Genomic DNA, 561,407 nt, shown 5'->3' with positions numbered 1-561,407 from the left:
ATGGAGTCACTCAGAAATAGACTCAGCGGTACCTAACAACTACCGTTAGGTGGCGTAACCCAGAAAACAGGGTCCCCACTTACTAAACGCATTTCTGTACCCCCTGCAATCAGCTCCCGGGAGTCACCTAGTAAGCACTGGATTAATGATTGCTGAATTGAGCTGCCCAACATGGACTGCAGATTAAGGAGTCAAGAGTCGCATCCTGGGTCACATTTGTTCACAGTCGGAAAAATACACAGTAGCTGCAGGAAGAAAGTGAAGTGGGAGGGGCTGACTTGCCTAGTCCAGGCTCCAGGCCCAGAGAGCCCAGGATTGGGGGTGGGGGCCCTCCTATTTTGGATGGTTCACTTTAAATACCAACAGGCTGCATTTTATAATTGATCTGTGGGTAGAGGGAAGAGGAGGATTGTGGTACCTGGACAGGTTTTGCTACAAGTAAACGGAAAGAATTGCACATGGAGGTGTTTTCTCCCTCAATTTTCTTTTCTATCTTTATAAAAAAAAAAATTCAATTCCCTTTCTCATCTGCAATCCACTTGGCCAGCCTCTTGATCCCTCTTGATAGGCATGTTTTCATCCACGCTCACACAAAGCGCCCTTTCCCACTTCTTCAGTTGAAGGAGAAGCAGCTGCTGGCTGATTCTCTGTGAAGTGGCCTGTGTGCTGGCCCCAACTGGGAGCTTCCACCAGCTGCCTGGGGTCCCTCCCCAGCCACCCATGGATGGGGCCTGTTCTGAGATGAAGCAGCCACAGGTGCCCCGCCCTCTTCACACCCAGTCTTGCTTCTCCCTCACTTTCATCCCACAGGGTGAGGCTGGGCTGAACCACAATCATGCTGGCACCCTCAGGGAAAGTCAGAAAGCACCTGCCCCTTGAAAATTTCCTGCCATTTTAGGTAGCCTCCAAATCTCCCTTTCCTTCTCTCCTTCCCCCAGGCAACATATAAAAGAAGATACAAGTATAAGGGAGACAGCCAGAAAGGGTGCTGTTTTCTTATTTCTTTCCCCAGCTGGCATGGGCTTCAGTGCACTTTATAGATTCATTTGCTTCAAAATGTAATTTTAGAAATGTCAAGTTGATTTTGAGTTCTGGGAGAGTGAGAAATGCATCCGTCAGCTTCAGAATTAGAAATGCGCCAACTTAGGAAGAACTAACACTTTTTTTTTGAAGATTTTTGCCCAAGAAAACGGGATTTGCTCAGAGTTGGCAGCCCAGGGAGCCCTGAGTTGCCAGTGGGCATGTAGGTGGGGCTCACCCGTCAGGCTGTGGTCAGTCTTACTATGGGCTTGGGGCCAAGGCTGGGGCCGGGCTTTAGGTGCCCTATGAGGATGCCCAGCCATCTGGGTAGAGATGGCATCTGCTAGGTATCTCCTGTCCACTACTCATTTTCAACTCCAAGACCCAACTAACTGAACTGCAAGCTTCCCTCTCTTGGAGGCAATTGCAGAGGCACCCTTCCCTGGGGCCTCACCCTGGCATTGGCTCAGGACTAACTATTAACAGTTTTTCCCCCCATGTATCGACGTTGCATTTGTCTTTGCGCTCAACAAGTGCCCTCCAGATAGGCTGTGTGTGGCACTTAATGCTCTGCTTTGATTTCAACCATCTTCCCAGTCCTTCAGCTGGCACCACGCACAGTGTAGTGATGTACATCTCTTCAGTTTTGTTAGAAAACAGACTTCAGCTTGAAGCCATCTCCAAATGAGTGGCAGCGGCTGCCAAGAAATCTGCCTTGAAAAGGAGTCTGATAAATGAGTGACGTGTGGTGGGTACAGGGCAGGCAGTGTGGTGGCTCCAGTGCTATGTGTTCACCAATACTGCATTAGACCTTGTCTTTCATGGGGCTTTAAGAGTTAAGAGTTTTGTTTTTCCTATCAAAAGTAACTATACTTTTGGAACTCAGAGAGAGGGGCATGTATGGGTGAGAAAAGCAGCAAGTTCAAAGAACACATCTGGGAAATTGTGGTGTCAGATCTCACCTAACTTCACCTAACTTAATGGGGGATGAGGAGAATCAAGATCAGCCTCAAGCTGATCCCTATGAAGCGGAGGTGGAAGTCAGACACCCCCCAACCTTTTACCAATTCTGACACCAGCCGTCCCTCCCACAGCACTCTCTACTTCTCTTGTAAGCTTGATATCCAATTGCATTGGGCACACACAACTCACAGACCATACTTACAGTTAAGTGGTTTATTAAGGAAGTAACAGGGTACAACTCAGGTAAGGATCAGGAAGCAAGTAGGCAAAGTTTGGAAGGCTCCCCCGAAGTGGAGAGCACATCTCTCCTTCAGTGTAGGACAGCTCTCTCAGCTCCTCTCGGCCCCCTCAAGACAGGTCTCTCTGCCTTCAGTCTTTTCTGTCATCCATCTCTCCACTGCTAATTGACCCAGCTGACAGCCAGTGTAGCAGTTTTGTTCAGCTCTCTTAGCTGCATTCCTAACAGCAGGTTTCTTCCATCACCACTGACTGTCCCAGGGCCCCTCCCGGGCCTGTCACTGTCTTCAGTTACAGCTCTTTTAAGAGGTTCCTTGCCTCCTCTGTCTTTGCTGCTTCTCTCTTCTTTCTGAGAAAAAAGAAACCTCTGTCTGCCAACCTCTGTGGGGTTGGCTGCATATACAAGTAAGCTCCTGGTCAATTTCAAAGCATGGCCCTCCTACGAGGCCCAGGAACTGACCAGCTTCCTCTCTGTATGTCACAAACACTTCATTTGCATAGTAGCTTATAGGCAATTCATTTGCATAAGTATATTGACCAATCTCTGCAAGGTGCATAAAATAGACCAATCACAGGGCAGGCTGCAGCCCAAGGCCAGACAAAAAGTATCAAACTATCAATTTGTTTACAGCTTGCCCACGAAATATCAATCAACCTGAACAAAAGTAACAAACCCTCTGGAGTAGAAAACTAGGACAAAGGTAACTAACTCCTTAGGGCTTAGGGGAAAATTTTCTAAAGCTGCTTTTTGAAAGAACCAAGGCAAAAGGCCACATAAAGGAGCTCATTTCACCAAAACATCGTTACTGCAACCCAATTCAAACTGTCTTACACAACAGCAACCTCACCCCCCGCCAAAAAAAAAGGCGAGGATGTATTTGCTCAGATAACTGAAAAGGCCAGGTGTGGGCTTCAGGTATGGCTGGATCCAGGGGTTCAGATGCTTTCCTCAGCAGTTGTCCCCTTTTGCACTTTCAGCTCTTATTCTCTCTGTGTTGCTTCATTCCAATAGGCTCTTCTTACAAGGTGGCGAAACAGCCACAAGCATTTCTAGCCAAAGCCCTAGAATTGATCCTGTCTTGGGTCCTGTGCCCATTCTTCAGCCAACTACTGGGATCAAGGTTGGGGAGGGGATGCTGTTAGCCCAGATTTTCATGTGCTTATTCCTGAAGACTGAACCTTATGGACTGGATGCTGGCCAGGAAAATGCAATAGATGGCCACTCTAGATGTGTCCACTGGAATGACTCTGAGGAAACAGTCGTCGGGTCTTTCCAGTGATTATAAAACAGGGTGCTTAAAGAACTGTAATGTTTTCCAGAAGCCCTGCTATAGGGGCCCCTTTTGACTAACCCCAGGCATGGGGACTGAAAGGCTTGGATCTCTCAGTGACCCATTGCCTATATCTAACTTATGCTTTTCCTAATAGCTGACTTCAAAGAATCACAAGAGACCACAGATTTATGTGTAGCTAACCCACTCATATCCAGATGAGGAAGCCGAGGAACCAAAGGGATGTGAAGGGACTGGCTCAAAGTTAATACAAAACCAGGGTTAGAATCCAGGTTGCCTGAATCCCAACCAGGGCATCTTTCACTTCAAGATATTTACTAGAAATACGAGCTGTAGATAAGAATGCAAAGACATACAAAATACTCCTTTAAGAACCAGCCTCTCCATCTGGGGTCTTAAACACTAGCAAGTGGCCATCTAAGATGCATCAATGAGTCTCAACTCACCTGGACCAAAGGAGAAGAAAGAATACCAAGAACACCAGGTAATTATGAGCCCAAGAGACAGAAAGGGCTACATAAACCAGAGACTACTGTTACGTCAGCCTGAGACCAGAAGAACTAGATGGTGCCTGGCTACAACCAATGACTGCCCTGACAGGGAACACAACAGACAACCCCTGAGGGAGCAGGAGAGCAGTGGGATACAGACCCCAAATTCTTGTACGAAGACCAGACTTAATGGTCTGATTGAGACTAGAAAGACGCTGGTGGCCACGGACCCCAGACCTTCTGTTGGCCCAGGACAGAAACCATTCCCAAAGCCAACTCTCCAGACAGGGATTGGACTGGACAATAGGATAGAAAAAGATGTTGGTGAAGAATGAGTTTCTTGGATCAAGTGGACACTTGAGACTATGTTGGCATCTTCTATCTGGAGGGGAGATGAGAGGGCAGAAGGGTTAGAAGCTGGTGGAATGGACATGAAAAGAGAGAGTGGAGGGAAGGAGCGGGCTGTCTCATTAGGGGGAGAACTATTAGGAGTATATAGCAAGGTGTATATAAATTTTTGTATGAGAAACTGACTTGATTTGTAAACTTTCACTTAAAGCACAATTAAAAAAAAAAAAAAGGGAACCAGCCTCTCTTTCGCTTCCAATCCTTTTTTTTTTTTTTTAATTTCAATCATTAAATACATCCTTTGGGGATAGAATCTGGGAAGATGGTATAGGGCAATAGTTTAGAGTTTGAGTCCTGAAGCCAGACAAATCTGTGGTCAAACCTAGACTCCATCAGCTATCAGTCACATATCCTCTCTCTGTTTCAGTTTCTTGTCTATAAAATAGGGATGGTAACATTTCCCTGCCTGGCGGGGTTATTGACAAAGATTAAATGAGTTGACGCCCCCAAAGACTTTAGCATTGCAGTTGTACGCTGCAGCACACAAGTAATGCCCAGTTGTCATGTGTGACAAGTGATGGTCACAGATGTTCACTTCCTCGGTAAAATGCTATTGGTTAAAATTGGAACAGGGGCTGCTCCCTGCCCTGATGACCTGCCATAAAACTTTCCAAGCGTCATCTTCTCTCCCCATCACTTAACTTGTTCCTGAGTATCATGGGAGTGGAAGAAGGTAGGAGGGCAGGAATAGAAAATCTAATGAATAGGTTGCCTCTGATTTTTCCATGAAGTTGTATAAAATTCTGTGATGAGACTAGGGGAAATGAAGTGGGATCTCTTCCAGTCAAAAGGGGACAGTTCCCAAAAACTGGCCTAAGCAACTCACCCACTGTAAATATTTTAAAGATGAATCATTAACTAGAACAATGATAAACTGGGAGGCAGCACAACGGAACTCGCTCACACTTTGCTGATGGGAATGCAAAATGAACAGCAACTTCAAAAACAGCTTGGCCGTTTCATACTTACATGCAATGCAGCAATCCTACTCCTAGGAATTTCCCTAGAGAAATAAAAATTTATGTCCATGCAAAAACTTGTATGCAGATATGTATAGCTGCTTTATTCATAATCTCTAAAAGCTGGAAACAGCTCAAATGTTCAACTGGTGAATGGATAAACTGTGGTATGTGCATACCACAGAGTACTATTTCGCAATAAAAGTGAACAAACTGTTGATACACACAACAACTTTTTTTTTTTTTTTTAGGAGTGAACGAAAAGGAGTTTTATTGAGGAATAGCAACTCAAGTTGGGCTGCACAAAGTAAAAACTGCAAAGTGCTCCTCCACTTGTCATTATTAGGTGGAGGTGAGATTTTATACACAAAGTCTAGCATGACCACAAACAATTTTTCCATTATCATTTTTTAAATAATTTTTATTGAGCTTTAAGTGAATGTTTACAAATCAAGTCAGTCTGTCACATGTAAGCTTATATACACCTTACTCCATACTCCCACTTACTCTCCCCCTAATGAGTCAGCCCTTCCAGTCTCTCCTTTCGTGACAATTTTGCCAGTTTCTAACTCTCTCTACTCTCCTATTTCCCCTCCAGACAGGAGATGCCAACACAGTCTCAAGTGTCCACCTGATACAAGTAGCTCACTCTTCATCAGCATCTCTCTCCTACCCCTTGTCCAGTCCCTTCCATGTCTGATGAGTTCACACAACAACGTTTTAAGTCACATTGATATCATGTACCCTGAATATGCTGTGATGAGAAGGGCACTTCAGCTCTGTGGTATTTCCCAACACTCATACTGAGGGACATTCTACAAGATACCTGACCAGTACTTTTCAAAAGTATTAATGCCATGACAGACAAGGAAAGACTAAGAAACTGCCACAGATGGGAGGAGACTAAGGAGACATGATGATTAAATGCAATGTGGGATCCTGGATTAAACCCGGGGAGAAAAAAAGGACATAAATGGAAGAACAGGTGGAATTCAAATAAAGTCTTAGTTTAGTTAATAGTATTGTAACGATATTAAATTCTTTGACAACTATCCCTTAGCTATGTAAGATGTTAACATTAGGAAAAGCTGGGTAAAAAGTATATGGGAACATTGAACTCTTTTTGCAGCTTTTCTATAAATCTAAAATTATTCAAAAATAAAAAGCTTTTTTTTTTTTTTAAAGCTACATATTGTGTGGATCCATTTATATGACATTTTGGAAGATGCAAAACTATAAGCAAAGATATCAGATCAGCAGTTGCCAGGAGTTGACATTGGTGGAGGGACTGTCTACATAGGGCACAGGAGAATTTGGGGAAGTGATGGGACTGTTCTATAAACTGATTGTGTTAGTGGTCACATGACAATAAGCATTTGTCGAAATCCATAGAATTGGATACTTAAAAAGGTGGATTTTACTGTACGTAAATTATACCTTAATAAGTATGACTTTAAAGAAACAAGAAATGAAATTGGATTCTGGGTCCTCCACAAGGGGCTGCCAGCACCGTAGAGAAGGAGAACCCCTGAGATGTCACCTGATGTAGAGACATTCAGATCAAGGGCCCCAAGGAAGATTATGCTCTTTATAGAGGTGCTGTTGTGGGGGGTTCTTCCAGCACCCATCCAAGGATAAGCCAGACCAAGGAAGATTATGCTCTTTATAGAGGTGCTGTCTTGGGGGCTTTCTTCCAGCATCCATCCAAGGATAAGCCAGACCAGGTCAGGTTATGCTTCAGTAACGATCACCACATAATCTCAGTGGTTTCTCACAAGAAGTTGATTTCTCACTCATGTGTTATTTCCAGTATGAGTCAGTGGGATTCTGCCCCACAAATCCTCAGGGACTTATGCTGAGGAATGCGATATAGGTCTACAGCCCGGCATGTGGAACACGTGAGTTTCTGTCAGTGCAGCAAGCATAGACAGAGCTGGAGGGCTACACCTGGAACTCTCTTCCAGGCTTCATCCCAGGAGTAGCACACCTCCATTACTGCCACAGCCCATTGGCCAGAAATGGTCATGCACTGTATCTAACTGAACGTGTTGGGAAATGGGACAGGGTAGGTGCAATACTTCATGAGTTCTACATATCTGTGCAAATGGTTAGGCGCTGGACTGCTAACCTAAAGTTGAGCACTTCTAACCCACTTAGAGGTGCCTCAGAAAAACAGGCCTGGTGAGCTGCTTCAGGAAGTTCACAGCTTGAAAACCCTATGAAGCAATTCTACTCTGCACACATGCGGTCGCCATGAGTTGAACCAACTCAACAGCAACTAACAACAACAACGTTATCTCTGCCACCATCTCCAAAAGGGTCTCAATCTTTAACATTGATATTGAAGAGTTTATTACAACAAAGTCTAGTTGGTTTAAAGGGAAGAAGAAAAAAAAATATGTATTACTGTCTTAGTTATCTAATGCTGCTACAACAGAAATATCACAAGTGGATGGCTTTAACAAATCGAAATTTATTCCTTCACAGCCTAGGAGGCTGGAAGTCCAAATTCAGGGCGCCAGCTCCAGGGGAGAGCTTTCTCTGTCTGTCAGTTCTGTGGGAAGGTCCTTGTCATCAATCTTCCCCTGGTCTAGGAGTTTCTCAGGGCAGGGACCCTAGGTCCTGGTGCTTTTTTCTTAGTGGTATGAGGCCTCTCTCCTTTCTGCTCACTTCTCTTTTATATCTCAAAAGAGATTGATCGAAGATACAACCTAATCCCTGTAGATTGAGTGCTGCTTCATTAACATAATTGCCTCTAATCTTGCCTCATTAACATCATAGAGGTTAGAATTCACAACATATAGGATAATCATATCAGATGACAAAACGGTAGACGATCACACAATATGGGAATCAAATACTAGCCAAGCTGACAGACATTTTGGGGGGAAACAATTCAATCCATAACAATTACTTACAGGAAGATTTTTTTAGTAGACAAGAGTCTTGCAATACTGACAGTTCTGTCTTCTTAGAGGAAACTGGAAAAACTGTGAGGATGTATTGTATAGGCCAACATATGCAATGCCTGCACACCCCTACCCTTCTAAGCAGTTCTGGCTCCCATCCAGCAGGGAAGATGCGGTTTTAGGCCAGTAAATTCAGCTCTGCATTGCAGGACCTCTGGTCTCAGCTGACTAGCTCAGGAAGCCAATGTGGTAGGCCTGGCAGAGTAACTTTTCACCCAGAGAAGAGTCAGAGCTTATCAGATGCTCCCTCCTTTGATTCTGAACTCATGATATTATGAAATAACTTGCCAATTATAAAAGCAGTAGACCCCAAAATTACAGTAGCCGTGCACAGCTGCTATAAAGTAATAGGAGCCTTGCATCCTCAGACTATGAGCATGCAGAAGCAGAGAAATATAGAAAAGATGTTCGGTGGAGGAGGTGAGATTGCTGGTAGTGGCAGGCCCTCAAAACAGACTGAGTTGCTCAGTCACCACAAGCACTGAGCATCGTTGTACTTAAGCTGCTTATTTACACTCCCTAGACCAATTGCACCTCTCTGTCCTCTCCTCTGAAAAAAAAGATTTTTGGCCTTAATACAAAATAAAAACCAGATAATTGGTAGGAAAGAAACCTGAGGGCCCTACTGTTCTCAACACATCCAAATGTTTGCTCTAGAGTTCTCAAGCATTTGGCCAGTGTTCTCATTGAGAACATGATTGACCACAGTTGAATCCTGGGGCCCCTCAAGTTTCTATCAATCTCTTCCTTTACCCTGCTCGTATTGCTTGGCACTCTTGTCGCATTTTAGTAGATATCCAAGCCCACTTGGATTCTTCTTCCTTTATCTCTGGGATACACCCCCCTGAGAAAAACTCCAGGTTGGATAATGCCTGGGCTTAGTATTAGGGTGGGCAACCCAAGTAGAACACTGTTCAGAAGTGCTCAGGAAACCTCAGAAACCAGGTTGGATCCCGCACAGAGGCCCCCCTCTGCCAGCTAGAGGAGAAAATTAATTTTAGAAGTACCTTATCTTGGAGAAGGACATCATGCTTAGTAGAGGGTCGGAGAAAAAGAGGGAGACCCTCAACAAGATAGATTGCCACAGTGGCTGCAACAATGGGCAAACATAGCAACGATTGTGAGGATGGCGCAGGATCAGTGTTTTGATCTGGTGTACATAGGGCTGCTATGAGTCGGAACTGACTCAAGAGCACCTAACAACAACAACATCCATCAACTCTCTGGGGCCTCCTTCTCCAGCCACTTCCAAGGGAGCGCTTTTATAGATTTTGTCCTTGGTGTCTCCTTGAAGGTATATCTGGCCCTGAACTGTACTCTCACAAGGGTCTGTTCCACACTTAGAGCACCCTCCACTGTTCCTCTGTCCCCGGTTCAAGCAGTAGGCATTCTCAGGGCTTACGAAAGCACTTGACAGATCAGCATCTTTGCTTCCACTCTCTTCTAGCAGTTCATCACGATTCTCAACAGCTGGGTGGGAACAAGTGTAGTGTCAGCCACCGTGCAGACCCATAGTCCCTGTTTCTTTTTAATCTTCTTACCCTGGGGCAGAGGCACCCCTTGGACCCATCTCTTTCTGTCCTGTTATAAATGGTATCCTGGTCCAAGGATTTATGGAGATTTGGGCTTCAAGAGGAGTCTTGGAGGGCACAAACGGTTTAGTGCTCAACTATTAACCAAAAGATTGGCCATTTGAACCCAGTCAGGTACGTCAGGAAACCCTGGTGGCGTAGTGGCTAAGAAGCTATGGCTGCTAACCAAAAGGTCAGCAGTTTGCGTCCACCAGGTGTTCTTTAAGCCCTAAGGGTCAGTTCTGCTCTGTTCTATAGGGTCGCTATGAGTCGAAATTGAAACGACAGCAGCAGGTTTGGTTGGCTTAGAGGCACCTGAGAAGAAAGGCCTGGCAATCTGTTTCCAAAAGGTCATAGCCTTGAAAACCCTATGGAGCGCAGTTCTCTTATGCAGCATATGAGGTTGCCATGAGTTGGAGTTGACTCAGTGGCAACTGGTTTGGTTTGGTGGCTTCAAGGTTTCTTTAAATCCCCTGATAGCCTATGTAATTTTTCATGAAAATGCATCTATGAGGAATTTTTCCTAAGGAAATTGATCTAGAGCTTTCATAAATTCTCCTAGGGAACTACGAACACTAAAAATCAGAAAAGTTTCAGCTAATCATAGGCTTCAAGCTGACGCGGAAGGCACTGGTGTAACTGGAGCCTCCTGTGAGCCCTAAAAGTTCACATTGTTCTCATGTAAGCAGGCTGGAGGTTCCTCTGGCCACCCTTCCCTGAAGCGAAGTCATAGGCATTCCATACTGTTTCCTGTCTTCTTGCCCTTGAGGACAAAGTTGGCCATGAGTGGGCCTCAGCAGTCAAACTGAGGAGTATTTTTATCCTGCCAATAGGAGCTGCCATCCCGGGTAAGCTATAACTTTGGCTCCAGCTAGAAAGGAAAAAACTAGCAGGGAGAGAACAAATCCTGACAACACATGAGGGTGGGCTGGCTACCTGCAGTCTGCCACCCATCTGTCATCTGCCCTCAAAACTAGCCCTGACGGGAGCTCTTGCTTCTTTATCTTGGATTCAGAAGTGCTCAGGAAACCTCAGGAACCATATAGGAACTTGCACCAAGGCCCCCTCTGCCAGCCAGAGAGGAGAAAATTGATTTCAGAAATGCCTCATCCATGATGAGCTAATGTTGAGCGGAGCCTGTGGTGAGAGAAGCCCAAAGCCAAGAAGGCTAGTTTTTCTGGCCTGTAAACCAGAACCATGGTTAAAGAGAAAGCACTTTAGGAAGACAGAATGGGCCCAGGCCGAGGCCCAAGAGTCACGGCCTCTTGGCCTTACTTTCAGTCTGGGCGGGGTGAGCAGAGCCAGGCACAGAGGATCACGGTGAGCAGGGAAGACAGTGGAGGAGGTCTGTTGGAGGAAAGTGTGCACATGCTCTGACCTCTTTTGTGGGCAAATGGGGTCGTGGGGCACCTGACGAACCTACCTACTGAAACCAAGTAGAGGTGCAAACAACAGACAGTGAATCACACAGAAGGATGTGGGATCTGGCTGTTAGGCTCATATAACCATGTTCATGTCTTTACTCCTTTTACTCTTTCTGCCTACATGGACTATGGAAAATAAAAACACACGTTGACCAGGGAGTAATTACTCTATGCCAGGCACTGTGCTATGTACACATAAACCCATTTCATCCTCTTAACTATCTTAACCAAAACCAAATCCACTGCTATTGAGTTGACTCTGACTCACAGTGACCCTATAGGACAGAGTAGGACTGCCCCATAGGGATTCCAAAGCTGTAAATCTTTATGGGAGCAGACTGCCACACCTTTCTTCCAAGGAGAATCTTCTGGTACATTTGAACTACCGACCTTTGGGTTAGCCACAGAGCACTTTAACCACTGTGCCACCAGGGCTCCCTAGTGAGCATAAGAGGTAGGTATTTGTGTGTGGGGTTTTTTTTTTTTTTCTTTTTTTTTTGAGATACATAATTCACATACATAAATTCAGTCATTTATGGTTCATAATTTAGTCGTTTTCGGTATTTCACCAAAGTAATGCAACTATCACCACTCTCCAATTCCAGAACATTTTGTTGCACCGCGTACACACAAAAAACCCCCAGACTCATTAACGGACACTCTCCATTACCCCCACCCAGTCTCTGGCAAACACCAATCTACTTTCTGTCTCTATAGATTTGCCTATAATGGACATTTCATATAGATTAAATCATATAATATGTGGTTTTTTGTGACTGGCTTCTACCACTGAGCATAAAAATTTCAAGGTTCATCCATGCTGTAGCAGTATCAGTATTTAATTCCTTTTTGTGGCTGGATAATATTTCATTGTATGTACATACTGTATTTTTTTTTTAATCCATTCATCATTTGACGGACACTTTATGAATTATTCTGGTAAAAACATTTGTGTACAAGTTTTTGCGTGGACATACGCTTTCATTTTTCTCGTGTATAAAGCTGGGAGCGGAATTGCTGGGTTATGTGGCAACTCTGTGCTTAACCTTTTGAGGAACTACCAGACTATTTTCCAAAGTGGACGTACCTTTTTGCATTCTACCTTCTATGAAAGTCCCACTGTCTCCACATCCTCACCTACATTTGTCATTACCTGAATCTATAGGCTGAGCAAATAATCCGAGAAGCTGCACTACATGAAGAAGAACCCTGATCAGGACTGGAGGAAGACTCATTAACAACCTGCAATATGCAGATGACACAACCTTGCGGGCTGAAAGTGAAGAGTTCTTGAAGCACTTACTGATGAAGATCAAAGACTACAGCCTTCAGTATGGATTACACCTCAACACAAAGAAGACAAAAATCCTCACAACTGGACCAGTAAGCAACGCCATGATAAATGGAGAAAAAACTGAAGTTGTAAGTATTTCATTTTTTTGGATCCAGAATCAATGCCCATGGAAGCAGCCATCAAGAAATCAAATGACGCATTGCATTGGACAGATCTGCTGCAAAAGATCTCTTTAAAGTATTAAGAAACAAAGATGTCCTTGGAGGATTAAGGTGTGCCTGAGCCAAACCATGCCTCATATGCATGTGAAAGACGGACAGTAAAAAAGGAAGACTGGAGAAGCATTGATGTGCTTGAATTACGGTGTTGGTGGAGAATATTGAATACACCATTGACTGCCAGAAGAAAGAACAAATCTGTCTCGGAAGAAGTACAGCCAGAATGCTTCTTCGAAGCGAGAAAGGTGAGACTTTGTCTCACTTACTTTGGACATGTTATCAGGAAGAACCAATCCCTGGAGAAGGACATCATGCTTGGTAGAGGGTTGGTGAAAAAGAGAAGACCCTTGACAAGATGGGTTGACACAGTGGCTTCAACAATGGGCTCAAACACAGCAACAATTGTGAGGATGGTGCAAGATGGGGCAGCATTTCATTCTGTTGTACAGAGGGTCGGTATGAGTTGGAAATGACTCAGCAGCACCTAAGTGGGTGTAAAGTGGTATTGTGATTTTAACTTGCATTTCCCTAATATAGGTAGGTATGATTATCTCCATTTTACAAGTAAAACTCTCAGGTTCACAGCATCATCCCTCACCCGTCTGATGTCAATGCCTGGACCGCTTCCCTTTATGCCACACTGACTCTGAGTTTCAGAATGTGGGAGGGACATAGTTCTCTCAAGTGTGGCCTGCCAGCTAACCAAAATGACAGATGGCGGCGTGCTGAGACCCAGGTCAGGACATAAAGGGAAAAAACTTGCCAAGAAAGAGAAATAAGCAAACATTTGAATCCCCAAGTTGTAGAAAACAACTGACTTATGCAACTACAGATTCAAAGACTAATTAGTCAAAGGGGCCCAAGGTAATTCTCAACCAAGGTATCCACTGCAGCCTGTCCAGTGCTCTATCCAGAAATCCCAAGGTAATAACTTCCATGGTCGAAGGGTCAAGGTCCATCTCACATTTCCCAACTTGAGGTAATCCGTGTAAAACTAGACCAAACAATCTTCATTACGCCTTAGAAATATCGATCACATTCAAGAATAATCTCTTAGCCATTTTCAGGCGTCTATAATTTTCTTTTTTTGTGGGGAGTGGGGGAACAGGGGTTGCTTTTTAATTTTCTAGATGAGGCAGTTCAAAAAGTGTAAAGAAGAGGACAGATTTCTGGGCTCCCTGGTGCCAACTTCACAAATCTTTCTCAACTGAGTGCAGAGCATTTGGTATGGGCCACATGCCAGGAAATGCTCTGTGCTCTGAACTAAAATACCAGCCTTCCCCAAAGGCACCTCCAGCCCTTTTCCAGTCATAAACGAAAAAAACCAAACCCACTACCATAGAGTCGATTCTGACTCATAGCGACCCTATAGGACAGAGTAGAACCACCCCATAGAGTTTCCAAGGAGCGCCTGGCGGATTTGAACTGCCAACCTCTTGGTTAGCAGCTGTAGCACTTAACCACTATGCCATCAGGGTTTCCTTTCCAGTCATAAATACCTTAATTCTGTTTACCTTAGAGTATGAATGTGTTGGTGCCATGTCTCCCAGGAAAAGGGGAAAGCCTGAAACTATGTGTCATCCTTGGATTTGCCCATAAACCAAATTTCGTCCTACCAAGCTGTCTTAGCAACAAAAAGTATCATACAGGAGGGCTTTAAAGAACAGAAATTATTTTCTCACAGTTCTGGAGGCTAAAGTTCAAATCAGGGTCTCAGCTGTGTCAGTTCCTTCTGTGTGCCTCTCTCCTAGTTTCTGGTGTCTGCTGGCAATCCCTTGTGCTTCTTTGCTTATAGACAGGTCCTTACATGGTGTCTGCTCTCCGCGCCCCCGCCCCATGTGTGTCTGTGTCTATTCTGCTCTTTCTATAAGACCCTACTCAGAAGTGATTAAGTTTAGGGTCCACCCTACTCTGATATGGCCTCATTAACATAAGAGAATAAAAACTGTATTTACAAACAGGGTCATATTTAGAGGTACAGGAATTGGGACTTCCACATTTCTTTCCCACAATTCAGTCCATAACACAAGCCTTTCCTCAGACCATCTTGCTGTTAAGAGATCTTCTGCTCATTTTCATTTAATCTTTTGCTGTGTTTTCCTTCCTTTTCTCCTTACTTTATATTAAAAAAAATTAACTTACATTTTTCTTCCAGATTATAAGGCTAACAGGTGCTACTGGAGAATAATTAGAAAAACAGAAAAGCAAATGTTAAAGACAAAAGTTACCCACTACCCAGACATAACCACTATTAATTTGCTTGTATTCTTCATGTCTTTTTTATACTTACATATATAAATGTGTGTATTTTTCCAAAACAAAAAAGTGATTGCAGTGGTTTGTGACCTTGCCACTTGGCATAAGTGCTGCTACACTATTGTTCACAAAGAATGTGCCAAATTATTCTTTTATTAGCAGATATGCATGACCATATACATTCCCCTTAGCATCAAATGTTATCCTCCTTTTCAGTATTTGTCAATTTAAAACAAATTGTTTTAATTTGTGTTTCTGTTTACTAGTGAGGTTAAACATTTATTTTCACGTTGATTACTTCCCATGAATGAACCAAACTCATTGCCATTGAGCTGATTCTGACTCATAGTGACCCTGTAGGAGAGAGTAGAACTGCTCCATAGGGTTTGCAAGGAGTGGCTGGTGGATATCTAACACAGTCAGTTAAGTCGTATCTACTTTTTGCTGCAAACTGGTTGATGGATGGATGGTGAGAAGGTGGTACAGGCAGAATGAAATTCAGGTTGCTTCCTTGCCTTCTTTTTAGCAAACATTACAAAACCAATATATGCTCACTGTAAAATAAATAATTCAAAAGGATATATGAATATTGTGAAATTCAACTCCTTCCTCCCACTGCCACCTACCTACCAGGTCCCATTCCCTAGGTGTAACTCTCTTCAGCCTCCTCTTCCCAAGGATCTGCTACTGTGGTCATGGATTTCAGGTAGTAATTAAGAAAGGGTCAGGGATTCTGAAAGTTTCCTACAAAGCTCCCAGGGCATGCTCCAGGGTGGTCATTGGGAAGCAAAGCAGGAGAGACCACACCAGGTGTCTTTCTGTAATCAAGCAGGCAGATGAATGAAGAGTGAGCTAAGATTATCCTGTTAGCCTTGATTTCAGTTTATATGAAAATGGCAGGCTGTTTATTGCAGCACATGAGCAGTGTCCTTTGTTAACTCCTGTCCCTTGAGTGTAACCCCTTTCCTTTACAAAGCAGAATAGAAAACCCAAGAAAAGGTCTGCTTTTCCAGCATGAACACTTTTCCCCACTTGGCAGGTCGTTATGGAGCCCTAGATCCACCTTTTATCCCACTTGTTTCCAGGCAGTGGTTTGAAATAACATCCATTGCTCACAGGGCCATACACAATTCTGGCTAAAGGAATGTCATCGAAGTCATGTTCAAAACAGATGCCAAGATTTGAGTAATGTGAAAAGGGACCCATTCCTTGATATCAGAAAATCTTTTGGAGGAAAAATGATCTAATTGGTCAAATTCTTAGTGTTAAGAAAATGGCTGTTCTGCATGAGAGGGGCCATCACTAAACTGACCTGGAATTTCTGGGAAAAAAAAATTTTTTTTTCCTCTACTCTTTGAGAGATGCAAATGTCTATGGAATGGGAGAGGACATTTTAGAACTAAAGGGTCACCGGCTTCCTGTTGATGAAAGGAAAAAAAACAAGGACATTCGAGGTGGAAATATTTCTCAATTTGATGAGAATTCTGCCTTTTCTTCCTTTCCAGTACTTCAACTAAAACGGCTCTTGTTTGTTAAATCAAAACTTTAAAAATCTATCCCCCATCCCACCCCTTCTTGCATCATTTTTTATAGGGAAACCTTTTCTCCGAGGGTTTAATTTTTTTTTTCCTCCATGGGATTGTCTTAGGTAAGATGGTTTAGTGTTAGGCAAGTTAACTTTTAGGCACACTCTGTAGAGACTTAATATCACATGAGCTGTTCAAATAACATAATTTTGTGTGATAAAGCTTTGTCTTGGACCTGGTTCCAAAGGGCTTCTTTCAAAAAGTATCCATTCTTAAAAAGCAAGCCTCATTTCCTGGAACCAGAGGATAAAATTATATTGGAAGACTCTAGGTGATGTTGGTGTCAAAAATGGATATATGTATGTGTAGGTGGCGGATGTGAGCGGAGCTGTTAACCAAAAGGTTGGCAGTTCAAATCCACCAGCTGCTCCTTGGAAACTCTATGGGACAGTTCTCCCCAGTCCTATAGGGTTGCAATGAGTTGGAATTGGCGACAGCAATGGGATATATATGTACGAAGTTACCCCTAAACTTGGCAGCTTAAAACAACAAACATTTTTCATCTCACACAGTTGTCTAAGGGTTGGAAAACAGGAAATGTCTTAGGTGAGTGTTTCTGGCTTAGGGTCTCTCATAAGGTTGTAGTCAAGCCATCAGTCAGGGCTTCAGACAGTCATCTCAAGGTTTGGCTAGGGCTAAGAAGATCTGCTTCCTAGCTCATTCATATGATGTGGGCAAGAGGCCTCAGTTCCTCAATAGCTGGTGGCCAGAAGCCTCCCCTACTAGTCATTGAGGCCTCTCTATATAGATTGCGTAAGTATCCTCACAACATGGCTCCCCTACAGCAAGTGTTTCAAGAGAGTATATTGTGTACCCAAGACAGAAGCCACAGTCTTTTTATAACCCACCTTGGAAGTGACATACCATCACTTCTGCTATATTCTGTACATCAGAAGTAAGTTCAGCCTGCTCTTAAGAGAAGGAAAAATAAGTTCTGCTTCTTGAAGGGAGGTGTATCAAAGAATTTAAATACATATTTTTTAGATGACCATATGTATGATACAAATTACCTACACATCTAGTCTGGTTTTTTAGTCTACAGCAGAGGTCAGCAAACTTTTTCTGTAAAAGACTAGATAGTAAATATTTCAGGCATTGTGGATCAGATGATCTCTGTTGCAACTATTGATCTCTGCCATTGTACTGCAAAGCAGCCATAAAACCAAACACCAAACCCAGTGCCGTCGAGTCGATTCTGACTCATAGCGACCCTATAGGACAGAGTAGAACTGCCCCATAGGGTTTCCAAGGAGGCCTGACGGATTTCTACTGCCAACCTCTTGGTTAGCAGCCGTAGCACTTAACCACTACGCTACCAGGGTTTCCAAAGCAGCCATAGGCAATACATAAACAAATGGATGTGGCTGTGTTTCAATAAAATTTTATTTACAAAAACAGGCAGCAGGTGGGATTTTGTTGTCCATGGGCAGTAGTTTGTTGACCTGTCGTCCACGCCCATAGAGGTTACTGGAAGTATAGCATACTTAGTGATTTTGTTTTCTTACTATCAGAATCCTATTTCAAACATGGTTCATCCAATCGTCCAGGTGGCATTGCTGTTTGATCTGTCATCATGCCTCTGCAGCTTGAAGTTTAGTGTGGAATAATACAGAAAGGCAATACTGAGAGATTGAGGTGGAGAAAACTTCAGGACACAGAATTCCAGTCTTGTCATCTGGGAAACAAGAACAGGCATGTGTAAACTGGCTTTGGAACAACAGGGGACAAGGCATGTCTTCATTCCATTTGATCATGGAGGTTGACATATGGCAAGAAGTCTGAGAGGAGATGCTCTTCAGACACCTGGGACCGTGGGGCCAGATTATAGCATTCAGATTTTGACTCAAGGTGTGAATTAAGGGATCCATTTTCACAGAGCTCCTGCTGCTCCACAAAGCCAAGTTCATCAGTGGAGTGTATAACGGAAAAAAACGACTTGTGAGATACCAACGAAGAGGCGGTAGAAGGCAATATGTAGGGGGGCATGAAACTTCAGAACTAGAAGGGACCTCAAGGTAAAACTAATCACCACCTTCATTCTACAGGGAGGACATTGGTATAGAGAAGTGGCTTCTATTAGCCTTTTATAGTAGTAATCAGGCTTCATTATCTCCTGAAGGCTCTCCTGATAAACTCTCATCCCATGGCTGGATTGGTGCCTCCTCAGTGTTCCTAGACTATCTGCACGGCCCCCAGTATGATCATTTATGTCTCTGTAACTCCCCCTGGACTGAGTTCCTTAAACACTAAGTTTTATGACCCCGGAAATGTTTCTTGAATGGTAGAGGTGACAAGGACAATGCTGGGCTGGTGGGGGAGGGGAGTTGGCCAAAAAGAGACTATAGATGACCTCTGCTTCTGCAGTATATTGCAAATTAGGGGAATGTGGGGCAAGGCAGTGGAGGCAACCCGGGACCAAAGAAAAGCAGTGGACAGACACCAGAAAGAGGTATTATATTCAAGTGAAGGTATGAGATCTTCTTAGGAGTGGGAGGACAGCACAATTGAATCTATTTGTTCTAAGTCAGATGGGATTCCTAAAACGAAAGGGAGAACTGAGAGAGAAGTGCCTGAGAACATAGAAATAGATGGGAGTACGATGGTAGGTAGGCAAATTCCTTTAGAGATCCTTTAGAGAGGCCTTGCCTTTTGAGGACAAGGAAACAAATACATGTAATTGTAGAATATGGAGCCCTGGTGGCAAAGTGGTTAAGAGCTCAGCTGCTAACCAAAAAAGTCAGCAGTTTAAATCCACCAGCAGCAACTTGGAACCCTATGGAGCAGTTCTACTCTCTCCTATAGGGTAACTATGAGTCGGAAATTGACTTGACGGCAATAGGTTTGGTTCGGCAATAGGCTGCCTTTTGAGGACAAGAAACAAATATATGTAAGAATTGTAGGATGTGATGAGGTAATGAGGCAGTTAATAATATTTTCCCTAGGGCATAATGTAGTTTCCAAAGTCATCAAACCAAGTAACGGGACAAATGATTCATTTCAGTAGCTGAATTTAGCCCACGTTATCTCATGACAATTCAGGGCACAGAACAAATAAAATTCTATGTTAGCATATAAGACCAACAGCTAGTGCAAGATGAATGAAGTTCACAGAGAGAATGTGAAGGATATTGTCCTCAGATGACTTTAATGTTCAATAAAATCATGTTTAAATTCTATTATCAACTTTTATAACCAACTGACTTTTTCTTAATGGAACCTTCCCTGTAACTGGTCTTCAAATACTTTCCTTTTGCCCAGTAGGTTTCAAAGCAAGGGACAAGACTTAATTTGATCTCAAAAGCCAATCACCTAGCACCCGATTTATCAGAATAAAACAATTAAATACATTCCTAACTGGGCATGTCCTGCCCTGGTGAGGAGACATTCAAAAAACCTCTAGCTATGTCTGTAAATGCTGTGGGGTGGGATTATCATTCATTTTGCAATTTTCCTAAGTAAACCTCAAGTGATTATTTCTAGCTAGCAAGGTTAAACATATGTAAGTTCTTAGGCCTATTCTCCCCGTCCCTGTTTTTTAGGTTTTTACAAGTACTGACTTGTTTCTCAGAGCTGTTTATATCAAGCTTATTATATGATTGAGTCAAGCAGAGATGGGGCTGAGAATCCCACTTTTACTTCACATTCACTTGCAATGGAATTTTTAAATTGTATAGGGTAGATAATTTCCTGCCTAAACTACGTATTATACTCAAGTAGGTGGCTGATAAATTTCACCATTAAAAAGTTATATATTACTTTTGTGAGCTAAAACTACTAAACAGGCATTTTAAAGTTCAATTTAAAGGTCAAATCTTACCAATCTGTTTAGCTCTTTTTAGGGACTGAAGAACACTCTAATGGTAAATTATTTCTCAAACTGGTTTGTTTCTGCTTTTGTGCCACCATATGGTCCACCATTACCCTATTTCTTTTGTAAAGCTTTTCTCCCTCTTAGTTTGAATCTAAACATCAAAAAAGCAAAAAAGAGTAAAAAAAATTATTGCTTCAGTTTTCTTCGCAAGAAATACACAACTTCCTTTGAGGTCATTTCCCTGAATTTAAAAAACTCACTTCCATAAGTAATTCTTAGGTATTAAATAATGAAGTGGGGAGAATTTGCTCTCTATTTAAGGTACTCATATTGTGAGCAGTACAATGACTTGGAACTTTAGAAATCTAGTTTCTTACCTTTGTGACGGAAAGTGTGTAAATTAAATGTCAGGAGGAAACCCGGCTGCAGCAATCTTATCCAGTTAGATGCCCTACAGCCCAGAGAAGCAGGCCAGGAACTCAAGGAGCACTGAATACCACTCATTACCTTGAGGTGAATTCATTTCTGTCTTGTACCATGCTAACCACCCAGTCTCCAAAAACATACGTGAACTATTCCAGTTTTACTAATAACTTTATTTAAATAAGACACAGGAACTTCTATACTGAAAAAAATACAAAACAAAAGCCACGTATTTCCTTGTGTAAAGCCATATTGTATGGTAACTCCAATACTGTTCAGCGCAGTGGCTAGAATTAAACAGTACAACTATATACAAAATTTAAACAATTTTTGACAAATTTCTACAGCTGATGTAGGATACATTTGAGCTCAACAACTTCTGGGTAATTTACACGGCAAAGCATAAGCTTTAACACATTTGGTTCGAAACTTTAATATATGCTAAAAACAAATGTACAACACAATTCATTAATATTTAGTTTCTCATGAGAAAATAAAAGCACGTCACTATAAATATCGTACACCAGATTTCATCACCAAAAAAGCATATTCAGTCCATCTTTCTGAATTTGATATTGATACTACTGCATCTTATTTGGACAAAAGCAGAGCATAAGATCAACACATTATGTAATGCTAAACCAGAGATCAGAAGTTAAATGGAGCTCATATTTATCTTACGGAACTAGTATTTTTCTCCCTTTAACCATAATCTACAAAATATAGTATTTTCATCAAGGCCTGAGATTATTAGGGTTAAAGGTGTCTGCTGCTGAAAAGATTGTTTTAAAAGGTTCCTCTGTGAAACAGCGAAAGTAAACGGAGTCCTTTTCTCCATGACAGTCTCCTACACTATAACACTGACTAATTTAAAGGAGCCAGAATGCACCTTCGGGAGGGAATATTACTGCAAACTTTGGTGGAAAGAAGAGAATTGGGATCATGACAAAATAATGAGCAACAAAACACATACACACATACACACACACATATATATATCCACTTCTTTAAAAGAAAAAATTGTGTTGCTTTCTTATCATCTAATCCTTCAATGTCTTTAGAAAATAAAAGCCAAAAAAAAAAAAAAACCAAGGAATGGTTAAAGGGAACTGAAACGCTCCTGTAACTGCAGGCACCTTGTTTTCCTTGTTCTTAAGAAAACTGTGCCATACACTTTAGGTGCAGATGAAACAACTCTAGGCTTTACTGAACTGAAAGCAAGGAAATAAAAAATACAAAAGCTTCTTTTTGCTTTTGGATACCCTCTTTGTGCTGCAGAAAACAGTACCTGAAAGTTGGGTTATCCCACTGACCAAACAGGAATATCTAGGGCTCTCTTCACGCTTTGTTGAGAAGTTATGTCAAGTCTGCAAGTTCAAGGCTATTTACTTGGGTTTATGTCCATATTCAAAATCTTAACAAAAGTACTCTTAATGGTATTATGAGAGGCTTAAATGAGACAACTTCAAACTATTGCTTTTGTAAATCACCAAATAACCTGCTTACTTATGTTAACATTAATTCTGAGACCTATGTATTCTCTATGTGTAAATGCAGGTCCTACACCTAAACCGCTTAAAGAAAACAAAACCCAAGAGTGTGTCATTTTTTCACCTGCAAATTAAAGAATTTCCAAAAGAGAAACTAAACATTAATATGCCTTTAGATAAAACAGTAGCATTTCATGACCTTAATGGCCAACATAAATAAAAATCTCAACCATCCCCTGTGAAATTTCAATTGTTTTGAAATCAAACCTAGACATCCTTGTCTTTAAATTTCATCATGCACAATGTGGAATGTTATGTACGCCTAGTACTGAACACTTTATTTGCAACATTGTAACAGTCATTAGCTGAGCAACATCTGAATTAAAAAAAAAAAAAAGCCACGTTTACACGTTACACATGTTGAAACAATGAATGCAACAGTTGTTTTACTTGTAACCACATGACAAAAGTGATGTCAGACATCACAGATTTGCTGGTTCTCCTCATGTTCACCCATGTCCAGGACTATCGTTCTCCTAGGGTTGAATGCACTTTTTATTCCAAGAATGTGGAATGTAATGAGGAAAGGGAAATGCATAAAATAAGGAAAGGCAAAAGAGTGATGTTCCCTCTTTAGCTTTTTAGCTGTGAAATATTTAATATCCCAATATAATATACATTCCAAGTTACCTGAGTTTAGACTTCAACTGAAGTACCTGAAGCTAGGCCATAGGGTGGGCACTGTGCAACTGTTGTGGCCATATATATATATATTATTTTTTTGCATTGTATGTATTACAGAAGTTAGAAACAAACACCTGGATCAATTGTAAACATAATCCTGAAGTACAGTATTTTCCATAAGACAAAACACAGCAAGACATTGTTTTGTTGACATTCTATTTAGACAGGCAACTTTTTGATATAGAGCTTATTTATACTGAAGAATTTGAAACAAAACACAGGACACAGTACTAATCTGTCAAACATACTATGAAATGCATAGTCTCCACTTAAAATGCTGAATGACACACACATTTTGCAAGCATTACTGCTTTCCACAGAAACTGCTAATAGGAGTTCCGTCCCTGCCAAGATCAATGTGAAGAGATACTTTATGATGCTGATAAGTATTTTGTTGTTGGTGGTGGTGGTCAGAAAAGTTTGTCACTCCATGCAGATAGATGTATGAGACCTAGTTCCTCATTCATGGAACACAGGGTAGAGGCCAGCTCCCCCTTGCCTTAGATCATCACATAGTTGTGAGCAGAGATGTGCTCCTCACCCTGCAGTTCTTGCAGAAGCTGCTGCTGCTGAGATGGCTGTTGGACCGAGACCTCTGTGGAGCCCATTGTGCTGGTGTCATCAGAGAGAGATGCAAAGGAAACTCGGGATGAGAGCTGCTCAACGGTCAGCGTGGTCAGAGCTGAGCTCTGGGCAGAGTTAGGAGAGTTCTTGAGCATCAAGTCAGAGGCAGGAAGGAGAGGGCCTAGAAGTTTTACAGGACAGAAAGCTGATCCCGTTGGGATGAAATTAACCTTGTTTTTGTCAGGACATGAAAAGAGAGGGGCTGAGATAGGCTGACGAGACCTAAAAAAAACCATAAAACAAAATCAGGTTTACAATTACTAGAAAGTACTCTCTGACTTAATCAGAATTCTCTAAAACAGCTAGAATGTGAATGGCAGGGAATGGGTTAAGTGTACACAGAGGAATAAACATCTTCCATAGCACAAGTCAGCTGGCAGGCTAGTCACATACACAGCACTGAAGTGATATTTGAGACAAAAGGATTTTCAAAAGGACTGGTCAGATGATAAATTTTCAGAGTTCATTAGTTTGCTTTCAGTTGTATTGGAACATGGAAAAATATCCTACATTATAGCTGCAGACTATACAAGGTTAGAATTACCTTTTCTATTAGGAAAAAGTATATTGGGGAGCATATTATCCCATCCTGTATTTGGTTATAAGCATTTCCACCTTTTCTGTACTTCTGTATTACTTCTATTAACACATACGGAAAAAAAAATTTTTTTCAGTATTCTTTCTAAGAGCCAATGAGCCCAACAGAGCAGGGTCCAGAAGCCCTTCCTCTCTTCCTATTCCTGGGAGTGAAGCCGTCAACTCCTTCAAAACCACTCTCTGTCCCCTTCTAGCTTGCGGGACACAGAGGCCTCCATAGGCATCAGCATTAGGACAAAGGGATGAGTCCAACAGCCACAGGTTTTTTCTGAACTATTCTGCCAAGTGTTTACAGCAGAAATCTCTTTTTATTCAATTTCTAATTTATATATATTCAAACATCGAAAAGAAAAAAAAATCTGTGAGCAAAGTCTGAATTCCATGAAGAATTCACATGCTAGATGTGTCTATAAGGGAAGGAGACTAATTTCCCCGTGGCTTGTGGAATCACTGTTAGGCTAGCCACACACACATATAAACCTTGCTCCTAAGACTCTTTTTGTTAGCCATCTAAATTTTTAGAGCTCTTGAAGGGAAAATTCTTAATGATTAAAAATAGATCTTTTAGGCGGTAAGGATGAATTTCCAAGTTTTTTTTGTACTGATTTTATACATTTCCAGTATACAGACTCCAATTTTCCTTCAGTAAGATCTCTTTTGCCTATTCAATTCTCTTTGAATAATTTGCTTCTGAAAAGACATTATCAGCTGGATGGAGTAGTTGATTCATCTGTAATCAACTGGTCCCAGTAAAAAGCTTTACAGCTTTGCAGATCCCAGCTGACAGAAAAGATATTACTTACGCCATTTCCTCAAAGACCTTCACTCGCTCACATCCCTCTGGGGGCTCCCGTTTGAACATGTAGCTGTTGTTTGGTTTGGGAGATGAAGCATACTTGGGTAACGGTGAGCTACTCCCACTGTCTGTAAATTTAAAGCAGTTATATTAACTAGTGATTGAAAGTTCTTTTAGATTAAATTTGACTTCCAAACAAGTAGCCTTTGCACCATTTATCCACTACTGTCCCTCTTCTTCCACCAGAGCTTCCTTTACAGCAAAGCTATTTCTAACACTCATGTGTAGAACTTGTCTTAAAAAAAAGAAAAAGAAAAAAAAAAACTTCAATGTATGAGTAATATACCATACCACATAACGTAATAGGAAGATATTTTGGTCCGAAAACTGCATTTTGAATAAAGCAGAGCTGTAATCCTGAAAATAAACACATTATTTATTATGTATTATGTATTTCAGAAATGTAAATGAATCGGGTAATAACTGTTTTCTCACTGCCCAACCAAATTAAGTGAAATTTTTAGTATGTGGAATAATCATCACAAAAGTTTTTAACAGAAATGTCGCTTTTGTTAAACACCATGAATACGAGTGCAAGGAAAAAAAAGGCTTGTAACACATGATGTCTTTTTTTTATCTCCCCACCACAAGAAAGGTAATTTGCTCAGAATCCTGCCTTTAAAATACCTATGTTAAAGAGTCTAAATTTTCAGCAGTTTGTGTTTTTGCTATAGAAAGACATGAGAAATCCAAAAGCATTTCTACCTAGTACATTTTCCTCATATTTCTGACCAAAAAGAAAATGGTCTATTCATGAAAAGCCATAAAACCTAAATTCAATGGCTCCCTTTTCTACCTGGCAAAGGATTTTAGAAATTCAAATCCACCTAAATGTGTCATTATCTTTGTAAGATGCCAAGTTGTAAATCCAGTAACATATTTGTATAAATACAGTAATCCTATTCAAACACAATCTGACTTAACGCAAACCAATCCCCACCGCTAAAATACTAAGCACATGCTCTACTGAGACTCATTATTTTCATATATTTTGAAAGATGGCATTAGTACCATAATTATGTTAGTCACAATTTTGATAAGGTACTTTAGTGTAGGGTACAGAACACAGTCTAACATTAGGAACTGAGTAATAGGAACATTTTTGTCATCGCTAATGAATAATGCACGCTTAGAGGGTGGAGTTGACCCTTGATGCACACTAACAGTATATCTTATGATTCAAAACACATTTATGTTAGCCTTGGAAATGCAGGATTTGTGCTTATAATATGGCTATATTCTGGCCAGGAAATCACAACCTCCAAAATAATAAGGTCACATTATTAGGAAAGCAAGAAAACGATAGTTTCTCCTTACCTATTTTTTTTTTTTAATTGTTATTCATGTCCCTTCAGATTATACATAAAATAGTCTCTTGGAAGGAATAAAATTTTAGAATTAAGCTGGCTTTTTTTCATATAAGTTTCAGATTTGAGGGTTTTCTTCATAGATTCAACATTTATCCTGTATCTTTCTTAAATAAGTGGAAGAAAGAAGGGGGAATATGATTTTTTTTCCTCAGGCTGATGAAAAACACCATTAGCTTGACTAGAGGTCTCAGTTTGCTGCTCTCCATTTTAGCTAGGCTAGCCATGATCAACAACAGTAAGTAGATATGACATGTGATGCCTCCACTGAGAGTATTGCTGGTGACAATACAGCCCACATGGTGGGCAGAGTCAGCCTAGAACCATGGCCTTGTTGGATCTAATAAGTCATTTATTAGCAGGGGTGTGACCATGCCAGTAGCCAATGATCTGCCCTACTATCATGTACGAAAAGTCAGCTTGGCCCCAGTTACAGTCCTCTGTGCTCTGTTCCATACTATACATCAGGCCTACGACATTTCTCTCACAACTTTGAGGGTTTCAAGGGACTTTCCTCAGAGCTGAAAGCTAGACATGAGTTGCATAATCTGTAAAGCTAATTATCTTCCCACCAACAATCTAGAATGAATTAAATTTTTTTTCTTTCTAAAATATTTCTAATTTCAGAAGCTGTAAATTTATTATTACAGTTTTACCCACTTAAACTTCCTATTGTTTTTTTGGAGGGTGGGGGAGAGTAGAGAAAGGATAGTGTTAAATAAATATACTGTTACTCTAGAAAGACAGTATTCAAGGCTATTATATCTCCTTTCCCTTTTCAATAAAAATTATTTGGTTTTATATATAGATATATATGTGTGTGTATGTGTATATATGTGTATACATACATAGTACTAACTGTTCAGTGGTCTGCAAAGGCAAAGTTTGAAAGAAAAATTATTTTGAGACTATAAACACTGATTTGTTAAATCAATTTTTTCTGTCAGGTAAGTATGTAAGCAAGCTGGTACAGTGCAAAGAGGAACAGAAATGGAGACATCTAGTCTGTGGTTTTAGCACTGTCTCTAGTGGTATAGCTACAGAACTTTGAATACAAGTGCCTGTCTGGACTTCTGTATAATTAAAGGAGTTGTCACTCCTCCTGACTTTAAAATTCTATGATTTTTTTTTTTTTTAATGGTTGTTAACACACAAAGAAAGAATACTGTCCCCCAATTTTTTTTTTTTTGCTTTACAAAAGGGAAACCCTGGTGGCGTAATGGTTAAGACCTATGGCTGCTAACCAAAAGGTCAGCAGTTCGAATCCACCAGGCACTCCTTGGAAATTCTATGGGGCAATTGGGAAATTCTACTCTGTCTTACAGGGTTGCTATGAGTCAGAATCGACTGGACGGCAATGAGTTATTTTATGATACTATCCACTCCAGACTTACGGATATCTAAAAATTCACTTATTCAGTAAGAAATCTGTGTGAATTCAACAAACCACATTTCAATAAGAACATTATAAATGTGAGGTGAGCATGTCTGCTCTGGAGAGTTAAGATGAAAAGTATCATGGTAATCTTAATTCAATCTCTTTTATTCATAAACATGCCAAGGTTTCTCATTATGTTACTTGCACAAGAAAATAATGCAGAGTAATAACTAAAAATATAGTTGAAATTAAATCAAATGTTACTTTATGTTCTTATAACATCTAGCAAATGTTGATTAAGAAAATTAAATACAAGAATATGAGTATTTACATATCTTTCTGCATTCATAATATTGTTGTGTGCCATCGAGTTGGATTGAAAAAAAAAAAAAAAAAACCCCATTGAGTCGATTTTGACTCATAGCAACCCTACAGGACAGAGTAGAACTGCCTCATATGGTTTCCAAGGAGCAGCTAGTGGATTCAAACTGCCAACCTTTTGGTTAGCAGCCGAGCTCTTAACCATTGACCCACCAGGGCTAGTCCTGTCTATGTAAGAGAATTACTCAACTCTGAAAATCAAGACTATGAAAACGTTTTCTTAGTGATATTACTTTTATAGATCATTTATGTGTAATACCATATTTACCGTTAAAGTCAAAATAGTTTCCCAAATATCTTTAAACAGGTGCTAATGAATCTAAGTTTTAAAGAAATAAAAAAGTTATTATTAAGGTTTGGAATTCCATACAGAAACAATATTCATTAATGTAAAACTACATGTACTTTTATAGCTTCAGAGTTTTCTGAATTTCTCCTTTTAAATGGTTGTCATTATTTCTGGTATATTAAGTTTTGTGGCCAATATTCCAACATAAGAAAAATCATATTTTTTGAGTCATTTACTAGGTATGTAAAATCTTTACTATGGTCCTATTCTAGCCTAAGTCTCCAGCTGTGCTTTCTCTTAGACTATCAGATTACTTTAGCAAATAAAGTGAAATTAATTCTAAAGTAAGCAATATAATTAATTACAGAGCAGTGGTTCTTACCCCTGCCTTCACATTAGACCCATCAGAAGATGTAAAAATGCCAATGTCCAGACCATCCCTAAGCGATTCTGATTGAATTAGTCTGGGGAGGCGCACAGGTATTGTTTCCTCCCCCCCCTCCCCCGCCCCCACCCCCCGTTAAGTTCTCAAGTACTTCTGAAGTGCAGCCAAATTTGAGAATCAATTACACAGAGATTAAGAACGCTGGTTTGGAGTCAGGCCACCTGACTTCTACCTAGGCCTCAATACATGACCTACGGCAAGTCTGACCACTCTGTTTTTAGATTTGTAAAATGAGAATACCTACTGATATGACAGCTATGAAAAATGTGTATAAAAGGATTAGGATAGTACCTGAAACATAATAAGCTCATAATAAATATTATAATAGTAGACAGAACGCATCACTCCTAATTTGCAAATTTAAAAATGTGAAGCATTTAGAAATTAAATGGTTATTCCACTCTCCCCTGGTAGGACAGAGTAACAGAGGGTGAGTCTTTTTTAATACATCTGCACACTCTAAATCTATTCTGGTACACAGAAATAAGATTTTGTTTCTAAGAAGCAAGAGGAATACTTAGAGAAGCGAATTCTCTAGGTTTGCGACTGCTTAGCACGAGCTCTGCCAGTTCATGATGGCATCCATTAGTATACAGAGATCTATCAGTCTTGAAGTTAAAATGGATGTCTACAGCATGCAGATTCTATAGGCTACTATTCAAAGAAAATATTTTTATAGCCTGTGCAGGATCAATGCTAGAATGCCTTCTTATTCTAGCTCTCCCAGCTAGAATAACTGACTGGGAAGGTTGAGTATAGTGTTCAGCCAAGACTATACTCAGACTCACTAAGAGCATAATTAAAAGTTAGCCGAAAGAATTAGATTAGAAATATGATTGACTAAGCAGGACTCATAATTACCACTCTAACATTAAAATTACTTCTTTTGCTTTAGGAAATGAACTTATCAGATGTAGTGTGGTTTGATGGCCTAATGAAATCAGGAGAAACACAAAATTGTATAGGACTTCTTGGCAACAAAGTTTTGGAAGTAGCATTACTAATTGTATTGAAAAACCTGTGTTTTTAGTTAACTCCAAGACCAAATTCTGAACAAGTAACCAAAACATTTGGCTCTCTCATGTTTCTCTAAAATTTCAAAGTTAATCCCTTACAGAATTTTAATAAAACAAGTTAACAGCTTTAGCTAAGATCTGCTCTATAAAGATTAGCATTCAACAAAGGGTAAAGAGGAAAAAACGCCATCATAACCTTTCCCTAATTACATTTTTTAACTTTGTTTCAAATCAGATTGTTTTTTGAATAACTGGACCTCAACTTACATTCCAAATTTTAGGCCCATTAATTAGGTATGTGTCTGTCCTGTGTGGGAGGTGTTTTGTTTATTTTATAATTTAATCATTTATTGTTCCATAAGAATTAATTGAAGTGATATTCATTTATGAATTAAACAAATTATAGTTGCTCCTTTGTTTTTGTGTACTCATAGTAAATATATGCTTCTTTTACAAACACAAACCTGATAGAAAAATACCGCTTATTATTATCTCCAAATCTGACATAAATCACTGATAAGCTAACTACCCATTGTGAATCTGATGAGATAATTAAAAATGAAAGCCTATCACTTTATAAAAGGCAGTCCTCAAGCCAATTTATAGACAAAAATCACACCTCTTATAAATCTCAATGGTAAAACTAAACTGAAAATAAATTGCAGATTACACTTAATATTTTATATATTGAAAAGTAATATGTTTATGGATCTCAGGAAACCATGTGATGCAATCTTTGTTTTTAAATTCTCAAGCTTTTTAAATGAAAAAGTTTCTAATGACATTGGTTTTCAAGGAACTGAAACACATTGTTTTGTTTTTCACTTACAGGGAAAAGAAATTAAATCTCACACTTCAAATAAAAGTTTTATTATAATTTTAAATGCTCACTCAAAACATATTTACTGAGCACTTGCTGTTGTGGGCTGTCAAGTTGATTCTGACTCATAGTGACCTTATAGCACAGAGCAAAACTGCCCCATAGGGTTTCCTAGGCTGTAATCTTTATAGGAGCAGATACCAGGTCTTTTCTCCCTTGGACCTGCTGGTGGGTTCTGGCCAGGACTTCAAATTGTTTTTTTCCAGCTCAACCTCTTGCTGAGAATTTGCCTTTTCACCCCCAGGTATGCTGAATCAGAATCTATATTTTAATAAGTGCTCCGACTATACATATACTATACATATACCAGTTTGAAGCCTTCGTTCCAGCTAACCGTTCAGTTAGCAGTTGAACACTTAACCACTGCACCACCAGGGCTCCTTACTGAGTGCTTACGATGTGCAAAACAGAAGGCAAAATAAGTGACCTAAGTATCATCTTAGTGCATTAGGTAAAACTCAGTAATTTCTCTCTTTTTAATTCTTGCTAAAAGGAAATGACAATATAATGCTTTTAGGGAGATATCAGCATGGAACCTTAAGCCTATCATCATATTCACCTTAAAGCCTAATCTTCTGATATCCATTTCCTTATTAATGGTGGTAATAATTTTCCACATCTCCAAGCTAGAACTTCGTTGTGATCCTCATCTCCTCCTTCACCCTCACCTCGTATATCTAATCAGTCACCAAATGTTACCAATTCATCCAGGGCCCATTTCCTCCAATTCCTCTGCCCTTGCTACTTCTTCCTCATCTTTGCCCTATACCTGTAGTCTCCCAAGGGAGGTTCACAAAGCAATCCACTGACATGCCGGAAGAAAATATGAGAACGTCAATATATATATATACTTTTTATCTTCAAAAATAAGAGAGTAAACTGTATTAATACATGTTTAGTTTCTGAATTATTACACATATATAAATTAGAAATATATTAACTTTTATTAGGAGTACGGATTCAAAATTACTGACCAGAATGTGTAATAAATAAAGCTTGGAGACCACAGGCCTAGACTATTAAAATAGCATCTTGTCCTCCTGCTGTCTCCCTCTATAAGGGCATAGTGCCACCTGAGTATGGTCCTTAAAAATAAAACTGGTCATGTACTTTAACTGACAAAAGATCTTTGCTTGGCTCTTCATTTCTCTGGGCAAGGCTGACAAGGCCCCTTATGAAATACTGGCCTTTTTACCTTTCCACTCTCATTGTCTTCTACTCCCTGCCATTCCCCCATGTTCTCCAGCCACACAATTTCTTACTGTTTTCCACACACCAGGCCTTTTCACAGATGAATGTTGTATACAGGCTATTCCTCCTGCAAGGCAGTAAGATGTAGCATGAAGTTTCTACAGAAGATCTTTGCTGGCATCTGGACTACACAGAATTAAAGAAAGTTACTTAATTTCTTTAAGCCTCAGTTTTCTCCATCCTTAAAATCATGTCAGTATCACCTGCCCATAAAATTGTGGCATGATTACAAGAAATAACAAAGGTAATATTACTTTAGGATTCGAACTGCTGACCTTTTGGTTAGCAGCCTAGCTCTTAAACACTGTGCCATCAGGGATCATCTGTCCTATGAGGCAACTGCCATTATTATCCCCAATAGAAAATTGAGATATAAAGAGGTTGAGGAGGCTGGGCCAAGATGGCGGAATAGACACACGATTCCGGCAAGCCCTCTTACAACGAAGACCCGAAAAAACAAGTGAAACGAGTACCTTTATGACAAGCTAGGAGCCCTGAACATCAAAGGCAAAGTTAGAAAATGAACTGAGCGGCGAGGGGAAAAAGAGACAGTTCAGAAGCGGAGAGGAGTTACTAGACCTGAGTCACCGGGAGCCCTCAGGCACCATTCCCAGAGCAGCAGGGGCAGGCTGGTACTAGCGTTCGGCTGCAGTTTCCTCAGGGAGAAGTAGCCAGCCACACAGCCTACTCCCACCTCCGGAACCCAACGAGAACGGCGTTCTCGGCAAAAGCTAAGTACTTGCCTATATTTTACCATGCTCCCCTCCCCCAAGCCAGCTTCAGCAGCTGAATTCCCTGGGCCTGAGATAGGCCCTGTTAAGCACCTAGAGCCATCCTCCCAGCCTTGGAGAAGGAATAAATTCACAACTGGGGGAAAAGATCATTTGCCAACTTCACTAACTGGGGGACCTTAGGACAGAAGCGGCTCCTGTCCAGGCATAAACGGTCTCTGGATTTGAGTACCTTTCCCCCCTACGTGGACCTGTGTGGGCCTATTTCAGGAGGGTAGGCCATTGTCGGCAGACTACAACTGTTTCAGCTGTGTGGTGGAGAGGTGGGTGTTTGATGTTTGACACCGCCTTGCCTATTAAACAGGGGCCTCACCTACCCACATTAGGGGCCTAAGGACTGGTGGCTCCACTCAGCTCACCCAGCCATCCATGACAGGGGTGCAAGGACAACTGGTACCTACCAGTCCTTACAACCAAAAGCACTGCCCATGGTCCGTCTGCAGACCCCACCCACCTGTACACTCTAGGGAACAGTGACACACTTTCCTCAGAGACATTTGGGGGACGATTCTCAGCCCCCCTGCCTTATTCAGAGTGTGACCCCCTGCTGCAACCAGATACTGGTGCCTACACCAATCACCCCTGCCCCTCTAAGAGTGTAGGACAGAGCCTGTACCACATACTTGATGATCAGCTACCTGGACACGTGAGATGAATTCATACAAGAAAAGTGAATGGACTCCTAGACTGATATACCTGTTAACAGCTCTAGCCATCTGGGGACAGGACGTCAGAGCTCCAAAGGTGAAAATAATCAAGCTAGCTCACTCAAGCAACCCATTTGGGCATATCAAAACAAAACAAAGCAAGAAGCTATGATACAGTAAGCAAACATAAAATAAACTAATACGATAACTTATAGATGGCTTGGAGACAACAGTCAATATCAAGTCACATAAAGAAACAGACTGTGATTGCCTCAACAAGCTCTCAAAACAAAGAGTCAAGGCATCTTCTAGATGAAAGTGCATTCCTGGAATTACAGGATGCAGAATACAAAAGATTAATATAGAGAGGTTGAGTAACTTGTCCAAGGACATGTAATTAGTAAGTAACAGAACACGGACACAAACCCAGGGCTGTTCCAGAGTCAGAGTTCAATACCCTTATGCTAGCATTATGCTCAGTAAATCTTGATCTATCTCAACTTTAGCGTCCTTATTAGAGATATGATGAGGTGACCAGATGATCAAGTTCCTTCCACTCTAACATTCATGCTTCTAACTAAAGGCTAACAACTTCACTGGGTCTGCGTTCTGTCAGTTTCTCAAGGATATACAGTGTAAGCAGCGTCCCCTATGCATATTTCTTCTTACAGGAATACATAAGACGATGAGAAGAAAAAGTCCAATATATTCTGTTTCTCTGGCCTGGTTAATCCCCTGTTATTTTCTCTCCAGCCTCTGTTACCAAGGTGACCAACTGGAAGAAGGGGAAGGTGAGGCAGTTTTTAGCAAAGTCATTTCCTTTCTCCTCATTTCATTAGGAAATTTGAACTTCACAATTTCTTTACCACAAAAAGGCCTATCGCTAAGTTAGCAAATCTCAGTTTGGTTATTCTGTCTTTTTGGGGGGAGGAGTGGGTAGGTGGGAGAAGAGTATGACTCTTTCCTGAACATTCAAAAGCCTAACACACATAATTTAACGACCTAAAGAAAAAGACACTGCTTTCAATATATCTGTAAAAATATAGCCTTTCAGGACACACCACGAAGAAAGGTCATTAAAAAAAAAAAGAGTACTAAGAAAATCTCAACTAAGCACTACTACATGTTATGTACTACTCTGGGAACTGAGGATAAAGCCATGAGCAAAAGTTATCTGTTCTTGCTGAGCTTACATTCTGATAAATAAGTAATGAAATATTTATGCAGGCATGTTCTAACATTCTAGATTTCTTATATTCTAGACTCTGGGCTATAACATCTAGATTGAGCTGCATACTCATTAACTGTTTTTAATTATAAATAATAACTCACCCACAGACAGCTGTCATGTATCTGCCATTGGTACAGTTGTGAACATTTTCTGAAAGGGGGGCAACTCACAGGGTGTTTACTCTGTGCTGGCAGACATTGGGAATGTGTATATAGCTTTAGATATTATCTTGGAAAAGGAAAATAGGGAAGATGACTTTAGGGACAATTCTAGAAAGGGTCAGTTTTAACCTATGGAATAACTCCTTTGGTGGACCAATATCTCTATACTCTTGTAATTGTACCACCAAAAGCCTCTTCTAGGATAATAAGCATCAAAGAAACAAATGGGGAGAATCTTTTGATAGAGAAATAGATTCAGGCTCTGCAGCAGTGATTTTCAAGGTATAGCAGCTAAAAGAAGCATACCCATCAAACCACAAAAAAAGGAGTGCCACAAAATCTTGGCTGATCAGGCTACCTAGAAAATAGAGAGCTAAAAGCATAGTAAAGGCAAAAGTTTAAAAAAAAAAATTAAGAAATAAAGTCCCAGAGATAAATGCAAATTGCACTAAAATGTATGTCAAAAGGAACAGGAAGATGCCAAAAGCAGTCTATTCTAAAAAGTCTGCCTAGGGTCAGCCCTGGACTCTGAAAAGATAAAACTTTTCTTTTTCTCTCCTGGGCCCTAGGGCTGCTCAGTCTTAACACCCAAAGTTTGGCAATATTAGTATTTATGAGTTAAACTGCAGTATGAGTTAAATAGGCTTATATACACTGGGCTTGGGAAGCTCCATATAAAAAATCCATAGCATATAGTGTTCCTAAGGGAAAACACAGTGTAAGTTCCAAGTAACCAATTTTATGGACTCTTGGAATACAACTCTTGGTAGCTGGCCTGAGTAAAAGGGTTCCGCTTACTTCATGATTACAATAATCAATGTTTCCACAGTATCTTGTTAAACTGCAGAATTTTATAACAACTGCCTAAGTGAACCGTGCCAAAGATCAATGATAAGTAGCCAAGTGAAGTCAAGATTTTGTGGCCTGCCCAGTACCAGTTTGGCTACCATTAAGGAACGCTGGCAAAGCTGCTAAAAGAAGGAGTATTTTGACATTGCCATCTCTAGTATATAGGGGAGTATTTTTCTTCCTTGTATTTTGGGCATGATATAACATGGAAGAATTTAGGCTAAATCTTAAGGTGTATTTCGAGGATGTCAAGATGAGAGAACTTGTTCTGGATCCCTGAATTCTCCACACAGACTGTAATATGGGAACTGTGGCTGTTATTAGGTTAGTTAGCCTGGCAGCTTTACACATTGACACCAGGCTGCCTTCTGTCTTTAGGTCACGGGGAGGGGGGCAACAACGCTGAAAACAGTCTCTTAATAGCCAGACCTTTCTCAATAGGGTGTTTCTGTTCTGGCATTGCAATCTATATAGTCAAAGAAAAAACCCAACATGCTAATCAACTAAAATTATCTTACGGGTCTCATGATTCATGGAAAAGAAGAAATGTTAGAAATAGGCAGAAATAATGTTAGCAAAACCAGGAAAAAGATAAGTATATAATAGATGAGTACTAGAAAAATAATCAGCTCACAGAATATGCCTTATTAGAGCATACATGCTTGGCCCTTCCCCTCCTGTGCCTGCCCATCCAGGCTTGTAAAGATGTTTGAACTAGCCACTCTACCACAGAACAAATTTCTCAATAGCACCTGCAGGGTATGTAAGTACTCCAAATCTCTCCTAGTTGACTCTAAAATTACAGTATTCATTCTGTTATCAAAGTTAATGAGGTAAACCTGTTAGGAATTTATAGATTGAACTTTTTTCCCCCTTACTGAGACTGTTCTACAGTTTAAATAATATATATAAATTTCAGAAATTGTAAAACTGACAAGTCCCACCTTTGTACCTTTCGTATTTGAATATACTTGCATAATAGTATATTACCTGTTTACATACCAGTATTCCTTATTAGACCATAAAGTCCTTAAAGGCAGATATCATGTCTTATCTCTTTCTCCACTCTCTAGTACAGCACTTGACATATAGTAGATGCTCAACAAATGTTTCTTGAATGAACTAGGAGTATATACTCAGTTAAAATACATAAATATCCATTACTGATCCTAAAACACAAATATGTGTGTGTATATATATACACACACACATATATAAAAAGGATCGATATATTTTAATTTTCTTTTCACAAAGATGGCAGTTGCTTTTGTTTGAGAACAAGAACTTCACAATGTAACGGAAAGCCACATACATCTCCATGGAACAATAACATCAAGTTAAATCTTGATAACCCTTTCGTGTCTGATGGTACATATAGTGACCATGAACTTTTTTCAGCCTCTGGGGGTTTATTGGGAAGTTTTGGGCTACTGACAGTGCATGCTGCAAAGCAGGTAGGTGCCTTTATGACTGTCTGAAACCAAAGTAACACGCATATACCACAAATTACTGTTTTAACAGGGTATTATATGAGGTGTCTGCATTTTTGGTGGGAAAAATAGAAATTTTGAAAACTTTGTTACACATACGTACCAATAGACCCCAAAGGGGAATCTGGGGTATAATTAGTGGTACTTCATGTGTACCTCCTGAACACTTAGGGTAGGCTTGTGGCAGGGGTCAAGAAAAGAAAATCCATACTCCAGATACTATCTACCAAAAATTCAAACACACTCAATGATTTAGTGTGCTTCCATTAATGTACATGGTAAAAACAAAAAATTCAAAGCAGAAAATAATTGGGTCACCAAAGGGTTAATCACAAAGTAATGTCTCTAAGCTAACTATTTAGAAATTGATATCATGAAGCTTTAATTCCCAAACTGAGCTAAACTGCAGCCTTGTTAAACACAGAATCATGTCTTAAATGATTCTGAGGTCTCTCTCCATAATTTCTAAAGAATTAAAAAAAAAAAATCACTATTAGCAACACCTACTGGTTTACTGGGTGTTTACTATGCACTAAGGGTTGTGCAAAGCACTTTGCTACATTATCTCACTTAACCCCAATAACGAAATGAGTGGTAGATATTATCTTACAATTTTACTGAAGATATTTTTAACTACAAGAAAAAAAAAAACTGTTGGTCTTAGAGATAATCTTGCCCAATGTTCACCTTTTACATATTTATAATAATAAAAAAAAAAATCCCAAGAGAAAGAAAAGACATCTGTGTCAGGCAGGGCACCATCTGGTTAAGAAAAATAAAAGGGCATAGTGGAAAATATACACACAAAGGCAAAGTCTTAGGGAAAGGTCTAACCTGTCTTAGAAATGGTCTGAATTCAGGTTATTAGATAATTGGCAGAAATTACGCCAGAGAGAGAGGTTTTGGCTAAGTTGTAGAGGAAAATAGTTTATATTTTTTCCTGAAGGCTCGGGGAGCCAACAGGTGATAATAATGATGATGATGACTATAGCAGCTGCTATCATTTATTGAATCCTTGAGAATTAATGCAGTCTTTATGACAAAACTTTAAGGATTCAAGTCCACTCCTGTGTGGTCCCAAAGCTGGTGCTGCTCTTAACTTCTGTGTTATAATGTCTCCCACAAAGAACGTTAGCAGGATAGTGACATGAATACATCTTCTCATAATAAAATAGATAATAAATCTTTTGAAAAAAGAGATATTAAAGAATATATACTGTTTTAAACTTATAACCTGAGGAGCTCCACCAAGCTGCAGAAACCACGGATTTATCTACCTCATAGATATGTTCACTTGGAGACCGTAAAGGTTATCTCACAACCAGTCAACCAAAATAGAACTCATCTATCATCTTCCCAATACATCCCCTTTTTGGTTCAGCATCTCTCAATTACTTTCAGTATTAAGCTTAAAAAAAGAAATAAAAAATCCATAATTCATGGCCTAGCCTCACTACTATTATTTTTTACTTTTCATTTGAATCAAACTACAAGTACTAATATGTAACAAAAGTGGGCAACTTGAATTGCACTTATTCTACTATTATAATAAAGAATATGAGTTTTGAAATCAATCATACAGACCTGCACTGTCACTTTCTGTTTAGCCTCAAACTGTTACTATTACTTATCATTTCTACTTACCTTCTAAACAAGCAAGTGAAACAGTCCTACTAGAAGGTGTTTATTTGTTGTGAAACATTCACAGTAAAATCACTATGGATGTAAGGAAGTGATTAAAGGTGTTTGCTTCGGTAGGGTGCCTCAATGAAATGAAAGTTTTCTAGTTTGACTTCCTAAGAAATGGGACTTCCCAGTTGAGGTAAAGATATGCCTAAGGCTCTGCCTTTAATATATCCCTAACAGAGGAAGGGGGTCCACAGGCCTTCAATAATGAAAGGGTGAAAAGAAGAGGGACTGTTGAGACCTACCCACAGAAATAAAAAGCAGAGGACAAAAATCCAAAGTAGCTTCCATTTTCTATTTAAGAGAGTCAGCCATAATGATAGCTGAAAGAAGCCAGAAAGAAAAGAATACAAACCATATGATTCCATTTATATGAAATCCAATAACAGGGAAAAACTAAATCATAGTGATGGACATCAGAATAGTGGTTACTTCCAGGTAGAGAGGGGAAGGGTATTGTTTGGGAAGCAGCCCCAGAGAACTTTCTGGGATATTAAAAATATTCTGTATCTGGATCTAGACAGTAGTTACATGAGTGCATATATATGTAAAAATTCACTGAGCTGGGCACTTAAGATTTGGGCATTTTACATACAATAATACTTGAATAAAACAAATGAAAGGGAGGAGCCAAATTAGGACAAGGACCTTAAAAATCCTTTAAGGTTTTATAAACTTTAACATTTCTATGTTCTTAAATTTTTGTTGCCTACCATCTATTAGTCGGTGGCAAGAGGCAGTAAACGTGTTAAAAAAAATAAGTTCATGTTTCTTCAAAAGTAGCTAGGAAGGTGGAAGCTGGAAGTAAGGAGGCTGGACACTGTGTTGTTACCCGCTGCAGCTAAGGCTGAGGGAGTCAGAAACTGAAAGAACAGAGTGAATGGTATTAGCCAAGCCTGACACAATGACAGGAAAACAGGAAGGACACAGTAGGGCCTGACAGCAACAAGAAATTCCAGAGGTTCTCTGCTCCTATTGATATTAGCTAATAATTTGCAACAAACCATAATATAATCCCTGATGTCATATAAGACTTATTAAACTTGATCTACTTGGTGAAAAACACACTCAATCTTCCATTAGAATTTTTAGAAATTATTTCCTCCAAAATCAACCTGATTACAAAATCTAACTTTAGGTATGGGAAATATACACTCTGTCATAACTACCATTAGCTCTGGTCAAGGAAAAATCCTGTATATGATATGAAGTTGTACACACTTCATTTTATAACTTTTATTGTTAAAACTATGCGCTGTGTTTCTCTGACACATTTATGGAAGATGTTTGTGAGAGTCACAAAGAGGGTACATGAAACCAATGAATAAACAAACCTAGATTAACCAATCTTTTACAATCCTACCATTCAACAAAGGGGAAAAAAATGATGTAATGGTCTAAGACAAAAAAAGTATAATGAACAAGACCCTACAACAGACCCTCTAAATAAGCAGATGATTTCATTCTCACCTTTATCACGATCATAAAGTAAATCTTCTGTTGAACAAGGGCTGCCATCCTGGGATTCCGGGGGACAAAATGGGGAGACACAGGGTGAATGGCTGCTACAGCTACTGCTGCGCTCCTGAACGGAGGGAGTCTGAGTGTCAATGCTGCGAGTACTACTGCTCCGATAGTGAGCAGGGAGTGGAGCTCGTCGACCATCCGGAATGTCCAAAGGCTGCAAGAGGAACGTCATTAAAAAAGCTAATGATGGTGCATACATTCCATTCATATAAAAAGCACATGGCATTTCCTGTGATTTCATAATCCGTTATCGTCACCATAATTGATTCTTCAGAGAAGAGAAAGACACCAAGCTTCTTTTGGAAGGTAATTTCTGTACATGTTACCTTTATTGAATTAAAAATATCATTCAAATCCCAAAATAGTTAAGATTTCAAAATACTGAGGCTAAACTGCCTTAAAAATTCCACAGTATTCACAGGTTAGCACTTCCCATAATTATTTTGTTTAACCCTGTATCCCTAATACCTAGCACTGTGCCTGGTACACAGCAGCCGTTCAATAAACACTTGCTGAATTAATTAACCAAAAAAAAAATTAACCAAACTGCTCAAGAAATCACTTTGACCTGCTAGTAAGAAAAGCGAAATCTTATATTCACAGGTAGAGATGTCTCTGTTTGTTCATCTTTTCCTATTTTAATTTTTTAGAGCTAAGAACCATATTTTCTATTTCCTTTGCAAACTACCTAAAATTTCTAATAAAGACGTTTATTGCATTAGAACTCAGTGGAGGATACTGACATAGAACAATTCTACTAATCTGGTATCCAACTTAGTAGGACTACTCAATTTTGCTCTGTTCTAATGCACTGTTCTGAGTGGCAAAAATAAGAAATAAAAGAAACTAAAATTGTAGAACCATGTATCTTGAACTTACAGGGACGTTAGAGAACACTAGTTCAACGTCTTCATGTTACATAAGGAGCCTGTAGTTACGAACTCCTGGTACCGTGGCTAACTGAGCAGGAGCTCTGCTGCAGTGGATTCTCTTCTAATATACTACCCTGAATTTTCTTCATTTCTGTACCAACAAAGTGAGGTCAGCAAATAAAATTCTATATGCTGAATTCTTCTTAATTAAAAAAAAAGTCTGTTATTATACTGACAAGACTGCAATGCTAGAGAAAAGAACTAAGATTCTCTTGGTTTATGTACAACTTATTTTCACTGTTAAGTGTACTTTTGCTCTTACTCTGAGTTTTGTCATCCAAAGTTCTCAAAAACATTGTCAAAAGGAAAATGTAGAAAGATAAAATTAGACAAGATTCAAAATGTATGATTTTTTCCAAAAGGAACAAACAAAATAGGTTGAAACCCTTAATGCCTGAAGTCTAAATTTCATTTATCTATGCCATGCTACTAAACCAAAATACCAACTTTACAACCTGACAATTACTACTTGATTGTAAAGAAAATATTCAATTATTTCAATATCAATTCATTTTGTAAACAAATTTTAAGAAGTAAAGCTTTCCAATTTAGTAAAGAAACAAATAAAAGAATATTAATTTACTTGGGCAAACTCTGAAAATACTATTTTTATAAAAGTGTTAATATTGCTAATTAGTAAAAAAAAAAATTGCAGCTAAAAAAGAGTTTAAGAATTTGAGTAGTCTTTTACTCATGTCCTATTTGATAGACACAATCTTGATATATTCCCATTTCTTAAGCTATAACTTGATAATATGTGTCAATTCCCTTTACCAACTTTTGTTTTATTGGGGAGTAGAAGAATTAGAAGAGCAAAACATGTTGTAGAAATCCATATATTTACATGAAATGGAAATGGGAAATACAAAAGCTTAGAAAGAAGTTATCTACTATTACCAACACTGATATACTTAACAGGACAATTTTCTTTCTTTAGCTATGGGAAGATTCACTAATGACGGTTATTTTGATTTATTAAAACTTTTAAGAGTACTGCATCATAAATCTAAAAGTTAATATTTTAGTTATAAATTTGTAATTCATTCTAAAATAATTCTGAAATTAGAACACCCCTTATTTGAAAGTAGGACAGTAAGCAATTTTTATATTTTACTATAGTTTTGTCTTCAAATTCTTTGGTAGTCAGCAAATATGTGAATGATTATCTCATCCTCCAAAAATTAGACCAATTTCACTTCCTTACATTATTTCCTTAAATTTTACTTGATCTATAAAGGAAACAATTTAAGTGTAAACAGCTAAGAGAAGATCTAATTTACAAAAGGCACCTTTATAATAGATATAAAATAAAAATTTAACATGAAATGTTTAGGGAGAGTAAAATGGCACAACCTTTTGGGGGGATAATTTTGGCCACAAGCATTAAAATTTAAAATGTAGAAATGCTTCGACTCACCAATTTCAGTGCCAGAAACCTATCTGCATGAGTATAGCGTATTTTCTAAACTACTGCTTCTGATGATAAAAAACTAGAAGCTGAATGTCCATCAATAAGCGGCTTATAAAATGAATTACGGTACATTCATTCATACAAGGTTTTAATTTATACTAATATACACATCAAGTACCTGAAAGCATATACAAGAAATTATGAATAATGCCTAGATCTGCTGAGTAATAATAAGTACTAGAAGGAAGTTATATGTTTTTACCTTATAAATACAGAATTGATTCTGAAACTAAAAACCAGTCTCAAAAGCTACACATTATCTGAAGGAACCAAATAGACATTTGACATAAATTAAATCACTCTTTAATTCTAAAGAATCACAGAAATGATTAAGCCAAAGGCTATTACTGGTGATTTCTTTTGTTGAGTATACCCTTAAAAACATGATCAAATATAGGTCTACATGCAGTGGTTTCTTTTCTGGATTTCCAGATTTCCTTTCTGGAATGTAGGTAATTTACGAAGTACTTTTAATTAATTCAAAACGAATCAAAGATCTAAATTTAAAAGATAAAAGTATAAAACTTTTAAAGAAAACCTAGGAATAAATCTTTGTGACCACGGACTAGGCAATGCTTTCTTAGATATGACATCAAAAGTATAAACAGCAATAAATTGGATTTTGTCAAAATTAACAATGTTGTACTTCAAATGACACCATAAAGTTAAAAAAAAAAAAAAAACTCACAGAATACAAGATATTTTCAAATCATTTATCTGATAAGTGATTTGTATCTAGAAAATATAAATAACTTTTACAAGTTAATAATAAAAAGACTACCTAATTTTAAAAATGGGTCAAAGGATCAAAACAGACATTTCTCCTAAGAATATATACAAATGGCCAATGTCGTTGCTGTTAGGTGCCTTCGAAATGGGTCTGATTCACAGCGACCCTACGTACAACAGAACTAAACACTGCCTGGTAATACGTCATCCTCACAATCACTGCTGTGTTTGGGCCCACTGTTGTAGCCACTGTGTCAATCCATCCTGTTGAGGATCTTCCTCTTTTTTCACCAATCCTCTATTTTACCAAGCATGATGTCTTTCTCAAGCAACTGGTCCCTCCAGATAACATGTACAAAGTACATGAGAAAAGTCTTGCCATTCCCTGCTTCTAAGGAACATTCTGGTTGTACTTCTTTCAAGACAAGTTTGTTCATTCTTCTGGCAGTCCATGGTATATTCAGTATTCTTCACCAATACCATAATTTAAATGCATCAATTCTTCTTCAGTGTTCCTTATTCATTGTCCGGCTTTCACAAACACAAGGCAATTGAAAATACCATGGCTTTGGTCAGGCACATCTTAGTCCTCAAAGTGACTTTTTTTTTTTTTTTAACACCTTAAAGAGGTCTTTTGCAGCGGATCTGCCCAGTGCAATATTTCCTTTGATTTCTTAACTACTGCTTCTATGGGTGTTGACTGTGGATACAAGTAAAAGGAAATCCTTGACAACTTCAATATTTTCTCCATTTATCATGATGTTGATCACCGATCCAGATATGAGGATTTTTGTTTTCTTTATGTTAAAGTGTAATCCATACTGAGGGCTATAATCTTTGATCTTCATCAGTAAGTGCTTCAGGTCCTCTTCACTTTCAGCAAGCAAGGTTGTGTCATCTGCATATTGCAGGTTGTTAATGTGTCTTTCTCCAATACTGATGCCATGTTCTTCTTCATATAGTACAGACTGAATAAGTATGGTGACGTACACTTTCCCTGATTTTAAACCACCCAGAATCCTCGCATTTTGTTCAACAACTGCCTCGGGGTCTATGTAAGTCTTCCGCATGAGTACAATTAACTATTCTGGAATCCCCATTCTTCACAATGTTATCCATAATTTGTTATGATACACACAGTTTAACATCTTGGCACAGTCAATAAAACACAGGTAAAAATCTTTCTGGCATTCTCTGCTTTCAGCCAAGATCCATCTGACATCATCAGTATATTCCATGTTCCAAGTCCTCTTCTGAATCCTGCTTTAATTTCTGGCAGTTCCCTGTTGATGTACTGCTGCAACTGTTTTTTAAATTATCTTAAGCGTAATTTTACCAGTGTATGATATTATTCGATAATTTCCATATTCCGTTGGATCACCTTTCTTTGAAATGGGCATGAATATGGATCTCTTCCAGTTGGTTGGCCAGGTAGCTATCTTTCAAATATCTTGGCTTGGATGAGTGAGTGCTTCCAGTAATGTATCCATTTGCTGAAACATCTCAATCGGTAGTCCATCAATTCTCGGAGTCTTGTTTTTCACCAATGCCTTCAGTAAAGCTTGGACTTCTTCCTTCAATACCATTATATGATCATATACTACCTCCTGAAATGGTTGAACTTCAACTAATTTTTTTTTGGTACGATGTCTCTATGTATTCTTTCCACCTTCTTTTGATGCTGCCTGCATTGTTCAATTTTTTACCCACAGAATCCTTCAATACTGCAACTCGAGGCTTGAATTTTTCTTCAGTTCTTTCAGCTTGAGAAATGCAGAGTATGTTCTTCACTTTTGGTTTTCCATCTCCAAGCCATTATACTTTGTCTTCTTGAGTTGCCCTTTGAAATCTTCTGTTCAGCTCTTTTACTTCATCACTTCTTCCTTTCACTTTAGCTACTCCACATTCATGAGCAAGTTTCAGAGTCTCTTCTGACATCTGTTTTGGTATTTTTATTTTTTTCTTTTCTGTCTTTTTAATGACCTTTTGCTTTCTTCATGTATGATGTCCTTGATGTCCACCCACAAACCTGACTGGTCTTTAGTCATTAGTATTCAATGTGTCAAATCTATTCTTGAGATGGTCTCTAAATTCAGGTGGGACATATTCAAGGTCATACTTTGGCTCTCGTGGACTTGTTTTAATTTTCTTCAGCTTCAACTTGAACTTGCATATGAGAAACTGATGGTCTGTTCCACAGCCAACCCCTGGCCTTGTCGGACTTATATTATTGAGCTTCTCCATCGTCTCTTTCCACAGTAGTCAATTTGATTCCTGTGTATTCTATCCAGTGAGGTCCACATGTATAGTCACTGTTTATGTTTTTTAAAAAGGTATTTCCAATTAATAAATTGTTGGTCTTACAGAATTGTATCATGCAATGTACTGCACCATTTCTATCACCAAGGCCATATTTTCCAACTAATTATTATTCTTTGTTCCCAACTTTTGCATTCTAATCACCAGTAATTATTAATGAAATTGACTGCATGTTTGATCAATTTCAGACTGCAGAAGTTGGTAAAAACCTTCAATTTCTTCATCTTTCGCATTACTGGTTAGTAAGTAAATTTGAATAATAGTCATATTAATTGGTCTTCCTATCACTGACAGCACTGTATTTCAAGATGGATCTGGAAATGTTCTTTTTGACGATGAATGCGACGTCACTCCTCTTCAATTTCTCATTCCTGGCATAGTAGACCATAGGACTGTCTGCTTCCAAATGGCCAATACCAGTCCATTTCTACCCACTAATGCCTAGGATAGCTATCTTTAAGTGTTCCATTTCATTTTTGGCAACTTCCAATTTTCCTTGATTCATACTTTTGTGCATTCCACATTCCAATTATTAACGGATGTTTGCAGCTCTTTCTTTTCATTTTGAGTCATGCCACATCGGCAAATGAAGGTCCCAAAAGCTTGACTCCATCCATGTCATTAAGGTCGATTCTACTTTGAGGAGGCAGACCTTCTCCAGTCATATTTTGAGTGCCTTCCGACCTGAGGGGCTCATCTTCCAGCACTATATCAGATAATACTCTGTTCCTAGCCATAAGATTTTCACTGACCAGTTTTTTCCAAAGTAGATCACGCAGTCTTTCTTTCCAGTCTGTCTTAGTCTGGGAAGCTCTGCTGAAACCTGTCCACCATGGGTGACCCTGCTGGTATTTGAAATACCGGCGGCATAGCTTCCAGCATCACAGCAACACACACGCTGCCACAGTATGACAAACTGACAGACAATGGCCAATAAGCACATGAAAAGATGCTCAACATCACTAGCCATCAGGAAAATGCAAATCAATACCACGATGAGATACCACTTCACACTCACTAAGATGGCTATAATCAAAAAGAGAGATTATTAAAAGTGTTGGAGAAGATGTAGAGAAAGTGAAGCCCTCATATACTGGTGGTGAGAATGTATGATGGTGCAGCCACTTTGGAAGACAGTCTGGCAATTTCTCAAATGATTAGACATAGTTACCAGAAGACCAAGCGATTCTACTCCTAGATATATATCCAAGAGAGATGAAAATACACGTTCATAAAAAAGCTTGTACATAAATGTTCCTAGCAGCATTATTCATAACAGCCAGAAAGTGGAAACAACGCAAATTCCGTCAGTTGATGAATGGATAAATAAAATGTGGCATATCCATACAACTGAGGATCATTTGGCAACAGAAAGGAATGAAATACTGATATATGCTACAATATATGGATGAACCTTAAAAACATTATCCTAAGTGAAAGAAGCCAGTCACAAAGTTCAAATATTTAAGATTCCATTTATATGAAATGTTCAAAATGGGCAAATCCATAGAGACAGAAAATAGAGATGCTTGCCTAGGACTGAGAGGTTGGAGGGAAATAGGTGTGACTACTACAGGGTATGTATGGGTTTTATTTTTGGAATGATGAAAATGTTCTAAAATTGACTGTGATGATGGCTGCACAATTCTATGAGTATATTAAAAACCACTGAATTGTATGCTTTAAATGGATTATATAGTATTTGAATTATATCTCATATTTAAAAAAAAAAAAAAAAAAAAACATTGCTATCAAGTCGATTCCAACTCATTGTGACCCTGTAGGACAGGGAAGAACTGCCCCCATAGGGTTTCCAAGGCTGTAATCTTTACTGAAGCAGATTGCCACATCTTTCTTCCATGGAGTGACTGGTGGATTCAAACCACTGACCTTTTGGTTAGCAGCCGAGCACTTAACCACTGCATCACCAGGGCTCCTTCTACCTCAATAAATCTATTACCAAAAAAAGTATATTTGTGATAGTTCACAATATTAAAGAAATATAAAGTTTTCAAAAGTCCGTTGTAACCTTACCTTAGACACTTCCTCCTTCCCATTATTTTCTTTAATGAATACCTTTTCTAATTCAGGACTTATTCCTTCTACATTGCAGGGCACACGTGAAACAGATGATTTTGGCACTGATATATTTGACAGTGGCATAGGGACTGATCTTGATCCAGCAGCCTAGAAGACAGAAGATAAGGTGGTGTCAAATTATGATCAAAGAAATCAAGAACTAAAGAGCAGGGTAAATCTTCAAATCTAAACTTAATGAACAGAGTTATTTTTCATATTTCAAATACAATATAAATTCAGATACACATACAGAAAGTCAGGTTCTGAAGTAAGGAAGGTAAAAATTGCAAACCGAAAAAAAGGAAAAACCAAACTCATTGTTGTCGAGTCGATTTTGACAATACGTGATTGTTACCTTATACTGAATGACTGAAGTTCACGTGATTCATAAAGAGGTGGACTAGCTAATCACTGGTTAACACATTGATAATACTAAGTGCTATACTCCTGTTGTATGTGAATTATTGCATGTCCATGTCCTTTGTTTCTTGCTGATGCCTAAGTGATTTTATATTATAGTTTTAACTCTGTCATACATTTGCTGTTTCTTTTAGTACTTTTATGGTTTTAGTTTTCATATTTAAATACTTATAATGATTTTTTTCTGTGTATGATATGATGAAGAAAATTCAGCATATTTTCCCACATAGCAATCCAACTACCCCACCCATGCTTCTTTATTGTGAATTCTACCATTGACTTCCTTGAGCTGTTATCGGATAATTTCCAGACAAGAGCTACACTTTAATTGCTGCAATTTTACCATACATTTTGGTATCCTGCAGGGAAAGTGTTCTGAATTTTCCTTTCTATCAATGGACATTGCTTTTTCCATATGCACTTTGGAAATAACTGTCCAAATAATAAAAACAATTGCTTTTGAATTTCCACTGGAACTCAATTTGTACATTAATGTGAGATAAACTGTTATTTCAAAAATATTGAGTCTTCCCATTGATGGTTGTTAAGGCTTTCTATTTATGTTTCTATTCTCTATTTGATAACCTCAATAAAGTCTTATAGTTTGCATATTTCTTTTAAGTTTAAATCTAGGCATTTTGTATTTTCATTATATTTTCTAACTTGTTATTGATAGAAAACTACTGATTTTTGTATGTTTATATCTTACTGAATCATCTCATTAAATTCTTAGCCTGCCCCCCCCCTTTTATTATGGAAAAATCCAAACATAAATATAATTAGAATAGCATAATGAATCCTAAAGGGCACATCATTCAGCTTCAACAAGGATCAACATTTGCCAGTCTTAGTTTCATCTTTTTTTGTTGCTATTGCTGGAGTATTCTAGATTTTACATTTTTTCTACAGATATTTCAGTATGTACAGACAGATTGCTGCCATTGAGTCAACTCTCACTCATGGTGACCTTATGTATAAGAGAAGGACACGTTGCCTGGTTCTGCATCATCCTCATGATTACCGGTATGTTCTAGTCCATCATCCATTGTTGTGGCTATTGTGCCAATCCATCTCACTGAGGATCTTGCCCTCACTGGCCCTCTCTCTCCTTCACCAAAAAGATGATGGCCTCCAGCCATTGACCCCTCCTGATGATGTGTCCAAAGCCAATTGAGTCAAACAATGTTTGTTGTGATCCATAAGGTTTCCATCGTTTAATTTTCATAAGTAGACCGCGAGACCTCTCTTTCTAGTCCGTGTTAGTATGGAAGCTTCACTAAAACCTGTCCACCATGTGTGACTCCACTGGTATTTAAATACCAGTGGCATAGCTTCCAGAATCAAAGCATCACACAAGCCACCACACTATGATAACTAACCTGACAGATGGGTGGTATTAAGTATATACAGCTAACAGATAATTATTTTTAAGCATAATCACAATACTAAAAAATGTAATCTAAACTGACAGTAAGTACCTGTCCTTTTTATGTCAAGTCAATGAATCTAGTATAGGTACACTGAACTCCTAGAGGAATAGTTCTTGCAATAAATAATAATATGCTAATTAAGATGAAAAAGAAAGGCATGTGTGAATTTCCACCTGAAATGTCTGGGGTTTGCCAGTTGTCTATTTCTTTTACAGCTTTACTGAGCTACAATTTGCATACAAGAAAATCCTCTCTTTTTAAGGGAGGAGTTCATTGAGCTTTGTTAAATACACAGAGTCATGCAATTATGTTTTAGAAATTTTATTATCCAAAAAAATTTCCTAGGCCTCTTTCCAGTTAATCCCTTCCCCCAATACTTTCTGTTGCTATAATTTTACCATTTTTAGAATTTAATATAACGACTCATACAATACATAGCCTTTTGCTCCCTGGCTTCTTTCACTTAGCATGATTCTTTTGAGATTCAGGTATGTTGTTGTATGTATCAGTAGTTTGTTTCCAATTAAGATTAAATTTTTTGGTATTGTGATAATGCTTAAAAATACTTATCTGTTAGCTATACATACTCACCACCATCCGTCAGTTTGTCATACTGTGGTGGTTTGTGTGATACTGTGATTCTGGAAGCTATGGCATTGGTATTTAAGTACCAGCAAGGTCATCCATGGTGAACAGGTAAATAGTATTCCACTGTATGAATATATCAAATTACGTTTAGCCATTCACCAGCTGACGGATATTTGATTGTTTCACGAACATTCATGTCCCAGTCATTGTGTAGACATATACTTCCATTTCTCTTGGATAGATATCAAAGGGTGGAATTTCTGGGTTGTATGGTACATGTTGGAGACTCTGGGTGGCACAATTAATACACTTAGCTGCTAACTGAAAGGTTGGCAGTTTGAGTCCACCCAGAGGTGCCTCAGAAGAAAGGCCTGGTGATTTACTTCTGAAAGATCACAGACACTGAAAATCCTACCCAGTTTAACACACACAGGATCTCCATCAGACGGAAACGGCTCAATGGCAACTGGTTTGGGTATTCTCGGTTTTATGGTAACGGTAGGTTTAACTTTTTAAGAAATGCCACACTGTCTTCCAAGCTGGCTGTACCATTTTGTATTCCCACCAGCAATATGTGACTAGTCTAGTTGTTCTACATCCTTATCAACATTTGGTACCGTATTTTTAATATTTTAGTTCATTCATTTTGATTTTCTAAATATACAACAATATCACATGCAAATAGTGATACTAATTATTTCTTTTTCTTACTGCCCTGCCTCAAACCTTTAAATTAGTAGCAAATACTACCAGCAATTACAGACATCTGTGACTTATTCTTTAACAGTAATGCTTCCAAAATATATTGTTAGGGTCTCACTACATTTGCTCTTAGTGACCTTAGAAAATATCCTATTTTTAGTTTAATAATAGTTTTTTTTTTATATATACCACAAAGGGATATTAAGTTTTATCAAGTGTTGTTCACATCTAGAAAATCAAATGATTTTCTTTCTATTTTGACTTTCAGATACAGCAAACTAAATTAATACACTTCCTAACCAGATAATGAAAAAGGAAGACAGAATAAGAACTGATGCTTGCTAACTGTGGTGGTGGCGAAGAATACTGAATATACTGTGGACTGCCAAAAAAACAAACAAATCAGTCTTGGAAGAAATACAACCAGAATACTCCTCAGAACCAAGGATGATGAAACTTTGACTTGCTTACTTTGAACATGTCATCAGGAAAGATCAACTGCTAGAAAAGGGCATCATGTTTGCAAGAGGACCAACAAAAAACAAGGGAAACTCTCAATAAAGATAAATTGACAGAATAACCGAAACAGTGGATTCAAACATACCAACGATATGGAAGATGGTGCATGACTGGGTGATGTTTTATTATACATAAAGTCACCATTAGTCGGAGCTGGCTCAACGGCAACTAATGAGAATGTTGAATTATCCTAACATTTGTTTTGATACATTACTTGGGCTTCTTTTGCTATACTACTATATTGGATTTACTAAGATTTATATCAACATTCATAAGTGAACTTGGTCTAGATGAGCATTTCTCAAACTTTGTTTCACAGGATATGTTAATACAAATTTCTGGGGGAAAAAATCTCTACTCTACACATTTCTTCATATGTAAAACACAGAGAGAGTTACACAGATAGCCTGATTAAGGAACTATTAAAGAGGATTACCCCCACATGTCTGTCAGTTTGTCATACTGTGGAGGCTTGTATGTCATCGTGATGCTGGAAGCTATGCCACCGGTATTCGATTACTAGCAGGGTGACCCATGGCGAACAGGTTTCAGCTGAGCTTCCAGACTAAGACAGACTCTAGGAAGAAGGACCCGACAGTCTACTTCTGAAAAGATTCAGCCAGTGAAAGCCTTACAAATAGCAGTGGAACATTGTTTGATACAATTTTGGAAGATGAGCCCCTCAGGTTGGAAGGCACTCAAAAGACAACTGGGGGAAGAGATGCCTCCTCAAAGTAGAGTGGACCTTAAAGACATGGATGCAATCAAGCTTTCAGGGCCTTCATTTGCTGATGTAGCACAACTTAAAATGAGAAGAAATGGGTGCAAACATCCATTAATAATTGGAACATGGAATGTACGAAGTATGAATCTAGGAAAATTGGAAGTCGTTAAAAATTGAATGGAACACATAAACATCAATATCCTCATCATTTCAAAAATGAGCTGAAATGGACTGGTATTGGCCATTTTGGATCAGACACTCACATGATCTACTATGTCAGGAATGACAAATTGAAGATGAATGGTGTAACATTCATCATCAAAAAGAACATTTCCAGATCTATCTTGAAATACAACACTGGCAGTGATAGGAAAATATCCATATGCCTACAAGGAAGATTGATCAATTTCAGACTGCAGAAGTTGGCAAAAACCTTGAATTTCATCACGTTTGGCCTTAATGGTTGGTGCATAAATTTGAATTAGTCATATTAACTCAAACACTTAATCAGGATGCCTTGATAATTACCAGTGACTGGAATGCCAAAGTTGGAAACAAAGAAGGATTGGTAGTCGGAAAATACGGCCTTGGTGATAGAAATGATGCCAGAGATCACATGACAGAATTTTGCAAGACCAGTGACTTCTTCATTGCAAATACCTTTTTTACCAATATAAACGGTGACTACACACCTGGATCTCACCATGTGGAAGACACAGGCATCAAATCGAGTACATCTGTGCGAAGGGACAAAGGGAAAGCTCATTGTCATCAGTCGGAACAAGGTCAGGGGCCGACTGTGGAACAAACCATCAATTGGTCATATGCAAGTTCAAGCTGAAACTGAAGAAAATTAGAACAAGTCCATGAGAGCCAAAGTACAACCTTGAATATATCCCACGTGAATTCAGATGCCATCTCAAGAATAGATCTAACCCGTTGATGGAACACTAATGACTGAAGACTAGAGGAGTTGTGGAATGAAATCAAAGGCATCATATATGAAGAAAGCAAGAGGTCATTAAAAGACAGGAAAGAAAGAGAAGACCAAAATGGATGTCAGAAGAGACTCTGAAACTTGCTCTTGAACATCAAGTAGCTAAAGCAAAAGGAAGAAATGATGAAGAGTAAGAGTTGAACAGGAGATTTCAGAGGGTGGCTTGAGAAGACAAAGTATTATAAAGACATGTGCAAAGACCTGGAGATGGAAAACCAAAAGTGAAGAACATGCTCTGCATTTCTCAAGCTGAAAGAACTGAAGAAAAAATTCAAGCCTTGAGTTGCAATACTGAAGGATTCTACGGGGGAAACATTAAATGGCTCAGGAAGCATCAAAAGAAGATGGAAGGAATACACAGAATCACTATACCAAAAAGAATTGGTTGATGTTCAACCATTTCAGGAGGTACCATATGAGCAGGAACCAATAGTACTGAAGGAAGAAGTCCAAGCTGCACTGAAGGCATTGGCCCAAAACAAGGCTCCAGAAATTGACAGAATGCCAATTGAGATGTTTCAACAAACAGGTGCAGCACTGGGAAGTGCTCACTTGTCTGTGCAAGAGATTTGGAAGATAGGTACCTGGCCAACTGATTGGAAGAGATCTATATTTATGCCTATTCCCAAGAAAGGTGATCCTACCAAATGGAGAAATTATCGAACAATATATCACACACAAGTAAAATTTTGCTGAAGCGGCTGCAGCAGTTTATTGACAGGGAACTGCCAGAAACTCAGGTCAGTTTCAGAAGAGGGCACAGAACCAAGGATATCATTGCTGACGTCAGATGGATCTTGGCTGAAAGCAGAGAATACCAGAAAGGTTTTTACCTGTGTTTCATTGACTATGCCAAAGCATTTGACTGTGCGGATCGTAACAAATTGTGGATAAGATCGCAAAGAATGAGAATTCCAGAACACTTAATTGTGCTCATGAGGAACCTGTACCTAGATCAAGAGGCAGTCATTCAAACAGAACAAAGGGGTACTGTGTGGTTTAAAGTCAGGAAAGGTATGCATCAGGACTGCATCCTTTCACCACACCTATTCAATGTGTATGCTGAGCAAATAATCTGAGAAGCTGGACTATATGAATAAGAACAGGGCATCAGGATTGGAGGAAGACTCATTAACCTGTGTTAGGCAGATGACACAACTGTGATTGCTGAAAGTGAAGAGGACTTGATGCACTTACTGATGAAGATCAAGGACCACAGCCTTCATTATGGATCACACCTCAACAAAAAGAAAACAAAAATCCTCACAACTGGACCAATAAGCAACATCATTATCGAACAATATATCACACACAAGTAAAATTTTGCTGAAGCGGCTGCAGCAGTTTATTGACGGGGAACTGCCAGAAACTCAGGTCAGTTTCAGAAGCGGGCACAGAAAGGATTGAAGTTGTCAAGGATTTCATTTTACTTGGATCCACAATCAACACCCATAGAAGTAGCAGTCAAGAAATCAAAAGATGCATTGCATTCGGCAAATCTGCTGCAAAAGGCCTCTTTAAAGTGTTGAAAAGCAAAGATGTCACCTTGAAGACTAAGGTGCACCTGACCCAAGCCATGGTGTTTTCAATCGCCTCCTATGCATGTGAAAGCTAGACGATGAATAAAGAAGACCGAAGAAGAATTGATGCCTTTGAACTGTGGTGTTGGAGAAGAATATTGAATATGCCACGGACTGCCAAAAGAATGAACAAATCTGTCTTGGAAGAAGTACAACCAGAATGCTCCTTAGAAGCAAAGATGGCAAGACTACATCTCACACACTTTCGACATGTTATCAGGAGGTATCAGTCCCTGGAGAAGGACATCATGCTTGGTAAAGCAGAGGGCCAGTGAAAAAGAGGTAGACCCTCAATGAGATGGACTGATAAAGTGGCTACAACAATGGGCTTAAGCATGACAATAATTGTGAGGATGGCGCAGGATTAGGCAGTATTTCATTCTGTTGTACACAGAGTCCCTATGAGTTGAAATCAACTCAATGACACCTAACAACAACAACAAAGAGGATTAAATGAGATAAGATCCATAGTTGCTCAGTAAATGAACGAGCTAGGATTTCAGCCCAGGTCAGTATCATCCTTGAGACTGACAGACTCTGTTATCTTTGTTATTAAATGAGAAGGTTAAGCGTATGGTTTAAAAAAAAAAAACAAAACCAAACCTCTTACAACAATTTAAGAAACAGCAGTGATTTGGCAGAGCTAAGCATCTGCGTTATTAAATTATTTTTAACTGTAAAATAAAATATTCATCCTTTATGAGGAACTAAAAGCAGTTATTCAAATCTGGACAAGAAGTTAGCCTACCTGAGTGTGACTGATGGCTATATGGTTGCCATGGAGAGGTGACTGACGATCTTTCTCCTTATTGTGACGGCTACTCTGTTTACTGCGCTGTAGTTGCTGCCTCAGTTTGGCAATCTGCTTGGTGGGGAGAAGGGAAAGCAAGAGAGAACAAAAATGAATACCAATTTTTAAGTATTTGTTTCTTTAGGTTTTGAGTATTAATAAATGAATTATTTTTCTCAAAGGGTTCAAGAGGAAAGATTTTACAATGATTTATTCTTTCAAGTTTTTATGATTAAGACTACTGAAAATGAGAAATATATTCTACAAATGCTTCACTTCTACAATTTGAAAATGCTGTTGGTAAATATGTAGACTAAATTTCTCCCAATTATTCATATTTAACTTTGTAACATCAGAAATGTTTTCCTTTTTAAAAACCTTTTTTAAGGTGAAAAGGTAGTATTTCACATGCCTATAAAAAAAAAAATTTTTTTTTTTTAAATTGATTAAAGTCAAACATGATCTCTTAATACAGGGCCCACATCAGTTTCTAAGTTCTTGTCTAATCTAAACAAAATGAATCTGGTTTATCAATTACTAAACACTTTAAAATTCCAAATCCCACTGTGATGAAAATCAAAGCTATTTAGTTTTAGTACCTTATTAGCATTTAATATCTTATTATATATTAGTAATTAGTCACACGACTTTTAAAAACAAATATAATCTAGCATGTAAACCTGTTGCCATTGAGTCGATTACAAGTATCTTTTCTCCTAAGTGGAAGGGTCACATTCCCAGGCTTAAAAGTCATTACTGCAGTACGCCTTGTAATTCATTATTCACCTGTATATTTTAGGTGATGTGTAATCTGCTTAAAGTGTACTAAACCAGGAGTAAAAAACTCCTGAGCGTTTTTAAAGAGAACCATTAGTAATTTTGGGGAAGTCATTTAATACTGGTATTTTCCTTTGTAGAAAAGACGACGTTAATCATTTAACAACTGTACCTGGAACACTTATGGTTAACCCAGCTTTATGTTATCTAATAGGCAAAGTGTAGATATAAAGTCAGTAAAAAAATATTGATTTCCTCAGTGAGATATAGCAAAATACAATGTATTGTGATATTATTTAAATACTACCTTGAATAACCATGGCAATAAAAAGCATAATAAGCAGTTACTACTAAAGGCTATAAAAGCTCAAGGGAAAAATATATAAGGCTGTTAGGAAAACTTCTGTTTTTACCTGTGGCAAACAGCAAAAAGGCAATATCATGGAAGGATATAAAAAACTCAGACAAAGAAATAATATATATTCTTTCTTCTACACTAAAACCCTTACATCTCTTAAGTCTTTTAAAAAAGTTCTCTGTAGCTTATGGACCTCTCAACACCATGTCCTTGCAAAAGAGGTACAAGTAAAATTACCTATGTTATTGAGTTCCCTGCTCTCTGTTGAAATGATATCATTTTCTTCTAGAGAACATTAACTTACACGACAAAAGGATTCAAAATTAATAGGTGATTACATTATTCCTGTGATAAAAAATAAATAGGATTTCAAATTGAATAAGTCATTTAATTAGGATACCAAAACCAAAAAACCAAACCCAGTGCGGTCGAGTCAATTCCAACTCAGAGCGACCCTATAGGACGGAGAAGAACTGCCCCACAGAGTTTCCAAGGAGCGCCTGGAGGATTTGAACTGCCGACTTTTTGGTTAGTAGCCGCAGCACTTAACCACTGTGCCAGCAGGGTTTCCTTAATTAATTAGGATAAAAAAATTGAGCTATAAAATTAATTGTTTTCTGAATATTATGTCTTAGTGGTGATTCACAAACAAAAAGAACTTGCACAGAAGAACCCACAATGCCTAGCGATTAATCCAGACAATTTGGATTGATTTGTTTTTAAAATAATCTTTAAAAAACAAAACAAGAATAACCTTAAAACTGTTCATTCCTATTCACTCTATTTTAAAGGCCTCTGAGACATCAAAATAAGCCAGAAAACTTTCTGTTCCAAGCTGGTTTAACAAACCCCCAAAATAAAAATATACATTTTGCTACATACTTTTCTTAAGATACCAACTGAAATAATGCAACATTATAGTTTTCACATCACTGCTCATCTTTGGAATATAACATGTAATGTTTTTATTTTACAATTCAGTAGGGCTTAAGGTGTAAGGGAAATCCATCTTCCTAAATATACACATACTTGGAACAATACAAATTTAAATCAAGAAGTATGTGAAATGGAAGCAAGATTATTACCCTGTAAGTCCTCCTCTGCTTCAGAAAGAGGTGGTTCCTGTATTATTTACACCACATTAAGAAGAAAGGCAGGCTTAAAAACAACATAGCATCTGCAAGTACTCTTTGCCTTCCACATCTTTTGCTTAGGATTTTCCTTCCATGCCAGAGTCCATGGCTATCTGAGGTCATCTATTCTCCCTAACCTCGGTTCCACTGAAGAGTAAACACAAAGTGTCTCTGGGAGGAAAGGGCAGAAGGAAGTTGTAATCTTTCTCCACACACACCCCTCTCACCTCATTTACAACTATGAATCTCTGCCTAAGACAGCCTCCCTAAGCTCACCTTCCATTACATCACACAGAAGCTTTTGGTCCTCACTTCAGTGAGCCTACCCACACTAATTATGAAGATGCAATACCCAGCATAACCTTCCTTTAAACAGAGATTCAGTGCTTAGGGGATGGTGAGCTCCTGTTAAGGGTGATGGTATAATTTTGGAACAGATAAGGGTAATGGTTGAACAATAAGATGAACATAATTAAAGCCACTAAACTGTGCATTTGAAGATTGTTGGAATGTCAAATGTTTTCTTACATATACATCTACCACAATTAAAAAACAGGTGGGGAGGAGACATTAAGTGATACTGAAGGTAAATTTTTGAACTAAACTATATATATATAGATAAAGCTTACCTTGTATTTCTAAATATTTAGCAGTTTCTTGTGGCATTAATAAAAAATAAAGAGGGAAGGAGAAAGACTTCTTTAAACATGAAAGGTGTTCCAACCACATTAGCTTCAAGGTTTAACAAAAATAGGGAGTAAGTGGCCTGGGTCATAAAGGAGGAAAAATAATTGTAGAGGGAAGAATTCGTACAAATACAAAGAAAAGACGAAAACAGTTGTGGAATCAGATTAAGAAACACATGGACTAGCTCCACTTAAAATCTGAGAACTAGGAACACATTTTATTGTAATTCTTTGGAAACTTGGTAAAGTTGCCTTGTTTATTTGCTATTTTTGTACTGTTTGTTTCCCTCTCTACTGTCGGCATCTCGAAACAAAACAAAATTCTTAGCCTCAAAAGACTTTTTGAGTTCTTGCCTCAGGGACTGAAGTGGAAATATTCAAGATCCTGGGGCTTCAGGAAGAAAAGGAAAAAGAAAGGGAGAAAAAGAAAGAGAAGGAGAGAAGAAGCCAGCCTAAAACCAGGAAAAATACTATAGGTTATCACTAGCAAGAGATCTGGTTTCCTTAGTTAACCCTTCTTACCCACAGATGCCTTTGCACCAAGATGCAAGTACAAGCATTAGTTATAGCTGGGAATTCCAATAATTCTTCATATCTGATATTAGGACAAGATGGGAGATACGCTGTTTTCCCAAGACAGAATCCTAAATAGTATTTCCTACAGAAAGACAGCTACACACAGTGCTTAGAGTCTATCTCACTATTACAGGGAAACTAGATTCCACAAAACAAAGTTTCAGTGTAAGAATATATCCTGGCTTTCAGACACCTGACTTATAACCAAACTTCAGGATATAAACTAATTTTGAGGTCTTCTCCAATTTAACAGAAACATCTTTTTGAAAAGAAAAGGCACAATGTATAACTAAAGTATAAATAATTTGTATTCAGTAAGAAATTTTGAACACTTAAAGATAACCTGCTCTGGGCTGCCATTTTTGCTTGTAGAGTCTGAGTACTAAGCAAGTATTAAGGCACTAGGGTTAAAAGGATAAATAAGGACTGAAATCCAGGCCAGATCAAGCTCCACCCAGCAAGCTATAAGTCTTGGCACAACACTGAAGCTGCCTGAAAGCTGCTGCCTACAGTCAAAGGCACTATTCCTTTTCTGAAATGTTACATTTGTGAGGCTGCATCCACTCCAAGATGCCCTATAGGCTAGTATCCATCCAGAACATGGGTAGATACAAGCTAGAACCAAGAAGAACAGCTATGATTTTTTATCTTTTAAAAATAAAGCAGAGATGCTATAAGGGAGTGAAAAGATATACCACACTATGGGAAAAGATATTCACAATACACATATCCAACAAAGGACTCATATCCAGAATATGTTTAAAAAAAAAAAAAAAACTCCTACAAATCAGTAAGAAAAAGACTATTTAAAGAGTGAGTAAAAGACCTGAACAAGCACTTAGTAAAAGAGACCATCCAAATGGGCAATATGCATAAGAAAAGGAGCTCAACAGCATTCTCAACAAGGAAGTATATAAATAAACACCCATCGGACTGTCTAAACTTAAAAGAATACCAAATGGTGACAAAGACCTGAAGAAACTGAACTCTCACATATTCCTAGGGGGAGGCAGGCCAAAAACCAATTTCCTTTTTAACATAATAGGCTTAATTATACAAGGTTTTCTGGGGGATGTTATAATATCCTAGATATCAGGTCAGTGAAAGTTAATAACTTAAAAGTACAAAGCTGTGATCTGGCTCACATGGGGCAAGAAGTCTCAGGCTCAGCTACCTGGAAGGAGAGAAATGACATGCCCAAGGCAACAGTTAGCTGCTAAGGTGCTGAATGGGAAACAGTGCTGATAGAAGAGGAATACATGCTGTTAAGTCAAGAGGGCTAGGAGTTATGCTTCCTGTCTTGCAAGGAAAAGATGAATGAGCTATTGCAAAATAGAAGACTTTTGGCAAAGACATACCTATGTTATCTACTTCTGTTAATGCCATTTCTAACAATTAACTGAGACATTAGAATACATCTTCATTGTGTGAAGAGGCAGTCCTATAATAGGAATTTGTTGTTGTTAGGTGCTGTCAACTTCGTTCTGACTCATACCAACACTATATACAACAGAATGAAACACTGCCTGGCCCTGTGTCATCCTCACAATCTTTGCTATGCTAAGCCCGTTGTTGCAGCCACTGTGCCCATCTATCTCATTGAGGGTCTTCCTCTTTTTTGCTGACCTTCCACTTTGCGAAGCATGATGTCCTTCTCCGGGGACGGGCCCCTCTGGATAACACACCCAAAGTATGTAAGACAAAGTCTCTCCATCCTTGCTTCTAAGGAGCATACTGGCTGTAATTTTTCCGAGACAGATTTGTTTGTTTTTCTGCCAGTCCATGGTATATTCAATATTCTTTGCCAATGCCATAACTCGAAGGCATCAATTCTTCTTCAGCCTTCCTTATTCATTGTCCAGCTTTCTCATGCATATGAGGTAACTGAAAATATCGTAGCTTATGTCAGGTGCACCTTAGTCCTCAAGGTGACATCTTTGCTTTTCAACACTTTAAAGAGGTCTTTTGTAGCAGATCTGCCCAGTGCAATACATCTTCTGATTTCTTGACAACTGCTTTCATGGATGTTGATTGTGGATTCAGGTAAAATGAAACCCTTGACAAATTCAATCTCTTCTCTGTTTATCATGATATTGCTTATTGGTCCAGTTGTAAGGATTTTTGTTTTATGGTGAGGTGTAATCCATACTGAATTTGGTCTTCATCAGTAAGTGCTTCAAGTCCTCTTCACTTTCAGTAAGCAACCACGTTGCGTCATCTGCGTATCACAGGTTGTTAATGCGTCTTTCTCCAGTCCTGATGCTGTGTTTTTCTTCATATAGCCCAGCTTCTCGGATTACTTGCTCAGCATACAGATTGAATAAGTATGGTGAAAGGATACAACCCTGACGCACCCTGAAGAAATTTACCCTTTGCCAAATAAAGGCAACACAGTTTTAACAAAGTATAATTGAACATACTGAAAATGCCCGGATGAAGTACATTCTAACTAACATTTTTTAATGGTCACTCAAAGAATAACTAATGTAGGCCAGTCTCTTTGATACGTCAATCACCAACGGAAAACCATCATAAAAACTTGCCTACATGATAACTATTTACCACTAGCAATGAAGGGTTTTTTTTTTTTTTTTTTTTTAGCAATGAAGGGTGAGATATTGGTTTGGTGGTAGAATTCTTTCCTTCCATGCAGGAGCCCCAGGTTTGATTCCTGGCCACTGCAGTCATTGCGCAGCCCCCACCCACCAGTCAGTAGAGGCTTGTGTGTTGCTATAATGCTAAGCAAGTTTCAGCAGAGCTTCCAGACTAAAACGGACAAGGAAGAAGGTCTAATGATCTACTTGGAAAATAAGCCAGTGAAAACCCTGTGGGATCACAATGGTTCATTCCACAACTAATCATGGGGATGGCGCAGGACCAAGCAGCATTTCATTCTGTTGTGCATGAGGTCACCATGAGTTGGGGACCGATTCAACAGCAGCTAATAAGAACAGCAATGTAGAAAATATTTTGCCAACTGTTTTTATGTGAATTATCTCATTTATCTTTCAACAAAAGCACATGAGGTAAATACTATTACTATCTCCAATTCAGAAGTGAGGAGACTGAGAGGTTGAACGGTTAAAACACTTGCTAAAAAGTCACACAGTTAAGTGGTGAAGCCAGGATTTGAACTAAGGAAGTAAAATTCCAGAGTCTGGTCTCTTTACCACCATTTTATACTGCTTTAACAATCAAGTTAATAACTCACAAGGAGATAAAGAAATCTTACAAAAAGTGAAGACTGACATAGAAATGGGGGGAAAAATTTCACTACAGCTGAACTAAGATAAAACCTCATACAATAACTATTAAATATACTACTCCAACTTATTTTTCTGAAAATATAATTTGAGAAGTCATGAATCTCACACTGTTGTTCCCTTTCATAGGAAAATGGAAATATATCACAAGTTTTAATGCTTATAAAGACCAAGTATCTCAAAAGAAATGTTCTACAGCCTAGTTAAAATCAAAATTTATGTATTATATCACTTGACAGCATTCAAAGGAATTTTAATGCAACAATTACCTAATCTAACACAAAAAATTAAAACTTCTTTTTGCCCTTCCATAAACATGAACAGTATTGTTTTCCTGCCTTTCTTTAAAGTGTCAACAGGCAAAACCTAATGAACTAACTGCTATTCATTCAACCTCCTGATATACCAATTAATAAACACAAGCACATGCATGCACAGATGTGCACGTGCAGAGAGCACATGAATGTGGTACGTGGCACACATGCATGAGGGGTCACTTTCATGTGCATCAATGCCTACGCACCCACAGACAGACATGCCTACCCACATGCAGACTCAGCCAACGCCACTGACCCAGGAACAGACACCACACACACAGATTTCACCTCCACAGATACAGCTAGTTTTTTTATGAAAATAAGTTTAACATAAGAAATGTATTTATAACTACCAAAAAGGCTTATTTCCCAATGGAGCCATTTTAACAATACCTAACTTACATTTAAAAAACACTTAGCTCATAAACTCATTTGATCCTACACATTTATTATATTCATTTTACATATGAGGAAAATTTCTCAAAAATAAAGTTTCTTGCCCAATGTGAGACAGCTAATAAACATCTGACTGACCTTGAATCCAGTCCTTTAGCCTTCAATTTGTAACCTCTTCTATTACTTATCAATGTTGCTCAAAGTAATACTATATTAATATTCACCTGCAAATAACTACCAGTCACTAAGTATTGGCTCATAATCTGAACCACTTTGCAAAGTAACTTCCTTTCTTAATGTTGGAGATATTGCAAGATATGACACTGAAATACAGATGAAACAAAATTTGATGAAGCAATTAACTGACTACTAACCTACTGATAAGTTTTTTTTTGATAAGCAGATTATAGGTCTTTAAAAATTTGTTCCTATTGGGTCTGATATTCTTAAGAGTATAAAATATCTTTACATCTCAATTTAATATGGGTTTAGACAGAGACTTTATTAGATAAAGAATATATGTATTTTTAAGTTTGTTTATCATATAATTCAATGAACAATTCATCATATAAATGATTCCAAAAGGATAATCAACATTCTTCACATTATTTAGGTCCACAGAAAACATCATTGCAATTATTTTCCCCACTACAATAAAAACCAACAAAAACAATTTTTAAAATACCAAAAATTAATAAAATGTTAGGACAGAAGGAATACTATAAGGAGACTTCTATTTTCCTTAAACAAAGGAATACCACATCAATAACATCTATTAATCACTCTTAGATCAGAAGTGAGAAATATATGTAATCATTTCACTGCTCCAGATGGTTCCATCCAAGACAAACCATCCACTACTAATAAAGAGAGCTTATTGGTGAGATAAAGAAAAGCAGCAACACAGAGGTTTTTCCTTCTTTCCAATTAAGGACTTAAGAATAGTAAACCTACCCTTTTTCAATTTATATCATAATCAGTTTTAAAAAACTCGAGATCAAGTAATACTTGATTTCTTATGTTCCAAAATTATGAAAATACTCTAAAATCTCCAGTATCTCAGTGTAATGTATTAGAAACTAACCAGTGCTCACACTGTCCCCTCAGGTGTACTCATTTCCCCACCATCTATCTCTATTTGTCTAAACTATACTCATCCTTTAAGATCCAACTCAACACCACTTTCATGAAGCATTCGTTAAAGTCCATAAAAAGAGGTACTATCTCTTACCTTTGAATTCTTATAACGCTTTGTCTCTCATCCCACCTATCATATTCTATCCGTATGACGAGTACATGAATTGTCCTAATTCTCCTTCCCAGGGGCGGATTATCCAATAGGCAAGGCAAGCACAGTGCTTACCTTGTTTACCAGATCATCTGTTGTGAAATTATTCACTACAGATTAGTAAGTAAGCACAAGCAAGCCTGTACTTACCTTGTTTACTTGGTCATCCGCCCCTGTCATGGACTGTAAATTTGAAAGGAGGTTTTGATTTTATAGGAAGGTGCTGTGGGGTTGGGAGAGACAAATACCAGCCATACCTAGAAGCAGAACCTTTGATGTGGTGAAAAAATGTGAAATTGTTCACTACAGATCATCTATTGGATAATGCGCCCTTGTTCCTCCCTAATAATAGATTAAAGGCTTCTTGAGAGAGTATGATCATCTTGTATGCTCATCTTTGAATCTTGGGTTCGCTATAGATGACTAACAAATATTTTCTGAATGAATAAATGTATAATTAAATTAAAACCTAAATCTGGAAGAGAAAAAAAAAAAAACCTAAATCTGGAACCATGAAGAAAGTTTTTCAAAATGCTGGTTGCTGCCCTGTACTGGATCATGAAATCTATTTATTGATTCATACCCAGCATTTTCTTTTAAATGGAATAGAACAGAAAACATCAAAGTTCATCATGGATACTAAAGGTTAAGTACTGTTTTATAAAACTTCAGTTTCAGTTTTATACACAAATACGTGTATACAAATTTTACTCACATACGGTACACAAAGTTGTAACATTATATATATACACACACACACACACACTCTACTGTTAAGTTTGAATTATACTATACTAAATGGATGATTTAAAAAAAAAATTTTTTTTTTTTTTTTAAATGGATGATGTACCTTGGATTCTAGATTTTTTTCTCTTCCTCTTATTCCCTTAGCTCCTTTCTACTCTCATTGTCTCAGGGGTGCATGCATGACACTATGTTGATCCCACTTCCATCCTGAATGCTATTCTTACAGACAAGAATCTCCCATTTATATTTTCAAGTCATCCCTCCACATATCTCTATATTTATTTTTTACATTATTCTATCTCTACTGTAGCAGATTCTTCCATCTATATTGTGACTCCCTTCCTTTTCTGCTTGCTCCAAGAGAATCTGCACTTATATTGTCTTCTTTCCATTCATTCAACAAATATTTTGGGTCCATTCTCTGTGCGAAGCACTGTGCTAGTTGCCAGAAAAGGATAAACACAACAATTAAGTTCTCTGACTGACTAAAGCTTACAGTTCAGGGGGAAAGTAGACATTAGAACCACACAAGTAAATATAGTATTACAAACTGTGATAAGTGCAGTAAAAAAGGTGCAGCACACTAGAAGTCGGAGTAATGTAACCGAGTCTAGGGTGGTGGATGTCAGAGGATGCTTAGCAATTAAACATGTGAGAAGCAGTAAGAAAATTTCAGGCAGAGAGGAAACTGTACACACAAAAGCCAAGATTAAAAAGAGAGCTTGGTATGAAAGAAAATCTGACAGAGAGCTGGAAGAGAAGACTAATCAGAGATTCAGCTGGAGGGGAAGCAGGGGTCAAAACATGGCAGGGGATCATCAGAGATTAGGTTTTAGTTCAAGTGTAATAACAAGCCATTATAAAAAGAATTCTGAGCATGGGAAATGGGAGAAAAGTGATCAAGTTTACATTTTAAGCATCTACTAGCCTATCTATTCCCACTAATTCCCTTTACTTAACTCCCAGTACAGCCCTGGTAGCACAGAGGTTAAGCTCTCGGCCGCTTAACGAAAGGTCGGCAGTTCAAACTCAACAGCCGCTCTGCTGGAGAAAGATGAGTTAGTCTGCTTTTATAAATTTAGAGCCTTGGAAACCCTATGGGGGCAGTTCTACTCTGTCCTATAGGGTCACCTATCAGTCGGAATCAACTCGATGGCAATGGGTCTTAATATACTATATACATCCGGGCTACTCGCCATCCTAAAACTATTGATGCCAATCTTTGCCAATTCTTTAAAAATATCTGGCTCAAAATTCATTTCAAAGTAGTTGCTTTTTAATCCTTTCCATTTTATTTTTCCATGCCTCCTCACAATTTTTCCAGATAAAACCTTACCATATGTCATAATTATTCATAAATTGGCTATTATTTTGTTTTAAGTTTACTGATATAATGTTAAAATATGACATTTACTAAGGCATAAAGGTAAAGATGCTGCATTCCAAAAATATTAACATGAAAGACTTTAAAAGTACGTAGAGGATAACCATTACTTGACTCTGGAACCCCTCACCCACACTGTGTATCTAAGTAAAGACTGAGAAAGGACTAAGAACGGACTATCTTTGGTGAGGAAAGAAGTAGGGTGTGTTGCGAGACATTCGTCTACGGATTTCTCACGCACCTACACATCTTGCTGGGTATGCCAAGAAAACAAGGCTCTGAACATTCTCTCTACCCAGGCCATTTCTCAGGTGAGTCTGCAGCACGCAACCTATGGGAGAGACAGCACGCTTGCTTACCGCTTACTTTAAAGAAGTGTATTCTCCAAGCTCAGTGTTCCTCTCCTGTAACGTGATCTACTGTAAATGCATCCATCTGGGCCCTCTGCATCACTCCTGTGGGACTTGGGGCCAAGGGGAACTGATACAAAGATGATGCTCTTGATACTTGCTGTGAATAAAAAAAGTCCTTTATCTCTAAACCAGGAGTCTCATGTCTCCTGTCAGCATCCATGAAACAGTAACAGGCTAACTTATTAGGTTTTAGGTAGGATAAAATCAAATCCAAGACTTGAGAGGGTGTACATCCTCCTTTACCTCAAATCAAGAAAGAGTAGTTTTAATGGAATGACTTGGAATTTGTCCCTCACAGTTAAGGGGCATGACAGACTGACTCGCACTGTGAATACTGAAAAGGGAGAGCTAGGATGACAGAGGGGTTTTTTTTTCCTCCTTTCTTTTTTTTTTTAATTGTGTTTTAGGTGAAAGTTTACAGTGCAAAATAGTTTTCCATTCAAAAATGCACACACTAATTGCCTGGTGACATTGGTTGCAACTCCCACAATGGTCAGCACTCTCTCCGCTTCTCTTTACACTCCAAGTTCCCTGTGTCTATTCATCCAGATTTGTCTTCTCATCTTTGCTTTTGAACAGGTGTTGCCCACCTGGTCCTGCATGCCCAATCGAACTAAGAAGCACGCTCCCTACATGTGCCATTATCCCTTCATAGGCCCGTCTAATCCTTGGCTGAAAGGAGTGGCTTCAGTTGTAAGTCAATGGGATGTCCAGGTGCGACAGCCTCAGGGATCCCCTCAGTCTCTGTCAGACCAGCAAGCCTGTTTCCTTTTTGCAAATTTGAACTTTGTTCTACATTTTTCTCCTACTCTGTCCAATACTCTCCATTGTTATCTCTGTCAGAGCAGTTGGTGGTGTAGTTGGGCACCATCCAGGTCTTCTGGGCTCAGGCTGGTAGAGCTGTGGTTCATGCGGTCCATCAGTCCTTTAGACTGATATTTTCCCCGCGTCCTTGCTATTCTTCATTTTCCTTTGCTCCGAATGTGATGGAACCAATTAAAAAAAAGAAAAAAGAAGAAACCAAACCCATTGCCATCGAGTTGATTTCAACTCGTAGTGACCCTATAGGACAGAAAGAAGGTTTCCAGCCTAAACTCCCAGTGATTAACCAAACAAAAAATGTGTAAGAGTTTCCCACTAATCATTTGGGAAATCTGAGCATGAAAACCATCATGGAGGATTGTCTTAAGAAGGTCACCTAGAAGAGCTTGGCAGCTGGGAAGCTGAAGGCTATTTCTAGAATTCTAGAGGCTAAAGAGAGAACAAGGGAATCAGTGACCCAGATGGACAAAATTATAGGGAAGAGACATGCAACAAGAGGAGCACCAAAGAACCCATGAAAATATACTACAAGACAAAGTAAGAGTTAAAAATTGGTCAAGCCCAGAGAATCTACGGCTTCTCGTAATAGTACCAGTAAAGTAGGAATTTCTGTTTCAGTTATCGCTCCATCCCTCCCCAAGCTCCAACTCCAGATGAGTCAGAAAGAGTAGCTATGGAGTTAGGGAGGAGGTGTGCAAGAAAGAGAAAAAGCTTCCATGATCTCTACAACCACGACAAGTCACCCTGCTACAGTAAGCTACCACTGGGAGAAGGGGAATAGCTATAAGCATGAAAGAAGTTGGAAGCTCTGACTATTATAAAAGACTAGACGAAATTTGCTGACTTATAATGGACATTTACCTAAAGCGGTCAGAAAAATCATGCAACTATTCTAGTTTTCCACCACAGGCAAGAGGTATAGCACCTACCATCAACAACATAGTAAGTTTCTGTTTCACGTTTTACAAAACTGACAAACCGTTTCCCAAACTGACTGTGCCATTTTATATTCCCAACTACATTTCAGGGTTCCAGATCCTCCATATCCTTGTCAACATTTGGTATTGCCTGTATAGTCACTATGAGTCAGGAATCGACTCAATGGCAATAGGGCTATTTTTTTTTTTTGTCTTTTAAACTTACATTGTAGTGGGTATGTAGTAGTATCTCATTGTGATTTTAATTTGCATTTCCCTTATGACTACTGGGAAACCCTGGAGGCATAGTGGTTAAATGCTATAGCTGCTAACCAAAAGGTCGGATGTTGGAATCCACCAGGTGCTCCGTGGAAACTCTACGGGGCAGTTCTCTGTTCTATAGGGTCGCTACAAGTTGGAATTGACTCGATGGCAAAGGGTTTGGTTTTTTTTTTTTTTTTTAATGACTACTGATGTTGAGTATCTTTCATGGAGTCATTGCCATTCATATCTCATCTCTGGTGAAACACCAAGTGTTCTATTTTTTTTTAAGTGAATTGTTTGTTTTCTCATGAAGACAAAACAAACTCTTTAAGAGTTCTTTATATATCCTGGATACAAGTCCTTTAACATATATATGATTTGCAAATATTTCTCCCAGACTGTGGCTTGTCTTTTCATTCTTTTAAAAGTGTTTTTTGAGGTATAAAAGTTACTAATTTTAATAAAGTTCAATTTATCATTCTTTTTTTCTTTCACGGCTCTTACTTTTAGTGTTGTATGTAAGAATGCCTTGCCTAATGCAAGGTCTCTAAACTTTTTATAACTTTAGAGTTTACATTTAGGACTATGATCCACTTTAATTTTCCTATATAGTGGGAGTTAATTTATGTTTCTTAGATATGGATATTCAATTATTCCAGCACTAACTACTACCCTGGTGGTGTAATGGTTAAGTGCTACAGCTGCTAACCAAAGGGTCAGCAATTCGAGTCCACCAGGCGCTCCTTGGAAACTCTACGAGGCAGTTCTACTCTGTCCTATAGGGTCGCTATGAGTTGGAATCGACTCAACAGCACTGGGTATGGTATGTGTATAACTGTTGAAAAGACTGTCCTTTTCAAGTGAATTGTATTGGCACCTTTGTAGAAAATCAAAATAAATTTAAGAATTTATTCTTGGGCTCAAAATTCTGTTCTATTTTATCTATATGTCTCCCTTTAAGCCAATACATCACTATCTTCATTAATGTAGACCGTAGTAAGTATTGAAATAGTGTAATTTAAGTCCTCCAAATTTTTTCATCTTTTTCAAAATGTTGGCTCTTCTAGATCCTTTGTATTTCTATATAAATTTTAGGATTAGCACATCAACTTTTAAAAAAAAAAAGAATCCCTGATGGGATTGTAATAGGGATTGCGCTGAATCCATATATCAATTTAAGGAGAATTATCATCTTAATGACAATAATACTGAGTCTTCCAATCTATGAACAAGGTAAGTCTTTTCACTTATTTAAATTGTCTTTAATTTTCCCCAGCATTATTTTATTGTTTTAGGTGTATTAATATTGCACTTCTTTTGTTAAATATATCCCTAGGTATTTTGATCTTTTTGATACAACTGTGAACAATTTTTTTCTTAAATTATTCTTTGAATTGTTCACAGCTAGAAATACTATTAATTTCTGTACACTGACCTTGTATTTTGTAACCTTGCTGAACTTGTTTATTTTGTTCTAGTAATATATTTGTAGATTTCTCAGGAAATTTTTTTTTTTTTTTTAGGATCATGTTAATTGAGCATTAAGGCAGTTTTCCCCTTCCTTTACAATCTGGATGTCTTTTTTCTTCACTTGCCTGATTACACTGACTAGAACCTCTAGTGCAATACTGAATAGAAGTTGTGGCAGTGGACATGCTTGCCTTCTTCCTGATCTTAGACGGAAAACAGTCTTTCACCATTGAATATATTAGTTGTAGGTTTCTCATACATGTCCTTTATTAGGTTGAGAAAGTTCCCTTCCAGTTTGTTAAAATACTTTCACAATGAATGGGTGTTAGATTTTGTTTAACATTTTCTCTGAAGCTATTGAGATGATCACATGGTTCTTGACCTTATTAGTATACTGCGTTATATTAATTTTCACATCTTAAATCAACTTTGCATTACTGAGATAAATTCTATGTAATCAGTGTATAACCCTTTTTACATGCTGCTGGATTCAGTTTGCTAATATTTTGTTAAGGAGTTCTGCATTTATGTTCAAGAAGGACACTGGCCTGCAGTTTTCTTATGATGTCTTTGTCTGACTTTGAAATCAGGGTAATTCTGGCACCATAAAATGAATTGGGAAGTGTCTCCTTTTCCTCTATTTTCTAAGCAGGCATTTGTCTTCTATAAAAATTTTATAGAATTTATCAAATATGGCCCTTGGATTTTCTTTGTGGGAGGATTTTAATTTACTAATTTGATTTTTTAATTTTTTTACAAGTTTACCTTTTTCCATTTCTTCTTGTATTAGTTTTGGTAGTTTGTGTCTTTCTAGGGAATTGTCCATTTCATCTAAATTATTTAATAGCATAAAGTTTTCATAATATTCCCTTATAAAGACTTTTAAGTTCTATAAAGTTCATAGTGATGTCATATCTTTTACTCCTGATTTCAGTAATTCGTCTCTTCTTTTTTTCTTGGTCAGTCAGACTAAAGGTTTGTCAATTTTGTTCTTCTTTTCGAAGAATAAATTTTTAGTTTTATTGATTTTTCTCTAATATTTTTCTGTTCATTGGTGTCTACATTAATCCTTATTATTCCTTTTCTTTGTTTATTTTTGTTTAGTTTGTCTTTTTTTGGTTTCTTAAGATGGAAGCTTAAATAACTGATTTGGTTTTGAGATTGTTCTCCTTTGATAATATACACATTTAAAGGTTTATATTTTTCTTGAAGCACTGCTTTAGCTGCATGCAAATTTTGATAAGCTGTGACTGTTTTACTTAGAAATATTTTAAATTTTCCCTTGGATTATTAAAAGAGTGCAGTTCAACTGCCAAATATTTGAGGCTTTTCTTAGATTTCTTTCCATTATATAATCTCCATCTTTTGAAATCGACTGAGACTCATTTTATGGCTCATTACATGGTTTAACCTAGAGAAAGCTTTACATGTACTTGAAAGGAATATGTATTCTATAATCACTGGGTTGACTTTTCTATATATGTGAGTTTGGCCAAGTTGATTGATAATGTTGTTAAAGTCTATCTTCTTGCTTATTTGCTGTCTAGTTAGTTGTGCTATCAAGTATTTAGAGTGAGATATTAAAATCTCTACTATTATAGAACTGTCAATTTCTCCTTTCTGTTGTGCTTCACGTATTTTGGGACTCAGTTGTTAGATGCATAAACATTTATAATTGTGTCTTCCTGATGTATTGACCTTTGTATCATCATGAACTTGCCCTATTTGTCTTAGTAATACTTCCTGTCTTACAATCTATTTTGTCTAATATTAATATAGTTACTCCAGCTCTATTATAGCTAATGTTTTCATTGATTATGTTTTCCCATCCAACCTATTTGTGTCATTGAATTTAGGGTGTATCTCTTCTAGACAGCATATAGTTGAGTGCTGCTTTTTTATCCAGTCTGATAATCTTTGCCTTTTGAGTGCAGTGTTTAGTCCATTCACATTTAATGTATTTATACGGTTGAATTTACATCTGTCATTTTGTTAATTGTGTTTTATTTGTGTCTTTCTTTTGTTTTTTGTTCCTGCGTTCCTTCTTTACTGTCTTCTTTTCAGCCTGAAACTGAAGTTCTCTCAATCTTTGTTTATCTGGGAATGCCTTTATTTCACCTTCATTTTGGAAGATTACTTTCAGGGATGTTGTGCTTTTGGTTGAGAAATTTTGTTTGTCTGAGCACACTGAAAAATCATCTCACTGACTTACGGTCTTCATTGTTTCTGATGAAAAGTCAATTGGCAGTTAAAGGTATTATTGGTACTGGTTCTCTATGTGTGATGAGTCATTTTCCTTTCTCTGCTATCAAGGTTTTCTCTCTATTTTTGGCTAATTTGGAAAGTTTTCTGCCATTATTTCTTCAAATTTTTAAAAGGTACTTTTGTTCCTCTTTTTTCTCCCAGGTTTTCCTTTACATGCACGCCTATGCAATTACCATATTTTTACACAAATAACGTGACCCTTCTATGTTTGTTTGCCAATTGTGCCCTCCACCCGCCAGGTATTTTCATAAGCACCACTATACCAATTTTTTTTATATGCTGCTGTAAAAAAAAATTAGCATTGCATGCTTACAAAAATTCCTTGTGAAGGGAGGGTGCAGTTGGCAAACAAACTTAGAAGGCACATATTAGTTGCATAAAAATACAGTAATGTCCCATAGGCATCTAAGTCTCTTTCGTTCATTTTTTTTTTTTTCTTCCTCTGGTTTTATAAATTCTGTTGGTCTATCTTCAAGTTCACTGATTCTTCTGCCATCTCAAATCTTCTGTAGAGCACCTAGTTTTTTTAATTTCTGTTAGTATACTTTTTAATTCTAGAATTTTTGTTTGCTTTTTTAAAAGAATTATCTTTTTGTTGATATTCTGTATTGAGTCACTGTTGTCCCACTTGCCTTTAATTCTTTAAATATAGTTTCCTTTAACTCTTTGAACACATTTACAATAACTGCTTTGATGTCTTTGTTAAATGCAACATATGGAAATTCCTAGATACAGTTTCTACAGATTGCCTTTTTTTTAAAGTATGGGTTATACCTTCCTGTTTCTTTCCATGTCTCCAATTTTTTTTTATTGACTACTGGACATGTTAGATAATATACTGTAACAATTATAGATTCTGATCCCCCCCCACCAGAGGTTGCTGCTGTCTCATCTTATTAGTAACCCGATAGACTAAAATCTGTGAAGTCTGTCTCCCCAGCAGTGTTTGGCTACTGATGTCTCAACTGAATTATTATTTCACTTTTCTTTTGAAGCTTGGTTTCCTAAGAGGTCATCACTGTGTCTCCATAGATCATTGTTCAGCCAAACATTGGTCAGAGGTTTTGTTCAAACAACTCAAGCCAGTAAGGATTTTACTCTCTGCTGATAGATTTGTGTATAGAATGGGGAACACATTCAAAATCCAGGCCTTTTACAAGTCTACTCCAGATTTTATTTTCCAACACCCTTCCTGAATCGCCTCTGCACATATTCTTAGGCATCTCTGGCCAGGACGTATAAAGGCTGGGGCCCACTCTGTTCTCTCCTGTGCAGGCGCACAGCCTTCAGTTAACCCAGGGCATGTTTTGAACTTACCAAGCTCCATGACTGTCTTTCCTTCTAGAACTTTCTGTTAAATCCCAGCTAGTCTGCCAATCAATTGCTTGCTCTAAATTGGACCAAAACCTCAGAGTAGCAGAGCTGTTGACCCTCCTTGTTTACTTGGTACCAAATTGCCACTTTAATGTAGAATGCTCCATATCAAGTGAGCTCTCTCCAGCAGGGGCAGTAAAGGTGCTGGTTTTGAAGACCTGCCTCATCCTGGATAAACTACCATGCCAACAGAGCTAGGTGCAAGGAATGAGGGAAGAGTACTAGCTCCAGACAAGAACATCACAAATCTGTGCTATTCTTACCCTAAGTTGAGTAGTTTTTATTAATAGAGCTTCTCAATTTAATTTGTTTGGTTGATTTCCAGAGCACTGAAATGGTTGATTGGACGATTTTATCTATCTTTAGGGTTGCTTTCTGGAGAGAGTAATCCAACTTTCTCACTCAGTCATGTCAGTCAGTCCTTTTTAAATAGTGCATATCATATGTTGTTGTAGTCTGAAGTTCAACTATACCAAGTCTTGATAATTTTTGAGATTCTATTTACCTGAGATAAAACTGAACGTTCACCCTTTTGTTATTCATATCGTATACATAGATACATACCTATTTTAGACTAGATATTTTTTTTTTATATAGACTCAGCTTCCTCTTTTACCCCTGCTATGAAAAAATGATTTTGTGTATTTCTAAGGTAAATATAAGGAATTGAGGATTTCTCTACATGGTTAACAGGAAGCTACTAAAAATACAACACAGTCATAGGTAATAGACTTTATCTGGAGCCGTGGTGGCACAGTGGTTAAGCATTTGGCTCCTAACCAAAAGTCAAGAGTTCGAATCCACCAGCTCCTCCTTGAGGGAGTTCTACTCTGTTCTATAGGGTTGCTATGAGTCAGAATTGACTCGATGGAAATGGGTTTGGTTTTTGGTTTGGTTGAGTTTAAGTACCATAGTATATGAGAGGTAATGATGATCTACAGTATATGAAAATGATACTAAAAGGTCTGCAAACTATGGCATAAGAAAAACATTTGAAAGAAATGTCAGTGTTTACCTTGGAGAAAAAAAAATGACTTATTGTTAGCCTTTCAAATATTTAAAATACATCTACTCAATACTGATCCAGAGGGCAAGAGTCAAAACTATGGGGTATAATTTTGAGTTCAATATACAAAGAACTTATTTAACAATTTAAGCTAAAACACTGAACTGGTTCTATTGCAAAATACTGAGTTCCCCTCACTGAGAATGATCATAATAGAGACTGGATGACTACCTTTTTAAAGAAGTACTATAGAAGAGATGAACTAGATGACCTTTCAACTCTGTAATTTTATAAAACTTAACAGATAAGGATTAGATGAGTAAAAGATAAAGCTATCAGGAAAAACAATCCAAAAGATCACCATAAAAAATATACTTCAGGTTATTCATAATTAATGACAAAATGGGTTATAAAACTACCCCCAAAAGACATATGTTTCACTGCACTACTGGGTCCCAAAGGGCAATAATATGCTGCTGGATATCATAAATAAAGCTATAAAAACAGAAAACACTATCCTAACACTGTACAAAGCTATGATCTGTAGTTCTGGTTGCTATACCTCAAAAATAAGCAAGCTGAAGTGGAACAAAAGATAATTAAAATGAAAAAGACATAGAGGTTATTTCACAAAATCAGACTTCATCCTGGAAAGGCTGAAGCTGAGTGGGTGAAGGACAAATGTTTATAAAGGACGTGAAGCGCAAAAAAAAAAAAAAAAAGAAGTAAACTCAGACTTCACCAAAACTGAGAAGAGGTAAGATTAAACTTAAATTCTGGAAGAGGTAAAGTTAGGACAAATAAAAGGAGTACTATTATACTCAGCAAAAAGTAAGAATTTTCTAGGACCAAAACAGGTTATAGACTGAAAATAGAAATAACTTACCTCTTTTAGTTGATCAGCGCTCCCCCATGATGCAGAACGTTGATGTGACCTCTTTTCTGCTCCCTCTTCTGCCCAACAGCTAGGTGTCTTTACCAAAAAAAAAAAAAAAAGTATAAAACAATAAGGAATTTTGTCTCTACTTACTGATCTCATAGCAACTAAAATATATCTCAAATTCTTAGCACATACCAGTTTAAGGGCTACAGTAAAACCCTTTGAATGCTAAGATTTTTAGAAGCATGTGAAATGTTTTTAAAAAAGTCATATTCTGAATTCTGTCACATGATCAATCTAAGACGTCTCCAAGTCACCTTTCTCAAAACGTTTGATATCTTCACATCAACAACAACTTAGTTATTGAATTCAAAGAGATTTGCATATTGATGTTTGTAAAGAGAATAGCCAAACTAAATAAATAATATTTCCATCAAATACAATGGACAGAAGTATGATTAACAGAACTAACTCAGAAGCAGTAGGATTATAAAGTGACCTACATGTCATTTATCTAGACAGATAGTGGGCTGATTGTACTACTTCTCCTGTACTCGGAACAGATTATTAAGAACAGTGTCTTTTTTTGAAAAATATCAGGCATATTTATGTGAAAAATGTAAACCAAATGAAAAAAATAAATTATAAAAAAGATTAAACAGTAAATATGAGCTAAATAAACTGACCCACAACTAAAATAATGCATCTTTAAAAACAAACAAAAACAATAGCTACATATCAGAAAATAGAATTTTTTTTTTTTTTTTTTTACCTATAACCGCACTTAAAGTTATTCAGCCATCAACAGACACTGTACCCAAATGGAACATAAAATACCATATCTCAAATGATGCCACAAAGTGGTAACACCATTTAGCAATTGTGTTATAAAACAAAATTATTATAATACCACCTTTAATATACAAGAAAACTCTAAGTGAGATGCAAATTAGGGAAAGTAAAAAACACTATTTGAAGACATGCAAAGCATAATGATTACCAAGATAAATACTACATACCAAAAACCAAACCAAACCCATTGCCACAGCGACCCTATAGGACAGAGTAGAACTTCCCCATAGGTTTTCCAAGGAGTACCTGGTGGATTTAAACTGCCAACCGTTTGGTTAGCTGCTGTAGCTCATAAACACTATGCCACCAGGGTTTCCAAACACTACATAAGGATTTAAAAATTGCTTTTTATTACATACAGAAAAAGCTATATTTTATGTTCAGGCTGCACCTGTAAATCTACGTAATATAAGCTCTTATAAAGAAGCCACTATTTCTACTTTATACAGCTCAAAATGCTTGTGGATAACTTTTTAAATTGTTACCACCTCTTAAAAATAATGATACTCTAAGAAGAAGCTATTAAAATCTGAAACCTAGCTGAATAACTACAGAAATAAACTGCTTAAACAGTTCACTATTAAAGTAAAGAAGCTGTTTTTTCATAATTGAGAGCGAAAATTAATATTTTATTCAAATGGCAAGTGCTAGTATAACAGGTATCAAAATAGTACATCAAAAAACAAACAAACAAACAAACCTGTTGCCATTGAGTTGATTTCGACCCATAGCAACCCTATCAGACAGAGTAAAACTGCCTCACAGGGTTTCCAAGGAGTGCCTGGTGGATTTGAACTGCTGACCTTTTGGTTAGCAGATGTAGCTCTTAACCACTATGCCACCACGGTTTCCAAAATTTTACGTAAGTGCTTGCAAATGACTATTAGTAATTAAAATTTCCTAAATTCAGTCTCAGGTAAGACAAACCACCCTGAAAAGAATTTAGGTTCCCTGACTACATCACGAGTCAGAATCATCTTGATGGAATAGGTTTTTTGGGTAACTACATCACATGAGTACCTGGGTGGTGCAAACAGTTAAGCATTCGACTACTAACAAGTTCCCTGGGCGGCACAAATGGTTAGTGCTCAGCTACTGATCGAAAGGTTGGTGGTTTGAATCCACCTAGCAGCACCGTGGAAGAAAGGTTCTGGCGATCGGCTTCCAAAAGATTACAGCCATTGAAAACCCTATGAAGCGCAGTTCTATTCTATGACACGTAGGGTCACCATGAGTCAGGACTGACTCAACAGCAACGGGTTTGGCTTTTTTTTTTTTTTTTAAATATATATCTTCAATAACCAATTTACTCTAAAATTATTCAATTATGACAAACTTATTTTAGCCAAACTTTTACTTTAAGAATTTATACAACTTTATACATATTTTATCATTTTACCAAGTGCAAGCATTACTCTTGCTTAAAAATCATGTCATTAAGGATTACAATCTTTACAACTCAAAAGCATATTCACAGAAAATTAATATTTAGACTGTCCCATAATTAACCATAACATTTTTAACACTAACAGTTTTCATTTTTTACAGCTCTAGCTTTTTCCAACTCATAGGTAACTCAATAGCCAAAAGCACTTTTGTGACTGCCTCAATATCGCAGGGCATGTTGACAGCAAATGGAATTAAATCTGAGGTCTCTTATCTCAAAGAGTCTCCTGTCTTTACATCATTCTTAAAACTGAATGTGAAAATGTATTTGATTATTTTAATATATTTAGTTTTTTGACAGTGAAAAACCACTGAAAGGGTTCTCACAATATTACTCTTTGAGTTATATGCATATAAGTTTTTTAAGTACATTCATCATAATCTCAACTTTCCAAAAATATCCCCATAGAGTAATTTCATCTTAATTACATCAATTTAAATAAATACACAAAAATTTCTAGCCTACAAATATATTCTATAGACTGCACTGTCCAATACCATATCTACTAGCCATGAATGGCTACTTAATTAAAATTAAATGAAACTAAATATTCAGTTCGCAGTCCTGACAGCCACATTTCCTATGCTCACCAGTCATATGTAGCTAGCGGCTACTGGCTGCTGTATAAAATGGTACAGACAGGAAACACCTCCATAAAAACAGAAAGTTCTATTAGAGAACAGTGTTCTATATATTCAATCAATAATTTTTAACAGGTTATCTTAGCCAAGGCAAAACCAAAAGATGGCTATTTTGTTTATCAAACCTATTTAAAGTCGATGCCTGTGAAGTCAGAGAGGTGAACTAATCTGAATCCAATTTGTTAAATCTGAGTATTTGAGAAATATTTTACCATACGAATTAGTAAAATAACAACACAAAGTAGCATCAATTCTCTCCTTTCATACCACAATGCAGCACCTTCCAAATGGCCTATTATTCTGTCCACAGATTCTACCAAAGACCACACCTAGGAAACATGGAATTAAAATGATACCATAATATCAATGTAGGCAAAGTTGGTGGGAGGCAAGCAGTTAGAACAAAGCTAGACCAGGCAAATGAACTATAAAGAACACTATTAGTCTAGACTAGAATTTTAAAACCTGTGCTCTTCTTAACATTGCTCCTGGGTGTTAGTAAGAATGTATGACAAAAGGGTTCCATGGTTAGGTAAGTTTGGAAATGTATATTATAATTTCCTCTAGCCAATGCACAATGCACATTAGCTTTTCCAAAACTCAAGACACACAAACACACACCTTTTTTAAAACAACCTGTTTAACTTTCTCTCATTTACAGGACCCCAGAACATTTATCTTAAGGCACACTTGTTAACATCTGAAGGCTACTCCACTGATAGCATGGAATGAAACACCACCCACAATAATCAGTATTGCATGTAACGTAACAGCTTGCTCTTCAGCTTCGACACTATAGGGAATTCTTCCTTTCTAGCTATCTGCACTAGACTACCAGGGAAGACAAAATGAAACTTTTATACACTTGAACAATGCAAAACCAAAGCCCATCTCTAAGACAGCTGACAAAACAAGGTGGTTGGTTAAAAAAAATTCCTTTTATGTGAAGAGGATGTGCAGAGGCCCTTTTGATCTCTACCTCCTAGAACTGTCCAAAGTCCAGTCCAAAGGAGCAAGGCTTTCTTTCTCACCCTAAGGTCCATCCTCCAAGCTCTGGTGTCCTACCTATGTGAGGATCGCTTCTCTGAGCAAAATACAGAGAAAGGTCCGAGTGTACAGGACTACACAGGCTTCAAAATGAATACACATAAGACAAATTATTTTGGCTAGGTCAACTGCAAAGCTTCAAATACTGAGAACTTCTGTTATTTACCTTTATCTTTATTCACAGCTAGCAAGGGTAAATATGCTTTCCTGCTTTAGCAATTTCAAAACAGTTCAAAGTAACTCCTAGCAAGAAAATATTCTTTTTCAATATGCAAGAGCCTAAAGCCACTTCTAAAAAATCCCCAAACTAATCACTTCACAAAATTATCTTAATCTTATTTAAAACTTATTTAAAATGAGGAGTTACTTAAAACTTTAAAATCTCTCTCCTTTTTTTTGTATGGTTTATCCTTGGCCTATAGAGTATAATTTAATACCGAAAGATGATTATTGACTATTAATTATTTAACAGTATTTATAGATTATTCTTAATATTAAAGTATTAATAAACTTGGCAAGAAATGAGATGGAATTAGTTGAAAATCAAAGATACTTAAATTAAGAATTATGCTTACAGATTGATATTAAATTATAAAATGTTTTAAGATAAGTATCTTAGTTACCTAGTGCTGCTATAACAGAAATACCACAAGTGAATAGCTTTAACAAACAGAAATTTATTCTCACACAGCCTAGGAGGCTAGAAGTCAGAATTCAGGTTACCAGCTCCTGGGGAAGGCTTTCTCTCTCTGTCAGCTCTGGGAGAAGGTCCTTGTCATACATCTTCTCCTGCACTAGGAGCTTCCTGGTGCAGGGACCCTGGGTCCAAAGGATGTACTCTGCTCCCGGGTGCTACTTTTTTGGTGGTGTGAGGTCCCTATCTTTCTGCCTGCTTCTCTCTCCTTTTTCCTCCTGTAAGATAAAAGGTGACGCAGGCCACACCCCAGGGAAACTCCCCTTATATCTCATCAGGGCTTTGAGTTCAGGAAGAGTGTTGCATCCCACCCTAATTCTCTTTCACATAACCTAATCTTGCCTCATTAACCACAGGCAGATATTAGGATTTACAACACATAGGAAAATACATCAGATCACAAAATGGAGGACAACCACACAATACTGGGAATCATGGCCTACCTAAGTTACACCTATTTTTGTGGGGCATAATTCAATCCATGACAGTAGGTAACAGCAAACCCTTCATTATTTATAAGTCTATACTTTAATATTTGGTTTTCTTTTTATTAATAATTTTAAAATCTTTTTTAATCTAAAGATCATTTTGGAAAATCTACCCTCATGAAGCATTACAAAGGAGCACAGGAAGATTATGATTCTAGTATAATCATTCTTTTGCTTTTCTGGTAAGAACGTAACCGTATAGATACCTGCTCTAGTTGTTAGTAAAGAACACAGAAAGGCAAGAATCATTTGAAAAAAGTCGCAGAGGTTGTTAAGACTTCATTTCTATTTCATGTAAAGTTGGAGGTTTTTAAAAAGCTTTAGGAATTCAGTTATATGCTCAAAATTTTTATCAAGCTTCAAATATACACCAAGTTATGGGCTCCTTATGCTAGACCATTCTCAAAGTGTGCTTTTCAGATAAGCAGCATCAGCATCACCTGGGACACTTGTGAAAAATGCAAACTCTCAGGTTCACTCTCAGATTTACTAAATCCTACTAGTATTGGTAAGGCCCAGCAATCTGTTTTAGCAAGCTGATCCTGATGCAAGCTTAAGTTTGAAACCACTATTAGACTAAGGAAATAAAAAATGAATAAGATATAGATTTCACACTCAAGGTGTAATGCTGACCATTACCTACCCATTTTTCATATAGTCTAATATCCATTAACAAGTCTGATACAAATTTACATGTAACTACATCTTTTGGAAATTAACATATGCCAGTGTAAACACCGGAGCCACACAGAAAGACATTTTCCCTTCGAGAAATATCACATAATAATCCTTAGCAAGGATCAACGTTGCCTGAGTGTTTAAGTAAAATGTACGAAATTCGTTATTTATTTTAGGCCTCAATGTGTTCAACATACTGCTGAGTGAAAGTCTGTGAAGTAATGGTTTGTGATTTTCCAGATTATTAACCAGAAAACTTGTTCAGAAGAGTTAAGAAGCTATACATCTATTTCCAGATCTCATGGTGGGGACGGAGGGGGAGGGGGCTGTGTCAGTGGTAAATCTCTGGACTGACAATTTTTGAAAACAGGAAATACCACAGAAATCAACTACTGCATCTGTGCTAGACATGATAAAATGAAACAATTCATCTTACTCTGTAAAAAATGTTAACTTGAGAAAAAGTAATAATATATGCCAACAACCTTAAGAATTTAGTTGCTAGGTTTCAAAAATTTGATTCCAGATATAAAAAAGATGAGAGTAATTTTACTTTTTAAGAAGCAGTATTCCCAAACGACTTCTATCCTTAAATAATAATACATTCAATAATCATACTGGAGTACAGCGTACCCTGAATTATCCAAGAGATAAATCATTACTTTTACTGTTTCCTGATAGTTTTTTTTTTTTTTCCCATCTCTCATACCTGACAGGTGATACATCATTCTAAAAATACCCACTGAACTAATGAAAACTTATAGCACCAAGCTGACAGCATGAATATCACCAATGGAATGCCTAAGCCATGTGGGGTACAGGTAGGACTTTTCATAACAATATAAACCCATTCTGTCACACTTGGACCAATAAATCTGAAATACCAATTTGTTATTTGCAAGAGTACACAGTAGACATGCAATAACTACTTCTGACTGAATATTTTTTTCTTTTTAAAACAACACAAATTTATTATTTACAATTCTATAAATCAGAGGTCCCAATTGACTTAGCTTATTTCCCAGCTTCCATTTTCACAAGGCCCGAATTAAGGTGTCAGCTGATTTGTCTCTTATTGGAAAGTTCTGGGAAAAATTAGTTTCCAAGCTCATTCAAGTCGATGGCCAAATTCAACTTCTTGTGGTTGTGGGTAGGACTGAGGTTCCCATTTTCTTGCTGGCCATCAACCAGGGGCCAGTCTTTGTTCCTAGAGGCTACACACATTTCTTTTCATGCTTTTCATGTCTCCCCTGCCAGATTTGACAGGTCAAGCCCTTCTCATGTTTCTGCATCTCTTCAATTTTCTCTTCTCCCATTTATCTATATTCCTTTCTGTCAAATGTCTCTTCTAACTCTTGGTTTTTGTAAGGGTTCATGTGATTAGACTGGGCCAACCTAGATAATCCAAGTTAATCTCCCTATTTTAAAGTCCAGTAACTGGAATTACATTAGCAAAGTCCATTAGGCACAGTACTACATTAGTGTTTGACTGAATAACCAGGGGATGAGAATATTGGGGAAGCCATCTTTAAAATTCTGCCTTATGTGTCTAAAGCAGATGGCCCAAGGGAGTAGGCTGTCCAATACATTTGAGTATGTTACCTTTGGTTGCTGCTTCTGCAAGACTGACACCTCTGAAATGAGGCACTATGAATAGCCAACAAAATTACACGGCATCATTCATACTCATCCTCCATCTCCTGATCACTGTACAGTCCAAATATCACTGACTGTTCTTTAGGGGCAGGGTTTCCTAAATGCTCTGAACAATAGCATTCATCTTTTTCCCTGGATCCTTCTCTCTAGATACAGATTCAGTGCATCTGGGATAGGGTCCCAAGATGTCCGAATAAATACTGACCTACTAGGAATGCCCACTGAGTTTCGGAGATCTCTCATTCTATTATCGCTATGCCATCTGTATCATTCCTATGCCACTTCCTACCACTCCAGACTTAATGGCCATAATTGCATAATCAATTATTGATGCTAGTAATAATGACTTTTTCTGCCTAACTTGTTGTTGTAATTACATGCCATCGAGTCGCTTCAGAACCATAGCAACCCTATGTACAACAGAACAAAATGCTACCCGATCCTGCTCCTTCCTCATGATCATTGCCATGTTTGAGCCCCTTGTTGCAGACACTGTGTCAATCCATCTCATTGAGGGTCTTCCTCTTTTTTGCTGACCCTCCACCTTCCCAAGCATGATGTCCTTCTCCAGGGACTGATCCCTCCTGATTACATGTCCAAAGTACGTGAGACAAAGTCTCACCATCGCTTCTAACTTAGTATTATTATATTTAAACCTTCTGACAGTAAAATATATTCTAATACAGAAGGCAACTAACATTTATCAGCATCTAGTATGTTCTAGATACTGTGCTAGGAGCATAGCATGGATTGTTTTATTTAATCCTTACTGTGATAGGTGCTAGGATCCCTGGTGGCACAGTGGTTAAAGCACTGGACTGCTAACCAAAAGGTCGGCGGTTCAAAATCACCAGTGGTTCCACAGGAGAAAGATGTGGCAGTTGGCTTCTGTAGAGATTTACAGCCTTGGAAACCCCATGCGGTCACTGTGAGTTTGAACCGACTTGATGGCAGTGGGTTTTAGCTGGGTGATAGGTAACAGTGTTATCCCCTAAAAGCGATGAGAATTCCAACAGCACAGAAAACTTTTCACTTGGTTTACACCAATGCTTCCCACTAGTATGGTATTTCTTACTCCATTTATTCATTCATACGAAATAGTTATTAATACCTTCGGGACATACTGCTTTCTCATACTATATCCTAAAACACAATCTCATTTTTAAGTTCATAAGGTTTAATGCCTATAACATACAAATGTCTTTCTCAGAAAATGCTCTTTATTACTATCACAAGGTTTTTGAAAAAATAATCAATGGCCTATAAGATATAAAAGGCTGAGAACTAATGTACCAGGCAACAAAGGTCACGGTTCCAGAGTAAGGTGGTTGTTCCAGATAAATACAATCTATTTCACAACAATTTTACCTAGAAATTAGCTTAGGGTAAAGGTATGGAGAAGAGAAGATTGAAAACAGGTTAATTTTGTTACCTATTTAAAAAAATCTTTTTTTACTTTATCAGATGTTTCTGGTACGAGGAGGAAATCTCAGTATCTATGTAGCAGGAGTAAGGGAAAGGCCCTCTACTATATGCCTTTCACATGTGAACCAAATGAACATGTTACCTATTAAAAATTACTAAAGAGAATTTTGAGTGCTGGTAATTTTTAGAGATAAAATTGGTGAATATTACATATTTTAGCCATAGATTTAAATTTTTCATCAATTGAGCTGAGCATATTCCTTTAGCAGCCAAAAATATTGCTCATTAAAGTAAGAACATTACTACTTTGGTGTGGACTGCTCAACTCTTTTGTAGCTTAGTTGGTTCCGGCTCATAGTTACCCTATAGGACACCACAGGGTTTCCAAGGAGCAGCTGGTAGATTTGAACTGCCGACCTTATGGTTAGTAGCTGAGCCCTTAACCACTATGCCACCTAGGCTCCTGCTCAATTCTAGAATTCTACAATTCTATGTCTCCTAATTCAATGATGGCAGAAAGAAAAAGTAAAAGTGACCCTGTACAGGAATAAATCTTTATGCACTTACTCAACAACCTGTTATAAATCGGCTCCATAAAAAATAATTTAGGTCCCTGAAATGCCAAAGAAGGCAATCTGAAAGGCCAAGACAGACAAATCATCAGCCTTGTTTCTGCCTCATGAGGAAGACCGCCAAAATGTTTCAGCAACTGCTGCTTCTCAAACTTGACCACCAAGCTCTTCAACACAGGGCACATGAAAGCCATGTTGTACCAACTGTGACTTTTGGCCAGGAAATGAGTTTCAGATCAAAATAGTAAAATTAATAGTTCTCTTTTATATCTATTACTATTTGAAATTATTGGACCAATAAGTAAGATCGTGATAAATGGAGAAAATAAAGTTGTTGTCAAGGGTTTCATTTTACTTGGATCCAATCAACACCCACAGAAGCAGCAGTCAAGAAACCAAATGACGCACTACATCTGTTGGGCAAATCTGTTGCAAGAGACCTCTTTGAAGTGTTAAAAAAGAAAGATATCACCTTGAAGACTAAGGTGTACCTGACCCAAGCTATGGTGTTTTCAATCACCTCATATGCCTTTGAAAGCTGTACAATTAATAAGGAAGATGGAAGAAGAACTGACGCCTTTGAGTTACGGTGTTGGTGAAGAATATTGAATATACCATGGACTGCCAAAAGAATGAGCAAATATGTCTCAAAAAAAGTACAGCCAGAATGCTCCTTAGGAGCAATGATGGCAAGATTTTGTCTCACATACTTTGGACATGTTATCAGAAGGGACCAGTCCCTGGTGAAGGGTATCATGCTTGGTAAAGTAGAGGAGGAAAAAGAGATGGATGGCCACAGTGGGTGCAACAGTGGGCTCAAGTATAACGACAATTGTGAAGATTGCACAGGACCGGGCAGTGTTTCATTCTGTTGTACGTAGGGTCACTATGAGTTAGAATTGATTCAATGGCACCTAACAACAACATTTGAGATGCATCACCCATTCCTCTGATTAAAGTCCTCCCTAACCAAGCTCTTTTCAGGAAGGGAGGGAAAAAGTTAGAGCATTTTAAATATAATCTCAACAGCAAAAATTTTATGTATTTTAGTTAACTGACATTATCTAAAGTTAGCTAAAGCCAAATGCTAACTACATATTTCAGATGTTTCTTTAAAATAAATAAAAACTAGGTTTCTAGGAAAAGATACTGGCTAGCACAGAGGTAGGATCATAAAACTCCTAGACTCAAACCTAATAAAATTAAGTAAAATAAATTAAAACGTTTTATATACTTTTCACATTTTAATTTTTGAAAATTAATTTAAAATGATTCCAAAGAAAAGCATCATCTAGACAAAGGGAGGCAGAAGAACACAGAGTTACACTTAAGATCTAACCATCCCATCTCTTACCCCTCCAAGCATACAGGCGGCAAATGTGAAAAGTTCTGAAATCCCTCTAACACCAACTTTGGCGAGAAGGTGAATAAGGGAAGTGGAGAGGCAATCAAAGTAAAAGGTCTCTTAAAGTAAAAGCTACTCCCACCTCAACTGCCTATCAGACATTTAAAAAAAATACCAAGGTTCACCATACCAATTTCCCTAATAGAGAGGAATATTGCAGGAGACTCCAAGAAAGATGGCTCAAAACTAATTAATTCCAACAATAAGCAGGATTTACCAGACCAAAAAAAAGGAAAATGACAAAAAGTAAGAAATAAAATTCATGGGAGAGATGAAGCTTGAAAAATTATGCTGAGTGAAATAAGTCCGACACAAAAGGATACTTACTGTAAGATTCCACTTATATGAAATATTTAGAGTAGGTAGTTACATAAAGACAAAAGGTTATCAGGGGCTGGCAGAAAGTAGAGAGGGATGAGTTAATGCTGAAGGGGCACTGAGTGTCTGTTTGGGATGATGAAAAACTCTGGGAAATGAACAGTGGTGACCGTAACACAACACGGTGAATGTAATATTACTGAATTATACACTTAAAAATGGTTAAAATGGCAACTTTTTGTTAAATATATTTTACTGCAATAAAACAAACAAAAAAACAAACGGGAAAAAATAAAACAGGAGAGATGAAAGGAGGACAAAAAATCCATTTGAAGTTTCCCTTTCTAGCTCTGTGGGAGAAAGATGTGGCAATCTGCTTCTGTAAAGATTACAAGCCTTGGAAACTCTATGCAGCAGTACTATTCTGTCCTATATGGCTGCCATGAATTGCAATCGACTTGACAACAGTGGGTTTGGTCTTTTATTTTTCCCCAGCTGTGAATTAACAGCACCAAAGCCAATATCCAGTATTCATCAGTTCTTCCCCCCTCTTAGTAAATGTTAATAGTAATTAGCAATTACTGTCACTGTTATTACTATTAACACTAAATGTGGAAGTCATTTTTCATAGCAGCAGTGCAATTTAATCCTTACAACAATTGTATGAGGTAGGCAGTGTTATGATATTCCATTTACAAGTGAGGAAACTGGCACAGAGGTAATTTGTCCAAAATCACAAAGCTAGAAAACGCTGGGAGCTGATTCAAAACTAAGCAGTCTTAATCCAGAACCAGAGTCCTTAAACAATGAAGACAGAGTTCACAATATTAATTTATATCATAAAAGGTTAAATCAAGGGAAAAATATTAATCAAGACAGTGAGCCACTCTACAATAATAAAGAATACCAACCATGAATAAGATACAACTGACATAAATGTTTAAACATCAGTAATATTATCAAGGTATATAAGGCAATGAATGTTGGAAAAAGACATGAACAGAAATTTTAACTCAAAATGGCTGATTTGTGACAGAACAAGCAGACATAAATGAGGCTACAGAGAAACTGAATATTTAATTAACACGGCTGAACTGATACATACTGAATTCCTTATGTAAAAGTAAAGACTATACCTTATTTTAGCAGAAAGACCTGGCAATCTGCTCCTGTAAAGATTACAGCCTAGGAAACCCTATGGGGCAGTTCTACTCTGTTATATGCGGTCACTACGAGTTGAAAATCGATTGGACATCACCTAACAGGCATACCTTATTTTCAAATACCCATGAAGTATTAACAAAAAATTGATTATAGTCTATCATTAGTTGCAGTCAAGTGGATTCTGACTCACAGTGACTCCACATGTACAGAGCAGAACTGCCCCAAAAGGTTTCTAGGGCTATGACTTTTCAGAAGCAGGTTGCCAGGCCTGTCTTCCGAGGTTCCTCTGGGGATTTGAAACACTGATCTTCCGCTAGTAGTTGAGTACTTGACCATTTGTGCCACCCAGGGATGGATTATATATTAGGCCTCAAATAAAACTTCAATAAAGCCCTCAAAGAAGATTCCTATAGACCACATACTCTAATACAATAAAACTATAAATTAAATTTTTACTAGGAAAAGAAACTTCAACCACTTAGAAATTAAAAACCTAAATAACAAAAAGTTCCCACGTGTTAAAAAGGATATCAAAATTCAAATTTCATAGTATCTTATATGAAAAATGGAACCACTATATACTAGTCAAACCTGAGTTTAGAGGAATGATCTTGGCAAAAACCCTTAAATTACCAAACAACAATAAATATTAGAAACAAATTAAGCATTCATCACCAGAATCTAGAAAAAGAATACACAATATACATGCCAAGAAGGCAGACAGAATGAGAAAGTCAGAAGGCAATAAATTAGAAAAGCGTAAAAAGTTAAATAAATGCTACACCCTTAATTTTTAATACTACATAACCTAACTAAATAACTCATCACAAATAGGCAATATGAAAAACAAGAAAAGGGAAATAATCACAGATATAGAAGAAATTAAAAGAATTTTATAAGAATGCTTTATAAAATTCTGTGCAAATACACTGAAAATCTAGATGAAATCAATTATTTTCTAGGAAAGCAAGTTATTGAAACAGAATCACAACAACAAAAAACAGAACCCAAAAGAGAGCAAGAACCATGGAAGAAACTGAAAGCATTTTCTAAAGAGCCACAATTCAAAAAGACACCAGGATAGTTGCATAGGTAAATTCTTTCAGAACCAAATAATAGATCATTCAGATGATTATTTATATACCAAGCCAGAGAACAGAGGAAGGAAATCTTATAAAGTCTTTTTATGAAGTATAACACTAATCTGATGATTACACTAGAAAATAGAAAATTTCAAATCTCATTTCTGAATACTGAAACAAGTATCATAAAAGATATTAATACTTCATTTGATGCTATATATATTTTTAAACTCCATAAACCAATGGTATTTATTCCAGAAATGTAATGATGATCCAAATATTAAGTAATCTATTAAAGAAATTCATCATGTTATAGGTGATGGGTCAAAACAACATGTTCATTTCAACATATGATGAAGACGCATTCTGCATGTAAAGACACACTCCTGATTAGAACAAGAAAAACCATTAGTACAATAAGCATATATGCTTGAGGTAAGCAAAACATACATGTCTCATAGCCGAAAGTCAATACATAATGTCCAATGAGAAAACTACACACATTCCCATTAAAGTCAAGAACAAGGCGAAGGCACTTGCTACCACAACCATTACCTAACATGGTTAATCAATACAATCCAAGAGAGACATGTAAAGAGGGAGAACATGTAACGAGGAAATAAATAATGGAAAGGAGGTAGATTATTCGTACAATCATATATCTGGAAAACCAAAGAAATTTATGTGAAAAACTGTTAGAAACAAGAGAATTCAAATGAAAAATACACAAATTAAAAGTATGAAGATACTAATCATGACACCAATTAAAAAAGATACTTAGGTATAAGCCTAACAAGAAATGTGTCAATCCTATATGAAGAAAAAGTTGAAAAATATACCTGAAGGACAAAGACTGTCTGAATAAATAAAAACACATACCCTTTCTTGGATAAGACTCAATATGGTAAAGTTGACAGTTTCACATAAATTAGTATTCAATTACAATCCCAAACACTGCAAGAAGAATTCAACAAAATGACTCTAAAATTAACAAAAGTAAACATGCAAGATTAGCCAGGAACATTTTAAAATAAAGGCAATGTGCAGAACTAGTCATAAAGAAAAAAAAAAAAAAATTGGTTTTTTTTTTTTTTTTTACAAACTATTAATTACTAAGTAACAATAATTAAAAGCTGTCTCTTTTTTGACTCTAAACCTTCTCATTACCTGACTTCTAGTTCTTCAGAGAGTAGCCTGTAACGTCTGTGGCCCACCACCTGACTTGCAGATTTTGGATTTGCCACCCCCACAACCCTGTGAGCTAGCAGAGGTCCCTCCCCAGTCTGCCACCTGACCTCCGGATTTTGGGTTCATCGGCCCCTTCAACCATGTGAGCCAGCAGAAGTCTTCAGCCTGCTGCCTGACCCATGGATTTGGGACTTGCCTGCCCCTACAATTGCATGAGCCATTTTCTCACAGGAGCATGAGCCATTTACTTGAAGTAAAATTTCTCTAACGTATTTTACACAAATAACTACGTACCTTCCACGTCTGTGTGCCAATCGCATCCTCCCCCTGCAAAGTATTTTCTTAAGTGTTCTATGCTAACTTTTTTTTTTTTACAGCAACATGTAAAAAAAAAAAATTGGCATAGACACTTATGAAAATACCTCATGAGGAGAGGGCATGGTTGGCAAACAACATAGAAGGTGCATGTTATTTGCATAAAAATATGGGCGTGTATATATATATATATATATATACATATATATATATGCTTCACTTATTTTGCTCCTCCACAGAACCCAGAGTAATACATTTGGCACAAAAAGACATCAATAGTATAAAACACAGACCGTCCATAAAGACTCCGGCAACTATTTTCAAAAAGTCAGCCACTGAAATCCCTATGGAACATAGTTCTACTCTGATGTACATGTGGTTACCATGAGTTGAATCAGCCTGATGGCAACTGGACTTGATGGCAACTGGTTTTATATGTATATCACGAAGTGTCCCTGCAAGAACTGAGAAGCAAAGAGATTTTAAAAGACATTATAATAGGATGCTGACTTTGGGAGATGTCTGAAGTAGAAATTCTGTGTTTAGGCAAGTGGCTTTTTTCTTTTCAAAATTATATGTTAAAAGCTTTAAACTGATAATTTTATTAGAATATAAATTTAATCTAAAACATTTTAGATCTTTGTTTTAAAAAGATGACAGTAGTGATTACTTTGTTAGAACTGAAATACACTTGTGGAAAGCCTGTTAATTGGAATCAGTTGTAGTAGGGAAATACCATCAAGTCTTCTAGTTTAAGGGAAATAACAGAACAGGCAATTTGTTGAGGCTGCGGAAGTAGTGGCCTGTTCCAGGGGATGCTTTAGATCGACTACTGACACACAAGTCCCTTCTAATTGCACCAGAAAAAGAGAACAAGGTCTGTAAACATCAAAGAAAGTTACAACAGCCTACAGGAAACTCAGGTATTGTCAGAAACAATAATAAATAATTACGGCTTTGTTTAAAAAAAAAAAAACAACACTCAAAATATGATTAAGAAGAAAAGATTAAGAAAATGACAAAATTACGGGACTTCTTAGTACTCGTACCGCTTCCTAGTATCCAGTATTTTTCTTTCATTCTATTATGGTGTTGATTTTATGTATGAAATTCAATCTTTTGAGAGCTTCTAATTGAGAAAACATACTATGCTTTAAATAAAAATCTGTTAAAGGGGCTATATACTGCATATTAGTCAGTATAGATCAAATTATACTATGATATACCAATGAACCCCCAAGTTCCAATGACTTAAAACCACAAAGGTTCATTTCTTGCTCTTACTGCATGTACATAATGGGTAAGGAGGCTTTGCTTGTCACTGTCACTCCGGGATCCAAATGCACAGAGAATTGGTGAACACTTCCAGTTCCCCCTTGCCAAAGGGAAAAAAAGGTAATTCTGCTAAGCATGCACAGCTCTTTAAAGCTTCTTCCCAAAGCAAATCTCACAGCCAAGCTCAACTTAAGTGGGCAGAGAAGTACAGTCCTATCACATGCCAGAAGAGGATATGAATATTTATAAACAGCCCTAACCACTACTGCACCTTCAAGTCAGAGAAAACACCTTTGATATTTGCTGTATACTAATTTTTATTGTTTTACCACTAAAAATGGGAAAAACCAAACCTGTTGCCATAGAGTTGATTCTGACTCATAGTGACCCTTTAGGACAGCAGAACTGCCCCATACGGTTTCCAAGGCTGTAATCTTTATGGAAGCAAACTGCCACGTCTTTCTCTCGTGGAGCAGCTGGTGGGTTTGAACCACCAATCTTCTGGTTAGCAGCCGAGTGCTTAACCACTGAACCACCAGGGCTCCTTTTGATTTTACCAAGATTATGTACAGTATTACCTTCCCATTTAACATACCCATGCACAGAACTGAAAAACTGTTACTAGACTATGGGGTGAAACTGAGGGACTTGTATCTAATTACCAAAAAACCAAAAACCCGTTGCTGTCGAGTCAATTCTGACTCATAGCAACCCTACAGGACAGAGTAGAACTGCCCCATAGAGTTTCCAAGGAGCACCTGGTGGATCTGAACTGCCGACCTTTTGGTTAGCAGCCATAGCACTTAACCACTATGCCACCAGGGTTTCCCTATCTAATTACAGAAACCAAAAGTTCAATTTTAAAGGTTGGTAATAAATTTTTGGTTAAAAAAAGTTCATATCTGCCAAGACTAAAGTAATAAACTAACATCAATTTCCACAAAGAGTTTTTAGTTCTTCCTACTAAATAGGTTATTCTAATAAACTGGCAATAATGCATTTCTTTATTTGTCTTAAAAATGTGTAGCTCTTTTAATTATCGAAATAAATGTGCAAATGTGAGAATCAGGTATAATTAAATTTACAGAAAAGGAAACTGAAAACTTGGGTCACACAGCAGTTAATTCAGGAGCCATTATTTCTTCCAACATTTTATTAAGAAAGTTTTCAAACGTATAGAAAAGTTGTCTGCTCAGTGAATATCCATAAAGCCAACATCTAGAGTTTATATTTAACATTTTTCTATACTTGCTTTATCCCATTATCTATTCACCCATTCATCAATCCATCTTGTTTTTGATTCACTGTAAAGTAAGTTGCAGACAGCACTATACTTTACCCTTGAACACTTCACTAGAGTTCGGTATTTATGTTCTATGTTTTTAAAGTAAAAGTTATATAGTAAAATGCACAAATGTTATGTGTACACTTGGATAAGTTCTGAAAAATGCGTTCACCCATGTAACCCAAGATATATAATATTTATCAAGATATACAACATCTCCATTGTCCTAGAAAATTTCCGTCATGGTGGGCCCTGATTTGAACACAAGATTTGTCTCCAAAGTCCATAGTCTTTTTCACAACACTATATACCTTTTATTTAAAGGTCCAAAGTATAAATATATTAACAACATTAAGAATTTTATTTTTAGTCCTCAGTAATTAAGGTAGTTGAAATATGGAAAGATGAAAAGAAGATACTGGCGTACCCTCCACCAAGACCCAAGAGTTCAAGGGTTAATCCAGGAAGAGTGGATATGGCCAGGAAAACCATCTCATGTGTTCATCATTTGTTTTTCAATTAAAGTAATAGGTCCTTGGGGCAAGACCATTTCTTATGCTTGTGAGCCAGGCACTAAATTAAGTACTATACACATAGTGGTTGCTATGGGGCAGTAGGGGAGCAGGAGAAAAAACAAAAGCTGTTATCAGACAGACATGGGTTCAAATGTTTTCATACTTACTAGCTATGTAGTAACAAATTATTTCTCTAGGCCTCAGTACATCATCTGTAAAATGAAGTCTATATTTTGCCTTACTTTCAACTCTAACCCACTTAAAGAGATGACTTAAACCCAGAACCAGACAGGAGGCTCCTACACTAGACCTCAAGCTTTAGAGGCAGCTCTCTGGTCTTCTTCTAGCCACACCTTTTCTTGACCTTTGGAGTCAAAAAGACATACAAACCATGAGCCCATGCACCTGCCACAGACTATGCTCTGGGTAATCTACCCATTACTATCCCATCGATTTCAACTGATAGCAACCCTAGACTCAAGAAGTCCCTACCCAAATTGCAGCAAGCCTGGTTTGCAAGGACCTGTCCTTAGGTCCTTGTTCCTGAGGAGTTGTAAACAGAGCTTGAATGTGAAGATGCAGGTGCTCACACATATGTGTAGAGCCGCCATTCAAAGTATCTGATGGAGTATGAGAAGCAAGAGAAGGGGAGTAAGAGTGAAAAGATGGGGTAGGCTTTGCCAATGTGGACACATTCTGGCATGTAACTCTGATGAACACAAGAATTTTCACCTGGACTTACAGGTCCATAGGGAGGAAAAAATATATCTTATTCAATGGTCTGTTCGTTTGACTTATATGGTACATATATGGTATGTGGGTCTTCATTTGTACTTGCCCCTGATCTTGCAAATGTTACGAGTGGGACTGTCTACATTTATTTCTAATGATACACGTGTATATACCACTTGTCACATTCACTTTCAAATATCATATTTAATCATACAACAATATTGTCAGATGTCATTAACCCCACTGCACAGATATAGAAACAGACATGCTCAAGAAACCTATCTAATACCCTTTTCTTCAATGTTCACATCACTCTGCTCTTAACTCTTAAATATCTGGGTTTCCTCCTCCGCCACATCAATACTGCACTCTACAAAACAAGGTAAAGTGTCCGTAATCCCTAAACCCAGTTCTTATTCTCCGTGACCTCTCTTCTGCATCTGGTACTATACACCATTTCCTCCTTCTTAGAACAGTTTTTCTCCCTTGGCTTCTAAGGCTGCTCTATTCCAGTTTTTCTCCTGACTTTTTGCTTTTTCTCAGATTTTTTTGTGAAGGATGAATAAGATAATGTTTGTGGATAGTGTGAGGACAGAGCATATGTTCAATAAATGTTAGGTCTTTTTTTTTTTTAAATATAAAAAGCAGTGTAAGAAGAATGCTGTTTTTTAGTACAGTGGTACAGTGTCAATTCTGTAATACACATTGCATTAAAAAAAAAACAAAAAACAAACCCATTGCCATCAAGTCAATTCCAACTCATAGCAACCCTAAAGGACAGAGTAGAACTGCTCCATAGGGTTTCCAAGGAGCAACTGGTGGATTCCAACTGCCAATCTTTTGGTTAGCAGCCCAGCTCTTAAACACTGCACCACCAGGGGTCCTATATTGAACTAGGTGATAAACATAATATATGAAATACATATATCTGTGTATACGTGTGTGTAATTCCATTTATCCTAACAACCCCATTTTAATAATTAAAACCCAGAGTGGTTAATGGATTAACCTGTTAGAAAACTGGCTCCAATCCTTTCTAGCTATATGAACCTAGATAAGTCACTTAACTTCTCTGAGCTTCTCTCTCTCCTTCTGTGTAATTTACAGTGTTCTTGTAAGAACAAAATGAAACACGGGATATAAAACGCACAGCACGTGGCACATATTCAATGTTCTACCTCCTTATTATTTCCAGATGAATAGGTTTTTTAGTTGTCTCTCCACCTTGTGTGCGTTTCCCAAAATTATGTCCTTAGTTATATGACCTTTTTTCTTTATACTCTATGCCTACATTATAGCATATTTGTGACTATAACTCCTCCAGAAAGATGCCTCTGAGTTATCTGTGTCCCTACCTCCCTCTAAAAGTCCAGAACCATATCTCTAAGTTTTGCTAGTTATTTCTGCTTCAGCAACCCACTGCTTGCCATTTCAAACTAATCCTCTTCCTCACAAAACTAAGAATGGAAAGCAAAAGGCTGGGGGCATAAAATATTTATAAATGCAGACTGAATAAGATGAATAACAAAGGAGCTACTTTCACGGTTTAAAGCTTGTCCAAGAATGTAACAAAAATTGAGAAGCAAAGTTGTCATAGACCATGTCCAAAATTCTCTCTTCTTTTTCTCTTTTTTTCTTCAGACATGAAGCTCTAATCCTTCCATCTCCCTAACCCACCTGGCCCTTTGAATTCCCTCACATTTGTATGTTCTGTTCATCTGACATCTAATTACACATGATCTCCTATTAACAATTTTTATAAATTTGTATCTTATTTTCTTACCTATACTGTAAGTTCTTTAAGGTCAACACCATCTCTCATATTTTTAGTAATCTTCTTAGTGCCAATTAATGTTGATTGTTTACTATTAAAAGATATGGTCAAGAACTCAGATAATCATAAATAAAGATGTTCTCAATTTTTTTTTTTTTTACTGACATGGGTGAAAAAGCTTTTCAAATCAAAAGCTTAGGCATCCTTCCACAAATAGAGAAGATGTGACAAACGGTAAATTTTCCTCTCTCAAAGTTTTTAATCTTGGCTTTAAACAGAAAAAAAAAAAAAAAAAGTCCTTTAACATAAATTTCCTTAGCCAAGTATTAATAGTTTATAAATTATCTTCAAGAACTGCACAAACTTTTCTTCAAAGTACACCTGTTTTGTAATATAGTTACTAGCCATTGTTCTCTAGTCGATTCCAACTCATCGTGACCCTATAGGACAGAGTAGAACTGCCCCATAGGGTTTCCAAGGAGCACCTAGTGGATTCGAACTGCCGACCTTTTGGTTAGCAGCCGTAGCACTTAACCACTATGCCACTAGGGTTTCCTTCTATTGGAAAACAATTCTAAAAATAATAAAAAAGATATCTGAAACCGTGTATTATTAACTGATGTGCTATTTATTATATTTTAAATAGTTTGAAGGCCTTTAAAAGCTAGATAACAAAAACTAATTAGTGCTTATTAAAAGAAATGGCCTTTTGGTTGAATAAATATACTGTATTTCAAATTTGTCAAAAATACTTTTCTTCTTTAAATTACATTTTATTTACTGTGATCAAAACAAAAAAACTGCACAGTAGTAACACTGATTTTGATTTGCTTATTTTACCTGAGTAGCTTTATCTTTCATGCATGAAGGGTAGTGAACATGAGGATCCCGTGGCCACTGTCCTGTGAGGTAAGGTCCTGTTATTGTATCCAAAGAAGAGGTTCGCCTTATTGTACTAGAGGTTCGAACTTGCTGGGATTTTGGTCTGTCCACTACAAAATGTAAAAAAAAAAATCATTTGGGTTAGTCATTTATGAGTAAGGTTAACGTTAAAATTATTTAAACTTCAGCTAGGAGCATGCCATCATGTTAAGTCTCTCTACAATAGGTATTTACCCTAATGGCCCTCTTGTATGATCTGATGAAATTTACAGACTTGCTCCCAAGGAAAATACATAAACCAAAAAACCAAACCCATTGTTGTTGAGTCAGTTCCAACAGATAGTGACCCTATAGCACAGAGAAGAACTGTCCCATAGGGTTTCCGAAGAGTGGCTGGTAGATTCAAACTGCCAATCTTTCGGTTAGCACCTAAGCTATTATACAGTACACCACCAGGGCTCAGGAAAATATATACACATATTAAACCTTGCATGCACTTTCAGGGTTTTCACAGACTACGAAGCCTATCAATTTTGAACTGTTCTAAAATCTACACACCATCTCCACTGCCATTACTTGAAGGTTTCATCATGCCTCATCTGGACTGCATCCATCTCAACTAAATCTTACAGTGCCACTCGCCTGCTAAAAACATTTCAGTGGTTATTCAGTGTTTTCAGCTTAAAGCCCTCATTATTTAATATGACATTAAAAGTTTTCCCAATATGGCTCCCATATATCTCATTTTTAATTTCTTGCTACCAGTTGCTTCTGAGTCGATTCTGACTAATGGACACCCCACGTGTGTCAGAGTAGAACTGTGCTCCATGGGGTTTTCAATGACTGATTTGTTGGAAGCAGATCACCAAATCTTTGCGGACTCGAACCTCCAACCTTTTGGTTAGCAGTAAAGCACATTAATCATTTGTACCACCCTCGGGACTCCTGAATCTCTTGGTAAAAAAAAATAAGTGCCACACAAACTACTTGTAGTATCCCAAATATTACATGCACTCTCTGCCTCTGTATATTCCATTATTTCCTAAGTCTAGAACTCTCTCCTCCTTTGTTTACCTGACAAACTCTTATTTATCTTCAAGAATAGGTCAGGTGTCACAATGCCTCAGTGAAACCTTTCCCAATGCCCTTCTTTCTTCCTCTCCCCTTCCTCCTCTGGCTAAAGATATACACACACTCCTCTATTTCATGGCTTGTCTCTTTCCCCCACCAGATCATAAGTTCTAAGAAGGTAGGAACGCTTTCTACAAACTGGTAAGAGTTGGTGCTCAATACATTCTTAACGAATTTATTCACAACTACACAAAGTAATGTATATAATGAAGTTTACATTTTAATTCAGCTTCCTAAATTATGGATAAAGAATTTGAAGCCCAGAGAGATTAAAGTGAATTCTCCAATGAAACAGAGCTGTTAACACATGACAGAGGCAAAGAGGGTATAAAATCTCCAGGCATGCTACATAGTTCAGTAAATCTACTACAACAATCTGTTTCTCCTCTCTGCATGGGCACCATAGATACTCTGTTGAAAACTAAAATTATCACACTAAACCTATAAAGAAACCATAGAGAATTTTTCCTATATAATATTCCAAGTTTATTTACTACTAATGTGAACTCTGTAACAGAATTCAATGGATTACAAATTCACAAGGCTCAGAGTCTTATTCAGAGTTGTATCCCTTACAACAGGCAAAATGCCTTGCACCATCACAGAGGGTCAAGAAACATTTATATTGAATGCTGTCTTTCAAACTACCTTCCTGAAACCAGAAAACACAATGGGTTGTTTATCAGGAAAACAAAATGCAATATACTCTGATGCTATTACATTACCTACATATCCTTACAACTGTGGTTTTGATTTCTTCTTTGACCCAAGAATTGTTAAAGAAGATTTGAAAATTATAAAATTTCCTCCCTATCTTTATTACTTAGTTCTAATTTTACTGCACTGTAGGCAGAGAATCTACTATGAACTATTTCTAATCTTTGGAATTACCTGAAGTTTTCTTTATGACCAGTAATATGATCAATTTTTATAAACATTTCATGAGTCATGGAGAAGATATGATTGGTTTTTAGAATATATATGAACTAAATTAAATAAAAATATAAACTATAGGAATAACAATTATCAGCTTGATCTGTGACACATTTAAAGAAGTACACTAAAATCTCTAAGCTATTATTGAGTTCTAAAAATTCTACTTCTTATAATTTTTTACTGTTTATATTTTAATTCTGTACAACTTGGTACACAGATTCATGGAATCATCATTATGGCTCATATGCCTATCATTATAATCTGTCCCATTGATTATGCTTTACCTTCATTTTAAACTTTATCAAACTGAGGATTATTTGTGCTTTCTTTCTGTCACAATTTGCCTGGTATGCCTACCCTTTCAAGTCTTTTAAATCATTTTGTTTTATGTGTATCTCTTGTACACAGTATGTAGACTAAAAAAAAAAAAAAACAAAAAACTTTGTAGTAGCCTTCCGTTAAAGAGTGAGTTTATCCCACCTATATTTATTGTTAAAGCAAATTTTATTTTACTTGTCATTCATTTTTTTCCTTACTTTATAATGCTTCCTTGCTATTTAATTTCTTTTCAATATTCTACTGTTTGTTTCTTCTTTTCCCTTCTCCCTTCCTCATCAGAGGTTATTTCGAAGATATGTAGCCTATTTTTAATTCTAGTTCAAGAGGTTGTTTCTATTAATTCTTTTAAATATTTTTTCTGATTATAAAAGCAGGACCTATTCATTTTAGCAACTTTGGAAAATTCAGAAACATGTTCCCCAAAATTTCACTTACATTGATTTGTTTAAAATTAAAAAAAAAAAAATCACTTCAGATTCCATCCATTAGAAACAAAAGAAAAAAATTATCTCTTTAAAGACAAAGCCAGTATTTATAGCAGTTGATGCCTAAAGAAAGGTCAGCTATAACCAGAAAATGAAAAGCCATTATATGTGAAAAGCTTCTGCCTTCTTGAGCATAAACTGCTTAAAACTATCTGAAAAGTGTATTTAGTCTACCCTTAGGCAAAATTTTATTTTTTTTTTTTAGGCATTAAAACTCCCTTTAACTTGGTAAATAACCAATTAAAAAACCAAAAACCAAACCCATTGCCATGGAGTCGATTCCAACTCATAGTGACCCTATAGGACACAGTAGAACTGCCCCATAGAGTTTCTATGGAGCACCTGGTAGATTCAAACTGCTGACCTTTTGTTTAGCAGCCATAGCTCTTAACCGCTATGCCACCAGGGTTTCCAAATAACCAATGGGGACCGTTTAATCTTTTATAGTAAGTATATGAATAATCAAATGAGCTCATTGGTCTGTGTAATACCATATTCTAATCTATAAAGCAACATCACGATAAACAGAGAAAATACTGAACTTTTCAAGGATTTCATTTTACTTGGATCCACAATCAATGCCCATGGAAGCAACAGTCAAGAGATCAAATTATGTATGGCACTGGGCAAATCTGCTGCAAAAGACTTTTTTAAAGTGTTCAAAAGCAAAGATGACACTTTGAGGACTAAGATGGACCTGACCCAAGCCATGGTATTTTCAATTGCCTCATATGCATGCAAAAGCTGGACAATGAATAAGGAAGACCAAAGAAGAATTCATGCCTTTGTATTACAGTGTTGGTGAAGAATACTGAATATACCATGGACTGGCAGAAGAAAGAACAAATCTATCTCGGAAGAAGTACGGCCAGAATGCTCCTTAGAAGCAAGGATGGCAAGACTTTGTCTCACATAGTTTGGACATGTTATAGGAGGGACCAGTCCCCCGAGAAGAACATCACGCTTGATAAAGTAGAGGGTCAGCTAAAAAGAGAAAAACCCTCAATGAGATAGACTGACAGTGGCTGCAACAATGGGTTCAAACATTCCAACAATTATGAGGATGATGCAAGACTGGGCAGTGTTTCGTTCTGTTGTACACGGGGTCCCTAGGAGTCGGAACCAACTTGAGGGCACCTAACAACAACAATCTATAAACCAAAAAAAATTCCAAACCTGCTGCCATCTAGTGGAGTCGTACTCATGTGGACCCTATGCCAAAAAAAGAAAAACCAAACCCACTCTGTCGGGTCGATTCCAACTCATAGCAACCCCATAGGACAGAGGAGAACTGCCCAACAGAGTTTCCAAGGAGCACCTGGCAGATTCGAACTGCCGAACTCTTGGTTAGCAGCTGTAGCACTTAAGCACTATACCACCAGGGTTTGTGGACCCTATAGGACAGAGTAAACTGCTGTATAGGATTTTCAAAGCTGTAAATCTTTATGGAAGAGGACTGCCACATCTTTCTCTTGTGGAGCCGCTGGTGGGTTCAAACAGCTGACCTTTTGGTTAGCAGCCATGCATTTAACCACTGTGCCACCAGGGCTCCCTATTCTGAGCTACAGTTATTAATTTTTCTTTTATTGTATTTTTAATCACTGGACATTTTGACTAAATACTCCTACAGGTAAAAATATGGAGTAATATGTATAATTACTTACTTATAAATCAGATATGTACTATCTTATTACTACTATGTGTATTATAAAGGATAAAGTAGAAACTTAAACATATGAAATAAAAATAATAGATAATTTTTTCCTGTACCTCACTGGTGGTGGCCTAACTTCAATTCGAGGACCACTGGGATAAGGCACCAGAAATCAGGTGCTGAATTCAACTTATAGATCTGCTAGTTAAAAAAAAAAAGTTTTGTCTAATTCTGTGACGATACACCTAATGCTTATCTGTGTAAAAAAATATATAGAGAAAGCATCCCACTTCAACAGAAAAACTATCTTAAAAAGGGGGAAATAGGACAACAGTGTCCGTATCTTGTTACAAAATTCACTCTGTCAGCCATAGATTTTTCTTTTTAAGTATATGAGGCCAACATTCTTGAAAGTCTGTATTTCGAATATACTTTAAAAGACCATTTCAAAGATACGAAGTAGTCAGTGTTTTCCACATAAATTATTTGAAGGGTATAATTCTGAATAGGGTTAAAAATTAGTAATGATAGTATTCTTCAAAGATATGGTCAGCCATATTTACTCTGTTTATCAAATATCACTAGGGCTTAGATTTATCAAAAGGCTTATTACAAACGGTGTAATTTGATTTCAACACGTTGACTTGTTTATGTTATGCAAGCTATCATGCCAGTGAGTGAGTTTCAGACAGCTTCAACATCTAAGCCTTGACTCCTCCAAATTTTTATTTAATTTGTGGTATTATCTCCCACCAATTCAGTTCTTACATTTTAGTGCATTAAGGAAAGTCAATACTGGTTTTGCATTATTTATCTATTCAGCACAATAAATCGTTCCTGTTTCATGGTTATAAAACCAAAACCCACTGCCATCAAGTCGATTCCGACTCCTAGTGACCCTGTAGGAGAGAGCAGAACTGCCCCCATAGTTTCCAAGGAGCACCTGGTGGATTCGAATTGCTAACCTTTTGGTTAGCAGCTGTAGCATTTAACCACTACGCCACCACGGTTTACAGTTGTGATTAAAGTGTATATTTAATCTTGAACTGAGTGATCCCAATACTTCTCTACCAATTATTATACAATTATGTCAATTCAAGTAGATAAAACAAGGACACCTTGTCAACTAGAAATCCATGTTAGTATTCTCAAACAGCCTTTGAATTACTGTACAATACCTTGAATAACTTAATAAAATTGCTTAAATAAAAGGAATGTTCTAATTATATATATGTAAATTATAAAAGAAAATCAAATAAATACATATCATTACTACTTAAACTGACCAGGCATCAGGAAAACAGTTTCTTCATAAGTGGAGAAACCAGATCTAGCTAAAAGTCTGTTAGTTTATAATCACTATTACTAACCAGAACATGTTACACGTCTATTATGTGAAAAGCACCGTTCCACATACCAAGGGGAATTACAAAATGGGTTTCAGACTCTTTCCCTATCCACAAGGACTTTACATTCTGGTTGGGGGAAATAGGATACACATAATTAAACTATGCTATAAAGCAGTTTATGCATGGCATATGGGTGCCAATAAAGGACAGGAAGACAACTAAGGCAAAATATAAACTAGGCAGCACATAGCATGAAGGATGCTCTACAACTACACCAAGGGAAACCTTCAAAGAGTACTAAAACTCCTGCCATGCCACTTAGCAGTCTCACTGCTAACATTTCCCTCTTAAATATTTGAGGGTAAAATATAGAATAACTACTGTATATAAATTCAGCAATAAAATATGACAATTAAAAAATCATATTATAAAATGGAACCCCTCAGCTACTAACCAAAAAGTTGGAGGTCTGAATTCCTGAATGACAGTTCTAACAATTTATTCATGAAAAATCAGCCACTGAAAATCCTATGGAGTTCTACTCTGACACACAGAGTTGCCTTGAGTCAGAATCGACTCAATGGCAACTGGTTAATATAACTGGTTCACTCACCATTAAAATACTGAGTGAATGTTTTTCCAAATTCAGTACCATCCTGATTGTTACGGCTAGGAAATGACCACTCACAGTGGTAGTCTGTAAAAAGGTCTTCCCATTACATTAATCTACAGATTGTGCTTTTCCCTCCTCTGAATAAAAAGCCACATGGCAGCAGCAGCTGGTAGGCCTGGGACTTCTCTGGGATACCTTACTGAGGACTATACAAAAATACTTCCTGCTCTGTAGCACCCAACTGGAAATTCTACTTTAAAGTGGTAATAGTAAAGTAGGTTTAAAAATAAGAAGCTATATTAGATAACTGAATAACAAACAAAGGACTGTTCTAAATGGGGGGGGGGGCGGTTAAAATCTAACTGCCACGGTTATATAATATGATGTCAAATTAATCTGTTCCCCACAACAATTTTTTATTTAATGGCATTATGTGAAAACGTGACGTCTTTAAAAAGATTATCTAGAGTACAAAGTTAAGTGGAAGGTCTATAAGTCAAAAAAAAAAAAAAAAAAGATTAGAAACTTTAAAGTGTATAGCTACAGGAAAATATGAAACAAGCCAACACCTTCCAAACTACCCTTTGTTGTCAGCCGCCACTGAGTCGGCCCCTGGCTCACGACGACCCCGTGCACAATGGAATAAGACCACTGTGATCAATAGGTCTTCACTGGCTGGTTTTTCAGAAGTAGACCACCAGGCCTTTCTTTCCCATCTGTCTTAGTCTGGAAGCTCTGCTGAAACCTGCTCAGCATCATAGCGACATGCAAGCCTCCACTGACAGGTGGTGGCTGCGCATGAGGTACACCTGCCAGAACCAAAAGCAGGTCTCCCCGTATGGAAGATGATAATTCTACCACTGAACCACCACTGTTGTTAGCTGTTGCCCAGTCAATTCCGACTCATGGTGGCCCCATGCATGCAGAGTAGAACTACTCCATAGGGATTTCAAGGCTGTAAACTTTTGGAAGCAGATCTCCAGGCCTGGTTCGAGGAGCCCCTGAGTGAGTCTGAACTGCTAACATTTCAGCTAGTAGTTGAGCACTTAACCGCCTGAGTCACCCAGGAACACCTGAACCACCATTAAACTAAAAAAAAAAAACAAAAAAAAACCCAAACCCATTGCTGTCGAGTCAATTCTGACTCATAGCAACTACATAGGACAGAGTAGACTATTCCATAGGGTGTCCGAGGCTGTAATTTTTACGGAAGCAGACAGCCACATCTTTCTTCCACAGAGCAGCTGCTGGGTTCAAACCACTGACCTTTTGGTTAGCAGCCAAGCGCTTTAACCACAGTGCCACTAGGGCTCCTTGAACCATCGTTAACAAGTGGTAAAAAGGCTGCCAGATTTTTGAGTGCTCACATTCTTTTCTTGGACTTAATACACCCCGACATTTTTCATCCTACATTTAGTCTGCAAAAACTAATAGAACTTGTTAGTTTTCTGTGCTTAGCTCTTAATGAATGATTATTAGCCACCAAATCTTTACATTTACACTGGTTACACAAGCAAAGCATATCTAAACTTAGAGAATTTAAATAACAATTTACTTAAACCTTTTGAAAAGGAGCTATTGCTCCTTCAACTATTGTGTAAAGACTGTAACTGCATGAAACTTGGCTGTCACCACCAACAATCTGCCTCTTACTTTATCCAAAATCCATTTATTGCAATTATAAAGAATCTTCCCTAATTGTCAAAAGCCATACAGTGAAGTAAAATGCTGAGAAATCACTATTTGGTATTTGGTATTAATACCAAATTTTCTCATTCTTTACTACAAACAGCTCTGTGTATACAAACACACATTTACAATGCTAACTAAAAGTATCAAAGCATACACACACATAAAGCATTCTGTCTGAATTTAAGCTCCTGAAGTATGTGCAACCTTTTTATCCCATGGCAGTCAAAACCAAAAAACAAATCTGTTTCTGTCTAGTCAATTCCGATTCACAGAGACCCCATAGGACAGGGCAGAGGACCCATAGTGTTTCCTAGGAGCGGCTGGTGGATTCTAACTGCCAGCCTTTTCAATAGCAGCCAAGCTCTTCACCACTGTGCCACCAGAGCTCCACACACACTCAAACAGCAAAAATAATCACGTTTACTAGCTAACCTGACATTCAAAATGAAGTCATCAAGGCTCATGATACATACATGTATGTGTGTGCATATATGAATGTATGTGGGTGTGCATGTGTGTATGCTCGTGTGTGAACGTATTACATAGCACTAATTAGAAGAATGTCAAAGGGAAAGCTGGTAAATGCTTTTAGCCACTACAATGTCTACATCTAGGCATGTCTAAGAAGTAAAAGAAGCAGCTTCCTAATATTTCACTTGGAAATTAGATCTTGGGAGATCCTAAAATATAAAAGCACAAGGTCCTCAGCCTTAGATGAACTAAGCAATGGATCCCAAGGGTGTGATTCTGTGATGTGGTGGTCTGAATAAGGATCACCACGGAGCTTGTTAAAAATGCAAGTTACTAGGTCCCACTCCCAGAGATTCTATTAAGTAGGTGTAGAGTAGAACCAAAAATCAACATATTTTCTAAACCAAACCAGACTGATTCAGCTGTCTCACCAGGTTTGGGAACCACTGAAGTACTACAGCAATGTTTCTCAAAGTGTGGGGGATTTATTAAAAATGCTGATATCTGGGCCCAATTTCTTATCAATAATGTGAGGTTCTCTGGGAGTGGGACCAAGAAATCTGAATTTTTAATGAGCACCTCAGGTACCCAGTACCCAGTGCTAATAAAGCTTAAGAACCAGTATCTGGAGGATTGGGACTAGACCTTTAGAATTTTAGATATTAAAAAAAAATCATTTTCTGACAATGATCTACTCCATTTAGAGGCACGAAAAATTCAACTACACATCCAAAAACATGTCCTGCTACAAAAAAATAAATTTTTTAAATCAACTACCTCTTTGAAATCTGCAACTAGCAGCTAAATTTCTGGACTTTAGTACTCATTTCCTTCAAAAGGTCACTTTCTAAACTGAGCGCTGGCCATGACAATAAGAACCTTCAAACATAAATACAGAGCACTCTAGGAAGAATGCTTAAGAGCACAGGAAAAATGAGATAACAAAGTTCAATATATCTTCTTTTGAAAAAGACCCCCCACTCAACCAGGGCGTTTTACATGCAAATGAAAGACAGCTACAATAAAAGTTACTTCCTGAAAATGCAAGGAAGTCTGAAAAAATATATTAAGTAGGTTCCCTAATGAAAGTGCCAGAACAAAATTAAATCAAAGATTGCACTAATATATAAACAAAATGTTACTTAGACTTTAATAATTGATTTAATGAAAGAATTTAAGACTTAGTGTGACAATATTACCACAGTTTACAGCTAGTTTATAAAACAAACTAACAGATGCTCAATGAGTTTTCCATAATGCCTCTAAATCGAGTAGATCATTGTCAGAAAACGATTTTTTTAAATATCTTCAATCTTCATCACCCATATCGTAATAACAAAATTACTGAGCAGAACATGGATACAAAACTTAAAAGTTGCTTTTTTCAACTTCAAAATATCCTGAACTGATACAGCTCCTAATATAGCTGATATCAAGAATACCAAACCAAAACAACCAAAACCAGTGCTGTCGAGTCGATTTCGACTCATAGCGGACCTATAGAACAGAGTAGAACTGCCCCGTAGAGTTTCCAAAGAGCGACTGGTGGATTCGAATTGCCAACCCTTTGGTTAGCAGATGTAGCACTTAACCACTATGCCACCAGGGTTTCCGATATCGAGAATAGCCATAAATAAATATGGGTGGGGAATTTTCCTGCTATGGGTACCTGAGATCGAGCATAAATTGGCTACTGCTCTATTTTAACAGAGGTCTGCTTCAGCATTCCGTAATGAGAGCTACTACCATGAAGTCTACAGTTTTAAATTTATTATCACTACGAAAAGTATGAGTAAATTTCTCATTGTCTTACATTTATAATTATTTTAAAAATAAATTTCTAAAAGAGATGTTGATAACTGGATAACTAACAATAAAAAAGTGTGGAGAGAAAACTGGTATGACTCTCTGCTCAATCCGATGTACACTAGTATCTATCATATAGTAGAATTATTATTAGACTTGGTTTTCCGAAGTCAACAGTCTGGGCACCTTCAGCAATGGCCTTTATGGGTCTTTATTCTTTGACATATAAAAAGATGAAAAGTTAGCCAAATACGTGTGCCACATAAAATAAAACTGCCACATTCGAATGAACTTCAGATTATAGACAAGACACTAGATCTGAATATGCTATCTGCAATAGAACCAAACGGCAAAAACTGAAGCCCTGTCAGTGTGATAGATTCTGAAAGAGTAATCAACTAACCCTGGAATTCTGCCATAGAAGCAATCTAGAAAGCATGCAGAAATGACCATATGGCTGCCCTGCAGAAATCTGGAAAGGAACCAATCAAGATGCTGACAAGAGAAACAAACATGCTTCTGACCAAATGAGGCCTGACATAGCCCTGTAATCTGAGGCCCATCAGAAAAACAATTTAAAAATGCAGTCAGGCAGCCATTTAGGCATAGGTTACAGCTCTCCCAATTAAGTCTGTGTCAAATGAAACACAAGTTGAGATAAGATATCTGGAGGGAGCCTTCAGCCTGTTTTCAAAGAAAACTCAAAGGAGTATCTTTTTTGTATCAAAGTTGTAAGAAAACTTCACTATGATGGCCATGAAACCTGGTGACAAGCACTGGAAGAATATACAACAAATTATAGTGGAGCTCTAAAATCTAGAACACATCTTCAAAGAAATAACATATATGGCAGATGAGACACTAAAGATTTTTTTTTAAGTTTGCTTTTTCCCGTGGCAGAATGATATTCCTTTAAGAAATTTTGACAAAATAGTTATTAGAAGCACTTTCAGTAAATTCTATTAATGAAGATTCCAAACATCTAAAATCTATTATGAATAGCTCAAACTTTAAAGAAACAGAATATTAACAAAAATGGAAAACCATATTGTAAATGAAAGGAGCAGAGGACTGAACATTTCACAAAATTTTGTTTCCAATCACTTAACTTCCAGCTAAAGCACTGTTAGAGCTTGGAAAAAAAATTTTTTTTCAAGTTTTATTGCTTTAAGTGAAAGTTTACAAATCAAGTCAGTCTCTCATACAAAAATTTACATACACCTTGCTATATGCTCCTAGTTGCTCTCCCCCGCAAAGAGACAGCACATGCCTTCCCTCCACTCTCTATTTTCATGTCCATTCGGCCACCTTCTGACCCCCTCTACCCTCTTATCTCCCCTCCAGGCAGAAGCTGCCCACATAGTCTCATGTGTCTACTTGATCTAAGCTTGGAAAATTTTTGATTAAATAAAAGACTTTCATTGGTGGCACAGTGGCTACTAAGAACTATGGCTACTAACCAAAAGGTCAGTAGTCTGAATCCACCAGCTGCTCCTTCCTTGGAAGCCCTATGAAGCAGTTCTACTCTGTCCTGCAGGTAAGCTTTAAGTCAGAATCAACTCGATGGCAACGGGTTCAGTTTGGTTGTATTATACCCCAGTTTAAAAAAAAAAAAAAATTCTGAAAACGCTACAGAATAAGCCATATTTTGACTACAGTATGCCACCAACATTATTGGTCAAACCTTCTGATATCTAAAGTAGGGAATATTCTCCCAAAGTTTGTGATGTTTAAAAAAAAGGCATTATCCCTCAAAGTTTACCTTTTATCTAACGAGGAAAAAAAAAGGGGGGGGGGCGAACAAAATAGAAAAAAAAAATCACACTTGTAATAAAGGATACTACTAAAATTTTTCAGGTGCTATTATTTGTGGCTTATGTTCATACATACAGAAATACAAACACACACACACTTCCTCTTCACTGTCCAGGTAACAGATCCAATTCAGAAATTCAGAACCTGTGTAATATTGTTTATTTTACAACCATGGCAGGTTTCTAAGTTATGTGGCATTTGCTGTCCAGGAAGCAGAGCAGTAAGTCAATATTCAAGGTAGTTCATTATTTAAAAGTTTTGTCAAAATACTCTAACAGTAAGAAAGATGGTGGCATAAAAGATTTTAAAACTCCTGAAAACAACAGAGTAATGAGGATTGCAAAACCGAAGACTGAAGGACAATATCTACCTCATAATAATGTTACAAGGTAGTCCCACAAAACATCCAAATGTAAGCAAGAAGGGGCAAAAAAAAAAAATGCCAAACCAAACCCGCTGCCGTCGAAACAATTTGGACTTATAGCAACCCAACAGGACTGAGTAGAACCACCTCATACGATTTCCAGGGATCAGCTGGTGGATTCAAACTACAGGCCTTTTAGTTAGTAGCTGAACACAAATACTGTGCCATGCAGCAGAAGGAATGCATCTAGGCTTCTGATGGTCCAGAGAATAAGAGAACACCAAAATCATTACCAGATAAATGTAAAAGGCTAATCTGAAAGCAGCTACCAAAATTAGGAGGGGGTTCTGCAGGAAACCCTTTGCAAGTGACTGCAAGAGGACCCCAAAGTAATAAAGTCTGATTATACTGAAGCAATATGCGTAGTCTCCAACCGAACAAACAAAAGCTTCTTACAACACACAGTCCAAAGCTGAGGAGAAGTTACTGGAGAACCAAATCCAAACTGGAGACAAGAACAATTGGAATGAAGAAAAGAGAAGGTTTAGATAAAGCTGGGGAAGGGAGCCAAGGAGGATGACTACAGAGGCAAAGGGGTTTTTTAAGAAAGTCATCTTACAGAAACAAAGGAAGTAGGGACATTAGAGTTCTGAAGCTAGAAAAGCTATCCTGAATGGCTCCTCACTCATAAAGGTATAGGAAAATTCATTTTGCTTAAAAATGACCAACACAACACTGTGAATGTAATTAATACCACTCAATTGTCGATTTAAAAATTGGTACAGTGGCAAATTTTATCTTACATATATTCCATCAGAATAAAAAAGTGAACAACAGAAAACAGGTTAATCACACAGTAAGTTATATTGTGCTCATGAGGAACCTTTACATATCAAGAGGCAGTTGCTCAGACAGAACAAGGGGATACTGATTGATTTAAAGTCAGGAAAGGTATGCATCAGGGTTGTATTCTTCCACCATACCTATTCAATCTGTATGCTGAGCAAATAATCCGAGAAGCTGGACTAGATGAACAAAAATTGGAGGAAGACTCATTAACAACCTGTGTTATGCAGATGACACAACCTTGTTTGCTGAAAGTGAAGAGGACTTGAAGCACTTACTAATGAAGATCAAAGACCACAGCCTTCAGTATGGACTGCACCTCAACATAAAGAAAACAAAAATCTTCACAACTGGACCAATGACCAACAACACGATAAAAGGAGAAAAAACTGAAGTTGTCAAGGATTTCATTTTTCTTAGATCCACAATCAACAGCCACGGAAGCAGCAGTCAAGAAATCAAGAGACGCACTGCACTGGGTAAATCTGCTGCCAAGGACTTCTTTAAAGTGTTGAAGAGCAAAGATGTCACCTTGAAGACTGAGATGTGCCTGACCCAAGCCATGGTATTTTCAATTGCATCATATGCATATGAAAGCTGGACGATGAATAAGGAAGGGTGAAGAAGAATTAGCGCCTTTAAATTGTAATGTTGGTGAAGAATACTGAATATACCATGGACTGCCAAAACAACGAACAAATCTGTCTTAGAAAAAGTACAACCAGAATGCTCCTTAGAAGCAAGGATGGCGAGACTGGGTCTTACATACCTTGGGGGGAAAAGACAGTCTTTTTAACAGATGGTGCCAGCAAAGCTGAATACCCATCTGCAAAAAAAATGCAACAAGACTCATACCTTGCACCATGCACAAAAACGAACTCAAAATGGATCAAAGGCCTAAATATAAAATCTAAATCGACACAGATTATGGAAGAAAAAATAGGTACAACACTAAGAGCCCTAATACATGGCATAAATGGTATACAAAACACTACTAACAATGCAGAAGAGAAACTAGGTAACTGGGAGCTCCTAAAAATCAAACACCTATACTCATCCAAAGACTTCACCAAAATAGTAACAAGATTACCTACAGACTGGGAAAAAGTTTTTAGCTATGACATTTCTGGTCAGTCCCTGATCTCTCAAATCTACATGATGCTGCGAAAACTCAACTACAAAAAGACAAATAACCCAAATAAAAAATGGGCAAAAGATATGCACAGGTACTTCACCAAAGAAGACACTCAGGTAGCTAAGAGAGATACATGAGGAAACGCTCACGATCATTAGCGATTAGAGAAATCCAAATCAAAACCACAATGAGAGTCCATCTCACTCCAACAAGGCTGGCATTTATCAAAAAAAACACAAAATAATAAATGTTGGAGAGGTTGTGGAGAGACTGGAACACTTAAACACTGCTGGTGGGAATGTAAAATAGTACAACCACTTTGGGAATCGATTCGGTGCCTCCTTAGAAAACTTGAAATAGAACTACAATATGATCCAGCAATGCCACCCCTTGGAATACGTCCTAGAAAAAAAAGAGCCTTTACGTGAACAGATATATGCACACCCATGTTCACTGCATATGATGCGTGTGAAAGATGAACAATGAATAAGGAAGACCAACGAAAAACTGACGCCTCTGAATTGTGGTGTTGGTGAAGAATATTGAATATACCATGGGCTGCCAGAAGAACGAACAAATCCGTCTTGGAGGAAGTACAACCAGAATGCTCCTTGGAAGCAAGGATGGCGAGACTGCATCTTACATACTTTGGACATGTTGTCAGGAGGGATCAGTCCCTGGAGAAGGACATCATGCTTGGCAGAGTACAGGGTCAGAGGAAAAGAGGAAGACCCTCAACGAGGTGGATTGACACAGTGGCTGCAACAATGGAAGCATAAGAACCATTGTAAGGATGGTGCAGGACTGGGCAGTGTTTTGTTCTGTTGTGCATAGGGTCGCCATGAGTCGGAACTGACTCAACGGCACCTAACAACAACAACAACAACATGTTCACTGCAGCACTGTTTACAACAGCAAAAAGGCAGAAGCAACCAAGGTGCCCAACAACGGATGAATGGATAAATAAATTATGGTATATTCACACAATGGAATATTACACATCTATGAGGAACAATGATGAATTCATGAAACATTTCATAACATGGAGAAATCTGGGAGGTATTATGCTGAGTGAAATTAGTCAGTTGCAAAAGGACAAATATTATATAAGACCACTACTATAAGAACTGGGGAAACAGTTTAAACAGAGAAAACAGAGAACATTAAAAAATGTTCTCTGATGATTGCGAACAGGGGGAGGGAGAGAAGGGAGGGAGGGAGGTTTTCACTAATTAGATAGTAAAAAAAAAAAAAAAAAAATTAGATAGTAGATAAGAACTATTTTAGGTGAAGGGAAACAGAACACACAATACAGGGGAGGTCAGCAGAACTGGACTAAATCAAAAGCAAAGAAGTCTCCTGAATAAACTGAAAGCTTCAAAGACCAACATACCAGGGGCGGGGGTTTGGAGACCATGGTTTCAGAAGACATCTAAGTCAGTTGGCATTATAAAATCTACTAAGATAACATTCTGCATTCCACTTTGGAGAGTGGCATCTGGGGTCTTAAACGCTAGCAGGCAGCCAGTTAAGATGCATCAATTGGTCTCAACCCACCTGGAACAAAGGAGAATGAAGAACACCAAAGACACAAGGTAATTATGAGCCCAAGAGACAAAAAGGGCCACATAAACCAAGATTACATCAGCCTGAGACCAGAAGAAATAGATGGTGCCTGGCTACAACCGATGACTTCCCTGACAGGGAACACAACAGAGGAACTCCTGAGGGAGCAGGAGAGCAGTGGGATGGGACCTCAAATTCTCATAAAAAGACCAGACTTAATGGTCTGAGACTAGAAGGACGCCTGTGGTCATGGTCCCCAGACCTTCTGTTAGCCCGAGACAGGAACCATTCCCAAAGCCAACTCTTCAGACAGGGATTGGACTGGACAATGGGATGGAAAATGATACTGGTGAAGAGTGAGCTTCTTTGATCCAGTAGACACGTTAAGAGTATGTTGGCATCTCCTTTCTGGAGGGGAGATGGGAGGGTGGAGGGGGTCAGAAGCTGGCCAAATGGACATGAAAAGAGAGAGTGGAGGGAAGGAGTGTGCTGTCTCATTAGGGGGAGAGCAATTTGGAGTATATAGCAAGGTGTGTATAAATTTTTGTATGAGAGACTGACTTGATTTGTAAACTTTCACTTAAAGCAAAATTAAAAACAAAAACATGTGCAGAGAGTGAAGGTGACTGTGATGAAGAATTTGTTTTGAGTAGGGGTTGGTTTGATTGTTTCAAAGTGAGGGCAAATTTACATAACATTAAAGGGCAAGTATGAGTTGTGCATACGTCAGATGTTTGTAATCTGGGGACTGTCTGTATCTCTAACTCAAGTCTTCTATCACCAAATGAAAGAAATAATTAGAAAATGATTGTGAAATCATATACTGCATTTTTTATGCAAACAATGCCCACATTCTGTGTTTGTTGGCCAGAGGCACCCTCCCCCTGGAGGCACCCTCACAAGCGATGCCATGCCAGTCCTCTTCCACATGTTGTAAAAAAAAAAAAAAAAGCATAGTGCACTTAAGAAAATACCTCATAGGAGTGTGCAGCCAGCAAACAAACACAGAAGGCATGCATTATTTGCATAAAAATATGGTAGTTTTTCTCTTAGCACATTTGAATTTAAGACTGAGTTCTCAGAATATCCGATAAATAACAAAATGTGAGTTAAGTTCCTTCAAGAACCAGATACATATTTATTTTAATTTTAATATTTTTCTAATATTTCAGTTGTATTGACTCTGAGGAAAAGTAATACTAGCCTAGAGAAGTATCAGATAATGTTTTGCTGCTATTCATAAAGTTTTCACTGGCTAATGCTTTTCAGAAGTAGACTGCTGGGTCCTTCTTCCAGAACACTTAATTGTGCTCATGAGGAACCTTTACGTAGACCAAGAGGCAGTTGTTCAGACAGAACAAGCGGATACTGATTGGTTTCAAGTCAGGAAAGGTGTGTGTCAGGGTTGTATTCTTTCACCATACCTATTCAATCTGTATGCTGAGCAAATAATACGAGAAGCTGGACTATATGAAGAAGAACGGGGTATCAGGATTGGAGTACGACTCATTAACAACCCACGTCATGCAGATGACACAACCTTGCTTGCCAAAAGTGAAGAGGACTTGAAGCACTTACTGATGAAGATCAAAGACCACAGCCTTCAGTATGGATTGCACCTCAACAGAAAGAAAAACAAAAATCCTCACAACTGGACCAATGAGCAACATGAGGATAAATGGAGAAAAGGTTGAAGTTGTCAAGGATTTCATTTTACTTGGATCCACAGTCAACAGCCACGGAAGCAGCAGTCAAGAAATCAAAAGATGTACCGCATTAGGTAAATCTACTGCAAAAGACTTCCATAAAGTGTTGAAGAGCAAAGATGTCACCTTGAAGACTAAGGTGCGCCTGACCCAAGCCATGGTATTTTCAATTGCACCATATGCATGTGAAAGCTGGACAATGAATAAGGAAGACTGAAGAAGAATTGATGCCTTTGAATTGTGGTGTTGGCGAAGAATACTGGATATACCACGGACTGCCAAAAGAACAAACAAATCTGTCTTAGAAGTACAATCAGGATGCCCATTAGAAGCAGGGATGGCGAGACTGTGTCTTACGTACTTTGGACATGTTGTCAGGAGAGATCAGTCCCTGGAGGACATCGTGCTTGGCAGAGTACAGGGTCAGCGGAAAAGAGGAAGACCCTCAACGAGGTGGACTGACAAAGTGGCTGCAACAATGAGTTCAAGCATAATAACGATTGTAAGGATGGCTCAGGACCGAGCAGTGTTTCGTTCTGTTGTGCATAGGGTCAGTATGAGTCGGAATCTACTCGACGGCACCTAACAAGAACAAGAGAGGTATCCTTTCTTCTAGGTAACCTAGTAAAGAAATCAGGCCCTGCCCCATCTAGAGGGGAAACTAATGGGAATTACAGCATCCATATTCACTCAGTTAACAGAATTTTTGTCCATTCCCTTCCTCCAGAGCTGTCAGTCACAGAGTAAAGCTTCAAAGTGCACTTATGGAAGCCTGCAGAAAGACTCAGGAAGGGATCAAGGAACAAAAATTCCTTTTATGGGGAATGGTAAAGTTTACAATAGGAAATGATAGGACAATGGACTGATGGGTTTGAAGAAAAGGCCATGTGGACAAGAGAAGACAGAAAGGAGTCTCCAGGAGGACCTTCTCTTTTCAATGGCCTAAATCTAGAAAGGCCTCCTTTTGTAAAGGACAAACAGAACTCTGCTTTCAGCCTATTATAATAACTGAAGTTCTTCTGATTCTGAAAAAGAATTTGAAAAACTGATACTATTCCTTGGAAAATTACCAGCCTTCTTATTTCTTACTTGAATAAATAATGACAATATGACAAAGAAGGGTCTCCTAGACAAGTAAATCTCTTCTCATGCAATCTCAACCAAAAATTTACAGGATTCTAAATCCAAATATATTTTAACATATTAATTTATAGATAAGATTAAAACACAAGTCTAAGGTATAAATATTTTACTTATGTAGTAACATAAGTTATTACTTATGTAATAACTAAAATTAGCTTATAAAAGTCAAACATAATAGTAACTAAATATTAGTTTATGAAAGTCAAATTATAGGGTTAACAAACCCACAGGTTAAATGCAGAAGAGATTAATGGAAAAATCTTAGGAAAAGATTAGCTGCTTAACCTCATTAAGGTATGACTGCCAGTCTAGCTAATCTACTGGTGCTAGACAAATGATAAACAAAAATCTATTAAGGAATATGTCTGTATGCCACTGATTTTCTTAATGAAAAAGAATATAGATAATTAAGTCTAGTCTACAAGGTGTATCTTCCCCCACATTACATCTCCAAACCAAATAATGGTGAACATGTTGCTGACTGGGAAATACACAACTAACTACACTTCTCTAGAGTAAACCCAAAATAAATGGGCTTAACAGAATGAAGGCTTCAAAAATAAGGAAACACAGATGTTTATTCTAGCATTTACTTTCCTAAATATTGACACCAAAGAATCAAGTATGTAGCTGTGAAGGAGTAGTTTATCCAAAATTGAATGCTGCATTAAAATTGGAAATGGCCAAATGCTTCAGGAAATGTCCTGAAGGAAAATGTTTTATACAAATGACACCTTTGTAGATGCCATGGAGTAAAACAGAACACGGTAAAAACCAGTTCTGTGTTTGCATACACAGAACACCTTCCACCTCAACAATTCTATAAATATTGTGATTAAAGGTTGCCAGGAAAAGTTGCCAAGGACTGAAAACAACTTAAGAAGAAAAACGTAAAATAAAATAAAACCACTCATGGCATGACTAAGTATACGGGGAAAATACCATAAAATACTTTAGAATTACATCATACTTTAACCCTCTAGAACAGGCACAGAACTGGCTATTATAATTTTAGTCAAAAACATTCTATTGGTATTATTGATTGAACTGTACTTCAATCAAAATGGCACTTCCCAGGAGATAAAATGGACCAAAGTCACAAAGTTCTAGAGTTCATCATTATCAGCTAAGTTACTTTTATTTTTCTCCCTTAAACAACGATAGAGCTTTGTTCATTCAACCTAACTGCTTAAGAAATGAGTGAACTAATCTCAGACTATAGTTTTGGATATGGCTTTAATCGTAAGCAATAACTTGAATAGTTGGGGCATCTGGAATAAAAAACTGAACGACACTTCCAGATGTACTGGAGAGGTTCACGTCAATGTGGAAGGAGAACGTAACTATACCAAGCCAATTAACACACAAAAAAATGTGCCAAGTAGTTTTTCTTCCTTTCTCTTTCTCTCCATTCTCTTCTTCTTCACCTCTGATAATTTTTGTTTAATCCTTTCTATGTAGCGTAGTGTTGAGATGGGACAGTAACTAAATTGAACTGAATAAATGTTCAGGCATTATGAATAATACAGTTAACTCATTTTTCATGGAGATATCACCTCACTTGTATATGCCTCTCTTCCAACCTATATTTTAGCTATTTTATTTTCACATAAGAATAAATTAGGAAAGAAAAAGCCAATACCATTCGAAAACTATTTACTTTGCACTTAAATGATTAACGCAAGACTCATCTACAAGAAGGTAGGCTCCTTCTTGAAAACAAGGCTCTTGTCATATTTTTGTTTCTCTAACATCTAGCAGGAAAACCTGGTGGCATAGTGGTTAAGAGTTTGGCTGCTAACCAAAAGGTTAGCAGTTCGAATCCACCAGGGGCTCCATTGAAACCCTACGGGGAAGTTCTATTCTGTCCTATAGGGCCACTATGAGTGGGAATCAACTTGACGGCAATGCATTTTGGTTCCGGTAACATCTAACACATCTACTCAAGAAACATCTGTTAAACTTGTAGATAGCATTTACCCATCCTCTTCTTGGCCCTTATGAAATACTTAAAAACTAGAAATTGCCTGGGATATTTTCTGGCCTTCTTTACCAAAAGAAACTTTTTGGAAGAGCTTCAAGTAGAGGAGATTCCTTTTTTTTTAATAATATTCTGAATGTGGGACCCATTCAAAACCATTGTGAATACAGTGAGAAATGGGACAATAACTTGAATTCTGGTCCTATTAGCATCATATATTCCTGATTTATATAAAGGCTATAATTTTTATACTCAGATATTTCATAAACAGGTAATTAGGATAAAAATAGGTTTATATGATTTAGAACTCTCTATATAGTACACATACAATAATATATTTATATAAATAAAAATATAATTTAACAAATACACTGAACTTCTTGTCCTGTCAGGCACTTTGGTAGGCCATGGGCTCACAAGACTGCTACTGCTTAAAACATCTCTGAACTTTTTTCAAGATGGTCTTCTAAAATCTTAATCAAAGAGTAGTTATAGGATTGTGAGTGAGACTAGCAAATTACAGGTGATTCTCATTATCTGCAGATTCTATATTGACAGATCAATCTATCTGCTAAAAATACTTGCAATGTTTTTCCATACATTCACAGGCATGTGTAGAGGAGGTGAAAATTCCCAACTGAGGTAGAACAAGTCTGGTTTGGCATTCGCTAATTCAGTATTCACAAGGACTTTATAGAACATTACTGCATGTAACAAGAATCAATTGCATGTCAAAATAAACACATTCAACCAAGATCGCACAACTGACCGATGAAGGTGAATGTCCCTTACTACTGACAGAAGCATTGACAGCACACAGTGAACCACATTTGTCAGTGTGATAGGTTAGATGGGGGTAAAACTGGGATTTCCAAGCTGAATTTTCAAAGTGGCTCCAGGAGCAAAAGGTGGAGGACCACACTTCTTTAAACTCTGAGGTAAAGTAAGGTTGGTAATGCTAGCTTATCATAATGAAAGCCCAGTGTGGATCTCCCTGGCTGACAGTTGGCATTCCATATGAACATTCAGGAGCCTAGGCCTCTTTCCTCTTAGGGCAACACCATTCCCCTAAGGGCCTTGTTGGAGTCCTCTTTTAGAGCCTCTGCATTTAGCTGGAAGATGAAAGAAGATAAAAAATGAGGAGAATCATGACAGAATTTCTTATTCACCAAGGCTGGAGTTTTGTATAGTATTTGACCTCACCTAACTGCAAGAGAGAACAGGGAATATAGTCTAGGTGTTGGCTCAAGAGGGAGAGAAAATGAGTTTTGGTGAACACACAGATGTCTCTATTATAGATGGGCTTCACTCCATTTCTCTGAATTACATTTTGAGATAGTCTGAGCCAAATTCTAAAGCTAGTCTCAATGAATTATCATAATTTACCACCACAAATAAGGTAACTAAATTAGCCACTTACGTTACTCTCTACATTAGGCTCTTAATAGCTTTTGGTTATTTTCAGAAATTGTATCTACACATACAAGAGATTCATCCCCACTGAGAGTATTCTGAGTAACACGTTTTAGTTCTAAAGAAATTTCTTTTAAAAAGACTTCTAAAACAGCTAGGATACATCTATAACTTCCCAAGGTGACCCCTTTGAATAGGTTAACAAATTTGAAGAACTGTGCAGTTTTCCTTAAGGGATTGTTCAGGAATCTCATCATTTATTTGTAAGTTCTTAGAAACTTTAAGGTTTGTCACATCAAAAACCAAAACCAAACCAAACCCACTGCAGTTGAGTCGATTCTGACTCATAGCGACCCTATACGACAGCGTAGAACTGCCCCATAGAGTTTCCAAGGAGCGCCCGGCGGGTTCAAACTGCTGACCCTTTGGTTAGCACCCGTAGCACTTAACCACTACGCCACCAGGGTTTCCTGTCACATCAAGGGGGTATATAATTTCAAATCCATTAAATCCACTGATGTTGAGTTGATTCCCATGTGTAGCAACTGTACAGGGGAGAAGAGAACTGCCCCACAGGGTTTCCAAGGCTGTAAATCTTTATGGAAACAGACTTCCACATCTTTCTTCCCAGGAGCAGCTGGTGAGTTCGAACTGCCAACCTTTTGGTTAGCAGCCGAGCAATTAATCACTGCATCACCAGGGCTCCTCACATAATTTCAAACTCATGATAATCAGTGTACATCAATGACAATATAACTAACACAAAAACAATGAAAACCCTTTGGTTCATCAATATTAAAACAAAATATTATAACAAAGTTAAAGTCTCTAATTCCTTTTAACACTAGACATTAACCATAAATACGTTTTTGCAAACTATAAACTCCTGCCAACAGAAACTCCACTGATAGCCTGAGTTCTAGGTTTGGGATTAGGAGCCATACGAAAAGGAGGGGTATTCTTATACCTCCAGCGCCATCAAGTCTCACTGAAAGGCTAGTACTTCCTCTCAGAAAAGCAGTTATGTCCATCACTCCCTTCCTTCTATCAAGAAAACTTTCATTTCTTAGTACTGTTGTTCTCAGCTAAGTATCATCAGGAAAGTAATCTTACAGAACTAATTCACACAAGGGTAGTGAGTGAGTCTCAAGGATATCCTTTCAGAGATATCAGCATTTTTTTTTTTAAATAGATCACTGTCAACTCAATCTTTAATTTCTAAAATTTCATGCAAAATGATAAACTAAAATCAAAACATTCAGGTAGAAAAATACATTTGGTGGGCAGTGAGATCCTAAACAGACCAGAATAACTGCCCTCAAGAAATCAGTATTTTAGGCAAGACGACAAGTGACTTAACAAATATTATACAATGTAAAAAACAGGGTAATGGTGTAAACATAGCACTTAGGATACCCAGAGGAGTAATACCTATCTCTACCTAGAACTTTAGGTCAGTAATATTTTGCCAGAGAGAAGGATGATATTTGAAAGCCGGCTTTCAAAGAACAAGTAGAGGTTTTCAGGCAAATCAGCACGTATATACGAGGCAAAGTTATTCCCAACAGAGAAAACACGGAGTTATAAAAGGATGACAGCATTTTCAAGAAAAAGTCAGTTTGGCAGTAACACAAGGTACACAGTGTAGAGTACTGAGATAAGCCTTATATGCCAAGCTAAGGATTCTGGACTTTACCCCTTACATTCAAAGGACCCACAGGAATCTTTCATCGAAATCAGATTTAAAATAAAAAAAAAAAAATTGTGCTTATAGGAGTACAATGACGAAAGTGAAAATAAGAGATTAATGGCAGTGAAAACCACTTAAAACAACAAGTGATAATTAAGGCATGGAAGGGACAGAAAGAAGCCACCAGATTCAGAAAGTAATTCTAAGATGGGACCAAGTTATGGTGATTAGTAAAATGACAGAATGATGGAAGAGGAAGTCAAGGATTATGATGGCAGAATAAAAAAAAAAAAAAACCCAATAATATTCTGAATCTGAATATCTCTTACCCAACCCTGGGTTCCAGAGTGCTAATAAGCAAATAAAAGAAACCACTGAACTCCATTATCTATACCAAGACTGAGTTTAAAACTTAATCCATTCAATACTCTTATCTTGACACTGTACTTCTAAGCATATATTATTACACACGAATCATTAAATGATCCAAACTTCCAATTATATAGAGAAAAAATTGTTAATAAATTACTGGTTTTCTCCTCTCAATAGCATAGAAAAATACACTAGGCCACTTTCTCAAAATATGTCAACTGTATATGAAATACTAAGGGAATATGATATATTCTACTCTAGCAAGCCCCCACACATCTGTGCGTCATACTGTGGGGGCTTGGGTGTTGTTCTGATGCTGGAAGCTATGCCACGGGTATTCAAATACCAGCAGAGTCACTCATGGTAGACAGGTTTCAGCTGAGCTTCCAGACTAAGGCTAGGAAGAAGCACTTGGCAATCTACCTCTGAAAAGAATTAGCCAGTGAAAACTTTATGAATGGGAGTGGAAAATGTCTAGTACAGTGCCAGAAGATGAGCAATCCAGGTTGGAAGGCACTCTAAAGACAACCGGGGAAGAGCCATCTCCTCAAAGTAGAGTTGACCTTAATGATGTGAATGGAGTCAAGCTTCCAGGACCTTCATTTGCTGATGTGGCACAAGTCAAAATAAGAAGAAACAGCTGCAAACATTCATTAACAATTGGAATGTGGAATGTATAAAGTATGAACCTAGGAAAATTGGAAATCATCAAAAATGAAATGGAACACATACACATCGATTTTCTAGGCATTAGTGAGCTGAAATGGACTGGTATTAGCCATTCTGAATTGGAAAATCATATGGTCTACTATGTCGGACACGACAACTTGAAGAGGAATGGTGTTGCATTCACTGTCAAAAAGAACATTTCAAGATCTATCCTAAAGTACAACGCCGTCAGTGACAGGATAGCAGCCACACGCCTACATGGAAGACCGGTTGATATGACTATTATTCAAATTTACACACCAACCACATAATGCCAAAGATGAAGAAATTGAAGATTTTTACCAACTTCTGCAGTCTGAAATTGATCGAATTCGCAATCAGGATGCACTGATAATTACCAGTGATTGGAATGCAAAAGTTGGAAACAAAGAAGAAAGATCCCTAGTTGGAAAATGTGGCCGTAGTGATAGAAACGATGTCGGAGATTGCATGATGAAATTTTGCAAGACCAAAGACTTCTATATTGCAAATACCTTTTTCACCAACATAAATGGTTACTATACATGTGGACCTCACCAGATGGAATACACAGGCATCAAATCGACTACATCTGTGGGAAGAGACAACGGAAAATCTCAGTATCATCAGTCACAACAAGCCCAGGGGCCAACTGCAAAAGAGACCATCAATTGCTCATGTGCAAGTTCAAGCTGAAACTGAAGAAAATTGGAACAAGTCCACAAGAGACACAGTATGACCTTGAGCATATCCCACCTGAATTTAGAGACTATCTTAAGAACAGATTTGACGTGTTGAACACTAATAACCAAAGACCAGACAAGTTGTGGAATGACATCAAGGATATCATACATGAAGAAAGCAAGGGGTCATTAAAAAGACAGGAGAAAAAGAAAAGGCCTAAATGGATGTCAGAAGAGACTCTGAAACTTGCTCTTGAACATCAAATAGCTAAAGCAAAAGGAAGAAATGATGAAGTAAAAGCTGAACAGAAGATTTCAGAGGGCAGCTTGAGAAGACAAAGTAAAGTATTATAATGACATATGCAAAGACCTGCAGTTAGAAAACCAAAAGGGAAGAACACACTTGGCATTTCTCAAGCTGAAAGAACTGAAGAAAAAATTCAAGCCTCAAGTTGCAATACTGAAGGATTTCATTTTACTTGGATCCACAGCCAATGTCCATGGACATAGCAGTCAAGGGAAAATATTAAATGACACAGGAAGCATCAAAACAAGATGGATGGAATACACAGAGTCACTATACCAAAAAGAACTGGTCAACATTCACCCATTTCAGGGGGTAACACATGACCAGGAACCAATGGTACTGAAGGAAGAGGTCCAAGCTGCATTGAAGGCATTGCAATGCAAAAAATGAGGCTCCAGGAATTCACGGAACATCAATTGAGATGTTTCAACAGATGCAGCATTGGAAGTGCTCAATCATCTATGTCTCTGTGTCAAGAAATTTGGAAGACAGCTACCTGGTTGACTGGAGGAGATCCATATTTATGCCTATACCCAAGAAAGGTGATCCAACGAAATGCAGGAATTATCCAACAATATCATTAATATCACACGCAAGTAAAAGTTTCCTGCAGATCATTCAAAAGCAGCTGCAGCAGCAAATCAACAGGGAACTGCCAGAAATTCAAGCCAGATTCAGAAGATGACGCGGAACCAGGGATCTCACTGCTAATGTCAGCTAAAAGCAGATCTTAGCCAAAAGGAGAGAATACCAGAAAGATGTTTACATGTATTTCAATGACTATGCAAAGGCATTGGACTGTGAGAATAGTAACAAATTATGGATAACATTGCAAAGAATGGGAATTCCAGAACTCTTAACTATGTTCATGAGGAAACTGTACACAGACCAAGAGGCAGTTATTTGAACAGAACATGAGGTTTAAAATCAATAAATGTGTGCATCAGGGTTATACCCTTTCATCATACTTATTCACTCTGTATGCTGAGCAAAGAATCTGAGAAGCTAGACTTGTACGAAGAAGAATGCATCATCACAACTGGAAGAAGACTCATTAACAACCTGTGATATGCAGATGACACAACCTTGCTTGCTGAAAGTGAAGAGGTCTTGAAGCACTTACTGATTAAAATCAAAGACTAGAGCCTTCAGTATGAATTACACCTCAACATAAAACAAAAATCCTCACAAATGGACCAGTAAGCAACATGATAAATGGAGAAAAGATCGAAGTTGTCAAGGATTTCATTTTACTTGGATCTATAATCAACATCCATGCGTGCAGCAGTCAAGAAGTCAAACGACACATTGCTTTGGGCAAATCTGCTGTACAAGACCTCTTTAAAGTGTTAAAAAGCAAAGATATCATTTTAAGGACTAAGGTGCGCCTTACCCAAGCCATGGTGTTTTCAATCCCCTCATATGCGTACGAAAGCTAGACAATGTATAAGGAAGATGAAGAAGAATCGATGCCTCTGAATTATGGTGTTTGCGAAGAATATTGAATATACCATGGGCTGCCAGAAGAAAACAACCAGAATACGCCTTAGAGGCAAGGATGGCGAGACTTGGTCTCACCTTTTGGATGTGGTGTCAGGAGGTATCAGCCCCTGGAAAAGGACATCGTGCTTGGTAAGGTAGAGGGTCAATGCAAAAGAGGAAGACCCTCAACGAGATAGGTTGACACAGTGGCTGCAACAATGGGCTCAAGCATAGCAATGATTGTGAGGATGGCACAGGGGCGGGCAGTGTTTCATTCTGTTGTATATAGGGTTGTTATAAGTCAGAACCAACTCGATGGTACTTAACAACTGTATGTTAAAATTACTGAAGTATTATGAAAAGATGACTATCAGCCTCCACTATGTGTGGAAAAAATATTAGGAGCTAGTGATTATCCACCCAGTGATGGCTGAGAAAGAAACGTGAACTTTAAGATTCTGCCTCTGCCTCACACACACACCTCCCCCTATTGAGTAGACTTTTAGCAGTAAACATATAAGCTGACCAATTAATCTTTGGGCCTTAAGTATACCCACAAACTTTAAGTTAAAAAGCAGCCCGTAGGAACATACAATGCCATATAATAATCCAAAGCACTAATCATACTTCTATTGTAATTATGCTCACTTATTCCTCTGTCCTCCTGACACTGATTAAAAGTAGGTTTTGTGAAAATGCCATATAATAATCCAAAGCACTAATCATACTTCTATTGTAATTATGCTCACTTATTCCTCTGTCCTCCTGACACTGATTAAAAGTAGGTTTTGTGAAAATTTTCATGAGTTTTTCAAAATTTGCACTTCCTCCATGAAGCTGGTTAGGCACAGTTGCTAGGAAATTATAACTGAAATAATAACTGTTTTTTAATAAGGACAAAATATTCTAGAAAAGGCCTTGTATCTAATTTAAGAGTTTACCTTTTCCACAAAGTCATGTAAGAAATAAAATTATTAGTATATATGAGTTCTTTCCCTTTTAAGGATTATTTGAATACCAAATTTCTTAGAATTTTAAAACTTGAAATAGAAAGGGAATAGAGAAAGATCTATTCATGTACATTTATAACAACTTCTTAAGATATTAGTTAATTCTGTGAACTGTCAGTAGAACATTTTATGCAGCAATGAGAAATTAGTCAGTAATATGTTTTTACAACCTCAGATGAACCTCAATCTTGTGTAACTAACTTCCTAAAAAGTTTGCGTAAATAACATTATAGTAAACTGAATCATTTTACTTGCACATGTTAAGACATTTGGTAAAGCAAATAACCACCCCAAATCCTGATTTAGTTTAAAATGTTTATATCGTAATGAAGCACAAATTAGTATGTAATTTACACTCTCCTTCTTTACAGTTTAGTATAATCTTGGTTAGGAGACTATAAAAACATTCAAGTATGTAATTGAAAAAGCCCACCAAGATTTGGGCACGATAAGTTTCCCTCCTTCTAATTTATGTGAAGGTCTAAACCAGTGTTTTCCCAAACTTAAACACTGAATGACAGGCCCTAAACGAAGGTAACAGCCATCAGTTACCCAAACCATTAGGCATTTGAGAAAATGGGCAACACGTCAGTGTAATATGCACTTATTCCGTTCAATAGGAATATTTGTATAAAAATGTTATTTTTCTACCACACGGCTTAGTGTAAAGTAAAACAAAGCAACTGTCCTAAAGATTAACTAACATAACTGAATAGCAATACAAAGGCTATAAAGCTAATGTTTCTTCAAAGTAAAAACTAAAATTGAAAATAAATTTTGAATAAAGATATATGTCATTGTACATTCAGCCAAGAATATAACACTTACAATGTATGAAAATCTAATATTCTAGCTCAGTAGTAGTAATTACTAGTATTACTACTAGTAGAAAATAGGCTCAAACATAGCAATGATTGTGAGGATAACACAGGACCAGGCAAGATTATGTTCTGCAGTACATGCGGTCCCTACAAGTCATGGATTGAATTGTGTCCCTAAAAAATGTGTCAACTTGGTTGACATGCTTCCCAGTATTGTGTGGTTGTCCTCCATTTTGTGACTGTAATTTTACGTTAAAGAGGATTAGGGTGGGAATGTAACACCCTTACTAAGATCACATCCCTGATCCAATGTAAAGGGTGTTTCCCTGGAGTGTGGACTGAGCCACCTTTTATCTTACAAGAGATGAAACAAGAAGCAAGCAGGGAGTGGGGACCTCATACCACCAAGAAAGAAGCACGGGGAGCAGAATGCGTCCTTCGGACCTGGGGTTCCTACACAGAGAAGCTCCTAGTCCAGGGAAAGACTGATGAGAAGGACCTTCCTCCAGAGCTGACAGAGAGAAGAAGCCTTCCCCTGGAGCTGACACCCTGCATTTAGACTTCTAGTCTACTAGGCTGAGAGAAAATAAACTTCTCTTTGTTAAAGGCAGCCACCTGTGGTATTTCTGTAATAGCAGCATTAGATGACTAGGACAGAATTTGGTACTGGGAGCGGGGTGCTGCTCTAAAAGACACCTAAAATGTGGAAGCAGTTTTGAAACTGTGAATGGATAAAAGACAATAGCACCAGAGGACCGGCAGTAGCAGAGAACTGGCAGCAGTAGAACCAGGAGACCAGTGCCAGACAGCACTGCAGTTGGCCCATGGACAGAGTTGAGTGTGTTTGTGCAGGAGGCTTCCTGGCAGAGTGGGGTGCCTCTGGGCACTTATCAATGGAGTTAGGCTTGCCGACCCACAGAGCAAGTGAGCTGAGTGCCTTCCGGCTGAAGTGTACTGGTGGAGCGGGATGCCTCCAGGCACTCATCGGTAGAGCTACAGAGCTTTGGAACGCTTGCCCCAGCAGGGCAGATGCAGGTGTGAGGCCCACTGGGCCGAGAGGCCAAGGAACCAGGAAGCAGAAGCTGAAGAGATAAGGAACACAGGAAGCCGAGCTGCCTCAGTCTCAAAAGGTATGACCACAACCTCTGGGGTTCCAAAGGCTGGAGCCATGGCCTCTGGAGTTACTAAGTGTGCAGCAGCCACTCAGATGGACTAGGAGAATGGTGTGCCTAAACCTGAGGGTGCAGAGCTGCTGTCCCAGTGGGCCTGGAAAGCAGAGCTAAAGCCCAGAGCTGAGAACCTCCACTCAGAATCTGGAGAGTGCGCTCAATACCTAGCATCTGGAGGGTAAGGCCATTGTGTAACAGAGAACAGAGGATTATTTTCAAAGCCTTGAGGGCTAATGTCATGTGTTCTGCTGAGTTGCTTGGTGACTGTTATGCCTTTTTTCCCTCCAATTTCTCCCATTTGTAATGGAAATGTCTAGCTTGTGCCTGTTTTGCCATTGTACTTTGGAAGGAGGTAACTTGTATTATGGATTTCACAGATGAAGAAGAATTTTTGGATTTTGGACTTGGAGTTGACTTAATTTTGCTATGATATGATGTCATGAATGTGTCTTATATGTAGCAAGGACATAAATTTGGCGGGGGTCAAAGGGTGGAATGCCATGGATTGAACTGTGTCCCCCCAAAGTATGTGTCAACTTGGTTAGGCCATGATTCCCAGTATTGTGTGGTTGTCCTCCATTTTGTGAGTGTAATTTTAAGTTAAGGAGGATTAGGGTGGGACTCTAACACCCTTACTAAGGTCACATCCCTGGTCCAATGTAAACGGAGTTTCCCTGGAATGTGGCCTGCACCACCTTTTACCTTACAAGAGAAGATAAAAGGAAAGGGAAGAGAGCAGGGCGTGAGGGGGTGCAGACCTCACACCACCAAGAAAGAAGCACTGAGAGCAGTGCACATCCTTTGGACCTGGGATTCCTGTGAGGAGAAGCTCCTAGTCCAGGGAAAGATTGATGAGAAGGACCTCCAGAGCCAACAGAGACAGAAAGCATTCCCGCGGAGCCAACGCCCTGAATTTGGACTTCTAGCCTACTAGACTGTGAGAAAATAAATTTCTCTCTGTTAAAGCCAACCATTTGTGGTATTTCTGTTACAGCAGCACTAGATGACTAAGACAGGCTATAATGCTAATACTTCTTTAAAGCAAAAACTAAAACTGGATAAAAACCAAAAATAGGTAAATTCTGAATATAATAAAGATATATGTCATTGTACATTCAGCCAAGATACCAATAAAACGTAACACTTAAAATGTATTAAAATCTAATATTCTAGCTTAGTACTAGTAGTTACGACTAGCATTACTAAAGTAAATGGGCTCAAACAGAGCAATGATCGTGAAGATAATGCAGGACTGGGCGGGGTTATGGCCTGTAGCAAATGGGGTCACTGCAAGTCAAAACTGACTCAATGGCACCTAAGAGCAACAATAATAGACATTCACGTAGTCAAAGAGAAGGTCTACTCATCTCAGTGGTCTTAAACAGAACCACTGAACAGGTATTACATACTACACAAGAAGCCACATCCAACAATACAGTTTAGAATTCTGAGATCTGTATGTATATGTGTGGAGGGAGAGAGTGTCAGCGACATCATCCTAAACCGAAAATATACTAGATTATGATACATACTGTTCAGCTAAGATACCAATTAAATAGTAACAACAACACATGAAAATCTAATATTCTAGCTCAGTAACAGAGGTTATTACTAGTACTACTAGTAGAAGTAGATGGGCTCAAACACAGCAATGATTGTCAGGATAACACATGACCAGATTATGAGTCACAACTGATTCAAGGGCATCTAACAACAACAACATAATACGTAAAGGCAGCAATATAGATTGGACCGAGATATATTATAGAAACCATGGTATGGAGTTATTCCAAGTTTCCTAGTCCAATGAAAGAAAAACACACATCAACAGGGTGGTAACTTCAGAAGAGAAAACAAAAAGGTTCAACTTAATTTAGAAAGATAAGCCCAGGAACATACAATTGATACATAAAGTGCAAAACTCCAGGATAATGGGTCAAATTCTTGGCAGATGTTAAAAGTCTTAAGCCTGTTGAGAAATAGAAACGTGAGCACACTAATTGCACCTGTTACTGTTGTCAGGTGTCATCGAGTTGGTTCTGACTCATAGCGACCCTATGTACAACAGAACGAAACACTGTCCGGTCCTGCACCATGCTCACAATCATTGTTATGCTTAAGCCCATTGTTGCAGCCATTGTGTCAAAGCCATCTCACTGAGGGTTTTCCTCTTTCTCGCTGACCCTCTAACAAGCATGACGTCCTTCTCCAAGGACTGATCCCTCCTGGTAACATGTCCAAAGTATGTATAACACATTCTTGCTATCCTTGCTTCTAAGGAGCATTCTGGTTGTACTTCTTCTCAGACAGATTTGTTCATTCTTTTGGCAGTCCATAGTATATTCAATATTTTTTGCCAACAACTCAATTCAGATGTGTCAAATTCTTCCTCGGTGTTGTTATTCATTGTCCAGCTTTTACATGCATTATGATGCAATTGAAAATATTATGGTTTGGGTCAGGTGCACCTTAGTCTTCAAGGTGACATCTTTGCTTTCCAGCACTTTAAAGAAGTCCTTTGCAGCAGATTTGCCCAATGCAACACATCTTCTGGTTTCTTGGCTGCTGCTTCCATGGGTGTTGATTGTAGATCCAAGTAAAATGAAATTCTCGACAACTTCCATCTTTTCTCCATTGATCATGACGTTGCTTTTATTGGTCCATGTCTCAGTCATCTAGTGCTGCCGTAACAGAAATATCTCAAGTGGATGGCTTTAACAAAGAGAAATTTATTTTCTCACAGTCTAGTAGGTTACAAGTCCAAATTCACGGTGTCGACTCCAGGGGAAGGCTTTCTCTGTCGGCTATGGAAGAAGGTCCTCGTTTGCAATCTTCTCATGGTGGAGGAGCTTCTCAAGCGCAGGGACCCCGGGGGCCCAAAGGACATGCTCAGCTGCTAGTATTGCTTTCTCGGTGATACGAGGTCTCCAACTCTCTGCTTACTTCCCTTTCCTTTTATCTCTTGAGAGATTAAAGGTAGTGCAGGCCACACCCCAGGGAAACTCCCTTTACCTTGGATCAGGGAGGTGACTTGAGTAAGGGTGGTGTTACAATCCCACCCTAATCCTCTCAACATAAAATTATAATTACAAAATGGAGGACAGCCACAGAATATTGGGAATCATGGCCTAACCAAGTGGGTACACACATTTTTGCAGGGACATAATTCAATCCACGACAGTCCAGTTGTGAGAATTTTGGTTTCCTTTGTGTTGAAGTGTAATCCATACTTAAGGGTGTGGTCTTTGATCTTCATCAGTAAATGCTTCAACTCTTCACTTTAAGCAAGCAAGGTTGTGTCATCTGCATAATGCAGGCTGTTCACGAGTCTTCCTCCAATCCTGATGTCCCTTTCTTCTTCATACAGTCTAGCTTCTCGGATTATATGCTCAGCATACAGACTGAACAGGTATGGTGAAAGGATACAATCGTGATGCACACTTTTCCTGACTTTAAACCACGCAGCATCCCCTTGTTCTGTCCTAACTGTCTCTTGATCTACATACAGGTTCCTCATGAGCACAATTAAAGTGTCCTGGAATTTCCATTTTTCACAACGTTATCCATAATTTGTTAGGATCCACACAGTCGAATGCCTTTGCATAGTCAATAAAACACAGGTAAACATCCATCTGGTATTCTCTGTTTTCAGCCAGGATCCATCTGACATCAGCAATGATATCCCTTGTTCCACATCCTCTTCTGAATCTGGCCTGAATTTCTGGCAGTTACCTGTCAATACACTGCTGCAGCCGCTTTTGGATGATCTTCAGCAAAATTTTGCGTGTGATTCTAATGATATTGTTGGATAATTTTCGCATTCAGAGGGATCACCTTACGTGGGAACAGGTATAAATATGGATCCCTTCCAGTCGGTTGGCCAGTTAGCTGTCTTCCAAATTTCTTGGCAAAGATGAGTAAGCACTTCCAGTGCTGCATCTGTTTGCTGAAACATCTCAATTGATACTCTGTCAATTCCTGGACCTTGTTTTTTGCCAATGCCGTTACTGCAGCTTGGACTTCTTCCTCCGGCACCATCAGTTCCTGATCGCATGCTATCTCTTGAAATGGTTGAACATCAATCAGTTCTTTTTGGTATAATGACTCTGTATTCCTTCCATCTTCTTTTGATGCTTCCTGCATTAATATTTTCCCCATGGAATCCTTCACGATTGCAACTCATGGCTTGAATTTTTTCTTAAGTTCTTTCAGCTTGAGAAATGCTAAGCATGTCCCTCCCTTTTGGTTTTCTATCTCCAGCTCTCTGCACGTCACTATAATACTTTGTCTTCTCGAGCCACCCTTTGAAATCTTCTATTCAGTTTTTATTTCATTTCTTCCTTCTTGCACCTAGAATGTATATTCTGTAAGGGTCAAACAGTTCCTCACACATAGTAGGGGATCAATGAATATTTGTTGAGTGAAAATATTTGAATGAAGGTGGAAGAAAATCCATTCATTTTGCTCACCAGTACACTACCATTGGAAACCCTGGTGGCGTAGTGGTTAAGTGCTATGACTGCTAACCAAAGGGTCGGCAGTTCAAATCCATCAGGCGCTCCTTGGAAACACTACGAGACAGTTCTACTCTGTCCTATAGGGTCACTATGAGTCGGAATCGACTTGATGGCACTGGGTTTGGTTTGGTTTGGTACTACCAATGGAAACCCTGGTGGCGTAGTGGTTAAGAGCTACAGCTGCTAACCAAAAGGCCGGCAGTTCAAATCCACCAGGCAGTCCTTGGGAAACCCTATGGGCAGTTCTACTCTGTCCCTCAGGGTCACTATGAGTCAGAGGTGACTCGACGGCAACTGTTTTAACGGGTGCTCCCAATGGAAACACCGGTGGTGTACTGCTTAAGTGCTATGGCTGCTAACCAAAAGGTCAATAGTTCGAATCTACCAGGCACTCCTTGGAAACTCTACGGGGCAGTTCTAATCTGTCCTATAGGGTTGCTTTGAGTCAGAATTGGCTTGAAGACAACAGGTTTGGTACTACCAATAAGTTGTACAATACCTGACACAAATATTTCTTGGAGGAAGGAACAGCTATCACTGAAAATACATTGAGACTATACTAACCTGTAGCCATTAAAAAATAAATAAATAAATAAATAAAAATTTTTTTTTAATATGTGACCCAAAAAGGCAAAGAATGAGTAAATGCAATCGACTAATTTAGGTTTTTTAATAATGGGTTCCTTTGCTGTGTAGGGTTGCTATGAGTTGGAATTGACAACACAGCAACAGGTTTGGGTTTCTTTCTTTTTTTTTTTTTTGCCAAGTAGGAGCCCTGATGGCTCAGTGGTTAAGAGCTTCACTGCTAACCAAAAAGGTTGCCAGTTTGAATCCACCAGCCACTCCCTGGAAACCTTATGGGGTAGTTCTACTCTGCTCTCTGGGGTCACTATGAGTCAGAGGTGACTTGATGGCAAGGGGTTGGGTTTGATATTTGGTCATGTCAAAAATTAACAGAATGTGAAAATAAGTCATCTGATCAAAATATCTGAGATACTGTAGCTTTTCTCAAAAAACTAATTTCTTAGCAGTTTAAGTCCCCTAATGAAAATGCATTTAGCAATGTTTGCTAACCTGTTTAGTTCAGTACTAGGTATTTAAATGACCTGACTTTAAGCAGACAGTGATGCACAAAAAGATACCATTTTGAATGCTACTAAAATACAAAGGATTTAAAAGTAAAGAATCATGTTAGGGTTCAATGGAGCCTTATGATGCTTTATCAAAAACAGGCAGCTTTTTTAATACTAACATTGTCAAATATGAAAATATCAAAGACCCTATTCTACTGAGATTTTAAGACTTCATGTGAAAGGCAGTTTTTAAAAAAATTAAATGCTAAATTATGTCTTAACAAAGCAGTTAAGTCCTTTAAGGATTAAGGAGAAGGCCCACTAATGGCATAATGAAGTTTCAAAGTGCTTATTAGATTCTCATATACACACTTGGGGCCTGAATAACTGGTGATATACTTGTAGCTATTTTAAGTTTTATGGACTCTACAGCCTAGTCCCATTTAGCTTTCTCTTCACCCAACTCCTCAAAACTATTTTTAGCCTTTCTATGACTTAACTGTATAAGCAGTGGGAGAATCTATTGTGCATGCTTTCCTGCCTCATAACTAATGGAGTTCCAAAAGCAACTTTTAGCAAACTTAAAGTTGGCAGCACAGCAAGCTACAAAAGCACTCTGGGGCGTCTGTGCATGTTACGTGACGTTGGGCAAACTACTTCTCAAGACCTCGTACCCTACATTGGGTTATGGTGATGATTAGTGGCATATACATAAATGCTTAGTAAATGATAATTTTATAAAGAATCATCTAGTCTAATAGTTAAACATTTTTTCTTTCAATAGCAGATTTTTTTCCCTACCTAACCAAAATCTAAAGTATCACAGCTTCCTCATTTTATAGATAGAGGGTAAGATGCAAAGAGTTAGTGACTGGTTATAAGCCAAATGTTAAACTGGAAATAGATCCCAAGTCTCTTGGCTCGAAATATATTATTACCCACTATACCTGGTTGGTCTCTAAAACACTTTTATGGAACCACTTGAAAATAATTTAGCCCTTCATCTGATAATTACCTCTAAAGAAAAGAGTTATTCTATCAAGGAATACTATAGCTACACATGTTCCATTTTATCTTCATCACAAAAAATAATCCCAAAATCAAATTTATAGGCTCAGTTACAGGGCAACTTTAGTTGTCATTTAATACTCATTCAATCTTATATTCAATATCTACAGTAGTCATTATATTAGGTATTATAATAAGTATTAATAACGTTAAGTCACAAAAAGTTCATTTATGTCTTGTATGCTCTGCTTAAGAAACCAAGGTGCACAGCAATTTTGGAAAATGTTTCACCAAAAAGGTTAATTTTTAATGATATAAAAGTTAAAATAAGCTTCTCCCTGTGGCCATACCTGACAAATAAGGTGCTACTTTTTTTTTTTTTACTATCAGTAGTTGATAGGTATTTACCTTTGGTAACACCAGACAGCAAGTTGTAGCAGTTTTTTGCCCTTTCATTATGAAAGACATTCAGATATTTAGCGAATTTCTTAACTGTTCTATTAATTTGGCAGACAATTTTGGACACTGACCTTGCCACACAATGAAAGGTTTCGCTAGTCTCTTTAACTCATCCTTATTTTTGGTGAGCCATCATTAAGGTGCACCGTGATGGCACTTCAATGAGGTACTTACATATAGACTTGAAACCCACAAATTACAGAGATAACTATTGGCTCTTGAAAGGGCTTAATCAACTTAGCGCTGGTTACTGAGAAAATCACTTGGGACCAGGGTTTCTGCTTAGCGAATCCGGAAGCATTAATCACTTTACCATTATGTATACCTAACTGTACAATTTACAGAACATTCGTAAAGGCAGGAAAGGGGAGAAAAGCACTTCCACTCACTAAAATATAATTCAAAGACAGCACAGATTCTAGATGTAAGGAGGGCCCAACACCATCAAGTTCAACCATCATGTTCAGATCCCTGAGTCCTCGGGAACAAGCCCTCTCACACACACACACACACACACAGATTCACACATACGCATGTGCATACTCACATACACACATACATTTTAATATAAGAAATAAATGGAGAAAAATGGCCAATCTATCTATATTTTTCACAGTTACATTTCACCATCCTAGGTCTCATATTTTTAGACGTTCTGCAAATGTCAGAACATACCCTGGTACAGCATAATAGTGCTACAGAAACAAAAGAAAACTCATTCCTTTGCCATTCTTTTAGCTCAGAAATCACAGCTGATCACCAACATCAGAGTCCTTTTGAGTTAGGAGGAATAGGATAATCTTGTGAAATGTACAATGGATCTGAAGTCAGAAGGCTGCATTCCAAACTCACTTACCTGCTGAATGAAGGTAAATACTGCCTGGTATACAGTAAACACTCAAATATGTTTTCTTCCTTCCTACCTACAATAATAAGAGACACAGCATAATATAATGGAAGTCACAGAGGTATTCATGAACTTGCCTCCTCTTAACATTTGCCTCAATAATATTTATTTGGCATAAACAACACTGCTTAGAGTATCTACTGTATTTGTTCCCACTAAAATGAAATAACGGAAAAGTACTTTTCTACCATTTGTTCATAAGTAAAATGTTTAGATTTTTCAAAATCACTGCTAATTCATTATAGTTTGTTTTACAAATAAGCAAAAATTTTATTCTTCAAGAATCAGGTGGACGATGGGTGGAGTTGTCCTCACTTCCAGAGGTCCAGATGAGAGGAAGAGGGGAAGAGAGGTGGCTTCTGGAACTTCTATCAGTTCCCTAGGCTTCCAATATCAATAGATGAGTACCAGTGTTCTTCTATCTGCCTTACTTTTGGCAAAATCCAGTTAAGAGACCAGTTAGACAAAAGCTCAACCTTGTGTTAAAATAAACAGTGTACAGCACAGAAAGCGCATCAGAGATCTGACATTTAATAACAGAACAAAATTAATATTGAAGACAAAAGACAACAGTGCCAGGCACAGACCTAGGACAGGTGCTGTGGAAGAGCCTATCCTGGTGGTGACTGGGAATTTTAAGCTCTGGAGAAAGGACTTAACTAAAATTAAGAATAACAAAGTTGTTAGTATGCTCCTTGGCAGATTATTAGCTATATGGGAAAGTTTTAATAAAACAGGCTTTTAGAAAATTTTTAAATGTCAGAGTTAGAGAGTCTCTCTCCACCCAACCATTTCTGAACACTGCCATTTATTTCCATTATTATTCACTGCTTTTTTTTTTGTTTTTTTTTATGGTGCCCAGTTACTCTTCTGGTTTTTATTTCCATATAGTCTGCATTATCACAATCGAAATAAAAATCACAAAGTTGCCATTACCCTTCAACATTTCCCCAGTGTATAAATTCTAATTTCCATTAAGTTCTTGCAGAAAAGTACACTGCGGTGAATGAAATGTCTTTCTGTTAAAAAGTACTATAATTAATGGAACGGTTGTCAGTTCAACACATATATACAAAACTTTACATAGCTAAAAAATTGACCAACATGCTTTTATAAAAAAAACACCTTACTAAAAACCATTTGGTATTCAGTCAATTTTAGCTCATGCTGACCCCATGTATGTCAGAGTGGAACTACACTCTACAGGGTTTTCAATGGCTTATTTTTCGCAAGTAGATCGCCAGGCCTTTTTTCCAAGGCATCTCTGATAGACTCATCAGTTAGCAGCTGAGCATGTTAACTGTTTACACTATCCATCGATTCCTTATATACCTTAGGTATGTTTAGAGTAATAGTTATTTGAGAGGAATATGATCAATATATGAGAGAAGGAAACCCTGGTGGTGTAGTAGTTACAAGCTACAGCTGCTAACCAAAAGGTCGGCAGTTTGAATCCACCAGTCACTCCTTGCAAACCCTATGGCGCAGTTCCACGCTGTCCTATAAAGGTCACTATGAGTTGGCATTGACTTGACGGCAATGAGTTTGGTTTTGGTTTTATATAGTCTCTGAACACAAGACAATAGTTTAAGATTAAATAACTTTTATAAATTTACTTATCTATTCGGCTATTCACTTACTGATCTAGAAACTGCATTTACCATGAGATAACTGGTGGGAAATACTAGATACATAAACAATGAAAATTACTGAAACAGTGTAGTTCTCAAAGGCTTAACACCGTTACCAAAAATCGGTATTTGGAACCTGTCACTTTTTTAAAAATCTAGAGCTTCAACATATTTTCACTCCTGTACAGGAAAGTTTTGTAATAAGTTCCTCTAAACACTCTAAGAAAATTAATTTAAAGGGTGGGACCTTAGTTTACAAGAATATCAGTCTGAGAATTAACTTTGTCGGAAGAAAATGTCTGAGTATCCTTAAGAGAAAAGTTATTAATATTTTTGAGTTACACAAACTGAGCACAAGCAAAGAGGAAATTTTAATTAATGAAAAGATAAACCCAACTACAAACTGAAAGCAAATGAACTGATTCACACACTCACACAAACATACACACACACACTCTGCATGCAGTCATTCAACATTATATGCTGGCTGGCTTTGTATTATTTTGGAACAGAATCATAACTTCTTTATGTATAAGACACTGAAGCTCTCAAGATACTCATGAAAAATCCTAATCAAATTTCACTCTAGAATTAGAAATCAAAGCATTAGATGTAAATAGATCTAATATGTTAAATCAGAAACCAATGCATGCTTATTTTCATTAGCAGGAGCTACACAAATTATAAATTCTTCATGCTTTTGTTACTAGATTTCGTATATTGAAAATAAGCAATTTTCTCCATCCAGAGTATTCTAATGGTACTCTTTTCTACATAGTTTAGAACTTGTTCAATCTTTACAACAAGCCACATGAGGATTTGCATTTGCTATGTACTATCTTGCACACCAAAATTGAGAGTATTTGCTCCATTTTCAAATACAAAGGTTTTGCTCTATGAGGTTTCAGAAAGAAGCAACTTTATTTTCTTTTGGCTGTTACTAATTATTTTAACTTAAGATCATTATTCTAACACTAATATCCTGCTATGTTCTCATTTGAGTTGTTTCATTTATCCCAAAGGTAGACTTTATGTATTACCATTACAAAAAAATAACTATTTGCATAATACTTTATGATTTTACATCTCTTACAAACACATCACAGGGAGCCTGATGATGCATTCAGCTGCTTGTCATTCACCATTTCAAGACCCTTCAGAATCAAACAAGGGGGAGGGTCACATTTTGCTAATGGCAGAAGTATGGAAATGAATATAAAGAATGAACCTTGAAGTTTTAAAAACACAAAAGAAAAAAAGAAAAAGAGGATGATCCATGAGCATAAATAAAACAGCTTCAATTTGTAAAATTCTATGTCCTATATATTTTTTTTATATATCTGGAGATTTATGCATCTTCTACTGTGATACCCATTTATCTAAAACTATGCTACAAAAATAAAAGAAATTACAATCCTTTTCTGGATTTTATAAATTAGTATCACCTTAATGTTAAAATTTACTGCTCCTATTTACAGAATTCAGCTTTTAGTCTATATTATCAAAAATAAAAATAAAAATCAGAGTTGCCATTTCATGCTTGTGAAATAATCTGAGTATCAATTTTCTACTACTCTAGCTTTAGCCTTATAAATATTCATATTAGAAATGTTTAGGAAGGAGATAATGATCCAATGTGTTTACAAATTACGTTGTTTCATAATTTCTTCTTGGAAAAACAATTACAAAGAAAAATTGTTTAAAGCTTCTATATTTTCCTCCATACCCACCACTCCAGATAAAATACTGACTGCTCAGTTATGTCACCTCTAGTCCAAATGCCCACAGCACTTGAAGCTTTTTGTAAACAATATACCGCTATACCACATATCCCTTGAGCCACCATCTACTTAACATTTTTTAAAAAACGTAGTTTCAAATGCAGTATAACACTATCATCTTAAACACACACATACACACGCACACTCATTCTGGAGTGTGTTGAAAAGGACGGAGGTGGAGGGCAGAGGAAGAAATGGAGCACGTTGTTGTTTTTCATTCATGCAGTATAGTGATGTCAGTGTCTGCAGCAGCAACCGCGGCGGCAGGAGCCTTGACCTGTGGAGGCTAAAATCCACTAAAGTCAGAACCTTGCAGAATTCAAAAGAAACTGAGGAGATAATGGCTTAAAAAATTAAAACAACTATTCATACTATGGATTTTAAATAGATAAGCAGACAGCATAGATTAGTTAAACCCATAGATTAGTTGTACAGTTTTAATTTGGGTTTAGGGGGGCAAGATGGGATGGGGAGAAGTAGGATGGGGTAATAATAACCAGGGAACTGGGGGCACAAGAGCCTGCATTCAAAATCACCTCAGTGTAAGAAACTGACAAAACCACCTGGTGTTACAAAGGCAGAAAAACATCTCTAGTAGAGAATGCCGTTCCATTCCCAGCACCAGCTCCCTGATGATGCAAATCTGTCTGCTGCACAACTAGACTCAGAGAAGTGTTTTCATCATGATTGCATTAAAACTGCATTAAAGTCGGATGCGCCACACTACAACAAAGAGGATAGCTTAAGCCTCATCACAAATTTCATTAAAACTACTTGATGATGGAGCATGTAATTCCCAGGCAATTAAGGCTTTTGAAGGATGAAGAAAAACAAGTTGTACTATAATGTGTTGTAAGATGTGTTTTCAACAAAAGGGGAGGAGATACTCAATGGCCATTACTGTTGCAGCAATGGCCGAAAATACTCTTACGCTGCCCACAAAACCCTGTGTACAAAAAATCTGCAATATTTATTTTATCACTTTTACAGTAATCCCTAAAATAAAACCCTGAAACTCAATTTATGCACTAGTGAAGCTAAATCACTCAGAAATTCATGTAACTGCTGCCTCCTTTTCATTTGTTAGCTCTAGAAAATGTGCAAGGGAGTTGCATATGGCATTAATCTGTTAGAAAATGGTGGCCTTTTCTATAAAATACAGCCAAAGATGTGTGTTCAGTTGTGGTCATTATTAGGGCGATCACGTTGTTTTCATTCATTCATTCAGGATTTGCTGGAGGATGTCAGTTTCTGCAGCAGCTGGCTTGACCTGGGGGAGGAGTGGGGGAGCAAATTCCTCCTGGTGCATACAGATTACAAGATGTATTTCTTGATGCTCACGTACAATCCCACTGCACTACATCCTACCCTGGTTCACCATCAAGTGGTCTGAAAACAAGTGCCTTAGCAAATGCTAATTACAGGTCCGAAATATTAAAACAAAAACATCAAAACTACAATCTGTCAAAACACAGACTATCACTTTCGCCAAGTCTAAGACCTTCATCAAGAAAACTCCATTTAAAAAAAGAATCCACATACCACGTAAACATTGTACAGAGCTCGACAGTGTTTTTGCTTCCAGCCAGAGATTTTCCACTCAGTCTGATCTGCTGCCTCCTCAATGCAGCAGCAGCATCTGTAGCTGCAGACTGGTATCTAACAGTATTAACTACTCTGCTCTCCCTTATGAGCTTTGGCAAATCTTCCTTTTCTCCCCCAGGACTCAACTAGATCATTCACTGTGTCCCTAGACATACACCAAACCAAACCAGAAAACATGATGGGAAGCTCACAGCATCCACCAGTTCACCATTACCTTTGACACCTAACAACAACAACAAAAAAAAACTTGAGATTCTTGAACAGTTCGACTGAACTGTTAAATGAACATAAAAGTGGAAAGAAAAAGTGAATGCACTGCACAAAAAGGTCTTTAGAAATTTACCATAAAAATCTTGAGTTGGGCATAAACCGTTTCCAGTGCAGTATTGCTATGATGCGTAAAACTACACAGAGAGGACGGGGAGACTTAAGGCGGGGGGGGGGGTAACTCCACTTGAAATGCATTCAAAATTGCCCCCTCTATACATCCAGCAGATATCATTACATCATACCTACCACCACCACCCCTCCAAAAAAGAAAACATTATCCCCATAGTTACATGCACGTTAGGAACTTTGTAGGAAGCACAAAGGGGCTGCAGAGATTACAACCACCACCTTATGGACTGCTGGAGAGTTTGTGTGCGTGTTTAAGTGTTTCGCCCAGCTCCTTCTTCCCCAGCTACAATCAGCAAACGCGAATGAGCTAATCATCTATTAAACTGAAAAACCTTTCGATGCAGGCGAATGATAGGAGATAAAATCTGAGGGGCTGCACGAGGGTCAAATAAAAGTTGCAGTTTTCAGTTCGCTCAGCCAAGCCCCGCTGCGACCGTAGGGGGGTGAGATTCCCAAAGCCACTTTCACACCTTCGATAATGCACTAGCAAAGAGAAGCCCGGAGAGGCTGAAGTTTCCACGGAGGGCACCGTCGGGGAGACTCAGCCCGGGAGAACGGGAGGGTTGGGCTCGCTACCTCTGCACACAGGCGAGCCGGGGCTCCGTCTCTCAGGTGAGCTGCTCCTCCGGCGGCTCTCGGGCGACCGTCTCGGGCGGCCCTTGGCCCGCGGTGCCTGCTCGGCCGGGGCCGCGGCCGGTGGCGGCGTCGGGCTAGGCGGGCTGGGGCCGCGGGCCGCGCCGGGCCCCGGGAGGCTGCCCAGCGAGGCGGCGGCGGCTACGGCGGGCGGGCGCGTGGGACTGTGCTGGCTGCTCCGCAGGAGCTGGTAGGGCACCGTGGCGCGGATGGGTTGCAGCAGCCGGCCGGCTCCCGCAGCCGGGGCGCAGCCCACGCCGCCGCCGCCCGCACCGTTCCCGCTCCCGGCGGCGGCGGCGGGCGGGGAGCTCGCGGCGCTGCGCCGCATCCTCTGCGGCGGGGGATGAGGGATCTGAGAGGAACTGGAGGAGGAAGAGGAGGAGGAGGCAGTGGACATGGTGGCTCCGCGGGCCCTGGACGACGCCAGCCGACACGGAGGCGCGGAGCTTGTGGGAGCCGGCGCGATAGTGCGTGCGAGTGTGTAAGGGGGAGGGGCGGGGATATCGGGAGGGGGAGGAGTCTCTTGGCTCCCCCTTCCCAACGCGCACCCCCGTCACCTCGGCGAGGGGGGAGGGGAAAGCTGCGAAAACAAACGTCCAACGGCCCCAACCGCCCGGTCGGGCTTGCTGTGGTGGTCACGGCTGGAGCCGCGAAGACCCCGAACCTGCCGCCGCCCAGGGCATCGCGCTGACAGAGAAGCGGGGCAACTGCCTGAGTCACGCAGCCCCAGGGGCCGCTCGCAGGCTACTTAGCCCTGGCGGGGCTGCAAGCGCGGTAGTACCAGGCAGCTGCAGGGAGGGCCGGGACCCCTGCTTCTGGAGATCAGGAGAAAGGGGAAGGGCTTCAGGGTGCTTGGCACGTCTCAGAAGCCCCGCCACCGCGAACGCCGCCGCCTCCTCTACCCGCTCCTCACTCCGACTCGCAACTAATCCCCCCACCCTCACCCCGCCCCCGGCACCGCCTCCCGGAGTTTGGGACCCGGCAGCTGCCGCAACGAGGTTTCCCATTGGCTACGCCGCTTCCGCCAGCACTCGAGTGATTGGTTTTAGAGTAGGAGTGAGCGGAGCCTCCACCAATGAAAGTGGGGCATTCTACCTTTGGGCGGAGGGTGAGGGAGTGGAGGAGTGAGGAGAGGGCTAAGCGCGCAAGGAGCGGCGTGAGACTTGACAGCCTTCGGGGTGAGAGGAGACTTCGGGGTGAGAGGAGACTTTGGGCAGCCCTAGGAAACTGGGTCCATGTGTGTCCTGCGCGTGCCTTGACACCCACAGACACGCGGACGCTCCCTTGAGCAGGTTGCAAGTGCTCCACCTTCCTGGGCAGTCTACTACTTAAGGCAGAAGACACTTAAGGCAAACTTTACTTTTCAAGTATACTTTGTTCTGGTGGGATGTCTTAGAGTTAGAGTCAGAAGGATCCATCCCTTCCTTTCTAATTTTAGTAATCTGAGTTTTCGTGGCTAGTAGACTGATCAAAACAACTTAAGGTGCTTAACATAATTATCAAGATCAGGAGTAATGTCTAGAAGCCGGATGAACTAAGGGACCATCATTTCATAGCCCATCCTAACATTTGTAGTTAGCAGTAAAATGAGATGATGAAATCTTATGCTCCAGGACAGTATTACATGGGTCAACAAGGACTTTTACATCATTCACCACCAGTTAGATATAGTCACTCAGTATCCAAAGGGGATTGATTCCAGGACCCGCACAGGTACCAAAATCTGAGGATGCTCAAGTCTCTTACATAAAATGGCGTAGTGTTTGCATATACTTCTGCACATTCTCTCATATACCTTAAATCCTCTCTAAATTACTTTTAAAACCTAATAAATGTGCTATCTAAATAGTTATTATACCGTACTGTATTGTTTAGGGAATAATGACAAGAGGTGAACAATGCTCAAACAGTGAGTGTCAGAGAGACACTGATGATCTGTGAAATGGCAGGAGGCTACAGTAGGGTGTGCCTACACATCATTTCATTCGCATGGATTCAGTGTATTGCTCAGCAAGTGGCAAATTCAAGTTTTGATTTTTGGAACTTCTATTTTTTATCTCTCACTCTCTCTGGAATAGTTTTGATCCACGGTTGGTTGAATCTGCGGATAAGAAACCAGCAGATACAGGGGGCCATGATATATTAGTGGAGGACACATCCTTGACTTTCTCCAGAAGCAGCCTCTTGGGAAGAATAAATACCAGACTTAATGTAACAATGCACTGGGATAAATTCTGTTTGTATTCTATAATGCAACTGAAGAGGTACAAAGGCTTTGATTATCAGCAACTTAAGTTAACCTCATAGTAAACCATGGTTTTAAACACTACACAGGAACAGTTAATTTAAGAGTCTACATCAGATATCTTCCATTAATTAGGTAAAAGAAGTGGGACCCAGACCGGTCTGCCCAAACTGACAAGCTTCCTCTGATTTCAGGCACTGCAGGGGTCTGTTTCACTCACAGGAGGCATCTCTCTCTCTGTTACCTTGTGTTCTCAGACCAGAAAGCATACTTAGTTCTGTAAAAAATTGATGAAACTCAATAAGAACACAAAAATTTCATCCAGTACTTCATCCCATTAAGACTAGGGAAAGTTCCTCACTTTTTGTCACACTAGAATAGTAGCTAACATTTACTTAATATTTACCACTTCCCAGCCAGTGTTCAAGAACGTTCCATGTGTTAACCCATTTAGTCCTCTCAACAATCCACAAGGTAGATACTATCGTTACCCCTGCTGTGTTCTCAGCTGAAGCACAAAGCAGTTAAATATCTTGCTCAAGATCACTCAGCTATTAAGTGGGAAGCCAGGAACCTAAAACAGGCAGTCTGGCTCAAGTGTCTGTGAATAGCTCTCTCTCTACTGCCTCATAGCTTAAAGCTGTGGAGTAGATGATTGGTAGGGTATTTACAACAGTCTATAAATCTCACCTGTGAGATAAATTCCCTTTTGGTTCAAAAGACATTTTACCAGTGAAAACAGCCCACTGTTGTTTTGCTTTCCAAAATAACATGTATTTTCATTATAAATAGGGTAAATACCTTACTCCTTCAACTTTGATATAATTCATCTGATTTGTTGTGTTAGTTTTTTCATGTAAAAATTAATGATTCCTCATTAATTACGACATTGCATTCTTTCAGGCATAAAAACGACGACAACAAATGACCTCTCTGGTGAATTATTCAGAATAGTAAGAACAAAAAAACTTGACAGATTAAAATATGTAAAGCTTTAAAAAATGCTGGTAAGTTTCTAAGTTGTTGCTTTAATTACAGCATGGTTTCATTACAGAAATTTTATCTCTGGCCACTCCTTAATATAAGTATGGAACAACCTCAACACATTCAAACAAAAAAAAAAAAATGTTTTTACATTAGAGAAAAGAAATTAGATTATAATAATTCTAAATTTTTACCAACTTTCAGTAAAACGACCAATACTTAATTTGAACTAAAACTAGCCACATTTTAAGGCTTTATGTGTTTGTTCAAATCTACCATAGCCAACTTAACTCAGATATCTAAAGTAAATCTTAGTGAACTACACAAAGAATTAGTATGATCCTAAAATACTATTTTCACTTACTGGTATGTCATCTTGATTTATTTGGAAATTCAATCCCTCTCTTTTGAGTTCTTAATAATATTTTATTCTTATTGGGGTTGGGAATGGGACTCCAAGAGCATGTATAGGCTTTAGGAAAATGTTCTTCTCAGTAAATTGGAAATCCTTTAGAAGGAAATGTGGATTTCTGGGCTAGAATAGCATTTTTATGCTACTGTGCTAGCTACAAGATAGGTTGGCACTTTGCCTATTTTGTTAAATGTAAATGTAGCAATCTCTGATAAGTCCATATAAGTCTTAATGTTAGTAATGACCTCTTTACTATGTTCTTCTTACCAGAAGAAGACAAAACTGAAAGCAGCAATGTGGTAGCATGGGGAAGGCCTTTGTTCTCAGTAGCCTCCTTGCCTTGGCTACCTGTGGGATAAGACTCCACCATTAGCTAATCGGAGGTAGAATTCTATTGTACTTACTTCTTAGTTCAAATATGGTAATAGACTATGGTTTAGGGTAAATTAAAACATAGAATTACTGACTACCTATGATTAATATAGAGTTCCTGGGTGGTGCAAATGGTTAAGTACTCAGCCATTAACTGAAAGGTTGGAGGTTCCAGTCCACCCAGGGATGCCACACAAGAAAGACCTGGCAATCTACTTCTGAAAAATCAGCCATTGAAAATACTATGGAACACCATTCTATTGTGACACACAAGGGGTTACTGTGAGTTGGAACTGAATCTCTCCCATGTGGAGAGATAATCAGATGAAGAACCATCAGGCCTACAGAGCTACTGAGATGAAAATCTTCCTCTTCTAGTTCCATCCAGGTTTGCCAGGCTGTACATCCAAGGCCCATCCAAATCTAAAAAGCAACCCAGTCTGCTAGTATTAGCAATGAGGTCATGGCTGGGAGAGAACACTAAACAGATCTGCACTGATGTTCATTTTAAGCCGATTAAACTCTCTTGTAGGTGATTCTTAGTAGCAACTCAACAAAAAAATCCTTGCTGCATTTTTGTCCCTGGCAGATGCTGATAGTAAAACTGCCCACAGCTTGTGGCAGCCTACGTGCTCCTTTGCACTGCTGTTCCCTCTGCCTGAAAGGCTCTTGCCCCAGATATCCATGTGGCTTGTTCCCTCATTTCCATCAGGTCTTCACTCAAATGTCACCACCTTTATGATAACAGCATCTCTGAACACCCTTTTAAAAATTCTAAGTCCTCCTTAGGCGTTCCTATTCTCTATCCCACTTTATTTTTCTCCAGAGCACTTGTTGTCATCCAACCTAGCATATATTATAATCATCATTTTGTATGTCTGTTCTGTCTGGAATATAAGAGCCATGAAGGCAGGATTTTAAAATCTATTTTATAACTGCAACATCTCCAGAACAGTGCTTGGTACATCATAAAAAATTTTAAAAATCTGTTCAACGATGTTGAGAGAGTAGCAAATTTTAACCTATACTTGTCCCATGAATGAAAACTTGAGCTTTTCATTTAAAAAAATTGTATGATAGTAACAGGTATAGCTCTGCTGGAATGGCAAAGCCACAGAGTAGAAAAGTGTTCTATATGGCTACTGTAAACTACACAGATAGGTGCATTGGGGCTGACATTCAAAAAGAAAGCAGTATCTTGTATTGTGGTCCTTATACAGGCAAAGTGAAAAACATTAGCCCCAGTGGCTCCTGGAGGCTCATCAGAGGTTGAAAATGGAAAAGAGAATTGATAATGAAGAAAAGACAGTTGAACTTTACAGGAAAAAAGGACAACTGAAATAGAGAGTGACAGTTGAGGAGGATCAGTTAGGGAGTGACATCTGCCTATTGACATCTGCCTAGTTGGTTCTATCTCGCTGTTATGAACAGCTATTCTCAAGAGGCTGTGTAAAGGAACTGAAAAATATTTAAGTACAAAGGGACATACTATGTAAATGATAAAATTTTTGTTTTGTTTCTAATAAGAAAGCTCACAGAAGTTATGGAAATAAGAGTGCCTTCTTTTTAACTGGCATGGTCATCGAAAGAGTAAACATGCAATTATTTCTACAAGGACAGAAAACGATAAAGACCACCAATTTTTCAGCCTTGCATCTCCATAACAATTCCACTTGTCAACTATGATGCTAGTGGCATATCCCCTAAGCTGGTACATAAATTGATTTTTACCATTTAACTAGAAGGCTATATTGTATAAAGTCAGCACAGTTGCAGGCTAAAGACTTGGGACCAAAGAACTGTAAATATTCTAACTCATTCCATGCTGTGATAGTCTATTTGTTTTATCCCCAAATAGTGCTAGCAATACATGGAAGCAGTAGTCGTCCTATGAAGGCAGTATGCTTGATTATCATAGTATTATTTTAAAAAATGAGAGTTCAAATAGTTAAAAGTGTATCATCAATTTATTTCCTCCTATGTGCCTGAATTTTGCTTTTCACCACATGAGTAAGTATATTGAGGGACAGTTAAGGTACAATCAATTCATCAGCACTGCTTGACTACAGGAGTTTCTTTCTATTAAACTTTCTTGGAGCACACAATTTCCAGAGTGTCCTACTTAGCACCTCGTTGGAAAGTCCCAGATGAATGCAGTAGCATCTAGTAAACCTATGTGAGAGTTTAGTAGCAATAGTACTACTCATCAAGCCTTAATAACTACTCATCAGCTTATTTATGAAATGCTTTCTAAGTGTCAGCCCCTACACTCTGTAGGGCATGCCTGTTCTCCTTCTCTGGTAAATTGTAATCTACTAAGGGTAATATATATGCCTACAAATAAAATTAAAATTTTCTAAAAATTACATCTGCCATGAGAGATGCAAATAAAGCATTATGAGAGTGATAACAGGGAAGGATGAATTTTGAGGAAAGGCTTCAGGAAGAAGAGTGTGACCAAGTCATGTAGTTAAGAATGCACAGGACACATGCTAGGAGATGACTGAACAGTCTGTCTCTGCTGATGGTTAATAAAAGAAGTCTTCGTCTGTTGGTAAAAGATTTTGGAGGGGCTTGGTTGCCAGGCAAGGCTTGCACTTAACTGAATAGACAGTGAAGAACCACTGAAGATTCTTCAACAGGTGGAGAGAACATGAGTGGCGCTGTGCTTTATGAAGATTAAGGCAAGAAGAGTTTACAAAATAGATTAGAAGATGACTTAGGAGGCATTGAGAATAGTCCACCTGAGTCTAGCTGATGAGAGTTAGGAGAATGACAGAGGACACGGAGAGGAGAAAAAGATGCAAGTGAGGCTCCTTCTCAGCTGATGGCCATGTGTACCTTGAAAGGAAGAGGTCAGGCAAATCTGAAGCTTCAGTCTTGGATGCCTGAGAGGATAGTGGTGGTTTTAACAGAAACGGGGCAGCCAAGAGGAGGAGCAAATTTGGGAAGAGGATAATGAATTCAGCTATAAATGAAAGAACCAGAGGCTATTCAAGTGGGGGCAAGCTTTCAATGAAAGTGAAATTGAGAAAAGCAGAGAGACGGATTTTGTGATTATCCATGTACATATGGTAGTTAAAGCCATGGGCACAAATGAAGTTAGCAAGGGAGAAAATAAGAGAAATTAAAAAAAAGAGGGTTAAAGACAAAATTTTGGAGAATTTATACATTAGTGAGGGAGGAAGGGGCAAAAAAAAATTAGAAAAGAAGGCAGAGAGGAAGCACTCTTTAAAGCAGAAAAGAGAGTTCAGTGTCTGAGAATATAAGAGTCACTCTGGTAGATGCTTTTTGGAATATCTGACAGGCTCATGCCTCCCTTCTCTGAGAACTTACCCTCCCCCAATACACACAGAGGGGGTGGGCCTGACAGCTATGTTTGTACAAAATGACCTTGCTCCTCTGACATAGTTGATTGGACCTGAGTTGGTCAACTGACTAAAGCTGGGTCAATCGTCTTCTCCCCTGTGAATTTGGAATTAGGAAATTAAATTGTTATTCTGTTAAGTGCATGAACTGAATGAACAAAGAAACTTGTGTGTGGAGGGGCTGTCTTCCGTCATGGGCACAGGTAGCAAAGAAAACCTGTCTTCTGAGTGAAAAGAATGAAGTGACTTGCCGAGAGAAGGAGAAATGAGAGCAGGTGGCTCAAGAGCCTGAGAGTAAATTCATTTTCCCATAACTATTTTATGCCTTACCCTTTTTCTTCAGTCCTTCGAAACTCCCCCCCGACTCCTGCCCCATCCCTGCTAATACAACTCCAGTATATTCCCACTATCAAATCTACAAATCTTTTCGCATCTGGGCCCATTTCTCCTTCCTTTCTGTTATAAGTGATACATTTTCTCCTATCAAAAGCCAAGTCTTCTACTTGAGATTTAAATTCCTTTTTCTCTTGCCTTCTCAACAACTTCATTTCATCAGTTATCCCCTCCTTCTTCATCAAATTCTTGGTTATTCTCAATAATGTATGAACATGTTCCCATCCTAACATTAAAAACAAACAACAAAACAAAGATTGTCATACCATACTTTTCCATCTGCAGTCCTAATTCTCTGGTCCCTTCACAGCAACACTTCTTGAAAGAGATGTCTACACATTACCTCTGATTTCCTACTTATCTACTCCAATCTGGCTTCCATCCCTACCACACCACTAAAAACTGCTAATCAAGGTTACCAACAGCTTCCATATCACTAGAACCAATGGGTATTCCTCAAACCTCATCCTGTTCTAAAATTTAACAGTTTTCAACACAGTTGACCAGGCTCAGCTTCCTGAAACAATCTCATCCCTTGGAGTCTAAAGCACTGTACTTGCCTAGCCTGTCTCCTACTTCTCCAATCACTGCTGCTCAGTCTTCTTCAGGGGCTCTTCCCACTCCAAAAAAAAATAATAATAATAATAAGTAACCAAACCAGTTGCTGTCGCATTGACCTTATGTGTTTCGGAGTAGAGCTGCGCTCCATCAGGTTTTCAATGGCTGTGACCTTTTGGAAGTAGACAGGGGCAGATTAACCAGTAAGCATGGTATGCCCTGGCTTGCACTGAGCAAGGTATGCAACAGGCTTAATTGTATTTACTTGCTGATCTGGGTGAACAATTTCAAATGGGTTTCACCACATCTTTGATGTAGTGGGGGACAGGTGAAATTGTGCACTGCAGATTGATGGGAAAGCGCAACTGAGCCCATGCATACTTTGCTTATTAGTTAATCCAGCCCTGGAATTAGATTGCGAGGCCTTTCTCCTGAGGTGCCTCTGGGGGGATTTGAAATACCAGCCTTTTGGTTAGCAGCCAAGGGCTTAACTGTTTATACCACCTAGGGACTCCTCTAGTCCCCTCTAAAAATTTGGCCTGTTCTCCTGTTGCACGAGTTATTACTATAGCTGCCCAACTGATCTCCCAGCTTCTGCTTTTGCCTTCCTTAATCTATTTTCATTCATCAGTCAGGAAAAACTTGGAATATATTGGACCATGTTGTTTCTCTACCCCAAACCATTCCATGTCTCCCAATTAGTTTGCAATGAAATCCAAATTCCTTAAAATAGCTTAAAAGATCTGACCGGCTCTGGCTTCTGCCTTCCTCTCCACCTGATCTTACTCTTCTCTCCTTTAAGTTCCAGCCTCAATGGCCTCCTTTCACTTCCCTTGAAAGAGACCACCTCACCACCTTCACACAGGTGTATTCTCAGCCTAAAACACTCCTTTCGCACCTTCACTCCTAAATTCCCCTGCATGCACCCTCACATCGTTCAGGCCCCAGCTTAAACATTATGTCTTCAGAGAGTCCTTTCTGAGTCCTCACCCATCACTAATAGTCTATAAAAATCCATCATTAAGCCAGTTTCTTTCACCCATAGTGCTTATTACAAATTGAATATACACATTTGTGTATGTTTTTATGCTAAGCCTTCCCTAATAGATTGCAAAGTCTCTAAGGACAGGACTTAGTCTCTTGTGTTCACTACTTGATCCCCTAATACTTAGCCAGGGCCTAGTATAGTAACCAGTACCAGTTGCTATCAAGTTGATTACTACTCATGGCAACCCCACCTGTGTCAGAGTGGAACTGTGCTCCATGAAGTTTTCAATGGCTGATTTTTTGGAAGTAGACAGCCAAGCCTTTCTTCCAAGGTGCCTCTGAGGGGACTTGAACCTCCAACCTTTTGGTTAGCAACCAAGCACATTAGTCTTTAGAACATAGTAGATGTTTGGTAATTATTGATTGTAACTTTATTGGTTGCCGATGGCTTTCTAGCTCCTCATTCCAATCCTTGTGCAGGCCTACTATACTTTCTGTGGGAGGGTTTCTTGTGGTTTAATGTTAAAATCGCTCCTTGTTGTTTCAGTTATTTGAGTGGGTTTCTGGTCTTGCAATCAAATGCTCACTATTTTTAAAAAGATGACGTTGCCACTTCAGGAGGTAGCAAAGCTGTCTACAAATTGGTTGTCAAGGGGAGGATCAAAATCTCTTGAGAGACTCCTCCAAAGCATGCCACTGTGGTTGATGGGAATGTGCCTTGTTTCTTAGGTGGGATGGAAGATTTAAAAAAAAAAAAAAAAAAAAGGCTGCAATCACTGAAAAGAAAAGTCAGAAGGGAATATGGGGGGTTAAAGAGCTCTGGTATCATAAGGAATATGACAAGGAAATAGAACTATGTTTTCCAAACATGGGGCCCTTGCTAAAAATACTGATTTTCAGGCCTCTTCCCTGGAGAGTCTAATTCTGGCACAGCGGTTAAGAGCTACAGCTGCTAACTAAAAAGTTAGCGGTTCGAATCTACCAGCTGCTCCTTGGAAACCCTATGGGGCAGTTCTACTCTGCTGTATAGGGTCGCTATGAGTCAAAATCAACTCAGCGGTAACAGGTTTGGTTTGGTTTGGGGCTAGGGGAGGGGCAGGATTGTGTATTTTTTATACAGTGTTTAACAAGATCCCCAGGTGCTTTTTGTGATTAGGCAAGTCTGGGAAACAATGGATTAGAAACAAAAGTTCACCTAGTTGCAAGCCCAAAGTATTTCTTCAGTTTTCAACAAAATGCAGAGAAATCTTGATAACTGACATCAATTCATGGAAATTATGCTCAGCAAGCAGTTTTCAAAATTCTATTTGAATTACTATAAAATAACCTAAGAGATCTGTTAATTTTACAGAAGTGGCTCCTAATTCTATAGTTCCAAATAATCTACAGAGATATTTAAAATATAAGACTAATTTATTGATACTTCCTTATTATAGAGAATTTCACTGAGAATGGGTAAATGGAGTTGACTGGCTAAGAATTAGCTATCGATAATATAATAATGAGCCAGATATTTTAAAGCCTGTTTTACTTCTAGTTTGCTTAGCTCCCAGTTTAATAAACTAAACACATAAATTCTGAGACTGTGACTTGATCTTATCCATTCCTAGCATTCTTAAATAAGATGTTTAGCACAGTTGCAGTAGAGACAGTGAGAGAGGATTCAGGTTCCTAAAAAATATTTTTTCTATCCCCCCAGGAAGGGTGATTTGTATTGTTATACAACACAGTTAGACCTCAGACCTCTTTCTGGGACCACCAAACCCATTCAAACCCAGTGCCAGCAAGACAATTCCAAGGGCTTCCAAGCCTGTAACCTTTACGGAAGCAGACTGCCACATCTTGCTCCCACAGAGCGGCTAGTGGGTTCAAACTTCCATCAGCAGACTCGCACTTAACCACTGCACCACCAGGGCTCTTTCTGGGACCACAGGGCCCTACTGAATTGCAGCAGTTTTCCCCCATTCTAGGTAGCCTTGATCATCAAGTATAACTTAGTGCTAAATCAATATTAGCTGATACTTCCCCAGGTGTAGGAAGTTTGGAAACATGATCACATGAGCAAACACAGCCCTTCCTGGCTACATTTAAAATAAGATGGTTATTATTATACTATATGGGGAAAAAGTCTTCTTTCTGGTTTTTAACAAATCCTATGCCACTTTCAGTTAGAATCAATTTTCAGTTATTTTACTTTTCCTATCACCCTTCAGACTTTTTCATTCTTTCAGGGAGGCTTCTCCTGCCATTCCTATTTCTTCTCACCTCCAGCTGTGCCATTCACCCCACACCCTTTTTTATTTCTAGTACTACATACTTAAGGCATTGTGTGGAGCAGCCAAGGGGACTGAATTTACATACCTGCTTTAATTGCTCACCTTGGGTGCAGCAGTGTCCCAAATAAACTTGGTTTTGCCATAGCACTATTACTCAACAAGGCATTTATACAAGTGTCACTTCATAACACAAAAATAAACAAAGCACTTAAACTTGTTCTTGGAGAAAGAAGTTTTAGCTACTCATTTTCCTTACTAAGGGCCAAATCTTACTTCACGTGTTCTTAGAAAACTCTTAAGGAACTTTTCTTAAAAAAAAAACACTAAGAATATGAGGCAAAGCCCAAGTGCTGTGAGCCAGGTCTAAGCTACCTTTACCCTTAAAAAGATCAGTTCCGTTGTCAATTTTCAGTAATAAGGAATCTTCCCATTTATCTTGATACTTCCAAGTCATAGCTATTCATAGTATAGCTATGTATTCAATGTTTTCATAAAAATCTAAAACATGTATGTTCAGTACTTAGCCATAGATGGAAACGGAAACGGAAGTTCAAAATTCCAAGCAAGTGGTCTAACTCTACCCTTCTGTTACCTGGGTTTTATAGAAATCTTATAAATATTTTCAAAGCTCTTTCATATCCATGACCTTTTTGGATCACAATTTTGTGAAGCAGTTAGGAAAAGATACTATCTCCATTTTACAATTGGAGAAACAGGCCTGTAGCCTTGGCTGGAGTTACAGTTGCCAAATATTAGATTCAGAATAGGAAACCAGGTCTGCTGACTCCTAGTCCAGTGTTCTTCCTTTACTATAAAAACTGCCTTTATAGCAAGAAAAAAACAAAACCAGTTGCCATCGAATAGATTCCAACTTATAGTGACTCCATAGGACAGACTAGACCTGCCCCATAGGGTTTCCAAGGAGTAGCTGGTGGATTCAAACTGCTGATCTTTTGGTTAGCAGCCAAGCTCTTAACCACTATACCACCAGGGCTCCTTTATAGCAATAGGTCAGGGATATGATCACTTGGTAATAAAGAGGCATGGATCTTCTCCCCTATGCCACCCCCTTGGTCTTTGAAGGGTCTATGAGCTAATACTATATGCAAGAGAGGACACCTACTGCATGAAAGATTGATTATATACATTCAGGGCAATCTGATGATACAGCCAGATAGGAGAGGGCCTGTCTAAAGTCCTAATTTGCTTGAAACATCCAGAGTTCCTGATAGGAACACAGGGTGTGGTAATTATATATCTTGCTTTTGACTTATCTTCTCCATATCCTCATCCTCAGGGATGTCTTTCAAAATTTGGTAATTACGGCTTTCAGAGCCAAAGCCTACAAACTCATAATCTACATAGATGACATACTAAAATCTATTCAAACATGTAAAGCTGAAGAAAATGTTGGTGCTACTGGATTCACATGAAAAGAAAACTGCTTTAAATGGAGGTAGACTTTATTTCTGTCACTGCTATAGTCCACTACATAGATATGTAATGGTTTCATGTTGATCTGAGGAGGTATGTGTTAACTCATTTGCCTCTAAATTTGATCAGTAACTTAGAAAATAAACTAAAGTACGTATGTAGATGGCAAGCCCACAGAATTAAAATCACATGGTTTGACATTGGAAAACTGATCCAAATTAATGAAACCAACTTAAAACAATGAATGAACAGCTTCTAAGTAAGGGAAAATAAATACAGCATAGAAAAGCAGTCATCCCTGTTATTTTGGCCTATAAATGGAACCTGTGTTAATAACATACTAACTTTTTAAGAATTCCTCAAGTTCTTGTGATAATGGCAACAGCATAACAAATAAGGTGTGGTGGAATTTCCCATCTCTATCACTAGCCAGTGGAAACCCTGGTGGTGTAGTGGTTAGGTGCTATGGCTGCAACCAAAAGGTCAGCAGTTCAAATCCACCAGGAGCTCCTTGGAAACTCTATGGGGCAGTTCTACTGTGTCCTATGGGGTCGCTATGAGTCGGAATTGACTCAATGGCAATGGCTTTTGGTTTGGTTTTATCACTGGCCAGACCAATAGTAATATACTCGGTCTACTTTGGGGCCTCACAGTTTAGGAGGGTCTGAATTTTTGAAGAATTAGGAAAGTAGACTCTAGGAAAAGTCAAATGAATTAGATTCATCTAGTCTGGAGAATGAGTTCATAGGGCTTAGTAACAGTCTTCAGGTATATTTTGTGCCACAGATAATGGTGTTTGGGTATTTCTCATTGTAGTAAGAATTCAAGGAAATGTTATATATTTCAGAAGAAAAGGGTAAATAAAAGAAGCAAACATATATTCAGCACCTGCACTATGCTGGGCACACCATGTACATTATATCATGGAATTCTCACCGGAATCCTGAAAAGATACATAGAAACTGAGAATGAGAGAGGATGAGCAAAGTCAAGGTCAAAGTCTTTTACCTGGTATTTGGACCCAGGGTCTGTTCACATCCAAAGCCAATGCTCCCAACACCAAATCTCTGTAGTTGTACATTGTGCGGGATTATGGAATCTTTTCTTTTATTAAATTCAGGAATAGTGTCTAGAGACATGTATCTGGGATAGTTGACAGATAGTCCTATCTAGAAATAGGGAAATGGAATAAATTCCTCTGAGGTTGCCTTCAGCACTGTAATTAATTTTAGATTGGAATTTAGATCAATAGATACTTAGTCCAAGGCTTTTACTGTGCCCACCTTTTTATTTTTTTTTTAAATCATTAAAAGTCTGAGGCCAACAGTATGAGTAAGATTTTAGATGCTTATATTTAAAGTTTTCTTCACCTACTTAAATGTCCAACAATAAGGGACTGGTCCAATAGAGTATATCCATACAGTAGAATGCTATGCTATTGTTAGAATTATGTGGTAAATATCTTAATGACATAAGAATATGTTCATGATATATTATTAAATGGAAATAAATCAGGAAAACCAAACTTTAAAGTACGTTCCCAGCTGAATTTAAATATGCATGTATAAAAACAATTGGGAGGCTATATACCAAAATAATAACAGTGGTTCCCTGTGGGTGCTGGGATAATGGGTAGCTTTTATTTTTGTCTCCGGGCTTCTGTGCATTTTTCTAAAATGAACATGTCTTACATGCCTTACTAGAAAAAATGCTTAACACACCACACAGACACATAAAGCTATTATCTGCAAAGGTTTTAATATTAAGAAATAGTATAAACCCATTGCTGTCCAGTCGATTCCCACTTATAGCAACCCTATAGGACAGGATAGAACTGCCCCGTAGGTTTTCCAAAGCTGTAAATCGTTATGGAAACAGACTGCCACATCTTTCTCCCAAGGAGCAGCAGCAGGTGGGTTTGAACCACCAACCTTTCGGTTAGCAGCCAAGCGCTTAACTATTGCATCACCAAGGATTCTTAAGAAATAGTATAGCAATGAATGCAATGATAGTATAATATAAAGGAAATTTATTAAACAGCATAGAACCTATTGGTGGCTGCAAACTGGCACTGCTCCGAGCACTGGAAATAAAATTGACCCTTCATGTGATTTCTTATTATGCTAAAATTATCAAATATAACTACCAGAGTTCTTTTAACCACTTGCCTAAAAGCCTCTACTCAGAAAGCGCACAGAAAATACACAGCTGATCGTATGGTACCGTGTATGTAAAATGGAGATAATAATTATACTAAGCTCACAGGGTTCTTAGAAGAATTAAATAAAATAATACATTAAAAGCTTCTAGCACAGTACCTAGCAAATAGTAAGCACTCTATAAATGTTAGCTACCTCGGTAGTTACGATCTTCCTGAAAAGCTAAAGGACACAAGAATTCTACAGAGGAAGGTGGTTGTTGATCTAAGAAGAACTTCCTATCAGCCACCTGGAACACCTACTTAATTTTAAAATAGCCTTACAATTAACGTAGGTAGCTCCCAAAGGAATCTCTGGCACATTGTAATTATACAGCACATTTCATTCACTGTACTTATCAAGGTTTAATGAGTAATGAAAACAGGAAATGAAGTCATGGTATAATTCAATTTTTCTTTAATCATTTTGCTTATGTTTATATTACCAAAAATGATTGAAATGTGAAGAAAATGTTAGAACTTTATAACTACACTGTTATGTGAGCCTGCACTTTTTTATTTTTACATATGATTAAGAACAACTAAGGAATGCATTGGTAGTTCGGTGGTAGAATTCTTGCCTTCCATGTGGGAGACCCGGGTTCAATTCCTAGCCAATACACCTCAAGCATAGTCACTGCGCATCTGTCAGTGGAGGCTTACATGTTGAACTCTGATGCTCAACAGGTTTCAGCAGAGCTTACAGACTAAGACAGACCAGGAAGAAAGGCCTGGCAATCTACTTTTGAAAATCAATCAATGAAAACCCTATCTATCACAATGGTCCAGTTCACAACCAATCACGGCAATGGTGCAGGACTGGGCAGCATTTCATTCTACTGTGCATGGGATCACTGTGAGTCAGGGGCCTACTTGATGGCAACTGTCTTAGTCATCTAGTGCTGCTATAACACACATAGCACAAGTGGGTGACTTTAACAAACAGAAGCTTATTTTTTCACAGTCCAGGCAGCGAGAAGTCCGAACTCAGGAAACCAGCTCCCAGGGAAGTCTTCCTCTCTCTGTCAACTTTGGGGGAAAGTCCTTGTCATCAATTTTCCCCTGGTCTAGCAGTTTCTCAGGGCAGGGACCCCGGGTTCAAAGAATGTGCTCTCCTCCTGGCACTTCTCTCTTGGTGGCATGAGGTCCCTCTCCTCTCTGCTCAGTTCTCTCTTTTACATCTCAGAAGAGATTGATTCAAGATATAACCTAATCCTGTAGACTGAGTCCTGCCTCCTTAACATAACTGCCTCTAATCCCTACCTCATTAACATCTTTAAAAAAAAAAAAAAAGCCTTTCTAACTCATCGTCCACTCCATAGGTCAGAGTAGAACTGCCCCATAGGGTTTCCAAGGAGCACCTGGTGGATTCGAACAGCTGAACTTTTGGTTAGCAGCCTTAGCTCTTAACTGCTACGCCAGGTTAGGATTTACAACACACAGGATAATCACATCAGATCACAATGGTGGACAACCACACAATACTGGGAATCATGGCCTAGCCAAGTTGACACACATTTTTGTGGGGCATAATTCAATACATTGACGGCACTGGGTTAATTCAATACAAAACAGCAACTAGCAAAAACAGCTTAGACAAACAAACATAAAGCATATCTAAGATTCTTCTTTGAAACTATCATTATCCACTTGGAGTCATACACATACTTGTTCAAATATATTTTAGTCATCTATATTAGGTAAAATTGGAATGGTTAAATGTCCCACATTTTTTAAGGGAAATCAGTTCAGTAGGTGTCACATTTCTAGATAAGAGCACATTAACACAATGATTTCAAAAAATAGAGCTCATAATAGGGCATCATAACTCAAGACCAAGAAGAAAAACCTTAGTTACCTATAAAGTGAAAGATGCTATGATTATAACTGGTAAGAAAGTGGTTTTGAATTATAAGTAGAATAAACTTAGACGTATTTGTCTCCCACTCCGATTGAGACCAAAAACTAAACCAAACCCAGGGCTGTTGAGTCGATTCTGACTCATAGCAACCCTATAGGACAGAGTAGAACTGCCCCATAGAGTTTCCAAGGAGGAAATCTGGCGGATTTGAACTGCCAACCCTTTGGTTAGCTGCTATAGCAATTAACCACTACGCCACCAGGCTTTCCTCTGATTAAGAGCAGAAGTATTCATCTGGGGGAGCACCAAAGCCAAATGACGTGGTGGCACATGTTTTTGTTAGCTGAAAACAAGGACATCTTATGCCAGATCTAACCGTTTCCAAAATGCCATTAGGGACTATACCTCACATTGCAATCCTGTCTCTATTTCAGCCCTCATTCTCTTACTGTTTTCTCAGAAGACCCTTAATGTCTCCTTCTAGGACCATTGCTAATTAATGCCTTCTCGGGTTCACTTTCCTCATCACTACTGAGGCTGTTTCTCCTGACTCTCATCCCCGAGGGAAATGTTTGTTCGGGGTGATGTATTTCAAGTCTTGCCCAGCCTCACCTAGCTGATTTTCCAGCTCATGGGGTTTCTTGTGGACCCCAGGAGGCAGGAGAATGGTAGGGGTCTGAGGTAGTGCAATATAATCATCCTTCAGAACAACGGTTTCCTGTATTTCTGTGCATATGCACACTGTGATTTTTTGAACTTCATCGAGAATCATATTTTAAAATCTTTCTTCTTTTTGTTGTTGTAAAAATATATAGAATACAATATTTGCCAATTCAACATTTTTCAGGTGAAGATCTCACATTTTAGCATTTATTTTCTTCCTGATGCCTCAAAAATAATAAATATTAAAGAAAAAAAAAAGAGAATTCTAGATGAAATTCAAAGGGGAAAGACTGGGAGCCTGCCAAAAGTTGTTCCCCACCTCTGTCTCACTCAGCTTATTTATATTTGACTGAGTAGTGGTCCTATGTTTATATTCCAGGTAGCAGATTACTGTTGTGGATAAATAGGGGATCGCTCTCTCTCCCTCAGGGAAACTACTGACTCTGGATTGAGAAAACAAATGTCTTCTGCCAGCATGAGTCAAGATCGTTAAAAAGAAGGTAAATTTTTATTTCAGGAAGTTTGGAAGAGAACAGATTTCTCAGGCAACTGAAAGAACATATTTGGATGTATAAAATTAAAAGAGGTTTGAAGAGTATTGGACAGACTTCCCTAGAGAGGGAAAGACCCACCCTGAATGATGTGGGACAAATCAGTAAATTGGCTTGAGTTTCACTTTCTTCATGTGTAAAACCTAGTGATTAAACTGGTCCAGCAAAAGGTATAATAAATGTAGATTGAAATGAATCTGCATTTTCCAGGCCTGATGAATTTTTAAAAACTGAATTATGTGACAATTGGAATCTTGAATATGAAAGGAAATAATACAGTCATGTTTCTGGAGGTAAAAGGGTGGTCTCATTTAGAATTCTGCTGTCCCTGAAGACAAATTACAAGGAGAGAGAGACTCAAGATCACATGGACAGCCTCTGCTCCCACTCTGAGGTTGTAATGTGAGGTCTGGAAAAGGCACAGTCTCTATAAAGACATAAATGTTAAAATATAAACATTGTCTTTATTTCAATCCAAATATAAATAAATGAATTAAAAGCCAAAGATGCCCATTCTAATTTGGACTTCTTTGTACAGGTTTGCTATGAGTCAGAATCAACTGAATGGCAATGGGTTTTTTTTTTTTTTTGGTGCATGATCTAGTATGTTGTTGTTGTTATGTGCCATTGAGTCGATTCTGACTCATAACAACCTTATTGGACAAGTAGAAAGGCCTCATAGGGTTTTCTAGGCTGTAATTTTTATGGGAGCAGATTGCCACATCTTTCTTCCACAGAGCAGCTGGGTGGGTTTGAACTGCTGACCTTCCAGTTAGCAGCAAAGCTTTTAACCACTGCACCACCAGGGCTCCTTATCTAATATGTAATGGGTACTAAAACTCTGCCCATAGTATTGTTCTTAGTTGCCATTGAGTCAGTCCCCAACTCATGGCGACCCCATGTACAATGGACTATTGTGATGCATAGCGTTTTCATTGGCTGATTTTTTGGAAGTTGACTGATAGCCATCTTAGGCTGGAATCTCTGCTGAAACCTGTTCAGCATCATAGCAACACTTAAGCCTCCACTGACAGATGGGTAGTGGCTGCCCTTGAGGTACATTGGCTGGGAATCAAACCCTTGTCTCCCTCATGGATGGTGTGGTTTCTACCACTGAACCACATTGCCTTCTCTTTTTTCTTAGTACCACTTAAAATAATGCTATGATTCACAATAGATGGTGTCATGTATTTAATGCACAGTAGTACAGTTTAAAAATCAGAACTCTGTCTAGAGTCCTAAGGATCTCATAGATGTTTTAGTATTTGTGAATCATCTTAAGAATAGGCTGGAAAATGCTAAAGAAATGCTCCCCAAAAGATATGATCTTGGGAGCAAATATGGTCATCAGGGTCAGGAGGAGGTTGGTGGGCAAAGGCAATGAGCCTAATGATGTCATTGTTGATTTAGGTCTGGCTTCAAACTCAGCTGTCTGTCTCTCCTGTGTAGTTCCCTAAGCTCCTAGAGCTGGGTCTAGTCAATTTCAGTACCTTCACTTGTGTTGGGGATCACTGACATGCTTGAACCGACAGAAAAGATTCATTTATCATGATATATATTTCTAGGTATACATATAATACCTAGAAAATACAATGTATTTTCCACTCTAATTTGAACTTCTCTGTACAGGTACTCTATGAGTTAGGGTTGACTCAGTGGCAACGGGGTTGGTTTTTTTTTTTTGGTACATGATCTAATATGTTGTTGTTATGTGCCTTTGAGTCAATTCCAACTCATAACAACCTTATAGGACAAAGTAGAATGGCCTCATTTGGTTTCCTAGGCTGCAATGTATTTTCTAGGTATTATATGTGTCTAAGGTTTGATTGTAAAGGGTATATTTTGCTTTTAAAAGATTTAAGACCTCATGAGACTCATAAAATAAATGTATTTTTAAAAACGCAAAAAAAAAAAAATTTAAAGTATTTTAATGCATTTTCGTCACCCTATTTATTTCAGCCCAGAACAGCATCAGTTCTTAACAGAGTTTCAGAGATCTTAAGTTAAAGCAAAGAACTCTTTATTCTTAAAAATTAAAGTCACCAAGTAATTTTTTTAAATATAAACATACACATATGTATTATATGAAGATATGTAGATAAGGCCACAGAAGTTTGTGTCAAAAGCGGCTACTACTGAATGAAAACAATGAGACTTTTTCTCATCTGTGTTTTTAAACTTTGCCACAGTACACATGTATTGCATTTGCAGTAATAGAAAAAGCAATAAGGGTTTTTCTTTGTTATGATTAAACAAGAATTTTCAAATATGCATCGGCAAGGATACATTTGCTTAATAATTTTTTTTCCTACAAAGTTACAGGCACCATAGTCCAGCCACAAAATCGAATGTAAAGTTAACCATAAGTGAGATGGTATGCAGATGTCTGTGTGGGGCGGCGGGGGTGGAGCAACAGGCTGGGTAGAAGGAATAATTCTGCCCTCCGTCTTGACAGAGATGGGGATTTCTGCACGTTTCTGTGCATTGACAGTTTATGTGCACACATGCAATTTGCTTTCTCTGGCCAGGCCACAGAATGGAGCAATTCACTTAAACGCATAGTTCTCCTGATACGGATTTTGTTCAAAATGCTGGAGCTAAAGAATCTTTTATTTGGATGTTACTTCAATTCCTTAAAGCATAAAACACTTTCAGCACAGGTCTTTCTCCTACTGTAACCAAACTTGTGCCAAATTGAAAATATCGAAAAGTATTACTTGAAAATAAGTGACTAAATAAAGTTTCCTCTTTTGCTTAGCTGTTAGCACAATTTTAGAAAGCTGCTGCCTCCTTTACCATATATTTGGTAGAAAATTACATGTCTGCTTTTATGTTATTCATAAATAAAAGTTGATATTATTCAGATTCTTTGTTTCCGCAAATCATGCTATCAACATTTATAGAAATATAGCTTGACCCTCTTTTATCTTAGGTCTCACCAGCTTTTACAGGAAAACATACCCTTAGGGTCTGAGTTGGTATTTGAGGAGATAGGCTCACTTTTAGTTCATGCCTAATGACATTACAGACTGTTTAGAAAAAGATAGCAGACTGCCTTATAAATTTTAATACACTCTGTCATCATGTAACAACTGAATTATTCTACTGATAAACAATAGAACTCATATCAATCTGAATGAGGTCTGGTTACTCTATTTTTGCCAACTAAGAACACAAAAAAGCATTATGTCATGGCCAGCTTTTCAGTGACTTTAGGGACTTTAGGAAGATGCAGTTAGTGCCGCTTCACATATTGCTCAGAAAGCATTTTTTTACAATAATTTCTGAAGGAGAACAAGAGGGAATGAAAAGGAGAATTTACTAAATGTTTGTGAAATTGGGCAAGGGAATCTCTTGAGCCTCAGTATGCTCCCTGGTGAAATAAAGATGATAATTCCTCCATCACAGGGTGGTTGTAACTATTAGATGGATGGAGCCATTATACGAAGATAATTTTTAAGGAGCCCTGGTGGCGCAAATGGCTAAGCACTCAGCTGCTAACCAAAAGCCTGACAGTTCAAACCCATCCAGCAGCTCCATGGTAGAAAGACCTGGCTATCTGCTTCTGTAAAGACTATAGCCAAGAAAAGCCTATGAGGCAGTTCGACTCTGTCATATGGGGTTGCTGTGAGTTGGAATTGACTCCACAGCACCCAACAACAACATGTTGGTTGTTACTATTATTGCATAAAAAGGAACGCTGAGCACATTCGGCAAGACTTTATTAAATTCAGGGCTTTAGTGGGTACTTTAGCTCTCAGGGTTGCCGTGGACTGGAGAGGGGGACAAAAGGGACAGGCTGAACACTCTGGACCCTGGCATTACAAAACCCTCTTGCAGAATGTCCTGCTTTGCAATGTCATTCATGCTTTTTCAAGATAAAGGGGACAATCTGCCTCAGAGCAAAGGAACTCCCCCTCCAGCAAATGTATGTGATGTTGCCGATGTCATCCAGTCTACTATCAGTAAACACGGAATATTAATGGAAAGGGAGGAGGTTCGTATTCTCTTGAGTGAGCTCAGGAAAGCGTCTTCAACTGGGAATTGAGATGGGGTGTCGAAATATGATTTAAACAGCTAATGGGCATTAACTAAATACACCACAACAAAGACTGGTCTGATGAAATACAGATCAACTATTCCTGTCCCCATAAACACACCTAATTCCTGTTAACACCAACAGTATTTCCACTCCCCAGAGTAAGAGGCTTAAAGATAATAGATGGCTCCAATGTCCTGGGGTGGGAAGATGCCTGGGGGCTAAAGAGATCTGCTCTGTTCTCTGTAAGCAGAGATTCGACTCCCATCACCCTCTTCCGAATTTTTTGACAATAAAGGGGATCTTCATGAGCAGAGTAAGTGACAAAGAAATGAGGCAAATTATTGAGAAACTGATTGGCATTCACTGAAAAGCAACAAATGATTTATAAACCGGAAGGGACTGCCTTCACAGGAAAGATGAAAGAGACAAGTCTCCCAGCATGGCCTGGCTCTAACTAACGGAGACTGGCTTATCAGCCACAAGTGCTTGAAGGGTGTACATAGCAGGGAAGGGGAGAAATTATTTAGTGTGGTCCAAGGGGACAGCATGAAGAGTGATGTAAATGAAAGTAAAAACAAAGATGATTTAGGCAGCTGAGCGGGTCACATGCCCTAATGGAGAAATCTATTATAGACCATGCAGCACCATCCCCAGGGAGGGAAGGAAGTCCCATCACTTGCACCATTTACAATTGGAAAGGGCACTAAAAAGTGGATCAGCATATCGGAGAGGGGGAAAAAAACCACCACATGCCCTCAGAGAATCGGCAGGATGACTTAATAGGTCTTTTCCATCTCAAATTACTGTGATGTGGCTTGTGTTCATGGGGACCTGAGCTGTTAGAATAATTTTTCCATCATCTAGGCTCCTTTTCTGTTACAAGTTCTCGCTGAAGAAATGATAATAGGTAATGGAATGCAGCTGGTGCACTGCAAATGGAAGCTTATAGCCAGTGTATGGTGCTTTAGTCTGACAGCTGCACTGACTACTTTAAGTTACACATTATGATGTCCATGTAAATGAACATGTACACATATCCACCGAGACCCCAAACAACATACACATTGATTGAGACCCAAGGCAAAGGCAAGGAAGCTTTGCCATGTTTGGAGGGTGGCTGCACAAATGGAGACCTGGTGGTTAAAGAGTTACAGCTGCTAACCAAAAAAGGTCGGCAGTTTAAATCCACCAGCCACTCCTTGGAAACCCTGTGGGGTAGTTCTACTCTGTCTTATAGGGTCACTATGAGTCAGAATTGATTCGACAGCAAGGGTTTTGTTGTTGTTGTTGCATAAATGAAATTTCAAGTAGTTTATTCTCTCATCTGGAAAAATGTCCCAATACTTAAGGACATGCATTAAAAAAAAAAAAAAAGGAAGAAAAAGATTATTTGACTTTCAAAAACTATCAAGAAACATTTACTGTGCAGGAACTTTAGGACCCACATTCTGAACATGTTTATGCTTTCTGTACACAGCTGCAGTTGTATTGGCAACTGACACATTCTGAAACTCATGATAGCCCAGAAGGGCACATGTGGGCACGAGGGAGGGCGAACCTGGGGTGACAACTGCAACTGAAAGGAACGTGTACAACTTAGTCAGATGGAAACTGGGGCAGGCAGGGAAAAGCGGTGTTACCGTGATTGCTAGAAGGTGCACAGCTGTGACCATCACAACTCCTCTCAGCCAGAGGATGACCCAGAAGCAGGGGGACACAAATGGTAAGAGGGTGACGGGCGGAAGAGGCAGCAAGAATGAAAGCAAAAGAACCAGGTTGGGGAGGTGGGGGTGGGGGACTCACAGATGTAAGTTCTTCGCAGGTGGAGGATATTACGATTCCGGATAAAAATATTGTATGTGGTTGGGCCAAGTCAAATTTGGTGTTCTGAAAGACTGAAGTTTGCTACAAACAAATTCATGGTTTGACCTACACCCGCCAGATATAGGTCAACCCTCATCCTGCTGCTGCTCTCAGCAGCTGCGGCCAATGGGAGACAAAGCTGCCCCAGCACGCCAGTTTAAGCTGCTACTAATAGATGGAAATCAACCTAACCCATTTCCTGCCTCTGCTGTCTCTTGCTTGTGTATTCATGGCCAATTCTGGTACAGCTGAGCTGGTGGGTTGCTGTAACTGCTGGGAGGCTGATGGGTGAAATCTGTTGCCAGCCTATAGGTTCCTGTCTCACCTAGGTGAAAGATTTGTTTTTAAGCCTTTAAAGGAGGATCGTGTAAAATACAACATGCTGTCATTAGTCTAAGGGCTATCCTAGGCGCACAGATCCAGAAGACACATTACTGATCCTTCGTTTCAACAAAACCATAGAGATGTTTAGAGAGTGAGAAATCCACGACAGAGATCTGAATGCAGCAGTGGCTAAGTGACCCATCCAAGGTCACTCAGAGGGCTGATGGCAGAGGCTGAGGCAGAATAAGATCTGAAGGAGTGGTCTAAGAATAAACGGAAAAAATATATAATTAAATCTGAAGACAGAACATCCACTGAATTAAGATTAATTAAGAATTAATTAAATACTCTAGGATCCAGTAACCCTACTCCTAGGTATATTCCCTAGAGATCTAATAGCAGTGTCACAAATAGACATATGCACACCTATGCTCATTTCAGTATTATTCATGATAGCAAAAAGAAGGAGACAACCTAAGTGCCCATGAATAGAAGAATGGCTAAACAAAATGTGGTATACACATACAATGGAATACTATGCAGCTATAAAGAATAATGATGAGTCCACGAAACATAGCATGGATGAATCTGGAGGCCATTACGCTGAGTGAAATACGTCAAGTAAAAAAGGACAAATATTCTATGATCTCACGTTTATAAAAAGACAGAAAGAAGTATACATGGAGAGATCAATGTTCTTTCGTGGTTATAAGGGATGGGAAGAGGAGGGAGGAGAAATCATTTTCTAGATGTTGTTGCTGTTAAGTGCTGTCAAGTCGGTTCCGACTCATTGCGATCTATGTATAACAAGTATGAAACACTGCCTGGTCCTGTGCCATCCTCACAATTGTTGTTATGCTTAAGCCCATTGTTGCAGCCACTATGTCAATCCATCTCACTGAGGGTCTTCCTCTTCTTTGCTCACCCTCTACTTTACTAAGCAAGATGTCCTTCTCCAGAAACTGATCCCTTCTAATAACATGTTCAAGGTACGTGACACGTAGCCTCGCCATCCTTGCTTCTAGATAGTAGACACTTATTATTTGTGGTGATGGGAAAGGCAATACCAAGTGAGGGTGAAGTCTGCACAACTTGACTGAGGTAAATGTGACACTAACAAGTACACAAGAGTAAGGTATGTTTTTAATAAATGATGCACACAGTCCTACAAAGACAGCAGTAATGACCAAAAATATATGTTTGGTTAAATAGGTAGTATGATGGTTAAGACTTTGTGTCAACTTGGCTAGGCTATGATTCTCAGTGTTTATATGTGATCACTCCCATGATTGAATCTGCTGGGAGTAGCCAAACAGTTGAAAGGAGTTTCCTTGGGGCTGTGGCCTGCATGCAAATATAAGCAGACATTCTGGCTTTTTTTGCTCACTTTGGATCCTGCGGCTGCCTCCTATTCATCTGACCTCCAGCTCTTGGGACTTGAGCTATCAGCTTATCTGCAGATCTTGGAATTCATCGATTGTCACAGCCTGAGAGACTGGGAACCCCCCTCTCCAACCTGCTGATCTTGAGCTCACCAGCCCCTGTGGCTACATAAATTGAGAGAAGCCTCTATCTTGATCCACGGACTTGGAACATTCCAACCTCTACAATCATGTGAGCCGTCTCCTTGATACAAATCTCTATATTTATATGCTTTACTGGTTTTACTTCTCTAGAGAACCCAACCTAAGACAGGTAGACATGTATGCACATATGTGTATAGGAAGGTAGATGTGAGTATATGCAGGTACATATATAGGTTTATCTGTAGGCATAAATATATACATATTTGTGTGTGCTGCATATATATTCATATAAGGCAGTCCCTGGGTTAAAATTAGATCTGTTCCTGTGTCTTTAAGTTGAATTCATAGGTAAGTCAGAACAGATGCCTACAGTTCTTATTTAGCCTTAGTTTAGTGCAAGAAGGAAACACTAGTGGCATAGTGGTTAAGAGCTACGGTTGCTAATCAAAGGGTTGGCAGTTCGAATCCACCGGGTGCTCCTTGGAAACTCTATGGCGGCAGTTCTACTCTGTCCTATAGGGTTGCTATGAGTCGGACTCGACAGCAACGGGTTTGGTTTTTTCAGTTTTTAGTCCAAGAAAAGTCTCAAAGTCTTCTCAATGATTTAAAAGCTGCACGTGCAGCAAGTGAAAGTGACTATGGTACAGCAAGTGAAGGTGATCGTAATGAAGAATTTGTTGCAAGTAGGAGTTGGTTCAGTGTTTCAAAGTGAGGGCAAATTTACACAATATTAAAGGGCAAGTACCAGTTGTCCATAGTCTGACGTTTGTCACCGGGGGACTACCTGTATATAATAAAGCACATAGGAGATGCAGTGACAAAGACTTCCTAGACATAACCAAACACCTCGCAGGATTGGCTTACTGGGTTTGAAGGCTTAGTGCCATAGTCTTGCTGGACAACTTGGTCAATTGGAACGACAGAGTTTATAAGGTTTATGTCCCACATCCTAGTTTGGTGAATAGTGTCTGCGGTCTTAAAAGCTTGTGAAAGGCCATCTAAGATACAACTATTGGTCTCTGGTTGTTTAGAACAAAAGTCTACAAAAGGAAGGTACAATCTATGAGAACTTTAGTAGGAGGATTAGACCTTACTTAGGGAAGTTAGGGAGCCGTGGTAGTGCAGTGGTTAAAAGCTCAGCTGCTAAGCAAAAGGTCAGCGGTTCGAATCCACGAGCTGCTTCTTGGAGACCCTATGGGGCAGTTAGGAGAAGCTTCTCCTGGGAAGAGGTACTAAGCTACAAATGATAAAGACAAGTTAGACAGCTGGGTAAGGGCATTACAGGCAGTGGAAACAGCAGGGACAAAGGGCCTATTTAGGAGTAAGTACAGGAAATACGAAGGCTGAAAGAATATGAGTGTGGTCCAGATCCCAAAAGGGGCTAAATATAAGATAAAGGTGGAGAGATCAGGATGGAGGTGGTGATGATGGTGGTGGGAAAGCTGACCATGCAGAGCCAATAAGGCCATGTTAAGGAGTTCTGCCTCCTTCTCATGATCTATGGGAAACTACTGAAGGTATCATCTTTGACACCCATATTTCCTTTACCTCAACATCCAATCTAATACCAAGTCTTATCGATTTTTGCTTTCTAAATATCTAATTATATCTTTAATCTACCCACTTCTTCCATCTTTACCAATACTACCTTAGTCCATTCTATCATCATTTCTGCCTGGACTAATAGAAGAGCCTCCTCAACGATCAATTTACACTTACTCTTGCCCCATTCCAATCCATTTCTATATGTAAATACAGACCTTACATTTGTTGATCTAGAGAACACTGAAAGAGGCCCAGTTTTGGTTTTCGTTCTTTTTGGAGAAGAGAAGGTGTATAGTCGGCAGTTCATGAGTTCAATTTTGGACCTGCTGAGTTTGAAGTACCCTTGGGATATCCTAGAGAAATCAAGTAGGAGGTGAACTCTAGGTAGATATCTTCTGCTTGCCTGTCTAGAGCAACTCTGCATTCTTCTCTCTTCTGCTGTGTGTCCAGAGAGACTGACCCATGTGGGATGTACCAACATTCCACGTATCCCCAGCATCTGGCTCCCATGTCCTCTGGCTTCTAGTTAGGTTCAGCCAATGGAAGATACAGGCAGAAGATTGAAGGGAAAGAATGAAGGTGGAGTATTTATTCCATATTTATTATCTCATATTGCATTCTCAAGCTCGCTGTGATCGTATAGTGGTTAGTACTCTGCATTGTGGCCACAGCAACCTGGGTTCACATCCGAGTTACAGCATTGTGGGAACAATGGCACAGCAAGGGCATCTTTTTAGAAACCCTGGTGGCATAGTGGTTAAGAGCTACGGCTGCTAACCAAAAGGTCAGCAGTTCAAATCCACCAGGCGCTCCTTGGAAACCCCATGGGCAGTTCTGTTCCCTCCTATAGGGTTGCTATGAGTCAGAATCAACTCGACTGCAATGGGCTTGAGTGCATTCTCTCTTCCCCTTCCTTTCCCTCTTCCTCATCTATTCCTCTTTCCCCCCTCCTTCAACCTATCTTTCTTTGCCTTTCTCATCCAGTAATCATTTCCACCGCCTTGTTCCTTTAAGCCTAAGGCAGTAATGGCTCCTTGAGATACCATACCATTATTCTCTGCTGCTTTCCCTAAACTCTTTGTAAATGGTCTCTTTACTAAAATCTCCTTAATTACCTATTTTGATTATGCCAGCTTTTTCCTGCAGGGACACTGACTAATACTTGTTGTTGTTATTAGTTGCCATTGAGTAGTTCCTACTCATGATGACTCCATGTGTGCACAATAGAATTGCTCCACAGGATTTTCAAGGCTGTGACCTTTTGGAAGCAGATCTCCAGGAATGTCTTCTGAGGTGCCTCTGGATGGGTTCAAACCGCCAATCTTCAGACTAGTAGTTGTCCACTTAACTGTTTGCTACTGAGGGATCCTTGACAAATACGGATAAGTAGGAAATGGCTGGGCTAGAGTTAAGTTTATGAATCATCTGAATATGGGTAGTAACTAGAGCAAAGAGGATGAATGAGAATACCTAGGTAGAGTGTGGAGAAGGAATGGGCCTTGAGGTACTCAAACTTATAATTACCTGGCAAAGGAGGATAATCCTGCAAAGGCACTGGAGGAGTAGGGCTAAAGTGGTAAGAGGAAAATCAAGGGAGTATGTGCCATGGAAGCTAAAGGAAGAAAAAGAGGGTAGGTGCTTAAGGGTATCAATTGGTCCTGCAAAATCATTGGATTTAGTGACCTATACCATGCTGAATCTACTACATATTTAACTGTGGTCCCTTCTAGTTTATAATGATTTCAATTTTGTACATTAATTTATGTAGAATTTATGTGGGAATTTAATGTAAGGAGCCCTGGTAGTTCAGTGGATAAGCCCTCAGCTGCTAACCAAGAGGTTGGCGGTTCAAAACCACCAGCCACTCCATAGGAGGAAGATGTGACAGTCTGCTTCCATAAATATTACAGCCTTGGAAACTCTATAGGGCAGTTCTACCCTTATAGGGTCACTATGAGTCAGAATCAACTTGATGGCAAAGGCTTATAGTTTAATGTGAGTAATTAACTACCTTTCTTAGCCACGAATAATTCTAACATCATTAAATAACTTATCACTTTCTCTACTACAATTTCTTCCTTCAACATAGTCTATTTTTTAAAGTACAAAAACATGTTTAAGCACTTTCTATTAGATGTTATCGAACTTTCTATTTGACTGTATCATAATGTTTCAACAGTTGTAGCTTTATCATACATTTTAATATTTGTTAGGTTAAATCTAATCTCTTCATTCTTAATCTTCAGAATTTTATTATCAGTAACTTCATTCATTTTTCCAGATGAACATTAGAACCATCTTATAGTTTTTTTTTTTTTTTTAATTCTATTGGGTTTTGTTTGAGGTTGCTTTAGTCCCGTAAATTTTAAATTGGGAAGAATTTACATCTCTATTATATTCAGTTTTCTTATCCAGAAATTAGATATTTATCTTCAAATCCCATTTTTTAGCTCTAAGAAAAGTATAGTCATTTTCTTAAAACAATACACATATTTTGTGAAGGTCTTTTCTAAGTATTTTATACTTATATCCTTCTGTCTGATTTTTCTTAGGTACTCTTTTTTAACCTTTCTCTGACTTGTTTTTTGGTATAAGAGTAATACATACCTGTGGTAGAAAAAATAGGAGAAATCAAGAAGAAAAAATCTCATATATAATCTCAACGCTGTTAACATTTTAGTGGACCTACTGTCATGGATTGAATTGTATCCCCAAAAAACATGTGTATCAATTTGGCTAGGCCATGATTCCCAGTATTATGTGATTGTCCACCATTTTGTCATCAGATGTGATTTTCCTATGTGTTGTAAATCCCACCTCTATGATGTTAATGAAGTGGGATAGGCAGCAGTTATGTTAATAAGGTAGGACTCAATCTACAAGATTGGACTGTGTGTTGAGCCAATCTCTTTTGAGATATAAAAGAGAGAAGCCAATAGAGAGACAGAGGGACCTCATATCACCAGGAAAGCAGCACTGGGAGCAGAACGCATCCTTTGGACCTGGAGTTCCTGTGTGGAGAAGCTCCTAGTCCAGGGGAATATTGATGACAAAGACCTTCCTCCAGAACTGACAGAGAGAAAATGGCTTCCCCTGGAGCTGATGCCCTGAATTTGGACTTCTAGCCTACTAAACTGTGAGGAAATAAGTTTGTCTTTGTAAAACCATCCACTTGTGGTATTTCTGTTATACAGCAGCCCTAGATAAGTAAGACACCTACTAAAGACTTTTTATATTCTTATATATGTGCATTTGTGTATATTTCTTATACAAATTAGGTAACGTAGATATTCTTCTATAACTTCTTTTGCCTGCTCTACAAGGAACTTCTTCTCATCTTTAGTATATGTATTTCTAACCCATCAACCCTCATTGTTACATGCTATTTCATTGTATAGATGTGTCTTTATTTAACAAGTCTCTTATTAGGGACCTTTTCTAGTTCCAACTTTCCAGCATTAAATAATGCTGTGATAAATATCTTTCACTTCTTCAACTCCAGAAAGAATATTTATGAAATAAGTGTTTAAGTGTAAAGAACACCACCACAATGGTCACTTGTGTAGATAGAATATTTAAGCCTTTATGTGATCCTCCCCAGTTCTCCTCCTTTCCTCATCTTTCCCTTTTTTTGTATTTTGCCATAAGCATTATATCCCTGAACAAATATAATGTATAATTTTGCATTTTTTGAACTTTATATAACTGTAAGTTTACTGAATGAATCTTGCTGTGACTTGCTTTTTACTCTGAATGATGTGTTTCTGAAATACATCCATATTATTGCAAACAGGTATGGTTTATTCATTTTTATTGCTGGACAGCATCACTGTGAGTTGTAATTGACTCAATGGCAGTTTTTTTTTTTAAGTATTAAATTATTTGCATATATAATTTTTGTCTATTCTACTGTTGGTGAATATTTTAGCTATTCTAAGTTTTTGCTATTACAAATACTGAAACTATGAACATTCTTGTACGTGTCTCCTAGTACATGTGCATGAGAGTTTCTCTATGACGAGTATCAAAGAGTAGAATTGCTGAATCAAAGAGTATGCACATTTTTAACCTAATAGATAATACCAAATTATCTTCCAAAATAGTTAAAATCATTTACACTCCACCAACAGTGTATAAAAGTTCAGTGGATCTACATCATCTCCAATTATCGGTATTTGACATTTTAAAATTTTTGTCAACACTGATGAGTTGAAATAATATCCAGCTGTGGTTTTCATTTGTTTCTCAGACTACAAAGTCAGAAAGTCATGTCACATCAGCAAATGAAGGTACCAAAAGCTTTATTCCATCCACATCATTAAGGTCAACTCCATTTTGAAGAGGCAGCTTGTCTTAGTTATCTAGTGGTGCTATAACAGAAATACCACAAGTGGATGGCTTTAACAAAGAGAAATTTATTTTCTCACAGTCTAGTAGGTTACAAGTCCAAATTCAGGGCATTGGCTCCAGGGGAAGGCTTTCCCTTTCTGTCTGCTCTGGAGGAAGGTCCTTGTCCTCAATCTTCCTCTGGCCAAGGAGCCTTTCAGGTGCAGGGACTCCGTGTCCAAAGAACATGCTCTGCTCCTGGTGCTACCTTCTTGATGGTACGAGGTCCCCAATTGTTTGCTTGCTTCCCTTTCCTTTTATCTCAAGAGATAAAAGGTGGTACAGGCCACACCGCAGGGAAAATCCTTTTACATTGGATCCGGATGTATATGATTTATAATACATAGAAAAATCACAAAATGGAGGACAACCACATAGGGTCTAACCAAGTTGACATATATTTTTTTTTTGGGGGGGGGACATAATTCAACCCATGACACAGCTCTTCCCCAGTCGTATTTTGAGTGCCTTCCAACCTGAGGGGCTCACCTTTTGGCACTCTACCAGACAGCGTTCCACTGCCCTTCATAAGGTTTTCACTGGCCAATATTTACAGAAGTACACTACCAGGTCCTTCTTCCTAGTCTGTCTTAGTCTAGCAGCTCTGCTGAAATCTGTGGAACAGACCATTAATTATTCATATGTAAGTTCAAGTTGAAGCTGAAGAAAATTAAAACAAGTCCACTAGAGCCAAAATACAACCTTGAGTATATCCCACCTAAATTTAGAGACCATCTCAAGAATAGATTTGATGCACTGAACATTAATGACAAAGACCAGATGAGTTGTGGGATGACATTAAGGACATCACAGGTGAAGAAAGCAAAAGGTCATTAAAAAGACAGGAAAGAAAGAAAAGACCAAAATGGATGTGAGAAGAGACTCTGAAACTTGCTCTTGAAAGTAGAGCAGCTAAAGTGAATGGAAAAATTGATGAAGTAAAAGAGCTGAACAGAAGATTTGAAAGGGCGGCTCAAGAAGACAAAGTATTATAATGAAAAGTGCAAAGACCTGGAGTTAGAAAACCAAAAAGGAAGAACATGCTCAGCATTTCTCAAGCTGAAAGAACTGAAGAAAAAATTCCAGCATCGAATTGCAATATTGAAGGATTCTATTTTATGGGTAAAATATTAAACAATGCAGGAAGCATCAAAAGAAGATGGAAGGAATACACAGTCACTGTGCCAAAAATAATTGGTCAACATTCAAACATTTCAGGAAATAGCATATGGTCAAGAACCAGTGGCATTGAAAGAAGTCTAAGCTACACTGAAAAGGCAGTGGTAAAAAATAAGGTTCCAGGAATTGATGGAATACCAGTTGAGATGTTTCAACAAACAGATGCAGTGCTGGAAGCACTCACTCATCTATGCCAAGAAATTTGGAAGACAGTTACCTAGCCAAACAATTGAAAGGGATCCATATTTGTGCCCATTCCCAAGAAAGGTGATCCAATAGAATGTAGAAATTATTAAACAATATCATCAATATCATATGAAAGTAAAATTTCGCTGAAGATAATTCAAAAGCTGTTGCAGCAGTATATCCACAGGGAACTGCCAGAAATTCAAGCCAGATTCAGACGAGGATGTGGAACGAGGGATATCATCGCTGATGTCAGATGGATCCTGGCTGAAAACAGAGAATACCAGAAGGATGTTTACCCGTGTTTATTGACTATGCAAAGGCATTTGATTGTGTGGATCATAAAAATTATGGATATTGAGAAGAAGGGGAATTCCAGAACACTTAAATGTGCTCATGAGGAACCTGTACATAGACCAAGAGGCAGTTGTTCGAACAGAACAAGGGGATACTGTCAGGAAAGGTGTGCATCAGGGTCGTATCCTTTCACTATACTTATTCGATCTGTATGCTAACCAAATAATCCGAGAAGCTGAACTATATGAAGAAGATTGCAGCATCACGATTGGAGGAAGACTCATTAACAACCTGCAACATGCAAATAACACAACCTTGCCTGCTGAAAGTGAAGAGGACTTGAAGCACTTACTGATGAAGATCAAAGATCACAGCCTTCAGTATGGATTACATCTCAACATAAAGAAAACAAAAAGCCTCAGAACTGGTCCTATAAGCAACATCATGATAACTTGAGTAAAGATTGATGTTGTCAAGGATTTCATTTTACTTAGATCCACAATCCAAGCATAACAATGATTGTGAGGATGATGCAGGTCTGGGAAGTGTTTTGTTCTCTTGTACATAGGGTCGCTATGAGTTGGAAGAAACTTGACGGCAACTAAGAACAACAGTGGATCAATATGAAAAAAAAAATGGGAACTTTACAAAATTGAATCTTCTTTTTCATGAGCATAGTATCTCTTTCCATTTATTTAAGTCTTCTTTAATTTTTCTTGATAATTTTATGATTTTCTGTGTATATGCCTTACACATATTTTGTTAAGTTTATTCCTAGGTATTTCATACTTTTGATTATATTGTAAATGACACCTGTTTTTAATGACATATTCTATCCATTTGACGCAGGTATATAAAAATCAATGCTTTTTTTTTTGTTAATCTTGCAAATACCAATTTTGTTTGAAAATCTTATTTATAATTTATAGGTAGATTATTTTGTATTTTCCATGTAGAAAATCTTACCCTCTGCAAATGATGACTGCCTAGTGTCTGCCTTTTATCCTTGTAAATAAATTACATTTCTTTTTCTTTCGTTATTACTTGGGCTAGGGCCACCAGTACATGTCATGTAGAACTGGACATTGCAGGACCGTTTAACTTGTTGCTGTTCATAAAGAGAATGCTTTCAGTGTTTTACCATTAAGTATGATGTTCGTTGTAGGGTTTTCATGGATAGCTTTTATCAGATTAAATATATATATTCAATTTCTACCTTATTTTTTTATCATTAATTTTATCCAAATGCTCTATTTTGAAATTTATTGAGGGAATAATAAGATTTTTGTCTTTTAATTTATTCATGTGAATAATTATATTAACTGATTTTCTAATGTTAATTTGATATTGAATTACTAGGACAAACCATATTTTTTATATTCTGCTGGACTCAGGTTGCTAACATTTTGATTATGGATTTTCCATCAGATATTTCCAATACTTGTCTAAAGTTTTTGTGAGTGATATTCAGTTGCTTGTTATTATTGTTGGTTCTCACTCATTGTGCTTTACCTCTTTTTTTTTTTTTAACTGTGGATTCATATTTCTATAGAAATTCTTTGAAGACTATATTAAAAAGAGCTTACCCAAAGAGGATTTGCTTTTGTTTCTACCAGAAGCCAATGGGTACTACCAAAGGAGGGCCTCTTTAAACTAAATTCTCACCTTGAAGCTTTTCCAGGCCACCCAAGTACAATCTTGGGCAGCACAACTCACACATAAGGATTGGCTTGTACATATAAACTTTAAGGCAAGATTTTTCCCCTTTTACCCGGTGCTAAATTTCAAGATAAGCAATTTTCCTGGTCTGCTGTGAGGCACTTTTATTTCTAGTACACTCTTTCTAGCTTTTAAGCTGCCCTTGCTGGGCTAGACCTGGGCTTTGCTACCTGTCACCTATACCTTGCAAGGCTGTGAAAATTGGAACTCAAGATCCCCCGGATTTGTGAAAATTCTCAGGGCAAAAGCTAGCATCAGTGCCTAGGTCATCTAGCTAGGCCTTTGCTTTGAATTAGTTTTTGGTCTTACTTCATTACCAGTTTACTGATGCATTTAAAAATATATTTCTATATTTCACTCATTTTTAGTTATTATCTACAGTAGGGTTGGTAAGGGTCTCTATTTTGCCAATGGTCTTCTATCCGCCCCACCTCAGCTGCCCACCTCTATCTCATACTGTAGTTTTCATTTCCAATATCTGTTTCACCTCCTAAACCTCAGTTTAAAATGTCTACTCCCTGACCATCATCTATCTTCGAACACCTCTAATCTATCAGTCCCATTTCAACAATTCTTTAACCCCATTAGGACTGCCAATCTAATTACCCCCAAAATGTTCACTGTCCATATTCTCAGATTCTTCTTTATCCAGATCAGAATCTATGCAGGGTCAATGTGTTGCAAAATACAATGTAAATAGTGCCTTCCACAGTTGTGCCATGCTGCCACACTGATTTTGTGTTCTATCACTATAATCACTCCCTTACACACACCATCAAGTTCTGTTCCTTTTCCCCTCGAACATCTGATCTGGCAATAATTATTGATTAAACCCACATCTGCTTACTCTGTACCTGGTGCCTGGCAGAAAACAAGCAACTATGCTGACTGGTTTCCTTCTAAATCTATGTGGCTTCAATATGCTCAGCAATCCTACTATATTTCTCTAATAGGTTTACTTTCCCACCCTTCAAAATAACTAATTCATACCTTCTTCCCTTTGCAAATTCCAGCCTTGGTCAGTGGGGGAGGCCCAATGGCCTGGAACATTGCTAGGCATATGATAGGGGCTTAAAAAACGATGATTGAATTAATAAATAAATGCCTAGAAGAATTAGAAGTTTTACATACGTGCTTCCAATCTGATCTCCAGAAAGACTGTACCAATTTTTCCTACCCTCATCAACAGTGGTTACACATTTTTAAGACTTTTTTTTTTTTTTTTTTTAATGTGCCAGTAAAGGTTCTAGGCATTGGGGAATAAAAAGACACATTCCTACCTTCCAGGGTCTCACAATCTAGAGACAGTTTTTCTAATTTTAAGTCAAATACTTGGAGGAGCACAGTGGTTGAGAGCACAGACTCTGAAACCAGACTTCCTGGGTTCTAATCTTGGCTCCCCCATTCCCTAGTTGTATGGTCTTGGTCAAATCACTCATCCCTTCTGTGCCTCAGTTTCCTCTTCTGTAAAACAATACTGATAATAGCAGTATATACCTCTTGGTTGTTGTGAGGATGAAATGAGTAGATACATGTAAAGCTCATTGAACAGCGCCTGGCAAACGATAGGCACTTAATATGTATTAGCCATTGCTGCTGCTTTTGTCATTATTCATTCCTTACTGATTTATATGCTTCTTAAATATTGGTTTAGCCATATCCCATGGGTTTTAATTTGTACTGCTTTCATTATTTTTATTTTCAAAATATTCTGTAATTATAATCATGTTTCCCCCTTATGCCCACTAGATATTTCGAAGCGTTTTCAAATCTCCCTATGGGTAGGAATGTTTGTTTAAATATTTGTTCCTACTTTGTAGTTTTATCATTCTGTGGTCAGAGAATATGTCTGTGCACTTTGCGCTTTAGGATATTTATTGTTGTTTTCTTTATAGCCTAGTACATGATCTATTTTAAAAAATAATCTCTTCAATTAAAATAATTTCTCCCCTTTTCCTCGTTGCGAATGCTTTTATGCTAGGGATACATCCTACAAACATACTTTCCAACACCAAACTAGACAGTTAAATGAAATAAAAGCTTCAGTCATGTTGAGTTAAAATGCTTTATTCCCATTCAATTTGCAGTAAGCACAGATTGCAAAGTTCCCCAGAGAGAGAGAAATGGGAGTGGGCATACTCAGCCTTCAGGTGTGATTTGTTAGTTGTTCTTGCGATTCCTCTTTACTCCTCCAGCTTTCTTCTTGTAAAGAATGCTTTTAATTCTTATCATAACAGATGAAAATTTCCAAAAGTGGCCAGTCAATATTTCTGGCCCCTTATGCTTTTATAGGACCTTGCTGTTTCCCATTAAGAAGTGAAATCTATTCCCCTCACCTTGAACTGGGTTTAAACTTTATGACTGCTTCAACACAAAAGGAATGGCTGAAAGTAGTGTTGTGTGACTTTCAAGGCTGGGTCATAAATGGCAGTATGACCTCTGTCTGGCTTTCTTTCTTGTGATGCTCATGCTTGGAAGCCGGTCACCATGTTGTGAGGAAGCTCAAGCCATATGGAGAGGCTACCTACCTGTAGGTGTTCTGGCCCCAGGTGACGCGCCATCGATAGCCAGCATTAACCAGCAGACACGTGAGTAGGAAGCTTTCAGGTAATCTCAGCCCCCAGACTTCGAATCTCCCAATTAAGGCCCCAGTTAGCAAGAAGCAAAGACCAGAGGCAAGTCATCTCCATGGTTTCCTGTCTGAATCTGGGACCCATAGACTCAGTGAGCATAATAAATTGTTGCTTTATATCATTGAGTTATGTGGGTAATTTGTTACACAGTGATAGTAACCAAAACACTAAGATGAAGTGACCCCAACTAATCAGAAGATTCCATGTAGAGAGTTGATATATTGAAAAAAAACATTAGTGTAGGACCTGAGAGACTTGGGCTGTAAGCTGTATTAGCTCATAACTGGTCTTGGGTCCTCGAGCACATCATTTAACCCTTCTCGGCTTTAATAAAACCCTGGTGGCACAATCAGCTGCTAACTGAAAGGTTGGCGGTTGAAACCCATCAGCCACTCTGCAGGAGAAATATGTGGCGGTCTGCTTCCATAAAGATTTACAGCCTTGAAAACCTTATAGGGCCACTCTACTTTGTCCTATAGTGTCACTATGAGCTGGAACCAACTCAAGGCAATGGGTTTGGTTTCTTTTGGTTTTGGGGGAGTCCTTAATATCCACATGGAGTCTTGGTGGCACAGTGGTTAAGTGCTCAGCTGCTAACCAAAAAAGGTTGGTAGTTCAGATCTACCAGCCACTCCTTGGAAACCCTATGGGGCAGTTCTCCTCTGTCCTGTAGGGTCGCTATGAGTCGGAATCGACTTGACGGCAACAGGTATGTATGTATGTATGCATAATAACCACATTTGTTATATGAAGTATTTGGATCAATGACTGTTTAGGCCCCTTCCAGTTCTACCATTAGAGTCTTCATTTAGAAAATCAGGTATTATCAAAGGTTTCATATTGGAAATATTGTCTCTTTTCTTGAGATACTTCATATCTATTTTTGATATTCTTGATTTTATCATTAACTCTCCTTGTGCAATATTATTCCCCTAATTTTTAAATTTTCAAGAAGAACCTTTTTCCCATGTATTGACAATAAAGAATACGATAACTTTTATCAACTCAATTTTAGCATAAGATAAATTAAAAAGCTGGCTAGGCATTGGCTGCAGAACAGAGGGCTCCCCAATCTCTGCTCACAGTAACGTATTAACCATTGCTTTGATTCCCAACTTTTATATTGTTCAGTGATCTCTGACTACTATTTTAGGTGTTCTTTGTTAGTTACCAGGTGACATGCTGCCAGAATATGCTTACTGAGATTTTACTGGCTCTGTGTAGATTCACAGTTTGAGAATTTTAAGTATGCTTGACAAAACTAAATCTGCCATGGGATATGTAAGGCCAGTTTCTCATCAGTTGTAATTCTCTGGGAGTTGCATTGTTAGGAGGAGTCATCTATTATTCTGCATACTACATTCCAGAAGAAGCGAAAGAAAGTGCTTAATGTGTGCTTTGCCACACACAATACTGCATGGTTCCTAGAGTATGATGCCTTGGGACAGCTGTCCCGAGTCAATATTCAGGAGACACAGCCGAGCTGGCAGCCTGTCAGGGATTCAGGGAGCACCAGCTGGGGCTCTGTAACATGCTTATACCACCTTGCCAAGAAACATTCTCAACCTGCCTTTCTTCACTGGACTCACCAGAATCACTGACTCTATTCCATTTTTGTTGTAATATACTGACACACTCCCAAACACACAACAGTCAAAGCTAGGAGGCTATTCTCAGACAGGAATTGTATGCTCCCTGAGAAGCCATTGCTTCCTAAATCTGTTTAGGACAGTTGTATTTTGTTATCATAATGATGTGGTTTCATGAAATATTATGTAAATAGATGCAATATGAGGACAAAGAAAGGAGCCGTTTCTATGAAAACAAGTCAAAAGCTTCATAAAGTCTTAATAAAAGTGTGAGTGGCTATGAGTCAGAACTGACTGGACAGCACTTGGCACTTAACAACAACAACCCCTTGCCCTATTCCATTCTCTTATACAGCACCTGGCTCCTTTTCTTCCTTGCTTCAGCCAATATTTACTGAATGCCCACCACGTGTCAGGCTCAGCACCAGGTAATGGGTAGGCAAAGAAAACGAAACCTGTTGCCGTCAAGTCGATTCTGACTCACAGCAACCCTATAAGACAGAGTAGAGCTGCCCCATAGGGTTTCCAAGGCTGTAATCTTTATGGAAGCACACTGCCATATCTTTCTCAGGCAGAGGTGCTGGTAGGTTCAAACTGCTGACATTTTGCTTAGCACCAGCACTTCAACCACTGTACCATCGGGGCTCCTTAATAGGTATGCAGAGGTGAATAAAATGTGCTTATTTGTATTGTCATCAAAAGATATTATCAGCACAAGAGCGATACCTAAGTTTTTGTCTTTTTTGCTGATAAATTGGTCAATGGACTAGGGATATTTTCCACAGCATTTTGCCTTGGGAATTGGATCACACTATTTGTTGACTGGTTTATGGACTTACGCATGCATTATGTATGTATATATTTGGGCTCCTGGGGACATTAAAGGGGTTAGGGCATGTAATACTTTAGCTTAATCCAGGGGTTGGAAAATTTTTCTTATAAAGGGCCAGCAAGTAAATATTTTTGGTTTTGTAGGCTATACAGTCTGTGTCACAAATATTAAACTCTGCTGTTGTAGTGCAAAGGCAGCCATAAACAATACGTAAATGAATGGGAGTGGCTGTGTTCCAGTAAAATTTCATTAACAAAACCAGGCAGGAGCCTTAGTTTGCCGACCCCTGGAATCTATGAAAATACCTTGCTGGCTCCTCTACTGGCAATTAAACTTGCTCTAGTTTCTTCCCTAAAAGAATCAAAGAAACAACACATGGCTGCAAAAAGTTGTCTTGTATTTACTATTTCTACTTCCTCACTTCTCATTTACCCTCAGTGCTAGACAATCCGATCTCTATTCTCACCACTCTGCTGAAATTGCCCTTATCAAGGTCACCAACAATCTTCACGTTGCTAAATCCCTTAGAGACTCTAGTCTTCTCTTTTTCACTCAATCTCTCAACAGCCTTCAACACAGCCAACCACTCTCTCTTCCTTCTGGAAACCCTCTCCACTCTTAGCTTCTGAAGCCTCACACAATTGGCTTTCCTTCTATATCAGTAGCTGTTCCTTCTTAGTCCTCAAGTTCTCTTCACAAGCTCTAAATGTTGGAGTTGCTCAGGACTCCATCCTGGGTTCTGTGGATTCTCTCCCTAGGGGCCTCACCATTCTGTAGCTTTAAATGACATCCTTATGTTGAAAACTCCCAGATTTATTTCTACATCCCAGATCTCTCCCCCAGTGCCTTGCTCATATACCCAACTGCCCATCTGACATTTCAAGTCTCTCAAGCATCTTAAACTAAAGTGCTGAGTGAACATTGAATAAATAAATGAGTTTACCTGGTTGCCCAAGCAGAAACCAGAGCTTAATCGCCAACTCCTCCCTTTTGCTCACTTCATGTATTACCAAAATGTAAGCCTTCTCTTTCCTAATCATCTCCTGAATCTTTCCCTGGCTCTCTATATCAAATTCCCAGGCTGAAACAGCTGCAACTATTGCTGAAATATTGAAATACTTCCATATTGGTTGTAAAACACTGCTGGCCTATGCCCTCTTCCTGCTGGACCCTCCTCTGTGATCCACCTGCCCCATCCAGTTTGGCCCAGCAGAGGAATCCAAGACCCTGTACCAAGGCTGAGGTTGGTATCCATTCTGATGGCTCAGTGTTCATGCTAAACTGCTCATTAAGCATTTTAATACCATTGCTGCCTAAGGAATTTAAGGAGCCCTGGTGGCATGCTGCCTAAGGTATTTAAGGAGCCCTGGTGGCATAGTGGTTAAGAGCTTGCCTGTTAACCAAAAAGTCGGTAGTTCAAATCCATCAGCCATTCCTTGGAAACCCTATGGGGCACTTCTACTGTGTCCTATACGGCTGTTATGAGTTGGAACAACTCAATGAAACCTAACAACAACAATAACAAGATATTTGAGCACTAGGAAATTATCTCTCACCCAGATTACTGGAAAAGCCATTCAACTGGCCTCCCTACCTCCTGCCTTGTTCAACTCCAGACTCGGCATAGCAGCCAGAGTGATTTTCCAAAAATGCAAGTTGACCACTTCTCTCCCCTGCTTGAAACCTTTAAACATCGACATCCCTCATGGTATAACCCAAACTCCCTAATGAAGTTCACCAGGGTCTTCATGATCTGACCCCTTCGTGCGTGGTCTTCAAATCTCATCTCCTCAGAGTCATCCCTGATTCCACCTAAAGTAGGTTCTTCCTATTATTCTCTCCTAGCATCCTATTTGTTTTCTTCATTGGACTTACTACAATTTGTCTTTATTATGTTGATTATTGTTATTTTTATCTGTTTTCCCTCCTAAACTATAAGGTCCCTGAAAGCAGGTACCATGTCTGTCTTAAACACTGACATATTCCCCCCCCGCCTTTTTTTTTTCAGTTGTCATTGAGTCAATTATGACTCATGGCAACCCATGTGTATCAGAGAGCTGTGCGTCAAAGGGTGTCCAATGGCTAATTTTTTAGAAGTAGTTTGCCAGGCCTTTCTTCTGAGGTGCCTTCAAGTGGACTCGTGCCTTCAAGTGGACTCATACCTCCAGTCTTACACATAGCAGCTGAGCACATTAACTGTTTGCACTACCCAGGGACTCTGAGATATCCCTAGCCCTTGAATATTTGTTAAGTGAATAAATTTGGCCCCCGGGCTACCTTCTAGCTTCATCTCATCACTTTCTCCTCTGCAGTTCATGGTTTAGCTCTATGCAGGCAACATTTATTCAATAATTATTTGATAATAAATGATTCTTGGTTCCTTAAACATTTCCATGAACTACTACCATTTGCCTGGAACACTACTGTCTGCACCCTCATGCCTTTTCACCTGGTAAAATCCTGCTTCCTTTCCAGGTCTTAGCATAGTTATCACACCCTCCATGAAGCCTTGCCTCTTAGCTCCCCCAGGACAGAACTCTTTGTACTATAATTTAAATGTCTGTTTCCCTCTCTGCTGTCATCACTAAATGGTCAGCTATGAAGGCAGGGACTGTGTCTGTTATTTGTCATAGTTTCGTTCCAAGCATCTTACTCAATGTCTGGGTTGAGGGGGAAAAAAAAAAAGAGGTACTCAATAACTAATATTTAGCAAACTAATTCAATCCTAAAGCAGACAAGCCAAAGCCCTGAGAGAGCAAGTTAACTCATATCCATTTTGGTAATAAGATACTATTTGTAAATAGTCTATCTTCCAAAAACGGCTTTTTTGTTTGTTCATTTGTTTTTTCTAGGAGTAAATTTTCCCTTAGTGATATGCTTGTGTGATGTGCAGTGACTCCACTTGCAACTCACTGTTTGGCTTTGAGGGCTGAAACTGGTTCATAAGTTGCTAAATTTACCTACAGCTTAAGTGGGAAGTGTAAGGCGTAGATTACTAAAAATCTCTATAGTGAGACTGGGTTTTGTAATGTCCTAAGATGACATAACAGGATAGCAGTGTTCCTTCCTCAAAATAAATTTTTACATATTCATCCTGAATTCATGTATTTCTGTTAAAAGAAGAACTTCTTTCATCTACTCATTAATGGCAGTTTTATGGTTTCATTCTACGGGGCACATAAATATGTTATAACATAAACAAGCCAATGGTGTAATGAATCATTTCAGTCTCATTGTGCGTATGTTTTTACTACAAATCATGAGGAAAAAAAAGCTATTCACGCTCTGCATTTTTAAATTATGCTAATGTGATTAGTCATTATGATTCTACTTACTCTTCATGATGGGTGCAAGATGTTTAAGCCTTCGATAGCACTTGTGACAGGCCTGATTAGCACTTGAGACCCGATCAAGAAGCTGTTGATGAAGCTCAAATAACACAAGAAACTTATGTGTCACAGAAGAGTTGATCATTGCTTGTATAAAATTATATAAACTAATAAGTGTAAATTGTACCAATGTACATTTTTATTCTTCCAGGAAACTTGTATTGTTACTGCTACTGTACCCTTTGAATGTGTTTTGCCAGGATCTGTCCAGGCCACGGTTCTTGCAATAAAAGTGTGAAAATGACAGAGTAAGCTGCTATTGTTGTTACGTATGAAAATTCACATGCAGCCGCACCACTAAACAGGTGTTTCCAAAACTCAGACTTCAAAACAGTTCACCCATTCTTGCATTTTGATGTTGTCGTGATCAAGCAAAATTAAAAACAGAAGAGACACATTTTGGTTGATTATTATCCTGCCAAATCAGATTGTTCCTGTTATTGTCTTACACAGATGCCAAGCTAAGAGGGAGAGGTGGGGAGGAGGGAGGAGAATATGAATGTTGATGAAGAGAGTGAAAGAATAGTTTTAGAATTTCAAATGAGTCCAGTAAATTAAAGACTTGCTTAACAATCTAGAAAATAAAATTTAATAGAAGTAAATGTAGTATCATACATTCCACACTCATTGTTTTTTAATTTTTTAATTATTATCATCTTTTTTTAGAAGTAGACCCTTTTAAAAGAAGATCACTGGCTTGAAATAAATTTATGAAATGTTACAGAAGAATCACAATATATATTAAAAAAATACATAAAATAGAGAAGAATACTTTTTATACATTTCATTAGTTCAAGTTGATCTCATTTACTCAAATTCAATGAGTTAGAAAAATAAGGCTGTTCTGATGAATACCAAAAATTAAAATTAGGGACCTAGATGACAATGATCATCTTACTTGAACCTCAGCAGCCAATTTATTTTTATATTTTCCTATTTATTGGTTACATATTATCAAGATTTTCCTGATTATGAAGACAAGTGGTAGGAAATGGTAAAAATATAGTTTTGAAACAAGGTGCCATGTACTCTCAGAAGACAATTCCATTTGTAAGTAATAAGAGGGAACTTCATTTGTTTTGTGTGTTATACCTAAAGAGTTAACCTGGTAAGACAAGTTAGCACGTCACTGGCTTCTATTTTAATAACATTTGGTATGTGACACATTTGAATGAGCCTGTATTTAAAAATATAGTTTTGTGATAGTTAAAATTATAAAAGTAAAATTCCAGTTGAATGTTTCCGTAGCCCTTTAATCTCCTCAAGAAACCAGCAGGGTGGGGCAATGTGAAGACGCTTTCTCTGGCTGGTTCTGTCTGAGTTGCAGTCTCCTCCACTATAACAAGGAGGATTTTAACAATGGATTTGCCAACCTCATAGATTGATGTGTAGATGGAGTATCTCCACCCCTGCTCCATTGCCCTCCTCCTACATGCATAAATGGTATTCCTTTTGCAATATTCCCTATCTTAGTAAATGGCATCTACCATCTTAGGAGCTAGAGTTGCCTGTAATTTTTTCCCACTTCCTCACCATTTACTAGATCATGAAAGTCTATTAATACTATCTCCAAAATATCTATGGAATCCACTCTCTCATTTCCCCTTTCTGTCCCCATTGTGACGGCCTCTTGACTAGCTACCTGCTGCCTTGAGCCTCACCCTACCCCTCGTAGCCAGAGCTTTCGTTCTGAGATATTAATTTGATCAGTTCCTTCTCTTGCTTTAAAGCCTGCTTTCACTTAACTGGTTAAGGCCAAACTCCTCAGCACAGTACAGAAGGCCCTTCACATTCTGACCCCACCACTCTCCAACCTCATCTCTTGCTGACTCCCCCAGCCCATGCACCCTAAGCCTGTCACATTGCACGAGCCTTATTCTTTGTACTTATTGTTTTCTTTGTGCCTGGAGAATTCTTACTCATCCTCCAAGACCCAACTCAAATACTACCCCCTTTTCAAAGGCAAAGCTAGTTCCAGCTCTTCAGCACTCCTTTGTACTAATTATCCTTTGTTCCATTGTTTTATTATAATTATCTGCTTATATGTCTTTCTTTTCTCTAAAAGACTGTGACCTCTTAGACAGCAGAGATTGCATCTCAGACATCTTTTTATCCCAGTCACCTACCATTACGCTTAATGTTTGACTGAAACATGGGAAGCCTCAATGGATATTGTTGAGGTTTTATTATAGCATTTATTCCTGATTCTTACAGTGATACACAAGCAGAAACAATGACGGGGTCCTGTAGACACCCTGTTGCAGTGATAGCACTCAGCTAATTGTCAGTCTCTTCTCTCCTTATTCCAGTTTCTCCACGCCACTGGGCACTCAAATCCTTTATCTTCCTCCAAATGCATTAACATATGTTTCAGAATTGAATTTCAAGAAAAAAACACCTCTTCTCTATGGTGTTTTCTTTCCCAAATTTACTTATCCTGTCCCCTTCTGGGTTATACGATACTTCCCTGGCGTTTGGAATTCAGTCACCTCAAACAGAAGTGATTTGTCCTCCTAGTTTTAGAATGTCAGACTTTGGAGAAAGTACTCATTTATCCTGCTCCATGTACCCTTAGTAGAGACTCCCTTTCATTTTGTTTTCTCACTACATTTTATAGCCCTTCCCAAGACAGCTCATATTCAAGCTCTTGGTGATTTGCAAATCTTAGGTCTTCATCCCCACATCCCCTGAGCCCTTGAGACACTGAAGTGAAGGTGGGATCTTGTTTTTGTGTATTAATGTGCTATAACCATTGCTTCCTTTTCCTTACTTATTTTTATAATTCAATACAAAGCTATTCCACGATAATATTATTTCTTTACAAATCCAGGTCTTTACTATTCCTAATCATTTGGATATTTATAGACTTTGTCATCTTTTATTTACTTCATGATTTTAATAGAAGAGACTTTAATAACATTTACTAGGATGGTTATTCTCCCTCATCCACTCAACCGTTCCCACCCCTTCTCAAGGCATAACATTTCCTATTTCCAATCCTCTCTGGCTTTGAAAAAAATAGCTTGGCAATGGTTCACTAAGAATTGTAATTTAATCCTTTGGAATAACAGGCTTTTCATCTGTGCTCCCTGCAATGATCCGACGATCTGCCACACAATCAGTTCCTTAGAAAAGAACAATGCAATTCAAAAGAAAAGAAAGTACTGGCAACATGGTAAAGAATATGAGGCCTTTCATAAAACTTGTAAATATAAATTAACCTTGAGAGTAAATTGCATCAAATATGAATTATTGCTCCTTTTCCGAAGAAAAATCAGGACACTTTTGGCAGCAAATGCAAATGAACCCAAGTAAGTGTCTGTGCTTTTGACGCAGGCCATGTAAACACAGGCTCATAACTAGGTAGTCTTGTGTTTATATTGGTGGAGCCTCTAAAGTTATGCTTACAGACCCAGGAACAATGCCACATTCAAGAAAGAGCAAACACGACCTTAATTCTTACCTCCCGTGGCCCTTGACCTCAGGGGTGTTTGTCCAAGTTGTTAGGTGTCCCTGTATTTTATGGAGCAGATTATTGTGAAAAATATACAGTTCTGTATGTCTGTAATGCTACTCATGTAGTTGTTTAAATGAAATTGGTCCCGTTATGAAATGTCTGCTTTTGAGATAATTACAAGCCATCGACAATCTGCATAGTAATTTATCACCTTGTTCTCAGTCATTATCACTGTTAGTCCACCGGTGTTCCACAGCCTTAACATCACAGAGAGTACACGGGGATTAGTTAGGTGTTTTGAGATTCAATATCGTCATCATTATTACTACAAATTGCACCACTTATTTAACACTAACAAACTGCTGAAGAAAACAGATTGGCACAACCTAAAGTGGATGAGAAATGGGCCGCATGCATTACAGGAGTGTGAGAAATGAGTTCAAGCAAGGATAGGTGAGGGAAGATCACCGGTAGGCTTTTAGGAAAAGATATAAGGAACCCTGGTGGCACAATGGTTAAACGCTTGGTTGCTAACCTAAAGGTCATTGGTTCAAAACGACCGGGCACTACACAGGAGAAAAGACCTGGAGATCTGCTCCCATAAAGATCACAGCCTAGGAAGCCCTATGGAGAAGTTCTACTCCATCCTATAGGGTCGCTATGAGTCAGATTCGACTTAGTAGCACACAACGACAACCTGGGGGTTTCTAACTTATCATAGCCTGGAATGTAGTCTCCTGGAAGGACACATACTTTGTAAAAATCCTTTTATTTCTCCCAATGGTCCGAAAAATAGTGGAGGCACATTTAAGATAAAGGAATTCGGAAAAACTGTCCCTGTCTATGGAACACAATGATTTTTTTTTTCTTCAAAGTCCATTGGTATCAGAACACTCTGAGTTCTTTTTCTCAGAGTCCCCTACTGTACTAGCATGAGCTACTTATGTAGCACCCAGAGGAGTGATGTATCCAGTTAACTCAAGGGGGGTGAAGGGAGGTTGGCAGTCTGAGCTTGGCCAAGGGAATACTATATAACATAGGAGGCACTTCCTTCTGATCTAAGCATTATTGCAAGTGATTAAGATTATACTATGCCTCATTTGGAGACTAAAAGAAACAACTCTAATACTCTCTTCTCTTTGAGTAAAAGGTGAACATTAAAAGGTCAGTAACCCTTAAGTGTGATTATAAAATTTGACTTGGAAACTAGGTTTTAAAAAAAAAGGTTTTTGGTCTATCACAGTAGTTGCCAAAGATTTGAACAAAGCTTAAGAATAAAAGGAATCATTTGGAGAAAATATTCGTGTTCCTTCTTTATATTTTTATTTAATGATTAAAAAAATATGTAGCAAAGCCATAATTCATCTCATTAAAATTTTGTTTTATTTTATATTTATTGAGAAATTTGAATAAATTGAATAAGTAATGAAATTCTTGGTTTGCACGAAAATCACACATTTTTCTTTATCTGAGATGTGGTAAGATTTTTGACATTTTAAAATAGCTATAGGATAAACAACCTATTATTACTGGGGCGTGATTTGCACATAGGATAAATATTTGATCTTTTATATAACCTTAGCACTTCTGGTTATAGCAATACTGAATTGAAGCTAAAGACACTCCATCTTTTAACAAGGAGAGATTTACTACAATATCTGAAGAAGGCTCACAGTTCCTTTAGCTGCTCATTCTATTTTATTCCAGTCGGTATCTGTGCACATAAATGTAAACGAGGGAAAAATAAAAGTTTTCTTTCTACTGGAGTATTTCAGTCTGGTGTTCTTGGTGTGAGTCAAGCACATTTTACAGAAAATGGCTATAGGAGAAAAAAGTGATGCTTGAGAAGATACAGAGTCTAAGAATTCTGAAGTGTCTGGGAAGATTATTAAAGTAAATATTAAAAGGAAATTTGCTGGGCTTTTACAGAAAGCAAAGTGAGCCAAAACATTTCATTACTTATTTATGGTTTTGGAAAATTTTGTTCTTCAAACATACACCCGCTAGGAAAATAATTGCTAACCCTTCCCACAATGGCTGGTGCCATTTATGAGGTCGCTACTGGCAAGAGGAAGACTTTTTCAAAAGACTAAAAAACTAAAGTACAAAAATTGTGGCTTTTACTGTCTTTACGAAAAACTAATTTCTGTGGACCTTGGACCTGGGGGGGATTTACATGGCCAATTTATAAGAGCTCTCATGGAATGACTGCACACCTGCATCTGGTGAAACTGAAAGAAAAACTCTTCTTCAGTAATGTGCCACATGCAAATTGGGGGATCAAAGGAACACAACAGCTGGCATGCAAAGAATAATTTATAGATTCGTAGGAAACTCTGGTCCAGAGGCATTCAGACCCTCCATTAGGCTGCCAAAATGCAGTGTGCAACTTGGATAACCTTAGCTCGAGTATGATAAAAAAGGCTTTCAGAGAAACAGATAAATGTTATGGCCAAAGTCCAAAAGTCATTGGCATTGACAACTGGGCCTCCAGCAAAGTAGGAAGAGCCATTAACAAATTCATTAATTAGGGTTCTGTCTATATTCTTACCATCAACTGAAAACAGGTTTAATCTATGCTCTCAATTTATTTCAATCTCTATTGCTAGAAAAAGATATACTGTTTGAATTTCATAAAGTTGTGTCATTAGAACACTTACCATTTTCATGGAAGAATGGGCACATCTTCAGTCAGTATTTCTATTAAATGATAGCCCTTCCCTTGAATGCCAGCCCTCACTTTGTCAAAGAAGTGATTATTCATCACACGAAGGAACCTCCAACAGGTCCTCGGAGGCAGTGTTTTCAGTAGAAAGAACCCTGAGCTGTTCTCAGCTTCAACTTTCTCATCTGTTAAGTGGGATAATAAAACCTTCCATGCGTACTCACACTTGTGAAGGTCATAATAGGTGAAAGTGCTTTGTAAAGTGAATGACAGCGTCAGTGTAAGGGATTATTATTAATGAATGAATTTGCTAATGTTGTTGTTGTTAGGTTCCGTCGAGTTGGCTCTGACTCGTAGTGACCCTATGTACAACAGAACAAAACACTGCCAGGTCTTGCACCATCCTCACAATCTTTGTTATGCTTGAACCACTGTTGAGCCACTGTGTCAGGCCATCTCGTTGAGGGTCTTCCTCTTTTTCACTGACCCTCTCCAGGGACTGGTCCCTCCTGATAAATGTCCAAAGTATGTTAAGACAAAGCCTTGCCATCCTTCCTTCTAAGGAACATTCTGGCTGTATTTCTTCCAAGACAGCAGCTATCCTTAATTTATTGATATTGACAAAGTCCTAAATCCTCAAAGAAATGAATGCAGTTATAATTATTTGACCCTTATATTTATTTTGATTAACAATCACATGCATGTCTTATTTAGGCAAGAAAGTTGTATTTCCTTTTGAGGTCACCTGTCTGTATTCGAGTCTGATCTTTCTGTATTTGCAAAACTCACTGAAATCAGCCAAGGCTACAACAGCAAAGTCCAAGTGTTGATTAAAATGGGCTATTTTGCCACTTATGTGCTAAATCTAACCACCCAAGACAAGACAAAACAAAAACAAATCCAATGTCCCATTCCATGCAATCCCAGGACCTTGAGCTGCCCTCATTCTTGGTCCCCTGACCAAAACATTACCATTTTAGGCAAGACTATCACAGATCACTTTTCTTCTATGCAAACTTCATAATAACACATAATATACTATGAAGCATCATCATAAATAATCAAGATATATGTTGTTTTTAGTTTCCGTCGAGTCTATTCTCATTAATGGTGACCCAGAGTAGAACTATTCCACAGGGTTCCCAAGGCTGTGGCCTTTCAGAAGCAGATTGCCAGGCCTGTCTTCCCACGTACTTCCGGGTGGGTTTGAACTGCCAACCTTTTGGCTAGTAGTCACCCAGTGTCTTTCTCTTTCTAGTGAAATTCATAATTGGACATCTGGTCATGGAATTACTAGAAGCCCTTGGCCATGCAAGTGAATTCGGAAACTCAGAGGTGGATAAGCCCTGGAATGGAACTTCTTTTCCTCAAGTTTTACATTCTGAGCATCTGCTAACTAATTTTCCTTCTTCCCTCCCTTTCTCCCTTCCTCTCTTTACTACGTCCTTTGTTTTTTCCTCTGAAGAAGGAGAGGTCCTAGTGATTGACAGTATGTTTTGCAATGGCTTGGTGACCTTTTTATAACAAACCTGATTTATAATAATGCCCATGCACAATGCTATCTTTCTCCATCCATCAGGAGGTGGCCTCTAGATTTGAAGTCCTAGTAGTTCCCGATTCTAGACTTAAAGTCCTGGTAGTCCTTGATCCCTTCATCTTGTTGCTTTCAGGTAACTGGGTTTTCTCAGTTAATAAAGTAAAAGGTATGGCTGGGTAAGACTTTAGCCAATTATTTTCATTTTTGAATTAAGGGCTCTGAAGCATTCATTGGCTCCAAAGATGATCCAATTTACTCAGTGCATGAGCCAGATAAACACACACAAAATTTAGGAACTACAGGCAGCATCTGTTATGAAAAGACCTCCCATCTCCTTTAATTACTTGAGTTTTCATTTCTAATTGTACACTGACAACCATGTAACAACAGCAAAAGGCCACAACTAAAGTAACGTTTTTTTTTTGCAAAAGGCCATTCAAGTCAATTTTAATGAAACATGTTTACTCCATGGGAATTTATATGGAATATTTCATTGTGAACAATTAAATTTTGAATGACAAACATTTACTGAGATGATCATTAGAATAGCTATTTGGTATCAGAGCAAACCCAAAACCAAGCCCACTGCCAATGAGTTGATTCCGACTCATAGCAATCCTATAGGACAGGGTAGAAGTGCCCACAGGGTTTCCAAGGTTTTAAATCTTTACGGAAGCAGACTGCCACAACTGCCAACCTTTTGGTTAGCAGCCAAGTGCTCTAACCACTGTACCACCAGGGCTCCTGGTATCAGAAAAGCCATGTTAATTATTAGCCAGCCACTTAAGCTGGCTAATATCTAATCAAGTTCTGTAATTAATGGGCCTAGTGGCCTAGAATAAACTTCTGTTTCCTTTTCTATAAGTGGGAATTGGGCCACTGACCCAGCTCCTGAAAAGCACTTGTAATCAGCCTGAATCTCAGAGGGGCAAATGACCACCTGGGGCCATCTGAGACTGTTCGGGGGATGCATTTACTCTTTGGGGCTATTAGAGGAACCATTTAGTACTGTAACAATAATTTACTAATGTTGCCCTCGTGGCCCCAAAGAGTTAATGCACTTTCCATATATCTCCTGCTTTCTCTGTGTAAATCATCTATCACATGGTGTCTTTGACAAGTCAATTTGCCTGACACAGGTGGGTGTTTTACTCCCAGAAAGTACTTACCTCTTCTTGACTTACGAAAGAACCAGGGTCCAAGCCCCAGCAGGCATTTACACAGCACTCTGCAATCATAGTCCTTTGGGATTATTAATTAAACGCAGAGTTGTAACCTTCCAGGGCTATTATTGTGTTCTCTGATCTTTAAAAGAACAATGCGGACTGGTAGTGTTGGAGTTACTTGATAGGGGTTTGTTTCTAATGTTTTATTATAAATAATAGCTTTAAGGCATGAATACCTATAGTCCTTTGGAGTCTCTGTATGCCCACCTGTCCTTTCTCAGAGGAAAAGAGATTTTGAAGAAGGTGAACCCTGTTTGTGTTTTGGATTCCTTCCGCTTGCTACCATCACACTCTCCCTGCGCTCTGGCCTCACCTTTTATAGCTCTCCATCACACTTTTAATTATTTTTTCGATGTCTGTCTTCCCCAATAATAAAAGTGTCTAATATTTATTGGGAGTCCCTGGGTGGTGCAAAGGGTTAATGCACTCAACTGCTAATCAAAAGGTTGGAGGTTCCAGAGGTACAGTTCTACTCTGAAACACAAAATGTCACCATGAGTTAAAGCTGATTTGGCAGCAACTAGTAACTGGTAATATTTTTTTTAAGTACTTCCTATATGGGATGTAGTTTGACACACGTAATCTCATTTTAATCACCACAACAACTATGAGGTAAGTTCTATTATTACTCTAGTTTCATAGATGAGGAAAACGAAGCACTTAGAAATGGAAGGCCACATCCAGTGTGTGCTAAAATTGAAACTGGAATCCAAGTAGTCTGTATCCAGAGCCTATGCCATAGACACAGGGCAATATTGAAGGTAATGAGCTCTACAAGGGCAGGGGCCATATCTTGTTTTATCCCCAGAGCCTAACACAGGACTGCCAACAATGGACTGCTGAAATAACACAATTCAAATTGCTATGGTATACGGGGCCCTTCATAATCTTACCCTCACCTAACTCTCCAGCCTCATCTCCCAGTAGGCCTGTCCACTTCTCTCCATGCACTATCTTCTGGCCATATCAACAGCTCCTTGAGTAGGCTGTAGTGGTTCATACCTCTGCCCTCTGTATGTTCATTTGCTTACTGAATACCTACTAAATGCTAAGCAGAGAGAAAAGTCTGATATAGACGTATGCTACAAAAACACAGAAGAGGGATAGCTAAATAAAACTGAGGGGGGGGTCAAGAGGGTCCCCCAAGAGACGTAGCACTAAAATTGAGTTTTCGTTTCCCTGGAACGTGCGTATTTGCATGGCAAACACCTATTCATCTCTCGGGGCTCAGCTGAAACATCTCTTCCAGCACTGGGCCAGTGCTCTCTCCACAACACTGTCCTACACAAGTGTAGATGACTACCTTCCCAGTCGGACTGTGAGATCCTCCTACTCACAGTTGAGTGCCTGGCACAGGAGAGACAGCCAATAAAGAGCTGATGAACGAACAAATAAAATAACGGCTCTTTCTGTGAAAACACTCCTCTTCAAATCATTGTACATCTCCGTGTACTTACCTGAAACCACACAATTTGGGTTCCTATTCAGTTACAGAATAGATGTTTTTTCCTTAATATACAAATAAGAAAGATTGGGGACCACTGACATTTAGCTTTACCATTTTATTTTAGATGTGGATGTATAAATTACGTAAAAGCACTTACGTAAACATACACACTCATCCAGATGCTTCTGTCAACGTAGTGACTCTAATAACTTAAGAAAATAAGAATACACACCACCGACACATTCTCCTGAAAGCTCCAGGCCACTCGGGAGAGCGCTAATAACTACAGAATGTTAGTACACTTGCTGAAAGATAAGATGTTTCCAATGGTTCCCTTATCAGTGAAAAGGGCTTTTTCATTATTGAAATGAGCAAATATTAGGCTGATAATGTGTTTTGTACACCTGTGAGGGAAAATGATGCCATCTGTACATTTTGGACTAACATCAAAGCATACCTTTGTTTCACTACTGATCTTTTTGGATTTATGATATGAAGGGGCTCTTTGAAAATTGTAACGAGATGCAGACTTGGTCCAGTCTCCTTCTCTACTAATATATGAAAGATGGCTCTGACTCTTTTGGGGGGGACTAGGGAGCTTCTGGTCGTCATGAGTCAGGAGCTGACTCGATGGCAGCTAACAACAGGAAGAAAGGCCTGGTGATCCACTTCTAAAAGTCAACCAGTGAAGCTCCTCTGGATCACAACATTCTAGTCCACAACCAATCATGGGGCTGGCACAGGTCTGGCCAGCATTTTGTCGAGTTTTGCATGGGAGCCAACTCAAAGGCAGCTAACAACAATAACAACAAAGCTCTTACAGGGACTGCTGAGGGCGATGCCTGGCATTGAGCAGATCTGAGTACCTACTCTTGTTTCTATCTGAAATGTATAAACCTGAGTTCCCTTTTCTCTCTACTGGGTTAGGTCTCCTCACCTATCAAATGAGGAGGGTGGACTAGAGCAGAGGTCAGCAAACTTTTTTTAAAGGGCCAGAGAGCAATCATTTTCAGATTTGCAGGTGATGCTGTCTCTGTTCCAACTACTTAACTCTTGTTGTTGTAACGGGAAAGCAGCCTTACACAATGCATATATGAATGGACATGGCTATGTTCCAATAAACCTTTATTTATAAAAACAGGTAGTGGGTCAGATTTAACCAGCAAACTGTATTTCACAGACCCCAAGACTAGATGGATTTTAGGATCCCTTTTGGCTTTTGTCTGCCCTGGTATTCAGTTTCAGTGACTTTGAGACTTCTGGATTGAAGGACAGCTGGAAAGACAGAGGATCATACTTTACAGAACCACTGGCTGGATGGGATTACTATATTTGACTTATCTTTTTACTTGGAATCTTTTAACTTTGTAGCATAATGTTCCTATTATATTTAGCAATTAGAGTGCCATCACAAAGTAAAATGTGAAACCATTATTCCTTGAAAAGAGAAAAGCTTGCAGTATGAAATGATGCAAGCAAGGAGTGTGGGTGATAATTTACTCACATAATCATTTCTATTTCAGTTCTATGGCATGTATTTCTGGAGATGGCTCACACAGCAAGGAGATCTTTAAGATGTGCACACCATAATTAACCTTTTTATATACTCTATTAGAAATATCAATAGTCTTTTCTCCTTTAACAGTTTTAACTTTACTTATGGCTTATGGAATTGATTTGAATTAAAGAATGATGACCATAAGGGGAAAAAAACATTAGTATAAAACATGCATACTCTTCCTGTTATTTTTATTTCATGGTTAAGTTCTAGATGATGACCGTGTCCATGTTCCTTCCCCCTGTCAGAGGGAATCAGGCAACTGGCTAATGCTTCTGTATTGTATAGATCCATTGTTCAAAGTGTGGTCCCTGGACTTGCAGTATCAGCATCACCTGGGAGCTTTGGGAATGCAAACTTTCTAGCTCTACTCCAGACCTACTGAACCAGAACCACTGGAGGTGGGGCCCAGCAACCTGTGTTTTAACAGGCCTTCCAGGCGATTCTAATGCCCACTAAAGTTTGGGAAGCACTGGCATAGATTATTGCTTTCTACAAACACCAGTTAAAGAGCAGACCTGGCCTCACGTGAAGAGCAGAAAGTCCCTAAGAAGGAGCAGAATAAAGGCAATAAGCCTCTAAATATATAACAAGAAGAAAAAAGGGCTGAGAAGGATACACAATAGAGAAAAAAAAGAGACACAGAACTTAAATGAGCAGGCAGAACTAGAAAATCCCAGCAGTTCCATTTGCAGCTGTGGCTAAGCTTCTGGCTATCACCACCACCCCCAGTCTCAAAGACAAACCCTCACTGTGATCAATGTGGGTGACGACTGTGCTAGGTGACGGGGATATGGAAATGGAAAAGGTTCCCTCCTGGCCTACAAAGAGTTCACAGTCTTAGAATTAAAAAACAACAGATATGGCTCCCTTGAGAATTTACAGTGAGTTTTTAGTTTTTTTACCTAATAGTCAATGTCAAAAGGGACAGCAGGAGAGAGACAAGATGAAGAGAATGAAGAAGACAAGAAAATAAAGGATAAAAAGAGTGAACATTAAAAAGTACTGTTGGTACTAACAACAACAGGCACATAGACCAATGGAACAGAATTGAGAACCCAGATATAAATCCATCCACATATGAGCAGCTGATATTCGACAAAGGCCTGGCATCAGTTAATTGGGGAAAAGATAGTCTTTTTAACAAATGGTGCTGGCATAACTGGATATCCATTTGCAAAAAAATGAAACAGGACCCATACCTCACACCATGCACAAAAACTAACTCCAAGTGGATCAAAGACCTAAACATAAAGACTAAAATGATAAAGATCATGGAAGGAAAAATAGGGACAACATTAGGAGCCCTAATACAAGGCATAAACAGAATACAAAACATTACCAAAAATGACGAAGAGAAACCAGATAACTGGGAGCTCCTGAAAATCAAACACCTATGCTCATTTAAAGACTTCACCAAAAGAGTAAAAAGACCACCTACAGATTGGGAAAGAATTTTCAGCTATGACATCTCCGACCAGCGCCTGATCTCTAAAATCTATATGATTCTGTTAAAACTCAACCACAAAAAGACAAACAACCCAATCAAGAAGTCGGCAAAGGATATGAACACGCACTTCACTAAAGAAGATATTCAGGCAGCTAACAGATACATGAGAAAATGCTCTCGATCATTAGCCATTAGAGAAATGCAAATTAAAACTACGATGAGATTCCATCTCACTCCAACAAGGCTGGCAGTAATCCAAAAAACAAAAAATAATAAATGTTGGAGAGGCTGCGGAGAGATTGGAACTCTTATACACTGCTGGTGGGAATGTAAAATGGTACAACCACTTTGGAAATCTATCTGGCATTTTCTTCAAAAGTTAGAAATAGAACTACCATACAACCCAGAAATCCCACTCCTCAGAATATACCCTAGAGAAATAAGAGCCTTCACACAAACAGATATATGCACACCCATGTTTATTGCAGCTCTGTTTACAATAGCAAAAAGCTGGAAGCAACCAAGGTGTCCATCAACGGATGAATGGTTAAATAAATTGTGGTATATTCACACAAGGGAATACTACGCATCGATAAAGACCAGTGACGAATCTGTGAAACATTTCACAACACGAAGGAACCTGGAAGGCATTATGCTGAGTGAAATTAGTCAGAGGCAAAAGGGCAAATATTGTATAAGACCACTATTATAAGATCTTGAGAAATAGTATAAATTGAGAAGAACACATACTTTTGTGGTTATGAGGGGGGGAGGGAGGGAGGGTGGGAGAGGGTTATTTACTGATTAGTTAGTAGATAAGAACTACTTTAGGTGAAGGAAGGACAATACTCAATACACGGAAGGTCAGCTCAACTGGACTGGACCAAAAGTAAAGAAGTTTCCGGGATAAAATGAATGCTTCAAAGGTCAGCAGAGCAAGGGCGGGGGTTTGGGGACTATGGCTTAAGGGGACTTCTAAGTCAATTGGCAAAATAATTCTATTATGAAAATATTCTGCATCCCACTTTGAAATGTGGCGTCTGGGGTCTTAAATGCTAACAAGCGGCCATCTAAGATGCATCAGTTGGTCTCAACCCACCTGGATCAAAGCAGAATGAAGAACACCAAGGTCACACGATAACTATGAGCCCAAGAGACAGAAAGGGCCACATGAACCAGAGACTTACATCATCCTGAGACCAGAAGAACTAGATGGTGCCTGGCCACAACTGATGACTGCCCTGACAGGGAGCACAACAGAGAGCCCCTGAGGGAGCAGGAAATCAGTGGGATACAGACCCCAAATTCTCATAAAAAGACCAGACTTAATGGTCTGACTGAGACTAGAGGAATCCCGGCGGTCATGGTCCCCAAACCTTCTGTTGGCCCAGGACAGGAACCATTCCTGACGACAACTCATCAGACATGGAAGGGACTGGACAATGGGTTGGAGACAGATGCTGATGAAGAGTGAGCTACTTGTATCAGGTGGACACTTGAGACTGTGTTGGCATCTCCTGTCTGGAGGGGAGATAGGAGGGTAGAGAGGGTTGGAAGCTGACAAAATTGTCATGAAAGGAGAGACTGGAAGAGTTGACTCATTAGGGGGAGAGTAAGTGGGAGTATGGAGTAAGGTGTATATAAGCTTATATGTGACAGACTGACTTGATTTGTAAACGTTCACTTAAAGCTCAATAAAAATTATAAAAAAAAAAAAAGTACTGTTGGTACTAGAACATTTAGGAATCAGTCCTTTTAATTCCTCTGATTACTCAATAGCAAGTTGTGCTTTGATTTCGAGATAGAGAAGATCCCCGACCGTTCTTTATTCCCTCACCCCTACGCTGGGCAAAACCACATGGGAACTGTAACGAAAAGCCTTTCCTTCACATATGATGCTTGTAGCTGGCAAAAAGCAAAGGTAACACAAAGACATAAACCGTTAAGCTATCTATGGATCAGGAGCAACATTTATGTATGTGTGAGTCAGTAACATGATCTCTTTTCTAATCCTGTGGCATAGTGTTAATTTTGGAGCTTCATCACAAAATCATCATATAGCCCATAAGAAGAGTGCAATAGATGAGAACATGTTATGACAAACTAAAACAAACACCATAGGGCTTTTAGAATTTGCAGGATCTTTAGAACTCACCTCATCAAATAGCCTTAAGTGTTTTAAAGAGAGTAAATATTTATCGTTTTTATAAAATGATATGTATGTTCATTTTTTTTAATCCATGCAATACAGAAAGCTACGAAGAAAGAAGGAAGTAATTTCCCATAATAAATATTACTAGCAATTTTCTTTACATCAATATATAAATAAAAATAGAAGGATAGAATTGGTTTCAGAAAGAGGGGTCACATGGTACATGTAATTTTTTTTTAAATAAACTTTTTATTTGTACTAATTTTAGATTTACGGAAAAACGGCAAAGATAGTACACAGTGTTCTAGTCTACCCCTTACACAGCTTCTCCTATTGTTAACATCTTACTATAGTACATTTGTCACAACTATGAAAGCAACATTGGTACACTACTATTAACTACATTCCAGACTTTATTTTAATTTCACTGGCTTTTCCACTAATGCCCTATTTCCATTCCAAGATCCACATTGTATTTAGTTGTCAGGTATACATGCTATTTTTAATCCACAATTTAATGTAACTGGAAACTCTCTTAACGAACCTCAATTTGACCGATTTGCCAGATCACTTTTGAAGTGATACACTTTGCTTTAAATGCTCACAGCAAGCAGACAGCTCTCTAGATGCCTCCACACTTTTGTCCCTGTCTTAGGCTCTCTCTATACAGAGAGATTTATATCAAGGAAATGGCTCACACAGTTGTAGAGCTGGAACGTCCCAAGTCCGTGGATCAGGATAGAGGCTCCTGATTCATATAGCCGCAGGGGTTGGTGAACCCAAGATAGGCAGATCAGAGAGCAGGGCTCTTGTTCACAGTCCGTGAAGATGGATGAATCCCAAAATCAGCAGGGAAGACCCCAGGTAAGTTGCTAGCTCACGTCCCAGGAACTGGAGGTCAGACAAAGAGGAGCCAGCTGCAGGATCCAGAGCAGACAAAAGCCAGAACATCTGCTTATATTCGGATACAGGCCACACACCCAAGGCAACTCCCTTTCAACTGATTGGCTACTCACAACAGATCCCATCATGGGGGTGATCAAATATCAGATCTAAACAGGGAAGTGACCACAACATTATACGACAGCCAAAATACTGAGAATCATGGCCCAGCCAAGCTGACACACAATCTTAACCATCACGGTCCCCATCGGTCCAGCCAGACACCTGCCACAAGTCAGCTATATTTATACCAAATATAACCTAATTAAATGTTATAAAAACTGATAGAACGTGAGTGCAAAAAGATAAAACTGTTTCCATAAGGACTAGCTTGAGTGTGTTAGAAAGAATGGATTAATAAAAGGTAGTTCAAAATTTGCTTTCCAATTAGGTAAGAGCATGACCATGGTAAAATACTGGAGGTGGAGGGGTATGAGTTCTAGAAGGTTTCTCCACTCAGATCCCTTCCCAAGTGTTTTCCAGTTCTTGTTTCATTTTTGAAAATTTGAAACTGGAAATCCTAAAGAGTATATTACTAGTGCGGTTCATGCATAAAAGATGGCCTGGGGAATTTCAATCAGGGGACCACTCTCAAAGAAAAGATCTTGGTTCAAAATCAACAGACTGGGAAAGGGTAAATGACTATATTTATATATGATTTATGTTAAAATAAGATATGAAAAGTCAGTCCTTGGTTTAATAAATATTTTTTATTAACTTACAAATAGTTTGATTATATAAGATGGCTTCTTTTGAATTAAATTTATTTTTATTTTAATTTAATAGAGGAAAAGGAAACCGACACGAAACTGAATTAGCTGATGAATTTCAGGTAAATAATTCCTCCTGAGATTTTAAATGAAGAGATTTTAATTCTCTAACATTGCTCTAAATTTAAGAGGAAAATATTTTTTAAAACTTTAAGAGGTTAGAGCAGTGATTCTCAATCTAAGCCAGTGCCAGTTTCTTATCTTAGGGTGCATTTAAATATGAATGAATATATTTTGGGGTCACAATGACTTGAGGGATCCTGGTATGTAGTGTCTGGGCTCCAGGGATGCCAAGCATCTTGCAGCGCGCAGCATTTTGGTGTGGTTATTGCTCTATAGTGTCACTACTACATGATGTCTAAGCACGGATTTTCTTTTTATTTTTCCTACTTGGGAATATAGTACTTCCTGAAACTGTAGATTCATAGGATTCAGAACTTCTGGAAATCTGTCCACTATTATTTCTCCTTGATTAGCTTTAGTCTCTCCTGTGACTCTGATGTGATGTATGTTAGATCTTCTCATTTTAGTCTAAATATTTCAAGCTATTCTTATATTCTCCTGTCCTTTTTATTTCTGGATTGTATTCTGGATAATTTAGTCACTTCTATTTTCAAGTTCATTAACTCACTTTTAGATTTGGTTAATTTGCTTGTAAATACTTTTTTTCTTTCAACATTTACATATTTCATATCCAGAAGTTTCATTTACTTGTTTTCCAGAACTACTGATCACTCTTGATAGTCTGATATTTTATCCTACAGTGTATTTCTTTAAGTATTTCATAAGTAGTTATTCTGCATCTGACAATTCTAATCTTGGTGGCTTACTTTCTTGACTTCTTGGTGGTCTCTGACTGTAGACTAATATTTGCCTGACTATAAATCGTGGGAATTCTATGGGGTTTAAACTGGCAATGCTTTCCTCTGGAGATCTGGTTTGCTTCTGCTAGAAGCTGGGAGGATACTAACCTGGGGCCAGTTTTGCTCTCCTTGAGGGTCGTAACTAATGCAGAACCTCGGGTTCAGTTCCCTTTCCTTGCTGCTGACCCAAGGCTTAACATCCAGATTGAACTCACAGTACTCTTGCTGGCACTTTTCCCTCATTACAACACAGCTTCTCTCCCTTGCCTCTTGCTCCAAGCTCCAGGGTTGACTCACAGCTTGTTCATTTTTATTATTTTTTGGGGGTACTCAAAGATTTTTTCCCCCACTTCCAGAGAGTCCAGCAATGAACCAAAATGCTTTATTCAGGATCTAATTAGTTTCCAGCAGAGAATGTCTTGTCTACCGTTGCAGCTGCAAGTGGATGTTCTATTCTTAATCTGTGAAGTTCAATAAATAGAACATATACGCTTCCCATTCTGCCTCAGCTTCCTAGCATACAGTACCCTCTTACCATTTGAAGAGTCTAATGCCTATAATTATTTTTGTATTTTCAATTTACAAACAGGGATACTAAGGCCCAGAAATGTTAAAAGGCTCACCCAATTCATGACAGAGGGGGACTACAAATCACGTCTTATGTCCATGTGGTAGTCTTTTCAATACACCCTTCGGATAATTTCACAAAACTCTTTAGACCAGATTTTAAAAAGATACATGATGTTAAATTCCACCTGTAATTATTTATATTATTACAAGGTCTAGACTTTTATTTTTATTTCTATGCATATCCAAGTCTAAATACATATGTCTATGTATAATCACATACAAGCATAAATAAATCCATGTCTATAAAGAAACTAGAAGTACAATTTAATATATAGATAAGCATGACTCTAAGGAAGATGCCTTGAGAGCACTAAGGGGAACTACAGAATCCTAACCATGTCTTTCTCTAATAACCATGACCTTTAAGATCAAAATAATTGTACACAAGGAACACTTGTTTTTAGTGATGCACAAAAGCACAGTTTGTTTTTACTTATGCACAAAACTATAGGGGCCCTGGGGAGCAGTGGTTAAAGCAATCGACTGCTAACTGAAAGGTCGGCAGTTTAAAACCACCAGTGGCTCTGTGGGAGAAAGATGTGGCAGTCTGCTTCGGTAGAGATTAACAGCCTTGGAAACCCTATGGAGTTGGTATGAGTTGGCAGTTGGTTTTTTTTTTTTTTTTGGTTTATGCACAAAGCAAATGTTTTCTGGTAAAGATGATAATGACCTGGATTAGGTATATACAATGTCTCTAGTAGCCTTTTACATAATCTCTTCATTGAGTTAACTCATAGGTTAAAATGATAAACTAAATGAATATGCTAATGTAAGAGAAAAAGTGAGATCCCTTGTGGGCAGTATTCATCAACAGTCCTCTAGGAAATCTGTCAAAATGCACAGTGATTAACATATAGCACAAAATTAACAACTTAGAGAGCCTGAGAGAAGTAATTAGCAATACAGCCCCTGAAATAAATACTAGCATCTCAACAAAGCTGTGGACAGCTGCTAGAAGCAACCTTCGAATTTCTTAAATCCTATCAGATAATTTCTATTTTATTAGCTTTGTTTGGTAATGTATTTTTAAAGTTAAAATAATTGGCCTAATATCCTAAACTTCATTGCATAATCTTCTTTATTTGGTGGACTATGGAGAGGTACGTTTGTTAAAGTTCTTTTTAGATACATTCCTTTTAGTTTTCAGTATTTTTTTCCCCTCAGGAAATTTTTCAGCAGCATTTCAGTAACTTCTTGATCCTTTTTTCCATCTTAACATTCAAGGTGAGATGATGTCCTTACATGTTTTTCCTCTTTTGACTTTCCTTTCTGTTCAGCTTTTGATTCTCCACCCTCATCCCCCCAAGAGATGTAGAGTCCACTTCTCAAAACCAGGTATTATTTTAGTCAAACATGACACTAGTTTGAATACAGTTATGCGTAGTCATTTTCTTTTGGGGGAACTGTGAATTAGAAATCTGTATTGATAAGATTGTTCACAGCAACATCTGCTACCACTCTTGACAAACACTAACAGGTGAAGCTTTTTCCAAATTCCCGTGGGTGAGGGCTGAGCTGTGGAGGGGAGTGGCAGAGCCCTGTATCACCCTGAAATGTAGAAGACACTAACATAAGTCAATTTGGGGAGGGAGTGTTGAAGTCTGACACAAAAGGTGTTTTCAACAAGCCAAGTATGTAAAATGGCATTCCCGGAGTCAACTGCCAATTTTTCAGTAACATCCTAGATTTAATGGGTTGTCTAGCAAACTTTCATGTAATAACATGGAACACTATAAAAGGTAAATTTAAATTATTTAACTCTCTCACAGTACTGTCAAATCTGATAAAAAGTTTAAAAATTAACTTATTGATATAATCCATAGCCCCTGGGTGAGATCTGAAATTTCCAACAAACCCCTCCCCAAGGGGACTGGTCTCTGTGTCTGGGGTCTGGGTGTGAATGGAGACGCCATCACATGTGCTGTAAAACGCACTACCATCAACTTAAACATTCTTCGTACATTAAGTTGCTTGTATTACCTTTTTTTAGGTGCAATGCCAGTTTCACTTATTATGGAAACCAGCCAATTACAAGTGACTAAACAGTGGGAGAAGTCGGTGTCTAATAAGGCACTGGATTGTTTCTAATTGCTAGAAGAGACAGCCTTCTTAAAAGTCTCCTGACACAGTCAGAAGTTAGGGTAGGAAGAGAGGCTTGTTACACCTGGAGCCCAGGGGGAAGCAGCAGGCGACAGTTGGCATTCTCTCAGGAGAGCCAGTTTACTCATTATTTTTGTGTTTGCGCTAGTGAACACCTTCAAAGTAAAAATTAATTTCCCTTTTGGATTACTTAGAATATTATTTTTAATGCTGAAGTTTTCCACATCATCCTTGCTCACAAATTTTTTTTTTTCAGAATGAGTAAAAAAAAAATCACGTAGTTGTTTCTAACAGCACACACACACCCAAAAACAGCTTTTGAGAGATTTTTTGATGTTTCCTATGATTTTCTTGTAGACATTCTTGATTAAATCTTTTTTTAAAGAAAAGTAAATGAGACAAAAGCATTCAGTATTAATGGTTAATGGCTCTGGTGCTAACCGAAGGTTGGAGGTTTGAATCTACCCAGTAGCCCCATGAGAGAAAGACCTGGCAATCTGCTTTAGTAAAGATTACACCCAAAGAAACCCTATTGGGTAGTTCTACTTTGTCACATGCGGTCACTATGAGTCGGAATCGACTTGACAGCACCCAATAACAACAACAATTAAAATGAAAGTTAAGTGTTTTCATAAAAAGACCAGACTTATTAGTCTGACAGAGACGGAAAAAAAAAAAAAAAGGAACCCCCAAAATTATGGCCTCTGGACTCTCTTAACCCAGAACTGAAACCATTCTTGAAGTCCACTTTTCAGACAAAGATTTGGCAGGCCTATAAAACAAAAAACAACACACTTCAGGAATATGCTTCTTAGTTCAATCAAATATACAAGACCAAATAAGCAGCTCCTGTCCAAAAGCAGGACAAAAAGGCAGATAGGGACAGGAACTGGACAAATGGACACAGGGAACCCAGGATGGAAAAGGGGAGCATACTGTCAGATGGTGGGGATTGCAACCAATGTCACAAAACACTGTGTATGAGTTTTTGAATGAGACCTTAACTTGAGCTGTAAACTTTCACCTAAAGCTCAATTAAAAAAAAAAAAAAAGTTAAGTGTTTCATTGGTAGGGAGAAAGCTCTCCTCAAAACATCCAAAGGATGAAAACCCACCTAGTTCTACCTAAAAAAATTTCAAACAATTAAACCGAAAGCTTGTTAACCAAGAATAAGCTTCAGAATATTAAGATCATTCTGATCCTATCTGCAGTCCTGCCTGTCCCTTTGCATCTGTCACCCCAAATCAGGTCTCTTAGAGAATGGCAGGGACAAAAGGCCCTTCCTAATCTATCCAGCTGTCTCCCACCCCTGCCAGAGCATCTCTGGATCTTGCTAAGGGTACAAGAGGCAAGTCGGAGGAGCATGAAATCAGCCACAGTTTCAGCTTCCTCCTGTCACCACTCCCCACCATTCCTAATGAAGGACTTCATTCTGGGTGGCTGGAGAAGCATCCAATGCCTGTCCCACTCCCTCTGCCAACTCCACACATGGGGCAGCCTGTCGACAGGAGCACATTCCAAAGGGCCAAATATTCAACGTCAACTTCCTCAGCACTAAACTCTTAGGTGACTTTCCAAGCAGCAACGCTTTGGGGACTTTCACTGTCATTTCTTTACTGGGATAGGTTTTTAATGTCTTTAAAATGAACTGTTTAAGATATTAGTCAGATATTAAATTACTCTGGTGGAAAAAATGTACCCTAAGCAGAGCAGTAAAGGGTGGAGAAAACATCTCATATTTCTACTTAATAAATGAGCTTTCGTTTTGTTTTTAAACTAGGCTCTGAGGAAAGAGATGAGTCCTTAAATATAAGGCAAACTGAATGAAGAGCAGATATGGTGAAGCTGGAGAGATTTCAGAAGTGACAGCGAAACTCTTTTTGGATTGGGTTTAGTATCACCTTTCTGGGTTTTCTCTTTCTTTACGTTTTAGGTTACACTAGGGAGTAGTGACTTTAGGAAACCAAATGGATCTTGATTTTTGGTATGGCGAATAGGTTTCTTCACCTGTTAAAATTGAAAGCCAGCAAAGATCATTGTTAGGCACCTTAGAACCTTCCTGAAAGGAACCAAAGGGATGGAAAAATTTAGATGGAGAGTTTCATCCCAGGGTCTAAAGGAACCTACTTTAATCCAGGGAATTTGAGTTTGGGGTTAAATTTTTTTTCTTTTTTTAGTTTTTCCTCCTTAATACACTTCATCTCCAGTCCCTCTCTGCCTTAGAATAAAGGGGATAAGGTGGAAAGAGGAAAAAAAAAAAAAGAGTGAGAAATTCCAAAGTAAAAGGAATACTTGAACACAAACATGTGAAGGCCAAGAACCCAAAAATTAAATTTCCTATAAAGGATGGAAGATGAGAGTTGAGCTATTAAATTTTTTTTTTAGGGTATGCAGAAAGAGCCAAAAGGGTGATTTACTGTTACTCGGAGAGCCTTGGAAACCCTCATGGTGTAGTGGTTAAGTGCCACGGCTGCTAACCAAAGGGTCGGCAGTTGGAATCCACCAGGCGCTCCTCGGACTCTATGGGGCAGTTCTACTCTGTCCTATAGAATCGACTCGATGGCACTGGGTTTTCTGGGTTTTGGGGAAAGGCTTAGCCCAGGAGTTCATGACTTTGTGCTTTCAACTTTATAGTTAGACAATTCCAGTCCTACCTACATTAAAAAGAAAAAAGCTCATGTATGATTTAAGAAAATAAGGGAAAGGGAGGAGAGGTGAATTTAGTTGATTTTAAGGAAAATGATGTTGCAGAAGAGAGGAATGTACATAATTAACTATGGTTTTGAGATGACAGCCAGAAGATTTCCAAGTTAAATAGTTGTGAGCAGCAACAATTTCGCGTCAAATAGTGGTGGAATTTGTACCAACTACCTCTAAGCAAGAGGGAATTCTTTAAGGAATCAAGTACAGTGTCAGAAAGACAAAACCCAGGCTGAGCTATGAACATTCTATAAGATTATTCTGTGATTCTTCACATATTTGAATTAATAGCAGCTCCCTAGGCCAAAATTTAGTGTAGAATATGTGCTTTTCTAGCAAATAAAGTAGTTGTTATGGTGATTTTAAATTAGTGCCATCAAGATAAAAGTGACTGCTACATTCCATGAACCATTTGCTTCACAGCCAGATGAAGCCATAAATATACAACAAAGCTATGGATTAATTTCTTCTATCTCCTTAATGTTAATATCACACATATAATTTAACAGCTGAAAAAAGCGTCAGAAGAAAAGGATCCGGAAAGAATTACGTATTCCCTCCCCTCAAACCCCAACTACAGCTTTAGTAACTCAAAGAAGAAATCCTAACTAAATAATAAAGTTATTTTTAGATAAGAGATTTAAAAATTAAAACACAACAGTTATTCTCAAAACTGATCTAGTATCCATACCTACCTGATCCACTATGAAAAGCAGGTAATTCTCTGAACACTTTCTTACCTGAAATCAATAAATAATCTTGTACCCAGGAGCACAGCTAGTTCTTCATTCAAACTACCCACTTCAAGATACCGAGGCAACAATGGGAACTCGGCTTTTTTTAAGGTCATCAATCAGCTTTACATTTTAAAGGCACATTTTAAACAGATACATTTTGGAGAATAAAAACAAATAATTGCTATTTCTTTCAGTGTTTACTGTGTGCTAAGTACAAAGCAAAAGGTTTAAAAAAGAAAGACTTTATGGCTGGTGGATTAAATAGACCTGGATGTAAACCCTTTGTGGGTAGGGACTGTGTCTTATTCTGGCTTGCATGGAATAGGCATAAATGAATGAATTCATTTCAATATCCCCAATCTCATGAGGAAAGACATTTTATTTTCCCAATTTGTTAGATGATGTTGTTAGGTGCCGCCCCGTTAGTTCCGACTCACAGCGACCCTGTAGGACAGAGAAGAGTTGCCCCATAGGGTTTCCACGGAGCGGCTGGTGGATTTGAGCTGCTGAACTTTTGGTTGGCAGCCAAGCTCTTAACCACTGCACCACCTTGTTAAACGTAGATGTTGATAAACAGATATTAAGTGATTTGCCGGAAGTAGTGGCCAGCACTAGCCTGAGGGGAGAATATCAGGGAGACAGCGTCCAGTGCTGTCTCTCTCCTAGATGGGCTTTAGGCCCCTTGTCTTTGTGTTTGGCAAGAAGCACAGTTTGGTTCAGAACACATACAGTCAAACCTACTCTCCTGAGCCCAAAACCACTGACTGATTAGGAATATTTTGATCACTTTGATTTGGACCAATCAATTCTCACACTCCTGTTCTAGATCAGAACAGGATTGCTTTACTAATATTATTTACTAATAGTCTTACTACAGACACTTTTGCTGATAGCTGCCACACATTGACCACTTACTATGTGGTACGCTCTTTGCTGTGCAGTTGACGTATAATACTTAGTTTAATTCTCATCTCAACGTTATAAAGTAAACGTTATCCCCCAAAATAAGAAAACCGAGGCTCCATGAGGTTATATAGTTTGTCCAAAGTCAAGAAATGACACCAAGATCTACTGAATTTTACGGCTCCTAAACTTGTTTGCCTCATTGTATTTACTTAATTACTCTATGTTGCAAGTATTCAGGTGTTGAGCCAAAGACATTTAAATACTATGAATGTTCTTCTAGACACTTTAATTTCTTAAAGAAAACCTTACAAAGTATGCCTCTTTGAATAATGTAGACATGAAGAAGAGATGGGAAATTCACTTTTTGGAAAGGCATATTCCAGTGAAACTAATGAACTGATATAAACAGACAGAAAACGTATTCCACCTATGAGCAGAGAAACATAAAAGTGAATTAGCTGGGATGACAAGTGACTGGAACAATAGCTGAAGGGATGCATCTAATGAAAACATCCGGAAGAACTCCTAAAATTCATTTTTCATTCACCTTCTAGACATCCTACATCATCTAATTTTAGGAAACATTTCTCACCTTCTGAAACATACTCCTTATTCCACCTAGTTCCTTAGGCTACAGCAGTAGTTCTCAACTTTTTTTTTTTTTTTTTGTCCCTTTAACCAAAACCAAACCAAACCCAGTGCCGTTGAGTTGATTCTGACTCATAGTGACCCTACAGGACAGAGTAGAATGCCCCACAGAGTTTCCAAGGAGTGCCTAGCGGATTTGAATAGCCGAGCCTTTGGTGCGCAGCCGTAGCACTTAACCACTACACCACCAGGGTTTCGTTTGTCCCCTTAGGGAGCAAAAATTAATTTAACTTAAATTCTACCCTATGAGAGAAATTAAACACTAAGGGTTAAGATTTGTTGGGTAGAGTTGAGCTTTGAAGATGATATTTTTCATCTCCCAAGAACCAATTTACCCTGTTGAGAACGCTGGTTTACAGCTACTTGAACCCTCCTCTTTGAGCATATACCCCTGTTCCTTCTAAACTGAAAATTGTTAGGAATAAATAATGAGGACTCAGGAAAAGCATGTAGATACCTGGCATCAGCATTTCATGGATGCCTCATTCACTCATTCTATGCAAAGTTAGTTCCTCCTGTTAACAACAAGGCCATTTATTCAATGGCACAGGCTGGTCAGAAGAAAGACTGGTGTGATGCCTAATTCTATATGTCAATTTCGGTAGGCTATTTTTTTTTTTTTTTATGGAGACCTGGTGGCATAGTGGTTAAGAGCTCAGCTGGTAACCAAAGAGGTTGGGAGTTCAAGTCCACCAGCTTCTCCTTGGAAACTCTATGAGGCAGTTCTACTCTGCCCTATAGGATCTCTGTGAGTTGGAACTGACTTGACCGCACCAGCAACAACATGGTTCCCAGTGGTTTGGCCAAATACTAGCCTAGTTGCTGTGCCACAATGCAATATAATGTAATAACCTTCATAATGTAATATAATATAATCAATCAATCAGTTGAAAAGTGATCTTAGGGTATGTTCTGCCTCTGGACTATAAATAGATATTGTGGCAGAACTTGCTGTCTCTCTCCACTCTGCACTCTTTCCTTGCCTAACCTACAGATCTTGGGCTTCAAGACCGCAGAAGTCTCTAGCCTGCCACCTAACCTATGGATTTTTTTTTTTAGTTTTTAATTGTGCTTTAGGTGAAAGTTGACAGAACAGATTCGTTTCCCATTCTATAGTTTGTACATAAAGTGTTCCATGACATTGGTTGCATTCCCCACAATATGTCAGCACTCTCCCCATTTCCGCCCTGGGTTACCCATTTCCTTTGGTCCAGATTTCTACCCCTTTGTGCCTTCTCATCTTTGCTTTTGGGCAAATGTTGTCCTTTCGATTTGGTATACTTGATTGTTCTAAGGAACATGTTCCTCTCAGATGTTACTGTTTATTTTATGGGCCTGTCTTGTGTAGCTGAAAGGCGCTCCTTGAGAATGGCTTCAGTTTCAGGTCAGAAGGGTGTCTTAAGGCTACATTCTTGGGGGTTTCTCACTCTCTGTCAGACCAGTAGTCTGGTTTTTTTTTTGTGAATTTGATTTTTTGTTATACATTTTTCTCTGGCCCTGTCTGGGACCCTCTGTTGTGATCCTGGTCAGAGTGATTAGTAGTACTAGCCAGGCACCATCTAGTTCTTCTGGTCTCAGGGTCTTGTAAGCTGTGGTTCATGTAGTCCATTAGTCTTTTGAACTAATTGTTCCCTTAAGTCTTTGGTTTTCTTCACTCTCCTTTGCTCCAGATGGGAAGAGGCCAATCATTGCATCTTAGATGGCTGCTTGCAAGCTTTTAAGACCCCAGAATGGTACTCACCAAAGTAAAATGTAGAACATTTTCTTTATAAACTATGGTATGCCAATTGAACTAGATATCCCCTGAGACCATGGTCCCCAGCCCTCAGCCCTAGTAGCTCGGTCCTTCAGGGTGTTTGGATGTGTCTAGGAAGCTTCTGTGGCTTTACCTTGGTCAAGTTGTGCCGACTTCCCCTATATTGTGTGTTGTCTTTCCCTTCACCAAAGTTAACTTACTTACTATCTAGTTAGTGATTTCCCCTCCTCTCTCTCATAACCATCAAAGATTGTTTTTTTCTGTGTGTAAAACTTTTCTTGGGTTTTTATAATAGTGGTCTCATACAATATTTTTCTTTTTGTGTTTGACTTACTTTACTCACCATAATACCCTCCAAATTCACCTATGTTGTGAGATGTTTCACAGATTCATCATTATTCTTTATCATTGCATAGTATTCCATTGTGCGTAGGTACCACAGTAGTTTATCCACTCATCCGTTGATGGGCACTTAGGTTATTTCCATTTTTTGCTATTGTGAATAATGCTACAATGAACATGGATATGCACACATCTATTTGTGTCATGGCTCTTATTTCTTTAGGGTATATACCTAGGAGTGGGTTTGCTAAGTGATATGGTATTTCTATTTCCAGCTTTTTAAGGAAGCGCCATACCATTTTCCATTTTGGTTGCACCAGTTTATGTTCCCATCCACAGTGTATAAGAGTTCCAATCTCCCCACAACATCACTAACATTTGTTATTTTCTGGATTTTTTTCTTTTTTTTGATTAGTGCCATAATTGTCAGGGAGAGATGGTATCTCATTGCAGCTTTCATTTGCATGTCTTTAACGCTAATGATCTTGAGCATTTCTTCATGTGTTTGTTAGCTGCCTGAATGTCGTCTTTGGTGAAGTGTCTGTTTAAGCAGATTGTTTGTCTTTTTGTTGTTGAGGCGTTGAAGTTTTCTATAAATATTAGAGATTAGACCCTTGTCAGTATGTCATAATCAAAATTTTTTCCCCGTCTGTAGGTTCTCTTTTTAATAAGTCTTTTGATGAGCATTAAATGTTTAATTTTTAGAAGGTCCCATTTATCAAGTTCATTTTCTGTTTATTTTTAGTTTTGTTTGATATTCTATTTATGCCATATATTAGGGACCCTAGTATTGTCCTTATTTTTTCTTCCATGATCTTTATAGTTTTAGGTTTTATATTTAGGTCTTTGATCCATTTTAACTTAGTTTTTGTGTATGGTGTGAGGTATGAGTCCTGTTTCATTTTTCTACAGGGAGACATCCAGTTTTGCCAGCACCATTTGTTAAACATACTGTCTGTGCCCCATATAATGGACTTTGGCCTTTTGTCAAAGATCAGTTGTCCATAGGTGGATGGATTTATGTTTGGGTTCTCAATTTTGTTCCATTGGTTTCTGCATCTGTCATGGTACTAGTACCAGGCTGTTTTGACTACTGTGGCTTTATAGTAGGTTCTGAGATCAGGGAATGTGAGGCCTCCTACTTTTTTCTTCTTCTTCGACAATGCTTTATATATCCAGGGCCTCTTTCCTTTCCATAAAAGTTGGTGATTTGTTTTTCCATCTTGTTAAAGAATGCTATTGGGATTTGGATCAGAATTGCATTGTATCTATAGATTGTTTTGGGTAGCATGGACATTTCACAATGTTAAGTCTTCCTATCTATGAGCATGGTATGTTTTTCCATTTATGTAGGCCTCTTTTGGTTTCTTGCAGTAGTGTTTTGCAGTTTTCTAGGTCTTTTACATCATGATTAGATTTATTCCTAAGTATTTTATCTTTTGGGGGCTATTGTAAATAATATTGTTTTCCTGATTTCCTTCTCAAAGTTCTTTTTGTTGGTTTGGAAGAATTCACCTGATTTTTGTTTGTTGATCTTGTATCCTGCTACTTTGCTGAATTCTTCTATTAGTTTCAGTAGCTTTCTTGTGCAATCTTTGGGATTTTCTATGTTTAAGATCATATCATCTGCAAATAGGGATAGTTTTAGTTCCTCCTTACCAATTTAAATGCTCTTCATTTCCGTTTCTTGCCTTATTACTCTAGATAGGCCTTCCAGCACAATGCTGAATAACGGGCATCCTTGCCTGGTTCCCGTTCTCAAGGGGAATACTTTCAATCTTTCTCCATTGATAATAATGTTGGCTGTTGGTTTTGTATAAATGCCTTTTATTATGTTGAAGAACTTCCTTTCTATTCCTATTTTGCTGACAGTTTTTAGCAGGAATGGGTGTTGAACTTTATCAAATGCTTTTTGTCAATTGAGATGATTGTGTGATTTTTTGTTTTATTTATGTGGTAGATTATGGTGATTGATTTTCTAATGTTGAACTATCCTTGCATACCTGGTCATGATGTATAATTTTTTTTGATATGCTGTTGAATTCTATTGGCTAGAATTTTGTTGAGAATTTTTGTTTCTATATTCATGAGGGATATTGGTCTGTAATTTTCTTTTTTTGTGTTGTCTTTGCCTGGCTTTGGTATCACAGTTATGCTGGCTTCATAGAATGGATTCAGAAATATTCCTTCTTTTTCTACGCTCTGAAATAGTTTGGGTAGTCTTGTGTGAGATCTTCTTTGAATGTTTGGTAGAAATCTCCAGTGAAGCCATTTGGGCAAGGGCTTTTTTTGTTGTTGCGAACTTTTTTTTTTTTTTTTCCTAAGTACTTCTTCAATCTCCTCTTTTGCTAGGGGTCTGTTCAGTTTTTCTAACCTCAGCTTGTGTTAGTTTAGGTAGGTAGTGTGTTTCTAGAAATTTGTCCATTTTCTCTAGGTTTTCAAATTTGTTGGAGTATAGTTTTTCATAGTATTCTGTTATCCTTTTTATTTCAGTTGGTTCTGTTGTAATGTCACCCATGTCATTTCTTATTTGGGTTATTTGCTTCTTCTACTTTTCTTTTGTCAATTTGCCCAATGGTTTGTCAATTTTAATGACCCTTTCAAAGAACCAGTTTCTGATCTTGGTGAGTCTTTCTATTGTTTTTCTGTTCTCTGTTTCATTTATTTCTGCTCTAATATTTATAATTTCCTTTCTTCTGGTGAATGTGGGCTTCTTTTGCTGCTCTCTTTCTATTTGTTTGAGTTGTAAGGTTAATGTTTTGATTTTGGCCCTCTCTTCTTTTTCAATGTGTGCTTTTATTGCTATAAGTTGACCTCTTAGCACTGCTTTTGCTGGGTCCCAAAGGTTTTGGTATGTTGTATTTTCATTCTTGTTGGATTCTAGGAGTTTTTAATTTCATCTTTAACTTCTTCTATTACCTAGTGGTTTTTAAAGCAAGGTGTTATTCAGTTTCCATGTATTTTTTCCCTTGTTCTTCCTGTTATTAATTTCTACTCTTATAGCATTGTGATCAGAGAAAATGCTTTGTATTATTTCAATGTTTTGGATTTTATTGAGAAGATTTAAGGTCTAACATGGTCTGTTCTGGAGAATGATCCATATGCATTGAGAAAGAACATATACTTTACTGTTTTTGAGTGGTGTGATCTTTATATGTCTGCGAGGTCAAGTTGGTTGATTGTGGCACTTAGGTCTTCTGTATCTTTGTTGAGTTTCTTTCTAGCTGTTCTGTCTTTCACTGAGAGTGATGTGTTAAAGTCTCCTACTGTTAACATGGAACTGTTTCTCTTTTCAATGGTGTTAGAGTTTACTTTTTGTATTTTGAAGCCCTGTCATTGGGTATGTATATATTTATTATGGTTGTGTCCTCTTGGTGGACTGACCCTTTAATCATTATATAATGTCCTTCCTTGTCATTTATGATGGATTTTACCTTAAACTCTATTTTGTGAGAGCTTAACATTGCCACTCCTGCTCTTTTTTGGTTATTGTTTGCTTGATTTTTTTTTTTCCCATCCTTTGAATTTTAGTTTATGTCTTTGTGACTAAGGTGTCTCTTACAGACAGCACATTGATGGGTTGTTGTTGTTGTTGTTAGCTGCCGTTGAGTCGGTTCCAACTCTTAACAACCCTATGCACAACAGAACAAAACACTGCCCGGTCCTGAGCCGTCCCTACAATCATTGTTATGCTTGAGCTCACTGTTGTAGCCACTGTGTCAATCCACCTCGTTGAGGGTCTTCCTCTTTTCCGCTGACCCTGTACTCTGCCAAGCATGATGTCCTTCTCCAGTGACTGATCCCTCCTGACAACATGTCCAAAGTATGTAAGACACGGTCTTGCCATCCTTGCTTCTAAGGAGCATTCTCGTTGTACTTCTTCCAAAACAGACTTGTTCGTTCTTTTGGCAAAAAAAAAAAAACTTTGGTCTTTTGGCAGTCCATGGTATATTCAATATTCTTTGCCAACACCACAATTCAAAGGGGTCCACCCTTCTTCGGTCTTCCTTATTCATTGTCCAGCTTTCACATGCATGATGTGATTGAAAATACCAGGGCTTGGGTCAGGCGCACCTTAGTCTTCAAGGTGACATCTTTGCTCTTCAACACTTTAAAGAGGTCCTTTGCAGCAGATTTAACCAACACAATGCATCTCTTGATTTCTTGACTGCTGCTTCCATGACTGTTGATTGTGGATCCAAGTAAAAAGAAATCCTTGACAACTTCAGTCTTTTCTCCATTTATCATGATGTTGCTCATTGGTCCAGTTGTAAGGATTTTTGTTTTCTTTATGTTGAGGTGCAATCCATACTGCAGGCTGTGGTCTTTGATCTTCATTAGCAAGTGCTTCAAGTCCTCTTCACTTTCAGCAAGCAAGGTTGTGTCATCTGCATAACGCAGGTTGTTAATGAGTCTTCTTCCAATTCTGATGCCCCATTCTTCTTCATCTAGTCCAGCTTCTCATATTATTTGCTCAGCATACAGACTAAATAGGTATGATGAAAGAATACAACCCTGACGCACACCTTTCCTGACTTTAAACCAATCAGTATCCCCTTGTTCTGTCTGAACAACTGCCTCTTGATCTATGTAAAGGTTCCTCATGAGCACAATAAAGTGTTCTGGAATTCCCATTCTTTGCAACATTATCCATAATGTGTTATGATCCACACAGTTGAATGTCTTTGCATAGTCAATAAAGCAAAGGTAAACATCCTTCTGGTATTCTCTACTTTCAGCCAGGATCCATCTGACATCAGCAATGATATTCCTGGTTCCATGTCCGCTTCTGAAACTGGCCTGAATTTCTGGCAGTTCCCTGTTGATATACTGCTGCAGCCATTTTTGAATGATCTTCAGCAAAATTTTGCTTGTGTGTGATAGTAATGATATTGTTCTATAATTTCCACATTCAGTTGGATCACCTTTCTTGGGAATAGGCATAAATATGGATCTCTTCCAGTCACGTTTTTTTAATCTATTCTGCTACTCTCTGTCTCTTTTCTGGTACATTTAAGCCATTTAAATTCATTGTGATTATCAACAGGTATGAGTTTACTGCTGTCATTTTGTTGTGCTTTTTTTTTGTGGTGTTGATAGTTTTGTTGTTCTGCTCAATTTTCTGTGATGAGTTCTTTTTTCATTTCTTTCATTGTTGATTTTGAGTTTACTGAGTCTTTGTGTTTTTCTTCTTTTTTATTTTGATGAGTAGGTTCATTAACTTTCTTTGTGGTTACCTTGAAATCTACCTTTATCTTCCTAAGTATAAAGCAGTCTTATTTCTTCATATTACCTTGATTTCCTTATTTTGATGCTGTTGCCATTTACAGATTGATGTCTCTGGTTCCCTGTTTTCAGTCTTTTAGCTTTTGAGAATATTTTATTTGGCTTGGTATCTGGCTGATGCTGTCCTGTGTCCTAATCTCAGGTTGTTGTCTGATGTTGTTGGTTCTCTGTCCAAAGGACTCCCTTTAATATTTCTTGTAAGGTCTGACTCACAGCAACCCTATAGGACAGAGTAGAACTGCCCCATAGAATTTCCAATGAGCTCCTGGTGAATTTGAACTGCCAACCTTTTGGTTAGCACTCGTAGTAGCACTTAACCACTATGCCACCAGGGTTTCCCAATGTTGGTCTGGTTTTTTACAAATTCCCTTAATTTCTGTTTATCTGGGAATGTCCTAATGTCACCATTGTATTTGAGAGACGGTTTTCCTGGATATATAATTTTTTGTTGGAATTTTTTTTTTTCAAGGTCCCGGGCAGGCAGGGCTACACAGCGGGGGTTACAGCAGACAGAAGCCTCCAGTTGTGGGGGCTGGGGGGCAGTGTGGGGACAAAGGAGGGGGGCTGCCATCAGTCCATGGGTACCCAGTAGGAGAGAGTGACCCTATCCGCTCGAGTGCAAAGTGGAGGAAGGTATGCTGCTGGTACTTGGGCCCCGGCACAGGTGGCTGGAGGGAGTAGGAGGCGTCACTGGTCTGTGAGCCCCCACTGCAGGTGGCTAGGTAGAACAGTGAGTGTTGCTGGTTTGTGGGCCCCTGGTCAGGTGGCTGGGCGTAGCAGTGATCACCACTGGTCCTTGGACCCCTGCACAGTTGGCTGGGCGGGAGAGAGGGTGCCTCCAGTCCCCAGGCCCTGGCGGCCAAGTGGAGAAGTGGGTGCTGCCATTCTGCAGGCCCCCAGTGCTGGTAGCCAGGTGGAGATGCGGACACCACCAGTCCACGGGTCCCCACCCTGAGTGGCTGAGCAAAGGGGCAGGTGCCACCAGTCCATGGGTCCCTGGCTCAGGGGGTGGGGTAGTGGTGGATGCCACTGGACCGTGATCGAGTGTGGGGGAGCTGGATGAGGTAGGTGGGGGGGAGCCCCATGGGCCTCCAACACAGGGGTTCAGGGGTGTGTAGTGGGTGAGGTGAGTGTACTTAACTTTCACAGGGCAGGAAGCACTCCTGCCTGGCTCTGGACGTGGGTGCATCACTTGGCTGCACCAGGTGATGGGGGCTATAGGTGGGAACGCTGTTTGCTTTGTCTCAATATGGCTGTGCTGTGCGGCTTCAGCTGGCAGGTTGCTGACAATCCATAATTCTCTAGGTCTGCTGTTTTTGTACAGTCTGTCCTTTTACCTGGCACTTCAGCCTTGCCTTTGATACTCAGGGTTCCAAAGTTGTCACCTATATCCAATTCACTTTTTTTTCCTCAGGTCATTCTTGTAAGAAGGATGTTATTCAGAGTCTCACTATGGCAACATTTTGGATTGCCTCCCTGACCTATGGATTTTGGATTTGCCAGCCCTCACAATCACATATATATGTTGTTGTTAGGTGCTGTTGAGTCAATTTGGACACATGGTGACCCCATGTGACAGAGCAGAACTGACCCACGTGGTTTTCTAGGCTGCAATCTTTACAGAAGCAGTTTGCCAGGTCTTTCTCCCATGAAGCTACTGGGTGGGTTCGAAACACCAACCTTTTGGTTGTCAGCCGAGTGCTTAACTGTTGTGCCACTAGGGCTCCGTGTGTGTGTGTGTGTGTGTGTGTGTGTGTGTGTGTCAGTCACTGGTTCTGTTTCTCTAGAGAACCATGACTAAGACACCTAGTAAGAGGAAAAGCTCTAAGTCAGAAGTCCTGGGTTCAAACCTCAGCTCTATCACTTAGCTATGAGGATTCAGTTAAGCCATCTAACCCAGTGGTTTTCAACAAGGGGTGATAAAATGTCTGGAGACATTTCATATTGTCACAACTGGGGAAGGGGGGTAGATGGTGGGAGATAGTAAGTACTGACCAGGGATGCTGCTAACCATTCTACAATGCACAGGACAGCCCCACAACAAAGAATTATCTGGTTCAAAATGCCAACTGCCAAGGTTGAAAACCTCTGATGTAATCTCTCTGTTCCTCATTTTTTCATTGTGCCAAATTCCTTAACAGACATTCCCTTGTCCATTTCCCTTGCTGCCTCTATGGTAGACACTGTAAAAGATAAATACTCATTTTGCCCACCTTCCTTGGCTTGTATCTGCCATGAGGCAGAGTTCTGCTCAGTAAGATATAAGTGGAAATTTATTAGCGGCTTGAGGAAAGTTTTTGGGTTTTTTTCCTGTTAGAAGAAAAGGAGTTAGCTGTTGTCACCCCCTTCTTCTATTCTTCCCTTGAACATGGATGCAACATCACTAAGGAAAAGCCAGGAAATTCAAAGAGAAGATGGCCTAAATATTGATAAGACCCTGAACCACCACCAGTAACACTCTTATTCTAGACTTCTTGTTGTGTTTGAAAAAATAAACCTCTATTTGTAAGCATTACTGATGTACACCAATTTAAAATTAGGTTAATGACAGAGTTTTAAAATATAAAATACATTAAGCACTTAGAACAGTACTTGGTATCTAGAAAGGGCTCATCAAATATAAGTGAAAATCTCTACGGCTACCACTAAATACCATTCCAACACACCCACCTGGACAATTGTCTTTTGGTCTAAGGGGTACTTAAGCAGTATATGGATGGGTTGGCATAAAACTATAATAAGAATCTACCATACAGTTCAAAGCAAACAATTTTCTCATGGTCTGCAGCTTTCTATAGGTATGATGAACAACAAGTCCACTTTCATTTATTTACCCAGCCAGGAATCCACCTATCCATCCAGAATTTATTAGGCACCCCCGATGCAAGAAAAGGAGCCCTGGTGGTGCAGTGCTTAAAGTGCTCAGCGGCTACCTGAAAGGTCAGCAGTTTGAACCCACCGGTCACTCTGTGGGAGAAAGATGTGGTAGACTGCTTCTGTAAAGATTTACAGCCTTGAAAATCCTATGGGGCAGTTCTACTCTGTCCTATAGGGTTGCTGCGAGTCAGAATCAACTTGATGGCAGTTGAGTTTTGGATGCAAGAAACAACACGCTTAAAACCTAAGCTGAAGTGATGCATGATTAAACCGTTGAAAATGAGAAAGAAGAAAAGGTGGCTTAGTCAACATTTCTGGAGATGATGAAATAGTTCAATTATGAGCTTCAGAAATTTCTCTAGGACTGGACTGTGTTATCTCTACAAAGTTATCAATGAACCAGGCACCTGCCTTATCAATTCCTCCTCCTGCTGGGTACTTTGTAAATTCATTTGTAAATATTATTCACTTTCATCCTTTGCACTTAGTGTTTCATTCACGAGAGTACAAAACCAAAGTCTATATAGTGATTGTCGTGGCTGGTACCAGGAAGAATGCCACTTTTTAATGAGAAAAACAAACTGCTACCTCCACGGACTGGGAGTAGGCAGAGAGGAGTACAATGCCTGTCCTTAGTAGAGGAGCACGGTAGGGCAACTTTTTAGCTGGTGGGAGGTATATCTCTGGGAAAGGATTGGCTGTTGGGGAAAATACATATGTTGGAGATAATTTTCAACAGGGAGTGGGAAAGATGGGGGCTAAGGAGGGTAATAACCCTCTGATGATAGTGGTGATAACAATCTTCCTTGGGAAGTGAAGACCTTTTCCACAAGTATGAATGGTCAATCATTTAAGGGCCAACACCTGGAATAATGTTTGGAAGCGAGGTATTTGCTGAGCAACTACTGGGTACAATTTGTTTTGTAACATAAAATAACTATCAGCTTACCCTATATATCTTACAATTTACTGAGAGAAAAAATTCACCACAGAATAGCCTCTGAGAGGAAGTGAAGTAACAGTGTGAAAATCTGAATGCCATAAGAGTTCTGAGATATTATGTGAACTCCATGCTTGGAGAACATTCATGTGGGAGCTAGAGACTGAGCTGCACCGAGCAGTGGGTAGAATGAGTATAGGTGTAACAGAAGACCACGAGAGGGAAAAGCCTCACCAGCAGAGGAATGGCATGGCACCAGAAGGGAGGTAGGGGCCAGGTAGGCAACAAAAAGGTTGGCCTGACTAGTCACCAATGGAAAAAAAGCTCTAATAGTTAGAGCGGTAGCAAAAAAGATGCAGGTACTAAGTAGCTCGCTATTTCCAGACTCATCACAAGAGAATATGGCTTTATTTCTAGGTGCTGTTACTTTTAATCCTGTTATGCCACCCCTACCCCTACCCATTCATTTCTTGTCTTTTTGTCTGTAAAATCACAAGCACTCTAGTCAAGGTAAATATTATACTTATCTTTTTAAAATAAATTAACCAGCTCCTGGCAAATTTTCTTGGGTTTCTTCTAATAACCACTGCTTGTCTTCCCGGTCACCTCCTTACATGATTTGAATTTAAATTCATTCCCTTACCTGACATTTCATGATGATTAAACCTGTCTTAGGCAGTCAACCTGATACTTTTACCTGCTATTTTATACTCTAGAATGAAAAGTGCTAAGGATAGAGCCTTTGTCTTTTGTGTTTTATGTTTTGTCAAGTGCCAGGTACATTTCTGGCACTTTGTATTAAAAAGCACAACAAAGAACGCCCAGGCCGAAGGATATCACATCTGCTGTCCTCCAGAACAACAAAAGCAGCAAGCACAGTGGTCTCTGACCTCTAGAGTGGTGATAGACTGTGCCGGGAAATGAAGTCCTTATCACAATCCACATTAAAAAAGAAATAGTGCCTCAAGTGTATCTCTACACACACTAGAAAACCTGAATAGAAATAACCTAGGCCCAGAAGACAATTGCTTTGCATAACGAAGGTTTTATCCCTACAATCGCTCTCTGATGGGTGTACATTGCCAAGTGTGGAAACTTAGAGTCACTTAAAATTACTAAGGTGGTAAACCTAAGATAGGTATAGTTTCAGCAGATAGTCTTTCAATTAGAAAAAAAGAAACTATTGACCCCTGGTACTCATTTAACATAATGTTTTAATCAAGAATAGGAAGTTACGTAATAAAGATTAAGAACTTGCTTTCAATTTGAGTTCTGAAGACTATTTTTGCTGAATGAAAAAGCTTGTCTAATGAAAGATTTTATTACTTCTTGATGTTATGAAGTATTTGCAAGTTGTTATTTGGACAACAGAAATGCAAGATTTGTTAACCAATCTAACAGTGATTTCTCTTTTTATAGACTAAATAAAATTTTAAAAATATTGGCTATTTTTGTTTTGTCCATTTGTTGAAAATGATGTACATTCACATCCTTATATCTTTTTTTTTTTATATCTAGGGGGAATAGAGTACCCGCGAAAATGGGGAACTTTAGAGATTTCAATAATTAATAGCCACATTGGCTAGAAATTAGATTGCCTAATATACAAAATCATTTAAATCCATTAAAAAATTTTTTTTAATTTTTTTTAAAAAAAGATACAAAATCATTTAAATCCATTTTAGGAATATGAAAATTGAATTCATACAGTAAACTGGCTACCAAATGAATGCACTAAAGAATATTTTAGAACTAGTTTTGATTGCATGACAAATCAAAATGATGGTCTGCCTTCCTCAGATAATTATTTGTTTTTCTCAAAAGTAAAGTGAGCTTATTCTTCAAGAGTCTGGACCACCACCAAAAGGGTTAATATTTCCAAGTCCTTTGGGAAGGTAATGTTACATAAAAACAAAACGCCACAGTCCATTAAAACATCAGACATTCCATTTTATGGTATATATTTAAATCTATACAAATCCATGATTTAAAAAAGAGCCCATGTAATTTAATTAGCACTAATCAATGTTGATTTAATAGAAGGCTGAAGACAGTTTCTTTTCTATGAACATTAAGGAAAACCAAAAAATAAAACACAAATTACAAAGGACAGATTCATAGTAACTTATATCCCCAAAATTTAATATAAAGACTTAATCAGCACTGTCTAGAAAGTTAAAATAAGTACAAAATATTTTGTTGTATTAGTAATGATATGGGTAACTAAACAAAATGTACATTTCTACTTTCAAAAAATTAAAATGGTGAAATTATTTAGCATAGAAAATATATTTGGGAGCATTAAGGAAATGTTTCTTATTTTTGTAAGGAAATCTCAAAGGTTGCATAAAGGGTTTCAACACAAACTCAAGGGCAAATTCTAATGTGGATGGGATAAGGACCTCATGTATTTCCTCGTTCAATGGTGATTCATTTAGCAAACATTTACTGCACACGCACTATATGTGAGGCATCATGCTAAGCACGGAAGTGTACGTTAAGACCAGAGCTGTGAGCCCCTGCTGAGACTCTCCATTTCCACACCAGATATACTGAATCGGAATCTACATTTTAACAAGATCTCCCAGGTGACTCTGATGTATAATAAACTTGAGGGCCACTGCTCTGTTAGTGGTTCTCAGCATTGGTCCCTAACCAGCAGTATCAGCATCACCTGAAAACTTGTTAGAAATGCAAATTCTCAGCAGAGGTTCAAACTGGAAGGAACTGGTCCAAGCCCTGGTTGAGACCCATTTATAAAAACCCAAGTGTCCATGAACAGATGAATGGATAGACAAAACGTGGTATATGCATACAAAAAAAACCCAGTGCCCTCGAGTAGATTCCGACTCATAGCAACCCTACAGGACGGAGTAGAACTGCCCCATAGAGTTTCCAAGGAGTGTCTGGCGGATTTGAACTGCCAACCCTTTGGTTAGCAGCCGCAGCACTTAACCACTACGCCACCAGGGCTGGGTTGGATTAACCATCAAGCAGGGTATGCACTGACTTAACATAAGCAAGGTACACACGGGCTTAATTGTGTTTATTTACTAATCTGTAGTGAACAATTTCACCTGTGTTTGATGTAGTGCAACCCAGGTGAAATTGTTTACTATAGATTTGTACGTAAACACAATTAAGCCAGTGGTACCTTGCTTATTAGGTAATTCGGCCCTGCCATACAATGAAATATTACTCAGCCATTAAGATAAGTGAGGTTCTGATAAATCCTACAACGTGGATAAATCTTGAAACACTGAGTGAAATAAGTTAGTCACAGAAGGATAAATATTGTATAACCCCACTTATATGAAATATCTATAATAGGCAAAGGTATAGAGACCAAAGGTTATTAATGGTTACTAGGAGTGGGATGGGAGGGGAAAACAGGAGGTTATTGCTTTAGGAGCACTGAATTTCTGTTAAGGGTGGTGAAAACTTTGGAAACAAAAATTATAATGGTTGAATAATGTGGCGAGTGTAATTTATGTCACTGAATTGTACATGTAAAAATGGTAGATGTTTTGTTACACATTTCATCATGATGAAAAAAAAAAAGATCCATTCACAATTACAATACTGTGGGTCAAGTCCCTTGCAAGAGGAAAGCACAGGATAGTAAAGGAACTTAGAAGAAGGACATCCAACCCAGCTTAGGAGAACAAGGAAAGGTCTCAGAAGAGGTGATACCTGTACAATATCTTGTTAATAGGATTTAGCCAGGTGATGAAAGGAGGCCAGGGCATTCCAGTCAAAGACAACAGAATGTAGACAGAAGATATGGTATGTTAAATAGTGCAGAAAACTGCTCACTAGGGCAAAAAGAAAGAGTAAACGGGCAGGAATATCATGAAGGAAGTCTGGGCAGGCAAGTGAGGAGGCCCATTCGCCTTAAGTGCTTCAATTCTCCAGAAGATAACAGAAAGAGAGCCCTTGCATTTTTTTAAAACAGTTCCTTCTGGCTGTATTGTGGAAGACAGATGGGACGGAAGCAAAACTGGTTGCAGGAAGGTCATTTAGGAGAAATTATAAAGACCTGGAGTGAGGCAGTGGCAACGGGTATGGAGAAGACAGTACACATTTGAAAGATGAATCTTTAAGATCCAAACAAGTTATTGTAAATTAAGTATGGAGCTGAGTAGAAATGAAGAATGGATAGACTCCTAGATTTTTCATTTAGGAAATTTAGGGCTTCAAATGATACGGTCAGGACTTTGAAACATGGAGGAGAAGATGGCAGCCAGCAGTAAGCCTAGCAAAATATCTAACATCTGTGTATCAGTTGATAAAGGGATGCTGACTGGACCAGACCAGGTTATGTGTCTATCCCCATGGGCTACAGTCATGGCAGCAAGTAATTATGACAGTTCCCACCCACAAACCACATGGAATGAGGAAGGAGCTCCCCAAAGAAAAGAGGAAGAGGAAGGGGGTGAGAAAGAGTATGGAGCAAGTAAAAATAATAACTACCATGTCCTGTAATAGAAACTGAGAGGAAGAGTCAAGACGAGATTCTTGATAACAAATTATGTATATGGATCTAGGACTTAGGAAAGAGCTCTGTGCTGAAGAGAGATTTGGGTGTCAACAGTGGTAGATAAGGAATGGATACGATCAAGCAATGAGAAGACAGAAAAAGAAGAGATGTGAGCCAAAGATGGAATTTGAACCAAAGATCGAATTCTGGGGAACACCAACATTTTAGGGATGGAATGAGGAAAAGATGTCCCCAACAGTCTAAGATAGAATGATCACAGAGATGGAAGGAAAACCAGAAAAGTAGGGCTATAGAAATCAAGGACGAAACCAATTTTAAGAGACTGGGATTCAACAACAGTGATAACTGCCTCAAAGCAGTAGAGATAAGGATTTTGGCATTCCCAAAATGGACAAAAGGTACAATTTGTAGAGGCTTGGTAAACGAAGCATTATCTTCAGCTGTGAAAACACAGTAAGATAATTTGGGGACTCTTATTGGAGGTCAGAGAAACCACAAAAGTTTTGAAATTCTATTCCTTTTCTTTTGGAAAATCCCATTTATAATTTAATGATTCCCTCCATTGATTTCCTCATCCATTCGACAAATCCTGATTGAGTACGAATTTGGTAGAACACCAGTGAGAGTGCACAGATTCTTAAAGAAAAAGGGGTGATGGTTGTAGTTTTGGAAGTATATTCAATTTACCTATTGTCTTTGTAATAGAAAATGCAAAGAATAAAACATCTCTAAATTTTCTTGGCTAGTCAAATATATAGAAGACACAGTCAAAAAACATCGTAGGGCTCACTGGTTGAAAAAGGTGGAGAGAAACTGGCCTAAGGGCTTAAGCATTTCTCCTTAGAAAAGATTCAATAAGAAGATGCATTTTTAAGGTTCCTGTCTCCTCCATTAAGTTCTATTTCTAATTTCAGGCTACAGAGCAGGCAAAACAAGGGAGAACTGTATGTTAATTATGGAAGCATACACATATATATTTAATTCCAGAGGCTATTGGTCCTTTATAGATTTTACAAGTATCATTCTCTTCTCTTAATCATCTTTATTTCTTTTACTGCTGCCCATATGTTTAGGGTCAGGAAATTCAAATACCTACCTGAGGTAGAAAATTCTAGATTTTCCTCACAAAAAATAAAGAGGTAATTTTTCTGAAAGGGGAAGAGGAGGGGTTGCTATTCTTGTTTTAAGCTGTTTTAATTGATGGCTAAAGCTGGTATCGTGAGATAGATGACTACATACAGTCTGTTCTAGGCTCAAAACTATATATCCATAAACACAAATTCCTGTGAAGACCTAAAACAAGGATGAGGGAGGAGATAGAATGGAGAGGATGAATATTTAGGATTTTATTTAGACCAACTACCCGTTTGCTTTTTTGGCATTCATTTCTTTCTTTTTGGTCGCGAAAAGGCCTGCTAAAATGACTAAGCTAACAACCAACGTCACACACAGCATGTTAGGGTACAGTGTACCCTGTAGGTATAAGAACTCTGCTTTGTTTTGCCCTTGTTCTTGAACAAAAGCTTTTTCTTTGTCAGCCTCCCAAATGTTCCTAGTCATTATACAGAAATACATTAATTTTAAAACAAAATAAATTATGTACCTTTTGAAAAGGAAAATTAAAATAAAAACCACACACATAATGAACCTGGCATTACCCTGTTCCTTCTTCCAGGCACCTCAGAGTTATAGTCAACACCTGTGGCCACACAAGGGGCAGACTTGGCAGCTGCAGAGTCCAGATGTCAGACACTGGATTGTAGGTCCCTGGCAGCAGTCCTAAGTCGCAGGCCCTCTCCTTAACTGACCTCTGAAATGGCCTATTGTCTGACTCCCTCTCTGGTCTAGGAAGTAACTAAGAAGCTGCTGTGGGGGCTGGCTCAGCGTTAGCCTACCGATGGGTTGCTCTGGATGCAATTATCCTTTGCCTTACCTTTGATTGTAAGGAATTTATTTCCTTTGTCGGGGTGAAAATTGGGGCTGGGCAAATTCTTGACAAAGAACTATATTCAGGTTTCTTTCAAGGACAAAATAAAATGCTTTTTCCTTTGATTTTTTCCCCCCAAGTGAAATTGGATAAGATCAACCGTACATTTTAGTATACAGTCATTCTGGTTAATCAGGAGTAAAACTGACTTCTTTGGACTCCCCTTGCCTCAAAAAAAAGACTCTAAATTTCCTTATACTGCTTCTTAAAACTAATTCTTAAAGTTTGACAATGAAACCTTTCTCTCTTTAGAAACTTGAGGAGCTACAAGTTTGTTTTGCCATGACGAAAAAACGTCTCCTTTATTGCAGAGAAGAACTCTTTGTATCATGAGTTATTTTGGTTCATTAAAGAGGAAAAGGATTACATTCTAACCTCATTCCCACATCACTTGATGAAGAATGAAATTATGTGTAAGATGCAACCATTTTGGGAATAAGGTATTAGAAGATCTAAGAGGCTCCACGTACAATTCACATTGCCGCCCGACAGTGAAGATCCATTGCGCATACAGTTACAGTTACTGCAAGTTAAGGAGAAAAATGTCTGAGGCAACTTCAGGATATATTAATGTCACATCCAGCATCAAGGTGGTATTCATTTGCAACATGCAAAATGTTCCAAATTTTCTTTATTAATTTTTATATTGGTCACCACAGATTTAGACATCAAAAAAAGAGATGATTAAGTATCTATGAGTCCATACTGATATAAATAAAATAATTGAATAAATAAATTGGAGAGAAGAAACAAATTTCTCATATAGAACAATTTCAAATAATCTATATGGCCACTCTTCTTTTAAGGAGGTGGAGTTTAATTCCCAACCCCTTGAGTGTAGTCTATGACTAGCGACTTGATTCCAAAGAGTAGACTCTGGAAAGGGGTAGGAGGATAGCTTTCCTGTGCAGACACCTGGCAAAAACTACCATGGCCAGTTGACCAAAGTTAACATCATCAGTGATACCATGTTGAGAGTACATACCCTTGGTGTGATTTAATCAGATGGGCACTTTACCTTGCGGTCTTCTTCCAAAAACCTAGAACCCCAGTCTAACCATGTGAAAACATTAGATTAAACTCCAGCTAAGGGACATGCTACAAAATATCAGATGAAAACAGACGAACAAAAAAACCGAACTCACTCTTGTCGAGTCCTTATAGGACAGAGTAGAATTGCCCCATAAAGTTTCCAAGGCTGTAATCTTTACAGAAGCAGACTGCCACCAGTACTCCTCAAATCTGTCAAGGTCATCAAAAATAGGAAGTCTGAGAAACTGTCAGGGCTGAGAGAAGCCTAAGGAGACATGACAATTAAATGTGATGTGGTATTGCTGAATGGGATCCTGGAACAGAAAAAAGGACATCAGGGAAAAACTAGTGAAATTCATATAAAGTGTGAAGTTTAACTAATGTTGATTCCTTAGTTATGACAAATTACCACAGTAATAGAAGAAACCAAGGAGCCCTGGTGGCACAGTGATTAAAATGCTTGGCTGCTAATGGCAAGGTTGCCAGAGAAAGATGTGACAATCTGCTTCCACAAGGATTATAGTTTTAGAAACGTCACAAGGCAGTTCTAATCTGTCCTATAGGGTTGCTATGAGTCAGAACTGACTTGATGGCAAAAGAATATAAGAAACTGGGTGAGAAGTATATGAGAATTTCTCTGCATTATCTCTGCAACTTTTCTGTAAATCTACAACTACCATAAAATTGAAAGTTTATTTAACTTAAAAAATGGTTACCACCTTGCTATACTGACTGTAACAGAATTCCTATGCATCAATCAATACATCTCATCGTCCTCTCCCTCTAACACTCAACGATACACCAAACCTTATGGCATAAAGAGTAGTTCTCCTGACGTGTAGGAATGCTTCATCTTTCAAGCCAATAAAGTATGAATGGAGACAGTACTATTCTGAGAGTTTTAGATTTCCCAGTAATATTTAGGTCATGCCCCGCTAATGCGGCACAGATGCTCACAAGATAAGGCCCATAAACCCTAATATTTCTCAAAGGCTTTAAAAGATAGAACACCTTTAAACCACCTATCCACTACACTTGTATTTCATGTGAATGTTATTAATGACACTATAAGACAATGTATTAATCTCTGAAACTAACATATTCTTTGCTAGATTACTGAGAGCAATGTTCATTTATTAATCAATTCTTATCACGGAAGGTGAGATCTGATGCACCACCGTGTTAGAACATGCATGAGATTGCTTCCTTACTATTCCACATCGGTACTTTAGAAAAACAGTGAAACCCGTGAGAGCCGGAACTAAGCGGGGCTGTCTTGTTTTTCCGAGTCTCACAAGTTTTCTGTCTTTGAGAGGGTACAGTCTTACCACTTTTCTATCACTCTCTATTAGTGGAAAATATTTGAGTTTTCGTTCTCTGACAAGTTTTCGCCTCACACAGGTTCTGGCTTTTGCAAGTTTTACTGTATAAGAAATGAGGTCTCTGGGAATTTTACAAGAGGTTTCTTTCATATCATTTCCAATTTATCATTTTACTTTGAAAAGGAAAAAAAAGTGTTGGTGTTAATAAATGTTTACTTAAACCATTGTGAGTTTCTAGAATTCTTAACAATAATTGTGCTATTGTTAACATTTTAATGGTACAACTTTAAAAATCCAGTTAATCAAAATTTAATTAACTAATATAATTGAGCAGAACTGCCTCTGTAATTCTATTTTTAGGAAAGGATAAAAATGCTTAAGGTTGAAAATAAAAAATACATGCAACTTCCTGGATATATTTTAGGGTTAAAAATGAGGTCCAGTAAAATCAGTTGCATATTCTATACCTGCATTACTAATTCATATTAAGGAAAGCACCATGATCCTCAGTAACAAGAGAAAAAAGTGTTCCCTATGGGATGCTTAAATTAACTAAGGCAGAAGAGTCAGCTAACATATTTTAGGAATGTTTTCCATAGTGAGCTAGAATGACTTGGAAAAATATACTCAGGGGGATCTACAATAAATGCAGGTAGCTATTTTTATAATACCCTTTAAGCAGTTCAGTTAATACGTAGTTTGCATTTCATTAGCCTATTGTGCTTGTGTAGTTAGTAATGAGAATTGTAACAGCTCCCTTTCCTGAACACCTATGGTGTGTCGGGCTCCATGCAGCCAGGCATTTGACATACACCTCCTATAACCTGAACACAACCCTGCAAAGTGCATACAATTACTATTTAACAAGCCAGGAAATTAAGAACATGGGAAGTTAGGGCACTGATGAAGAGCCCTGCAGCTGGTCAGTGAGGCAGCCATTACACTCTGTCTGGCTGCCTCCAATGCCTTAACTCTTTCCCATCATATCATGTAGTTCTGTTATAATTCATATTAGTTATCATTAATACTATTAAATAAAAGTTTATTTATCGCTAGAGGTAATTTGAGTCATTTAACCTTTCTAGGCCTCACCTTTCTCTTAGGTAAAATGAAGGAGTTGGCTGGTTGATTTCTAATGTCTCTGTAACTTTTAACATGGGAAGATTGAGTAACACACAAAAAAAACAAAAAAGCAACAACAAAAAAACCCAGTGCCGTCAAGTCGATTCCTACTCATAAGGACCCTACAGGGCAGAGCAAAACTGCCCCATAGAGTTTCCAAGGAGCACCTGGTGGATTCGAACTGCCGACCCTTTGGTTCGCAGCCGTAGCACTTAACCACTACGCCACCAGGGTTTCCTGATTAACATACAGGAAAAGAAAATTTAAATGGTCATCTTCATATTTTTGTTAGAAATAGGTTTGTTAACATTGGCCCTTACTAAGTTTTGTGATGATGGGGCTCAATCTAGATATGTTCAGTTGATTTCCTTCAAATCTCTCCAGTCCCACTAAGCCAGGACTAGTGATCTTACCATTTTCAATTGTTACTCCTTTAAAATGTACATATATGAAGAAATTTCACACTTTTTTCCTCTGTGCTATAAAAAGGATATATTTAACTCTTTGCCGCCCAAAGAATCAATAACTGTCATTGAGATATGAATAATGCAAAAAACCCCACATTTTTATGGATGTAAAAATAATCAAAATACTTTATTTTAATTTGTATTTATTTAAATACAACAATTTTTAAGACAAATGGAGGTACTTGTAAGCCTATTTGTAACACGGTAGACATAAATATAAATGAAATGTATTTTAGATAAAATTTAGCACATGTATTAGACAAGTTGACAAGTGCTTACATTTAACTTTAAGGGCACAGTAACAAACATTTGAAAAGGATGTGCTTTCACAAAAACTTCTTTAAAATGTTCACATTTGCATCAGTAGTCATCCTTTCTAGACTGATGTTTTATGAAAATTGTAAGAATCTAGTCATTAAGCTTATCTGGTAATATTATTTGTAAATGAAGCATATTTTTGTCAATAAAAATGTTGCTTTAACTTTTAAATAACATAGCATTTTTGTCAAGCATTTTTACCAAGATCACACCACATTTATTTCTTAAACAAACATGCATAACATATTAAAACTTGAATAATTCACGTACCTTTATGTACAGTGCTTAGTTTTGCTATGGCACTCTATTTTTTGAGAAAAACATACTTAAAATTTGGCACAGGATTAATAAACCATATTGCTGTTAATCAAGCCAAGTGTGATTTAAGTTTTCCATGGCACAGAAAATTCTCTATCATAATTTACCTCTCTCCCCTTTGCAGCTTATTGACCAATGGCAGTTCTCTTCTGTTCTAGTTGGAATAAATAATGGATATCCAAGTACTAAAAGTCACATCTAGGTGTTTTGCCTACACTCTAATTGGAAATGAGTCGACTGCAGTTCTTCTAACAGTAAAACATTTCCATCTGTACTGTGGCCAACAAATTTCTAAATATCAGCATGTATCATTGCGAGATGTTTTTCTTCAGGAGCCAGCAAGGTTGAAGAGGAAATGTGGACCTCATCCTAAACTGGGAACATATGTGGCACGGAGAGCAAATGCCAACTGAGACCAAGGCAGGGAAAGGTCTTTGGAAAGCTGGTGAGAGAGCACACTCTGAAGTAGCATGAAGGCAGAGAATAAGGGCGGGAACAGAGAACTCATTACAGGGGGAAAGGACGGCCACGGGCTTAAGAAAACTGAAATTTCTCACTCAAACGAAAAAGCATCCAGAGCAGTTACGGAATTCTCACACTGGCAAAGTACCGCTGCTTTTTAGGAAACGTGCTAAATTTCCACATCAGTCTGTCCAAATCAGGACTGAAGAAATTCAGCTAACCAGCAACTTTCTTTCTAAATTCATTCATAAGTACCGTGGAAAAAGGAAGAGTAACATTAATTCAAGCTTTCTCCAAACCAGAGAAGAGAATTCACACTCCCTCTAAGCGTGGACTTCAGAGTTGTGGTAACTAAGAAAAACACCACAGTTCTTTTTCACAGTTCTTCCAAGATAAATTTGAGGTGTTAAATTTTGAGAGAATGGTCAAGGAATCTACTCCTTTCATAAAACTTTGATAACCTAGTTTTTATATTTATTACTTGGGGGAAAGGAGCTATAATTTAATTTTTATACAAATGCGCTTTATTCTTAAAAAAAATTACGATGAACATAACGTTATTTCCTTTGCTTTGTGATCCCTGCGTTTCTGAGGGAATTTTAAACAGCGAAATGGGAAAGAACATCAACAGGTTAAATAAAACAGGCAAGCGTTTTTTTTAAAGCTGTTGAGGTACAAATTGACACAAAAATTATGAATCACAGAGTACTGAATTTTCAAGACTAAAATCATACCAAAACCGTGATAAGTTTTCGCTGACATCATAGGAGAGTAAGTGGTCCGGAAGGTCACTGATGGGGCCCTGCACCGCCAGCACGTGCGGGGCCAAGGTGAAGGGGATGTCGCTCAGGAGCTCGGCCATGAACGAGCTGTTTTCCAGGGTCTGGCCTGCCTTATTTCCTCTCTCAGAGTCTGCTACAGTCACACTGGATGAGTTTTCCTTGCCGGTCTACAAATACATATACATTTAAAACATTTAGACTTTATGAACTTTGAGGTTCACTAATGGTTAAAACCCACTGCCGTTGAGTCGATTCCGACTCATAGTGACCCTATAGGACAGAGTAGAACTGCCCCACAGAGTTTCCAAGGAGCGCCTGGCAGACTCAAACTGCCGACCTCTTGGTTAGCAGCCGTAGCACTTAACCACTAGCCACCAGGGTTTTCACTAATGGTTAGTGTGGGATTAATACATCAAAATGATTGAGACATGTGGAATATACACATATTCCCAGATTAAAATGCACCTATTGACCTTACCTCAGAAATACATCCACTCAAATCTCTGCTAGGTTTTAAAGTGAATCATAAACCCTATTCTTACTCAGACTGACTACTTACATACATGACCACCCACAGTCCCCTCAAAATCAAACTGCCATTCTTGCTATTTCCCTAGCCCAGATACTGCCTACCAGGTCCACCTCTGCTCTTCCAAACCCAATGTATGCCATGAGGTTCTACTGAATTCCCCCAGCTTTTCCATGATATCTTATATCTGCAGAGTTCAAGGTGATCTTGCCCAGCTCAGAACACTTATCAGACAAGTTGCTAGGATATTATTTGGTGTTTCCTAGAAGTGTCCCAGCTAGTTGTTTTACATGTATATGTCACATTTCCAATAAGACCCTGCTGTCCTTAAAGGCAAGGAATTGCTCTGACATATCTTTTATTTCCTACCCTGTGTACCTTACTGCTTTACTCTAATAAAATCCGAGATTTTACCTCTAATGTGTACTACAAGTAGGGACAAACTGCCTGACATTCACAGGAACTAACATGTTATTTTGTATAAATTATTCAAATAGGAAGAACTAATACATCTGGCGCAGTGATTAAGTGTTCCACTGCTGATCAAAAGGTCTGTGTTCGAATCCACCAGCCGCTGCTTGGAAACCCTATGGGGCAGTTCTACTCTGTCCTATAGGATCACCATGAGTCAGAAACAACTCGACAGCTGTGGGTTTGGTTTACAGTTTGGTTCAACTTCTTCAAAATTGTTATTTCTTGCCTACCCTAGTTTGCCAAAAGACCTGCACTAGGATATTCATAGCCTCCCTCATCACAAACTAAACACTGGAAAAATCCATTGATAGTACAATGGGTAATAAATTAGGGTATGTCACTACATACCCTAACGATCTGTCACTACGAGCAGCTGAAATCTAACTCAAATCAGCTTAGACAAAAAATGACTCCCCATCTCATGCAGAATAAAACTCCTGAGCTCTTACAGATGCCCGCAAGGCCCTTCATGATCTGGCCCCTTACCTCTTGGGCCATATTTGCCCTCACTTGCTGCTCTCCAGTTCCACTGGTCTCCCCGCTGTTGCTAGTGCACACCCCACCTGCTTCTGCCTCAGGCCCTTTGCAGTTTCCATTTCCTCTGCCCAGAAGATTCTTCCCATAGATATACACAGGGCCCCCTCCCTCACACCTTTCTAAGTGTTGACCCAAAAGCTTAAGCAGCTTTTGTCTCTCATGTTCACTGCTATATCTCGAATGCCTAGATTGATGCCTAAAACTAGCTGCATCAAGTTGATTCTGACTCATGGTGAACCCATATGTGTCAAAATAGAACTGTACTCCATAGGGTTTCAATGGCTGATTTTTGGAAGAAGATTGTCAGGCCTTTCTTCTTAGTCCATCTCAGTCTGGAAGCTTCACTGAAACCTGTTCAGCATCATAGCAACATGCAAGTCTCTACTGAAGGGCAGGCGGTGGCTGCACATGAGATGCACTGGCTAGGAATGGAACACGGGTCTCCCACATGGAGGGGAGAACTCTACCAAGGAACTACCACTGCCCCCAAATTGGTACCTAAAAACCAAATCAAACCTGTTGCCATCGATTCTGACTCATAGCCACTCTATAGGACAGAGTGGAACTGGCCCGTAGGGCTTCCAAGGAGTGACTGGTGGATTCAAACTGCTAACTTTTTGTTTAGCAGCCGAGCTCTTAAGCACTGTGCCACCAGGGCTCCAAATGGTGCCTAGTGCTCAATAAATATTTGTTGAATTAATAAAAGCATCCAAGACTGTTGCCTGTATGGAGCTTATATTCTAATGCTTATGAATGCTGATAAATTATTTGTCTCAAAGTCTAGAAGAGAATGATTTTCTGTGTGAGAAATACCAATACTGTAAGCATTTTTATTGAAACGTAAAATAAAAAACAAACACAAAAAAGTATGTTATGAGTGCACAACCTGCTAAATTTCCACATTTCCACAAACTGAACACATGTGAACAACCAGCACCCAGATCAAGAAACGGAAATGACCGACACGCCCAGTAGCCCTCCTAGTGTTCTCTCCCAGTCACAATCAACTCTCTGCCCCCCTCAAAAAACTATGACCATCCTGACTTATAACAGCATAAACTGGTTTTTACCTGTTTTTGTATTTTAAATGAATGTAATACACAGTATGAACTCTTTGTTTCTAGTTTCTTTCAACGTTATATGTATGAGATTCATCCATGTTGTTGTACATCAGATTAAAAAAATCTTGAAAAACAGTGTTGCAGAAAAGACATATTCTGACTGCCGTCTTAAAAGGATCACTATGGTTGGTGTGTTGAGAGTAGGCATTGGGGGTGAGTGGGCAGGGAAGGAAATAAAGACTAGCTGGGAGTGAGAGATGATTTGATGTGGATTTGGGTGGTGACAGTGGAAGTGAGAAGAAATGGTTGGATTCTGGATAGATTTTTAGGGTATGGAGCCCTGGTGGTACAGCGGTTAAGAGCTCAGCTGTTAATCAAAAGGTCGGCAATTCCAATCTGCCAGTTTCCTCAGCTGTATTATGAGATAAACATAGTATTTATCTTATAGGATTGCTATAAAGATTAAATGAAGTAATGTTTATAAGTAATTAGAACAATGCTTAATACATTTTAACTAAAATAAGTGGATAAATGAGAAATTTAGGAATGTAAGATCCCACCTGGCTTTAGATGAAGTTCAGGATCCAGACATCCCTTTTGTTTTTGCCATTCAACTTCTCTTATATCTTGCCTTCTCTCAATCTCATTTGTAAATGTTCCCCAGATCAGTTGGTCTCATCTCATACAAGAACTTCCTTATGCATGGAATGGAATGTTCTTCCAGTGCCAAATCATCTCTTTTGCCAAGTGAAAATATTCCTGAAATCTCACCTTCTCTACTTAAGAGGAAGTATGTTACCTCTAATACTTGGCTTTCCAAACACACAGCTTCTAAAGCTTAACTCTCCTGGAGCAATATTTACTCCCTTGCTTATGCATTTATTAATCTTCTTTCTGTTCTTTTACAAATCACTCTCATCTCTCAGAGTATACACTCCTTAAGGACAAGACTGTGTCAAACTACATTTAGTATAATAAAGGAATTGAGACGTGGTTTCTAGTTCAAGTTCTCCTGACAAAACTGCTGTATGACCTAAAGGGGGATGCTCTGTTCATCTTGGCCTCAGTTCTCTATTAGTAAAATGAGTGGTGAGGGACAAAAATGACGATGATGATGATGATAACAATGACGATGACTGCAACTAGTATATACTGAACACTTAACTTTGTGCCAGGCACTACCTAAGCTGTTTAAATGTATTCACTCATTTAATGTTTACAACAGGCCTGTGGGGTGTGTACTAATAGTATTGGTTCTATTTTACAGACAAGGGGATACTGAGGCACACACAGAAAGGTTAAGTAAGTTGTCCCAGGCCACACAGCAAGTGAGCAGCAGAACTAAGACTAAAACCCAATGATCTTTACTGTTCTCCAAAGACTCTTACACCCTACATTCTAAGATCCTGCACATTTCAGATATGCTTTGGGTAGGTAGACTGCCTTACTAAATGGACAAAATCTTGAAAACTTAGGGAAAAGTATTAGAAAATATGATAGTTACTGAAGTTATATACGGTAGCTTAATTTAGAAGGAAAATAAAAAAAAACCCAAACTCTAATATCCTTTACCTTTAGGAAGAAAGGGCTGAGAAAATCAAAGTGACAGATCTTAAGCTAAAGAGGGATGGAAGGAAGACTGTAATTATGATACATTTATCCCTGGAAATGAACCTACCAAAAGTCTGGATAAAGCCGCAGAAAAAAACACCATGGACAGTGAAAGAAGACTACCTATTAGCTGATAATAGTTGAAACTGGGAAATAGGTAGGTGCATGGGAAAGTACTGTACTATTTTGTCTACCTTATGTTTAAAGCTTTTCATAATAAAAAGTTCAAAGAATAATTTAACTTAAAAAATACCATGGACAAAGCGTTCAACCAAATACCTCCTACAATGATCTGAATTTGAGATGTACTGTATGTGTTGCTCCAGGATCTATCTCTTAACAGTTGGCTACAGTGCAATGTCACAGTCTCTAAGGAGGCTGTCTGCCCTCTTGGCAGCAGGGTGAGTGCCATGACGCAGCTGCTGTTGGCATGCTGAGAGTTGGAAGGGGGAAATTATAAGGCAAAACAAGAGAAAGTCATAAAGAAAATGTGAGTCAAAATCCAAGGACCCCACACCCAATAACCTGATTACTAAGTCTCTAGCTTGGCAGCCAAGGGAAGCAGGGGTGGGGGCTGAGAGCTGAAACAGGTGCATGAATTCCCCTGCAAAAAGCAGCCCTCTCTCTTAGACACAAAGTCTTAAGATTTTTCATTTGCATAAGAAAATGAGTCTTTAAAGGGAGCAAGAAGAAATGAATTAATTAGGCTTTTGGTTAATAGCCAAATTTAAAAAAGTTTCTTCAAATATAATGTTCATAAAGCATATTCATTATTTTCATGCTTAAGCCTATTCACAGAAATGCTACTGCTTTGATAATGCTTGGTAATGCTCCTGAGTATAAGTTTCTTCATATAATCTAGTTTTAACACTTCTTTTTCAAAGCAGTGTTTGGCCTCATAAGGTTTAAATATACGCATACCATGTCAGATTTTTTCTTCTAATCTTGAGAAAGTAAATATCCTTATAACAAATAAAGTTTATAATTAATTATTTTCAAATGTACAAACAAAAATTATTTCTTGTCCACCAGTTAGCCTGTTAAAAAACGGATTGGCCAAGTTTATCTTTTATTCCTTACCTGCTAGTGTCTTTCATTCAAATAGTTCGAAAAGGTTTATGGGCACTATGCTGCCCTTTCTTGCAGAGGGGTGGTAAAGATTCATAAGGTTCAATATGTAAAATCTTCTAAGAGCTTAGGAAAAAGCACACTCCAAGAATACAGGTGCAAAACACTTTTTAGTAAAGGATCAGAAAAATGAAGGCACTTTCCCAGAGCAACAGAAGGTTAGTGGCATCCCTGTGAACCTCACTCTTGGGTGTTTGAAAGCAAGAAAATACAGATTTAAAAGCAGACAAATACATTTCTCCTGGCACAAAGGCCCAGCAACCACCATGAAATCTATTAGGAGGTGCCAATTTTGCAAACGCGGTAACAACTGGAGATCTCATCTACTTAGCCACACCAGACTAAATTATGAATATTTTATTAATGTGAAAATCACCTATATTTGACATCTTTTTTTTTTTACAAAAACCTCCTTCTTTTTTCTACAACCTGTGCCTCAGATAAGTAGAGATAAAATAGTGTCCTATAAAAGCAAAATATTGATGCATTAAAATTTAGAAACCAGCCTAAACCAAAACAGCAAAAGAACCTGAAACCAGATATAAAACACCTATCTAACACATTCAATTTACATGTAAAGAAGGTAGCTATATCAAGCATATTTCAAGAAAATGAGTTATACTAAGAAGAGGTAATATCAACCTCTGGCTGTCTATGCTTTTAAATTCTGTCTATAAATAAAAGACATGTTCCTTTGAACAACAGCCTGAATAAGCAACACTGTCACTTTATCTCCCCTGCTAGCTATCCATTCTATTCTGGCTTTAGCTGGTATCTGCTTGGATTACATCAGCCGCTTGATAGGAGGTGGGGTTGGGGGGCAAATCTGAGTCAGAAGCGTCAGGAGACAGAGGCTAGAAGGTGATACAAGCAGTGGCACAGTTAAGGCAGGACTCAAGCATCCTTTGCTGTTACTCTGGTAGTTCTCCTAAGAAGTTGGTGGCTAATAAATTTCTGGCTGGCTGTTAAAAACCACGTAAGTCCTATGCAACAATCTCCTTTCACTTGGGAGAAATTACATGTCAGAGACAGAGATTATTTCCTGTTTTTCTATAAATGCGCACTACCTAGAACAGTGCCCGCACATAGTAAGGGCCCATTACGTATTTTTGAATGGCACTGCATCTGGTCTCTTTGTTCTCTCAGACACTTCCTCCCTTAGGGCCCAGACATCCTAAGCACCCCAGACTTGATTTTAAAATTGAGAGATGAGGCCAAAGAAACAAACAAAAACCCAGAACACCTTACCACTTATACAGATAAATTATTTGGTATTCAACAGACATCACTGAAAACCCGTGTTTTCCATGTGACCTTGTGGTGGCAGCTAGCATGCCTTGGGTACTAGTCTTCCCCAGAAGTGAGGGCTCCTAGTTTGAGGATACTGCCTTTGAGTAGCAAACTAAGAGGTGAGGTTAGAAAGTTGATATTTTCTTCAGTCTCTTTCCTGTTCCAATCTCGGACATCATTTCGGTTTCCATTTTGGCTCACGATTTTTTTCAGCATTCGTTCCCTTTTCTTTTTCCTTCAGTATTTCCACCACCTGCTTGGGCTTGTCTTCTTGCATCTCCTCTTTTTCTTTTAAAAAGGAAAAAAGTTCTCCTGACTTCCTCTTTTCAGAACATCAGCTGAATGTATGCAAGTGCAGAAGGGAAGTAAGCAGGCTGTCACTTGCTTCTATAATCTGTTCCATGTATTCTTGGAAAAGCGGCTTGTCTGAACTCGGAAAATCTTCCTTACTAGCCAAGTTGAGTGGGGGTGCAATGGAAAGAGGAAGGAGAAGCATTTTAGGAAAGGAACCAGGCAAGAAACAGTGTGTTCACTGTGGAATCCTGTTTAATACCAGTTTTGACAACACAAAACGCTATTCCAGTAGTTTTTTTAAATATATATTTTTAATGTTGGTTTATAGAAATTCATGGTCTTTAACCTTCAGCTATCCAGGCATCTCATATTTTCAAGGCAGGTCCCCCATTCCCATTTTTTTTACAGCATACATCTCACCCTTTCTCTTTGAGGAGCCCTGGTGGCGTAACAGTTAAGAACTTGGCTTCTAACTGAGGTTGGCAGTTCAAACCCACCCAGCAGCTCCACAAGATAAAAGACCTGGCGATCTGCCTCTGTAGAAATTACAGACTAGAAAACAACTATGGGGCAGTTCTACTTTGTCACATGGGGTTACTATAAATCAGAACAGACTCTATAGCCTCTAACAACAACAACGTCTCTCCTTTAGTCTGACATCACCATCTTTCTCCTCACTGTAGGCAGGTGGGCTAGCCTCCTACTTAACAGTAGCTTGCCTGTACCACCCAAAAAACGTATCTGCATTTGTACCCATCTGTGCTTCCCTCCTGCCACAACAGGCAAATCGTCCTCCTCAGAAGCAAAGCTCATTTCCCCACTGATGCTCCAGGGCCATTCTCCCCCACTCTTCAAGGACATGGTTTCATCAATTATGAGGTATCTCTCTGTCCACTTTCTTCTCTGCTACTGGCTCTTCCCTATAAGCAGTTATTTTAGATTGAACTGTGTCCCCCAAAAAGATATGCTTAAGTCCAAACCCTCGTACCTGTGAATATGACCTTGTTTGGGGAAATAGGGTTTTTCTTTGCAGATGTTATCTCTAAACTAATGAGGTCACACTGGAGTAGGGCAGGTCCTAATCCTGATCCTTTCTGTGTGGTGTCTTATAAAGGGGAGAAGAGATATGGAAAAACGGTCACATGGGGAAAACATCATGTGAAAATTCATCTACAAGCCAAGGAAAACCAAGAAATGCTGGGGGCTACAGGAGACAGAAAGAGACAAGAAAGGACCTTCCCTAGAGCTGACTCCCTGAATTCAAGCTTCTAGCCTCCAGAACTGTAACACAATAAATTTCTGTTCTTTAAGCCACCCACTTTGTGGTATTTTGTTATGACAACCCTTGGAAACTAATACAGCAATTAACCATTGAAAAAAAAAATTCTCCACAAACCTCTATCACCCACTGGCATATCACTCACGTAACTCCCACACTATCTACTTTCTTCACAGCCAGGCTTTCAGGGACCGCTGTTGACACTCGCTGTCTGCCATGCACTCCTCACCCACTGTGATCTGCCTTCTGTCTCTACCCCTCCACTGGCCTGCTTTCACAAAGGTTGCTAATGATTACTTTTTTGCAACGCCCAGAAGATGTTTTGAAGTGCTAATCTTATAAGACCTCTTTGCACCACTTAAGACTGTTGACTCCCTCTTTGAGTTTTTATTTCTTGGCTTCTGTGCCACTTCTTAATTCTGTCTCCTACCTGTCTAGCTGCAAAAGACCTCGTTAAAGTGTTGAACACAAAGATGTCACCTTGAGGACTAAAGTGCACCTGACCCAACCCATGGTGTTTTCAATCACCTCATATGTATGCGAAAGCTGGACAGTGAATAAGGATGACTGAAGAACTGAGGCCTTTGAATTGTGGTTGTGGTGTTGGCAAAGAATATTGATACCATGGACTGCCAAAAGAATGAACAAATCTGTCTTGGAAGAAGTACAACCAGAATGCTCCTTAGAAGCAAGGACGTTAGATTACGTCTCACATACTTTGGACATGTTATCAGGAAGGATCATTCCCTGAAGAAGGACATCATGCTTGGTAAAATGGAGGGTCAGTGAAAAAGAGGAAGACCCTCAACAAGATGGACTGACACAGTGGCTACTACAATGGGCTCAGGCATAGCAACAATTGTGAGGATGGTGCAGGACTGGGCAGTGTTTCGTTCTGTTGTGCACAGGGTTTCTATGGGTCAGAAGCAGCTCGACAGCACCTAACAACCACAACAACAACTGGTCTAACTAGTTATGGATACACTCTTTGGCTTATTTCTGAAATGGTGGTGCTCTCTATGGTTACTCTTCTTAATCTCAACATGCTCCTCTGGATGATCTTATCCATATCCATGGTGCCTGCTGCCCTACTCCTTCATTGCCCCAAAAGTAGATACGTATGTACATGAGAGCATTCTGACCCATATATACCCTATCATACACCTTCTTTTGAATGTTCCACAGGCATCTTAAACTCAACATGTTTAAAACTAGGCTCTCATCTCCTTCTATACCCTCAACTCTACCCCAAACTTAACAATCTTCCACTACTTTCTGTATCTACATTGTTGTCCAATACAGAAATCTGCATTATCCTTGAATTCTCTTCCTTCTGACTTCCTCCACCCAGTGAAGAACCAAGCCCTACTGATTTTGATGTTTCTAATATCTCCCAAAATCCATCCGTTCTTTTCAGGTCCACTGTCATTCTCTAATTCAAGACATTATGGTCTTCTACCTTGAACATTACAAGAGTTTCCTGAAGGTAGCATTGCTCTCCCTATACTCCACTCTCCCTATCAGTGCCATGGTGGTATCTAAAAACATTCCCTTCCTTGCTTAACCCTTCTCAGTGCCTTTGAGAAAAGACCAAACTCCTTATCATGACATAAAAGGCATGACCTGGCCTTAATTACCTCTCCAATTTCTTTTATTACTATTGCCCAAACTCTTTACTCCACCCATACCGAACTGCCTGCTGTTATTTAAACAAGCTACTACATGGTTTAAAGTCAGGAAAGGTGTGCATCAGGGTTGTATCATCTCACCATATTTATTCAATCTGAATGCTGAGCAAATAATTTGAGAAGATGGACTCTATGAAGAAGACAGCATCAGGATTGGAGGCAGTCTCATTAATAACCTGAGACACGCAGATGACACAACTTTGCTTGCTGAAAGTGAACAGGACTTGAAGCATTTACTGATGAAGATCAAACACTACAGCCTTGAGTAAGGATTGTACCTCAATACAAAGAGAACAAAAATCCTCACAAATGGACCAATAAGCAAAATCCATGATAAATGGAGACAATATTGAAGTTGCCACGGATTTCATCCTGCTTGGATCCACAATCAATGCCCGTGGAAGTAGCAGTCAAGAAATCAAACAATGTATTGCATTCAGTAAACCTGCTGCAAAAGACTTCTTCAAAGTGTTAAAAAGCAAAGATGTCACTTTGAGGACTAAGGTGCACCTGATCCAAGCCATGGTGTTTTCAATTGCCTCATATGCATGCAAGAGCTGGACAATGAATAAGGAAGATCTAAGAAGAATTTTTTTTAAGACACCTCTGAATTACGGTATTGGTGAAGAATATTCAATACACCATGGACTACAGGAAGAATGAACAAATCTGTCTTGGAAGAAGTACAACCAAAATGCTCCCGAGAAGCAAGAATGTTGAGACTTCATCACATGTACTTTGGACATGTTCTCAGGAGGGATCAGTCCCTGGAGAAGGACATCATGCTTGGTAAAGTGGAGGGTCAGCGAAAAAGAGGAAGACCCTCAATGAGATGGACTGACATAGCTGCTGCAACAATGGGCTCAAGCATAGAAACAATTGTGAGGATGGCACAAGACCGGGCAGTGTTTCGTTCTGTTGTACTCAGGGTTACTATGAGTTGGAACTGACTCGATGGTACCTAATAACAACAACAGACTCTCTTTTCAGCTCTGAGCCTTGGCTCATTCGATTACTTTTACCTAAATTAGAACATCTTTCTCTCTTCTTATACTCTATACATCTTGCCAATTTCAATTTTCCCTCAAGATGGACTTCAGACCTCTTTTAGAAAAGATTCCCCCAACGAAGTCTGTGCATACCTCTCTCACAGCACATACCATATGGGACTTTAATTCTCTGTCACACCAGGAAGCTATGGACAGCTCAGGGTTGGGACCAGGGCTTTCATCTCCATTTTCCTAGCAATCAGGGCAATGTCTGAGTCATAGTAGGTAATCAATCCATGTACGTTTATTCAGAATAAACTAGGAATTATTATGTTGAGTCGTGATTCCTACATTTTTTTTTCTAACAAGATTTTACCAACTGTCTTTCACATTATCACCAACATGGTGAACTAGAGAGGGTATAAAAATGCAGATAGAACTTAAACTGGTTTGAGACTCCAGCTACATTTATTTCCTGAAGAGTAAGATGGGTTGTTCTTTGACGTGCCAAATGAACAACTTCACAACTATCTCCCGAAGGTAAAGTGTAATGTGCTCCTGCTACAATGAGATTAAACAGTTTGGGAAATAGTTTTACTGTAGACCCACCTTCTCACTGAGGGAGAGGAAGAAGGTAGCCTTATCTACTCCAAATTCCGCTTAACCAATTTGCTTTATCTACCGCGTCTCTCCCAGGAATCAATATTTCTCCCCAGCTATGTGTTTTTTATGTGGTATGGAAACCCTGGTGGCGTACTGGTTGAGTGCTACAGCTGCCAGCCAGAGGGTCGGCAGTTCGAATCTGCCAGGCGCTCCTTGGAAACTCTACGGGGCAGTTCTACTCTGTCCTATAGGGTCGCTATCAGTCGGAATCGACTCGATGGCACTGGGTTTGGTTTTTGGTTTGGATGTGGTATAGTCTAGAATAGCTACAGTGTAGCCCATGCTTGGGAGTGGGGTATATGAGGGACATGACTAAGTCAGCACTGAAAGGGAAGGAAAGCCTCAGAGATGAGAGCTGTATAGGAGAGTAGATGAGAGGATAGGTAGGTAAATTCCATTTATTTAATTCCTGTTCACTTTTGTTAGAGACAAAAGTCTCTTTCCTACTTCTCAGGTTTCCATAAAGAGGGGTTTTTCTCCAAGCAGCTCTGGCCTTCTCCTCTACCCCTTGTTACTCCCCAAGGAGATGGACTGAGGGACATGGTTGATGGGTGACAGCCAAAAGTCCATGTTTCTAGATGGGGAAAGGTAAACCATCCAAAGTCCTGGGTCCTGGGGAGAGCCTCTTTCTCCTTTTCTCTCAACCTGGACCTAGGGAGACAAGTAGCGGGCATAACAGCGTCTGCTGTGCTGATTTTAACATTCCCCCAGAGCTAGATGTGGGGCATTGGAAGTGTGGAAGACCATTTTAGCTATTATACTAAGCTGCCTCCCCCATTCTAAACTGCACTGCTAGTCAAAAGGGGCTATCTTATTTCTCCGTCTGCCAGCTCTTTGGTTTTATTTCTTCACTGGCTCCACGTGCAGGTGAGAAAGAGGGATACCATTCATTAGGTCCCAAGACTCCACCAGTTTCCCAAAGCAACTCTGTATACACCAAAAAAAGACACACATCAACCAAAGACACACACACAAGGATTGCAAACATTAAATGATCTGGAAATTAAAAATACAACCAACTGAAAGTTTTCAAAGCTTACATGCCCTGTAATACTCTATGAAACAACTTGGTGTTAGGATTTTATCAAAGTTTCAGGACAATTCAGACACATCTAGGGGATTAGGAAAATTTTATTCAGAACCTTAGAAAACTGAAAACTAATATTTGTATATTGCCTTACATAGTACTTTCAAAGTACTTTCTTAAATGTTACTTCATTTGAGCCTCACAACCCACTAAACTTGGTGGGGAAGATGTTGTGTCTAGTCTCATCTTCCCAGGCTCAGGGTATAGTGACTAAAGTCACTCAACTAGTAACCAGCAGAGACCTGTACTTTGGAACTCCTGACTTATAATCCAGTGCTCGTCCTTCCATGCTCTGCATCAGTGAGGTCACATACAGAGTATACAAACGGCATGTATCCTCTGCATCCAGATTATAACAACATCAATGCAACCTACATAAGCAACCTATAACAATATCAGTCCAACCTGGCTGCAGCGATAGTTTTTTTAAAACACTGAACCAGCCATATTTCAATTTTATGCACTATCCTACAATTTCATGATAATTACCTATTAATTACGATTTTTTTTTTTTATGGGTCTCAGTGAGCTGCACTAGGTAAATAAACCCTTCCAGTAAAGGCCAGCATCAAAAGGAATGATTTTAACACTTACCTTTTTTTTTTTTTTTTAAGCACTGAAGCTTAGTAATATCTCTATGGCAAATGTCACCTGGGGTCCAAGAATACAGACTATGCCACTATAGAAACATAGTTTAAAGTTAACGGTTTGACTAAGCATCTTATTACTAGGTTAAATCCACGAAGCTGGCTACAACATGTAGCAGCTTAGAAAACGATAACATCTAATCACAGCCAAGGCTACAAAATGGCTTCGGGTTTTATGCACGAATTCTTCACGCTTATTATGTATACCACAGGTCTGAAGAATTTGATATCCCTTATTAGTCACACTGGATTCTACTTAACTTCCCATTTAGATAGCCTTATTTATTTTAAATATTCAACTTCTTCAGAATGCAATGCAACAAGATTTTTTTTTCCCCAGACAATTTCAAGGGAAAACAATGAAGAACAATCTTGCACATCTCCTTGGCAAGCTGAATATTAATTTCATTCAAGTGAATGATTTTCATTTTGTAAAACAATAAAGTACTTCATCTGTCTGCATTTATAATAAGAAAAAAAACAGAATAATTTCTATTTTTAAAGCTGGTAAGAAAAATATAATTATACTCATTTGTTTTTATATATTTAGGAACACAGACATCAGTTACATGATATTGACTGAGTGGGAATAAATAGCATGAATACTAGTAGAAATGCAAAAAGAAATCTAAAAATATTAATAGCTACAGTCTGGTTTCTTTGCTCTGTACTTTGATGGCATGAAAATCTGATATACTTATAACCTGAGTGTAATATATTTTTAAGAGCAAACATTTAGATGTTACTACAAACAATAATAAATGTAATTATTTCATGCAAAGGCTGTTGCTTGAGGACAGAAAGCTGGTCTGTTTTGCTGTACTTAATTTATACTAAAAAGCTTACACCTTATCATTTACATTTATGCAAAAATGTAAACATATAATTTTTACTTTATACTTAGAATTCAGAGACAATTATCAACAGTTCACCCTGCCTATAAAACATCTCTAATTTCAGAAAACAAAACAAAAATTCTTAAAGAAATGGGAAAATATTGGGAAAGAAAAGTCTTACTTTCTTTGTAATTTGAATTTGATGGAAATACTGTTATTGGTGAACACCCAGCCATGCCTTGGACTGTGAGTTTTCGTATACAGATGAAAGTGAAAGGAAATGCATCACACCAAACTAAGTACAGAAATTACAAAGGTGAGCTAATTAAATTCCACTCTTCCACTCACAAGGCATATGAGTGATAAGTCTTACCCACACTTGCAGTACCTAACCCAGAATTCCACTAGAAAAACAATGTCTGGCAAACTGAAGAGGTGAACAGAAAGCTGTGTCACTTGACCTTGGCTCTGGTTTGCCAAAAGGTTGTATTTCAAAATAGAAGATGGGGTAGGAAAAGTAAATACAGCTGTGTTTTCTCCACCCCAGTGTGAGAATGCAAGGGGCCATTTGGCATGGCAGGAGGCTGAGTCCCTTCTTGGTGCTCACTCAGGGCCCAAATAAGCGAGCTATTATTTCATTTCATGGCTAACTCAGGACACTATTTTTAAGTTAGAGTAAAATCAACGAAGTGAAAAAGCTGGGAAACAATTCTAACAGGATTGTCAGGATTCGCCAAGCATAGGAATACTGAGTATTTAAGTACATGGAAGATAGGTAGTGAGAGCCCGAAGGGAGGAAAACATAAACAAGGGTTCTTTCTTATTTTGAATTATAAGTTTGTTTGGGTGTAGGACATTTGTTTGAACAGTTTTATAATGTACATTTTGCTTGCCAAAATAATATTTTAAGAATGAAAGTCTGAAGTATAATTTTATACTATTTCAACGTTGTTTGAAACAGCTTCAGCATCTCTAAGACCTTCCGAACACACTGGAACTCGATGCTGGAGTTCGTGTGTGTCGTTATAAGGGTTACAAGATGTCATCACCTGTTTTGGGGAAAAGTCTACCCAATATATAGAGAGAGTGAATAATGTTAAAACATGGTTAAAGATGAAAACTACAATGGAGTCCTCAAAATCATGAGAGAAAAATCTAACGCTTACATAGTTGAATAAATTAAAAGTTATACGTCTCAAACCAAAACCAAGCCAAATCCGTTGCCATTGAGTCGATTCTGACTCATAGCAACCCCATAGGACAGAGCAGAACTGCCCCATAGGGTTTCCAAGGAGCGCCTGGTGGATTCGAACTGTCGACTCTTTGGTTAGCAGTTGTAGCTCTTACCCACTACACCACCAGGGTTTCCATACCGTCTCTAGAGACTAATAAACATTATGTAAATGGATTTGATATTTCTCAAAGGAAATACAAGGTGTCATAAAAAAAAGCTTTCCGATCAACAACAAAAAGTTGATTAAGCATCCTTTTCCAGGATTCCCAAGTTTCAGGGAGAAAAAGGTAATTATCAGAAAATATACTGTTGCTTGTACATAAAGTTGAAAACTAACCTGCAACACATAGTAGAAAGAGCACTAGTCTCCAGTACCAATACCCCTACCTAAACTGTGTGACCTTAAGCAAATCATTTAACCTTTCTGGGATTCAATTTACTTCCTCGAAACCTGAGACAATTAGACCAGATGATCCAGCGCTAATGTGTCATGACTACAAGTAGACTCAGACCCCAAATCTTCTGAGCTACTAAAAATTCTTAATAGCACTTAAATCAATATAAGTGATAGCTATAGAAAAAAGGTAGCCACCTAGGGGTGTGTGTGTGTGTGTGTATATATATATATCTGTATAGATATCTATATAGATCTATCTATCTATACACACACACATACATATGTATGTATACATACCTGGTAGAACAATGCTTAAGTGCTTGGCTGCTAACAGAAAGGTAGGCAGTTCAAACCCACCAGGAGCTCTGTGGGAGAAAGTCATAGCAGTCCTACTTCTGTAAAGATTATAGCCTTGGCAACCCTATGGGGCAGCTGTACTCTGTCCTATAGGGTGACTATGAGTTGTAATCGACTCAAGGGCATACACACACACACGCCTTGAGAAAATACTCCTAACTCAAAAGGATACTCCAAAGGCTACTAAAACAATTCCTATAATGGGAGATTTCCTAACTCCACACTGCTCCTGATTGTGAAAAGACACATAAACAATACAAACAAGAGTCAAATAAGAAAAACACCGACCGATACCATTCTTCTAACAAGTGGTAGCCTAAAAATTTCCAATTATTAAAAACTCAATGTATTTTCTTAGACTAATGAGTCCACTGTATAGATGAAATCTTATACCTTTGCAATAAACAGATGCAAATTTTTTAAATAATATTAGTAAAAAAGAATAACAGTAAATTGATCAAATATATTGAAATTATCTTGAATGTTAGAGCTTGAGAAAAGCAGACTTAGCTGGAAGAGCTGGACTTCTGTAAAAATTCTGAAAGGGACTTTGGATCAAGTTTCAAGATTGCTGGCCTAGACTCTCTGCAAGGGTATTTTCATTAAAAATATCTCTAGAGAGTCTGGACAGTTATGGTCGTCAAGATTTTTTTTTTTTTCCAATCCCATAAACAGGTAGGTGATAAGTGAGAATTTTCCAGAGGTTAGTGGTAAAATACAAGAGAAGGGGATCAAGAAAGATGTATATGTATGAGAGAAAGCAAATCACTGGAGGCAGAAATGACTAGTTACCAGAGATGAAAGTGTGTGCACCACCCATCTGCTAACTGACAGAAATGAAAGACAGGATGCGAGCAAGAAGAGACTCAGAGTTTCTTCCTGGCTACCAGGTGACCTCATCATTGGTCAGCTTGGTTTTGAAGTTGGCTGAACCAGGGAACAGAGAGGTCTTAAGATGGGTGGGAGGAAGACGCGGCATTGTGCAACTCTCCAGGACCAGGTGCTTATATGGTGGTTCTTGGTAACCTGAGTGCTAATTTTCAAAGGTCTGCTCTTTCACTGAAGTTTCCAGGCAGTTGATTTTTAGAACCTAGCACAGCTTTTCCTTTGCTTTGTCTTCTACTGTCCAAGTGGACTAAAAATGAGTATCTTTAATTTCTACTGTTCTGAAATGTATAAAACTACAATTAAGAGTCCAAGAGAGCTTCTGTTGTTCATTTGTTTTATTTCCTTTAAAAAAGACAAGCATGCTAATAACCTTCTGCAGCCACTGGATCTGCAGGTGAGTTGATAATGATGAGAATTCTCTGAAGAAACTAAATAATCAGGGTGGGGACAAGGTGGTTTAGATCATGAACCCTGATAAACACTCATATGTAGATTATACGAGCTATTACTGATTCTAGTTTCATTTTGAAGTGTAACCTTTAAGGTTCTAATAGTACCTCTCTTTCTACTGCTACAGCTACCAGTTCACACTTACAATCACTTATTCAGCCGTCACTGTTCTTAGCTCTTTACCTCTGTTATCTTATTTAACCCTTCCTCTATTAGGCAGGTAATATTTTTGCCTCCATTTAACAGATTGAGAATACTTAGGCATAGGCACTGAGACATGAACCACTATTCTATGCTGCTTCCTAAATCTGGGACAGCTTAAGGAAAGTTGACTTCATGCCTTTTAAAACGTTCTGCAATTTTTCCAAAAGCCAGACAATATTTGCTCCTTCAGAAAGGGTAGCAGAATACTTTTCTAATGATCATATTTTCTTTTTCTCTCAAAAAAAAAAACCAAACTAACAAAAGCACATGGAACATGAAGGATACCAGTTCTTTGGGAGAGAAAAAAAAGAAAATTGGGAGTTGTATTACGTGTCATTTTTATATCCAGCTGGATATACTGTTTTTCTATGCGGATCTTAGAAACCCTGAAATTACAGACTGTTTAGACTATTTTAATCCCTAAAAGCACTGTTGTGGTCCCTGAAAAAGATATTTTCGAAATAACTGTTTTAGCTTAGCTGAATATATTCCAGCTGAACTTAAAGTAACAATAAATAGACTGTCCTTTGCTCATGAAAATGACATTATAGACTCTTTCTGAGACAAGCCCTGTGTGGACAATTGTCCAGTAACAGGGACTGGCTGCCTTCAACTGCTCGTGTTCTCCAGCCCATAGCACTCGGTGAGCAATGGCAAGAAGGTGCCAGATGGCTGGGAGCTAGGCTGCAATCTGTTCTCAGGAAACAGAGATGATACCTTACCTTTGACAGGCTGAAACACATGACCTGGGCCCACTCAGCGTCATTCTTGAGCTAATTATGCTAAGTAAGAAGTTATACCACAGGCTAGAGAAAAGAATGAAAACATTTCCAGAACTCAATATAGTTGCCAACTTCTGGGTGGTGCCTTCAGTGTGGAAAAAAAGGAGAAGTGCATCATTACTATTTACACCCAAAGTAGCACAAATAAAAGGGGTGCTGCTCTCATGCTCCAAGAGTGCAATGGATTTTTAGAAGACCCACGAGTGTATTTTACTTCTCATTTAAGTGCTTTGAAGTAAAACCTAAAAAAAATTTGTTAAAGTAATATAGTTAAAACAGAAATTTCACAGTAATTGCTTGAAAAGACATAAACATTTAGGTACAAGAAAAGTTAAGAAAGAAGTTATGAAAAAATATCTGGAATCATTAACTAAAAAAGTAAAGCAAATCACAAATTGAAAAACAATTCTAAAATTCTGAGTGGACAATCACTGAGGAGAAAACACCAAAAATTCTTTTCACTTATGGAAAAATTTACCCAACTGACTCTTTTCACAAAAATTACTTTGCTTTTGAAAAGTTATCTGGACAATCCACGTAAAACATATGCTATTTTGTACAATGAGCTTTGCCACTGTCTCCTTGTATGGTTTAAATGAGTTTAGCAGGGCAAGAGAATTAACACAAGTTAAATGTGCAGTTATTGCTTTTGCTAACAGGATGAACAAGGAAACACGGGACAGCTCCAGAAAAATCACTATATATTAAACAATGGATGAAAAGAGAGAAGTGGGATGAAAACCAAGGAAAAAGCAACAGAACAGAAAACTGGACATTGATTGGAAAATGCAGAACACAGAAAGGAATGGAAAAAATTCACAGTGAACTTTCTACTAGTAAGGGTACAGTAGAGAGACTAAGTCTGGAGGCCTGTTTTTCCCTTGTTTATCTGTAGATTACGTAATTAATTCTCCTGGCAAGAGTGAGGTCAGCTAAATTCATGATGTCTCAAATCCCGATTCTTATTTCTCGCCTACTTTTCAACCCATCCCAGTCTAGCTTCCACCACCACTAATGCTCATCTAGGTGCCCAGGTGGTGCAGTGGTTAAGAGCTTGGCTGCTAACCAAAAGATGGGCAGTTAGAATCTACTAGCTGCTCCTTGGAAGCCCTACAGGGCAGGTCTATTCTGTCCTGTCCTGTTGGGTTGCTATGAGTCAGAATCGACTGGACAGCAATGGGTTAGGTTGCAAATAACTACTATATTGCCAAATCTAATGGATATTTCTGACTTTAATTTACTTTCCCTCTCAACAGTACTTGATATACCCTCCTTCTTCCTTAATCTTCTCTCTTGGTTTTTGAGACACCTACATTCCTGCATTTCCCTATATCTCACTGGTTTTTCCCTCCATATTCTTATCAAACTCCTTTTTTCTACTAAACTTCTATTTTATAATTCCATGCCTCATCCTATGTTCCCTTCTGTTTTCTCTCTACACATTCTCTCTAGGTAACCTAGGTAACTCATTCCCTTGGATTTAAAACGAACCTTTATGTTGATGAATCCCAAATGTACCTTCTGAGCCTGGACTGCTCCTCTAAGCTGCACACTCACATACCAATGGCCTCTGTAACAAGTCCAAAAATCCACGGCACCAACATCTACCTAGTAGATCGAATCAGAAACCCAGAAGTCATGTTTTTTTTTTTGCTCACCGATCATATCTATTTTATCACCAGATACGACTGTATCTACTTCAAAATATATGCCCAATATGCCCACTTCTCCATCTCAGCTGCCATCACCCCAATCCTGGCTACCATGTTCTTTCAACTGGATTTCTTCGACAGCCTCCTAACTGGTATTCCCACTTCCAGTCTTGTCTTCTCAGATCTAGTCTCATATAGTCATAAAAACAATCTTATTATAGTATAAACTGTATCGGGTCCCTCTCCTGCTCAAAACCCTTGTGTGGCCTCTTGTTAATATCTGGAATAAACACAAACTCCTTACCCTGGCTCCTGCCATCTCTCTAGCATGATTTCTTGACTTTCCATCCCATCCTCTCCTTCACCCCACCCCACAATCCCTATCACTATGTTCCCAGCCACAGTGGATTCTTACAGTACTTGAGCATATTAAGTATCTTGCTTCCCTCCTCCTCCCCTTAGCCAGGGCCTTTTTTTTTTTTTCAAACTATGATTTATTTCAATACAGAAGATTACAGAGAATACTACATCAAATACTCATGGGTGAACTAATCAAATGTACCAAATGTTAACATTTTGCCATCAATTCTCTGGGCCCCTTTCCTCCCCTCCCTTTCCTTTTTAAGAAATGCAGTGTTAAAGTAAAAATTCTACCCATATCCCATCTAGTCCCTCCTACCTCCCAGTTCAGAGGTAACCACTCCCCTGAATCTGGTGTGTATATCTCCTGAAAATATTTTACTACAAATGCATGTACTCATATAAATGTGATATTATTTTCTTTTCTAATATTAATTGGCAACCTACATTTTTCATTCAATAGTACACTGACAAGATTTATCCCACAGTGAATCATATGTATTCATTTCATCCACTGTAACAACTGTAGCGCTGTAGCGTATTCTACCGTACGACTATACAAAATTTACCCATTTCTGTATTCATGGGCATTTAGTAGATCATTTCCAATATTTTACTATTATAATCTATGCTGCAATAAATATCCTAATCTCATGCCTCCATGTGTATTTCTAGGGCAATAACCTTCAGACTGGGGAACCATATTATTTTTAAAGGCAGTACCCAAGGGATATATAAGCAAAGACAACTTTAAGGGAATTTATTTCCAGAGCCTCAACTTCCATAAATGTATCTGTCAAAGAACATGATGGCCTTCTCTTTCCCTACTTCCTTTTCATAATTACCCTCCTTCCACATAACCATAAAAAGGCATAACTCCTCTCCCATGTTGAATCTTATTCTCGTATAAAACCTCTCAGGTCCTAAAATATTGAGGTGTATGAAGTCTCCTTTGATCAAGGCACTGATCTGAGTTATCAGTTATGTATTTTGCTTTTTTTTTTTGAGGAGGAGAGGGTGAAAAGTTCACTTTTGCTTCCAACAGGTCAAAGCTACATCTTCAAGTAAAAACAACACATACTCATCGTAAGCTAGTGTTTTATGCTTTCTCAATCACTTAATCAGACCTATTAAAGAAACATTTTCATGGTCTTGCCAAAATATTTTTGAATCTCATAAATCCACCTTCATTTTTTACTGTGCTGCATCTCACTTGCCAAGCCAACCACTCCTCTCTTCTGTTTATTCATTCTTGTTTTTGTTGTTACTGCTGAGACACCCCCGACTCACGGTGACCCCAAGCACAATGGAACAAAATTTTGCCCCGTCCTGAACCAGCTCCATAACCAGTTGTGAACCACAGGGTTTTCACTGGATGATTTTCAGAAGTAGATCACCAGGCCTTTCTTCCTAGCTCATCTTAGTCTGCAAGCTCCACTAAAACCTGCTCAGTATCACAGCAACACCCAAGCCTCCACTAAGGGACAGGTAGCAGCTGTGCACGAGGTGTACCAGTCAGGGGTCAAATCAGAGCGTGGGAGGCGAGTACTTTACCACTGAACCACCACGGGCCTCTATTTGTTCTTACCCATCTGTAACATTTAGATGAACTTAAACAGAACATTGTACATTCTACTATATATGATGCACTTAAAAGTCATTAATACACCTTCTGTAAGCTGTCCTCCACCCCTTACTTTTAATGGCCCAATATCTTCTCTTCATTTTACTGTTAACTTAATTCTAGTAATAATCATCCTTAGACACATCACATGAACTATTTGAAGGAAAAAAAAAAGTCAAGCTCTTCCATCTCACTGAGATGCACTTCAAAAAATTTACTTTTCATGATTAATAATTATCAAAATGTATATTTATATTGTCTTTAATCAATTATATACTACTAATAATTATAAAGCAGCCCTGGTGGCACAGTGGTTAAGTGCTTGACTGCTAAGTAAAACATTGGCGGTTCGAACGCACCAGCTGCTCCCACCAGAGAAAGATGTGGCAGTCTGCTTCTGTAAAGACTTACAGCCTTGAAAACCCAATGGGACAGTTCTACTCTGTCCTATTGGGTGTCTATGAGTTGGCACTGACTTGACAACAATGGGGTAGAATAATTATAATGATAATTGAGAAGAAACTTTCTAACATTTGGCCTTATGGTTATGATAATAGTTTAAAAGATTAATTTATACCAATACTTCTTTGTTGCTGAGGAATACGATAGGGTGATCAATAACTAAGACTTTCAAGATAAAGGATAAAATCCTTTGAGGGAAATAAGTGGACAGAAATCTGAGTTCAAGTAGAAAAAGGTATGATATAAATATTTGATAGTCTGTTCATGTTTTTTTTTTTAATGGATGATGGCATGCATCAAATTGCTATGGGATTTAAATTCCATTGGATATTTTTGAAAGAATGATGTAATAGTTTTATTTTAAAATGTCGATATTTACAATATGCAGGAAATTCCATCTTTTGCAACTATTAAAGCTACAAGGGAAAATTTTTATGACATCTTAAAGATGTGGGAGGGGATACATAGTTAAGACTTCTAAGAATAACTGTTCAAATGCATGTACTCACAATTGTATTTCCACATTTGCTAGATTTTGCCAAATTGCTCTCTATAGTAGTTGTATAGATTTAACCTGAGTATGAGGGTTTTCCTTTCCTCACAACATCACTGAAAGTTGGTGTTTTCAGGCTTTTTAATTTCCACCCGTGTGAATGGGAAATGGTATATTCTCATTTGCCTTTGCTTCCTAAGTCTATCTAAAACTCTTGCCTCACTCTTAGCATATCGTCCTAACTCCTTAAGTCTCAGCTTAAACCACTGTCTCAGAAAGGCCTTCTCATCTATCCCATTTTAAATAACCTCCTACCCCCTGTTCTCTATCTCACTCCATAGGTTATTTCCTTCACTATACTGGAAACCCTGGTTATGTAGTGGTTAACTGCTACAGCTGCTAACCAAGAAGTTGGCAGTTCAAATCCACCAGATGCTCCTTCGAAACTCTATGGGGCAGTTCTACTCTGTCCTATAGGGTCACTATGAGTCAGAATCGACTCGACAGCAGTAGGTTTGTTTTTTTTTAATACTTACCATAGTCAGATGTCATTTCATCTGTTGGTCTCTTTTTATTTTTAAATCTTTGGTCTGTGTCTCTTACTAAAATGTAAGCACCATGAAGCAGAGACCCTTCCCAGTCCACTGTATGTATAATATGTAGCAGAGTACCTGGCACACTGCAGACACTCAACAAACACTTGTTGACTGAATGAATGTTGCAGGGTTGAGGAATGGAGTAATATCCTTATCTACTCTTCCTTCAGAAGACTTCCCATAATCCACTGCAGACCACAGCACCCAGCTCATAGTCTTCCTTTTGGCCATACTCCTTTATTTTGGGTAAATTTCTATGTGTACACTCCCCACAAATACTTTTGCAGTATACTATCAGACTGTAGGGAAGACAATATAAATATACCGGTTAAGGGCTCCCCAACTGTGTGACCTAAATTTCTCAAACTGGCTACTTAATTCTCACGTGCCTCAGTTTTCTCATCTGTAAAATCAGAATGAGAAAACCTACTCCATAAGGTGTTTTGAGGATTGAATAATGCTGGTGGAAAAAAAAGAAAAAAAAAAAAAAAAAAAAACCCTGAAACCCACTGCCATCGAGTCAATTCCGACTCATGGTGACCTCATAGGGTTTCCAAGGCTGTGAATCTCTAAGGAAGCAGGTTGCCACATCTTTCTCCCTTGGAGCCACTGGTGGTCTCAAACCACTGACCTTCCAATTAGCAGCTGATCACTTTAACCACTGCTCACCAGGCTCCTTAGAATGCTAGTAAGCCTTCTTAATTCAGCTTCTAAAACGCAGTAAGAGCTCAAAAATGTTATTTATTATTTCTTTGCCCACTATAATGAACTTTAAAAATATCAGCCCAGTCTACCACATTTAATATTATCCCAAATTTCAGCATAAAGGAAATAGTTTATCTTAAGAACTCCAAGTAATATAAAATCTAATCATAACTCAAATAACACATATATTGATATCACCGAAAGAATTTGGCATATATAGCTTTTCAAAGAATAAGAGAAGTTATTTTATTATTATTCTTGCAAACAGAGAAAGCAGTTTGAAATAAAGCTGGCAGTAAAACATGACAGAATTGCCAAAGTACATATAAATTAAAAAAAAACAAAAAACTTTTTCTCTAGAAATACTGATAATTAACCTAATAATAATTCTAAAAGTAGTCTTCATTTTCTAGCTGTCTTTTCCTTAAGTTTGATGACTGAGTAATAAGAAAGCCAATCACACTTTTTGGAATGATTTCCTGGCTTCCAAACTCAGGAGGCATGGTTCAGGATAGCATTCCAGCTAGTATTTCATCAATCTTTTTCTTCCTTTAACAATGCTCAGAAAGATCATTTTCTTCTAATAAGCATTTCAGTAACAATAAGCTTTACTCAGTACACCCTCTGTTGTCATTTTTGAGAGCACCGGAAGTATCACTCGACTCTACACTCCTTGATGGAACTACTACATTTGGCACGGAGTATAATTTTAACCAAACTGTGAACATTTCAGATACCAGACCAAACTGTTGGTATAGGAACTGGAAACTTCCTGCAGTGAAACCACACATTTGTAGAACTTCAACCCAATTACCAAATGTTTCTGCAATGCAGTAAAAATTGCTAAAATGTAGTCCGTTTTTTAAAACTTTAATCGTATGTCATTTTATTTTGAGATGACAAACTTAAGCATAGATTGATCATAATGTGTAACTTGATACATTAATAGCATAATATATTCTGTTAAAATCAGTTAAAGTTATTGGGGAAAATTAACACAGAGACTAGTCAAGTTCAAGGAGACTTCAATTTGGTCAATTAATTAATTCAATGCCATTGGTTCTAAAGAGCTTCCAGTGGTATCTGAAACATCCAAGAGTTCCTTTATTTAGTAATAAGTGTAAAAATTCCTCACTGGCCTAATTCATATTAGCCCAAGTACATCACAAGATGACTGTTGTCTGATTCCACTTATATGAAATATCTAGTATAGGCAAATGTATGGAGACCAAGGTTTATTAGTGGTGGGAGGAAGAAGGAAAACAGGAGTCACTGCTTAGGGGTCACTGAGTTTCTGTAAAAGCTGACAGAAAAATTTGGAAATGAATTGTGGTAATAGGTTGCAAAACATGATGAAAGTAATTAATGTCACTGAATTGTACATGTAAAAAACATTGAAATGGCAAATGCTTTGTTATATATATTTTTACCACAATAAAATGTCAACTGAAAATATTTTAAGAATTTTCTAACTACATGCAAAGAGATCAAATGGTTTTCTGCAATTAGATCAAATGGGTATAAACAATGGGGTTAATTTTTGGCAATCAAAAAATCTGCATCTTATTATAAAATGTAGAAGGCAGTATAATGCGAAGGAAGAAACGCATTAGAAATCAGATTGCATTTATTTATTAAAAAAACATTTGAGTCCCTTCAATGTGCCTGGCACAATGCTTAGTGCCAGAGAGAGTGGAAAATAAATAGTCATGGTGCTGCTTTGTTGAAGATTATGGTCTAGTGGGGAAAAAGGGCAAAAAAAAAAAAAAAGGAAACTGACTGTGGATCGTGTTACAAGGAAGGAGCAGCATACAATGAGGTGAAATGGGATGGGTGATGGGGATAATGAGGAGAAAAACAAGTCATTTTGACTTTATGTTCAGAGAAGGCCTTACTGGGGATGTAAGGTTTCAACTCAGATCTGGAAGAAAGGAGGAGACACTGTCGGAAAGAATGGAACCTGTGTTCCTGACACTAACTGTGTGACCCGGGTAAGTCACTCACTTGGCTCCCTGAGCATGTGGCCAATGACACAGTGATGACAACACTGTCATTCTTATCTCAGAGATGTTGTGAGATCCAGTGACAGCAGAGATGTAAAAAATGCTGTATAAACTGTGAGGCATCAGCTGGACTGACAACGCTTTTGGTTTGCTTGGAACTAAGGGTTCCCAGGATGCAAGACTTTTGGTGCTAAAACTGGGATAGTCCCTAGAAACCAGAATGGCTGGTCATCCCAAGCTGCATCACATTAAAGCAATTATTATGATCAAATATATTTAAAAAACAAAATGAAAAATCTTTTAAATAAACTTATGTGACTCAATTTCCATACGTAAATGTTACCATATTTGAAACCTGAGAACAGTTATTATTAAAAATTATTTTTTAATTATCTAACTCTTAATGTATATCAAGTTCTAAAATCCAGCTCAGTGTCATAAAAATAGTATTTGGTATAACCCTCAAAGTAAAATTAAAATTTCACCGTGATTTCAAAAAGCAAATTGAAATACACTCTCAGGTGAGCTTTGTAACATGTCTTATTTGCTTACATTTTATTTCATAAATGTGATATTTTGTGAATGTTATATTTGTAATACAGTATTTCCAGCTATGAGTGTTGTATGGATGTTGTATATCTCCAAGATAATAATTAGGAATATTTATATACCTATAAAAAATGAGATATATTTAATACTAAATTTAACCAAGAACTTTTACTTCAATGATGGAAGATTTCTGGGAATTTAAAGAGAAGGCTAAAAATATTTTAAAGACAGGACAATTGCTAGATCTTTTCCCTTTTCTTTGAATGCTAATGAAATAGGTACTATGAGATGTCACGGAATATCATGTAATACGTATATGCTTTACACTTAATCTGTACAAAAACCCTAGAGATAAGTCATCCCCAATTTTTACATAAGAAAAGTAAGCCACAGAGACATTAAACGACTGGTCAAAGTCAGTTTGTCACATGAAAAGAACACTGCTCCATGAACAGAACATTGCTGTACTGCTCTTAAGAACTGAACTCTGGATTACTTTTCTATGCATGAGCAATTCTTTAGCTCCAATATATGCTGTTCTCACAATACTAACACAAAGAGCGTTAAAGCTTAGCAAGAGAATGTGACTAGTTTCTAGTAATGTACCAAGGAAATATATACCCTAGAGATCTCACTCCTCCTAGTATCATTTCCTAGTTACATGATAGCATGACTGTTACAACTAGAACATACTCAATAAAGATTTGTAGCTTATGACATATCTGTCTTACAAGAGTACAATGAGATTGAAAACTTTAGTTCTGTAGTCATTGGATCTGTTTCAAAAATATTTCCACTGCCATAAGGGTTCTATGTACAAGAGGGAAAAGAGGGAAAAACATCTTTGAAGAAAAGCTAATAACTGAAACTTCAAATTTATAAAACAAGCTAAAAGGAATGTTTACTTGCATTATCCAGAGACTCTCTGCTTTAACTAAAGGATTCAGGGAAGAATTCTGAAGGACAGACATTTCCTTGTATAATAAAAAATGTCAGAGTCACAAAAAGCTGGTATCATTGAGAAGGGCTCTGGTCTTAGGACTTCAGGAGAATTAGTCTCAAGATTTATTACTACACTAACATACTGTGTGACCTAAAGCAAGTCACTTAATCTCTCCCAACTCTATTTGGTTTCCTTATCTCTAAAATGAATGGGTTGGACTGGAGGATATTTAACCCTATATAGCAGACCTATTAGATAAAAATCAATGAGAGCCACGTATGTAATTTTAAATTTTCCAGTAGCCACAGTAAAAAAAAAAAGAAAATAGCTGAAATTAATTTTAATATATTTTACTTAACCCAATGTATCTAAAAGGTCAGTTCAAAAGTAATCAATACAAAAAAATAATTACTGAGATATTTTACATTCTTCTTTTTCATAGTAAGTCTTCAAAATTCAGTGTGTATTTTACACTTACGGCACATTTGAATTTACACTAGCCACGTTTCAAGTGCTCCACAGCCACATGGGTCTAGTAGCTACCATGCTGGACAGCATGGATCTAGAAGTCTGTTCTCCAACAACTGATATGAAATGTTTCAGGAACACTCTGTTACTGAAGTTGAGGCACACCATCAGGAGTTAGGCTTAATAAACCAGTTGTCCCCAGTGTGGTTTTAACAGCAACACTGTGAAGGACCTCAACTATGTAAGTCTGAAATTCCACCTTTGATGGACATTCCTTTGTATTAAATGCTAGTCACCAGTATTTTCAAATATAAATCATAGAAAGACAAGAAATTGACAAATTAACTTCTTACTGAAACTGAAAATCTTTTTTAAAGCATATTGGCTATAAATAGTAAACTAAAGGGCTCCTACTAGAGAAAGTTTCTGGGTGATACAAATGGTTTGTGCTTGGCTACTGGCCTAAATGTTTAGCAGTTCAAACCCACCCAGTGGTGCCGCAGAATAAAGACCTGATGATCTGCTTCTGTAAAGATACAGCCAAGAAAACCCTGTGAACCAGTTTTACTCTGAAACACATGGGGTCATCATGAGTCAGGATTAATGACAATAGACTTAGTTTTTTTTCGGGGGGTTGGTTAATAATTGGTGTGAATGCATTTGAGTTTATCACATTTGTTGATCACTAGCATCTTATTTGGGGGTGGGATCAGAATCCTGTGGAAGGTAGATACCAAAGGAAAAAAAATTACCTGTTTCATGATTTACCCTTACATTACTATAATGTAACTTTGAACTACAATGTTCAAGGGAAAAGAAAAAAAAAAGGAAAGACAGTAACATGTTAGATCAAGTCACTTGAAAAGAAGGTCTGTCATTTTGACCTGAAGGTCAACTAATGACAGTTTGACAGAGTGATGGAGAAGGCACTAACACCACCAGTTGCTGTTCTAAAATGCACCTAGGCTCCCCCAAAAGGAAGTATAAACAAAAGAAATCAAAACTTATCAGCTAGAGTGCTAGAGTGATAATTTAACCTTCACAGCAATTAGTAAATGAATAGTTGGAGGTTTCAAGTGTAAAATGAGGAAAAAGACACAGCTGAAGGTATTTCAAAAACAACCTGTTCATAAAACATAAACTTTTGCTTAATTTATTGTTTCTGCTTACCTACAGTATACCCAATGAAGAAACTGAACAGAAATTCCACTCTTTAATGTACCATTATCCAGCTTTGTCATCATTATTTTTTATTTTATAAAGGTCCATGGAGAAAAGTGTATGCCTTCCGGTATCAGATAGTAGGTTTTAAAATTAGCTCTTTTTTTCATTTATAATACAACCTGACAAGAACTATTATGGAGGACAGAATTGGGAATAAAACATAGGAGTTCATGTCTCTTTATAGCAAACTAAAGTCTGGTTGGATAGAGAGAGCTGCATTTCATTCCTCTTCAAACTAGAATACAACTATTCTGGAATGTTCCACATGAGAACATTTCCCAACTCTGTATTTGACATTGTCTTTTCTAAGCTGCTTACCTACCAGCTTCATAGTGATCTAGTGAACCTATATAAAAATGTGCTTTTGTATGTAAGTACACTAAATTAAGATTTTTTATGTTAACAGTTTGTACCTAGTTGAATCTCTTGCATTCCTTTACTGTGGCTACATCTTGAGGAATCACTAAAGTACCTATAATTATACATTAGCTTTAAATATAACTGTTTACTTTGATTAAAACCTTTTTGGAGGGGATGTCGGGGAGGGGCAAGAGTGTAAAAGATGCACACAAAATAATTTGGGAATGTAAAACAAAATATTAGAATGTTATATGTTTGTCTCCTCTCCCCACCCCCAAACCCACTGCTAAAGAGTAAAGTTGAAGAACAACTAAAAGGCTTTTAGGCTCCCATTAGTCAGAAAATACTCATCAGCCGTCTTAGCCTTTAGGCTCTGGCAAGAGAAAATAAAGTCTGTTACGTGCCTGTTTGGCTCCCAAGGACAAGGAGATGCATCCAACTCTGGACCAGGTAGCTTCTGATGCCTGCAGACTTGTTACATTTCTAACAAGTTCCTGGCTGAGAATTTGCATTGCCACCTCAGATATACTGAATCAGAATCTACATTTTAAGAAGATTCCCAGATCATTCTTATGTATAACTTCCTGGGAACTTGTTGGAAATGCAAATTCTCAGCAGGGAGCTTCTTGGGAATACAAAATCTCAGCAGAGGTATGAACTGGAACAAATCAATTAGAAGCCCTGCTGCAGACTGCTACATCAGGCTATGATGGGATGGGCCTCCTCCCTGCTTTAGAACTACCCTGGAAGGTCAATTATGAATACTGCCAACTTCTAGTTTTTTGCCCAATTGTTAGGAACCATCCTTGATGATCATCTAAAATGAATTGTTCTTAATCTTTTGTGAAGACCATTTGAAAATCTGATAAAAGGTCTGGACTCTTTTCCCAGAATGCTGCTGCTACTGTTGCCACTGTCAGTAATAATAACAGCAAAAATAATGTCAGCTACCATTTATTGAGTGCACATGCTACATGCAATGCATCATGCTAACTGCCTTTCAAGGAGTCATTGATCCTCTGGCCCACCCCTCCTTCCTCTCGTGCTTTCCCAGCTCACTGTACTTTTCTCCACCACTTCTCCTATTAGCATTCTTGGCAATGCCAATATTCATGTAGACTTGCAGTTCTTAACCCTGACTGCACATTATAATCACATGGGGAGGTCTTAAAAAATAGCAGTTCCCCAGGCCCCATACACAGAGATTCTGATTTAATCAGTCTGGGGTGGGGCCTGGGCATCGATATTCTCTGAAAGCTCCCAGGTTACTCTGATGTGCACCCAGGGTTAAAACCACAAGTACACATAATCCACCCAACGTTCCATCCTCACAGTTGTATGTCCTCTTCACTTACCAAAAATCCTTTTCCTTCAACCCACAACAGCCATGTACTTTCATGGTCATCTCAGACCCTGACATTAATTATAACTGTACTAACTCCCATAACTTGATTTCATGATCACAAACGCAGACTATCACCTCCTAACAATCTACCTCATACACTCTAGAAGCTGCACTCCAGCAATTCTGTGATACCACAGATTCACTTTTGTGTTGCCCAAGACATCTCATGTCTTCACTCTCTTATTTATATCCAGCTTGAACTCTGTTTCATCACTGTAATTACTTCATCGCACACATCCCTTCAATTCCATTGCCTTGTTTGTTCCTACCTTGTTTCACCTAGCAAAGCCTCATCCCCAGTTAAAACCAATCTTCTGCCAAATCCAAACCTGCATGCACTTGAGCAGCTGAATGTGGGCCGGAGGAAAGTACAGCTCATGCTGATTAGTTTCATTTTACATTTATGGCCACAAATCTCTAGAGATCTTCCTTATCTTCCCACCATCAAATCTACCAGCCTACTTGCAACAGTACCATATACTTTTTCCTTTCCACCCCACCCCCATTAAATTCCATGAGCCATCCCTGCTCCCATCTAAGGCCAAGCCATTCATTTGTACACTGCATCTCTTCTCAAGAACACTGTTCTTGAAACTACCTCTTCTTTTTTTCTCTTATTATGATTTTCCCCCTGTCCACTAGATCATTCTTGTTATATTTTCCTGGAAAATTAAACATTTTATCACTTTGTAGTAGTTAAGCTTTTATGCCTCTAATAACCTAGACTGAAATTATACAAAGTAAAAACTGACAGAAATACAAAGATGAAAGGAAAAATCTATCATCAGAGTTGGAGATTTGAATACACTTCCTTTAGTAACTATCAAATACTCTAGAGTTCAGTAAACTTGTACTGTAAACGGCCAGACTGTAAATACTTTAGGCTTTGTGGGCCATATAGTCTCTGTTGTATATTCTTCTTTGCACCATTCTTAGCTCACTGGGCTGTACAACAACAGGATGTGGGCCAGAATTGGCCCATATGCTATAATTTGCTGACCCCGAAGTAGACAATAAAAATCAGAAAGGATGTAGATGATTTAAGCAACAGAACTAACATGCTCGAAACAGATTACAGACATACAGAATAGACATTTTCTTCAAGGAAGCACGGAACATTTATGAAAACAGGTCATAAAGTAAATAATAGTAAACTTTAAAAGATTTTTATTTTACAAACCACTTTGATAAATCTATATTTGTTGATGGTAAGCATTAAAAGGAGTTAAATACAGAGGTAAGTATAATTGTTGTAGATATAAAACCAGATTAAAAACAATTTAATATAATTAATTGAGATTATAAATAATAAAGACTATAAATAAGGAATGTGAATAATTAAATTTCACATGTTACAAAGAGGAATGCAAAAGATAATTCTTGGAATTGATACTTAGAACTTTAGACTACACAATGTTTTTAGTAAGCATAAAACTAACCATTTATCCAAGTAAAAACAGAATAAGCAAAACAAAACAAAAAATACCCATTGCCATTGAGTCATTTCTGAGTCACAGGGACCCTATAGGACAGAGTAGAACTACCCTATAGGGTTTCCAAGGCTGTAATCCTTACAGAAGCAGGCTGCCACATCTTTTTCTCCCAGAGTGGCTGGTGGGTTCAAACTGCCGACCTTTTGGTTAGCAGCCAAGCACTTGTGGCAGTCTGCTTGATATCCTTCGTTCCATGTCCTCTTCTGAATCCAGCCTGAATTTCTAGCAGCTCTCTGTTGATATACTGCTGCAACTATTTTTGAATTATCCTCAGATAATTTTACTTTCATGTGATATTAATGATATTGTTCAATAATTGCTGCAAACATCTTTATTTGGAATGAGCACAAATAATGGATCTCTTCCAGCCGGCTGGCCAGGAGGCTGTCTTCCAAATTTCTTGGCATAGACAAATGAGCGTTTTCAGTGTTGCATCCATTTGTTGAAATATTTCAGTTGGTATTCCACCAATTCCTGGAGCCTTGTTTTTCTCCAAAGGCTTCAGTGCAGCTTGGACTTCTTCCTTCAATAGCTTGATCATATGCTACCACCTCCTGAAATGGCTGAACGTCAACCAATTCTTTTTGGTACCGGGGCTCTGTGTATTCCTTCCATCTTCTTTTGATGCATCCTGCATCATTTAATATTTTGCCCATAGAATCCTTCACTACTGCAACTCGTGGTTTGAATTTTTTTCTTCAGTTCTTTCCTCTTGAGAAATGCTGAACATGTTCTTCCCTTTTGGTTTTGTGTCTTCAGATCTTTGCACATTTCATTATAATACTTTGTCTTCTCGAGACGCCCTTTGAAGTACTCTGTTCAGCTTTTTACCTCATCATTTCTTCCATGTGCTTTAGCTACTCTATGTTCAAGAACAAGTTTCAAAGTCTCTTCTGATGTCCACTTTGGTCTTTTCTTTCTCTCCTGTCTTTTAATGACCTTTTGCTTTCTTCATGTATGATGTCCTTGATGTCATTCCACAACTCGTCTGGTCTTTGGTCTTTAGTGTTCAACACATCAAATCTGTTCTAGAGATGGTCTCTAAATTTAGGTGGTATATACTCAAGGTTAGTTCTCTCCCCGCTTGCCCCGACAGCCCCACTTCAGTTTAAAGGTACTTCTCTCTTTCTTCACTGTCATCTTGACCCACCTCCTTCCTGTCCTTCAGTTCTATGTCAGAATAGTTGCCAATATCAAGAAATACTAACTCTGCAGTATGCCTCATGTGTACAGTAACTCTTTTTTACTCCCAATGTTAACGTCAGGAGACAACGCTGGTTCTGAAATCCACAATACCTCAGAACGCATCTCCTCTCCTCTAGTCCGGTCCACTGTGGTTCATCTGACACGCTGTGGTCTGCTTTTATGACATCATTCTGATCACGTCACTCTCTCCACACATCATACAATGCCTTCTTGTTAACAGCTAAATTAGTATAAAATTTTCCACCTAACTTTCAGTGCCCTCCTCAACGTTGCTCCAAGCTGCCTTTCCAGTCTTATCTCCTACCACTTCCTTTACAAGGTAACTTATACTCTAGCAGGGGCTCATTATCCAATAGGCAAAGTAACCACAGTACTTACCAGATCATCAGTAGTGAACAATTTCTTTGATGTGGTGAAACTCATGTGAAATTGTTCACTACAGATTAGTAAGTAAGCACAAATAAACCCACGCTAACCTTGCTAACTGGGTCATCCACCCCTGTGAGGGGTTGTAAATTTGAAAAGAGGCTTTGATTCTGTAGGAAGGTGCTGCAGGGTTGGGAGAGAGACAGATGCCAGCTATACCTCGAAGCAGAATCTTTGATGTGGTGAAAAAATGTGCAATTGCTCCCTACAGATGATCTGGTAAGCAAGGTAAGCACTGTGCTTATCTTGCATATTGGATAATCCACCCTGCACTCTAGCAAAACCAATTACTCTTCTCAGCACCTTCTTATGTTTTAGCATATCAAATGCCTTTGTTCACACAAAAACATTTCTTCTCATCTATCAAACCTTCCAGTCTTGTTTAAATTGACCCACCCTTCAGGTCTTATCTCAAATATAACTTCTAAGAAGTTTCTCCTGATGGCCTAATCAGCATGCTCACTACTCCCAGATGGGATTCCAACTGAATCCCTCTAGCACTTTGTGCAGTACTACTGCAATGTGCCGACATGGCTGCCTTTCTGAACTTCAATACTTTATTCTAAGCTCATAGATGGTAACGACTGTGCTTTGCTTAACTCTGAACCCCCCATGGTGGTCGCATAGCACCTTACACAAAGTAGAGCTCAATGATTATCAGTAACGAGATCTGTTAAAAAGAGTAATTGTCTTCAAAAAGAAGGCTGTCTCTAAACTTACCATAAAAAGCCATGAACTTTCCCCTTTCACTAAATAATAGGATATCAGTGGAGAGAGATGTATATAACAACATCCTCCTGTACTTTCAATATTTTTCCTACCCTTTGTATAAATAGAACGTACATTATAGTGACTTAAAGGCTCCTCTAAAAACAGCGTCAACGAGCCATATCTGGGAAGAGAGAATCAGTGCAAATATGTTCCTTACTCACTACTGTACTTAGTAAGTAAGGGGAATATGAGATGAGATGTCTGAATTAGAGACAGAAAGGAAACAGAGTTTTCACAAGAAAAAAAATTTACAAAAGAAAATGCTATTTCACAAAATGCAGTCTGTGGAAAACCTTTCAGCTGAATGTCAAGATTAAGAAAAATCAATAAAATCTTTGAAACCCGAACCATGAGAAAGCCTTTTTAGGCTTGATGGCAAAATACAAAACTATGGATTCAAGAAAGTAAAATCTTTTCTCAAGTAACCGTGAAAGCCATTCTTCAATATTCAGGAGCCTTCGAAGCCCTGAAATATGCTTAGCACAAATTGCTTATTACAAAGATAGGGACAGTCAAGATTCAAAGGGCCAACGTTTTCAAAAGGACTTTTACCAAGGCTATAATTAGTTGTTCTGGCAAAAACTGCATATATGTCTAATTGCACACACAATTGGCTAATTGTATCTTCAAAATAAAGGGTAAAGGGTTAATTGTATCCACATCTGGCCACAAAGAAAGAGGTTGTTCTTTGAAAATATGACACTACACTTAGAAGAAAATTTGCATTAAACACAACCGTCCCTATTACTACTAATAATTATAATAATACCACATGCTTACAAATTAATACCTTTCATCGTGGTCCTGAAAACACTTTACAAACATTAATTAATCTCACAATACTCCTATGAGGTATGAAAGGCTATTATCCCAACGGTGTCAATGAGGAAACAGAGCAAACTTAGGTAATTGTCAAAAAGCTACAAAGAGAATCCAAGCTCCCAGGCCCTGGCACTGAACACTGGCCCCATCCCCTGGGAGGTTCAATGGGAGGCTTGGCTCACATAATCAGTGAAAATAAACCTGAAAGCAATGTATCAAAAATGGAGCTAACAAGCAGAACATTTTTGTTCTTTGCTTTGGTTTTATTATCGAATATTCTGAATCACCAAAAAATACGGAGGATCATATGACACAGCCCTAATGAATAGTATTCTCAAAAAAATGTAAGAAGAATCATTTTTTTTGCAAGCAATGGATGCTTATAATGTTCTCTTGGACTTCATCTGGCTGCAGAAGTTATGAGGTAAGGACATGTCCCACATAAATCACAAGGTGAAGGACTCAAAAAAAATAAATAAATGTTACCTTAATTCTAACTGGTGTGGATTTAAATCAAATTACTAGTCAGGGGCATCGAATCTGTAACACTAGCCAAGAATATCTAATTTAATAAAAATAAATTTCCCTATAAATTCATACATATATTATTAATACTTCTTGTAACCTTAATATCTTCTTTAATAATCAGAAAGACATGAAGGCTCATTTTTAACCACAAACTATACACTTTAAGAACTGATTTATATTTTATAATTAAAAAAAACTACTTTTGTAATCACATAAAAAATGTTTCGATGATTAACTTATTAATCAAAACGAGCTAAACTCTCCGTGCAGATACTTATGAAAACGTGGAGATTAAAACATCATGCAGTTCAATTCAGTTCAGTTCACCTAGGTGGTAAAAACTCTGTACTGGAAGATACAATGATGAGCAAGACAAAGTTCCTGTTTTCATGGAATTTATGGTCTATGTACTTACTCATATTCATTCAAACCCTACTATATCTCTTCTTACAAAAGTTTTGAGGCAATATAAGATAGAAGAAAGAATAAAGAAAACATTGAAATAAATTCAGGGACAAGAAAAACAGAATCAAAACATGCTGAAGATAATGATCACTATGACTGTGGTATTTATGCTTCGAAGTTGGCTCTAAGTTACCAGGCACTCAGGGCAAAAAAGACAGGCATGCATGTTCAAAAAAAAGAAAGGAATAAAATGAAAAGACACTAGAGCATATAACTGAATTTTTAAAAAATGCTCAATAGGAGTAAAAATCAATATAATAAAGAAGTGCCTAAAATGAAGAACTGGCTTCCATTTTGGGAAACCTGGTAAAGCTCCAGAGAAAACAGGCACATTATGGGCTGGGCTTGAAGGGCAGGGCTGACCTGATAAGGGCTACTGCAGAAAGGGCATTCCAGATTCAATACGCAGCAGGAGCAAAGGCAAGGAGCTGTGCAAGTATGGGGCATGCCTAAGAAGCGGCAAGTAGATATTAGCACAGAGTGCGAGGTGGAATTCAGTCCTCGAGGGCCTAGCAAGAACAAAAGGCCCACTTGCAAATGTCACGCAAAGGCAATGGGACGCTTCATAGTTAACTGTAGATATGGGGCGGGGGGGGGGGGTCAGTACTACAACTTTTTCACTTTGTTTTTTAATGTAGAAAATTCTGGCACCTACATAAAGAATAGATTAGGAAGGCAAAAGTCAGTAGGAGAAAGATCAGTCAGGAGTCTATAGTAAATCAGGTGAGAGATGATAAGAGCCTGCCCTCTGGTACTGGCAGAGGAGAGGTAAATGAAGAGGACAAATAAAAGATACTCTGTAAAGGCAGAACTGACAGGACTTAGTGAATAATTAAATCTGAGGAAAAGGAGGAGTCACACATGACTCAAAGCTGCCTTGCCTCTAAATCCTATGTGACCAAAGAGATCCAGAAGGTTGATACTAAAGGTTGTATCTGATGCTTAGCTAGGACTGGTGTTAATAAAATTAACACATACTTTTGCAGCATAAATATTTTTAATCAATGAGAAGAATACAAATTTATTTTTTTAAATGCTTATGCATTTAAAATATCAGAATATGAGATGTATCTTTCTTTAAAATAAAAATTCAATGTGCTATTTCAACCAGACCCAAGATATAAGCTCTAAAGCACCTTGGTTATATTTCTAGCTCAGGTTTCAGCACTTTCCTTTTTATGTTCATTTATATTTATAAAAAATAAAATGAGCTTTATTTATTTATTTATTTTCAGAAACTTAATTTATTTGCAAGGACGGACCATGTACTCACTAGGTATCTTAGTATCCCTCCCTTGTTGCCAGGGATAACACGAAATTATGATCAAAGTAGATGCTTAAAAATTATTTGTGTGATGAATTAATTCGAAATTGAAATCAAGAGGTGGGGGCAACACGACACTATAGACAGAAGCACCATGCTGTCCCTCCACAGCAAAGACCCCAAAAACTAAGTAAAATGAGACAAACGTCAATCCTGGAACCCTAAGTGTCAAATGAAGAGATAAAGAACTCAACCAAGCACCAAACAGAATAAGAAACTGACAGAGGCCAGAGAATGAGGAGAGATATAGAGTGCAGGTCCCCTAACAGCCAACATGGCACGGACTCCTCAGCCACAGAGATTAATGGACAGGGAGTACAGAGAGACAGCTTCAAGGAGCTCCCGGCAGGAGAGTGTGTATCAACTAGTGATACACACTTTCCCACTCCCCACCCTTCTTCCCCCTGCTCAGCCTCCATTGCTTTCCAGCACGCCGAGGTCACTTGGCTGGGGAGGTGCTGGCTCCTTCAGTGCCATTTGTTTGTTACTGTGTTGCTTTTTTCCATTTCTTTCGGCTTCTTCTCTCTCTCACACCTCCTTCCCTTCCTTTCTCTCAAACACCTGGCTCTGTGTGCCATCTCTGCTTCTTCTTGACAGGCTATAAAGTGCCACTTGGCTGGGGAACCAATTCCCCTGTCTGCGCCACCACGCTAGTGGGATCCCTGGGGATGATTTTTTCTTCTTTTTCCTTTTTTTCTTCATTTCTCAGTTTCTCGTATCTCTCTATCTTCCTTCTTTTCCTGTCTCCCAAATACCTGGCACTGTGTGCCATCTCTGCCCCTTCTAGATGGGCTGTGTAGTGCCTGGCAACTTGAGAGTCACTTCCCCGGTCCATGCCACCAAACCAGCTGGGCTCCCTTAGGGATTTTTTTTTTCTTTATCTTTTCTTTTCTTGATTTCTTGTCTCCTTCTCCTTCCTTCCTCACCCTTCTCCTGAACACCTGGCACTGTGTACCATCTCTGCTCTTTCTTGACAGGCCATGCAGTGCCACTCAGCTGGGGACCCACTTCCAGTGGGCTTCCTTGGGAAATTTTTTTTTCTTTATTTGCTTCCTTTATCTCAGTTTCTTGTCTTTCTTTACCTTCCTCTTCCTTACCCTTCTCCTGAACAGCAGGTGCCATAAGCCATCTCTGCACGTTCTTGACAGGACATGCAGTGCTGCTCAGCTGGGGACCTGCTCTCGGTGGGCTCCCACGGGGCATTTTTCTTTTGTCTTTTTCTTCTTTTTTTCCCTCGGTTTCTTGTCTCTCTCTACCTCCCTTCCTTACCCTTCTCCTGAACACCTGGTGTTGTGTGCCATCTCTGCTCTCCTGGACGGGCTATGCAGTGCTGCTTGGCTGGGGACCCATTTCTGGTGTACTCCCTTGGGGCATTTTTTTTCTTTCTTCTTTGTACTATTCATTTCTCGCTTTCTTGTCTCTTTCTCCCTTCCCTTCTCCCAACCTGGCATCTTTTTTTTTTTTTTTTTCCTCAATTTCCTGTCTGTCTCTACATTCCTTCCACTCCTTTCTCCCGATCACCTAGCTGTGTGTGCCTTTCTCTCTCCTTTTTTAAAAAAATCTAATTTCTTATTTCTCTTTCCCTTCCTCCCTTTCCATTTTCCCACCCATCTAGCTGCATGTGCAGCTAGCTGTCTCTTCTTGACGGGCTGTGCCTCACTGTCTGGCTAGAAAGCCACCAGCAAATGGCTTCCTCGGAGTACCACTTCAACAGCAGGCTCCTTCAGCACTTTTTTTTTTATTGGTTCCTGTTTCTCTCTCCTCTTTTTCTTCTTTCCCACACCCACTTAGCTCCACACATCACAACATCCCCCCTCCTCCTGCCTATCTGCACTGTGCACTGAACATTGTAACCCTGAGCAGCACAGGCATGATCTATTGGAACCTGCCCTGCACTGACCCCAGGCCCTGCCCTGTTGGCCCCAGGACGTGCCACAAACAACCCATCCCAGCCCCTCCCCTTCTGCTGGACCTGCCCTGCTGCACCATGGCTGAGCAACTGGCTCTGCCCATTGGACCAGGTGGTGAGAAGTATGATGCCCACAGACAAGCGAACAACAAAGAACACACAGCCCATCTGCTCAGACATAACCAAATAAAACAAAAAGACGAAACAAACAAATCTACAGTCAATAAACAAAATAACTACTGAATGTCCCAAAGACAGCATATGATATCAAAACAAAAAAAAAAGAACAGGATGGTTCCAATAGGCATCCAAAATAAAAAACCAGATGACCTTCCAGTAGAAGAAAAGGCACCAGAACTACCTGATAGGGAATTCAAATCTCTAATACGCAGAGCTATCCAAGAGTTGAAGGAAAAAGCTGACAAAAGTGAGGTAAAAATAGACAAAATCATGGAAAAGCAGGCAAAATCATGGAAAAGACAGACGAAACAATGGAAGAATTCAGAAAAATAACACGGGTACAAAATGTCAAAATAAATTCACAACTAGTTATCACACAAAAATGGCAATTAGAAATCCAAAAGATAAAAAAGATTTCAGAAATGGACAGTGTCATAGAAAGTCTGAGAAGCACGTGTGAAACAATAGAAGACAGGGATCAGCAAAATTGAAGACAAATACTTGGATTCCACCTTGTTTGAGGAAAAATCAGAAAAAAGAATGAAGAAACCCTGAGAATTATGTGGAATACAATCAATAGCAAAAATATGTGAGTGATAGGAGTTTCAGAGCCGGGAGAGAAAACAGAAAACACAGAGAGGCTCATTGAAGAATCACTGACAGAAAGCTCCCTAATATCATGAAAGATGAAAAGCTAACCATCCAAGAAGCTCAATGAACACCATACAGGATAGATCCCAAAAGAAAATCACCAAAGGTATATCATAATCACACTCACTAAATCCAAAGACAAAGAAAGAATCCTGAGAGCAGCTCCAGAAAATAAAAAAATCACATACAGAGGGGAAACAATAAGACTAAAGACTAAGCTCTGATTACTCAGCAGAAACCATGCAGGCAAGAAGGCAATGGGATAACATATGTAAAACCTTGAAAGAAAAAAAATTGCCAACCAATAATAATATACCCTGCAAAACTCTCACTCAAAACATGTTGGTGAAATTAGGACGTTTCCAGATAAACAGAAATTAAGGGAATATGTAAAAACCAAACCAAGCTTATAAGAATTACTAAGCAGAGTCCTTCTGTTTGAGAATAAACAACATCAGACAACAGCCTGCATCTAGGACGGAAGACCACATAAGCCAGATACCAAGCTAAGTAACGAACTCTCAAGGATTAATCAAAACTAAAAAATTTACAACAGGGAACCAGAAAGATTAATCTATAAATGACAACTACGTCAGAACAATAAAAGAGGGAATAAATGGTGTAGGCATATAACTTTCAAATGGAGGGGGAGGCAAGGTGATACCAAGTAATAAAAGACTGGTTCAAACTTAGGAAGATAAGGGTAAATTTCAAGGTAACCACAAAGAAAGTTAACAAACCCATTCACCAAAATAAAGATGAAAAACATAAAGTCGCAGTAAACAAAAAATCTGCAAAAACAAAAGAAATGAAGAAATAATCCACAAACAAAAGGAATTCAGCACAGGAGAGTAAAAGGAACAAAAACGTCTGCACCGCAAAAAAAAGTACTACAATATGACAGCGATAAACTCACACCTACCAATAATTACACTGAACGTAAATGGCCTAAATGCACACATAAAGAGACAGAGAGTGACAGAATGGATTAAAAAACAGGATCCATCAATATGCAATCTACAAGAGAAATACCTTAGAAACAAGGACGTACATTTATTAAAAATCAAAGGACGGAAAAAATATATCAAGGAAATAGCTACCAAAAAAGAGCTGGAGTGGCAATGCTAATCTCAGATAAAATAGACTTTAAAACAAAACCCACCATAAAAGACATAGAAGGGCATTATATAATGATTAAACGGACAATCCGTCATGAACACATAATCATAATAAATATCTACGTACCCAATGACAGGGCCCTAAAATACACAAAACAAACTCTAACTGCACTGAAAAATGAACTGACACTTCCACGATAACAGTAAGAGACTTTAACACACCACTTTCAGTAAAGGACAAAACATCTAGCAAGAAACTCAACAAAGATATAGAAGATCTAAAAGCCACAATCATCCAATTTGACCTTATAAACATATATAAAACACTCCACCCAACAGCTGCAAAGCACGCATTCTTTTCCAATGCACATGGAACGTTCTCCAGAATAGACCACATCTTAGGCCAAAAAGCAACAGTCAACAAAATCCAAGACATTGAGATAATACAAAGTATCTTCTCTGATCACAACACCATCAAAGTAGAAATTAACAGCAGGAAGGACAAGGAAAAAAAATCAATTACATGGAAACTGAATAACACCCTGCTTAAAAATCACTGGGTAATAGAAAAAATCAAAGGTAGAATTAAAAAATTCCTAGAATCAAACGAGAATGAAAATACATCATATCCAAAACCTTTGGGACACAGGAAAGGTAGTGCTCAGAGGTCAATTTATAGCAATAGATGCACACATGAAAAAAGGGCCAAAATCAAAACATTAGCTACACAACTCGAACAAATAGAAAGAGAACAGCAAAAGAAGCCCACAGCCACTGGAAGAAAGGAAATAATAAAGATCAGAGCAGAAATAAACGAAACAGAGACTAGAAAAACACTAGAAAGAATCAACAAAACCAAAAGTTGGTTCTTTGAAAGGATCAACAAAATTGACAAACCACTGGCCAGACTGACAAAAGAAAAACAGGAAAGAACACAAATAACTCAAATAAGAAATGAAATGGGGGACATTATAGCAGACCCAACTGAAATAAAAAGTATCATAACAGAGTACTAAGAAAAACCGTACTCTAACAAATTTGAAAACCTAAAGGAAATGGACAAATTACTAGAAACACACTACCTACCCAAATCAACACAAAATGATGCTGAAAATCTGAACAGACCCATAACAACAGAAGAGATGGAAAAGGTAATCAAAAAAATAAAAGCCCTGGCCCAGATAGCTTCACTGGAGAATTCTACCAAACATTCAGAGAAGAGCTTACACCAGTACTACTCAAACTATTCCAGAACACAGAAAAGGAAGGGATACTTCCGAATTCATTGTATAAAGCCAGCATAACCTGGATACCAAAACCAAGCAAAGATACCACAAAAAAAGAAAATTACAGACCAGTATCTCTCATGAATATAGATGTAAAAATTCTCAAAAAAATTCTAGCCAAGAGAATTCAGCATCATACCAAAAACATAATACACCACGACCAAGTGGGATTCATACTAGATGGTGGCCAGCTACCACCAATGACTACCCTGAGAGGGAACACAACAGAAAGTCCCTGACAGAGTGGGAGAAAAGTGTGGAGCAGAATTCAAATTCATGTAAAAAGACCAAAATTAATGGTCTGACTGAGACTGGAGAAACCCCTGAAGCCATGGCCACCGGTCACTCTGTTAACCCAGAACTAAAACCATTCCCAAAGCCCACTCCTGAGGCAAAGATTAGACTGAATTAAAAATTCGTGCAGAGCGTGCTTCTTCGTTCAAGCAGATACACAAGACCAAATGGGCAGTTCCTGTCCAGAGGCAGGATGAGAAAGTAAGAAGGGTATCTGGTTGAATGGACATGGGAAACCAGGGTGGAAAGGGGGAGTGTGTGTCACATTACAGGGATTCAACTAATGTCACATAACAATATGTGTATAAATTTTTGCATGAGAAATTAACTTGAGCTATAAACTTTGACTTAAAGCACAATTAAAAAAAAATTTAAATCTAACAGAAATCGCCTGTTCACCAAACTTGTACAAAGTTACTGCTGTCAGCATTAGAATATTTGTTGAATTTAGGTGTGTAAGTGATTGCTGTCATTCATTAAACAACGATTTAAAAATTTTCATCAGGAAAGATTTCCTAAATAATTTATCCTTATCACCAAATTCATTGTTATGAAAGACTGCTAGATACCCTATCAAAGGCCAAGTCCTCTTCAGTGCTAGTGCCAAGAACTGCTACAGCAAGAACATGGACAAGAAAATGCCTAGAAGATAATGCAACACACTTCCAAAATTTCCTTAGAAAGTGACATGACTCTATGGTCAGTGTTGCATCATTGCATAATTAGAAACTGTACCCCTTATAATAGTGCTTCACCTTTGTGTTTAAAATTTTCTATTTATAAAGGCAAACTGATTTTTATCTATCTGAATTTAAATATTACTGATATTATTGTCAGTGATCTCCTGGTCACATATAAAATAGATTTCAAAATTAAATTTGATCTTCAAGGCCCAGATGATCTGGGACATTGATGATATCATGGAGTCATTTCACCAGCCCTCAATTGCCTAACTTGGGATGTTTTTTGATGAAGAAACATAAATCCCTAATTTGTTAAGCTACCAGTTTAGGGGTGTCCATTACTGACAGTCAAAAGCAACTCCAGATTCATGTATCCCAAGCAGCAGCTACGTAATACTATTTGATGGGTGATTAAACTTCTGAGTTTTTTTAAAAACACCTTTTTCCCTGATCTAAAACTAAATCCATTGTCATCAAGTCAATTCCATCTCATAGTGACACTAAACACAAAGTAGAAGTGCCCCACAGAGTTTCCAAGGCTGTAAATCTTTTCGGAAGCAGATTGCCATATCTTTCTTCCAAAGAGTGGCTGATGGGTTCAAACCCCCAACCTTTTGGTTAGCAGCCAAGCACTTTGATCACTGCATCACAAGGGCTCCTTTTTTCCTTGGTTAAAAAAAAAGTCCACTGCCATCGAGTCAATTTCAATTCATAGAGACCCCACAACAACCCATATTTAAAGCACTTTGGGCTTCAAAAAATTGTACGTGTATTATATCATCATCTCTGACATTAAGTACTGGGCTATATCCACCCAAAACCCACTGCCATCGAGTCGATTCCAACTCATAGCGACCCTATAAGACAGAGCAGAATTGTACCATAGAGTTTCCAAGGAGTGCCTGGCAGATTCGAACTGCCGACCTCTTGGTTAGCAGCCATAGCACTTAACCACTACACCATCACGGTTTCCACTGGGCTATATATTTTATACTGGGCTATATAGGATAAGCAAATAGCACAGTGTGAAAGGACCAACGGTAGAACTTACCAGTCTCAGAAACTCTTTGAGTTAGTAAGAAAGCTGAATTATGGTTACAGTTGCCAGATAAAATAGATTATTTTTTAGTATAAATATGTTGCATGAGACACACCTATACTAACAAATTACCTGTTGTTTATCTGAAATGCAAATTTAATTGGTGCCCACTATTTTTATTTGCAAAATCTGATAATACTAGTTATCGTGGTACCTTGGGGGGTGGGAGGAGGGAAGTAGGCTAAATAAATGACCTATTTATCTTGTTTGTGGTTATTTTGGCTTCTTTTATGCAATAGGGAATGTTATCTGCCATATACAAGGGAATTATGAAGCACAGCAAAATACAAAAGTGTACACATAAATGACTTGTAAGTTATAAAAACTTGCCCAACAATACTGAGATCTTATCTTCAAAACTGTTCCATTTAAAAAAGTGAGGAAAGAAGGATTATACCTAATGGAAAACATGGGATTTAGCAAGTATAAATGTTCACAGACATATTTTAACTGCTACAACCTCACAGACAAGAGTTTCTTAAAAGAGAAGAGTCCACAAGAATACAGCGGAATAAAAACGTTTCTAAAAAGAGGTCAGTTTAAAAACTTTTTTTTTTTTTATTTTAACAAAGCATACTTTCATGATAAATGACAGAAAAGACAACCAAAAAATGTTTTTTTCATGTTCACGGAGGTCTTACTAATATGTCCTCAATTGGCTGCCAGAAAAAGAGGGTGGTGGGGGCAGTGTCCTCATCTTTGGAATCCAGGGCAAGGTGGTAAGCCCAACTATCCAAATCTTGAAGCAGTTACACTAAAGCATTGTAGCTATTTTTTCTGTACTTTATTCTCACTTTTATTACTTCCAGGCCCCCTTCCTCATTAAAGCACAAATATAAACTGGGAGCTACTTTTAGGGTAGATACCAAACAGTCTGGCTGCTGGTGGGATACAGACCTCCACCTTGCATGCATATCAGCTGAATAAAAAAGAGCCCTTATTCATCAAATTTAAAAGGCGCTCTCTCATTTCATGCTAATTGTATGGTCCTTTACATGATAAACAAAAGATTGCCTTACATGAAAGGCATTAAAAAGGCACTACCAGTCTCATTTTTTGGAACAAGATTAACTTATTATATTACTTTTTTAAGAGAGAGTACAGTATTTTTTTGCAAATAACTTGCCCACATAAATAACATACCCACACATATAATGTGCACAAATAATGAAATTAAGTAAAACAGTTCTGGCATAACATGCACATTATTAGCGTAAAAATACAGTAGATGACTGATTCAAATACTACAATTTTCCTTTATAGATTTCATTATTATCAACGTCTGTCCAATTGCCTCATATAATATGACTTCATTTTACTAATCTCAGTGCTCTCGTGTCAAACAGTTTGTTAATAAAAGAACTTAAAATGAAGCACATAAGTATTCTGACTTTAATTTTTAAAAAGGAAACAGTTAAACCCAACTGGGAAGAAAATGCTGATTATTAATAAAAGCTCGTGTCCTGGTACTGACAACATGTAGATTCTGCTTTGGCTGGTTTCTTACAGAGGTGTAACATTAAAGAAAAAAAAAAACAAACCTCATTTTTGGCTGCTGATATTATTAGTAGTAATATTATATAATAATATAGTAAGTGACAGAATTTTATGCAAGGGTTGTAAATAAGACATGTGAGCCGTGATAATTTATGATATATCATCGCTTATGATATACAGTAGTACATGAATTGGGTCCTTGAAAACCTGCATTAATTTAGATTTATGTTACCATAAACATCAACCAATTATTAACTACCATGTAAAAGCCATCAGGGAGAGAGGTGGGAAGTAAAGCAGCAGTAGAAAGAGCTCATACCTTTGGATTGCATGACAACAAAGCAGCACTTATGCCATTCCTAACTATCCAATGATTCCTACCAGACAACTGAAACAGGGTTGGCAATTTCAAAGCACAGCTGTTTCAACTTGGAGCCCTTGAAGAGGGCAAAAGAAAAATTGGGCTTCTCAGTCTTCCAAATGGATTGCTAAAAACTGAATCAAATATGCTGTTAATAACTAAAATTTACTATGCACATTCAGGATTTTCTTGACCTATTAGACTATCACTGTCCAATAAAACTATAATGTGAGCCACATACATAATTTAAAATTTTCTGCTAGTCACATTAATAAAGTTAAAACGGTGAATTTATCGTTTAATAAATTGTATGTAATGTTTTAATAATCTTAACAGGTTTAATATTTTATTTAACCCAATACAGTCAAAATATCATCATGTCAACATGTAATCAATGTAAAATATTGTTGTTGTTAGGTGCTATCGAGTTGATTCTGATTCATGGTGACCCTAGAACAAACAGAATGAAACACTGCCTGGTCCTGCACCACCTCACAATTGTTGCTATGCTTGAGCCCACCGTTGCAGCCATTGTGTCAATCCATCTTTTTGAGGGTCTTCCTCTTTTTCGCTGACCCTCTACTTTACTGAGCATGATGTCTTTCTCCAGGACTGATCCCTCCTGATAACATGTCCGAAGTATATGAGATGCAGTGTCCCCATCCTTGCTTCTAAGGAGTATTCTGGTTGTACTTCTTCCAAGACGGATTTGTTCTTTCTTTTGGCAGTCCATGGTATATCCAATATTCTTCGTCAACACCACAATTCAAAGGCGTCAGTTCTTCTTTGGTCTTCCTCAGTCATTGTCTAGCTTTTGCATGCATATGAGGCGACTGAAAACACGATAGTTTAGGTCAGGCACACCTTAGTCTTCAAGGTGACATCTTTGCTTTACCAAGAAACATAAAATCTACGTAAATTTCGTTGAGCTTAGCTAAAGTGTAATTTTTTTTTTCTATGTATTCATGCTGGTGCACTCTTATGAGCATATTCACACACACACAAATCCTCAGTAAAGTACAAAGTGGAATATTCAGATTGTGCTAATTAGACCAAGTACATACCTGCACAGTACTTTTCCATTACCTAAAGATTCAGGTGAAATTTATCCTTCAAGAATCTCCAGTTGTGTGAGGACAACTAGATACGGTTGTGCTTTAAGTCTTTATATAGTCTCAAGAAATATGACTGTAACATGAACCAAAGGAGAAAAAATAAGGACCATTTGCTACTAATTAAAAAAATAGGGAATTAGAAAAAGAATGGTTATGGTAAATAGGGAACAGTTGTTCTCCCAACATGGACCACTCACCCTGCTGATTTTGTGGTTTTAAAACCTATGAAAGTAAAAAAAAATAGAAACAATGACAACAGGCACTATCAAAATGTAAGCAAAATATTTTATATAGTTTTTAAAATAATAATTTCTAAATTGGAGACAGAAAACTAGATTTTGTAAGCAAAAGGCTAGTATTTCCACATTTTGGTTCCTTTTAAACATATATAATAAACACATCTATTGGATCTAATGTGGCTCCGTGCAATTTAGGGATAAGGCTCCAGTTCTTTGATTCTACTTGCAATAATTAAAAAACTAAGATGGCTAAAGTTAAATAAATATTATTGTGGTCATTTCAAGTTACCTAGCTTCACCAGGCACAGCAACAAAAGCAGCAGGTTAGCTGGGTTTCTGGCAGGGAATAATTGGTGCTGGGCAACAGATTGTGTACATGAGCAGAAACATTGTGTAAAACTCACATTACTGGCTTACCCACACCATATGTGCGTTTTTGGATGGAAATACGGGCAGCTCTCATTCACCTCTCATACATGGTTTGGCCTTACTGGCTAGAATGAATGAATATTATGTTTCACTGTGCTAGTTAACCCCAATGGGAGCCAGAAGAAAGTACCAGAAATGGGAGCCAGAAGACAAGTACCAGAATTAGGTCCTTTCAATTATAATTTTTCCAGCAAAACTGAAAATAGGACACAAATGTAGTAGTTAACAAAAATATTCAAATCTGAAGTTACAGAAAAGATCTTTACAAACTTTGAGAAGCAGGCCTTAGGTTCATTCATCTTGGCAATATTAAGGGCAATCAAAATCCTGATCAAAAGTGGGAAAATGCAGAACAGAATTTCAAATTGTTAGGGACTCCAGACTTTCTGGAGTTACGGAGGGTGGATGAATCCCAGAAACTATTGCCCTAAGATAATCTTTAAACCTTAAACCAAAAATATCCCCTGAAGTCTTCTAAAACTGAACAATACTTTAGCTTAAGTAGTAAAAAAGGTCTGCCTTGAGCATTATGTGCTTTTAAGACCTATATATATTATAGGATCAAATTGACAACAGCAACTCAAAAGATTAGACAGGAATCTTAGGCGGGCGCTGACTTTATGTTAACGTGGGAGGAACAGCTCAGAAAAGGAGGGTTAGAATGTTTGCACAACTCAAAGAATGTGATCAATGTCACTGAATTCTGCATGTACGAACTGTGGGATTGGTGTATGTTTCGCTGTGTGAAAACTGGAAACGGTGGAAAATGGAAACAATGACAATAAGGCCACTACCAAAACAAATAATAATTTCTAAAGCAGAGCTAGAAAACCGGATTTTGTAAGCAAAAGGCTACAACACATTTTCTCAACAAGAGCAACAGCAAAATAAAATTTAGGAAAAAACTATGCTAATCTGACTGTTAAATATAAACATCAGAATTATAGATTTAAAGAAATAATAGTAAAATGTTTTAAATGTTTTTTACCAGTGATCAAATTTATCATTTCCCAAGGCAAACTTTGTTAGCAAAGCAAGGATCTTTGAAGCGGTTTGTAAAGTATGACAATTTACCTACAAAGACTGTTGAACTAGTCCTTCCTAACAAGCATGAAAACTTGATTAATCAATGCCTAAAATCTCTTCTTTATGCACCAGACTCCCGCCTCCCCGTCAAAGCAGTAGTATAAAGGTTGACATTTGGTGGCAAAATCCCAATTCACTTTCCAAAGAAGTAAAGAGCCATGACTTCTGGCATGGGAAAAGATCTCAGACATCTAATCTACCTATTTCATAGACTAAGAATTAAAGCTGAGGAGAAGCTTAACAACTTCTCCTAGGTATATGCTTAGTGAGCAGGGGAGTCGGAAAAAAGTATACTTTTTTTTACTATATTATGTTGTTGTTGTTAGGTGCCATCAAGTTGGTTCCAACTCATAGTGACCCTATGTATCACAGAAAGAAACACTGCCCAGTCCCGCACCATCCTCACAATTGTTGTTATGCTATATTATTATTATATTATTGATTACTATATCATATGACCCAGCAATTCAAACGAAAATAAAGGTTAGTGGAAAAATGCTTTGTACAAAACCTTTTTCCCAAAAGGTGTCCTGTATGAGAAAATAAGCTCATCAACGAATTTTAATTACTGATTGAATGACGTAAACAATGCAATAATCTATGCTTCACTGCCCAGTGAATTCAGAAATTTGAAAGGGTTTTATATTAGGAGAAACAAAAAAGGAACAAAGCTCCTGGCACTTCTCTGATAAAATCAGACCTCAGAAGCTAATTATTTATAAAGTTACAAATTAATATCTTGAAATTAAGAGTGTCAGCATCACAGATAAAAAGGAAGAAGCAAGGTTTTTAGACAAATACATGTTCAAACCAGTAGCGCACAAACTTTTTTAGGGGCATGGGAGAATAGGACTTTTAACTGATACAATGATATGGGCAGTCAGGTTGATCTATGATAAAGGTTTGGGCCATGAAATTTCCAATCAGATATGAAAAATTACCTTCGAGTCATTACATAAGGGTCTCTCCTCACATACAGTGGGTAATGCAAGTAAGTGCACCTTGCCCTTCTCTCTGTTGGAAGTGCCCTTGGGTTACAGGGAATAGGTGTTTTGACAAATAATGATCAGCTGTGGTATTCTGTGATCAACGAATTAGAGATCTTAAATCTAATTGAGCCAAGGCAGGAAAGTGCCAACATATCTCCTAAAGGTCATCCTCAATAGATTGTTCTGTTTTCTTACCATACAAAATAGTTTTCTGATTAAGTAAAAACTGTCATTGAGTGAATTTATCATTTCTCCGCCACCAACAACACCTACTATCACTTAAAATATTAAAATATAAGACATCATAGCCAAATTGAAAAATCAGAAAACTGGAAAGAATGATTTAGCCCATGTATCTATCATAGCAAACACAACCACTCCCAATGTTTTTTTGTATTGTACATCATCTTTTCCCAGATCATTTTTATTTAGCAGCAAACTGTATCTACAATTTTGAATCTAATATTTTTAACTGAAATTATAAAACCAAGTGTCTTTATATTTTATTCAAACTCAATCATAAATGTCATTTATAGAAACTGAAAAATATTCCACTAAGTATATATGCTATCTCTTTGCACATAAAACTTTTATACAAAGATTATTTCCTTAGAATAGAATCTTTAAGGAGAATTATTGTCAAAGTATATTAACATCTTTATGGCCCTTGATACTGACTACCAAAATGCTTTCCAAAATTAGTTGCACCAATTTAAACTGTCCTCAATATCAATAATCATGATACATACCTGTATTTGGACTATGAGTATCTTGTAAAAACAAACTATTTTGGGATCTTTGTACTCCCAACACTTTTAATTTATATACTTATATATCATATTATGCAGGAGCTCTGGTGGTAGTGGTTAAGAACTCGTCTGTTAACTGAAGGATCGGCAGTTCGAATCCACCAGCCACTCCTTGGAAACCCTATGGGGTAGTTCTACTCTGTCTTACAGGGTCACTATGAGTCGGAATCGACTAAAAGGCAACGGGTTATATCTTGTTGTATTTAAACCAATATCCTGGCACCCAGTAGATGTTCCATGAATGCCTGGTATCCTTAAAACTATTCCTGTGAATCTAGCCCCTAAGATTCCTTTTCCCAGGCCAACCAACCCAATTCTTTTCCATACAGAACCCAAGTTTTAATGGACTAGTCTTACTCCCCTCTTTCAGGAGTGGTAACTGAAGTCTGCATCATATGGAATTCACAAAGGTCAAGGGTATCTTCATTCGTTGTAATGACTATCTGAAATAAAGGCAACGAGTAAATTAGTTCCTGCACAATCTGAAAGCTCCTATGGCTATATTTAGTTCTAAGGAGAACCAGTATTTTTCCTGTTATTCTGTTAGAAGATGTAAGGGAAATATAAAAACACATCAGAAACAAAGTGACAGTGAATATGCATCATAACATATGCATTCCAGACCATTTTCAAAAATCTTTGTTCCCTAAATTACTGAATCATGGATTCCACATATAACCAAGCTATGCACAAATACACAACACAGCTTTCATACCTACTTCAAAACAACTCAAGATTCTGTTTACAACTGTATTCAAAAGTATCAATATATATGAGATTCAGAGGCATGCTTAAAATGACCTGAATAAGCAAAGCAAAGTCCCCGAACCCTTACTTTAGCTTCAGGGATCCTCACATTCACTGAACAATTTTAGTAAAGCGCTTTTTATGTTGTTGCCACTACCTTAGTTACTGTTTTTGCAACTGCTGTCTATTAAATTTCAAAGTACAACTTGGCCATGAGATTGTTTTAGGTCTTCATTAAGAAAAATTTATATTAAATATACAATAAATGAGTTTGGTTAACAGAAGCTGGAGAGCATTAGTGCCACGGTTTATTATAATAAGTAATTTTTGTGTCTTCTGTCATAGGAGTATCTCAATACCACTAGCTGACAATAATCTTTATAAATCCTCCTTTGCAGCTATACCATCTGTTAGATATTTTATATGTATCTCCATATAGTTGTTACTCAAGACAAATACACAATTGGAATTACGGTTTTGTGGGGAGTTTTTTGTTGGCTTGTTCTTGTATTTTGTTATCTTTAGGACAGTGAACTAAACAAATAAAAACATTCCTTTGTCATGGAGACCAAAAATAAATGAAAGTTTTAAAAATAATTTTTGCAGTTACAAATATAAGACAAACTTAAGTCCCATAATCACTTAAACAATCTAAAAATATCTGCTAAAAGTAGGTTAAAATTAATAGTTATCAAAATTGGATATAATTATTTGAAAACTCAAACTTACATGTTTATAGATCCCAAAATAATCCTACAAAACTAAAAATAGCACATCCACTCATAAATTAGTAGCTAATATGGTCCCAGTTTTCACAGCATAAAACACTTTCCAAGACTGAAGATTAGAAAATAATGACTAATTACTTACTAGTTTATAATGTTCAGTCCCTTAAGAGATGGGTCATAAAGGCAAAGTCTCAACACCAGGTCCCTCACAAATCTGTGGGTTTACTCCCCTGAGCTGTAAGTCACAGGTTCGGTGACTAGCTGAAGGCAATAACAATTGAAATATCATTTCAACTCACTATCAAAATTTATCCAAAAGGGTAACCAGAAGAAAAGAAGGAACAGATAGATAAGTATAATCCTCCAATTGAGTAAGTTCCAAAGTACAACTTTTTCCACATGTACTATAATCTAACGGGAAACCCTGATCGCTTAGGAGAGCAGTTCAAATCCGCCAGGTGCTCCTTGGAAACTCTATGGGGCAGTTCTGCTCTGTCCTATAGGGTCGCTATGAGTTGGAATCGACTCGACGGCACTGGGTTTTTCTGTAATCTAAAGACTTTAATTTTCATAAGCCCCCAACATGGATTTTTAGGAGTTCATACTCTACACACCAAAACAATGTGAATTCTGTTAAAAGTTACTGATAGCTCCTAAATGTGAACTAAAGCACAACTTCAGAAAAACCTCATTTCATAATTAGATAGTTCAAGGATGCTACCTTGAGTCACACTAATTTAGATGGTGATACCTTAGGATCACACATAAGAAACTATAACGTAGAAACAGCAGTAACTAGTTTAAGTCATCATTGAGAGAAATCCTAAAATATTCAGGGAGGGAGACTGAGGAAGGGACAAACAATTAACACTTCAGGAAGTACAAAGAAAGTGAGATTTTCTAGAATAAACATTATATTATTTTCAGTTTCACAAAATAAAAAGTCCCACTAGTTAATTAATACAAATAAAGATGCTGTTGTTCACAGACAATTCTTTTGTGTAAACATATTAAAATATATCATAATCCAACTCTGGAAAAATTGATGCCTAAACAAGATCTCTTTCTTCAAATTCTATTCCCTCTAGACATTAGAATTTCCATGATGTCAGCAGATGAACTATACTTAGAGAAGAAACACGCCTTTAAAGTACACTTGGGCTACAAAACGTAAGGGAAAATATCACAGACAACAAAATATTTTAACGGCCACTAAAATTACATTGTAGTATAGGACAAGTGATATTCACTTTATAACCCACCATTATCTGCCAATGAAATTCAGGTGTGTAGAGTAGTTTCATACCATGATATGCTTCTGTATCTCTGAAACATTCTTAATGAAGGATTTCATTTTTCAGGAATTTACCTTAATCATAAAACAATTAATTATATAAATAGTAAGAAAAAAAATTATTCATGGTTCTAAGCTCACCTAAGGAGCCCTGGTGGCGCAATGGCTAAGTGCTTAGCTGCTAACCGAAAGGTTGGCTGTTTGAATCTGCCCATTGGCTCCCCAGGAGAAAGAGCTGGTGATTTGCTTCAGTAAAGATTATAGGCAAGAAAATCCTCGGGGCAGCTCTACTCTGTCACATGGGGTCACTGGGAGTAGGATATGACTCGACGGCACTCAACAATAACAACAAGCTCACATGATACATGATGCCTCTCTTGACCCCCCTAATGGTCTTTCTTCCTCTGCTGAAACTCCATAGCTTCTGTTGACGTTATGGTGCTTAACAAACTTATTTTATTCCACCTTATATTATAACAACTTACAGAGCTTTCTGATTTTCCATGAATACATTGAGAATTGCTGTTTCTATAAGTCAGAGTTACTGAGTCTTATGTATCTTTGTATCATTCCCATCCTCAGTGTGCCACCCAATTCCTTGAAAATAGTAGGCAATGTATATGTTGATCTGAATTCACCCAAAAACCTATTTTGGTATACTAAAAGCCACCTTCTCCAAAAGGTCCTCAGGAAGCGAGTTATGTTTTGGCACCTAAGAATGTTATATTTAAACTTTATGAAAATCATACTAATTGACCAAATATTTTCTCATTATAAATAATATTTCAACATTCCTTGCACATCCATCAAAAATTCAAATGATGACAATCTCTGCTGCTAGGTACAATAGTTGCAACTTCTTACTCAGATATATGATTATATTTTAAATTACCTGAAACCATTAAACTTTTACTTGCTAAAGCAATAAGAGCCCATATATAGTGTAAATTAACAGATTTTGTACAGGTTTAATTCCTAGGAAATGCAAGAATATTTTTTTCGGTAACAAAAAAATAACTCTGTGTTTACAATATAAGGTGGAAAACAGAATTTAATAAGAAATTTATTCTCAACACATTATTTGCAGAGGACCACTTACGCATTTATCCATAAAACATTAGCAGGACATCTACACTGCACCCACATGCCTCACAGTATGTTAGCTGCTGAAGCCATAAAGATAAATAAGATGTAGTTCCTGTCTTCCAGGAGCTCATACTACAGTAAAGTCATGAAAGACAACCTAAGTAGTAAGAGGACATTGGGGTCATCATTGACTGGAGGAGGAGGGAAAGGTTTCACAACTCAGAGGTAACATTTGAACAGGGTTTTAGGTTTAAGCTCTATTCTGCAGATTTCAAGGCATTTTGGGGGTGTGAAAGCAACCAAACCTGCTGTTTGTCTTTAGAAAGGGACTGGGGAAAGAACCTGCTCATCTAACAACAATCTAGCCAAAAAATGAGGACCTGGCTGGAGTATAAGGAACCAGATTTGGAAGATATATGTAACACAGAATCAACGGGACTTGAGGATAGATTTGATGGGGTTTGAGAAAAATGAGTCAGAATGACATTTAGGCTTTAGGCTTGGCCAACTGGATGATGACATTAAATGAAATCTAGATTATCAGGAAACAGGTACTAACTGAGCATCTTCTGTGCACAAGACACTGTTCTAGGCGCACAGCATTAAACCAGACAGATAAAGTCTGCTGTCATTCTAGTCAGGGGAGGAACAGTAAACAAAGGAATCAACTGAGACAATGATAAACGTGATGAAGAAAATAAAACAGGGTGTGTGATAGTGGATGGAGGCAGCAACACTTTAGCTGAAGTAGTAAGGAAAAGTGACACTAGAACTAAGACTTAAATGATAAAGAGGCAGCCAAGTGAAGATCTGGTAAGAACAGGGTAGCAAAGGCAAAGGCTGAAATAGGCAAGAGCTTAATGTGATCAGGGGACAGAAAGGTGGCTTCTGTGTGGCGATGGGGAGGTGGGCAATGGAGGGAAACAAGATCAGGGCAGCATGGAGCTCCTTACAGCCTGCTGTAAGGAGCTTAGAGTTTGTTCTAGTAATAGTGGGTAGCTAACAAAAGACTTTAAGACAAGGAGTGATGTGATATGATTTATACCTCTGTCTCCTGTATGGAAAATGGACTTAAAGGAGGAGAATGGAGGTAGAGTCCAGATAAAAAAAATAAAAGTGGTAGCTTAGACTAGGGTTCTTACGGTGCTAACATGAGGTCTGTCAGATGCTGGATACAGCGGTAGAGGTGAAGGCTTGGTGACAGACTAAACGTGGAGTATGAGGGAAACAGAGAACCCAAGGGCACCTGAGGGGATTTGATTCTAAACCACTACATTCCCGTTGCCATCCAGCTGATTCTGATTTCATAGTGACCCTCTAGGGCAGAGTAGAACTGCCCCAAAGGGCTTCCAAAGCTGTAATCTTTACCGAAGCAGACTGTCACATCTTTCTCCCACGGAGTAGCTGGTGGGTTCAAACCACTGACCTTTCAGTTAGCAGCCGAGTACTTAACCACTGAGCCATCAGGGCTCCTTAAACCACTACACAGAGGTGGTGATATTTAGAGAGATGGTGAAAACTTGGGGAGAGAGAAGCTTCAGGGTGGTGAGGCCAGGAATCAGTAGTTCTGCTTTGGCCAAGCGAAGGCTGAACTGTCTAGAAACTTGTAAGTGAAATGGCATGTAGGCAGTTGGATATTAAGCTCAGGAGAGAGGTTTAGTGGAGATACACTTTGGGAGTCATCAATCTGTACATGGAATTTAAAGCCATGACACTGGATAAGATCATCAAGACAGAGTACTGGGGGTGGGGACCATTCAACTATGTTTTTTGTTTTCGTATTTTTACAGGAGGAGAATAATGAATTCCATTTTAGACACTTAAGGTTGAAGTAAGTGATTATTTGGCCTGGCTGTGGTGAATCATATATAGCCTCTAAAAGCAGTTTATTATTATTCTCATGCATCATGATTTCACCGTATAATCTCATTATTTCGTTTTACTACATCTGTGAGCTCTCTGATAGCTAACACTCTCCTCCCAGTGCCTAGCAGCTATTCATATAGAAGGCACTTTTGAAATATTCATTATGAGTTTATAAATCCAGCTTTAATGATTATTGGAGATGGTAGAAAGTAGCACAATAATGAGCTAGTTTCAAGTTTCTGAGGATCATAGTCTCAAAAGCTTCTTTCTTCAGAACTAGTCTTGGAATTCTTCCTATCAGTGAATCAACTTTGAAAAATAATTGAGTTCTGAAGACATGTCCAATGAATCATACAACTCATTAAACTCAAGTAATCATGGATGATTTCTGAACCAGGCTGATGGTTCTTTCTCAAGCCCCAAATACACCAACCTTTATTTCCTATCAAAGATACTACTCATGGTCAGCACTCACTAAATGTCTGGTGAATAAATAAAAGAGGTCAAGTTGCTGAAGCATACAGGCTGGGCATTTTTCTTTCCCCATTATACTCTCAGCTTCTTGTACAACACCTCGAATGCAGTCAGTGCTTAATAAATATTTGCTGCATGCATGAAGGAAAGAATGAATGCACAATTTTATGGCAAAGATTTTTTTTCCTTCCTCTTCATAATTTACATATCTCACTTATTTAAATATATTTTTCTTGATTATATTTGCTCATTGTGCAAAATCTGAATATAAGAAATACAAAGAAACGATCTTCCTTCTTAAAAATAAATATTACCCTCAGCTTACAGCTTATGATTGTATTCATTCATTCAACAAATCTTTTTGACTGCCTACTCTGTGCTATCCTCACAACTGGACCAATGAGCAACATCACGATAAACAGAAAAGACTGAAGTTGTCAAGGATTTCATTTTACTTGGATCCAAAATCAACATCCATGGAAGCAGCAGTCAAGAAATCAAAAGACGCATTGCACTGGGCAACTCTGCTGCAAAAGATGTCTTTAAAGTGTTGAAGAGCAAAGATGTCACCTTGAAGACTAAGGTGTACCTGACCCAAGCCATAGTATCTTCAATCACATCATATGCATGTGAAAGCTGGACAATGAATAAGGAAGACCGAAGAAGAACTGAAGCCTTTGAATTGTGGTGTTGGCGAAGAATATTGGATATACTGTGGACTGCCAAAAGAAGGAACAAATATGTCTTAGAAGATGTACAACCAGAATGGTCCTTAGAAGCAAGGATGGCGAGACTGCCATCCTTAAAGAATAAAGAGTTTCCCCACGTCGAAAAGAACAAAGGAATGCTTGTTGTTGTACTGAGCGCTGTCCGAGAATTCACTCTGATGCTGGCAACAGCAGGGCAATGTAGTTCTGAATAGCTTATTTTCAAACCTTTCCCTATGGGTTCACATAAATTCTACAATTCTTCTACTTATTTTTTTTAGAAATATTACCTATTTATTCAAATATATTATAAAATATTCTGTCAATTAAAAATAGTTCAAATATTTAACTTAGGTGCTCTATTCCTTCTACTTCAACATAAAGCTTTCATTCCAGCTAGGAAATGCTTAGCCCTTGGGAAGTCACTGCCTATATGCCTATCCCTTGGCTTTCAGCAGATCGCCTACTTCTTTAGAAGAAACTCTGGTATCTAGGCGCTTATCTCCATAGCAGGAGTAGGCGTTACTTTTATCCTCAGAGGAATATGCAATCATACTGATGTGTTCAGTTTCACTTTTAAGAGGCTCTTGTCATATATCACTTACCTCCAAAGGCTGGTTGCCTTCTACTTCTGAACTTTTACCTCTTGTTGCAGATGTCTGCTCATCTGCTGTATCTCCTATGAAGGAAAAGAAAAAATAAACAAAAAAATAAAAACTTAACCATACTATTGACATGAAATTGTCTCCTATTTGTTTGAAATACTTTTGTTATTAAATTATATGTTTCACATTGTGGAAGCAACCACTATTTCCTTTGTTACAAAGTTAACAAGTTAAGTTTTAAGAACGGTAATTTTACAGGGGTCTCATAAATCATCCATAAAATACACACACACATACCCTAAACCAGAAATGTACCATGCTTTACATAAAGGTTTAATCTTGAAAAATCAAGTAAATTCATATTTTGTAAATCAAGTCTTACTTCAAATAAATTGGGAAAGCTTATGACATAATAAAGATAAAGCAAATTCTTTTTAAGTAAAAACTTTACATTATGAATAACTGCTCTGTTAATTAGTTTTTCCAATAATGTCAACTCTTTATAAGTGTTTATTTGTATTTCTGTGGGTTTCCCTTGGAGTAGACACATTTGTATATAACAACTAAACCAAATGCTAGACAATCTTTACAACAGGAAAGAACAATGAACAAATTCATCAATTAGCCTTGGTTAATATTTTTGATTCCTAAGGTTGCGGTGTGGGTGGGTGATATTAGTAAATGAAACTGGTGACTAGGCTTGGCCGTATGATTTATAATCAAGGACAAAGGACAGCCACAAACATAGTTTGGTAAGTACTAGCATAATTTAATTTACTAATGGTCTATTTTAACTTATTAATTGTCACCTGTGGTCTATAATTAACACGTGGTAGGTATGTAGAGAAAGGAAACCCTGGTGACGTAGAGGTTAAATGCTGCGGCTGCTAACCTAAAGGCTGGCAGTTCAAGTCCAGCAGGTGCTCTTGGAAACTCTATGGGGCAGTTCTACTCTGTCCTGGAGGGTCACTATGAGTCAGAATCGACTCAATGGCAATAGGTTTAGTTTTTTTTTTTTTTATGTAGAGAAACAATCACCCTACTTTTCTGAGGCGTGCAGAGAGGCCAATTTATTAATTTGTAAATTGCTAATCCCATAAAATTTAGCCAGCTCAGGAATGTTCACAACAGGGATGATTACCAAATTCATGGATGATGGCTTGGCTGACACTAAAGGTGAGGAATTTGTTAATATAAGGAAGATGGCAAAATATGAAAGTCTTGGCTGAGCTTAACTCCTCCATACAAAATGCAAAAGTTTATTTTACTAATACCAATAATCAAGGAAGAGCCCCAGGAACATTTTAAGGATTAAATATAATCTTGTTAAAATTCCAAAATAATGACATAGGAATTAAATTAGTAGGTTATCTACCTAAGATAAATTAACTCCTCAAAATGTTTACAATCCAAGCACACCAATGCATATTCCAGCCCATCAGCTTTGTTCTCAGCTGTGTACATTGTTATTGTTGGGCAGGGCCTACTACGTAATAATAATAAAAAAAAAAAAAACCCATTGCTGTCGAGTTGATTCCGACTCATAGCAACCCTATAGGTCAGAGCAGAACTGCCCCATAGGTTTTCCAAGGAGTGCCTGGTGTATCTGAACTGCTAACCTTTTGGTTAGCAGCCGAACTCTTAACCACTATGCCACCAGGTTAGGTGTTAAAATAAATATTTGTTGAATAACTTAATGAAGTTCTCTTCGTAGTTTCTCTTCTATAAAACTGTGACAAAAATGATATTTAATAACATTTAATGAAACCTATATTTGAACATACAGTTGTTCTTCTAAAACATATTTGTGAAACTTCAAAGGCAAATTTATTAAATACCACTTTGATGTATTGTTACTAAAAATCAACCAAACCCAGTGCCATCCAGTCGATTCACGTTGTTGCTAATGAACCATAATTTATTAGATTTAAAAAATAGCTAACGATTAGTGATAGTTTAAAAAATCAGATTGAAGCCAAAAGCATTAGAACTTTTGAGTGTTGTCTGTAAAATAAACTGTTGTGAAGTGGAAAATTAAATCAATCTACTTTTGTGACCTAGGATGTCAAACAACTACCTATTTTGATTGATTTTTTTTTTTAAGTAATTGCTTAAAATGACCATTTATTTGTACATCAAGAACAAATTCCCCTTCTTTCAGAAGCCTGGGGTAAGATAGTCATTCTTCCACCCCAGTTTACAGGTGAAGAAGCAAACACACAGAAGGTTTAGTTTCCTTGGCTAAAGGCCTGACGCCACACAGCATGAGTAATCAACTTAATGCAAATCTCCAGACAATTAGGTCAAGGCTGTTTTATTAAAAAAAAAAGAAAGTATGCATAACTCAATACGAAGGGTCTTTTATTCTAAGAACCATTGTTAACCTTTTCAAACGATTACTGCCCTAACCATAGCCACACAAACACTATATATTTTGCTGGAATCATCCAGCACAAAGTCTGTTTTCTCTGCTATTTTCTGATTTCATGATGTTTATCTATACAAAACTTTCTCCATTTCTCCTTCCTGCTTGAATAACCAGAAAGGTTATCAGCCAGTGCTCTTAACATCATATAACACACCTGCCTGGAAGCAATTGTAGAATCACCATTTACTGAAATGCCATGTCTGGTGATGACTCAGATAGAACAATAAGTGATTACAAGGGAAAATGCCATCTGTAAGATTATTTCTCTATAAACAAAGGCACAAAATGAAAATTAAACAAACAACAAACAGAAAAAAAATAGGTCACAATGAAATATAATTTTTGAAGTTTATTTTCTTTCCACTGAAGAATGATTTTATCATGAGAGAATTTGGCTATTTTCTACATTTTCCGAAATTCACATAAACCTTACATACTTTAACAACAAATGAACAAAGATGGATGTGACGAATGTGAACCAAGGTACATCCGCTCCTCACGCACCGACATGTTAGGTTTCAAAGGCCAGGATGTTATGTGAAAATCAGTGTTGCTGCGAAAATGGAGGATGACCACATCAGATCACAAAATGGTGAATAACTACATCATTACATAACTACCAAACCATTGAGAATCACGGCCCAGACAAGTTGACACATAATCTTAACAATCACAGCCAACATTACTCTCGCCTCGCACCTCGGTGTTCATTCCTGCCAGATGTATGCCGTTAATGCACAAAAAAGAAGGAGAGTAGATTTTTCACTATTGTCATATATGTGAAACGTCAGATAACAACAGTCAATAAGTGATGAGTAGGTGTACTTTAGTTTTCAAACAGCATGTAACTCTAATTTATGGGCTGAAAATATTCAAAACTTTCACTTGCAAGTCAACTGTTTAAAAAGCAAACAAAAACAACCTACATTTTTACAATATACCATTTGATTCTCACGAAGGCACAGTAAGATATTTTACCCCAGGTGAGTGACTCGTGAAGGGCAGGGGTACTCAGTGACTTGCCCAAGGTCCCACAGGTAGAAGGTGGTTGCAGCAGGAGGAGAACATGGTCTCCTAACACCTCTGGGGACTCACGGGGCTGAGGCAGGAAGAATCAAGTCTCTGAGTTAGGGAACAGGGTGTGAACGGAAGAGGTAGGACCTTGTGCTAGTCCAGTTCCATAGGCCCCCAAATACTTCAATCCACTTTTTTTCTTCCACAGTTCCCATGGATCATCTGCTTTCTTCTCTTTCCACTCATGACACCAAGTACTTCAGATCAAAGCAAGCCTCTCTCCTCCGTAAAGCAAATACAGAGTCCACTTGATATTCTTCCAGGAGTTTGTAAGGCTATAAGGCTAGAAACTATTTTAAAAGAGGAAAAAGCTCTCTATACCACAATCGCGCAATTTTCTTTGTTAAAAATGTGGTTTCTATTTAGAGTCAGTAAATTGTAAGGCTGTGTATACACACCAATGAAGGTCTTTTAGAACTGAGACTGAAGTTCATTTATATATTTTAGAGTAGGAGTCAGCAAATGGTTTTCTCCAAAGGGCTAGACAGTAAATATTTTAGGCTTTACAGGCCATATGGTCTCTGCCAAAACTTCTTAATTCTGTCATTGTAGCCAAATGCAGCCACAGACAATGTATAAACTAATGAGTATGGGTGTATTCCAATAAAACTTTATTTGAAAAAACAGGTGGCAGGCCTTAGTTTCCTGATCCCTATTGCAGAGGAATATACATACTCCAGCTTTTCTGGGATAAAAAGATGAATGGTATCTGAGCTATATAAAGAGATGTGAAAGGGGTGATTTTCAGTGTATCATAATGACCCCATTCTACTGAGATTATGATGATATACTAAAGGTGGGTTAAGGAGAAGAGAAATGGCAGTGAAGAAAGAACACTATGTATGAGGAAAGGTGGAAAGCAGAGAAATCCCAAAAGGAATCTGAATGTCTATTTGGGTCACCCAGAGGAGGTGTGATGAGGGGCGACAAGGGAGAGGGTAAGACAATTTGTTCCCACTCCTTATGCCTCCTTCCACGTGGAAGAAGCTCTATTAACATTCAGGCCTCTCTCCATTCTCCCACACTGCTTTCCATAGGTTGGTGGGTTTGGGACCAGGACTTGGGAGCACGTAGTTCTGCCCCTTCTTCTTCCCTTTCTCTTAGGAGCTAGAGGACCACCGGGAGCACATATTCAGCTCTGATCCTCCACAGGAACCTCTTTCCACTGGAGAAAACCTGCCCTAGACCAGAAGATCCCATGACTGAATGGAGCTCAATCTAATTCTGGGGTTCAGATTAGGAAGCCCACTTGCTCCCTAATATAAGCCACATTCCTCAACACCAGCTTTATGGGCAATAAAGGGGAGAATTTCATCTCCATCTGTTCTTTCTAATTTTCATTTTTTCCTCAGTTGGCCAGCTCTCATCTGGGAAAGAGAGGTATTATTATTGCCATGTCCTTGAGACCAAGAGGATTGGGAATGGGCTGGTGTGGGCTGGGTTAGGACCTGCCTGCATACAGAAAATCTGTGAACACAGACACAACAGTTTTCTTTTTCTTTTCTTTAATTAGAGAAGATTTATCTAGAACCCCATTTCTGATAATATGACCTGCAAAACACTAGTTCTAAGAGGTTCACAATGAAAAAATATTTTAAGGTCAAAAGTATGAGAAAAACTACAGGGTACCTGCAGCATTACCCTCGAGTTGACTCCCAATTCCCTTTGTGAGAAATTCTGTAGTAAAGAAACTTATTTAGTTTATTCATAATGTATTTGACTATGATGGAATCATTTTTTTTAACCTGGTATCTACTAGATGTCTTGCAGTGGTCCATGAACACATTATGGAAAGTGCTGACATAACATTTCTTTCCTTTTTTTTTGATATAACATCTCAAGTTAAAACTGATTTTATAAAATATATAGCTTTTACTTGAATCTCCAGACAACCATCAGCAGTGTACTTGTTATTCAGCTTTTGAATATTCATTTTACACACTGCTAATCCACACTCTTTTCCTACTGATGATTCTTTTCACAACTCACTGTTAATTCATTCAATTGCATTTGGGGCTAACTGGCAGTATGTGGGAGCCCTGGTGGTACAGTGGTTATGCACTTCGCTGTTAACTGAAAGGTCGGCTGCTCTACAGGAGAAAGATGTGGCAGTCTGTTCCCATAAAGGTTACAGCCTTGGAAACCTTGTGGGGCAGTTCTACCCTGTCCTATAGGATCCCTATGAGTCGGAATCAATTCGACAGCAACAGTCTTTTAGCAGTATGTGACTGTATTCTACTACGTAATTCCAATTTCAGAATAGCTGATAATCTACAGAGTAGAAACGATAGCCAGGTACCTTGAAGACACAGGAGAGAGCCCCAGTGCTCAAAAATATCTCCCCCACAAATTCTACTAATTGGAGATTCATTAGGGTTAATGAGCTACTCTTTTAAAATGCAAATACCCTCTGGGAGTGTTTGCCTATTAGTCATTCACCAAGTGAAGTAGTGGAAAGAACAGCGGAATGGCCACACCATTAATGCCTTTTCATTCTCAATCACACACTCATTACACAAGGCAGCCTGGCATAGTGGAAAGAGGTTGGTTTTGGAGTCTGACAGGGCTCCACCCAAATCCTTTACCAAATCTATAACCTTGGGCAAGTTACTTAACTTCTCAAGAACCTCTATGCCTTCATCTGAAAAACGGGGATAGTGATACGTTATAAGGCCATTATAAAGATTAAATGAGAAAATTACAAAGAAAGGGGAGAGGAGCTGGAGCAAGATAAATGCTTTGCCATAAGTCTTGGTGTCAAGTGTGGTTATGCCTTTGTTACATAGCTGCTGCCATATATTCGGCAGGGGAGAAGGTGATGGCCATACACGTCATCTCATTTAATGCCCGTGACAGTGCTGTGAGGTAGGCTTTACTATGTTCATTTTACAGAGGCAGGCCTGCCACTGGACCAAGTCTTCCGACAGTGAGAAACCACTGCATAATTTCATGTTGCCTCCCGTTACTTATCAAAGCTTGCGTTAAGTTATCCAGCTCAATTTAATACACATTATATTTGTTTCCTCCAGTTCAGTTTAGTTTTCCTTTTCCTTTTTCTAATTCTGCCTATTTAGTAACCAATAAAACAAAATAAAACAAAAAACAAAACCCATTGCCAGTCAGTCGATTCCAACTCATAGCGACCTTATAGGATAGAACAGAACTTCCCCACAGGGCTTCCAAGGAGCATCTGGTAGATTCGAACTGCCAACCTTTTGGTTAGCAGCCAAACTCTTAACCACTACATCTATTTTTACCTGTCTATTATTCACCAAAGTGAAGAAAAAGGAGGAATGGACAGATAGTAAATATACAACAACTGAAGATATGACCTGCCTAGGAGCCTGCTGCTGTAGGGTCAAGATTTTCTTGACAACTGTTATAACCCCCAAAGGAAAACGAGGTAAGGATAGGAACAGCTAAGCCATACAGGGAGGCATGCAAGGAGCAAACAAATATGGGAAAGGGCTTAAGTTGTCTAGGAATTAAAGAAAAGAAAATTAAAATGGCACTGAGAACATATTAAATTAGCATATCTATATTAACCACCAGTGCCGTCGAGTCGATTCCGACTCATGGCGACCCTATAGGACATAGTAGAACTGCCCCAGAGAGTTTCCGAGGAGCGCCTGGCAGATTTGAACTGCTGCAATAATATATGCATATCTCTCTATTTTTTTTTATATTATTACACTCAAATGTTGCTAAGGATGAAATAAAACCAGCACACTGACATCACTCTGGTAACGAAGTGAATGCTCAATAAACATCTGTTGATTTGACTATATGTGGCAGACGGCAGTAAGGCAGATAATTCGACACACACGCTCCCTAAGGGCTTATGAAAAGAGTTATAAACGCTTGCTAAAATATGAAGAAAATTTTAAATTAAGGTTCTAACAGAGCAGGCAACCAGTTTTATAAGATATTCATGTAAATCTTAATTTTGATACATATTTCTATACAATTTTTAGACAGTGTGTTGATTTTAACCTTGTAACTGCTATCAAAAGACACAGCTAATATCTGGCTTACTATCTTATAGGCTTACAGTCACACTGAATACTTGAGGGCATTTACTCAGGAATAGAAGAATACCAGCAAATTCAACTGAGGTCAAACTCATTAACTGGTCCCAGAAGCCTACTCTTAAGTAACACGGCCTGGGACTCCATGGATGTTTTTCGGTCTGAGCCCTGTTACTCTGTAGACATGGGTAATAATTCTCCAGGAAAATTCTGAAGCAATCCAAAAATATCCAGCCATTTAACACTATGTTATAATAGTTAAGCCTCGGCATTCTTGCTTTTAGGGTGGAAGACCAGAAACTCAAGAGCCAAATTAATATTTTTATGCAAATTGTATCATGGTGTATAAATCTACCTTCAAAAGTTTTTTGTTAATATCCTTCCTAAATCAGAGTCCATTTATATACTGAGAGAGCACATTGGGCTGACTGTGCCTGATTCTGGAACCCAAACGCTACTGAAAGAAAGTTCTTCAAAGGGCTGCTCTGAACAGTCTACTGAGAACAGGTTCTATTAGTGTCTCTTGAGAACAAAGAAAACTGAGACAAAAAGGATTCTCACAGTGTATATAATATGAAGCCTCAAAGAAAAAAACAGACTCATTCATCTCTACGGGGTCAGTTGGGGTGAAGATGTAGCATTGATCCATCACCAGTAATGCAAATTTCAGGTTACAGATATGTTGCCATCGAGTTACTCACACTCAACAGTGTTCAACTCTCCTTTCCAACCAGCAGAATAAGCTGGTGAAATGACTAATAAGTGTCAGGAGTTCTGCTCTGACAGAGTTTTCCATCACAGAAAAAGTAATGATCCCATGAGATCAAATGTGTGCTCTGACCTTTGGCATCAATTGGTCCAGTCAGAGATTGTACTGAGCTAAACTTCTCAATATTTTTAAAACCGACCTCTTAGACTGATAAAGAGTTGTAGTGTAACAGAAATCGCAAAGAAAATTTCAAGCAAAAAACAAAAGGCAATATATGATCTGTATTACAATCATGTCGTAAGTTTTATTCATTCAACAAATGAATACTGAACATCTACTATGCACCATATACCATGCTAGCACCATGTAAACTAGAGGGACACTGTCCCTGCCCTCACAGACTGTGTATTCGAGAGGGAATTTCAATCAAGTAAATGGGAAACCACAGAAACTGGTCGTAAAAGTGAGCCAAATACTGAAAAGTATAGGAGTACCAAATTTTACTTGTATCCACAATCAACACTCATGGAAGCTGCAGTCAAGAAATCAAATGCCTTACTGCACTGGGCAAATCTGCTACAAAAGATCTCTTTAAAGTGTTAAAAAGCAAAGATGTCATCTTGAGAACTACGGTGCGTCTGATCGAAGCCATGGTATTTTCAATCGCCTCATCTGTATGCAAAAGCTGGACAATGAATATGGAAGACCAAAGAAGAACTGATGTTTTTGAATTATGGTGTTGGCGAAGAATACTGAATATACCATAGACTGCCAGAAGAACAAACAAATCTGTCTTGGAAGAAGTACATCCAAAATGCTTCTTAGAAGCAAAGATGGCGAGACTCTGTCTCACATACTTTGGACATGTTATCAGAAAGGACAAGTCCATGAAGAAGGACATCATGCCTGGTAAAGTAGAGGGTCAACGAAAGAGATGAGGACCCTCAACAAGATGGACTGACACAGTGGTTGCAATGATGGGCTCAAGCATAGTAATGACTGTGAGGATGGCTCAGGATGGAGCAGTGTTTCATTCTGTAGTACACAGGGTCCCTGAGTTGGAATTGACTTGATGACACTTAACAACAACCACCACCAAATAGGTAAAAAAAAAAAAAAAAAAAAAAGGAAATATGCGTGGAGTACACTGTGGAAAAAGGTGGTCAGCTATAACACAAACATGTTTTTCTTATTAGGCATCTTCTTTTGAGCTCCTTTCATTTAAAAAAGAGAAAGAATGTATATTGTTAGTCAGTATCATTACTTTTAAAGGAAATCAGATCTTAAACATGTTCTTGTTGCATAGCTTACACAAAAGTTTAGAGAGGATATTTCCTAAAAACACAGCAATATTCTTTGAAGAAAAGCTGACGTTAAAAAAAAAAAAAAAAAAAGACTTGCAAATCACTAATCACAAAGAGAAGCAATGCCACACGTGGAAGATATGAGATGTCATGATGTGATAACTTGATGATGACAAAGATTTCAATCTAAAAATGCAAGAGAAGCTAATTGATCTTACTGAAGATGTCATACTTGTTATTGTTTCAAAATATGAATGTGGGAGAGTATTGTTCTGAGGGTCATATTTTAAATATTCATACAAGAAATGAGATCTGGTCCCTTAAGAATTCAACCTTTGCCATCAAGTCGATTCTGACTCATAATGACCCTATAGGACAGAGCAGAACTGCCCTACATGGTTTCCAAGGAGCAGCTGGTGGATTAGAACTGCCAACTTTTTGGTTAGCTGCTATAGCTGCTAACCACTGTGCCATCAGGGCTCTGGTAAGCCTAAAAACCAAGAACCTTGAGAAAGGAAGCTCTAAACTGTTCAAAGGCCGGTTGATCCAAAGCACTTCGACAGCAAAAATGAATCACCAATTAGCAGCCTGTGGGAGAAAAGACACTGAACGGCCCCTAATCAATGTTTAAGGTTGCACACTTAGGCTTGGCCACCTTTTGCTGTACTTACAGAACTTTCAGTTAGGCTAGAATACAGAGAAAGAGTCAAAAAGTAAAATGAGGATGAGTTTGGCCCAAAGGAAAGCAGGAAGCTAAAGGTAGCAGAGGATCAGGACCTTCATATGCATGTTGTTGTTGGCTGCCTTGCAGTACTTTCTGACTCCTAGTGACCCCACGTGACTGAGTAGAACAGCTCCACAGGGATTGCTTGGCTATAAACAGAAGTAAATCCTGAGATATCTAGTTGCCAGTGAGGTAGAGCATCTCAAACTTTAGTGTGCAGAAAAATCACCTGGAGTGCAGATTCTGGAGTCCCATAGAGATTCTGATTTGAGAGGTTTGGTGAAGGGCCTAAGAATATGCATTTTTAGCTAGCATTCCAGGAGATTCTAATGCAGGGTGTTCATGGGCAACACAGTGAAAAACAGTTAAGTAGGGTGAGATGGCCTAGCATGCCAGACACATTAACACTGGCCTAACTTTTAGAAGGATTATTCCTTCTCTCATCCTCATTGTTCAAATACGTAGAGAGTGCCTGTCTTTGTACTAATTTTAGGGCTCAATAAGATAAATGTTTTCCTCTATTTAAAACAATAAAATGGTCGAAGTTAAAGATATGTCTACTACCTGTTAGCACTTACGATTTTCAATTTTAGTTTTTTTCTAATAATTATTTAGATATACATGTTACAACTTGTTTTTAATCTATATTCACATTGTTATCTTAATGGGTATTTTTAAAAAGAAAGGCACAAATCATGTGAGGAAAAACGTGTGTTTTCTTTTTCTCTGCTACAAAATTGATTATGGCTTGATGAAGGGGCTTACCACATGGCTATAACAAATAGCTTGACTACCTGCCCAGTTATTTTGAATTGCAATAAAAAAATGATACCTAATATCAGGAGAGCATACTTGGATCACTCTGTGTGAGTACAATAATGTTTCTCTTGACCTGTATCTGCAACCTTACTTGCATTTACAATACCGGGTGAAAACATGGTGTTAGTGCTACTAAGTATTAATATGCTGCTCTTTAAAAAAAAAAAAAATGGTATGTTTGAATCAGTTAAATAAATCAAGAAACCTAAAACATAAGATACTGAATAAACAGAAAAAGCACAAGTATAGATTATGAAAAGCTTCAGAGTAAACACAAGACTCTTTTAATGATCTAAATGCCTACCCTTCCTCTGAGGAAGGGCCATTTTTCGATCCTCTTATGTCTTGATTTCACTAGCACTGGGGGTGTTGACAATGAAATCCAGGTGTTTGGGGGGATGCAATATCAACGAATAAATTCTAAGGTCCCACTGCTGGCTTGTGATCCTTTCCCACGGAAATCTCAGCATATGTGAGGAAGGAGGAAAGAAAAGGAGAGTAACAAATAAGAGGCGATGGATAAATTAAGACTTAGCCTGCTGATGGTAGATCTTAATCTAACGACTGGGGAACCCCGCCCTCAGGAGAACCTTGACCTAGGTTGATACTATAAAATCAGAATTACGGAAAGGTATAAAATAGGCAAAAATCCACAAACAAGTAAGAAGCGCTCTGATGAAAGTGAGCAGGGAACATGGCTAAAAAGTATGAGAATTTGCTTAATTACAGAGTAAAAAGTGATGATGGAAAGAGGAAGGCCCACTTCTTGCCTGAAAGTGGCTAATGTATACTCAATCTTCAGGTCTCAGCCTCAACACCACTTCCTTAAGGCTCCCCCATGTAAAGACCATTCTTCTTTACATGTTCCCATATTTTCTTCTTCAAAGCACTTCATGCATTTGCAGTCATTGTTTAATTTGTCTATTATGCTATCACAAGGGCAATGACCTGTTTATTTGTCACAATATTCCCAGCATCTGGTACAGTGGCTGGTACCAAGTAAGCACCAGGTAGATTCTTATAAAATGGCTGTTTTCTGACTGACACACTATTGCAAACCATGGCACGGGCAAGAGAAGGGTGGCAGATGATCTCTGAAAAATAAATTTCTGACAAAACTATGGGTTAAATAAAGAAAGCCAAAGAGGATGCACTATGATGGGTAAAAGGAAATAAGTTTATTAATAGCACTTTGAACTGGGGGAAAGGCAGAGGCTGAACAAAAAGCATAAAGAGAAATCAATAATCACAGCTCTAATGTAACATTTGGACAGGATTTCTGCAAAATAAGGAAAGAAAAGGTAGACCATCTGTAAGATACTTGAGAAGGTGGAAACACTTCCCAGCAGTTTTTAGGTGTAGAGGAAAAGGGCAAAGAGTCAACAGTGACTTTGAAACTGCATTAGGAAAATGACAGGGCTCTAAATGTGTGGGAGAAATGGGACAGGAGAGATTTTACCAGGTTCTATGTAGCTATAAGGAGTTTGGTGTAATTATATAAAACATTAAGTGGTAGCTGTCACTCCAAGAGAATTCTGATAAAGTGTTTAAATTTATCTTACTGTGTTCCACGCTTTATTTTTTAGTTTGCTACTGATACGTATTTGACTAATTTTAAAATATCCAGTAAAACAAAACCATAGTACTACATTAGAAAAAAAAAAAAAAACACACCAACAAATCTGCAATATTTTTTAAATTGTTTTAAAAATAGTTGTATTGTTCAAAAGAAATCTGCAATTATTTCAGTCTATCAAAAAAGACCCTCAACAAGGTAGATTGACACAGTGGCTGCAACAATGAGCTCAAGCATAACAACGACTGTAAGGATGGCGCAGGACCGGGCAGTGTTTCATTCTGTTGTGCACAGGGTTGCTATGAGTCGGAACCGACTCGACAGCACCTAACAACAACAACAATCAAAAAAGTATCACTAAGTTGAAGGCCAGTTGAACAGTAAAATCATTAGCCATTTTAAAGTTATAAAAACCACAAATGGTTTAAATAGTTCAAATCTATCTGTATTTCTAACTCATTGCCGGCAAATTCCACAGTATTGCTCAGTTTCATAAATTATGTATTCTTGAAATTAGGGTTCAATCAAATCACCATTAGATGTTTATATCATCATGGCTCAGTGATTTAAAATAAATTCAATAGTCTTCTGGGGGCAGGTTCAGTGAAATAATTATCTGGACACATGCCTAATAATAAAACACATGAAAAATTCCTATCTCCAATAACTTTTTTAAGACTTAGAGGACTAGGATGGCAAAAGAAAAGCATTACCAACCAGAAACTCTTTTATGCAGAGCTGCCTAGAACAGTTGTGTCAGTCAAAGCAACCTGTCTCAATCAAATTCCTCCTCTTCTCCCACTCGTGCACTTTAACCACATTCAGACTTAAAAAATGAAGCAAATTTCCCGCCTACAGCTGTCAGGTTCTCTCTCTTCCTTCTGTGAGAAAACACATCAACCCTGGTGAGATCAAGGCACCAGTAAAACAGAGAGGCAAATGGGACAGCCTCTCCATCAAAACAAAGAGCAAAATGTACCTCGCCCAACAAGGGTTCCAGAGAGGGAAAGACTGAATGTTTACTTCTCTGTACAGTGTGAACTGATCTGCAGACCGCGTACCTACCTACCCATCGCATAGCAAAAAAAATTAAGGAGAAAAGGAAAAAGAATAAGATTCCTTGTTAGGCTTTTGATTCTAAGATTATAGCAAATACTGCTGATTAGCAAAAAAGAAGGGAAAAAAGTTTTAGATTCAGACACAGTAAATAGTAGTACTGGAATGAATGGGTTCTGAGTTCTCAAACAATAAATGGATCCATATTCAAATACCAGTAGAAAACAAAAACATTCCAAATATTAAAATAAGTGAATTATTTTGGGTCTATTCACTGTTTATGATTATTCAAATAGCTGCTTCCTCAAAAGACTGGCTTTTCTATTTCTCAATTTCTGTGGGAAGAACATTAAAAAAGTCAGCCAGCCTGCCTGCCTGCCTACCTACCTACCTACCTACCCGCCATCTATGTCTTTCTTATTCCTTCCCTCTCCTCTTAAACAATTCAGTGCCAAAAAGGTACGCAGTGACAGGATGTTGGAGACCAAGTGGGTTGAGGAGGTCATGACAGGAAGGCAGTGGCAGCTTTTGAAGTCCAACCGGGATAAATGTGAGCCTGGAGTATCTCATTGTACCCGAAAGTGCTCAATGAATGATGGGGACCATGTGAGGGGGCTCCCACTAGCCAAGGCTGGGCTATAAATAAATAAATAATGATGATTACAGACTACAAGCCATTAAAAAAATAAGAAACCGTGCACCCATAGTTACATAAATGAATAAATGCATGAGAAGAGAATGAAGCTTTTCCTTGCAGTGGAATGTCAAATAATGAATGGGGAGTACATGAAGGACCATTTGGCAGCCATCGCAGTAATAATTAATCTAGCCAAAACACATCAGTGGATGCTAAAAATAACGAGTGAATAATTGATGAGGAACCAACCAGATATTACATAGTTTCAAAGTAGTATCCCACAAAATACTGAATAAAGAGAGCGAATGAGTGACTCTACAGTGGAAAACTGTCAGACATCACCTTAAGTATTCATGACTAACATCTCTGGAAACTGAACAACTTGGTAGGATGCAATAAAAACATATCGCTTTTGTAATTTCCTAACAAAGATGCATAACCTGAATCTAACTGCAAGGATGTGTCAGAGAAACCCACATTGAGGGACGTTTAACAAAATAACTGGTCTATAATCTTCAAAAGTGTCTAAATCTTGAAGGTCAAGGAAAGACTGAAGAATTGTTCAAGATTAAAGGAGATTAACAGACATGACAACTAAATACAATTCGTGATTCTGAATTGGATCCTTTTGCTATAAAGGACATTACTGAGGCAAAACAATGGTCGATGGCTTTGTTGGTTAACTTCCTGATTTTGATGGTTTGATGGCTGATGCAGAAGAATGCTCTGGCTTTTAGGAAATACACACTAAAGTATTCAGAAGTAATGACACGTCATATTGCCAAATGACTCTACACGGATTGAGAAAAAACAAAAAGTACTTTATTATTTTTGCAACTCTGTGTGAACTTACTTCTAAATAAAAAGAAAATAAATAAGAGAAGAACAGGTAGGATGGTTAGAATACATACATACACAAATACATGGAAATACAGGTATATCTCATAAGCTCGTCCAACTCACTAATCAAAACTGAACTCATCTCTGATCCCCTTTACCTGCTCCTCCTTTAGTGCTCCTAATCTCAAGGAAAACCAAAACGGAAGAACACGCTTGGCGTTTCTTAAGCTGAAAGAACTAAAGAAAAAATTCAAACCTCAAGTTGCAACAGTGAAGGATTCCATGGGGAAAATATTAAACGATGCAGGAAGCATCAAACGAAGATGGAAGGAATACACAGAGTCATTATACCAAGAAGAATTAGTCGATATTCAACCATTTCAAGAGGTGGCATATGACCAGGAACCGATGGTACTGAAGGAAGAAGTCCAAGCTGCTCTGAAGGCATTGGCGAAAAACAAGGCTCCAAGAATTGATGGAATATCAATTGAGATGTTTCAACAAACAGATACAACGCTGGAGGTGCTCACTCGTCTATGCCAAGAAATATGGAAGACAGCTTCCTGGCCAACTGACTGACGAGATCCATATTTATGCCTATTCCCAAGAGAGGTGATCCAACTGAATGTGGAAATTATAGAACAATATAATTAATATCATATGCAAGCAAAATTTTGCTGAAGATCATTCAAAAACGGCTGCAGCAGTATATCGACAAGGAACTGCCAGAAATTCAGGCTGGTTTCAGAAGAGGACATGGAACCAGGGATATCACTGCTGATGTCAGATGGATCCTGGCTGAAAGCAGAGAATACCAGAAGGATGTTTACCTGTGTTTTATTGACTATGTAAAGGCATTCGGCTGCGTGGATCATAACTATGGATAACACTGCAAAGTATGGGAATCCCAGAACACTTAATTATGCTCACGAGGAACCGTTACATAGATCAAGAGGCAATTGTTCGGACAGAACAGGGGATACTGATTGGTTTAAAGTCAGGAAAGGTGTGCGTCAGGGTTGTATTCTTTCACCATAACTATTTAATCTGTATGCTGAACAAATAATACAAGAAGCTGGACTAGATGAAGAAGAACGGCGCATCAGGATTGGAGGAAGACTCATTAACAACCTGCGTTATGCAGATGACACAACCTTGCTTGCTGAAAGTGAAGAGGGCTTGAAGCACTTACTAATGAAGATCAAAGACCCCAGCCTTCAGTATGGATTACACCTCAACATAAGGAAAACAAAAATCCTCACAACTGGACCAATGAGCAACATCATGATAAATGGAGAAAAGATTGAAGTTGTCAAGGATTTCATTTTACTTGGATCCGCAATCAGTAGCCATGGAAGCAGCAGTCAAGAAATCAAAAGATGCGTTGTATTGGGCAAATCTGCTGCAAAGGACCTCTTCAAAGTGTTGAAGAGCAAAGATGTCACCCTGAAGACTAAGGTGTGCCTGACCCAAGCCATGGTATTTTAAATCGCATCATATGCATGTGAAAGCTGGACAATGAATATGAATAAGGAAGACCAAAGAAGAGTTGACGCCTTTGAATTGTGGTGCTGGCGAAGAATATTGACTATACCATGGACTGCCAAAAGAACCAACAAATCTGTCTTGGAAGAAGTGCGGCCAGGATGCTCCTTAGAGGCAAGGATGGCGAGACTGCATCTTACATACTTTGGATATGTTGTCAGGAGGGATCAGTCCCTGGAGAAGGATATCATGCTTGGCAGAGTCAGGGTCAGCGGAAAAGAGGAAGACCCTCAACGAGGTGGATTGACACAGTGGCTGCAACAATGAGCTCAAGCATAATGATTGTAAAGATGGTGCAGGACTGGGCAGTGTTTCGTTCTGTTGTGCATAGGGTCACTGTGAGTTGGAATCGACTCGACGGTACCTAACAACAACAATAATCTCAAGGAAAAGTACCACCAAACAACTGGTAGTCTTGCTCCCTCACCTCCCCCCCCTTCCCAGCCCATAAGTCACCTGGAGAGTCATTCTGTGTCTGAGGCTCCACTCTCAGCTTTTCATCGCCATTGGCTCTATTTGAGTTTAGGCCACCATCATCTCTTATTGTGATTTCCACAACAGGCCACCCAAACAGTCTCCCTTCCTTTGTCTTGTGCTCTTTCCTTCAATCCGTTCTCCTGATCTTTCTAAAGCACAAATCTGGTCATGTCATTCCCCCACCCGCAGCTATATTATGGCCACCTGGTGTGCTCAGGATAAAAGTCAAACTCCTTTACCAGTCCAGGATGATCTGACCCCTAATTAACTCTGTCATTCCTTCCCACACCTTGCCCTCCAACTCTACACTCCAGCTAGGCAACAACTACTTTCAAATCCTCAAACTTGCTGCCTCTCAGGTATGCTGGTTCTCTTTGCCTTGAAGACATTTCCCCACTCTATCTAATTCCTTTTGCACTGAGCACATAATAAACGTCCAAGAAATATTCAATTTAACAAGTGAATGAATGAATGCTTGAAAGTGTTTTACTGCATTACCCAAATCATTGTTTGCAAAGTTTCTTTCTATCACAACTCTGTACCACGCCCAGATTCAATTCTTATATCCTGAACACTACATAGACAATAGATGAGTGGTAACTTGGGTAGGGAAAAAAAAAAAATCCTATGATTATTTTATTCTTCATTTCTTTTTCTCTTCACTTATTACTAAAACTTGAAGACTGAAATCAGATTCTTCAGACATAGGTAAATGGCTCTGTACAGGGAATCATCATGTTCAATTATCCAGGGATGTTTCAGATGCAACAAAAATTCCAACACGATTCAAATAATTAGGAATGCCTTCTGAGAAGGAGAAGCCCTATTGGGGTAAGTGGTTAAGAGCTCAGCTGCTAACCAAAAGGTCGGCAGTTCAAATCCACCAGCCACTCCTTGGAATCCCTATGGGGCAGCTCTACTCTGTCCTATAGGGTCGCTATAAGTCAGAATCGAGTGGAGAGCAAAGGGGATTTTGTTTTTTGTTTGTTTTGTTTTTGTTTATTTAAGAAGGAAGGATAGAAACTGATTGAAAAATATATTCAGATGACATGATGATGTATAATCAGGTTAGTCTTATTTTCTTATACACACTTTTCCTCAAAAAATTTTAAGCACATTTTTTTCTACTTTTCAAGAAAATTTTAACAACTTGGTAAAAGGGAACAATTAGTGAGCTCTTTATGAAGTAGAAATCATTTTACTCATTTAAAAGGTGAACAGGATAATGCAAGAAATGTTTAAAAATGTTCCCAGCATCACAAACTCTTAAGCGGTAGAACCAGCATTCAAACTAAAGTCTCTCTGGGTTTAAGATCCACATTCTTTCCAACATAATTACAAACGGAAACAGTTCACTCAGAATTCTCTTCATGAACAATACCCACCTTCAGAATGGCATACATCATAGGCAAACTGGATCCATTTATGGTCTTAAATTTCTTCTTTATTCCACCTCTTATTTGTGAACGTACTGAATTAGAGTAGACAGAGTACAGCGTCTATTTCTTGTTTCATTTCTCTTAACCAGAACTACACTGATTGTTTTATAAAACTGGACAAAACAAATCAAATTCCACATGTAACAGGGTGCCTGTTGAGGCAGTTTTGTTGTTGTTGTTAAGCATCATTGATGTAGTTATTTCTGGCTCTGGTGTTTCATTTCTTTCTATTTACTCGTAAGTAGTTTGGAATCAGTTTTACATTTCTAAAATGAAAGCACATTACTTTACCCCTACAATTCCCAGTAGTTCATTTTTAAGCTAAAAATCTCGGTAGTTAAGACATGGAAGCAATCTTTGAGCTTATTTTGGCCACTGTCCTCGGTCCTCGCTTCCAAATCCATTTTATAAGTGAGATTTAGAACATGGTACCATAATTTTTTTTTATCTGTTCTCATTCTCATCTCCCAGGCCAAAGCTTTCCAAACACCTGCAGAAACAAATTCTACAGCATCTGACTTTTTTGTTTTGTTGTTGCTGTTGTTTAATAAAACTACTGTTCCACAAAATATGAGGCTCTCAAGTTCTCACACTTCAATTCTACTGTCATTTTAGAAACAGTGAATGTTTTCATTTGACAAAGGAAAAATGTATTTTAATAACCACCAGCCTTGGTTTCCAGATCACTTACAGCAAATTATAACTATCTGTAATTGATCTGACCTAGTTTCATTTTACAAATTAGACAAGACGACTACATCCAGCCTGTCTCTTATAAGGATTAAATGAGACCCTAGTAGGCCTTCTTCCTAAAGATCAGCAAAACTACCATCTAAAACCAAACAGATAATCTCTGGATCAGACTTTGCAGTGAGTAGATGGGCCCACACAAGAGATTAAGCACTAGGCAGGTTGCTATTGTTGCTGCTGTAGGCACAGAAGGTCAATAATGTGGATTAACTAGGATTAAAGTATTATTTTCTGATTACTTTTGTGGTTCACATTCCATGTACTTAAAACTGTCCTTAAGATTTTAAAGGAGCCCTACAAGTAAAAAAGCAAAAAACAAATACAAAAAAATTAAAGTGTTTTACTGAGAGCAGTAGCATGTACATATACTACTTAGACATATTTTCTTATCTCTGAGAAGAAAAGGGATATATAAAAGAATATATGACACATGCATACACATGTAAAAGTATTCAGATGGGTAAGGGGAGATTGAGAGACATTAGAATGATCCATCAGAGACTAGAAAGGTATATGAGAATAAAAAATACGGGGGGGGGGGTGGGATCTGAAAGGAAAACTGAAGAATTTTCATTTTTTTCCTTATTTATGCTGAAGTTTATTTTCCCACTGGTATCTTAAAAAAAATTTTCTTCCCAAACTATCATATTTTTTAAAAAATAGAGAAGCAAATGGAGAACAGATAAAGGAAGTTTAAAAAAATGAGAGTGGAAAAAAAATTAATTTAGAGTAATGCAAATGGTAAATGTTTGCGTTGCATGACAAAACTACCAATTTGCCTAATGTAACAATTATTTTCACATTTTAAAATTTCTTTGTTACTGTAATTTTATGCTTAACTTTGTGATGTACTTCTTCATTCAAAACATAAGGCCAGAGAAAGTGGTTAGGATTTGACAAGGATTGAGTACAACAGTGCATGAAAAAAATGGAGTTTTGCACACATATCAGGGCTCTGTTCCTTTTTATACATATATTTTTTCCAGGTTACCGTTTTTCTATTTCTGTATTCTGGATATCAAGTTTGCCTTTTCTAAAATTAGAAATAAAATGGTCCCAAACCCAAAAGCTTTATGGTAAAAACTGTTAGTATTAAAACGAGCTCAGTAAGAAGGATGAATACAAAATTAATACCTAAAAATCAATAATTGTCATCTAACCAGTTATTATAAAATATAATTGGATGAAATTATTCAATTCCCAATAGCCACAAAATATGAAATACCCAGAAAAAAAAATTAAAGGAAACATACAGGACCTTTATGAATAAAACTATAAAGCTTTACTGAGGGGCATTTAATAAAAATACTTAAATAGAGAATCATTCCTGGATAGGATTAAACTTATAAATACGTCACTTTCTTCCTGCATTAACATACAGAAATACCAGTAATGCAATAGTAAAAAAAGTCTCTAATGTGCTGTTTTTCTGAACTTGGAAAAGTATTTTAAAGTTTTACTGGAAAAGCAGACAAAGAACAACCTGGTAATTTTTTAATAAGAGCAAGCGGGAACCCTTTCCCTATACACTATTAAAAACTTTCAAATCTAAATTAATGTAAACAATAATGTACAACACCAAAAGCAGAACGATCCATAAAAATATATATAAGTTGGACTTAGTTAAAATAAAATTAATTTAATTAAAACTAAAATTAAAAATTTGTGCTCTGTGAAAGAAACTGTTAAGAGAATACGAGAAGCCACAGACCAGGAGAAAATATCTGCAAAACATGTATCTGATAAAGGACTTGTATCCAAGTATATAAAGACCTCTTATAGCTCAACAATCAACGAACAAACAAAACTAAACAACCAATGAGCAAAATTTGAGCAGAAACATCATCAAAGTACACAGATGGCAAATGAGCATATTAAAACATGGTCAACACCTTATCCCATTAGGGAATTACAAACTAAAACAACAATGAGATACTACTATACACCTATTAGAATAACTAAAACCCAAAATACTGACCGTACCAAATGCTGGTGAAGATGTGGAGGACCGAGAACTCTCATTTGCTGGAAGGAATGCAAAATGGGACAGGTACCTTGGGAGGCAGTTCTGACAGTTTCTTAAAAGCTAAACGTAGGCTTACCATTTGATCCAGCAATCAAGCTCCTAGGTATTTACCCAAATGCAATGAAAACATATGTCCACATAAAAGCCTGCACATGAATGTTTATAGTAGCTTTACTCATAACTGCCAAAAATTAACGCAACTACGATGTTCTTTATTAGGTGAATAGATTAACAAACTGTGCGGTACAGCTATACAACTGAGTATCATTCATAAAAATACATGAGCTATCAAGCCATGAAAAAGACATGGAGAAACCTTAAATGCATACTTCTATGTGAACAAAGCTAGTCCAAAAAAGCTATATACTATATGATTCCAGCTATATGACATTCTAAAAAAGGCAAAACTATATGTAGAGACAGTGAAAAGATTGGTGGTGGCCATGGGGCCAGGGGGGATCAGGGGAGGCATGAATAGGTGGAGCACATGGAATTTTTAGGGCAGTGAAAATTTTCTGTATGATACTGTAATGGCAAACACATGACATTATGCATTTGAAAAAAAACCCATAGGATTTTACAACAGAAGAGTGAACCCCAGTTGTAAACCATGGACTTTAGTTAATAACGTATCCATATTGGTTCCTCAATTGTAACAAATATACCACAGAAATGTTAATAGAAGAAACAGTGCACAGGAGGAGGCACTACATGGGAACTCCATACGTTCTGCATAGTTTTTCTATGAACCTAAAATTGCTCTAAAAAATAAGAGCTCAAATCACACTTTTGATCATTTCAGCTATGAAAATGAAAGAAACATATATGATAGTGAACTCAAAATGGATTTCCCGATGATGGGAGAAGGACCAGGTAGACAGAGATTAAAGAAGCAAGATAAAAATATGAAATAGTTGATAAAGCAAGGATTGAGATGAGGTAGGATGAGAAGGTGTCAATGACATTGTTTACCTTTTTTAAGGAGGTGACAGAAAATGAGAGGGAAATTGGGTTAAGACAGAGAATTTTGAGATGGTGGCCAAGGAAGCTCTGGGATCTTGCTCAAGCTTCCTGGCAAAGTGGGGAGGAGATCTCCTACTGAGACTAAAAAAGGAGTGAGAGACTAGGATGGGGCTTGAGAAGGGTGAATGGGTTTGGTATTGTGGTGGTAGTGAAAGAGACAGGGAACCAAACAGTGGTAAATAATGGGATTACCAAGAAGCTCTGAGGGCACTCATGTAGAAAAGAGGTCTTATGTTTGTAAAATTTAATACGTGCTCCGTTCCCTTTCCTTGGCTGCAAGAGTTCCCTAAAGACAAATGAGTCAAGTGGTTCCATAACTACATGGCAGGACTTTACTACCTCTGATACCTCATAGCACTTTAATACTCTGTTTTGTTTTGTTTTCTTTTAACCTCACAACCTGTTTGGTATATAGAACGAGTATTACAGTTCTACTCTATACATGAAGAAACAGAAGCAGAGAGAGGACTTTCCCAAAATGCTTGACCAGCTGGAACTTGAACTCAGATCTTTTGATTCTAATTCCAATAATTAGAATTTCCAGTAGTTTCCCCACTACATCATGCTACTTTCAAAAGCACTGTCATTCTTACCTGAAAACCTGGCCTTAGGTGGTTTAACTGTTATTCTACCTTTGCAATCTACCCACACTCTTCCACATTTTACTTTTCTAAAACACTTTCCTTTGCTGATGTTCCACAGATGGAAGTCTTCTGCAGAGAAGTCGCAGAAGTGGTGCTGAAACCCGTGGAGCTCCTCAGAGAAAACAGAAGAAGAATTTGGTGCACATGAACACTCAGTTTGCAAACTGAAAAAGAACCAACTATTAAGTTGCAGCCATAGTTTGTCATTCATAAAGGGCTCAGGCCTGATTTTTTATTGCTTTTTTAAGGCTTCATGTAAAGAAAGACATAAAAGGAATCAACAGAGAGCAGCCACCAGAGAGCCAGAGTGATATGGCAGCCAGGGTTTTCCTCTAAAACATCCAGTGTAGAGTCACTTTTCCTATGATAGTACCCAGGGTAAGGGCTGCAACAACCACCTGTCTGTCAGCTTTTTGTACTGGTTTACATGTGGCTGTAATGCTGAAAACTATACCACTGGTATTTCAAATACCAGCAGGGTCACCCATGGTGGACAGGAGTCAGCAGAGTTTCCAGACTAAGAAAGACTAGGAAGAAAGGCCTGGTGATCTACCTTCCAAAAAATGGCCAACAAAAACCCTATGGCTCACAAGAAGCATAGTGCTTGAAAATGAACCCCCTAGGTTGGAAGGCACTCAAAATATGCAGTGGCTGTAACACCGGCTCAGGCATACCAAGGATTGTGAGTATGGCACAGAACTGGGTAGCACTTTGTTCTGTTGTATATGGGGTCTCCAGGAGTCAGGGCCAACTCAGGGCCACCAACAACAAGGGCTGCAAGATTGGGAACAGAGCATTTCGGCTGTAAATTCCCACTCCCTCCATCTTTCACAATTCCCCTCACAGAAATAAAGCCCAAGAATCTCCCCTAGAAAATCATCAGTGTACTACAGAGTCCTAGAGTAAACCTGAGCCTGGCATTTTCATTTTGCCCGGAATGAAAACTTTGGTTTTTGTGAACACAAAGGGTTTTTAAAAAAATTCAGCTCCCTCTGACCTTGTAACAGTTATTTTGCTACTGTAGTCTGTGATGCAAATTAACGCATTTCTATTCTTATTTCCAAGGCTGCTGCTTAAAATAAGTATATGCTTTTCAAAGTCAATTGACAGCTTAATTTTCCACATTTAACTACAACAAATCAACACTTCCCCAGCTTATTTCACTATCATTTGACTAATTCATTTTAAAATTTATCAAGAAAAATGTAATTTTCATAGTTTCTGGTCTTAAATAACTGATAATACCCAAGCATGCATAAAAGTTCCCATAATCTTGCAAAATGTGTACAAAATGGGTTGAATTAAGCCTCAAAAAATTTTTATCCACAAAAGTAAATCACCTAACTTTTTTTCATACAGTAAAGTTAACATAAATGTAGTTGTGCAATTTCTATTTTAAATGTTATTTTGAAAGCAGATCTCTCACAAGCTAAATCATCTTTACATCCGTACTTTTCAGTTTGCACTTGTTACAAAAACAAGCAGTTATTCTGTAGAACTTCCCATGTTTCTCAGCAAACTGATGTGAAATGGCTAATCTTGCAGAGCAGAATTACAGTGATATTTCTTCTTTTAAGCACTAAAGAAAAAATGAATAAATTTAAGGTGAAAAACTCTTTTTTTCTTTCTTAAAGGCTTCTTCTGTTAAATTTAATCCACTTTCACACACTTTTTCTTAATTACACTACAGCTGTCTGGTAAGGCACAACTGACCACTTCCATCATGAAAACAAACTGTACCCCACCATCTAAGGTTCTCGATTAAAAAGCAAATGTTTTTGTGAGCCCAGAGAAAACGGGTGCAGCTGCTCCATTTCAAGAGACAGGCACCTCTACTCCATTCAGCTGTGGAGAATGGCGATGACTGTAAATTGTTCTTCCTGATCGGCTCCACAATAAAAACAAACCACACTACTTTCAATTTTTCAAAGCCATTTTTTTAAAGCCTCCAGTACACTGGAAACAAGAGTTGTGTTCTTCTGATTCAGGGCCTTTGATTTCTACATAAACGTCCCTGTATGCATGTAAAAACAGGTCCCTGCAGGGTACTCACAGAGACCGTATATATTAACTTAGCAGATGCACCAAAAGATAGAAATGCCATCAGCCTACCGTTTAAAGCAAGATACTATTTAACAGCTTAAACTGTCTGTGACTAAAGGATGACTGTAAAGGACATACCGTATGTGGAGAGGCATGAGGTAGTCCATGAGAAAACTGCAGCATGTTCACAAAAAGTGCAACAAACGGTCTTAAACTGTTTTAACCCTCTTGGTTAAAACCTACAGTAAGGAATTAAGGTCAAGTCACACATCTGCATTTTGCAACTAAAACACTTGAAATTTGATAATAATGAAAATGATTAACAGATTTGTTTAAACAAAAAAAAAAACATCTAAATGTTCCCAATTTACTCGAAATGCTCAAATAGTAACTATGATTTAAACTTAAGGTCTCTGAAGTTTTTTTTTTTTTTTTTTAAATCATACAAATGGCTATCAATTAAAAAATTTCTGCACATACCCCTTCCATGTTTATATAAATCATATACACACTACTTATTTATAAACTTTTTTTTTTAGTACTGTACTAGTATCCAATGCACACTAAAAAAATACACAAAAATAGGCAACTGTAAAGGACGGGATTAAGAATAATTTATAAATAGGCCTTTTAAGATTTTCTTTGCACACCTCCAATGGATCCTCTTGCCCACCTACAGGGGCACCCCCTCTCCCCAGCTACGCAGACACTGACCTAAGTAAGCCAGAGCTAACAAGAGGCCAGGCTAAGTCATTAGTGGCTTTGAATGAATTCTTTGGTTGCTTTCAATTTCTTCTCCTGCCCCCAAGATTGTTTGCAGAAACATAAGGATATAATCTAGTTTAGAACAGCTTTTAATTCTGACTCATGACTGGAACGTTGCAATGAAACTTAAATGTGATCAAACATTATGGAAATAAAACATAGGAAAATGTTCGTATTTGTGAATCTCCACTTCAATGGCAAAACTGCTGGCACAAAGCTAGCAATGATTCCTCTTCAACACAAGAAAGCAAACAGGTTTCTACTGAAAATAACATCCTGTGGCTGCTGCAACGACCACATCCCCTAACCATGCTGGTCACCCAGCCTCCCAGGTATCTATTGACACTTTACCTGTCCAAGCTGTTTCATTTACAAACCCATTCATTGTTTCCAGAAACCCTAGCTATATGTGATCTCAGGCAAAGGAAGTTATCACCAAGTGATGGCTCTTGTTTTTATTCAGCCCTATCAATAAGGAGCCCTGGTGGCACAGTGGTTAAAGTGATTGACTGCTAACAGAAAGGTCAGCAGTTTGAAACCACCAGGGGCTCCATGGGAGAAAGATGTGGCAGTTTGTTTCTGTAGAGATTTACAGCCTTGGAAACCCTATGGGGTCACTCACTATGAGTCAGAATTGACTCGACAGCAGTGGGTTCGGTTTTTGGTTATCAATAATGCAACTTAATATATATTAATTTAGTATATATACAATTTTGCCAGGTTTTGCTAGAAGCTGAAGATACAATTATCCTTGTTCTTATGGAGCTCAAAAAACATCTCACTGCTGAGGAAGAGTGAGCTACTTGCATCAGGTGGACACTTGAGACTATGTTGGCATCTCCTGTCTGGAGGGGACGTGGGAGGGTAGAGGGGGTTAGAAGCTGGCAAAATGGTGATGAAAAGAGAGACTGGAAGGAGGGAGCGGGCTGTCTCATTAGGGGAAGAGTAATTGGGAGTATGTAGTAAGGTGTATATAAGTTTATATGTGAGACTGACTTGATTTGTAAACTTTCACTTACAGCTCAATAAAATTTTTTTAAAATCTCACAAAAATTTACATGCACATACACACACACCCCTCTAACTTGCCTTCTATCTAGCCATTTGTTCTCAGACTCTTTCACAGGTTCCTCTTCTTCTACCTACCTATTACTATCCAAGGTTATTCTCTTCTCACTCCATGTCTAGGGATCTTATGTAAATCAATAACTCAGATACACCAATATGTCTTTGACTGCCAAACGTATTTCTAAAGAACAGGTACTTTCCTTTAACTACAGTCCCATACCTTCCATATTTTCAAATGCCTATTTTTTTTTTTATAAGGTATCTCAACCAGAGGCCACCAAAAGCAGTTCACCTCAACACATCCAAAAGTGAACTCATTATCTTCTCCACAAACCTTGCTCCTTTTTCCATATTAATTCTCTCAAATCATGTGTGGCATCAAGGATTTCTCCCTCTCAACTCTCATTTCCATTCAGTTTCAAAGGCTGCTCAATTCTGCCTTGTCGATAGCTCTCAGATTTGTCACCTCCTCTTCATTTCTACCACCTTAGTTCAATACCTCCTGGCTCAAAGGTCTTTTCCTCTAATTTCTGCCTTCCTTGACTTTCTCCACACCATGCTGGAGTCATCTTTCAAAATACTCTGACCATTTGCCTTGCTTAATTAAGAAGGAGGGCTATCTTGAGGGGGAAAAAGGGTAAAGAATGGATTTTTTTTTTAGGTTGGAGGAGATTTGAGGTGGTTTATAAGCTGAAAGGAAAGAGCCTATGGGAAGGGAAAAATAAGAAAGATGAGAAAGAGAACAAGATCCTAGAGCATAAGGTAGGCCCAAGAGCCCTGGAGAAGTGAGTGCTGAAAAAAAAAATAAAGATGAAGACACACTTGCTTCTGAGGCAGAAAGACTATGAGGATGGGTAGAAGTGGGGGTAAATTTGGATGCGGAGACGAGACAAGCTGAGGGAGCATATGCCATATATTAACTACTTCCCTGGAAAAGTGACAAGGGAGGTAGATCATTACTTAAAAATGAGGGGGTTAGGAAGGCTGAGCTCTTGTGAAAAATGGTTCCAACTTGGAACATTCACTATGGGTAATGAGAAAAGCAGCTGATTAGGAATAAGCTGGGGTTGGGAGGGGGGAGATGAAAGCCATCCTGAGTGCTGAGGTAGGGCTGGAAATCATAAATCCGTAACAGCGTCCATCAGCACAGTGAGAGGAGCTGGTTGCAAAGGTGGTGGGCAGGAGGAGGGGGAAGAGTATGATTACGGTGCTGATGGGTTTTAAATCACTAACAGCTCTCAACATCCAACTTTATCCATTTAACTCAGTTTCCTCAGGTCAATGCAATTTAGTTCCTCTCGCTCCCCTAGAATCTATGTTCCAACCATAATGAACATGCTGTACCACTTCCAGAACACGCCACGCTGTCTTAGCACATGCTGCTTCCTAGACATAGGTGAGCTTCCCTTCACTCTTTATGGAAACAAAAAAGATCACTCCAAAATAAATTTTTTTTTCCAGGATCAAAGATGTGGTGAAACCCATGTGAAACTGTTCACTCCAGATTAATAAGTAAGCACAATTAAACCCATGCATGCCTTGCTTACTGGTTAATCCGCCCCTGTTCTGGGCAGATGAATAAAAGATGACATCTGGTCTTGGTGTTTCTGCTCCACTTTTTTGGTTCAGAGATTGACAATGCACTGGTTCTTTACAGTCACTATCATTCTTGCCTCCTCCTTCTAAACATCCCCATCCCAGTACCAGAGATGTACAGGTACTAAATGGTCACTCATTCATTAATTCAATAAACATTTACTGAGTACTTAATATGTTACACACACTAGAAAAAATACAAAGATGAATAAAATGAGAAGCTTCCAGTCTGGGGAAGGGGGAAAACATGTATAAAATTACTAAATACAATACAGTAAGTACATTCATCCATTCATTCATCAAATACTGAATGCCTACTGAACACCATAAGGAGGCCTGGTGGTACAACGGTTAAGTACTTTGCTGCTAACTGAAAGGTTGGCAGTTCAAACCCACCCAGGAGCTCCTCAGGAGAAAAATCTGGCAATTTGCTTCTGTGAAGATTACAGCCAAGAAAACCCTATGGGGGCAGTTCTACTGTAAGTCACATGGGGTCACTATGAGTTGAAATCAACTTGAAGCCACCTGAAAGCAACAACAATAAACACCAGGCACTGTTTTAGGTGTTGAGGATTTAGCAGTGAAAGACATAGGGAACAATAAAAAGTAAAGAACAGAAACAAAACCCTGTCCTCAAGTCGTTTAATTAATAAACAAACAAAATGAAGATGACAGCCTAAAGGCAGCAACTCCTCCAGACTGGAAGGAGTCAGCAAGCCTTGTGAGAGAAGCTGATATTGCAGTGGAAGCTTGGAGGATGACCAGGAACACGTGGGTAAGAAGAAGAGGTTAGTCCGGAACGAAGGCCCAGGAAGTAAACAGCCCAGAGGTGAGAGAACATGCATGGAGCTCTGAGTGGCAGAAACACTTGCCAGTAAGAAGCCCAAGGGGAAGAGAGGAAGCAACCTGAAATGCCCTCCTGTTAAGGCTGCAGAGAGAGCTGAGGAAATCACACTCAAAATGCATGGTTGGCAAAAGGGTGCTTTTTCACTTTATGGGAAAACCGAAGGCTCCTTTTCTGTTTCCATTGCTTTTCAGAGGCATAGAAAAATAACAAAATTTTGCGAGCAATGATTTAACTAAATTTTCATTTTAAATTTGACAAATCTGCCAGTGTACTAATTAATTCATAAACAAGTAAGAAAACAAAATTAAGAACCAAAGCAAATGGATTTCTAGGTTACTACTTGCTATACAAAGCCAAATCCACTGCAGTTGAGGCAATTCTGACTCATAGCGACCCTATAGGACAGAGCAGAACTGCCCCATAAGGAACACCTGGTGGATTAGAACTGCTGACCTTTTGGTTAGCTGCCATAGCACTTAACCACGATGCCACCAGGGTTTCCAGGGTCACGAGTGAGGAGGAAAAAATCTTTCTAAGATGGGATCATTCAACCATTTCAGGAGGTAGTATATGATTAAGAACCGATAGTACTGAAAGAAGAAGTCCAAACTGCACTGAACACAGTGCCAAAAAACAAGGCTCCGGGAACTGATGGACTATCGACTGAGATGTCTCAACAAACAGATGCAATGCTGGAAGTGCTCACTCGTCTATGCCAAGAAATTTGTAAGACAGCTACCTGGCCAACCAACTGGAAGAGATCCATGTTTATGTCTATTCCCAAGAAAGGTGATCCAACAGAATGTAGAAATTACTGAACAATATCATTAATATCACATGCCAATAAAATTTTGCTGAAGATTATTCAAAAGCGGCTGCAGCAGTACATCAACAAGAGCTGCCAGAAATTCAAGCCAGACTCAGAAGAGGATGTGGAACAAGGGCTATCATTGCTGACATGAGATGGATCCTGGCTGAAAGCAGAGAATACCAGAAAGGTGTTTACCTGTGTTTTATTGACTGTGCAAAAGCATTCAACTGTGTGGATCATAACAAATCATGGTTAACATTGTGAACAATGGGAAATCCAGAACATTTAATTCTGCTCATGAGGAACCTGTACATAGACCAAGAGGCAGTCGTTCGAACAGAACAAGGGGAACTACATGGTTTAAAGTCAAGAAAGGTGTGCGTCAGGACTGTATCCTTTTATCATACTTATTTTTATTAATCTACATGCTGAGCAAATAATCCGAGAAACTGGACTGTATGAAGAATGGGGCTTCAGGACTGGAGGAAGGCTCATTAACAACCTGCAATATGCAGATGACACAACGTTGCTTGCTGAAAGTGAGGAGGAAGTGAAGCACTAACTGATGAAGATCAAAGATCATAGCCTTCAGTACGGATTACACCTCAACATAAACAAAACAAAAACATCACAACTGGACCAATAAGCACCATCATGATAAACAGAGAAAAGACTGAAGTTGTCAAGGACTTCGTTTTACTTGGGTCCACAGTCAAGGCCCATGGAAGCAGCAATCAAGAAATCAGAGGATGAATATTGGGCAAATATGCTGCAAAAGACCTCTTTCAAGTATTAAAAAGCAAAGATGTCGCTTTAAAGGCTAAGGTGTGTCTGGCCCAAGCCATGGTGTTTTCAATCACCTCATACACATGCAAAAACGGGGCAATGAATAAGGAAGACCAAGGCAGAACTGACGCCCTTGAATTATTGTGTTGGCGAAGAATATTGAATATACCATGGACTACCAAAAAAAAAAAAACAAATCTGTCTTGGAAGTACAGGCAAAATGCTCCTTAGAAGCAAGGATGACGAGAGTTTGTCTCACATACTTTGGACATGTTATCAGGAGGGATCAGTCCCTGTAGAAGGAGATCATGCTTGGTAAAGTAGAGGGTCAGCAAAAAAAAAGGAAGACTGTCAACAAGTTGGATTGACACAGTCATTTCAACAATGGGCTCAAGCATAACAATGACCACCAGGATGGCACAGGACTGGGCAGTGCTTTGTTCTGTTGTACCTAGGGTCACTACGAGTCAGAACCGATTCAACAACACCTAACAATAACAACAACGATAAGATGGGATAGTTATGAACAGGGAAAAAAAAACCATAATAAAAATGCCAGCATGTTCACATTCACATTGAGTAAACAATGTGTGCTACATAAATTAATATTTATATATGTAGAAGAAAGGAAATTACTAGAATATGAAAAGGCAAGGAGGATATTAAAAAAAATAATATATTTAAGTAGGAAAGGCAGTGGAGCATACAAGCTGAGAGCCAGAGTCCTGGGATCTCATCTCAGTTTCGCCTCTTACCAGCTTTGTAACTTTGGGCAAGTTACACAGCCGCAGTTTCTTCATATGCAATATAGAGGTATAATAATAGTATCTACTTCATAGAATTGGAAACCCTGGTGGGATAGTGGTTAAGTGCTATGGCTATTAATGAAAAGGTAATTATTTTGAACTAGTTAATATATGTAAAGCTCCTAAAAATAGAACTTGGCACCTAAGTATAAACTATTTCTATTGTTGCAGGATGTTGCTATTATGTTGTTAGTTGTCATGGAGTCTGTTCCAACTCATAGCAACCCTATATACAACAGAACTAAACACTGCCCAGTCCTGCACCATCCTCACAATTGTTGCTATGCTTGAGCCCATTGTTGCAGCCACTGTGTCAATTCATCTCGTTAAGTGTCTTCCTCTTTTTCACTGACCCTCTGTGTTACCAAGAATGGTGTCCTTCTCCAGGACATTGGATGCTTTGAAGGAGCATTCTGGTTGACTTCTTCTAAGACAGATTTGTTTGTTGGTCCATGGTATATATGGATAGTGGTGGTTATTACTGTTATTATGATCGAGAGCTGGGTATTTTCCAATAGAATTCATATTAGACTCTGATGATTTCCTGGACAATTGTTTATCTTCTTCTTAAGTTGTGTGAAAATGCTGCTTTATTAATGAAACAATTCCATCTACTAATACTCTAGAGTTGAAATCTAAAACATTCATGCTTAACAATTCAGGCTGTTTAATCTTATTTTTGGTTAAGAGCTTAATGTACTCCAATATTTACTACTCGACTCGCAATAGATAGTGACTACCATCTCTGAAGCAACACAGTCATACCACTGTTTTAGTGTCAAAGGATTTTAAAAGGCATGACTTGCAAGGGTTGCTTGGATTTCACCAGATTGGAAGTCCTGTGAAGGAAGAATAGGCAAGAATGCCTATAAAATCCATTAGAATATAAGTTCTTGCAGAGACCAAGGACTTTTGCTGTGTTCACCAGTGTATCCCCAACATCTAGACCTGTGGCTGGAACATGGCAGGATTTCAATATTTTTGAATATATGTAAAATACGACTTAAAATGAAGGGCCCAAATCTTAGATAAAAGATCTATTATACATTTTTAGGAAATCAAACATACATTTAAATGCTGAAAAAAGCAATATTCAGTAAATTTTTTAAAAAATCAAACCTGTGAGCTTTACATAAAGTGCTGAGTTTATCCATAGCTAACAAAATAAAAAGGGGGAAAATTGAGCACCTTGGGGTACTTGTACGTTGTCTACAGAGGTCTGTATGTTTTAAACCAAAGCAGCACCTGCACCATTTAGAAGAATAAATTCAACAAGAAGCAGTTATGAATATATAAATTATAAGGCTTTGGGGTTTTATTATGTGAATAACACCAAATGTTTTCTGGACTCACAGCTGGTGCACTATTTCTAAACTATGCGAAGACCTATTTTATAAACGACAAAACAGAATACCTAAGGCAATGTCAATTTATTAATCAAAGGAACTTTAATGTTAAATAGTAAAAGTTTTACTTCTTAATATAAATTGTTGGACTGCAGATACAAGTAATAAATAGTATGTCATTGAGCATGCCTGAAATAAGCAATAACTTGTAGTAAAACATTTTTAAAAAACTGATTGAATTTAACTGTATATGTACCCCTGGAGGAAAACAAAGTTTACTATTTATTGGCAAGGTTGGTCTATCATAATCTCATGTCCTAGCACAATCACTGTCACAATTTTAGGGGAAAACCCTAATTAGATAGTAGATAAGTGATAACTCTGATGAAGGGTAAGACAGTATACAATACTGGGGAAGTCAGCACAACTTGACCAGGGCAAAGTTATAGAAGCTTCACACATATCTAAATGCCCTGAGAGTCTGAGCTACTGGGCTGAGGGCTGGGGATCATGGTCTCTGGGGACATCTAGCTCAAATGGAATAACACAGTCCATAAAGAAAATGTTCCACATCTGACTGTGGTGAGTAGTGACTGGGGTCTTAAAAGCCTGAAAGCAGCCATATAAGACTGATCTCCATCGCAGCAAAGGAGAACGAAGAAGACCAAAGACACAGGGGAAAGGTTAGTCCAAAGGACTAATGGACCACAACTACCACAACCTCCACCAATTGAGCCCAGAACAACTAGATGGTGCCTGGTTACCACCATCAACTGCTCTGGCAGGGATCACAATAAAGGGTCCCAGGCAGAGCAAAAGTGTAGAACAAAATTCAAACGTGCAAAAAAAAAAAAAAAAAAAAAAAAAAAACCAGGCTTGCTGGTCTGACAGAGACCAGTGAAATCCTGAGAGTTTGGTCCCTGGATACCCTTTTAACTCAATACTGAAGTCATTCCTGAGGTTCACCCTTCAGCCAAAGATTAGACAGGTCTATAAAAAAAAAAAAATTTTTTTTTTTTTTTTTAGGGCCTACAATAACATACATGCAGGATGTGCTTCACTGCTCAATCATGTATATGAGACAAATGGGCACGCCAGCCCCAAAGCAAAGACAAGAAGGCAGGAAGGGACAGGAAAACTGGATGAATAGAAACAGGGAACCTGAGGTAGAGAAGGGGAGAGTGTTGACACATCATCGTGGGGTTGGCAACCAATGTCACAAAACAATTTGTATATTAAGTGTTTTATGAGAAACTAATTTGAGTTGTAAGCTTTCACCTAAATTACAATAAAAAAAATTCTTTTAAATTAAAAAACTGCCATATTTTGAGTTCTAAACGCTATATTTGGATTCTAAGACATAAGGCTCAAATAATGAGAAAGCAAATTCTAGTTGAAATTATTATTTCATTGTTAGAATGATATGTAATAGAGGAGAACTGTTTTATCATTTAGTATATTTATATGAGGACTACTTCCTTGGGTAAGAATTTAATAAATACTCAGGAAAACATCGCTATGATATTAAATAAGAGGAAAAAAATTATTACTAAAATTTTAGGTAGAAAATTTTATTTCTAAAACTTCAGGTATATACACACTTGCTAAATGGGCCTGTAAGAATCTCACGCCCCCCTCTACCTACGAGCTCTCTCCCCTTTCTTTCACAGCTAAACACACCATTGCCCAAGCGAATCTACAGTGAATTCACAGGAAGCTTTTTTTGGTTCTATGAGTACGTTGTGCTCTGCAGCATTCATCCCAAATGTCACCCAGACTCCCAACTTCCCCCAGTCTTGCTCACTCATCTGTTAGGTGAAGTGCCCCAGAGTGTATAGCACCACTCGTCTTCCCATTTTATTAACTTTTTAATAACCTGTTAACTTAGCTGACTAAAAGACATGTAGGTAGGGACCTTATCTGTTTCACTTACCATGTTGTATCCCCAGGCCCTAGCACAGTTTTTTTTTTGTTTTTTTTTTTAGGGCTCATTAAATATTTACTGAACTTATGAATGATTCTCTCAGTCAACCAGCCAAAATTACTGCCCCATAACAAGAACGTGAACTTGTTAAGACCAAAGACTGCACCTCATTCATAATCTTCAGTGCACGTCTAGCTCAATACCTAACAAAGAGATGGAACTCAATAAATGACTGACGGATGAAGAAAACAAATTCAATGACAATTTTCATTTTTAAAAAGCAAATTTTAGGGCTTTAATACTAAGGTATAAAATTATTAAATTTGTTTAATATAATCAATTCCCTTTTCATAAGATTTTACATTAAAAAAATAGAAAATCAATCTAAGTTTTTGTAAGTCACCAATGGTTTCTGAGACAACGGTATGATTTTATTCAGTAGTAGTATTAAACATTGGGGTCCTGTGCTAGAAACAAAAGGAATATTTTGAGAGAGATTTTAAGACTAGATTTAGAATTTGGCTACTGGAGAAAGAGGGATAGATACAGATAGGACAGATATATAAAGAGTGAAGTGGTGAGAAACAGGATACAGATGAAAGTTAAAAGGAATTCAGCCTTTTTGATGAGTGAGATGTTGTCCTCACTGGTATAAGTGGAAAGCTGTATATTTGTTGGATTTAGGAAGGAAAGACTAGAAAGAGGGCTTCAATATATTAAGTGGACAAAGCCAAGACATCATCTGATTTTATCTGTTCTTAAAAAAAAAAGTATATGAAGAATTAGAACAAATGCCACAGGTGTCAACAGTAATAGACAGTGAGAACTGAAGGACACATACAACCGGTGCTAAGACAGGGTGGCAGGTAAGTACAGGGAAGGAAGCGCTTTCAAAGGAACAGAAGGTCAGTTGCAGAGGTAAGAGGTAAAGCAGTCAAAGAAATTCTTGAAGCTGAGATTAAAAAGAGTGTTAAGAGAAAGGGCAGGGCACCCTAGCAAAGGCATAAGAACGGTCCTAGAGTGTAAATGCTGAACCACATATTGTAAACAATGAGGCAGAGTAATCCAATCAGTGTAGACAACAGTAGAAATATGACCTCATTGTTAAAACATGCTGTTTCCAATCAATTCTGGCACTGTGACCTAACAAAGTTCTTCATTAAGTTCAAACTTACTCAAGTGATCCAGCCCCCATCACTGCCTTGAGATGTTACTTCACAATCTGCATAATTGGCCTAGATACTGAGAATTGCCAGTGAAAGAACTTACACTACTCCCACCTTCCGTGGTCTCAGCTTCATTCTCAACAAATCTGTCATCCTACAATTTGCTTATATCTGCCATATACCTTCATATTGTTTTATTACTAAACCAAAGAGAAGAATTTTTAACAATCTTTTTTATTAGGTCAATTTTTCCCTATTCTAAGTATTATCATTTCTATTTTCCAAATTACTCCAAATATTGATAGCTACTCGTTTGGAAGTCCTTGGGTTGGTGTAAGACAAATGTGGTCTTAAAGCTGGCAAACTGTAAGAGATTTCAGCTTCCCTTCTTTATAGTAATGAGTTTGCAAGACGATGCCCTAAATGGCAAAGGCTCTGTGCCTGCCATATCCCATTGCAACCTCGTATCTACTTTGCTGTCTGATATCACCTTGGCTCCCTTTCAGCATTACTAAGCATTTTCTCCCATTGAATATCTATTTCAGATGATTTGCTCTTATATGTATTAGCTTGCATTTTCTTAGGCTGAATCTCGTTTATTATTTCCTGTGGATACTTTCAAACCTTTTTAGCTGTCTTTGTGATACTGCTCTTATTTCACTATCTGAGATGCTTCCCAATTTACTATCATTTGTAAAACTGCTTGATACACTTTTCATTTCCGATTTTAGATTTTTAATGAAAATGCAAAGGAAAACCATGTAAAATGCCTTTATCAAGAAGCTCTATTTGATCCTAGTAAGAATTCATTTTAAAGTTGTGAATTATCACCTTATTAAACTTGAATTGTTTACTTATTACACAAATCATACCCTCTGTTAATTTTGTGACCTGCTTTAAACAAAAGTTAGAATGGTTTTTCGGTAGCATTTATTTTTATATAATCTGTATACTTGGCTTAATTTCACTCTTACTACTCACTTACTGAGAATGAGTTAATACAAAGTTAACAGTTATCTAAAAAGAAGCAAAAGTAGCACTTTTATTTAAATTTCAAATCTTAAAAACTTTGAAAAATTCAAATGTCTTTAGTTCTCCAATGACTGTAAAAGTATCACAGGCTTTAATTAAAATATTAAATTTTAATTGAGCCACATTCAATATTTTAAGTACTACCTCATTGTACCTGAGATGTATATATATTTTTTCCCATTAAGCTGTTTATATACTTTGTTTCCTGTGTTCAAAACATATTTTAAAATATAATTTCGCTAGGGAATTTCAGGATATTTATTTTTCTACATACCGGGCTTACATAAACAAAAAAATCCTGTTTTATATCCTTATTCATTTAATATAACTCTAGTTTTTCCTAACTTCTTTAGATAATGCCAGCTTAAAAGCATTTTAAAAACTAAATCTGCCAAAATTACTGTTATTAAATGCATTTTTAATTAAATTCTGTTAAATCCCAATTTATTTACATTAGATTTGCATTACATAATAGTGTGCTTTTGACGCAAGAAGTCTTTGAAGAAAAAAACATTTTCTAATTCAACCCAGGATAGTTAAGAGTTAAACACTTTCAGTTTAGAAAAGAAATACGGGCAATTCCACATATGTGCCTCAGTCTTAGAGGGATGTTGACACATGGAATCCTGGCTCTGTCTGCACTATATTATGATCCTTGTCATCGCCTGCCCTGGAGCAGTTACATACGTGTCTACTTCTCTCACTAAGCAATTCTCTCCTGAAGAGAAGAAGCCATGTGACTCATTTTTCTCTCTTCCATGGGCCTATCATAGCTCTTTGCACAAAGCAGGAATACAATAAATGCTTGCCAAATTATAAGAGCTGAACTCTTGAATTTGCCTTAATACCCATGCCCCATGAAAAATGAAAGGAAAAGCAACCAAAGTGAACTGGGGTGGGAGTGGGGGTAGGGGGAATTGGTAAGAATGTGATCAAGTCATCTCAAATGAAAATGTTTAAGTATGATCTTACTTAGCCAGTCTCTAACGTACTTGAACAAAACTTTTTTTTTTTTAAGTAAATTTTCATTCTCCCTAAGTTAGAAGCTACAAAGCTTTGTTATTTTATTTGAAAGTATTTTCTGGATGAGACACACCCATGTGACACAGCCAGTGTAAATAATTTGTTCTCCTGGTGTTGTCACTACTGTGAACAATGATGAACAGTACAGGAATTCCCCAATAAAGAGTGTCCCATTGTGTAGAAAATAATATCCTACAACAAGGAACTGTATTTAGAATAGGTTTCTACTTTCTGAATTCTGGCACATCCTCAGTCCTTGGCTGCCTCTGAGTCAGTCCCCTGGAAAATCTGAAACTGATCTTTCAAAAGCAATGCAATCCAATTCAACAAATATTTATTGTGCACCCACTGTATACAAAGGCACAAGAATGGAAACCTGAGAAGGAAGAGTCTGAAAAGGAGATTGAAAAGAAGCAAGGATGGATTGGGGGAAGAAGGAAAAGATAGAGGAACGAGGACAATAGGGATTCAAGTGGGAAGACGGATTGGTCAATAGTCTCAGGTGTCACAGAGGGTAGAAAGTGAGACTCCAAAAGAAAAGACAACAAAATTATTTGAGTAAATGCAAAGTGCTAAGATCAATCAATAAAATGATGACCTTCTTGAATTTTCCATGTTTAGAATAATTATGTTTTGTGAACCTAATCCCTAAGAATAGGTTACAGCTCTATTAATGTTAGCACCAATTTCCCATCCACCCAGACTTGAAATTTTTTCCTTTTTCCTCTGATGACAAATGTAACGGGTTACCAAGTTCCATTAGTCATACCCATACAATTAGGGTCACAGGCGTGGTAGTACAGGTTGTGTATTGCACAACGGTGCCATATGGGGGGCCGAGAGGGACAGGGGGAGGAAAGGCCAGCGTTAACATAATACATCTTAATTACTTATTTTACCAATTTCCCAGCAGGTGGCAGTCAAGGGTCCTAGTGTAATAAAATAAATATATCACAACAACTTCCAAACAGATGGAAGTAAATCGTTTTCAAGAAGGGTACCTTTTTCAACTCACAAAATGCACTAAAGAGGTTAGTGGGGGCCTTATCCACAGTGCCTCCCATCTATTTCCTAGTCTTCCTTCTGGATCCAGCATCCACAAATCAGACTCATATAGCATCTGGCAATAGCTTCTAACTGATGCCTTAATTTCTCCACACTTCAGTCCATCCCACAAGCATCTGATCAAATTTCCTCAGAAGAGTTCTATTAGTACAACTTCTCTAAGAAGTCATCAGGGGCTCTGTGTTGTAGTTTCTTCAGCCTCACATTCAAGGTCCTTCATACCATGTCCTTAACCTTCTCTTCTAATCTGGTTTTTCATTATTCCCCAGTAGGTGCCCTACCCCAGTCAAACCTAAGTGCTCTCTGCCTTAAACATGTCCTGTCCTTTCTTACCTTGCTGACTTTGTTCACATCATTCCTTCTGGCTGCAATGCTCTCCAAACTGAGTCTTCCCGCTGGAAGTCTTACGTTCAGCAGTATATTTGGGGGAGAGGTTTTGGATGACTGAATCCTATCTTCAGTAAATATCCAAAAATAAATAAATAAACAAATCCCACCCCCTTAGCTTTGGTTGGTGTTCCAGTTATCTATTGCTGCATAACAAATTACCCCAAACTTATTACTTAAAACCACGACTATTTTTATTATATCCCACATATTTGTGGGTTAGAAATTTGGGCAGAGCTCAGCTGGGTGCTCCTTCTGTTCTGCATGGTGTCGCTAGAGGTCGCTCTGTGGTATTGGTATTCAGCTGACAGAGTGGCTGGTCTGGAGGGCCCAAGACAACCTCACATGTATATCCGGTGCCTTGACAGAATGACTAGAAGTTTGGGCTCATCTGGGACTGTCCACTAGATTACCTACACACATGGCCTCTAAGAGCATGATGGCCTCAAGGTGGTTGGACTTCTTACACGGCAACTTAGGGCTCCAACACTGAATATTCCAGCAAACAAAACAGAAGGTGCATGCCCTTTTATGGCCTACCCTTGTAAATTTCACAGTGTCTCTTCTGCCATATTGTATTGGCTGAAGTAGTCATAAGCCTGCCCAGTCTCAAAGGAAAGAGTATAGACACCACTTTTCAAAGATCGTGTGCCAAAGAACATGCATCCACGTTTTAAAACTTCCCCAGTTAAGATATAATGTAGAAGGGGGAGAGTAGGGGAGATTTTCACCTAAAAAGGTCTGAGTCACTTCTACAATTCGCTGTTTCCAGAATATGTCAATCTCTCATACTTTTCCTATTCCTATATCTTAGCTCAATTTGTTCACCCTGCCTGTAAAGTTTCCCCATTCCTCCTCCTTCCCCACAAGCATATCTGATTGTCACAGACCTTTAAGGTCTTCATCCTTTAAGGCTGAGCTTAAATTCCCCTTCCTCCAAGAATTCTTTCCAGGTCCTTCCAGTCAGGTTTAATCTCTAATTGCTTCAGATTCCCTAGTACTTTGTTCTTCATTGCAGCATTTTCCTAGTCATAATCTTACATTAGATTTGCATTACATAAGAAGCAAAAGAAAGAGAAGGACAAAGAAAGCGGTTGAATGTTGTGAGCCACATGGTCATTCCTTCCTGTGACCCTGGGTATTGTCATTAAGGCTTAAAGAGGACACGAAATGCTTGATGTGACTAGAACTCTTATGGAACCAAGCAGAGGAACTGAGTTCTATGTCCAAGTTGGTCCAGTTCATGTGCACATCAAACTATAAATATTTACAAAATGAGATTTATTCTAAATTATTAGAATTTGTAATTACTACAGAATCTAAAAAAGTTTTTAAAAGGGTTACTGTCTTATGTCATTGTTTAGTCATTTCTAATGTTACATATATTTTTTCCTCAAAAATTCTTGAAATCGAACTTTCCCTTATAAAATTAAAACACACATCCTACATAATATGCTGAATACATATATTAAGGAGTCTGTGAAGTTATGTTAATAACAAAATCCAATAATGCCAACTATCCAGTTTAAATAACCATATAAGAAGTGCAATGTTAAGCTATAGAAGATCTAGTTTATTTTATCAATGAGAAAATTGAGGCCCACAGAATGTGACTAGACCAAAAGGGATTAATTTTCTTATAAGAATAAACAAAACAAAAACAAAGCTACAAAGATGTGTGAAGTAAGACATGTACAGAAATGTTTGCGGCAGTGTTGTCTACAATAATAAAAAACAAAACATAAATAACCACTACCAGGAGAACAGATAAAGAAATTCAGGTATCTTCATTCAAAAGGAATCCTGGTGGCACAGTGGTAAAGAGCTCGGCTGCTAAACAGAAGGTCAGAGGTTTAAATCCATCCACTCCTTGGAAACCCTATGGGGCAGTTCCACTCTGTCCTGCAGGGTCGCTATGAGTCAGAATCAACAGCAACGGAGTTTTTCATGCAAAGGAATCGACACAGCAGTTAAAAGGCATGAACTACAAATATCGGCATGGATAAATCTGACAAACAACGTTGAATACAGAAAGCAAACTGCAGGATACTAGAAAATGACAACATTTATATAAAAATTTAAAACAAGCAAAACAATACCATGTATGTCTTAGAATTATATACTCTGTGTTGTAAAAGTATTAAAATGGCATGGAAATGAGTGGTTATTTATATGGGGCAGATGGGGTGCACAGGTGGCTTCCATAGTACACATCCATAGTTTTTTGTTTTCCCTAAAGCTACTAGGCACATGAACGCTTGTTGTATTATATAACTTTTGTAAAGCTTAATTATTCTATAATAAAATTACAAGTTAAAAAAAAGATCCATAGAAACACTTTTGTCTTCTCAGATATTCACTATTACAAAAATAATAATGGAGCATAAACGGAGGGAAAAAAAGGAAAGCAGTCTGCCAGGCAAACAGGCTCAAGACCACTAGGAAAGACCACTATGTCAGACGAATAAAGCAAAGAAGTCCCTGGTTCTCAAAATAAGGTAACAAAAAGGAAACAAACAAACCAAAAAAAAAAAAACCCACCAACCTCGACATTTTATTTTTAAAAAATTACATACGTCACACTCCAGATCCTTCCCTCAACTTCTGCATTTCTATATTAAGAGTCACCTCCCCACCCCCACGGCCTTTACTCTGGGTGAACCATGAGGAGACAGGATCGAACACAACACTGAACCCTGCTGCAGCTTCTGGAATGGGGGTAGCAGGAGAACCAACAGCATCACTAAGATTTAGTGAGCAAATACTATGGGCTAGGCATTGACAGCCTTGGGTTTTATTTGCCTGCTTTGAATTATTTACTTAACCCACGCAATGCCCCAAACCAAAAAAACACATTGCAGTTGAGTCGATTCCAAGAGGTGGGAATTATTATCATGTTCATCTCAGAGAGGAGCCCTGGTGGTATAGTGGTTAAGAGTTCAGCTACTAACCAAAAGGTCAGCAGTTTGAATCCACCAGGTGCTCCGTGGGAACCCAATGGGGCAGTTCTACTCTGTTGTATAGGGTTGCTATGAGCCAGAGTCAACTCAACAGCAATAGGCTTTCAGTTTAAGGGACTTGTCAAAGCAGCCCTGGTGGTTCATTTGGCTGCGAACGGAAAGGTCAGCTATTAGAACCCACCAGCTGCTTCGTGGCAGAAAGACGTGGCAGTCTGCTTCTATAAAAGATTTACAGCCTTGGAAACCCTATGGGGCAGTTCTACTCTGTCCTACAGGGTCATTATGAATCGACTCGACAGCAATAGACCAAGAGACTTGCCCAGGCCAGGATTCCAAAGCCGGAGCCCAACATGTAATCAATGTTGTCATTATTATTGTTGCCTTTCTGTCTATCCAAATTACAATCACCACATATCTGTGAATTAATTCATGTTCATAAAAGTTATCTCATTTATATCTGGCTCCAAAACATGTTTCATTAGTTTAAAGCAGCTTTACTTCGCTTTTAAGTACTTCTCCTTCTGCAACGAAGCATAAAAAATTTTATATTATAGACCAGTCTCTTAAAAATCACCTGTACTATGTCCACATGGTTGTCAAGGTTGAAAAACAAATACAAATAATAACAGAAGCAATTCCAAGGGGAATTTTTATTTTGTGGGAGAGGATTGGATGAAAACATTCTGAAAAATGAAAAAGGTAGAACATCTGGAATAATTTTGTTTTCTCACATTTTGCGATACTGTGAAAAATAAGGATCAGAGAGTCCTGAACCTGAAGACCCTCAGGATGTCAGAATCCAAGATGACACAGTGAATATATAATTAGTGGTTGCTCATGGAGAGATACCCTCTCTGGACTTTTCTCCCTTTACTAACCACTAATACACTTAGCGAAAAAGAGGAAGACCCTCAACGCAATGAACTGACAAATGGGCTCAAGCGTAACAACGATTGTGAGGATGGCACAGGACCAGGAAGGAAGCGTTTCGTTCTTTTGTACACTGAGTCGCTATGAATCAGAACTGGCTCTACGGCATCTAACAACAACAACAACAATACATTTATATCACTCATCTCTCTTCCTCTCTCTCTCTTTTTTTTTTTTTAACCAACTTAAAAAAACCCGTTGCTACTGCGTCAATTCCGACTCACGCTGACTCCTTGTGTTACAGAGCAGAACTGCTCCATAGGGTTTTCTTGGCTATAATCTTAATGGAGGCGGATGGACAGTCTTTTCTTCCATGGTACCATTGGGTGGGTTTGAAACACCAATCTTTAGGTTAGCAATTGAGCGCAGGGTATATTCTTTATAGCTAAAGACTTTATCTCTTAATAAAAACAGTAACTCACTTACCAAAACCTGTTGCTGTCAAGTAGATCAGGACCCATGGCGACCCTATAGGACAGAGTAGAACTGTCCCATAGAGTTTCCAAGGAGCAGCTAGTGGATTCAAACTGCTGACCTTTTGGTTAACAGCCATACCACTTAACTACCACACTACCAGTAACCCATTTCACAAAGAAAGGCAAAATCCTGTTCATTTAAAATAAAAAGGTCTATATTATATTAATATGCGACGAAACAGATCAACATGCAGGTATTCTATCAAACTGGCCCTTTCCTCAGGGCATACCTAAAGTCAACCTAACCCATGACTGTTTGGTTATATGAGCTCCTTTTCATTTAAACCAGGATTAATTGGATTTTCTGTCACTTTCTTCATAAATAATCTAAAATGATATCCAGTTCAACCCACTTACACTTTAATTCTCAACTTCTCTGAACACATTGGCAAGCTCTTTTTTGGTAGGTCTAGCTGGTGCAGTGGTTAAGCGTTCAGCTGTTAACCAAAAGGTCGGCAGTTCAAATCCACCGGCTGCTCCTTGGAAACCCTGTGGGGCAGTTCTACTCTTTCTCACAGGGTAGCTCTCAGTCGAAATTGACTGGACAGCCACAGAAGCAGGTATAAGTCCGCCACATGTCCTCAATCCTGACTTCATTAAAATCTCGTTTTAAAATCCCAATAACTCTAAACTGGGGTTGCTACTACCCTGGTCTCATACATCAAAGGCTGTCTTTTCATTTTCCAATAACTGACTCACTCTTTGGGTTCCTAATTCACACCATTTTCAGTTTCTGAGTTTTCACCTTCCCCACCATCAGGTAATATTCCTTTCTTTCTGCTTAATTCCTCCCTGATTTCTTTAGCCCCCTGCCCCCAGGGCACAAAGCTCTAACAAGCACTGCTTATTGAAAACAACATGATTCTTGTGTTTATTCATTTGTTTATGCAACACATTCCTTCAGGGAGAAATGTGTGCCCGTCCTGTATTTAGAACAATCACCACACCCTTGCATCATAATCGCTTTGTTGTTAGTTGCCATTGACATGGCACCTACTCATGGCACATAAAAGAAGGAAATATTGCATGGTACTGTATCATCTTCACCATCACTTGTATGCTCGAGTCCAGTGTTGCAGCCACTGTGTATTTTAAGTGCCTTTAAAAAAAAAAAAAAATTTTTTTTTTTTTTTCCAACCTAGGGAGTTCATCTTCCAGTACTACATTGGAAATTATTTTGTTGTGATCCATAGGGATTTCACTGGTTAATTTTTAGATGGTTGCCAGGCATTTCTTCCCGTTGTTGTTAGGTGTAGTCAAGTTGGAGCCATTTTACGGCAGCCTCAAGTACAGCAGAACAAAACGCTGTGCTATCGTCATAATCGTTGGTACGTCTGAGTCCACTGTTGTGGCTATTGTACCAAGCCATCTCATTGAGGATCTCCCTAGTCTTCGCTGGCCCTCAACTTTAACAAACACGATGTCCTTCTCCAATAATCAGTCCCTCCTGATCACAAGTTCAAAGTATGATAATGGAAGTCTCAATATTCTGTGATCCATTGGGTTTTCATTTAGTAAATTTTCAGAAGTAGATCGCCAGCCCTTTCTTCCCAGTCTGTCTTAATGTAGAAGTGCCACTGAAACCTGTCCACCATGGGTAACCCTGCTGGTATTTGAAACACTGGTGGCATAGCTTCCAGCATCATAGCAACATGCAAGACAAACTGACAGATGGGTGGGAGATAATCCCTTTAGCTATCAAATAATCATGAATCCTCCAAAATCCTAAATCCTTAAAGTATAAGTTTAAATAGATCACAGAAGTCTACTTTATACTTGTGGCACTGGGCCACTAAAATTACACACATATTTAGCCAATATGTTTTTACTTTTCATTGTTTAGTTTTCAAAAATTATATCTTACACCACTCCAATTTTTTGAAAAGATTCTTAAAATTTTTCTGCAAAATTCTCCTTTGCTTTTAACATGCTTGGAAACCATTTAGGATTTCCTTGCCAGTGCAAAAGGCTTTTCCTAAACCTGGCAAGGGCCACAGAGTAGGCAGATTTTTCTCCTTTTTGCACACTGACAAAAAAAAAAAAAAAAGGGTCACCAGATGTGAAAGGAAAATGTAGCCTTTAAATTGTAAAATTTAATCCAGCACTAAAGAAGCATGGATTCTTCAGATCTAGTAAACTTCAGCTATCTGCCATAATACTACTTCTTCCTTTAAATGTGCACTTGATTAGAGAGGGCCTTCAACAATTTTTACTTTGGTAACAAGGTTTGTATTACTTCAGTGAGCGCTATGGTAGGGAAAAATAAGACTCCTTTTGCTTTATAAGGAGCTAGTGGTGAGAAATAAAATAGACTTTAAATTTTGTAGATGGAGAGACTTTGTTTTACTAGTAATATTTCTGACTGATTAAAAAAAAACATACAGTACCTGTGCTTACGGTTTAATGCTCCACTAGACCCCACATTACACATTAATAAATGCTCACCCTAGCCTGAACTGACAGAGCCCTGGTAGCATAGTGGTTAAGCACTCAGGGTCTAACTGAAAGGCTGCAGGTTTGAACCACCCACCACTCTGTGGGAGAAAAGACCCAGCGATTTGCTCCCATAAAGATTTCAGCCTAGGAAATCCTATGGGGCAGTTCTATTCTATCCTATAGGGTCACTTTGAGTTGTAATCGATTCAACAGCACACAGCAACAACCCTGAACTGAGCAGGAACAGCAGTGAGGGTACAGATCATCGAACTCCTGGTAACCCGTGCACAATGAAACAAAACGCTGCCCAGTCTTACGCCATCTGCATGCGAGTATATGGATCAGGCCCAGACTGGTGCAATCCATAGGGTTTTCACTGGCTGATTTTCGAAAGTAAATTGTTAGGCCTTTCATCCTAGTCCATCTTAGTCTGGAAGCTCTGCTGGAACCTGGTCAGCAGCATAGCAACACCCAAACCTCAAGTGACAGAGGGTGGTAACTGTCCACAGGATTTTAGAAGCATGCAAAAGGCTCTGGATTTTACTCTGAGATAGGCTGAAGCCACTGGAGGGCTTTCAACATGAGTGACATGATCTCACTTATATTTAATAAACAAACAAACAGAAAACATCAGCTGCTGAGTGAAAGAGACTGGAATAATCTCAGCTCACAAAATGATAAGCTTCTGTGGAGAGATGTGCAAAACATACAGTAAGTTAGAGAGCTAAGATGTAGAACAGTATATGCAAAGTATGATCCTCTTTATGGAAAAAAAATGTGCGTGTACACACACACACACACACACACACACACACACACACAGAACCAGGTGCTGTACTTCAGATTTCACAAAATTTACTGTTGAAAGAGTAAATTCACATACCCAAGTTGTTCTACACATACTTAAAACTAACTGAATCAAGTATCAGTTTTTAAATTTAAAATTAAATGAAATTAAAAATTCAGTTCCTTAGTCACACTATTCACATTTCAAGTGCTCCATAGCCACACGCGGCTGATGCCTACCTTATTGGGCAGAGCAGATCTAAACAACTGTAGAAAATGCACAAATAAGGTTAAACCTGTTTTCTTCTGGGGATTAGAAATGAGGGCAGGGATTTTCTACTTCTCATTGAATGCCTTTTAGAATATTTGTGCCATATGATATGTGCATTTTTTACATTTCAAATTATTAACTACAAGCAGAAGTGGACCCAGGTTATTTGGGACCTGGAGCTTATGCAACTTTAGACCTCTTTTAAAGAAAAAGAATATAAAACTGTGAATACAAAATTAGGTAAGAAAGTGAATACATATTTAGAATAAGAAAAACAGCCAAAAATTACAAATTTTAAACAGCTGAAAAATACCACAAAATCCAGAAAAATATCATCCTGTTCTTATCAATCACCTGGAAAGCCTCTTTACTTTTTTCCTAAAATTTTGACTACGTACATTTTAACAAATCACAGTTTTATAGTATCATTTTATAGATACAAAATAGGAGGATAATTCAGTGTGTCTTCTGATTATGGTACAGAAATATAATTGCTTAGAAATATATGATCAGAAAAGCTTATTTTGACTTCACAACTCATTTTGTCAATATTTAGGACATGAAAACTTCTATCCAGTTTCTCTCATATATGAGCTGCAAAATATCAGAGTGGCTTACCTTAAACACATTTTGAATTGAAGATATTCACTAACTATAAAAAAATAACTATTATGTTATTTTTTGCCGTGTTAGTATTTTGTGGTAAGATAGCAAGAAACTTAAGTCTTTTCCTAGTGTACTCATATGATTTTACTCCTTTTCACTAACTAGATTTTCAAACAATCTATAAGCCTATGTATTATTTCTGTTCAAAATAATAGTATCTATTCTTTTTAATGAATTACTCTTTTTGATACAATTTAAATTTTTTTACAATATATACTTTTTGATATCAGAATAATTTCTATTTATTTCATCATTCATCTTTATTGCTTTAGTTTTCTATTTCATTAATGTTTTATCTAAATTTTGTCATTCTTTAACAAATACATGTAAAGGTGACAAAAGAAGGAAGCCATCATATACATCTAAATTAGAAATCTATAATTTCTCCCATGTCTTATTGAAATGCTGCAAACGATCTTTCAAACTGCAGTTAAAGTTGTGTATCCCAGCTCTGTTTTCCCTTAGCTGGATCCCAAAAATGCTTAAAGTCACTCCAAAGCAATCCGACATGTGAGGAAATGTGATAGAAGGAAGGTCAGAGGAGAAAAAGACCACAGTCTTAACCAACTGTGGTTTAAATATCTTAAAATTTTTCAAATTTTGCAAAAATGTGTAAATACATAGCCAGAGCTCCTCCCAGGTCCTTGGAAGGGCCTGTGCAAGGTTGTCATTGTTAGGTGTCATCAAGTCGGTTCTGACTCATAGCCACCCTATGCACAATGACTGAAACACTGCCCAGTCCTATGCCATCCTCACAATCATTGTTATACTTGAGCCCACTGTTGCAGCCACTGTGTCAGTCCATCTCATTGAGGGTCTTCCTCTTTTCACTGACCTTCTACTTTACCAAGCATGATGTCCTTCTCCAGGGACTGGTCCATCCTGATAACATGTCCAAAGTATGTGAGACATAGCCTCGCTATCCTTGCTTCTAAGGAACATTCTGTCTGTACTTATTCCAAGACAGATTTGTTTGTTCTTTTGCAGCCCATGGTATATTCAACATTCTTCGCCAACTCCACAATCCAAAGGTGTCAATTCTTCTTCAGTCTTTCTTATTCATCATCCAGCTTTTGTATGCATATGAGACAACTGAAAATGCCACGGCTTGGGTCAGATGCACCCTAGTCTTCAAGGTGACATCTTTGTTTTTCAACACTTTAAAGGGGACTTTTGCAGCAGATTTGCCCAATGCAATTCGTCTTTTGATATCTTGGCTGCTGCTTCCATGGGTGTTGATCGTGGACCCAAGTAAGATGAAATACTTGACAACTTCAATTTTTTTTCCATTTATCATGATGTTGCTTATTGGTCCAGTTGTGAGGATTCTTGTTTTCTCTATGTTGAGGTGTGATCCATACTGAAGGCTATGGTCTTTGATCTTCCTCAGTTAGTGATTCAAGTCCTCTTCACTTTCAGCAAGCAAGGTTGTGTCAACTGCATAATGCAGGTTGTCAATGAGTCTTCCTCCAATCCTCATGCCGCTTTCTTCACATAGTCTGGCTTCTCAGATTATTTGCTCAGCATGAATATTTAATAAGTATGGTGAAAGGATACAACTCTGATGCACACCTTTACTGACTTTAAACTTCGCAGTATCCCCTTGTTCTGTATGAACTGACTGCCTCATCATTTACGTACAGGGTCCTCATGAGCACAATTAAGTGTTCTGGAATTCCCATTCTTCTCAATGTTATCCATAATTTGTTATGATCCACACAGTCAAATGCCTTTGCATAGTCAATAAACACAGGTAAACATCTTTCTGGTGTTCTCTACTTCCAGCCAAGATCCATTTGAGGTCAGCAATGATATCCCTAGTTCCACATCCTCTTTTGAATCCAGCTTGAATTTCTGGCAGTTCCCCGTCGAGGTACTGTTGTAGTCGTTTTAAATGATTTTCAGCAAAATTTTACTTGCGTGCGGTATTAATGATACTGTTCAATAATTTCCACGTTCAGTTGGATCACCTTTCTGAAACCCAAGTCCCAGTAAATTAAAACCAAACCCATTGCTGCCGACTCAATTCCAAATCATAGCAAACCTATACGACAGAACTGCCCCAAAGGGTTTCCAAGGCTGTAATCTTCACGAAAACAGACTACCACATCTTTCTTGAGCAGAGTGATAGATGGGTTGCAACTGCCAACTTTTTGGTTAGCAGCTGAGCACTTAACCACTGTGCCACCAGGGCTCCTCCCCTGTAAATGTGCCCTGGTGGCACAATGGATAGACACTGAGCTGCTAACAGAACGGTGGACAGTTCAAACTCAGCAGCTGCTCCTCGGTAGAAAACACCTAGCAATCTGATCCCATAAAGATTACAGCCTAGCAAACCCTACGAGGCAGTTCTACTGTATCCTACAGGGTCACTATGAGTCGCAATCAACTAGGCAGCACACAACAACAAACTCTCCTCTGATAAAAGGTAAACAGAACAGTTAAAAATCTAACTTAAGCCAAGAGTCTGCAGCTCTACCACCCTCTGAGAAGATAGGTGATTCTCCTCACTGTCCTCCCATCCCAACTGGATATTCAATATTAGGCTGAAGTACATTTCCAGGAACTCTTATGTGCAAACTTTGTTACTTTCCCAAATTGCACAGCTAAAATCACTTAAACTCTGTTGTTGCCAAAATTGAGAGTCACACCAGTTGGTATCTTGATTAACCAAAAAAATCTGGCTTTTTTTTATAAACTTCTTCAGTTTCACATTCACCAAGCCACTGTTCTCTTTCTCTCTAAAGCTCTGAAAACTTCAGCCCTACTTTTTTTTACTTCAGTATAACAACTCTAAAAGCCTTCTTCGCTCCACACACCCATAAAAAAAATCTCTCATTTATAGCATATGGGTTACAGCCATGATAGATATAATTGGCAAGGAAAATATTCATCAGGAGCTCAATATTTCATGGTGGAAATAATGTAACTCTGGTAGTACAACGTAGGAAACAATAACGACAATATTATATTCACATTGCTCCGCTATGTACACAAAGGGAAGCCTGCACAACATCAAATAGGTCTATAAAGTGGGAGTCTCAACTGGCTTTTAACACAGTTACAGCTGGTTTTCAGTTTCTCTTGGTAATTTACCTTTTATTTTGACATAGAGAATTTCAAGGTCTTACTAGAGGTCATGATTTCTTATTACTTTATTGACATTATTTACTATCTCCATTTACCCTCTCACACTTTTAAGTCCAGCAGTAAGTTTCAAACAATTACTGCTTTCACCAAATTCTGTAAAACCTGAAAAATACAATTAATGGCACAGATTCTACAGTTAAAAAGACTGGATTCAAATCCCAGTTATGTCACTTTCTAGTGATCTTGAACAAGTCACTTAACCTCTGTGCCTCATTTACTGTATCTGTAAAATGGGGATTAAAATTATATCTACATTATAGGATGCTGTGAGGATTAAATGAATTTATGTTCTTAATTTACTTAAAACAATCTGTGACACACACTAGGACTATCCATGTGTTTGTTAAATATAAGAAAACTATGTAGTCATGTCCAATATGGAACAAGAAGCTAACAGAAAAACTAAAATGGAGAAATCAGGTATTCACACTAATTTGCGTGGAGCCTTCCTATTTTCTGTTAAGTACTGTAAATTCCAAACTGCCAAAGACAGTTAATCTAAATTTTAAAACACAAACACATTTCCTAGCCAAATAAACAATTTGTATATTATCAATACCATATTTGTCTCTGATAATGAGGAAGTCAAATAGTGACAAGCAGCTTGGTCTAGAGGAGTTGGGTGGGTATGAAATGGACTCTAGCCGGGCAGCTCTAGTCAAGTCATTTAATTTCTTGGAACTTCAGTTTCCAAGTATGTGCAAATGGGTATAATATTACCTAAACTTCTTAAGATAGATGCTAAAATTACATCATATAACATGCATAAAGAGTTAGTATATGGCTTGGCATCTAGCTCAATAAATAACAGTTGTATCATAATTGCAATTGACTATTTGGCTCATATTCCCCTCTATATATTTGTTGTATACTATGGTTCACTGCCCCTCACAATTCTAGCAGTATAGTTAAGAAAATCTATCTTCCCTATTCACCTTTGTTATGACTGTCAAACAAAATCAATACCTGAGCTCATCCTTGACTAAGACTGAATAACACTGGTGAAAGAGATCCTTCGTGAATGCAAATGTGACACTTAACCTCATTTCACTAATACTTATGTTGTTACATTTTTTAAAGAACATATATATAAACTATCACAGAAAAGAACAATTTTACATTAGATGATTCCTGAAGAATAAGTTTCAGTTTTATACCACCTTTCCTGGGAACTTTAGAAAATATACTATGGTATGAATCTTTTCATCATATCTGCATTTTCGATCACAGCAAATATCAACGCCCAGTTTTATTTTAGAAAAATGAGACTGAAGATTACGACTTGCCCTCCTAAATATACCGAGAACAAATTCACATAATTTCTCACTGTTTCTAGAGGAGAACATTGCCATTAGTACTGAAAAGGCTATAAAATTAAATATTAGAAGCTCACATTGCTAAATATTCTATATGTCACGGGGCGGGGGTAGGGGGGAAGATGCTTACCTACTCCCATCCCTGGAAAATGCATTAACTAATGTCCCTCAAATATTCTTCCTTGAACTAAGTGGAAAACAGTTCAAACCCAAAGGAGACACAAGCTTTAATTTGGAATGCTGGCTGTTAGAGTGGGCACCCCTGTAAAGTAATTAAACCACATTTTTTCTATATCCTCACTTAAGTGACATTATAAAAACCGAGAAAAGATTCCATCAAGGAAAAAGTGTCAGAATTGGCTAAATTAATATACTACATCAAATTTCACTTTATTTATTGTGGAAATTTTACAGCTTTCATTTTAACTTTAAAAATAAGTAACTTCTAAATTGAATTTGTCTTGGAATCATACACAATTTTTCTTCAAGTCTACCGTAAAATACCAGCACCACGTATGGAAAGGTTACAGGCTAGAACTTTAAAAGGGAAGTATGAAGGGAAATTTCTGAAGAAAAAAACAAAACAAAAAACAAATATAAAAATCAAAGCAATCACACCGCTATAGGGAAAGGAGATGATCACGTATGATGCGATGTCTCTGGCACAATAAAAGGGGCATTATGAGTGTAGGAAGTTTTGGTCGTTTCTGAACGTACTAATGACGATGCTTGGCTCTAGGCTGATAGAGCTAAATTCCAAAGTATCCTTCGGACAAGTATTACATTCTTTCCCCACATTTTTTGCTTCTAAAAATAGCAGTAAAGTTTTTCCATTTATATATTAAAATGTATGACTATTCCCCAAATCATAACATAATATACATAGTATTTTAACAGGTATAAAAAAGTAATAGTTATTGTCGTTGTTGGGTGCAGGTAATAGACATTTCATACAATTTGATAGCTGGTGAGTCAGCATGATTATATTATTACTGCACCACCATAGCACATTGTTAATTACCTGGCTGTAAATACAAATGCAAGACATAGGTAAGTCCTACCTTATGTCCTCCCACCAAAAAATTACTTCAGCTCTAACAATAGCCAAAAAGGACACCAAACCCACTGCCGTTGAGTCAATTCCAACTCACAGCAACCCTAAGGGACAGAGTGGAGCTGCCCCATAGAGTTTCCAAGGAGTGCCTGGGGATTCGAACTGCCGACCTTTTGGTCAGTAGCTGTAGCGCTTAGTTACTATGCCACCTGGGTTTCCGCTCTAACAATAAGATTGTCTGATTAATTTATTTTTAATTCTGGGATTGGTTGTCTGGATCTATAGCTATAGCAATTTAAAAATGCCATTGTTAGTCTGTTATATTTATAAATCTTTATTTTACAAATGGGTACTAAATTGATAACTATGGGATATGGTCTAATCCATGGACTAGAGTGGTTTAAAGAATTAAGTGTCTTGTAACTTGACTGAATGCTTTATTAGATGATTATGCATTATTTTTCTATCTTTTTGGCCCAGAAACAACATATTCTCTAATAATTTCATAGTTTAGATTTACTTTTTATATTTTCTTCCAAAAAAAACACAAGAAAACTTTTCATTTCCTTTAATTATTAAGGAAAATTATTTGTTAAACTGAAAATAATGAAGGCAGAGTTTCCCGTTATATGGAGAAAAAGGGCAACTCAGTAAGCAACAATGAAGATTTTCCATTTCCCAAAACCTCTACCTAGTGGGCTCAGTGCTAGAGATGAAAGAACCAAACCTCCATCTCTGTTCTGTTTTGAGTTACTATGCTGGCAGCTTTTCTGCCAGTTTCTATTGTTTAAAAGGTTTAATCATTTCTTGGTGAAAATATATTTCAAAATTGCTACGTGTCACAATAACCTAAGATTTCAAGCTTTCTGAGTGGCACTGCAGAGTAGAAGAAAGGAAACCCGTCCTCTGTTTTGCTACCACATAACCTTATGAAGTCCTGAACATCTTTGAGCCTTAGTTTTCCTCACATGTAAGTCAGGATAAAAACAATTGCCGTGCCTTGTTCTAGACATTTCTGAAAGGACCAAATGAAGAATTGTGTATGAAATGCTCTCTACGCATAGAAAGTGCTAAAGAAATGGAGAAATGTTAATAACAGTAGCAGAAATAATAAACCAAAAGCCAGATATTTAACTGTAATTGAGCCTTCTAGGACTCTCTGGTTTTCAGGATTTTAAGAATTACAAAGGAAAAAGTGGTGCATAAGTTTTCCAGAATGTAATTTAACGGTAAAAAATTTTTTTTTAATACCAATGAAATTCTGAGCTAAACAGAGCTAAAGTTTTCCCCCGCTCTAGGACAGAAATGAAAACATCACCATACAATATGGTCTGTTCTCAAGAGCAACCCTAAAACAATAAGAGGACTTACTTAACCCCTTCCATCTCTATTAAAAAAAAAATTTTTTTTTTTTTTATTATTTAGGAACAAGTCCTCCTGGCCTAACAGTTAATAAAAGAATTTCATTACTATTTTTCATCATGCACTTGAAGGCCACTTTGTCTCCTTAACAATCAGCATTGTTTATAATTATACATAAAAAAATATATGAGGTGCTAAAAATAAACAGAACAACAACTTTTGACAACAATTTGCGTGCACACAAACACTTTAACATGTATCCCACTTAAAAGAAAAATAAAGATTAAAAGACTAATTATTTTACATGTGTGGAACCTCAATACCTGAAGGTAGCAATAAAAACAGGGTGTTACTTGTATAAATTGTACAAAAATAAGGAGATATTTCCAAGTTCGAGTTAGAAGTTCTTTAAATGAGGTGGCCTTTTTAGCAAGTTGAGATAAGGGTGTAAAACACTTTAGGGACAGGGCACTTTGTTGGCACTCTGCCACTTTCTACACCAGATAATTTTGTCTGCTGCTGTTTGTCTCATATGTTTTTTATTCTCCCTCTAGGGAAGCTAAAGCCTTTCACTTGCAGTCCAATTTTACTGTAGCTCTGGTAACTACTTTACAAGGTGATAAGCACTCACAAGAGGCTTTTATTAGGCTGGTAGCTAAGGCAAAAACTACACGCACATATTTAGGCAACATGTGTGAAATGGAAAACTTTAAACATATTTGAGATCCTAGTAGGCACATCAAAACTGCATATCCCGTGAATAAACTGGGGGAAGGAGGGAGGAACATTTTAAAGTACCTAAAATATAATTATGAATTTTTATTTTCTTTGCCTTCAAACCAACATATCAACTTGTTTAATTAACTATCAACCTCTGCCATCTGTTAATCCATTGCTCTCTGATTTTGCCCAGGGTATTTTTCTCTCTAAGGTCCCTGAGTGGTGCAAACAGTTAAGCTCTCACTACTAGTTGCAAGGCTGGAGGTTTGAACCTATCCAAAGGCACCTCAGAAGACAGCCCTGGTGATCTGCTTCTGAAAAGTCCCAGCCTGGAAAAGGCTATGGAGTAGTTCTACTCTGCACACCTGGGGTCACCATGAGTAGGAATTGACTTGGCTGCAGCTAACATTTTTCTCCCTATCCTTTTTTTCCAAATGACTGTAAAGTTAGAACAGAAAGCCTTGCTTTTACCATGCTTCTTCAGTTCAATCCCACATGTACTACCCAGTCAAAAGTAACTAGTCTGAACTCTATGGTACATGCAAGTTATGAGGGCAACTACACATTCAAATATGAGACTATTAAGACACGATTAAGGTTCAAAAGTACTATACTAATTGGAGAAAGAAAAGATCATTTAGTATCAGAAAGGCCTCATCATGAGGTGGCTTACAGTGGGCCTTGGATGCCAGATAAGACTTAAGTGCAAAGAAAAAACAACCTGAGGAGTAAGAATAACGAGCCAACATAGTAAGTTTCCAGTTTCCAGAGAGGCAAGCCAAATGAGCAATAAGTTCTACTGAGGTGCAGTAGAAAATGTAGGGAAACAGGCTATTTGTTGGAAGCCACTGTAGTAGTTACACACCATGAAGTGAAATATACTCAGTGATGCTCAAGGCTTATTCAACTACTCTCAAGTTTAGATTGTAATTCTAGTAAAATAAACGTTCCCTGGTTTGTAAAGAGGCACTGCTTTTCCTGACAACATAACCTTTTCTGACCTGTCCCTAGAATATAAGCTTATTGAGAAGAGTTTCATCATCTATTCCCAGAAGCTGTTCATAGTGTCTGGCACACTCAAAGGCACCTGAATAAATGCTTCCAAATGCTTCCTGAATGCTGAGTAAGCAGAGAACAAATGGGTAGGATATGGACTTTCCTGGCACAGAGAAGTGGAAGTATAACCTTTCTCAGTTTGTCACTGGCATGCACACCCCATAGGGAATTCAGACTGTCCTGAAATAAAGTCATGATGTAATTAGCAATCAGAGAGGAAGTAGCAGAATTTCAAAAACAAAGCAAAAAAACAACTCACGAAATGGGAGTAAATATTTGTAAATCATATATCTGATAAGGGACTTTTATCCAGAATATATTTAAAAAAAACCTCTTAGAACTCAATAATAAGACAAATAACTCAACTAAAAAATGAGCAAAATATGTGAATAGACATCTATCTAAAGAAGATATACAAATGGCCAATAGGCACACGAGAAGATGCAAAATGTCATTGGCCATCAAGGAAATGCAAACTAAAACCACAAGATACCACTTTACACCCACTAGGATGGCTACACTCAAAATGACAGTCAATAACAAGTGTTGGCCAGAATATGGAGAAATTGGAACCCTCAGACATTGCTGGTGGGAATACAAAATGATTCGGCTACTTTGGAAAACAGGCAATTCTTTAAACAGTTAAACACAGACTTACCATAAAAAAAAAAAAATTCCATACTTAGATATACACCTAAGGGAAATGAACACATATGCCCACACAAAAACTTGTATACAAATGATCACAACAGCATTAATCAAAACAGCCCAAAAGCAGACCCACTGCCATCGAGTCGAAGTAGAAGCGACCCTAAATGTCCATCAACTGATGAATAGATAAATAAAATGTGGCACGTCCATACATGGAATATTATTCAGCTATAGAAAAGAATGAAGTACTGATCCATGATGGATGAAACTTGAAAACATTATTGTTAAGTGAAAGAAGACAATCAAAAAAAGACCACATATTGCATGATCCCACTTATATGAAATGTTCAGAACAGGCAAATCTACAGTGGCAAAAAGTAGGTTAGTTGTTGTCTAGGGCTGAGGAAAATTGGGAGTTACTACTAATGGGTCAGAATTTCTTTTTAGAGTGATAAACATTCTAAAACTAATTGTGGTGATGACTGCACAACTTGATGAATATTTTGAAATTACTGAATGGTAAGCTTCAAATATGTTAATTTTATGGTATATAAATTACATCTGAGTAAAGTTATTTTTTTTGAGTATTAGTTTACTTTCCCTAGCTTTAATTGTGAGTAGATTCTTTCTCAGACACAAACACTTTGCCCAAAGTAGGAAAAACCCACATCTAAATTTTTTTTTTAATTTTATTGTGCTTTAAGTGAAAGTTTACAAATCAAGTCAGTCTCTCACACAAAAACTTATATACACCTTGCTACATAATCCCAATTGCTCTCTCCCTAAGCAGACAGCCCACTCCCTCCCTCCACTCTCTTTTCCTGTCCATTTTGCCAGCTTCTAACCCCCCTCTACCCTCTCATCACCCCTCCAGGGAGGAGATGCCAACATAGCCTCAAGTGTCCACCTGATCCAAGAAGCTCACTCCTCACCAGCATCCCTCTCCATCCCATTGGAGTCCAATCCATGTCTGAAGAGTTGGCTTCGGGAACGGTTCCTGTCCTGGGCCAACAGAAGGTCTGGGGGCCATGACCACTGGGGTCCTTCTAGTCTCAGTAAGACCATTAAGTCTTGTCTTTTTATGAGAATTTGGGGTCTGCATCCCACTGCTCTCCTGCTCTCTCAGGGGTTCTCTGTTGTGTTCCCTGTCAGGGCAGTCGGTTGTAGCTGGGCACCATCTAGTTCTTCTGGTCTCAGGATGATGTAGTCTCTGGTTTATGTGGCCCTTTCTGTCTCTTGGGCTTGTAATTACCTTGTGTCCTTGGTGTTCTTCATTCTCCTTTGATCCAGGTGAGTTGAGACCAATTGATGCATCTTAGATGGCTGCTTGTTAGCATTTAAGACCCCAGATGCCTCTCTCCAAGGTGGGACGCAGAATGTTTTCTTAATAGGTTTTAGTATGCCAATTGACTTAGATGTCCCCTGAAACTATGGTCCCCAAACCCCCGCCCCTGCTACACTGGCCTTCAAAGCATTCAGTTTATTCAGGAAACTTCTTTGCTTTTGGTTTAGTCCAGTTGTGGCAACCTCGCCTGTATTGTGTGTTATCTTTCCCATCACCTAAAGTAGTTCTTATCTACTATCTAATTAGTGAGTACCCCTCTCCCACCCTCCCTCCCTCCCTCCCCCTTCTCGTACCCATCAAAGAATATTTTCTTCTCTGTTTAAACTATTTCTTGAGATCTTATAATAGTGGTCTGATTCAATATTTGTCCTTTTGCAACTAACTAATTTCACTCAGCATAATGCCTTCCAGATTCCTCCATGTTATGAAATGTTTCACAGATTCCTCACTGTTCTTCATCGATGCATAGTATTCCATTGTGTGAATATACCATAATTTATTTATCCATTCATCCATTGATGGGCACCTTGGTTGCTTCCATCTTTTTGCTATTGTAAACAGTGCTGCAATGAACATGGGTGTGCATGTATTTGTTTGTGTAAAGGCTCTTATTTCTCTAGGATATATTCCAAGGATTGGGATTGCTGGATCGTATGGTAGTTCTATTGCTAGCTTTTTAATGAAGTGCCAAATCGATTTCCAAAGTGGTTGTACCATCTGACATTCCCACCAGCAGTGTAGAAGTGTTCCAATCTCTCCATAGCCTCTCCAACATTTATTGTTTTGTGTTTTTTGGATTAATGACAGCCTTGTTGGAATGAGATGAAATCTCATTGTAGATTTGATCTGTATTTCTCTAATGGCTAATGATCATGAGCATTTCCTCATGTATCTGTTAGCTACCTGAATGTCTTCTTTAGTGAAGTGTCTGTTCATATCTTTTGTCCTTTTTTTAAATTCGGTTATTTGTCTTTTTGTAGTTGAGTTTTTGCAGTTATCACGTAGATTTTAGAGATCAGGTGGGGAAATGTCACAGCTAAAAACATTTTTTCAGTCTGTAGGTAATAGTTTTACTCTTTTGGTGAAGTCTTTGGATGAGTATAGGTGTTTGATTTTTAGGAGCTCCCAGTTATCTAGTTTTTCTTCTGCATTGTTAGTTATGTTTTGTATACCATTTATGCCACGTATTACGGCTCCTAACGTTGTCCCTATTTTTTCTTCCATGATCTTTATCATTTTAGATTTTATATTTAGGTCTTTGATCCATTTTGAGCTCGTTTCGTGCATGGAGTAAGGTATGGGTCTTGTTTCATTTTTTTTGCAGACAGATATCCAATTATGCCAGCACCATTTGTTAAAAAGACTGTCTTTTTCCCATTTAACTGTTTTGGGGCCTTTGTTAAATATCAACTGCTCATATGTGGATGGGTTTATGTCTGGATTCTCAACTCTGTTCCATTGGTCTATGTATCTGTTGTTGTACCAGGGTGTTTTGACTACTGTGGTGGTATAATAGGTTCTAAAATCAGGTAGAGTAAGGCCTCCAACTTTGTTCTTCTTTTTCAGTAATGCTTTATTTATCTGGGGCCTCTTTCCCTTCCGTATGAAGTTGGTGATTTGTTGCTCCATCTCATTAAAGAATGTCATTGGAATTTGGATCAGAATTGCATTAAATGTATAGATTCCTTTTGGTAGAATAGATATTTTTATAATGTTAAGTCTTCCTACCCATGAGCAAGGTATGTTTTTCCAGTTACGTAGGTCTCTTTTGGTTTCTTGCCCACATCTAAAATTTTTTAAAAGACTACACACACACACATATCTTGTTACGGATCAAATTGTGTCCCCCAAAAGTATGTGTTATAAATCCTAACCTCTATGGCTGTGTTTATAATCCCATTTGGGAATGGGTTGTCTTTGTTATGGTAATGAGGCAGGATTAGCATAGGGCTGTCTTGAGTCAATCTCTTTTCAAGATATAAAAGAGATTAAACAAGCAAGCAATAGAAGCGGAGACGGGGAAAAAGAAATGCCAAGCCACGTGAAGACTGAGAAGCAGAAGCTCAGAAGCGACAGGGACCTTCCTCCAGAGTCCAAAGAGAGAAAACACCTTCCCCCGCTGAGACGGGACCCTGAATTTGGACTGCGAGCCTCCTAAACTGTGAAAAAAGAAATCTCTGTTACAGCAGCACTAGATAACTAAGAAAGAATTTGGTACCAGAAGAGTGGGGCGTGGCTCTAACAAGCACCTACAATGAGGAAGTGGTTTTGGAATTGGGTAATCAGTGGAGGCTGGAAGAGTTTTTAGGTGCCTAATGGTAAAGCCTAGGTTGCCTTGAAGAGACTCTTGGTAGAATTATGGATGTCAAAGGCAATTCTGGTCAGGGTTCAGAAGGAAATGAAAAAATTTATAGAGAAAGCCTCTGTCATCTTAGAGAACTCATATGGTGCCAGCAAAGAGAATGCTGCCAGAAACGTGGACGTTAAATGTGCTTTTGGTAAGGTTTTAAAAGAACATGATGAACATGGGATTGGACAAAGGAGGAAGGGCAAGGCTTTTTATGCAGTACCAGAGAACTTGTCTGAATTACGTTCAAATGTTTGGTGGAAGATAGAACTTGTAAATGATGAACCTGGCTATCTGGCTGATGAGAGTTCTCAGCTAGATCTTAAAGGGATCATGTGGTTCTCCTTGCTGCTCAGTAAAATATGAGAGGAAGGAGAAATACTTAAAAATGAACTTTGTAAAATGAAAACAGAACTTAAAGATCTGGAAAATTCTGTTGTACAAACTAAGGACACATGTCCTAGAATTTGAGTTTATCTACATTTCATCTTGACCCAACTGACCAAATCTGATTGCATTGTTCCTAAGTCAATTCCAGACAGATACTTTAACAGAAATGCATGTGCCTGTGAGTGAACTGAAAATAAGATATTTAAAGATACACTACCTCTTTCAGGTTTAAACAGGAATGCAAACATGCGTATAAACATACGGATAAAAACTAAAACAACTGAGCACATGTCGTGTAAAACCCATGAGCTTTACGATAAATATTTCCCTACCAATCTTTTCAAATACAATGAGAATCATTACCTTAAAAAAAACTTATATACTGACTGTATAGACCCTGGTGGTTTTAGTTTAAAGCAAGACTATTATGATAGAAAGAAGAGTAAATGCTTTACTATACTGCTATTTTCTACAAAATAAAACATCAATATCAGAAGTCAGGAAAATAAAAATGTCGAAAAACAGTAACCTTCTCATCAATCAAGCTTATTTGAGACAGACTAATACAGAATTTCAAATCTGTGATTATTTATATTTATTTTCCTTTCAACTGCAATGCTGAAAAATTGTTTTACCTGGAAAATTTGGTTCTAAGTGTTCATTAATAAACAGAAACAATCCTTCTAAGAAGCTGTAAGATGAGAACAGCACCATGAGAAACAGAGCAACAAATAATGGCATAAACTATGCCTTCATAAAATACAAACACATAAACAATATCATCTTAACATATGGTAAAAATTCCAGTTTCTACATCTCACAACATGGATGAATCTGGAAGTGAAATAAGTCAATCACCAAAGGACAAATACTGTATGAGATCACTTATAAAAACTCATGAAAAGGTTTACACACAGAAAGAAACAATCTTTGATGGTTACAAGTGAGGGGAGGACTGGGGAAAGAAAAATGCTAAACAGGCAACAGATAAGTGGTAGCTTTGGCGAAGGGCAAGAGTATACAATACTGGGGAAGTCAGTACGACTTGAACAAGGCAAGGCCATGGAAGCTTCACAGACACATTCAAACTCCCAGGGGGACCGAATTACTGTACTGAGAACTGGGAATCATGGTCTCGGGGGACATGTAGCACAAATGGCATGACATAGTTTATAAACAAAAAATTCTACATCCAGCTGTGGTGAGTAGTATCTGGGGTCTTAAAAGCCTGCGAGCAGCCATCTAAGATACATCTACTGGTCACATCCCAGATAGAGCAAAGGAGAATGAAGAAAACCAAAGACACAAGTGAAAAATTAGTCCAAAGCACTAATGGACCACAACTACCACAACCTCTACCACACTGAGCCCAGAACAACTAGATGGTACCTGGCTACCACCACCAATTGCTCTGACAGGGATCACAACCGACTATCTGGACAACAACACACATGAGCAGGAGAAAAATGTAGAACAAAATTCAAATTCACACACACTAAAAAAAGATCAGACTTGCCAGTGTGACAAAGACTGGAAAAACCCCAAAAGTATGGCCCCCAGACATCCTTTTAACTCCATACTGAAGTCATTCCTGAAGTTCACCCTTCAGTCAAAGGTTAGACAGGTCTATAGAGCAAACAGAAACCCTGGTGGTGTAGTGGTTAAGTGCTACGGCTGCTAACCAAAGGATCGCAATTTGAATCCGCCAGGCGCTCCTTGGAAACCCTATGGGGCAGTTCTACTTTGTTGCTATAGGGTCGCTAGGAGTCGGAATCGACTTGACAGCAGTGGGTTTGGTTTTTTTTTTAAAGGGCAAACAATAACACATGCGAGAAATACATTTTGTAGATCAATCATGTATACTAAATGGGCACACCAGCCCAAAGGCAAAGATGAGAAGGCAGGGAGGGTCAGGAAAACTGGACAAATGAGAATAGGGCACCGGGGTGGAGGAGGGGAGAGCACTGACACATCCCAGGGCTGGCAACCAGTGTCACAAAACAATTTGTGTATTAATTGTTGAATAAGAAACTAATTTACCCTGTAAACTCTCACCTAAACCACAACACTAAAAAAAAAAATCACAGTTTCTGTGAAAAGAGAAAATGTTAACTTTCTTAGGTGAGAAAAATAATGATTGATGAACATTAGATGCAAGTAGGAGAGATCAGAAATTATTTTATTATAAAACAAGAAAGGTAAAATATTGATTGTGCTTTTAAAAGACATTTTCTTAAGCATTTTATATACTTAATTTCATTTAATGCTCGCAAAAACTTTGTGAGGTAGGTATTCGTTATTTACGGCCACCTGATACAAAACTGAGGATCAAGATATTAAGTAGTTTGTTCAAACCTGCAGAAGTCTGAATATAAGTCTGACTCCAAAGACCATGAGCTTTGTATTAATACTATTTAGTAACATTCTGTCATCTGCCAAGAGACTTCAGTAGCATTAGCCATTGCAACTGTAAGAAAGGCCAAAGGGATACCAGACATATTCCTGAAATCTGATTGGTTCAGCAGCTATATCATCCTGCTAGAAAAGTGGGGAACCAAACACTTACATATATCAATTCCTGCTTTTCAAAACTTTGGCACACCAAAACAAATAAGCACTCAAAATTAAATTAAATTCAACCCTCAAGTTTCACTAATATCACTGGAACCCTGGTGGCATCATAGTGAAGAGCTCGGCTGCTAGTCAAATGCACCAGTCGCTCCTTGGAAACTCTACGGGGCAGTTCTATTCTGTCCTATAGGGTCTCTATGAGTCGGAACCGACTGGACGGCACCTAACAACAATATCACTTAGTAGAGGTAACTTAATGTTAATTGTCTAACTGCATGTTAATACATGGAAATACAGGTTGCTGGTTTCATAAAAATATCTACTTGGATCCTGCGTGTTGTATCTTTCACGCTATGTATATGATATATCTGTTTAAACATGTCTTGTATTGTTGTAAGAAATTATTATTATAAAAGAGTTTAACTAAAGTCATCTTACTAGTTAACTTATTAATTACAGTGGTTTTTTGGATACCAATAACAAAAAAAAAGTATACTCTGGGAAAAAATACATAGTTATAAAGGTAATACAAGCCAATGCTCAAACTACAGAAGGATGAACCCCATTCTTTTTTTTTAAATAATTTTTATTGTGCTTTAAGTGAAAGTTTACAAATCAAGTCAGTCTCTCACATATAAGCTTATATACACCTTACTACATACTCCCATTTACTCTCCCCCTAATGAGTCAGCCTGCTCCCTCTTTCCAGTCTCTCCTTTCTGACTGTTTTGCCAGTTTCTAACCCTCTCTACCCTCCCATCTCCCCTCCAGACAGGAGATGCCAACACAGTCTCAAGTGTCCACCTGATACAAGTAGCTCACTCTTCATCAGCATCTCTCTCCAACCCATTGTCCAGTCCCTTCCATATCTGATGAGTTGTCTTCAGGAATGGTTCATGTCCTGGGCCAACAGAAGGTTTGGGGATCATGACCACTGGGATTCTTCTAGTCTCAGTCAGACCATTAAGTCTGGTCTTTTTATGAGAATTTGGGGTCTGCATCCCACTGTTCTCCTGCTCCCTCAGGTTGTGCTCCCTGTCAGGGCAGTCATCAGTTGTGGGCGGGCACCATCTAGTTCTTCTGATCTCAGGATGATGTCTCTAGTTCATGTGGCCCTTTCTGTCTCTTGGGCTCATAGTTATCGTGTGACCTTGTTGTTCCTCATTCTCCTTTGATCCAGGTGGGTTGAGACCAATTGATGCATCTTAGATGGCTGCTTGTTAGCATTTAAGACCCCAGACGCCACATTTCAAAGTGGGATGCAGAATGTTTTCATAAATAGAATTTATTATGCCAATTGAGTTAGAAGTCCCCTTAAGCCATAGTCCCAAACCCCTGCCCTTGCTTCGCTGAACTTCGAAGCATTCAGTTTATCCCGGAAACTTCTTTGCTTTTGGTCCAGTCCAGTTGAGATGACCTTCCCTGTATCGAGTATTGTCCTTCCCTTCACCTAAAGTAGTTCTTATCTACTAATTAATCAGTAAATAACCCTCTCCCACCCTTCCCTCCTCCCTCCCTCCCCCCTCTCGTAACCACAAAAGAATGTGTTCTCAGTTTATACTATTTCTCAAGAACTTATAATAGGGGTTTTATACAGTATTTGTCCTTTTGCATCTGACTAATTTCACTCAGCATAATGCCTTCCAGGTTCCTCCATGTTATGAAATGTTTCACAGATTCCTCACTGTTCTTTATCTATGCGTAGTATTCCATTGTGTGAATATACCATAATTTATTTACCCATTCATCTGTTGATGCACACCTTGGTTGCTTCCAGCTTTTTGCTATTGTAAACAGTGCTGCAGTAAACATGGGTGTGCATATATCTGTTCCTGTAAAGGCTCTTATTTCTCTAGGGTATATTCTGAGGAGTGGGATTTCTGGGTTGTATGGTAGTTCTACTTCTAACTTTTTAAGAAAACGCCAGATGGATTTCCAAAGTGGTTGTACCATTTTACATTCCCACCAGCAGTGTATAAGGGTTCCAATCTCTCCGCAGCCCCTGCAACATTTATTATTTTGTGTTTTTTGGATTAATGCCAGCCTTGTTGGAGTGAGATGGAATCTCATCGTAGTTTTAATTTGCATTTCTGTAATGGCTAACGATCAAGAGCATTTTCTCATGTGTCTGTTAGCTGCCTGAATACCTTCTTTAGTGAAGTGCATGTTCATATCCTTTGCCCACTTTTTGATTGGGTTGCTTGTCATTTTGTGGTTAAGTTTTAACAGAATTATATAGATTTTAGAGATCAAGCGCTGGTCAGAGATGTCATAGCCGAAAATTTTTTCCAAATCTGTAGGTGGTCTTTTTACTCTTTTGGTGAAGTCTTTAGATGGGCATAGGTGTTTGATTTTTAGGAGCTCCCAGTTATCTGGTTTCTCTTCGTCAGTTCTAGTAATGTTTTGTATTCTGTTTATGCCTTGTATTAGGGCTCCTAAGGTTGTCCCTATTTTTTCTTCCATGATCTTTATTGTTTTAGTCTTCATGTTTAGATCTTTGATCCACTTGGAGTTAGTTTATGTGCATGGTATGAGGTATGGGTCCTGTTTCATTTTTTTGCAAATGGATATCCAGTTATGCCAGCACCATTTGTTAAAAAGACTATCTTTTCCCCAATTAACTGATGCCAGGCCTTTGTCAAATATCAGCTGCTCATATGTGGATGGATTTATATCTGGGTTCTCAATTCTGTTCCACTGGTCTATGTGCCTGTTGTTGTACCAGTACCAGGCTGTTTTGACTACTGTGGCTGTATAGTAGGTTCTAAAATCAGGTAGAGTGAGGCCTCCCACTTTCTTCTTCTTTTTCAGTAATGCTTTACTTATCTGGGGCTTCTTTCCCTTCCATATGAAGTTGGTGATTTGTTTCTCCATCACATTAAAAAATGTCATTGGAATTTGGATCGGAAGTGCATTGTATATATAGATGGCTTGTGGTAGAATAGACATTTTTACTATGTTAAGTCTTCCTATCCATGAGCAAGGTATGTTTTTCCACTTATGTAGGTCCCTTTTAGTTTCTTGCACTAGTACTTTGTAGTTTTCTTTGTATAGGTCTTTTACATCTTTGGTAAGATTTATTCCTAAGTATTTTATCTTCTTGAGGGCTACTGTGAATGGTATTGATTTGTGATTTCCTCTTCGATGTTCTTTTTGTTGATGTAGAGGAATTCAAGTGATTTTTGTATGTTTATTTTGTAACATGAGACTCTGCCAAACTCTTCTGTTAGTTTCAGTAGTTTTCTGGAGGATTCCTTAGGGATGAACGCCATTCTTACTGAAACACTTTTTCCTCAGCTTTCATAACACCTACTTCCCTCAGTGTTTTCCTGATAACTCTCCGGCTGTTCTTTCTCAGTCTCTTTTATGGGTTTCTCCTACTCTGTTCAAGCTCTTAAAACTGGAGTTCTCCAGGTCAACCTTAATGACGTGGATGGAGTCAAGCTTTTGGGGCCTTCATGTGCTGATGTGGCATGACTCAAAATGAGAAGCCACAGCTGCAAACATCCATTAATAATCAGAACCTGGAATGTACAAAGTATGAATCTAGGAATTGGAAATCATCAAAAATCAAATGGAATGTATAAATATCAATATGCTAGGCATTAGTGAGCTGAAATGGACTGGTATTGGTCATTTTCAGTGGGACAATCATACGGTCTACTATGCCAGGAATGACAATTGAAGAGGAATGGCGTTGCATTCATCATCAAAAAGAACATTTCAAGATCTATCCTGAAATGCAACACTGGCAGTGATAGGATAATATCCATACACCTATAAGGAAGACCAATTAATATGACTATCATTCAAATTTACACATCAATCACTAAGGCCAAAGATGAAGAAACTAAATATTTTCACCAACTTCTGCAGTTTGAAATTAATCAAACATGCAATCAGGATGCACTGATAATTACTGGTGATTGGAATGCAGAAGTTGGAAACTAAGAAGGAGGATCAGTAGTTGGAAAATATGTCCTTGTTGACAGAAACAATACCAGAGATGGCATGACTGAATTTTGCAAGACCAAAGACTTCTTCATTGCAAATACCTTTTGTCACCAACATAAACGGCAACTATACACATGGACCTCACCAGATGGTATACACAGGAATCAAACAGACTACATCTGTGGCAAGAGACGTTAGAAAAGCTCAATATCATCAGTCAGAACAAGGCCAGGAGCCAAATGCAGATCAGACCATCAATTATTCATATGCAAGTTCAAGTTGAAACTAAAGAAAATTAGAACAAGTCCATCCCACCTGTATTTAGAGACCATCTCAAGAACAGATTTGATATGTTGAACACTAATGACCAAAGACCAGACGAGTTGTGGAATGGCATCAAGGACACCATACATGAAGCAAGAGGTCTTTAAAAAGACAAGACAGAAAGACCTAAATGGATGTCAGAAGAGACTCTGAAACTTGCTCTTGAACATGGAGTACCTAAAGCAAAAGGAAAAAATGATAAAGTAAAAGAGCTGAACAGAAGATTTCAAAGGGTGGCTCAAGAAGACAAAGTAAAGTATTATGACGACATGTGCAAAGACCTGGAGATAGAAAACCAAAAGGGAAGAACATGGTCAGTATTTCTCAAGCTGAAAGAACTTAAGAAAAAAATTAAGCCTCGAGTTGCAATACTGAGGATTCTATAGGGAAAATATTAAACAACACAGGAAGCATCAAAGAAGATGGAAGGAATACAGAGTCAGTATACCAAAAAGAAGTGGTTGATACCCAACCATTTCAGGAGGTAACATATGATCAGGAACTGATGGTACTGAAGGAAGAAGTCCAAGCTACACTGAAGACACTGGCAAAAAACAAGGCTCTGGGAATTGATGGAATACCAATTGAGATGTTTCAACAAATGGATGCAGCACTGAAGTGCTCACTCATCTATGCCAAGAAATTTGGAAGACAGACACCTGGCCAACCGACTGGAAGAGATCCATATTTACGCCTATTCCCAAGAAAGGTGATCCAATTGAATGTGGAAATTATCAAACAATATCATTAATATCATATGCAAGCAAAATTTTACTGAAGAGCATTCAAAACTGACTGCAGCAGTGTATCAACAGGGAACTGACAGAAATTCAAGCCAGATTTAGAACAGGATGTGGAACCAGGGATATCACTGCTCATGTGAGATGGACCCTGGCTGAAAGCACAGAATACCAGAAAGATGTTTACCTGTGTTTTATTGACTATGCTAAGGCATTCAACTGTGTGGATCATAACTATGGATAACACTGCAAAGTATGGGAATTCCAGAACACTTAATCGTGCTCATGAGGAATCTCTACATGGATTAAGAGGCAGTCGTTTGAACAGAACAAGGGGATACTGCACAGTTTAAAGTTAGGAAAGGTGTATGTCAGGATTGTATCCTTTCACCATACCTATTCAATCTGTATGCTGAGCAAATAATCCAAGAAGCTGGACTATATGAAGAAGAACACGGCATCAGGATTGGAGGAAGACTCACTAACAACTTGCATTATGCAGATTACACAACCTTGTTTGCTGAAAATGAAGAGGACTTAAAGTACTTACTGATTAAGATCAAAGACCATAGTCCTCGGTATGGATTACACCTCAAGATAAAGAAAAATTCTCACAACTGGACCAATAAGCAACATCATGATGAATGGAGAGGGGACAGAGGTTGTCGAGGATTTCATCTTACTTGGATCCACAATCAACACCCAAGGAAGCAGCAGTCAAGAAATCAACAGATGCACTGCATTAGGCAAATCAGCTACAAAAAATCTCTTTAAAGTGTTGAAAAGCAAGAATCTCACCTTGAGAACTAAGGTGGGCCGGACCCAAGCCATGGTGTTTTCAATCGCCTCATATGCATGCGAAAGCTGACAATGAATAAGGAAAATGGAAGAAAAATTGACGCTTTTGAATTGTGGTGTTGGCGAAGATTATCGAATATACCATGGACTGCCAAAAGAACAAACAAATCTGTCTTGGAAGAAGCATAGCCAGAATGCTCCTTGGAGGCAGGGATGCTGGGACTATGTCTCACATACTTTGGACATGTTATCAGGAGGAATCAGTCCCTGGAAAAGGTAAAGTAGAAGGTCAGTGAAAAAGAAGAAAACTCTCAACACGATGGATTGGCACAGTGGCTACAACAATGGGTTCAAGCATAGCAACAATTGTGAGGATGGCACAGGACCAGGTAGTGTTTTGTTCTGTTGTGCATAGGGTCACTAAGAGTTGGAACTGACTCAAAGGCACCTAACAACAACAATAGGTCGCTTTATGGCTCACATTATAATCTCCCATCTTGCCTTATCATTCACTATTCCCTCTGAAGGTGTTCCTATCCATGCACAAAGATGTAAACACAATCTATACTCTAACAATACCTAAATTTATACTACAAGCCCAAACCTCTGCTTTCTTTTCTGTAGCTCCACCACTATATAAAACCTTTTCTCTAGACTTCTACATCTTGCACCCTGTGACTTATTCCAGACATTTGAGATTAATCCTGGGGTACCTCCTTCCTATATTTAATCTATCACTAAATCCCCAATTATGCACTGAATATGTCCAATTCTCTCTTGCTACTGATATCTCTTGATCCATGTCACCACCATGTCTCACCAGCACTATTATTGCTATAGGGCACATCCTTCCCATTCTCCTCTCCAACAATCAGTGAGGTCATTTAAAACAAAACCAAGTCCTATCACAACTCTGATTAAAAACCAATGATTTCCCATTGTACTTTAGAATAAAATTCAAACTATTAAGCCTTGTATGTTCTATCTGTGCCTCTCCATCTTCATCCCATGTCACTTGCTCTCCTTTCTGCACTAGGCCATACTGATCTGCCTTCAGTTCTTCCAGTAAACCAAGATCTTCACTGCTTTTGCACATGCTAGTCTCTCATTTTCCTTGCCTAACTAACCCTAACCCATCCTTCAGGCCCCAGTTCAAATATCTCTTCCTCAGAAAGGCCACCCCTAACTTCCCAAATTAAAATAGTTCCCTCGTATAATCGTCTCCCAGAACATCCTTTCCTTTTCTTCATATCACTCATTACTATTTATAGGAGTCCCTGGATGGCGCAAATGGTTAAGCGCTCAACTACTAAACAAAAGGTTGGCAGTTCAAACCCACCCAGAAGTGCCTTGGAGGACAGGCCTGGCAGTTTACTTCTGAAAGGTCATTCTGAAAGGTTACAGACCTAAAAATCCTATGGAAAGCAGTTCTATTCTGCACACATGGGGTCACCATGAGTAGGAATCATCTTAACAGCAACAACAACTATTTGTAAGTAATTCTGTGTGTGTGTATCAATGTCTGGCTCTTTAACTAAACGGTAAGATCCACGAAGAGAGGGACCATGTCTGTCTTTGTCACCACAGCATAGCCAACATTTTGCATAGTATCTGGCACGTAATACCAACAAAACAAAACAAAACCCATTGCCATCAAGTCAATTCTGACTCACAGTAACCCTACAGCAATCCTACACCTTTTAATAGGTGGTCTATAAATACTCCAACTCATAGTGACACTACAGAGATCCTATAGCACATAATAGATGCTCTATAAATATTTGCTGAATTAATTAATTAGTAAATAGTCCGCTTCACCACCAAGACCACATTCCCAGGCCCTGGAAGCAACCACTGTAACAGTTTCTTTTTTATCTTTCCAGATAAAAGAGTGCAGACATGAACATATTTTAGCATATTTTTCCACTATACATTGTTACATTTCAATAAATCAAAAATAGTTTTAAAAAGCAGAAGCAGAAAAAGGGCCTTAATAATTAAAATATACTGAAGATTGTTGAGAATTTGACTAGAAAAGTAAATATTACAGAATGAGGCCATTAATACGAAAACCTTCAACACTTCATCAAATGAGCATCTATTATGCACCAGATTTCTGTGCTTCATGATGGAGTTGGCTCATTTCAGTACAGATTTAACAACAGCATTTTTTCACAATTTATGATAAGGTTTAAGAGGCAGTTGATAGGAAAGATCTCTCCAACAACACTGTAACTATGTTGCTTTTCTTGTTAGGTGCCCCCGAGTTGGTTCCTACTCATAGTAACTCTACATACAACAGGACGAAACACTGCCCGGTCCTGTGCCATTCTCACAAATGTTACTGTGTTTGAGCCCATTGTCGCAGCCATCATATCAATCTATCGTGTCGTGGGTCTTCCTCTATTTCACTGACCTTCTACTTTACCAAGCATAATGTCCTTCTCCAGGAACTGTCCCTCCTGATAACATGTCCAAAGTACACGTGACAAAGTCTCCCTATCCTTGCTTTGAAGGAGCATTCTGGCTGTACTTCTTCCAAAACAGACTTGTTCGTTCTTCTGGCAGTCCACAGTATAATGAATATTCTTCCTTCCCCAATACCATAATTCAAAGGCATCAATTCTTCTTGGGTCTTCCTTATTCATTGCCCAGCTTTCACATGCATAGGAGGTGACTAAAAATACCGTGGCTTCGGTCAGGCACACCTTAGTTCTCAAGGTGACAACTTTGCTTTTCAACACTTTAAAAAAGTCTTATGCAGGAGAACTGCCCAATGCAATACATTGTTAAATTTTTTGATTACTGTTTCCATGGGCGTTGACTGTGGATCCCAGTAAAATGAAATCCTTGACAACCTCAACCTCCTCTCCATTTATCATGATATTGCTTATTGGTCCAGTTGTGAGGATTTCTGTTTTCTTTATGGTTGAGGTGTAATCCATACTGAAGGCTGTGGTCTTTGATTTTCATCAGTAAGTGCTCTAAGTCCTTTTCACTTTCAGCAAGCAAGGTTGTGTCATATACGTACCTCAGGCTGTTAATGAGTCTTTCTTCAATCCTGATGCCCCATTCTTCTTCATATAGTCCAGTTTCTTGGAGTATCTGATCAGTATACAGATTGAGTAGGTATGGTGAAAACATACAACCCTGATGCACACCTTTCCTGATTTTAAAACATGCAGTATTCCCTTGTACCATTTGAATGACTGCCTCTTGGTCTATCAACAGGTTCCACGTGAGCACAATTAAGTGTTCTTGAATACCCATTCTTCACAATTTTATCCATAATTTGTTATGATCCACACAGTCAAATGCCTTTGCACAGTCAATAAAACACACGTAAACATTTTTCTTGTATTCTCTACTTTCGGCCAAAATCCATCTGACATCAGCAATGATATCCCTGGTTCCATGTCCTCTTCTGAATCCAGCTGGAGTTTCTGACAGTTCCCTCTTGATGTTCTGCTGCAACCATTTCTGAATTATCATCAGCATAATTGTACTTGCGTGGGATATTAAAGATATTGTTCAATAATTTCCACATTCCACTGGATTGCCTTTCGTTGGAATGGGCACAAATATGGATCTCTTCCAGTCGGTTGGCCAAGTAGCTGTCTTCCAAATTTCTTGGCATAGATGAGTAAATGCTTCCGGCACTGCATCACTTTACTGAAACATCTCAACTGGTGTTCCATCAATTCCTGAAGCCTTGTTTTTCACCAGTGCCTTTAGTGCAGCTTGGACTTCTTCCTTCAATACCATCGGTTCTTGCTCATATGCTACCTCTTGAAATGGTTGAACATTGACCAATTCTTTTTAGTATAGCGACTCTGTGTATTCCTTCCACCTTCTTTTGATGGTTCCCGCATGGTTCAATTTTTTGCCTATACAATCCTTCAGTATTGCAATTCAAGCCTTGAATTTTTTCTTCAGTTCTTTCTGCTTGAGAAATGTCTTCCCTTTTGGTTTCCTAATCCAGGTCTTTGCGCATGTCATTATCATACTTTTTTTTTAAGCTGCCCTTTGAAATCTTCTGTTCAGCTCTTTTATTTCATTTCTCTCCTTTGCTTTAGCTATTCTGTGTTCAAAATCAAGTTTCAGGGTCTCTCAAATAACTATAAATTTGTTAATTTTTATTACATCAAAAAATAGAAATATTTTCTTTAGAAGTACTAAAATAACTGTACTTTGTCATTTACGTAGGTGTTAAGTACAAGTTTTAAATCATCTTACTAAAAATTTAATAGTCCCATTTTCAAATGACGAAGAAATGCAGGTTTTGCTCAGTATTTATAATATTAATTGTAGTTAACTGAAAAGTCTGCAATTTTTTTTCAGCAAGCTGATAGTTTCATGTTTATTCAAGTTAATGTTGGCTCAATATAAAACATACGGGACCTCAACTATTATTTTAATCATATTTTAATTCACTGCATTAAAAACTTTTTAAAACACACATACAAGTAAAACCACTTCTTCATTTTTTCCATGCACCTAAAAGAAATTTAAAGTTCCCCTAGTAAGGTCAACATCTGGGGAAACCTCTTAAGAACTATTCCCCAAATGACTGCTTCATGGTATAAAACACAGGCTGTATAACCTGAGGAAGTTGATACAACATGCACTATTGCTCAAAGACTCACAGTGGCACTGCTAAACTCTGCCATGCTATTACCTTAATTAATGCTTCACCAAATGAATAGAGTGAAGAAAAAAAAAAAAAAAAACACTAAAAGTCAGCATTTAAAGAAATGATGAATTCTTGATTTCGATATTAACAGAGGAAGACAATAAATTTATTCCTACTCTCAAATTGTCTTGAATTCAAGATAGCCACATGTCAAGACATAAATGGATGGATGGGTAAAGTCCTAAGAAACTAAAATGATTAAGGAATCTATTGATTGCGGTATGTGGTAAACTATAACTGAGGGTTATAATTCTTCAGTACAGAAAGGGTAATACAAAAGATAGATTTTATTATGAAAGGTATATCCTACTTGAACTTGTCCCCCAAATTTCAGAATTCTAGAACAAAGAGAACACCAACTTAAATATAAAGTAATTTAGGAAAAACAAAATATTTTAAGGAATAGGTAGAAAACTTGCCAATCTTACTATAAAAAGCAGTACAAAACTCAAAGTATGACAGCCTGAAGAAGAATTTGGATGATTTTTACAGATTTTTTTGGACTTAAAAAAGTAATCTGGTGATTTTTGGGAGGGGATATAAAACAGCAAACTTTTTAAGGTATTACAAAGGATAGTAATAAATTCTCAGGAAGCATTCTTTGAGGTGGTTTAAAAACATAGGTTTGAACCTAACATGGGAAATATAGAGCTCACATTATAATCTGCTGAGAAAAAGGATTTTGGTTAGAAGAAGTAGAATAAAAAGAAAGAAAAGCAGCAGCTGCAGCAGCAGCAGAAGAGAGCCCGAGAGGCAATCTACTTTTCAAATTAAAGTGAGTCTGCTGCTCAGAATTCAAACCGGCCTTGTGTCCTTAAAGTAGTAGCAATTTCCAAGTTTGGGGAGCTTTTAACAATTATGCTTCTGTTTGAGGGGGCATAGTAATTAGATACTTAAGAGTCTTGACTTATTTAACCTGCCTTTCTATTTTCCCCACTGCCACAGGTAGCTGTGAGGCTTACGCAGATTTCTCTTCATGCGTGTCCTGGTTAAGCTTTCTGTGCTCTCTTTTGTATAGACAAATAAGCAGAATCTGAACATCTTCACAACTTCTCTAAAGTGGCAAGCTGGGTAGTTTCTTCTTAAAAAAAAAAAAAAAAACTCACAAATTCATTTCATTCCAATGTGGAAATTTAAAAATTCTTTATTTATATATATATTTAAAGAAATACTAAGTACCTTTGACCCTAACGAATACTCAGGTTTTCTAAGTGTCTCGAATAAAGTTATTGCTTGTTTGACTTGCTATGTCACAGGATTACCGATTAATTTTCCTGAGAAAGAGTAGATCATGAAGAATCTATTCCAAGGTTTGAAAATATTTCAGATCAGTTTTAGACAGCAAAGGTGCTGAGGTTAAATCAGACTGCACAAGAGTAAACAATTACTTCAAAGAGACATCGGTTGAGCTACTGATGCTACTTTTGCTGAACTCTACAGGAAAAGGGCAGGTGTTAAAAACAGGGAAGGGGTCCCAAATCACACCTGAGGTTACAGGTTACAGCGACTTACTGACAAAATTTTACAGGGACCTAGCCAGATAATGACAAAACCAAAACCAAACCCACTGCCCGTCGAGTCGATTCCAACTCATAGTGACCCTTGTAAGGACAGAGCAGAACTGCCCCATAGTGTTCCTAAGGCTGTAAATCTTTATTGAAGCAGATTGTCACATCTTTCTCCCCAAGAGTGGCTGCTGTGTTTGAACTGCTGACATTTTTGGTTAGTAGCTGAGCACTTTAACCACTGCACCATCAAGGCTCCCTAAGGTAATGACAGTGAGATATAAACTGACTGTATGATTAAAACGCAAATGCCTGCTGATGCCGCAGCTCACTACTGAACGTTGTTCTCATCTATGGACTGATAAATTTAAAAAATTTGATACTTTAACCAACTGTGCCAATTTCTTACTTTAAATATGTATTAAGGCATATTAATTAAGCTATTTAAGGTATACTTACATAACAGTTAAACAACGTCTGAAACATCTTTATTTTAAAGATGTTTATAACTTGTTAAAGTATTATGCCTGAATAATGCTGCTTAGAAGTAAAAATAATTTCTGCCTGTTCTTTCAGGGGTCCAAATGCAAATTCATTCCCTACACCTTGTCTCCTTGTTTTAGTTTCGTTTTCCCCATTCTCTGTCTCACTTGGGAACTTATAATGTCAATCTTTCAGCTAATGGTTCGACCTTCTCTAGTTAGCATCTGCACATGGCAGCTGCAGCAGAAACACTGACACTTTACTGATGACAGTAGGGGCGGTGCCATCTTTGCGCATTAGCACCATCCCAGAGAGGATGAGGGCTGGAGGTTCCAGCCTGCAGGAAACAGGAAAGCAGGAGAAACACACAATGACACACATTAATGTGATCAGGGGTGGATTAGCCAATAGGTAAGGTAAGCACAGTGCTTACCTTGCTTACTAGATGATCTATAGTGAAGAATTTTGTAATTTTTCACTATATCGAAGAGTCTGCTTTCTAGGTATGGCTGGCATCTGTCCCTCTCCCAACCCCACAGCACCTTCCTACAGAATCAAAAGCTCTTTCCAAAATTTACAACCCCTGACTGGTGGATGACCCAGCTAGCAAGGTAAGTATGGGCTTATTTGTGCTTACTTACTAATCTGCAGTGAACAATTTCACATGGGTTTCACCACATTAGACCTGGTAAGATGATCTGGTAAGTACCACCCTTACCTTGCCTATTGGATAAGCCACCCCTGCATGTAATGCTGCTAGGCAGGGATGGTTTATTCAATAAGCAAGGTAAGCACAGGCTTAGTTATAATCTACAGTGAACAATTTCACTACAGATTAGTAAGTAAGCCTGTGTTTACCTGTTTGCTGGGTCATCTGTCCCTCTCAGGGATTGTAATTTGAAAGGGGGTTCTGATTCTATAGGAAGGTGCTGTGGGGTTGGGAGACAGACAGATGGCAGCTATACATAGAAGCAGAATCTTTAATGTGGTGAAAAGCACAGTGCTTACCTTGCTTATTGGATAATCCGACTCTGTCTAGGTAGCTACAGCCCTAAGAATAGGTCAGAAAAAGCAAATTACTAGTAAAGCTAAAGCAAGGAAATTTTCTTGATGCATTAGTTTTTATAGCATTTGGTTACAAAGACAAAGTTCATTTACGTTCATCGCTCAATGGCAATGTTTTTCTACATCCATATTATTTTTTGTAATACTTGAATATTGATGCAACAACCTAGTATCAACTGACCTTGAACAAGAGCCCATTAAAGATCACCAGGTCCTGCTTGAACCAGTAAAAAAAAAAAAAAAAACACCAAACCATTTCCATCGAATCGATTCTGACCCATAGTGATCCTATAAGACAGAGTAGAATTGCCCCATAGAATTTCCAAGGAGCGCCTGGTGGATCTGAACTGTCAACCTTTTGGTTAGCAGCTGTAGCACTTAATCACTATGCCACCAGTGTTTCCAGTAAACCAAAAAACAAACTCGATGCTGTCGAGTAGATTCCAACTCATAGTGACCCTACAAGACGGAGTAGAACTGCCCCATACAGTTACCAAGGAGCACCTGGTGGATTCAAACTGCAAACCTTCTGGCTAGCAGCCATAGCTCTTACTCACTATGCAACCAGGGTTTCCAGGTTTCCAGTAGTCAGCGTCAAATATCACAGTGAGGTAATTCAACTCAAATAGAGATTATTTAAATGTTATGACTTGGTGAATACAGCAGTGATTTACTTTTTGGCACTAATGGCATAGAGAGGACAAGCCTTCCTATTGTTTGTTCCATTTCAGGTTCAGTGAGTCAGATCTAATACTGGAAAATTTCATAAAACACATTAAATTCTTCCATTATCTACACTAGTTCTCAGTCATACATTAACTACCTTTATGAAACTGGATTAATTCTTTCAAAAACTAAGATATTACTGTTTAATAGTCTAAAGATCCTTTTATCAATTCAAAATAATTTTATCCCTATATGTATCAAAAATAACATTTTTGTATTAGCTCAGTTTTAGAATCCATTTTCTCAAGTGATAACATGAAAAATTACGTTGTTGCTTTGTTGAAAGGCAAATACTAAAACAAAGTCTTATTAACATTGGATTTTCCCATTATATAAAAATGGCTAACAAGTACTGAGGACTTAGTGTATGCAAATGCTGGAATAAAGCTTTGGCATGTATTATGTCCCTTAATCTTTACAACAATCTGAAATTAGGCGTTATTATTACCCCATTTTACCAAAGACTCACAGCTAATTACATCATTGGAACCATGTTTGAACTCAGGTTTAATGGGCTTCAGAGGTCAAACCACTGGCCACTTGGGTAAACTGCTTTCACTTCATTCTTCCACTGCAATTCAATGCAGATAACTTGCAGGAAATGATTTGGTCCAAATAGCCACAAGGATTACTCAGGCTAGCCCCCTTCCAAGCATGAAGTACCAATAGGTAAGGAACACTAGATTAAACTCCAAGATGTATTCCATAATCAAATGGCCAAGGGAACAGACTTCATTTCAAGAAAAACAAAATATTCAGGGTTAATTAACAAGCAAATGTACCAACATTATATTGAGGTATTTCTAGATTTTATTTTAAAATTTGTTGTTGTGTGCCTCCACCTTGACTCTGCCCTGTAGGGTTTCCTAGGCTGAAATGGGAGCAGATTGCCAGGTCTTTTCTCCCACGGAGTGGCTGGTGGGTTTGAACTGCCGACCTCTCACTTAGCAGTCGAGCACTTATTATGCCACCTTGCCTACATTCCAGTCTTTAAGTTATAAAAAGAATACCAAGCTTCCGAAGAGACAAATTTAGCAAAAACTTATTGGTAAATAAAGGAAAAAACAATCATTTTCTGATAGATGAAAATATAAGGGTAATTAAAACTTTATAAATCTCAGTGTACACAGTAAAATAATAGCGCAGCCATTGTTGTGTCACAAAAATAAACAAAACTGTCATAGGTGGAATGAATCAAATAATATTGAGTTTTTCCTACCAATTTGTTCTTCAACCACACTGTTGTGGTTGTTTGGCTTCTCCAGGCTTTTGATCCAACAACATGACTAAACAGTATTTACTTCATAGGTTAAATAACACACAAAACAAAATCCAAAATTTAAGAATTGGTGATGGGTTTGTTCAGAAACCTCAGCTTCCTGCCCAAGAGGAGAAACTGTTGTTGACTGCTGTTGCTATTAGGTGCCATCGAGTCAATCTCCACTCATAGTGACCTCACGTGACAGAAGAGAACTGCCCAATAGGGCTTCTTAGGCTATAGTCTTTACTGGAGCAGACAGTCAGGTCTTTCTCCCAAGAAGCCACTGGGTGGGTTCAAACCCTTAGCCTTTAGGTTATCAATAAAGCACTTAACCGCAGTTGCACCCGAGCACCTATTATACGCCCAGCGCTGAGCTGGGTATTTTGCATACATTATTGGATCTAAACTTCATACCAGCCCTATCTTAGACAATGTCATCACCTTCCTTCCGTAGCTGAGGAAACTGAAGCCCAGGGAGGTTAATTAACTCACTTAAGTAAGGAGCAGAGCTAAGACTCATCCAGATTTGTCTGACTTCCTAGGCATCATGTTTTCCCCTAAATTAATGTATGAAATTACACAATTTTTTAAGCTTAACTCCTTTCTCTTCAAAAGACCACAGGAAAGGTAAAGGTTGCATATGATGAACATAACCACAGTCACTGAATTATAACACAAAAATTGCTGAATTGGCAAAAGTTTTGTTATACATGTATTTTACCACAATTTAAAAAAAGAGACCACAGGAAATTTAGCTTTAGAGAACTTTCTAGGCAGGGGCACAGCCCAGGCCAAGAAAGGGAAACCCCTCACAGAGCCAGGCAGCTACTGTAACTGGGGAGGCAGTAGGGCCTGTGGGGGACACCAGAGGCCTGGGTGACCTCTGGCGACCTGGGTTGTTTCTCATTTGTTTGCTACCACTGGGGAATGGGAACTTGTAGCCAGGCTCTGACCGTCATGGATGCACAGGCAGAGGATGACATCTGGCTTCTGTATCATGAAAAAGGCTCAGAGGCAATATGGTGACTCTCATCTAAACACACTGAGGAGACTTGTCAGTTTATATTTTGCTCTAGTCACTGTTCATGAACACAACAAGAAACAACTGTAGGATTCAGAGAGAGAACACTTTCTTACAGAAAAGAAAAAGATGTTTTGAAGAAATGTTTATGGGATTTCAATTAGATGGAGAAACAAGTTCTGTGAAATGAAAACAAATCAACAAAAGCTATCACACACATCAGGAGGTCTACATTGATAGAGATCATCTGAAAAGCATATTGGAATACGATGAATAAAGACAACTCTGAATCTTTGAAAGTATGGAGTGAACAGCTGCAATCTAAATAAGCAGAGCTCCATTTAAGGACAAAGGTGGAAATTCAGCAGGTGAAGAGGAATTTAAATCCAGCTTCATCAAACTGGGAGGTGGGAAAGTCGCGCTGTGATCTGAAGATACGTGGTTTGGAACAAGAGCTGGAACTTAGGAGGAAGCAATGAAGCAATCTCAAAATACAGCTACAAAAATCCAAACAAAGGCATCAGTCTCAGGAAGAGGATCTGAACGGCAGATATCTCCAAAGATCAAGTTTTTCAAGTGATAATATGCAACATTCATACAGGAAACTGAAGAGAGAAATGACTAATTTACATATGTAACTTTAGTGCAGGCTGAACTATGAGAACACTAATAACCCCAGCTGCAATCAAAAAAGCCTCTGCCCCAACAGAATGCGTTGAAGACCTGGGGAAGGACAGTACAAAACGGCACGTGATGCATTTTACTGCGTGCAATATTCAAGACATTCCTCCTCTCTCACCAAATACAAACCTGTTTGTAATAAATACCACAGCTTCCCCTCTACCAGGAAATATAAACACTTTATGATAGACAGCAATTCTGCAATCATGGACAAATGAGAGGTCCATTCCTAAAGATGGCACACACTTTCAGGAACACAACTTCTATGGCAAAAATTGTATGGAAGACAATCTGTGAATGTTCCCAAGTCCTCCTAACCACGTGAGGTAGCCTGGGGGGAAACTAGGAGTAAAACTTTGCCTTTGTCTCTGCGTTATTTGGATCAGCATAATCAAAACTGCCTTTATAGGAATTAATTTGGAAAAGATTCATATCTGCAGATAAGGACATGGGACTCCTCCAGTGGTTCCCCAAGAAATGTGTGTAACAAACTAAAAGTGGAGTTAGATTAAAAGTTTGTAGAGTTCTTTACTGTGTGTGTAAAAAAAAGCATATACTATACCTTAAAAATTACCTTTAAATTATACTGTATTTCCTTCATCTCTGGTATCTGTGTTCTCAAGAGTGGTGGGCTGTCAATCACCCAATGTCAACTTATCTCTTTGACCTCAAAACAATTATTTAAGGCATAACCACTCTTCACAGACAAATCATCATCTATTAACAGTAATTTACTAGATGGGTTCCTGGGAAGTTTTTTTCACATCATTGTTTTGTTAAACCCAGTGTTCCATGATAGAAACCATTAAAACAACACCTTATCACCTGTGTCCTTAAGCATGCTTTCAGAGTATAATGACATATAATTTTGCTTTAAAGACCAAAAGATATACAATAAGGTAACATGCAAATTAATGGAAATGATAGGTAACTATATTTTAAGGGGGAGAATGAAAAGCAAGAGGCTAGGCATTTGGTTTCAGCAATCCATGGGGAAGGGCTTCATTTTAACCATATCCCTCATGATCTTGAGTATTTATGATGAAACTTCAAATGTCTAATACTGTTAATACATTCTCCCATATAATGAAGTATAACATATCCTTCAAATTCGGGTGAAAGCTGATTAAGGAGAGATATTTAACCTTGAAAAGTAAAAGCACTAAAATATAGCTTAAATTGAATAGAGAAAATAATTTCAAAAGCATAAGCTTCATGTGTTCATGAATTTAAGGGCTCAAATAAATAGGCCCTAATTTTTTTAAATCTTAATAATAAATAAAGGTTAGCTACAACCTCCAGGAGTCCCTGGGTAATGAAAATGGTTAAGCATGCGACTACTGGCCGAAAGGTTGGCAGTTCTAACCCATCCAGAGGTACCTCAGAAGACAGGCCTGGAGATCTCCTTCCAAAAGGTTATAGCCATGAAAAACCCTATGGAGCAGCTCCACTCTGCACACATGGGGTCACCATGAGTCAGAATAGACTTGATGGTAACTAACAACAACAACAAGCTATGACCTCAAGGTACAGGAGCCAGAGAATTTCTAGGAACTAAGAGAAAAGTCACATCCACACTAAGACAAATCCAAAGATTTAATTTGATCTCACACTCCCCAAATCACATTATAGTGGACTCAATGCTCTGAGACTCCATGAGCTAATACAGTCTTCTCAGAACTACAGAACAAGCAATTAGGCCTCAAAAGCAACGCTCTAAACTGTAGACCTTATATTAACGTTAGAATAATAACTTTGATCAAAGTTATCAAAAGTTTTTAAAAATGGGGGTGGATAACCCCATGCCTTGAAATTAAAGCATACAGTGGTAATTCTTAACTATTTAAATTTAAATAAATAAATAAGAAAAGAAAAAAGAAACTACATTTCATTGAAAATCCAAGGAATTAAAACTTCAGAATTATCTAAAAGAACCAAAAAATATACTTATATTTTCTTCTCTAAAGTAAGATAGTCTTGTATGATACAAATCTATTAAAAAAAAAAATTTTATCAATAAGTAGGAAATCTATCTTGGCATATGGTATCTAGATTCAAGATAGTTCCAAACTACTAATATAAATGGAGTATGTTAGACATATAAAACATATAATTACAAACAACTCATATATTATTATAAACAGTTAAAGTTTCAGTGACAGTTCAAAATTCATATGGTATTTTAGCAGAATATCTAACTATCCTGCTAGTATTAAAAACTGTCCTGGGATTAATTCTGCACAATGCCTGGTGATAAATCAGTCTGTGTAGACATATTTACCACATCCCACTAACGTTTTCTGTGTATCATCCATTTCATCTGATCCTATTAATTTCAAAGCGTGTGCAATATCTATTCTAACAAGGGAGCCACAATCCTAATTTAGAAATGTGAAGCTCATATTGGTTTGCTTTGTTTCTTAAGATAGCAATTGCCATGGCTGGATGAAAGATATTCCCACTAAACTAATAAATAAAATCAGTGAAGGAAATGTACCATTAAAGTATCCAAAATACAGGCCTTCAGTGCACACCCCATAGCTAGTAGTACCTTCTGAACTATACATCAAGGCCCTTGATGTCTTTCTGAGGTTTAACTTGGCATTCAGCTGACTACCCAGAGATTCTGCAGTTTCCTGCCAAATAAAGGACAAACAACCCAACTGGGTATGGGGTGCTACTTGCTGCTGTTTTTGTGGCAGATTGCAACATTCTTTGTTCACAAAAGAAAGTGCCTGACATTTCTGGCTTAAGACCTTTTGAGCCTAATAAATAACTCCATTTCTTATGACAGAGGTTTCTTTCACTGATGGATTTATTAAATAAATAAGTAGTTCATCAGTTTACAGAATGTGTTATTTCACACAATTTAATATGAAAGAACTAGCAGGTGGTACTATTGAGAACCATCAGTAGTAGGAATTGTTTCATAGATGACCAACTTAATCTACCTTTGGAACGTTGCCATCTTTTATAAGGTTTTTCCACATAACACATTCAAAGTTTTAGTGCCCATCTACTCAGGGTGTTTATGAAATCCTTGTGCAACTTTAAACTTGACCTATCCCACTGAACTATATTTTATAGGACTGTGTTAAAACTGCTGTGTATTCATCCAGACCACATTCTTTAAAGGAACTTCGAGCCAGGATCATGAATGCAATTTATGAAATCACTCGGCAGCAGCTGGAGAATGTTTTCAATGAGGTGGAAAATCAGACTGAATGTTGAATCACCAGAAAATGGTGGTTATGTTGAAGTCTATAAATTTAAACCGCAATGTTAAAGTCTTATGCACACTGATTTAAGTCATTTTTTTTTTCTGTCACAAGTACAACAAAGATTAAGGTTTAAAGTTAACATGGAAACTTTTAAAAACACCCAGAATGGCTATAATGTTATATATTTCTATTAGAAACTTTACTATTTTTCTCTTGTTAAAAGGCTAATAGCAACTCCTAAGAAAAATGTTTTATAGCATCCTAAAAAGGCTAAAATACATTTTAGAGATACTGGCTCCCCAATTGACTTGGATCATTTTTTTTTTTTAATTTCACTATTTATAAAGACACATATTTGAAAGCAAATGATTTCCCAATTGGTTGTGAAAGAAGGAGAGAAATTACCAGTATGAGAAAGAAGAGATTGGTTTACATGTTAAAATAGAACATGGCTAGATACAATGCTGGATCCTGGGACAGAAAAGGGGCATTGGTGGAAAAACTGGTGAAACCCAAATAAAGTTTGTGGTTTAGTTAATAGTATTGTACCAATGTTAATTTCTAAATTCTGATAAATCTACAATGGCTACAGCTGTTAATGTTAGAGGAAGTGGGCTGAAGGGTATAAAGAAAGTTTTGTAGTATCTTTGAAACTTCACAAATCAAATTCCAAAATAAAAAAGCTTACAAAATTTTTTTAATGGGATGAGAATATTGGTAGCTTCTGTAATCATTTTCTTCTCTACCTTTCCTATACTCACTGATTGTGACAGATTGTAGTTTCCAAAGTTGGCCACAACATCTCCCATCCCACTACTCTTTACCAATATTTCCTCCATTGCTGTTGCTGCTGTTAGCTGTCGTCGAGTTGATTCTGACCCACGGTGACCCCACATGTGCAGAGTAGAACTATTCCATGGGGTTTGCAAGGCTGTTTTCTGAGGTATCTCTGGGTGGGTTTGAACCACTGACTTTTTGTCTATTACTTGAGCAGTTAACCGTTTGCGCCACCCAGGGACTCTCACTTTCTCCATTAAAAGCTGGTATTTATTTCTCCACACCTTTGAATCTGGGCACACCCTGTGACAACTCTGATCAACAGAGTATAGTGGAAGTGATGCTATGCCAGTTCTGAATATAGGTCTTAAATGACCTGGCAGCTTCTACTTCCTGCCTCTATAAATGTTCATTCCTGACACGCTCCCTCTTGGAATGCAACCGCCATTTTATGAGAAACTCAAGCGGTATGAAGAGCCTATGTCTTACGTATACATATGCTTACTGACAGCCTTAGTTTGGGCTTCCAGCCAACAGCCAGCATCACCTGCCAGTCATGTGAGTTTTCTGATAACTTTACGCCAGGCAACACCTGACTGCAACCACATGAAAGAGCTTAAGCAAGAAATGCCCAGCTAAGCTCGTTACAGAACCATGAGAGAAAATAAAAAAAAAATACTGTTTTATGCCACTAAGTTTGGAACAAAAGATAACTGGAACATTGGAAATCAATAAAAAGCTACTGACTAGATGTATTCATAGAAGATATAGAAATAGGAGGTCTAGAAAATAGATCTGGAAAAAAATAACATTCATGTTCTACCTATTTATTTCTCATCACAAATTTATTAACTGTAGCAGTTGGAGACAACGAGTAAATTTCAGGACTTAAGTCGAACTTCATAGGAGGGTTAACTTTTTTAGGTTTATCAAGAATGAAACACACCAGTTCACTAATGCTCAGGCCGGAGTTCTGGTGGCGTAGTGGTTAAGAGCTCAGCTACTAACCAAAAGGCTGGCAGTTCAAATCCACCAGCCCCTCCCTGGAAACTCTATGGGGCAGCTCTACTCTTCCTATAGGGTTGCTGTGAGTCAGAACCAACTCCACAGCACCTAAAAACAATGCTCAGGCAATAAATATTTTCTTAAAGGGGACATGAATTACTTATTGCATTTGCTTTCCCAAAATAACAAGAACACTTTAGTGACTCACAATGGCTAGAGAAATTAACCCAAGAAGAAGCTCTAAGAATATTATCTAAAATTGACTGTATAATACAAAATAATAATAGCTGGTATTTGCCTCAGATAATCCTCACAGTCCTATTACTAGGTGTCACTAAGTACAATAACTCATCGTGTCACCGCCCCCACCATGTTCATTACCACAATATTGTAGCTAAAACATCAGAAAATCTGACACAATCAGCAACTATAAAACCCCCCGGCAGCAACAAAAACAACAGCCCGTGCTTGTAGCACCTGCAGACGAATAGAAGTGATTCAAAGCGTCATTGTAATTGGGTAGTAATAACTCTGACCAGAGTGCATTAGAAGATTCAAAAAGTAAATTAACATAGAGTTTTGGCCTTGTAAGTACACTGACACATGTAAGTTGGGCTTATGAATTACGAATTTTTTTGTTGTTATTGTTACAACTAACTACAGGCAGTCCCCAAGTTATGAACACCCACCTTACAGAAAACTCTTACCCTTTAAAAAAAAAAAAAAAGGTAAATCTGCCCTCGCTTTAAAATGACTGAACCAACCCCTACTCAACAAATTCTTCATCAAAATCACCTCCACTTGCTGCAGGTGCAGCTTTTAAATCATTGAAAAGACTTCCAGGCTTTTCTTGCACTAATGTAAGGCTAAATAAGAACCATATGCACCTATTCAACTTACCTACAAATTCAACTTAAAGACAGGAACAGATCTCACTTGTAACCAGGGAACTGCCTGTACAGGGATATTTTTATCAAAAATAATAAATCTATACTGAAGCAGTTCACAAAAATTTTATACAGTTATTTCAGTGTCACCCCCTGACAGTGTCAACTGGTGCAGTCCGCACCCCCCACAGCACCCTAATGATGTCACTGAGTCCTGTGAGAGAGGTCCACATACTATCGCTATTTTACACATAAGGAAAATGAGGCTTAGTAACCTTAAACAACTATCCAAGGTCACCAGGTTAGTTGAGAGACAGGGCTTTGAACCAGCTCATTCCAGTTCAACCCCAGCTGAAAATCTGCCTTTCTACTTGAGATACACTGCATCACAATCTACATATTATCATGATTCTTATGTATAATAACAAGATCCCCAGGTGATTCTTATGTATAACAAGCTCCCCCAGTGATTCTTATGTACAATTTATCTTATGTGTATATATAATTTTTTTACGTATACTTTATACTTAAGGCTTCTTATACATTTTAACAGGCCATTTGAATCATTAATCAAATAGTCCATTTCAAACTCAGTTCTAACATTACACTCTGAGGAAGAGATTTATATTCTTTAAAAAAAGTTTCTGAAAAGTCTTATTGGGCCAGCTTATAAATAAACCAGCAATTTAGTAAAGAGTCTGCTGGTTTGACTGTGAACAAATTAAACATATATGCCTTTTACATAATTCTCCAGAATGCAAATGATTCAAACCTCTTGATTCTACCTAACAGTATCTCTAAAAGCTGTTTTCCCCTTTTACTCCCCATTGCCACTCACTACTCCAGAACTTCACCATTTCTTGCCTCTACCCTTGCAAATATCCTTCCTATCTCTATTTCCTCTACAGACAGGACCCACACTGCTACCATAGTTCTGTTCCTTAAAACACGTTTGATCTTTTTTTTTTCACCTCTACCTGGAAGGAAAAAACTTTTAAGTACTTAAAAATTAAAGTCCAAATGAGATACAGACCCCAAATTCTCATGAAAAGACCATACCTAATGGTATGATTGCGACTAGGGGAATCCCAGAGACAATGCTCCCCAGAACTTCTGATGGCACAGGACAGGAACCATCCCCGAAGACAAATCATCAGACATGGAAAGGACTGGTCAGTGGGGGGGAGAGAGATGCTGATGAAGAGTGAGCTAATTAAATCAGGTGGACACTGGAGAGTGTGTTGGCAACTCTTGACTGGAGGGGGGATAGGAAGATAGAGAGAGAGGGAAGATGGCAAAATTGGCACGAAACGAGAGACTGTAAGGGCTGACTCAGTAGGGGGAGAGCAAGTGGGAGAAGGGAGTAAGATGTATGTAAACCTACATGTGACAGACTGATTGGAATTGTAAATGTTCACTTGAAGCTTAATAAAAATTAATTATAAAAAAAAAATTAAAGTCCAAGGGCCTTAGGATAGTATGAGAAGCCCCCACTACCACCACTACCAGTGATACCTCTATCCAATTCAACCATCTTTTGGATATTACCTCTCACTATATTTCATAAAATATTATTTGCTTTAACATTATCATCTTTCAATATTCTGCTTAATACTACTTATGTAGGCAATTTTATTCTCGAAAAAAGGAATGAACAAGGCAAGTATAGTGGTGTAGTGGTTAAGAGCTACGGCTGCTAACCAAAAGGTCAGCAGTTTGAATTCACCAGGCACTCCTTGGAAACTTCTATGACGTAGTTCTTCTACTCTGTCCTATGGGGTCACTAGGAGTCGGAATTGACTCTCCGATGGCAAAGGTTTGGGCAAGTATGAATGCAATTACAGTTAATTATAAAGGTAAAAGGAAAAGAGAATTGGATGAGCTAAGATCATCTACTTACAATGACAGCTATCAGAAAGCTTGAGTAGAAAGGACCGGATCAGTCAGCCCTGAGGGCACATTATCACAGTGGTTCTCAACCTTAGCAATACATTAGAATCACCTGGGGAGCTTCTGAAAGTCCCTGGCAGGCTGTACTCCAGGCCAATTACCTCAGAATCTCCAGGGGTGGAATCCAGGCATTGGTATTTTTCAGAGCTCCCCCCAGGTGATTCCAACGTGAGAACCACCCTGGTAAGACAAGGCTGAAGAAAAGGGACCACAGAGGAGTGTTGAAAACCCAGATAACTGGAAAGCAACAGTTCTGTACAGTGCCCATAAGCACAGTTAGGATTTTCTTCAGGAATGTTTAGTAGCTTAGGAGCAGAGGCAGATAAACGGAAAGTTAGGGTTTATCCAGAGTTGTAAACTGGTACAGATCAAAATAACTGACAGACCTGATTCTCACTGCACTGCAATGATTGATCACAGGCTCCAGGATGAATGAAAAATCAGAAAGTGGTATGTTGTTGTTGTTAGGTGCTGTTGAGTCAGTTCCGACTCATAGCGACCCTATGCACAACAGAACGAAACACTGCCTGAGCCTGTGCCATCCTCACAATTGTTGCTATGCTTGAGCCCATGGTTGCAGCCACTGTGTCAATCTATCTCGTTGAGGGTCTTCCTCTTTTTCGTTGACCCTCTACTTTACCAAGTGTGATGTCCTTCTCCAGGGACTGATCCCTGGAAGTGGTATAAGACTGGGCAAACAGGGACTAGAGTATCAGGGGCCTATCCATGGAAAATGATGCCTATGGCAATTAGTTTTAAATTGCTGAACCATCTCTCTCACAGCTGGTGATGGAAACTGTGATGGCCAATAGAAACTGCTCATTAGCACCCTCCTCAAGGGGCAGCCAGGGCACACACCCTACCTGCCATACCTTAGTTATTCCTCTGCTAGAGTTGTCACTGAGTTGGGTAAACAAGTAGGGTGAAACAGTGACAACTTAGCATCAGAGAGTAGGGTTTCTGAATGTATGATGTCAGAGGTGGCCCCATTCTGAACGATTATATAATCTAGAGCAAGGCGACAGAAAAGAATTGCTAGAGTAAAAAGGCAAAAGTCACTGACACAGAAATTCTTCAGAAAACAATGAATTGAAGTTGGGATGTTAGCTGGGACATCGCCATGGATGTTAGGGTCGCTCAGGCTGATCATAAGAGGTAGAAGGGGAGGAAGCCTGAGCCAAGGGGCCCTGTGAAATCCGGGGCACAATGTGGAGAAAGCAGAGGACAGCAGTGGACGAAGTCAGGCATATGAAGCTCAAAAGATGGAGGCCTTATGAACGAGGTGAAAGAGCAAAGGACTGAACTGGCAGACTGACAAGCCTCACCACAAACACCAAGTCCCAAACATGGAAGAGAATGAGCAGCATCTGTCTGAAAAAGCTGAGTCCTCCAAATTAAAGGGAGAAAATGGAGCGTCTTTACAAACCCATATTTGTTCAGGTCACCTCCACCCCCAGCTTAATGTTCATCAGTGGCTTCCACTGCTCTTAAGTTATAGACGTCACCATGGCCCACAAAATCTAGCATGATCTGGGTCTGCCTAATTCCCAGCCTGATCATGTAACAGCCTTGCTAGCTGCATACCAGCCTACTCACCTATTTCCAAGTCACCAAAAGTTGCCTTCCACCAGAGGGCTATTACACATTGTTGTTGCTCAGTCTGGAACAGTCTCCCCTCCCTCCTCTCTTCATCCAGTTAACTCTTAAGGTTTCAGCTCTTCCATACTTGGGAATGTCCTCTTATCCAAAAATGTAATAGCACGTATTAATGTTGTAGTTTTAAACTTATTTGGATGATCACATAATTAATGTCTGTCTCTCAAACTGGACTGCAGTTCCATGAGGGCACACACTGTATTGTGTTTACCTCTTATTCCCAGTGCCTAGCAAAGTGACTGGCATATGGTTAGGCCCACCATAAATGCTGCTGAATGAATGAATGCAAGAACAGATGAGAAAAAGCAAAGTGAAAGGCTGAGGAAGCCTTAGATTTTCTCATAGCACCCATAGATATCATTTCTTAAGAGCTTCTTATGTGCCATACATGGCTATCTCATTTAATTCATAAATCAACCTCTGAGACAGGTTTTATCCCAATTTCATAAATAAGGAAACTGACCCTCAAAAAAGTTAAATGCCTATTGTGCCCCACCTGAGAAGTGCTGAAGCCAGGATTTGCCCAGGTAGAGATTACCCTACTCTATGTAAAGCTGGCCACAGGGGATACCTACAGTTAGAGCCAAATTTTTTCCTCAAAAAGTAACTCCAGAGAAGCATACATATCTGAACATGTAGCATTTTGACTGGCTTCAAACTGATGCTTTTCACTAAAACATTTTACAACCGAATGGAGAACCCAGGGGGGAGTGGGCCCCATTAATAGCCATTTGAGTCAGTGGAGAGGAACAGGTTTGGATGGGGAGCTCAATAAAATCAAAGGAAAAAGACGTGGCCAAAATCCTCATGGGCAGTCACAAAAGATCTGGAAGGATGAGAAGGTGGTACAAAAGGTCAATTCACTGACTCTGTAGTGATCTTTCCTGAGGTGGAAGAAAGATCCACTTGTTCCATGGGGGAGATCATGGGAAGTGACCAGTTCTTGCTGCTGGTAAAAGTCTCTCCCACATTCTATGAGGCAAAACTCTGACATCACCATTTAGTACCTGTGGACATATAAGAGCTTCTGTTTCAGGAAAAGCTGGGTCCTAATGGCAGGAAAGCTATGATTCACCATCATGAAGAGGCTCCTTGACATTCGAAACAATTCAAACCTGGCCACAATGACAGGCCCAAAGCACATGGACCTCTATGTGCTACAGAGTACGTGAGAAAAGAAGAAACTTTTATATTTTATTTTCTATCTAGTTTTGATCAAAAATCCAAATGAGAGAAGAGACATTCACATGCTAACCATTCATTTGTTTTGTATTGTAAATGCTACTTTTCTATAAATTCAGATTACCCGAAAGCAGTACCTAAAACCGAAAACCAAACCTGTTGCCGTCCAGTTGATTCTAACTCGTATCGACCCTATAGGACACAGCAGAACTGCCCCATAGGATTTCTGAGGAGCAGCTAGTGGATTCAAACTGCCAGCCTTTTGGTTAGCAGCCAAGCTCTTAACCACTGCCCTACCACGGCTCCGAAGGCAGTATACCTGCACTCAATTCACTTAGGCCTCACTGAAGGCTTTTAGTTCTTAAGTAAAATGCCCTTTATTTTTATTTAAGGCTTAAATAAAAATAAATGAAAACATCATATTGGCTTCCTCTACAAAATCACTACTGGAAACACTAACCCATTATGCTTTTTCATGTCTTTATAATTATCACAAGAAAATTTATTTCTTCTGATGAAAAAAAATTTTCTTTTTGGTTTAGTAACCAAGAAGCTTAGAGTTAACCACAAAAACTACAGTAGTTTGGGTCACTGTTTCTTCAATTTTGGTGTGTATGCAAATCAACCAAAGGCAAGGTAAGGAGCAGGATTATTAAAAACACAGGTGCCTGGGATCCACTCCAAACCTACAGAATCAGAATTGGCGGGGATGAGGCCTAGGCATGCATACTTCTGACAAGCATCCAAAGCGATCCTGATGCCCACCAAATTTGAATTCCACTAGCCAAACCAAACCTGCTGCCATCAAGTTGATTCTGACTCATAGCGACCCTACAGGACAGAGTAGAACCGCTCCCATAGAGTTTCCAAGGAACGCCTGGTGGATTCGAGCTGCCGACCTTTTGGTTAGCAGCCATAGCACTTAACCACTATGCCCCCAGGGTTTCCTGAGTTCCACTAGGCATGAGTTGGTTTATACTTCCTTTCCCCCTTTCTTCTCAGTGGTCTATGATCTGCATTTGATATTTTAATGGTCTTGTGGAGTGCATGTACATTAATGAAAGTTACACCATATTTTTTTTGGAAGCTAGCAAAGTATAAATTTAAGGTTAACGAGTAATTTCTAAGTATTCTACTTCAGAGTTACCCATTTGAAATAATACTTGCCCTATATTTTTGGAAACCCTGGTGGCGTAGTGGTTAAGGGCTACGGCTGCTAACCAAAAGGTTGGCAGTTCGAATCCACCAGGAGCTCCTTGGAAACTCTATGGGACAGTTCTTTTCTGTCCAATAGGGTCGTTATGAGTCAGAATTGACTCGTCAGCGATGGGTTTGGTTGGTTTGGTAGTACTTTTTCTCCAAAGGTGACATACATTCCCAAACATATGACTTTATTTATCCTCACCATATCCCACTGTGGTACACTGGAAGAAGAAATTATTTCCTTCAAAGATAAAAAAATGAAGGCTCAAGTCCAAGTCAAACAGTATTTATTAAACACCATCAGTGTTCAAGACACTGTTAAATATCACAGGTAAAATGTCAACGAGGTACATCTCTGAATAGTGAAAGGATAGTGCGCTACTGAAAACACTTCACAGCACACCAATCCACCCTCTCGTTTGTACAGAATTAAACAGTCTAGACAGTTTAACTTTTTAAAAATTAATCTGTATAAGTAGCTGTGAACAACTGTGAATAAGAGATCACAAGTACAAGTACTTCTTTCCACGTTATTACCTTTGCTTCACACATGGAAACTAATTTAACATCCTCCAATTTAAGATGATAATGCACTCTAAAGCATTATAGTTACTAAGGTGAATAATAAAATCCTAGTTTTCACGGCTTTCTGTAGTAGAAACTATCTGAAAAAGTATACAGTCAATTTTGAAGCCTTTTGTGAAGTTCCTTGCGAGGTTCAACTGTTGACTGTGGTTAGCATGCATTCGGAGTATAATCAGATTGCCTCATCACCATCACCTGCTCAAAGGCGAGTTGAAGAAGCATGTGCTTAGGAGGCTGAAGCTGGCTTATTGTACTACACTCTCATGTGGGCTTGCCAGAGAGATTAGTCACCATTTTGCAGCTGGCTTCAAATTCAGTTGCTGCAATACAAGTGCAGATGCAATGGCTTACCCTAATTATATTGCTCCAGTTTAATCTTTCCATTTGTAGCATACTATATACTGGATCAAATTCAAGACCCTGGATTGGTTTCAAATAGAAGAGACTTCAAAATCACACATTTGTGATCCTCCAGTACAGTGTGCTGATCATATTTCACCACTGTATCTTTTGGATCTTGTGGATCCACACTGAAAGTAATTTTACTCTCTAAGCCTTCATTTAACCTTGTTGACAAAAAGAAAAAATTGTTCTTTAAAAAAAAATTAGCAAAACATAAAAGAAGTTATGTCATCTCCCAAAATTCTGTTTTATATTTAAAAATCTTCCACTTTCTCCCTCTTTGGACTTAAACATACTAGCAAATCCGAGGGAAATTAATCTTAATCAGTGGTTTCCAAACTTTGCTGATCATCAAAATCACCTGGGAGGCTTTAAAAAAACAGATTCCCACAGCTTTACAGTCATAATTTAAACAAGTTTCTTTTAAAATTAATCTAGAAATTAAATAAAGCTTATGCTAGTATTTTTTCCAAAAGTCAGAAATAAGGAAAAAAAAGAGAGGATGGAAAAACAGATTTCTGCCTACCTCAGGCAGGTCTTTGGACTATTGTTATCATCTATATTTAATAAATGATTTGTGTCCAGAATGATGTCTATGAGAAGAGATGAGGTAAATCAGAAGAACTTTTAAGACAAAAGAGGAAATAAAATTTTAGCATTAACATATCCACAGAGGCTCTAGAGGAGATTTCTGGGCATTAACAACGACAAAGCCTATAACACAATCTTCAATTTTTTAGGCTCCTGTTTCAATTTGTTGGATATATATAGTTTTCCTCTGAAATAAGTTAGAAGTATGATTTTGAAAGCATATATTTTAAAATTTAGACTATACATTTCTACTCCCGTTTCTTAATAATTTACTTATCCCATGCTAGTTGCTAGGTGGACACCCTGATGGCGTAGTGGTTAAGTGCTACGGCTGCTAACCAAAAGGTGGACAGTTTGAATCTACCAGGTGCTCTTTGGAAACTCTATGGGGCAGGTCTACTCTGTCGTGTAGGGTCGCTGAGTTGGAATTGACTGGATTTTTTTTTTTTAGCTGCTAGGAATATGGTAGCATGCAAGAACTGACAACACATGTGCTCACCATGCATACAGTATCATGTATGACATCATAAAAAATTTTAAATAGAGCTATGATTAAAATAAAGACTCTTCTAAGAAATTAACATCAACATATTTCAAAATATTTCTGAGGATAGACATAACACATTCAAGTTATAGCTAACACATTATTTTGAAAAATCACTTCCAAATTCTGCAATATTCCTCCTTCCCAAATGAGTGAAAACAGTTTTATATTATCTGATGTATATGTCCTAATTTACTTATTATACAAAAATGTGAAGTTAATAAATAACCTTTTTACTACAGCAGGTTATTCAACATACTGCTAAAATAAAGACTCGTGTCAGTTCTAGAAACTGAAAGCTACATGACTATCATAAATAGAATCTACAGTACTTTCAGTCACTCTGCTAAATATTCTAGAACAACCAGTAAACATCAGGTTTAATTAGTAGGCAACTTTCCTATGACAGACTATTTTAATCTGGTAATTTTGGTTAGTTTTAAACCTAAAGGGAAACAGCAATGGTGAGGTTCAAATAAAATCCTGAAGTCAAGATTTCAAACTCACACTCTCTCACCTAGGCCACAGTTCCTGAACTGCACCATTTCAAATTAATTTACATATTTAAAATGTATTTGTTAAAAATACAATATAATCTGTTTTAAATACAAACACTCCATGTTGTTCATACCTTAAAGTGGGAAAAGTTGATTAATCAAATCCAGCAGAGGACATCTTATCCAATGTGATTGGAACCAGCTCTTCATTTAATTAAAAAAATTAGCTTGAAGCAGGAAATCATAAAAATTATATATACATACCTTAAACACTTTATTTTACTCAAAATAAATTATAGTTGTTTAATAAAGTAAATAATTTCATGCCGTTTAGAAGAAGTTCAATTTTTCTGACCATTTTTCTTTCATATGCTATTATGTTGAGTCAGACTATTATTCACTGCAACATGAAATTATTTTTAGGGCATCTGAAATTATGGCATAATTTTTGCATATGGGCTTGCTCTTATTTCCTCCTCCTCTTCTAATTTAGATACATCCTTTTTGTTATGACCTACATGGTTTCTCCATCATTCATAATCTCATTTCCAAAATAACTGTGTCCATTCCAACTCATAGCAACCCTAAAGGACAGAGTAAAGCTGCCCCATAGGGTTTCCAAGGAGCACTGGTGGATCGAACTGCTAACCTTTTGGTTAGCAGCTGTAGCTCTTAACCACTACACCACCGGGGTTTCCGATCATGCATTGCATTAGTGCCTTATAAATTGGTAAAAATTTTCAACTTGAATTAGATCTGTTAAAAATAAACTATGTTCTTATGTCCTTGTAATTCATAATCTTCTAACTTTATAGCTTCCAAAACTAAAACCAAACACCAAACTCACTGCCACTGAGTTGATTTAGATTCATGGCAACCCTAGAGAACAGAGCAGCACTGCTGATGAATTCGAACTGCAGACAATTTGGTTAGTAGCTGAGCTCTTAACCACTGTGCCACCAGGGCTGAAATTGGAATTTTGCTCTAGGCTAATGATATATTATTTTTTAAAGTCTTGATAAATGTTACCTATTTTATACAACTACTGGTTATATCTTACACATTTTTTTTTTTTCAAAATAACACTTAAAACCCTTTATGCATAGTGCCTCCTTAAACACTCCAGAATCTCCTAATTTGCAGGTCTTAGCAAGGATATTACGTTCAATGGCAAAACTATGTTTTGTTTTGTTTTTTAATTTTTATTGTGCTTTAAGTGAAAGCTTACAAGTCAGTCTCTCATAAAAAAAAAAAAAATTATATACACCTTGTTATATACGCCTAGTTGCTCTCCCCCTAATGAGACAGCACACTCCTTCCTGCCACTCTCTATTTTCGTGTCCATCTGGCCAGCTTCTGACCCCGTCTGCCCTCTCATCTCCCCTCCAGACAGGATCTGCCCACATAGTCTCATGTGTCTACGTGATCCAAGAAGCTCACTCTTCACAAGTATCATTTTCTATCCCATAGTCCAGTCCAATCCCTGTCTGAAGAGTTGGCTAAGGTCCTCACAAGAAGACATGAAAAAATCTGATCTTACAGGGACCACAAACATTTCAGGTAGTTTATTTTCTTCAAGTGTTTATATACTTAAGGTATATACATAAATGGGAAAAAATTCCATAAATAATTCAGACTCCATCTGGTAATAAGGAGCCCTGGTGGCATAGTGGTTAAATGACATGGCTGCTAACCAAAAGGCCAGCAGTTCAAATCCACCAGCTGCTCCTCGAAAACCCTATGGGGAAGTTCTACTCTGTCCTCTAGGGTCACTACGGGTGGGAATCAACTTGACAGCAATAGGTTTGGGTTCTGGTAATAAACTAAAAGATATATAATGTAGATTTGTTAAAGTCCAAAGATTTGTGAATTGGCCTAAAGCAAAAAGCTATAGTTTTTTAGTTCTAGTTGCACTGCTGCCTGTGACTACTGTAATTCCTTTAGATTTTTTAAATCTATTTCCACATGTGCTGCTTTTCTATGTCATTTGTAAATTTTTGAACAGGTTGATCAGAGATGATTTCTCCCTACAAATGTCCGCTACCCTCCTCACGCGCCCACCAAAAAAGCCAAACCCTTTGCTGTCAAGGCGATTCTGACTTACGGCGACCCATGTGTTACAGAGTAGAAATGCCCCGAAAGGTTTTCTTGCCTGTAATGTTTACAGAAGCACCAGACCTTTCTTCCATGGCACTGCTGGGTGGGCTCAAACTGCCAACCTCTAGGTTAACAGTCAAACGCAGACATTTCCCCAACTTCCGACTCATTGATTACTTCCCACATGGGGAGGATGCTGGGTCAAGACCTTTTTTTGAAGTTGGGATGCCTGATTAGAGTTCTGAGCCTTTCTTATGTAAGTCCAACATATAACACATTGTACACAATCTCCAATTGTTTTTAAGCAGAATGAGAACTTGAAGACATTTGCAAATCAATCTGGTGCAGAATCCTAGACTGTTTTATACGTCATCTCACCCATGCCTGTTGACAGCTTTTTTTTATAGCAATTAACCTGTATCTATTATTTCCAAAGCATTTAACTAAGCTTTCATAGGAAGAATTATCACACTTCACATTTTTTTAATTAAATTGTGCAATTATAGTAACAAGCACAAATGTTCACAGCAGAGTGACTCTTGCAAAGGACACCTCTTGGCTGGAGGCAGAGGAAGCATGCAGGCTCACCAGGGAAAGGCCTATATGCTGCCAACATTCGGGGCTTTACAGAAAAGTTGGACAATGTCGCTCAATCTGCAAAGTCATTTAAGTGGAGGTCAGTTAAGACTTCTCTTATATACTTTTCTTTGCTATTTCAAAAATATACTAATATTATATTTCTTTATAACTGTTTCCAAAGAAATTTGATGTACATGTTATGTTTCACATTTTTTATTTAATGAAACGAAACTCATCTTACAAATAAGATACTATGAACACATTTTTTTGTCTTGATACGGATTGCATTTTCATTAATAATGAACTCTGACAGAACACTAACAATCAAATCAAAATAACTGAAGTTGACCATCCATAAAGCTATGAACAGCATAAGAGAGCTTCAAAATGGTAATACAAACTGGTAAAATCTCTCCATTTCAATTTAATTGCTTTGCCGTCCTTTCTTTGACAAAAAAGGCACGGAGCGCTTCATCTGATATATTACTTCAACGAAGGTGGAAAGAATTTTAGCAAGAAAAATTAGAGTTCCTGAACAGGATTACTAGCAGCATTTACAGAGCAGACACATTTAACATGAAGTTTTAATGATTCCAGAAAGATTCAAGCAGCCAGGCCACAACACTAAAGGACTATTACAAAGATGGTATGTCAGAGTGCTCCGAAATCTTTAAAGTCCTGGGGAAATATCAGGCATCCTTATTAAACTAATACATATTAATGTTTAATAATATGAAAGTTTTTAATTGGGTATCTCAAAATGTTAGTAGATCAAAGATTTTTTTGACAATTTTAACAATTAATGATAATTTTCTCAAAGTTATTCTAGGTGGTGTTTTAATAAAAACGGATTCAATAGACATAGTTTTGCAAGATATTCCATGAAAAAACAAGTTTTTAAGCTAGCTTGAAAAACGCTGAGTACTAGAAAACCTACTTAGAAAATATATTAAAGATTCTGAAAAATTCTTCTGAAGTCTTTAGTCATTTTAAACCAAGCATTTCTCAAACTTATTTAAACAAGTTTCTCCTTTTTCACCTACTACCACCCCAAGAAACTAGTAAATGTTCATGTTTCCAATTTAACTCAAATGTCACCAAGTCCTCTCTTATTCTGTTCTAATGTGAAAGATTTAAAATCAACTTTACATTTTTTTGACCTACTACCTTTTACGGAAACCCTGGTGGCGTAGTGGTTAAGTGCTACGGCTGCTAGCCAAAGGGTCGGCAGTTCGAATCCGCCAGGCGCTCCTTGGAAACTCTACGGGGCAGTTCTACTCTGTCCTATGGGGTTGCAATGAGTCAGAATCGACTCAACGGCACTGGGTTTGGGTTTTTTGGTTCACCACCTTTTATTATCCACTATGCCACATGCAACATACTCTCACTACCAGTTCTAAGTAAAACTGAATTAAGACATACTGGAGTCATCTAAAAGCCAGTAAATAAATACAATAAGACAAACATCAAGTGCATGAAAGAAATAAAAATAAAGCTTGTCAATCAATGAACTTCATAACGATAAAGCAAAGAACAGTTTTCCTAAAAAAACGATAAATACTTCAGGTCTATCATGTATGTTAAGAAAGTTATGAAATTGAGACAGAACAATACAGAACTACCCAGGCCTTGTTTAAAAAATAATAATAACTCTAATCTTGAGTTGGAAGTATAAAAGGCCACAAACAAGGCTACGGCAATGGACTATAAAGCTGGAGCTGGTGAAAACTCCATTTCTGTCGCAGTGGATTTTCTACCAAGCTGCTCATACACTAAGTGGGATTAGGTATCCATCGAGATATAATTCATCCACAAAAAGGCAAAAAAAGTACCTGCATCTTCCAAAAAATTGGGAATTATATAAAACTGCAAACTAACAGAAATAATCAACTACAAACTTAGATGCAACTAAAACAGCACTTAAAGGGAATTGTCGCCAGTTTTAGTTATCATAATTTGATTTCAATTCATGGAAACCTCATGTGTGTCAGAGAAGAACTGTGCTCTACAGGTTTTCAATGGCTATTTTTTGGAAGTAGATTATCAGGACTTTCTTCCGAAGCATCACAGGGTGGACTCAAACCTCCAACCTTTTGGTTAGTAGCCAAGTGCCGACATCATTTGCACCACCCAGGGACTCAAAGGTTGTTAATAAATACATTAGAATATTTTTTTTAAAAAACTAAAAATTGATGAGCCAAGGGTAAGCATTCAACTTAAGAAGCTAGAATAAATTAGCTTTATGTTTTACGTTTAAGTCCAAGGTCTGTTTTGAATTAATTTTTATATACTATTTTTTTTTTTGCCTATGGATATCCAAGAACTTTTTAATAGTGAAAATGCTCGTCATCAGAACAGATACATAAATTGTGGTATATATTTTACTTAGAATGCCCAATAAAAATGAAAAAGCTACAGATACATGCAGCAATATGGACAAATCCCAGGTACCTGACGCTGAATGAAAAAGACAAATTGATTCTATCTATATATGGGTTTAAAATCTATAAAACTAAACTAGGGATATAAACAAATGTGGTAATACTTTTAAAAAGAGAAGGAGGAACAAAACATTTAGTGAGTAGAATGCACCTCTGAGATGGGAGTAAGGGGGGTGGCACTGGGGGTCTTCATGAGTAATGATAAATTATATTTTTCAAACTGAATGGTGGGTACACGGGTACGTACCACATCATCATTCTGAACACCTTCTAGTTATTTAATTAAAACAACTTTAAAGGTGATTTTAACATTTCAGATTTGTATAAGCAAGAGCTAAAAATAATGCCCAGTAAGATCTACCACTTTAAGGTCCTTAGCCCAGATGGTCTCAAAGCAACTAGTAAGACGGGGACACATTAAACACTCTTGTTTGGGACAGATTTCTTCTGAGCAAACCCTACTTCATCCTCAAGCCTCTCTTTATCTTTCAGGCTCAGCACCTGACGTTTCTTTCTACTCCCAGTCTCCAATAAGTCCACCTGGCCTCCAGACAGTTCCTTCTGCCCTCCTCAGGTGGCATTGCTGGAAATGGGTGCCAGCAACCTCAGGACTCACCTTCGTAAGGGATGGTGAGATGACAAAGGCTGAGTCTTCCCTGCCTCTAGTTGGTGAAGATCCACAATTGAACATGTTTCTAACATTCATACCTACAAATACTATAGTCTGCCATCTCACTGTGCAAATGGAGTATACATAGTTTTATAAAATGACACTTAACAAATCCATATTGGAAGTTACCCTGTGTTATATAATTATTCACACATACATAATCCAGATAATTCTGAGAACATAGGTAGAAAAACAAAGAAATGAAAATTCATTTCAAGCAAAGAGGAAATAAAATCCTTTGACCATGACCAGAAATTTGTAAAATATGTTAAGAAGCTATTATGCAAGGCACCAGAAAGACTGGGTATTGAATAGTTAATTAGCATTTTTGAAGGTTGGGTCTTTCTCTCTGTCTCTGTCTCTCTCTCTCACACACACACACTACTGATTAAGAAATTCTGAAGAGATCCGTTCCATTTAACTACTCATATTTGTACATATACATTTGTATTTGGTATCTTGAACTAACTTTCCTTTAAACCATATATTAACGGGGAGAGAAGTTCTAATAGTTACATCCATTGTAATCTTTTGAAACTCTCTGTCTCCAGAAACCGTTGTCACTCATTCCAGCCAAACCAGATTAGTATTTAGATTATAAAATATAATTTTAAGACTGCTGAAACAAAAGTACTACTTTAATAGTAGAATTTGCTTCTATTTTTCAGGTCTGTTCTACAAATGACAAATATATAGACTCATTTTAAAAAGTCTCCTTTAAATATTTGAAGTTATAAAGCACTACCGCTTTCGTAAATGAGCCTGTTAATTTCTTAACAGACTGTTAAATTGGTTCTGTTTCATTATATCCAAAAGGGTAAACATTGTCTAATAAAAATATGGGTGATTGAATCAGGGTCACTGTCACTTGGGTAACTGTTTAACACATAAACAGAAATAGTTTAATATATATATACATATTAAAGTGTTTATATATAGATATATCTACAAAACTAAAGCTGAGCAATCAATTTTATCTTCGTGTGCAAGTAGCTTATTCAACATCAACTAGTAAATCAAGGGTAAAAGGGATGTAAATCACAAAGATTCACTTTATTCTTAATTCCCACTTGAATTTATGTAAAATGTTAAGTTACAGACAGTTAAGGAGAAGCTGTTGTTTTGAATATGTAATTGCTATTTAGATGATAATGGCATGGATGTCACAGTTAGAACCATGATCCAAGTTTGAATAAGGTCTTAATGAAGGAGGCTAACAGAAGAATGACGAATGAAATACAACAGTGTCAGCAACAGACCTTAATGAAGCAAATTACTTTCAGTACCTTTGTAATTCAGGAGGAGCTGCATAAAAAAAGTGACAACTAAAGGATCAAAAGCAGGACCTTTGCAAACTAAACATGCTTAAAACATGACATCACTGTCTGGGCAACAAGGCATTGTGGAAAGCAGCCTCAATGTTTGGGTTTTACAGCTCACATCACAAAATAACTACATTAAAAGATCTGGCTTTGCAAACCAGTTTCCTTAGAAAGCATCGTTAGATTTCAAGTTAATGACATTTCTGAACAGAAAGGAATTTAAATGCCCAAAGATATCTTGGCTGATTTTTAAAAAGCATAAGATGTTAGCACTAAGAACAGTTTTAAAATTATAGATTCTGAATTGTTGTTGTTGTTAGGTGCTGTCAAGTCGGTTCCAACTCATAGCAACCCTATCTACAACAGAATGAAACACCGCCCAGCCCTGCCCCATCCTCACAAATACTGCTGTGTTTGAGCCCACTGTTGCAGCCACTGTGGCTATCCATCTCGTTGAGGGTCTACCTCTTTTTCACTAACCCTCTACTTTACCAAGCATGATGTCTTCCTCCAGGGACTGGTCCTCCTGATAACATGTCCAATGTATGTGAGACAAAGTCTTGCCATCCTCATTTCAAAGGCACATTCTGGCTGTACTTCTTCCAAGACAGGTTTGTTCATTCTTCTGGCAATCCATGGTATATTCAATATTCTTCACCAACACCATAATTAAAAGGCATCAATTCTTCTTCAGTCTTCCTTATTCATTGTCCAGCTTTCGCATGTATATGAGGTGACTGAAAATACCATGGCTTGGGTCAGGTGCACCTTAGTCCTCAAAGTGACATCTTTGCTTTTTAACATGTTAAAGAGGTCTTTCGCAGCAGATTTGCCTGATGCAATACATCATCTGATTTCTTGACTGCTGGTTCCATGGACAGTGATTGTAAATTCAAAGTAAAATGAAATTCTTCACAAAGTCTGAATTAGAGAAAACTATTTTTTTTTTTAATTCCAAATAGTATCTAATATTTTAGAATTTGGTTGGATTTATGAGGCATACTATGTATACTACCTAATAAATGATGGAATCACTTTATTTACCCATATTTTAAAATCAATTTCACTTTCTGCAAAATCTCACTGAGGCAATTTGAGAGCAGATGGCATTCCCACTGCCAAATGGAACATATGTTTAACATGCTTAAATGATTTGCCCAAGGTAACATTGATGATGGTGCTAGAAACTGAACACAATAGTCTGGCTTCCAAGGAAGTTATTCAAGCCAAGGAAAAAGTGCCGTAGTTACAAAGTTCATTTGGTACCCATAGGCTATTTTCTCAAGTTTTCTATGTTACAATAATTTGTATGTGGCAGTAACATTCACACCATATTAATAATTTAGACAAGCCAAGCAGTTTACTACCATTAATTTAAACAATCATTGCTCTCCAGAGCAGGATTCATACAGTGTTGTAGAAACTGAGGTCACCTATGGTGTCCCCGCTGCTCAAATTTGTGCACAAACAGCAATCCTCCTAACCAAAGAATGCTGGTGCAATATTTATGTATTTATAATTAGGAAACACCTCCTTGATATTAACTGACATCCTGACATAGTCTTGTTACCATTTCTACAGACTGACTGAAAATATTTTGATTTCAAAGAAGGAGACAAGAACATAAGTAAGGCATTAAGAAAGATTCGCTGTCATCTGCCGGGGCTGCTGTTAGGATCTTAGGCACCATTGCAAATGTTTTTGATATTATAATTAATATTTTTTATAATTTAAGTAAGTCAAGATAGTCTGCTCAAAAGTAACATCAGATAGGACACCGAACATACTTGTTCATATAAATAATGCACTATGACAGAGTTTTCGTCTTTATTCAGATTGTGTTTTAGAAAAATAACTGGCTTATAAAAATTAGAATATTCTGTTTTTAATAACCGTTACAGCCACTTATCACAGTGCCTTGAAGTGTTTCTAAATTTCACATGTTATAAGAAGGTACCCAATCAAGTGATGATGTAAGCATAGGACAATATGTAGGATTAAGTAAATATAACTGAATTGGGTCATACGCTCTACACAAACTGCACCCAATGTAGTCAAGAGTGGTGTTATTTTACACTTTTGCAAATCTCCTTTAATATCTGGCTTAGCAGAGGATGGCTGGATTCTCCCATCTGCTTCTCCATTCAGGCTGCTGTGATACATTGAAGAAAGCCAGTCTCACACATATTTGTAGTTGGAAAAGGCGGGGACTTGGAGGACCCCAAAAAGTATCTCTTTGAGAAGTGCCGCTCTATGATATGTCTGTCTTTCATAGTTAAGCCATCTTACTGGCCAAACAAAGAAAGAAGTACTAATGAACTACTCAGGAATTGAACCTCAGCCCCGATTAGCACACATTGCCGGCATCACCTGTGTTGTAGGCACCTGCATTCTGAGGTTGTTTAAAATCTGGGTCAGGACCGTTGGGATTCAACATAGGTTAGAAAAGATGTTTCTTTTATTAATAGAATATATTTTGCCATGTGTGCTTTTGCAGCCACACAACGGACAAAGTTTATTTTTCTTTTTAATACATGAGAGATTAGAGCATTATAATAAAATGGTACTTCCCATTAAAAAGTCAAAAACAGGTCAAACATGTTGGGCTGATTATTTTTTATTCTAAACTTTGATAAAAGGTTGGTTTAAATAGCACCTTAAACAAGATCACACAAATTCAATAATTCAAAGAACTAACATGATTCTTACTGCAGAAGTCAGGAGCACATTTTCAAAATCTCAGTAAAAAGAGTTACAAAACATTGAAGAGATCATTAGTTTTTTAATTATGGTAAAGTAAATATAACAAAACATTTGCCATTTCAACCATCTCATGGAGTGAATTTTAATCCCCACTTTGGTGGGCAACAGTAATTATTTTGGGGAAACAAGGGAACTACAGTTGTACTCGATTACATTCAGTGAAAGTATGGCAAACGGGAATTTAAAAAGCAGGCAGTAAATTCAGAGTGGTGTAGCTAGAAGAATGACGAATGGCTTTCTCCTGAAATTCTGCTGTGGCCAATCCTATGGCTTCAAAGAACATGTAATAAATAATAAACGCTAAGATTGAAGAATGATACAAGTAAAAATCAACCACTTTTCCCCCTGTACCTAGGCCAATGAAGTTGTACAGATGGATATGTCAGTAACTGTTCATCAAAATATAAATTGGCTGCTTGTCTCTCAGCATCTTTACTAAAAAGAACACCGGGGTACCTATGGGCAGATAAGGTGACTTAGATCAAATTTTACTCACGGGAACACAGCTCAGAGATTATAATTGAGGTCACTGGATAAGTAAGTTTAAATTTAAAGAAAAGCATTTAAAATTAATTTATTTAAAAGTAGATGTCTAATAAATTAAGAAACTTGTATTTTATTTTCATCCTTGAGGGCTATTCATTCAGAAATTAAAAAAAAAAAGGGTTTAAAATCGTCAGGCAAATTACAGGGAATAAGGGTTTAACAGGATGCCTATTTAAGGTATTCGAGAACACCTGAGTTTTATATAAAAGTCAGTTGAATGCATCAATGAGTCTCAACCCACTTGGATCAAAGGAGAATGAAGAACACCAAGATCACAAGGTAATTATGAGCCCAAGAGACAGGAAGGACTACATGAACTAGAGGCTACATCATCCTGAGACCAGAAGAACTAGATGGTGCTTGGCCACAACCGATGACTGCCCTGACAGGGAACACAACAGAGAACCCCTGAGGGAGCAGGAGGGCAGTGGGATGCAGACCCCAAATTCTCATAAAAAGATCAGACTTAATGGTCTGACTAAGACTAGAAGAATCCTAGGGGTCATGGTCCCCAAACCTTCTGTTGGCCCAGGACAGGAACCATTCCCGAAGCCAACTCATCAGACGTGGATTGGACTGGACAATGGGCTGGAGAGAGATGCTGATGAGGAGTGAGCTACTTGCATCAGGTGGACACTTGAGACTATGTTGGCATCTCCTGTCTGGAGCGGAGATGGGAGGGTACAGGGGGTTAGAAACTGGCAAAGCGGTCATGAAAGGAGAGACTGGAAGGAGGGAGCGGGCTGACTCATTAGGGGGAGGGGAAGTGAGAGTATGTAGTAAGGTGTATATAAGTTTATATGTGAGAGGCTGACTTGATTTGTAAACTTTCACTTAAAGCACAATAAAATTAAAAAAAAAAAAAAGTCAGTTGAGTGTGACAGAAATCCAGGTGTCCTATCTTCCAGACCAGAACTCTCCCCATTACATTCCATAGTCTCCCACATAAAACATCAATTTAAAAAACAAAATATGTAACATTGAAACTGTACTGAGTATAGTTTTTTTAGGAAGCATAGGAACGCCAGGCTCCAAAGAATATCAATTACTACTAACTTGTGAAAGAGCTAGTTAATAGAGATTTAGAGCTAAAAAATGTGAAACAGCCTGCTATCACTGTGCTGTTAGTATCAAATGCCATATTTATAAAGCCAAACTATGAACAATTTGTACTACAAAACAGAGCTTTCAATCACAGAAATAATGAAAAGGGAGAGCACTAGGCATCCAAATGAAAGGATCCTTACTTTGAGATCCCTTACATAAAATTCAGCCCTATGCGTACTCCTGTATACCTTTTCTGCTTGAATTTCGATTCTACTTTTTTACAAATCCTGATCCCCTCTCACTGGGTAAAATTCATAAAAAATTATGAGAAGACAGAAATAGAAAAGGAAGTACAACTGATGGCAAAGAAATAGCAGAAATGTCTGTAGTGAAATCTTAGGAAAGATAAAGAGATATGGAAGAAAGTAAACACACCTAGGTACCCTCAGTGAGCAGGAGGGAGCCAAGACGTGTAAAAGATGAGCAGGGCTCGCCATGAAATAATCATAGGAAGACCTACAACTGCAGAAACCTGTTTATAGTGGAAAGGAGCTGATAAACTGATGGGGAGGTAAGCACCTAAGCTTGTTTCATCTTAAATCATCCTAATCGGCCTCCTAATCACACTTCTCCAAGGCCACGACCAGGCAGGACCTATAAGGCAGGAGACCAAGGTCAACTCTGAATCAGAAAAGCAGAAAGAGAGGGAACATTTAATAGAGGGGGAGGCTCAGTAAAAACACTATTTTTATGAACATTTTATTTTCAACAAAGCAACACAAATTTACAAGCATGGGAGAGAGAGGATCTGGGAAAGTCTCCAGCAAACGAGGGGTGGTAAATGGAATCGAGCAGTTTCCAGTACTGTATCATTCATTTTAGATGTGTAAAATGACATGCAGATTGTCTTTAGTGTGCTTTATTATCTTAGCAAATGCAAACCCTGTCATGGATACACCTCCAACTTAAGGCCCCTTAACCTAGGTTTCCTCTTAAGGTCTTAAGTTCCTCAGCCCCAAATTCATCTGTGCATGAGTTTTCAGGGCCTCAAGCCCCACAAAAGGAGCCATGGTGGCACAATGATTAAGCATTTGGTGTGGTGGAATGGTTAAGGGCTATGGCTGCTAACCAAAAGGTCGGCAGTTTGAATCCACCAGGCGCTCCCTGCAAGCCCTATGGGGCAGTTCTACTCTGTACTATAGGGTCACTAGGAGTCGGAATCGACTCTATGGCAACAGTTTTGGGTTTCTGATTTCCTATCTGAAAGGTCAGTGGTTCAAACCCATCAGGGTGCCTGAACGAACAAATCAGGTCATATATGAAACCAAGGAACTCTGGGCATTAATCATCATCGGCACCTCACTGTCTTCCTGAATCGTCCACTTCCACTCACAGATGGATGTAACCTGAGGGATGAGACTGATGCAGGCTACTAGGTGCTTCTCCATCACAGCCCTGGCAATCTCATTGGTGGCCTTCTCTTTGTAGCAGGTGACAAAGGCTCCTGAAACCAAGCTGGGGACACAGCCAGAGACTGAGGCTGGCAAGGTCTGGGACACCGAGGAGGGCTTTCACTATTTTTAAAGGTAATTTTCTGAATATAATCTGAGTACAAACACTTATTTCCACTTATGTAAATAGTATTATTTATAACCCAGAGCTCAGTTTGGTTCTTTCCATGCATAATCACCCATTCACTCTCACTCAACAAATATTTACTGAACATCTAATATTTGTAAGGCACTATGTGAGACACTAAGACTACAGAGCTTTGTAAGTTGTGGTTCCTTGGCTCTCATGGAATTGAAAAATATATCTGCCCCGACTCAATATAGCTTCGGGGCTAAATGTGAAAAGCCTGGAGGAAGGAAGTAGTCTTTTCTGGTCCTAAACTTAGAACTAAATCCATTTCCAAGATGACCTTACAGATTGGAACATCACATGCATGGGCCACCCTGGGGATTCACTTCTCTAGCAGAGTTTCTAAAGTGAAACTTTCTAGCACTACTGTTTAGATCAGTCTGGTGCCACTATTTTTAAACTGTCTAATGATTTTTCTATTTTAATGTAAGTGAAAACAGAACAAATCTGTACTTCTAATTCATAAATTCTTTTTTAAAATTCTAAGGAAATCAGAACTTTAACTTGGCCCAAATTTATGACTGATGACAGCATAAACATATTTAATTTTCAAATTATCAGTTGGAAAAAGAAATTTAGAGGTGAAGAAGTACATGTATTATCACTTGATACACTGAAAAATAAATAAATAAATAAATAAATAAATAAAAACCTTCCTCCAGAAGTAAATCGAACCTATTTATACCTTAACTCATTAATTTCACCAAACAGAATTCACTCTGTTATCTTTTAAAAAAATAATTCTGATAGGAAAGAAAAACACAAATTTATTCTAAGAAAGGTCTAACGTTTCCCATAATCAGGGATCTGTAGGGTCTCTACAGGGTCACTATGAGTCGGAATCGACTCAACAGAAAGGTTTTTTTTGTTTTTTTAGAGTTGGGGAAATCCATTTCTATGAAACTCATCATTTATATGCTGTAAGAAAAATCAGGGTCTAGTTTCAAGCTCCAAAACACTTTGAGATGAGTTCATTTTAAGACAAGATTCCTGTTTGCCATAACATTAAATAATCACTAAGAAAGTGGGGTAGGTAAAAATAAAGAAAGCTAGCAGAAGAAAGTTGAAAGATAATCACTGCAAACAACACTTCAGACACCGAGGCAGCACCCACAGCAAAACTGGGCTACTTGATCATCAACAGCATGTACTGAACTGCTCGAACAGGATCTCCAGTTATATAATATACAAAAAAAGACAAATATTCAAACAAAATAAGGCTTGCAATGATTCAATCTCAAACACTTTTTGTTAAGGAGTCAAGTGGGTCTCGCTTAAGAAGTGATTTCTAAGGAAAAGGCTAAGTTCTAAAGACACTGGCAGTCAACTTGTAGCCATTTCTGAATTTATCAAAATTTCTACCAATTATGTTAAAATTTATGGCAGAGATGGAGGCGTAAATGCATTATCACATGCTACATTAAAAAAAAAAAAACTAAAGAAATAGTTCCCTATAAAATAGTTACTCAAAAAATGAGAATTATTATGTTTTGTAACATTCCACCGAAAGTAAATTTAACCTATTTATACCTAATTCATTCATTTCACCAAAAAAGATCTGAAGTTGCAAGCAATTCATAAATATATAAAATCATTTATATCTGTTTATTCCTAGTGCTTGCCAACACAGTACCTAATAAATGAGCACTCAATAAGTATCTGAGTAGGTATGCAATAAGCATTTATCGAATAAACATTTATTTACTGGCTATACATGAGTGGCTTACAGGAATTTAGCGAATATCCTGAAATTGTAAGCAAAATACTGGGACCAAGGGTGTGTGGCATTTTTCATCAGATTCTCATACAGTCCATATCCAAAAAAGGATAAAATTTATTTTGAGTAATGGCTGAACTGTTTGTCTTTCAGGCAGTCCACTATTATGTTATTGCTTTTTACTGAGATTTTGATAACATATCGATGACAAAAATATCCAGATAATATAGAACTTGAAGTGTTTTCTATTATTTCTAATAGAAATTTTCTATTTCCAAGCAGAACTGTATACTCTGACAGCCAAATCAGCAGAGGGTCAGCCTGATAAGAAATCCAATCAGGCAACTCCTCAAAGAGAAGACCCTTTAACAGCCCCCATGAAAGCAGGCTGAAAGGATACCAAAATTTTCCTCTGAAAACACTTCTGGTCTCATTCAACACAAAGTCATATAAGCAACTGAAGAACTCTAATTTATACTTTCCAAAATTGAGGACAGGTCCCCAAGTGTACAAAAAAGCAGCACATAAAATACATGATATTGAAGGCAAAACAGCAAATCTTCCTAGCATCCAATTTACTATTTGATGCCACATAATTCAAAGAATTTTGTGCCATAAAAAAAAACTGCAGCTATGTTATGCACTGAGTGAAAAATTTACATAAATTCAAGGTAAAACTGAAATATCCTTGAAATCTATGTATCTCCTTGAAATCAGGTGCCCAAGGGTCTTGTTGTTGTATGTTATTCAGTCAATTCCAACTCATAGCAACCCTATAGGACAGAGCAGAACAGTCTCAAAAAGGTTGCCTAAGCTGTAATCTTTGTGGGAGTAAATTGCCAGGTCTTTTCTCCCATGGAGTGGCTGGTGGGTTCGAAATATGGAGCTTTTGGTTAGCAGCCAAGCACTTAGCCACTGCGTCACCAGGGCTCCTTCCAAAGACTTTCCCCAACCCAGCAGTCATGAAATCAATTCCAAATCATGGTGACCGTGTAGGACAGACGAGAGCTGCCCCATAGGATTTCCAAATATGTAATCTTTATGGAAGCAGTCTGCCACATCTTCCTCCTGTGGAGCGGCTGGTGAGTCCGAACCACTGACATTTTGGTTAGTGGCTAAGTACTTAACCACTGTACTACTAGGGCTCCTTTCAAGGCCTTAAACAAACAAAAAAATCCGTTGCCGTCGAGTTGATTCTGACTCACAGCGAACCTATAGGACAGAGTAGAACTGCCCCACAGGGTTTCCAAGGAGCACCTGGTGGAATCAAACTGCCAACCTTTTGGCTACCAGCCTGAGCTCTTAATCACTGCACCACCTGGGCTCCAAAGGCCTAAAACCCATTGCTATCAAGCTGATTCCAACTCACAGCCATCCTAAAGGACAGAGTAGAACTGACCCAATGGGCTTCCAAGGAGCAGCCGGTAGATCTCAAGGGCTTCCAAGGAGCAGCCGGTAGATCTCAAGAGCCTTAGAGGGTACATATTCATTCTTTTTCATCGGGAGACTTTGGAAGAAATGTCTGAGCAGCACTGCCACAGAAAGAGGGTCCAATAACTTTTCAAATAGGATTTTACATTAGCCATTTTTTAAAAAGTCTCCAAAAGGTAGCGTATCTACTTTAAGCAAATGACTGTAAGGAAAACCCTTCAAGATGAAATAGAGAAGTTACCCTCTTAGGTCTTCTGGAAATAAGCAAATTAAATGCTGCAACATCTCTGGCAAGTTCCAGTATTAGCAATAAATATTAAGCTGTTCTTTTGGATAATAACTAGATAACAGAAGTACTGGGTAGTGAGGGATCTGTCAAAAAAGCTACATAATTAGTATTGTTGTAGAAGATTAATCTCTCCCTTAACTCCTGCAAAGAGTCAGTCACACAGTTTACTGAGAAGTAGTATTGTTCATCAAGATCTTAAAGGGTAAAAAAAAAAAAAAAGAATTTTTAAAAATAAGGAAAAGAATAAAACAATCTGATTACCCTCCCTGAAAGCTATCTGATCTACCACAAGACTATGCCTCCTGACTGTGCCTGGAAGGTGTACTAAGATAGAAGTTCTATAGAGGTATCACTTGTTCAGAGCAAGAAGAGGGTGTTTACTGAGCTCATAAAGCTGAGGTCATAGCTGGTTCCATTTCACACAGTCAAATGCCCAGGAAAAATCAATAAATCTGTGACCAGTCTTATGTTGTTCTTAACAGATTTCACATGGAACGTCTGAAAAGGGCAGTCTTTAAGAAAAAAAAAAAAAGAGCGTCTACATCTGAGTCTGTCTGACAGGGTCCAACCCATAGAGTTAATAAGGGTAAGCCAGTTGGCAAGGATCAGTGCCCACTATTCAGAGCTGCCTTTGAGCAGTTGTAGGGGCAGAAAATCTTTACAGAGTGCTTTATTTAGCTTGAGCGTGTGAGTCATTTGTTCTGTATGAGAGAGAGTTACTGGCAACAAATGAAGAATAGCACTGAGATCGATAAATTTCAGGCTCTTGACATTGGTTAATAGCTGGAGAAATAAGCTTCCCCACAATCCGACTTTCTACAATTGCATTTACCAAATTCATACCACAAATTCATTCCCAAATCAGGCCTCAATGCCAGTTCCAGTGACTAAGCTCAGGTCTTCTAAGAAGTATTTTATCTGAATTTTTTCTAGAAAGTTAGAATTTTATGCTAAGACATATAAGATCCCACGTAGTTCTCACGAATTGTCGTCATCATTCTACTTCACACAAGAGACATTTTTGTTTGTTTGTTTTTTAATTCTACCTTATAATCCTTATCAAATTCAGCTCTGAAAGGGTGAGTTTCATATTAGCTCAAGCAGAAAACAAATTATACTGGTAGCTGTTTATCAGAAACACATGGAGATGCAGTAGACCTGAAGAAAGCCTCGAATAGATAAAGGTCATCAATCCATCTTACTCTTTCACTACTAAATCCCTTGCTCTACTAAATCCAACCATGTACATAAAATTTAGTAAGAATAATGCTGCTTAACTTATAATCAACATTTATCATCATGAGAGAAGACAGATATAGAAAAACAAAAAAGCTGCCACTTTGACATATTTCCCAACACAAATAGATACAAAAGATGCTGGGTCTACTTAAAAGGAGAGTTGCTGAGGACCCTTGCTGAGTTGCACATACTCAGAAAGCAAGGTTTCTTTATTCCGGGCCATGGCGCAAAGGGTCAGATTCTGTCAGTAGAAATCCCACTGCCAGAAATTCAATGTGTTACAGCCACTAATGCCAAAGAACATGAAAAGCCTGAGTGTTCTCGCTCTGAAACTAAACATTTAGGAAGTTCTATGCCTAAGAGTAAGAAGGAAAGAGCAAAGCCCAAGCACGGTTAAGCAGCATGTAACAAAAATTAAGTGGTCAGAATCAGAGTAAAAATTAACTTACCATGTCTAGAAAAAGATGGAAGGGACAAAGTTAGCAGACTTTTATCTCTCCACATCCTTTCTTATCTGACAAAGCATAATCATCTGGTATTATTAATTAACTCGTAAAGTTGTCTTGGCTTGAGAACTTGGAATGAGATAAACTGTGGTGAGGAAAATGTTGATGGCAAGTAAATAAACTATTATAAGCCGATGTGACGGGGGAGTAAGGTTGCTTTCCTCTACTTGGAAAAGAACGTGCCTAGTTTCTACCTCAGAACATTCAAATATCATGTGTACAGATAAACTTTCAACTACATAATAATGCTCCGCTATAGATATGGATGGAGTCCCTTGGTGGTATCAATCATTAACACTTTTCAGCTGCTAACCAAAAGGTTGGCAATTTGAGTCCACCTTGAGGTGAGTTGGAAGAAAAGCCTGGCAATCTACATTCAAAAAATCAGCCGTTGACAACACCATGGAACACACAGTTCTACTCTGAAACACATGAGGTTGCCATGAGTCAGAGTCGACTCTGCAGCAACTGATTTACCAGTTACAGGTATGGGGTAACTTTTTTTTTTTTAATTGAAGTTTCTGATGTATTTGCTACAGGTGTCTAATGAGAACTGAAATAAAAAAGCAACTTTCTTCAGTCAACAAAGCACTAACAAGTCATTCCAGATCAACAAACAATAATGGCAATAAAACAAGAGATCTTATTCCTCAGACAGGAAGATCTTCATTTTATAATCGCCACTTAAAAATAAACCATGACTTTAATTTTATTAGCTAAACAAACAATACAAAAACCTACAACAGAGGAAAAATTACTATATATGTATTCATGGCAACTTGTGCTAGCCTGATTAGGATATAATGTTTAAACTTAAAATTTCAGAGAAACATTTTGCAAAATAATTTAGCAATAAAAAACCATAGGAATACAAAACTTCACATTCATATTACTAAACTCACCAAGAAGTGGACTATTATGGAATAAACAGAACAGGATACAAGTTTGTACAATCTATTAAAAATGATACAGGTTACATAAACAATTTTTAAAACACAGTGAAATGTCACCTTAAAAATGATCTCACCATTTAAAGGATGCTTTTTACAACTCTGATACATTGGAAGTTTTGGTTCCACGAATGTATTTAGAGAATAAAAGAATTGTCAACATCTTTTTAGGAAAACATGTTAAGAGAAATCCAGATAAAAAAAGCTGGTTAACTTCTTTCCTCCAGACATGTTTTCCTCTTGGAAATGTTATAAATCATTACATTATTGAAAGGTGGATGAAAAGTTTAAAATGAGATTTTCCTATGTTATAATCTGGCCTTAACTCTACCATAACAGTATAATTCTCAGTAGAAATGTTTTCAGAGAAATTAACATATTTATATTTACTCAATAAATGTTTGGTGAACTGCATCCTTGGAATATGACGCACAACGTAATTTTCTTTAAATTGTGGCTAAATATATATAATATAAAATTTATCATTTTAATCATTTTAAAATGTACTATTCTGAAGTAGTAAATATTTCACAACGTTGTACAACCATCACCACTAGCACAATGCAATTTTAGAAGTAAGAGTAAAATGTATTTCTGCTTTTGGGAGAACTCTAATTCTCAAGGGAAAGTCAAGCATTCAGGGACATGTGTCTTTGGGGCTCCTTTTCCCTTTGGAGTTCTACAAGTAATAGATGCTCATTACAGAATAATTAGGTAAATGTAAGTAATCAAGAGGAAGGAAAAAACTAAATCACTTGTAATCATAAAGTCCAGAGGTAAATAAATGTTCTTCCTTCCAGAGATCTGTAGGCACATAAAATACAACAAAAAGGTTCACGCTAAACTTACCATTTTATAAACTGAATTTGTTTTATTATATTTTGAGGATAAATTACTAAAAGCAGAATTGCTAATGCAAAGGGAATCCACTTTTAAGGTTTCTGGTACATTTTGCCAAAATGTCTTCCAAAAAGATTGTACAAACGTAAATTCCCACAAGCTGGAGGCAGGCTGGTGCGTGTAGCACTCAATTCATTTGCTTGATTTTCCTAGCCTTTCACCCAGTATAACTCTGCTCTCTTGGGATGACTTTTCCTCTTATTTCCACCACCTGGCCTTCAGAAGTACATGAAAAAATTACAATTCCCATCATCAATGCTATCAGTACCAATTTTATCTCTGTTCCTGCCTACATTGTTTTACCAGTGGGGACTATACCTCCCCAAGGGTCTGCATCACCACCAGCCCCTCCTCTACCTGCTGACCAGCTGTATTTCAGCATGAAGAAAGATGGTGATGTGTGTAAAGAAATACAGGAATGGGAAACAAATAACCCTGCTTTCTTTAAAACCCCAAGGACAGAGAAGGATAATTCCCAAGTTCTTTTTTTTTTTAATGTAGGTCTCAATACATCACGTGCAGAAGTGTAGCTGCTTTTTTTTTCAATCTAACTCCATCCCAGATTCTGGCACGTGACTGTCTGTCACTGTATTAGTTTCCTAGCACTGCCATAACAAAGGTCCACAAACTGGGTGGCTTAAAACAACAGAAATATACTCAGTGTTCCCACAGTTCAGTAGGCTAGAAGTCTGAAATCAAGCTGTCGGCAGGAACGTGCACTCTCTAAAGGTTCTAGGAGAGGATCCTTCCTTGCCTCTTCTAGCTTCTGGTGGTTACTAGCAATCCCTGGCATCCCTTGGCTTATAGAAACATCACTCCAATCTCTGCCTCCATCGTCACAAAGCACTCTCCCTGAGTGTCTGCTCTGTATCTCCTTCTTCTTATGAGAACACCAGTCATAATGGATTAAGGCTCCCTCCATCCAGTCTGACCTCAGCTTATTGATCACCTGTTACCACAGAGTTGGTTCCAACTCACAGCGACCCTATAGGTTGGAGTGGATCTGTCCCATTTTGTTTTCTAAGAGCAGCTGATGGATTCAAATTGCCAACCTTTTGGTCAGCAGCCGAGCTTTTAACCACTGCACCACCAGGGGCTCTCTGCAAAAACCCTACTTCCAAATTAGGTCACGTTCACAGGTACAGGGGACCAGGATGTCAACGTATCTTTCTGGGGCACACAATTCAACCCACCATAGTCATGCTTAAATTTTGGTATGTTTATGAAATGTTTGCCTCTATGTTTTCATGGGTATTTTAATAAAAGATTAGTTAAGGCTAAATTAAAATGAGCCCTGGTGGCACAGTGGTTAAAGTGCTCAGCTGCTAACAAGAAGGTCGGTGGTTCAAAACCACCAGCCACTCCACAGGAGGAAGATGTGGCCGTCTGCTTCCATAAAGATTACAGCCTTCGAAACCCTATGCCACAGTTCTACTCTGTCCTATAGAGTCGCTGTTATGGATTGAATTCTGTCCCCCAAAAATGTGTGTCAACTTGGGTAGGCCATGATTCCCAGTATTGTGTGATTATCTACCATTTTGTCATCTGATATGATTTCCCTATGTGCTGTAAATCCTAACCCTATGATGTTAAAGAGGCAGAATTAGAGGCAGGTAGTTAGTGAGGCAGGACTCAATCTACAAGATTAGGTTGTATTTTGAGTCAATCTCTTTTGAGATATAAAAGAGAGAAATGAGCAGAGACGGGTGGACCTCATACTACCAAGAATGAAGAACCAGGAGGGGAGCGTGTGCTGAGAAGCTCCTAGGCCAGGGGAAGATTGATGACAAGGACCTTCTTCCAGAGCCAACAGAGACAGAATGCCTTCCCCTGGAGCTGGCACCCTAAATCTGGACCTTTAGCCTCCTAGACTGTGAGAGAATAAATTTCTCTTTGTTAAAGCCATCGATTTGTGGTATTTCTGTTATAGAAGCACTAGGTAATGAAGGCAGTCGCTATGCGTCACAATTGACTCAATGGCAGTGGGTTTGGTTGGGTTTTAAGGCTAAATTGAGCACTACTCCCAGATAAAACTTTAACTGAAGAATCTTCATAATGACTTTCACAGCTAGTAGACCAATTCTTATGAAAAAGAACACTATATATCATAAAACACTTTAGTACCATCAATTTATCTCAGCAGAGATGAGGATAAATTGAGGTATTTGTCAGATTCTTTCAATACACAGAGCAAATAAAGGTAGCACTAAAATGTTAAACTAGTAAAAAAATCTTTAGAGATAAAAATCTAATCTACTCCCTCATTCACCAGATGAAGAATCTGTGCCCCAATAAAATTACCTGAACTGCATAAGGTGAGAAAGAAAATAAGAAACAGAGTTTCCATGTTTTCCTTCTAAATGCAATCTCCACACATTGAATGTCATGAAATGCCCAGAAGCCAAAATGCTCTTTGCAAAACAATATGACCCAGACCCAGTGCCTTCGAGTCGATTCCGACTCACGGCAACTCTATAGGCAGAGTACAACTGCCCCATAGAGTTTCCAAGGAGCACCTGGTGGATTCGAACTGCCGACCCTTTGGTTAGCAGCCATAGCACTTAACCACTACACCATCCGGGTTTCCAAAACAATATGAAACAATGATATTTTAAACTCTATCACACGAACTATAGTTTAGATTATACTTTCGTTATATCAACTGTATAACAAAATTACACATTTAGTGGTTATTCTAAGTTTAAATTGCTATTAATGTTCAATTTATTTTAATTTACATGCTACCACACAGAATACAAAACCAGGACTGTGACAACAAATGTCCAAAGAACAAAACAGCTATGGAAGTAAATACGATTGGCCGTTTGCAAGTCTTTACTTTAATAACTGTTTGCTCCTTATTTACACATTTTATCTACTTCATACTTGCTTGTAAAGTTAATGTTAGCTCCCTCTAGGATTTAAGGAAAATTTTGGTGAGAAAAACCTGAAATTCCTTCAACTTGCTTTTTCCTACAGACTGTGAAAAGACCCCTATTACTCAATATTGGCAGCATAACACTTCTGTCCAGTTCCAGGAAGCGGCACATGGAACACAACTTGAGAAATACAGGTTTGTACCACGCTGAGCGCTACATGCTTCAAGGTCCTGTAACCTTGGAGACATAAAAGGAGCTGATAGAAACTGCACTCCTTTTGGGAATGGAAACACTTAAATATACCTGAATTGATAATATATTTGGATACATTAGCGTATTTTTATAACAGGTATAAATGATAACTGAATTTCTGTGGGGGTAAATTTAACTCAACTTTAGCAATAAAAAGATGCCCACAGGCTAGAAAGGCATTTATATTTTACTGTGAAGGAAATGATTTTGCTATGATTTGTTCACACTTTATTTCAGATTTTTCTATAAGGTAGCCTCTACCCGATATTTAGGAGCTCCGATGGCACAGGGGTTTAAGCACTTGGCTGCTAATCAAGAGGTCAGCAGTTAGAAACCACCAGCTGCTTGGAGGCAGGCAGATGCAACAGTCTGCTTCCATAAAGAACATAGCCTTGGAAACACCGGGGGCAGTTCTACCCTATCCCATGAGGTCCCTATGAGTCAAAATCAACAACGCAATGAATTAGGTCTGGTTTTTGGCCATCCAATATTTACCTTCCTTTCTCTTCGGCAAACAGAAGAATTTATATAAAGTATTCTGAATAAACAGCTATCAAACAGAAGTATTTACATATGATGCTGTTTAGAATTATTCCTAAAATCTCCTTCCAGCCCTAAAAATTACATGCTGCAACTGTCCTGCCTTTTAGTAACAAAGCGCTGTAAGTTGTAGCTCTATGTATAATACAAAACTAAACATTTAAAAATATTAATAAAATTCTTATCATTGTCTTTAAAAATTCTTTAAAAGTTGACATATTGAACACGATTAATGTACAATTCAAGTAATTTAAAATGATCAAAGGAAACACATACGTTTCAGTTTTTCTCTCAAATTTCCATGTTGAAATAGAGGATTATGGTTTTATTTATTGATTTTAGTATTTTTTGAAATAGTACGTTTTAAAATATGCAACACATAAAAATATGCGAGTCATGTAGGTGATTAACATCTTGCTAGTTTAAGACTACATTATCATGAGCAGAATTGCTGACTTAATAAAATAGGTGGTCCAGATTAGTACTGTTTAAAGTCAGTAATCTATTCCTGAAAATTAGATGTTACTTGGGAAAATGCAACCAGGAGCCTATTTCCCATTACTTTAAATGAAAAAAATACAATGTGTTACACATCAATCCAAAGCCATCAACCAATTTCTTAATTAGAAAACAGTGTGTTGTTGTTATGGTTGTTAGCTGCCATTGAGTCGGCCCAACTCATGGCGGCCTCGTGTGTTAGCGAGTAGAACCTTTCCATAGGGTTTTCTTGGCTGTTTTTTTTTAATCTTTACCAAAGCAGATCACCAGGCCTTTCTTCCACAGAGCTGCTAGGTGGGTTTCAACTGCCAACCCTTCAACTAGCAGACAACTGCAAAGCAATTGTGCCACCCAGGCTCCACAAGACACATTACAATGCTTATAAGTAACCAACTATTAGTATCTTAAACTTGCTTCCTGATCAGCAATTAATATGGTTGTTCATGATCAGTTGCTTTATAGCACCAGCCACATCCCAGATCCACATCCCCATCCAAGATCCACATGCCTTTTGAGACACTTGGCATACATTTCATGTTTCCACAGGACTCTGACAAAATATTAATTTTATTGGAAATGTAATTCGAGACCATTTCCACACACTCTTTTGTTAAAAATTAAGTTACGGTGGGGGGAGGGTATAAATATAAACTTTTCCTATATAAGCACTGAAGAACTTCACTGAGATATGCACACATTCGATGAAGTTTGGACATGAGAAACTAAAAGGGGCTTTACCAAGAAAAGATTATCCAGGGAGATGTAGCATTACAGACATACCTGTCCAACACCAGTCCAGACATTTTGAGCTACAAGTAAGAAACCTAACTAAAAGTGGTGTAAGCAATCAGGGAATTTACGAAATCACCTAACAGGAAGTCCAGAGGTAGGTAACTCCTGGGTTAGCTAATGTATCAGTTCACACTGTCATCTTGGGCCAGGTTGCTTCCTCACTGTACTCTGCCATCTTCAGCATCTCACCTCTGACTCGGGCTACCTCCCCTAAGCAAAGATGGCAACAAGAGCCCCAAAATCTTCAAGCAAAATAAATAAATAAATAAATAAATAAAACAGCTTCCAAGGGAAGATGTGGCTATCTCCTTATCTACCTGCCTATGAGCCCCTCAGCCAACCAGCCTTCATATCCAAGTAGTGAGAACTGTGACAGGTGCCCATTCCTAAACTGATTGCTGGCAAGGTAGATTGGGCCACCATAATCGGTTCTGACAAATCAGCACTGACCTCCTGGGGCTGGGACTCAGGCCAGCCTCTCCTGAAACACATGGCCACGCAGAGGAAGGTGAATAGTTTGAAGTGTGGAGGAAGGGGAAATGAATTTTGGGTAGGTATCCCTGCTCTGAATGCTTAATATAACAACTGCATCAATATAATAACTAAAATAAGAATAAGGACAGATAACATAGTTAAAGACTTATTTCCACTGGCAAGTATTTTCACTGGAAAAATGCCTTAACAGAAGACACTAACAAGCTTTCTAACCAAATACGAAAAGATTTTAGAAGTGATCGCAGCACGGGTTAACGAGATACGGATTAAGGATCTACCTCACAGAAGTCATTGAGCTTGTGATTATGGCAGATGAGATGCGCTTAAGGAGGTTACACTATAAGTGGCAAGACATAGAAAATAAAAGTTTAAATAATATTACAAAATAATGTAGAAGTTTCTACAAGGTAATATGTGATTAAAAGGCAAATAAATGATATGAGAACACGTACACTAGGAGTTCAAAGAGAGAGCTGTGTAGAAACCAAAAAGGCCTAGAGGCAGAGAGAGTTTCGTCTAGGATCTGAAGACTGAGTAGAACGTAGACAAGATAGAAACTGGCCCAGCAATCTGCCGGGCTGAGGCCCTGTGAGCAGAAAAACACTCTGTCTTAGTACACTGAGAGATCAGTACAGAGGCAATAACTTACAGAGTCGCTATGAGTCAGAATTGACTTGATGGCAGTGGGTTACTTTTTTGTATATTAACAAGTTAAAAAGTTCCCCAATCACAGTATGGGATATGTGCGTCTCCATTATCATTGGCCTATTTTGGTGCAAGCAGTTAAGCACTTAACTGCTAATTGAAAGGTTGGCAATTCGAACCCACCCAGCAGTTCCATGGGAGAAAGTCCTGGTGACCTGCTTCCATAAAGATTACAGCCAAAAAAAAACCCTATGGAGCGGTTCTAGTCTGTCACTTGGAATCACTATGAGCCAAAATCGACTCAACTACCTAACAACAACAATTTTTATTTGGTTGCTCAAAAGTCATCCCATTTTCTGAAGCTAAACCAGTAAGAGTGGCCAATGAGATCTATCCTGCCTCTGAAAAATGACAATTCCACCTTTATGTTAAAATTACAAAATTCCTAAGATACCACAGCCCAAGCAGCTAGTAAACCAATGCAACATCTAGAAAAGTGGCTCTTAACCTGTCTAGGGTCACAGACCTTTAAGAATCGGATGAAATGCAGAGGCCCTTCACTCCAGAAAAATGCATGTGCAATATAATTTCAGGAGGTTTACAGACCACTCCACCCAGCCCCCTAAACTCATCATGAGCTAAGAACTCCTAATATGGCAATAGCAACAGGGACAATTGCTGGTTATCGGAGTTATCGACTCCTTCAAGCAATCCATCAACAAACTATTTTAAGGGTTGCAGTTTTCCTTTGGTACTGCCAAGCATATTTTCGGCGGGTGCATCAGGAAATGAGGGGTGCCAGAAATAAAAATAAGTTGTTCCATAAGTTTAAAGCTGAGCTATTTGACTTAGAATACTAAAAAGTTTCAGAACAATGACTCCTTTAATTAAGTATATAATGTACTATATAATATATATAAGTATATAAGGTACTATAATGCAAGGTTTTAGTATAATATACTTAATACTTATTAAGAATATTACTAGTGCATACATATGACGCCAGAAAAGTATACCATTTTTGACGGAAACACCAGTTGTAGGAAATGAATCAGCTTCAAATTTAACTGATAAGCAGGGTGCGGTGGCAACTCTCAATTCTTTAGTAATGTTCCACTAGTTAGTGCACAATTTAAACATTTCAGCTTTTAGTGGGTGCTAACGGGCTTTCTGGCAGACTCATAGTACAAGCATGTGGCGGCCTTCCGGACTTAGATCAGGGATGGCCTATAGGTGGCATCAGTAGGGCGCCTTCCCCATTTCCTTGCCTGCAGTATGTATCAAGAATGATGACTACATTCTTTCCAGCTGAGCCCACAAGCTGTCTCAGAATCCTTCTCCTAAGCATTTCACAGGGCCTCTGCCAAACTGATCAGAATTAGCAAGTGAATTAAAACTTCTTTGTACTCACTTTTCTCAATGAAGAAGTCTGTGTATAGCGCCCTCTTGCTTCATCTCCTCGTGTAATGAGGAAACCATGATACTATTAACATTTCATATGTGAGGAAAACAAGGCTGAAATAATAAGTGCTTGCTCAAAATCGCACAGCAAGGAAATGAATGATTTCCAGTTCAGTACCTGTATTAGTAAGGGTTTGATTCATCTGAAAGTGACAAAGTAGTGGCTGAAACAGAATGGAAGTTTATCCCAGTATCACCTAAAGGAAATTCAAAGGAAAGCATTACAGGGCTGGTATGGCAGCAGCAGTCTTCAAGGGCCCAGGCTCTCCCCAGCTTACTTCTCTGCTATGCTCACACAGTGTGCCCTCGTTCTCATGGTCTAAAATGGTGGCTAGAACTCTACCAAATCCTCACATTCAAATTCCAGGATGAGGGAGGTGGTGAAGAGAGGAGGGAAAGGCACACACCATTTGTGTTTCTACAAGGTTTGCTAGGAGGTGCAACACAACGTCTCCTCTTCTATCCCACTGGCCAGAAACTTCATCAAAATTCCACAAAATTGCTATTACTAACTGCAAAATGGCAACGTGTCAAGACCAAAATGCTACTACTGAAAAAGGAGGAAGAAGCGAATATCGATGGCAATTTCAAAAAAAAAAAAAATTTTTTTTTTTTTTATATCATGAGTCAAAATCAACTCGACAGCACTGGGTTTAGTTTTTTGGTTTTTTTTTTTTTTTTGACATCATGTTGAAGCTAAAGGATCTGGAAAAAGGTTAAACTTAAGGTGTTTGATAGAACAATATGCAGCCTGATGGTCTAGTAAGGTTTATTAGTTTTCTGTTGATGTTTTTCTGGCTTATCATGTCAACCTGGTACAAGCATATTTGCATATTTTATGAATGATGCATTCAGGACATGATGCTACAATTAGTTTTTTTATTAAAAATAATTTTCAATCTTGATGAACTATAAAAATTACCTCCAATACATTTCTGGATTAAAAAAAAAAAAACTGCTATTTCACTGCTTTTAAAGGGTCTGATAGCTCCATGCTGCCAATGAGATAAAATTCTAACATCTCAAAATGGCACAGAAGGCCCTTCACCAACCACCTTTCTAGACTTACTTCTGGTCACTGACCTTGACACACCCTCTCTAATCAGCCAAGGAGAACTTTTTAGGGGGCCTAAACACACCCGATTCTTTTGACTCTACATTTCTTTACATAGTCTGTCCACAACTTCTTATAAAATAATTATTCTAATGAGTCTAATAACATTCACTGTATTGCTTGTTCACCGTGCCGATTCTCAGATTAGTGCTCCACGCCTATTTCATGAGATGTGAGCTGCATCCTTAACAAGCAGCAGAACACCTGGGACAGTGAAGGTGCTCAAGAATGTTCACTTAATGCTTACTGCAAGAAGAACAGGATAAATCACACTAATGTAAGATGTTTTTCTTCTGGATGAGTTTATCGGAAAATGTCATTGTATAACACCATTAATCTATCACGATATAATGAAAAGAAGCAAACACAATTTTTTTTAGGAATTCACATTTGTAGAGGTTAGCATATAACCTCAATAACAATACTTCCCTCCATAATATGCTTTGACTCCTTTCAGTAAAAAAAAAGATTGAATCAGATAATACTTAAATATAAAAGAATATTGTAGTATTATGAAGATCACCAGAAAGACAATATTTAGGTCTTCCAAGCCTATCTGAATTAGCAGTACCAAAAAAAAACCAACCCGCTGCTGCCAGGTTGATTCTGACTCATGGCAATCCCATGTGTTACAGAGTAGAACTGCTCCATAGGGTTTTCTTGGCTGTAATCTTTATGGAAGCAGACCATGAGGCCTTTGGCACCACTGGGTAGGATCCAACCGTCAGCCTTTAGGTTAATAGTCCACTGCAAACCGCTTGTGCTACCCAGTTACAGAGTACAATTATACAATATATTTTACTTATGAGTCAGAATCAATTCAATGGCAGTGGGTTTGGTTTGGTTTGGTTTTGGGTTTATTTTACTTAGATTTTCATCCTCATTTATTTACTTCCTCAACAGAATCAAGTAAAATTAAACTTTAAGTAAAATATATAATATAAAAGCTACTCATCACAATTTTGAAGCTAAATAGTCTCAGATGTGGAAGTTACAGTGTTATGAGAGCCTTTATTAAGAAAATACAAGGGGACCCTCTGTCTACTTATTATGGTGGGCATACCTAAAATTTTTTCCTTACGGATACTGTACAGAACCAATGCCCTGAAGGAATGAGTACCACAATAAACCAGATTACTACCCCCAAATAACTACACTAACAAGATGACTGCCTGAAGGTTGTAGTCCAAAAAAAATAGTACACCTCAGATGTTACTTTTAGAAGTTTACAAGTGTAAAACTGTCAGATAATTTTACCTGAAGTCAATCTGGATGTACTATGGCTCAAGACAAAAAGAGTCACAGGCCACTTGGAATTCACTTTTGTGTAATAAATTTAACAAAATGCTTCCCAATTGCTCTCCTGATTTTAAAAAACATTTAAGATTCCAAATCTGTTACTTTTAAAAACAGATTTCATTTCTAAGAATTTTGAAGCTTTCTACTTTTTATCAACTTAGTGTTTTCGTGAAAGCATGTTTACCCAGAAATTTGTGGTTTTATTTGCTTGTTTATTTGTTTATGGCTTAACTAAAGTAGAAGAGAAAATGTAACTTTGTATTTTTAATGAGGTCTTCTTCAAAGTATCTGAACACATTATCTGGTGGTGTACAATTGTTAAATTACAGTGAATGCAGTGGTTCTCAGCCCTGGACACACATTAGAATCATCTGGAAACACTGAAAAAATACCAATGCCTCGGCCAAACCTCATGCCAGTTTAATCAGAATCTAAGGATGGAGCCCCAGCACCAGTATTTTTTCGAAATTTCCTCTAATGAACAAAAGAGTTAGAACCCTGGAGTTAGGGAGACAGAACCCCTAATTTAAATACAAGTCCATCTGGTCCACTGAGCCCCAGATTAATTGAGCACACAATTAATAGTGTACAACAGAGGGCTCAGGTTCTGCCCCTTAATCCCTCTCCCCAGCACCACACAAATCCTTCTCACTCCACACATTCAAGGGGATAAGGGAGGGTGGTACATGCCACACAGAACTGTCTTACCTGATAGTCATTTCCAGGAAACTAAAGCCCTGCTACATTAATGGGTAAACCAGAATTAGCTACCAACGAATGTGAAAATTCTGTTAATTCTGTTAAACATACAACTCCACATTTCTTAGGGGAAAATAAACAACTGCATAATGAAGCCAGTTGAAAAATCCTGGCACACTTGCATTAAATTTGAAAGGTCAAGAGTAAAAGCACAGAAAAATGCTAAGTAAATGTAATTTGAATTTTTCTGCATCTCACAATACATGGGCAAAAAGATATTAATAGGGTAAACTGCTTTTTTAATCCATAAGCACTCTATTTTTTAAAAGATTTGGTACACTTCTGTTGTAGGAACGGGGAGTAAAGATAGCAAGCTCATGCTGAAGACCTATTTAGTTCTTGTGGTTGTTGTTTTAAAGCCTTTAACCTTAGACAGAATCAAAGGGACTTATTGCTCCCCATTCCTTGAAATGTGAATTTTTGTTGTACACAGTTAAGTTTCCACTCCTCAGTAAAGAATACAGAGATGAAAAGATTACCTAAAAGTTCTACAGAAAAATACAAAAGTTTAACTGAAGTGTCATGGTTTGATTGATTCCCAGAATGAGGAATTCAGTAGGTGACTATCTTTAAAATAACCAACCACTTTTCAAAATGTGGTTTATTATTGACGGTAGAAAATAGGTGAGACTAAATTGAATATTTTGAATATTTCAACATCAACACTTAAAAGGTGAAATCCAAGCTGCTGTGAATTGCTAAACTCTGATTCCAAATTCAGTGTGTTTTACAAAATAATTAAGTTAATGGAAACGACAATCTTGTGCCCTACTTTTAAGCAGCACCTGCATATTCTGAAAAACATGATGAATTTCAGTTGTACTGTAACCCAACTCCTTTACGTAATCTCTGTAATAGGGCTTGCCCAATCTCATCCTGTCAACTCCAAACTTATACTCACTATCTCGTCAACCGCATTAGTGCACACAGAGTAACAGTAACCTAAATTATTCTTTTTCATTTTACATCCTATGGCCTTTTTGTTGTTATTTTTTCCTTCCTTCTGCTATAAAATAATAAGCTAATCATGCCTTTCTTTTAGTATTGGAAGGGATTATAAGCCAACATGTAGGCAATAGAGGCCCTTTTTCCTAATTTAAAATAACTATGAGGTTGCACACTACAGTAGTAAATTTGTAATCAACTTAAGGATAATGTCTTAAATGTACAATTAAACATGTCATAACAGAAGAAAACCCTGGTAATTACAAATAGTACCATGCTTGCTGAGTTTTTAAACAGTAGCGTTAAGACTAAGAAAAATCGCCACCCAGTGATGCAAATGAAAACTGCAATTTGTTTTTGTGTAAAATGAGTACCCTGGAGGATTACTTCAACTTGATTACTGAATGAAGGAATAGCTATTACCTTCTTACGTGAACAGGAACTAGTTACAAGCGAAAGGATGTTTTTCTAGTAGGTCTTTTTTTTTTTTTTTTTTAACCTTAATCTTATTCAGAACACTTGACATGTTACAAAGGCTAAAAGCTTTGGAAACCTTAATGGGGAAAGGCTTTCCATCCAAATGTTAGCTTACTGTATCCAAACAGTCCAGATATGCCTATTGTCAACAAAAGTGTCTAGGCTCTGCCTGGACCCTGAAGTCCAACTACTAGTAGGTTCACTTCATCAAGTCAGCCATGCCATCTCATAATTCTGACCTAAAACCTATTTGTGTTAAGTAGGAAAGCTTGACTTAGGGAAAAGGTATTCTCAAGTGGAAAAAAAATAGGTAATTTATACTGTGAACAACATAATTAACTCTGACTTTTTTAGAAACAGGTTATAAAGGCCACATAGGGTGAAAATCTACCAAATTCTGTAGAGTCTGTATTGATAAGAAGTTGTTATTACAAATATAATCATGTTTCTAAGCCTTTATTTAGTTGTATCAGTAAGAAATCAATACTGTTGTTGTGTGCCGTCAAACGGATTCCGAATCATAGCAACCCTATAGGACAGAGTAGAACTGCATCATTGGGTTTCCTAGGCCGTAAATCTTTATGGAAGCAGATCGCCAGCTGGTGGAGCAGCTGGTGGGTTTGAACCGCTAACAGTTTGGTTAGCAGCCATCAGGGTTCCTTAGGCAAGTAAAAAAAAAAAATTATATATACCTCTAACATACCTATTGTACATGGGGACAAAATAAAAAAAATTTATGCGGGTTCTCTGCTAACCAAAATACATATGGGCAAGTATGAGGTCATGCTAATAAAGGCATTAAAATCATTTCATATCTACCATTTGACCTATTTGACATTTTCCAAATGAGACTAAAGTAGATAAATGATATCTAAATTCTGGGACTAAAGTATATATATATATAAGTAAGTACAGAATCAAATGATAACAAGAACTCTTAACAAATCAGCAAAAAAAAAAGGGGGGGTTGCTATCCTATTTTTAAAGACAATTAACTACATCCCTAATAATCTGTTATGACCTTTCTTTGTCAAGTCAGTTAAGTCCTCAACTGTTTAAGCATTTTTTTTTTTTTACTAACTAAACAATGTATATACCATCTTCCAATCTTAACTTCATCAAGGAGATTGCAGTTTTCAGCAATATTTTTAAATATTTTAGTAGACGGTGAAAAGTTTGGAGTGTCCCCATGATTTCTTAAAAATAATGCAACAACCAACTGTCCTATCAAGTTACACAGCACCTTCTCTTTTAAACAATAAAAAACAAAAAAAACAAACCCATCGCCATCAAGTGGATCCCAACGCACGGTAACACTGTAAGGCAGAGTAGAAATGCCCCATAGGGCTTCCAAGGCTGTGATCTGTACAGAAACAGACTGCCACATCCTTCTCCCTTGAAGCAGCTGGCAGCTTAGAACCAACAACTTTTTGGTTGGCAGCTCAGTGGCCGAGCTCTTTAACCACTAGGCCACCAGGGCTCCTTTTTTAACCAATAAGAAACACAATTTAAATTAGAAAAAAATAAAATAAAAACAGCCTGAACTATCACTAATATTTTAAAATTAAAAATGATATGACATTAAAAAAAAAAAAAAAAAGATGGACAGCTTCATGGTGTAGAGGATAAGCTCTGAAATCAGGTTGCCCAGGCTAATTCCTGATCAGCTATATGTTATCAGAGGAACTTAGAAATGTCTGTAAATGGGGATACAATACCACTACCTCACTCAGAGGGTTGTTCTAGTCATCCTCACTTTATAGGTGAGCTAACTGACACCCAGGGAAGTTAAGTAACTTGTCCAAGGCGGAAAAGCTAGTAGGTTGGGAAGCCAGGAAGCAAACTGAAGCAGTCTGGCTCCAGAGATAGCACTTTTTCTTATCTGCACTTCACCCTGGGACTGCGAAGGTGCTTCTGAGGAAGACGGGAAACAGGCAGGATGAAAAGACACAGAGGAAAGAGGAAATGAGAGCCAGGAGATGATGCTGACTGACATCATCGACACTTCAGCTGAGTTACTAAACACAGAACACTAGGTGTGCATGGATTTTTCATAAAAAATGGTGAATGGGTGGAGTTTTGCACCTGGAGAGAAATGGGGCTAAACAGAAATAAGAATCAGCAGATGGAGGAGCTAAGAGACAATGAGGCCTCAGTTGACATTTGGGGGCCCTGTCTTGGATCATTTGAATAAGGGTGTAGCACCAGCTGCACTTCATATTAAATCACCATCCTGGAATATGATGGAAGGGATTCCTCACCATGACTGCCCAACTGCTGGACATATGGTGCAGGAGACAGCACTGACCCCATTCATTCCAGAACAGTCCCGGGAAAACTTCAAAATACAGCATGTCAGCCTTCAGGAAAATATACCATTAGGACTTAGGTATATTAAATGTAGCAGCTAGGGCATGAGAGCATATTAGAATAATTAAGTCCTAGAAATTCCTTCACGAAATAACAAGTTTAGAAGTTTGTGTGTCTTCTCAGGTGAAGTTAAACACTACTTCCTAAACTAGAGTCTTCCCTGGAAGAAAAATGGGGGTCCACAGAAGATAAGCTTCACCTGCTGAGTCAGAATGCCCTAGAAACTGTGCCCCCACTGGACTACCCATGAGACAGGAACTAGAACCTCTTGTCATGGCTACATGCTAACAAATATTAGAGGAGATGTAGGAAACCCTGGTGGCGTACTGGTTAAGAGCGACAGCTGTTAACCAAAAGGTCAGCAGTTCAAATCCACCAGGCGCTCCTTGGAAACTCTATGGGGCAGTTCTACTCTGTTCTATAGGGTCGCTATGAGTCGGTAATCGACTCGATGGCAGTGAGTTTTTTTGTTAGAAGGAGCAGCACCAGGGGCCATTTCCTTTGTGGCTAAACCCTGTCTCTAAAATGCGGCAAGGTGGCAGCCCGCAGAAGTAGAGAGGTGAAGAAGATAAAAAGTTTCCAGGTCGACCATCAGAAATTATGTGGGCTCTCACGATGCCAGTGCATGCACCCAACTCACAAGATTAAGTGGCTATTTGATAACAAGAAGGAGAATGCCCATTTCCGACCGTAGAATAATACAAGAGCACAAAGTCGGGTGCTTATGTGTGAAGACCACAGAGGTGTTTTAAAATAAAGAATGTAGAACGAAGTTTCAAAACCCAGGCTTTATTGCAATGAATTTCTCAGAGAAAAATCTGTAGTGAAACTCCTGAGGAAGCAGAAACTTCACAGGAGACCTGAGGCACCTCAAAAGTATTTCTGTTAGCAAGGCTAATCAGGAAGTGACTGGGAAGCAACACTCTAAGCCCATAAAAAAAAAAAAAGCCCATAGGGAACAAAATTTTGGGCTTCCAGAGCCAGTTCTAACATAGAAACCAAGGCACAAATTCCTGACACAGTAAGAAGGGTCAAATAAGCAGTCGTGTCCGCAGCATCCCACCTTACCCCCGAAGACCTACTGGCCCTGGTCGAAGACTGCGTAGGGAGCCTGGTCAGAAAGAAAACTGACCACCCCACCTACTGCTCCTGTCCCAGGCCTTATAAGGCAAATTCAGAAAAAACACAGGACTGCCAGATCTTTTTTAGAGAAAAGATGGGACATTCTATGGTAAATGTTAGCCATGAGAAAAACTCTGTTCTGGTCTCCCAGAGAAATGGAAGAAGGCCAAAGAGGTAAAACCCCTAGTAGTTTTAAGAAATCACATCCTAAAAAGAAAAGTTGAAGAAGTAGAGACCCACCGAACCATACTTCTCAACTTGTGGACGTCAGAGGCACTGGGTGAGCCCTGGCTCTCAGAGGCGAGAAAGAGTGACAAAATTCAGGATCACCCTTAAATCCCAGCGGAGACATCCCCTCCTTCCCAAAGCGCATGGAGCATTTGTTGACACAGGGGGACCCCAGTCTGACTGGGCCAAGATAAAGGAAATAAGAAGTAGGAAACAATTACATGGAAAGGGAGAAACCTGGGAAATATTCCCAGGGAGTAAATCTATGAGTTACCTCAAATCCTCTCAGAGGAGAAGGGATGGCACAGGGAAAGGATAAGTGCCACAGGGAACACTGGGTTTTAGTTTCTCCTCACCACACGCAGGGAGAGAACTTCTGGAATGAACCATACGAAGATTGCAAATATCTTCCTCAGGGAAAAGATACAATGACATGGAGGAAATTTTATTTTTCAGAATTCCCCTTGGGAAGAAGACCGTATTTAGCTAAAAAAAAAAAACTAAGTCACTAAATTTTTTTTTTATAATTTACAGGCATTGATTTTGTAATAGAAAATAAACTAGTCAAACATTTAGGAGACATAATTTAACACATTTAGATTTAAAAGTGTACTTAATTAAACAAATATTTACTAGATGCCTACTTTAATTTCAAATGCTAATTTAAGAAGCAGGATCTGTGTTATTTATAAACAGAACTTGAACTTTTCAAGAATTCTTTTTAGTTTTTTTTGCTTTTCCACAGTTAAAAAGAATCATTAGTTTTATCAGCTAGAAAAAACAGGGTGATTCTGCAAATTTAATTCGGAATACACAGCCAAACCATTAAGATATAAGAAGAGCCTGACTTGACAACAATCTTCTACATGATCAATGACCTTTACCTTTATAGATTTTCCTTTTTCTAATTATACATATAAATCAATTCTTAAATTGGCAAGAAATAATTTAAAAATCAATTATATAATTGTCAAGTAATTTTTTAAAGGAAAAATAATTCATCTAATTATGATTTTGTTTCTTAAAAAGACTCACCTAAAAAGACAAATCCATCTGCTTCTCTCTCTGATACAGGGGACTTTTTAGATTCTGGAGGTTTTCTGAAGAAATGAAACATTGCTGCTGTTGCTACTGCTGCTACCGATGCTGTTTATATCTGAAATAGAAACACCAAATAATGTCAAATTCAGATGAAACTGTAACAATCTTACTCTTCTAGTAGAAACTCAGACATAATGATATCACCAGGTGGCACAACTTGGTAAGTAAGGTTGGCAAGTGGAACCCACCCAGAGGCACCTCAGAAGTAAGGCCTGGCAAAATCCTTCCAAAAGGTTACAGCCTTGAAAACCCTATAGCGTGCAGTTCTACTCTGCACATATGGGGTCACCACGAGTCAGAATCCACTTGGCAGCAATTAACAACAACTTTTAGGAATTCTGCTACCAAACTTAAAAACATGAGCCTTCTCTAAGTATCAGAAAACAAACCCAGAAATTCCCAATAAAAAGGTAATGTTCCCCCTGAGGGAGCAGGAGATCAGTGGGATACAGACCCCAAATTCTCATAAAAAGACCAAACTTAATGGTCTGACTGAGACTAGAGGAATCCCGGCGGCCATGCTCCCCAGACCTTCTGTTGGCACAGAACAGGAACCATCCTCGAAGACAACTCATCAGACATGGAAGGGACTGGACAATGGGTTGGAGACAGATGCTGATGAAGAGTGAGCTAATTATATCAGGTGGACACTTGAGATTGTGTTGGCAACTCTTGTCTGGAGGAGGGATGGGAGGGTAGAGAGAGAGGGAAGCCGGCAAAATTGTCAAGAAAGGAGAGACTGAAAGGCCTGACTCAAGAGGAGGAGAGCAAGTGGGAGTAGGGAGTGAGATGTATGTAAACTTATATGTGACAGACTGATTGGATTTGTAAACGTTCACTTGAAGCTTAATAAAAGTTATTAAAAAAAAAAAAAAGGTAATGTTCCCATAAGTATTAGGTGAATGGCACTGGGAGCCTCATTTTCTGCTTCTTCAAATTTAGAGTTATGCCACCAAAACCAAAGAACCAATCTTGCTGCCATCAACTTAACTCCAACTCATAGCAACCCTATAGGACTGAGTAGAACTGCCCCATAGGGTTTCCAAGGCTGTAATCTTTTTGGAAGCAGACTGCTACATCTTTCTCTCATGCAGTAGCTGGTGGGTTCAAACCATCAACCTTTCAGTTAGCAGCTGAGCACTAAACCACTGCATCACCAGGGCTCCTGTTATACCACCTCCCACTGCTGTCCAGTTGGTTCCAACACAGAGTGACCCCACGGGTTTCCAAGGCTGTAAATCTCCACGGAAGCACACTGCCACATCTCTTCTACTGCTGAACCACTGGTGGTTTAGAACCACCGACTTTTTGGTTAGCAGTCAATCACTTTAACCACCGTACCACCAGAGCTCCTGTTAGGCCACCAGTCCCATCTGTTTCAAGGGTAACTTGGAGATTTAAGTTACGGTGCATGATCTTCCAGTTTAAAATCATGTGGGCCTTGAAGTCAACAATACAACCTCTTAATTTCTGAAGATTTAAAAAATAACCTAAGAAATCACTACACATAAAACTAAAATTGACATAACCCACCCACTGCCATCAAGTCAATTCCGGCTCGTAGCGACCCTAAGGGTAGAACTGCCCCATAGAGTTTCCAAGGAGCACCTGGCGGATTCGAACTGCTGACCTCTTGGTTAGCAGCCATAGAACTTAACCACTACACCACCAGGGTTTCCAAAATTGGCATAGAAACTTATAAACTGAAAGGATATCCACTAACATAAATCAAACACTAGTTTGAGGAAAGAAATTTTTAAAAACCCCTCCAGCATTATTGCCATGACATCACTAGCTGAAGCCTCAAAAAACCGAGGCCACCTGAAAAAAAAAGAGAAGACACCTCCTCTACAGTTGGTCACCTCATTCAAAACACTCAAAGACTGTACCCATTATAAAATGGCAGCCAACCTTAATGTTCCATCAGTGCAGATCTTGTGTTAGTGAGATTCTGGTGCCCTGCACCACCCAACACACCTCTTATTGTACATTTAGGTAGGGCAACAACTCCTAGAAAAGAGGTGAGAAGAACACTGACAAGTACATTCTGAGAATACCCACTGACGTTGAGTCGATAGCCCCTTAGAAACAATGCAATCAAAGTGACAACAAAGAAAAGAAGAATGTGGTTGCAGCAGTTTCTCCAAATTTAGTTTTCATGTGTTCCACCAGTACCAGAAAAATCAGGCACAGAGGGCAGGTAAAGATTTAAGCTGAGCAAAAGTCTTCGGTTGCTGCTGTTGTTGTCAGGTGCCATTGAGTTGGTTCCAACTCATACCGATCCTACGTACAACAGAACGAAACACTGCCCAGTCCTGTGCCAGCCTCACAATCGTTGCTATGTTTGAGCTCATTGTTGCAGCTACTGTGTCAATTCATCTCATTGCTGACCCTCTTTTTGCTGACCCTCTACTTTACCAACCATTTCGTCCTCCTCCAGGGACTAGTCCCTCCTGATAAGGTGTCCAAAGTACATAAGATAAAGTCTTGCCGTCTGGACTTCTAAGCAGCATCCTGGCTGTATTTCTTCCAAGTCAGATTTGTTCATTCTTCTGGCATGGTATATTCAATATTCTTCAGGATTTGTACAGGTCAATCTGCCCTTGGCTATAGATATGAGAATGGTATCAACCCCCAACATAAGTGGACGGTAAAAGGAGCCTATTTGATGATAGGTAACCTATCTGGCAGATCTCACTTTGAATAAGAATAACCTGGCAGATCTCACTTTGAATAAGAATAAAACATGGAGAGAAAAAAAAAAACACATCCACAAGTCATGTGAAAAATAAAATTTTCCAGTAAAGAAAAAGGAACAGCCCTTCCACGCCTCAGAAAGACTAATTGAATATAGTGATGGATCCAGAAGAAAAGGCTGAACATAGTTTGGCGTTCACAATAGCGCACAAGAGGATTTGTCTCCATGAAACTGGTGCAAAACAAGATTAGATTAAAAAGGAAAAGGGAAGGATGAGCAGACAAGGCACCAGGTGAAAAAAGTAACTGGATGTGACTAAAGAGAAACCCATGCAATATATATTTACTTCTGATTCCTCTCAAAACATCACAAGTGACAGAAAAGGGATTACAGAACAGAAGACCTAAGTTCCCATGAACAAGAAAATAAGGAAGAAAATGACCAGGAAAAAAAATGGTAACTAGAAAACAGATGAATTGTAACTGACTAAAGAGTTCAGAAAGGGTGGGAATCTTTGACAGTTATGAGAGCACAGAAAGCTGGCAGAATCACACGGGAGAACGCCAGAAACCGTCAAGAGGTGGAGGTACCAGGAACCCGATAAAGTAGGCATATATTGTTGTTGTTAGTTGCTGTAGAGTTGGTTCCATCTTATGTATGACAGAACATACCAATGATCTTTATGATCGCTGGTATGTTCTAGTCCAAAGTCAGAGTACAGGTGAGTCTAAAAAGAGGAAGATTGGTTTAAAATATGTACAATATATAAAAGAAATAATAAGATCCCAACTCTCTTTCCCCAGTTTACACAGTCGCCTGGTCCTCCCCAACTCAGGAGGTGCCTAGATGTGTACTTTCTGGAGATATCAAACAAGAGGAATGCCAGACTTAGGAAACCAGGAACACCTAAGGGCAGAGATGCCATACTAAAAATTAGGAGATGTAGTGAAAGTTTGGAAACCCTGGTGGCGTAGTGATTAAGAGCTATGGCTGCCAACCAAAAGGTCAGCAGTTCAAATCCATCAGGCACTCCCTGGAAACCCTATGGGGCAGTTCTCCTCTGTCCTTTAGGGTTGCTATGAGTCGGAATTGACTCGACAGTAATGGGTTTGGTTTTGGTTGGGTTTAGTGAAAGTTTACTGGAGATGAAGAATGGTGATGAACCCTTCCCTGGCCTTTTCCTCCAACCCACTCCTAGAACACCTCAAAACTATATCATTAACTTTGCCATGAGACCAGAATTGCATGGTGACCAGATACCATTACCGAACATTTTGATCAAAGATTTCATAAAAAGAATCTTCATCAAAAGGGAGAAAACGCAGACCAGAATTTCAAATTATCATGGAATCTATATTTTCTGGCACCATGGAGGCTAGATGAACCCCTGAAACTCCTGCCCTGAGGTAATCTTTAAACCTTAAACAAAAAATAGCCCCTGAAGTCTTCTTTAAACCAAACAACAGTTTAGCTTGACTAGTAAAGGAGTCTGCCTTGAGTTCTTTTAAGAACTATCCATACAGGATCAAAATGACAACAGCAACTCAAAAGATTAGACAGGAAACTTAGGGGGCAGTGAATGTGTGTTAATGTGGGAGGAACACTTCAGAAAAGGAGGGTGAGAATGGTTACACAACTTGAAGAATGTAATCAATGTCACTGAATTGTACATGCAGAAATTGCTAAATTTGTGTATGTTCTGCTGTGTATATTCTCAACAACAAAAAGTAAAATAAATTATTTTTAATAACTATATGATTAATAGCCTCAGAGGTTGTTTTAAAAACGGTTGGAAATTGAGCATAAGGGAATTATTATTTTTAATCAACCAAAAAATGTCAGATTACAGCACACAATACAGGGAGGTCAGCACAACTGGACTAAACCAAAAGCAAAGAAGTTTCCTGAATAAACTGAATGCTTCCAAGGCCAGCATAGCAGGGGCAGGGGTCTGGGGACCATGGTTTCAGGGGACATCTAAGTCAACTGGCATAATAAAATCTATTAACAAAACATTCTGCATCCCACTTTGAAGAGTGGCGTCTGGGGTCTTAAATGCTAGCAAGCAGCCATCTAAGATCCAACAATTGGTCTCAACCCACCTGGATCAAAGGAGAATGAAGAACACCAAGGACACAAGGCAATTATGAGCCCAAGAGACAGAAAGGGCCACATGAACCAAAGACTGCATCATCCTGAGACCAGAAGAAGTAGATGGTGCCCGGCTACAACTGAGGACTGCCCTGACAGGGAACACAACAGAGAACCCCTGAGCAAGCACGAGAGCAGGGGATGCAGACCCCAAATTCTCATAAGACCAGACTTAACGGTCTGACCGAGACTAGAAGGACTCTGGTGGTCATGGCCCTCAGACCTTCTGCTGGCCCAGGACAGGAACCATTCCTGAAGCCAGCTCTTCAGACATGGGTTGGACTGGACAATGGGTTGGAGAGGGATGCTGGCGAGGAGTGAGCTTCTTGGATCAGGTGGACACTTGAGACTGTGTTGGCATCTCCTGCCTTGAGGGGAGATGAGAGAGTGGAGGGGGTTAGAAGCTGGCGAAATGGACACGAAAGAGAGTGGAGGGGGAGAGTGGGTTGTCTCATTAGGGGGAGAGTAATTGGGAGTGTATAGCAAGGTATATATGGGTTTTTGTGTGAGAGACTGACTTGATTTGTAAACTTTCACTTAAAGCACAATAAAAATTATTAAAAAAAAAGGTCAGAATAAACTAAAGAAGAAACAAATAAAAATAGGAGAAGATAAGGGAATTAAAGGATCATTCCAAATGGCCTGATTCTGAAAACTATGTTCCGGAAAGAGAAATAATGGAAATTTAAGTGGAGAAAACCATCAATAAAATAAGTCAAGAAAACATCTCAGCGTTAAAGTATACGCATGTCCAGATTGAAAAGGTCCACTGGAGATACAGCACAATGGATCACACAACACAAAACACTCCAGGGTACATGGCAAAAATGTATAACACTTGGGAATAATGAGAAGATCCTAAAGTCAAAAAGACTAAGAAGTATACTGAACTTCTCAACTACAACACTGGAAGCTAATGGAGTAACGTCTTCAAAATTATGAAAGAATTATTTCTATTCCCAACCAAACTATCAATTTAGTATTAATAAAGGAATTTTCAAATATAGTCTCAAAATATTTACTTCCTGTGTACCATTTCTCAGAAAGGTACTGGATGTGTGTACCACCAAAATTATGGATAATCTAAGACAGAAGACATGTGGTACAGACAACTGGAAAGCCAACCAACAAAGGACAGAGACAAGGGGATTTCTCAAATGATGGGTGAAAGAAATATAGTTGTACAACAGCCCCAGAGAGCAACCAGTTCAGGTTGGAGCCTGAGGAAAGAAGGCTTACTGCTAGCTCAAAGGTGGGGAGCAGAAAAACAGAACTGACAGATTACCTGAGAGAAGATGTATACTTTTGGCTTAGAAATGAAAAACTCTAGGGATTATTATTATTTTTTTTTAATGAGCAAGACAAGGATGACCACTACTATTGCTGTAAATAGCCAAAATTCTGGAAGTTCTAGTTCAGTCATTTTTAACCTTTTTGGGGCACAGGCACCTTTGATAAACGGATGAAAGCAAGAAACCAACTCCCTAAGACAAAGCACAATTATATGCTGTCAACTTCAAAGGATTTGCAATGCTCAGAACAGAGTCTATTGAGCCCTAGGTAAGAAACCCAGTCCTAGCCAATGCGAAAATTCAAGAAAAAAGAGGCATAAATGATGCAAAGGAGACAAAATTTTATAAATAATGTGCCATTAAGCTAAAAACTCCAAGAAAAAAAGCTGAAAAATGACTAACCTCATTAAAAAGTTTGATAAGGTTACTGGTTATAACAGAAAGAAATAAAAATTCGAAAGCTTTCCTATATGTCCCCAATTACCATTTTGAAAATATAATCGTTATAATTTAAAACACAGGGTTGCTATGAGTCGGAATCAACTTGGCGGCACACAACAACATTTATACTTTATTATATTTATTTTAAATATTATATTTGAAAACATAATCTGCTTTCTGAATAGCTACTGTGGTAGTTACCAGTGCTGTTCACCAAATATTTCCTTTTCCACCATCCAGGAATGTGTGAACACCAAGGAGTTAAGTACAGGTACATGCTTTGGCCCATGAAATATGACATGTGATACTTCCATGTGGAAGCTTTTAAGAGCCAGTGTATGATTTACCCCGCACTCTATTTTCCTTTGCCACGGGGACAAGCAATATTCTAGAACAGGTAATGGACAGGTTAAGTATTGGTCCAAATAATGTGACCAGTGCACAGCAGAGCTGGGATTTTAAACCAAGGTCTTTCAGCACTAAAACTGAATGCTTTTCAAGTTATATGACTAGTAAGTAGCAGAGCTGGCATCATAAACCAAGTTCTTTCAGCACCAACACTAAACACTTTTCATCAATAAAGCACCAGAGACAAGGAGCCCTGAGCACTTATTATGACATGTGTGTCAGATATTGTTTTACATAATACTTCTCAAAGCTACCCATTTGACTAATTCCATTTTTGACTTTGTTAATCCCTACTTTGCCAAGCCTTGCTCAGCTCTATGTTCTCAAGACATTTACTTATTTCACAACATCTATGTTCAAGATAACTTACTTTATATTTTATAAACAACTGCTTAGGCCAGATACCAAAAAAAGACAAAATCTGTTGCCCTCGAGTCAATTCCACCTCACAGCAACTGTATTAGTCATCCAGTGCTGCTATAACAGAAATACCACAAATGGATGGCTTTAACAACAGAAGTTTATTTTCTCAGTCTGTTAGGCTAGAAGTCCAAATTCAGGTCAGTTTCAGGGAAAGTTTTTCTCTCTGTGTCAGCTCTGGAGGAAGGTCCTTGTCATCAGTCTTTTCCTGAACTAGGAGCTTCTCAGCGCAGAGAACTCAAATCCAAAGGATGTGCACTCCCTGGCTCTACATTCTTGGTGGAATGTGGTTCCCAACTCTCTGCTCACTTCAATTTCCTTTTATCTCTTGTAAGATAAATTCCCTTTACATTGGATCAGGGATGTGACCTGAGTAAGAGTGTTACATCCCATCGTAACCCTCTTTAACATAATGAAATCTTGCCTCATTAATCATGGGCAGAGATTAAGATTTAAAACACAAAGGAAAATTACATCGATCACAAAACGGAGGACAATCACACAGTACTCGTAACCATGGCCTAACAAAGTTGACATGTACTTTGGGTGGACACAATTCAATCCATGACAGTGACCCTAAAGGACAGAGTAGAACTGCCCCATTAGGGTTTCCAAGGAGTTGCCGGTGGATTCAAACTGCCAACCTTTTGGTTAGCAGCCAAACTCTTACCCACTGCATCAGTGCTAAACAAATTACAATCTCTACCTACCATATTTCTGAGGCAATCCTTAGCAAACCTAAGTGTAATTTAAGAGCCCTATCTTCAAAGTGGGACTCGACGGCACTGGGTTTTATCTTCGGAGTGGAGGCGGCCTATAATAGTCCCGCTACCCTAAGCATAGTATATGTGAGCACTAAGCACCCTCATGCTTGTGATATGCATTGCCGTTATAACTGGGCTGCATTTCCCTAGAGTTCTTGAGAATACTCCACTCTCATTTCCTTTATAATTTTTCAAGTGTTTTTTAAATTGTCTACAATGAGCAAATCATACATTTACAAAGAGAAAAAAATACCAAAATTTACCCTTAAAAAATTATTAGCTAGCAGCATCACTCTTGCTTGGCTAGGCTGGGACCCAAACCAGAATGACTTTTAATTCTCAAACACAGGCATCCTAGAGCTGCCTCAAGACAGATGGGGGATGAAAAACTCACCTGACCAAGCCATAGGCTAGGAGAAAGTACTTGCAAATTATCATGCCTCTCCCAAAATGTGTGTCAACTTGGCTAGGCCATGATTCCCGGTATTGTGTGGTTGTCCACCATTTTGTCATCTGATGTGATCTTCCTATGAGTTGTAAATCCTACCTTTATAACGTTAATGAAGCAGAGTTAGAGGCAGTTATGTTAATGACGCAGGACTCAATCAACAGGATTAGGTTGTATCTTGAGTCAATTCTTTTTAAAAGAATTAAACATAGAGGAGAGGGACCTCATGTCACCAAGAATGAAGAACCAGGAGGGAAGTGTGCCCTTTGGACCCAGGGTCCCTGCACTTGAGAAGCTCCTAGACTAGGGGAAGACTGATGACAAGGACCTTCCCCCACAGCCTATAGAGCAAGAAAACCTTCCCCTGGAGCTGAAGCCCTGATTTCAGACTTCTAGCCTCCTAGGCTGTGAGAATAAACTTTTCTTTGTTAAGGGCATCCACTTGTGGTATTTCTGTTATAGCAGCACTAGATATAGCTAAGACAGGATGTGTAACCAGAATACATAAAGAATTCTTAAAACTCAATAATGAAGAAACAACTCAAAAACTGGGCAAAAGATCTGAACAGATCCTTCACCAAAGAACATATATGGGTGGGAAACAACCATATGAAAAGATGCCTAACATCATCAGTCAATAGGGAAATAAATTAAAACCTCAATAAGTTACCATTACATACGTATTAGAATTTTTTAAGTTAAAAAGACTGACCATACCAAGTGTTGGCAAAGATGTATAGCAACTGTAACACTTGTATATTGCTAGTAGGAGTATAAACTAGTACAAACACTTTGGACAACAGATTGGTAGTTTTTTTTAAAGCATAAACATATAGCTACCATATGACCCAACCCTTTTACTTCTAGATGTTTACTCAAGTAATATAAAAAGTATATGCCAAACTTGTACACAAATGTTCTTAACAGCTTTACCTGCAATAGTTAAAAACTAGAAAACAACTCAAATGTCCAACAACAGGAAAAAGAATAAACAAACTGTGGCATATCGTAATACTAAACCCAGTGCTGTCGAGTCGATTCCGACTCATAGCGACCCTATAGGACAGACTGGAATTGCTCCATAGCGTTTCCAAGGAGCACCCGGAGGATCTGAACTGCCGACCCTTTGGTTAGCAGCCGTAGCACTTATCCACTACGCCACGAGGGTTTAATACTACTCTGCAATAAAAAGGATCAAAGCACTGTGATATGCTACAACGTAGATGGATCTCAGAAAAATTAAATTGAGTCAAAGAAGCCAGACAAAAGAGCTTATACTGTACAGTTTCAGTTACACATATAAACTTCTAGAAAAAGCTAACGAATGCATAGTGACATAAAGCAGATTAGACATTGTTACCTGGGGAGGGAGAAAGCTGAGGCAGGAGAGGGAGGACAGAAGAAAGGAATTAAAAAGGGAAACAAGGAAACTTTTGGAGGTGATGGATATGTTCACTATCTTGATTTTGATGATAGTTTTATGGATGTAAACATAGCAAAACTCACCAAATTAAAAAAAAAAAAAAAACTCACCAAACTATATTTTCAATATGTGCAATTAACTGTACGTTGATTATACAACAAAGCTATTAAAATTCATTACTAGAATAATATTCTAGAAGTCATATGAAAGTTTTAGTTCACGATTATTCAAAAAATTGTCTTAAATCTCCTAAACCACTTTATGTGTGTTAGTCTTTGTGTAAAAAACAAAATGCTCTTTTTCTCTATGCATTCACGTGAAACTGAAAAAAGAAAAAGACAGTTTATTTACTTTTAATGGCATATACAGACTGTATATCAAAGGGCTAGCCTGAATGGGCAGATTCTATTGCTCTGAAAGGGGTGGTGGATAAGTGATATATTTAGTTTTTCCTATTATTCTAAGACTTACCTTTTAAGTAATATTATTCATGACAAAAGGATTAACGCAATCTAGTGTTCTCAATTTGATCATCTTTCAATTTTAAAAGACTACTACTGAATGTAAATACATCAGACTAAAATTCCTCTATATGATTGATAAGAAGTTACTACAATGAGAATTATATGTTTGTATATATATGTATATATATCTCCACACACACATTTTTCCTTCCACATTTGTACCAAAAATCCAATAAATATGTAAATTTCACTGTCAAAAGATTAAAATCCTGAACAACATTTAATTTTTCTCCTCTTCTACATGCTGAGTTGTGACTTGCATGATTCTACAAAATTGATACAAATTCAGATAACAAGTTTACTGAAGTCTTCTGAGAGATACTAAAAAAAGTATAAGATAGTGGTCCTTGTTTTTGGTAGCTTTAATCTTGAATGATAAGATTATACTGCATAAAACAGCATTAAATAGTAAAAAACATTCTGGAAAAATCAATGAGAATTAAGAGCCTGGGCAGGCTTAGGTAGCCTTGAGTTTAGCTTCATCAAATGGGGAGGGTGTAGATATAAACAGAGGTGAGAAAGAAGCCAGCCAGGGAGGCTGTAAGAAGGATGGATACAAACAAAGAGCACAGTGTACTCAAAGGACAACACCGGGGATTACCCTCACTAGAGCCACGTAGACAAGCAACAGAAATTAAGACTACAAGGAAGGTAGAGACAAATTAGTCAATGATTCGAAAAGTCAGGAAAATGTTAGAATATTCAGAGGTGCATCTCAGGATTTATTGAGTATTACTGTATAGTCTAAGATTTTGAGCAAAGTAGTCTTTAGAGGATTAGCAAAAAAGAAGACGACCCTCAGGAGATGGAGTGACACAGTGTCTGCAAAAACAGGCAAACATAGCAACAATTTTGAGGATGGCACAGGATCTGGCAGTGTTTTGTACTGTTGTACCTAGGGTCACTATGAGTTGGAACTGACTGGACAGCACCTAACAACAACAGTGTTTAAGATTAAATTTAAAACAGTAGTATATGCTGGAGACGCTGATTGAAGAGAGCATGGAATCAAGAAAAGAAAGTAAAATTATAGCAATAAGGGATTGGATTAAGATGGGAAAATTTGGAATAGAAAAGAAGGGATATACCGAAATAACATGTAATAGGACATAGTGACTCTCAACTGCACAAAATATTGATGGAAAGGCATTATTAAAAGGTGACTGAAATTTCAAGCCTGAGAAAATGATATTATGAATAAGGACAGTAAAGAGGGAATGGGAAGTTTGTTTAAAAGAAGAAAAAAACAGTGAATTCCAATTCAGACAGGTTGGGTATGGGGAAACAATGATTGGTTTAAATGGAAATAAGTAAAATGCAGTTGGAAAAATAGGATTAGTGCTCCAGTGAAAGGAATAAGATGGAGTTCAGGAGTTGTTAGCACACAAGTGATAGCTGAAATCATGAACATCAAATGGAAAATATAAAAGTTCAGAGGTAGAGACTACAATCATAAAATCTCAAATTATATTATGAAAATACAGTCTCTTAATTATCACCAAATTGATGTATAATGCCACCATTTTTTCTAAATTGCACAAACACTTGATACTTGGCTGCCACATCAGGACTAAAATGTTAACTCTACTACATTGTTTCACATTTCAAAATTGCAGAAGCAACTGACTCCTTCAGTGTAATCCAAAGGTAGTCAATTCAAACGCCAGGCGGATAAACTGTGCGAATGAAATAGGCCAAGTATAAGAAAAAGGGAGTGGATGGGAGAGTGCAGGCCTCATTTAAAGAGGGTTCCTCTAGGCAGCTCCAACCACTCTGCCATTCAGGAATATGGGCTCGGTGTAACCAATCTGATTTTCCAAGACAAACTAGAAATCTAATTATTATTCAAAAATGTCCTAGTAACAAATTCAAAATTTTTTACAACACTGTTCAGACTGAACACATCGTCTACAAACTGGATTAGGCCTTCAGAAGCAGTCTTACACCTAGGATGTTTTTGTTGTTAGGTGCTATTGAGTCAGTACCTACTCATAGCGACCCCATGTAGATCTTATTCCACCCAGGTTTGCCTCCCTAGAAATCAGCCCTAATCATCTACTTAGGTCTCTTTGAGGGAAATCTCCACTTTGTGCTTCTAGGAGTCTTAAATCCTTTATCTACTTTTTTTTTCCTATTGTTGCTGTTGTTAGATGTCTTCGAGTTGGTTCCGACTCATAGCAACCCTACGTACAACAGAATGAAACACTACCTGGTACTGCCCCATCCTCACCATGGTTGTTACACTTGAGCCCATTTTTACAGCCACTGTGTCAATCCATCTTGTTGAGGATTTTCCTCTTTTTCACTTACCCTCTATTTTACCAAGCATGATGTCATTCTCCAGGGACTGAGAACGATAATATATCCAAATTATTATGGATAATATGTCCAAAGCATGTGAGATGAAATCTCAGCATCCTCGCCTCCAGTGAGCATTCTGGCTGTACTTCTTCCAAGACAGACTTGTTCGTTCTTCTGGCAGTCCATGGTATATTCAATATCCTTCACCAACACGACAATTCAAAGGCATCGATTCTTCTTCTTCAGTCTTCCTTATTCATCGTCCACCTTTCACATGTATATGAGGAGACTGAAACACCAAGGTTTGGGTCAGGTGCCCCTTAGTCATCAACACCTAAATCTTTGCTTTTTAGCACTTTAAAGAGATCTTTTGCAGCAGATTTGCCCAATGCAATGCGTCATTTGATTTCTTGACTGCTGCTTCGATGGGCATTGATCATGCATCCAAGTAAAAGGAAATCTTTGACAACTTCAATCTTTTCTCCGTTTATCATGATGTTGCTTATTGGTCCAGTTGTGAGGATTTTTGTTTTATGTTGAGGTTTAATCCATACTGAAGGCTATAGTCTTTGACCTCCATGAGTAAGTGTGTCAAGTCCTCCTCACTTTCAGCAAGCAAGGTTGTGTCATCTGCATATTGCAGGTTGTTAATGAGTCTTTCTCCAATCCTGATGCCGCGTTCTTCATATAGTCCAGATTCTCAGACTATTTGCTTAGCATACAGATTAAAAAGTAGATGAAGGGATACAACCCCAACACATATCTTCCCTGACTTTAAATCATGCAGTATCCCCTGGTTCTGTTTGAACAGCTTCCTCTTGATCTATGTACAGGTTCCTCATGACCACAATTAAGTGTTCTTCAATTCCCATTCTTTGCAATGTTATCCATAATGTGTTACGATCCACACAGTTGAATGCCTTTTCAGAGTCAAAAAACACAGGTAAAAACAAAGCCACACCGGAGTAGGGGAAAAAAAAAAAAAACAGTTACAGTCGAGCGGATTCTATCTCATGGTGACCTCATGTGTGTCAGAGTAGAACTGTGCGCCACAGGATTTTCAGTGGCTGGTTTTTCAGATGTAGATTACCAGGCCTTTCTTCTGAGGCACCTCTGAGTGGACTGCAATCTCCAACATTTCAGTTAGCAGCCGAGTGTTTAACCATTTGTATCACCCAGGGGCCCATTCTGAGTGGTGTATTATAAAAAGCAGAATAGACACACATTAGTGAAGACAGACGCCAGGTGAAGATTCATCTACAAACAGCCAAAGAACGCCAAGAAAAACACAGAGCTACCGAAGCTGAAAGAGACAAGGATCTTTCCCTAGAGTTCCCAGAGAGAGAAAGCCTAGCCCTGCTAAATGCTTTGAATTCACAGTCCTAGCCTCCCAAACTGTGAGACAATAAATCTCCATTCTTTAAAGCCACCTACTTGTGGCATTTTTTGTTACAACAGCACTAGGTAACTACACACATAAATTCACAAACAAGCTAAATAAATGAGGTCCACAACAGGACACACACAGTAAAACTGAAGAACACCAAAGACAAACTGACAATCAAGCAATGAGACACAAAAGTTTACAACGGAATAACATCACAAGAGGAGTAAGTATCATCAAAATAGTTTTACAATAAATCAACTGTCCCTTTAGAACTGTATACCACAGAAAGATAAACCTAAAAAGATAGTGAAACTGAAAATCTCAATCAACACCCCTTCCCCCCTTTCTTTGTCTTGCTAACCACAAGCCTGTTTTAAGCAACATTTTTCAGGAAGTTGCAGCAGGTAGTGGCTCCATGCACTGAGCTAGCCCAAGCTACACCTTGAAGCATGCTTAGATTGAAGAAATCACATCCTTCAACCGACTCCCGGACCTGATTGTCACCAGAAGGAACGATATTTCCCAGCCCATGATTTTACTCAATTTCATTTTAGAAGCGAAGGGTCCCACTACATGTACATCCTACAGAAGATGATTTAATATCCAGATCCCCAAATATGGGCAAGGGGGGGGCTAAGGGCAGAAAGTTCCCGGTACCAAACCCAACCCCTGACGCCGTTGGAAACAAAAAGCTCCCCGGCCCCCTTAGATGGTAAGCATGTGGCCTTATGGTTACTAGACCCCACACGCTCCTTGTATGCGCCATTTTCTAATAAACTTGACACTTTCTGTTTCCCTTACAATTAGTGTCCGTCTTATTTCAATCGGCTAATAAGACAGGACAAGAACCCGAGCGGCGTTCGGTTACAAAACTATCTTTTGAGAACTAGAATGAAATATATTCAGAAAAACACAAACCAAGACAGTCTACTACCACAGATTCTCACTAATGGAACTTCTAAAGTTCTAAAGAAGGTACCTTAGAAAAGAAGGAAAATAATTCCAGAAAGAAGGTTGAGATATAAAAATGAATAATAAGCAAAGAAAATGATAAATATTTGGATAATTCTAAGCAAATATTAAGGAGCCCAGATGGCCCAGTGGTTAAGCATTCGTCTACTAACCAAAAGTTTGGCATCGAACCCTCCCAGCCACTCTGTGGGATAAAGGCCTGGAAATCTGCTTCTGTAAAGATTGCCTAGGAAACCCTATGGGGCAGTTCTACTCTGCAACGCAGAGTAGTGATGTAAGTGATGAGTCAAAAATCGACTCGATGGCAAATAATAACAACAACACAGTAAGCGAACAGTAACTACGCAAAACCCTAATTTGTGGAGTTATCAGAAATCAAGATAGAACTAAATTTCTGAACAAGAGCATACAAATTGGGAAAAGGAAATGGCATTACAGGTTCTTGTCTTGACCCAGAGTAAAGTAACTTTGGGCTTTGTAAGCTTAATACGCATGTTAAAACTTACAGGATAACCACAAAAAATTGCAAATAGAATATATGACACTCAAACCAATAGAGGGAATAAAATGGAATGAAGGAAGAAAAAAGTAAAAAGTCAATACAAAAAAAAAGGCAAGAAAGGAGGAAAAAACAAACAGCAACAACAACAACAACAAAAAGAAGGTAAGGAAGCACAAAATGACAGTAAAAATGAATACAAAAACACCAGTAATCACAATCAATGTACACGAGCTACGTCTTTTTTATTAAAAGACAAAAGAGTCAGAAAAGCTAAACCTCCAGCTACATGCACTATTTACAAGGACACACCTAAAACACATTTAAAAAAAAAAAAAAGCCATTGCCATCAAGTCGATTCAGACTCATAGAGACTGTAGAGGACAGAGCAGAACCGCCTTGTAGAGTTTCCAAGGCTGTAAGTCTTTACTGAAGCAGACTGCCACATCTTTCTCCCGCTGGGCAGCTGGTGGGTTCAAACTCAGACTTTCGGTTAGTAGCCAAGTGCTACGGCTGCTAACCAAAGGGTCGGCAGTTCAAATCCACCAGGTGCTCCTTGGAAACTCTATGGGGCAGTTCTACTCTGTCCTGTAGGGTCACTATGAGTCGGAATCGACTCGACGGCACTGAGGTTTTTGGTAGCTGAGTGCTTAACCACTGCACCACCAAGGCTCTTCCATCTAAAACATAAGCACACTGAAATGTTGACAACTGTCAGATCAACAAAGACACAAATACCACAAGGACTACACAGTATAAATATCAAGTAAGATTTATTAGTATTATTATTACTCTTTCAAGCAGGGTAGCAGCAGAACACTCATGATCTGCCAAGCACCAGTGTTCTCGTAAAGCAGAACCTGGTCTCCATGCATCTAGGCAATTATGTCACAATGGAAGCTTTCTGGTTAAAGAAGTGGCCTTGTTAAGAAAAGGGGAGCCACTGGAGCGCCCCCCTCCCCCCATCAGTCTGTTCTTCCTTTGAGCTGAGACCTGTAAAACTGGTTCTCTGCTAAGCCACCAAACACATAAGGAAAATGAGCCTCCAGGGCCATGGGTCTTGTCTTCCTGGGTGAATGCAGGATGGAAAAAGATACAATAAGCAAATTCTAATCAAAAGAAAGCTGATGTATTTCTAATACCAAACCAAAAACCAAACCCACTGCCGTCGAGTCAATTCCGACTCACAGTGACCCTATAGGACAGAGTAGAACTGCCCCACAGAGTTTCCAAGGAGCTCCTGGTGGATTCTAACTGCTGACCTCTTGGTTAGCAGCCGTGGCACTTAACCACTACGCCACCAGGGTTTCCACAGTAGCAGACAAAATTAACTTAAAGGCAAAAACCATGATTAGAGATAGTCATTACTTCATTTCACCATTTTACTTCACAATTCTCATTTTACATATGCCCAATATCAAGGCATCGTAAAATATATAGCACAAATCAGAATTTAAAGAGAAACTGCCAGTGTGACCATCTATAGATTATTTTGACACAAATATCTCAATAACTGAGACAAAAGGTAAGGGAAAAAATAGAAATATTTGAATACTGCAATTAACAAGCTTGAACCAGCAACTGGAAAATAAGATTTTTCTACAAGTACACATGAAACATTTATAAAACCTCTCCATGTATTTGATATGCCTTAAAACAAGTCTCATATATTTTCAAAGAATTAGTATAAGACAGACCACACCCTCTAACCATAATGCAATTACATTAGAAATGAGTAACAAAAATAACTTCAATTAAACCTATACATTTGGAAACAAAAACAAAAAAACCCATGAGTCAAAGAAGAAACATGTGAGCAACTATAAAATATTTAGAACTGAATGATAATGAACACCTACTCATGAAAACTTGTGAGATGCATTCTAAAGCAGTAGTTAGCAGGTAACCGTGTTAAGTCCTGGTGGTACAGTGTTAAGAGCTGGGTTACTAACCAAAAAGTCAACAGTTCGCATCTACCCACTGCTCTCTAGAAACCCTCTGTCCTATAAGGTTGCTATGAGTTGGAACTGACTCAATGGCAGTGGCTTTGGTTTTAGTTTTTTATACTAAACTCAGGGGGGTCTTGGTGGCACAGTGGTTAAAGCACTTGGCTGCTAACCGAAAGGTCAGCAAATCGAACCCACCAACTGCCCCACGAGGGAGATCTGGCAGTCTGCTTCCATAAAGATTTACAACCTTGGAAACCTTACAGGGCAGTTCTACTCTGTCCTTATTGCATTGCTATGAGTTGGAATTGACTCGATAGCCGTTAGTTTGGTTTTTCAGGTGTACCGAACCCAGGCTTTACAGGTGAATTCTATCTAATGGTCAATGACCAGATAATTCTAATTTTACACTGAGTCCAAGGAAATCTAAAAGGGAGAACATTTCTCAAATCATTTAATGAGACTAATACACCCTCATAGGAGTCTCTAACAAGAACTATACAAGAATGGAAAATCACAGGCAACTCTCACTCATGAACATAGATGCAAAAATCCTGAACAAAACAATAGCAAGTCAAATTCAGGAATATATATACCATATACAATAATTTTTTTTATTATTATATATCTTAATAAAATTGGTCAACAAATGATGCTGTGACAACTGAAATGAAAACAAAGAAATTGAATACCTATCAGATAATATACATAAAAAATCAATTATAGATGATAGAATATTAAATATGAAAGGAAAAACTATAAAAATTTTAGAAAAATACAGAATAACTTTAAAGGTTTGATGTAAGACAATATTCTTAAATGAGATTTTTTATTGACTTTTTCAAGTACATCAAAATTAAGAAAAAACTGCATTTTAACTATTAGAATTCAGCTCTTTCTAATAAAGCAAACTAAAACTAAGAAAATGAAAAGATAAGTAAAAAATTGAGAACACTTATGTAGTATTACTATCCACTCTAACATAAAAAAAAAAATAAAGCTCTCACAAATCAGTAAGACAACTCCGTAGAAAAATCAACAAAAACAAAAAAAAGGTACACAAATGGCGAATAAACATTTGAAAAGAATTTCAAAATTAGTAGTATTCAGGGAAATGCAAATTAAGACCACACAAGAAGCTATTTCATATTCACTGGATTGAGGGGAAGAAAAACTTTCAAGGGTTGTCAAGAATGCAGATCAACTGAAACTTGCCTACACTCCCTGATGTGTGTGTTGTGTGCTGTCGAGTTGATTCCAACGCTTAACAACCCTATAGGAAAGAGAAGAACTGCCCCACAGGGTTTCCTAGGCTGTAATTTTTATGGGAGCAGATCACCAAGTCTTTTCTTCTGCAGATCCTCGAGTGGGTTTGAACCAACAACTTCTTGGTTAGCAGTGAGCACTTAACCGCTGTGCTACCAGGTTAACCGCTGCACTATCAGGGCTCCTCGCACTCCTGATAGGAGGGTAAACTGGTACCACCTTTCGGGAAAACATTTGGTTTTACTAGTAAAGCTGAAAATGCGCACTCTATGCTACAGGACATATATGATTCTACTGATAAATCTTTGCACCAGGAAGTAAGTACAAGAATATTCTTGCAGTCATGTACACAATAGAAAAAAACTGCAATCAAAATGTCAGTCGATACCAAGAGTGAAACAGCAGAATGAAAAGTATGAACTCCACCTACATGTGTCAACAGGAATTCATCTCAAAAACAAGCAAAAGAAGCAAGATACATACGGTGTGGTTCCACTTACATAAAGGTCAGAAATTGGCAAAATTAAACAACATGTCATTTAGAAATGCCAACATGTGTAATAAATACTACACAGAAAAGCTTAGGACGCTTAACAAAACAGTCAAGATAGGGTTACTTTGCAGTGGAGTAGATTCTAACTCATGGCGACCCCATGTGTGTCAAAGTAGAATTGTGTTCCATAGGGTTTTCAATAACTAATTTTTTGGAAGTAGATCTCCAGGCCTTTCTTCTTAGGCACCTCTGGGTGGACTCAAACCTCTAGCCTTTCAGTTAGCAGCTGAGCATCTTAACCCTTTGCAAACCCAAGCACTCCAGTTTGCACCACCCAGGGACTCCTCTAGCTGGTAGGAAGGAAGATTTGATTTGGGAAGTGCAAACTACTAATTGATAAAGTTCCATTTCCCAAACTGAATGAGAAGGCCACATGGGTTCATTTCTCTCAAAACTGTACATTATCAGCTATATATACTCTTCTCTGTGTATGCTATATTTCATAACACCACATTTTAAGGATCCCAAAAAATATCCAAAAAGCTGTCTTAAAATTTTCTTCTTGCTCAACTGTTAAAAAAAAAAAAGCCTTTGCTTAAAAGTGAGTCTTTTAACTTTAATAAAACAATATTTACATCGGATACTTTTTTGAACCAGTTAGCAATCGAACCAACACAACTACCAGTTTTTATACATCAACTGAAATTCACTCAGAGGCTGTTTAATGAAACCTAATAAACCTGTTTTTTTTTTTTTTTAATAAACCTGTTTTAGTGACAGTAAAATCAAAAGACAAACATATTAAGTGCTAAGTAAACACTGAAGGAGGTTAAGTATAATTTAATTATAGTACATCAGATTTCAATCTTAAATTGCTACTTTAGGCCTCAAAGACAAACTTCTTTGCTAAAGGTAAAAACTGCAGGACGAAATTGGGAGACTCCAGCTAGCAACCCAAATTTGAACGATGACGCCCCTGAGACTCTGGCAAATTCACAGACTCAGTATCCCCAATCACAAATAATAATTCACATTTTTAAAAAATTTTTCGCAATTTCTGCTGCACCGTTTGCAGGTATTTTTATAGGTACTCATTGTGGAAAATCCCTGGCAAGGTTGGTACCAATCCCAGCAGATCAAATAAGTAGCCACTGGCTTCTTGCGCCACACGGTGAGCCAGCGACAGATTCACGATTCCCACCCACATCTTGTCGGAGTAAGTTGTGTCCTAGACCTGCAGATCTAGACCTCCAGAGTCCAGGGGTGTGGTGAATAATGGTAAAAAGGGTGCTGGTAGATAAGAATTCGTTAACCATACAGGCAAAAATTAGTCAGATGGGACCTTCCTTGCAAAACATTCGGTCTAACCCCCTCATTTTTCGGATCAGAAATTACGCCTCAGAAAGAAAAACACTTGCTCAGGGACAAACAGCTATTTAGGCTTTTCTCCCCTCTCCTTGCCCACTGACTGGTCTCCCCCAAAAAATGTTCCACTCGCTGCTAACACGGATGAGGTGAGACAACCGACACCTGTGGCCCGAATGTCAGGACTGGGAAAAAGGGTTATAGAGGTAATTAGATCAGTCCGTCTCCTTACAGATGGGGAAACTGAGACTTGAAAGTGACGTAGCTGCGGCGGGCGGGGGGGGGGGGAGGTAAATCACCAAGCCTGCCTCCGCGCAGGAAGAGCCTAAAGGTGACGAAGGTCGCTGGCGACTCCCGCTCCTCGTTTTCAAGAGGACAGTGTCAAAAAGCCCCGATATCTCCAAATTTTATTCAGTAAGAATCCGGCACACCCACACGTAATAGGGAAAACGGGAGACGGAGTAACTGGAATTGACGGTGCACAGCACCGACAACGCCGCGGCGGAAGCCGGGGCCGAACCCCCGCCTCGTTCTTCCGCCTCTGTGCCCGCGGGGAGATGAAAATGTGGGAAGGCACCGGCGCCTCCCGCGAGAAGAGGTACCTGTGGCTTTCGCCGCAGTCCCCCGCCGTACTGGCACCGTTGCCCGACACCCCACTTCCGGGGTCAAGTCGCACCGGGGAAGCCAGGGAATCGCGGCAGGGAAGCCTCAAACCCCGCCCCATCCAAGCTCCGCCCCACTGTCTAGACCAGGCCAACTTCCGGGACGCCGCACGTCACTAAGCAGCCGATCTCCACTTCCGGACGCATCCTTCTCTTTACCCACCCGTTCAGGAGACAGCACGCGTTCGGTGGATGTTTCCGCGCGTTTGATTGGTGGACCTGGAGGGCTGGTCTTCGCTGATTGGTGCAGAGGAAATCTTCCCCATAGACGCCCGCGGGCTCACCGTTTCAGTTGCCGCCTGTTTCCCGCCAGGTGGAAGTTTTGCGTCGCAATCGTGGTGGACTTGATGGAGTTGCCGAAGTCGCGCATCAACGCCAGCATGCTGGCTCAGTTCATCGACCGGCCTGTTTGCTTCGTAGGGAAGCTGGAGAAGGTGCGCGGGCTCGCCACTTCGGGATACCGGGTCCGCAGCTAGAGGGAAAGGCCCTGTGACCGTCAAGGGGGGTAACAGGGTGGAGGACAGAAAGCTCAGGACATCACGTGCCCTCTGGCTTTATTTTGCAGAAGGGAAGTTTTTAGCCTTTGAAGCCTGTTTTTTTTTTTCTTTCTTTCTTTTGGTCGCCTTTTTCATGGCGCGGAAACGATGTGTTTTCGAATCCGCTCAGTTCCAAATTCCAGCACCCCACCCCCCCTTCTCTGAGTATTTACATAAAGAAACTGTAGGCATGACTACCACTCCTACCTTCTGAATTTTTGTTTTAGCCAAACTTGACTGTGATTCCAACTTGGCTGAGTTGCTTGTTTCCTTTCTGGAGTTTTTTTTCACAAATCTCTTTTCCTCATTGAAGTTGCTTCTCCATAAAATGTTTCTTGATTATCCTTTTCAGATCCCATAGCAGCCTTGTTATCTCACCCCATTGTTACCGTGTAATCCATAAAATCCTAAAGGTTGGAAAGAGTTCAGAGGGTGCAGCTCTCTTTACCAGCAGGTGAGAAACAGGCCCAAAATCTCAGGATCAGTGACCCAGGAAAGCTAAGGGAAAGAAAACTATTATGTAAAAGTTTATTTAGTAGCTCATTTAATGAACTTAGTGAAATAGGTGTTATTCTTACTTCACAAATAGGGAAACTGTAGAGTGATGGTTGTTTAATTAAATTGTTAGGGGCCACACCAAGTGGAAAGCTGCGGTTCAAACTAGATCTGTCTGCACTTTTCCCAGCCGCCTCTAGGAGTAGGACCCAGATCTGGCAACCAGTTCTCTCTTTACTTCATCCTACCTAATTTTTAAAGCATACCCCACTTGTAATATATATACTAATTCAGAGGCGCAAACAGATCTCACTTTTTGATACTGTGAGTGCTTTGTGATTTGTTCTTAGTTTAGAGTTACCAGGTTTAACAAGAATACTGGACATACCCATTGTCCTCCAGTCAATTCTGACTCATAGCGGCCCTATAGACAGAGTAGTACTGCCCCATAAAGTTTCCAAGGGTGTAATCTTTTATGAGAGCGGACTGCCACATCTTTCTCCCAAGGAGCAGCTGGTAGGTTCCAACCTCCAACCTTTTGGTTAGTAGCCAAGCACTTTAACCGCTGCACCACCAGGGTATTCACTGTTTATCTGAAATTCAAATTTAACTGGGTGTCCTGCAGCCAGATCTGGTAAAGACAAAGTATAATTTGAACAAAATAAACCTGATCAGAAAACAGTTGTTTTGTTCAAATCAACTAAGTTAGGGTCAGTCTGCTCACCTTTTGTGAAACTTTTAACATTAATGAGATTTTAAAGGTTTTGTTTTTATGTACTTTTTATTAAAATTGTGTTTCTGTTTTAGATTCATCCCTCCGGAAAAATGTTTGTTCTTTCAGATGGAGAAGGAAAAAATGGAACCATCGAGTTGATGGAGCCTGTATGTTTAAGTATTTATTCTGTGTATATTATACTTCATTTTTCATCTTGGTTTGCTTTGTTACTGATTCTTGGAGTGGATGTATAAAGGACAAGTTTGTAAAACCTGGCTTCGAAATTCTTGTCCCCTTTCACTTTATGTGTTTATTTCACATTATATTACTTTTTAAGTTTCCATCCAGTGATTCTTTGGTCTCCCAGATTCTTGAGTATATCCCTTTAATGCTGGGTAACAATTCTCATTCTTTATGAAAGATCATAAAATCGCCTGAGAAAAATTTTCCATGTTTACTCACTCTTTCCTTCAGAGTTTTAAGTTTTTTAGTTCCATTTTCTATGTTTGTTTGTATATATTTTCAGTTGCTACTTATTTATTTTTAGGTTTTATCTTAAATATGTTTAAAAGCATTTCTTTGTCTCAATTTTTTTTCTTCAAGACAGGTACATTTACTGTTTGATTAACGTATACAGAACATACTGTGTTAAATATCATAGACAATAGAGTGGTTCCACCCAGTTGTCCCTTTTAAACAAATTGCTACTCATAGAAATGCTGGAAATTCTTAGAATCTTTATCTTTGAGTGATTTTGCCTTCAAATTAAAACATTTAACCTTACCTTTGAACTTGAAGCAACTCCTGAAGGTAATGAGATTAGAAACATTTTTTAGCAAGTTATAATTCAGTTTTTGCATTGGTAAATTTTTTAATTTTCTTGTTTTGTAAACTGAAAGATTAATGAACTGTATAATAATTTTCCAAGTTAATTGCCAAATGAAAAGTGTCATAACACATTTTGGTCTCTGTGTTAGCTTGAGGAAGAAATCTCTGGAATTGTGGAAGTAGTTGGAAGAGTAACAGCCAAGGCAACCATCATGTGCTCATCTTATGTGCAGTTTAGAGAAGATAACCATCCTTTTGGTAAATAAAGCATTCCAATATTTAGTGGTTTTATATAATAGGAGGAAAACAGTTTCATTCTTAACTAGATATGTGTCAGTCTTGAGTCTCAGTCCTGCCACATTTTGAATTTCTATACACTTTTCTGATCTAAGTACTGCTTGTATATGTAGAAAACTCAGTAAAGATTCATTGATATTGGAAAGAGAATTTTTAAAAAAAATGGCAAACAAAAATAATGTTAATTTTTTTTTTTTTTTTTTTTAATGTATCAATTGAAGTCATCAAGTAGTGCATCAACACCTAAACATTACCAGGCAGGAACTGTGCCGGCATAATGGATGTCAAAATGGATGGTCTCCTGTCCCCAGACCTTTTCCTTTTTTATAAAAAAAAAAAAAAAAAAAAGCCACAATTAAATGAATATGATTGTCTACATCTTAGTTTTAGAAATTGGGTCTTGAAAACAAGTTGACCTCTAAAAGAGAGAGGAAAGAGAGGTAGAACTCTTTGAGATGATAATTGATATTACAGCTTGCCACTGTAGATTAAATATTTGCTAAAATGTTTCTTTCAGATCTTGGACTCTACAATGAAGCTATAAAAATTATCCAGGAATTTCCTCACTTTTTTCCTCTGGGGGTTGTGCAGTATGATTGACTTTGATGAACTTTTTATGATCATGAATGTGGTGTTGAAGATTATTAAAGGCGGCCTCTGATGTTTGAGGGAGAGATTCCTGTGATTGCTAATATTAAATTTGCTCTTTTTTTTTTTTAATCTCATTTACCTAACCAGATATTTTAATCTGCAATTCTTAATAAAACTGGCATGCTTACGTTTCTCACCTGAGGATTGGCCTCATATAAAGTCTCTCTTCTCCAGAGCTAAGTAGTGGTTGTCTTGAATTTAGTTTTCTGTTTTATTAATAAATATTAAAATGACATATGGTGTTGGACATTTCATTCTTTTTTGTTTATTCATGTATTCAAGCACAAACCTAGAATTTCATAGTTGGAAGGTCAGGGTTTAGACCTACCAATGTGAAATGCTGGGTCAACTCCGTTAAGGATTTACTCCCTGCCTCACATGCCGTACTTTGTTAACTACTTCCTTGGCAGTTAGAAAGAACAAACAGAACCCTACATCATCTGTAATTTTGAAATACATCTGTTTCAGGATTTTAAAATTGAGCTTTAATTAATGCCAAACAAGGGATACATGATCATTAAAAGAGTTGGTAGAATTTTTTTTTTTTCCAGCTGTCAATATCCTTACGGAATTCTTGTTCACCACCAAGTACCCATAATGTTGGGGGTGCACAGGGAGGAATGTGGCAAGTAGGATAGAGGGTGATGCAGAATAACCATGTGACCCGTTAGGTTTTATGGTTTGACCCATTCTGGTCAAAAAACCAAAACCAAACCCAGTGCCGTCAAGTCGATTCCGACTCATAGCGACCCTATAGGACAGAGTAGAACTGCCCCATAGAGTTTCCAAGGAGCTCCTGGCGGATTCGAACTGCCAGCCCTTTGGTTAGCAGCCGTAGCACTTAACCACTACACCACCAGGGTTTCCCATTCTGGTCAGGAAGGATAAAAAGCTAATTCCAAATTAATTGCGATTGTAAGTTACCGAAAATGTTTTAAATTGGTAAAATCTTAATTTGCAACCTTTACCCCCCAGATGCTCTGCAGTTTACTCAAGGAGCATTGCCGTAGCCACTTATGGTAAAACCAGTTGCTGTCAAGTCAGTTCTGACTCATGGCAGTCCTATGGGACAGAGTAGAACTGTCCCATAGGGTTTCCAAGGAGCAGCTGTTAGATGCGAACTGTAGACCTCTTAGTTAGCAGCCGAACTCTTATTAAGCACTGTGCCACCAAGGCTCCACTTAGGGTAAAACATCTGGTAGAAAGTGAAGGCAAGTAAGTACAGGAGGAACACCAGCCAGTCTAATAACACAGTGTTAACATAGAGGTTAAATATTGTAAGTGCCGTGCCTGAAACCTTTCCTTGAGCTACCTATGTTTAGCAAGTTGGGAATAAATGAGTATTGTATCTTGTTTTCTGTTGAATGAATCTTTTATGCTTACGATTTACAGTGCCAATATCTAGTCCCAATCTCACTGCTGTGCTACTGGACATCAGCACCTGGAGTGTAGTTAGCTCACCTGCCATATATTCACTGGGTTGTTTTCTCTTTTTTATTGTAACAGCTTTATTGAGATAATTTACATATCATACAGTTTACCTATTTAAAGTGTGTTACAGTTCCGTGTATTTTAATACAAACAATTGTGCAGCCATCTCCACAATCAATTTTAGAACATTTTCATCACCTCAAAGATAAACCCCATTCCCTTTAGCTGTCACTACCCCAATGTCCCCATCCCCCTAGCCCTGTTGTCAGTTGCTGCCCAGTCAATTCTGACTCATGGTAACGCCATGTATTACAGAACTGCTCCGTAGAATTCTGACTGTAATCTTAGTGGAAGCAGATTGCCAGGCCTTTTCTTCCATAACACTGCTGGGTAGGTTTGACCTGCCAACCTTTTGGTCAGCAGTCAAGTGCAAACCATTTGTACCACCTAGGAACCTATAGATTTGCCTATTCTGAACATTTCATATAAATGAAAGTATGTAACGTGTTTTTCTGTGACTGGCTTCTTAGTTTGTTTTCATGGTTCGTCAGTGTTGTAGCACGGATCAGTACTTCATTCCTTTTTGTGGCTGAATAATTCATCGTGTAGATATATCACATTTTGTTTACCCGTTCATGCATTGATGAACATTTGGGTTTTTACCTTTTGGCTATTATGAATAATTCTGCTATGAACATTCAGATATAATTTTTTGTGTGGACATTTCTCTTGGGTATATACCTAGGAGTGGCAATGCTTGGTCAACTGGTAGCTCTGGGTTTAACATTTTGAGGAACTGCCATTTTCCAAAGTGGCTGTACCATTTTACATTCCCATCAGCAGAGGATTCTAATTCTCCACTTCCTTGCCAACACATATTTTCTGACTTTTTGATTGTAGCCATCTTACTGGATGTGAAAAGGTATCTCATTATAGTTTTGAGTTGACACGTTTCCCTCAAAGCTACCCTAATCCATCCAGTTTCCTAGAAACATTTGAATTCTTCCGGTCCTTTTCACTGCCAATGCCATCCTAAATTCAGGCCATTGCCATCTCTCACTTGAACTATTGCAACAGCCCTAGCTATCTAATACCTTCCTGTTCCTAGCCTGTACCCATCTCCCAGCCAATAGTCACATTCAACAATTGTAATCATCATACTGTGAAGTTTAAAAACTCTCTGAGAGGTATGCAAAGGGAAAAACTTCCTGAGATGTTTACAGTGAAGAAACCTGGCAAACACTTTAACCAAATGACCAAATGATCAAGGTTAACATCTCCAGTAGGCCACATCTATAACATGATAGGAAGGGCACTTCACCTCTTATTCAAACCCCTAGCTTCAGTCTAATCTTGAGAAAACATAGGACAAACCCAAATTGAGGGACATACTGTAAGCTACCTGACTAGCACCCCTCAAACTGTCAAGGTCATGAAAAACAAAGGCAGAGAAATTTGTAGAGCAGATGAAGGAGACATGACAATGTGATGTGGGATTCTGGGTTGGCTCCTGGAACAAAAAGGACATTCATGAAAAAATTGGTGAAATCTGGAAAAAGTCTAGAGTTTAGCTAATACTAATGTACCAATGTGGGCTTTTTAGTTTTGAAAAATGTGCCTGGTGGTGTAGTGGTTAAGTGCTATGGCTGCTAACCAAAAGGTCAGCAGTTTGAATCCACAAGGCACTCCTTGGAAACTCTATGAGGCAGCTCTACTCTGTCTTACAGGGTCACTATGAGTTGGAATCAACGGCAACAGTTTTGGAGTTTTTTGTTTTAATGTAAGATTATAGTATTAGTGGGGACAGAAACTGGGTGAAAAGTATAAGAATTTGTACTGTCTTTGCAACTTTTATGCAAACTTAAAATTATTCCAATTTTTTTTTAATCTAAAAAAAAAACCCAGCAACTTCTAGAGGCTCCTCACTGACTAGATCAGGTCCATATTTCTAACCAGTATTTGAAGCCCTTCACAACCTTACAGTGTCTCACCTCAGTCTCAAATCTTGCCCTCCCCTTGAAGCTACCCTCCAGCCATCTGATCTGTCATTCCCAGAACACACTATACCATTTAAGAACTGGGTGTCATTGAACTTGCTGTTTGCTCTGATTGGAATGTCTGCCTCTGCCAAAGGAAAGCTTCCCCGTAGTTAGGCAGGCAAAGTTACTTAGTCACTTTATGTTCTCACATTTCTTTCTTCATACCTCTCATCACACTTGCTGATAATCTTTTTCTTTTGGATTTAAAAAAAAATTTTTTTTTAATTCAAACACTTCAAAAATCAGAAAGTAAAGGTCCCAATGTCTCCCCAGAGACACTGCTGTGGTTTCTAGAACTTTGTCTACATAGATTATCTAACTCTAGGACTTTAATATAATTTAATATATTGTCCTTTGTTATGTCTTGACAATTGACATGTAGAGCTATCTCATCCCTTCGAAAGGTTCCAAAACAATCCATTGTACAAATGTTCCCTAATTTATTTAACCAGTCCTCTGATTAGTCTTCCCCACTAAGCTGAAGATCCTTAAATAGGAGCAATCTGTAGAAATCTGTCTCACTGGTATTCCCAGTGCCTGGAATAGTACATGAATTAAGTAGTCCATCCAGCCTTTTTTAAAACCCATAAAGCTGGAAGGAGAGAGCTAATGGAGACCTGAACCATAATGGGGACAGTGGCAATGTTTAAGAGGCAAGGAGCTCAGGACATACTGTAATGAGTGCCACAGGAGTGATTAATGATGCTAGAAGCTAGACAGTAAGAACCAAGGGTAAGGTCAACTGATGGTTAAATTTAGGAGGCAATAAATTGCTTCAATACAAATTTAAGTAGTTGATAGGCTCTTTGATAAAGATGTCCAGAATGCATTTGGAAATGTAGGACCAGACAAATTTGAGAGAGCCACCTACTTAAAAGAGATATTTAGAGTTTAAGAAATCTGCCATCATTTTTCTGCAATTTCAAAATCTAAGATGAAAATCAAAAGCTTTTTTCTAAATTTGCAGCAAAACTTATTTCAGCAAAACCTAATACGAACTGGTATGAGGTTATTCATAGTCTTTATTTTTCCAATTAGTGTATTTGTTTCACCACAGAAGTATTAATATTTGATTACAGGGTGCTGCTCCTCTCTCTGAGGGTGGGAGTTGTTACATAATATATGTTAGATATGCCCTATAACTTTACTAAAATCCCCAAATTCTAAAGTCTGGATCATATCTGGCCCCAACAGTTTCAAGTTAGAGATTGTGTTCCTGAATCAAGAGAGAGCATACAGAGTGAGAAAACCATAGAACCAATGACAGAACCTCGGTGGGGTTCGTTTGTATGGGGAGGAATAGGAGAAAGTGAATGGGATGAGGAAGACGAATCACTGAGTCAGAAGAATCACAAGTGCTTAGCACCTAGTAAGCGCTAAATAAATATTTGTTTACAGAAAGAATATCATGAAAAGCAAGGAAAAAGTTTCAAGAAGTAGTCAACAATGTTGAAAGGTTGAAGAACTGAAGAAGATGAGCTTAGGGATAACACACTGATCTCATTGAGCTATAATTTATTGCATATTATAAAAAGGATTGGGCTACAAAGATAAAAAGAAATCTATTGAAAAAAAGTAGCTGAAAACTATCAAATCACCAAGTTAAGTGCTAAATTTAGCTTCAGGCCTTCCTAAGAAGCTAGAAAAAGGGAGGAACAAGCTATTGAATTTTTAATACCCTTAAACCCATTAGGACAATCAGACTTTTTTCTGATGTGAAATTCTAGAAGGATAACCCAGAGAAACTAACATGGGGGATAATGAACTGTGTGGTTGTGTTCAGTAATATGTTCTTCAAGTGATCATTTTTATTTTCATTTCACAAAGACAAAATTAAAACACTCTGAAAGCATTTCTTCACAGGGTTAGTTAAATGCTGAGTAATAAACTAGTATGATTACTAAATTTATAGAAATTTGAGGTTATCTTTTTTTTTTAATAGAGGTGGAATTCACATAGCATATAATTAATCATTTTAAAGTGTACAGTCCAGTGGCACTTAATGTATTCCCACTGTTGTGCAAATGCCACCTTTCTAAACTTTTCAAAGCTTTTTCATGACCCCAGAAAAACACCCCATACCAATTAAGTAATCACTCTCCATTCCCCACTCCCTTCACCCCCTAGTGACTGTGAATCCGCTTTGTCTCTATGGATTTGCCTGCATGATACATCGTATAAAAGGAATCATACACTATGTGACCTTTTGAGTCTGGTTTCTTTCACTTGGCATAATATGTTCAAGGTTCATCCAAGTTTAGCATGTATCAGTATTTCATTCCTTTTTTGGCTGAATAATATTCCATTGTATGTATAAACCCCAGTTTGTTTATCCATTCTTTCATTGAGGGAGAGATTGTCTTTTTAAGGTATTAATTTAATTATGCATTAAGTCATTCAGCAAACATTTTGTGTCAAGTCCCTGGCGAATTTCTCAGAGGTGCATATAAACATAGTCCCTAGACTCTGAAATCTCAATCTATGACAGTTTAGCATAATCTAAAGATTTCTCAAATCTTGCTAACTTTTTAATATTTAGCTGGTTTAAGGGTGATGAAGAACAGCCAAGTTCTATGGGCTTTATTCACTGAAACTCCAGTTTAGTTTCTCCCTTTATTTAAGTCACATGGAATTTGATTCTGACCTGTTCCTGAAAGAAAATAAATAATCCTAGTAGCACAGATTATCTTTTCTATGAGATGAGGCTAAATCTACAGTGCTAATAAAGCATGTGTTTTAAGTTACTTTCTAATAGTGATTTTGGTTTGAGGTAAGCCATTTATGTTTCTTATGACCCCATTTGACCTACAGCATGGGGTTTTGAGAAGGCTAATCAAGACCAGAGGTGTAGTCTATGAACAATTTATAGTGTAATACATCCATCGTGATTTCAAGGATAAAATTGTTCTTCGCATGCCATTGTTTCTTCTTGACATATCACAGAATGTCAGCAGGCACCATGTTCTCTGTATCTTCTCATCTTTTTTTAAGGTTTGGACTGAAATATAGTGGCTTTTGGATATACAAATGCTTTTCCAACATAATTACTTGTGTAGGTGGGCAGATAAAGAGCAACAATCTTTGTGGCCCTTATATAATGCAGCAGTCAAGATCCAAAACTCAGAAAATTCAAAAACAGCTCTCAAAACAGTGAGTGCCATTACTTGGAAGAGGAAAAAAATATATATATATACACATACATATATATCTATACATATACACACACAAGCAGCGTCATCATTTTGGGCAATACCATAGATGATGATACTGTGACTTAATTTACCCCTTCTTCAAAGAACTTTTTTTTTCCTCACAGGAGATTGAAATATTACCCAGGAAAATAAGCCAATTATTTTGATTAATGAGAATCTCTCACCATGAAATGTCTTCATATTAAGGTAATAAAGTTTATTTAATAATTGGTTTAAATGAACAGTTTCATTGAAAGATTTTTGTCTCTTGTCACCCTGAATCTTGAAAGATAACCAGTACGGGGAAATTCTTCTATTGAATAATTCTGAATTAGAAGTTAGATAATTTAATACTATTATACCAAATATTTATTTAGGAAACAAATATTATTTTTATTAATTCAATTCTGCTTAACACATGCAGTGATCATTTAAAGTCAAACAAATTATTTAGCATACCCAATAGGAAACCAGAAACAGAACCATGTTTTACTTAAAAATTTTAATACTCTCCTTTGGCTTTTGAGAATCTTTGAGTATTATGAAACCTTGGGCCTGATGAGATAAATAAGTGTATTATCTCATCAGGCCCAAGGTTTCATAATTTAAGAGATGTGTCTCTTCTTTTAAGAGCTCAGGGTCCTGTTTGGTCAATTATTTCTTCCACATGGACTCAGAAAATGTTATGTTTTAGTTGGTCGTGTATTTGACCTTTTATGAGAGGCAGACAGTGGACCGAGGGTTGCCTCATTTTGGAATCCCCTCAGAAATGACTAAATGTTTTCCAGATGAACATACTGCAGACAGACCTGGGGAGGAGCTGGAATTAGAAATCACTACTTCCAAACTAGGGGAATTTGAAGACTTCATTTTCTATTGGATCTCAGTGACCTAGAGGAATTGACCCATTGGGCAATTTCCTTCACTCTCAGCAGTCTGATCAACTCATGAAAATAACTCAGGAAGAGGTATGATATTTATTTATTTCTACCTCCACTTATTTCCAAAAACAAATTTAAGAATTTAAGACAGCTGCAAAAGCTTCTATCCTTTCCTTGTTTTCTCATCATAAATTCATATAAAGTGACCTTCCCAAATGTAAACACAAGTTACTAGTGGAGGTGGAATGGGACAGTTGATTGATGACTGTCATTTGTCACAGAAACACTCATCTGCTAAAATCAGCACCAATATCGTGCTTTACCTCCTTTTAAGGAAAATAAAAATAACATTCCAAGACAAATACACACTATGTGGCTTTTCTTCCTTTATTTTTTTATCTTATAGCCTAAACCTATTTAAGAATGCATTTTAAGCACTACGAGGAAAATGTTTTATCAGTATATATGTACTTAGTAACTAACCCAAAAATAACTGGTTTAAACAAAAATAATGCCTCCCTGGTTAATTAGTACTTTTTAAAAAGGAACATAGGCCATAAAAGGCCAAGATGTATTTGTAAATTTCATTTTAAATAATTGGTAAAAAGCACCAGTTACAGATACATTTGCAATTCCTTAATCAAAGGGCTGGAAAGGATTATAAAGCACCATATGCTTCTAGGTATGACTCCCTAAACAATCTGGAGTACGTGAAGTCTGGCTTCTATAATTTTTAAAAATAGGATCTAGAGATAAGTCATCTGATAAATTATCTCATTGGAAAAGAGATTAGAAAACTGCATGGACTTTGGGAAATAAAATAGCTCACAAAGGCAGCCATTTCCAACAACAGAACGCTCTGAGGTATTTATCTAAAGTACATTTCAGAAATGAATGATCTGGATTGATGCATTTGAACTTTTAAAAAATTTATGAGTTAAAATCATTAAGTCAATGACATTTAGAAACAGCAATGCTGCCTTCTGTGTTCTTAACAGATTCTAAATTCAGTTACATGTGTCTTGTGATCACAAGATATGGTTACAAATAGCAATAATTGTTGCAAAGCAAATTACATGGTGGCACAGGGAAACATCCCCCCTCCAGCAGAGGGGGAGTGGATGACCTCACTCATATAGGCTGCAGGTTATATAATGAAGATTGCAGGCTCTAAAATGGGAAGGGAATGTATGCTAAAATAGAAAAATGATTTCGTGAAAATAAAAAGACAGTTCTTTGTTTAACTAGGGAAAAACATCTAAAGCACTAAAGAGAAACTTTAGGTACAAATCTTTAAGTATTTATTGGCTGTGGAATACTTATTACAAAAAAAAAGAATTTATTCATTCTGTTAGTATTCATAAGAATGCCATCATGCAAATAAAAGTTTTATTCATATAGGGAATGAGTATATTACAACTTGGAAATGGGTAATTTCTAGTTAGCTGGATTCAGTAAAGAGTAAGCATGTATAAATTGATGCCAAGTTTCCCTCCTTCCCCCAGGATATAATCCTGGAGTGAAATCTGTACGTAGACGGAAGTATTATTGTTAGTTTTAATTCAAAAAATGTAATTAGGAGTGGCCAGAGCATACCAAATTTGAACTACTTCAAGATACATTTGTATGTAAGTAACCTCTAGGTAGGTTGCCACACACGTGGGTGGTCATTGCAACAGAGATTCCAAGCAGTAGGCCAAGGAAACATTTATCTATGGCAGTTTATTCTTTTAACTGGATTTTTCTCAATCTTTTAAACCTCCCCCTTTTTAAAAAAAAAAAAAGATTAAAATCTCGTGGTTGAAACTTCGCAGCCCAGGATTCTGAAACTCCCTTCCCCCTGCAATCCCACTGAGAACAACTGATCATAAGACCGGGTGCACTAGCAGGTTGGAATTTCTCTCCAATACACCGTAAACTCCTTTTTACACCGTAAACTCCCTGACAGCGGTGGTGGGGTGGGGAAAACTCCAAGATGGTGGATGGTGGTGAAAGGAAGATGTTATGAATTGAATTGTGTCCCCCAAAAATGCGTGTATCAACTTGGCTAGGCCATGATTCCCAGTATTGTGATTGCCCACCATTTTGTCATCTGATGCAATTTTCCTATGTGTTGTGAATCCTGCCTTTATGATGTTAATGAGATGAGATTAGTGGCAGTTATGTTAATGAGATGGACTCAGTCTACAAAATGAGATTGTGTTTTAAGCCAAGTGATCAGAGAGACAGGGGGACCTCATACCACCAAGAATGCCGCGGGTGGGGAAGCAGAGCGGGTCCTTTGCACCTGGGATCCCTGTGCATAAGAAGCTCCTAGAGCAGGAGAAGATTGATCACAAGGACCTTACCCCAGAGAGGACAGGGAGAGAAAAACTTCCCCTGGAGCTGACGCCCTGAATTCGGACTTCTAGTGTACTAGACAGTAAGAGAATAAACATCTGTTTCTCCAAGCGCCCACTTGTGATATTTCTGTTATAGCAGCACTAGATAACCAAGAAGGAATTCTTTGCAGTTTGTTACCTTTGGCTTGGGTATCTAGTGCTGCTATAACAGAAGAAAGCCCTGGTGGCGTAGTGCTTAAGAGCTACAGGTGCTAACCCCAAAAGATTGGCAATTCAAATCCACCGGGCACTCCTTGGAAACTCTATGGGGGAATTCTAGTCTGTCTTATAGGGTTGCTATGAGTCAGAATCAACACGATGGCAATAGGTTTCAATGGGCTGTAGCAGACATACCACAAGTGAGTGGCTTAAACAATTTATTTTCTCACAGTTTAGAAGGCCAGAATTCTAAAATCAGAGAGCCGGCTCTAGGGGAAGGCTTTTTGTCTCTGTTAGCTCTGGAGGAATGTCCTTGTCTCTCCAGCTTCTGCTTCCTGGTTCCTTGGATATATCCATGTATCTTGGCATCTATCTTACCCCATCTCTGCTTGCTCAATTTCTTCTTTAATCTCTTTCTTGTCCCAAAAAAGATTGATTTAAAACACAACCTACACTAATTCTGCCTCATTAACATAACAAAGACATCCCACTCCCAAATGGGATTATAACCATGGGCGTACCAAACCAAACCCATTGCCATTGAGTTGATTTCCATAACACCTTTTATACTTTTTGACTTTTAAACCATGTGAAGAAATTATTCAAAAATTAAACAAGGTGGCAGTAAGATGATAGAATAAAATATGCTAAGCAACATTAAATTTGTCTCTGAACAAAGACCATCAGAGACTTCTGGCAGTACTATTAACCCTCCTCACTCTAACTGGAATCTTTGTATTGTTAATCCAAATGATTAATATGGAGAATCTGGTCAAAAGTTTGAAAGATAAATGAGTATCTTAAAAGAAACAGACACTTTAACCTAAAAAAAAGACTAGGTACATTATGTTACTTATTTCAAATTAGGTAAATTACACAAAATATGTTATAGCTCCCAAATTACTTAACAGCAGTGACAATAGACACCATTTTTTAAGTCTTCTTATAACCTGTGTTTACCCTAATGTATCATCATGTCCATTTCTCAGATGAGAAAATCAAGGCTTGGAGGTATTACCTTGCTTGGCTAAGGTTTGCATAGCTACTAGGTGATAGTCAAACTCATGTCTAAGTTCAAAGCTGTGAGTTTCTTTGCTGTGACATACCACATCCCCTGAGAAAGTGTTAGTTTACATGGTTGTTTTAATGTCATCTATGCTAGAATCTTCCCAACTAAAGCAAGGTAAAAGGTAAGGGAAGGTTTTTGTTTTTCTCATTGGGATGGGGGGTATGATAAAAGGCTAATCAATGTGGAGGAAGACTGATATCATTTTAAAATAACATTAAAGCCCTAACAATGGAGAAATGAATCAAAGGTAATTTTGAAAATTTAGGACAAGTGGATAAGGCAAGAATTACATATAATTCAGGGCTTTCCAGCATTGGGTATTTTTTTCCTCAGAAATTAACACCATTAAAAATGATCATGGAAATGAACAATCCATGAACTGTAAATAAATACAAATAGTAGCTAGACATATAACAATCTATACTTAACCTCACTCAAAATTGAATTATGTAAATTAAAATATCTTTATGATTTTCACTTACTAAAAAAAAAATCACTAAAAAAAAAAATTTTTTTTTTACAATCTATACTTAACCTCACTCAAAATTGAATTATGTAAATTAAAATATCTTTATGATTTTCACTTACTAAAAAAAAAAATCACTAGACAGCCATAATTAGAAATTTTATAATTTCATAGTGTTGAAGATATTGGGAAATCAGGTACTTTCCTATACCATATAGTTTATCAGGAAATAGTTGATTCAACCTTTGGAGGGCTATTTGGAAATATCTATCAAAATATAAAATACACATGCCTTTTGGCTCAACAATTCCACCTTTATAATTTATCTGACAGACTTGCTTACTCACAAGTACCCACAGATTTACGGGCAAGGATACTCACTGCACCCTGCTTTGCAAAAACAACAAGCTGGAAATATCTTAAATTTCTATGAATAGATGATGTAATATATCCTATAATCACCTACCATGCAGTCAGTTTAAAACAAAAAAAAAGTAGGTGCATATGGGCTAATAAAGAAAACTCTACAAGATATATTTTTAGGTGGGAAAAAAAAGCATTTGAAGGAGAGTATATGGAGTATGGTCTTATCCATGCAAAGAGAGACAAAGACTGATGCAGGGAGAAACAGATGCAGTTTATGTATATAACGTATCCCTAAGTGTATGTAAATTTTAAAAAAGTTTTCCCTGGGAAATAGAAACTAGAATTTTGGGAAGTGGGGGAGCATAGAGCTTAGAGGATAATGGAACAGAGGACTAAGGAGACATCTATTTCCACTTTACATTTTTTGTAACTTTTGGTTTTTTCATTTGTTGTTGTTATTTTTTACCATGACCCTATATTATTTTTTAATATTTTATTGTGTTTTCAGTGAAATTTTACACAGCAAATTAAGTTCCCCTTTAGCAATTTCTATACACATTGTTCAGTGACACAGGTTATACTCCACAATGTTTCAACATTCTCATTATTTCCATCTTGGATGTTCCGTTTCCATTAACCTAGTTTCCCAGCCCTCCATTACCTTCTCATCTTTGCTTTAGAGTAAATATTGACCCTATGGTCTCATATAGATGATTTTTTAAAGGAGCACAGTACTCACAGATGATATTGTTTACTTTATGAGCCAATCTGTTATGTAGCTGAAATGTGACCTCCAGGAATACTTTTAGTTCAAAGTTTAAATGGTAGGTCAGAATGATAGTGTAGGGGGTTCCTCTAGTCTCAATTGGTCCAGTAAGTCTGGAGGTTTTATGAATTTGAGCTTTGCTCTCCATTTTTCTCGAATTCTATTAGGGTCCATCCACTGTGTCCCTAATCAGAACAGTCTGTATTGGTAGACAGGCACCATCTAGTTCTTCTGGCCTCAGGGTAGATGAGGCCATGGCTTGTGCAGGCTCTTAGTTTTGTAGACTAGTTTCATCTCTGAGTCTTTCGTTTCTTTCTTTCTCTTTTGCTCCGATGGTAGAGACCGATAGTTATGGGCCTTTTTTTTTTTTTTTATTGTGCTTTAAGTGAAAGTTTACAAATCAAGTCAGTCTCTCACACAAAAACTTATATACACCTTGCTGCGTACTCCCAATTGCTCTCCCCCTAATGAGACAGCCCGTTCCCTCCCTCCACTCTCTCTTTTCGTGTCCATTTCGCCAGCCTCTAACCCCCTCTAAGCTCTCATCTCCCCTCCAGGGAGGAGATACCAACATAGTCTCAAGTGTCCACCTGATCCAAGAAGCTCACTCCTCACCAGCGTCCCTCTCCATCCCATTGTCCAGTCCAATCCCTGTGTGAAAAGCTGGCTTTGGGAATGGTTCCTGTCCTGGGCCAACAGAAGGTCTGAGGGCCATGACCACCAGAGTCCTTCTAGTCTCAGTCAGACCATTAAGTCTGGTCTTTTGATGAGAATTTGGGGTCTGTATCCCACTGCTCTCCTGCTCCCTCAGGGGTTCTCTGCTGTGTTCCCTGTCAGGGCAGCCATTGGTTATAGCTGGGCACCATCTAGGTCTTCTGGTCTCAGGCTGATGTAGTCTCTGGTTCATGTGGCCCTTTTTGTCTCTTGGGCTCGTAATTACCTTGTGTCCTTGGTGTTCTTCATTCTCCTTTGATCCAGGTGGGTTGAGATCAATAGATGCATCTTAGATGGCTGCTTGCTAGAGTTTAAGACCCCAGACACCTCTCTCCAAGGTGGGATGCAGAATGTTTTTTTAACAGATTTTATTATGCCCATTGACTTAGATGGCCCCTGAAACCATGGTTCCCAAACCCCTGCCCCTGCTACACTGGCCTTTGAAGCATTTAGTTTATTCAGGAAACTTCTTGGCTTTTGGTTTACTCCAGTTATGCTGACCTCGCCTGTATTGTGTGTTATCTTTTGGCCTATATTATTTTTATAAGTGAAAAAAAAAAAAAGCTAACTTAAAATCTTTGGAAGCACATGTAATATACATTTTTCTAACAAGGAAGACAGCATCTAGTCTGGTTTATCTGTCAAAGGAGTAGGAAAGCACTAGACTTCAAATCAAGAGTTCTGAATTCTAGCTCAGCTATACCACCCAGCAAGAGTACCTCTTTGGGTGATTCTCTAGCTTCTTTACTGCTCTCACCATCTATGATCCTAGGTATCTTTTTAGCTATTTTCCAAATTGTTGGTTAAGCTAAAAACAACAAATAGGCAAACTTTGACCAGTTGGTAGTTGCTGCCTGGAACAATGTACTACAAAGGATTCTGAAGAGTTCTGTGGAAAAGTGGAGATTGATAAGCAACTTGTGTTAAGGGTATAGAAGGGAGTGGTGGCTTACTCACCACCAGATCAAACATACCTAGGCTTATCCTGTTCATCTTCATGGTAACCAAAAAAGGTGGTTATATTTGTCTCTGGAGAATCTTAAATATAAAGGAAGTTTGCTGTTGGTCCACATGTAGAAATGTTTTTTTTTCTCATCCTCTCAGTGTTTCTTCTTCCCATGACCATTTTTTCTCATTTTCCAAAGTACCAGTAAGTCTCATTTATCTGTGTTAATCAATGTTGGGAAAAATGTCCTCTACTTAGCAGTCCTCGAAGCAGCTCTGTTATGGATTGAATTGTGTACTCCAAAAAGATATGTTCAAGTCCTAAACCCTAGTACCTGTGAACGTCTTATTTGGAAATACAGTCTGCAGATGTAATTATATCTGTAAATGGTTAATGTCATACTGAAATAGGGTGGGCCCTAATCTGACTGGGGTCTTTATAAAAAGAGGAGGAGAGATACAGAGAGACTAACACAGAGGGAAATTGGTCATGTGAAGAAGGAGCTGGAGATCAGAGTATTGCTGTCACGAGCCAAAGAACACCCGGGGCTACCAGAAGCTGGAAAAGACAGGAAGGGTCTTCCCCTAGAGCCCTTGGTAATAACTTAGCCCGGTCGAACACAGTGAATTTGGACTTGTAACCTCCAGAACTGTGGGAAAAGGAATGTTTGCTGTTTTAAGTCACACAGGTTTTGGCATTTTGTTATGGCAGTCCTAGGAAATTAATACAAGCCTTTTCTAACTTTATGTTAGAATAAACTTAGACATAAAGGCAGAAAAAGATGAAAACTCACAACAGCATTACCAGCAACCTAACTACTAGAATATGAAAAGAATCTTAATCAAGTATAAGGCAGAAGTAGCTAGTTTGAGAAAAATCTATGAGGGCTCTATGTCATTGTATAATCAGAATCAGCTCTGAAGACAGTGCATATGCACTTCCACCTGGTGACCAATTTAAGGTAATTCAGAGCTAGATTAAGTGATTGGTCGGTCTCATGAAATTCAGAAGAGAGGAGAGATGGGGAACAATGAGGCAATTTGAGGGACTATACTAGAAAGAGGAACCCTGGTGGCACAGTGGTTAAGAGCTAGGCTGCTAAACAAAAGGTCAGCAGTTGGAATCCACCAGGTGCTCATTGGAAACCCTATGGGGCAGTTCTACTATGTCCTATAGAGTCACTATGAATTGGAATTGACTTGATGGCAAGAGGTTTGGTTTTTTTAATACTAAAGAGTGTCATACTGGAAGAACAAAGTAGATGAAGAGGGAGTTTAAGTTTGAGAACTCCAGGACAGGACTCCCAAGAACAGACAGGGATGCTTAAAATAGAAGTTCTAAACTCCATTCATTTCCTTTACCACTTTACCAGAACTACAATCACATTTTTGTAGGCCTATACAGATGTTCATTCTCTGCCGTCTGTTTTAAAAACGCAGCTCACATCATCTAGGCATGTTATCCCCTCATGCTCACATCTGCTTGCTGAAATATAAGAAAAGTTTCATTTCACTGCATCTGAGTATCAAGTGTCAACCTAGATCCTCTAACTTCCCTCCTTTGTAGGTTAATACTGACCAGTCAAAATGTCTGACTTGATCCTTTTAATTTTTTCTCTATATAGCTTGGTTTGGTGGCATAAATTTCTAAATACATGACTGGAGATGATTCTCAAATATTAACATAGACAATAGAGCACCCAAGTGGCACAGTCAGGGAAAGCTCTTAGACATAACTAAATACCTGGCAGGATGAAGTTCCCAGAGTCAAAGGCAAAGGACCATAGACTGGGGGGACATCTATGTCCACTGGCACAACATAGTTCTAAAAGATCATGTTCGACATCCTACTTTGGTTAGTAGCACCTGGGATCTTAAAAGCTTGCAAGTGGCCATCCAAGACACAACTATTGGTCTCTTCTAGTCCAGAGCAAAGAAGAGTGAAAAATACCAAAGACTCAAGGAAGCAATTAGTTCAAACGGTTCACGTGAACCACAGTCTTCATGGGCCCGAGACCAGAAGAGCTAGATGGTGCCTGGCTACCACTACTGACAGCTCTGATTGGAATTACAACACGGGGTCCTGGACAGGGCAGGAGAAAAATGTAGAACAGAAGATCAAATTCACAAAAAAGACTAAACCAAACTTACTGGTCTGACATAGCATGGAAGAACCCCTGAGACTGTGGCCCTAAGAAACCCTCTGACTGGGAACTGAAACTGTTCCTGGAGACCACCTTCCAGCCAAACAATAGACAAGACTATAAACTAAACAATAACAACTGAGAGGAATGTGCTCCTTAGAGGAATGTGCTCCTAAAATTTTAATAGATCCAAAGGGCAATATTTGCCCAAGAGACAAGATGAGAAAGCAAGAAGAGGTAGAAAAACCAGGATGAAAGGAAACGAGAACCCAGGGCCAAAACAGGGGAGACTGCTGACACATTGTGGGGAATGAAGCCAAGGCCATGAAACGTTTATGTACAAACTATCAAATGGGAATCTAATTTGCTCTGTAAATTTTCACCTAATGCACAATTAAAAAAAAAAAAAACGCAAAAAAAAGAAAAAGAACAGCTTTATTGTCTACTTTATCCTATGCAAGTTGAGCCATTCATACATTTACAGTTTTGTACATGTCAGTGATTAATAAAATGAATGGGAAGCTTCAGAGTCTTTGTGGTGGTCCCTGGAAAAAGAACAACTCTACTTGCATGCCTTCTGTGCTTCCTTCCTCAGCCTAAGGTTTTGTGAAGGTGGGTAATAGGAAGCAAAAAAGAAAAAGGAAGTTTTTAACTTTACCAGATGTGACAGTGACTCAGAAGGGATTATTTTACTTTATTTTTAATGCCATAACTTAATTCTTTTATTTAAATGCTAATCGATAGTCCTAGCACAACCCTCCAGTGGCAGAATCAATTTCAGTAATGATGCTGATGGCTGCAATATGATCAACTGAAGCTTCCACCACTAGGTACAAAAAGAGTAGAAATGATAGGCAGCTCATTAATCATTTATCCCAGAGATGAACGTGTTCAGTTGCTGATAGGGGGCTGCAGGTGAATGCTGCCAAAATGAGAAATGTCAATTGTCAGGCCTCATGCATAGTGACTGTGAAGCTATTTTTAAGCTTCTTTGAAGATTGAAGTTATGCCCTTTTTCCTTACTGTTCCGTCACATATGCTTGGCAATTTTGTTCTATGAGAATTCATTTTCACTCTGCTCAGATGTCTCTGCTTGAGAAAATATACCCAGCTCAAAGTCTAGCATAAAATACTTGAGAAGTTACTTAGAAGTCTGCAGAGATCCACATATTGAGGGGTGGACTCTAAAAGAATAAAGAAAAAGAGGCAACCCAGGAAAGGTATACCTTTTTGGTTACATTTTCCCATAGGATAGGTGTTATTAGCATAGTGATCAAATTATTAATTTCTCAGGTCCCCAGAGGGAATAGATATATTCTGTATTTCATAGAACATTTTCTTAAGAGAGACAGAATTCAATAAAATACTTAAAAAAAAAAAGAACAGAGTAGTTGTGCCAAATGACCTTGAGAATCTGCCCCAGAATACTTATTTCTAATTTGTGTCAATCCTTCCAGTGGAAAATAATGTGTCCTGCCTGGTATATTCTTTTGGAAGCTAGCAGTATCTTAACATTCACTGAAAGAGTTACATTCACTTTTCCAAAATGAATTTAATGTATTTTAGGAACCTATCTTTAAAAATGATAATTTGTCTTAAGAGTCACAACTGACCCTACATTCCGTTTTTGAGGAATGGAAAGAGAAGATCAGAATATTTAAGATGAGAAAATGCATTACTTTTGCAAGAGATACTACTTTCACATTTATTAAGTTGCTGAATATTTTGTTCCACAAATTATACGTCTTCATCCATATGGGGAACTTCTATGTACAATAAAGACACACTTATAGTTGTACGAATATTAAATATACCTGTTTAATTTCATAACACAAATTTCCAAATTATTGGGTAAAAGAAATTTTCTTTTACATAACCTATATAGGTGAAGAAAAGATCCAAATTTTAAAATTCCAAAAATTTGAAAATTGTAGTACGGGAACTTGGTACCATTAAAATTTTCACCAACATCAGTTATCACATTATTATTGCTGGGTGATACTTCGTTTTGCCATGTGTTTGACTGCAGTAACTTCTTAACTGTCATCAGCAAAATGTATGGCTGCAATGTGATATAAATCTGGATAAGCATAGTTTGCCATTTGCTATTTCAAACTCCAGACTTTCTTGCATACACACTCATGCACACACACGTATAATATTCTTTAAATTAAAGAATGTAACATCAATAATTTTCATGAAAATAATTTTTTTATGATATGAAAGTGCCTGCTTCAAATTTATGAGACATTAATCCCATCAAATGCTCTTCCAGACTACCCTTTGTGGCTTTATATTTTAAGAGCCCAACTAATTAGATTCCTGTATCTGAATTTCCTGTTAAGAAATTATGTTAAGGCAACATGCTTTTCATAAATTTAATGATGAAAGTCCATATGCACTGAATTACTATTATGTTGTTACTTCTGACATTACGTAAATATCCTTTAATCCTAAAGTTACCTTCTTTGCAAAGCATTTAAAAACATTATACTAAGATCATAAGATCATAAGAAAATAACATTTTTGAAAAATGTTACAGACAACCTCTGTTTCCTCAAATTGTTTCCAATTAGAAAATGGTTTTTTAAATTTCAATATTAGAATAAAATAAACTGACATTTCTTCGGCTTGCAGAAAAAAGACAAGATACTAAAATGATACTCTTTCTAGCAATTAAAAATATTAGTCCAAATGGATTTGCATATGCTGATAACTATGCATATGTCTATCCCTTCCATTAAACACGGAGCTCTAGCTATCATTTAACACCAGTACTTTTAACACACTTTTGTCTCACATACTTTGGACATGTTATCAGGAGGGATTGACCCTTGGAGAAGGACATCATGCTTGGTAGAGTAGAAGGTCAACAAAAAAGAGGCAGACCCTCAAGGAGATGGATTGACACAGTGGCTGCAACAATGGCTCAAGCACAGCAACGATTTTGAGGATACCAAAGGAGAGGGCAGTGTTTCCTTCTGTTGTACATGGTGTTGCTATGAGTTGGAACCAACTCGACAGCACCTAACAACAACGGCACCTTTAACACAGCGCCTGGCACACCTAGACATGCAAGTGCTTGGTGGTTTGTTGGAAGTGTGGACATGCAGGTATATTCAGAATCCATAGCTTAAACATAAATTATTTGTCATTATTGGAAATGAGTTACGTAAAATGTACTCTAAATAGGGCTTGGACAATAATCAAATTAATTCTACACATAAAGGACAGGTTTCCTGCCACAGGCCTAGAGCCAAAACAGAGTCAGAAAATCTCATGAGGAAGATCCAGCAGAGAGATTGAAATAGATTCATTAATTATGTACCACTAACCTCAGGGAGACCAGAATTATTTTATGCATCCATTTCCCAGTGTGCTACTACATGGAGAATAAAATTCACTACCTAGATATTTCCAAATATGATAAGCTCCTTATGAAAGAGGATCACATCTTTTTTTAATTCCTAAATACTGTGAAATATGAAAACTCTCAAAATCCTTTCTCAACTATTAGATCTCAATGCTATAAATTGTTATTTTTTAACATCGCATTGTGTTTTTGGTGAAAGTTTACAGAGCAAATTAGTTTCCCATTCACCAACTTATACACAATTTGTTCTGTGACATTGGTTGCTATCCTTGCGAGGTGTCAGCACTCTCTCCATTTCCACCCTGCTGTCCCCGTTTCTGTCCCTCCAGTTTCCCTGCCCCTCCTTGCCTTCTCATCTTTGCTTTTGGGCAGGTGTTGCCCGTTTGGTCTTGTATAGTGATTGTTCTAAGGAGCGCATTCCTCACGGATGTTATTGTGTATTTTATAGGCCAATCTATTTGGTTGAAAGTGCCTTCAGTTCCAGGTTAAAAGGGTGTCTTAGGGCAATAGTCTTGGAGGTTCCTCCAGTCACTATCAGTCCAGTAAGTCTGGTCTTTTTTTATGAATTTGAGTTTTGTTCTACATTTTTCTCCCATTCTATCTGGGACCTTCTACTGTGTCCCTGGTCAGAACTGTACTTAGTGGTAGCCAGGCACCATCTAGTTGTTCTGATTTCAGGTGAGAGGAGGCTGTGATTTGTGTGGGCCATTAGTCCTATGGACTAATTGCTTCCTTGGGTCTTTGATTTTGTTCACTCTCCTTTTCTCCAGACGGGAAGAAACCAATAGTTTTATCTTAGCTGGCCACTTGCAACCTTTTAAGACCCCAGACACTACTCACCAAACTAGAATGTGGAACTTTATCTTTATGAACTATGTGATACCAGTTAACCTAGATGTCCCCTGAGACTATGATCTTTAGCCTTCAATCCCAGTACCTCAGTCCCACGAGATGTTTGGATATGTCTAAGTTTGCATAACTGTGCCCTCTATGTGCTCTATTATACATTTGAATATAGATGTAGCACAACAAATATGTATATACAAATGCCTACAACTACACCTATATGTTGTATACCCATATGCCTTCCCATACCTATATAGCGTATATATATATCTTCTTATGTAACCACTCAGATTTTTGGCTGCTGTTACTACTGTTGTCGCAGAATTGTATATGTATAGCATTGACCGTAATCGTCCTTTGTTCTTGGGTACCTCTCAGTGTCTTCATTTTCTTTGGTCATGTTGTGCTGACTTCCCCCATATTGTGCATTGCCTTTCCCTTCACCAGAATTAACACATGTAAGTGATTCTCTCTTCCTCCCCCTCCCATCCCTGGCAACCATCAAAGAATGTTGCATTCTCCACTGACTGCTCTGATAGGGATCACAATACAGGGTCCCAGACAGAGCTGGAAAAAAAACATAAAACACAATTCTAACTCACAAAAAAAGTCCAGACTTACTGGCCTGATGCAGACTGGAAAACCCCCCGAGAGTATGGCCCCTGGAGTCCATTTTAGCTCAGTAATGAAGTTACTCCCTAGGTTCACCCTTCAGCCGAAGATTAGATAGGCACATAAAACAAAATGAGATTAAAGGGGCACAACAGCCCAGCGGCAAGGACTAGAAGGCAGGAGAGGACAGGAAAGCTGGTAATAGGGAAACCTAGGTTGAGAAGGAAAAGTGTTGACATGTCATGGTGGTTGTTAACCAATGTCATAAAACAACATGTGTACTAACTCTTTAATGAGAAACTAGTTTGTTCTGTAAACCTTCATCTAACAACAACAAAAAAAACCAAACCCATTGCCGTCAAGTCGATTCCGACTCATAGGGACCCTATAGGTCAGAGTAGAACTGCCCCATAGAGTTTCCAAGGAGCGCCTGGTCGATTTGAGCTGCTGACCTTTTGGTTAGCAGCTCTAGCACTTAACCACTACGCCACCAGGGTTTCCACCTTCATCTAAAGTACAATTAAAAAAAAAAAATGTTGTTTTCTGTGTGTAAATCTATTCTTGATTTTATAGAATATTTGTCCTTTTGTGATTGTCTTATTTCACTCAGCATAATGTCCTCCAGATTGGTCCACATTATAAGATGATTCATGGACTCATTGTTATTCTTTATTGTTGTGCAATATTCCTATATGAGTCGGAATCAATTCGACGGCAATGAGTTTTAGTATCCCATTGTATGTATGAAGTACAATTACTTTATCCAGTCATCCATTGTTGGATACTTAGATTATTTTCCATCTTTTTGCTATTGTGAATAATGCTGCAATGAACATGGGTGTGCATATGTCTATTCCTGTCACTTCTCTTACTTCTTTAGGATATATACCTAGGAGTGGGATTGCTGGATCATATGAAAATTCTATTTCTGTCTTTTTGAGGAAGTGCCATACCATTTTGCATAGTGGTCACACCATTTTATAATTCCATCAGCAGTGTATAAGAGTTCCGATCTCTCCACAATCTCACCAGCATTTGTCGTTTTCTGTTTTTTTTTAAATCAGTGCAGGGGTGTGATAGTATCTTACTGTAGTTTTGACTTGAATCTCTCTAATGGCTAATGGCTGCTAACCAAAAGTTCAGCAGTTCAAATCCACCAGGCACTCCTTGGAAACCCTATGGGGCAGTTCTACTCCGTCCTTTAGGGTCTCTATGAGTTGGAATTGACTCGACGGCAACAGGTTTGGTTTAATGGCAAATGATCGTGAGCATCTCTTTCTATGTTTGTTAGCTATCTGAATGTCTTCTTTTTTTTTTTTTAATTAACTTTTATTGAGCTTCAAGTAAACGTTTACAAATCAAGTCAAACTGTCATATATAAGTTTATATACACCTTACTCCGTACTCCCACTTGCTCTCCCCCTAATGAGTCAGCCCTTCCAGTCTCTCCTTTCGTGACAATTTTGCCAGCTTCCAACTCTCTCTATCCTCCCATCCCCCCTCCAGACAGGAGATGACAACACAGTCTCAAGTGTCCACCTGATACAAATAGCTCACTCTTCATCAGCATCTCTCTCCTACCCATTGTCCAGTCCCTTGCATGTCTGATGAGTTGTCTTCGGGCATGGTTCCTGTCCTGTGCCAACAGAAGGTTTGGGGACCATGACCGCCGGGATTCCTCTAGTCTCAGTCAGACCATTAAGTATGGTCTTTTTGTGAGAATTTGGGGTCTGCATCCCACTGATCTCCTGCTCCCTCAGGGGTTCTCTGTCGTGCTCCCTGTCAGGGCAGTCATCGGTTGTGGCTGGGCACCAACTAGTTCTTCTGGTCTCAGGATGATGTAGGTCTCTGGTTCATGTGGCCCTTTCTGTCTCTTGGTCTCTTAGTTATCGTGTGACCTTGGTGTTCTTCATTCTCCTTTGATCCAGATGGGTTGAGACCAATTGATGCATCTTAGATGGCCGCTTGTTAGCATTTAAGACCCCAGATGCCACATTTCAAAGTGGGATGCAGAACGTTTTCATAAGAGAATTATTTTGCCAATTGACTTAGAAGTCCCCTTAAACCATGGTCCCCAAACCCCTGCCCTTGCTCTGCTGACCTTTGAAGCACTGAATGTCTTCTTCGGTTAAGTGTCTGTTCATGTCCTTTGCCCATTTTTTATTGGCGTTTTTGTCTTTTTATTGTCGAGGTGTTGAAGTTTTCTGTATATTTACAGATTAGACCCTTGTCAGACATGTTGTGCCAATGCTTTTTTTCCCAGTCTGTATGTTCTCTTTTCACTCTTTAGGTGAAGTCTTTTGATGAGTGTAAGTATTTAACTTTTAGGAGGCCTCAGTTATCTAGTTTACCTTTTTTTGTTTGTGCATTTTTAGTTGTGTTTGAAAATGTAGTCATGCCACAGATTAGAACCGCTAGCTTTTTCCCTGTGTTATCTTCTAGGAGCTTCATAGTTTTAGGTTAAATATTTAGGTCTTTGGTCCATTTTGTGTTAGTTTTTGTTTATGGTGTGAGGAATGGATCCTGTTTCATTTTTCTGCAAGTGGATATCCAGTTTTGCCACCCCTATTTGTTAAAGAGACTATTCCTTCCCCATTGAATGGATTTTGTTGAAGATTAGCTGTCCATAGATCAATGGCTTTACTTCTGGATTCTCAATTCTGTTCTATTGGTTTATGTGTCTGTCATTGTACCAGTACCATGGTGCTTTGACTACCATGGCTGTATAGTTAAGTTCTGAGACTGGGAAGTGTGAGGCCTCCTACTTTGTTCCTCTTCTTCAATGATACTTTAGCTATTTGGGGCTTCTTTCCATTTTTTTTTCCATATAAAGTTGGAGATTAGTTTTTCCATTTTGTTTAAGAATGATGTTGGGATTTGGTTTGGGATTGTGTTATATCTGTAGATCATTTTGGGCAGTACCAACATTTTCACAATGTTAAGTCTTCCAACTCATGAGCATGATATGTTTTTCCGTTTATGTAGTTCTCTTTTGGTTTCTTGCAGTAGTGTTTTGTAGTTTTCCTTGATTAAGGCTTTTATATCCCTGGTTAGATTTATTCCTAGTTATTTTATCCTTTTGGGGGGCTATTGTAAATAGTATTGTTTTCTTGATTTCTTTTTTTTTGCAGTTCTCCACATTAGTGTACAGGAATTCAACTAATTTTTGTATGTTGATCTTCTACCCTGCCACTTTGCTGACCGCTTCTATTAGTTCCGGTAACTTTCTTGTGGAATCTCTGGGGTTTTGTATGTACAGGATCACGTCATCTGCGAATAGGGATAGTTTTAATTCTTCCTTACCAAATCGGATGCCCTTCATTTCTCTTTCTTGCCTTATTGCTCTGGCTAGGACTTCTGGTATAATATTGAATAAGAGTGGTGATAATGGGCATCCATATCTCATTCCATTCTCAAGAGGAATGCTTTTGATCTCTTTCCACTGAGAATAATGTTGGCTGTTGACATTACATAAAATATATATATATATATATGCCCTTAATTATGTTGAGGATTTTCCCTTTTATTCATATTTTGCTGAGAGTTTTTTTTTTTTTAATCAGGAAAGGGTGTTGGATTTTATCAAATGCTTTTTCTGCGTTACTTGAGATGATCATGTGATTCTTTTCCTCTGTTTTATTTGTGTGTTGAATTGCATTGATTGATTTTCTAATGTTGACCCACCCTTGCATCCCTAGTATGAATCCCTCCTGATTGTGATGTACTATTTTTTTGATAAGCTGTTGAATTCTGCTGGCTGGAATTTTGTTGAGAATTTTTGCTTCTATGTTTATGATGGATATTGTTCTCTAATTTTCTTTTTTTGTGGTATCTTTCCCTGGCTTTGATATAGGGTTGTGCTGGCTCCATAGGATGGTTTTGAAAGTATTCCTTTCTTTTTTTTGCTCTGGAATAATTTGAATAGAATTGGTGTCAACTTTTCTTTGAATGTTTGGTAGAACTCTCCAGTGAAGCCATCTGGGCTGTTTTTTTTGGAAGTTTTTATGACATCTTTAATTTCTTCTTTTGTTATGGGTCTATCTAGGTTTTCTTCCTCTGTTTTTGTTAGTTTAGTTAGGTAGTGTGTTTCTAAAACTTTGTCCATTTCTTCTAGGTTTTCAAATTTGTCAGAGTACAAGTTTTTATAATATTCTGTAATGATCCTTTCTCAGTTGGTTCTGTGGTAATGTCACCTTCTCATTTTTGCATCTTCTCATTTTTTTTTGGTCTATTTAGCCAGTCCTTTGTCAATTTTATTGATTCTGTCAAAGAACCAACTTCTAGACTTGTTAATTTTATAATTTTTCTGTGTTCTATTTCATTTATTTGTTCTCTGATCTTTATTATTTCTTTTCTTCTGCTGACCGTGGGCTTCTTTTGCTCCTTCTTTTCTGTTTGCTCAAGCTGTAGGATGTCTTAGTTATGTAGTGCTGCTACAACAGAAATACCAACAATGGATGGCTTTAACAAAGAGAAATTTATTCTGTCACAGACTAGGAGGCTATAAATCTGAATTCAGGGTGGCAGCTCCAGGGGAAGTCTTTCTCTCTCTGTTGGCTCTGGGGGAAGGTCCTTGTCATCAATCTTCCCCGGTGGAGGAGCTCTCTCAGCACAGAGACCCCAGGTCCAAAGGATGTGCTATTCTCCTGGCTCTTGTTTCTTGGTGGTATGAGGTCCCCCTGTCTGCTTGCTTCTCCTTTTTATATCTCAAAAGAGGTTGATGTAAGACACAATCTAATCTTTTAGATTGAGTCCTGCCTCATTAGCATAACTGCCTCTAATCCTGCCTCATTAACATCGCAGAGGTAGGATTTACAATACGTAGGAAAATCACATCAAATGACAAAATGGTGGACAATCACATACTACTTTGAATCATGGCCCAGCCAAGTTGACACACATTTTTAGGGGACACAATTCAATCCATGACATAGGGTTAAGGTATTGATTTTGGCCTTTTCTTCTTTCTTGATATGTGCATTTATTGCGATAAATACTCCTCTGAACACTGCTTTTGCTGTGTCCCAAAGGTTTTGGTATGTTGTGTTTTCAATCTCATGTGATTCTAGGAATTTTTTAAATTCAATTTTTACTTTCTTTTATCACCCAGTAGTTTTTAAATAAGGAGTTATTCAGTTATCATGTATTTATTTTTTTTCCTTGTTCTGTTAATTTCTAGTTTTATAGCACAATGATCAGAGAAGATGCTTTGTATTATTTTGATGTTTTTGAATTTATCGGGGCTTGTTTTGTGGCCTAAAATATGGTCTATTCTGGAGAATGATCCACGTGCATTGGAGAAGAATGTGTACTGTGCTGCTGTTGGGTGGTGTGTTTTGTATGTTTACGAGGTCAAGTTTGTTGATTATGTTATTTAGATCTTCTGTTTCTTTGTTGACTTTCTTTCTAGTTGTTCTGCGCATCTTCAAAAGTGGTGTATGAAAGTCTTCTATTAATTGTAGAACTGTCTATTTTTCTTTTCAATTCTGTTAGAGTTTGTTTTATGTATTTTAGAACACTGCCATTGGGTGTGTAAAGATTTATTATGGTTATGTCCTCTTGGTGGATTGACCCTTTGATCATTATATAATATCCTTCTTTGTCTCTTATAATGGATTTTGACTAAAAGTCTATTTTATCATAAATTATTATTGCCACTCCTGCTCTCTTCTGGTTACTGTTTGCTTGATTTTTGTTTTTTTTGCATCCTTTGATTTTTAACCTATTTATATCTTCCTAAGTTGCATCTCTTATAGGCAACATATTGATGGGTCTTTTTTTTTTTTTTTTAATCCACTCTGCCACTCTCTGTGTCTTGACTGGTGCAATTAAACCATTTACATTCAGTGTGATTATTGATAGGTATGAATTTGCTGCTGCCATTTCGTTATTATTATTTTGTGATGTTAATGGATTCTTTGTTCCACTTAGTTTTGTGCTGGGTTATTTTTGTTTATAGACTTTCCTTTCATATACTTTGTTGTTGGTTTTATGTTTACTGTCTTCTTGATTTTCTTTATTTTGTTGATTAGATTTATTAATTTTCTTTGTGGCTACTCTGAAATTTATCTTTATCTTCGTAAGTTTAAAACAGTCTTACATCTTGATGTCGCTTTGACTTCCTCTCATATGGAAGTTTTATAACTGCACCATTTGTTGCCCTTTTTGTTTTGAAGTTGTCATTTACAGATTGACATCTCTGGTTCCGTGTTTTCAGTTTTGCAGATTTATTTTACTTTTGAGAATTCTTTATTTAGGTTGCTATCTTGGTGATGCTGTCATGTGTCTTGATCTCAGTTTGTTGTCTGATGTTGGTTTTCTGTCTGAAGGACTCTCTTAATATTGCTCATAAGATTGATCTGTTTTTTACAATTCTGTTTATTTTGGAATATTCTACTTTTGCCATATTTGAAAGACAGTTTTGCTGGATATATGATTCTTGGTTGGCAATTCTTTTCTTTCACAGTTTTATATATGTTATCTCACTGTCTTCTTGCCTGCACAGTTACTGCTGAGAAATCAGCACATGCTTAGTCTTATTGGTCCCCCTTTATAAGTGATATTTCAATTTTTACAAGCTGCTCTCAGAATCCTTTGTCTTTGGTTTTGGAAAGTTTGATTATATCTTAGTGACTTTCTTTTGGGGTTTATTCTGTATGGGGTTCGTTGAGCTTCTTGGATGGAAACCTTTCATCTTTCATGATAGTAGGGAATTTTTTTGGTCAATAAATCTTCAAAAATTCTCTCTGTGCTTTTATTCCTCTCCTCCTTTTCTGGGATTCCAATTACACATAAATTCTTCCTCTTGATATTGTCCCACATAACTGTTTTTTTTTTTTTTAACTGTTAGGTTTTCTTCATTTTTTTTTTTCTGATTTCCTTAAACAGATTAGTAGCAAGAGATTTGACCTCTGTTTCACTGATTCCGTCTTCCGTTAATTCATTCTACTCATATATCCTTCCATTGAGTTATCTTTTCCTGATATTTTAGTGTAAATCTTCTGGATTTTCATTGTTGATTTTGTGGGCTTTCTATGTTGTCATTTTGTCCTTATAAGGTTTTCCTGAATTCTTCTAGGGTTTTGCGTGTTTTTCTTGATCTCTTCGAGGACCCTACATTTAAGTATACTGAATTTTTTATCAGGGGTCTTCTGCCCCTTTATTTTATTCACTTTTTTGAGCCATCTTACCCTGTTTTTTCATATGATTTTTATTGTCTGCTGTCTCTGAGGCATTAAGGTGTTATTTTATGTACTTATTGTCTGTTCATTTTTTCTGATTTTTGTTTTGTTTTATGATGGCAGCATGCTCTGCTGATCGCTTGTCTGGCAGCTTGGGTGCACTCACTTCCTATTTCTAGGCGGGTGGGAAAGCAGTGGGCAGGGTGAGCATGTACTGTTCATCAGGCTTGCTGGGCAGGCACAGGCCACTGCTTGCCTGTTGGTCCATCAGTACAAAAGAGTGATGACACTCACCAGGTGGGGGGGGGTGGCAGATGACCAGGGATGTGGGAGCACTCTCTGGCACTTACCAAGTGAGCAAGGTAGTGGGCATGGGTAAGGCGGACAACCAGTGAGCAGGGGAGTGCTCTCTGCTGCTTGCTAGGTGGGTGGAGGATTGGCGGGATGATGGGAGTATGGGGGTCACCAGTGGCATGGGAGCACTTAGTGCTACTCACTGAGTTGTCAGGGTGGGGGAGGTAGATGAGGCAGGGTGGGGGAAAGGGGGACTCATCAGTCCCCAGATGGCCAGGGCAGCAGGGGTGGGGGTGTTTGTGCCAGTAATCACCAAGAGGATGGTGGGAGGCAGAGCATGCTCCCCTAGTCACCAGGCATGGGTGCCTGGGCACTTCCCACTGGCTGCAGCCAGCAATCAGGACCTGGCCCTCAGCAAGTGTGAGGAGACGGGGGCTGCTTGTAGTGCGGTTGGATAGAGGATCTCCTGCTGACACTCTATAAATGATTCTGTGTGTGCCACCCATCCCAATGATCAGCGACTGCCGCTGGGGAGTAGTCTTGTCTCTGGATCCTGGCTTCCTCCCAGCAATGTGGATACCAGGATCCCTGGAGCTCTTGTCCTCCTCTTGTACTTCTCCTCCTTAGATGTGGTTTACATTCTGTTCACCTTGCTTCACTTTGGGTGTATCTACACAATTTCTGTCTCCTATTGGGGGTTTCATGAAGTTGCCTTCCTGTGCTCCTCACTCATCACTGCTTACTTTGTTTCAAGATGGCCACACTGGGCTGGGCTAACAGGGCACCTCCCCTCTGTATCTCTCTTTGTTCACTGTTTTTGTTCAGATTCTTTGTCCAATTGGTCTCAATTCTCTATCATTGCATTTGATGTTCAGGGCTCAAGGATTGTCATCTCTTATCTGTTTCACTTGGTTTCTCAGGTCTTTGTTGTAGAGGGATGGCACGGTATGTCTAAGCTTCCATCTTGGGCCATCTCTCCTCAATGCTATAAATTCTTGTAACAAATTTCTTCACCTCACTGAATAATTCCCAATGACTTACTGTTCATTATAACAAGATACCAGGTAAAGTATAACTTTTATAAAAGTCAGAAACGTATCTCTCTGTATGTAATATGCATATAAATTTACTATGCAAAGAATACATTATAGAGAAACCAGAAGATACAGAGAAGCAATAAAAATCACTCAAAATTCCATCCCTTAAAGATGACCATTGTTAAAGTTTTTGTAAATATTCAAGTTTTCTATGTAAACATGTTTATATGCCATACGTACTATTCTATAACTTGTCTTTCCCTCTACTTACCAATATATTATAAATCTTCCTTGTCAATAAAAGTATCTACACTGAACAGTTTCTTGGCATTCTACTGTATGTATAAACCATAATTTATTTACTCACTTTTCCAATATTAGACATTTAGGTTTTCAAGTTCTAATTATAAACAATACTGTGATGAACCACCTCATAGAAAAATACATCTTCATGCACTTATTTAACCATTTCCCCGAAAACGTTTTTTCAAGGTCACTTCTCAACTGTCCAGATTCACCATAAATTTAATTTTTATCCATGGGTTCACTCCTGTTATCATATACTCCTAGTCAATTTCACATACAACAAACAGTAATATTTTAAATATACGGTAAACAAAAGCAGTCAAGTCCTACCTCAAAAGAAAATGCTGTAATTTTTCTAGACTTATAAAAAGAAGTTCCTAGAAAATTTTCATTCCTGAGAAAAATGTAGATTCTTTGTTCAAATTATAACATATTCATTTAAAAACTACTGACACAAGAGTAACAGTGAAGACTAAGGTAACAATGACTGATAATCTTTATAACTTACAAAGCTATGTGGCCAAGATATGGCACTTCGGGGTGGTGCAAACAGCTAAGTGCTCAACTACTAGCTGAAAGGTTGGCAGTTCAGACCAACCCAGAGGCACCTAAAAAGAAAGGCCTGGTGATCTGCTTCCAAAAGGTCACAGCCCTGAAAACTCTATGGAGTGCAGTTTTACTCTGCAACACATGGAGTCACCATGAGTCGAAATTGATGGCAACTGAAAAGAAAAAACAAAATGAAAACCCTCACAATTGCCCATGGGTATTGCTGTACCCTTCTTTTAAGAGGAGGCAATTGAAAATAGTCAAGTCAGTTGCCCAAAACACTGGGGTCGGGATTAGAATTTAAGTTTCAAAGCTCATACTTTTAACGTTGGTGCCGTCAGATGAGTGACCGAAATTCAGACATCCAATGAAATGCAGAGCTGTTGTTCTTTTTTAACACATACTTACCATGTGCAGCTGATAATGGAATGCTACTTTTTAAATATACTAAATGATAACCATCTTGGAAAATACAGTAAGCTGAAAAACAGAGTCTGAAAGATATGTTGCTTCTAAGATTAACCATCAGCTCTGCCCATCAGAATAGGTACTAATATTATTTTAGTGAATTATTTGTAAAGAGTCATAGATCATTTCTACATAAGACATGTTGACTGCAACCCAGATTTATTCAATCATTTAAAAAATAAAAAAAACACCTTTATTAAACACTTCCACTGAACATGTCTAGGTAAAATATCTTGAATTTATAAACTCAAATATCGGTGACCTAGTAATAAAAATGGGAAAATAATGTTATCTATTTTCATGGTTGACACATATTGAAATGCAAAACAAACACAATAGAATCTTATAAACTACACATTTCAGCTTCACAGAAAATGCTAGGTTGACAAAAAAATAATCTTAAAAATATCACTCTACATATTATGATTGCAAATAAGCAGATTATTTACAGAAGTCTTTATATTTATGTTTCATTATAGTATATTTCCAAAAATTATAAATAGTTTAGATATAACCCTATTCTAAATATAAACTCAATATTTTTATGTCCTGTTTTAGCAAGGAGAAATGAAAATGTATAAGAGTTTGACATGACTTAAATCTGACCTTTCGCATTTAGTACACATTAAATTTGAATACTAACTAAAATCAGTAAGATATACTTAGAAAACTGGAAAAAATGTCCCCTTTAATAGGGATCTCTGTAAGAAATTATAAGCATTCCCAATTCTTTCATTTTAAAAGAAGATTGTCACCTAGGTAAGATCTTTAGATATGCAATACATCCAGTGTTTTCCTCAAAAAGGGACTTTCGTATCAGCTTTCAAGTTAAAAAAAAATCCACTTTTGTTCAGTATTTAGGTGAAGCCTCAAACTAAACTAATAGATCCGATTTTAATATGAAAGCTCTTAAAATTCCTTAGTTTAACATATTTTTTTCCTTCCAAAATCTATAAAATAATTATGTTTTAGGTTTACTTTCTATTTTAACTTGAACACAACTTCAACTACAAAATCCAGTTCAGTCCTCTGCATTTCATAAAGAAGCATGCTATAAATCCTTTGTACCCGAAGTCTCCCAGTCAGTCTGCCTTGGGAAAAACACGGAATCCTGGGAGGGAATCTGATAGGAGTTACTGACATGGACTATGCTGAATGGTCACATATAATCTTGCATAGATTTTTGTTCAATAAAATGCTCCCAGATAATGAAGATAAGAATGATGAATTAATATGCAGCATGGAAGGAAATCTTGAAAGGCAGATCAGGACACTGGAAGGGAAAGGTTGAAACAGAAAATTTTAGAACATGTTCCCCTGAAATGGTGCATATTTTTCTCTTTGGAAGAGAAAAAGTTATGATACATTCACAATTTTGGCTTTTCTAGGAAGACAATAATGGTCTGTGCCAAAATATTTCTTAAGTGAAAGTGTAGGAGGGAAAAGCTTCTTATAAATATATATTAACCATGCATTCATAAAATGTATTCTCTAGTTTGGGGTAGGGCCTCTCCAACTCTGAAAAAGTGCAACTCTATAATTCTTAACTTCATCTCGAAGGAATCTAAGCATGGATGAGCTTAAACTATGGTCTGAATCACTGAATTAATCATGTTATTCTATTGTAAAAGTACACAGATTTTATTGAATTATATCCAACTTCAGCTCTGAAGATATGGGTTCAAGGTTTATTCATGCTTATTCTAAAAACTCTGCTTGTAAAGCATTCATAATTTCAACAAAAGCCAATAAAGTTCTTCCAAAATAAACTTTTTCAACCTACTGAACAGAACTCACGCCCACCCTTTAACGTTCATTTCAGCAGCATTTGTCTCTGTGAAACACACCAAAATCACTCAGACATCAAATTGCTGATCTCATAGGATGATTTATTTCCCATTACAGGAGTCACGAGTGACTTATTCTGAGGTATGTTTTGAGCTGTGAAGGACTTCTGTTAGAAAGCTCCACACTTCAAGGTTTGTCTTTAGGTGATAACGTTTTATGGCTGGACAGTCTCTGCTGGTACCAGATTCCCTGTCGTATCCAACTGCATACATTTACATGTACAGGCAGACACGGGGCACTCTGCATGGTCCCTGAAAAAAAGGTCAAATAACATTTAAAAATCTACATTAAACATACATATATTGTTGTATGTATATATAAAATAGAAAGTCTCTGGATTTTAATTCCTATGTTTTTCCAAGTGATTGAGATTACATATATATATATATATATATAAAATACATATATAAATAAATATATATGAAAAAACATAGGAATTAAAGTCCAGAGACAAAAAGCATTAATAGCATTAAATAAGAAATGACTGCAAAGCTGAACTTCAGAAGAAAGTTATTAAAAAATGAAGAGCTTTGCTTTCTAAATATATATAACAAGATTTCTCAGTACTGTTTCTGTAACAAGATGACAGGGATGTGCTCAGTTTAAATTAAAGCTGATGTGAGAAACTGGGCATCCAAGTTATAGCAATGAGGGACACTCAAGTGATGGTGAAAGAGAAATTCATCATTTGGCTGTATATGAATAGATATACCTGAACTATTTAAAAGGCCATTGCTTTATCTCCTATCTACTCTGAATCTATTAAAGATGGAACGTGCTGATTACCTGAACCAACTAAGCATGTGTCCAGCATGCCCCCCATGCCTGCAATTGTGACACCAGGTAAACCAGTTGTTAAATTGAGCTAATTTTTTGTCCTTGCTCAAGTCCACTTTTTCATCTGATTTGGATCCTCCTATGGAAAAAAGCAAACGGTCTTCATTAACTTTATCATTTTATTCAACGTTTATTAAATGATATTTCTAAAACTGTTTACATATTTCTAGAAATAGCAAACGATGCTAGTATCTAGTTCCGACTGAATGAATACTAAATGATAGGAGTTTCCCCACATTTTAATAATCAGTAAAAAATGGAAAAACAAATTATCAAAGTCCACTAAAAAACAATCTGAATTAAAAACTTTAGAGAAACGGGATCATTTTCTTCTCACAAAGAAATCTTCCTACGAAGGCTCTTCCCCCAAAGAAAATACCAGGCCTGTTTATAGATGAGTTCTATCAAACATCGAAGTGACAGGTAATTCTGATGTACACAAACTCTTTCAAAGAATAGAAAAAGAGGGAATACTTCCCAATGCACTTCATGACGCTGGTATGACTTTGCTAACAAAACCAGACAAAAATGATATGAGAAAAGAAAATTATAGACCAATCTCCCTCTTGAACACAGGTGAAAAATCCTAATTAAAATATTAATAAACAGAATCTTGCAACGTCCTAATCCTAGGATATAGCAATTCTACCTCTCAGTAAATACACTATAGAAACTCTTGCATGTCAAAAGAAGGCCTACACAAAAATGTTCATAGTAGCATTGTTCATAATAGTAAAAATCTAGAAACAACCAAAATGACCATCATTAATAGAGACTGGAAGAACTGTGCTACAGTCATGAATAGAACACTAAATAATAGTGAAAAATTAATAAGCTACACCTACATTCATCAGGAAAATCGAAACAAAGTAAAAAATAATGTTGAGGAAAAAAGGCAAGTCAAAGAATACATTCCATATGATTCATTTAAATAGAATTCAAAATATAGGCAAAACAGAACATACAGTGATAAAACTATACAGGCAAGCAACTAACACAACTCGGGGCAGTGGTTACCTCTGGGGAAGAGGTAGGGGTTGTGACTAGGCAGGGAGGAAGGATCGATGGTACTGGTACAGACAATCTCTTAAGCAAGACGGCACTCACTCATGTTTGATTTATCACAATACATGGTACATATACTCTTAACTGTGTTACAGTTCACAAAAAATTAAAGAAAAATGTGTTATTACATATGAATATTTACATATGTAATATATATACCTTTATGTAACTTTGAATACTCAAAAAATGCTCATTCTATTCATTTTGCCTACCTCAAGTGTCTTCTTAATTAAGCAGCTGTTTTTATACCTATTAAGATGCATTCATTAACACTGTATTCAAAATTTCACCCGGACCATTGCTGGTCATACGTTAGCAAACACAGGGATAGTCTTGCAAGTATGTAAAAATGATTCCATTTGTTTTTGCAAATAATATGAAGGTGGAAAAATGAGTAGTAGGTTCAAGAATTTAAGATAGTTTTGGAACTACACTCACTCCTCACCCATCAACGTGGTTAGGTTCCAAAGACCAGGTCATTATATGAAAATCAGTGTTATGTGAGGGTTGTGGCCACACCCTATCTTCAGTGCTGGTGCCCCTCCCCCAGTCACTCACCACCCCTTGGGCACCCCCAGTGCTTTCTCCACCACCGTGGAGCCTGGTGGTGGTGGTGGTGATGGTAGTTGAGGGTTGCCTGCTGCCTCCAGAGCTGCAGGAGCCCACCATCACCTGGCTGTGTGCTCTAGATCTCTGAGAGGACCTCTGTGCCTTGATGCTCCACCTTCCCACTCTGCTGGCCCCCGAGACTGGCCTCAGTGGCAGAAGTCTCCTGGGCCTGTGGGTAGGTAAGGCCCGGTCACCTGGACCCAGTGGAGGCCATGGAGGTGACAGAGAGTCCTCTTTGGAAGAACAGACTTCTGAGCCCTCACCTGACTCCTGCAACCCTGGCTCCCAACGCCTCCTTGTGGCCTGCCTGCCCTGTGCTTGCTACAGGCCTGGCCTGGCTCTTCCATCCAATCTGGGTAATATGAACCACTGGCAGCCTGCGTGGCCTCAATCCCTCTCACAAACCTTGCCCTTCTCCTCGTTCGCCTTTCCCTCTCACCTGGGCTCCTTGTTATGTGCAAAATAGAGAGTAGATTTTTTTCTATTGTCGTAAATGTGAAATGTCAGATAACAAGATAGTAAGTGAGGAGTAGGGTAGATACCGGTGATGGTTGCACAAAATTGTGAAAGTAATTAATGTTGTTGAATCATACACCTAAAATAATTAAAATGACAAATTTTGTTATATATATTTTATAATAAAATCTAAATAAAAAGCTATATATATGCATATATACATACATATGGAAATCCTGGTGGCATAGTAGTTAAGTGTTATGGCTGCTAACCAAGAGGTCGGCAGTTTGAATCCGCCAGGCGCTCCTTGGAAACTCTATGGGACAGTGGGTTTTGGTTTTTACACACATATATATATACGAATTGAAGATGTAAAATACACTGAAATTCTTCCTAAAGGACTCACCAAAACGTTTAACAGTCTGAGAGGGAAAAAAAGGGGAAGAGAAAATATATTAAATTCCTATAAGACCTTATAGAGACACTATTTTGTATCTTTGTGTAAAACCCTTACTAGTGATTTTCACTTTGAAAAGAGGCTAATCCTTATGTTTCTCTGATGAAACTGGAAATATTAGCCTCTGCATTGCCACATGAAAAGGCATTTTTTAAAAAAGTATCAGATGACTTTAAATAAAAAAGATCTACAGGGAATTACAGAGATAAGTGCTACAGAATCCTTGAGGAAAACTATGCCCTAACTAATAATAATAATAAGTCCTGGTGGCACAGTGGTTAAGTACTCAGCGGCCAGCTGAAAGGTTGGTGATTTGAACCCACCAGCTGTTCCGTGGGATAAAGATGTGGCCATAAAGACTTATAACCTTGGTGGGAAGCAGACCTCAAATTCTCATAAAAAGACCAGACTTAACGGTCTGACTGAGACTAGAAGGACCCTGGAGGTCACGGTCCCCAGACCTTCTGTTATCCCAAGACAGGAACCATTCCCGAAGCCAACTCTTCAGACAGGGATTGGACTGGACTATGGGATAGAAAATGATACTGGTGAGGAGTGAGCTTCTTGGATCATGTAGACACAAGAGTCTATGTGGGCAGCTCCTGTCTGGAGGGAAGATGAGAGGGCAGAGGGGGCCAGAAGCTGGCTGAATGGACAGGAAAATATAGAGTGGAGAGGAGTGGGCTGTCTCATTAAGGGGAGAGCAATTAAAGGAGTATATAAAAACCCACCCAGTGCCGTCGAGTCGATTCCGACTCAAGGTGTATATAAATTTTTGTATGAGAGACTGACTTGATTTGTAAACTTTCACTTAAAGCACAATAAAAATTAAAAAGAACAACAACAACAAAAAAGACTTATAGCCTTGGAAACCCTATGGACAATTCTGCTCTGTCCTGCAGGGCTGCTGAGTTGGAATCAACTCAATGGCAATAGGCTAATAATAATAAAAGAATAATAAGAAAGAAAGCAGTGTATAATTTAACTTTTAAAAATGCAACACTATCTAGAAGTTAAGCTCTCCAAGGGCTGGGGATTTTTGTCTGTTTTGCTCACTGCAGCGTTGTTAGCATTTAGAACAGTGGGTACTAAGTAGACAGTTGTTCAATAAATAATGTTTATAATGTATAACAATGTTAATTAGAACTGTTTCTGTAGAGTTCTAATCTTCCAAGCAGAATTAAGTAGAACTCTCAGTTAAATAGGCTTATAGAACTTGGTTGCCTGGGTCACAAAATACTAACCACAGGCAAAGCACAGGGAGGTTTGTACACCTGAACCTTTCTTTAAACTGCCATAAGCCAGCATTTGTTTTCTATTAGGCCCTGCTTTATTTTGGAACTAAGATTTTTCTGTTTTCACTGCCAAAAAAGAATATGGTTATTATTTTCTAAGCTCTGCAATGCCTTTAAAGATCATAGTCAGGCTGCCCTTAATTTTCCTATACTATTTCCTATCAGTCCACTTTCCAGGCCCTTGTCACACTGATGCACTTGTTACTTCCCACACACTCCCTGTACTTATCATCCTTACCAACCTCTTTACCCTAGTTCATGTTTTTTATATTCTTGGTTTACAACCTGAAAAGGCTTCCCTGAAATCTCCACATATTTAAATCTATCAAAGGACCAGCTTAAATGGTTCCTTCCTCCTAAAGTTTTCCGGGTATCTTTCAGATAGAAGTAATGTTTCTCTCCTTCAAAATTCCTCACACTTGATTTATATAAAGTCCCTTATCCACCCTGGAGGGGCTAGATGTATTTAAAAATTCGGAATGGGGGTTTTAGGAAAAAAAAAAAAAAGGAGCAAATATTATATATAACACTCCAGGGAAGTGTGAGGCAGTACCCTGTAGTCAAACTCATTAGTGTATCTGCAGTAAAATATCTGAATATTCACAAACAAGAAAAATATAGACCATAATAGCCTCGCATCAACTCTGAACAGGCTCTACTGCCAAATTAAAAAAAAAAAAAAAGAATTCATTTTTAAAACCTTAGGAGATTCAGATCCTTACAGAGATTTCAGAATGGCAGTGAATCAGTATTTATTTCCTAGAATATATCACTTCTTATTTTAGTTATTTATGCTCACTGAATAGCATGAATGCCATAAGGATCTTTGATTGATTCATCTCAGCATATCAGCTTCATCTAAGTGTATGAAATAAAGTGCTTGGATACATATTATAAAAAAAATAAATTACTTCTCAAGCAAAAAGCAGACATTTTCTGAAGCAAATATGGAAAAACGTTAAACTGATAAACCTGACCCTTCAGTATTCATTGTATCAGTCTCTATAAAGAGTTGGAAATGTCTTACAACTTAATTTTCCTTAGATTCTCTCTTTTTTAAAACCTATTTCAAAAGTAAAAAAGACTAAAGAGCTGGTATGTAGCAAAAAGGAACAGCACTCAGGTCTCATTAGAAGGCAAATCGCCATTATAACTTTCTGAGGTTTGTGCTCCAAAAGAGGTATGAAATTTAACTATTTCTATGTATTTCAGTTCATACAGATGTCTGATATTTCACCTTCTTATCCATTTTATTGTAGTAGATATTCCAAATTGTCATTTTCTATTACTAGTATCAAGGCCACATAAGATTAGTAATATATAAAATGAAAACTATTGATAAAAATTTAAATAAAACATAAAACTTACGTTTAAAAATATTACATCTTTTTATTTACTAAAAACAAAAAAAAAACAAAGGCAGCCAGTGACACCTAGTAAGTCTTTCACAGGTGCTACAGTAACGATAAAACAGACTACTTACGTGAATTAGCTGCATAACAGAATCACAAAGTGGCAGAACTAGAAAGGACCTGCCAGTCCAACACCTTATATTAAACAGGGTTAAAATATCCCTTAGTGTCACACAGTGAATACCACAGAGTTAAAACTAAAACAGGCAGGCATTCTGATACTCTACCTTGTTCTTCATTAACTACACATCAGGGTGTGAAGTACTCAAAATGTTTTTAATCAATGTTTTTGCCATAGTACCATTTTCAAATTATTTAAACGGGCAGAATATTCCCAGCCACTGGGTATATTATTTATATTTAATTATCAGCTATTCTCAAAATATGTTTTTTTCATAAGATGATTTACTGTGGTTAGCAAAAAAATCCTGGTATTTCTAACCATAAAAAATATATATGTTTACTAGGTAACTGACAAATACAGGAAAAGAGGCACCGAAACCTAGAAGTCAAGGGCCTGGCACCCAGATTAACATTTTGCCTATGTTCTTCACAGGCAGGTTTTGTAGATAAAACGAGAGGAAATGTCAAAGTGTTTCGAGATCATCAAAGCTCTTTATGAATACAAGGCACTTGTTATTAGACGAGTACACTCTATTAAAAATTTGAGAGAACTCAGCAGAGATGGTGATTAGAAAATGGCATAATTATAAGATTACTGAATATTTAAGCTTGTCCCACAAAGCTTAAATTGGTTAACATCTGTGGGATTATCTGACGTATCATGGATATAGATTTTACTTTTAATGTATAAATTTTATAGATTACAGGGAACATCAAAGTCTTCTAGCCAGTCAATCGTGCTCTTTCTCTGAAATAAAACTAGCCCAAGCTAGTATGCATTCTACTTACAACATTAAATCATGCAGGAACAACTCTAGCTCAGAAAAGTGTATTTTCGAATTATGTCATACCAGGACAGCTAGAAACAGGTGTTCCCATATTAATGAGGCAAAGTGCACATCGAGGAAGGGGTTTCCGACAGCCAGGGCAACTTGTGACCTTAGATTTTGTTGGTGAGCCACTGACTCCATACTGACTAAAACCACGGCCCTGATGAGGGACAGTTGAACAGCTGTAGGAGATAGACTTGCCACAGAAATTGCAACTCACAAACACCTGCAAAACAAATGAAAGGAGGAATAAAATGTAATGCAAACCATAATGAAATGATAAATAATTCAAAGCTTTAAAATCTAACAAATTATTTTTAAATCATTTTATTTTAAATTTTAAAATAATTGTTATCTGCTAGGTTTGACTTGTTCTCATTTAAAATTCTACTTAGCCACTCCAACAAGGCTGGCATTAATCCAAAAAACACAAGATAATAAATGTTGGACAGGTTGTGGAGAGATTGGAACACTTACACACTGCTGATAGGAATGTCAAATGGTACAACCACTTTGGAAATCAATTTGGCACTTCCTTAAAAAGCTAGAAATAGAACCTACCATACGATCCAGCAATCCCACTCTTTGGAATATATCCTAGAGAAATAAGAGCCTTTACACAAACAGATATATGCACACCCATGTTCACTGCAGCACTGTTTACAATAGCAAAAAGATGGAAGCAACCAAGATGCCCATCAATGGATGAATGGATAAATAAATTATGGTATATTCACACAATGGAATACTACACATCGATAAAGAACAGTGATGAATCTGTGAAACATTTCATGACATGGAGGAATCTGGAAGGCATTATGCTGAGTGAAATCAGTCAGTTGCAAAAGGACAAATACTGTATAAGACCACTATTATAAGAACTTGAGAAATGGTTTAAACAGAGAAGAATATATTCTTTGATGGTTACAAGAAGGTGGAGGGAAGGAGGGAGGGAGGTGGTATTCACTAATTAGATAGTAGATAAGAACTACTTTAGGTGAAGGGAAAGACAACACACAATATAGGTGAGGTCAGCAAAACTAGACTAAACCAAAAGCAAAGAAGTTTCCTGAATAAACTGAATGTTTCGAAGTCCAGCGTAACAGGGGTGGGGGTTTGGGGATCATGCATGGTTTCAGGGGACATCTAAGTCAATTGTCATAATAAAATCTATTAAGAAAACATTCTGCATCCCACTTTGGAGAGCAGCGTCTGGGGTCTTAAACGCTAGCAAGCGGCCATCTAAGATACATCAATTGGTCTCAACCCAGCTCTGGAGCAAGAAAGAATGAAGAATACCAAGGACACAAGGTAATTACAAGCCCAAGAGACAGAAAGGGCCACATAAACCAGAGACTACATCAGCCTGAGACCAGAAGAACTAGATGGTGCCTGACTACAACCAATGACTGCCCTGACAGGGAATGCAACAGAGAACCCCTGAGGGAACAGGAGAGCGGTGGGATGCAGACCCCAAATTCTCGTAAAAAGACCAGACTTAATGGTCTGAGACTAAAAGGACCCCAGTGGTCATGGCCCCCAGACCTTCTGTTAGCCCAGGACATGAACCATTCCCAAAGCCAACTCTTCAGACAGGGATTGGACTAGACAATGGAATCGAAAACGATGCTGGTGAAGAATGAGCTTCTTAGATCAAGTAGACACTTGAGACTATGTTGGCATCTCCTGCCTGGAGGGGAGATGAGAGGGCAGAGGGGGTTAAAAGCTGACGGAATGGACACAAAAAGAGAGAGTGGAGGGAAGGAGCGGGCTGTCTCATTAGAGGGAGCGCAATTAGAGTATATAGCAAGGTATATACAAATTTTTGTATGAAAGTGACTTGATTTGTAAACTTTCACTTAAAGCACAATAAAAATTAAAAAAAAAAAAAAATTCCGCTTAGCAGTTATAGTATTTGGGCACTTTCTTTCTGTTACCTTTGTTTTGTTATATTCTTCCTAATATTGAGGGGCAAGAAAAGTTGGGAACTTTAGATCCAACATTTTACAGATAATAAAAACATAAAAGTTCACACTGGAACATTATGAAATGTGACTTCTAATCCAAAATTCAGTAACATAAGCTTGTGAGCAAAAATTTTTTGTACAAAAACCATTCTCCTCCTAAGATAATAAAAGGGAGTTAGGGATTCTGTAATGGCAAACAATTAAAACTTTAGAATAACAGCACCCAGAAGCTGGTCGTTTTTGTTTTTAGAGTGAACTCCTAGGGTCTTTAATCACTTACCAAATAGATTAGTACCAAATATTATCATTTAAGGCTATTTTACTCATACTAGAGTTGTTTTAATACAAGCAGTAATATCTCAATTTCCTAAGAGAATAGCACCATCCAGTGCTCACACTGATGGTATACCAAATATTCAATGTCTTAACTAAGATGTAAAGATATCATGTCATATGCAAAATGTGATATTGATTTCATGCCTTTTTAAACTAATGCTAAAACAGAATTTCCATGTGTAATTAGACATGTAGGTATATGTATATTTTCAAAGAAAAAAATACTGCCTTCTTACATATAAATAACACAGAAAAACTTTACATGCAAATGAAAATATTAAGATCATGGTGTTCCTGGGTGCGGTTGAGTGGGTTCTGACTCATAGTGGCCCTGTTACAACAGGATGACACAGTGCCCAGCCCTGCACCATCCTCACAATCGTTGCTATGCTTGAGCTCATCGTTGCAGCCACTGTATCAATCCATCTCACAACGCCTTCCTACCTGAGGGGCTCATCTTCTGGCACTATATCAGACAATATTCCACTGCTATTCATAAGGTTTTCAATGGCCAGTTTGTTCAGAAGTAGACCACCAGGTCTACTTTTAGAATCTAAATGACTTTAAGATCAAAGTAGTTTAGCTTCTAAAAGGGCTTGGAATACACTGGAAAACCTCAGACAGCCCTAGGATTGATATAGGTTTGCCTAGAGTCACTATGAGTCGGAATCGACTCGACAGCACTGGGTTGTTTTTGTTTTTTAAGATTCTCTAGACCTGCTGTTGTTTGCTCTATCTCCAACTAAAAAGCTCAAGCCACTAAGATGATTGATAGAAAGTGGCAGGACAAGAAAACAGGAAGATCAAGGACAAAGAGGAGTCTGAGACAGATAAAGACATCAACAGGATCTTAATGTAAAAAAAAGAAACCAAATCAAAATCCACTGCTGTCTAGTCCAGTCTGACTCATAGCAATCCTAAAGTACAGGGTAGAACTGCCCCAAAGGGTTGAAAAGGCTGTAATCTTTATGGAAGCAGACTGCCACATCTTTCTCCTGCAGAACAGTCAGTGGGCTGGAAGTGCCAATCCTTTGTTTAGCAGCCGAGCACTTAACCACTGCACCACCAAAAGAATGAGCTAATAATCATTCATTAAACTGAACTTGAAATTTCTATATAACATGTATGTACACTTGGTTCTTTGGCTAGAATATTGGAGACATGTTACAATTTGATTTTCTCCAAAACAAGGTACTTACCTGTGCTAAAGGCTTGGAACTGGGATCCAACTTACTCCTGTGAATATCAAATTCAGCCCGTTTGTGCCAAAACCTCCAGGCATCTAATAAATTTCTATAATTCTCAATCCAGTACTGAACCCTTTCATCTTTAAGAACATCTAAAGGAGAACCCTAAAAAGAAAACGTGAATTATTTAAATTGTTTCAAAATTACCAGGCTAGCCAAGGAATTCTGGTTAACGCACTGGGTTTCTGGGCTGGGTACGAGTATGAGTGACCTGGAAGAAATACATCCCCTTTTGCCAAGAGCTGGCTCCCAATGAAGATACATATATAAAATAATTGATGGGAGCACCATTAATTTACTTTAAGCTAGCCTCTATTAACGACAGAAATAAGTAAGGCAGATATCATTATCCCTGGCAAGGGAAGTATAATTCTTTATCTCTTATTTAAGATGCCAACAGCAAACCATTCACCTTCCTGGGTGAACACAGTAAAAGGTGATGTGGATGCCTTTTATGCCAACAATTAACATCCCTGGGATCACAAAGTCTGTTTGCTATCCAATCCATGGCCACCAAATTAGCTCAATCACATTTAAAACAATACCAAGCCTGATCCTATGTATCTAGCTGTGCATTGTGAACTGAGATGCTGCTTTTGTATATTTACATAGCTAAAAGTTAAGCCTGTTCATTCTCTTTCTTACCCTCAATTACAACATACATTTATCTCCTTAAAAATTACCAAAAAAAACTCCCAGCAAAACCAAAGATTTTCTCAGTTCTTTTGCCCCTAGGCTTTATGGAAAAGCAACAGTTTTACTTAAGATTTCTCCTCATTAAGAACTTCAATTAACTTGCCAATTTAAGAATTATCCTAAAGCTGTATTTTCCATGGCAGTTGTGATAATCCACATTTCACTTATGCTGGCTTTGGGTTCTCATGGAAGGCTTTTAGCCCTGTTCAGGACATCTTCCTTAACAATCATGTTGAAAAGGCAGAGAAAGTTTCCACCTCTGATGATGCCATGGGTATTAATTTGAAGCTCAGTTTTCCCAGTCCCACTTGAGGGCAGATATAAAAGTAGAAATGTTAGAGAACTTGGCATGCATCTTACTCATGGAAAAAGAGATTGAAATCTGTTAACAGCTAATAAAGACAATATATCTTTAGACATTCCACCAAAAATGGACTGTATCTTTTGGGTATTAAATTAGGTGGTAATTTCAATTATTGGAGTTAAATTTGGCTAAAAGAACATGTAAAAAACTCTACTTCTTAAAAAAGCAGTGATCTATTCTAATCCTAATTATGGTCAACTAAGAAGAACTAATTACCAAAGTAGCACATAATCCCTGGTTTAAAAGGAAAATTTACAGAAAAATAAGAAATCTTCATGCCCCACTCTTTCCCCTTGAAGTGGACAATATGGACTTCCCATGGCAGACCGCTAGTAGAGAGAAACTAAAAAAGAATTTGGTCAGTATACAGAATCGACTCAATGGCAACTACCAACAACATCATTATCAAATCCTGAGACCTGCCCCAACAAAGCCTAAAATCAAGCCCTAACAAAATTCATAGAGTTCAGAGATTGAGTCTGACCAAGTTAGAAGAACTTAGGAAATACCTTGGATTTTCCACAGAACCATAGTAATAAAACATAAAACCAAAAATTATCAACCAGTAACTGAATTACCTTAAAACAATAATCACCATGCTTTAGAAAAGGTAAAAGAACCCAGATCTCTATAACCTACTGTACTCAAGATCCAGTACTCAACGAAAAACAACTACATACAAAAAACAGGTAAACTTTATTCAAAGTCAGGGAAAAAGGCAGTCAATGGAAACTAAGATAGCCCAGATGTTAGTTAGCAAACAAAGATTGTTCAAAGTTATTAGAAACATGATTGAAGAATTAAAAGAAAAGGGGATCAAAGGCTTAAAGGAAAATAATATTTGAGTTAGTGAAGAGACAGGGAATCTGAACTGAGAAATGTGAACTATAAAAAAAAACTGAAATTCTAGAACTAGAAAGCATGGTGACTAAGATTAACAACTCCCTGGAAGGCATAAATAGCAGATAGGAAATGAAGAAGAGGCAATGAACAAATCAAAAGAAATGATCCAATTTGAAGAACAGATTAAAAAAAAAAAAGATGGAAGGAAAGAATGGAGTCTCTGGGACATGGGACAACATGAAATGTGCAGGAAGAGTCCAGGAAGTGAACAGGAGTAGGGAAAGGAGGGGGTAAATTATGTTTCCCCAGTACACAGCACGCTGTTATATTGTGTGAAAAGGATGCGGGAAGGAAAGAGGAAAATAATGACAGCAGGAAAATAAGATTAGTTGGGAGGGCTACAGGAATCTCAGGGAAAGACTCTGAATTTTCACTATATTTTTAAAATGGGTAAAGTAGAAGGTAACTTTTGCCAGGAATCTAGAGGTAGACACTGAGGGAAAGCAGATGAACTGGTTACCCCAAGTCATACCTAATGAAAATAAAAAGGAGAAATGAGTTGAGAACTGTGGTATAACTTGTCTTCTGCACTTCAAAAAACACTACAGTTCAGATCAGGGAAAGCGGACCTCTTTCGTAAAGCTGTAGCTCTGCTAACCATTGGAGAAACTTGAGACGTTTCTCAGTTCCATTTGCACTTTACATAAATTCAGACACAGTCAAGACTGACACTTCCCAGAGGGAAAGGAATAATTGGATAACCCAATGCAGGAAACTTAGGGACAGTTAGACAAGGCACAAATCCTTGTAGGTCAAGTGATTAGGTTAAAGCTAAATGCCTTCTGAATATCTTAAGTAAGCAAAAGTGCGTACCCACTTCTTTTTTAGCTGCTGCCAAGCTGCACTAACCTGTAACATGCAGTAACTTGCTGTTTGGACATCTCCAGTTTTGTCAACGTAACTCTCCATTAAGTCCACTCCATCTTTAGTAAGGCCTGTAAGCAGAATTCCTTCCAAATTTCCAGCCTCTTTCATCTCATTGGTCAATTTTTCGATGTATCGATTTAACTGAAAAATTCAAAGTGATAATACGTATTGTACTTCAAAATTCTTATTTTTAGAAAATTTTATTCCTAATGAAAAACATGCTAAAATAAAAGTCTTTACTAAAATCTAGGTATGTGATCTCTAAGAAGTCTGCATCTATTATAAATTACAATGCAGCACCTAAGAACATTTAAAATATTTAAAAAAAGGCAAGGCATTTATAATGTTTTGATAACCATTCTATAAAAGATTTATGAAGGGTTTACTATTTTAAAGAGAATTGTCCCCATAATTCTACAAAGTTCTTGCTGTTTATTATACTAGGATGTAATAGAATAAAAATATCTGAGATGGTAAGAACTTTGAGATCAAGATCAGGTATAACCATCTCCTCTAAGAACTTCCCTGACTTTACCCATTCCAAACTCTAGTCAAGATTCCTTTGTATTCCCCTAGCCCTTTATCATTATTAGAATACTAAGCACACTGTACTACTATTTGTTTATGTGCATTTCTGCCTTACTATTTTTTTTTTATATACACATGGTGGAGCCCTGGTGGCGTAGTGATTAAGAGTCTGGCTGCTAACCAAAACGTTGCCAGTTCAAATCCACCAGCTGCTCCTTGGAAACCCTAGGCAGCAGTTCCACTCTGTCCTATAGGGTAGCTATGAGTTAGAATCGACTCGACACCAATAATTTTTTTTGGTATACACATAGTAAGCATTTTTGCATTTCCAGCAATTAGGATACAGTGTTTTACACATAGCACAGACATCCAGTAACTGTGTACTGTATTAGAAAATGAAGGAATCCTTTTCACAGCATCACTGAGAGGTAGCTTTAATGTCTCCGGCTACTGGCCAATCTCACTCCTAAAAGCAGAAATGAACTAAAATATTAAGTTAGCACTCTAAACAAGTAAATTTAGTTATGATAGACATGTTGATAATATCCTAGTCTAATGAAGAAATTACTACTTTACTTCCTTGGGTGGTGCAAACGGTTTGTGCTCAACTACTAACTAAAAGGCTGGTGGTTTGAATCCACCCACCAGCACCATGGAAGAAAGGCCTGGTGATCTACTTCTGTAAGATTACAGCCATTGAAAACCTTATGGAGCGTGGTTCTACTCTGACATGCACGGGGTCACCAGGAGTCACAATTGACTCAATGGCAATGGGTTTACTTTACTTTTTAGAAGAATTTACACATAAATTTCATAACACATATTTGCACATAAAGATTGATTTCCTAAAATAATTCAGTGAAGTAAATATTAATCAAACATGCAGTCAACATTAAATAATTTCTCACCTGAGTATCACCAAGGAATTTACAAGCAAATGCTACTCTGTCACGTACTGCAACTTTGTTTTCATACTGGAAAGACAAAAAGCAAAGAATTACTTATAAATTTTTGCAGAGACTAAATATTTTATATATGTAATACTTCAATTTATTTTCAAATGCATTATTAAGCTATTATGTACATTCTGGCAGAGCTACTGGTTGCCTAAGATGTTTTTCTTAATACAACTCTCAGGAACCTCAGTGCTAAGGTCACTGTCCTTGTAAAGCAAAGAACTTGTATGTGCTATTGAGTCAGCAAGTCTAACAGAATGAAATGTTGACTGGTCCTGTGTCATCTTCACAATATAGTAGGTATGTTTGAGCCCATTGTTGCAGCTATTGTATAAATCCATCTCACTGAGGGACTTCCTCTTTTTCACTGACCCTCTACTTTATGAAGCATGATTTCCTTCTTCAGGGACTAGTCCCTCCTGATAACATGTCCCAAGTACATGAAATGAAGCCTCATCATCCGCACTTCTAAGGAGCAATTCTGGCCGTACTTCCTCCAAGACAGATTTGTTCATTCTTCTGGCAATCCATGTATATTCAATACTCTCTGCCAACATCATCATTCAAACATGTCGATTCTTCTTCAGTCTTCCTTATTCATTGCCCAGCTTTCACATGCATGTGAGGCAACTGAAAATGTCACAGCTTAGATCAGGTGCATCTTAGTCCTCAAAATGACATCAATGCTTTTTAACACTTTAAAGAGGTCTTTTGCAGCAGATTTGCCCAATGGAATATGTCATTTGATTTCCTAACTGCTGCTTCCATAAGTGTTGATTGTGGATTCAAGTAAAATGAAACTCTTGACAATGTCAATCTTTTCTCTGTTTATCACGATGTTGCTTATTGGTCCAGTTGTGAGAATTTTTGTTTTCTTTATGTTGATATGTAATCCATACTGAAGCTGTAGTCTCCGATCTTCACTTTCAGCAAGCAAGGTTGTGTCATCTGCGTATTGCAGGTTGTTAATGAGTCTTCCTCCAATCCTGATGCCATGTTCTTCTTCATACAGTCCAGCTTCTCAGATTATCTGCTCAGCATACAGAATGAATAAGTATGGTGAAAGGATACAACCCTGATGCACACCTTTTCCAACTTTAAACCATGCAGTCAACATTATATAACTCTAACATAAAATACAAGCAATGATGTGTAGTATGTCATATTTAAGATGCCATGTAATCCTACTACAAAAAAAAAAAAAGATGTTAATTTTGGGGAAACTAGTGAAATCTTTCCTTGGCTGCAAAATTAATCAACAAATCTAGGAAATGTGTGAATTAGCAATACTAGTACAGAATTTAAAATAAATACCAATGTGTGCTTCAATACAAAATGACCAGTTTTACAACTTACCTTATTTTAATGATTTATCCTATAAATAAACAGACACACTTTAGTTGCTGAAGTAAAATACGATTATATAGGAGGTTTGTGGCAGATTTTTCAGAGGCATCATGATAACTTAAACTTCGTATACTTGTCAGTATTATAAAACGCTATTTTGAAAAAAGGTCACTATAAATGTAGAAAAGTACAATTAGTTTTATGATAAGTAAAAAATAATTTAAAGGTGGAAAAAAGACTCAACTTCAATTAAAGTCATTCTACGATATAGAGATCCCCCCTTTAAATGTCAGATTACTTAAGTTGATACCTATCTTAGTGTTTCCTCAAATGTAAAATATGGTTCCGCCATAAAGAGGGAACATGCTTGGTGTAAATTAGGTTTAGCTCTTAGATTCATTTACATGAACTACAATTTTCATCTGGAAAAAAGTTATAAATATTAACTGTACTATTTTACAACTGAGAAAACTAAAACCCGAAAAAGTTAACTGACTGGCTTACCCGACTATAGTGAAGCTAAGACTTAGGCCCTTATCTTCTAACTTCCCAATTCAATGCTTTTCAGCATCATATTACTATACTACAGTACATTTTTGTACCGTATTACTAAATTACTGCAACTTAACAGTTTTTTAAGAGTATTATAATTATTTATATAAAAAAAAAAGGAGATAATTATAATTAGAAATTCTCTTGAAATAGCTTGGAAATATCAACTTTGTTCTCAGGTAAAATATTCTTATGAAATTTTTTAGGTATAAGAAAAGAAGGGATGTTGTAATAGGTCATTTAACTTATTACAGAAACTTAATATTTAGAAAATGTACTTTTCTACATATATGTATTCAAAAATTAAACAATTCACTTCTTTTTCTAGTCTTCGTCATTATCTCTCATTTCCTGAGAGTCATTTTATCCCTTCAAGGAGCAGTATTTGAAGTTTTCTAGTTAATAAAAAAAAGAATATTAATAGTAAATAAAATAAAAAGAAACATTCTTGGATATTAACTTGAAGTGGTTTAAAAAAGTTCAACAATTTATTAAAAGTAATGGATAGAATATGTATAACTGTGTTAGAGGCCAAAATGGGCACTAAAAACATTAAAATTTTCATTAAGATATCTCACTAAAATACATGTTTTTGTAAATTCTTAGGAACTGACATTTTTATCAATTACTCCAGCAATGTGTATTTTATGGGAAATGCTATAAGGGCAAACACAGAAATAATCGTCATGTTAGAAAGCTTTTCTCTTTGCTAGAAAGAAGTCCAACAACACAAAGAAGTTTGTAGTACGAAAGTGAAACTTAAAACTCAACAATTGAAACTGATAAGCAAATTTCATTTCATTCTGTTTTTCCCATTTTGTGATAAAGAATCTAACTGCAGATGCGGTCACAGGAGATGGCTAAAGCAGGAGAGAATAAAAATAGCAATGAGAAGACCAAATAATGAAAATATGAAATAATCCACTGTATGCAGGGTGATCATATAATTCATGTTTCAAACTAGGACATATTTGAGAGTGAAGAATGCTAGCTCAGACAAGATGTATGGTCTCTCTGACCATAATAGATCATGAGCTGCTTAACTAAAATTAAAAAACAACATATAAATATATACACATACATACACACACACATATTTAAATGTGAGAATATATTCCTATGTCCAATTAATTTTAGAGTTCTACAGCTCAGTTCTTAAGCTAAAGAGTATGTATTCCTTTGTTCGAAAAATGTATTATTAAAACTAAAAATTAAGTTTCAGTTTGATACAAGCTAACTTTAGGTTATGAATCATACTCAAGAAGAGTTGCTCGAAAAGCGTTTAAGATTATTTTAACTAACACATAAGGCATCGAAAGATACTTTATGCAACAGAGATTTAAAAATTTTAGCAAAGTTAGATAAAAGTGCTTATCTTAATTAAAATGAGGGTCTTGTGAAACAGAAGCTAGCTTACCAAAACTCCATCATAAGATCCTGTTTCGCTCGTCAGAAAAGCAAACATGACACACAAATACGGATTGTTCAGCTGTAATCGTAGAGTGCCGCACATCTCTCTCCAAAGGGAGTTCTTCTCATCCGTATAACCTGATAATGCCATGGCTACCACATTGAGGTTCAGATCTCCTGCATATGAATAACCATTCATCAAAATGATCAAAAGCTTAATATTCTCTTCTTCCACGTTTCTTTGCCCATAAATAATAATCAGGGGGTGACTCCTACCTCCAGAAAAATCGGCCCACTAAGATAAGCGTTTTGATTCAGACTTGAAATGCGTTAAGGGCCAAAGCAAGTATTTCCATTCTTACAAAATTAACACTCAGAACAAGTTCATCTTTTAATTTTCAAGGTCTCATTCCAATCAAATTTCTATATTGTATGTTATTTGCTTAATTGCTAAAGGAAGAAAAATGAAGCGCCATCTTACCAGATTCACTATCAACTTTATCAATAAGTTCAGTTATCTTGAGATATTTAATAGCACTGATAGTAAATATTACTGCATTTTAAGATTGCAATTCTCAAAATTATTTTGTTTTCCTATTCTCAAATAGGAAATCCTGGTGGAGTAATGGTTAAGAGCTCGGCCGCTAAGCAAAAAGTCAGCAGTTTGAATTCACCAGGCGCTCCTTGGAAACCCTATGGGGTAGTTCTACTCTGTCCCATAGGGTCGCTATGAGTCGGTATTCACTCAACAGCAATGGGTCTGGTCTTTTGGTTTTATTCTTAAATATATAGGCATATAATTACATACTACGTGTCAACTAAAAAGTTCAGAAAGCCAGTATTTCAACATTTTTATTATAGTATTATACTTTTACTTTTTCTAAGACAAAATGAACTTGTAAGAATTACCAAGAATTGCATTTAAACACATTTGCACCAGAGCATTTGTTACCAATAGCCTTTCAAACATTTGTTCCTAGCAGTTTATATGGCTGCTGCTAAGTCACTAACTTAGCACTCTATGGCTGCCTAGCCTTCTAAGATAACTTTAGCCTCAAAAGAGAAAACTAAAGTTATCTTTGACCTTTACTCTTAAGCATTTTTACATTTATTATAGAAGCTTTCCTTTTTGCTAAAGATCAGTGCTCCTGAGAATTCAGCATTCCGTTTCTTGGTCCTAATCATTTTCTTTCTCTATCGTTCCTTTGAAATATATTTAGAAAATAAGTCAATTTTCTGAGAAATATTTGAATAATTTTGAATATCCAATACCTGTTGTGATCTTTGACTTTTCCCACTTATGTTCTTAGCAGCATTGTTTCTCATTTCTATAAACATTTTCCCCAGCTTACTTTATGCTTGCTTCCTCTGTCTACTCTATTAAACTAGATTTAAAGTCTTCTAAGTAATTTAACAAAGGAATGTCTCCTTTGGGTCCTGCTTAAAACAATTTCTGACTGAAAAGGAATGTCTGACTCAGGCAAGTCTTTTCCTTCAGTCTTTAACCAAGTCAATAAAATTACTGGAAAGATACTTTTTCCCTATTGCTAGCATGGGTTTTTAAATCTACTACTAAATTTTCCAGGTAGACATGACAAGAACGTATCATATTTCCAGGATGTAGCAAAAATATAATTAGAAATGATTATAGCCATCATTTCTTCTTTCCATCATAACTTATTTTCTATTGCACTTTCAAATGGGGAAGGCTGATGCTAGAGCAAAAATGAAGGAAAGATGCCGATCTGGGCAAAATATTAGCTTTTTCAACATTAAAACTGCAAATGGATATATTACAGTTAATTTTCACATTTTTTGTGGTACAACAGAACTATTATAAAAATAAAAATAGCCTCAATAATGAATTATTCTGAATACTCAAATCATTTGTTAGGTATATTAAAAAGATACCTATCTACATCTTAAGTATTTTCAAGTGAAATATTTGACAAGAAAAAAAAAAAAAACCCCCACCTAAATTCTTAAATTAAAATTTGTTTCTGAATATTCTGTGGTAAAATTATCACCTTTCCCTGTTTCCTACTTTTTAAAAATTATTAAATGGAATATGGTTTTAATCGTCAGACTCAAGCAGAAGTGTTTTTTTCCAGATCGAAGTATGCTTTTTTTAAGAATCTATCCTAGTCTAACTAAAACTGTCATTCAGTTTCCCGAAAGTTAAAAATAACCATCCAAAAGATAAAGTAAAAATGAAAATATACTCAAACGTTTTGCCAGAAAAATGCTTGCAAGCTAAAGGAGCTCTCATCTCCAAAGAAATACATTTTTAAAATGTATGTGCAGTAGGCTATATTAAAAACAAAACAATGATAATGGACTCATTTAAGCACTGCTTACTAAAATAACATTAGCAGACATTTTCTTTTTTACAGACCTAAACTATGGAATAAATAAAAGGGATGGGCTAATAATTACTTTTCTAGATGTGGTACCGCGCTCATTTATCTTCCAACAAGAATTCACATAAAAACATTAATTTGATTAGATTTTGAAAACATCAGCATCCTTTCTTTAAATGACGCTACAAACTACAAACGTCTTAGAATATAACCTAATACCTTTCTCTGAAGATGCCCCTTCGTTCAGGATTTGAATTGCTCGTCGAATATCCAAGTTGAACAACGCCACAGCAGCTGCTCTCTCCCATTCCCCCTCTTGTACAAGGGAGTTCAAGAATGGCCCCACATCTGTATCTGTTCCCTTCTTTATCCACCCGCAAAGCTGTAAAGCTAAGATTCTCTCTTCACTTAAATTTTGAATATCAGCTTGCTTATCTAATCCACTCCAATTATGTCGGCTGCTTTCCACCATTCCTAAAACAAACAAAAAAACATTTTTATCGTTCCTTTGAAATATATTTAGAAAATAAGTCAGTTTTCTGAGAAATATTTGAATAATTTTGAATATCCAATACCTGTTGTGATCTTTGACTTTTTCTCTCCTCCATCTCCTTTGTCCAACTAATCATTAAATTTTGTCCCACTCTATACAAATTATCCATGCTTCTCTAACTCCAGAAACCCTGGTGGTGTAGTGGTTAAGTGCTACGGCTGCTATCCAAAGGGTTGGCAGTTCGAATCCGCCAGGTGCTCCTTAGAAACTCTATGGGGCAGTTCTACTCTGTCCTATAGGGTCGCTACGAGTCGGAATCGACTCGACGGCACTGGGTTTGGTTTTGGGGTTGGTCTCTAACCCCTCTGCCACTAACCTAAGGACACAATCACCTCTTGCCTGATTACTATAAGCTCTTTCCTGATATCCTTGCTATTATCTTGATCCCTTTCAATTCATTTCAGAGTGACAGTTCTGAAACACAAATCTAATTGTTACTACCCTTTAAAATCCTTCCTTGGTTCCCTCTTGTTACAGGATGTTAAATCTCCCTAAATCTTTAACATGATTGCTAATCCCTTTTTGGAAACCCTGGTGGCACAGTGGTAAGTGCTATAGCTGCTAACCAAAAGGCTGGCAGTTTGAATCCACCAGGCGCTTCTTGGAAACTCTATGGGGCAGTTCTACTCTGTCCTATAGGGTCACTATGAGTTGGAATTGGCTCGATGGCAACTTTTTTTTTTTTTTCTGGTTTAATCCCTTCTTGAGGTAGCTCACTGTTTAGCTATCTAGCTTCCATTCTTTCTTCACTTCCCCTCATACTCTGTTCCAGTCATACTAAATATCTATGCTCTCACCCCTCTGAGCCCATTATCTATGCTGCTCCCTATGTGAAGTTACCTCAACCTTCTCCAGGAAACCTTCTCCAATCCTTAAAAACCAGATCAGGAATCCCTCCTATACATAACTGTCTATTCTTTTTTACAACTCCCTGTTTACTTGTCCATATTTTGAACTAGAATGTAAATGCCTCAAGAACAGGAATGGTATCTATCTTGTTCAAGCTCTACAAGGGAAATAAGTTGTCTACCCTGTTGACAGTTATGTCTCCAATTCCTACGATGATTCCTGGCACACAGTGAGCATGTACTATTTGTTCAACGAATGAACAAACTTACCTCATTTCGCAGCTGCGCGAATAGGGTAACATGGGGAAAGCAACTAGCATCATATCTAGTTCATAGTAACCACTCAATATATATTACTTGTCACTAAAGTTAAAATTTAGCTGTGTGCTGTTATTAATTTGTGCCATTAGATTACCATGAGCAAAATGGCTCAATGTTGACTTAAAAAAAAAAATGTTAAATTATCAGAAACAGAATTAGAGAGGTATCGCCAGATAGAAAATAAAACCTAGAAGTGTCATCTTTGACAATAATTTCCCCACTTTTTACGTTTGGGAAGTAGAAACAAAAATACCTAAACCAAATCAAACAAAAAGCTGACAATCTAGCAATGAGGAAATCTTTCCAACAGTAGTCCTTCTTAGCTTGGGTAAAGCCTAGTCTTGACTCAGGGGTAGCATACTCAGTTTGTCTCTACTGCACTGGAAACATTATAGTTATTCCACTTTCCCCTTCATTTTTCCTCTGAGGTTGTTTGTTGGTTTTTCCCTATATCAAAAGACAACAAAAATAATAACCTCAGAATAATTGAGAATGCAATGTGGCCTGACCTACTGCTAAAATAGTATAAATTCTATAAACTTGGTTCTCAACTCTTGCAGGACTGGTGGTATGTATAGCTACCACTTACTTTTTGTACCTTCGGGATTCACTGGGAAGCTGCTGGCCCACCGACAGTATGTGTTGCCAGGAGGCAGGGCCCTATATAACAGTTTAAAATGTAAAAAACAGGCATGTACTGCAAGCTACAGGGTATTGTATGAGGTGGTGCTGAATCACTGAATTCTTGATAGGAAAAACATGAATTTTGAAAAATTTTATTTCATACACATATGTGCCTCTGGACTCTGGGGGTGGAATTTATGTTCATAAGGGGTAAACATACGCATCCCTGGACTCTGAGGGTATGATCTCTGGAATGAGGCATAGAACAAAAATCATATTACCTACAAAAAATTCAGACATACTCAACGATTCAGCATGCCCTCTGTTACTGAAAACATATTATCAACAACAAATTAAAAGGAAAAAATAATTGGGCCATGAATGGGTTAATTCTTTGCAGCAGTGGTTCTAAATCATGAACCATGATCTTCAGGTTCATTTAAAGGGTAACATAGTATGTTTGTCCTTTTATTTAACTTAGTAAAGACATCAGCCCAAAAGTTCCTAATTTAAACTCATCCATTTTATTGCTCATAACAAAGATTACTTTTTGGTGGAGGGCTAATAGAAGAACACCAAAATAAAACAGATAAGTAGTCTACTGCATCTTTCAGCAATGTGGACGGACCAAAGTAATTTGAAAACCCTTAAAAAAAAAAAAAGACCTATAATAAATGTAACAGTTTAATTTAAATGATTTAGCTACTCATATTAAAAATAGCATATTATTTTGTATTGATGAAAGTGCTGCAAAAAATCAAGTTGGATTTATTACTTCTACTACTGCTTTTTGAATTAAAAAAAATATTTTTTGAAGAGCTAATGTAAATTATTTTTCTAGTAGCTTAACTAGAGTCCAAACTGGACTGTAATCAAAAGCTAGAGACCAAATCCTAGGTCAAGGAGATGCTTACAACACAATCCACAATTCAATTCCAATAATTAAGAGCAAGAACAACTATCTAAAGCAGTCAAGAAAGAACATTTGTGTTTTCTGTTACCTTTATTTTACTTCTAAAATAGTTTATTAATTTCAATCCTACATTAATTCATAGTAACTGTCAAAGACTATTTTGTGTACAGCTCCTTCAGGTATGGCCATACTTCATGTCATAGTCACAGTCCTTGCCATTACATGGCTAAACCAAAGTGTTCAGGCAGCAAAATAAAAAGGGGTCTCCTTCAATTAGAGATCCTTTTAGTTTTTAAAAAGCAAAATACTGTGATAATATGCAAACTAAATAATTAGCACCTTATAAATCACCTAACCTAATGACTCTCAGAGTGAGTCTTCAAAAAATAACACAGAATAAATTTAGAAAGTCAAAGAACCAGACTCCCTCCAAAAAGGATTTTGAATATAATTACTGTTATGTGCGTAACCCAATAATTCCCTAAAATATGCAATCGGAAACCAAAAAAGAAAAAGAATATTAATGTACGCTATCCTGAAATATCTAAGTAACTTCTGCCAGATGATGAGGGGGGGAAATAGAAAGTACAAAAGTTACAAATATAGTGCAGAAAATAAAATGGAATTTTCTTACCCAAAGAAGATTTTATGATTGATTTAATTCCAGCATAAACCAATGATCCTTTGTTGCCCGGAGATTTCTGATCCATATCTTCTGTATACTGCTTCATAAGTATTTAAATGCATAGGAAATACTAGCGATGTATAATAAAATATTCCAAAGCTAAATTTGGAGTCAATCCATAATAGGCATCAGTGCAAGGTAGTTCTACTCTATTGCAGAGATATGCTTTTCTTCCTCCTACACCATCTGCAAAGCAGTGTTTCAAGTTCAAGACTTTCAAACAATTTTGCTTTGTAATTTTAGTGTTATGTAACTTATATCTGCATATACAACATTTTGCATGATATTTACAGACTGACCTTTCAGCAAACTTCAAGAACATTTCTACCTGATTCATCTCACAACATTTACAATGCAAAGGATATAGTGCAGAGTATACCACAGGGACTTGAGCTGTGGATCTTCATTTCCAGCTAAAATGTGGTTTCTCCAAACCTGCTCTGTATCAAGTCCATACCTTGATAAAGCCCGAAGGCGCATCTTTGTTGCTATATCTTTTTCTAAAGAATTATCATTTTCTTCTTCTGCACATTCATACAAATGACGACCACAAGCCCACATTAAAGATGTAATTGGGCTCCAGGCAAGAGATATTCTTTCAAAAACTGTGAAGTCAGACATGGTTCGGTTGGGAGTTACAACTATCATTCGATTTTGACTTGTTGGATGCCATGCAAAGGAAGCAATGTAATTATCACAAGGTTGCACACTTCTTTCAATTATTGTGGGTTCAGTTTCATCCCCAATAGGTGTGGGTGTATGTTGCATATCATACAATCTAATAATATTACTATCCCTTGTTAATGTGGCAAGCAGACCAGTCCTAGTTGGACACCATGCTACTTTTGTTAAGGGCTTTGGTTGCTCAGTCAAAGTCAAAACTGGTTTCTCAAATTTTCTAAGATCCCATATTGCAACTTGACCTTCGTAGAAGGAAGCAACACGATCGTGGAAGTATGGGTCTACTGTCACCCCCTGAACAGCTTTTGTATTTACAAACATCTTCTGACTTGTATTCCGAAGATCAAATATAGCTAGGTTACGATGCATACCAGCAAGCAGAAGTTTCTGGTCTCGTGGAAGCCAACAAAGAGAGAGACAAGCATCATTCTGCCCTAATTCATAAAGTGGTTTTGTAACTAACAATGTTGTTTCAGTTTCACCTGCTGAAAGTCTGACTTTCTCCATGGGAACTATATCAGGAGTATATTTGCTACAGATATCCCATATTAGCACTGAAAAATCAGCTCTATGTTTATCCAGACCAGCAGCAAGCCAGTTACTATCCAATGGATTCCATGCAAGTGTATTGCACTGTCGTGCATGTTTTGGTACAAATTCTTTTCCTATCAAATCTTTGAACTTTGAGTTATGATCTTGACCAAGACTTGTGAGAACAACTCGACCATTAGCTTGTCCAACCGCCAGGAGACATTCAGGATCATAATTGAGATACCAGGCAACACATTTCATATAGGGTGTATCTGAATTTATTGATAGTAAAGTAGCTGCAGAGTCTTCAGATAAACGTAATGATCCAGCTTTGAGTTCTGAATTCACAGTAGATTCCACATGATAAAGGCTCAGTTCTGAGTCACATACAACAAATCTATCAACCTGATGTGGTGCCCACAAAATATCAGGTTTGGTACCGCTCATGTTTACCGATGTGCTCAAAGAGTTCAGTCAGGTCCATTCACTGAAAATCTGTTTAAAAATAAAAAGAGTTTTAAGATACCGACAAAATATAATTCTTAAGTTGAATAAACTATTCACGAAGCCAGGAAATTTTCTACACTGACACTTTCTTTTTCAATACATTTCTGTTTCTTCGCTCCATCAGCTAAGAATTCAAAAGATAAAGTGGGAAAAAAGAACCACTTCCTTCAATAAGATGAACTGGTAGGAATCTGAGAACTCCATCTGGCTTCATTTCCCATGATCAATTATTTTAATTGCACCATTACTACTACCTTCGCTTTAACCTTAGGGTTAAACTAACTTCAGTGTGGTAAGTAGATTACTAAGCATTATCCCTTTGAAGGGGGTAAAACTTAAAAGGCCCGTGAACCAGGTTTCTAAGCAATAGTTCTGTCCAACAGAACTTCTGCAATGGCAAAAATGTTCTCTATCTTTGCTGTATAGTATAACAGCCACTAGCCACATGTGGCTACTGAGCACTAGAAGAGAAAGTAGTGGGAATTTAAAAAATTTTTAAATTTTAATACAAATAGCCACATATGACCATTATAATGGAGAGTACAGATTTAAAATACAATGCCACTAGTGAAACAGAGGCTTCCAATTTTCGACCATAAAAAGTAGCCCTATATGACAGAATAAACACTGGCATATACTGAACATACCTGAGTTCTATTCCTAGTTCTGACATACTGCCAGATGAACCTGGAAAGGCCATTTTGTGAGGTCTCCCTTGTTTTCTCATCTGTACAGTACACAGATTCAATCCATGTTTCCCAGACTTTAGTCATTAATGTGCCAAGTTACTACATGCATATACCACCTGTACTGTTACTTTAATATTTTCTTTAAATTGGCTCATTTTTAAAATCTAATTTTATCATAAAGTCTATAAATCATGGGTGTGACATGCTGATTATTTTTTCAAAACATATTAAACTAAATATGTAATTATTAAAAATGGTTGATTGTGCTCTACCTAAAATCACTCTATTTACAACCAATAGTAAACACACTGGGAAATTAAGTTACATGATCAGTAGAGTTTTCAATTCTATAAACTCTGAATAAGTGTCAAAATTAGATGTCTGAAAAGATATATTTCTAGCAGTTTAAGCACAAACTAAAATAAAAAAAGCTATGGTTAAAAGGCATTTTAATAATAAAGGCCAACTACAACAATTTTATTGCCTTTTTCTGAGACTGGTTAGAGCTTGTAGTCTGAATTCAAGGTGAGTAAGGATACTTCCAATCTTCAAGGCATTGGCTGTCAGGTCTTAGAGGGTAAAACTATGTTCATTTATTTCTTTATCCCCAGTACCAGCTATAAAGCCAAGCACCGAATTCTAATAAAGATATATTAAATGAATTCAACTCAAACAGAATTGCTTTACTTTTTGATTTAGAAAAAGTTCCAGTCAGGAATTACCAGAACAGAATTTCAGAGACTCATATAATTTAGATGATTGGAAAAAACATCTAATAATTCTTATACTAGCTTTGCTTCCTTCCTTAACAGTTCTGGAGCCCAGGGTCAGTAACTTAATTATATTCTCATTCATTAGGACCCTCAAATTTTCATTTCCTTACTATTTTGGCTTTCCCATTCCCTATCTCCACATCAACCCAATTATTTACATTTTCACTCCTTCACTCAGGCTACAAAGTGCTACTGGCCTGAGGATGGCCTCGTGGCTCTGCAAACTGACTTCATAATTCATAAGATTATCACATGGAGACAGGACCAGCTATGTGATTTGCAGGGTCCAGTGCAAAAGTAAAACGTGGGGTCCTTTGTTCAAAGATTAAGAATTTCAAGACAGTAACAGCAGAGAATTAAAAATGTATTTCTTTACAACTCAAAACCCAATATAGATGGAGCCTCACTCATAAACACAAACCATAAAGACTATAGTGTACAGCAAAGAAAACGGAGCCTGGAGTCAGAAGACCTCCAGCCACTCATTATTATTGTTAGATGCTGGAGTCACTTCCAATTCACAGAGACACTATGCACAACAGAATGAAACGCTGACCTGTCCTGTGTCATCCTCACAATCCTTACTATGTTTGAGCCCACTGTTGGAGTCACTATGTCAATACATCTTGTTGAAGGTCTTCCTCTCTTGCAATGACCCTCTACTTTACCAAGCATGATATCCTTCTCCAGGGACTGGTCCCTCCTGATAACATGTCCACAGTATGTTAGATGAAGCCTCACCATCCTCGCTTCTAAGGAGCATTCTGGCTTTACTTCTTCTAAGACATATTTATTCGTTCTTCTGGCAGTCCAAGGTATACTCGATACTCTTCATCAACACCATAATTCAAAGGCATCAATTCTTAAGTCTTCTTTATTCATTGTTCAGCTTTCACATGCATACAAGGTGACTGAAAATACCATGACTTGGGTCAGGCGCACCTTAGTCCCCAAAGTGACATCTTTGCTTTTTAATACTTTAAAGAGGTCTTTTACAGCAGATTTGCCCAATGCAATATGTTGTTTTATTTCTTGACTGCTGCTTCCATTGTCATTGACCGTGGATCCAAGTAAAGTGAAATCCTTTCACAATGTCAATTATTTCCTCCATCCAGTTGTGAAGATTTTTGTTTTCTTTATGTGGAGGTGTAATCCATACTGACGGCTGTAGTCTCTGATCTTCATCAGTAAGTGCTTCAAGCTTTCCTTGCTTTCAGCAAGCAAGGTTGTGTCATCTGCATAGTGTGGTTATTAACGAGTCTTCTTCCAATCCTGATGTTGCATTCTTCTTCATATAGTTCAGCTACTTGGATTGTCTGCTCAGCATACAGATTGAATAAATACAGTGAAAAGATTTAACCCTGATGCACATCCTTCCTGATTTTAAACCACGCAGTGTCCCCTTGCTCTGTTCAAATGACAGCCTCCTGGTTTATGTGCAGGTTCCCCAAGAGCATAATTAAGTGTTCTGGAATTCCCATTCTTTGCAGTATTATCCATAATTTGTTATGACCCATAGAGTTGAATGCCTTTGCATAGTCAATAAAACGCAGATAAACGTCATTCTGGTATTTTCTGCTTTCAGCCAAGATTTATCTGATATCAGCAATGATATCACTTACTCCACATCCCCTTCCAAATCCAGCTTGCATCTCTCGCAGTTCCGTGTAGACAGAGCCACAACCGCTTCTGAATTATCTTCAGAAAAATTTTACTTGTGTGTGATATTCATGATATTGTTCAATAATTTCTACATTCCATTGGATCATCTTTCTTTGGAACAGGCATAAATATGGATCTTTTCCAGTCCGCTGACCAGGAAACCGTCTTCCAAATTTCTTGGCATAGATGAGTGAGCGTTTCTAGCACTGCATCCAATTGTTGAAACATCTCAGTTGGTATTCCATCAATTCCTAGAGCCTTGTTTTTCACCAATGCCTTCAGTGCAGCTTTGACTTCTTCCTTCAATACCATTGGTTCTTGACCCTATGCTACCACCTAAAATGGTTGAATGTTGACCTATTCTTTTTCGTACAGTGACGCTGTGTATTCCTTCTATCTTTTTTTGATGCTTCCTGCATTGTTCAGTATTTTGCCCGTTTAAAAAAAAAAAAAAAAACATTGCTGTCAAGTCGATTCCCACTCATAGCAACTCTATAGGACAGAGAAGTGCTCCATAGGGTCTTCAAGGAGCTGCTGGTAGATCCAAATTGCTGACCTTTTGGTTAACTGCTATGGTATACCATAGCTCTTAACCACTGTGCAACAGTTTTGCCCATAGAATCCTTCAATATTGCAACTTCAGGCTTGAATTTTCTATTCAGTTCTTTCAGGTTGAGAAATGCCGAGCGTGTTCTTCTATTTTGGTTTTCTAAATCCAGGTCTTTGCACATTTCATTACAATATTTTAATTTGTTTTCTGGAGCTGCCCTTTGAAATCTTTTGTTTAGTTCTTTTACTTCATCATTTCTTCCATTTGCTTTAGCTACTATACACTCAAGAGCAAGTTTCAGAGCCTCTTCTGACATACATTTTGATCTTTTTTTTTTGTCTTTTTAATGACCTTTTGCTTTCTTCATTTATGATGTTATTCTACAACTTGTCTGATCTTTGGTCATTAGTGTTCAACACGTCAAATCTATTCTTGAGATGGTCTCTAAATTCAGGTGGTATATATGGGCATATTTCATCTTATTTTGCATCGCGGATACTGTGTTTTTTACAAATTGAAGATTTGTGGCAACCCTGTGTTGAACAAGTATATTGGCGTGATTTTTTCAACAGCATGTGCTCACTTCATGACTCTATTATATTTTGGTAATTCTCCCATTATATCAGACTTTTTTTATTATATCTCTTATAGCAATCCGTGATCTTTATGTTACTATCCTAATTGTTTTGGGGTGCCATGAACTGTGACCATCATCGATAAACATTTTGTGTGTTTTGACTGCTTCATCAACTAGCTGTTCCCCCATCTCATTCCCTCCCCTTGGACCTCCCTGTTCTGAGACATGACAATATTGAAATTAGGCCAATTAATAACCCCACAATGGTCTCTAAATACTCAAGTTAAAGGAAGAATCAAACATCTCTCACTTTAAATCAAAAGCCAGAAATGATTAAGCTTAGTGAGAAGGCATGTTGAAAGCTGAGACAGGACAAAAGCTAGGGCTCTTGTGTCAAACAGCCAAGTTGTGAATGTGAAGGAAATTAAAAGTGCTACTCCAGTGAAGACATGAATGATGAGAAAGCGAAGCAGCCTTATTGCTGATACGGAGAAAGTTTTAGCGGTCTGGATAGATGGATCAAACCAGCAACAACATTTCCTTAAGCCAAACCTAATGCAGAGCAAGGACCTAAGTCTCTTCAGTTCTACGGAGGCTGAGAGAGGTGAGGAAGCTGCAGGGGAAAAGTTTGAAGCCAGCAAGGTTGGTTCACGAGGTTTGAGGAGTGAAGCCGTATCCACAAACGTACAAGGTGAAGCAGTAAGTACTGATGGAGAAGCTGCAGCAGGTTACCCAGAAGATCTAGCTAAGGTAACTGATGAAGGTGGCTCCACTGAACACTGGATTCTCCTTGTAGATGAAACAGCCTTATATTCGAAGAAGATGCTATACAGGACTTTCAGTTAGAGAGAAGTCAATGCCCAGCTTCAAAGTTTCAAAGGACAGGCTGACTCTCCTGTTAGGGGGAATACTGACTCTCGTTAGGGGATAATGCGACTGGTGACTTTAAGTTAAGCCAATGCTCACTTACCATTCTGAAAATCCTAGGGCCCTTAAAAATTATGCTAAATCTACTCTGCCTATGCTTTATAAATGGAACAACAAAGACTGGATGACAGCACATCTGTTTACAACATGGTTTACTGAATAATCCCACTGTTGAGACCTACAGCTCAAAAAAAAAAGATTCCTAACAAAATTTTACTGCTCACTGACACCACACCTGGTCACCCAAGAGCTATGATGGAGATGTACAAGGAGATTAATGTTGTTTCCATGCCTGCTAACACAACATCCATCCTGTAGACCATGGATCAGGGAGTAATTCTGACTTTCAAGGCCTATTATTTAAGAAGGAAATGCTGGTGATGTAGTGGTTAAGTCCTATGGCTGCTAACCAAAAAGTCAGCAGTTCGAATCCACCAGGTGCTCCTTGGAAACTATGAGGCGGTTCTACTCTGTCCTATAGGGTCGCTATAAGTCAAAATTGACTCAACAGCAAAGGGTTTATTATTTAAGAAATACATTACGTAAGGCTATAGCTGCCATAGGTAGTGATTCCTCTGATGGATCTTGGCAAAATAAATTCAAAACCTTCTGGAAAGGATTCACCATTCTAGATGCCATTAAGAACATTCGTGATTCACGGCAGGAGGTCAAAATACCAACATTAACAGGACTTTGGAAGAAGGTGATTCCAGCCCTCATGGATGACTCTGAAGGGTTCAAGACTTCAGTGGAAAAAGTAACTGCACATACGGTGGAAATAGAAAGAGAACTAGAAGTGGAACCTGAAGATGTGACTAAACTGCTGTAATCTCATGATAAAACTTCAATGGATGAGGAATTGCTCCTTATGGATGAGGAAAGAAAGTAGTTTCTTGGGATGGAATCTACTCCTGGTGAAGAGGTTGTGAACACTGTTGAAATGATAACAAAGAATTTAGAATATTGCATAAACTTAGTTGATAAAGCAGAGGCAGGGTTTGAGAGGACTGACTTGGACTCCAACTTTGAAAGGAGTTCTACTGTGGGTAAAATGCTATCAAAGAGCATCACATGCTACAGAGAAATCTTTTGTGAAAGGAAGAGTCAATCAATGCAGCAAACTTCACTGTTGTCTATTTTAAGAAACTGCTACAGGCACCCCAACCTTCAGCAACCACTACCCTGATCAGTCAGCAGCCATCAACACTGAGGTAAGACCCTCTACCAGCAAAAGATTAAGACTTGCTAAAGGCTTAGATGATGGTTAGCATTTTTTAGCGAATTACGTTTTTTTAAGTGAGGTATGTAGATTGTTTTTTTAAACATAATGCCATTGCACACTTAACAGACTATAGCGTAAACCTAACTTTTATATGCACCAGGAAACCAAAAAATTCGTGATTTGCTTTATTGTGATATTCGCTTTACTGTGGTGGTCTGCAATCAAACCAGCAATATCTCCAGGGTATGCCTGTACTCAAGGTCATATGTTGCTCACTCTTGTGGGCTTGTTTTAATTTTCTTCAGCTTCAGCTTGAACCTGTTCTGCAGTAAGCACCTAGCCTTGTCTGGACTGATGATACAAAGCTTTTCCATTGTCTCTTTACACAGATGTAGTTAATTTGATTCCTGTGTATTTCATAAGGCAAGGCCCACGTGTACAGTCGCCATTTATGTTGCTGAAAAAAGATATTTGCAATGAAGAAGTCACTGATCTTGCAAAATTCTATCATGTACTCGTTGTTTCTATCACCAAGGCCGTATTTTCCAACTACCAATCCTTCTTCGTTTCCAACTTTCACATTCCAATCACCAGTAATTACCAATGCATCTCGATTGCATGTTTGATCAATTTCAGACTGCAGAAGTTGGTAAAAATCTTCAATTTCTTCAACTTTGGCATTAGTGGTTGGTGCGCAAATTTGAATAATAGGTGCTTCAAGGATAGATCTTGAAATGTTCTTTTTGACAATGAATGTGACACCATTCCTCTTCAAATTTTCATTCCCGGCCAGTACTACCCGAATTCAAAACGGCCAATACTAGCCCATTTCAACTCACTAATGTCTAGAATATCTATCTTTAAGCGTTTCATTTCAGTTTTGACAACTTCTAATTTTCCTAGATTCCTACTTCATACATTCCACGTTGCAATTAATGGATGTTTGCAGCTATTTCTTCTCATTTTGAGTCATGCCACATCGGCAAATAAAGGCCGCAAGAGCTTGACTCCATCATCATCATGAAGGTCGACTGCACTTTGAGGAGGTAGCTTTTCCCCAGTAGTATTTTCAGTGCCTTTCAGCCTGAGGGGTTCATCTCCTGGCACTACGCTTGACAACATTCCACTGCTACTGATAAGGTTGTCACTGGCCAATTCTTTTTGTAGATGCCAGGTCTTTCTTCCCAGTCTGTCTTAGTCTGGAAGCTCTGCTGAATCTGTCCACCATGGGTGACCTTGCTGGTATTTGAAATACTGGTAGCATAACTTCCAGCATCACAGTAACACACAAGCCACCACAGTACGACAAACTGACAGATGAGTGGTAGAGCCACTCATTAGCTAGACCCTAACAAGCACCTTATTACACCAAGACCATAAAACAAAAATAGAACCTATACTATCTCTATCTCACAAAGTTGTGAAAATTAAACAAAGTAAGTTCATCACATCACACAGATGTTAGTATCACTACCATTCCCTGAAACAGCCCTGGCATCTAATGTTTTCAAATGTTAGAGGCATTGACAAATTGGGGGTATACAGGAAATGAGGTTTGCAATAATTAAAAAAAAACACAAAAACAAACAAAAAAAAAACACCCCATTGCCATCCACTGGATTAGGGCTTATATTTGTCTCCTCACCTTCAAGTTTAACAAGTGCTCATGTCCTATCAACGGTTTCTGAGCAAAGGAAAGCCATGTTGATTCTGTGTTCATCTGCAGAACATCTATAACAGCACTGTCCAACAAAAATTCAGTGTGAGCCATAGAATCTTAAATTTTCTAATAGCCATATTAACAAAAGTAAAAACAAATAGATGAAATTAATTTTAACATTCTTGTTTGTGTACCGAGTCTTAGGAATCCTGTGTGACATCTCAATTTGGACTATACCCATTTCAAGTGCTCAGCGGCCCCATGTGCTAGAGGCTACCGCGAATTTCTACAATACTAAGTGCACGGATTATCCAATCACCCTTTCACACCTCCCCCCTTTTTTTTTCTGTCTTCTACTTTTCTTACCACAGCAAATTACAACCGTAGCAGTTTCAAGAAATTCCTACCATCACTATGTTCTAGGAGATGCACTGCATGTATCCAAATTTTCCTTAAAATGGTTATACAAAAGGCCTGCAAATAAGTCATTTGCTAAGCAATTTAGCAATGCCCATGGCTTAAATGAGCAGCTTCATTTAGCCTCTTCAAGAATTTTAAATCACCAGTATTTGAAGAGAACAGAGCTAAACAAACGTTCGGGTGAAAGATCCTTTAAGAAGTATTTAACAGGGTACAACTGGAACAGGGCTTGTTGCTATTCCGGGTAAATCAGGAATCTGAGGGCGACACCCACGCTTCGGACAACTAGCTGAGCCTCCCGTCAAAGGCCGGACGCGGTTCCGCACAAACCCGCAGCGGCGGAGTCCGCAGCGCAGCCTGGCGCTCCTGAGACCAGCCCCACGCACCCTCGAGCCGCCCGCAGCCCCGGAGTTCTAGCCGAGGCCCAGCCGACCGCCCAGCGCGGTTGCCCAGCAGAGTGGAACGCAGGTCGGGCACCTCGCGCCTCCGCTCCCAGCCTGTCCCCGCCCACACCGCTTAAGTGGGCTTTCCCAGACCCCCTGCGGCGGCCCCGACGCTGCAAGCCCTCCACGCCCGCCGGCCTTCCGGGGAGCGGAGACGCGGCCCGGACCGCACTCACTGACCTGAGGTGGCAGCGCGGCCGCTCACAGCTGCTTCCGGCCTGGTCGCCGACACTCCCGCCGTGGGAGTCCCGACGCGGGCAAGATGGCGGCTGCGGAGGCTCGACCAGTGATCTGCACCACCCCGTCAGGCACCAAGACCCCACCACGGCGCCTCCGGGACGTGCAGCCTGCGCCTTGGCCTCAGAAAGGGTGTTCCCGGCCCTTGAGCCCCGCCCCTTGAGCCCCGCCCCTCCCTCACACCGGGGATTGCCCCGCCCTGGGGCGGGATCATTTCCTGGGAATCCACGCCCCTTGCACCCGAGCTCCCGCCCACCTGCGGGCCCCGCCTCGCGCCTGGAGCCTCGGGCGGGAAATCGTGCACTCAGATCTGGCTGGACTGCACTTCAGATCTGCTTTACCGTTTTTAAGAATAAGTTCATAGACTTTGCTTCATTTGCTTAATTTCGATTTTCATTAAAAATATTTTGCAGGCGATATAGTAGAAAAATCAAAGGTACTTGGTGCGTCATTCACTTATTCATTCATTCCACAAACGCGTCTTGAGGCCCCTGTTACGTGCCATGCACCATCCTGGAATGCTGGGAATACTGGAGTGAACAAAATGGACACGGTGCCTTGTTAGAACTGGTACAGTGCTACACCGGAGGGGCGCCCTTCAGTGTTGGAGGTCAAGAAAGCTTTCTTCAGAACCGCTAGGCTGAGACATGAAGAGCAAGTATGGGGTTAGTCAAGAAAGAGAACAGGGCAGAGAAAGTTGGAGAGAACGGGGAAGCAGCAGAGTATGGCTGGAAGTTAGAGTGAGAAGTGGAAGTGGAGAGAAATTAAAATATATCAGGAAGATGTCTGGAAACTAGGTTAGTGAGGGTGGAAGGACTTTTTCCGAAAGGAAATAGTTGAGTCATTGAGGATTTTTAACCAGGTGCTGTGATATGATCGTTTTTTGTGTGGAGAGAAGGAGGGAGGGTTAGGCTAAGTATCTGAATGACAACTGATGGCCTACACCATCAGAGATATGTAGAACAGGGATGAAGTGATGTTGGTACTCTGAGGAATTTAGAAGGTGGAATGATGACTGACTTGATGATTGAGTGAGGGAGGAAGAAGGAGGAGTCCAGGATGGTGACCAGCCTTCTAGCTCTGGTAATTTGAGTGGAGAGTGCTGCCACAGTCACTGAGTGAGTGAATACAGATGAAACAAGACTGACACAGAGGCTTTCTTGAGATGTCTGGCGCTTTTTGCTTGTCTGTTCTTGCTTAAAAGGGTGATTTTAGGCTTGTTGTGATTGCTGTACACAGTATAATAGCTTAGTCCTGATAATGTTCAAGGCAAGCAGTTTTGGTGAGAAGATGAGTTTGGGGAAATTGTTACTTGTGGAAATCTGAGGCTCCTTATCACTCCTGCCACTGGAGAAATGGAGACTAAAGAAAGTGCTGAATTCCTGAGGGAAGATACCACAAGATTTATCACTTGGAACAAACACTATCTTGTGAATCTTCTCAATGGTTTTGGCCCTGCTTCAAAACCACTACACAAAACCTCGAATCAATACAAGTCTCTTTCTTATTCACTCCTACCATACGTGGCTGAGCAAAACCTTTCCCCCTCATGCTCAGGAGATGACTTTGCCTCCTTCTTCAGAAAGAAAATTTAGACTACTAGGTAGAATTCCCACAGCCTCCTACGGCTTCCTCTTTCTCTCCTGTAACATCTTCATTCACTTCCATTCTTAACTTCTAGCTGACACAGAGAAAGAGGAAGAACCCATGTTGTTTCCCTCTTTAGGAACTTGTGCTATCGATTTTCTCCTCTTCCATATGTCTTAACATCTCCATTTTTATTGGCTCTTTACTTTCAACATATAAACATGTTCGTGTCACTCCCATTTTGTCCTCAAAGGGAAGTTCCATATTGGCTCTCTCCAATCCCACTCCCGCCTGTCTCTCTTGAACTCACTCAACTCAGGCTTTCATGTCTACCACTCCACCAAAACTGCTCTTTCAATGACCTCCAGTTTCACTGGCCATGGCTTCACCTTTGCAGCTTTCACACGTGACCACTTTCTCTCTCTTGAAATACTTTCTTCATTTGATTCTATATCACCAGTCTCCCTAGTTCTCTTTCTGTCCCTATGACTCTGCTGTTAGTTGAGCATGAAAAGCATGCTCTTGCCTCAGATCCTCTGCACTGGCTGCTCCTCTGCCTGGAATGCTCTTACAACAGAAATCTGCATGAATCATATTCTCACTTCATTTGATACTCTGCTCAGTTGTCCCTGACTACATATAAATTAGCTTTTCTGTTTCTCTGCCTTATTTTTCATCCTGGCACTTACCACAACTTCACATACATATTCATCTCTTTATTTGCCTCTAGCTGTTTTCCCCTTCTCGAATATCTGCTCTGTATCTCCAGTCTCCTTTCCGTTGCTTTACTTTTTTGTAGTAGAACATATCTCCATCCACAAGTTTTAGCAGAGCGCTGATGACCTAGTTAGAAACTACATTCCACAGACTCCCTTTCGCATAGCTAGGTGTGGCTATGTCAAAAAGTTGTAACCAGTAAGATTTGACTAGGGCTTCTGGCTCACGTCCCTTGAAAGTAAAGCTGCTTACTATCTTCTTCTCTTATCCCTTCTTGCTGTCTGGAAAATGGCAAGAAAGGGAGATGGCAACCAAGTATTGAGGAAGGCCAAGTTGCTCCATCAGCCTAGGTCCCAGGCTAACTTGGGAGAGATGAGGCACTTCCTCCTGGAACCAACCACAAACTACCAGACCATTAATGAGAGAAAAAGTAAACTCTGTTCTTTTTTAAAATAGTTCTGTTTGTTAAGTTGCACGAGGTTTGACGTTGTTGTTGTTAGGTGCTGTCGAGTCAGTTCTGACTCATAGTGACCCTATGCACAACAGAACGAAACACTGTCCGGTCCTGAGCCAACCTTACAATCGTTGTTAAGCTTGAGCTCATTGTTGCAGCCACTGCGTCAATCCCCCTCGTTGAAGGTCTTCCTCTTTTCCACTGACCCTGTACTCTGCCAAGCATGATGTCCTTCTCCAGGGACTCATCCCTGCTGACAACATGTCCAAAGTATGTAAGATGCAGTCTCACCATCCTTGCTTCTAAGGAGCATTCTTTTTTTTTTTTTTAAATAATATTTTATTGTGTTTAGGGTGAATGTTCACACAGAAAATTAAGTTCCTGTTTAACAATTTCTACAGAAATTATTCAGTGGTATTGGTTACATTTTTCACAATGTGTCATTCCTAAGGGGCATTCTTGTTGTACTTCTTCTAAGACAGATTTGTTCATTCTTTTGGCAGTCCATGGTATATTCAATATTCCTCGCCAGCACCACAATTCAAAGGCATCAACTCTTCTTCGGTCGTCCTTATTCATTGTTCAGCTTTCACACGCATATGATACAACTGAAAATACCATGGCTTGGGTCAGGTGCACCTTAGTCCTCAAGGTGACATCTTTGCTCTTCAACGCCTTAAAGACGTCCTTTGCAGCAGATTTACCCAATGCCATGCGTCTTTTGATTTCTTGACTGCTGCTTCCATGGCTGTTGATTGTGGATCCAAGTAAAATGAAATCCTTGACAACTTCAGTCTTTTCTCCATTTATCATGATGTTGCTCATTAGTCCAGTTGTAAGGATTTTTGTTTTCTTTATGTTGAGGTGTAATCCATACGGAAGGCTGTGGTCTTTGATCTTCATTAGTAAGTGCTTCAAGTCCTCTTCACTTTCAGCAAGCAAGGTTGTGTCACCTGCATAATGCAGGTTGTTAATGAGTCTTCCTCCAATCCTGATGCCCCATTCTTCTTCATCTAGTCCAGCTTCTCGGATTATTTGCTCAGCATACAGATTGAATAGGTATGGTGAAAGAATACAACCCTGACACACAACTTTCCTGACTTTAAACCAATCAGGATCCCCTTGTTCTGTCTGAACAACTGCCTCTTGACCTATGTAAAGGTTCCTCATGAACACAATTAAGTGTTCTGGAATTCCTATTCTTTGCAATGTTATCCATAATTTGTTATGATCCACACAGTTGAATGCCTTTGAATAGTCAATAAAACAAAGGTAAACGTCTTTCTGGTATTCTCTGCTTTCAGCCAGGATCCATCTGACATCAGCAATGATGTCCCTGGTTCCACGTCCTCTTCTGAAACCAGCCTGAATTTCTGGCAGTTCCCTGTTGATATACTGCTGCAGCCGTTTTTGAATGATCTTCAGCAGAATTTTGCTTGCGTGTGACATTAATGATATTGTGCTGTAATTTCCACATTCGGTTGGATCACCTTTCTTGGGAATAGGCATAAATATGGATCTCTTCCAGTCAGTTAGCCAGGAGGCTGTCTTCCATATTTCTTGGCATAGATGAGTGAGCACCTCCAGTGCTGCATCTGTTTGTTGAAACATCTCAATTGATATTCCATCAATTCCTGGAGCCTTGTATTTTTGTTTTTCGCCAATGCCTTCAGAGCACCTTGGACTTCTTCCTTCAGTACCGTTGGTTCCTGGTCATATGCCACCTCTCAAAATGGTTGAACATCGACTAATTCTTTTTGGTATAATGACTGTGTAATCCTTCCATCTTCTTTTGATGCTTCCTGCGTCGTTTAATATTTTCACCATAGAATCCTTCACTATTGCAACTCAAGGCTTGAATTTTTTGTTCAGTTCTTTCAGCTTGAGAAACACCGAGCGTGTTCTTCCCTTTTGGTTTTACATCTCCAGCTTTTTGCACATGTCGTTATAATACTTTACTTTGTCTTCCAAGACGCGCTTTGAAATCTTCTGTTCAGTTCTTTTACTTCATCAATTCTTCCTTTTGCTTTAGATACTCGATGTTCGAGAGCAAGTTTCAGAGTCTCCTCAGACATCCATTTTGGTCTTTTCTTCCTTTCCTGTCTTTTCAGTGACCTCTTGCTTTCTTCATGTATGGCATCCTTGATGTCATTCCACAACTTGTTTGGCCTTCAGTCACTAGTGTTCAATGCATCAAATCTATTCTTCAGATGGTCTGTAAATTCAGGTGGGATGTACTCAAGGTCATGTTTTGACTCTTGGGGGCTTGCTCTGATTTTCTTCAGTTTCACCTTGAACTTGCATATGAGCAATTGATGGTCTGTTCCACAGTCGGTCCCTGGCCTTGTTCTGACTGATGATATTGAGCTTTTCCATCGTATCTTTCCACAGATGTAGTCAATTTTATTTTTGTGTGTTCCATCTGGTGAGGTCCATGTGTACAGTTGCTGCTTATGTTAGTGAAAGTAAGTATTTGCAGTGAAAAAGTCGTTGGTCTTTCAAAATTCCATCATTCGATCTCCAGCATTGTTTCTCTCACCAAGGCCATATTTTCCAACTACTGATCCTTCTTTGTTTCCAACTTTCGCGTTCAAATCGCCAATAATTATCACATGTCTGTCAGTTTGTCGTACTGTGGGGGCTTGCGTGTTTCTGTGATGCTGGAAGCTATGCCACCGGTATTCAGATACCAGCAGGGTCACCCATGGAGGACAGGTTCCGCCTGAGCTTCCAGACTAAGACAGACTAGGAAGAAGGACCCGGCAGTGTACTTCTGAAAAGCATTAGCCAGAGAAAACCTTTGAATAGCAGCAGAACATTGTGTGATACAGTGCTGGAAGATGAGCCCCCCAGGTTGGAAGGCACTCAAAAGATGACTGGGGAAGAGCTGCCTCCTCCAAGTACAGTCAACCTTAATTACGTGGGTGGAGTAGAGCTCTTGGGACCTTCATTTGCTGATGAGGCACAACTCAAAATGAGAATGAACGGCTGCAAACATCCATTAATAACCAGAACCTGGAATGTACGAAGTATGAATCTAGGAAAGTTGGAAATCGTCAAAAATGAAATGGAAAGCATAAACATTGATATCCTAGGCATTAGTGAGCTAAAATGGACTGGAGTTGGCCATTTGGAATTGGACAATCATATAGCCTACTATGCTGGGAATGACAACTTGAAGAGGAATGGTGTTGGCATTCATCATCAAAAAGAACATTTCAAGATCTATCCTGAAGTACAACACTGTCAGTGATAGGATAATATCCACATGCCTACAAGGAAGACCAGTTAATAGGACTATTATTCAAATATACACATCAACCACTAGGGCCAAAGATGAAGAAATAGAAGTCAGAGTTTAACATATATTTTGGTTATTAGATTCTTATTGGATATATGGTTTCTGAACATATTCTCCCAGTCAGTAGCTTGTCTTTTCAATTTTTTTGGTCAAGTCTTTGGATGAACAAAAATTTTTAATTTTAAAGAGGTCTTGTTTATTTATTTTGTGTTTTGCTGTTTGTGATTTTGTTATTGTATTAGATAATTCACTGTTATAAAGCAAGGCCCAACAGACTTGCCCCTGCATTTTCTTCTAAGAATTTTATAGCATTATTTTTCATATTTAGGTCTTTGATCCATTTTGAAGTTGTTTTTGCATATAGTGTGAGGCATGGATCCTGTTTTATTTTTCTGTATGTGGAAGCCCATTCTCCCAATAGCATTTATTGAAGAGACTCTTCTTTCCCCATTGAATGGACTTAGTACCCTTGTCAAAAATCAGTGGACCATGGATGTGTGGTTTTATTTCTGGACTCTAAGTTCTATTCCATTAGCCTATACGTCTATTTTTATACCAGTACCAGGTTGTTTTGATAACTGTGGCTTTATAATCTGTTTTAAAATCAGGAAGTATGAGTCTACCTGCTTTGTTCTTCTCTTTCAACATTGCTTTAGGTATTTGAGACCTCTTGCCATTCCATATGAAGCAGAGGATTGGTTTTTCCATTTCTCTAAAGAAGACTGTTTGAATTTTAATCAGGATTATGTTGACTCTATAGATCATTTTGAGTAATACTGACAACTTAACAATAATAAGTCCTTTAATCCATGAACATGGAACATTTTTCCATTTATTTAAGTCTTCTTTAATCTCTTTCAGCAGCGTTTTGTAATCTTCATTGTTTAAGTCTTTCACACCCCTGGTTAAAATTATTCCTAGGTATTTTTTTATACTATTAGATGCTATTGTAAATGGAATCATTTTCTTAATTTCCCTTTCATATTTTTCATTGCTGGTGTATAGACACTCAACTGATTTTTGTTTGTTGACCTTGTATCCTGCAACTTTGCTAAATTTCTCTATTAGCTCTAGAAGCTTTCCTGTGGATTCTTTATACGTAGCAAATATCTAAAATATATATATGTAGATTTTATGTACATAGGATCATATTTTCTACAAATAGAGATAATTTTACTTCTTCTTTTCTGATCTGGATACCTTTTATTTCTTTTTCTTGTCTTATTGCTCTGGTAGGACTTCTAATACAATATTGATAGACATGATGAGAGTGGGCACCCTTGTCTTATTCCCAATTTCAAGGGGAAAGCTCTCAGTCTTTCTCAATTAAGTGTAATGTTGGCTCTTGGTTTTTCATATATGTCCTCAATCATATTGAGGAACTTCCCTGAGGGTTTTCATCAAGATCCAAGGGTGTTGGATTTTATCAAATGCTTTTTCTGCATCCATAAGGAGAACAAATAGCCCAATAAAAAATGGGCAAAGGACTTGAACAGACATTTCTCCAAAGAGGACATTCAGATGGCAACCAAATGCATGAAAAGATGCTCAACATCACTTGCCATCAGAGAGGTGCAAATCAAAACCACAGTAAGATACCATTTCACTCTCACTAGGATGGCTAAGATGAAGCAAACAGAAAATAACAATTGTTGGTGAAGATGTGGAGAAATTGGAACTCTTATCTATTGCTGGTAGGGATGCAAAGTGGTACAGTGGTTGTAGAAAACAGTGTGGCAGCTCCTCAAAAAACTAAACATGGAACTGTGATATGACCTAGCAACTCCACTCCTAGGTATATACCCAAAAGAATTGAAAACATGGACTCAAACAGATACCTGTACACTAGTGTTCATTGCAGCATTATTCACAATAGCCAGAAGGTGGAAACAACCTAAATACCCTTCAACGGATGAACGGGTAAAGAAAATGTGGTACATACATACAGTGGAAATACTACTCAGCCAAAAAGGAGAAATGTGGCGTCTCTGGGTGGGTTCGAACCATTAAACTTTTGGCCAGTAATTGGCACTTTTCTCATTCTACTTTGAATCTCAATCTTCTCCACTAAACTGTTCCTTGTTGGTAACGATCTTTATTACAGGACTTTGGATTTCCTATAGCATGGTATAATATACAGCATAATACATATTAAAAAAATATTCACTGAGTGAGAGTGCATTCTATTTGTTGGAAAAATTAAACTGCATCATAGAATTTAACAGACTGGTCTTAGGTTAAGGAGTCCTGATGGTGCAGTGGTTAAAGCGCTTAGCTGCTAACTGAAAGGATGGTGGTTCGAACTCAACAGCTGCTGCATGGGAGAAAGATGTGGCAGTCTGCTTCCAAAAAGCGTATAGCCTTGGAAACCCTATGGGACAATTCTACTCTGTTCTATAGAGTTGCTATGAGTTGGAATGACTCGACAGCAATGGTTACGGGTTGGGTGGTATGAGGTTACACTAGTTGCCTTTATAGAACAATTCAGTTTCAGTGTTGTGTTTTTGTTTCATTTAATTTAAACTTTTGTGTCCCTAACAGGATGTTGTTCATTTTAAGCATCTTTGTTTATGTTGTGGTAATCTAGAATACATTTTTTTTGTTCTATTGTTGTGGTTTTAAACCAGTGAAGGATATAGTTGAAGAATTGCTGATTTCCCTATTTTACTGCTGTTCCTGGCAGCAATTTGTTTATACCCGCAACATTCATTAGCTGGCTAATTCCAACAGCCTTTACTTCTGCATGCACAGAATCAGTCTGTATCTAGACAGTGAGTTTTACTGTTAGATGGAAGCTAAATAGGCAACAAGTGAAATGAAGACTCTGTAAACGTGGGACATATTTCACAAGGGTTGAAGAGAAGATCTGAGAAACTTTAAAATAACAATATTTCAAAAATTTTCTAGTACACCTCCATGTAAATTTTGTAAATCGGTGCAACTCTTCATACATTTTTAGGGTTATATAATTTTTAGTAAATTGTGAATATTTAAATTTGGACATAAAACTGTTAAGTTATGCTTTAAATGTATCAGAAAGAATTTAAAACCATAGCAAGTGATTTCTGCTATCATTCATTAAATTTTTTTATGAATAAACTCTTCTTTAATTGTAGGTAAGTTACCTTATTCTGTTTTTTCTCCTTGAACTTGTATTTCCATTCCACTCTCTCCCACTAATTTTTTAAATTTGTTTTTAAACAAACAATTATAAAGCATCTACTATGTGCAAAGGTCATTAAAAAGACAAGAGAAAGAAAATACCAAAACGTATGTCAGAAGGGACTCTGAAACTTGCTCTTGAATGTAGAGTAGATAAAAGGATTGGACGAAATGATCACTTAAAAGAGCTGAACAGGAGATTTCAAAGGACATCTCGAGAAGACAGAGTAAAGTATTATAATAAAATGTGGAAAGACCTGGAGTTAGAAAACTAAAAGGGACGAACACACTCAGCATTTCTCAAACTGAAAGAACTGAAGAAAAAATTCAAGCCTCAAGTTGCAATATTGAAAGATTCTGTGGGCAAAGTATTGAACAACACAGGAAGCATCAAAAGAAATTGGAAGGAATACACAGAGTCACTGTACCAAAAAGAATTGGTTGATGTTTATCCATTTTAGGAGGTAGCATATGATCAAGAACAGATGGTATTGAAGGAAGATATCCAAGCTCCGCTGAAAGTATTGGTGAAAAACAAATGGATGGAATACCAATTGAAATGTTTCAACAAACAGATGCAGTGCTGGAAGTGCTCACTCATCTATGCCCAGAAATTTGGAAGACAGTTAACTGGGCCAACTGACTGGAAGAGATCCATATTGGTGCCCATTCAGAAGTAAGATGATCCAACAAGAATGAGGACATTATCGAACAATATCAATATCAAATATGAGTAAAATTTTGCTGAAGATCATTCAAAAGCGGTTGCAGCAATATATTGACAGGGTACTGCCAGTAATTCAAGCTGGATTCAGACGAGGATGTGGAAAGAGGGATATCATTACTGATATTGGTAATGGCTGAAAGCGGAGAATACCACAGATGTTTACTTGTGTTTCACTGACTATGCAAAGGTATTTGACTGTGTGGATCATAAAAAATTATGAATAACATTGTGAAGAATAGGAATTCCAGAATGCTTAATCCTGCTCGTGAGGAACCTGTACATAAACCAGTATACAGTCATCTGAGCAGAACAAGGGGATACTATGCAGTTTAAGGTCAAGAAAGGTGTGTATCCTTTCATTGTACTTAGTCAGTCTGTATGCTGAGCACGTAATCCAAGAAGCTGGACTATATGAAGAAGAATGGGGCATCAGGATTGGAGGAAGATTAATTAACAACCTGCAATACGCAGATGGCACAACCTTGCTTGCTGAAAGTGAAGAGGACTTGAAACACTAACTGAGGAAGATTGGGCTACAGCCTTCAGTATGGATTCTGCCTCAACATAAAACAAAAATCCTCACAACTGAACCAACAAGCAACATCTTGATAAATGGAGAAAAGATTGAGGTTGTCAAGAATATAATTTTAATTGAATCCACAGTCAATGCCCATGGAAACAACAGTCAAGAAATCAAATGACAAATTGGGCAAATTGTCTGCAAAAGACCTCTTTAAAGTGTTCAAAAGCAAAGATGTCACCTTGAGAACTAAGGTATGCCTGACCCAAGCAATGGTATTTTCAGTCTCCTCCCATGCATGCAAAATCTGGAGAGTGAATGAGGAGGACTGAAGAGAATTGGTACCTTTGAGTTATGGTGTTCGTAGAGAATATTGAATATACCATGGACTGCCAAAAGAATGAACAAATCTGTCTTGGAAGAAGTACAGCCAAAATGCTCCTTAGAAGCAAGGATGGCGAGACTTTGTCTAAAGTACTTTCGACGTGTTGTTGGGATGGACTAGTGCCTGGAGAAGGACATCATGCTTGGTAAAGTAGAGGGTCAGCAAAAAAAATAGAAGACCCTCAATGAAATGGATTGACACAGTGGCTGCAACAATGGGCAGTTTCGTTCTTTTGTACGTAGGGTCGTTGTGAGTCTTAAGTGGTGGAGCCAAGCAATCTAGCTCCAGTGTCTGTGCTCTTAACCACTGGACCATGCACTATCAAATGGAAGAGCCATTTGGTATAATTCTGTGCAGTCATTAAAAACAATCTTTTAAAACAAGGGTTGGCAATCTTTTTTGGTAATGGGTGTATAGTAAATGTTTTTCAGTTCACAGGCTATACTGCCTCTGTCACAACTACTCAACTCTGCCATTGTAGCACAGAAGCAGCCATACACCAAACCAAACCCACTGCCATCAAGCCATTTCTGACTCACAGTGACCCCATAGGACAGAGTAGAACTGCACCATAGGGTTCCAAGGCTGTAAATGTTTATGGAAGCTGTCACATCTTTTTCCCACGGGGTGGCCGATAGGTTCGAACTGCCAACCTTTTGGTTAGCAGCCAAGTGCTTTAACCACTGTACCACCAGGGCTCCCCTAAAAGCATCCATAGAATTACATAGAATGGGCATGACTGTGTGCCAACAAAACTTTATTTATAGAAACAAGTGATGGGCCTCATTAGTTTGCTGACCCCTGTATTAGAAGACAGGTTTTACTGGGTATTAGAAGAGTATTTAAAGGTAGGGGAAATGCTCATGGTTTATTGTTACAATAATAAAATAGTACTAAATGGAATAAATATAATAACCCTAACCTTATTTTTTTTTAAATAATTTTTATTGTGCTTTAAGTGAAAGTTTACAAATCAAGTCAGTCTCTCACACAAAAACCCATATATACCTTGCTACACACTCCCAGTTACTCTCTCTCTAATGAGACAGCCCGCTCTCTCCCTCTACTCTCTCTTTTTGTGTCCATTTTGCCAGCTTCTAACCCCCTCCACCCTCTTATCTCCCCTCCAGGCAGGAGATGTCAATATAGTCTCAAGTGTCCACCTGATCCAGGAAGCTCACTTCTCCTCACCAGCATCTCTCTCCAACCCACTGTCTAGTCCAATCCATGTCTGAAGAGTTGACTTCAGGAATGGTTCCTGTCCTGGGCCAACAGAAGGTCTGGGGGCCATGACCGCTGGGGTCCTTCTAGTCTCAGTCAGACCATTAAGTCTGGTCTTATGAGAATTTGGGTTCTGCATCCCACTGCCCTCCTGCTCCCTCAGGGGTTCTCTGTTGTGTTCCCTGTCAGGGCAGTCATCGGTTGTAGCCGGGCACCATCTAGTTCTCCCGGCCTCAGGATGATGTAGCCTCTGGTTCATGTGGCCCTTTCTGTATCTTGGGGTCATAATTGCCTTGTGTCCTTGGTGTTCTTCACTCTCCTTTGATCCAGATGGGTTGAGACCAATTGATGCATCTCAGATGGCTGCTTGCTAGCGTTTAAGACCCCAGACGCCACTCTTCAATGTCCTAAACTTATCTTTTAAAGACCACAGGAAATTACATCAAAAGTTTAATTGTAGATTTCTCTCTGTGATTGGATTGAACATGATCATTTGTTTTCTTCATTATACTTTTCCGCGTTTTCCAAAATAAAAATGTAAAACTTTTTTAATGAGAATAAAAGCAATGAATGTTATTTTAAAGAGCATAGGTGGAGGAACTAGCATGCTAAATTCCATAATGATAGACACAGTATTTTCACTGGGTTTTTTTTTTTTTTTTAAGCACAGTATAATCCTATACTCACAGGGTTAAGACAGAAATAATAAGGTTCAAAAGGCATATTAGGTACTTCTTTAACTGTGGTAGTTTTAGGATAATAACTGCAACATGAGTGACACTAACATTTGCTGCTTTGCTCACTGCTTTTTCACAGGGTCTCAGTTTCATTTTTGGGTAACTCGGATCATCCTCTCTTTGGAACTGAAGCATTAACACAGCAGCAATCAATTACTGTCAACTGAAAAAAAAAAAATTAGGCGCTGTTAATTCCACTGAATCCTCAACCATACTGTTGCCTGGCCTCCACCCCTCATTGGACAGGATTTGAGTAAGTCACATTTGCGCTTTTATAACAAATGATGTGGCTAAATTCTGCCTGTCTCTCTGCTCCCATGGTCATTGCCCTCATTAAGGTCTTAATTATTGTTCACCTGGACAATATTCTCCCAACTGGCCTCTGGTTCCGCTGTTCCTGCCCTTTTTCTTATCCATCTCCTCTGTGTAGCCAAATCGATCTTCCGGATCTTTCTGAAGCACAGCTCAGAAACCCTTCATCGGCTCATGTTGCCCATAGACCGACATCCAGACTCCTCAATCTGGAGTTAAACTGTTAATATTTTAAGTCTTAATAGTTGATAAGGAAGAAACTATGTATTTTCAGTGAATTAAATTAACATTAAAAATGACCTGAACCAGACTAGGCCCAAAGCACTTGTAAAAGTAGGCTTATGTTGGTAGTAAAGTGAGAAAAAGTTTCCCAGACTAACCATAGACTTAGATCAGACTGTGAGGATGATGCTTTCAGAATCAGCATTGTTTTGAGGAAAAGACCAGGCCACAGAAAAGTTAAAACATATCTGATTGGCCTGAGTCAATAATTTATACTGTTTCTGATGTAATGCACAATGTGTAACTGTAAAACTTTCAAATGGGCAATGGAATTGACTCACGTGTTCCAAATCAGTAGCTTATTTGAGAAGCTTACCCTGACTTTCCATATTTCTTGGCGTAGACGAGTGAGCACCTCCAGTGCTGCATCTGTTTGTTGAAACATCTCAATTGATATTCCGTCAATTCCTGGAGTCTTGTTTTTCGCCAATGCCTTCAGAGCAGCTTGGACTTCTTCCTTCAGTGCCATTGGTTCCTGATCATATTGCCACCTCTTGAAATGGTTGAATATCGACTAATTTTTTTTGGTATAATGACTCTGAGTATTCCTTCCATCTTCTTTTGATGCTTCCTGCGTCATTTAATATTTTCCCCAGGGAATCCTTCACTATTGCAACTCGAGGCTTGAATTTTTTCTTCAGTCATTTCAGCTTGAGAAACGCCGAGCGTGTTCTTCGCTTTTGGTTTTCCATCTCCAGCTCTTTGCACGTCATTATAATACTTTACTTTGTCTTCTCGAGAGGCCCTTTGAAATCTTCTGTTCAGTTCTTTTACTTCATCAATTCTTCCTTTTGCTTTAGCTGCTTGACGCTCAAGAGCAAGTTTCAGAGTCTCCTCTGACATCCATCTTGGTCTTTTCTTTCTTTCCTGTCTTTTTAGTGACCTCTTGCTTTCTTCGTGGATGATGTCCTTGATGTCATTCCACAACTCATCTGGTCTTCGGTCACTGGTGTTCAGTGTGTCAAATCTATTCTTCAGATGGTCTCTAAATTCAGGTGGGATGTACTCAAGGTCATATTTTGGCTCTCATGGACTTGCTCTGATTTTCTTCAGTTTCAGCAAGAAATACGGAAGACAGCTTCCTCGCCAACTGACTGGAAGAGATCCATATTTATGCCTATTCCCAAGAAAGGAAATCCAACCGAATGTGGAAATTATAGAACAATATCAATCACACGCAAGCAAAATTTTGCTGAAGATCATTCAAAAACGGCTGCAGCAGTATATCAACAGGGAACTGCCAGAAATTCAGGCTGGTTTCAGAAGATGACGTGGATCCAGGGATATCATTGCTAATGTCAGATGGATCCTGGCTGAAAGCAGAGAATACCAGAAGGATGTTTACCTTTGTTTTATTGACTATACAAAGGCATTCGGCCGTGTGGATCGTAACAAACTATGGATAACACTGTGAAGAATGGGAATTCCAGAACACTTAATTGTGTTCATGAGGAACCTTTACATGGATCAAGAGGCAGTTGTTCAGACAGAACAAGGGGATTCTGATTGGTTTAAAGTCAGGAAAGGTGTGCATCAGGGTTGTATTCTTTCACCATACCTATTTAATCTGTATGCTGAACAAATAATACAAGAAGCTGGACTAGATGAAGAAGAATGGGGCATCAGGATTGGAGGAAGACTCATTAACAACCTGCATTATGCAGATGACACAACCTTGCTTGCTGAAAGTGAAGAGGACTTGAAGCACTTACTAATGAAGATCAAAGACCACAGCCTTCAGTATGGGTTACACCTCAACATAAAGAAAACAAAAATCCTTACAACTGGACCAATGAGCAACATCATGATAAATGGAGAAAAGACTGAAGTTGTCAAGGATTTCATGTTACTTGGATCCGCAATCAGTAGCCATGGAAGCAGCAGTCAAGAAATCCAAAGATGCATTGCATTGGGCAAATCTGCTGCAAAGGACCTCTTCAAAGTGTTGAAGAGCAAAGATGTCACCCTGAAGACTAAGGTGCGCCTAACCCAAGCCATGGTATTTTCAATCGCATCATATGCATGTGAAAGCTGGACAATGAATAAGGAAGACCGAAGAAGAGTTGACGCCTTTGAATTGTGGTGTTGGTGAAGAATATTGAATATACCATGGACTGCCAAAAGAACGAACAAATCTGTCTTGGAAGAAGTGCGGCCAGAATGCTCCTCAGAGGCAAGGACGGCGAGACTGCATCTTCCATACTTTGGACATGTTGTCAGGAGGGATGAGTCCCTGGAGAAGGACATCATGTTTGGCAGAGTACAGGGTCAGCGGAAAAGAGGAAGATACTCAACGAGGTGGGTTGACACAGTGGCTGCAACAATGAGCCCAAGCATAACAACGATTGTAAGGATGGCGCAGGACCAGGCAGTGTTTCGTTCTGTTGTGCGTAGGGCCGGTATGAGTCGGAACCGACTCAATGGCACCTAAGAACAACAACATCCTGACTTTCTTAGCTAAATATAATTGTAACTCCAGGAATAAACAGAGAGGTGAGTAATCAGAAGTAAAAGAGAATCAGAATTAGAATTAAAACAGAAATAATGAGGAAATAAATTTACTTGCAAAGTTTGAGCCCTTTTGTAACTATTGTACCAGTCAGTTTTATATTCTCTGGGCAGTTTTATGTGTTTGTCTTCTTTCAAAAAATATCTAAAGGAATCTACTGTTTTAAACTTGACAAGAGAGATTAATGGTTTGCAACCATGTTTAAGAGTTTAGAAAAATGTGATTTATTTAATTAATGCATTTTCAATGCATTAGCTGTATAAATAAGGTAAATATATAAATGTTCATTGTTTGAAGATTAATAAATTGGCCATTAGGAAAGTTACCTAAAATAGTGAATATTCTTTTATGTAACATGCATGAAAGCTTCTGGAATATTAAAAATAAAAAGTTATCAACCCGAAGTTGTCATGTCTTTCCCACTTCATCCCTTAATCCATGTCAGCTCCAGCCCTGTTGAGTTGTTCCCAATAACTCTTACATAGCACTTCTCCTATAACATGTCTTTGTTCTACTGTTTCCTCCTCCCAGACATAGAAACATTTTATCCATCTTCAATATACATCCCTCCAGTCCCTTCCTAGGAGCCCCGATCGTAGAGTGGTTAAGAGCTCAGCTGCTCACCAAAAGGTTGGCAGTTAAATCCACCAGCCGCTCCTTGGAAACCCTGTGGGGAAGTTTTACTGTGTCCTATAGGGCCGCTGTGAGTCTGAGCCAACTCGACAGCACCTAACAACTGCAGCCCCTCCCTAAAGTCTCCCTATAGCTAGAAGTAATGTCTGCCTTTCCGGATTCCTTGGTAGCTTGTCTGATGGGCCTCTCTCAGACTCTTAGGCTCTTTATGTGTGTGTGTGTGTATGTGTGTAATACTATTACGTATTATATTACAATGTTCTCTTTTAGTTCTACTGTGAATCCCTTGAGGGTGGGATGCATGTTCTAGTCATTATTGTTCACCTCATTATTTGCTGAAACGAAACAATGAATGCATGATGAAAAAAAGGAAACACGTGAATGCTTCCTTTTTGAAAATTTTCAAAATTGGAAAATGTTGTTAAAACAACATTGAAGGAAATGTTTTAAAAATTCAGATACTTCTACTAGGAACAACTCATTTCATTTCTCTGTATCTCTTTCAGGATTTATTCACGCGTATGTAGTATATTTGTTTTTATGCCAGGTACCAATTGCCGTTTAACTGATTCATACTCATGACAACCACGTGTGTATCAGAGTAGAACTGTGCTCCATCGGCTTTTCAGTGACTGATTTTTCAGACGTAGACTGCCAGGCCTTTCTTTGAAGGTGCCTCTGGGTGAACTCAAACCTCCAATCTTTCAGTTATCAACCGAGTGCCTAACCATTTGCAGCACCCACTGACTCCGTTCTTTATATATTGGGTGTTAAAAATGGTTTTGGATAAGTTTTGGCTAAGGCCCCATAAGACTGGAACAGAACAGTGGGTGGTGGATATTCCCACATTCCAAAGTGAGAAATCACCACCTGAAGAAGATTTTGCAACCTGAAGACCTCACCCTGACTGAAGGATATATAAGGTTTGGTGAAGACTCTGGAAGAGAAATTTCTTTTCACTCCTGATCTTCCAGGAGAGGCCTGGGAGGTATTGTTTCTAACACAGAGCTTAGTCTGTGCAACATAGAATAAGGATGGGGGTAGGGAACAGTGACGTCACTATAGCTGGTGTTGTCCAGTACACTAGCTCATGGTGTCACCCTCCCCATGGACTTCCTCTCATACCAGACCATACAGAATCCTTAGTAATGTTTTTTGTACTAATGTTACTCATAAATCGTAGTTCCCGTATATCATGTCTTCTTTTCTTTTAATTACTAACTACTTCATTCTCAAAAAAGTTAGAGATACAGGTTCAAAAATACTAATTACTACAATATTGTAGTTAAAACACCAGAAGATTTGACAAAATCAGCGACTGTAAAAACACTGGCAGCAGTGAAAACAACAGCACATGCTTGTAGCATGTACAGATGAAACTACGTGATTTGAAGCTCATTGTAACTGGATAAAAATGACAGCTCTGACCAGAGCACATTAAACCAAAAAAAACCAAACCCGTTGCCACTGAGTCGATTCCAACTCATAGCGATCCTATAGGACAGAGTAGAACTGCCCGACAGAGTTTCCAAGAAGCGCCTGGTGGGTTCAAACTGCCAACCTTTTGGTTAGCAGCTGTAGTACTTAGCCACTACACTACCAGGGTTTCCATTAGAAGGTTCAAAAAGTATATTAGCATAGAGTTTTAGCCTTGTAGGTATATTGATACATGTAAGCTGGGCTTGTGAAAAATGCTTTTGTTGTTATAATCAATTACAGGGATATTTTTATAAAAAAGAACACATTTTTGATGAAACATTGCACAAAAATTTTATAGGCTGTCATTTTGGAGTCACCCCCCTGACAGTGTTACCCGGTGTGGTCGGAACTCCCTGCTCTTCCCTAGTGATGCCACTGGTAGGGAACATGGTAGACTGCTGTCTGAGCTGTGCCTGAAAACTCTAGAGGATGGGTGCTGGGACTGGCAAGTTGTCTTGAAGGCAGAGAGGTGAGAAGTATCTCTGTTGGGAATGACCTCCACTACCAGAGTTTGTCAGGATAGAGGATGCGCAAACATGCCCTGCAGACCAGATGTGGGCCACAAGCGTGAGTCAGCCTGAAGCAATCCTTAAGAGGCTTTCTGGCAGATGTGAGGCAACCTCCATTGAGAGACGCTGGAGACGCTCCATTGGAAACAGGCCATTATGAATGGGGAGATTGTAATGGACACCTACTGAAGGAGAGCCCTCACTGCATTAAAGGAATGTCAGATGAGAGATCCCCAGTGAAACAGAGTGTCCATAGAACTCCCAAGAACTTCACAGTGGAGAGACCAGCTCTAAAACCAGAGCAAAGCAGTAACCTGTCAGGTAGAACTTTCCTGCCCTTCTACCTGGAAGGGTCAGAAACTGCTATTCATGAGTTTGGGGAAGGCAGAGAGGCACTATCTTAGTTATCTAGTGCTGCTATAACAGAAATAACCACAAGTGGATGGCTTTAACAAACAAAAATTTATTCTCTCGTAGTTTAGGAGGTTAGAAGTCCGAATTCAGTGACCCAGCTCCAGGAGAAGACTTTCTGTATGTCAGCTCTGGGGAAGGTCCTTGTCATCAATCTTCTGCTGGGTCTAGGAGTTTCTCAGCACAGGGACCCCAGGTCCAACGGATGCTTTCCACTGCTGGCACTTCTTTCTTGGTGGCATGAGGTCCCTATCTCTCTGCTTGCTTCTCTCACCTTTTGTCTCTTGTAAGATAAAAGGTGATGCAGGCCACACCCCAGAGAAGCTCCCCTTACATAATATCATGGCTGTGACTTGAATAAACATATGGCTTAAATACATATAAACTATACTTATTAAATACTTGCCTTATTGCCTAAGAGTTTTTCTTTCTTATAACTTTAATATAAATGTCTAGAAAATAAGACTCCCATTTAATAGCCTGTAAAGGACGCTGATGTATTGGCAGCTGCCTTGACATCATTAGATGCAAGTAAAACCTACCCTGACTATTAAATAGAATCAGATGAGCTAATTCATTCTAGTAAAAATGTTGACAGTCCATGACTTTTTCTTGTGGTTGAAATTAACATGGTGTTCATGGCAACTCTTTAAAATTTTTGTTTCTGAAAATTGTTCCTTTGAACCTGAATTTTTCTTTCCTTTGCATGTATTTTACAAGGCGGAGATTGAGGAGTGGAGAGTGTATAAAGAATGAAATAAAATGTAATCACTTTTAATTATGCCCATATATGTACACAGGGAGTTGGGGTTAAGGATAATAATTATTCGCAACATTCTTCCTCTGAGTTTGCAGATAATTGAGAAAAAATACACAGCAGTCAGAGTCATGGAGATCAAAACATCAGCATCATTACCAGTAAGGCTAGATGTGGCTTGGACCTGCAATCTAACTTCTTGGTACCTGCAGCCATGTCTAGACTTTGGGTTTTCTCATCCAACAGAATTTTCCAGCTGCAAAAGGCATCACTTACTACCTTTCATCCTTGGAGTTGGAATAGTAAATATGGAGAAGATGAAGTTACACGTGCATAAGGCTTTTAACATGTTAACTCTGCCCATTCAAGGAACATGCACTGGTGGATGTTAGACTATCACTCCTATCGTTAGGATGAATCTAACTCCTCCTCCTATGGAAAGGAGTGGATAAGGAGCAGAAAGAGACTCCAAAAGTTATATACTGGCAGTAGCATCATAAAAACATGAAAGCAGGGGCATAGGGTTCCCCTAACATAGTCTGTGGAGTTTTGCAAGTTTAAGTCATCAAAATCTTTGGAAAGAAACATATTTAAAAGATAGTCACAGAATGCTACAATAATTTCAAATGGTTATTCATTCCACAACTATTACTGAAGAATGTCCAAGGCATGGGGAACTTGCCTTGGCGGAGTGACTCTGAGTAGAGTGTGGTGTTGATCACTAGTATTTTCCTGAGTCAATTTCCCATGGATGAAGGTTTGAGTCCCAAAGAGATAGGATATGAGGAGTAAGGACCTTGTCATAGAGCTATTTAACTATAATCTCTGTAAGGCACAATACAGCTTTGTTACCTGTATCAGTCAGGATAGGGTAGGCTCTTCTTTGGTAAGAAACAATCCCAACTTCTCAGTGGCTTACAATAAAGACTTACTTGCTCATTGTATGCATCTATCATGGGTTGGCTGAAGTTCTTCTCCTTTTTGTCTTCACTCTGGGAACCAGGCTGGGACCAGGGTATAAGGAACATGGTCGGTTGTTAAGAAAGAGGGAAAAGAGAGCAAGGTAAACAACATACTGGATCTTAGAATTAATATTGGAAGGAATGCACATCATTTTAACACATGTAATTTGCCAAAGCAGGTCACATGGCCACATCTGACTTTAACATGGCAGGGATGTATAATATTCCTGAAGGGAGGGACACCGAAAGAAGGGACCATATTGGATGAACAGTAATACAATCTATGACGATACTTCTCTGCAGACTGTTTAACACATAAAAAAAGGTCCAATGCATTCTTCTCCATTTTGTACAGAACGCTTCATGCCTTGAGAACTCAGAGGCTACAAGTGCATTGTGGTGGTTTTGGGCAGATACCTGGCTAGCTAATGGGGTAGCTCTAGCACCTGATGGGAGACAGTGGTTCCCTGCAGCATCGGTGAGAAGGGCAGTTCCTAAGCAATAAAGAAACAGGAAAGGTTGAAATAGAGGAAGCAAGGAAATAAACAGTATCTAATGGTAACTGATGATTTGTTTATGAGCACATGTGTTTATTGGGTATTTCTAGGGATATTTGGAGGGTAAATACTTTGCAGGGCCTAGGGACACATGTTACTGAAGTAATAAAGGTCTGGTGGAAAATTAGAGTATTTATGTAAGATGTTGGAAAATAAGAATCAATAGAATCAGGTGACTCAGGGAGGTGAGTTGAAGATTATTGATAAACCTGTGTGACTGGCATGTTTTTTAACTCTGTTTTAATTAATTTTTTTATTCTCTGATGCCTGTTATAGATTTACAACATATGAATGTATCCATAAAGTAGCTAATATTATTTTGTGTACTTTTAAATTATATGCAAATGGTATCATACTTTTATATTATTCTGTAGCTTTTCTATTTAATGCTATATTTTTGAGATGATTTCCAAATGAAACATATAGATCTGGTCCATTCATTGTCGTTACATGGTTATTTTTATTGTGTGTGCATACTATATTATGCTATAGTATAAGCTGCATGAGGTCATGAATTTTTTGTTTTAGCTGATTGCTATAGCCTCTGTGCCCAAAACATAGTAGATATTCAATATATATTTGTTGAATAAATGAATCAACTTTTAGTAAAATAAAATAACAATTTTATAAAATAAATTGTTATGCCAAAAATCATTTATCCATTCTGCCACTGATGAACATTTAGGTTGTTTCCAATTTTTAACTATAATAAACATTTGTGTGCATGTATTTTGAATTTTTTATATAAAAAATGTATTATAAAAAAATAGATGTGCTAAAATTTCTCTAAGGTGTATTCTCTATTTAGGGTATTTTTCTAGAGTAAAAGTAAAAAAAAAAAAGACACCTTTTCATCTTTACTAAAAAACTAAAAAAAAAATACTGCCAAATTGCTTTTCAATGTAGTTTTAACAAATCATACCCCCACTATTAATGTCTTGTTTCCTGATACCGTTGTAAACTCTTGTTATAGTTACTCTTAAAATTTGTCAATCTAATGGGAGAGATATGACATCTTACTTAGTACTATTTTGTATTTCTATGATTACTAATGAGGTTAAACAACTTTTCATATGTTTGTTGGCCATTTTAATTTTTCTTCAATAAACTGCCTTTTTATATCCTTTGCCTATTTTTTCTTTTTTTTTCCCTTGGCTTTTTCTTAGTAGGGCATTCTTTATATATTCTGGATACTAGTTCTCTACCTGTTACATATGTTACAAATATCTTCTGTATTGCTTGTTTTTAAATTTGTTTTAGATACTAGGGAACATTTATAGATTTTTATCATTTGTAAAGTTCTTTTGATACCATACCACTTTCAGAGAGGTTTTATTTTTGTTATTGTTGCTTCTGAAGCTGCTGTTATTATTATTATTATTATTTTTGTCAGGCTCAGTCTTAACTTTGCACATGTGGTAACTGGGACTTAAAGAGGTTACATACATCCAGAGTCGTAAACAAGTGGTGGAACCAATTCTCTGTCTAGAACTTAGTTAATTATTGGTGTGCTGGAGTGGGTTCATGCCACCTCACAACAGCCAACTGTTAAATTTTCAAGAATTTTGTTGAGTTGGTTGTTAAGGACCCAAACCCAAAAATTCACTGCCGTTGAGTCAATTCCAACTCATAGTGACTCTATAGGACAGAGTAGAACTGCCGCATAGGCCTTCCAAGGAGTACCCGGTGGATTTGGACTGCTGACCTTTTTGGCTAGCAGCTATAGCTCTTAACCACTACACCACCAGGGTTTCCATCATTAAACACTAAGTTATATAAACTTACAATTAAATAAACTGTATTAAAAACAACACTAATAAATACTTAAAACTCATAACTTTCTGATTATTTAACTAAATTTTACCATTATCTATGCTTTTGAAGTTATTCATGTCTATTTTATCTGTACAGTGGAAATCCTGTTCAGTGACGGCATGTTGGTAGTTTGAAACTGGCCATGGTAAGGATATTTACACAACAGAAATCTGGTAGAAATTGAGTTTGAAGTATTGTGTTAATTGTTTATATTTAAGGAAGTAATGGAAAAATGTTAGTAATACAGATTAAAATCAAAAGTTATTATACCTGTAATAATTGAATAACACAAAAAATTAAGGAAATATTCTTCCTTCATAATAATTTGGAAATATTATTATTTGGAAATTATCCTATTCAGCAATGAAGTTGCTCATATCATTTGAGTGAAGTTTCAACACACATACTTTTTTTCCGTTTTACTTTTTTCTTACTCATTAGAATAAGTTGAAACATCATCAACATTCCTGTTGGAGCTATGTTTATTTATCAGTTCTAACCATAGGTTGGCTAAGAATGCAAGAGTTTGGCAAAAATCAATGAAAGCATTCTGTGAGAATTAATTTGCTATACGGTATTTACAGTAAAAAGAATTACATATTATTAATTTAAAATTATATACTACATGTCCTTTATATTAGTAACACTTATAATACACACACACAATTGCATACTTGTTTTAGACAGAGAGCCAGTTGTTAAATTTTATCGTTGCCAGGTGGAAACCCCAGGTTCTGACTTGTGTCAGCCAGTAAACAAGAGACGGAGGTGGGAGAGTAGAAAGGCATCTTTATTTTGTTGTGCAAGGAAGGAAACAATAGGGGGTGCTGCCACCAAGACTACTCAGCAAGGGCGAAGGGGAAGGTTACTTTTAAGGGGATTACAAGTAGGAAGTTCATATGAGTTACATCAACAATATTCTTAATCATACTACACAGGTACAATGGGGTTTACATATAACTTCATGCATTGTGTGTTCAGAAAATGACAGTTAAACTCCACCCAGAGGCAGGGAAGTTACCTATGTATGAGGTGTAAAAGGTTACCCTGAATGTCAAAATGGTGCCTAAACCAGTTCCTGCCAATTTCATCTAGTTTTGGGGCAACAGTTAAGGAGAGGCAAACCAGGATTTTAATGTAAAGTTACGGGGTGTGCCAAGCAAAGGAATCAGAATTCTAACGTAAAGCTAGGGGTGTGCCAAGCAAGCTGCTTGAGGCAGTGGAATTTTCCACAGCCTGGGGACCTCTGTCTTAGTATCAGCAAATCACTGGATGCAATCCCTCTTTTTGACTTCCTCTACTTTCCTAGGCCAATTGAATACTAAATTTATTGATTTTGCTTCCTAAATACTTCTCAACAGTTTTCACCTCTTTCCATTCCCACTCCTGGTACCTGAGACCATTATCTTTCATTGGTCTTATAGCAACAGTGTCCTAATTGGTCTCAGTCTTCAGGTTTGCTGTTCTTCAATGACTTCTTCACTCAGTCACTGGAGTGATTTTCCTAAAGTGACAATGTGATCATGCCACTCCCCTGCTTAAAATTGTTCAGTGGTTCCCCACCGCTTTCAAGGTAACCTCTAAATCCTTTAATGATGCTCAGCACACCCTCAGCCTTAATCTCTCCTTGCTGCTCTCCTTGCTGGGGCTTTTGCCTGTTCCGGACCCTGTAGCTGACTACTGTTTATCTGACCTCCTGTTCTTGGGACTTGGGCTAGCAGCTTACTGGTGGTCTTGCCTGCCTATCTTGAGATTTGTCAATCTGCACAGCCTGCAGCAGCACTACTCTCCAGCCTGCCGACCTTGGGTTCGCCAGCCGCTGCGGCTCTGTGAGTCCACAGAAGCCTGCAACAGCACTGCTTTCCTGCCTGCCAGTCTTGGGCTCACCAGCCACTGCGGCTATGTGAGTCAACAGAAGCCTGCAACAGCACTGCTTTCCTGCCTGCCGGTCTTGGGCTCACCAGCGACTGCGGCTATGTGAGTCAACAGAAGCCTGCAACAGCACTGCTTTCCTGCCTGCCAGTCTTGGGCTCACCAGCCACTGCGGCTATGTGAGTCCACAGAAGCCTGCAACAGCACTGCTTTCCTGCCTGCCAGTCTTGGGCTCACCAGCCACTGCGGCTATGTGAGTCAACAAAACCCTGCAACAGCACTGCTTTCCTGCCTGCCACTCTTGGGCTCACCAGCCACTGCGGCTATGTGAGTCCACAGAAGCCTGCAACAGCACTGCTTTCCTGCCTGCCAGTCTTGGGCTCACCAGCCACTGCGGCTATGTGAGTCAACAAAAGCCTGCAACAGCACTGCTTTCCTGCCTGCCAGTCTTGGGCTCACCAGCCACTGCGGCTATGTGAGTCAACAAAAGCCTGCAACAGCACTGCTTTCCTGCCTGCCAGTCTTGGGCTCACCAGCCACTGCGGCTATGTGAGTCAACAAAACCCTGCAACAGCACTGCTTTCCTGCCTGCCACTCTTGGGCTCACCAGCCACTGCGGCTATGTGAGTCCACAGAAGCCTGCAACAGCACCGCTTTCCTGCCTGCCAGTCTTGGGCTCACCAGCGACTGCGGCTATGTGAGTCAACAGAAGCCTGCAACAGCACTGCTTTCCTGCCTGCCAGTCTTGGGCTCACCAGCCACTGCGGCTATGTGAGTCAACAAAAGCCTGCAACAGCACTGCTTTCCTGCCTGCCAGTCTTGGGCTCACCAGCGACTGCGGCTATGTGAGTCAACAGAAGCCTGCAACAGCACTGCTTTCCTGCCTGCCGGTCTTGGGCTCACCAGCGACTGCGGCTATGTGAGTCCACAGAAGCCTGCAACAGCACTGCTTTCCTGCCTGCCGGTCTTGGGCTCACCAGCCACTGTGGCTCTGTGAGTCCACAGAAGCCTGCAACAGCACTGCTTTCCTGCCTGCCAGTCTTGGGCTCACCAGCCACTGCCGCTATGAGAATGAGGAGAATTTTCCTTCTTGACCCACATACTTGAGATGTTCAGCCTCTAAAAGCTGCCTGGGCCATTTCCTTACATGAATCTCTCTGTCTATACACTTTACTGGTTTCATTTCTCTAGAGAACTCAGCCTAAGACACATGGCATAAGAGAAGCCATTACTTATTTTCTGTTCCCTGCACCTCCAATTTCCATGTCAGAATCTGAGCTAGGTGACCTCTTTCCATCTTTTTTCTATGGAGGTTGTCACACCATATTGTCAGTGTCTTTTTTTGGCCATTTTATCATAAAAGTTTTCAAACATACAGAGAAATTGAGAGAATGGTGCAGGGAACAGACATATACCAGCTACCTGGACTACAACCACCAACCACTACAATTCTATTAACATTTGATTACATTTGCTTTAACACCAAAAAACCTAACCAATTACCACTGAGTTAGTTCTGACTCATGGAGACCCCATGTGTGCAGAGTAGAACTATCTCTGTAGGGTTTCGAGGCTGTGACCCTTCGGAAGCAGATCACCAGGCCTTTCTTCTGAGGCACATGTGGATGGGTTTGAACCACCGAGCTTTTGGTTAGCAGTGGAATGTTTCACCATTTGTGTTATCCAGGGAGTATCTATCTACCCGTCTCTCTATCAGTCTTACTTTTAATAATATATTTCATAGTAAGTTGGAGACACCAGTACACTTTGCTCCCGAACACTTCAGCATGGTACTATTAACTAGAGTTTGATACGTGATTACTTTTTAAAAAAAAATTTTGGTAAAATTTGCCATTGCCCAGCTACTGTGTCTACTATCTACTGTGTCTTGTGTGTATTCTATCTAATGCTTGACATATAGTGAGAATGAAGTTAATGCTTGTTTACAGAATCAATGAGCTTAGTACCTAATCGGAAAGTAGAGGAATTTAAGATTTCATCAGATGTTACTTAAGGAGTTTCTTGATTCATATATACAAGCAGTTATGTCACACCTTGATTCATCTCCTCATTCCCTTACTTAGAGAAACTGTAGAAGGTAATTTATATTCTACCAGTTCAGCATTAGAGGCAATTAAAAATTTTAATCTGTTAATAACAATAAGAAGCTCTGATGGCATAGTGGTTAAGAGCTTGGCTGCTAACCAAAAGGTCAGCAGTTCAAATCCACCAGCTGCTCCTTGGAAATCCTATGAGGCAGTTCTACTTGCCCTTATAGGGTCACTATGAGTTGAAATCGACTCCAGGGCAATGGGTCTGGTTTGGGTGTGGTTTAGTGGTAATAGGCAAAATGACTTCCAGACTGTGTCTTTCTACAAAGCTCCACAAGGTGGTGCCCAAATATCTTTTTTCGAACAATAGTCCCTCAAGGCCCACTGTCAGTCCTCACTAATTTGTGTAGTATTTGACATTTCTGAATCTGATGTATATAATCAAGCAAAAAGTACTTACGTTAAATAGAATTATACATGTTTATGTCCGGAATATATAGTTTTAGATATAAACAATGATTATAATATCCAAAACCAAACCAGTTGCTGTCGAGTCAGTTCCGACTCATGGTGACCCCATGTGTGCAGGATAGAACTGCACTCTATAGAGTTTTCAAGGCTCTGACCTTCTGGAAGTAGAGCACCGCACCGGGGCTTGCTTTCAAGGTACCTCTGGGTCCGTTCCAACTGCCAACCTTTCGGTTAGTAGTTGAGTGCTTAACTATTTGCAACACCCAATGATTCATAAAAAAATAATAATAATAGGTACTTTCTATTTGTGTAGGGTTTAATATTATTAAAAATTCTTTCTTGTCACAAAAATATTAATTCACCTTAAGTTCTTTTCCCTGTAAACTTTGTCTTCTTAAGTACAGAGTTTAAAAGAACAGAAATTGAAACTATTGTATACGAGGAACTGTGTATTTAAAAAAAGAAAAAAAAATTTTTTTAACAGTGTATTTAGAGGTAACTAAAAAATAAATAGATGACTTTATTGTTATTAATTATAGACAATGATGTGCAAACCAGAGTTGTAGTGGGCTGACATTGGATAATAAGTTAATGTTCTTAAAACATTTTTATTCTAGGAATTTTATAGAGTTGTTAAAAAACTTTCTTTTTTGGATATTCTTATCAAATCCCAAATGCCTTGACTAGAAAACCCCACTGGGTGTTGTACTTATTCATGTAAATGATGATATCTATTTATATTATTAGTTATGTTTCAACGAGGTATCAGTAACATGGGCCATGGGCCACGGAAATTACAGCAACAATCTCTAGCTCCTCAGGCAAATCGTCCCACACTTGGAGGAGTTCTTGAACTCAGGGCTCTAAGAAGTGGTTTTCATTGCTCTCGATGACCCAAGCACTAAGATTTGTGCAGTGAGATGTGAAATTCACTATGTGCTGGAATTTAGCCCATGAGGATTTGTCCTGAGTCATTTGCCACTAAAGTTAACTCCATATTTTCTCAACATAAATTGTTGGCCATAAACCAGGCTCCTTTTTCTCCTCTCCTGGCAAAAGCCTAGGTGGTATGAAGGCCTAGAAACTTCTTGGGTTACTTAGGAATTATGGAAGGTGGCCAGCTGATACACAAAGATTTAAACCTTATTACCTCATTCATTCATGGTCTGAGCTTTGAGTGGATCTCAACATCTGCCCTCTATGTTATGGTCTGTGAAATGGAAGAATTAGATAAGTTTCCTTCCAGTTCTGAGATTTGAGGCTATTATTTTCCCCCCAAACAAGAAAGCTTAAAAATTCAAGATACAGTGCAACACTTTCTAATAACTGAAAGTAAAATCAACTAAGCGAATAATAGAAAATACTTTCCCCATTAAGAGCAGGATTTCGTCAAGAGTTAAATAGATCCAATCCTACTCTTTTGGTGGGCTCTGCATGAAGAAGTTAAGACTGTTATCTCCACTGACTAATTACTATGCTCGGCTGCTAATTGAAAGGTTGGAGGTTTGAGTTTACCTAGGGGTTCCTTGGAAGAAAGGCTTGGTTATCTCCTTCTGAAAAATTAGCCATCAACAACTCTGTGGAGCACAGTTCTACTGGCACGCATGAGGTTGCTCTCAGTTGGAATCAACTCAACAGCAACTGTCTTTTTTTATCGTCTGACTGAAAGGAATAATTAAAAATAAAATTAAGCACTCAAATCTATGATAGGACTAGACCTGTTCACTTTTTAGATATTTCTAAAAAAGGAAAATTATAAATTTTTCTTTAACACACTCTGCTGTCTTTGGTATAAAATAATTTGCTTTTAGTCAGAACTAAATAACATGGAAAAAAGAAATATCAGTATTAAAGGAAAATTTCAGAGCAAGAGTTTAATGCTCATAAGACTGGAAGTTTATGCTGTCACTGTGGTCTAGGAACCATTAGTGTTGCATATATGACACAGTTATTCAAGCTGGGAACCAAATGACAAACAATGAAGCAAGATACAGCAAGTGGTAAACAGTACAAAAAAAAAGTTGAGTAAACAATATAAAAAAACAATAAGGAGCCTGGTAGTGCAGTGGTCAAGTGCTCAGCTGCTAATCGAAATGTTGGAAGTTTGAACCCACCAGACACTCTGTGGGACAAAGATGTGGCAGCCTGCTTCCTTAAAGATTACAGCCTTGGAAACCCTATGGGGCAGTTCTACTCTGCCCTACAGGGTCCCTATGAGTCGGAATTGACTGGAGAGCAGTGGGTTAGACGGAATGTGGAAGGGCCAGCTCAATCAGAATTTGTTCTGGGCAGGGAGAAAACAGTCATGCTGTTCCAGACTTACACCATGCTACATTTTCTGCCCTTCCTCAGTAGTTTTATTAGCAATGATAAATTGCATCTCTTTATTGTCTTTGAACACTTTTAATCTTTTCCTTAGTTGATGATGTTCATCTAATTTACTGACAAAGGACATGAGAGAGTGTCCAAATCGTATTTTCAATGTCAAGAAGGACAATGAAGCCCCCAAACTTCAATATTTTGGGGGCAGGTGTTAGTGATTCTACTGTATTAAGATTTATACTGAGAAAAAATTGGAAGGGGACTTCTAAGAATAGATTTCTTCGAATTGGGTGAGGTCATTGACTTCTCCCTTTTTAGTTGATAATGTTCCTTTCTACTGTGAATCAGCAGTGTGGGAGGTACCTGAAATTAGGAGAAGATTGTGCAACATTACACTGTATATGAGTCTTGCTCTAAATGTAAAACTTAGGCGTTTGTGCTGATATGTTACTGGCCTTCTTTGTGTTTCTAGGACCTAATACAGTTAAAACCTTTTGAGACATGTATGTCTTATAAGACTTTGACTCCTTTTAAATGATCGTATCCTTTTACTGTGCTTATTCAATCTGTATGCTGAGCAAATAATCTGAGAAGCTGGAACACAGCATCAGGATTGGAGGAAGACTCATTAACAGCCTGCAATATGCAGATGACACAACCTTGCTTGCTTAAAGTGAAGAGGACTTGAAGCATTTACTGACGAAGATCAAAAACCACAGCATGTATGAATTATACATCGACATAAAGAAAACAAAAATCCTCACAACTGGATCAATAAGCAGCATCATGATAAATGGAGATAATATTGAAATTGTCAAGGATTTCATTTTACATGAATCAACAATCAATACCCATGGAAGCAGCAGTCAAGAAATTAAATGACTTACTGCGTTGGTCAAATCTGCTGCAAAGGACCCCTTTAAAGTGTTTAAAAGCAAAGATGTCACTGTGATGACTACGATGAGTCTGACCCAAGCCATGGTATTTTCAATCACCCCATATGCATGCAAAAGCTGGACAATAAATAAGAAAGACCAAGGAAGAATTGATGCATTTGGATTATGGTGGTGGCATAATGGTTAAGAACTATGGCTGCTAATCAAAAGGTCAGCAGTTCAAATCCACCAGCCACTCCTTGGAAACCCTATGGGGCAGTTCTGCTCTGTCCTATAGGGTCACTATAAGATGGAATTGACTCAATGGCAATGGATTGGGTTTTTTTTTTTTTTGGTCAGAAGAATGTACAAATTCATCTTGGAAAAAGCGTAGCCAGAATGCTCCTCAGAAGTGAGGATGACGAGACTTCCTCTCATTTACTTTGGGCATGTTATCAGGAGGGACCAATCCCTAGAGACACACATCATGTTTGGTAAAGTAGAGGGTCAGTGAAAGAGAGGAAGTGCTTTACAATTTAATCAATCAATGACTTGGATTGACGCAGTGGCTGCAACAATGGGCTCAAGTAGAGCAACGATTGTGAGGATGGTGCAGGACTGGGCAGTGTTTCCTTCTGTTGTACATAGGGTAACTGACTCGATAGCACTTAACAACAACAACAAAAATGATCATAGAACCCCCAAATACCATTACTACTGAAATAAGGATGTTAGCGCTCGTACTAAAACTAATAAAATCAGTTCAGATACTACTGTGGCAGAGTAGGAAGCCCTAGTGGCATAGTGGTTAAGAGCTCGGCTGCTAATTAAAATGTCGGCAGTTGGAATCCACCAGGCACTACTTGGAAACCCTATGGAGCAATTCCACTCTGTTCTATAGGGTTGGTATGAGTCAGAATTGACTTGATGACAATGGGTTTGGGTTTTTTTTTTGGGGCTGATGGCAGAATATTAAAAATATTTTAAAGTTGTAAAAAGATTTCTATCAGTGCTCTGGAGGATAGCAATCTGTTGTATCATGGTCCTCAGGTGATTGATGAACATGAAAATCTGCTTCTAATAATCTTTTGCTCAACAGATACTTATTGAGTGCTTACTCTGGGCCATCTACTCTAGTAGTAATAAAAATACTGTGCTTTCTCCTGTAAACATTTTGCTACAGAACAATTGTCAGAGGACATAAAAAAGGACTAGAAAACTTGCCTTTTTCTAGTCATTATGGTTATTCAGGAGTCCCTGGGTGGTGCAAATGTTTAATACTCTTGTCTGATAACCAAAAGGTTGGAGATTTGAATCTACCCAGAGACACTTCGAAAGAAAGGCCTGGCAATCTACTTTTGAAAAATCAGCTATCGAAAACCCTATGGAGCACAGTTGTACTGATTTTAAATAATTATGACATTAACATTTACATTGATTTCTTTTATCATCTTAACAGCCTCAGTAATTATCTACCATTTGCCTCTCTTGAAAAAGCAGCCTTAAACCTGAGTCTGTTACCATTTATACTCCTTCACAGAGCTGTTCAAAACAAATACCTTCTAGAGCATACCCCAGCCAATGAAGCGTACAGACAAGGGGAGAAGGATATAGCATGAGCAATAAAGGCAATCTGTCAATAAGAACCTAAAATTTAGAACATTCACTCAAATTAGTTTTACAACAGTTTGGAAAACACAGACTTTTTCCAGGAGGACACTGTTTCTTTAAATGACTTATTGATCCCACCCAGATCTTGCACCCTGGCCAAATGTCTGGCCACTCTTGCTTTAATTTAGTCTAATAAACATGAATAAAAGACTGTCAGAGATCCAAAAGCAAAAACAATTTTTATTCCCAACGGAAGAGAAAAATACCAAATAGCCAACACTATCTCTGATAATAATCCTTGCTGCTGGATTTGTTTAAACAGTCTTTAATTCCTCTTTGATAGACTTTAAAAGGTAAGACATAACTGCTCTGTTTTAGTCACATGAAATCAGATAGGACCATCTAGGAAATGGGGAAGACTAAATGGTTTACATACTTTTTGTATGAGGAAAGCTTGTCAACATTTTAAACATCTGCTGTTATTTAAATCAATTATTAGAACAATATGAATAATTGTTAAAATGTAGAAACTTAAATTTTATTTTAGAACTATTTTAAAATTTATTTTTAATTTAAAGTCTACTGCATAGCATTGCAATGATGTTAATATCTTTGGGACATTTTCTTCTTGATTTGGAACAGGTTTTTACAATTTGGAATTAATTGCAAAATACAATTTGGCTAGTTTGACAGTCTGAATAAACTCTTATTTTATCATTTTATCTTCATATAGAAACATAGTATACAAATATTGTGAATAAATTGGTTTAAACTCTGTTGGTAGTATTTTGTTTTGAAAAATCATAAAGTCTCTTGGATTTATTGATCCTGATACCCAAAATAAGTTTTAGGTAAAAAAGGCAAAAATATGACATTTGGTTAAAGATAATCTTTGTTTCTGCATTTATAAAATTTAACCTATAAATGTAGAGATTTTGCACTTTTCTATTTGACTAGTGGCATTTTTTTCCTCGAAAACTTTTTGCTTGTATGTGGTGTCTGAAAGAGAGAAAGGTGAGAATTATTAAAAACTGAAGCGAAATAAAACATGGCAACAGTGATTAGAAAATAGGTGGATTTTCCAAATGTCAAACTAATAAAGAAAAAAGCGACTTCAGGAAGACAGAAGAACTAAAAACCTAGAAAAAGAAAAGTAGAAAGGTGTTTAAGGGTGTTCTCAGCTAATACAGGGAAACAGAAAGCAATAGCTTTGGAAGAGCTAGATTTTAAACTGTCATGGCAAATGTAAGTCAAATATGAAATATTGTGACTGTTGCTAATGAATGAACTCTGTTTGTGAACATTGTATATATAGGAATTTAAGTATGAATTCAAATAAGAAATCTGTATGTGCAAGCACTTAGTTTTGGGGAACAATAGATCTTTTCATAAAGCCAGCATCTCCAAAGCCCCAAATGAGGCCTAAAAATTAGAAGAAAGTGGTTTCTTCCTCAAGATCCATCATGGGAATCACCTTCACTAGGTTTTTGAGGATTTGGCTGGATCGTGTAACTTGTAAAGCCCTTGTCCTCAATGAATTTCAATTCTTGGTCTCTTAATTTCATTTCTGAGAACTTCCTTATGGTATGGGCTCAACCAAAGAAAAAAGTCGTATGTAATACCAGAACCATGATGCTATTCTTTTTCTCCTCTGAAAATGCAATAGCAGCTGTGTTTTTCTGCAAAGAGTTATCCTTACACAAATCTTTGGACTTAATCTTCTACACCCTTCTGTGTTCTTCTTCTTGGGTAGCAAGGGAATTGTTTGGTGAGGGATGTCTCCTTTGTGTGTTCTATTTCTTATCATACTTTTTTTTTTTTTTTAATTTATATGCCCAGCTGTCTTTATGTCTTAGCATACCTGTTCTGAAGAGCATTTGGCATTTGGCTAATCACATCTGATGTACTTGCCAGCAGAGATGCTTAGCCATACTGATCCAAAGTTCATTTAATAAACTTCCTGAGGGAGACTCCTTATGTGAGGAGTAAACTAATGCATGGAGCCATCCATTCATCTTTCCCCAGCACAACAGCTTGGTTCCCCTTTGGGGTTTATCCATCTGACTTGTATGGCAGAAGTGAGTCTCCCATCTCACTCTTCATTGCATTTATTGCCACTCCCTATTCAAAGCCTGAAAAAATTATACTCATGCTTTCCCAGTTCCCATTCCCTGAAGACGGGATGCCAAAGAAAGAAAATCTGATTTTTTCCCCCAGAACTTCTGATATCAATATAGTTGAAGCAGGTAAGCGTTTCCAAACCATGTTGAATATTGGTTCGAAATAAGATTTATTGTTCCCATTCTCTTGGGCACACTGAGCTAGCAACACATGAGTCTTCTCTTGCCATTTAAAAATCATTTGGTATATGGTGGAGCAGAATGAATGATGAAGATGACTGAGAATGTACCCAGAAATGTAGTTTCACAGGGCAATTCAGGGGCTACTTCCTGCCTTTATGTCCTATTTCTGTTCCAATAGTTGTTCCAGCTAACGCTGGAAGAACAGTGTTACTTTTCAGCGAATATTGTTTTTGCTCTCACACTCTTTTGATTCATTGGATATACAGTTGCAGGTTTAGCTTGGAACCCTGGTGGAGACAAAGTTTCTAAATAAGAGTGGAAAAAGGAAATGGAGGTTTTATGGAAACAGAAAAACAAACAAAAAACAACCTGTTGCTGTGGAGTTGGAACTCATAGTGACCCTATAGGACACAGTAGAACGGCCCCCCCATATGGTTTCTGAAGAGCTGCTGCTGGATTTGAACTGCTGACCTTTTGGTTAACAGCCAAGCTCTTAACCTCTGTGCCACCAGGAAACAGAAGGGAAATTTAATTTTATGCTTGACCTCTGAACTCACTGAAGCTGTGTGTGTAATATTAAAACTCAAATGGTGGTGGTGTTATCTACAATCCTGTAAAAATGTTAGGTTTGTTAGGAATCAGTAATAATGGAAACAAATGAAATGACCATTTAGAAATCTAAATTAATCACTGAAGAATCTGGAAGTATCAAAACAGAGCTTTGTGATTGAACCATAGTCACCTATGTAGAGTGTGACTGAAATATTTTTAAATGGTTCTCCTCTCGCCTGTTCTCCATAATATAATGAGAAATTAAGAATACTTGGATGCAGTTCTTTGAATATATAGACATATTCACTGATAAATGTTTGGTTGTGGTGCCGTTAATTATTTGGATTAGAAACTTTAAAAATCTCAATGTAGATGTTTTTCTAGAAATATGAATGAAAAAACACTCTTTCCAGTCATATACCAGTTTTTATCTCTGCTGGCTTGAAATTAAAAAGTAGCAAATACTGGGCAGAGCCAACACGGCACTATAGACAGAAGCACCAAGCCGTCCCTCCACGTCAAAGACCTGAAAAACTAAGTAAAACAGAGACAAATGTCAATCCTGGAACCCTAAGCATCAAATGAAGAGATAACTCTGTGGAGTGCTGAATGGAATAAGAAACTGACAGAGAACAGAGAGTGAGGAGAGATGTGAGTGGAGGTTCCCTATCAGCTAACGTAACTGAGATGTGCCATCTTGGACTCCTCAGCCACTGAGATCAGCAGACAGGGAGTATGGAAAGACAGCTTCACAGAGCTGCCAGCAGGACACAGTGCACCTGGTAGCCAGCGATACACGCTTTCCCACCCCCCACCCTTCTTCCCCCTGCTCGGCCTCCATTGCTTCCCCGTGGGTCATGGTCACTCAGCCAGGGAGGTGCCGACTATGTGCCACTTGATCCACCTTGCCCACACTGGCCAGATCCTTCAGTGTCATTTTTTTTTTTTTTTTGATGCTATTGTTGCTTTTTTCGGCTTTTGGTTTCTTCTCTCTCTCACCCTTTTCCCTTTATTTCTCTTGAATACCTGAATCCATGTGCCATCTCTGCTTCTCCTTGACAGGCTGTGAAGTGCTACTTAGCTGGAGAACCCCTTCCCTGGCCTGTGCCACCACGCTGGCGGGATCTCTGGGGGCATATTTTTCTCTTTTTTCCTTTTTGTTTTTCTTCATTTCTCAGTTTCTTGATCTTCTACTTTCCTTTTTTTCCTTTCTCCTGAATACCTGATGCTGTGTGCCATCTCCATCTTATTTAGACAGGCTGTGCAGTGCCTAACTGCTTGGGAGCCTCTTCCCCAGTCTGTGCTGCCAAGCTGGTGGGCCCCCTTGGAGATTTTTTTTTTCTTTTCTTGATTTCTTGTCTCTTTCTACCATCTTTCCCTTCTTTTCTTCTGAACACCTGTCACCATGTGCCATCTCTGATCCTTCTAGATGGGCTGTGCAGTGCCATGCAAACGGGGAGCCATTTCCCTGGTCTGTGCTACCACACCAGTGAGCTCTCTTGGGGCATCTTTTTTTCTTCCTTTCTTTTCTTGATTTCTTGTCTCCCTCTACATTCCTTCCTTACCCTTCTCGTGAACACCTGGTGATGTGTGCTGTCTCGGCTCCTCCTTGATGGGCTGTGCAGCACCACTCAGCTGGAGATCCACTTATGGTGGGCTCCCTTGGGGCATTTTTCTTTTCCTGTTTTCTTTACGCTCTCTACCTCCCTTCCTTACCCTTCTCCTGAACACCCGGTGCTGTGTGCCATCTCTACTCCTTCAGGACGGGCCGTGCAGCCTGCTTGGCTGGGGACACACTTCCAGTGAGCTCCCTTGGGGAATTTTTTCCCCTTTTCTTTTTTCTTCTCCCATCTCAGTTTCTTGTAGCTCTCTACCTAGCTTCCTTTCCTTCCTCCCAACCACCTGGCACCTTTTTAAAGTTTTTTTTCTCAGTTTCTTGTCTCTCTCTACATTCCTTCCATTCCTTTCTACCAGTCACATAGCTGCATATGCCTTTTTTTCTCCTTTTTTAAATCTAGTTATCTTATCTCACTCTCTTCCTTCCTTTTCTATCTCCCATCAACCTGGCTATGTGTGCTGTATCTGTCCCTTCTTGAGGGACTGTGCCTTACCTCCTGGCTAGAAAGCCACTGGCACACAGCTTCCCCAGGTCTATGCTACTCCGACAGGCTTCCTCAACACTTTTTTTGGCTCCTGTTTCTCCATTTTCTCTCCTTTCCCACACCCACTTAGCTCCACACATCACAACCTTCTACCTCCTGTCTGTCTATCTGCACAATGCGCTCAACACCACACCCCCAAGCAGCCCAGGCACAGTCTATCAGAACCTGCCCTGAACTGACCTCTGGCCCTGCCCTGTTGGCCCCAGTATGTACAAACAACCCATCCCAGCCCCTCTCCTTCCACTGGACCTGCCCTGCTGATAGGAAATTCATATCTTTAATGTTCAGAGCTATACAAAAGTTGAAGGAAAAAGCAGACAAAAAATGATGAAAAATTAGACAAAATCATGGAAAAGGCAGACACAATCGTGTAAAAGACAGACAAAACAATGGAAGAATTCAGGAAAATAATGCAGGAACAAAACGTCAGAATAAATTCACAACTAGAATTATACAGAAACAGCTATTAGAAATCAAAAAGATAAACAAAAAAATTTCAGAAATGAACAATGTCATAGAAGGTTTGAGGAACTGGTTTGAAACAATGGAAGACAGGATCAACAAAATTGAAGACAAATACATGGATACCACTTCGTTTGAGGAAAAAAATCAGAGAAAAGAATGAAGAAACCCTGAGAATGATGTGAAATATAATCAAAAGCAAAAATTTGTGAGTGATCAAAGTTCCAGAACAGGGGAAGGAAACCAAAAAGACAGAGAGGATCATTGAAGAATTGCTGACAGAAAACTTCCCTAATGTCATGAAAGATGAAAAGCTGACCATCCAAGAAGCTCAGTGAACCCCCTAAAAGAGGATAGACCCCCCAAAAGAAAATCACCAAGACATATCGTAATCTCATTGACCAAAACCAAAAACAGAGAAAAAATCCTGAGAGTAGCTTGAGAAAAAAGCAAAGTCACATACAGAGGGGAAACAATAAGACTAAGCTCTGATTACTCAGCAGAAGCCATGCAGGCAGGAAGGCAATAGGATGACATACATAGAACCTTGAAAGAAAAAAATTGCCAACCAAGAATAATGTATCCTGCAAAACTCTCATTCAAAAATGATGGTGAAATTAGGACATTTCCAGATAAACAAATTAAGGGAAGATGTAAAAACCAAACCAAAATTATAAGACTTATTAAAGGGAGTTCTTTTTTTTTTTTCAGTTTGAGAACAAATAACATCGGACAACAGCCTGAATCTAGGATGCAAGACCATATCAGCCAGATACCAACCTAAGTAATGAACTTTCAAGGATAAATCAAAACCAAAAGATTTACAACAGGGAACCAGAGAGGTTATTCTGTAAATGACAACAACGTTAGAATAATAAAAGGGGGAATAAATGGTGTAGGTATGGAACTTTCAAATGAAGAGGAAGGCAAGGCAATACCAAGTAATAAAAGATTGGTTCAAACTTAGGAAGTTAAGGGTAAATGCCAAGGTAACCACAAAGAAAGTTAACAAACCTACTCATCAAAATAAAGAAGTCAAATATAAAGCCTCAGTAAACTCAGAATCTACAAAAACAAAAGAAATGGAAAAAAAAAAAAAACCCACAAACAAAAGGAATTCAGCACAGGAGAGTAAGAGGAACAAAGAAAATGTCATCACCACACACACACAAAAAAGCACTAAAAAAATGACAGTAATAAACTCATACCAATCAACAATTACACTGAATGTAAATGGCCTAAATGCACCCATAAAGAGACAGAGAGTGACAGAATGGATAAAAAAAAAAAAAAAAAACCAAGAAACAGTCAATCAAAAGATGGAAAAAATACATCAAGCAAACAGCTACCAAAAAAGAGCAGGAGGGGCAATACTAATCTCAGATAAAATAGACTTTAAAACAAAATCCACCATAAAAGGCAAATTATATGATGATTAAAGTGGCGATCCATCATGAAGACATAACCATAATAAATATCTATGCACCCAATGATGGGACTCCAAAATTCATAAAACAAACTCTAACAGCACTGAAAAGAGAAAGTGATAGTTCCACAATAATAGTAGGAGACTTCAACACACTATTCTTGATAAAGGGTAGAATGTCTGGAAAGAAACTCAACAAAGATACAGAAGACCTAAAGGGCAACTTGATCTCATAGACGTCTTTTCCAAAGCACATGCAATGTTTTCCAGAATAGGCCACAGCTTAGGCCACAAAGCAACCCTCAACAAAATCCAAAACATTGACATGATACAAAATATCTTCTCTGATCACAAAGCCATCAAAGTAGAAATTAACAACAGGAAGAGCAAGGGGAGAGAAATCAATTACATGGAAACCGAATAATATCTTGCTTAAAAACCACTGGGTAATAGAAGAAATCAAAGATGGAATAAAAAAAATCCCTAGAATCAAACGAGAATGAGAACACATCATACTAAAACCTTTGGGACACAGCAAAGGCAGTGCTCAAAGTTCAATATATTGCAATATGTGCACACATCAAAAAAGGAGAAGACCAAAATCAAAACATCAGCTACACAACTCAAACAAATAGGAAG

General features: G+C 38.2%; 4 protein-coding genes and 1 pseudogene across 15 annotated transcripts; 2 read left to right on the top strand and 3 right to left on the bottom strand.

Annotated features, from left to right (window-relative positions):
• Window positions 1–18,675: 18,675 nt before the first annotated feature.
• Window positions 18,676–143,266, bottom strand: GLCCI1 (glucocorticoid induced 1). 2 transcript variants are annotated; one of them, XM_064290005.1, is made up of 8 exons: window positions 142,296–143,266; window positions 97,632–97,783; window positions 76,245–76,331; window positions 55,861–55,977; window positions 48,108–48,260; window positions 40,566–40,776; window positions 25,181–25,301; window positions 18,676–24,002 (listed from the first exon to the last, which is right to left on the bottom strand). In XM_064290005.1, the coding sequence occupies exons 1-8, from the start codon at window positions 142,747–142,749 to the stop codon at window positions 23,657–23,659; spliced, it is 1,641 nt and encodes a 546-aa protein (XP_064146075.1). In that variant the 5' UTR covers window positions 142,750–143,266; the 3' UTR covers window positions 18,676–23,656. The 2 variants fall into 2 exon arrangements, with proteins under 2 accessions (XP_064146075.1, XP_064146076.1); XM_064290006.1 differs by having other exon boundaries at window positions 18,678–24,002; window positions 55,861–55,974; window positions 142,296–143,265.
• A 62,199-nt stretch (window positions 143,267–205,465) lies between these two features.
• Window positions 205,466–449,708, bottom strand: UMAD1 (UBAP1-MVB12-associated (UMA) domain containing 1). Of its 5 annotated transcripts, none has more exons than XM_064290007.1 (5): window positions 449,537–449,686; window positions 428,071–428,191; window positions 295,020–295,093; window positions 235,416–235,630; window positions 205,466–230,986 (listed from the first exon to the last, which is right to left on the bottom strand). In XM_064290007.1, exons 2-5 carry the CDS (start codon window positions 428,150–428,152, stop codon window positions 230,938–230,940), a joined length of 420 nt encoding a protein of 139 aa, XP_064146077.1. In that variant the 5' UTR covers window positions 428,153–428,191; window positions 449,537–449,686; the 3' UTR covers window positions 205,466–230,937. The 5 variants fall into 5 exon arrangements, with proteins under 5 accessions (XP_064146077.1, XP_023400165.1, XP_064146078.1 ...); XM_023544397.2 differs by having other exon boundaries at window positions 205,466–230,937; XM_064290008.1 differs by having other exon boundaries at window positions 205,466–230,882; window positions 449,537–449,683.
• Window positions 376,095–377,477, top strand: LOC100664067 (5-azacytidine-induced protein 2-like; annotated as a pseudogene).
• Window positions 448,537–453,351, top strand: RPA3 (replication protein A3). Its single transcript, XM_010587250.3, has 5 exons — window positions 448,537–448,573; window positions 449,420–450,030; window positions 451,435–451,509; window positions 452,320–452,428; window positions 452,985–453,351. The coding sequence occupies exons 1-5, from the start codon at window positions 448,537–448,539 to the stop codon at window positions 453,065–453,067; spliced, it is 915 nt and encodes a 304-aa protein (XP_010585552.3). The 3' UTR covers window positions 453,068–453,351.
• A 28,870-nt stretch (window positions 453,352–482,221) lies between these two features.
• MIOS (meiosis regulator for oocyte development) lies at window positions 482,222–521,759 on the bottom strand. 7 transcript variants are annotated; one of them, XR_010322684.1, is made up of 13 exons: window positions 521,568–521,758; window positions 520,510–520,606; window positions 511,111–512,452; window positions 510,695–510,793; window positions 507,021–507,275; window positions 504,449–504,618; window positions 501,085–501,150; window positions 499,631–499,789; window positions 496,771–496,923; window positions 493,290–493,494; window positions 486,971–487,100; window positions 486,140–486,435; window positions 482,229–485,609 (listed from the first exon to the last, which is right to left on the bottom strand). XR_010322684.1 is itself a non-coding variant. In XM_010587251.3 (12 exons), the coding sequence occupies exons 3-12, from the start codon at window positions 512,402–512,404 to the stop codon at window positions 486,339–486,341; spliced, it is 2,628 nt and encodes an 875-aa protein (XP_010585553.1). In that variant the 5' UTR covers window positions 512,405–512,452; window positions 520,510–520,606; window positions 521,568–521,758; the 3' UTR covers window positions 482,226–486,338. The 7 variants fall into 7 exon arrangements, 4 of the variants coding, with proteins under 4 accessions (XP_064146073.1, XP_010585553.1, XP_003407162.1 ...); XR_010322685.1 differs by having other exon boundaries at window positions 486,184–486,435; XM_010587251.3 differs by having other exon boundaries at window positions 482,226–486,435.
• Window positions 521,760–561,407: the final 39,648 nt, after the last annotated feature.

Source organism: Loxodonta africana, chromosome 8 (assembly GCF_030014295.1).
Source record: "Loxodonta africana isolate mLoxAfr1 chromosome 8, mLoxAfr1.hap2, whole genome shotgun sequence".
NCBI lineage: Eukaryota > Metazoa > Chordata > Mammalia > Proboscidea > Elephantidae > Loxodonta > Loxodonta africana.
Note: the sequence above shows the minus strand (reverse complement) of the source record. Positions and strands in the feature narration are given on the sequence as shown.

Coding starts and splice junctions, on each gene's coding strand:
- UMAD1 (XM_064290007.1), bottom strand. CDS start 428,152: ATGTTTCATTTCTTCAGAAAACCTCCAGAATCTAAAAAGTCCCCTGTA. Junction 235,631..295,019: donor AAGGCAACCAGCCTTTGGAG/GTAAGTGATATA, acceptor ATGTATTTGTAG/ACCGGCAAGGAAAACTCATC. Junction 230,987..235,415: donor GAAAACTTATCACGGTTTTG/GTATGATTTTAG, acceptor TTTCTGTTCCAG/GATCCCATTCAGCAATACCA.
- RPA3 (XM_010587250.3), top strand. CDS start 448,537: ATGACGCCCCTGAGACTCTGGCAAATTCACAGACTCA. Junction 448,574..449,419: donor CTGGCAAATTCACAGACTCA/GTATCCCCAATC, acceptor GACGGTGCACAG/CACCGACAACGCCGCGGCGG. Junction 451,510..452,319: donor CCATCGAGTTGATGGAGCCT/GTATGTTTAAGT, acceptor TCTCTGTGTTAG/CTTGAGGAAGAAATCTCTGG.
- GLCCI1 (XM_064290005.1), bottom strand. CDS start 142,749: ATGTCCACTGCCTCCTCCTCCTCTTCCTCCTCCAGTTCCTCTCAGATC. Junction 55,978..76,244: donor GCGCTGATCAACTAAAAGAG/GTAAGTTATTTC, acceptor CTCCCCACCAAG/CAGATTGCCAAACTGAGGCA. Junction 24,003..25,180: donor AAGGTCTTTGAGGAAATGGC/GTAAGTAATATC, acceptor GGTTTTTTTTAG/GTCTCGTCAGCCTATCTCAG.
- MIOS (XM_010587251.3), bottom strand. CDS start 512,404: ATGAGCGGTACCAAACCTGATATTTTGTGGGCACCACATCAGGTTGAT. Junction 510,794..511,110: donor CCTGTGGTATACTCTGCACT/ATATCCTTTGCA, acceptor GCATTTAAATAC/TTATGAAGCAGTATACAGAA. Junction 501,151..504,448: donor GATCTTATGATGGAGTTTTG/GTAAGCTAGCTT, acceptor TTGTCTTTCCAG/TATGAAAACAAAGTTGCAGT.